The sequence below is a fragment of the Hyperolius riggenbachi genome, chromosome 4 (genome assembly GCF_040937935.1).
Source record: "Hyperolius riggenbachi isolate aHypRig1 chromosome 4, aHypRig1.pri, whole genome shotgun sequence".
NCBI lineage: Eukaryota > Metazoa > Chordata > Amphibia > Anura > Hyperoliidae > Hyperolius > Hyperolius riggenbachi.
Genome location: NC_090649.1, coordinates 109,607,084 through 110,183,799, shown reverse-complemented (window position 1 = coordinate 110,183,799; position 576,716 = coordinate 109,607,084). Strand labels below are relative to the sequence as shown.

At 44.3% G+C, this 576,716-nt stretch overlaps 4 protein-coding genes across 15 annotated transcripts in view; 2 read left to right on the top strand and 2 right to left on the bottom strand.

Moving 5' to 3' along the window:
• The first annotated feature begins 130,871 nt into the window (after window positions 1-130,871).
• STAG1 (STAG1 cohesin complex component) lies at window positions 130,872-406,336 on the top strand. Of its 8 annotated transcripts, none has more exons than XM_068280394.1 (36): window positions 130,872-131,102; window positions 156,912-157,033; window positions 250,859-250,906; window positions 329,555-329,680; window positions 330,504-330,633; window positions 331,964-332,122; window positions 332,287-332,383; window positions 333,698-333,774; window positions 337,982-338,186; window positions 343,486-343,637; window positions 348,909-348,982; window positions 349,110-349,233; window positions 352,293-352,391; window positions 357,206-357,285; window positions 359,777-359,884; window positions 361,098-361,212; window positions 361,359-361,476; window positions 366,326-366,429; window positions 369,150-369,242; window positions 372,699-372,788; window positions 372,963-373,166; window positions 374,096-374,166; window positions 376,739-376,826; window positions 376,921-377,001; window positions 378,580-378,672; window positions 379,566-379,740; window positions 380,788-380,927; window positions 381,153-381,254; window positions 386,073-386,221; window positions 386,644-386,772; window positions 388,890-389,095; window positions 390,501-390,678; window positions 393,891-394,001; window positions 394,083-394,197; window positions 402,953-403,033; window positions 405,049-406,336. In XM_068280394.1, exons 4-36 carry the CDS (start codon window positions 329,652-329,654, stop codon window positions 405,070-405,072), a joined length of 3,801 nt encoding a protein of 1,266 aa, XP_068136495.1. In that variant the 5' UTR covers window positions 130,872-131,102; window positions 156,912-157,033; window positions 250,859-250,906; window positions 329,555-329,651; the 3' UTR covers window positions 405,073-406,336. The 8 variants fall into 8 exon arrangements, with proteins under 8 accessions (XP_068136495.1, XP_068136494.1, XP_068136497.1 ...); XM_068280393.1 differs by having other exon boundaries at window positions 130,872-131,406; XM_068280396.1 differs by lacking the exon at window positions 156,912-157,033.
• Window positions 406,337-424,448: 18,112 nt separating this feature from the next.
• Window positions 424,449-457,247, bottom strand: PCCB (propionyl-CoA carboxylase subunit beta). Its single transcript, XM_068280391.1, has 15 exons — window positions 457,040-457,247; window positions 453,161-453,280; window positions 449,230-449,298; window positions 449,091-449,147; window positions 447,214-447,327; window positions 444,526-444,636; window positions 440,943-441,051; window positions 439,603-439,723; window positions 439,384-439,465; window positions 436,324-436,447; window positions 433,651-433,758; window positions 431,858-431,958; window positions 429,032-429,130; window positions 427,929-428,028; window positions 424,449-424,785 (listed from the first exon to the last, which is right to left on the bottom strand). Exons 1-15 carry the CDS (start codon window positions 457,211-457,213, stop codon window positions 424,664-424,666), a joined length of 1,611 nt encoding a protein of 536 aa, XP_068136492.1. The 5' UTR covers window positions 457,214-457,247; the 3' UTR covers window positions 424,449-424,663.
• A 38,643-nt stretch (window positions 457,248-495,890) lies between these two features.
• Window positions 495,891-508,775, top strand: MSL2 (MSL complex subunit 2). The gene is made up of 2 exons (XM_068280389.1): window positions 495,891-497,025; window positions 507,018-508,775. The coding sequence occupies exons 1-2, from the start codon at window positions 496,884-496,886 to the stop codon at window positions 508,622-508,624; spliced, it is 1,749 nt and encodes a 582-aa protein (XP_068136490.1). The 5' UTR covers window positions 495,891-496,883; the 3' UTR covers window positions 508,625-508,775.
• Window positions 508,776-539,848: 31,073 nt separating this feature from the next.
• PPP2R3A (protein phosphatase 2 regulatory subunit B''alpha) overlaps window positions 539,849-576,716 on the bottom strand; it is a 350,126-nt gene continuing 313,258 nt past the window's right edge. For all 5 annotated transcript variants that reach the window (XM_068280384.1, XM_068280386.1, XM_068280385.1 and 2 more), the window contains 10 exons: window positions 572,572-572,674; window positions 570,253-570,327; window positions 563,529-563,615; window positions 561,773-561,929; window positions 559,208-559,256; window positions 554,881-554,970; window positions 550,807-550,982; window positions 549,181-549,299; window positions 546,203-546,309; window positions 539,849-544,607 (listed from right to left, as the gene is read on the bottom strand). In XM_068280384.1, the coding sequence (XP_068136485.1) occupies window positions 544,511-544,607; window positions 546,203-546,309; window positions 549,181-549,299; window positions 550,807-550,982; window positions 554,881-554,970; window positions 559,208-559,256; window positions 561,773-561,929; window positions 563,529-563,615; window positions 570,253-570,327; window positions 572,572-572,674 (1,060 nt within the window). In that variant the 3' untranslated portion in view covers window positions 539,849-544,510. The remainder of the gene's footprint in view (window positions 544,608-546,202; window positions 546,310-549,180; window positions 549,300-550,806; window positions 550,983-554,880; window positions 554,971-559,207; window positions 559,257-561,772; window positions 561,930-563,528; window positions 563,616-570,252; window positions 570,328-572,571; window positions 572,675-576,716) is intronic.

Sequence of the window (576,716 nt, the reverse complement as noted above, 5' to 3'; positions counted from 1 at the left end):
TGGAAACAAGTGAGGAAAGTTATAGGGAAGAGAGATCATGGAGAGCTTTATATGTTGCGGTTAAGAGTTTAAAATGGGTCCTCTAATGTGATGTGTGCACGTTTAGCCTCCGAGGAAGCAAGGCTCACCCCATTGCGAAACGGTTGTAAGGCCGTGCACCCACTGGCGCCCACAGCTGCCTCCCACCTCCGGCAGAGCACGATAAGTAGCATCCACATTAATGAAGTTTTCATGTTGTGATTGATGAACTATCCACCACTCGTGTTTGTACACTTGCTGCTCACTAATTAAAGCTACAGTGCCAGACTTTTTTGCTTTTTTCCTTTTTTTTGAAGAACCTCTCACTAATTGGCAGCCAATGAAGAGCTTGGCAGAGAGGAGCAGCAGAAGAAGCGAGAGATGAATGAGACAAGCAGACAAGATCAGTACAGATATGAGCAGTGCCAGTTTGTTAGTTGGTAGTCTACAAAGCAATATATTACAATAGTCCAAATGCAGTGGCGTAGCAATAGGGGGTGCAGAGGTAGCGACCGCATCGGGGCCCTTGGGCCAGAGGGGCCCCGTGGGGCCCACTCTCAACCACAGAATTAGCTCTCTATTGGTCCTGTGCTGGTAATAATCACTTCTATAGATGCTTTTATTAGTAGTAATCATTAACAAACTGTTCCCCATCCCTTTCTTGCACTTCTGACACTGTGGTTGTCTTTGGCAGGTTTTGGTGCGCCATATCAATTGTTATGTATATAGTGCTTGGGGGGCCCCAATGTAAACCTTGCATCGGGGCCCATAGCTCCTTAGCTACGCCACTGTCCAAATGAGATATTATAAGAGCATGTAGTAACATTTTAGTAGTGTCCTGAGTGAGAAAAGTGAGATGTGAGATATGTTTTTGAGGTGGAGATGACAGGAGCTGGTTAGGGCATGAATGTGAGGAATGAATGAGAGAGAAGAATCAAATATTACCCCTAAGCAACATGGTTTGGGAACTGAAGTTATAGGGCTGTTATTAAAGAGACTCTGAAGTCTCGTAAAAATCATGTTTTTATTTAAAAAATGTGTTTAACATTATTGCCCTACCTAAACCGCTGCATCCCCGCCACTGTAATCTAACTAAATCCTCCCTAACACCCCGGGGGCATTCCAGGCAGCGCTTCTGTTAGAGGCAGAGCTATGAGCCGCAGCTCTGCCTCTCAGCACGTCTATCAGCCCGGATCACCGCCTCTCCCCCGCCCCTCTCAGTCTTCCTTCACTGAGAGGGGCGGGGGAGAGGCGGGGATACGCAGCTGATAGACGTGCTGAGAGGCAGAGCTGCGGCTGAAAGCTCTGCCTCCAACAGCAGCAAAATCCTCGACCAAGAAAGTAGTGGATTTTGCAGGGGAGAGGGAGGGGGGAGTTAGGGGGGATTTAGTTCGATTTCAGCAGTGGGGATGCGGCGGTTTAGGTAGGGCTATGATGATAAACACATTTTTTTAAATAAAAATATGATGTTTACGAGACTTAAGTTTCTCTTTAACATTTATTGTTATATTAGGCAGAGAAGTGAACAGAGATGATGGAAAGATGATTAGTTCTGTTTTACTCGTATTAAATTTTATGGGAGAGGTCATGAAAGAGGATATAGCAGACAGGCAGTCAGGAACTTTTGAGGAGGGAGTTAAGGTCTGGGGCAGAGAGGTACAGTTATGTATCATCTGCATATAGGTGGTATTGAAAACCAAATGAGTAGATTAAGTTGCCAAGGCCGTGCATGTAGATGGAAATGAGGAGGGGACTGAGGACAGAGCCTTGAGGTACCCCCACAGACAAAGGTTATGGAGAGGAGGTCTGATCTGAGTAAGAGATGATGAAAGACCTTCCAGAGAGATACGAAGATATTCAGGAGAGAGTGAGGCCCTTCATGCCTATAGATGAAAGTATCTGTAGGAATAAAGTGTGGTCAACGGATTCCCAACCTGCCACTTTTTTGGTGTTATCCCCATGCTGAGACCACCAGACACATTTACCTAGATCAAAAAGTGGCACTCAGGGAGGGGCTGCAGGATAAGCAAATATGAGGATGGGTGAAGTGAGTGGATATGCATGAAATGTAAATGTAAATTGTGATTTTTGGTTATTTACCCCAAAAAACTATTGAGCTAGTTTTTTCTCCCGATGAAGTGATTCAAGTGAACTAATTGATATAATTCATGAAATGCGTTGAGTTATTATAGCTTGGCTTTCCTACTATATGTCGATATAATGAAAAACAATAAGGGATCACCCCTCTTTTATGCATGAGAAGTTCAGTATCATAATTCCCTTAAAACAAGCCTGAATTGGGAAAAAATGGGTTTCTTCCAGCCCCCTGTAATCTTTTAGGTCCCTCTGTGTCCTCTGGGTCCCCTCTGTTGTGCCGCTGCTCCCTCAGAAATATCTGCGACTGGAGCTCTAGTCACAGCTACTGCGCATGCATAGTCATACTGCTAAGTGGAAAATAACATAGAACTGTGTTACTGTATATACTTGAGTATAAGTCTACAAATTTAGGTCTGATTCACTTCATAAAAGCATAGGGGTCGACTTATACACAAGTCACGGGCAACCCTGAGCACACTGAGTAATGTGTGTACTAATAGTGACATTCCCATTTGCAGCAATTTACCCAGTGGTAAGTGATACTTTGAGGAAAAGAAATGCCAAGAAAACAATTCCTGGCCATAAAAATTAATAAGGAAAGGGGCAAGGGGGAAATATTGGGCTGCATAATGGGAGTGAATAATTGCAGCACTTGGGGACCTGAAGAAGGCATTGGCTGCACTTAAGGGACATGAAAGGTTAATCGCTGCAATACTGTATGTAGTGCAGTCATTAACCCCTCCTGAGCCCTAAATGCATTCATTCATTTTGCTAGGTAGACGTATACTTGACTCAATAAAAAAAATCCAGCTTAAGAGGGATAAGAGGATAAGGGGACTTATACACAAGGTCGACTAGTATTCAAGTATATACGGTATATATTTTTATAAGTGGTTTGTTAATGTTATTTAATAAATGTATTATTTTATGGAAAACAAATAGCCTACTTCTTCATTCCTTCTCTGTGACTAACTAGTTACCTAAGAGGTCCTACTTATCTGCTTTCTTGTCTTAATCTGCTGCTGGGGTAACACAAGCCAGAAAATAACATTCTCGTCCTGCCGCTTACAGTACAGATAGCTTTATCATTCCTGAAAACAGAGTGGAATATTTCTAAATTAAATTATACTGGTCTACTTTGTAACTTCAGTTTTCCCATAAATGTGATTGTGAACGAAATGTATAGAGTCAGCGTAACCTTTAAATAGCCAGCTGTATATTTCAGTATACAGGACGGAATCTACAAGATGTAAGGACAGATGTAACAAGAGTAGCATCATTAAAGAAGTCATTAATCTAAACCATTAGCGGGATGGATTGCTCTAATGAGCAAAATAAAGAAGGAATTTGAGAAGCAAACCTGAAATGCGTATAATCATTTGACTTATACATCAGTTTTAATACACTTTAAATGCATTACACCCATGTGATTATTGCTAATAGACTTCTCAGTTAACATTTAACTTGTTCTCTATTCTGTGTCAGCAAACATATTTATCATGCTATCTGCAAATATTCAAAAATCTTTATTTAGATCAAAAAATATACGGCCTATGCAGAGGCATACTGAGATTGGGGGTTAGGTGTAGGCATAGGCCTGGACCCACAATAGGGTGTTTAGGTTTGGTGGGGTGCATTCCGGCTAAATAACACTGTTACTGCTCAAAGTCCTCAGAAGCTCTCATGTCTTCCCTGTACACCTGCATGGTGGTCATGTGACCCACTGATGAGTCACATGGAAATGCTGGCAATGCTGGTATGTAATGGTGAGCACCGCAGTGGAGGCATAAGTAAAGGGGACATGTGATGGGGGCACTATAATGGAGACAGCTGGAATATAGCCACGCAATAAGAGCACCATAATAGAGGCATATGAAATTCAGAATGTAATGGGAGCTCTATTGTGAAGGTAGATAGAATGGGAACATATAAGGAGACCATCATAATGGAAACATAAGAATACCAATATACCAATAATAACTCTACAATGGAGGCACCTGGAAAGGGTGCGTGTAATGGGGGTACTATGATTCAAGCACATGGAATGACGCAGCTGTAATGGAAGTGCGTGGAATGGGGGAACTATAATGTAAGCATGTTGAGGGGAGGCACATGGAATGGGAATGACTACATTCGGGGCACATGGAATTTGACTCACGGGGGGGGGGCAATAATCTAGCCAAAAGTAATAGAGAGCATAGAATGGGGGGCAGTAGAATGGAGAGATAAGAAACGGGCAACAGACAATTCATTACATTCACTCATTAAATCTGTGTAAGGATTTCATTATTGAAACATATTTTTGAGTTATGCATTTAATGTACATACACTGGTGGCAACTTTACATAAACATCTTTCATGAAGGTCGTCACATCCAATAGCCATACAGTATAATGTCTTTGCTTAGTTTTCTTAGTTTTACAAAATCAGAGATATTCTTTTGCGTCCATCTCATATTTGGCTAAGTACAGTTTCAGTGATCAGAGGTAACATATAAACAGTGCGAGAAAAGTGACTGCTGACTGCTATGAAGCCTTATATGTTGATTTATTGTCGGGAGCTTTGCAGATCCAGCATTTGCTGTGTCACACAGAGTGGAGCGATAATCATTTATGTACTCAGAAGCTTTGGTCTGTTGATAGCTCTAAGTAATGATGTTGGTCAGTGATCAGTCACTGTCTCAGAGCACAAATATTATCCCATCCTGTCAGCCAATCTATCATATGAAGCATATTGTGACATAATTACTACAATAAGAATCACGGTGCAAATTCAAATGACAAATTTCTAAACTTGCAGTTAAAGTGGACCTGAACTCTTGCATAGCACACAATGAAAACTCTTTATTCCACATATAGTTGCTAAAGAAATGAATTTCTGTGTGTTCTATGCTTGTTGAGGCAAATAAACTTGTTTAAACAAACACATTAGATCTTATCAGCAACTTTGAATAGACTGCAGGAGAGCTCTGCCTAGGCAGCTTTCTAAATGGTAAGCACTGACACTTAATGCTGGGAATATACAATGCATTTTTTTACGGTCGATTCCGGCAGATAGGTAATTCAATAGATAATTTCCGACATGTTCGATGTTCGTTTTACTACTTGATTTCTCATAGAAGTGAATGGAAATCGATAAGAAAAGACGAGAGAATCGAGCAGAAAAACAAATCGAAAATCGAGCGAACGGAAAACCGACAAAAAAAAACGCATTGTGTAATCCCAGCATAACACTTTCAGTGTCTTCTGCAAAAGTAAAGCTATTAGAACTTCAGTTTTTTTAGGATTTTCAAAAAGCAGAGAGCAGGTTCTGAGTTTAGTTCCGCTTTAACCACTTAAGCCTATCTGGACGAACATTCTCGTCCAGATAGGCTGAGCGCGCTTCCACCTGCCCGACCTCGCTCCCGCCGCCGGCCGTTCATTCATCGAAGTCCCCCGCAGAAAAACCGACAGTCTCTTATCAGAGGCTGCGGTTTTTCTGAGTTAAAAAAAGTTTCCCGTCCCCATTCATGTTCCTGGAAGCATGATCGTACCCTTCCAGGACTTTTTGACTGTGGCCATCTTGTGGCCAAATAGTAAAAATACACCCACATCCATTTTTTATTAAATAAATACATTATTTTACATTTAAAATTAGCTGTCTACCCCCCACACAAAAAAATACCCAAATAACATTTTTAATTAAAAAAAAATTACAATGAAAAAAAAATAGTTACCTAAGGGTCTAAATATGCATGTCAAAGGAGTATATTAATATCATTTTTTAAATTATGGGCTTGTAAATAGTGATAGACGCAAATTGAAAAAATGCACCTTTATTTCCAAATAAAATATCGGCGCCATACATTGTAATAGGGACATCATTTAAATGGTGTAATAAGGGGGACAAATGGGCAAATAAAATACATGGGTTTTAATTACGGTAGCATGTGTTATTTTCAAACTATAATGGCCAAAAACTGAGAAATAATGATTTTTTTTCATTTCTTTCTTAATATTCCAGTTAAAATGGATTTTGAATAAAATTATTCTAAGCAAAATGTATCACCTAAAGAAAGCCTAATTGGTGGCAGAAAAAAAAACAAGATATAGATCAATTAATTGTGATGAGTAGTGATAAAGTTATTGACAAATGAATGGGAGGTGAAAGTTGCTCAGATGCAAAAAATTAACAACCCTGTGGGCTGAAGTGGTTAATATACACAACTTTATACACATCCTAAGCCAGCAGAAATAAACATAAATTGGTCACTGAAACACAATGAATGATATGCATGTTTCAGCTAACACACTGCAGCAAGCACAGACTGCATGCCATGAAAATATGTCATCAGAGGGGGACGAGTGGTTCTGGGAGCTCTGGCAGTTAGTCAGACAAGCTTCTCTCTACCCTGTTTCCTCATAATCGCTGGGGTTGTAAGAAGCCAACTCTCGTCCTCAGTAATAGGCCCCACTGATGCCCTCCTGCACTCTTCCTGTGACAGGGCAGAGAGCCAGAGACTCCTGGTCTACATTGTTCTGTCAACCAGGAAGCTGATTCTAGGCTTATGGTCATTTCAGTTGCATTCATACAACTCACCAAACAGCTACTCATGTAGTCACTCAGCTGTGCCAGCTCCACTCTCAGCAACTTGTGTTGGATGCCAGCTGCTTCCTTATGCATGAATGCAGCCAGCTTTTCTCCAGAGGCAGTTTTGGTGCCAAACAGGACTCCTCTGCCATCCATAATGTGAAAGAGTTAGGCACAGGCAGCTAAGGACCGCATGCAAGAATATTCTATGTCTGACATCCTGATTTTATCACAGATGAAGTCTCTTGTTTACTCAGAGAGTAACAGATGAGTACATTATTATATATTAATAATGTACTCATTAATATATATATTAATATATATTAATATATATTAATATATATATTATAATTATTGATTTGTAAAGCACTAACATATTCTGTGGTGCTGTACAGAGTAAAAAAACAAGCATGTATATAATAATACAGACAGTGGCATATACAAAATATAGACATTGGTACATAATACAGAATTGGTCGACATAGTAATTACAGTGACAAATGTAACAGGATGATCAAAATGTATCGCAAGACAAAACAAGACAAATAACATTTATATTGCGCTTTTCTCCTTGCGGACTCAAAGCGCCAGAGCAGAGCAGCAGCCACTAGGGCGCGCTCTATTGGCAGTAGCAGTGTAAGGGAGACTTGCCAAAGGTCTCCTACTGAATTAGTGCTGGCTTACTGAACAGGCAGAGCCGAGATTCGAACCCTGGTCTCCTGTGTCAGAGACAGAGCCCTTAACCATTACACCATCAGCCAACTGCCTATAGCAAATTCCAAGATACAAAATGGTGATAGAGCCCTGCCCTTGAGAGCGTACAATATAAACAAATAGGGAGAAAAAGAGATAGGGTAGTATACAAAATGTAGTATGTAGTATATAATATGTATCCCTAGAGGCAGTGTGTGTTTAAGTTATATTCAGTAAAGAGCACAACTTGATCAGAGGTGAATAGCCGAAGTTAGAAAATATGCTTGTTGGAAAAAGTAAGAGAAACTTTAACCTAGGATTGAACTTCATTCCAATTAGTAGCTGATGCACCTTTTCCAATGAGGAATCTTTATCTTTTTTCAAATAGATCATCAGGGGGGTCTTTATGGCTGATATTGTAGTAAAACCCCTCCCACAGTGTGATGTCATGACCATGGTCCTGACAGTTCGCTGTCTGTGAACCTTGTTGCATAGTGGGAAATTACAGCTTTTTCCAACTGCCAAGCAAGCTGTATATCCCTCTGTGGATAGAAGTCAGTAAACAACATTTCTGCTGAGATCACCTGACAGGACTAACATGTCACCACCAGTGATACATTTCAGAAAGTAAATCAGGGAGCTTAAAGAGGAACTCCAGTAAAAATAATGTAATAAAAAGTGCTTCATTTTTACAATAATTATGTATACATGATTAAGTCAGTGTTTGCCCATTGTAAAATGTTACATTCTGACATTTGTTACATGGTGACATTTTTACTGCTGGCAGGTGATGTAGCTGCTGTATGCCTTTTTGGCAGTTGGAAACAGCTGTAAACAGGTATTTCCCACAATGCAGCAAGGTTCACAGACAGGAAACTGCCAGGAGTATGTGCTCAAGAGTTTCTTGTGGGAGGGGTTTCACCACAATATCTGCCATACAGCGCCCCCTGATGATCCGTTTGTGAAAAGTGAATAGATTTCTCATGTAAAAGGGGGTATCTGCTACTGATTGGGATAAGTTTAATTCTTGGTCGGGGTTTCGCTTTAAAGATTTTATAATGGACAAACAATTACTAAATAATGATATCTATATAGTGTAAAGAAAATAAGCATATGTATTCATTGCTAGCAAAAAGGCCCACCCATTAAAAAAACGGGTGCTAGGCCACAGCCGCTAGAACGAGCAGGGAATAGGCGGTGGGGAGATTCGTCCTGTCGGATCTTATCAATCGAGCCACATCAGCGGCTCAATTGATAAGCCACATCGCCGCCTCATCTACCCGTGTAGATGAGGCTTTATGCAGCACTCTCAGATTCTACTGGCTTTGGACACAGTGTAGCAATGTGTTCTGCACTGCCTCTTTACAATATGAACCAAAATGAAACACAATTACGACTTAACCACTTGCCGACCGCACGCTTATACCGTGCGTCGGCAAAGTGGCAGCTGCAGGACCAGCGACGCAGTACTCGCGCGAGCGGCTGCTTCCTGTCAATTCACGGCGGGGGGCTCCGTGAATAGCCTGCGGGCCGCCGATGGCGGCTCGCAGGCTAAATGTAAACACAAGCGGAAATAATCCGCTTTGTTTACATTGTACGGCGCTGCTGCGCAGCAGCGCCGTAAGGCAGATCGGCGATCCCCGGCCAATCAGCGGCCGGGGATCGCCGCCATGTGACAGGGGACGTCCTGTCACTGGCTGCACAGGACGGATAGCGTCCTGTGCAGCCCCGATCACCGGGGGGACAGGTAGGAGAGGGAGGGGGGTGAATGTCGCCGCGGAGGGGGGCTTTGAGGTGCCCCCCCCCCCGCAACTAGCCTGCCCACCAGAGCGATCAGACCCCCCCTGCACACCATCCCCATAGGGGGGAAAAAAGGGGGGCGATCTGATCGCTCTGCATGAAACCTGATCTGTGCTGGGGGCTGCAGAGCCCACCCAGCACAGATCCCAAAAAATAACGCTGGTCCTTAAGGGGGGGTAAAGGGTGGGTCCTCAAGTGGTTAAGGTGAGCAGTTAAAGCACCACTAACATGAAAAATTTTAAAATGTAACATGCTGTACATGTGTACACATACTTGTAAAAAGTACATTTCTCCCAGAGTAAAATGCACTATAAATTACTTTTGTCTTATGTTGCTGTCACTTACAGTAGGTGGTAAAATTCTGACAGGTTTCAGACTAGTCCAACTCCTCATGGTGGATTCTCTAGTACTGTACTGTATTTGCTATTTTCCTCACAAAATTACTCTGCGGAATGGCTCTATACAAAGATGCCAGTCAGCCTCTCTACTCGCTTGCAGCCTTTCTAAGTGCTTTTGAAAATAAAGAAAACCTTGGAAATCCCCTGTGAGGAGACAGCCTAGTCCAAAACCAGATCTGTCAGATTTTTAGAACCCACTGTGACAGCAATATAGGAGAAAAAAAATACATTTATAGTGCATTTTTCTCTTGAACAAATGTACATTTTATACATATGCATACACAAGCATTTTAAATTGCACTGTATAACTTTTCAGGATAGTGGTCCTTTAAGGCTCATACAATGGGGTATAGACTGCATGGTGCTTTGAGTAAGATTTGATAATCTTGTAAAATGTACAATATGATTATTACATAATGCTGCTGTTGTGTGGATAACAACTCAGCCAGGGTTTATTTGCAAGGCACATTGAAATGAATACCATACACATTTGAAGTGTCTTTTGCATTTTTATATCAAGATTTGCATATTTTTCTTAAATTTTTGGAGGCTTTGTTTAAAGAGGGATGGTCAGCCACAACATCAAATTCCATTTACCCACTGCACTGTGTTTATTATGTAGTCTACCTGCAGTCTGTATTGCAAGCATTCCAATAAAATCATAAATGTTTCTGCTGTAATCAATCTTATCTCAGTCAGCCTGTCCCTATTCTGATACACTGCCGAGGAGAGGGAAGCTTTTTATCTCCCCTCCCACATTCCTGCTCCTCACTGATTGACTGAGGGCAGTTCAGTGTGACAGGAGGTTGAGAAGGGAAATACACCTCACCCCTCTGCAGAAGCTGCTGAAATACGATCTATGTCTGCTTACATGTGCTTACAAAGCAAGCTAGATATGGTTTCTAGGAGAAAAAAAAGAGTAGCGAAGAAAATTACATAAGGATTGACAGAGGCAGTAAAGATGGAAAATGCCAGCAACAGTTTTCTCTTTATTTACTATCTATATAACTAATCAAATTGTGGACAGTACAATACATATGTTATGTAAGTAGAACAAGTATTTATCTACTTATATATGTTTTTTCCCTATATGGCTGTCCCTGCTGCTTTAAATCATTTGTTCTTTTAAACTTCCCATACATGGTCTAATTTAATTATTCAGCATCACTGTACAGACATTTCCAATTTATTAGGTCCTTGATTACGACCGCTAGATTCTATGAGTAATAATGAGAAGCAACTGTATTTCATGTCGTTAATATAGTTTTCCTTGTCTAGGGTTAGATAGTTAATATTCTTTATTATGCAGCTGCATTAGTTTGTTCAAGAAGTTGTTAATATTGACTTGAATCCTTAGCCTCCTGGGTAATGCATTGTTAGTACAGAGCGTTACGGTTCACATTAACATTTGATGCGTATGTTTAAATAAAGCATTGTGATGTGTTTTAATAATTAATGTGCAATCGTGTCACTACAAACTTAAAATGAATATGTTGGCATTGATTTGATCCATGCTGCACATTGCCCCATAAGGCCTTGCTCACTGATGCAGTGACATTTTCTCAGTAGCGTGTTGCGAGTCTCAGTCCTTAGAGCTTTTTGCACACCTGGGGCCTCTCATATTCTAACATCTTTATTACATAATACAAGAGCAATTTACCGCTGTCATTTGTTTCTTCTTCCTCCGGCTCTGGGACCTACCCAGTAAACGGTTTTGCCATAGCTGTGTGTGGTCTCCCTGGACAGTGCTCCTACTGGTAGCGTAGCTTCAGAGCCATAGATCCCACTCCCCCCTAGGGCCCATAAAATACATTTTGCAGTTTTAAGGCCTGGCAGCTTACATGCCTTCGGACAGGGATGGATTTGCCATAAGGCACTGTAGGCACGTGCCTACAGGTGCCTGAAGATGAAAAGGCGGCTCACTCCCCTCCCCAAGCGCGTCCTTCCCTATGAAAAGTCCTGATGAGAGTGTAAATGAGAGGTTACTCACCTAGCTCTTGGCATTGCACTGGCAAGATTTTCCTTCAGTCTGGGGAACTTCTAGCTACTTAATCTTGAGGGTACTTCTGGCTAATGAATACTGGCTACCGAATACTAAAGAGCACTTGTAGCTACCTATGACTGGCAAGGGAAGTAAGGGAGAAGTGACAGCTGAGACAGCCAGCACACTTGCAGTGAAGTCTATGGTGCCATGACATCTGTGCCTATAGGCTCCTGTGTGGTAAATCTGGGCCTGCCTTCAGATCAGTCCCTCTGCCCCAATAATCTTCACCGTAGTCTTCACCTTGTGTGGCTCGCCCCCCTGCTCAGCCTCGGGAGACTAGTCACGTCTACCCGGCACACGTTTGCACCCAGGTTCTATCGCGCAAGGTATAGAGACTGATAGGGTGAAGGCAGAATTACCAGCAGAACCCACTAGGCAGAAGCACAAGCAGTAACAGGGAGTTCTGGTACAAGTGTCAAGCCTGGGGTCATACATATAAGATACTATTCAATCATAAATACCAGGGAGCAGGCAATAGAGTAGTCAAACATGCAGAGGTCAGTCCAGGCAGCAATCAGGAGAGTAGTCAGGTTCAGGCAAAGGTTCAATTGATATTGAAAGTACTAAAAGTTTAAATAGGAACCATAATAACATATAGTAGGATGCAGTACATTAACTAGGATACCCATGTTTATGTTAAATATCATGGTTTCAGCATCAGAAACACTTCCTATACCTGTGCACTGTATTGATATATATTGGTATGTGGCCCGCCCTTCCACTGAGTCTAAGCCTAGTCTGTTTAATATGTGGAGTTCTCCCTACCAGAGCATTCTGGGAGAGTAGATATCTTTTCTACTGGCTTTACAACTTTCAATAACCGAACATTTCGCAGGGCTCACCAGCCAGTATTAGAGACGTTGCCGCCTGTGATACATTTCAGAAACTAAAGCAGGAAAAAGGAAAGATTTTACAACGGACAAACATTGACTAAATAGTTAATAAATGCCTATTCTAAAAAATATAAGCAATTTTATTAATTATGCTATTTTGACTATAGTTTATTTTTAATTGCAGTTAAATACAAATATTCTGGAGTTCTCCCTTAATGGGAAAGGAGGGCTGGGGGGCATCAAATATAAATATTAGGCCCGGTTCACATTAGCGGTGGCTATCCGGAATAGCCGTGCCGGAGCCGCACCGCATGCTGGCCGGACGAAACGGACGCACGGCATAGCGATGTAAATCTATGCCAGGGTTCACATGTGTCCGTTTCGTCCGGACCGGAGCCGGACCGGATCCGGACTCCGGTGTCCGTTCCAACATGCGCTATTTTTTGGTCCGGCTCCTCCGGCAGCCGTATCCGGGGCGGAGCCGGACTGCACCATCCGGCCAATGGAAACCAATGAGAACCGGAGAGCGCACAACACACTGGCAAAAAATCCGGATGTTCTACCCCACTTCCTATGCGGATTTTTGCGGCGATATTGGCTGGGGACACATGGGCAAGCATTTTGGAGTGGAGCAGCACAGCTGGATCCGGAGATGTTGGCAGCATGTCGGAGGTGGAGGTGAGTGCTAAACAGCAGAGGGCCTGATTCCACAGGTCCCCCTTCTGCTGACCTCCCAGACCCCAACATTTTTTTTTGTTTTTATACAGGTTGTTACTCTTTAAGAATCCGGATCCGGACCGCAACCGTGTTCATACCGCACGGAAACCGTATGCAACCGGACCGGATCCGGACAGGAACCGTACGGTTCAGGTCCGATCCGGCTCCGGTGCGGTCCGGACATCCGGTGCGGTTTTTGCAAAACCGCAAGTGTGAACCGGCCCTTATAGCCAAAGAATTATGTAGTTTTGAAATGTGAATTAAAGGACCACTATAGCGAAATTTATAAAAAATAAATCTAAAAATCATTTATATTGGAAAGAAAGCTAGTAAAATGGATAGTAAAGGGTTAAGAATTAGTTACAAAAATAAATCACACTGCTGTTTACAAATTCATGACAGACTTTAAAGTGACACTGAAGCGAAAAAAACCCTCATGATATAATGAATTGTATGTGCAGTACGGTTAATTGATAGAACATTAGTAGCAAAGAAAATAGTGTCATACTTTTATTTTCAGGTATATAGCTTTTTTTATAACATTGCATCATTCTCTAATTCTGATTCTGATAATAATTGCAGTTTCCACAATATACTCAGCATTTTAAATGATTTCACAGAGCAGGCTACTGACCCTTTGAACTTTTCACTGCAGAAAAAACATAAGCACAGAAGAAACAATGAGAGACAGTTGAGATAAGTGCTTCAAAAGACAGTGCTGTCCAGGACTTTATAAAGCTCACAGAAGCTCTTTTGCATAGATAACAACTGAAGTTTCTTAACTCTTCATGTAATGAAAACAATATGAAACGCATATCTGTGCTAATATTGTTTTATTTCTTAGCAGTACTACACATACAAATCATTATATCATAAGTTTATTTTCACTTCAGATTCCATTTAACAGCTAACCTAACCATTAATAGTTGATGACATGGTGTGTACAGTGTGGAAGAAGAAGGATTTCCTTGTAAGGTTGTTCAGTACTGAAAATGAAGGACATTTCCGGAGATAAAAATATCCAATGGCAAATATTCAAATCCCATGAAAGCTGGCAAGTATTATGCAGCAGGTCAGCTCTGAGATTATACACCTCCCAGCCTTCAGAGCCAGCCAACCGTCCTCCTTATGTGAGATAAAAAGTAATAGGCAGTATGCTGAAATGCTAAAAACAGACACCCTCGGGGTAAACTGGCCTGTATTTATCTACAGAAACAGTCTGAAGAAAAATCCCATTCCAGACCAGTGCACAAGCAAATGTTTAACTTCACAAGCTAAAGTGTAGTCCTAATAATTGGAACTTGCAGACAATATTTTGGTTGGAATCCAGTTTCTAGTGAGAGCAGAGGAGTCTTCTATACAACATCTTGCAGCCCCGAGAATAAGCTTGGCATAGCCACAACACAGTGACCAGAACAAAACACAGCTTTTATAACAAAACACTATCGAACTAGGAAGTGCTCACAACTGAATTGTATGAACGGCATTCTCGAGTGCCAGAACTAGGGATCAAGGCCCGATTTAGGATTTAAAATGCTTCAGAACGGGCTAGTTCTGTGTTGCTCTCCAAAGTGTGTGTATGCAACTTATCTTTAGTTCTACCACTGCAATACATAAAGAGTCGGCTACGTGTTTTTTACACAGGGGAGCAGGTAGCAAGCCTGGAGGCAGGCCTTGTTTTTCACCAACACCAATGTTTTATTTGTGCTATACAGGCTATTTAAAGGCTGTTCAAAATATATACAGAGAACAGGTAACAAAACTTAACCTCTTAAGGACCACGGACTTAAACCCCCCTAAAGACCAGGCCATTTTTCACAAAAAGAGCCACTGCAGCTTTAAGGCCTTGCTGCATTGCTGCAGGGCCGCACAACTCAGCACACAAGTGATTCCCCCACCCCCCACCCCCTTTTCTCCCCACCAACAGAGCTCTCTATTGGTGGGGTCTGATCTCTCCCCAGATGTTTTTTTTTTAAATAAATATTTGTTTGTTTTATTTTGTAATATTTCTGACAATTTTTTTTAATTTATTTTGCTACCCCCCCTCCCTCCCTCCCACAGCCAGCCAATCAGCGTGATCGGCTGCCATAGGCTTCAGCTTATGACAGCGGATCACTTTTGTGCAGCCCAGGGGGACAGCCGTGTCATACGGCTGTCCCCTGTACAGCGCTGCCAACAGCGCTGTACCCTTTTTAAAGACGGCGGTTTCGCCATCTAACAGTCTCTGCGGAGCAGAGTTCTGTCTTCCAAGCGGGGATGCATGCAATCTCCTGCAAACCACTGCCCCAGGACTTTGCACCGATCGGCGTTAGGCGGTTCTCGGGCTGCCGCCGCGGCCACTCCCGTCGGCGTGATGCGGTCGGCAAGTGGTTAAACAAAAACCTTGTCACCAGATGGACGACTAAATACAACCTAAATATGAGAGTTCTTTCTACTGGTAACAAACCTACTGTTTGCTCCAAATAAAAAGAAGCAGAAAAGACAAGCAAGTTTCTTTACGTGGAGTACGTAGATATAACATGTATCCTGACAGTTTAACACTAACTCTTGGTGGGCCACTAATTAGGGGGGAGAATAAGTAATGATAGTGCCTTTTGCTACTTGCAATGATGGACATTGGAAGCTCTTGAGGAGGTTGAGAGCCACCTAAAATGACAAGGAGGGCCACATTGGGAATTCAGGCCTCAAGTTTGATAATGTAAAGGTGGCTCACTCCCCTCCCCGAGTGCCCCTCTCCCTTCTTCTCTATGCAGAGTCCTGATAAGAGTGTAAATTAGAGGTTACTCACCCGGTTCTTGGCATTCCACTGCCAAGATCTCCCTTCAGTCAGGCACTCCTCTAGCTACTTAATACTATGGTTCCTCTAGGTACCTAATACTTGGAGGCACCTCTAGCTACCTAGTACTGAGTGTACCTCTGGCTACCCCACTGCTAAGGGGCACCTGTAGCTACTATGACAGGCAAGGGAAGTAAGGGAGACGTGACAGCTGGGACAGCCAGCACACTTGCGGTGCGGTTTGGCAGGTGTTTGTAGGATCATGAAGGGCGAAGTTTAAGATGCCAGGACATTTGTGCCTAAAGAATCCTGTAAGCTAAATCCGGGCCTGTTTGCTGCTTACAATGATTGACATTGGAAGCTCTTGAGGGCCTTTTAAAATGTCAAGGAGGGTTGCACTGGGTCTGCCGGCCTTGAGTTTGACGCTTGTGCTATAGGTATACCCCTACAACCCATTCATGTATCAGATCACAGATTTTTCTGCTGGCTCCGAGCTTCTTTGTAAAATGTCTTTTCATGTTTCCCCCAAGTGCTCATTTTTCTTTCCTTAGTAATAGCAGTCTGACTTAATGAGCAGAATCTTTAATTGCTTGCAGATTCACAGATGTGTTGTAGCCATTAATGTACAAATGTCCAAAAACAGTTTGGCTCTATAAAAGAACACGTTGCAGTCACTTTATGTATTTATCATTATGTATCTGTTAAGGCATGCAGAAATCACCCACACACATTTTACTTTTTAATGAGCAATGCAAGACTGCAGACAAGTCACCACTAATCTGTGTTAATCTTGACAATCCCTCCAGTACTTTCAAATGGGCGCACCTTCGCTAGTTAATTATACATGGCAATTCTGTGGACAACCCCAAGTGCCAAATTATTTCTAGTATTATATTAAAGGGATATTATGCTGCATAAGTGTTGCCTGAGATAACGTCTTGGTACTGCTTGCAGTAAGACTGAATAAAACACACATTACCGGAGCAGGAAAAGCAAAGCAAGCACAATAGGGGGGCACTCAGGAAGGCACAGCCACAGTCTGTGCTTTGCGCCCAGAGCCTGGTGCTTCCTGAGCCTTTGCCATAGCCTGACTCTGACCTTGTTCTTCCACTAGTGGCTGCCAATGAATAGCAGTCCTTCCACTCTGCTTCTTCACTCTGTGCAATCATACATTGCACTCACTCAGCACTGTTCACGGCCACGCCTGCACAGAATGTTACCATTCAAGGCAATAGCAAGTTCTCTAGTATATGGGTATATTTTTCTTCCTCCACTTCACTCTCTCGCCACGGTGCATGTAATGGAAGTGCTGGTTCAGTTGGGTCCCATAGAACAGTGTTTCTCAACATTATTACAGAATATACCCCTTTATTTATGACTACATTAGCCAAGTACCTCTTGTTGGGATTAACATCATTTCAAGTACCCTTTAATGCATAACAAGACTGGAGATGGCCCGAACCTCCGATTTGTGGTTCGCAAACTTCCGCAAAAGTTCTGTTCGCGCAAACGTCCGCGAACCACAATAGACTTCAATGAAAAGGTGAACTTTGAAAACTAGAAACACTTATGCTGGCCACAAAAGTGATGGAAAAGATGTTTCAAGGGGTCTATCATCTGCATTTTTGCATGGAGGAGTGGGAGGGACGCCAAAAGTCCCGGGGAAAAATCTGGATTTCACGCAAAGCAGTGTTTTAAGGGCAGAAATCACATTGAATGCTAAATTGCATGTATATACATCAATCAGGGAGTGTAATTAGAGTACTGCTTCACACTGACACACCAAACTCACTGTGTAACGCACCGCAAACAGCTGTTTGTGTTGTGACGGCTGTGCTGAACCGTTGCCCACCATGGGGAGAGTGCAGGCAATAGCGGTTTTCAAGCCTATATGGTCGCCAGCCTGAGGTGGCTCAGTGACAGAACAACAGTGACTGTCCAGCTGATCAAATTTGGTCTGTCCACAATAAATCAATTACCTTATTATCTTGGGTGTGCCCCCCCCCCCACCCGAGACACTCATATTGCCATCGGTCATTGCTTCATTGTGATACGCAAGCCCCTTCACCGCAGCAAAGTAATGATCACAAAGGGGAATTGGCACATGTACATGCCTTTTGTTTTGTTGTTGCAGCTGCAGTGCAGCCAGAAAAATTAGGTAGGCATGTACACGCACCAGAAAAAGTTGTATAGCGGCCTTAAAATTTCAGGAATCCACCTAGAGTCCTGGACCCTGTTGATGGTGGCGGAGAAGGCAGTCAAGCAGCCTGCGAGCAGAGGTGCTGTGTGGGGAGCGACTTAGTCTAGGGGCAGACAGTCACTTGGCGTGCAGGCAGAGATGCTGTGCATGGGGACTGACTTAGTCTTGGGGCGGGCAGTAGCCCTCCGGGATCCATGCATCATTCATTTTGATAAAGGTGAGGTACTGAACACTTTTGTGACTTAGGCGACTTCTCTTCTCAGTGACAATGCCTCCAGCTGCGCTGAAGGTCCTTTCTGACAGGACGCTTGAGGCAGGGCAAGACAGAAGTTGGATGGCAAATTGGGACAGCTCTGGCCACAGCAGGACAAGCCTGCGCACCCAGTAGTCCAAGGGTTTATTGTCGCTGCTCGCAGTGTCTACATCCACACTCAAGGCCAGGTAGTCGGCTACCTGCTGCTGCTGGTCCAGGCGTTGGTGGAGGGTGCATCCGGAAGGGCTAAGGCGAGGCGTTGGACTAAAGAATGTCCGCATGTCAGACATCACCATGAGATTGCTGGAGCGTCCTGTCCTTGCCTACGTGGACATGGGGGAAGGATTACTGGCAGTGGTACCTTTATTGCGTTGTGCTGTGACATCACCCTTAAACGCATTGTAAAGCATAGTTGCCCGCTTGTTCTGTAAGTGCTGCATCCTTTCTGCCTTCTGGTGATTTGGAAACATGTCCGCCACTTTGGGCCTATACCGAGGGTCTAATAGCATGGCCACCCAGTAATTGTCATTCCCCTTGAGTTTTTTATACGGGGGTCCCTCAACAGGCTAGACAGCATGAAAGACGACATCTGCACAAAGTTGGATCCAGACATACTATCCATCTCCTCTTGCTCTTCTTCAGTAACGTCAAGTAAGTCCTCCTCCTCCCCCCAGCCACGAACAATACCACGGAAACGTTGAGCAGCACAAGCCCCCTGCGACGCCTGCTGCAGTTGTTCTTCTGCCGCCACCTCCTCCTCCAAAGAAACACCTTCCTCATCATCCGGGTCTGACTCCTCTTCCCCACACGACTCTTCCTCCTCCTGCCCCTTCTGTGCTGCCGCAGGTGTTGAGGAAACCTCTGGTTCTGATGAGAATTGATCCCACAAAGCTTCCTCCCATAACTGTTCCTGTTCACGCTCCTCCACAGCTTGATCCACCACTCTGCGCATGGCACGCTCCAGGAAGTAAGCATACGGGATCAAGTCACTGATGGTGCCTTCACTGCGACTCACCAGGTTGGTCACCTCCTCAAACAGCCGCATGAGTCTGCATGCATTTCGCATGAGTGTCCAGTTGTTGGGCCAGAACATCCCCATCTCCCCAAACTGTGTCCTTCTACTGTAGTTGTAGAGGTACTGGGTGATGGCTTTCTCCTGTTCTAGCAGGCGAGAGAACATAAGGAGAGTCGAATTCCAGCGAGTCAGGCTATCGCAAATCAGGCGTCTCATTGGCAACTTGTTTCTCTATTGAATATCGGCAAAGCGTGCCATGACCGTGTAAGACCACCTGAAATGCCCACACAACTTCCTGGCCTACTTCAGGATGTCCTCTAAGCCTGGGTACTTTGACACAAATCTTTGAATGACTAGATTCAGCACATGTGCCATGCAGGGTACATGTGTCAGCTTTCCCAAATTTAAAGCGGAAATGAGATTGCTGCCGTTGTCACACACCACGTTGCCGATCTCCAGCTTGTGTGGGGTCAGCTACTGATCCATCTGTTTGTTAAGAGCAGCCAGGGGAGCTGCTCCAGTGCGACTCTCCACTTTGAGGCAAGACATGTCTAAGATGGCGTGACAACGTCGTACCTGGCATGCAGCACAGGCCCTTGGGAGCTGGGGCTGTGTAGCTGGAGAGGAGATCGCACCACCAGTAGAGTTGAACTGCCACTCAGCCAAGGAGGAGGAGGATGACGACAGTGAAGAGGATGTAGCAGGAGGAGAGGAGGTTGCAGGAGGCTGCGACTGACTGACAGGGCTGTATATAATGCAAGTGGGCCACAAAAAAAAATAGATCACAAGAACAAGATTAGCTCTCAAAAGAGCTGTTGAGGGGTGCTTTTTTAGCAATAAGAATCAGCAAGGAGCAAGCTAAGAAGCCTACATGAGCCTAACTAAGCTTTCCCTATAGCTCTCTCTGCACAGCAGCTTTCCCTTCTCTAATTACTACAGGCACACGAGTTAGTGAAAAGCCTGACGCTGCCTGCCTTTTATAAGGGGGGGGGGGGCTCCAGGAGGGAGTGTAGCCTGATTGGCTACAATGTGCCTGCTGACTGTGATGTAGAGGGTCAAAGTTGACCCTCATGATGCACTATGGGGGCGAACCGAACTTGGGTTCTCCGCGAACGCGAACCACCGAAGTTCTCTGGGAACCATTCGCCGGCAAACCATTCAGGCCATCTCTAAACAAGACCACCAGACACCAGGTAATGTAGTATGGGGTAGAGAGACGGAACCACTAGACACCGGGTATGCTGTATAAGAGAGAGAGGGGGTACCACTAGAAACCAGGTACGATATATGGAAGAGGGAGGGGGACCACTAGACACCAGGTCTCCTGTATGAGGGATTGGGTACCACTAGACTCCTGGTATGCTGTTGCTGTGTAAGAGAGGGAGGGGGGCCACTACACACCAGGTATGATGTTTGGGGGAGAGAGGACCACTAGACACCAGGTAATGCTATATGCGGAGGGAGGGGGGCCACTAGACACCAGGGAATGTTATATGGGGAATAGAGGGTGCCACTAGACACCAGGGAACGCTGTATGGGGGAGAGAGAGGGGGCATTAGACACCAGGGAGCTCTGTATGGGGGAGGGGGGCTATTAGACACCAGGGGACGCTATATAGGGGAGGGAGGAGGGCTACTAAACCACCATAAAAGTGGTATTAAAAGTAGTGGCCCAATTCTGGTGCCTGAGGGCAGAGCCGGTATAAGCTAGGCTATGTAGCTGCATTGTAATAACTCACCTGCTCTGTCTGTTCTCTGGCATCAGTCCCGCTGCCTGCCTCTTCTCCATGCGCCACATGTAATGCGTAAATAACCTGCACTGGGTCATGGAGAAGAGGCAGGCAGGGATAGGTGAGTTATTACAATGCAGCTGCACATCGTGCAGGGGCCTCGGGGACTCGGGAACAGTTTGGTGGAGACCACCTGGGATGTTAGGTGATGTGAGGGGCCAGCAGCAGTCAGGGACCCTAGGGCAATTGCCCCTTTGCATCAATGGCAGCGCCAGCCCTGTCTGAAGGGGAAAAAAAGTAAGTACCTTGTATTATACTCGGATCCATTTATATTGGAATATATATAGTATTCTCTTATTAGCCATGGGATTATCACACAGCCAAACTTGACTCTAGCTGGCTTCTACCATCCTGCAGCTCAGGCAGGGGCACTTCTTTTTTTTGGCCACTGAGGCCCTATTGGCAATAAAATATGGAAACTATTATTCTTGGATTGAGAGAGCAGTGATGTGGCTTGTTTTGTTTCCAGAGTTGTCTCTCTACTGAATTGTACCGTGATGGGCAGAAAAACTGTTACTTCAGGCTCATGGAAAAGCTTTGCTAAAATCTATTAACATCTGACCTAGTTAAATGACACCATTCTAATATCATTTAAGAACATCTACAAAAAAACAATAAAAAAAAATAACAATTTCTGTAAAAAAATACAAAAAATAATGTTTCTTTGATCTCTAAAACTGACTCTATCAGGCCTCGTTTCCACTTATGCCATTACGATTATGACCACGTTTTTGGCAACATGTGGTGATGCGGTCCACAGGGGCATCAGGAAGTGCATAGATTGCACTTTCTGATGTGTCCATTTATGTATTGCAGTTCACCGCAGAATCACGTTCACGGACGGTGTGATTCCATCCATTATAAATAAATGGGATTGGGCAGAATCACATAGCGTAAAGCAGTTGTAAACACACTTTACAGTATATAATGTCCATAGGATTGCGCATAATAAAGTGCATGATTATAGTGAGCAGTGAATACGCATAGATCACTCAATAGTCCATAGCATAACATGTACCCTGAAAACCTGTGCAAAAATCAACTTAGCGCAAAAAAAAGTCCATTGGTGCCAACACATAAGCATAAAAACAATCTGTAAACAATGTATGATAAAATGAGTAATAATGAGGCTGAAATGAAAACACAGCTGCAGAGAGGGGAAAGTGCATAGAGTGTAAAGCGCTCACCGGAGGATTGTTATTGGCAGCGGGAAGACGATCCTTATGCACTCGCATCGGCTGATGTTTCAATGGAGGTCTGATAGATGGGATGGAGATTTACTTACCGTATTTTTCGGACCATAAGATGCACTTTTTCCCAAAAAGAGTGGGGAAATGTTGGAAATGATCCGCACGTGCCACCACAGACCTGCCTCCCCTAAATCCCTGGCAGTCTAGTGGTGCTGTGCATGCCATGCAGCGGCTCTGCTGGCTATACAAGTGTCCTCCTGTGTCCCCGTGTGGCAGCTCTGCTGGTTGCTGTTTGTTGTGCAATTTGCGGCAATGATCCCAGCAAGCCTAACTCCCTCCTTCCGATATACACTGTGCTGCAGTCTACAGCGATCAGCGTTACTCACCCTCCGTCCGAGAGAGTGGTGGCACTGCTCGCTATACTTGTATTGCTTTTAGAAAAAGGACTTTAAATCATCAAGAAAAAAGAGGAACCAGAATGAAGTCTTACGGTACAAAAAGCACTTTAGAAAACTTTATTAACACAATTATAGTGACAAAAAATGATTAAAAAAGGTTTCTTTGATGCCACATAATCAGTCTTCATACGTTAGGCAATATGTGGTGAACAACAGTAGAGAAGGCTGACAAGTGTTATGATCTGGCTTGGCTTGATGAGTAGTTGCAGCCATAATAGGCCTGTATATTTAAAGGGCAACGACACATGTTAGTTTTGGGCTTTTTTTATAATATATGTGCCCTTCATCAGGCCGTAATACACAATTCTGTATGGCTCAACCACAATGAAAAAAAGACAGAGGTAAATCACAAAGATAAGGGGGCATCTGAACCAACCAGATGCACACCATGGCTATCCCAGAGTGTGATAGGAGAGACGCTGTTCAGACGGGAACCCGGCTCTAATGGCGTCCTCCGTCATATAAAAAAGCATTCTTCTGTACAGTGGCTTTATGGGTCCCTTGCTTGATGAGGTCATCAATCAGGGTACCCTAAGCGAAGGTGGTGAAGATCCACAAGATGCCCCTGTACTATGGATGCCCCAGGGTAAGTATTTTTTCCCCTGGTTTTTGTCCTCTAAATCTAGGGGTGTCTTATGGTCTGAAAAATATAGGGTCAATTATTATTGTTTTTGTTCTATTGTTTTGATACACATAAAATTAAAACTGGACATCAGGTTATCTGCTTCAAATGTTGTACATTGTGTTAACTCTTTAGATGTCTTTAGATGCAGTAAGTGATAGTTCTCAATAATGTTGCATACTGCTAATCACCGCACCACGGCACAAGACAGGTAACGTATAAATGCAGACTTACAGCACATTTATACATTGGGGAGACAGCGCTGGGGGCTTTGTCATGTTCGACATTTGTCCCAATATGGCTCGCTGTTACCGTTGCACACCTATACAAGCAAGTCGGTCCTACATGCAGCATGTCCGACCGATTAATGCCACCAATTCCAACCCGAAATTGGTTGCATTGTCGATCGAGCATACACTTGGCAGCACTGATTCTCATCTGATTCCGATTATAATAATCAAATCGGATGGTGAATCAGCCTGATGCATGGTCACCTTTAATCAGTGATTGAAGGTGTGTAAAAGACTTTAGTCCTTTATTTGTACAATGAAGCTTTACATTTGTCCATGTCAATTTTTGTAATCAGGAAGCGGTTTTAAAGTGGTCCAAAGCTGTAGATATAAGAAGAACTGATACTTACCCGCTGCTTCCTCCTGCAGCATAAACACGTGTGAGTCCTTCGCCGTCCTCCCGCGGTCTGCCGCTCAGCCTCGATCAGCCACGGTAATAGGCACAGTCGTGTCAGTCTGGGCTACTGCGCATGGATTATCATAAGTCTGAATTTGAGTGTATTTACTTTTTGTTGCCTTATTTGCAAAAAAATTTTTTTTTTGGGGGGGGGGAAGGTGAGGTGGGGGAGAATCAAGGTGTAGTCTAGACTCTTCCACAAATAGGCATCTTCATCAGCCAGAGTTGCCACTGACGGCCCTGGTTTGGAGCATCCTGACCCCCACATTCTGCATGTGCCCATGGCAGCACATATACTATACGGTGAACAGAGGCGCCAAAAGGATAAAAATAGCTAAACTCTTAAAAAGTCTTAGGAGGCAGTGGTGGACTTACCTCCTTAAAGCAGACACATGGACTATCAGATTCAAAAAGGACACATTTATTGACATATTCCGAATACAATGTTTCACAGGCGTGATCTTGCTTCATCCGGCAATAAAAAGGGGGGAGTATATAACAGCAAAGAGCCTGGGTTACACCAAGCACCTCTGCATTTACAGTGGTGGCCTTGGAGGTAACCCTGATTTGTGAGTATTACTTATCTACTCTACATTACTTATTGTAACGATCCGCTCAGCTGGCTGCACAGGCAGACAGCTGTTTGACCATTCCTTAAGTCTGTGGGATGCAGGTCTCTGGATAAGAGACCTGTCTTTGCTTTGCAAGCTTCAGACCTGCTCTGCTGAGGAATTTGCATATACTGATTATTCAAATTTCCTAGTCGCCTCCCTTGAAGGCTTGCAGCATAAATACCATGTGATCCCACAATCCTTTGCTGGTCATCTTGGTTTGTTAATACACTCCTAGAGTGTCAGCCTTCCCTGTTGGTTTGTTAAAGTTGTCTTAGAGTAATTCTTGGGACTGAACTAGGCAGCTCCTCTAAGTGCAGTTAGGTTGTTTATCTGTTTTATCTGTGTTGCCTCTCTGCTGCGATTGTCCTGTCGCCAGCGGTGGTCGACAGGAAATCGTTCTGTCTGTCTGGGGGTGCTAACCAGAGCAGCGGTTGCTACTGGTAGACCCTTCTGTTCATCTGTCTTGCTTGGATCGCACTAGCCTCTAGCGGTAGCGGCTGTGGATCCTTCTGATCTGCATTCTTGGAGTGTAAGCTGGAGCAGCGGTTGCTACTGGCTACCTCATCTGTCTGTCTTGCTTGGATCGCACGAGCCTCTGGCGGTAGCGGCTGTGGATCCTTCTGATCTGTGTTTCTGCTTGTACTTGGTTCACACTCGCTCTGGCGGAAAGAGCAGTGGATCCTACTGAGCTCTGTTTCTGCACTTGGATCGTACTTGCTCTGGCGGAAAGAGCAGTGGATCCTGCTAACTCTGTTTCCCTACTTGGTTCAAACTCGCTCTGGCGGAAAGAGCAGTGAATCCTACTAAGCTCTGTTTCTGTACTTGTATCGCACTTGCTCTGGCAGAAAGAGCAGTGGATCCTGCTAACTCTGTTTCCCTACTTGGTTCACAATCGCTCTGGCGGAAAGAGCAGTGGATCCTTCCTGTCCTGTCCCTGAACCTAGATTGCACTCGCTCTGGCGGAAGAGCGGTGGATCTTATCTGACCTATTCCTGTTTCTGTTCATTAGTCTGTCTAGATCTCACTCGCTCTAGCGGTAGCAGCGGTGGTTCCTTTTGCACTCTGTCTGGGAGTGTAGGCCAGAGCTGCAGTTTCTGCTGGCTGCTCCTTCTCTCTGCATTGTCTGATACGAACGCTTGCTGTAAGCTCGGTGGGGTAACCGTTAAGCAAGCGTTCGCGTTCTCTGTTTCGTGTTTGTGTGGCGTTGGTTAGTTAGGGTGGCGTGCTTGTCTCTGTTGTGCTTAACGTGCGGAGGCCGCGCCGTAAACGCGTTCGCTGTTGCGAATGAGTGCGGTGTTCGCTTTTAGCTAGCGTTTGTTATTTTCCTTATCTCCTCATTGTACTTTGCTGTGCCTTTGCTACTCCCGTGCTCTGTCTTGCTCAGTCTTGTGTCACTTCTGGCAATCGCCTCTCTCGCGATTGCGTTCCTACTTTGTTTCTGCTGTTGTGTGTTCACCGTCGCGGGTTGGCGACTAGATTGGTGCACACATATACATTCTGTCCCTGTGCTCATTCTCATCGGCAATCGCATCTCTGGCGATTGCGTTCTCACTTGGTTTCCATTGTTGTGTGTTCACCATCGCAGGTTGGCGACGAGATTGGACATACATACATTCCTTCTCTGTGCTTATTCAGTCTTGTGTCACTGTTAGCAATCGCCATCTCTTGCGATTGCTTTCCCACCTGATCTTCACGGTTGTGGGTTCATCGTCGCTGGATGGCGACTAGATTGGTGGACCCACATACACCCTGTCGCTGTGCGCTCTCTCTTTAAGGGCTATCTTGCCCTGCATTGCTTCCACTCAGACAATCCCTATCTGGCATCTGTGGCTGTGCAGAGGATCTGTTCCTCTGCACTCCACAGCTCCATCTGCCGGCAAGAATTCCCCTCTACAGGTGCATTGCACCTTTTGCTGGGTTCTCTCAGATTATACGCTTGTGGAGGATTTCCGCAGTGTCAGCGCGCATCCTGTGCGCTGACCACGGAGAGAATCCCACAATCGTTACACTTATCTACGCTACATCTGTACCAGTACATACTAAACTATATTGGGCTCTCGGTTTCCCCTCCTCTTGGTATCTATGACAGCACATGCCTCTCCGGGCATCTACGTCACCCTCTTCCAATCAATTCAGATTGAATTCTTATGAAAGTAATGTAATTAGTTTTCAGAATCAATGTTCCCTTTTCTTGTAATGCTGCTTAAGAAGCAGCTTCTGCTGATTGAATTTGAAGTCTAGCAGTAAACACGCTGCTTTTGATACCATATTTGTCATTCTTCCCAAAACAGCCTTCTTTTCAAATCTAAAGGAAACATTTTTAGAGCCGCGTGCTTAAAATCATTTGTTTCTTTGAAAGCTACAAGCAAACCTAAGCGATTTCCCAATCTTACACCTGCAGAAGTCTCTCTCCATTTCTATGGATAATCTTGTAAGGAATAGCAATCCGCCAGGTTGCACTTTCCCAACCAATCGCTATTGTTTTTCCCCATGACAGAGGGTCTCCAGAAGCAGGAGATTTAGGCACCGGCGGCTAGTGGACGGTTTGGGCGTCCCATAGGCACTAATTCAAATATTGCTAATACATATTCATTTCTCGTCTGTTTTAAAATGATACTTATTGTTTACATGTTTTTGGCTTCACTTCGTGCCCAGTTGAAAATGATCTTTAACGTTTTTTAAGATTTTGGCTTCACCCTGCGCCCATGTTTCCTTACGCCTCTATTTCATGCAGGCATGTCCCCTAAATCTACAGAAATTGGCAAGCTTGGCTGAGCTAAATGTCAGTCTGAATTATGATTGGCCAGTGATAGTCATCGCCGAGCGGATCGCTCAAACTCACTCTTATCACGCGAACGACAGTCTGTACACACGCCCGATTTAGCGGGCGAACGACTGAACGACGGGACGTTCAAACGACCCGTCGTTCTCAAAAAACGGACGTGTGTATGGGCCTATAGCTACAAGGTAAGGTGCCCCCACATCAGGAGATTATGGTCAGATTCGACAAAGAGACAAATTTATCTCTAATTGAATCTGATAAGAGATAAATGTGTCTGTTCGTCAAAGCTGCCCATATACTGCAGGCCGATTCCCGTCCGATTTCAACATGAAATCTTAAGGGATTCGGCGATGCTCGCCATGTCCGCCCCGCTGCAGCCTTCCCATGTATAAATGTGCCTTCCCCCAATGTGCCTTCCCCCAGTGTGTGCATTTATACATCACCTGTCCTGTAGCAGCCTTCAATGCGGTGTCCGTAACCTCCGGGTGGCTCTCCATACATGCCACTGGCGCAGAGCGTCTGACGTCAGCCAACGTTAGATGCTATGCTCCCGTGGCGTGTACGGAGGCCTCTCAGAGGTTACCAACACCGCACGGAGGCTGCTACAGCAGGTAATGTATAATGCACACACTGGGGAGGCACATTTATATATTACAGTGGCAGCTGCGGGAGTTTCGTCGTTTCTTCGCTTGTTCGGAAATCGGGCGCCGTACCAAGCACCCAACTTCAGCCCGACATCTTGCCCCAGGCGAGATCAACTAATGCAACCAATTTCAGCATGAAATTGGTTGTATCGTCGATCAGGCCAGCACTTGGCGGCACTGATTTTAGACCAATTCGATAATAATCAAATTGGTTGGGCGATCGGCTGCTAAAGTCTCCTAATGTATGGGCACATTTACAGTTTCCACTCACATTATAGAACAGGTTCAGACAGTTTTAAAAGAACAATTTTTTTTATGAATTCTGCATAAAACAATTTGGAGTGGAAGGCAGGGGCGTAGCAATAGGGGGTGCAGAGGTTGCGACCGCATCGGGGCTCTTGGGCCAGAGGAGCCCCCCCTCAACTACAGTATTAGCTCTCTATTGGTCCTGCACTCATAATAATCACTTCTATAGATACTTTGAATAGTGGTAAACATTAACAAAGTGCTCCCCATTCCCTTCTTGCACCTCTGACACTGTAGTTGCCATTGGCTCTGAGCTGCATGCGTCCCCCTAGGGAGATTGCCAGAAACAACACGCTGACTCACATCTACAGGGGAGCCAGGGATGCGTCTGAACAAAGAGGAAGAGGAAGCTTCCTGCAGCTGCTCAACATTGTCAGAGCAGCCTCCGGAGACAACACCAGATATGTTTGTTACAGATACATGGGGCTTTTAGTTCACTTAAAGAGGAACTTTAAGCTTGGTTTAAATTTCATCCCAGTAAGTAGCCGATACCCCCTTTTCCACAAGAAATCTTTACCTTTTCTCAAATAGATCTTCAGAGACCTCCGTATGGCTGATATTGTAGTGAAACCCCTCCCACAGTGTGATGTCAGGACCATGGACCTGACAGTTCTGCCTGTAAACCTCATTGCATTGTGGGAAATAACGACTGTTTCTAACTGCCATTTACTGAGCGTTCTTTTCACAAACATCACCTGACAGGACTAAAGATGTTGCCACTTGTGATACATTTCAGAATGTAAATCGGGGGGGGGGGGGGATTTTAAAATGAGGAAACTCTAAATAAAACATTTATAAATTAATACTGTAAAAAAATAAGCAATTTTGCTCATTACATTATTTTCACTACAGTTCCTGAAGCGAAAATAATCTATGATATAATGAATTGTATGTGTAGTACAGCTAAGAAATAGAACATAGAACAATAGAGCAAAGAAAAGAGTCTCATATTGTTTTCCAGTAGAAAAAGACTTTAGTTGTTGTTATCAACCCAAAAGGGCATCTCTGAAATATTCGACCCAACTTGGGTTGAATACAGTCCTGTTTTCTGAAGCACTTAAAGAGACACTGAAGCGAAAAAAAAATGATGATATTATGATTTGTATGTGTAGTACAGCTAAGAAATAAAACATTAAGATCAGATAGATCAGTCTAATTGTTTCCAGTACAGGAAGAGTTAAGAAACTCTAGTTGTTATCTCTATGCAAAAAATCCATTAATCTCTACGACTTTCAAAGTCGTGGAGAGGGCTGTTATCTGACTTTTATTATCTCAACTGTAAGTGAACTAATTACTTTTTCTCTGCCAGAGGAGAGGTCATTAGTTCACAGACTGCTCTGAAAGAATCATTTTGAATGCCGAGTGTTGTGTAATCTGCACATATTAGAGAATGATGCAATGTTAGAAAAACACTGTATACCTGAAAATAAAAATATGAGGATATTTTCTTTGCTGCTGATCTTCTAGTAATTATTCATAGTACACAACCAATTCACTATATCATATATATTTTTTCGCTTCAGTGTCTCTTTAAAGTGAACCTCAAGACTAAAATCTACTCAGCAGCTCTGAAAAGGCCTGGTGTTTCTTTAACAGTTTCACAGCACCAGAATTTTTCTTTTTCTTACCCAAGCCTCATTTTTAGCTGCACAGAAGAAAACTTATAAGCAAAAAAAAGGATGTCCCGCTACACCATGGGTGGGTAAAAAACTTCCTTCAATTTTATAAGGAGCTCACGGCTCCTTAATCATAGCCTATGATGGGCTATGATTAAAGAGACACTGAAGCGAAAAATAAATTATGATATTATGATTTGTATGTGTAGTACAGCTAAGAAATAAAACATTAAGATCAGATACATCAGTCTAATTGTTTCCAGTACAGGAAGAATTGAGAAACTCCAGTTGTTATCTCTATGCAAACAAGCCATTAACTCTCCGACTAAGTCTTAGTCGTGGAGAGGGCTGTTATCTGACTTTTATTATCTCAACTGTAAGTGAACTGTTTACTTTTTCTCTGCTAGAGGAGAGGTCATTACTTCACAGACTGCTCTGAAAGACTCATTTTGAATGCTGAGTGTTGTGTAACCTGCACATATTATAGAATGATGCAATGTTAGAAAAAACACTATATACCTGAAAATAAAAGTATGAGAATATTTTCTTTGCTGCTAATCTTCTAGTAATTAGTCATAGTACACAACCAATTCACTACTATTTCATATTTTTTTTTTCGCTTCAGTGTCTCTTTAACCCCCTTGGCGGTATGAAAAATACCGCCAGGGGGCAGCGCAGCAGTTTTTTTTTAATTATTTTTTTTTAAAATCATGTAGCGAGCCGAGGGCTCGCTACATGATAGCCGCTGCTCAGCGGCATCCCCCCAGCCCCGCCGATCGCCTCCGGCGATAGGCGATCAGGAAATCCCGTTCAAAGAACGGGATTTCCTGGAGGGCTTCCCCCGTCGCCATGGCGACGGGGCGGAATGACGTCACCGACGTCAGCGACGTCGGGACGTCATTGGGAGACCCGATCCACCCCTCGGCGCTGCCTGGCACTGATTGGCCAGGCAGCGCTCGGGGTCTGGGGGGGGGGGGGCGCGCGCCGCACCGGATAGCGGCGATCGGGCGCGCGGCAGCGGCGATCGGGGTGCTGGCGCAGCTAGCAAAGTGCTAGCTGCGTCCAGCAAAAAAAAAAATTAAGTAAATCGGCCCAGTAGGGCCTGAGCGGCACCCTCCGGCGGCTTACCCCGTGTCACACACGGGGTTACCGCTAAGGAGGTTAAGGAGCCTTGAGCTCCGATACGCATTAGCCTTTTTGTTCTTCTGATGTGCCAATAAAATTGAAGGAAGTTTTTTACCCACCCATGGTGTAGCGGGACATCCTTTTTTTGCTTATACGTTTGAGACCCATGATCCCTGCTCCTTTGGGTTATGCACTGGTGGTTGTAGCGATTCCACTCCTCTATACAGAAGAAAACTGCCAGGGCATTTTTTCCCTGATGATGTGCAAAGCATGATGGGATATCTGATGTTGTTGTTCTCCTTCTGCTGTTTTTGCGCAAATTTCTTTTTTTTTTTTATTTGAGATTTGAAGCCTAGTGTGCACAGCTGGGAGGCATGATCAGGACACAGGACAGTTGGAACTGTTTAATGCTCCCAGTCACCTCCTTTTAACCAAAAAGATGGCAGCCCCCATGAAATCACAAACATTTGCCTGTTCTTTTAAAACAGGGTGGGTAAGAGATTATATTACCTATCTATTTTATGCTGAGAACACACATTTCGTTTTTGCGGTAGAACCGTTCCGATAAATGCCTTTGATAGATAAATTCCGTCATGTCCGATTTTCTGCTCGATTGTTTTCCGCTCGATTTCTCATAGAAGTGAATTGAAAAAGATAAGAAAAATGAGTGGAAGATAAGAGAATCGACCAGAGAATCAAGCAGAGAATCAAGCAGAGAATCAAGCAAAGAATCGATCGCGCGGTGAATCGACCACAAAAAACGCGTTGTGTGTTCCCAGCATTAATTAACATAACTAATGTAACTTAATGACAGTATGTTTGTTTAGGCTGAAGTTCCCTTTTAAACAGCCAAGAAACAGTGAGAGACAGATTGAGATAAGTGTTTACTGCAGGAAAGTTTAAAGGGTCATTATTTCTGCTTTGTTTTATTGCTTAAAATACAGAGTGTGGTTTCTAAACTGTAAATAGAACAGAATTATGCAATGTTATAAAAAAAAAAGCTACATAACTGAAAATAAAACTATAAGACTTTTTTTCTTTGCTACTAATGTTTTATTCATTATCCATACTATACATACAATTCATTATATCATATGTTTTTCCGCTTCAGGTTTGCTGTAAATGATCTAGTGTCGTCTATTGCTTTCATTATATTCTGCTTCCAAGGAAAAAAATCCAGCTGAATTTCCACTTCAATAAGTTCCATTTTGAATGCAAGCACCAAGACGCATGCATACTCAATCAGATTGTTTAAAATTTAAATCACTGGGTCAATAAGCCAGGCCTCATTTACCCAAATCATCAGAAGCTAGTGAAACAAATGTATTCCTTCACAGGCAGGTCATACCTACTCCTTGACTTCCCGCCATGACAGCTCCCAGCATGCATATGGATAGCCTTGGCGGTGTGTATTAGTCAGGCAGATTAATGTGCTTTTATTTCAGTATGTAACATTGATATGCTAATCTGCACCAGTGCTGACCCATAATGGGCAGACATCTGACTTACAAATCACACTTTGATATAATAAAGGAACGGTGGAGGGAACTGTGGCTCACAAGAATTAACGTAGTACTTGTATTTTACATATGACAGTCATATAAAATGAATAATAACGCCAACAACATTCTGAGCAGTTGAAAAATTACAAGATATCATTGAAGGAGTGGGGATTTATTGTGATAATTTGTTTATAGGTTCAGTATTAAAAATATATTTTATTATTATTTTTAAATCACAGAAAAATTAAGAAAATTAACGTTTTATGTATTTTTCTCTTTAGCTGCACCTGCTGGTTTGGAGGGCAAGACTTGTAACTAGATCCATGCTTTACTGCTGTGTAGTAAGAAAAATAAGATACATTCATAATGCATAGTGGACCTAAAGTGTTAAGTGTTTCCAAAGTAATTTGCACATATATTCTGCTATATCACACATATGGCAAATAATGTACTGTTTTGTTTTTCAACCCAAAATACTGGTGGTGTGATCTGTGCCCACTTTTTTCAAGCTTTTGAACCCAGCTGCCAAGGGAATGTCGCCTTAGTTACCACATAACAGACTGCAAAATGTGCCCTGCCTCTTCTGCTGTGTGGTGTGACAATTCCCTCACCTGTCGTACACTTTTAATTCACCTCTATAGGCATTGCTAGGCAGGTCGGCGGACTGAAAGTAAACTCAACTCTCTTCATAAAAGCATTGCATGCATGGAATGCGGTTGATTCACAAAGCTGACTTATTTTTCATCTTAACTGTAAGGAGAGATAATGTATGATATAAACCAATAAGGAGAGATAATTTGAGATAATTCATGACATAAACAGTTAAGGAGAGATAAATTATGAGTTAAAGGACTACTGTAGGAGGAAAAAGAGTTGAACTTATCTGGGTCTTTTAATGGTCCCCCACAGACGTCCCGTGCCTGCGGAACCACTCACCGATGCTCCTGTCCCCGCCTCCGGTTCACTTCTGGGATTTCCGACTTTAACTGTACTGGTCCTGCGCAATACACTCCTGGTGACGTCAGCAGGAGCAAGGACGCGGCCAGGCGCAGTGGTTTTCCAACTTTAAAGTCTGAAATTCCAGAAGTGAACCAGAGGCGGGGACCAGAGCATCAGTGAGTGGCTGCGCGGGCACAGGATGTCTGCGGGGACCATTAGAAGCCCAGGGTAAGTTCAACTCTTTTTTCCCCTACCCCCCTACAGTACTCCTTTAAGATAGATTAGGAGAGATAAATCATGCATTAAGTAATTTAACCCTTTAGCAGCCCATTTATTTAGAGGCTTGCAAGTGCTCCAGGCCAACTTATTTTAGCACATTTTTTTCCTTGTTTGTTACATTTCCCTGCTTCTAATTAGTGCTGCTGTAATGTGTATTTATGACCACTCGTCACTAGTGGACAGTGTGAGACAATAACAGAGGAATTCTGCTTTCAGTTTCTATTTTTTTTGCTAGTAGAGAGAGATCAAAGCATGCCTAGAATTTACAGCATAACGAGTTCTGCCGACTGAAGTCAACAGCAGTGCACTTATCCCAAACGAGTTAACTCTTGAAGTCGCTAATGGGTTAAGGAGAGATATATTGTGGGTTAACAAGTTAACTGAAATAATTCAAAAGAAAAGCTTTGTGAATCAGCCCCAATGAGAGGAGGTAAATCTAGAAGGTGTTTCTCTTTCCTGGTCATTCAAAACCTGTGGAAAGATTTTATTCATGCCAAGTCATATTGATAAGTCTTTGACTGTTTTCTACATCTGGTGTTATATTTGAATTTCCAGGCAACAAAGGCAACAGTAACAGCAACAGTAAAGCCTTGTACACATGTATTGTCACCCGCAGGAATCGCGACTCGTTCCCTCAGAGACAGTTTGGTTCCGGGTGCTGTACAGACTTTAGGCTACCTATGCATGTTATGGAGAGGAGGGAGGGACGATGGGCTTCGCACAACAGTCTGGCTTCCAGCAGGTGGGGTGAGTAGGAGAACAATGCACTTGGGCGTCGCCGTCGGTGTGGTATGCTGACTCTTTAGACAGCGTCAGGGGGTTCCTGTACAGACACCAGAGTCTCGGTTGAGGCAGTCTTAAATGATTGTGTGTACAAATAGCCATCACCATCCCCTCACTTAACACTGCTACCTGGAGCTACCGATGATATCCACCAACACTACCTGGAGTTTGGCTACATAGTTGCCGCTAGCTGATCTCCGGTGTTACGGCCTCACTAGGCTGAACTCAGGAGCCAAAATTACCATCCATATACACCATTAAAATAAAATTGCATTGTCGCCTACCTGGGGCACAGCAAGTCCAAATTACCTGTCCCCGAATAAAGGTGGCCACATACCATTCAATTTGTGGTAAATTAGGTATACAACTGACCCTCTCTGCGTAGCATGCATTTTTTATTTACACAAGCTAATTCTAATTGCTGCGGGATAACATGTAGCATGATCGCAATAGTGTAGAGAGAATCGCATGTATAGTGCACATACTAATTTTAACTTGCACTGTCAGTGCGCAATACAGTTTACATACATTACATTTAATGAATCAAGGCCTTAAAGGACCGCTTTCGCAAAAATTTAGAAAACAAATGACAATTTGATGGAATATGTCATAGTTTAATAGAGTTTTATTACATTTTGCTAGTACTACATGTACTGTTTATCTAGTACTAAATTTAATAAGTAAAGCAACTATAGTAATAAAAAGAACACACTATGCATTCCCATTAACCGTTAGACTGCCAGTTCATATTTTTTTTTAAAAAGCCACTCGCCTGTGCCAGCTATTTTGGCATACTGGTGCCTTAAAGATTTTAAAAATCAAGAAAACCCTGAGAATCCCCCTATGAGAAGATGGGCTAGTCCAAAATCTGTCGGTAATGAAAGATTTCTACTTCTTACTGTAAGTGACGGCAACATAGGACAAACGTAATTTATGGCTCATTTTACTCTGGGAGAAATGTACGTCTTATTTGTATGTGTTTTAAATTTTAAGATTTTCGCGACAATTCCTCTTGATTGTTTTGACAAGCTGTACGTGTTCCATATCACCCATTAGTCAGCAGGGATTGTGTTTGAGGGCAAATAATTGAGATGTGATACAGAATTATGGTAATTATGATGAAAATATATGCAGCTTGTAAATAGGCAAACCCAATCCTGGAAGCGTGGGACTGGTCCATTTTCAAGCTATATAGATTGTCAAGATTTGGATAATTATGTATCAACTCATTTGCATAACTCTAGCCAACTTAGTCGAAAGTGAAAATCAAAAGGCGGAAATTCAGTAATTTCATGAAAAAAATGCCTTAAGACGTCATGGAGATGGCAATTTAAAAATTTCTAAAGATGTCAGCGGCAGTCTTAAGGCTCGTACACACGTTCAACAAAGCGCACAACCAACTCCACGACATGACCGACTGCCGAACAACCCGTTAAAAAAAACGTATTTCCACACGGCCAAATCAACTAAACAACCAACTCATTTACATACTGTGCACGCAAGCAGAACCATGAACTGCATGATATGGCCGCATTCAAAACATGGCCAACTGCACGATATCAGCCCAACAGTCGTGTGAGTGGGACCACCAGTGGAATAAAGTAAACCGCCTGTTATCAGCCACTGATCTAGTTGTCCTACAGACCAAGTTTGTACAATAGTTGGAATAGTTGCACATGTGTACAAGCCTAAGGGTTAAAGGGAACCTGTGATGGGGCCACAGCAGGCTGGGGCTTCCTTCAGCCCTCTCCAGCCTGACCACTCCTACACCATCCTCTTCTGACTCCCCGTTCGCCTGCAATTGACCCCATAAAGTCCTCCGATCCAGGGCCAACTGTGCATGCGCAGCCAGGCCGCGCGCTCCTGCCACGTTCACATTGCTGGGAGTGCTCTGCACCTGCGCAGTACTACTGTGCAGGCACAGAATGCTCCCAGTGATGGTAGCGAGATGGGGGACCCTGCCTGGCCAGACTGCACCAGCACTGACTGTCCCCGACTGAGGGATTTTCCGGGGCCAGTTGCAGGCAAACAGGAAGTCAGAAGAGGAGGGTGTGGCAGCGATCAGTCCTGAGGGGGCTGGAGGAGGCCGCAGGTATGTGCATTTTTTTTACTGTGGTTTCATCTCAGGTAGGTGTACAGGTGATAATGCACAATGCGAAATTGTCACAAAATTCAAACCAAATGCAGACAAGTGACGACCTGGCAATCACAGCAGAAAGCCTCAGAGGACAATATCATTGATCATCAGACAGCTTCCAGGTCTTCCCATGGCTGCCCCAGAGACAGTAATGAGAGATGCCACACAAGCAGCAGATCACTAATGAGTACATTGTGTAAGAGGAAGACCAATTTAATGGGGTATTCTTGCTGGAGATCAGATTCCTGCAGACGGCCAACTTGTCTCCAGCTATCCAGCAGATGTAATATTTGAAGACGGTGTACGGAAACAGCCAGCTTTATACCCAGTGTTTATTACCTGTCATGATACTGTAGCTATGACAAGACTCTTGAAGAATCCATTAAGCCCACTGGATGATGCTTCAATCTCGCTGCTCGACCTGAGAGAATTGTAGACACAGGGATGCTGAAGAGAGATTGTCATGGTAATCAACAAGATACACATTTTTCAATTACTATAATAAGGATGTTTTATTAAAGCCTTATAAACCTGAGTCAGGAGGGGGGAGAGGGAGAGATCCACACAGGTTGCCATCTACAATGGTTTCTGTATCATAGCTGTGGGAACCAGAAGCTGGCTTTTTTAATAGTGTCAAATAATCCCAAAACTAAAGTGTAAAAAATAACCTAAATGGCAATCACACTAATGTGATCTTAATCCTTACACTAAGCTTCACATTAATGCTAACTTTTACATTAACCCTTACACCAATCAAATCTGACATTGGCCTCAATTCACTAAGATCATACTGGAGATAATAAGGCAAGAGAGAGTTATCTTATATCTTCATTCCTTAAGTTACCTCCTCTGTAGTTAAGTTACCTCCTCTGTAGTTAAGTTACTTCCTGTTATGATCGCTTCTGCAGCGTTTACTGCTGACTGCAGTGGTATTGCAAACCAAGCAGTTCTAATGTCATTACATGCATTTGCTTGCATAGTTTGGTTTGCACTTAAACTAGTTGCTGATTCCATCTGCAGTCGCTCTGAAGTTAATGACAGTTTAATATGCTTTTGTGTAAACAAACATTGTCTGCTGCAATGGAGGGGCAATCCCTTTCCTGCAGGCTGCATATCATTGTCTGCCTTTTCCTGCTATCAGCCTGTGATTAATTACCATTCACTTGTGTGGGAATCTGCAGGTCTGCTCCTATTGGATGACCTCAGTATAAAGAACTGCTTCCTGCAATGCCTCATGGGCTACCATAGTCTCAGATCCTGTCTGTTACTCTGCCCGTGCCCCACCTCGTTCCTAGTCTGTGTGGACTGCGCTGACTCCTGCGAAGGGGTCAGCGAGTCCTCCTAGTTCTGCTCTTGTTTCTAGAAGTTGTTACTTTGCTTGTCTTGTGTCATATATTGGTTCATCGCCAATATATACGCATACTTGCACATTTATTATTTTCCTTGTATTCGTGTTACGTTGATACATCAGTGTCGCTGATATATACGTACACGAACTGTTTATATCCTATGTTCCGTTAGTCAGCGTTCCAGCACGCTGAGCTAGTTATCCTGTTCCTGGTCCTGTTTGTGGATTGCGTTCATCTCTGCGAAGAGATAGCGAATCCTTCTGAGTCCTGTTCCCTGTATTACTCCAGTCTTAGTCAGAGTTCCTGCTTATGTCATATATCGGTTCATTGCCGATATATACATATGTTAGTCAGACGTTACAAATAGTTTCATTGATAGCTGTAATTGTAATACGCTAGGATATCATACTTATTGTATATTTATCTGTGTTACGTTCATCTATCTTGATTTCTGCTATTTCCTGACTATCCTGTCCTGTCTTTGTGAGGCACGCCATTGCTGCAAACGCATTGGCTACCTCATTCCAGTCTGTTTTATTGTGGACGCTTGCTGTCACTAAGTAGTGGCTAGTTAAGCAAGCGTTCATTCTGTCTACCTGTCCTGATCTCCTCAGTCCTGGTTTATGCGCTCAGCACTACTTTGCGCTGAGACGTTATTACGAAAGTGTTGTTTGTGGCTGTTCAGATCTGCACCGGCTCTGTGCACCACAATCTCCTATTGGAGTCAGTCCTCTCCTCCACTAAACTGGGGATATCCTGATTCCTTGTGCTGGTGTGTGTACCTCCTCCACGTCAGCTTATGTGTTGCATGCTGACTGTGGAGATTACACCTCCAAGCTTAACATTATGGTAGCCCCATTACCAATCCCCATTGTGGGGGGGGGGTTCCCAGCAAAAATGACACTGTTTGTTATGGTTCCTGTTCCTTTAAGAAATTTGAGAAACTTAATTCTGAAACAGAAAATGAGTTTTTTTCTGAATGTACCAGGTTCCTGGCCAATCCCGAGCTCCAGGCTACTCCTGTTTCAACGTGGGCCCCCCAGCTAGTTTATGTTTTATTTAAGGGAAGATTGTTTCAGTGGGCCTACGATGTCTTGGATCATACCAATTTAAAAGAGAGACCACTGGAATTTCTAGCGTTTGTGATCCATAACTGGCTGCGCAAAACCGATTTGCCTAGCCCTTTTGATAAGCTCCTGGCAGCTTGTCAATCAGCTGCTCCTTCTACTGCCTACAAAAATAATCAGCAAGCAGATAATTGTTCTGATAACTTTTCTTCTGCTAAGGCAGCAGGGTCTAAAGCCAAACGTAAACGCTCCAAAAGAAAAGCGTTACAATCAGCGGAGTCGTTGCCCTTGGCGACTGCGCATCAGATCTGTAATGAGACTCCGCCAGTAGCAGATAATGAAATTCAGTCACCATTCAGGGGAGTCAAATGGACCTATGAAACTACTAATGAACTTTCATTGCTAGCCAGGGAAAATAAAAGTTCTTGTTTAAATGAATTATCTGAATATGATTATGAAGATATATTACAGAGTATTGAACAGATCAATTTATTCGTGCAGCAAGGGAAATTTGCATACACTACAGTTCAACACTTGCTACAGGTATTGGAGATCCTTAGGAATAAGAAATCGGCCAATCACCTGCTAAATAACCCAATGTATGTTTCTGCCACTAACACATTTGCAAACTATGATCAGCCGGAATGCTCAGCTGTTAAATATGCATGGGATCCTCCATTTGAGAAAGGAGAGATGGAAGCCCTGGTCTATGAATGGAAGAAATATGCAAGTTCATTTTGTCAGTTTTACAGTGCAAAAAGTGAATTAGTGTTGAATGCATGCATTAAGTCTGCCTATAACCTAATAAAAACTGGTGTGTGTGGGTATGACTTTGTGGCTCCATTGATCGATGTGTGGAAGATGATTTTGGACGATTTTTATGCGATTCAATCAGTTGATACCAGGGAAGACACACTGTCAATTGGAGACTGTCCCACTTCTCCAGTTACTGAGTCCCTGCCATGTCTTGTGAATGTTCCTGTAACTCCACCCTGTACCATGGATAACTCAGTGTTACTTCCCAGTAAAACAGAAGCCACTGATACTTTCTTAACTTTGCCCTGCACAAATTTCTCAGCAGAGAATCCAGAGGTCCTGCTGACTTCTGAGTCCAGCCTAGCCAGTACTCATGAGTCTTTGTTCAGTGAAACAGACATTAGAAAATCTTTGCCTGCCTCTGCAAACACTTCTGTAGAATTTACCTGTGTTAATAAAGTTCAACTCCTGTCTGATCCAGCAGATGCCAATAGATGCACTACATTAGTTTCTGAGTCCCAGCAATCCTGTCTAGAAACCTCAGAACCCAAGCATCTGAATTTTCCAATTTTACAATTGAATAGTGCTTCAGATGCACAAACTTTGTGTCTTGATCTTCCTGTCTCTACACCTCGCTCTAGTTTTGTGAATAGCTCAGAGCATCTGCTATGTGAACCTGAAATCGTAGAATTATTACCTTGTTCAGAAAATGTTCCAGTAAATTTGCCCTGTACCATGAATTATGCAGTAGATCTCTCCAATGAAACTCAGGTCACAGAATCATTATGCTGTCCTGCAGGTGCTTCCATGGTTTTGCCCTGCAATATGGACTGTTCAGTGATCCTGTCCAGTGAAGCTGTGGTCACAGAGTCTTATGCTTCACCCAGTACTTTGGATACTTCTAACCCTCTAGCAGAGGAGTCTGAGGCACTGCTTACCTCAGTTGGTGTTGCAGTAATATTCACTTGTCTAGCAGCTGTTTTGGAATTACAGTCTGCTCTAATAAAACTTGATGAATTTCTGCCCAGCAAAGCAGAAGCCATTGAAATATTGTCCTCGTCAGCAAGTGTGTTAGATACCTTGCCCTGTACACAGTCTGATTTAACCAATGTTGTTGAGTCCCTCTCCAGTGTTGTAACAGCCTAGGAACTCCAGCCCTGTCCTCTGAATGTTTCAGAAGTCTTGCCTTGTAACATGGATAATTCTGACTCGCTGGAAAAAATAATAGAAATCTCAGAATTTCAGTCCGGGTTAATGAGTGTTTCTGAAACCCAGCCCTGTATCCTGGAAAATTCTGGTTTTCTGCCCGGTGTGGCAGTAGTTCCAGAGTCCCCTTCCTGTCCAGTGAGTTTCTCAGTTTTGCCTAGTTCAGTGGGGATTGCTGCAATATTGACTTGTTTTGCAGCCCTTCATGAGCTCCAATCCAGTGTATTTGATGAGTCTCTATCTAGTCCAGAAGAAGCTATGGGAACCCTGTCTAGTTCAGTGCATACATCAGAAGATTTGCCCTGTCTTGTAAATGCCCCTGAACATGATTTGTTAATAACCCTGCTGGAATCAGCGACATCTAAGTCTGATCCTGCAGTTTTTAGTGAGAATCCAGTAACTGTGAAGTCTAGTCATGATGAATTTTTTTTGCCCAGTTCTGGTTTCGGTCCTGTCTTGACTGACTTTGAGGTTCGCAGTTCCTTGACATGCCCAGAGGTTTCTCTTGTGCCGGTGTGCCCAGATGTGCTTCGTATGCCACAGTGCCCAGATGTGTCTGTGTTAGCGTGCTCACGTGCTTCCCTAGTGGAGACATGTTCTGATGTTGCCGGTTGGCCTGCATGCCCGGAGATGGTTCTGGTCCCTAAAAGCCCTGATCTTGATGTTTGTCCTTGTGACCCTGACTCTGGAGTTGCCCTGGGTTCCATAGGGGTTCTTGATAGTTCTCCATGTGAGCCTAAGGGGCGTTCTGACCTGTGGGGATCTCTTTGGAGCTTCCAAGTGTTCTGGGAGATCTCTGAGGAAACTTGTCCTGGTACCTTGGACTGGTTCAACAGTGGGTTTTGTGTTGGTAAGGACAGTTCCGGTGGGCATTGCAAAGGCTTTGGCGTTTTTGGACAGTCCCTGGAAGGCGGTGGGTATCGCTCAGAGAGTTTCTTGGGGTTGTTTTCTGGAAGTCGTGGTTCTGATGGGTATCACACTGAGGCTTGTAGTGCTGACGGGCATGGTTCGGTAGGTTCTGGTTCCAATTGGTCTAGTTTTGGTGAGACTGATTCAGGAATTTGGTTTTGTCGGGCTGATCCGACCTTCATGAATTTTCAGTCAGATCAGTTTGCTGGATTTCCCACTTCTGATTTTTTGGGTTGGGTGGTTCAGGAGAAATATGTCAGTTTTTATAGGCGTCCAGAGGCCGCGTTTAAGGGAGGGGGTACTGTTATGATCGCTTCTGCAGCGTTTACTGCTGACTGCAGTGGTATTGCAAACCAAGCAGTTCTAATGTCATTACATGCATTTGCTTGCATAGTTTGGTTTGCACTTAAACTAGTTGCTGATTCCATCTGCAGTCGCTCTGAAGTTAATGACAGTTTAATATGCTTTTGTGTAAACAAACATTGTCTGCTGCAATGGAGGGGCAATCCCTTTCCTGCAGGCTGCATATCATTGTCTGCCTTTTCCTGCTATCAGCCTGTGATTAATTACCATTCACTTGTGTGGGAATCTGCAGGTCTGCTCCTATTGGATGACCTCAGTATAAAGAACTGCTTCCTGCAATGCCTCATGGGCTACCATAGTCTCAGATCCTGTCTGTTACTCTGCCCGTGCCCCACCTCGTTCCTAGTCTGTGTGGACTGCGCTGACTCCTGCGAAGGGGTCAGCGAGTCCTCCTAGTTCTGCTCTTGTTTCTAGAAGTTGTTACTTTGCTTGTCTTGTGTCATATATTGGTTCATCGCCAATATATACGCATACTTGCACGTTTATTATTTTCCTTGTATTCGTGTTACGTTGATACATCAGTGTCGCTGATATATACGTACACGAACTGTTTATATCCTATGTTCCGTTAGTCAGCGTTCCAGCACGCTGAGCTAGTTATCCTGTTCCTGGTCCTGTTTGTGGATTGCGTTCATCTCTGCGAAGAGATAGCGAATCCTTCTGAGTCCTGTTCCCTGTATTACTCCAGTCTTAGTCAGAGTTCCTGCTTATGTCATATATCGGTTCATTGCCGATATATACATATGTTAGTCAGACGTTACAAATAGTTTCATTGATAGCTGTAATTGTAATACGCTAGGATATCATACTTATTGTATATTTATCTGTGTTACGTTCATCTATCTTGATCCTGCTATTTCCTGACTATCCTGTCCTGCCATTGCTGCAAACGCATTGGCTACCTCATTCCAGTCTGTTTTATTGTGGACGCTTGCTGTCACTAAGTAGTGGCTAGTTAAGCAAGCGTTCATTCTGTCTACCTGTCCTGATCTCCTCAGTCCTGGTTTATGCACTCAGCGCTACTTTGCGCTGAGACGTTATTACGAAAGTGTTGTTTGTGGCTGTTCGGATCTGCACCGGCTCTGTGCACCACAATCTCCTATTGGAGTCAGTCCTCTCCTCCACTAAACTGGGGATATCCTGATTCCTTGTGCTGGTGTGTGTACCTCCTTCACGTCAGCTTATGTGTTGCATGCTGACTGTGGAGATTACACCTCCAAGCTTAACACTTCCTCTGTAGTTATTTTCACATGCAGTTAATTAACCTCCTTAGCGGTAACCCTGTGTGTGACACGGGGTAAGCCGCCGGAGGGTGCCGCTCAGGCCCTGCTGGGCCGATTTACATAATTTTTTTTTGCTGGACGCAGCTAGCACTTTGCTAGCTGTGCCAGCACACTGATCGCCGCCGGCCCGCGCCCGATCGCCACTATCCGTTGCGGCGCGTGGCCCCCCCGCCCCAGACCCCGTGCGCTGCCTGGCCAATCAGTGCCAGGCAGCGCCGAGGGGTGGATCGGGACTCCCAATGACGTCCCGGCGTCGGTGACGTCATCCCGCCCAGTCGCCATGGCGACGGGGGAAGCCCTCCAGGAAATCCCGTTCTTTGAACGGGATTTCCTGATCGGAGATCGCCTAAGGCGATCGAAGCGGGCGGGGGAGGCTATCATGTAGCGAGCCCTGGGCTCGCTACATGATTTAAAAAAAAGAAAATAAATAAATAAAACTGCTGCGCTGCCCCCTGGCGGAATTTTTCATACCGCCAGGGGGGTTAACAGCCTGTCTTTAACTTTATAATTCTGGAGTTATTTTAAGGATTGAAGAGTTAACTTAAAGATAGAAGAGTTAACTTTAGGTTTGCCTGAGGTAAAATGTTTCCTGAATACTGCATGCCTCATCACCATGGTGATAACTATAGAAACGTTATTAAAGACAGGAGATAAGCTTAGTGAATTGAGGCCATTGTGAATCCTGACACTAATTTTCGCTCTCAAACAGACCTTCACACTGGTTATAACCTTAAGTAGGAACTCCAGTGAAAATGACGTAATGAACAAAAGTGCTTAATTTTTACAATAATTATGTATGATTTAGTCAGTGTTTGCATATTGTAAAATCTTTCCTCTCCCTGATTTACATTCTGACATTTATCATATGGTGACATTTTTACTGCTGGCAGGTGATGTCAGTGGAAGTAGCTGCTGCTTGCTTTTTTGTCAGTTGGAAACAGCTGTTATTTCCCACAATGCAACAAGGCTCCCACAGTGTGATGTCAGAACCATGGTCCTGACATCACACTGTGGGAGGGGTTTCACCACAATATCAGCCATACAGCGCCCCCTGATGATCCATTTGAGAAAAGGAAAGCTTTCTCATGGGAAAGGGGGTATCAGCTACTGATTGGGATTAAGTTCAATCCTTGGTCACGGTTTCACTTTAAAGGGGAACTTTAACCCAGGATTGAACTCCATCCCAATCAGCAGATGATGCGTTCCACTCGCGGGCCACATAATTCCACTACTTCCTCCTTCAAACCCGGAAGAAGGAAGAAGCAAAGTTAAGTGGTCTGTGAGTGGAATACATCATCTATAGGCGTCAGCATAGGTAAGTTAACCCCCCTTAGCCATAAGTAGCATGATCTAATTTAAATTTAAATGATGAGTAGCTACGAGGATGTAGTTATTCGTAATGAGCAACACTATAGCCGATACCCTCTTTCCCACAAGAAATCTTTTCCTTTTCCTCGAGTAGATCATGGGGGGGGGGGGGGGGGGGGGTTGTGTGGCCAACTTTGTGGAGAAACCCCTCCCACAGTGTGATGTCAGGACCATGGCTCTGACAGTTTCCTTTCTATAATCCTCATTGCACTGCAGGAAATAACAGCTGTTTCCAACTGCCAAACAAGCAGTATCTACCCTGTGCATATATAACCACATGTGGCCAACCTCAAGTGGACAGATCCAAGTGGAAGTTGGTGTGGCAACTATGAGTTATGACAACATCTCAGTCACCCAGTGATATACTGTATCAATAGGTCAGCGTATACATGTCCTCCAAATGACATCATTTGTCAGTTTGCTCTTCACAATAATTAGGCAGGCATGCCCCCCAAATAGCAACTAGGCAGGTTTAGACAGCATATCCCCAGTGACAGACCAGAGTTCTTCCATTGCAGCATTGCATTCTCACGTAGTTATATGGCCACTGTTTCGTGGCCTGTGGCTCTAATCCTCGGACCCATGTCCAGTCACTAAGGACCCTCATATGCTTGGTTGCTTGGCAAGGGTAAAGAGACAAAAGGCAGACTGCAGTGGCAGAAGCAACCACAAATGGGAGGGGGATATGACAGAACAAGCAAAAGGAGGCAGGCACAGCAAAAGTACACCTATATATCAAATAACTTTTTGATTGACTCCAGTTTGATCAAATATACAAGCATGCGTACATATGTGGAATCCTGCATCCAATCAGAATTATTTCCATCTCATTGACCATCCCTAGTAATCAGATTCCTGTATGATGAATAATTGCCAGCTGGGATCGGAGCTCGATACCTTGGTTGACTCTTTGGACGCCAAGTTCTGTACAGATGCATCACTAGCCTAGAGGCTAGCAATGTGTCTGTTACTATGAAGTGGAGAGGAAGGTTGACATGCGGCATACAACAGTGCATGGAGGTTGAGTTCATTCCGTTGTGTACACGTAAGATATTTTGTCTTCTGTTAGAATTCTTTCAGGGAATCCTCACAGGAAGGCACATAGGACTACACTAAAAGAAAGTGTCATAATATTTACATAAACATGAGACAAGCTGTTACTCTGTTATACTTTGCTCCAGTTTACTAAGACGATGAATTAAATACCCCCAGGCAGGTGAACCCCTATTGTATGGTGTAAATAGGTGCTTTTCATGCGCGACTCAATGTCAAGCCTCTCACCCCTCTAATTTCTACACCAAAATAGTAACAACGTGGGTGGTGAAATACAAATCAATAGAGCTGATTTTCATAGTCAAAGTTCACACACAGCCAGCAGAACGGATAAAAGAACAGTTTAAAAGCAACCAGCAAAAGGAAATAAACCGTAATTTACAGGGGAGATACAGTTACAGGATCTCGCTTTAGGGAAAAGAAATGAGAGAGCTAATCACAGGAATCAGCACAGCAGAAATGATGCTTTATCCACAGGAATTGACAGATAAAATGAGTTCTTCACTCTTCAAAGAACACAGGATGATACACAAGCTTTTATGTGCTTTCAAGCAACAAGGATTGTAATAGACTGATCACAGACTACAGGGTACCGGGAATGACAGAATCCTCTGACGCTTATCACTTTGCCTCTTGGGCTGCTGTATAAGAAACCCTAAACAGGGCGTCAAAACTCCAGTGCAAGATTTGCATAGTCAATATGTTGCTGGCAACAACCAGGAACACACATGGAATATCGTTCAAAATTAGCAGAGAGCAAAAATCTTCATGGACCAGGAAGCGTAGTGGCATAGCAATGGGGGATCCAGAGGATCAGGGCCATTTCTTGGGCAGTGTGGGCAGGGCGACAACCCGGGGTGCAGACCGGCAAGTAGAAGAAGGGGGGGCGCAGGCAGAAGGACATAACCTCTAGGGAGCTGGTGAACTGCAGTGCAACCAAATGTAAGAGGAAAGAAGATTACCAGCGCAATTACCTTCCTTGACTCCTCCTGGGCTTCCTGCGTCAGACATCAAGTCATCATCACGTCATCACCGCGTGATGTCACCTGATCTCCTGTAGCGGTACTGCAGGCTGTCAGTGCGTGGCGCCCATGGTGGTCCCTGCTTCCACCTGAATGAGCAGCTGGTCACTAGTAAGTACATAGATCTACTTGTGACCCGTGGCTGTGTGACTGTCCCTAAAGAGTAAGGGTTTGTAAATCCATGGGGGTGGGGAGGAAAGGGGCACATTATTTACACCCCCTGGGTGTAATTTAGCCTAGAAACTGCCCTGCAAAGGATGCAACCACACCTGGGCCCCTAGACCATGGGCCCTCCTCCAGTTGCTGAATTAGCTCTACTATTTGTACTGTAGTAGTGGGGAGGGGGCAAATGGGACACAGAGGCATGTTCCCTGCTCCACAACATGCCTCTGTGTTCTCTTTGTGCCACACTCTGCCCCCCACCCCTGGGCTGTGCTGTGACCACCTGAATCTATTAACAACTAGATTGTCTGTAAACTAAGATGTGAAGGGGTGTCCCTTGCAGGAGAGGGACTCCGGTAAAACACCCCCTCTGGCGTTAGGAGTGCCCCCTTGCCCGCCTCTCCGTTGCCCTTCACTCCCGCCCCTTTACTACCTCTTCACCGCCCCTTCCCCTTCTGCAGCATCCTGACACCAGGGTCGCGGCCATTTTTTTTTTTTTTTGCAAAAATGAAACTAGAGGATTAAAAGGTTGGGAGAGGTGATGATGAACTATATTTGATGCAACAAGCCTCAGGTAGTATGGGTATTTTATATAGTTAAATGCCAGCTCGGGTTCTCTTTAAAGAGGAGCTGTCAGCCATACTATCTCAGAAAAACAAAACATATATATAAGTAGATAAATACTTGCTCTACTTACATAACATATGTATTGCACTGTCCACGTCCATTTTTTCTACAGTAAAAAAAAGAGAAAATCCTTCTTAGCATTTCCCATTTTAAGTGTGGCTATTTTGAAGCCAATCCTGATGTCATTTCCTGCCCTACTCTGCCTGCTTTGCCCGCCCTTCACTTTAGAAAGTGCATTTTCTCAGCATGAGAAATATTGGACAGTCAGAGAGGAACAGAGGTGTAGGAAGGGAAAACAGGAGGGAAAGAGGCTTCAGCCAATCAGACTGCATTAGGTGAGATAGAGAAGCAAAAAGGACAACCCAGCATGCCCTGCAACTTCCTTTTTCTGTACCAAATTTTGTGTGTACCAAATAAGAGTCAGGTAAACTGGGGAAGGATCATTTATCAACAAGAAACGTAATAGTGATTTTAACTTTTGGATTGCCTAGTTAGCATCCGTATTACTTGTTTACCAGATAAAAATAAAGAATTGATTTTTTATTTTATGCCCAACAGTCATGCTTTAAATTTCCTTTTCCTATGCTTACTCATCAGAGTGCTTGTCCTTGGAAAGCTGGTTTTGGTGGTCTGTGTCATGCGATTATTACACATACAGAGCTGGGAATGGGGGAGGAGGGGCAATGTAAAATTTGCACTGGTTATACCACTAAGGAAGTGGTAGCAATGTAGTAAAGGAAAGCCTAGTTGCTGGTCACTTAGCTAAAAGTTAGTTAATAAATGCCAGGTTTTTTATTTTTGCTTTCTTGCTACCTCTCGTGTGAGTTAAAGCTCATGTAGTATTAATGAATCAGGTATGAAAGGATTCAGGAAGGTGTGGTAGCCAGCAGTAAATTATTAACTGGTTATTGCAGCCTGTCTGAACTGTAGGCCCCATGTGCTTTACATTACTTTAGCCAATAGTTATCATTGGAAGTTGTGATCTTAAGGTTTCTTTCACAGTGGGGCGTTAAAGTCCCACGTTATAAAAATGTATAACGCAGACTAACGCACAGAAATACAAAATCTGTGCGACATTCACAGTGCACACGTTGTGTTGTGTGTAACGTGTAGCAATATTTAGAAAGTGCTGCATGCTGTGCGTTTAGCAATGTATTTGCTGCGTTGTGTGTCGCACATGCTCAGTAATTTTCTTTTTTTTTAATGTAACGCATGCGCCTGTTTTCATTCCATCAGTATGCAATGGAAACGGCGCACCAAGAGACACATAACGCAGTGCGAAATAATGTCCAATTTCATAACCTACATGCGCTGCGTTAGGGGCACGTTGTGCAAGTTTAACGTCGCATCAAACACAACGTCCCACTGTAAAAGAGGCCTAAAGGACAACTGAAGTGAGGAATATATGGAGGCTGCCATATTTATTTCCTTTTATACAATACCAGTTGCCTGGCAGTCCTGCTGGTCTATTAGGATGCAGTAGTGTCTGAATAATGACAGAAACAAGCATGAAGCTAATCTTTCAGATCTGACAATTATGTCAGAAACACTTAATCTGCTGCATGCTTGTTCAGGGTTTATGGCTAAAAGTATTAGAGGAAGAGGATTAGCAGGACTGTCAGGCAACTGGTATTGCTTAAAAGAAAATAAATACGGCAGCCTCCATATTCCTCTTGCTTCAGTTGCCCTTAATAAGCTTGCGTGCAACTGTTACAGAAGGTCAGTTTATGATGATTAAAATTACTGTTTGGAATGTAGTAAAGATTATTGTTGCAAACAAATTATTTTTATTCCCACTCTTTACCTGTGGCACTCTTGGTCCATGCATGCTACTGCAGAAAGACATTTTGTCACTGTCCTGAGGAAGTGAGCGAGTCCAGCGAAACGCATTGTCTTTTATCGGTGTCCACAAAAATGTCTTAACCTCCACTATATCCCTAAACCCCACATATTGTGTGGGGAGCCTCCTCCCACCTCATTTCGTGTTCCTACCCAGTTAGGGGTGTCCCCAGTGATTTATATCTGGGGCCGTTTTGTTTTGTGTGAGACCCACCGGATCCTAAAGGAGTCAACGTATCCACAGGGAGACTGAATTCTCCACACACCTGATATTGTGGTAGCCTACTAGCAACCCACCTTTGTAAGTAGTATTGCACATAAACCTGTATACCATTGCCTCAAAATATTATATTATAATTGGTGCTCCTGGCCTCTGTTTATTGTTTCTTCCCCGGGTTCATAGAGTTCGCCACCTGAATTTCATCTACCACACACCCTGCACTATATATATATATATATATATATATATATATATATATATATATATATATATATATATATATATATATATATATATATATCCCTGTTCACCTGAACTGGCCTCAAATTGGATAGCAGCATATTCAAGAAACTCATACTCTATGTACAGTTTATATATACTCACTAGTCCCATGGCCCGTTTAATAACCGGCACTTGGAAATACACCTTCCACAGCCGCATGCCGCGCGCATAGCAGTGACCCCTCCCATGCACGCACGACCACAGTGCATGACGCTATTCACGACCGTTGCCCGAAACCCACCGCTGGCCACCCATGGTCAGCAGGCACACCTGTCACAAACACAGCAGGCGCAGCGACACAGGCAAATTATTACATAAGATTAATATACCGGTAGATTCAATCCATTTTGCTTCAAACACATCCAGGTTGGGTCAGGTGTCTTATAATTCAGTTGTTTTCTCCTACAGTAAATGTAATGTCAGCAATGACTTAAAAATGCAGGAAGCTAGGATTCCGAGCAGAGGTGCGAACAATGATATGTATCTGTTCATCAAACAATGTGACCAGTCATTTTACTGAACAAACCTCAGCTTGAAAGCAACAATCACTTCAATTTGCTCTGTGTGAACTGATTAAATATTTTGTTAAACTGCCAACAAATGCGACAATGAATTCCAAATTTTCTCTCAAAGAACATTGAGCCGTGACTCAGAACTGACTCTGACAAATTGATTTTCTGATGTTAAACAGTAATTACTGGTAGCTTAATTGGCTTCCATCCAAAATTGGCCCTATTGTGTGCACAAGTGAGGTAGAGAAATTAGAATATAACCTCTTCTGGGGACAGGATGTGAATAGTGCTGTCTCTAAAGTGCTGCTGAGTACTTAAAATTATCATAAATGAATGGTTACTAGCTTGTAGTACTAGCAATGCAAAAAAATGGGTAAAAAAGAATAAAAAACATACTTGATCGTGTACATGAATATATGTTGCCTCTAAAGGTGCCAATCATCCCCTCTCCAGCCATGTAGGTTGATGGTCTTAAAGGTTACCCGAAGTGACATGTGACATGATGAGATAGACATGTGTATGTACAGTGCCTAACACACAAATGACTATGCTGTGTTCCTTTTTTTCTTTCTCTGCCTGAAATAGTTAAATATCAGGTATGGAAGTGGCTGACTCAGTCCTGACTCGGACAAGAAGTGACTACAGTGTGACCCTCACTGATAAGAAATTCCACTTTTTATATATTTCTTGCTCTCAGAAGCCATTTTCTGCTAGGAAAGTGTTTTATAGTTGGAATTTCTTATCAGTGAGGGTCACACTGTAGTCACTTCCTGTCTGAGTCAGGACTGAGTCAGCCACTTACATACCTGATGTTTAACTCTTTCAGACAGAGAAAGAAAAAAAGGAACACAGCATAGTTATTTGTGTGCTAGGCACTGTACATACACATGTCTATCTCATCATGCCACATGTCACTTCGGGTATCCTTTAAATGATTAGCAGAAAAAAATATCCAAAAATGTAACTTTCCATATGAAAAAATTGAACCTATCAAACCCAGCAGCTGCTGCATGGTTAGAAGTAGCATTAGAGTGTTGTACCATGTTAGCCATCAGTAAATGCAAGACGTTTTGAATCAGGATGATACCATTTATTGGATAACTTAGAGCTGATAGCCACTTATAATAACTAGCAGCTTTCACTGGCTAATTTCGCCAACCGTGTAGCCCAGCTACAGTCCATCATGAACTTCAATGCACGACTAATCCACCTCTCCTCCCGCTTCTCCAGCCCAGTCCCCCTCTGTCAGTCCCTTCACTGGCTGCCAGTTACACAAAGGATACAATTTAAAACCTTTACTCTCCCCAACAAAACTCTCCACAACCTAGCTCCTTCCTATCTAAATCAACTTATTTCCAGATTCCATCCTACACGCAATCTCTGCTCTGCTAATGATATCCTTCTGTCTTCTTTCCTGGTCACCTCTTCTCACTTCCGCTTACAAGACTTCTCTCGATCCTCTCCCCTGGATTTTCCATAAGGCACTGTAGGCCAGAGGCGTAGCTAAGGCTTTAAGCACCCGGGGACAAAGACTATTAATGCGCCCTGTAAGGAGGGACCTGCGCACCGTGCCAAAAGGGGGCGTGGCCATGCAACAGAATGTGGGCATGGTAATGGGTGGGGCCAAATATTCACAGCGAAGCACAGATCTGTCTTCTCCGCATGAATAGAGTAAGTGTTCTGCCACCCGCCCGCCGCTCATATCTGCAGGGGGAGCGAGAGAGAAGGTGAACCCTAAGGTGAGGGGGGGGGGGGAGACTTTCCCCCTTCCCCATCGCTGTGTCCACACCTCTCCCTCTTCTCTGCGCTCCCGCTGAGGGGGGATAAAGAAATAATAATTTAAAAAAAACACAGGTCACGGCAGGGCGCCCCTAGGGACCCAGCGCCCGGGGGCACATGTCCTACCCCGCCCACCCCAAGCTACGCCCCTGCTGTAGGCGCATGTCTACAGGCGCCTGGTGATGGAGAGGCAGCTCATTCCCCTCCCCAAGCACCTCCCTCCTTCCCGATGCAGATCCCCGAGCAGAGCAAAAATGATAGGTTATGCTGGCTACCGAATACTATTACTAAGTGACACCTGTGGCTACCTACGTCGGGCAGGGGAAGTAGGAAAGAGGTGACAGCTGGATCAGCCAGCACACATGTGTTGGGGTTGGGTGGGGGTTTGTAGGTTCGAGAAGGGTGAAGTCTGGGGTGCCAGAACATTTGTGCCTATAGGCCCCTTTGAAGTAAATCCGGGCCTGAGTGTACCCACAAAAACACCTGATCTGAAGTATAGTCCCCTGTATCAGAGGGAGGGAAGGTTAGTAGTTGGGGCCCCCACAGGTCTGGGTCCCCTTGGCTGCTCCCCTCTAGTTACACCCGTTACTGAGTAACAGTTTGCTTTTACAGGGAGCCATTAAATATACATGGAAAAGAAAAGTTAACAAATACTACACTTCAGTTCACTGTGTCAACATAAAACACCAGATGTTATACAAAAATTCAATCACTGGGCGCTAAGCATAATCTAATATCAAGATTATCTTTAGGCAATTCTAATCCTAGCAGTGAGTATACTGCTGATACAAGAGAGTCTGAAGGTTCATACCTAAGGAAAACCACTTACCATGGAAAATGTAATAATCTGTGGCGTGTTTGTAATGTTTAATGTCACTGCTGCTAAAAATGGAAATTACCCAGATCTGCTTTTCATCTTCTGTACAACAAAGCCACAGAAGGAAAACAAAAAAATCCAGCGGGGTCCTGTATAGATAACCCAGTGGAGGAAACCGCTGCAGATGTTTAGATACATGTGAACAGAATCTTTTCCCAAAATGCACATATATAAAAATAAGTCTTTACGACCAGCCCTCGATGAATTCCAAGCAGATGGAAAAAACTATGTATAGCCTATAAATGCAGAAGTACCAAAATAAAGGGCCTGAGACCAATAACACAGTTGTATCTGCTTCTGTCCGCTTTTCAGCATCTGTAACATTGATGTGTAACTGAAAAGCGGACACAATTGCGTCAGTGGGCTCAGGCCTAAAGTAAAAAATCTAAGAAAGTTACTGTGATGTGTGTCAGTGTTATACAAGTGTTACAAATGTAACCAAGGATTCAACTTCTTCCCACTCAGAAGCTAATACCCTCTTTCCCATGAAAAAAAGCTATTTTTCTCCAATAGATCATCGGGAGGGGGGGGGGGGGTCTGTATGGCTGATATACCCCTCCCACAGTGTAATCTCAGGACCCCTTTTCATTAAAGTTCCTCTTTAAAGTGAACCTTAAGTGCAGTTTCACTTACCTGGGGCTTCGACCAGCCCCCCCATCCGTCCTGTCCCGCGGGGGGGAGAACCGATCCTCCGTTCTCCATCTAAGTTTCGGTTTTTTTGCGCCTGCGCTGCCCTTGCCACACGTATCCTGGTATGCATTCTCGTCATCGAACATGTCCTGCGCATGCGCAGTAAGAGGTTCTCTCTTACTGTGCCTGCGCAGCAGCGCAGGACACGTTTGATGACATGAATGCGTACCAGGATATGCGTGGCAGAGTTCGATGACGTGAATGTGTACCAGGATACGTGTGGCAACGTTCGATGACATGAATGTGTACCAGGATACCTGTGGCAAGGGCCGCGCAGACGCAGTGGTCGGCAAAACCAAAACTTAGCTGCGGCAGGATTGGATTCTTCATGCTGTGAGACAGGACGGCTGCGGGGGGCTGGTCGAAGCCCCAGGTAAGTGAAGCTCTTTTATTTTTTTTACAGTTAAGGTTCACTTTAATGTTATTTAACATTACCTTCCTTTTCAGGTAGCGAATGGTTGGGCATGTCTTCACTGCCCTACTCCACCTCCTTACCTATGGCACAATGATCTGTACCAGACTCACACGCCAACTCATTGTCTGGCAGCTGACTAGAGGGTACCATGTGTGCTGTGCAGTAAAGTGCTGATCAGAGCTCCCGCTGGGCTGTGGCTGCCTGTGGGACAGGAGACAATAGGAGAAGGAAGTGTAGCCCAAAGACTCTGCAGCTGTCACCTATCATCAATAATGATCATCATCATCTATATGTATAATAAATGCTTTGTTCAAGGGATAGTTCAGACGAAGACTTTCCCGGCGTTTAATGTGACGTTTTAGACACAACGTTTTTTAGCTCTACCGCCGTCCCATTCAAGTGAATGGAAGCATTCCGCATCCGCTTTTGCAGGCTTTCATGAAAGCCTGGTATTAGAACATGTTGCTTTCAGAGGCGTTAAACGCCAGGAAAGCAGTGTAGGGAAACCCGAACCGCTAGCCTTGAAGGCATCCAAAAAGTCTTTAAAAGCTAGCGGTAAACGCTAGCGTAAAAAACGCTGGTGTTTTAATGTGGCAAATGCTCGGTAGAAGCCTTTGTGAACCAGCCCTAGCACTTATTGGGTAATTGTATCTATATGGGCCTTTAGTTTCTCAAAATATGAAAAGTTATTCTAATTTTAACATTATTAAAGCTAAAAATGAAGGTGCAAGAAGGGGATGATGGGGAACAGTTTGTTAATGATTACCACTATTCAAAGTATCTATAGAAGTGATTATTATGAGCACAGGACCATTTGGAAGCTAATACTGTATTTGAGGAAGGGCCCCTAGGGGCCCTTTCTGGCCCAAGGGCCCCGATGCAGTTGCAACCTCTGCAACCCCTATTGCTACGCCCCTGTGACCTTCTGAGATACCGTTTTGGGCAGTGAAGCTATCCATTACATTTACAGAACATTAGATATACAGTACGTGACATGTCAGACAGCTGGGATTTCCACCTAACACTGGCGACCCTCCTCCTGACACCCAACAATTATGGGTGTACATCTGTAGCAGGGGCATAACTACATTAAGGCAGGCCCTGTGCAGAGTTCTGTTGCCTCCCAGCTCGCCGTCTAATTACCCGTACAGCACTGCGATCAAACACACAAAATAACATATTTTTTATTTTAAAAAAACACACAAATATACAAAAATAAACAAACAAACATCTGGGGGGCGTCCAGACCCCACCAACAGAGAGCTCTGTTGGTGGGGAGAAAAAGGGGGGGGGGATCATTTGTGTGCTGTGTCGTGTGGCCCTGCAGCTTGGCCTTAAAGCTGCAGTGGCCAATTTAATGAAAAATGACCTGGTCTTTAGGGGGGGGGTTTAACAGTGCGGTCCTCAAGTGGTTAAAGCTGGCACTAAATTACGCTAAAATAATGCACAATTATGAATGGATCACAATGGATTACAGAAAATCAATTGAATTTCCAAATCATACTTATATACAGTATAACCATCATTGCAAAATTTTAAATAATCAAAACTAGCAGATTGCAGTCATTACTACTTCTGTTCCCATCACATGACATGCAGAGACTGGAGCTGCAAGGTGCACTGAAGAGGATTAAAGAGGACCTGTCATGCTGCTGGAAGTAAGCAATGTATAATGTTCCGCTGCTGCTCTGCATTATGTACAGGAGTGGCGCCAGGCCTCCTGCAATGGCGAGGGTTGCGGGGGCTATCGCTATGCCACTGCTCTGGAGCAAAATATACATTTATCATGCAGTTTTCACTAAAGGCAACCTCTGATGAAGTATTTTATTATCATATTCCAAGTTTATATTACATGCGGTACTTTTGAAAGAGGATTGTAGTTACCCTTCCTCCCCATCCCCCTACAGGGACAGCTGACTTAATTCATCTGAATGCTAAGCTGATGGAACTCAACGGGAGATTTCCCCGCAATGATTTCCTATTTAGAACAGCACAGTATGTTAAATTGCTCACGTGACATCACCTCTATGCGTGAAGTTACAGGTGCATAAAATAAATGGTAGAAAGATGGACACACTGGGGAAATAATGCATGTGGCTAAGCTGCCTCTTACTTGCTTTATGGCACATCACATTTCTGCATATTTCAGTGCGGGTTATTTGCATTCATCACTAGAATACAATTACTGCAATCACATTGCTGCCAGCGTAGTTAATAAGCAAACTGCAGGTGTGCTTCATGGAGCTGCAAAGTTTCTTATTCATTTCCTCATAACTCGTGCTTCCTAAGGGTTTGTATTTAGAAAAAGAAAAGTAGCCTAAATAATAGAAACGGTTACAGTTGTTATCAGACATGGTAGCAAAATGTTGTTTATGAAATTGCTTTCCAGAGCTAAACCTTTCTGTGACCAATACAAGTAAATAAGACAAGACACAGAACATTTATTTCGCGTTTTTCTCCTGGAAGCCTGTAAGTGCCAGAGCTGCAGCCACTAGTGCACGCTCTATAGGCAGTAGCAGCATTAGGGAGTCTTGCCCAAAGTTTCCTCACTGAATAGGTTCTGGCTTACTGAACAAGAAGAGCTGAGGTGCAAAACCCAAGTGGTATCAAACATTTAAAGTGTAATGGTACTGGGCCTAATTGTATCGATGTCAGCAGCAAGTTTGAAATATTGGGGGTGCTATCAAATTCCAACCTGCAGGTCCAGGTTTCTACAAAGGCTCTGCAGGCTGGAAGCAGCTGGACATGGGAGGAGTTTCTAGATATGGAAGAGGAAGCTGAAAATGCAACTGCGATGCTGAAAATGGGGAGCAGCATGAAGAGAGAAGCTGCCTGGCAGTAGAAACATGGAGAGGGAATGCTGTACTTCCAAGTTAGACATAGAATGGTAGAGGGGGTGCTGAACATGCCAGGGCTTGCAGCTCTGTGCAGGAGGTGGGCTGCAATGGAAAGGGACACGGCACAGATTGGCCTGAAGAGGAAGAAGTTTAAATCTAGACTTTATTACCTAGGTATTGCCATGCAACATGCACAGAGCTTTCTCTGGCAAATTTGATGCCTGCACCCACTCCCCCTTTATATTATCTACACTACCTGTTCTCAGCGGAGCTACACATATCCTCTTCACTCCACTCTTCAGTCGTACCTTGCAGCTCCCATCTCATGTCATGTGACATGCACCAGTCACCACAAGGAGAAATACTGTACAGTGCAGCTGAAGAGAGGAGTGAAAAGTGTAGCTCCGCTGACAACAGGTAATGTATGGGGCTGCTATATCAATGGAGGGGGTATAAAATATAAACTATTGCAGGGGGGCCAAGACAAAGTTTTAATCGGGGTGTGTGGGGTGTTGTTGGGCCAGGGCAGTTTTGCTGGGGGACCCGCTGGGTTCTAGGTCCACCTCAGCTCGTTGGTCCAAACTCTCTGAATCCGCATGACAATACCTTTCCATTATTAAAGGGGAACCATAATGACGTTTAGTAGAATGTAATACATTATTCAGAATACAAAATTTTACAATAATTATTCTGCTTTCAACATCAGAAACACTTCCTATGTCTGTATATTGCTATAGATACATACATACACAACCTTCTGCTCCAAAGCATTCTCGGAGTGCACATTTAAGAAGGGCGCCATAATAATTTGGGCACCACAGAATGCCACGCCCACTAGTGGAATATCGGTAAAATTAAAGATATTCCACTACTTAATTCTGATATTATCTAAGTTATCCAATAAATGGTAGGCTAACACTGTACAATACTCTACTGCTTCTACAACTTCTACAATGCTGATAGTAAAATATTGATAATTTTTACTGATATTGCACTAACAACCAAACCATGTTGCCACATGAGCCCTTCCTTTGCTGATGCCTAACTCGGACCAATTCCCCCACCCCAAAAATGTGCCGATATTTACGCCTAACCCCAACACTGCCTCTCCGTCACTCACACACAAACCCCAGGCCAGCAGCAACGGGAACAGGGGAGAGCTGTGCAATGACCATGGAGTACACTGCAGATGAGGAATTGAGGTAATTGCTCACTTACTGCTCTGCTTTCCTCTCTTCGTATCCCTGCTGATCTGCAGGTCTGTGAGTGTTGGGGATGGGGAGGCAGCAGGAAGCTACAAACCCCCACTGACACCAATACCCTACATGGGGGGACACCTTTGGCTATCTGTGCAGGGAGCAGCTCTCTATACTGGAAACACCATGGCTACCTACACTGGGGTAGCTACTTATACTTGGGGACAACTTGGCTACCTATATAGTTGTGGGTAACTATACTGGGGGGACACCTTGGCTACCTACAATGTGGTAGATACCTATACTGGTGGACACCTCGGCTACTTATACTGGGGTAGCTACCTATACTGAGGGACACCTTGGCTACCTATACTGGGGTGGATACCTCTACTGGGAGGGTGGGGAACCTTTGGCTTCTTAGGATAAGGGCCTCTGACTACTAGTTGGGCCCAAGTCATGTGTTGCTTGGGGCCACAAAACCCTGTACTAAGGTTTTTACAAGTACCAGTTAAGAAGAGCTATAGCAAGTACCTGTTAAAATGAGGGCACCTTGTCAATGTTAATTGACTTAGGATGGGCTTCCACTTGTACCGAGCATCCGTCTCCGAGACAGACACTTTGTATTAACGTCTTAAAATCCATCGATCGGGTTCTGGATGTATTGTCAAAAAATCTGTTTTTTTACCCCCACATGCAATGTCAAAAGCAGCCTATTTATTTGAATAGGCTGCAATTCCCTATCCAAATTTGTGTGTTTGTGAACTAGGATTCTCCAATAGTATTTTGATTGCGGTCTGTGAAAAAGCTTTTGAAGGCATGAACTTCAGAGTGCAGAAGGTCAGTCTGAGTGTGCTAATTATGTCCATAACAGAGCAAAGAAAATCTATCAGCCATGACCACTCTCTTCTGTACAAATAGGACACAGGGAACAGAAGGATTTGATGAACAAAAAAAGACTTTTTATGTTATTTGACTATATCTTGGTTATTGGCTTCCCACTGGTGTTCAATCAAGCTGAACGGTCTGTAATGGAAATTGCAGTCTTTAGAGATGTTCTCTGCCACTAGCAAATGAAAGGCACAGACTAACCAGCAAGCTCATGGTGACCCAGAACTCATTGGGGTGTGTAAGGGACTACAATGGTCCTAAAAGCCCCCTTACTAAGATGTTAAGAAAAACAAAAGTTTGCTTTCCTAAAACAGAAAGAATTTGCGATAATTCAGGTTGGAGTGAGCTCGAGATGTCTCCCAGGCACCACTGCTGAATATATGCAAATTAACCATTGTACCCTTAGAAGCTAAACACACCTCCAGAACCGCTGGAATGCAATGATGTATTAGCTTGTTAATATGTACAGAGCCATAATAATCCAACATGCATACAGACTGTTTCGGATTGTTTGATCCTCATCAGTGCATGGCATGGATTAATTTGGCTCTATGGAGTAGGGCTTGTAAATCCGAGAGGCACAGACTAACCAGCAAGCTCATGGTGACCCAGAACTCATTGGGGTGTGTAAGGGACTACAATGGTCCTAAAAGCCCCCTTACTAAGATGTTAAGAAAAACAAAAGTTTGCTTTCCTAAAACAGAAAGAATTTGCGATAATTCAGGTTGGAGTGAGCTCGAGATGTCTCCCAGGCACCACTGCTGAATATATGCAAATTAACCATTGTACCCTTAGAAGCTAAACACACCTCCAGAACCGCTGGAATGCAATGATGTGTTAGCTTGTTAATATGTACAGAGCCATAATAATCCAACATGCATACAGACTGTTTCGGATTGTTTGATCCTCATCAGTGCATGGCATGGATTGGATGCATGTTGGATTATTATGGCTCTGTACATATTAACAAGCTAACACATCATTGCATTCCAGCGGTTCTGGAGGTGTGTTTAGCTTCTAAGGGTACAATGGTTAATTTGCATATATTCAGCAGTGGTGCCTGGGAGACATCTCGAGCTCACTCCAACCTGAATTATCGCAAATTCTTTCTGTTTTAGGAAAGCAAACTTTTGTTTTTCTTAACATCTTAGTAAGGGGGCTTTTAGGACCATTGTAGTCCCTTACACACCCCAATGAGTTCTGGGTCACCATGAGCTTGCTGGTTAGTCTGTGCCTCTCGGATTTACAAGCCCTACTCCATAGAGCCAAATTAATCCATGCCATGCACTGATGAGGATCAAACAATCCGAAACAGTCTGTATGCATGTTGGATTATTATGGCTCTGTACATATTAACAAGCTAACACATCATTGCATTCCAGCGGTTCTGGAGGTGTGTTTAGCTTCTAAGGGTACAATGGTTAATTTGCATATATTCAGCAGTGGTGCCTGGGAGACATCTCGAGCTCACTCCAACCTGAATTATCGCAAATTCTTTCTGTTTTAGGAAAGCAAACTTTTGTTTTTCTTAGCAAATGAAACACAGGATGTTTCTTAAACACATTTACTATGATGGAGGAGGGGTGGGACCCTCGGCTCAGGAATGCCGGACGTGCTGTACGAAGGGAAATGACATGCTGGGCACACTCTAGCACAAGACGTTAATGTGCTGTCTGCTAAAAATAACAAGCCTCATTATAAAATAACAGTAACGTCAAACCGTTGTGCATCTAGCTGCTCACTAGATTATAAACAACTGTGTAATAACGATGGGAAATTACAACTGATTTATGTCCAAGTTGGAAGTGCACATCTCTGAGTTACAGAACTCTTATGGTGGCCACACATAGTACAATTTTTTTCATACAATCTTACCATTTCTATGTAATATAAGGGAACTGCCTAAATTATCCTTTCAGTATATTCACTTAATTTACCCTTATACTACATAGAAATGGTAAGATTGTATGAAAAAATTGTACCATGTATGACCACCATAAGTAGACAAATGTAGAGTAGAATTAAATTACTTTACAAGACTGTAAAGTGGAACTTACCATTGTAGGTAAAACAGGGCCTTGGGCAAAAATGAATGTGGGGCCCCTTACATCCTCATACTGCCCCGGCAGAAAACATATGACTTCCACAGTAGGGATGGTTAATAAGATGCAAATAATTTCCAGATGCAGTATTTAACAAATTTTGTATGCAAATGTATGCAGCTTGAAAATGGACCAATCAAATTTTACCTCTGCAGGATTTGATGGTTCATTTTCAAGCTGCATAAATTTGCACACAAACTGTGCATAATGTTGCATCTGATTGACCATCCTTGTTCCACAGTACCTGATCTGTGTGGATCCTAAGGAATGTGAAGCCATTGGGTAATAGATCAATTTGACCCTATGGAAGTACTGGTCCTAAGTGCATGTCTAGCTCCAGAATGGGGCATTGATACTTTAGAGGTGCAATGTTTACTTTAAATTGTACCTGAGATGAAGAACACCTTAAGATTTATACTTAGTCCATCTGGTTCCTTGGATTCCATCTAGCTTCCTCTGTTTTCTCGCAGTGTGGTCCAAGAAATTTCCAGACTTGGCCAGTCGTGATCATGCTCCCGTGGCCTGGAGTGTTTTGCACATGTGCAGTTCACATAGACTATAATGCAAGACTAGATAGTGCGCACAACCAGGATCCGCAACAGAGGGAGCCAGACCAAATCTGAGGGACCAGATAGACTACATGAGGCTGGAGGAAGCCCCAGGTAAGTAGAAATTCAGAGGAGTCCTTCTTCTAAGGTCTCCTTTAAATAAATGCACACGTACCTACTCGATCCTCTTGTCGTTACACTGCTGCAGCCACAGAAGTGCTCAATCTAAGATTGACAGTCAGCCCTGCCCATTCTACCACAGATAATATGTTCCTGGCTCACCAACCCATCCCATGTGATTATGCGGGTACAGCCTAACATTCTCCGTTATTTAGGGTGTGCTCCATATGCAGTGATAGCAAACACATTTACTGGGCCTTGCCAAATGGGAGGGTGACAGACAAGGATCCTGGAGCAAGATGGCAGGAGAAGCATAGCAAAGTAGAGCTACTATAAGGAAGCCTTGATAGTAGCAAAAAAATAATGTATGCAGTATGTAGGTTCATACCCACTTTTCCAGTAGGACTTAATTCCAGCAGAGTCAAGCCTTGTACACATGATAGATAGTTATCAGCCAAGACAGTTGCTCAGGGCTGTCTCTGTCTCTGAAAATCTAGAGTGTGTACAGCAGCCTCAATGTGATGCCAATAGATACGGAGTCCTCGATCATCATTGCCAAGCACATTGTTCTTTTCCTTACCCCTCCCACTGGAAACTTCTCCTTCATATGTTTTGTCATCATCCCTTCTAACTCCTTAATAGCAACAGAACATGTTGCTAGCCTGCAGGCCATCGATGCATCTCTACACCACTTAGACCCAAACTATTACCCAAGAGATTGAGTCCTGATATCTGCAGGTAACAGTAACAGTGCATGTGTTTGCACCTTTACTTTATGCCATCCATTACTCCCCCATCACTCACCTTCCTAGAACATGTGGGACAAACAGAGAGATGGCCCTGCCTTCTTCTCATGGTGGGATCTGAGAGCCCTTTGAATAACAGTACACACACAAATTTGTCCATGGCCCGGATTTCCAGAAAGTCCATGAAGGCCCGGGTCTTGGGTGTCTGCTGCCCAAGGGAGTGGGTATAGATGGAAGAGAGGAGAGACATATGGAAGATGAGCCTGCCAATCAAGTAGGGCAACTTCAACATGGGAGGCAACAAATGGCAAAGAAAAGCAAGAAAGATATGCCAGACAGAAAGCGGCTTCTGTATATGGATTTTGCCCCTAGAAAAAGGGGCCTTTTTGTCTGTCCTGCTTATCTATTTGATAAAAGTGGAGTTTTATTGGAGCCATTGAAGAGTTGTGGATTTGCCATTGGAGAGTTGCATGCTACTTGGCATGGAAGAGGGGGATAGAATGGAATCTGCTTCTGTAGATGTAAGGGACAGCAACAAGAAGGTTGGTTTACTCTAAGGGCAGAATAAATACAATTCTGGCTTTGATTTGCATTCTCTTAGGTAAGTAGGTAAAATATGTAATTTATGCAGCACTCTCATAGCCTTTCCTGTAAGCCTATTCAATGCTATTACTCTAACCTATTTCCCCTTTGCTACAGAAGTGAACATTTGTTTCTCAGAATGCTAAATCACTGTAGAGACAATGGCTATCATTCATGAAAGTGCTGTCGGTATGGAGAATCAGTGCGGGGAAACACCACTGACGGTGTTTTAGACTTCTGGCTGCTAATTCATAAAAAAGTATCCAGGTGCGGTAGCAGTGCGGAGATTCCCCGAACTAGGCTGGCGGTAGGCAGGCGGTAGGCTTGCGGAGACACGGAAGCTGCCGAGTTGATACATTTCTCCGTGTTCCGCTCTGCTGCAGCTGCCTGGGAGGTCTGTGTGTCTCCATTCACTTACATTGTTATCGCCACATCAGAGGGAGCGGTACCGCTTGCAGTGATCTTTATGAGTTAACATTTTGCTACATTTTTTACAATAATCACCGTACAAGGCGGTGATTTATCGCTCTGCTCGGTAAGGTCAGCTTTTCATGCGGAAGGAGCCTTTATGAATGCCGGATTTGCTAGGTGTTCGGTAAAGTCAGCTGATTTAAGTATTTCTGCATGCATAAATGCTTTATGAATGATAGCCTATGTCTCCCAAAATCCCAGGAGATACAGAAAGACCTGTGAACTATGTGTCTTCTTTGTGATTGGAAGAAGGATCCTGGAAGAGGGAGAAAATGTGACAACCTGACAGGACAGCAATCCTGAAGAGGAAGAAGTGGTGATAGGAGGACAGAAATACCTCTGAAGTGCTAGTATTACTGCCTGTGGACAGATACTGCCGAGATCTAGAAGTACATCTATTTACTGTATCTGGTTCCTTCACAAATTCTTCAAAGACAAGTGTAAAGTGTTAGAACCTTAATTTTGAACTCACAATAGTGCCTTGTACCTAATTTTGCCTAGTATGTTCCTACCCTATACACAATACAGATTACAAGCAAATAACATCCACAGACACAAATACAGAGCTGTGGCTTTCCTTTATGGGCATGCATTGGAAGTGACTGATCAGTTGCTATAGCTTTGTGCTTTTAATAGTCAGCTGTGAACTCTACAGTGTTTTGGCCCACAAGACAAAAACTTATATTTCTCCATAATGTAACTGGAAGCCTTGTGTCATAACTTCTGCAAGCCCTACTGGAGGGTGATTCATTATGACGTTTCATGCCTGCTCTATCTCATTGTTTGAGGTCTTTGCTGATTTCACTTTATCTCCTGATCACGGAAACACCCAGGAAAGTCTTACATCGATTTTGTAACTAAGTGCATACATTAATGCGTACACTTAAAAGCATTTAGAAAGAAAATGGGCCCAAGAAAATAGTGACAATAGTAGAATATCGATAACTTTAGTGATAATGTACTATCACCTTTTATTGATAATAGGATATTGGTAGTGTTAGGCCCGGTTCACACTTGCGGTTTTGTAAAAACCGCACCGGATGTCCGGACCGCACCGCATCCGGACCGGACCTGATCCGTACGGTTCCTATCCGGATCCGGTCCGGATCCGGTCCGGATCCGGTCCGTTTGCATCCGGTTTCCGTGCGGTGTGAACACGGTTGCGGTCCGGATCCGGTGTCTTAAGGAGATATACATCCTGTAAATACCTGGGGTCTGGGAGGTCAGCAGAAGGGTCTGGGGTCATTGTTGGAGACAGGTGGACGTGTGGAGACCATCCGTGGATACAGAGACTGCAGTTGGGACCATAGATCCAGGCATTTTTTACTCGTAAACCTGGGAATTCTCTCCTTCCTGTTGTTCGCCTCCTGACATATCAGACATGTTGCTGCCAAAAAGAGCTCCAGCATGAAATTGCTGCTGCCCCACTAACGCTGGGCCCATGTGGTCCCCATCCAAAATGCATAGGAAGTGGGGTAGAACGTCCGGTTTTTGTAGCCAGTGTGTTGTGCGCTCTCCGGCTCTCATTGCTTTGTATTGGCCGGATGGTGCAGTCCGGCTCCGCTCCGGATACGGCTGCCGGAGGAGCCGGACCAAAAAATAGCGCATGTTGGAACGGACGCCGGAGTCCGGATCCGGTCCGGCTCCGGTCCGGCTCCGGTCCGGCAGAACGGACGCATGTGAACGGACGCATAGGCTTTCATTGCCATGCCGTGCGTCTGTTCCGTCCGTTCTGAAAGCGGTCCGGCTCCGGCACGGCGATTCCGGACGGCCACCGCTAATGTGAACCGGGCCTAACCATTATTCAATTATCCCCTCTCTCAGCCTATTCTCACACTGACCTTCCCTGCTACTATAAATCACAGGCCCCCCCCCCAGCAAAACCTTGATGGGATCCCCCAACGTTTACACCCTTTCACTTGCCAACCCCTTGTGACCCTGACAGTCTGAGCCCATCTTGCAAGGATCATAAAACAAGTTTGGCCATCATAATTTTCACACCCACAACAAGTGTTGTCACAAAAACACCTGATCTGAAGGATGGACCCATTTATAAGAGGGAGTGAAGTAGTAGTTTAGGCCCCCTTACAGACTGGGGCCCCCCTGCACCTGCAGGGACTGCTCCCTCCTACCTACACCTAACACTGACCTTTCCCCTATCAGTACCTAATACTAACCTACCCCCACCTATGCCTAACACTAGCCTATCCCATCTATGCCTAACACCAATAACCTTAACCTACACTTATCACTAATTTATCCCCTACCTACAACTAACTTTAACACCACCACTATCCCTGCCACTATAAAGTAGATAAAATAGCTGCTATGATGCTCCACCTCTGTTCCCCAGGGCTGGGCCGAGGCAAAGGCAAGAGAGGCTCCAGCCTGAGGGCGCAGTGTAGGAGGGGCGCACAACCCACTCAGGTATCACTCTCCTCTTGTGTTTTAAGCAGAGAGAAATAAGAAAAGGGGATACATGGCAGAGACTGCAAGCCAGATAACTAGAGATTAAAGTGTTTTTTTTTGGGGGGGGGGGGGGGGGGGAGATTAAGGTGTTGGGTGCTGGAAGACCTTGTCCCGGCTCTGCATCTAGTGGGTAATATAGACACTATGATGCTCACTGCCATTGCTTTGAAGTTCTACTGTAATGTATTGGAATTTCCCCTCCAGCTCCCAAATTTACATCTCTAGCCAGTGATTCAGAAATCAATGATCTATTTCAGTAAGGCTTCTTTCACACTAGGACGTTGCGTTAGGTGCTACGTTAAGGTCGCATAACGTGCACCTAACGCAATGCATGGTGGTGGTGGCAGAGGACGTTAGCAAAGAGCCGCGTTAAGTGGCTCTTTGATGTGTCAGTGATGCGTACTATAGTACGCATGCGCTGGTGGAAACCACGTGAGCGGAACACTCCGCATCACATGGTCCCGCCAGTGACGTCAGCACAGTGCAGTGAATATTAATTAGCCATGTGGCTAATCACTGTGCCTGTGCAAGCAGGCTAACGCGGCAAAGCCGCTCTAACGCCGTAGCATGCTGCACTTGATTGACGTGCAGCGTTACAATGTAACGCAACGTGGGCATTGTGAACAGCCCATTGCAGTTACATTGCTGTGCATTGTGGAGCGTTACAGGCTGCACTAGCGTGCGCCTGTAACTTCCCACTGTGAAAGCAACCTTAAGGTAAAGACTTCTTGTGGGAAAGAGAATATCAGCTACTGATTGGGGTGAAGTTCAATCCTTGGTTAAAGTTCCTCTTTAAAAACTTACTCGAATACACAGATGGAAATTCTGCAGTTTCAGATCCTTAAATATGAGAAATGTTTTAGAGTCTGTAGAATTAATATGATTCATGAAAATGATGATGAAGTCGTATGTATGGTTCAGAGGAGAATGCAGGCAGTAAAATGTGCAAGTTCAGGCTTGCAATGTCTTCCAGGGTTACAGCATATTATGTTGATGGCCGAGTCATGTTTAAACTGCTGACCTGACCTAGATTTACTCACAGAATGCTCCCTCTGTTTTTCCATTCTGCCTCCTTAGCTCACCTCTCCCAAATGCTAAGCAAAAATCTGTCTATTTTATCTTCAGCAAGGGAAACAGCCACATCATGGCAAGCTGTTAATAATTACAGGGCAGTCCTGTCTGCTTCCATGAAAACCGCTACCACTACTCTTCTGTTTTCATTATGTTCAGCATTTTTAAATTACTTTTAATCACAAGCTTGCGTCAGGCGCTCTTCATAATATGTCTCATTTATGCTACATTAAAGAGAGGAAGCTGACAATTGTGTTACAGCAGTGAGAGGGATATGGATGTTGTCATCTTTATTCCATTAAAACAAACAAACTAAAATGCTACCTTTGTAACTGACAGGGCTGGATTTGTGGAAATCAACAGCACAGTGAGGTTAGGAGCGGCACACCTTACCTTACCTATCCTTGGACCTACTTGGATTTGTGGAAAGGCTACAGAGGCCCGGGTCTTGGGCGGCTGTGGCCAAAGGGGCAGCAAGACATGGCAGAGGTGCTGCTGAATGTGGAATAGAAGGTAACAAATGGAAAAAGGAGGTAGCAAACAGGGAGCAACATGGGGAAGAATAGTACTGCTGACAAAGGGAGTTGTACGTGAAAGAAAGTGGCTGTTGATTGCAAATTTTTCGCCTCGAAAATGTAATTTTCAAGAAAATATTAGCAAAAATGCATTGTATTTTTGCAATATAGACAAAAACTAAATTTTCCCGAAATTCAAAAAAAATATTTATTTTTACCAGGAAAATTCACGAAAAGTAGAAAAATCGTTTATTGTAGCGCAAAAAGTTACCAAAAATGTGAAAAATTGGCGGATTGATACATTATTTACCTCCCTGGCTGGACCCGACAATTATTCTGTAGTTCCGGGCTGACCAGGGAGGAAGGAGGTTTGGCGTCCTGAGTCCTGACATGCATGCGGCTGACTGGTAGAGAAAGAGGATCGCGTTGCTGCGCAGCTGTGACTGGCGGCGGGCAGAGTCAGACACAGATAATGCAGAGGCTGCCTGAGTGCTGGAGCCTAGAGTCCTGGACCAGTGGACCCTCATCAAAGAGGCGGAGCAGCAGCAGCATCTTGTAAGTATATGAGTGGAGGCACGGGGGGAGGTTGGGGGGCAACCCATACCTGGCTAACATCCTTATCTGGCTAACCTATACTGGGAGGGACAGTGGCACCTATACCTGGCTAACCTATATACTGTGGGGGGGGGGGGGCAGTGGGACCCATAGCTGTCTAGCCTATATACTGGGGTGGCAGTGGCACCCATACCTGGCTAACACCTATACCTGGCTAACCTATACTGGGGGGGGGGGCAGTGGCACCTATACCTGGCTAACCTATATACTGCGTGGGGGGGGGGAGCAGTGGCACCCATACCTGTCTAGCCTATATACTGGGGTGGCAGTGGCACCCATACCTGGTTAACCTATATACTTGGGGAAGTGGCACCCATACCTAGCCAACCTATGCTGGTGGGTCAGTGGCACCCATACCTGGCACTGAGAGGTGTGTGGAGTTCGAAGGTCGTGTGGGTAGGAGGCCCATAAAAAAAATTTGCTATGGGGCCCAGTCATTTCTAGCTACGCCCCTGGATGACACATACATTGGAAAAGCTGTACATGAAGTACAGGGGCCACTGTACTTGGATGTTACACGATGAAGGGTTAATTGTCATAAACAAATTGGGGCTGTCCATGATTGGGGGGGTGGAACACAAGTAAATTAACCTAGAGAAGGAAGTGTCGAAATCTGGGCTTGCCCCTATAGAGTTCCGTCAGGTTAAGGTTTGCTAGCTATGAAATGTAAAAGGGTAGAAAATGTATGTTTAAAAAAAATACCAAGAAAAAAACACTCCATACAATACCTGTAATGTTAAATATAAAAATATAGACAGATGTGCCAACTTGTTTAGGATTCCTATAAAGCTACTCATTGATTATATACACACAGAAGACATTTCCTCACATTTCACCTCTGTAAAATTGGGCTGAAATTTCGCTGGAATTTATCCATAGAAGTAAGAATTTGATAAGTGAAGTAGAAAATTCCGGCGGAGTGGAATGTGCGGACTTCCTGCAATTTTGCCATTTATTTATAAGCCGCACACCACAGTATTTTAAGACACTTAAATGAGTTTCAAAGAATTCTGAATATGTGTGAAAAGAGAGCAAAGGACTTCAAAGGGAAACTGGAGCGTTCTACTCAAATCAATTTACTTTTCTATCATTTGTGATACAGTGCTGTCTAATCCTCTTACCCTCACAGGCTCTTCTTCCTTCCTGCCCTGAAGGAAGAAATGAGCGCTGACTGGCATATTAACGATCGTTCCACACCAGAACAGGCTAACGACAGGAAATCTTTCATTCATTGCTCATCATTGTTAAATTAAGAATTGTTTTCCTTCACAATCTCTGCACAATAATGAAGACACTCAACAACAACATCTGAATAAAGCCAACATGAAAGGTAGAAATTATTCAAATTTGGTTCCGCCTCCCACACCCAAACAATATAAACATAAATTAAAGAACCACTCCAGCAAAAAAATAAAACAGTTAAAATCTGACAGAACCAACAGGTTTTGGACTAGTCTATCTCCTCTTGGGGAATTCTCAGGGTTTTGTTTGTTTTCAAAAGGATTTCCTGAATAGTAGTTGCTAACTTTAACTGACAAAATAGTGTTCAAGTGAGTAGGGAGGCTGGCTGGTATCATAAAACTTTTGGCAGTTAAACTGCCATTCAGGATATGCTTTTGAAAACAAAGAAAGCCCTGAGAATCTCCCACGAGGAGATGGACTACTAGTCCAAAACCTGTTAGTTCTGTCAGACTCAGGGTTCCCTCAGTTCTTTGCAGGGGTTCCCTGGCATTTTCTCCTACAAGACAGTGGCTGGCTGAGAAAGTTTCAAAAGTACCTACAGTGATGTGAAAAACTATTTGCCCCCTTCCTGATTTCTTATTCTTTTGCATGTTTGTCACACTTAAATGTTTCTGCTCATCAAAAGCCGTTAACTATTAGTCAAAGATAACATAATTGAACACAAAATGCAGTTTTAAATGATGGTTCTTATTATTTAGTGAGAAAAAAAAACTCCAAATCTACATGGCCCTGTGTGAAAAAGTGATTGCCCCCCTTGTTAAAAAATAACTTAACTGTGGTTTATCACACCTGAGTTCAATTTCTGTAGTCACCCCCAGGCCTGATTACTGCCACACCTGTTTTAATCGAGAAATCACTTAAATAGGAGCTATCTGACACAGAGAAGTAGACCAAAAGCACCTCAAAAGCTAGACATCATGCCAAGATCCAAAGAAATTCAGGAACAAATGAGAACAAAAGTAATTGAGATCTATCAGTCTGGTAAAGGTTATAAAGCCATTTCTAAAGCTTTGGGACTCCAGCGAACCACAGTAAGAGCCATTATCCACAAATGGCAAAAACATGGAACAGTGATGAACCTTCCCAGGAGTGGCCGGCCGACCAAAATTACCCCAAGAGTGCAGCGAAAACTCATCCGATAGGCTACAAAAGTCCCCAGGACAACATCTAAAGAACTGCAGGCCTCACTTGCCTCAATTAAGGTCATAGCAAAGATAGCTATGATCGCAACCGCCTATGGTCAACATTTCTTTAAACTATTCTTCCTGGAAAAGACTTACACGTTCCAGGCTAAGGAAAAGAGGCTAAACAAATTTTTCAAAACTTGGAGGAACCTTATTCAACATAGCTTTCCAAGGCAAGAAATAGATAATTTGATGGAAAGTTTCAAATACACAGCTTGCTATCGTACCCAACAACTACTAGGCACCTCAGGAAGGCTACAGATCTCAGAACCATCCCAGCACCTGTGAGGGTCCTTAGACTATGCCTTGTCTGAGAGAGTTAGGCCTCTCACATATTGACGAGCCTAAAGCTTGGAGTAGAGAGGCTCCTTATGAACCAATGTCAATATGGAAAGAGTGGGGGGGGGGGGGGGGTAGTTTCTGTAGGGTAAGGGTGGTGGGGATTATAGGCAGTTCGTAAAATATTATTATATTATTAAACTAATGTTTATTTTGTAAAATGACTGATGAAGTAGGTTTATAAGGGGATTATATGAGATGTAGGGATGATATGGGTAAGGAATGCAAGACGAAGAAAGATGGGTTAGAGGGAAAGAAAAGGAATGAGAGACAGCTAAGAGTGATAAAAGAAAAAAAAGATAGAGGAAGGGGTAGACAAAGAAAGACAGTGAAAGTGAAAGTGTTAAAGTGGACCCAAATTAAAAATACAAGATTTCAGAAATAAAATCTATTTTCTAAATTATAATAATAAATAGCAGCCTTTTTTCAGCTGCATGATGACAAATATAAAATATTTTACATTTATTGGAGGAACCCCTCCCTTCCTTTCATATTGCCGGGACAGAATCCCGGCAATATGAATGAGTAAATGGTGTCCAGCAAAGGAGGAATTGCAAATGGCTGCCACCTGTATAACTCTAGTTGAGAAAAGAGAAGAGTGAAAAGCATGCACTGAAATGCTCATAGGCTTAAATGAGTTTTTATTTATCTTTGTATGTGTCAGAGTGGTGCAACTAAATATTTTGAATTAAAAAATGTTTGGTTTGGGTCCGCTTTAAGCCCCATCAACACCATACAATTTTTTGTCTGATTCGATTCAATTCGATTTGATTCATTGATTAGATTCGATTCGATTCAATCTGACACGTCCAATCTGGATTCGATTCAATTTGCCATTGCAAAACAATGGCAAATTGAATCGAATTGAATCCCGATTGGACATTTTGGATTGAATCGAATTGAATCAATGAATCGAATCAAATTAAATCGGACAATAAATTGTATGGTGTAGATGGGGCTTAAAAGCCACCGTCCAAAATACAATTATTTTACTCAATTAGATATTTGATACAATAAAAACATCAAATAGAAATGCATTCAAAACCAGGACCTCAGCTACTGATTTTAATTAGATTATTGATCAAATATTATTCAGGAAAGAATCTTTTTATGAACTGCATGCGGGGAGGAGGGACACAAAGCTGATGGTGGTGGCAGTCCAATCAATTTGAACAGAGTTTTGCTGATCTAGTTGTACAGCAACTAATCAATTCCCATCAAAAAGTAATTGCGATTAATATCAGTATTGATCGAACACCCAGATATTCGGGCTCGGGTCAGCTCGGCCTAACATGGTCCGATGTTCGGGATATTTGGCCGAACACCGAGCCTAATTGAAGTCAATGGGGACCCAAGCATGCCTGCTTTGCAGGCCTGAAAAAACTTGCAAAATGAGGGAAACTTCTGCAAAATGGGTTGGAAATACTGCGGGGGCATTTACACATAGATCTTAGGCTCAGAATAAAAGCAGGGACTCATGTTTGCAGAGTAGTGCGCCAATTATACTTGACTGCCAATAAAATAAATAAAACTCCCAAAAAAAGGCATACGTGTATGGGGAAAAACTGCACGCTTAAGGCCAATGCAGTTTATCGCCATGCATTTATAAATTTTATACAAATGAGATCCTGAAAAGCTGTCCTAGTACCGATGGGACCGGCAATGCTAACCCAGCACACAGGATGGAAGAGGAGGTACAGGAGAACAAGGCCACGCTTTGTGACACAACCCAGGCCTTGCATGAGGACAAAATGCAGGCTTAAAGCAATGTATTTTGTCGCCATGCATTGATAAATATAATAGAAATGAGATATTCCTGAAAAGCAGTCCTACCAATGGGACCGGCAATGCTAACCCAGCACACAGGATGGAAGAGGAGGTACAGGAGAGCAAGGCCACGCTTTAGACACAACCCAGGCTTTGCATGAGGACTTTCACCCCATGGGCACCAAGGAGAGTATACCGCACAGTCAATTGTCTCGTGTTTCTAGGATTGTCAGCGATGAACGTACGAGGAAGGCACGCGGCCGGGAGATGATGGACAAGTTTAGGGCACGTGGTTATCCAGACTGTTGCTTCAGACCCAGGGCCCAACGCAGTATGAGGGGTATGGGTGTTAGATTGCCTTTTGTCTCGACATACAATGTTTGTAGTGATGCGATTACGCATAGTATTCGCAAACATTGGTACATTTTGAGAGATGGGTTGCCTGCTGTGCCGGAGTTTAGGTACCCCCCTCTCATGTCTTTTAAACATGCTCAGACTATTCGTGACAAAATTACGGCGGCCATACCTGCGCGTCCAGCTGATGGCAGGCGGGGCATGCCTCAGCTGCCATATGTGCAACAATGTCATAAGAGGCAAAACGTTTTCTCACCCTTCCCTTTGTACTCCCATGCAAATTAATGGGCTTTATAACTGTGATTCTGCTTATGTGGTTTATATGTTAAAGTGTCCATGCGGTCTCTCTTATATTGGTAAGACGACTCAGCGTCTGAAGGACCGCGTCTCTTCACATAAATCTAATATTCGTAATCCTTTGTGTAATCTTACGGTGGCAGAACACTTTCACAGTTTTCGGCATGCGGTCTCACAGTTGAGGGTAACTGTCATCGATGGGGTTCCTGTTAACTTTAGGGGAGGGAGTCGTGAGAAGGAATTATTGCGCAGGGAGGCATATTGGATTCGCAGATTGGGCACCATGGGTTCAGGAGGTCTAAACAAGGAATACGATCTCAGGTTTTGTTTGTAGGGGAGAGTTGTACAGTATGATGGTCTCTTAACATCTGTTTTGTTTATTTTATATCTTTACAGGTGCTCTTGCCTTATTTTAATGTGGACACGGGATGACCTGCTGGGGTTCTGTAAATTTTATATTGTACATGTGAGCTCTTTGTTCTTTGTTCACATGTTTTTCTATCTATAATATCTAGCTGGGGCGCATCTTTGACATATTCGTATGTTTTTGTTTTGAGGGGCGGTGCGACGTTGTCATGACGCCGCACGCCCTCCCATATGCCTGGAGCAGTCTTTGATCTAGCCCACTCTAGACGCACAGAGTTTTGCTGTGACGTCTGATGGGGCGGCGCTGTGATACATGGACACTTTATATTAGCCGGCGGCTTTCTGCCGCTCTCATTGGCCGGTGTCTGTGCGACTGCGCATAGTGAGACTGGCTCCTGGCGGCTGGACGTTTTATGTCATTTTGGGTTGCGCTGCCTGCACTTTGTGATTGGCCTATGGCTTGCAGCCACTGTGATTGGCCAGCTTGTCAGGCAGTGCACGGAGTTGTTACTTCCTGGGTCCCACGCCAGTATATCACTCGTGGTGAGTTATTTGTATGTTTTATTCTATCTAAAAGTTCCCCATCAGGTCCGCCCGTGTCGCCACCCACTTTGTGGGTGGATATATAAGGTGGTGGTATCTTTCACAGGGTTGAGCAGTTTGATAAAGGGCTTGTTAGCCCGAAACAGCGTCTGTTACTGCTGGAATAAAAGAGCTATATTTACTACTTAGTGGTGCCGACCCATTCATATTTTTGACTGTGGTGATCCCAAGAGACACTGGGACGGGGTAGTGGCACACCTCCTTTTTGCCAAGGTGCTCCTCACTTCACCTTTTTGATAAATGTAATAGAAATGAGATATTCCTGAAAAGCAGTCCTACCAATGGGACTGGCAACGCTAACCCAGCACACAGGATGGAAGAGGAGGTACAGGAGAGCAAGGCCATGCTTCAAGACACAACCCAGGCCTTGCATGAGGACAAAATGCATTAAAATTAAAGCGATGCATTTTGTCGCCATGCATCGATATATATATATATATATATATATATAGTATATATACTGTATATAATAGAAATGAGATATTCCTGAAAAGCAGTCCTACCAATGGGATCAGCAATGCTAACCCAGCACACAGGATGGAAGAGGAGGTACAGGAGAGCAAGGCCACGCTTTCTGACACAACTCAGGCCTTGTATGAGGACAAACAGCATGCTTAAAGTGAACCCGAGGTGAGAATGAGATGGAGGTTGCCATATTTATTTCCTTTTAAGCAACACCAGTTGCCTGGTTGTCCTGCAGATCCTCTGCCTCTAATACGTTCAGGCATAGACCCTGAACAAGCATGCAGCAGATCCGGTGTTTCTGACAATGTCAGTCCTGGCAAGATTACCTGCATCCTTCTTTCTGGTTAATTCACACATCACTGCGTCCAAATAGATCATTATGGCTGCCAGGTAACTGGTATAGTTTAAAAGGAATAAATATGGCAACCTCCATCTCATTCTCACCTCAGGTTCACTTTAAACCAATGCATTTTGCCGCCATGCATTGATAAATATTATACAAAGGAGATATTCCTGAAAAGCAGTCCTATTCCTATCTGGGACCGGCAACGCTAACCCAGCACAGATGTTCATGGTGCTTAGTCGGGGGGTGTTGCGAAGTCGGTTCCAATCCATGATTTATTCATTTTTATTTGTGTCAGACGGTCTGCATTTGCTGTGGAGAGGCGGCCTATCTGTAACGATGCCTCTGGCAGCACTGAAACAACGTTCGGACATAACGCTGGTGAGAGGTCTCCCCTCCCCTGCTCCATGAAATCTTCACACCTAGATATGCATGGCTATCACACATAAAAATGTCTGTAATCCTACATTAGGAGATTTTGAATTGTCAACATGATTTTTGAAAAACGGCTCATGGACGTTTGTGTGTATAGGTGATATAATTGTATTTGCAAAATACATGCGACGGTATCGTCGCACCAGTTGTGTGTAATGTTGACACGCATAGAATTGCAAAACACATGCAACGTTATCGTCGCACTATTCCACATTATAAATAGCCGGCATCTTTTGTACCACGTGTAATGTGGACAAAGATTGTATATGTACCCCCTTTATGTGTGTACAACATGCCTGTCACTGAAGAAAATTACGTGACAGGTGTGGGGGGTTGCTATAGTAACTAGAGGTGGAGCCCACAGCTTACGGTGAATAGCGCTGCCCTGCATCGGTTTGCTAGGAGCGCAACGCGGAAGTGACGTCCCAAGAGGTCATGTGCCGTCCTGAGGGGCGGTATTGGATAACGCTGTACTCTGAATACAAGCGTTATGAGGACATACTGTGTGGGGGCTGAATTAACTTCTAAGGAATACAGGTAATAAGCATGAATAAATACAAGTGGGTGTGTTTGGAGACAGGGGGGAGGGGTTTTCCTGTGCTATTTAAACTGGCCAGCCGGCCATTGATTCAGCTCTGACTTGGGCTGTATGCTGGGGGAATCTTTGTCGGTTGGTGGGGGGTTTTCATTTCAATTCAATTCAAGCACTTTATTGTCATTGTGTAACACAAAGAAATTACTTTTCATGACAACCCCATGGTGCATATAGGGAACATAGTGATAGTAACAAGGAAGAGAAGAAATTATACAAGTATGCCAGGTGTTATAGATATTTTAACAATTTGTAGTGTTAATTATTTCAGAGAGGATTCAGAGTTCATCAAGTTGGCGGATGGGAAAAAGCTGTCTTTCAGTCTGTTTGTGTGTGTGCGGATTGATCTAAAACGTTTACCTGATGGAAGGAGTTCAATGTAACGGCTGGGTGTCGCAACTCAGATGTCTGATTATTTGGTGATCTGCAGAATCACCAACAATACAGACGCTATACCTGATTATGTGTGATCTGCAGAATCACCAATAATACTGCTATAGCAGCACAAGGAGCAGAGTGTGTAGTGCTTGGTGCAACCGTAACTTTAATAGTTTTGCGAGACCTTACCAGAGGTGCTGGTAAGGTACTATCAGTACACCGACTGGATAGATAGATCAAACCTCCCCAGTGGAGCTGGGAAAGGTACCAACCGAGAGTACAGAAATAGACAGACTAGTCCTTACCAGAGGAGCTGGCAAGGAACCAGTTAACCAGGTAGCAAGAGAAGCTATGCTAGACCTTTCCAGTGGAGCTGGAAATGTATAGCAAGTGACTCGGATAGTTTTGCCTAAACCTTCCAGAGAAGCTGGAAAGGTACTATCAGTCACTAAGCAACACCTCACCAGTGGAGCTGGTGAAAGTAATGAATAAATAATGAGTGCTCATCAGTGGAGCTGATGAGCTTCAGAACCAATAAAGCTAGGCCCCTTCAGAGGTGCTGGCTGGCACTAGCTGAGACTAATAAAAGCTAGGCCCCTTCAGAGGTGCTGGCTGGCACTAGCTGAGACTAATAAAAGCTAGGCCCCTTCAGAGGTGCTGGCTGGCACTAGCTGAGACTAATAAAAGCTAGGCCCCTTCAGAGGTGCTGGCTGGCACTAGCTGAGACTAATAAAAGCTAGGCCCCTTCAGAGGTGCTGGCTGGCACTAGCTGAGACACTGCTAAATACGGCCAGACCTCCGGGGGTACTGGGAACGTACTAACAGTTACGGTAACTGTATAACTTATCTAGACCTTCCCAGAGAAGCTGGCAAGGTGCTATCAGTTACAGAAACTATAATAGAGAACAGTAACTAATAGTTTGTCGAGACCTCACCAGAGGGGCTGGTGAGGTCCTATCGGTGCGTACAAGAGTACAAGCCCCAGCAAGCTGGAGATGCAGATACTGTGGGGATAGAATCTCCCGAGGAGCGGGTGATTCAGACTGTACTGAAACCTAGTGATCACCTGAGGAGCAGGTGATTAAGAGTGTACTGCAGCCTAGTGATCACCTGAGGAGCAGGTGATTAAGAGTGTACTGCAGCCTAGAGGACACCTGAGGAGCAGGTGTTACAAACAATGCTGCAACTAATGATCACCTGAGGAGTAGGCGATTAAGACAATACTGCAGGCTAGTGAACACCTGAGGAGCAGGTGATTCTATACTATGAATCCCTCACCAGAGGCTAGGCCCCCTGGTGAGGACAGAGTGGTCAGACAGGCAAAGTTCGGTAACAGAGAGGAGAGTATCAGTACAGAAATCATAAGGCGGAAGAGTAATCGATAATCAGGCAAAAGGTTCAAGTACAGAATCAGTAAGTGAGATCAGAGTCAGAGTATAGCCAGAATCATACACAGATATCAATAACAGTTACAATATAACAGAATCCTAGTCTAGGTGTGAAGTCCTTGGTTTCAACACCTGTGATCTAGTCTTAGGTCTGAGCGCTAACACCTAATGTATTCACGACAACAGACGCCGCCTGAATGAAGCCCGGAGGCTTAAGAAGCAGAGGAGACCTCACTGGCACGCCCCCTGCAGCCAGCCAATCCGGGGCGCCGTGAGTCTCCTCTGACGTCGGCTGACCAGCAGGTCAGCTGACGAGCCTCCTCCTAGCATAAAGGTCCTGTCTGTGCGCGCCCCCGCGCGAGACAGCGACCTTATGGGCACATGACATCTCCGTCCTTGGCGTGCTAAACGCCGGGACGGACGGAGCAGCCAGGGGCACGGAGGCAGCCGCGGCAGCTGTACTCGTTACACTCAAACAAGGCATTTCCAGGGTGAGTGTTGTCCTTGATAATGTTTTTGGCCTTTCTCACGCTGCGAGTATTATACAAAAGTACCAGTGATGGTAGTAATGGTAGTAGTTCCAGTGATGGTAGTAGTTTCAGTGATGGTTCTGCTGTAATGTAAATAACCTTTGTGCACTATATATACTCCTGACGACGCCCCGCCTGAGGGGGTAACGATCGTTGAGTGGCACCTGATATGTTATGCACTTATGTTTTACACAATTCACCTCTCGGAATACATTTGTTAGTACCCAGCTAGTACCTTCTGTGAAGGCATTTAAACACCTTGGGCCTGATTCACAAAGCGGTGCTAACAGTTAGCATGCTGGTGAAAAGCCCTTTATCACTCCAAAACTCAGTTTAGGCATGATAAGTTTAGGTGTGATAAGTTTAGGCATGATAAGTTTAGGTGTGATAAGTTTAGGCATCATGGGCGTAACAATAGACCCTGCAAGGGATGCAGTCGCAGGGGGGCCCAGAAGCCACAGGGGCCCTGTCCTGAAAGACTGACAACTAAGGACAAGGATAGAAAAAACTTTCTGCTCTATGCACAGTTTTTCTAATGACTGCATCTGCTCAGCCACTGATAAGGAATCATACAAAGTTTTGTAGACAAAGATTTGTAGGCAGTCCCTATTCAGTGTTCAGCAGGGTCTTGTGTACAGTGCTGCTGTCCTTCCTTCACTGCTACCCCTCCTCAAGAGCTGTGTACTGTAGTGATGCTTGAGGAGTCTGGGCACAAAGAGAAAAAGCTTTCTATTCTCTGCACAATTGTTCTAATGACTGTGTCGGGGGAGGGGGGAGGTTGGCGGAGGGGGCCCCATCCAAATTTTCGCAGGGGGGCCCAGTGATTTCTATTTACGCCCCTGTTAGGCATGATAAGTTTAGGCACCAACTGGGTTAGCACCGCAGTGCACAGCTGATCAAAAGTTTTGCGCTAGCAAAGTCTGGTGCACTTTGCATAGTATTTAATGGCACTGCTTTGCGTGCGGGACTTTGCATGCGATCTTAACTTATCTAAAATTATCATGCCTAAACTTATCACACCTAAACTTATCATTTAGGTTATCACGCCTAAAGTCTTTAACTGGGTTATCACCGCTTTGTGAATTGAGCCCCTTCTCTGACCCCTATGGGGTTATACAGCACTGCTTAGTAGTGGCTAAACGGTCCGCACAATATATGCATTAAGTGTGTGTGCGATCAGATCTGTCTGTATATGTCATGCAAGTATAGGTGTTTAATATATGTACATCTATCTATATATATAAAATCGGATGTGTGTATGTATGTGTGTGTGTAAGTATGTATGTGCCGCGATCACTCGAAAACGGCTTGACTGATTTGAATGAAACTTGGTATACAGATCCCTTACTACCTGGAATGATATGTTCCGGGGGACTCGCGTCCCCCCTGCACACCTGGGCGGAGCTACAAACAGCCAATCGGATTCCACCCATTCAAGTTAATGGAAAAAATGCAAAAGGCTGCCATTCTCACAGTAATCAAGCCAGAGTGCCCACACTTGGCACAGTTGGTCACTTAGTGAATGAGATTAATATTCAGGAAAAGTGGGCGGAGCATAAAACAGCCAATCAAATTTCAGCCATTCATTTTTAAAAGGAAAATGTAAACTGCAGCCATTCTTACACTGTTAATCGCGAGGTTTTCAAATTTGGCACGCTTGGTCACTTAGTGAATGAGATTTAGATTCAGGAAAGTGGGTGGAGCCTACAACAGCCAATAAAAATTCACCTATTGTTTTTTAAGGGGAATATTTAAACTGCTGCTATTCTTACACTGTTTATGGAAGAGGCTTCAAACCTGCTACAGTCGGTCATTGGGTGACTGGGCCCAAATTCACTAAAGGGGTGGAGCCACAAACAGCCAATCAGATTTCTTTGCTGAATAAACTGCTTCCATTCACACATTTTTGATGCCAAGTAAGCTCACAAACTTGGTCATTGAGTGACTGTGTGTCAAGGTTACAAAAAGTGGGGGGAGCCAAAAACAAATTTCACTGGTCAAATATAAACTGCCGCCATTCTTACACTATTAATGACAGGGATCTCAAACTGTGCACAGTTGGTCACTGGGTGACCGGGATTAACATTCAGGAAAATGGGTGGAGCCTACAACAGCAAATCAAAATTCACCTGTTGATTTTCAAGGGAAATATTTAAATTGCTGCCATTCTTACACGTTAATAGCAGATGTCTCAAACCTGGTACAGTTGGACACTGGGTGACTGGGGTTCAAATTCAGAAAGGGGGCAGAGCCATAAACAGCCAATCAGATTAATTGCAATGGGAATATACAAATTATTGATACCAAGGACCCCAAACCTCATAAACTTCGTAATTGAACTGTCAAGGTCAGAAAAAGTGGGTGGCACCAACAACTACATTTTTTGCATGGAAAAATATAAATTACAACCATTCTTACAGTGACACAGGAAGTAAGAAGCCGGCACCATCTATTTCTTCTGCTGTTTTATTGCATTAAAGCATGAACATGTTCCAGCAAAAGCAGTGCAACGTTTCAAGGCTACACGCCTCTTTATCAAGCTAAGCTGGAAATAACACTTGCATGACAAACATACCATGTATTTATACCAGTCATGGATGGCAGCAGCCAATAAGATTCAAATATACTTGTACCAATCATAATGGTCCTAGAATTGCGGACCTGATGGAGAACTTTGATGCTGCTAACCTGATAGGATGCTGAGTCTGGGAACCTCCCATCTAGTGTGCCCCTCCTGGCCACCGGCTCGAGACCTCCTTTGTCCGCCTCCCAATGCAAGGGCGCCACCTCCTCCGCATATAGCGGACCTGATGGAAGCCCTGCATGTCGTCACGCCACGGGCGGTGCCGGACGGCGCCGCCGCAGCGTGCAGAGGCGGAAACTGCGGGGATGTCGTTGGCAAAGCGCCGACTGACGTCACCAGGTGAAATCTAGGAGGCCCGGGCCGCCAACCAATCAGGGCACACCCCTACGTATGTGGCCTCAAAGTCGCATAAAATGTGCGTAATTGCACTATCTACCCAGAATATGGGAAGACACATGGCTGATCTACATATATAAACAAACATTAGTGTTGCATTCCTATGCGGCCATCTATATTCAAAGAGGACACCAAAGGGGCAGAGAACAGAACAAGGAAAAGGTGGACAGAAGAAAACTGAAAATAACAATACACTAGAAATAATTCTGAAAAAGAAAAAGAAACATAGCAAAAAATAAAAATATGTGATAATAAAAATAAATATAAACAGTAATCAATAAAGCATTAATAAAAAGAAAAAGTATAGACCAAGGGTAGACATCCAGAAATCACAATAGCTGCGCTAACCTGGATGTCATGCATCGTCCACATATTAGAAAATATTGACCCAGATATGCATCTAAATGCATTAATATTGGAATATTAGTATTAAATATTGGATAGGCTGGGCACAATGGAGCAAGTTACAAGAAGGGCAACAGATCAAGTTCTCTGTTGAGTCCCCTCGGCTCCATTGTGTCCAGCCTTTTAATCCAATAGGCCTCCCTCCAGAGCAATTTTTTCAAACGGTCTCCACCTCTCCTCAATGGGGTCACTTGTTCCAAAACCATAAATCTTAATTGGCTGACATGATGTCCTTTATGTATAAAATGGTATGCCACTGCCTGATCAACTAGTCGTTCTCTAATAGCATGCTTATGGGACGACAGCCGTTTCTTTAATTTCTGAGTGGTCTGTCCAATATATAGTAAGCCACAAGGGCATTTCAAAGCATAGACCACGTAATCTGAATCACATGTATGCCACCCCTTGATGGCAATTTTGGTGCCCTGATGGGGATGTAATAAAAAGGGGCCCTTAATAACAGAACTACAGTGGACACAATTTAGGCAGGGGAATGTTCCCTTTCGATTGGTGCGCGTCAGTCCGACCTCCAAGTTGAGGTCGGCGTGCACCAAGCGATCTCTAAGAGTGGGTGGTCTTTTATATGATATAAGTGGAGGGTTCCTGAAGTGCTCAATATCAGGGAAGCTATCGGTCAATAGATGCCAATGTCGTTTTATAATTTTAGATATACCCTGACTATGTGTATTGTATTTAGTAACAAAGGGAATGCGGTTATGTGTCTGGTGTCTACTCCTCTGTCCCTCACGCAATCCTAAGGCTCTAGTACGTGCTTTATTAAGAATATCCGTCGGATATCCACGATTCTCAAATTTCTGTTGCATCTCATCAAGTCTCTTCCCCCGCACCTCCTCATCCTCAACAATGTGCTGTATCCTTTGAAATTGGCTGATCGGAACTGCACCCCTAGTAGCCCTCGGATGGAAACTCCCATAATGGAGAAGGGAGTTAACATCCGTGGGCTTAACATAGAGGTCAGTGCATAATCTGTCCTCACATCGAAAAACTAATGTGTCTAAAAAGCTCACCTCTTTCTCAGAGGAATGAATAGTAAGTCGAATATGTGGGCACCTGCCCATCAACTCATCAGTAAATTCCACAAGGGTCGAATGCGGCCCCGCCCACACACAAAAAACATCATCTATATATCTATGCCATTGTTTGGCGTATTTCTTAAATAATTCACTGGTGTACATGAACATTTCCTCGTACACCCCCATGAAGATGTTTGCGTAGGACGGGGCCACATTCGACCCCATGGCTGTACCCCTGACCTGTAAATAAAAAGTCTCATCAAAACGAAAATAATTGAACTGCAGAATAATTCTCAACAAATCACAGATAAACTTGATCTGTGGACCCGTGAAATCTGATGCTGTTTCAAGTATATAGTGTACAGCCTCTACAACCCCATCATGTGGGATGGAGGTGTAGAGGCTCTCCACATCCAATGTGACCAAAAGATAAACTCCCTGCAGGGGTTCCAAATTACGGACAATGTTTAAAAACATTTGAGTATCACGTAAATAAGACTTAAGTCCTGCCACATAGGGTCTCAAGACTTGATCTAAGTATTTTGCCACAGGAGAAAACACTGACTCTACCCCTGCTACTATTGGGCGCCCAGGGGGATTGTCTAGCCGTTTGTGAATTTGAGGGCAGACATATAATACTGGAGTAATGGTAATGGAGACCGTTAGAAAAAATTGCTCTGGAGGGAGGCCTATTGGATTAAAAGGCTGGACACAATGGAGCCGAGGGGACTCAACAGAGAACTTGATCTGTTGCCCTTCTTGTAACTTGCTCCATTGTGCCCAGCCTATCCAATATTTAATACTAATATTCCAATATTAATGCATTTAGATGCATATCTGAGTCAATAATTTCTAATATGTGGACGATGCATGACATCCAGGTTAGTGCGGCTACTGTGATATCTGGATGTCTACCCTTGGTCTATACTTTTTCTTTTTATTAATGCTTTATTGATTACTGTTTATATTTATTTTTATTATCACATATTTTTATTTTTTGCTATGTTTCTTTTTCTTTTTCAGAATTATTTCTAGTTTATTGTTATTTTCAGTTTTCTTCTGTCCATCTTTTTCTTGTCCCTTTGGTGTCCTCTTTGAATATAGATGGCCGCATAGAAATGCAACACTAATGTTTGTTTATATATGTAGATCAGCCATGTGTCTTCCCATATTCTGGGTAGATAGTGCAATTACGCACATTTTATGTGACTTTGAGGCCGCATACGTAGGGGTGTGCCCTGATTGGTTGGCGGCCCGGGCCTCCTAGATTTCACCTGGTGACGACAGTCAGCGCTTTGCCAACGACGTCCCCGCAGTTTCCGCCTCTGCACGCTGCGGCTGCGCCGTCTGGCACCGCCCATGGCGTGACGACATGCAGGGCTTCCATCAGGTCCGCTATATGCGGAGGAGGTGGCGCCCTTGCATTGGGAGGCGGACAAAGGAGGTCTCGAGCCGGTGGCCAGGAGGGGCACACTAGATGGGAGGTTTCCAGACTCAGCATCCTATCAGGTTAGCAGCATCAAAGTTCTCCATCAGGTCCGCAATTCTAGGACCATTATGATTGGTACAAGTATATTTGAATCTTATTGGCTGCTGCCATCCATGACTGGTATAAATACATGGTATGTTTGTCATGCAAGTGTTATTTCCAGCTTAACTTGATAAAGAGGCGTGTAGCCTTGAAACATTGCACTACTTTTGCTGGAACATGTTCATGCTTTATTGCAATAAAAGAGCAGAAGAAATAGATGGTGCCGGCTTCTTACTTCCTGTGTTGCTGATTGATCCAAAGTGCTGTTGGATCGCTGGCCGGGCACGTCGATTTGAAAGCCTTACAGAGTGTGCAGTCACACAATTGCAACCATTCTTACAGTGTTAATAGCAGGGTTCCCAAACTTGCACAGTTGGCCACGGGGCGACTGGGATTAATAGTTAGAAAGTAGGTGGAGCCTACAACAGCCAATCCAAATTCACCTATTGATTTTTCAAGGGGAATATTTACATTGCTACCATTCTTACACTGTTAATGGCAGAGGCCTCAAACCTGATACAGTCAGTCTTTGGGTGACTGGGGGTCCAAATTCACTAAAGTGGGTGGAGCCACAAGGGGAATATTAAAATTGCTGCCATTCTTGCACTGTTAATGGCACAAGCCTCAAATCTGGTACAGTTGGTCATTGGGTTACTGGGGTTCAAATTCAGAAAACGGGGCGGAGCCACAAACAGCCAATCAGATTTCTTTGTTGGATAATCTGCTTACATTTTTCACACAACTTTGATGCCAGGAACCCAAATCTCACAAACTTGGTCATTGAGTGACTGTGTGTCCAGGTTACAAAAAAGTGGGCAGAGCCAAAAACAAATTTCACTGGGAAAATGTAAACTGCAGCCATTCTTACACTGTTAATGGCAGGGTTCTCAAAATTTGGCCAGATTGTCACTGGGTGACTGAAATTAATATTCAGGTAAGTGGGGGGAGCCTATAATAGCCAATCAAAATTGACCTGTTGATTTTCAAGGGGAGTATTTAAATTGCTGCCATTTTTACACTGTTAATAGGAGATGCCTCAAACCTGCTACAGTTTGTCATTGGGTGACTGGGGTTCAAATGCTGGAGCGGGGCGGAGTCACAAACCGCCAATCTGATTTATTTAATTTCTATGTGAATATACAAGTTATTGATGCCAAAGCTCACAAACTTGGTCATTGAGTGACTGTGTGTTCAGGTTACAAAAAAGTGGGCAGAGCCAAAAAACAAATTTCACTGGGAAAATATAAACTGCAGCCATTCGTACACTGTTAATGGCAGGGTTGTCAAACTTTGCACGGTTGGTCACTGGGTGACTGGGATTAATATTCAGGAAAATGGGTGGAGCCTACAACAGCCAATCAAAATTGACCTGTTGATTTTCAAGGGGAATAATTAAATTGCTGCTATTCTTACACTGTTAATAGCAGATGCCTCAAATCTGGTACAATTGGTCACTGGGTGACTGGGGTTCAAATTCAGATAAGGGGGTGGTGCCACAAACAGCCAATCAGATTTATTTCATTTCAATGGAAATTATTGATACCAAAGACCGCAAAGCTCACAAACTTTCTCATTGAGTATTTGTGTTGGGTTAGAAAACGTGAGCGGAGCCGACACCAGCCAAATACATACCCGGGCAACGCCGGGTCATCAGCTAGTATTGTATATTACTTGCAACTGAGAAGAGACACTCCACCATTTCTGAGGCCTAAAATAGGTGATATATGTGAGATAGCTACACCCCACTCTAAAACAATATGTGTGTGTGGGGGGGGGGGGGAGATGATGATCAGCAAAGACCCTCGCAATTTTTAAACGTACCTCTCATTGTGGTGGTACAATTGTCTATACAGATAAATATATCTGCTCAGCCAAGTTCATAAGCAATTCCCTAGCTTGTCAGGTATCTAGACGTTCATGTTATCCTGACCACAGGGAGCGGTTTTTATGATAACCTTTTATACATTTTCTGTACGTTAATGTCTAAGCCTTCGGGCAAAGTGAAATATTGATTGTTTACAGTACAATTTTTCGGTAGTGAAATATCAATTTACAGAGGACCTGATCACGTTGGATCAGCTCCTTTAACAACTTGGGTCTAAGGAATGCTCTATTCTCTTAAACCTTCCCTAATACCTAATTGGCTATCTCTTCTTTGAGTGAGGCCTATTGAGCCACTGGAGTGTTGTATCTGCATATTTGTTAATGCTGCTCTCTCTGTGTGACTTTCCTTTTTCATTTACGGTATATTTTTCTTTTTTTTTTCTTCTTCTTTTTATTGTTTTTCTCTCTCATTATAATTTTTGATGACTTCCTAACTGTTATTTTAGCTAAGATCTTTCCTATGGATGGTCATTTATGTTCTTCGCACGTACCTTCTGATATTTGTTTATATCCTTTTAGTGAATACATAATTCTGTACGTACCCCTGTGGGGACTTCTTTTTGAATGTTTTTGTACTCTTAAAGTCTCTTAATAAAATCTTTGAAACTAAAGAAAGAAACATTGTGAAAACGATGGGATCGAGTGCAGCGTTCACGCAAAAGATAGTAAATAAGGGTAAGTCATTGTACCAAAAGGACATTTGAATGGAGAGCACTAAAATTACAGGTGCCATGGCCATCGTTTAATGTCAAAAAGACATATGTGTGAACTGACCCTAAAGGGCAGCACTGTATAATTTTGACTTCTTAACTATGAAGTTTTTGTAATAATTCAGCTTAGAGTGAGCAACTGTGTTACCGCTGGTGTACAGTGAGCCTGTAGTTAATAAATGTTACAGAGCCACATCAATACAACATACAAACAACCCGTTTCTGACTTTCTGGTCCGATTCAGTGCATGGCATGAATTGATGGGGAATGGGAATAGTGTCACAAGTAGACTACATGCAATTGCTGACAGACACAGAATGTTCCCGACAACAAACAAAGTAACAGTAGCAAAGTCTGTGTAAGAAAACGCGGAAAAGCCGCCGCATGCGCTCAGAGTAAGGCGGCTGTTTCCGCGTCCAACGCGGCGGTCTGCACGCGTGGGCCTACATCTGCTAGTATGGCCGAACGCGGAGAAACCGCCGCATGCCTTGATAGCGGTGCGGCGGTTTCCGCGTCCAGCGCGGCGGGTGGTACGCAAGACATGTCTGGTGTGGCTGGGACTGATAGTCCACACAGGTTCAGAAGGACGAGCGCGCGCGTGGAGAGGCAGAACTTTTATGACAGCCAGAAGGGAGTCAGCTGACCAAGCCGGTCAGCTGACGATTGTACCAGTTCCCATTGGTCCAGCACTTAGGGGAGGCGCTGGAGAGCGCTGGGCTATATATACTGGGTGCTGGTCATTCTCTGGTTGTCTGCCGTTGCGATCACTACATGGAAGCACTCAGACCTTATTGTCAGAATCTGTGTTATCATTCTGTTATACTTCAGACTAGTCCCAGGGTGTTGATGATCAAGGACCTCACACCCAAAGATTAGGAATCTGTGTTATCATTCTGTTATACTTCAGACTAGTTCCAGGGTGTTGATGATCAAGGACCTCACACCCAAAGATTAGGAATCTGTGCTATCATTCTGTTATACCTCAGACTAGTTCCAGGGTGTTGATGATCAAGGACCTCACACTCAAAGATTAGGGACTTGTGTTACCATTCTGTTATACTTCAGACTAGTTCCAGGGTGTTGATGATCACGGAGCTCACACCCAAGACTAGGCATTGTTTATTATCTGTTATGACCTTCTGCTTTCCTGACCACTCTTCTGTTCACTGATTTGGTACTTCGCTATATCTGATACTCTGTTGCCAAACCCTGCTTGCCTTAGGATTACCGAATCAGCCTCCTGTCTTCGTACTTTGTATGTCCGTGTGTTGCCGACCTGGCTTGTCCGACCTTGAGAGCTATCTCCTCAGTTAAGAGATAGTTCACAGACCAGTCAGTGACATCCTCCTATTGGTGTCACTCACGCTCTGGTCCTTCCTCTCCCAGTCTGACTCCTCCCTGCGGGAGGTTCTCAGGCTGCTAAAGGTACTCATACTCTAGCAGTATTCCTTACTGCCTTTGTACCTGTCCTCCTGATATTGTTCTCAAAGTATTACTGTTGCACCAAACACTCATATCTCTCAGGTGTCCAGAGGTTAGTAATATATCTGATTATTGGTGATACTGCAGATCGTCAATAATCAGGTATATATCTGTATTCTTGGTGATACTGCAGATCACCAATAATCAGACCCTCTCTGTGTTACACCGATCGTTACAGTCTGAACTTCAATGATGTCAATAATTCTTGAACCATAATTTTATATGTATAATTAATACGGTAAATCCCTGCCCTGTAGAACAAGCTCAAAATAACACTGTCTTTACTCTGATTTCACGGGGAAATGTAATTTTCTGCTTCCCAGGAGAAGCCACGGTGTCTTCTGTGCCTGTCCAGATGGAGATGATGGTGCACATGGCAGCGTCCAGCTTTACTCAGAGCCCTGTGTCCAATCACTGCTGGATGCATCTTATGTCATTGTGCTATTCCCAATGCATCTGCAGGTGGTCAGTCTTCACAATGCGTCAGCCAATGAGATCTTCACATAAATGATGCATGCATAGAACTGCAATATGAGAACAGAAATAAAATAAAAGTAAAAAAAAAAATCTTTCATGTCACCTTATGTAACAAATAATTCCAGACAAGAATACAGTCAAATTCCCATACCACCGTCTTGTAATGAATATAATGATAACTTTTAAACATAAATAACAGCACTGTTAATTAGGACTCATTCAAACCAAAACAAAATGCAAAAAAAGCATAGAAAACGTATTTTCTGTTTGTTTTTGTGTATTTTCTTTTCGGTGGGACACATTTAAATTTAAATGTATGTAGATACAAAAATTTAAGTGAAAAAGGCAACGTACACAAACCCATTGATGAGCATTCCATTTGTGTATACCAGGGGTAGGGAACCTTGGCTCTCCAGCTGTGATAAAACTACAAATCCCAGCATGCATTTGCCTTTATTAATCATGAGTGTGGCTGTCAGACTCCTGCAATGCATTGTGGGACTTGTAGTTCCTTAACAGCTGGAGAGCCAACGTTCCCTACCCCTGGTGTATACGCATACTCAAGCTGTTAAATTGAGGCGTATAATCTGTTGTTTCATCCAGGTGTGAGCGCTATTGGTAATGTTTTGTCTATTCCCAGAGTTTACCTACAGCAGGGACAGCCGTCTTTCTGGGAAGCAGGAACAGCTGGACCTTTGCAGTAGTTGGAATGGGTGAGATTTTAATACACAGGAACCGTGGGAGGGGGCACATTTTGAGGGACAGCAGCGAGGCGGCATATTTCTTGCTGAAATCGATAGGGAATTGGCCTGCAGTGTATTGGCAGCCAACAGGTCTCTCTTGTATGGGCAGCCAACAGATCAGAGAGAGACCTGTTGGCTGCACATACATAAAATTATTGAATGAGATGGTTGAATTGGGCCACAAAATCGCTAGATATATGGCACATATGGCACACAGATATAGAGCACACAGGCCAGCCAGCCGAAGACAAGACAGAAGCCAGGCGAGGGGCTTATATATGTGAAATACTGCCTATTGAATATATTTAACCCCCTTGGCGGTATGAAAAATCCCGCCAGGGGGCAGCGCAGCAATGTTTTTTTTTTTTTTTTTTTTTAAATCATGTAGCGAGCCCAGGGCTCGCTACATGATAGCCGCTGCTGAGCGGCATCCCCCCGCCCGCTTCGATCGCCTTCGGCGATCTCCGATCAGGAAATCCCGTTCATAGAACGGGATTTCCTGGAGGGCTTCCCCCGTCGCCATGGCGACGGGGCGGGATGACGTCACCGACGTCGGGACGTCATTGGGAGTCCCGGGCCACCCCTCGGCGCTGCCTGGCACTGATTGGCCAGGCAGCGCTGGGGTCTGGGGGGGGGCCGCGCGCCGCAGCAGATAGCGGCGATCGGGCGGGGGCCGGCGGCGATCAGAGTGCTGGCGCAGCTAGCAAAGTGCTAGCTGCGTCCAGCAAAGAAAAAATTATGAAAATCGGCCCAGCAGGGCCTGAGCGGCACCCTCCGGCGGCTTACCCCGTGTCCAGCACGGGGTTACCGCTAAGGAGGTTAAGTTACACCACTGCTATGTTCATGTACATTTGGACCCACTTATGACCACGCCCACTTTACGCTACAGGACCACGCCCATTTTTCACCACATGTGCGCCGTACAGTCATTCCCTCGTGGTGCCCAGGATCTCTCGGGAACCTAGAAACGCCCCTGTTAGGAGTTAACTCCTAGGAAGTAAATTAGTTAACTCCTAAAGTTAATTGCATATGGGTCTATTTCTCCTAGTTCCAACTAATCATTGTTCACTTACTGCACAATATATACGACTCTTTGAAGGCTTCCATTAAAATTAGACAATAATTATTATTCACTTCACCTCTGGATTTAATGTTGTAGCTGATTGCTGGATATTAATTTTTCCAACTACCGGTACATTTTTTCCCTTTGTCACAAGCAATTTTTGGGATTAAGGGTGCCACTCCACCAAGAAATGTTAAAGACTGCTTCCATAAAAATCTATCAAAATGTAACATTAACTTACACAAATTCAAGTGTCCCTGCGTACTGCTGTTACTGTGGCCTTGGGTCTGTGCTTTTTGCTACTGCGCATGTGCGCAGCACGGACCCAGACAGCTGTTGAGACAGGAGGACAGGGCCAGTGAGCCAAGCGGCGTGTGCGCGGACGGGTGTGCGCACGGCAGGTGTGCGCAAGCACACCAGTGGCGGGTGCAAGCCTGGCGTCGTGTGTGCGCATGGATGGTGGGCACTGTTAAAAAACAGACCTAGAACCTTTTTTTTTAAACGGACGTTGGTCTACTAGTAGTACTATAATGTTCTAGGTAAAGGAAATATGCATCTTGGCAAAAAAATTTAAAATACCGGTAATAATAATAATAATACTTATACATTGTTTTGAGTCAAAATAAAGACAAAAAAGCAATCTTTTTCCCAAATATTGGCATTTTTTTATCCTATTTTTTTAAAATAATGAAAAGAAATGTATCAGTTTACATATGACATCAAAAGGAAGCTCCATCTGTCTTCCATAAAACAAAAGATTTAGTTAGGTGTAGGATAACCACAAAATAAAGGTACACCTATCCGTTATTACAACTTATAGAAGTCTGAAGTTTTAAAGGTTTAAGGGCCATATCCTATTCAAGGTGATAAGTAGCTTGCAGATGCGAGCTACTTATCACCTTGCCATCGCGCGAGGATTACCGGCAAATCCTATTGCCCATATCCTTCGCGCGATGGCCGATCGTTAGAGAGCATTACTCAGGCGAAAGCCTGAGCGATGCTCCCTTTTACCGAGCGATGGGGAGTGAGGTTTACGCTGTGGTGCTGTCCATCAGCACCACGGCCTCACTCCCCACACATGCGCACTCGCCCGCCGAACATCGCCGACATCTTCCGCCGCAGCATCTGGGGGTTTCCTTTAATAAGGAGACCCCCAGAGCTCCCCGTCGGGTCGCCGCACAGTTTAGAAGCCCCCGCGCAGCTCTGCCGGGCTCCCCTGTCATACGTACCGCCGCCGATCACCCGCCGCCTCTCGCCGCAAAATCCGTCACGTAATTACAGTGTATCTAACACTGTAATTACTGTGCGCATAGAAGGAGCCCGGGCAAAGCATCTTTGAATCTGCAGCCGGGCTCCCCATTTGTCCGCTGTCTGAGCCATTTTATTGGTTCAGACAGCAGACCAATGGGGAGCCCGGCTGCAGATTCAAAGATGCTTTGCCCGGGCTCCTTCTATGCGCACAGTAATTACAGTGTTAGATACACTGTAATTACGTGACGGATTTTGCGGCGAGAGGCGGCGGGTGATCGGCGGCGGTACGTATGACAGGGGAGCCCGGCAGAGCTGCGCGGGGGCTTCTAAACTGTGCGGCGACCCGACGGGGAGCTCTGGGGGTCTCCTTATTAAAGGAGACCCCCAGATGCTGCGGCGACGACGTGCGTTAGCTAGTTTAGACCTGCTTTTTGCAGGTCTAAGCTAACGCTCATGTCTGCCGGGAAGCATCGCTTCCCGGAGACATGATAAGGGTAATTGAATTCTGTGTTAAGAACTCGCTGGGCGATTATATCGCCCAAGCGAGTTCTTTTCCGCCTGGGGGGGTCTAAAGTTTAATTAGATTAGGCGATGCCCCCATCGCCTAAGTTAAGAACTCGCCAGTGCTTAGCGCTGGCGAGTTCAGCAATAGAATATGGCCCTAAGTGTGAAATGGTTAAATAAATTCCCATTGGAGCGAACAGAAACTTGTATTATTAAGCTCTACACACAAGTCTATGATGAAAGCAGCGTTTGACAGAACAGATCAGGTTGCAAATCAGAATGTAATTAAAATCCCTTGTGCTGCCAGCTCAGGTCTAATGCACAAGTCAGACCTACAGAATGCAAAGTACCAAATTACTGTGTTTGTGGAGTAGAAAATGGAAGTTGAATCCTAGACCCCCCCCCCTCCCCCTCAAAAAAGGAAAGAAAACCCAAACAAACAAGAAAACAGAAAGGAAACAAAGCACCATAGTTAATACATGGGCTTAAATGTCAACCAAAATAATCTTTTATGATAGCTTTGGGTGACAGTTTGCTGCTAATCAGTGTACAGATGAGCTGCTTGCTTGCCAGTCTGACAATCAGCCCATTCTGTTCTATGGAGAGAGAAGGGGCAGGACTAAGAGATGTCTTGCTGCAGGTCACAATGGAGCCTCAAACTACTGTCCTAGTTAGCCAGTTACGACCTAACTCAGGGGATCGTTGAAGGTGAGGCTTTTGATTTTGGGAAACAACTCTACTCTGGCTAGGTTTTCATGATCATTTAAAGAGAATCTGTACTCTAATATTCTTACAATAAAAAGCATACCATTCTATTCATTATTTTCTCCTGTGCCCCTCTGTGCTGTTTCTGCCACTCTCTGCTGCAATCCTGGCTTGTAATTAACAGTTTTAGGCAGTGTTTACAAACAAACTAACCAGCTTCTAATAGGCTCAGCTAAGCATAGTGTGTGAGTCATTCACAGTATGCAGGGGGCCTGCAGAGGGTGTGTATCGCTTCTACCAATCACAAGCAGCCCTGCACATTCCACACAATCAAGCTTTAGCCCGACAAACAGGACAGAGGAAAGATACATTGATTTATTACAGAGACAGTGCAGTTAGGAAAGACTGCAGTAAGCCAGAGCAGATTAGAACAGGCATAGGAACTTATAGGATAGAAAAACTAAGGCTGAAAAATTTGTTACAGAGTCTCTTTAAGGCATTAATGACCTATTTATAAAGAATGTCAATAAGTGAAGCGATCATCATTTTTCATGTTTGTTACTCTCTGAATCTTGCTCACCACTTTTTTTAATGTCATATTTACAAAAGAGTTACTGATTGCCCAGCAAGCTCATGTTGAACCAGAACTTCTAGGAGTGTGTAAAAGGACCAAAATTCCTCTCACTGACAATTCTATGTAACACAGAAATTTGCCTTCTTAAAACAGATAGTATTTGTGATTATTCATTTGCATATGCAAATCGTCCCTTTGTTGTCCATGAAATTTAAACACACCTCCAGAACTGCTGGAATGCAATGATGATGTATCAGCTTGTTCATTGTACAGAGCCATACTAATCCAACATGCAGGACCGGTTCAAGTAACAATTGGGCCCTAGGGCAAAATTAACCTGGGGGCCACCCAACAGACACCCCGACCAAAAAGCATCATTAGAGACTCTTTGTTGCAGCCAAATTTCCCTCCTGGGCCCCTGATCTGGCTGCTGACCCTCCCCCAATCACCTCCCAACTTAACAGACTCTGCAGAGTCCCTGGGGAGCAACAGCTAAGATAGGGAGGGACACCTTGGGGGCCCCTACAGGCTCTGGGGCCCTGGGGCAATTGCCCATTTTTTCCTATGGTAGCTCCGGCCCTGCCAACATGCATACAGGCTGTTTCAGCCTGGTTGAACCTCATCAGTGCATGGCATGGATTAATATGGCTCTATGGGGTAAGACTTGAAAAACCCAGAGTTAAAGATTACCCAGAACGCTTGTGGTGAACCAGAACTCCTTGGAGCGTGTAACTGGCTAAAAAGGACCAAAAAGACCTCTTACTAAAATGCTATGCAAAACATTTATGATAGGATAACAAAGTTTTGGTTGGTGGCAATCATAGTGGAAAAGTTGATCAAGCCAATAAATAAAGTTAACCAGCACACTGAAAGTGAGAATCTTACAAAAAATAAAGGCGTAAATGAAAGAAGAGAATATTTCAAAAATAAAAAGTACCGTACCGAATCTTGTGGATTATGTCCCCTTTGTACCTCATGCCCCCTTATACCTCTTGTGTCTCCCTGTTTCCTCCTCTGTCCCCCTTGTTTCCTCCTCTATTCCTCTTTGTGTCCCCGTGCCCTCCTCTGCATTGGCAAAGTACAAGGTATACCCGACATTGCGGCAGTTTGGAGGCTCATATTGGCAGGCGTTTACAAGTCAGGACCTCCCTGCATTTGGACTATAAGATGCAGTGACGTTTTCCCCACTTTTGAGGAAGAAAAAGTGAGTCTTATAATCCAAAAAATACACAAGCCTGATACATCTGTTTGCAGGTGATGTCTTACTCACCCTCTCTGAACCTTATACATCATTAGATCAGGTTTGGAAAACACTTAAAGAGTTCTCAGCAGAAATCTCTTTTTACAAAATTAATGAAACCAAATCCCTACTACTAGACTTTAACTTAACTTCTGAAACGAGAGTGAAGATATCAAGGTCATTTCCCTTCCCTTGGGCCAAGCACTCCTTAGATTTCTTAGGCATAAAGATCCCTAGAAGATTTAAAGATCTGTATTCATATAATTTCTCACCTTTACTGAACATGTTGCGTATAGAGCTGGATAGAATCTCCAAACTAGAACTTTCTCCCTCAGGGAAAATTGCGGCCTACAAAATGCAAACTTTACCTAAAGTATTGTACCTTTTTTTCGCACAATCCCCATCCCACTTCCTGTAGGGTTTTTTAAGGAAGCTAAAAAAATCCTGATCTCCTTCTTATGGGGTAGGAAAAGACACCGCATTGTTTATAGTACTCTTACTGCCCCATCAAATCTAGGAGGATTTGGTCTCCCAGACCTCCAAATATATCATCAAGCATGTGTCCTCGACATGGCTAAATTTTGGTGGAACCCTAATATTCCCAAAAAATGGGCCTTATGGGAAAAGAAACTAAACCACAACATTCCTCTCCGAGATCTGCTTCTATTAAGTAGCTGCAAACGAGATCTGCTCTTCTCAACTTCCCCAATTGTGCAAGTCACTATACAATCTTGGGCTGACATGCTCGCTAACTTATTACCCAACACCGAGTATAAATCAGTTCCCATCAAGATTTCTGCACTCTCAGCAGTTATTCGAGACTTTAGATTTCAGGGATGAAACTCTCTGGGTATACAGACACTATCGCAAATTACTTCACATAATAAAATTCTTCCTTTTTTGACTCTATCCCAGAGATTCCCAGGTTTTGAATCCACCTTTCTCCAATACCAACAAGTAGCACACTGGTTTAAATCGTACCATCTAACAGAAATCCTTATACCTCGACAACTACTTGCAATGTTAGACAGCCAAATCCAGCTTAGAGGAGGCATCTCTGCCTGGTACCAAACTATGATGCATAAACGAGTCAGTTTATTGGATAAATATGCTGGTTACTGGTCCTCAGAAATACGGACCCCTATAACCACTAATATCTTTATCAGGGCCCATAACGACCTTAAAAAGGTATCTAAATGTGCCACTCACCCTGAGACCTCAAGGAAGATCTTCTATAAATTCTATACCTCTCCACGCTTGCTAGCCAGCTTTTCTACCGATCATTCCCCCTATTGCTGGAAAGGGTGTGATATGATAGGTACAGCTTTTCACCTATTATGGTACTGCCCCAAGATCAAGCCCTTATGGCAAGCTATTTTCCAAATAATTACGACAATTACAGGCTCACCGATAACAGGAAGTCCAGAACTAGCCCTGTTTCTAATAGGCCTTAAAACATTTCCTATTAATTTCCAAATGCCAGTGGTGCACTTGTTATGCTCCACAAGACAAGCTATTTTAGGAGAATGGGCATCTGAACATATCCCTTCCTTGCCTTCCATAATTCAGACCACGCAATGTAACCTAACTATGGAACACAGTCTCCGATTAAATCCCAACCCCCTACTATATCCTCCTGTCCAATCTATTAATTGGAAAGAAATAGTAAATTCTTTTGTTGAAGTCTCCACCTCTAATACTAGTTCTCCCTTAGTATAATGAGATATGAAGTATACCCTACCAACACAGATTGTTAGTGGTACCTCCCTATTCTAATTAATGGATATAATACCTCCCCCTGGTGCTCCTCCCCACACTCCCCTTCCCTTCCTCTATCCCTCTGATGAGACAAACTGTCCACAACAGCTCCCCTTACCACAAGAAAATAGCAAGGTAAGGTAAATAGCTGCTGTTGCTTTCACACCTCTGCATTGTTAGACCCTATATTGGTTTTTGGTTTATTAGTTTCTTAAATTTGTTACCTTATACATTATATACCGTGTGGTGGTAACTAGTGATGTCGCGAACCTCTGATTTTTGGTTCGCGAACAGGGAAATTTCGGTTCGCGAATAAGTTCCGCAATAGACTTCAATGGGGAGGCGAACTTAAACATTTAGAAACATTTTTACTGGCTGGAAAAATGATATAAAACATATTTCAAGAGATCTAATACCTGGAGGAAGTCCCTCCACCCTCCACCCTTCTACCTATTCCCTCCTCCCTCCTACCAGAGGGAGGAGGGTCTCATCTGCCAGGGAATTCCAGTATTTCAAAAGCCAGCTTACATACCGTGGCTGGGAATTGAACCCAGGTCTCAGTGTATGGTAGGTAACTAACATATCCATTATACCACTGTAATGAATGAGGAATTATTTCCGTGGTCAGCGCACAGGACGCGCGCCGCCACTACAGAAATCCTCCACAAGCGTGTAATTAGAGAGAACCCAGCTTGGGTGCAATGCACCTGTAGAGGGAGATTCCCACAGGCAGATGGAGCTGTGGAGTGCAGATGAACACAGCCTCTGCACGGCCACAGATGCCAGATGGGAATTGTATGAGTTAAAGCAATGCAGAGCAAGATAGCCCTTAAAGAGAGAGGGAGCACAGAGGCAGAATGTATGCGTGTCCACCAATCTAGTCGCCACCCAGCGACAGTGAACACACAACAACGGAAACCAAGTGGGAACGCAATCGCAAGAGTGGCGATTGCCAACAGCGACACAAGACCGAAAGAGCACAGATATAGAATGTATGTATGTCCACCAATCTAGTCGCCACCCGGCGACAGTGAAACACACAACAGCAGAAACCAAGTATGAACACAATCGCAAGTGTAGCGATTGCCAATAGTGACACAAGACCGAACTAGACTGAGCACAAGTGTAGAGAAAGAGCACAGCAAGCAACAACAATCAGAACATCAAGGAAAATAACAAACGCTAGCTAAACGCGAACACTGCACTCATTCGCAACAGAGAACGCGTTTAAACACGATCACCGCGCGTTAGGCGCCCAGTGATAAGCGTGCCACCCTAACTAACCAATGAAACACAAACATGAAATAGAGAACGCGAACGCTTGCTAAACGGTTGCCTCACCGAGCCTACAGCAAGCGTTCGTACCAGACAAGACAGAGAGATGGGGCTACCAGTAGCAACCGCTGCTCTGGCAAGTGCCCTAAGGCAAAATACAGAAGGAACCACCGCTGCTACCACTAGAGCAGATGCGATCCAGCCAGACAAACAGATGGGGCTACCAGTAGCAACCGCTGCTCTGGTTAGCACCCCTAAGGCAGAATACAGAAGTAACCACCGCTGCTCCCACTAGAGCGGATGCGATCAAGACAGACAAACAGATGGGGCTACCAGTAGCAACCGCTGCTCTGGTTAGCACCCCTAAGGCAGAATACAGAAGGAAGCACTGCCACTACCACTAGGGCGAATGCAATCCAGACAGAGGGAGCAGCCAGTAGCAACCGCAGCTCTGGCCTACACTCCCCGACAGACAGAACGATTTCCTGTCGACCGCCGCTGACGACAGGACAATCGAGACATAGAGACAGAACAAGGCAATACAGATAATACAACCTGACTGCACTAGAAGGGATGCCTAGTGCAGTCCCCAGGAATACTCTAAGATAATCTTTAGCAAGCAAGGTTGACACCAGTGGTGCTCACCGCCAGGTCGTGATCACGCTTACGCGTGGATTCACGACCATTTTGACGCATTCCGCCTCGGACACGCTAAGCCGTGAATAGATTTTCAACCACGAAAATCTGCTTCGGCTACGCGTGAATGCGGACAGAAATCCGCATTCACGCTCGTGAAACCCGGCGCTGAAGTCGTGGTTTGCGGAAATGCGTCAAACTATGCGGAAGTGACACATTGCAGGCCAATCAGAGTGCCCCAGCCAGGCCCTAGCAACCAATCACAGGAGGGGAGCTATGCCCTCCCCTCCTGAATATAAAGCGGCGGCCATGATGGAAAAGCTCTGTCCTTGCTACTAGACTGTGGTGCTGAGAGGATTATCTCCAGGCCATTGTTGTTTGAGCAAGTGCATTTATTGTGTTAAAAACAAAGCGTTTTTTTTGCTAACACTGCTCTTATACTGTACACAGTTAGCTAGTCAGTGAGTGATTGCTGTAGTTAGTTGTAGTCAGTGTAGTGTAGTGGGAGTGTGGGAGTCTAGTGATTATTTAACTGTGTGTAGTGCTGTGCAGGCAGGTTCAGTGCTGCAGTGTAGTGGGAGTGGGGATTATCTGTGTGTAGAGTGCAGGCAGGCAGGTTAGTGCAGCTGCAGTGTTCACTTGTATATTCCAGTGACAGTTATACACTTGTACTATTTGCAGGCAGCCAGTCACACCGCCAGCGCCGCCACTCTCTGCCAGCGCTGTTCATTCATTCTGTCAGTGACCTTGTGCCGTGCCCAGTGCCCACTGCTCGCTCGCTCGCTGGCATATGAGCATCTCATTACACAGTGTGACATCCTTGTGTGCCCACTGCATCCTTCAGTGACCTAGTTGTATATCCAGTGCCCACTGCTGTGCCCACTGCATTCTTCAGTGACCTTGTACTGTGGCCACTGCATCCTTCAGTGACCTTGTACTGTGCCCACTGCATCATTCAGTGACCTTGTACTGTGCCCACTGCATCCTTCAGTGACCTAGTTGTATATCCAGTGCCCACTGCTGTGCCCACTGCATTCTTCAGTGACCTTGTACTGTGGCCACTGCATCCTTCAGTGACCTTGTACTGTGCCCACTGCATCCTTCAGTGACCTTGTACTGTGCCCACTGCATCCTTCAGTGACCTAGTTGTATATCCAGTGCCCACTGCTGTGCCCACTGCATTCTTCAGTGACCTTGTACTGTGGCCACTGCATCCTTCAGTGACCTTGTACTGTGCCCACTGTATCCTTCAGTGACCTTGTACTGTGCCCACTGCATCCTTCAGTGACCTAGTTGTATATCCAGTGCCCACTGCTGTGCCCACTGCATCCTTCAGTGACCTTGTACTGTGGCCACTGCATCCTTCAGTGACCTAGTTGTATATCCAGTGCCCACTGCTGTGCCCACTGCATCCTTCAGTGACCTTGTACTGTGGCCACTGCATCCTTCAGTGACCTTGTGCTGTGCCCACTGCATCCTTCAGTGACCTTGTACTGTGCCCACTGCATCCAGTGATTCATTACTAGCAACATGTCTGGCAGGGTTTCGCGGGGTGAGAGGAAAGGGAGTTCAATTGCCTCAGCCACTTCTGGGACTGCTCCACGTCCAGGGAGAGGACGCCCAGCTGTACGTGGTCGTGATGCAGCAGAAAAGGGGGCAGCAAAGCCTGGGCCGAGTCAGCGGACGCCATTGTTCAAATATTTTAAAGTTTCTGGTCCCCGTGTGGTGGTTGAGCAAATGGAACCTGACGTACTCATGGACATCATGACTTCCTCCCAGACCTCTACTGTGAGCACCACTCCAAGCAGTAGCAGCAGCAGCCAACATCCCACGCTTGTTGTGACATCCACCCCAGCACCCACTGGTCAGCAGCCCTCCCAGGATGACAGCGTTCTGTCCCTCAGTCCGGCATCTGGGAACCTGCTGATGCAAGAAGCACAGGACTTACTGGGGACTGATGTGGCAGAGATTGAGATCGGGCCACAATCACAAGCGTTGTTGAGTTCTGGTGATGAAGAAGAGGGGTCTGTGTCTGGGGATGTAGGGACAGAAGAGGAGGCGGGGGAGTCAGAGGAAGAGCTGGATTATGATGATGCTGCTGATGATGACGACGTTGTGGACCCTAACTATGTGCAGCCTGCTGAGTCCGTGGAAGAATGGTCAGAGCAGGATGACGAGTCACCTCGGCCTAGGCAAGGATATCGCCATATGTCAGGCAGGGGCAGGGGCATCGGCAGCAGTGGGCGTGGAGGAAGTAGACAGGACACTGCTTCAGCCGGCACCACCACCATGCAACCCCCGGCAACTACTACCACACATTGCTCCGCTGCACCCTCTGCTAGTGGGGGCCGCAGTAAATTAAAGTCACCAGTGTGGGATTGCTTTGAGGAATGTACTGATGACAAAAGGTATGCGGTGTGCAGGTTATGCAGCAAAAGATTGAGCCGTGGGAAAAGTCTGAGCAAGATGGGTACCTCATCCCTCCAGGGCCACCTGAGAAGCCGCCACTGCCGCGAGTATGTGGACTTTAAGAGGAAGCAGGCACTGCTGGCAGGGGTTCCTGAGAGCAGAAGGCCCACCAGCGCAGCAGCATCCTCCCTCCCTCAGGGTCGTGAATCCCCCACAGCAGCAGCAGTAGTAGCACGCAAGCGCTCTTCCACCTCGGCTGCTCAGGACACAGACATTGAGGCTGGCAGCCAGTGTTCGTCTCTCTCCTCTGTCTCCCCTGCATCCCAGCGTCGTCAGACCCTGCTGAGCGACACCTTTCAGGGTCTGACCAAGCCTCTGCCTCCAAGCCACAGGCGGATCCGCAAACTAAATGGCTTGCTGGCCCGGGCCATGGCATCACAGCTGCTTCCCTACTCCCTGGTGCAGGAGGGGAGCGCCATGCGGACGCTGCTCCAATTTGGCATCCCCGAGTGGCAAGTCCCCAGTCGCCACTATTTCAGCAGGAGCGCGATCCCAGCACTCCACAAGTTTGCGGTGGAAAACGTGGCCCGTTCCCTGGACTACTCTGTGGGCAAGCGGGTCCACGTGACCATGGACTCGTGGAGTAGCAGATTTGGGACAGGTCGCTACCTGTCCTTTACGGCCCACTGGGTGACACTGATGGAAGGGAGGGAGGACAAGAGCGCATCAGCCCAGCTAGTGGTGCCACCACGCGGGATCAGGGGGGATGCAGAAGGGTCCTGTCACGACACTCCCTCAGCACCCGGAAAGCAAGCCCGCCTCGGCAGCAGCAGCGCCAAGCCTCGGCACTGCCAAGCCCTTTTAAAATTGGTGACCCTGGGGAAGGAGAGGCTTACGGCCACCAATGTCCTGGCCGCCCTCAGGAAGCAGGAGCGGAGGTGGCTGACCCCCAGAGGCCTGGAAGTGGGGTATGTGGCAGCCGATAACGGGGCCAACCTGGTGGCAGCAGTGCAGCAGGGAAACCTCCAGCACATCCCCTGCTTGGCCCACGTGCTCAATCTTGTGGTGCAGCGCTTCTTGCGCACCTACCAGGGGATGAGCGAGCTGCTGCAGGATGCCCGGGCGGTGGTACGCTTTTTCCGCCTGTCAGCCACTGCCTCTGCACTCTTGTCCACCTTACAGCAGCAGTATGGAAGGCCACAACACCGGATGATCATCGACATGCCAGTTCGCTGGAATTCGACTCTGGCCATGTTGGAGCGGCTGTGTCAGCACAGGCTGGCTCTTAGGGCCTACATGCTAGACCCAAGTGTCCCCAGCAACCAGCAAGTCCCCATGATTACTGCCACTCAGTGGACACTGATGCAGCAAGTATGCCTGGTGCTGAGTCCCTTCCTGGAGGCAACCAAGATGGTCAGTGAGGAGCGGGCCTCTGTGTGCCAGTGGGTGCCCTTGGTTTGTCTACTGGAGCAGGCAATGGACAATTTAATTGAGCGTGGGGATGAAGCCCTGAGGCAGTTGGAAGAACAGGAGCAGATGGCAGCACAGTCCAGCTCAGAGGAGGGCTCACAGCAGGTAGTGGAAGAGTTGGAGGTCCCTAACCTGAATGAGGAGGAGGAGGAGGAGCAGAGTGCAGCAGGCGTTGTACGTGGATGGCGTTTTGAGGAGGACAACGACATGGCACAGGAAGAGGACAGGCATGCGTTATGGGACAATGGCGAGGACGAGGGAGATCTTGCTGGCAGGGCCCACTTGTTTCCCATGGCTGTGCACATGTTGCGCTGCCTTCGCAGGGACCCCCGGGTGATCCAGATGCGTTCAAGGGAGGACATCTGGATTACCTTGATGCTTGATCCCCGTCTGAAGGGGAAGCTGGGAGACTTAATGACGCCATCCACCACCGAGCAACGCACAAGGGAGTTGAAGGAGGCCCTTGTGCGCAGACTACTGGAAGCATTCCCCCAGCCTTCCACCCCCACTGTAACTGCTCTGCCAAGCCAGCAAGAGGTGCCTGCCATTGCCACTAGCAGCACAACAACAACCACCAGCAGCAGCAGCAGCAACTGGCGCCCCGGAGACCTGAAGAGCCTAAGCAAGAGCCTGTATGCAGTGCAGCAGCCCAGAACAGAGGTGCCCGCCACAGCATCCACCACCAACCAGCACAAGCAACGACTGACCACCATGGTGTCTGACTATATGGGGTCATCCAGCGGGCTCAATGACACCGACAGCCCCGTGGACCCCTTGGAGTACTGGGTCAAGAGACTGGACATCTGGAGCGAGCTTTCCCAGTACGCCCTGGAACTCCTATCCTGCCCTCCTTCCAGTGTCCTCTCAGAGAGATGCTTTAGTGCGGCCGGTGGCGTGGTCACAGAGAAGCGCTCTCGGCTCTCCCACGCCTCTGTGGACAAACTCACCTTCCTGAAAATCAACCAGGCTTGGGTGGAAGGTGAGTTTCTGGCCCCTATTGTCGGACACAGGGGGACATGAAGTGGCTGCTGCATGTGCTGTTGTTAACTATGCCTGCCTTTATAAAGACATTTACTACCTGCCTAGTGCCTACCTTGGTTAATTTTTTGGTGTTATGGTACTACTACCAGTAAGTTGCCATGGTCCTCCTTCTGAGCTGCTGAACTGACCGCCCACTTTGTCCTCCTGACTCAGTCGCTACTACACTCTGCGTTCACACTGCCCGGGTCGCCGGGTGCATTTAATTTTTTGGCCAGCACTATGACGCTGTGCTACTACTACTGTGCTGCTGCTGCTGCTGAACTGACCGCCCGCTTTGTCCTCCTGACTCAGTCGCTACTACACTCTGCGTTCACACTGCCCGGGTCACCGGGTGCATTTAATTTTTTGGCCAGCACTATGACGCTGTGCTGCTACTACTACCACCAGTATGTTGCCGTGGTCCTTCTGTGCTGCTGAACTGACCGCCCGCTTTGTCCTCCTGACTCAGTCGCTACTACACTCTGCGTTCACACTGCCCGGGTCGCCGGGTGCATTTAATTTTTTGGCCAGCACTATGACGCTGTGCTACTACTACTGTGCTGCTGCTGCTGCTGAACTGACCGCCCGCTTTGTCCTCCTGACTCAGTCGCTACTACACTCTGCGTTCACACTGCCCGGGTCGCCGGGTGCATTTAATTTTTTGGCCAGCACTATGACGCTGTGCTACTACTACTGTGCTGCTGCTGCTGAACTGACCGCCCGCTTTGTCCTCCTGACTCAGTCGCTACTACACTCTGCGTTCACACTGCCCGGGTCGCCGGGTGCATTTAATTTTTTGGCCAGCACTATGACGCTGTGCTACTACTACTGTGCTGCTGCTGAACTGACCGCCCGCTTTGTCCTCCTGACTCAGTCGCTACTACACTCTGCGTTCACACTGCCCGGGTCACCGGGTGCATTTAATTTTTTGGCCAGCACTATGACGCTGTGCTACTACTACTGTGCTGCTGCTGCTGAACTGACCGCCCGCTTTGTCCTCCTGACTCAGTCGCTACTACACTCTGCGTTCACACTGCCCGGGTCGCCGGGTGCATTTAATTTTTTGGCCAGCACTATGACGCTGTGCTACTACTACTGTGCTGTTGCTGCTGCTGAACTGACCGCCCGCTTTGTCCTCCTGACTCAGTCGCTACTACACTCTGCGTTCACACTGCCCGGGTCACCGGGTGCATTTAATTTTTTGGCCAGCACTATGACGCTGTGCTGCTACTACTACCACCAGTATGTTGCCGTGGTCCTTCTGTGCTGCTGAACTGACCGCCCGCTTTGTCCTCCTGACTCAGTCGCTACTACACTCTGCGTTCACACTGCCCGGGTCGCCGGGTGCATTTAATTTTTTGGCCAGCACTATGACGCTGTGCTACTACTACTGTGCTGCTGCTGCTGCTGCTGAACTGACCGCCCGCTTTGTCCTCCTGACTCAGTCGCTACTACACTCTGCGTTCACACTGCCCGGGTCGCCGGGTGCATTTAATTTTTTGGCCAGCACTATGACGCTGTGCTACTACTACTGTGCTGCTGCTGCTGAACTGACCGCCCGCTTTGTCCTCCTGACTCAGTCGCTACTACACTCTGCGTTCACACTGCCCGGGTCGCCGGGTGCATTTAATTTTTTGGCCAGCACTATGACGCTGTGCTACTACTACTGTGCTGCTGCTGCTGCTGAACTGACCGCCCGCTTTGTCCTCCTGACTCAGTCGCTACTACACTCTGCGTTCACACTGCCCGGGTCACCGGGTGCATTTAATTTTTTGGCCAGCACTATGACGCTGTGCTGCTACTACTACCACCAGTATGTTGCCGTGGTCCTTCTGTGCTGCTGAACTGACCGTCCGCATAGTCCTTCTCCTGACTCAGTCGCTACCACCACTGCACTCTGCGTTCACACTGCCCGTGTCCACTGACAACTCTGCTGCGATGTCATTGCTAATTGCTGCAAAAAAAAAAAAAAATTACAAAAACCTCTCTGGAGCCTTTTTGCCGTCAGCCACTCATCCTCCTCCAGCGGTACCTTCGCCGCCAAGTGCCATTGGAACTCGCCTTCACCTCTTTGACTGCTTAACGCGTATATCCCTTTTTAAAACCACTTATTACCAATTAATAGCCCCATTTAAAGTGTTGATTTCACTTTAAAATCCATTTTCTCTAGAAAAAAATTTTGGGGGGGAATTTTTTATGTTGAAGTTATGTTGCCCCTTATCACCTCAATAATCCATGCTATTTGGGGGACTGTAGCATGTATAGGGGCTTTGTTATTAACGTTAAAAGAAAATCCGCCTCCGGGCGTGAATCCGCGCGTGATTACGCCATTCACGGGAAAAAATCCGCGTGGTTGCGTGGACGCGGACGAAAATCCGCATGCGGCGGGGCCGAATGCGGTTTTCTTTTTGCAACCACGCGGATTTCCGAATTCGTGGATGAGGCACATCCGAGCATCCCTGGTTGACACTCCAGGAGAGTTCAGCAGGAACAAACCATCATGACCAGCAAAGGATTCTGGGAGAACATGGTATTTATACTGCAAGCCTTCAAAGGAGGCAGCTAGGCAATTTGCATGACAAGTGTATGCAAATTCCTCAGCAGAGCAACTCTGAAACTTGCAAAGCGAAGACAGGTCTCTTTTCCAGAGACCTGCAACACTCAGACCTAAAGAATGGTCAAACAGCTGCAGACAGCTGAGCGGATCATTACAACCACCAACACTACTAGCTGAAGCTAGCCTAGCATCTACCATTTATGCTCAATCCAAGAGAAAACTTAGACAAGACAAATAACATATATATCACACTTTTCTCCTGGCGGACTCAAAGCGCCAGAGCTGCAGCCACTAGGGCACGCTCTATAGGCAGTAGCAGGAAGACTTGCCTAAGGTCTCCTACTGAATAGGTGCTGGCTTACTGAACAGACAGAGCCGAGATTTTAACTCTGGACTCCTGTGTCAGAGGCAGAGCCCTCAACCATTTCCGACGCCCGGACGTGAAGCTCACGTCCGGGCAACAGCTCTGCAGCGCTCCCGCGCTTGGGCGCGCCCCCGCATCCCCGTTGTGTCCCCCGGTAGCCCTGGGATCAGTGAAAGGGAACATGGTTCCCGATCACCGATCCCTTTCCCCCGCAGAAAAACCGAAGCGCTCACTGGCTTAAGTTCTTCTGCCCGGACAGATTTCCGCATCCCCCTTGTACTTCCGCTTAGCGAGAAGTACAAGGAGGGTAAACAAAACAATACACATTTACACATATAACAATATTAAAAATGACCTGTTTATGATTCACACCAAAATATTAACCAAATAAAAATTTTAATGGAAAAAAAAATTACAATTAAAAAAAAAAAAAAAAGACATAAATAGTTACCTAAGGGTCTGAACTTTTTAAATATGCATTTGAAGGGGGTATACTACAAACATTTTTTTAAATTATAAGCTTGTAAATAGTGATGGATGCAAAACGGAAACAATGCACCTTTATTTCCAAATAAAATATTGGCGCCATACATTGTGATAGGGACAAAATTTAAATGGTATAATAACCGAGACATACAGGCAAATAAAATACATAGGTTTTAATTATGGTAGCGTGGATTATTTTAAAGCTATACTGGCCGAAAACTGAGAAATAATGATTTTTTTCCCCATTTTTTTCTTATTAACCCTGTTAAAATGCATTTACGGTAAAGTGGCTCTTAGCAAAATGTACCACCCACAGAAAGCCTAATTAGTGGCGGAAAAAACAAGATATAGATCAATAAATTGTGATAAGTAGTGATAAAGTTATTAGTGAATGAATGGGAGGTGAAAATTGCTCCGATGCATAAGGTGAAAAATCCCCACGGGCTGAAACGGTTAACCATTACACCATCCAGCCACTGCTTAAAGGGAAGGTTCAGGCAAAATAAAAAATCCAAATCCACTTACCTGGGGCTTCCTCCAGTCCGTGGCAGGCAGGAAGTGCCCTCGCCGCCACTCCGCAGGCTCCCGGTCTTCTCCGGTGCCGACCCAACCTGGCCAGGCCGGCTGCCAGGTCGGGCTCTTCTGCGCTTCAATAACGGTTTCTTCTGCGCTCTACGCGGGTGCGCTGACGTCATCGGATGTCCTCCGGGCTGTACTGCGCAGGCGCAGTAATTCTGTGCTTGCGCAGTACAACCCGGATGACGTCAGCGCGTCCGCGTGGAGCGCAGAAGAGACGTCATTGAAGCGCAGAAGAGGCCCGATCAGGAAGGCGGCCCGGGCCAGGTCGGGTCGGCCACCGGAGGAGACTGGGAGCCTGCGGAGCAGCGTCGAGGGCACCTCCTGCCTGCCACGGGCTGGAGGAAGCCCCAGGTAAGTGGATTTGGATTTTTTATTTTGGCCCCATAGTCCCTGGATATTTCCTTTAAAGATTTGTAGCCAGGCATGGCCTTGCCTTTTTGTGTTCAACAGTTGTCAAGAGAAAAATTAGACAAGACAAATAACATTTATATCGCGCTTTTCTCCTGGCGGACTCAAAGCGCCAGAGATGCAGCCACTAGGGCACGCTCTATAGGCAGTAGCAGTGTTAGGAAGACTTGCCTAAGGTCTCCTACTGAATAGGTGCTGGCTTACTGAACAGGCAGAGCCGAGATTCGAACCCTGGTCTCCTGTGTCAGATGCAGAGCCCTTAACCATTACACCATCCAGCCACTGATTAAGGATTGGCATGGCCTTTTGTGAAAAGGCATGGCCTTGCCTTTTGTGTTCAACAGTTGTCCAAAGAGAACCCCAGATAGCCAGGTAGATTCATCTCTCTATCTCTCTCTCTCTATCATCTCTCTAGTAGGGATGGTCACCGCTTTCCGCGGAATTGTATTTTTGAGCATAAATGGTACATGCTAGGCTGGCTTCAGCATGTAGTGTTGGTGGTACAGTGCCACTGTAAGCGGTGACCATCCCTACTAGAGAGAGAGAGAGAGAGAGAGAGAGAGAGAGAGAGATGAATCTACCTGGCTATCTGGGGTTTTCTTTGGACAACTGTTGAACACAAAAGGCAAGGCCATGCCTGGCTACAAATCCTTAAGCGGTGGCTGGATGGTGTAATGGTTAAGGGCTCTGCCTCTGACACAGGAGACCAGGATTCGAATCTCGGCTCTGTCTGTTCAGTAAGCCAGCTACTATGCAGTAGGAGACCTTAGGCAAGTCTTCCTAACACTGCTAATGCCTATAGAGCGTGCCCTAGGGGCTGCAGCTCTGGCGCTTTGAGTCTGCCAGGAGAAAAGCGTGATATAAATGTTGTATGGGAGAGGGGAGAGAGAGAGGAGAGTAAACCGGCACTGCATTCAACTGTTTATTTCATATTGTGGCAGTAGCATAAAAACACATAACAGTGTATAGTGTGACATACCAGTAGGTGAAGCGATGTGGGTAGCGGTGGGTGCTGGGCACTGTGGGCCTTACGGCCGTTTAGAGCCTCTGTGGAAGCACATACCTGCGCGAAATGGCCGTAAGGCCCACAGTGCCCAGCACCCACCGCTACCCACATCGCTTCACCTACTGGTATGTCACACTATACACTGTTATGTGTTTTTATGCTACTGCCACAATATGGAATAAACAGTTAATTGCAGTGCCGGTTTCCTCTCCTCTCTCTCTCCCCTCTCCCTTACAGCAACGCTATGTTCAATACCAGAGCACATATTCACCACCATATTGTATGAAGCACAGTGGGTCCTGCCAGCTTCCCACTCAAGATTCCAGCCGCAGTGCTAACCTCCATACATTCTCACACCACAGTGATATAAATGTTATTTGTCTTGTCTAATTTTTCTTTTGGATTGAGCATAAATGGTACATGCTAGGCTAGCTTCAGCTAGTAGTATTGGTGGTATAATGGATATGTTAGTTACCTACCATACACTGAGACCTGGGTTCAATTCCCAGCCACGGTATGTAAGCTGGCTTTTGAAATACTGGAATTCCCTGGCAGATGAGACCCTCCTCCCTCCGGTAGGAGGGAATAGGTAGAAAGATAGAAGGGAGCATGAGGCTAAGGCTAATTAAACTCTCCATAGCAGAGTGTTTGTAGCAGCTGTCCCTTAACTAATTAGTATAGGCAGACGAGTGAGTCAAATGGCTCAAGGACCTTCCTTTTTATAAGGGGAGGGGGGGGCTCTAGGAGTGAGTGCAGTCTGATTGGCAACAATGTGCCTGCTGACTGTGATGTAGAGGGTCAAAGTTCTGCTCAATAGAGCATTATGGGGCAAATCGAACTTCTGGGAAAGTTCGCCTTTGGCAGGCGAACGCGAACCACCGAAGTTCGCCGGGAACCGTTCGCCGGCGAACCGTTCGGGACATCTCTAGTGGTAACAAGATGATGACACTTTTCTAAATGGTAGATTAATGTCTCTGATACTCAGCTCAGAGATGCGCTGAGCCCCCCCAGGAACTACGAACGCACCTTGAACCAAACAGAGGCTCTGCATATACACCAAAGAAACACTAACAAGTGGGAGCAGCTGACCAGAATTAAATCAAACACAGCAAAGAAATGAACAGCGCTACTTAAAAACAGATGAGTGCTTACCTGCAAAAAAGTGCACACCCCACTCATGGGATTCAAATACACAATGAGCACACACATGACCTGTCTACCACTTGGAGGATGTTAGTTTCACTAACAATTTGCAATTGTTAGGTACTTGTCCCTCCCACTGTCGTAGAAGTCTTTCCTCCATGGGAGGGGACCTAACACTAACTAAAACCTACCTGTGCATATGCATAGCCTGGGCGCGCTACCAGTAAAATTAAGAATTGCGCAGAAAAAGTGGGATCAGCGCATCACCAGGCCGCCCCTGAATGGCCTCAGCTCAGAGATGCGCTGAGCCCCCCCAGGAACTACGAACGCACCTTGAACCAAACAGAGGCTCTGCATATACACCAAAGAAACACTAACAAGTGGGAGCAGCTGACCAGAATTAAATCAAACACAGCAAAGAAATGAACAGCGCTACTTAAAAACAGATGAGTGCTTACCTGCAAAAAAGTGCACACCCCACTCATGGGATTCAAATACACAATGAGCACACACATGACCTGTCTACCACTTGGAGGATGTTAGTTTCACTAACAATTTGCAATTGTTAGGTACTTGTCCCTCCCACTGTCGTAGAAGTCTTTCCTCCATGGGAGGGGACCTAACACTAACTAAAACCTACCTGTGCATATGCATAGCCTGGGCGCGCTACCAGTAAAATTAAGAATTGCGCAGAAAAAGTGGGATCAGCGCATCACCAGGCCGCCCCTGAATGGCCTCAGCTCAGAGATGCGCTGAGCCCCCCCAGGAACTACGAACGCACCTTGAACCAAACAGAGGCTCTGCATATACACCAAAGAAACACTAACAAGTGGGAGCAGCTGACCAGAATTAAATCAAACACAGCAAAGAAATGAACAGCGCTACTTAAAAACAGATGAGTGCTTACCTGCAAAAAAGTGCACACCCCACTCATGGGATTCAAATACACAATGAGCACACACATGACCTGTCTACCACTTGGAGGATGTTAGTTTCACTAACAATTTGCAATTGTTAGGTACTTGTCCCTCCCACTGTCGTAGAAGTCTTTCCTCCATGGGAGGGGACCTAACACTAACTAAAACCTACCTGTGCATATGCATAGCCTGGGCGCGCTACCAGTAAAATTAAGAATTGCGCAGAAAAAGTGGGATCAGCGCATCACCAGGCCGCCCCTGAATGGCCTCAGCTCAGAGATGCGCTGAGCCCCCCCAGGAACTACGAACGCACCTTGAACCAAACAGAGGCTCTGCATATACACCAAAGAAACACTAACAAGTGGGAGCAGCTGACCAGAATTAAATCAAACACAGCAAAGAAATGAACAGCGCTACTTAAAAACAGATGAGTGCTTACCTGCAAAAAAGTGCACACCCCACTCATGGGATTCAAATACACAATGAGCACACACATGACCTGTCTACCACTTGGAGGATGTTAGTTTCACTAACAATTTGCAATTGTTAGGTACTTGTCCCTCCCACTGTCGTAGAAGTCTTTCCTCCATGGGAGGGGACCTAACACTAACTAAAACCTACCTGTGCATATGCATAGCCTGGGCGCGCTACCAGTAAAATTAAGAATTGCGCAGAAAAAGTGGGATCAGCGCATCACCAGGCCGCCCCTGAATGGCCTCAGCTCAGAGATGCGCTGAGCCCCCCCAGGAACTACGAACGCACCTTGAACCAAACAGAGGCTCTGCATATACACCAAAGAAACACTAACAAGTGGGAGCAGCTGACCAGAATTAAATCAAACACAGCAAAGAAATGAACAGCGCTACTTAAAAACAGATGAGTGCTTACCTGCAAAAAAGTGCACACCCCACTCATGGGATTCAAATACACAATGAGCACACACATGACCTGTCTACCACTTGGAGGATGTTAGTTTCACTAACAATTTGCAATTGTTAGGTACTTGTCCCTCCCACTGTCGTAGAAGTCTTTCCTCCATGGGAGGGGACCTAACACTAACTAAAACCTACCTGTGCATATGCATAGCCTGGGCGCGCTACCAGTAAAATTAAGAATTGCGCAGAAAAAGTGGGATCAGCGCATCACCAGGCCGCCCCTGAATGGCCTCAGCTCAGAGATGCGCTGAGCCCCCCCAGGAACTACGAACGCACCTTGAACCAAACAGAGGCTCTGCATATACACCAAAGAAACACTAACAAGTGGGAGCAGCTGACCAGAATTAAATCAAACACAGCAAAGAAATGAACAGCGCTACTTAAAAACAGATGAGTGCTTACCTGCAAAAAAGTGCACACCCCACTCATGGGATTCAAATACACAATGAGCACACACATGACCTGTCTACCACTTGGAGGATGTTAGTTTCACTAACAATTTGCAATTGTTAGGTACTTGTCCCTCCCACTGTCGTAGAAGTCTTTCCTCCATGGGAGGGGACCTAACACTAACTAAAACCTACCTGTGCATATGCATAGCCTGGGCGCGCTACCAGTAAAATTAAGAATTGCGCAGAAAAAGTGGGATCAGCGCATCACCAGGCCGCCCCTGAATGGCCTCAGCTCAGAGATGCGCTGAGCCCCCCCAGGAACTACGAACGCACCTTGAACCAAACAGAGGCTCTGCATATACACCAAAGAAACACTAACAAGTGGGAGCAGCTGACCAGAATTAAATCAAACACAGCAAAGAAATGAACAGCGCTACTTAAAAACAGATGAGTGCTTACCTGCAAAAAAGTGCACACCCCACTCATGGGATTCAAATACACAATGAGCACACACATGACCTGTCTACCACTTGGAGGATGTTAGTTTCACTAACAATTTGCAATTGTTAGGTACTTGTCCCTCCCACTGTCGTAGAAGTCTTTCCTCCATGGGAGGGGACCTAACACTAACTAAAACCTACCTGTGCATATGCATAGCCTGGGCGCGCTACCAGTAAAATTAAGAATTGCGCAGAAAAAGTGGGATCAGCGCATCACCAGGCCGCCCCTGAATGGCCTCAGCTCAGAGATGCGCTGAGCCCCCCCAGGAACTACGAACGCACCTTGAACCAAACAGAGGCTCTGCATATACACCAAAGAAACACTAACAAGTGGGAGCAGCTGACCAGAATTAAATCAAACACAGCAAAGAAATGAACAGCGCTACTTAAAAACAGATGAGTGCTTACCTGCAAAAAAGTGCACACCCCACTCATGGGATTCAAATACACAATGAGCACACACATGACCTGTCTACCACTTGGAGGATGTTAGTTTCACTAACAATTTGCAATTGTTAGGTACTTGTCCCTCCCACTGTCGTAGAAGTCTTTCCTCCATGGGAGGGGACCTAACACTAACTAAAACCTACCTGTGCATATGCATAGCCTGGGCGCGCTACCAGTAAAATTAAGAATTGCGCAGAAAAAGTGGGATCAGCGCATCACCAGGCCGCCCCTGAATGGCCTCAGCTCAGAGATGCGCTGAGCCCCCCCAGGAACTACGAACGCACCTTGAACCAAACAGAGGCTCTGCATATACACCAAAGAAACACTAACAAGTGGGAGCAGCTGACCAGAATTAAATCAAACACAGCAAAGAAATGAACAGCGCTACTTAAAAACAGATGAGTGCTTACCTGCAAAAAAGTGCACACCCCACTCATGGGATTCAAATACACAATGAGCACACACATGACCTGTCTACCACTTGGAGGATGTTAGTTTCACTAACAATTTGCAATTGTTAGGTACTTGTCCCTCCCACTGTCGTAGAAGTCTTTCCTCCATGGGAGGGGACCTAACACTAACTAAAACAAGTACCTAACAATTGCAAATTGTTAGTGAAACTAACATCCTCCAAGTGGTAGACAGGTCATGTGTGTGCTCATTGTGTATTTGAATCCCATGAGTGGGGTGTGCACTTTTTTGCAGGTAAGCACTCATCTGTTTTTAAGTAGCGCTGTTCATTTCTTTGCTGTGTTTGATTTAATTCTGGTCAGCTGCTCCCACTTGTTAGTGTTTCTTTGGTGTATATGCAGAGCCTCTGTTTGGTTCAAGGTGCGTTCGTAGTTCCTGGGGGGGCTCAGCGCATCTCTGAGCTGAGGCCATTCAGGGGCGGCCTGGTGATGCGCTGATCCCACTTTTTCTGCGCAATTCTTAATTTTACTGGTAGCGCGCCCAGGCTATGCATATGCACAGGTAGGTTTTAGTTAGTGTTAGGTCCCCTCCCATGGAGGAAAGACTTCTACGACAGTGGGAGGGACAAGTACCTAACAATTGCAAATTGTTAGTGAAACTAACATCCTCCAAGTGGTAGACAGGTCATGTGTGTGCTCATTGTGTATTTGAATCCCATGAGTGGGGTGTGCACTTTTTTGCAGGTAAGCACTCATCTGTTTTTAAGTAGCGCTGTTCATTTCTTTGCTGTGTTTGATTTAATTCTGGTCAGCTGCTCCCACTTGTTAGTGTTTCTTTGGTGTATATGCAGAGCCTCTGTTTGGTTCAAGGTGCGTTCGTAGTTCCTGGGGGGGCTCAGCGCATCTCTGAGCTGAGGCCATTCAGGGGCGGCCTGGTGATGCGCTGATCCCACTTTTTCTGCGCAATTCTTAATTTTACTGGTAGCGCGCCCAGGCTATGCATATGCACAGGTAGGTTTTAGTTAGTGTTAGGTCCCCTCCCATGGAGGAAAGACTTCTACGACAGTGGGAGGGACAAGTACCTAACAATTGCAAATTGTTAGTGAAACTAACATCCTCCAAGTGGTAGACAGGTCATGTGTGTGCTCATTGTGTATTTGAATCCCATGAGTGGGGTGTGCACTTTTTTGCAGGTAAGCACTCATCTGTTTTTAAGTAGCGCTGTTCATTTCTTTGCTGTGTTTGATTTAATTCTGGTCAGCTGCTCCCACTTGTTAGTGTTTCTTTGGTGTATATGCAGAGCCTCTGTTTGGTTCAAGGTGCGTTCGTAGTTCCTGGGGGGGCTCAGCGCATCTCTGAGCTGAGGCCATTCAGGGGCGGCCTGGTGATGCGCTGATCCCACTTTTTCTGCGCAATTCTTAATTTTACTGGTAGCGCGCCCAGGCTATGCATATGCACAGGTAGGTTTTAGTTAGTGTTAGGTCCCCTCCCATGGAGGAAAGACTTCTACGACAGTGGGAGGGACAAGTACCTAACAATTGCAAATTGTTAGTGAAACTAACATCCTCCAAGTGGTAGACAGGTCATGTGTGTGCTCATTGTGTATTTGAATCCCATGAGTGGGGTGTGCACTTTTTTGCAGGTAAGCACTCATCTGTTTTTAAGTAGCGCTGTTCATTTCTTTGCTGTGTTTGATTTAATTCTGGTCAGCTGCTCCCACTTGTTAGTGTTTCTTTGGTGTATATGCAGAGCCTCTGTTTGGTTCAAGGTGCGTTCGTAGTTCCTGGGGGGGCTCAGCGCATCTCTGAGCTGAGGCCATTCAGGGGCGGCCTGGTGATGCGCTGATCCCACTTTTTCTGCGCAATTCTTAATTTTACTGGTAGCGCGCCCAGGCTATGCATATGCACAGGTAGGTTTTAGTTAGTGTTAGGTCCCCTCCCATGGAGGAAAGACTTCTACGACAGTGGGAGGGACAAGTACCTAACAATTGCAAATTGTTAGTGAAACTAACATCCTCCAAGTGGTAGACAGGTCATGTGTGTGCTCATTGTGTATTTGAATCCCATGAGTGGGGTGTGCACTTTTTTGCAGGTAAGCACTCATCTGTTTTTAAGTAGCGCTGTTCATTTCTTTGCTGTGTTTGATTTAATTCTGGTCAGCTGCTCCCACTTGTTAGTGTTTCTTTGGTGTATATGCAGAGCCTCTGTTTGGTTCAAGGTGCGTTCGTAGTTCCTGGGGGGGCTCAGCGCATCTCTGAGCTGAGGCCATTCAGGGGCGGCCTGGTGATGCGCTGATCCCACTTTTTCTGCGCAATTCTTAATTTTACTGGTAGCGCGCCCAGGCTATGCATATGCACAGGTAGGTTTTAGTTAGTGTTAGGTCCCCTCCCATGGAGGAAAGACTTCTACGACAGTGGGAGGGACAAGTACCTAACAATTGCAAATTGTTAGTGAAACTAACATCCTCCAAGTGGTAGACAGGTCATGTGTGTGCTCATTGTGTATTTGAATCCCATGAGTGGGGTGTGCACTTTTTTGCAGGTAAGCACTCATCTGTTTTTAAGTAGCGCTGTTCATTTCTTTGCTGTGTTTGATTTAATTCTGGTCAGCTGCTCCCACTTGTTAGTGTTTCTTTGGTGTATATGCAGAGCCTCTGTTTGGTTCAAGGTGCGTTCGTAGTTCCTGGGGGGGCTCAGCGCATCTCTGAGCTGAGGCCATTCAGGGGCGGCCTGGTGATGCGCTGATCCCACTTTTTCTGCGCAATTCTTAATTTTACTGGTAGCGCGCCCAGGCTATGCATATGCACAGGTAGGTTTTAGTTAGTGTTAGGTCCCCTCCCATGGAGGAAAGACTTCTACGACAGTGGGAGGGACAAGTACCTAACAATTGCAAATTGTTAGTGAAACTAACATCCTCCAAGTGGTAGACAGGTCATGTGTGTGCTCATTGTGTATTTGAATCCCATGAGTGGGGTGTGCACTTTTTTGCAGGTAAGCACTCATCTGTTTTTAAGTAGCGCTGTTCATTTCTTTGCTGTGTTTGATTTAATTCTGGTCAGCTGCTCCCACTTGTTAGTGTTTCTTTGGTGTATATGCAGAGCCTCTGTTTGGTTCAAGGTGCGTTCGTAGTTCCTGGGGGGGCTCAGCGCATCTCTGAGCTGAGGCCATTCAGGGGCGGCCTGGTGATGCGCTGATCCCACTTTTTCTGCGCAATTCTTAATTTTACTGGTAGCGCGCCCAGGCTATGCATATGCACAGGTAGGTTTTAGTTAGTGTTAGGTCCCCTCCCATGGAGGAAAGACTTCTACGACAGTGGGAGGGACAAGTACCTAACAATTGCAAATTGTTAGTGAAACTAACATCCTCCAAGTGGTAGACAGGTCATGTGTGTGCTCATTGTGTATTTGAATCCCATGAGTGGGGTGTGCACTTTTTTGCAGGTAAGCACTCATCTGTTTTTAAGTAGCGCTGTTCATTTCTTTGCTGTGTTTGATTTAATTCTGGTCAGCTGCTCCCACTTGTTAGTGTTTCTTTGGTGTATATGCAGAGCCTCTGTTTGGTTCAAGGTGCGTTCGTAGTTCCTGGGGGGGCTCAGCGCATCTCTGAGCTGAGGCCATTCAGGGGCGGCCTGGTGATGCGCTGATCCCACTTTTTCTGCGCAATTCTTAATTTTACTGGTAGCGCGCCCAGGCTATGCATATGCACAGGTAGGTTTTAGTTAGTGTTAGGTCCCCTCCCATGGAGGAAAGACTTCTACGACAGTGGGAGGGACAAGTACCTAACAATTGCAAATTGTTAGTGAAACTAACATCCTCCAAGTGGTAGACAGGTCATGTGTGTGCTCATTGTGTATTTGAATCCCATGAGTGGGGTGTGCACTTTTTTGCAGGTAAGCACTCATCTGTTTTTAAGTAGCGCTGTTCATTTCTTTGCTGTGTTTGATTTAATTCTGGTCAGCTGCTCCCACTTGTTAGTGTTTCTTTGGTGTATATGCAGAGCCTCTGTTTGGTTCAAGGTGCGTTCGTAGTTCCTGGGGGGGCTCAGCGCATCTCTGAGCTGAGGCCATTCAGGGGCGGCCTGGTGATGCGCTGATCCCACTTTTTCTGCGCAATTCTTAATTTTACTGGTAGCGCGCCCAGGCTATGCATATGCACAGGTAGGTTTTAGTTAGTGTTAGGTCCCCTCCCATGGAGGAAAGACTTCTACGACAGTGGGAGGGACAAGTACCTAACAATTGCAAATTGTTAGTGAAACTAACATCCTCCAAGTGGTAGACAGGTCATGTGTGTGCTCATTGTGTATTTGAATCCCATGAGTGGGGTGTGCACTTTTTTGCAGGTAAGCACTCATCTGTTTTTAAGTAGCGCTGTTCATTTCTTTGCAATGTCTCTGATAGTGTTAGGTGTATGTAGTGGGGAGGTTAGTGTTAGGTGTAGGTAGCAGTGAGGATAGTGTTAGGTGTATGTAGCGGGGAGGTTAGTGTTAGGTGTATGTAGTGGGGAGGTTAGTGTTAGGTGTATGTAGCAGGGAGGTTAGTGTTAGGTGTATGTAGTGGGGAGGTTAGTGTTAGGTGTATGTAGTGGGGAGGTTAGTGTTAGGTGTATGTAGTAGGAAGGTTATTGTTAGGTGTATGTAGTGGAAAGGTTAGTGTTAGGTGTATGCAGCGGGGAGGTTAGTGTTAGGTGTATGTAGCAGGGAGGTTAAGTGTTAGGTGTATGTAGTGGGGAGGTTAGTGTTAGGTGTATGTAGCAGGGAGGATAGTGTTAGGTGCATGTAGTGGAAAGGTTAGTGTTAGGTGTATGTAGCAGGGAGGTTGGTGCTAGGTGTATGTAGCAGTGAGGATAGTGTTAGGTGTATGTAGTGGGAAGGTTAGTATTAGGTGTATGTAGTGGAAAGGTTAGTGTTAGGTGTATGTAGCGTGGAGGTTAGTGCTAGGTGTATGTAGCAGGGAGGTTAGTGTTAGGTGTATGTAGTGGGAAGGTTAGTGTTAGGTGTATGTAGCGGGGAGGTTAGTGTTAGGTGTATGTAGTGGGAAGGTTAGTGTTAGGTGTATGTAGCAGGGAGGTTAGTGTTAGGTGTATGTAGTGGAAAGGTTAGTGTTAGGTGTATGTAGCGGGGAGGTTAGTGCTAGGTGTATGTAGCAGGGAGGTTAGTGTTAGGTGCATGAAGTGGAAAGGTTAGTGTTAGGAGTATGTAGAGGGAAGGTTAGTGTTAGGTGTATGTAGTGGGGAGGTTAGTGTTAGGTGTATGTAGCAGGGAGGTTAGTGTTGGGTGTATGTAGTGGGGAGGTTAGTGTTAGGTGTATGTAGCGGGGAGGTTAGTGTTAGGTGTAGGTAGCAGTGAGGATATTGTTAGGTGTATGTAGTAGGAAGGTTAGTGTTAGATGTATGTAGTGGAAAGGTTAGTGTTAGGTGTATGTAGCGGGGAGGTTAGTGCTAGGTGTATGTAGCAGGGAGGTTAGTGTTAGGTGCATGTAGTGGAAAGGTTAGTGTTAGGTGTATGTAGCAGAGAGATTGGTGCTAGGTGTATGTAGCAGTGAGGATAGTGTTAGGTGTATGTAGTGGAAAGGTTAGTGTTAGGTGTATGTAGCAGAGAGATTGGTGCTAGGTGTATGTAGTGGGAAGGTTAGTGTTAGGTGTATGTAGTGGGAAGGTTAGTGCTAGGTGTATGTAGTGGGAAGGTTAGTGTTAGGTGTATGTAGTGGGAAGGTTAGTGTTAGGTGTATGTAGCGGGGAGGTTAGTGTTAGGTGTATGTAGTGGGAAGGTTAGTGTTAGGTGTATGTAGCGGGGAGGTTAGTGCTAGGTATAAGTAGGGAGAGTTAGTGTTAGAGCATACAGGAAAGGTGAAAGTTTGCAGTAGAAAGCGACAATAGTAGCGCTACACTATTTCACAATGTTAAGCCATTATTTGAATATCATAATATGATAATAATGGTAATATACGGCACTCAAATTACTGAGCGCAAATTTATATGGACTTGTTTTTTTAATAGTGGTTAGTTTGCCCATTAAATTCATCTTCTATCATAATAAGGAAGTTTTGAATTAAGATGATACCTTCTATTGATTAACATCAAAGAAAAAGAGTAAGCTTTCGGCCAATCAGACTTCTTTAGGAATAGAGTATGAAGAAGGATTACTGCCCGAAAGCTTATTCTTTTTCTTTTAAATTAGCCAATAAATGGTATCAACCTAATCATTTCAATTTCTAATGAACTCTGACTGAAACTGAGTGGTGAAACTCAGCAAAACTATTGTCAGTCCCCAACCAATAACAGAATAGACATTAAACATTTACCAGACAGGGTGGACATTGATTAGGGGATTACTAGTTCTCTAGCCAAGTTATGGTATGTACAAAAAAAGTTAGCAAGAAGAATTAGGACTTCCCTGCTTAAAAATGTACTGTAGAGCTAATATTTTAGATTAAAAAAAACTTGTGGGTGCAGATCGCAACTTACCTCTCCCCATCCTACTCTTCAAGACTGGCAGCAATATCACTACGGCTTCACTAAGATACCCTACTTACCTTGCTGCATAGGAATCCTCCCTCCCCATGCATCTCTAGCAGCAGCAGTGGCTGGATAGTGTACTGGTTAAGTGCTCTGCCTTTGACATGGGAGACCAGGGTTTAAATCCTGGCTAGGGTCAGTACCTATTCAGTAAGAAGTCTTTGGGCAAGACTCCCTAACTTATGATGATGGTGATGACATGGTGATAGATGAAGGCAGAAAACTGAAGATAAAGATGACAGAAGAAAGGCTCACAGATGAAGAAGGTGACAGAATGCAAGGATGTGTACTGTAATCAGCCTAGTGAGAGTGGACACTGTCCATTCTCTTATGCTGGGCATACACGGCTCGATATTGCCGCTCGATTCTCCCGCTCGATGGATTCCCCGCTCGATTCCGCAGGCGATCTCTTATCTTCTGCTCGTTGTTCTTATCTTTTTCCATTGTGTTCAATGCGGAATCGAGTGGCGAAACATTTGGGCGGGAGATCGGACGTGTTGGAAATTATCTATCAAGCCATCTAAATGACTCAAAAACGAACCGTGTATTCCCAGCATTAGGCTTTCATTGCCTCCTTCCGCATCCACAGCATCCTTCCAGATTGAAGGACGGCCATGTCTGAGCAGACCCTCTGTTTGGCATAAGATTTGTTGGCATGCCCTTTTATCCACTTCCATCCAATTCAGTAAACTGAGTGTGTTCACTGTTTGTGTGAACCAAACCTAACTCTTTAGAATTACCTCGGTTAGCTGCTGCCCTTGCATTGTCAGTCATTTCATCTACCCATACCCTTCAATTATGGTACTTCATGCACTCTTCTTATCTCCTGATCTTTTGTGATTCTGTTTGGAACTGCGCTCCTAGTTAATGTCATCAGAGCAATTTTTAGCCTTTTTGTCATTCCAGGCAAGAAATCCTGTGCCCCCCCACCCCACCAATAAAAAAATGCACACATTATAGAACACTTCGCATATGATATAAGCCATTAGCTATGAGAAAAGGATTACTAACAAATGGGCCCTAGGCACGATAACACTTTTTGCCCTCCACTGATGGTCAACTGGCTTATTTAGTAATATTTGGTGGGAGCTAGCATCCACCAGGCCCCTAGGCTCTCTCTAGGCCCCAGGCCACTGACTAAGTTTGACTTGTGGATGATCCAGCTCTGTATGCCATACAGCACATGCTGCCACTATGCACCTCAAATAAGAACAGCATCGACAATACAAGTTCTGACATCATGTCATGTCCTTCACATTGCAGGAACAGATTATAAAGCAAGATGGTCTTCATTTTAGGATAATTTTTAACAAATATTATGGGATATGCAAATATGTTACCGCCTGTTAGGGTAGGACTGGAGTGGGTATATCATGACATTGAAGGGCTGACATAGTGAGAAGGTACAATAGTAACATTCATAACCCATTCTGGAGATAAGCACAGTGTGTTGCTAGAGAGGTAGAATAAAGGGAGGGAGGGTTGTAGAGGGTCAGAATTGATGACATTGGGTGAGCAGGGAGGTCAGTGACATGACTATGTGATCTGTAAAGTGCTGCAGATGTCAGTGCTATATAAATACATAATAGTAGAGTGACAGCTAGTTCAGTGGTTGCAATAACAGCAACCACTGTCTCTTACTAGTGTTTCTTTCCAAATGGGCTATCAACAGCTTCACAAATATGTGTTAGCAATTAATAAGGGTTCTCTTCACTTGTATACTTAATAGCAACCTTTCTTTGCATTCAGCATTTTCTCTGACTCTACCCAAACACCAAAATAAATACATAAAAAGGAGCTATCCTGTTCCTTGTTGCCTCCCAAAGCCTAACAATTTGAACTTACTGATTCCTAAATTATCAGATCTACATGTTAATATTTCTTTTGACACTTGTATAAAGTGTACCTAAGACAAAGAGCTGATCAGCATTTATACTTACCTTCATCCTCATGTAGTCTGTTGCCTCCCTTGCCATCCTCACGGTTGCTTTGTTCTTTTTCAATCTCTCTCAGTAATCTCGTCAGTCGTGCTGCAGTGCACCTGCACAGCCCGGCCATGCGCAAGCCCCCATTGTGCTCCAGTTGCCGGGAGCGTTCTGCACCTGCACAGCACTGACTGCACAAGCCCATGGATGGGGGGGGGGGGGGGGGGGGTGCGGCCAGGCATGTGCACTGCAACACGACTGACAGTGACTGGAGAGATTACAGGGCAAGACTGTGGAAGAACAGAGCCGCCCATGAGGATGGTCAGGGAGACAAGAGTACATGGGGCTGTAGGAGACAGGTAAGTATAAATGCTGCTCAGCTCTTCATCTCAGGTACACTTTGACACTCCCTGCACACTGCAAATATGTTTTGCGATTCCGATTTGCAATTCCGATTTTCCCTGAATACAATCAACAGAAACATGGAGGAAAAAAACGCAGCATGCAGTAATGATTAATCGGAATCGCATGCAGTGTGCAGGGAGCCAAAAGACTCGTAAACATGCTAGATGAAACTTGACCAAGGAGGTCGATAATGACCGCCTTTGCCAAGAATCAAGAATGTGAGCAGTGGCCTTCAATGCCCCCAGATGGCTCAATCAGGGATCATCCTGGTGGATCGATCCAGCCTTGTCTTCCCCACTCATCCCACCTGCCATGCGACTTCACTTCCACAATGCTCCTTTGGCTCTCCTCCCCACCGCATAGCAACAGAACACGTTGCTAATCTATAGGCTAGCAACACATCTCTATAGTTTTTGCACTCAAATGTCTCTTAAGGGATCGACTCCCGATCCCTGCCGGGCAACATGCCTTGTACATATGTGTAAGGCTTTAGTCTCACTGCCTAAGTTCTTACATTCTAACAAACGATTGTAGATTTCTGTTTTGGGCCAAACATTGCTTCTATCTGCTTCTGGTGTAATAATTCAATAAAAAAACAGAATATAAATACATTGCTTTTAAATGTATTGATGTCTACTATGTCAGGGCGTGAATACCTGCCTTCCTCTACGTCAGGCGAAGGTCCCTCAGCCTTTTGGTTTGTTGCCCTGACTGTCACAAGACAGTGATGGGACTTTTCTGCTGGTGCAACCCACCCCTAGCCTCATAAGATCCTCTATTACCCACAAGGCAGTGGGGCTGCTTGTACTGTGGGTTCTGCATTGCTATGTCACGTTGTTGTAGTAAGCTATGTGGCATTTTTCTATCACGGAAGGAGCCAGCTCCCAACACCTCTACAGCTAACAGCGCTGACGCCATTGTTTGGTTTTCCCCTTATCTGTAGATCATTTTGCCACCCATCCAGCAGCTGAGGCTTGCCCTCAGCAATTTCAGCTGTGCTCTGTCAAATGGCTGTCTGAATGAAGTTAGTAAACTGGCTTCTTTAGGTATAATTCCTACATCTAATGAAACAAACCATGCAGTACAGCAACTACACACTGGGCATCAGAGAGTAATCTGCATCTAATAAGCACCCACCCTGGTTGCAACCATGCCTATCCAAAAGGCCATAATGAGCCATTATAGTAGCAGCACAGCCAGTGGCGTAGCAATAGGGGTTGCAGAGGCCTCGACTGCACCGGGGCCCTTGGGCCAGAGGGGCCCTCCCTCAACTGCAGTATTAGCCCTTTATTGGTCCCTTACTGGTAATAATCCCTTCTATATACAGTGGTTTGCAAAAGTATTTAGCCCCCTTGAAGTTTTCCAGATTTTGTCATATTACTGCCACAAATATGAATCAATTTTATTGGAATTCCACGTGAAAGACCAATACAAAGTGGTGTACATGTGAGAAGTGGATCGAAAATCATACATAATTCCAAACATTTAAAAAAACAGAATAACTGCAAAGTGGGGTGTGCGTAATTATTCAGCCCCGAGTCAATACTTTGTAGAACCACCTTTATACTACAATTACAGCTGCCAGTCTTTTAGGGTATATCTCTACCAGCTTTGCACAGCTAGAGACTGAAATCCTTGCCCATTCTTCTTTGCTAAACAGCTCCGGCTCAGTCAGATTAGATGGACAGCATTTGTGAACATCAGTTTCCAGATCTTGCCACAGATTCTTGATTGGATTTAGATCTGGACTTTGACTGGGCCATTCTAACACATGGATACGTTTTGTTTTAAACCATTCCATTGTTGCCCTGGCTTTATGTTTAGCGTCGTTGTCCTGCTGGAAGGCGAACCTCTGCCCCAGTCTCAAGTATTTTGCAGACTCCAAGAGGTTTTCTTCCAAGATTGCCCTGTATTTGGCTCCCTCCATCTTCCCATCAACTCTGACCAGCTTCCCTGTCCCTGCTGAAGAGATGCACCCCCCGAGCATGATGCTGCCACCACCATATTTGACAGTGGGGATGGTGTGTTCAGAGTTATGTGCAGTGTTAGTTTTCCGACACACATAGCGTTTTGCATTTTGGCCCAAAAGTTCAATTTTGGTCTCATCTGACCAGAGCAGCTTCTTCCACATGTTTGCTGTGTCCCCCACATGGCGTGTGGCAAACTGCAAATGGGACTTCTTATGCTTTTCTATTAACAATGGCTTTCTTCTTGTCACTCTTCCATAAAGGCCAACTTTGTACAGTGCATGACTAATAGTTGTCCTATGGACACATTCCCCCACCTGAGCTGTAGATCTCTGCAGCTTGTCCAGAGTCACTATGGGCCTCTTGACTGCATTTCTGATCAGTGCTCTCCTTGTTCGGCCTGTGAGTTTAGGTGGACGGCCTTGTCTTGGTAGGTTCACAGTTGTGCCATACTCCATACTCCTTCCATTTCTGAATGATCGCTTGAACAGTGCTTCGTGGGATGTTCAAGGCTTTGGAAATCTTTTTGTAGCCTAAGCCTGTTTTAAATTTCTCAATAACTTGATCCCTGACCTGTCTTGTGTGTTCTTCGGACTTCACGGTGTTGTTGCTCCCAATATTCTCTTAGACAACCTCTGAGGCACTCACAGAGCAGCTGTATTTGTATTGACATTAGATTGCACACAGGTGCGCTCTATTTAGTCATTAGCACTCATCAGGCAATGTCTATGGGCAGCTGACTGCACTCAGACCAAAGGGGGCTGAATAATTACGCACACCCCACTTTGCAGTTTTTTGTTTTTTTAAATGTTTGGAATCATGTATGATTTTCGTTCCACTTTTCACGTGTACAGCACTTTGTATTGGTCTTTCACGAGAAATTCCAACAAAATTGATTCATGTTTGTGGAAGTAATGTGACACAATGCGAAAAACTTCAAGGGGGCCGAATACTTTTGCAAAGCACTGTATACTTTGAATATTAGTAATTATTAACAAGCTGTTCCCCATCCCCTTCTTGCACCTCTGACACTATGGTTGTCCTTGGCAGGTTTTGGGGTGCCGTATCAATTGTTATATATAGAGTGCTTGGCGGGGGGGGGGGGGGCATATAAAACTCACTGGGGCCCCTAGATCTTTAGCTACGCCACTGGGCACAGCACCTCTGGGCAGGCCCATTTCTAGGGCTGCGCGGTCGCACTGAGCGCTGAGGGAGGGGAGGCGATGTAATGGAGGGGGAGTCAGCCGTGGAGAGGGCAGCCCGACCTCTCCCTCCCTTCCTCTCTCTGGACCACCCTCCGTGCTCCCCCCTCCGACTGCAGAGTTAGCGCAGGGAACCGCTGTAAATAGTAACTCACCTCCCAGGTTCCAATCGCCGCTCACTAGCCTCCTCGGCATAGACGCTTATACACACGCTGCTAGGAAGCAGCGTGTGCATCAGCGTCCATGCCAAGGAAAAGACCCGCGGCTAGTGAGCGGCGATTGGAACCTGGGAGGTGAGTTACTATTTACAGCGCTTCCCTGCACTAACTCTGTAGTCGGAGGGGGGAGCACGAAGGGCGGCCCGGAAAGAGGAAGGGAGGGAGAGGTCGGGCTGCCCTCCCCGCGGCTGTCTCCCCCTCCATTATGGGGGGGGGGCAACCAGGGGCGCCTCTAGCCATTTTGTCACTCCAGGCGAGAAAACCTGTGGCGCCCCCCCCCCCCCCCCCCCCTTAAGCCCCGTTAGGGCTGCTCATCTCTTGCCATCTCCCTGGGTGACTCCTGTCACCTGCCGTTGTCTCGGAAAGCCTGGCCAAGTTACGCTCCATCGCACAAGAGCGGCTAGGCCAGGCACGCTCCCGTCCCTGTACTTGTACTGCACAAGCGCAGATTGCTCCCAGGGACGGGAACGCGCCTAAGCGGGCCGCACATGTGTGACAGAGCGCGACTCGAACAGGCTTTCAGGGACAATTGCGTGTGACTGGAGTCACCCAGGGAGATGGTAAGGGAGGAACAGCCCTAACGGTGTTTAAGGAAGCCTCAGGTAAATATTATACCAAAGATGCTGCTCGTCTCTGGTACACTTTAAACAAAAACATTTCTTTGTTACAGCTGATACAAATCTTAAAATAACTGCACTTTTTCTACTTCTTGCTTTCATGGAAGCATATTGTTAACATCCTGTGCTATCTAATGAGCTTATCTGCCGTGGCATGGCAGTCAGGTGACATGTGGAGGATCAAATTACCACTTGCGATTAGTAACAAATGAGGGGGAATAAAACTGGGTAAATCACATGATACATGTTTTCCTTCTGTCCTGTATTAGTTTAGGTCCACTTTTTTTTTTAATATATGCAGCCAGCAAGCATTATGATTACAACTTTAGTATAGCTGGGCTTACCTCCTAGGCTGCGTGCACTCGTCTCTCAGTTAATGCAGGAGGCTGCAGCCACATGTTTGGGGGATCACCGCCGGGGAGATAGGGGAACACACGCAGGGCTGGCTAAGGTGGGCTCAGCAGGGGGTACGCAGACAGTCAGTGACGGTGCTTTCCCCTTAGAGTCTAAGCAGATATGTCCCCAATATGCAAATATAACCCCAATAAGCACAAATCGTTAGCAGATATGTCCCCAATATGCACAAATCGTTAGCAGATATGTCCCCAATATGCACAAATCGTTAGCAGATATGTCCCCAATATGCAGATATAACCCCAATAAGCACAAATCGTTAGCAGATATGTCCCCAATATGCACAAATCGTTAGCAGATATGACCCCAATATGCAGATATAACCCCAATATTCACAAATCGTTAGCAGATATGTCCCCAATATGCACAAATCGTTAGCAGATATGACCCCAATATGCAGATATAACCCCAATAAGCACAAATCGTTAGCAGATATGTCCCCAATATGCACAAATCGTTAGCAGATATGACCCCAATATGCAGATATAACCCCAATAAGCACAAATCGTTAGCAGATATGTCCCCAATATGCACAAATCGTTAGCAGATATGACCCCAATATGCAGATATAACCCCAATAAGCACAAATCGTTAGCAGATATGTCCCCAATATGCACAAATCGTTAGCAGATATGTCCCCAATATGCACAAATCGTTAGCAGATATGACCCCAATATGCAGATATAACCCCAATAAGCACAAATCGTCAGCAGATATGACCCCAATATGCACAAATCGTTAGCAGATATGTCCCCAATATGCACAAATCGTTAGCAGATATGACCCCAATATGCAGATATAACCCCAATAAGCACAAATCGTTAGCAGATATGTCCCCAATATGCACAAATCGTTAGCAGATATGACCCCAATATGCAGATATGACCCCAATATGCACAAATCGTTAGCAGATATGACCCCAATATGCAGATATGACCCCAATATGCAGATATGACCCCAATATGCACAAATCGTTAGCAGATATGTCCCCAATATGCAGAAATGACCCCCAATATGCACAAATCGTTAGCAGATATGACCCCAATATGCACAAATCGTTAGCAGATATGACCCCAATATGCAGATATGACCCCAATATGCACAAATCCTTCAGCAGAAATGACCCCAATATGCACAAATCCTTCAGCAGATCTGAAAAGAAAACCCCATTTACTCACCTAGTAAGAAGACCTCCTGTCACGATCTCCTCCTGTCCCGACCTCCGGTCCCGACCTCCTTGTGGCGCGCAACTCCCTCGGCTCCTCTTCCTTCCCGACGTCACGTCCTGCCTGCACTACACTGCAGGGCTACGGGAAAATGGCCGCCCGAAGCCCTGCACTGGTCCGGCGGCCTCTCTGATAGGCTGCCGGCCAGCGGCAGCACACGTGACGTCACACGCGCAAACGTCACACCACTGACACCCACTACCGGTGTAGTGTCAGAATGGGCAGCCCTGCAGCACCGGAGCCGGGACTGAGCCGCGGCAAAGGGGAAAAAGAGCCGCTTGCGGCTCCGGAGCCGCGGGTTGCCGACCACTGCCTTAGACATCCGGCGCCGGCCGGGTGAGTCACGCTGCCTTCAGGGGGGCGGAGTTAAAGGCGGCGCCGTACCGCACACACGCAGTAAACAACTCGTGCGGCTGCTGCTAGGGAGAGAGGCGGGCCAGGCACTTAGGAGGAGGTGGAGTGGGCGGAACTCCAGTGAGAGTTTTGTTCATTCTATTGGCTGGGCCTGGGCGGGGGCGTACATAAAGGCAGCAGAGCACGTGGTGTAAATAAACCACGATCGGACACAAGCGCAGCCGGCGCTGATGGTAATAATGGCAATCAGCCGCAGTCTCGCTCCCGCAACAGCGCGCCCCTCCCCCTTCATGCCGCTCCAAGCAGCTGCTTGTAGTGCCATGTGCTAAAGGCGCCCCTGGGGGCAACTACCTACCTACCTACACTGGGGGGCAGCTACCTATCTAACCTTTACTGGGGGGCAGCTACCTATCTAACCTATACTGGGTAGCAGCTACCTATCTAACCTATACTGGGGGGGGGGGGGGCATCTACCTAATCTAACCTATACTGGGGGCACCTACCTAATCTAGCCTATACTAGGGGGCAGCTACCAATCTAACCTATACTGTGGGGCAGCTACCTATCTAACCTATACTGGAGGCACCTACCTATCTAACCTATACGGGGGGCAGCTACCTATCTAACCTATACTGGGGGCACCTACTTATCTAACCTGTATTGGGGGCACTTACCTACCTAGCTAGCCTATACTGGTGGCAACTATACTGGCTACCTATATTGGAGGCACCTACCTAATTAACCTATACTGGGGGCCCCTATCTATCTAACCTATGCTGGGGGCAACTATTCTGGTTACGTATATTAGAGGCACGCACCTAGTTAATCTGTACTGGGGGCACCTACCTATCCTATACCAGGGGGAATCTGCTATCTAACCTATACTGGGGGCAACTATACCGGCTACCTATACTGGAGGCACCTACCTGGCTAACCTATACTGGGGGAAACTATACTGGGGCACCTATGCCTGGCTACCTATACTGGGGGGACCTATAGCTGGCTACCTATACTGAGTGCAACTAGACCTGGCTAACCTATACTGCAGGGACCTATGCCTGGCTCCGTGGGGGGGCATTTTTTTCACCCTCGCCCTGGGTGCATTTTAGCCTAGAAACTGCCCTGCCTCTGGGCAATTAGCACTGACAACCAGGCTAGTCTTTTTAATTAAAAACACAATCTTTTTGAAAATGAAAAAATACTAGCATCAAAATTATACTGGAGCAAATTTGTCACACAAGAAAAAGTGAGGTGTTAAAATAACGTGCTTTTAATTTTGACAAAAATGTAAAATACACCCAGCCACATCCAAGCTAACTCGGATTTATAGAATGCACGTGCTCTGGTACGCCAGTAGGTGGCAGCACTGAGCGGCACAATTTAATTCTTCTAATTCTCCGTGACGTTCTTGTTACCAGGGTTACGCTGAGAACGGCCTGCGTGCACAAGCAGTGAGCGCGAAGAGGTCGGCGCCTGCGCAGATATAATCACTGACTCATGCGCGCGTTCACGATTCCTGTTCATTACAAATGCAGCACCAATATTTCCCCCTCACGTCTCAGCACTGCGTATTGGCGTTTCTGTGTACATACGCCCATGTAGGCCCATAAGGAAACATAGCGAGTGCTTTGCTGCGTGTTTCCATGGATACATAACATATCACAGCGCCCCGCCCCCTTTCCAATTGCCATGGTGACTGGATGCCCCCGCCTCTCCCTGCGTGACCAGCGCCTGAGACAACACCGCCCCTTTACTCCCGCCCGTTTCCATGGCGATTGAGCGAACCCCGCCCCCTCCCAGCCTCCCGGTCTGTCTCCGCCAGAGGGCGCCCGTTCTCCGGACAAGCGGCGGCGCCATTCCGGTGAGCGAGATACCGCCAGATGGCGGCTTAGGATTGCTGCTCCCTGCCAGGCGCGGCCCGGGGCTTATTATTCCCATTATTGCTATTAGCATTTGATATTTACCCGAGACCCCCAATTCTGCCCCCCCGTGGTGTACGGCGGCGGGTGAGAGGACATTACCCGTACAGGCCTAAGGATTAACCCCCCCTCCGGCGGAGCCTTTGTGCCCCTCACCCGAGGACGGGCAGCAGCGGGAGCCGTCCCCTGACCCCGGGCGGAGCACTACCAGGACGAGCAGCACGGGAGCCGGGATGTCCGGTGGAGGTGAGGCGGCGGGATGGGATGGAGGCCGGAGCGCGGGAACACGGGGGGAGGGGACAGAGAGAGAGAGGGCTTCCCGCCACCGGCTCATACCGGCACTCCTCCCCCTCCTATCCCGGGCCTGTGCCCAGCACGGCAACATGGAGGAGGGGGAGGGGCTTGCGTGGCATTGTGACGTGAGCAGATGCACTTCACTGGATTGTCAGCTCTGTGGTCCAGGTGGCGAGAAGTCACTTGGGCTGTGCACCAACTTCACCACAGAGATCCTGTGGAGTGTCAGCTCCTTGGCCCAGCCACTGTGCAGACTGGGAAACTGACTGTCCACTGACAGAGAGGGCAGCCATGTGGGGTCCTCAGCTGTCACTGGGCCATTGTTCTGATCCTGAATGACATAGATTGTTCAGGAGGACCTGATGGCATGCATGAGAAACCAGAGAAGTTGGGACCCAAAACTTGGTTAATGGACTACAGTTGTCTTTGTTACATACTGGTTATGGAGCCTTTAGATTGCCAGCTTTGTGGTTCCTGCTCTTTCTTAGACTAGAAATGCATATGTATTTATTGCCATGCTATGTATCTCTTGACCCTATCAGTTTGAATGTTCACCTAAAATTAGCATGTTTGAGATTATTGGGCAATGACTAGATGTTTATTTTTAGACCAAATGTTCAAAATACTTTATGGTACCTCAATGTGGTCTTCATATTAAATACAAATTAAATGGCGTGGACTGTTTACAAGAATTATGTGCTTCTTCGCCACCATCTCCAGTTAAGTGATATAAGTTCAAATATGTAGAATTAAATAATGGTCAATGTACTTTTATTGGCACTTAATGTACTTTTATTGGCACTAGCCTACTTTTTAAATTAATGTGATTGAATGAACTGCACCCTCTCGAACTGTTAGGGTTCCAATAGGTTGTAGTAACCTATCCCCACACTAATTGGCCAGTCGCAATGCTTTAGAGGGTTCTGTGATTGGACAACTGTTCCCTATAAGGTTTCCTGCTGGGTCCCTTAAAGTAGACTAGATGATAAACTTAAGCAGGCCATACACTGGCTCGATTCACGGCCGTTTCGACAGCAGATCCGATCCTGGGATCGGATCTGCTGCCAATCGCTTGCGCTAAACGCACCCGCCGATCCGATTCCCTCCCGAAATCGGATCGGACCGTCGATCGCGCCGTGCGGGAAATTACCCTCGATCGCCCGGCGGTAGGAGCGCGTCGCTTGCGGCGTACGATTCGGGCCCGATCCGAGCATGTATACATTACCTGAAGCTGGCTCCGGGGTCCTCTTCTCCTCGCTGCACCGCATTTCCGCATGTCCCAGTGTACGCTTATACTTCCTGTGTCACTCCGGTGACCAGGAAGTTGAAATAGAGGGCGCTCTATTTGAACTTCCTGGTCACGGAGTAACACAGGAAGCGCCGGGATGGAGCAAGAACAGCGGTGCGGTGCAGTGCGGAGAAGATGCCCGGGAGCCAGCCTCAGGTAATGTATACGGGGAGGGGGGGGGGGGGGACAGGCGGCAGGAGCAGCTGAACAGATTGTGATCGGTTTCAGGCTGAAATCGATTCACAATCTGTTTGCAGTAAAGGCAGCCATACGATCCCTATCTGATCAGATTCGATCAGATAGGGATCTGTCAGCTGGTCGATCTAATGGCACATCGACCAGTGTATGGCCACCTTTAGTCTCATGGCCTGTGTTAAGAAAGCTCTCAAGTCTTGGATCTTTTGCCTAGAGCATCTTTTTTGTTTTTTTTTTTGTTTTCCTCAAACTCTGTGGACTTCTCTATTATTCCACAGGTCAAACCTTGTACACAACTCTGCCAAGATTACCATTCTAAGAGGTCTCCACCAAGAATATAGCATGCGTACAGCTGCTTTTTAGGTGCCCATGAATGATACAATCTTGACTGTCCAATCTTACCACTTGTGTATAATATGAGCATCTATCAAAACTTAAAAGGTATCTTCAATCCGCTTACCTTTCTACTACACAGATTTGGTAAAATTGTACAATCAAGATTGCAGGGCTGTGGAGTTGGAGCAATTTTGGATTCCTGGAGTTGGATTCAGTGGTTTCATTAATTTTGCAGTCGTTGATTTTTGTTGCAAATTAACAGCCCTGGTAAGAATTAGACTAAGGAGTCGAGGAGTTGGAGCAATTTTGTGTAGTCTGAGTCGGTGGTGTCATAAACTGAGTCGAAATTGGAATCAGCCCTGCAAGATTGTATCATTGTGTGTCTTCATTATGATATTTAGACGTTTGGTATGCTGAATCGCTAAGCGACAAACAAGGGCATTATTTCCTTTCTTGTGCTTGAAGACTTATTTAAGTACTGTCCCTTTTCCATTAAGCAGTGCACGTTGCTCAACTAAACAGTATGTCTGTACAGCAATTGTTTCCCAAACTGTCTGTCTGGTCAATGATCATTTAAAGGTGACAGTATTTAAGTGTCTGTATACAAGGATTGAGGCCTCTTTCAAATGGACCTTGGAAGTGGACCTGTTTACTTACCAATCTATTGGGCAATAAGTGCCATCTGGCTGCAATGCAACTGAATGGTGGAATTTGTAACCACATGTCTGTACACGCGTTTGGTGAACAGTGTGGTTTCTCTGCAGTGGTAAACTACTGCACGTCATGGCCACCAGGCTCTAGCTGCCTACTCATGTGCCATGGGCTGAATGCAACCATATACTGCCTGTGATGATGTGATGAGTGCTTTTATCTAGTTGTAAGAGCCTGGTAGATCCATGGAACCAGCTAAAAGGTGTTGGACAGACCACTTGACTGCTGCCCGTGCGAAAGAAACCATAGTTTGGCGTTGGAGAATGTAGTATACTTTTCTCATCATGTAATTAATCAAACTGTAATAATAAGCTGTTGAATTTTAGTCCGGCCTTATTGGAAGAGGCACTATCCAATGTCTGGGGCTGGAGATGCATTGCAGGTCATTAAGTAGACCACATGTTGAGTTCTTCCAGCAGCTACATGTTTACTTTTGAGTCTTAATGGAACACAAACACTTGCACGTTTCAGTTGGCATCATACAAAGTGGTGTAACGCATAGCAACAAGTCAGATTTCAGTTTCCTGAGGTTTGATGACCAAAGTAGTGGAATCTAAATGCCTCAGTCAAGGTTATGGAGGTCTTTTTTTTCTTCTTTTTGAAATGTCTTGAGATTAAGCTTGGGATGTTTTGTGGCAAAGTGTAGATTCGTTTTCATGGAGTATGGTGACAAACATTTACTTTGTTTCCTTGTTATCAAAATGAGTTGCCATTATATCTTTGGGGCATCCAGTCTCCAGGTTTGTCATTCATTCTCAATGATCATTGTTTCTTAAACCCGTTTAGTTCATTCATATCCAGACACGACCTCAATGGCGCACATGAGGTTTTTTGCAGAACGTGTACTGCTTTTAAATCTTGATCATGGGTTTGAGGATTACTGCTTTGGGCTTATTGATGGCCACATGCTTTGTCCAGTCAGAATACACAGGAAGTTCATTTGATTGGCCCATTTCCAAGCAGCATTCAGTTTATGCTAAATTTGCACGTCAGCCAGGATTGTTAGCAATCACATTATACCATCTCTTCTTTACATTTGTGTGAAGCTGGATGCCATGTTGGATGTGTTATTTTGCTGTTGTCTCATTACACAGAGTATAGTATGGGGTTCCGGTTAGTTTCCAGACACGGGTTTCACACTTCTGCTCCAGAAATGATGGGCCTTCTTTTTTCATAGTGACAAAAGTGACCTTGTGCAGCTTCTGATTGCTAGTATATCTATTTATCCCCCCTAGTATGCATAGTCATTCAAATAAACTTTGGAAAGACACAAGGTAAATAGAACCCAAAGTGGGCGAAAACAAACTTAGGCCTAGTGCACACCGGAGCGTTTCCGCTGCCGTTTGCGATCTGCTTGCGGGTGCGGATCCGCTAGGGTAATGTATTTCAATGGGGTGGTGCACACCAGAGCGGGAGGCGTTTTGCAGAAACGCATACTCCCGGGCTGCTGCAGATTTTGGATTGCGGATGCGTTTCTGCCTCAATGTTAAGTATAGGAAAACCGCAAACCGCTCTGAAAAACGGCACTTCAGAGCAGTTTGCCAGGCGTTTTTTGTTACAGTAGCTGTTCAGTAACAGCTTTACTGTAACAATACATGAAATCTACTGTACCAAAACCGCTACACAAAACCGCAAAACGCTAGCTGAAACGCTGCAGAAAAATAAGAAAAATCGTTTCAAAATCTGCTAGCATTTTGCGGATCTGCTAGCGGTTTTTGGTGTGCACTAGGCCATAGTAGATACTTACCAAAGAGGGAAGCCTATGGATCCTCCAGTGGTTTCCCACATTTCCCTGAAGACCACCCAGTACCCTTTTTATGAATAAAACTTCGCACCTCTTTATGCACAAGCATGGCCGTAATGCACCTGCAAAAATTTTTTACGCCACCTGTGCAAGAGCACAAAGCCACTTCAGTGTATAGCACCTTTGGCTCACTGCACAGGCATACCTGTACGGCCACACTTGTGCATGAAGAGAAGCGTGACCATGATTTGTTGGATATGTTCCAGGGGTCGGCAAATGGCAGTGGTGGGAAACTGCAACAGAAGCCTGCAGGTCAACGACGTGTATGTACAGACTCGGGCTTGCAATGTTTGGTTATGATTCCTGCCGGGAATGTGCCATCTACATGTGTACATGGCTTTAAAAGTCAACCATTGCTAGTTAGCTTGATCTTTTAAACCTATACCAGAATGGTGCGGCAAACAAAGAGATGAGCCAGACTGCAATACTTGTGCTTGGCCTATATTGTGTGTGGGAGTTTTTCTAATCTACTTGACTTTCATGCTTAATATGTGAGTAATGTCAGGCGTCCAGCTGTGATGTCTCAAGTATGTATGAAGAGCATGATTTGCATGCCATGTTCCGTGAGGTGATTCAAACGATGGAAACCGAGCTGTAGATGAAATGTCAACTTGTGTGCTTAGGTTTGGATTTCCTGATATTATTTTTGATTGTACAATCTATGACATTTGATCAAACTGCATGAATAATAATTTGGTAAACATGAGTGCATTATGGCATGGTTTGAGTATTGTCTAGTGTGAAGAATAACATGCAATTTAATGAGTAGTTACTTTTATCTGACTTGAGGTTTTAGGGATGGGCAGTTGGCAAGTATTGTGTGATCTATTTATGTGTGGGTCAGTTGTCATACTATGCTTCTTCATGATATTGAGGGAAACAAACTGAAATAAGCAGGAATTTGGACATGAGTAGATTACCATAATCTTCACCAACATGAAGTAAATGCAACTGTCAAAGGCCTGGGACCCACTAGCAGCACTTTTCTAATGTTGTGATTTGAAAAGCTCTTGCTGATGTAGTGCTTTAGATCCCACGTGAGGGATGTGATTTGAAAAAAACAAACACCCATAGCATTTCATTTGCAAAGCTTTACAAATCACAGGTGCTTACAAAAGTGCTGCTGGTGGGTCCTAGGCCTTACTGTGTACAGATTTCTATTTGATGGGTTTGCGGTTTTTTTTTTTCCGAACAGTGATACTAGATCTTCAGTGATGCCGTTGTGCTCAAAGCTAGCCTTAGTTGATTTTAATTGGATCTAACAACATTTGTAATGTCTGTGGTAAATTTTTAAAGTGGAAGTCGTTTTGTTGAGGAAAAATAATAAAGCTCTCTCTAGAACATATTCATGCATCCAGGAGTTGGACACTGTGACTTGTGGTGCTGCATTGAGCCACCTTCAAATGCTTTTTTTATCATCAATGCCAGTTACCACATGCAAAGAGTAGATGGCCAACCACAGCATTTAATCGGGATCTTCTTAATGGCGCAGTGGAGTAGTGGATAGCGGTCTTGGCTTGCAGTGCTGGAGTGCTAAATGGGAGACGTTCACACTTGTCATGCTGCAACAAATCCGTGGGATCCTGTGCAGTCTGCAATAATCCCAGGCAGGTGGATGCTTTTCCCTATATATGGGGGAGCGCATCTGTGCCCGGCTCTAGCCCGTACCACAGCGGACCATCGGAATGGACTCTGCACTGTCCGCTTCCACTGGTCGCATGTAACCCGTCAACAGGTGGGAACAGAGACTAAAGGTGGCCACACACCATACAACATATTTTTTTTTTTTTTAAATATCTGTTCAGTTCAAGAATAGCAATACATTTTTCAGACTGTAATGCCGGGCATACACGGCACGTTTATGCGCCGGTATCGAGCCAGTGCGTCACCGCTCGTCCGCGCGGATCGATCCCCGCTCGTCCCTGCGGGCATCCCGTATCAGCCGCTCGATTCCCCGCTATTGTCCACCCACGGGGATCGAGCGAGGAATCTATATATCAATTGAGCCATCAGCGGCTCGATTGATTTAAAAAAAAAAAAAAAAACTAACAGTCTATGCTTAGCATTACAATTCAAAAATCTGACCTATGTACCACACACCTATGTTCAATTTTTCCCCAATCATAAATAAAGTAATTGAACACTTAGAAAAAATTGGAACTGTACATCAAGTAATTCTTGATAAAGTTGGTCTGAAATTTCCAACATGTCCAATCTCCAAAAGCTGAAAAAACTGAAAATTTGAAAAAGAAAAGCTCTCGTTTTTTCACGACAACCAATTGAAATTATTGAATTGTTGAAAAATTGGATCTCTAAATTGTATCGTGTGTGTGGCCACCTTTAGTCTATGGGTATGGTAGGGATTTAGATTGTGAACTCCTCTGAGGAACCACTAGTGACTTGACTATGGACTTTGTAAGGATCTGTGGAAGATGTCAGTACTATGTACACATGTAATGCAGGTACTTATGTTCCTCATAAAATCTAAGCTATATACACACATTAGGTGACACGATCACTTGAGGCTGGCCATTCAGGACCGTCTTGGCTGAAATTTGGTTTAGTACAGGTGTCCAACATGAAGACTTGGTCCATGATGCCAATGCAAAGCCCCTTCCCAATGTTCCTGCCTCACCCCACCAATTTGATTTCGATGAACGACCCTCATTGAGCATGTCTTCTTGGTTTTAGGACCTTGTACACCCAACTATAGATTCGCGTCTGATCCAGCAGATGATTCAAAAAAATGTATTGGGTCATCCTAAATTCAGAAGTAATCACAACTAGAAAATGGTTATCACCATTTGATTAGCAGTGGAATACCAGTCGATCATACACATGCTGTGCATTTGGTCAATATACTATGTTGCTAAGAACAATAGATCCGTTATGCACATGTGTGTTTGACGTTCTCATCTGTTCAGTTGGTAAGATTGGCAGTATGTTGGGTATGAGCTCTGATTAACCTCACCTTATAATATAAGCTTATGATTATGGTTTGTCTTACTTGTGCGCTCAACGTTTAACCTGCTACTAAAACCGTATACAGTCCTGTAGCTTTTGTTTACCAAAATGATTGATCATTTCTGCCAACAGTTATCTACCTGCGATAGTAACCGTTCCTGTCTGGACATATGGCTCAGCTGAGCAGCATGTACCATCCCATGGAGAAAGCAAGAAAGAGAGACAGCTGCTACTCGGGCACAAAACACTTTGCCAAAAATTTAGCTTGTCTGATTTTTTTTTTTTACTAGACCAGTATTGGAAGGGTTAAACACAGAGGTTTAAGGTTCCGTGGAGAGATGTGCAGAAGTTCAGATTATTACATTCTATTTAGTTATATGTATCTATTGAGAAATGTTACACACTCTTTGGCTGTCCTCCGCTCCTGAGAGAGTGAGTCACATTCAACACTTAGATACATTTATGTAAACAAAATGTATCTTTGTCAGCTTGGGATGCGTCTGCAGAAATCTCAAGGAACTTTAAAGCTGTGTGTAACCCTTCCAATGGTGGTCTAGTAAAAAAAAATTCTGGTTGCATATAATATACTGTAAATAATGTTTTAGAGCAAAGTTGAAATGCAGGGTTATATTCCGCTTTAAGTTATACACAGAAGATGAAGGATGGTAGTACAGAAATCAAACTAATGGCTGAGAAAAAGCACAGTGGTTTCAACATCAGAAGTCTACATGTCTGTATGTACATTTTACACCAGTATTAAATTCATCTGTAATTTAGAAGCTGGTGTGTCCTGTCCACCAATTTTTGGATGCCAATTCTATGTACTGCAATCAGTAAAACTTCAGAATTGGCTACCAACTGTTGCTTTACATAGATAAATTATTGAATTTAGGGACCACTCTATCCCATCAAGGATCCATCAGGAAATATTTAGAAGCCAGTTCTGTTGCGGAGTAGAGAATGCCAAAAGTAATTTTGCCTTCTTAAAACAGAAGGTAATTCGGATGTGAGTGAGCAGTTGTGGTTTCCCATGATGCATCACTTACCAAATATGCAAATAATCTCTTTATGCCCCTTGAAAGCAAGGCTGCTCATCCAATCCTACATACTGTCTGTTTTGGACTTACTGCTCCTCATCAGTGCATGCAGTGTTCTCCCCAGGCTCTTTTAGCCGGGTGCTCCACCCGGCTAGTTTTGGTGACCACTCGGCTGTCATCGGCTCACCTCCTCCTATGCTGTAAGCAGAGTTGCTCACAGAAGCACTGGCCCTGCATCCTCATCTCGCCCCACCCCGCTACTATTTCATGCCATCCGGCTGGAAAACATTCCACTGGCATGGCTAGGACTTATATGGTTCGATGGGATAGGGCTTGGACCAGTACTAAGCAATACCCTTACAGGCCAACTACGCATCTGAACAGTCTGTCCAGCGATGTTGCTCTCAGTTCCCCAGTTGAAATCTCTCCTCTTGTTGTGCCACTGCATCAGTGTAACTGGTAGGGTTGGAATGAACTATGTTATAATTAAAAACAATGTCAAATTTTCTTATAGCTGTACTTTAGGCACACTTGGGGATACTCAAAATTAAAAAAAAACATTGCTCAACTCCATGTGAAGTAAAGGGAAAATGTATTAGCCAATCACAGTATCAGTATATTCCCACAGAGCAGGGGACACCCCACTCTAAAAGCATGAATCAGGGGGACCCCATGACCTAATGGCTAAGCCCTTCAATGGAGACCGGTCTCTCACACACCACACAGACAGATCACACTGCACAAGCCAACAATGCATGCAGTGCCTTGAACCAAGCGATGGGTAGATTGCAGATGCCAGGGAATTGTGTGCGCACTGCGGCGCAGATAACATACGGATCTCACTGCTCTTCAACAACCGCTGCCTGCAGGACAGTAGAGTGTGTATCCATAAGCAGTTCTGTGTGTGGTTATGAGAGTAGTGCCTCACTTCACACATATTTCTCGGATACTTAAGGTGGTCACACAGAATACATTTTTTTTAAATATCTGTTCAATTCAAGAATAGCAATCAGTTTTTCTAACTGATTTTAGCAATTCAAAAATCTGACAAGTTTACCACACACCTATGCTCACTTTTTCCCCAACCACAAATAAAATAATTGAAAGCTCAGAAAAAAATATTTGGAACTGTACATCAAGTAATTGACTGTCTATCACGTACCATACAATTCTTGATAAAGTTGGTCTGAAATTTCCAACATGTCCAATCTCCTAAAAATAAAAAAATGTTAAATTCAATTGGATTTATCGATCGAAAACCAAAGCTCTTGATTTTTCAGGGCAACTGATAGAAATTATCAAATTGGTGAAAAATTGGATCTTTCAATTGTATGGTGTGTGGCCACCTTTAGGGTTACTGTTCACGATCAATTAATTTGGTTGACAGTCTACTTTCTGTTAATAGGCTCATGAGTGCAGTTGAAGAGGAACTCCAGGTAAAATAATGTACTGTAATAAAAAAGTGCTTAACACTTAAAATATTTATGTATAAATTTAGTCAGTTTGCTCATTGTAAAATCTTTCCTCCCCCTGATTTACACTCAGACATTTATCACATTGTGACATTTTTACTGCTGGAAAGTGATGTCTGTGGAAGGAGATGCTGCTTGCTTTTTTGGCAGTTAGAAACAGCTTTTATTTCCCACAATGCAACAAGGCTCCCACAGTGTTGTCAGGGAGATCACCACAAAATCAGCCATACAGAGCCCCCTGATGATCAGTTTGAGAAAAGGAAAAGATTTCTCATGGGAAAGGGGGTATCAGCTACTGATTGGGATGAAGTTCAATTCGTGTTTACGGTTTCACTTTAACATGGAAGCTTTATGGGGTGAGGTAGAAAAAATAATTATGGTAGGAATCACGTTACACTCTCTAACATGAGCTAATCAGTTTACAGCTTGATGTCAGTTTGAACTTAGCTTCCTGTTTACTGGATTGGCCAGCACATGAATTCTATTTACAGGAGGACAGAGGCTGGCATTGCATCTGGGTAAAGCTGGTTTCTGCTTTGACAGTCTGATTTGCCCTGAATATGCCGATTCAGGTTACTCCACTGTGAATGAGGATATAGAAATGAATGGGGCAGCTTGTGGGCACCCAGTACATGGGAATGTTTGTTTTAGAAACTTTGCACCCACTTTACATTCATGAGATTCATGTTTTCCACTAAACCCGGCAGCAGTGGTGATGAACGACCACTTACGAGATGATGCATATAGTGATTGCGGTAGACTCAATTCACTAAGATTGGGAGGTAATTTGTAAGGTACGGTATTTGAATTTGTCATCTGGAAATGGCTATAAATTCAAATTAAACATCTCAAATGCCTCTATTTCTAATTGCTTCCCTATCTCTTCACAAATGGCTGTTAGCAGTTTATCTCCATCAACCAACTTGGGATACAAGAACTACCATTTCAAACCATTATTGGTTAATCCAAAGCTATTCTGAAATGCTGCAGCAAATACCTCACACTTTTTGTAAATGTAACCCTGTATGTTCCAGACATTTGGAGCAAATTAAACAAACCATACAGTGTTTGGAGGAAAGGAAACAAACCATCCATTTCATTAATGGGCCATTTAAGAGGTTTGGAAACTCAGAGGGGAGGGACTTTCTATTGACCATTTTCTTCAACAGTACTAGCTTGATTATCATTCTACCAAGCTTCTTTCTGGAATGAAAGCTCTTCACCATGTAGTTCTCCCCTAAGACAACCTCTCACTTTGTTCTCAATTATTGTTTGCTGCACTCTAAAGCATTGTACAATCTCCAGAAAAAGGTGGGACAGCACTCAAATGGTTCTGGGGTCAGGCATGCAGCAGATCCACCCGTGTACCAGCCGGATTAGTAATCAAAGTCTTCCAAAACGATCCAGCACAGTACAAAAGCTGTGCTGTATTGTTTTGGAAGACTTAAAAAGCATTTTACAGACTCTAGATGGATATCAACCCAGGCGGCTGATTGGGCTGACTTTGCTGAGAATATAGCAGGTCTACAGCGCCGGTACCTCTGCCATGGATTTGCTTGCCGCGCTGTCTTGGCTGAGGGCATTGTTCTGTTACTCACTCTACCAGCTCTGTGGCGGTCCATCATACACCACTCTGTCAGCTCCTCCCCCCTCCATAGCAACAGAACAAGTCTGGAGGCTAGCAACATGCTTTTGGACTCTGTACTGTTGCCCGGGGATGGAATCCTGATCCCTACTGAGATTTTAGTAGATGACTCGAAATGTAACAGTGAGATGAATCTGATTACCTTAGAATTTTCATGCACAGTGCTATTCCAGTCAAGTTTGACAAGAACAAGGGACATGTTCTGTACTATACAGCTATTCGTGCGGAATTCGTGCGATAAATAGTCTGTGGTTGTTCGGTTTTTATTTTTTTTCTCAAAATCACAATTGACCAGGGAAAGAAGGGGGTGTGGCCATTCCTTATTTTAGATCTATTTATAGCATAAATGTACCTGGCGATGTGGGTTTTCGCACAGCTGCTGCAGCTTGCTCTGCAGCTAGTTTATTAGCAGCACACAGTAACAGCTTATACTGTACATATTTCAGGCAGCAGAGAGCAGCCCATTTACAGTATTAAGCATTTATAATATTAAGTGGATGGGTGAAACGAAGGAGGAATTTGGATACATTTTTCATCAGGAGGGAGCGCGAAAATGTATCCAAATACCTCCTCCGTTTCACCCATCCACTTAATATTGTAAATGCTTAATATTGCTTAATATGCAGAACGGAGGGAGGGATTTGAAATGGAAGGAGGTGGTCAAAAAACAGGGAGGAAAACCCTCTGCGGTCACATGCTGGTAATAACCACCTCCTCCTACCCACAATTCTTTACTTCTAGCATCTCCTCAATGGGGGGGGGGGGGGTGTTCTCAGGGTGTTCTTTATTTTCAAATGCACTTAGTGGCAGTTGCTACGTTCATTGGCCAAATAGTGTACAGTAAGCAGGGAGGCTGGCCATTATCTATACATAAATATTTTTCAGGGAGTGTCTCTATAATGTCGGTAATGTCAGAACTCTACTACTTACTGTTAGCGGCAGCAACATAGGAGAAAAGTAATTTATGGCTCATTTTACTCTGGAAGAAACATACTACTTATTTATATGTTTACATATATTTTAAATGTTAAGATTTTTCACGCCAGTGGTCCTTAAAGATCCAGAGGCTTCCTCCTCCAGAAGTAAGTACCCCCGGGAGCAATTTTTCCCCCTACAGATTTCCTTTAAAAAGAGCATATTGCACCCACAGCATTATAAATAGAAAATACAATAATACTATCTAGGCTAAATGTTGACCACTATTGAACATTTTTGATAAGTGCTGCATCAAATCCAGGCTACCAGCTTCATGAAAAACGCAAAATGCGAATGCATGCTATTTGTCTGCGTTTGTGATGCTGGGAGCCTGTGTGATAGTTGTCCAAGCATACAACACCATTCTGCTGAATTCCTTGCCTCAGCAGAGCAGTACTGGCAGGAGGAGAGGGGCTTCAGCATGGAAGTACGATCGTTGAAAGAATGTTTATAGTTTAACCACTTGCCGACAGCCCACTACCAATAGGCGGCGGCGGCAAAGTGGCACCCCCAGGGCCGCGTAGCGCCGATCGGCGGTGGCAACTGGGTGACTGATCAGCCGGGGATCAAGCGCATAGATGCGCACATCCGCCGGCAGTAGGCTCCGCCTACCCGCGACATCAACCCGCCGGCCATTTAGCAGCGCCGGCGGGTTGTTAACCCTCGATCTGCCGCATGCAAAGTGTATAATACACTTTGTTAAGCTAACAGTGTATTATACTGGCTGCCTCCTCCCCTGGTGGTCCCAGTGATCGAGCGACCACCAGGGTAGGAGGCAGCCATTGTAGTAATGACACACACACACACACACACACACACACACACACACACACACACACACACACACACACACACACACACACACACACACACACACACACACACACACACACACACACACACACACACACACACACACACACACACACACACACACACACACACACACACACACACACACACACACACACACACACCCTGCCCCCTGATCGCCCACAGCACCTCTCAGACCCCCCCATCACCCCCTCAGACCACTGTTTGCACCCAATCCCCTCCCCCCCCCCAAAATCACCCATCAATCACTCCCTGTCACGATCTGTCAAAGCTATATTTTAGATTAGGTCCTAAACTGCCCCCCCCCCCAAGTGCATTGTTTACATCTGTTCTTCCCACTGATCACCCATCAATCACCCCGTCACCACCTGTCACTGCTACCCATTAGATCAGACCCTAATCTGCCCCTTGCGGGCACCCAATCACCCACACCCTCAGATCGCCCTCAGACCCCCTCTGATGACCTCGCCAGTGCATTGCTTGCATCTATTCTTCCCTCTAATCACACCCTGATCACCTATCAAACACCCCGTCACCCCCTGTCACTGCTACCCATCAGATCAGACCCTACCCTGCCTTTGCGGGCACCCAAACACCTGCCCACACCCTCAGATCGCCCTCAGACCCCCCCCCGATCACCTCCCCAGTGCATTGCTTACATCTATTCCCCCCTGCTAATCACCCAATGATCACCCATCAATCACACCCTGTCACCACCTGTCACTTCTACCCATCAGATCAGACCCTAGTCTGCCCCTAGAGGGCACGCAGTTACCCGCCCACACCCTCAGATCGCCCTCAGACACCCCCCCGATCACCTCCCCAGTGCATTGCTTACATCTATTCCCCCCTCTAATCACCCTGAGACACCCATCAATCACCTCCTGTCACCCCCTAGCACACCTATCCATCAGATCAGGCCCTAATCTGCCCCCCTGCGGGCTTCTGATCACCTGGCCAAACCCTCACCTGCCCCACACCACAATGGCAGAATTTTTTTTCTGATCACAGCTGGTCTCTACGACTTAATTGTGGCTGAGACCAATCGTTATGCCACACAATATGGAACCGCCAATCCAAGAAGCTACCATGCCCAGCCTTTTCGGTGGAAACCACTCCGTTTCTGAACGTAACATTTTTTGGGGGCCTTCTCCTTAACCACTTGACGACCAGGGGATTTTCCCCTTATCTGTGCTGCGTGTGCTCTTTTGCCCACAGCACAGATCGTGTTTTCAGCATGGTGATCAGACTTCCCTCCTTTTTTCCCCACTAGGGGGATGTCCTGCTGGGGGGGGGGGGTCTGATCGCCGTCGACTGTTTGGGTTTTGTGGGGGGGGCTCTTCAAATCCCCCCTTTGCAGTGCTATTCTGCCCTCTCCGCCCTTCCCTCCCCTCCTTGCTGTTGGCTTTAGCCTATCAGATGCTGGCGGTCCCCGGCCAATCAGAGGCCAGGGATCGCCGATCACCTTTACGGCGCTGCTGCGTAATGATGTAAACACCGGGAATTTCTTCCCCGTGTGTTTACAATTAGCCTGCGAGCCGCGATCGGAGGCTTGCAGGCTATTCAGGGAGACACCCTCCGTGAACTGACATGAAACGGCCATTTATGGAAACACCACTTCGACCTGCCGACGCCTGTTGGTGTTAGGCGGTCGTTAAGTGGTTAACATGGGTCTAGTAAAAAATAATGTTTTGCGGTCTTATTGGTCTACGCACCCAATACATTACATGCCCATGTTCTCTGCTGCCATGTCCAGGTCACGATTTGAGAACATCCTGCACTTCAGTGCCAATACAACCTGTCATCTACGAGGCCACCCTGCTTATGACCGGTTCCACAAAATTCGGCCCCTCATAGACCACCTGTCATCAAAATTTGCAGATGCTTATACCCCTGAACAGTCATTTTGAGGCATTTGGTTTCCAGACTACTCCTCACGGTTTTGGGCCCCTAAAATGCCAGGGCAGTATAGGAACCTCACAAGTGACCCCATTTTAGAAAGAAGACATCCCAAGGTATTCAGTTAGTGGAAAATGACACTTAGCGGAAAATGTCATTTCCACTAACTTGTGACAAAAATAAAATCATCTTTGAACTCATCATACACCTAACTGAATACCTTGTGGTGTCTTCTTTCTAAAATGTGGTCACTTTTGGGGTTCCTATACTGCCCTGGCATTTTAGGCGCCCTAAACCGTGAGGAGTAGTCTGGAAACCAAACGTCTCAAAATGACCTGTGAAATCCTAAAGGTACTCATAGGACCTTTGGGACACTTAGCGCACCTAGGCTGCAAAAAAGTGTCACACGTGGTACCGCCGTGGTACCACTCAGAAGTAGTATAATGTGTTTTGGGGAGTATTTTTACACATACCCATGCTGGGTGGGAGAAATATCACTGTAAATGGACAATTGTGTGTAAAAAAAACAAAAATAAATAAAAAAAATTGTCATTTACAGAGATATTTCTCCCACCCAGCAATGGGTATGTGTAAAAATACACCCCAAAACACATTATACTACTTCTCCTGAGTACGGCAATACCACGTGTGACACTTTTTTTGCTGCCTAGGTGCTAAGGGGCCCAAAGTCCTATGAGCACCTTTAGGCTTTACAGGGGTGCTTAAAATTTAGGACCCCCCAAAATGCCAGGGCAGTAAACCCTACAAATGACCCCATTTTGGAAAGTAGACACCCCAAAGTTTTCAGAGAGGGGCATGGTGAGTCCGTGGCGGATTTCATTTTTTTTTTTTTTTTGTCAGAAGTTAGCAGAAATTGAAACCTTTTTTTTTTGTCACAAGTTGTCATTTTCCGCTAACTTGTGACAAAAAAATAAAAACTTCTATGAACTCACCATGCCACTTAGTGAATACTTTGGGATGTCTTCTTTCCAAAATGGGGTCATTTGGGGGTTATTTATACTATCCTGGAATTCTAGCACCTTATGAAACATGACAGGTGCTCAAAAAAGTCAGATGCTTCAAAATGGGAAAATTAACTTTTTGCACCATAGTTTGTAAATGCTATAACTTTTACCCAAACAAAAAAAAATATAAGTGTCTATTGATCAAAGACATATAGCACAATTAATTTAGACAAAAATGTATAGAGAAATTTTACTTTATTTGAAAAATGCCAGCACAGAAATTTAAACAAAATCATTTTTTGACAAAATCTGTCTTTTTTTTTGATGAATATAGTAAAAACTAAAAATCACAGCAGCAATCAAATGGCACCAAAAAAAAGCTGCATTAGTGACAAGAAAAGGAGGTAAAATTCATTTAGGTGGTAGGTTTTATGACCGAGCAATAAACTGTTAAAGCTGCAGTGGTCTGAATGGAAAAAGTGTCTGGTCCTTAAAGAGAACCAGATATGAATAAAATAACATATTTATACATACCTGGGGCTTCCTCCAGCCCCATCTGCCAGGATCGCTCCTACGCCGCCTTTCTCCGCTGCTTCTGTCCGCCGGTACCGGGTCCCGTCATTTTGGCCAGTCGACGCAAGCGCAGTGCGCTCCCTCCGCACTGCGCAGGCGCATGCGCACAGAGCCGTAGGGAGCCCCTGCGCATGCGGAAAACTGGCCGCGTCTAGCGGAAGTGACGGGACCCGGGACTGGCGATAGAGGCAGCGAGGGACGGCGGCGTGGTAGCGATCCAGGCTGATGGGGCTGGAGGAAGCCCCAGGTATGTATAACCTCTTTTTTTCATTTTTAAACTTGGTTCGTCTCTGGTTCCCTTTAAGGGGTTTTAAGACTGCAGTCCTTAAGTGGTTAAAAGAGAATAAATCAGGATTTCAGATTGAATTGTAATGTTAATTACAGATGTTTGCAAGACTTGATCTGTTTGGATCAGCTTTAAAGGATACCCAAGGTGACATGTGACATGATGATAGACATGGGTATGTACAGTGCCTAGCACACAAATAACTATGCTGTGTTCCTTTTTTCTTTCTCTGCCTGAAAGAGTGAAACATCAGGTATGAAAGTGGCAGTTCCGTCCTGAGGCAGGACTGGGTCAGACTACAGTTTGACCCTCACTGGTGAGAGATTACAACTACGAAACCTTTTCCTAGCAGAAAATGGCTTATGAGAGCAGGAAAGATAAAAAGGGTCAATAGGTCATAGATTTTAGCTCTGGCATACTTCAATGTATGTGTCATGGAGCAAAAACAATAAAACAGTAAAAACCTAAAGTAGATTTAAATTTAAAATAAAACCGTTGAATATCTTAAGTCCTTTTTAGGAGAAGGATAGATACAATTGTTGTAGTTTTCTCCTCGGGTGTCCTTTAACGCTCCATGCAGCTGTCAGAAGGGCCATAGGTTGTTCCATTCACTGTTTAGCCCCTTTGTGCAGGTAATAATAAATCTATGCACTGTGTTGCTGTAGAGAGAGCATGTACGGTACTTAAAAACCCTGATGTCAGGACTACAGTTGTGTTGTATTGAGTCCGCACAAGCATTATAATACCCAACATGTGATACAAATATTACTGTTAATTCTAACACCCTTTTCACTGGAAATGAAAAACAAAGCATTCTGCTATGACCCTCATTATTATTCTGTCATTCTTTGTTCTACAGCAGACTAGAGAAAGCAGAAAGCAATTTACTCCACAGGTACAAATGCATATGAGTAGAGAATGAATAAATAAAACTAACATCCATTTACTGCAATAGAATTAACCCCTTCCTTATAGCTGCTGCATAATACTTTTCTTCAAAAGTGGCTGGGTTGTGTACTGGTTAAGGGCTCTGCCAGGGCTCGAATCTTGGCTCTTGCTGTTCAGTAAGCCAGCAGCTATTCTGTAGGGAGACCTTGGGCAAGGCGCCCTAACACTGCTACTGCCTATAGAGCGCACCCTAGTGGCTGTAGCTCTGGCCCTTGGAGTCCGCCAGGCGAAAAGCACAATGTAAATGTTTTGTCTTGTCTAGGCCTGGTACACACCATGCAATTTCACTTCAGATCCTATTTCTGAAAATAATGGAACTAGGCAAAAAAAAAAAAAAAAAAATACAGCCTACTTATTACCAGCGACTGATCCCAAGCTTAAAATCAATCTGTTTCTCGATGGATGTTCTTTTTTAAATGTATTTTTGATTGATATCTTATTTAGAAAAATTATTGGAAATCTGATCTGAAAAATCGTATGCTAGCTTTCTTCTAGACCCAGTCAATGTCCGATCTGAATGTTGATCTAATCAACATTGTAAAAATTGCTTTAATCACTGTTTGGGGATCTGAAGGTATGCGATTAGGAAGACACGACTACTACTTTTAGGCTGGGTGCACATGTAGCAGAAACGCTAGCGTAGCGGGAAACACTGCATTTTATGCAGCAATGTTAGTCTATGGGACGCAGAAGAAGCTGTTTCACTGTGTTTGTACAGTATGCGTTCCGCAAAGGCTGGTAGTGTTGCATAATATGCAGGCTGGCTGCCAAAAGGCACATAATGAAAGTCTATGGTAACGCATATGCATTGCGTTTTTCATGCATTTTTTTTGTTTTAAATTAAAAAATAAAGATCTCTGGTGTCTCCGCTTCCTGTTGTCTTCCTAGTGATTTGCATAAATTATAAAATGTATATGCGTTTTCCATTAGCGAACCGCAAATGCATTAAAACGCATGAAAAACACATCTGTGTAAAAAAACTCAAATGTTAAATGCGGTAAAAAAGCAATAGCAAATCGCAAACGCACCATCCAAAAATGCTACTTTTTCACGCTATGTCATAGGTGAACCAACCCTTAGGACTAAGGTTTAGGTTTGATTTCTTTCAACTAAGTACTAGATTAGAGTGATGGAGGGTAGACTAGTGTTGGACATTTTTGATTGCCAAAGGGAGATCTGTTAATCTGTTAACCCCCTGAGCGTTAAGCCGCTCAGGAGGTTTTGTTACTTTTTGGCCAATTTTTTTTATTTTTTTTATGTCCCAAATGTGTGTAAATCCTTTAGCTAGCACTAGGCTAGCTAGAAGTCTCCGGCACCCTTTGATCGCCGCCGCTCCCCCGTTTATACATTACCCAGCCTGGATCCCGCGATCGGCGCGGCCTCCCCGGACAGCTCCGGTCTTCTCTATGGGGAGGATCGCACATGACGTCATGCGCAGACCCGATCCTCCCCATAGAGAGACCGGAGCTGTGCCAGGAGGCTGCGCGATCGCTGGATCCAGGGGGGTGGTAACGTATAAATGGGGTGAACGCCGGTGATCCAGGGATGCCCGACACTCTTACTAGCTAGCCTAGTGCTAGCTAGAGGATTTACACACATTTGGGACATTTATTTATTTAAGGGGGCTCCTGGGGCCACAGAGCGGTATGCCCGACAGTGTCGTGCATACCGCTAAGGAGGTTACTAGTTGAATATCTCTTTATACTTGTTTAAGGCAAACCTGAACTCGGAACTTCCTCTCTGCTCTAAAAGATATGCAACAGCATAATAGACTTTAAAGAAAAAACATTTTTGTTACAGCTGATACCAATCCTGCAATTAATCTGTTTCTACTTCCTGCTTTCATGGAAGCAGACTTATTAACATCCTGTGCTTTCAAATGAGCTTATCTGTGGTGGCAGTCAGCTGACACAGGGGAGAGATCAAATTACAACTTGTGACAAACTAAACTCTCTAAATACATACAGGGTTCATTTCTCTGTTTTCCTTTTCTCCTGTGCAATCAGCGATTGTGCAGCCACTGTAAAATTGGTTTATGTATATTTAGTTTACCTTTTGTTTTTATCGTGGTACAGTATAGTCCTAGATGTGCATGGAAGAAAATGCTCTACTGGATCGCATCTCCACTTAGCGCCTGTACTTAGATAATAATCAGCTCATTGTGGAATTTGCTTTCACTCATTTTTAATTGTAACCGCTCTAGACATGAGTCTGTGCTCTGATGGCTAAATGTCTTCATATTCCGAGGTTTGCTTTTTTTATAGCCGCTTGTCAACCATCTGGATTTTCTTGTGATCTACATATCTGAATAAAATGATTTTGCACATGGTTTTGTAAATTTACAGGAATAGTTCTCAAGGGTGCACAATGCTGAGTACGGTGCTTTTCGTGGTGTGGTGCTTTTCGTTGTGTGGATAAGTTAATGAGAACCTGAAGTGGATCTCAATTTGCCTCAAAATGTATTTAAAGGGACTCAGAGCACCTCTCTTGGGCATACCTTTAAGACTCCGACCAGTACTGCAAAGTACATAGAATAACTGTCGGCATAAAATCAAAAGACAAGCCACGTTGCGGAGAATCACCAATAATCGTAGAAGTATGAGAGTGCCCAGGTCAAAGTCTGTTGTAATTTGAGAAAGGGCATGGCCCGAAACAGCGTCTGTCATTGCTGAAGCCATTCTTTGATCCAATAAAAGAGCTTTGAATACTACTTTGGAGTGGTGCCGGTCCTACTTGGTGTTGGCATAAAATAAAAAATCAATTCTTTATTTTTAACTGGTAAACAAGTAATAAGGATGCTAATTAGGCAATCCAAAAGTTAAAATCACTATTACTTGTTGATAAATTATCATTCCCCAGTTTTAACGACTCTTATTTGGTACACAAAAGAAGTTGCAGGGCATGCTCGGTTGTCTTTTTTTTTTTTTTTTTTTTCCCCCTTCCCTACTTCCCCTCAGACTTGACTAATGCAGCCTGATTGGCTAAAGCCTCTTTTCCTCCTGTTTTCCCCTCCCACACCTCTGTTTCTCTCTGATTGGCCAAAATTTCTCAGGCTGAAACAATGCACTTTCTATAGTGAAGGGCAGGCAAATCAGGCAGAGGAGACTAAGGGTGGATATTACATCACAACTGGCTTTAAAATAGCCACAGTAAATATGGAAACGGTCTAGAATGGGATTCTCTACTTTTCCTTTATAAAATTCACAGGAATCATAACGTGGACAGTGCAATACATATGTAAGTAGAGCAAGTATTTATCTACTAATATATATATTATTTTTCCTGAGATAGTATGGCTGACAGCTCCTCTTTAAAGATTCATACCATTCTGTAGCTTGTGCTCTCCTCTTTAATTTGATGCCTGAAACGCTGTTCTACACCAAATAGTTTTAGTTCGATTTCAATTTAAAAATCGCGGCTGCCATCTTGGCTATGTTATAACTTCCGGGTCACCCCTGTCTTCTCTGTTAGAGAAGTAAATCACTGAATGAAGCAGGAAGAGGAAGTGACACGCATGGCATTGCAAGAGGCTCCTCTAGAGGGGTCATAGCACGACTTTGTTGGAAGTCGTCTGGCTTAAAGAGACACTGAAGCGAAAAAAAAAATATATGATATTATGATTTGTATGTGTAGTACAGCTAAGAAACAAAACATTAAGATACATCAGATACATCATTGTTTCCAGTACAGGAAGAGTTAAGAAACTCCAGTTGTTATCTCTATGCAAACAAGCCATTAACTCTCCGACTAATAGACTTAGTCATGGAGAGGGCTGTTATCTGACTTTTATTATCTCAACTGTAAGTGAACTGTTTACTTTTTCTCTGCTAGAGGAGAGGTCATTACTTCACAGACTGCTCTGAAAGACTCATTTTGAATGCTGAGTGTTGTGTAATCTGCACATATTAGAGAATGATGCAATGTTACAAAACACACTATATACCTGAAAATAAAAGTATGAGAATATTTTCTTTGCTGCTAATCTTCTAGTAATTATTCATAGTACACAACCAATTCACTATATCATATTTTTTTTTTTCGCTTCAGTGGCTCTTTAAAGGCATGCCCAGGAGAGCTTGGAGTTCCTTTAAATCTTTTATTTACAAAATCAGTACTTGTATTTGCCAGGAACCCACAGAAAAAAAACATTAGTTGTCCTGTCTCTAGCAGGAAATTAGGCTATAGTACAAAAAAAAAAAAAAAAACTGGGGCAAAACACAGCTTGATGACTTTTAGGCCCTGTTCACTCTCCGGTGCTTTCAGCTGGCGTTTTGCACTTCAAGAATCATAGGAAAACTCAAGTGTTAAACCTGGCAACTAATGATCCAATCTTTTTCATCCAATCTTACCATTTTTATGTAATATAAGGGACTGTCTATATTATCCATTTAATAGCTTCACTCAATTTACCCTTCTATTACATAGATTTGGAAAAATTGGATGAAAAATATTGGATCATTAGTGGCCACCTTTAGGCACTAGGGCCCATATGCAATTCATTTTTTTCACCTGAGTTATCTCCTAGGAGATACTTTTCATCTTCTTTGTAAACTAAATTTTCAGCATTTTACAACTGAAAATGTACCCAAAAGTTGGTGAAAAAGTGCTGTCAAATTTATTTTGAGTATTTTTTTGCTTGCTGCTGACTTCTACAGGCAGCTTATGACAAGGTGTAAAAATATCACCCAGGAGAAAACTGAGGAGAAAAAGTCAATTGCATATGGACCTAGGTGTGATAATGAAAGCCAATTCTTAATGAGCATGTTTAATTCTACTGTATTATGTTTTTTTTCATACACGGGAATAATAAAAACTTGCAGCATGCTGCTTTTCTCACTGTGCACAGCATGTGTTTTACATTGAAAAGTATTATATTGTAGCCATGGCTACCCGGCTTCTGGGATCGGGCTGGAGGATGCAGAAACTTTCCTCTTTTACCCAGAATTATTACACACCCACAAACGCACCTTGAACCCAAACAGAAGCTCTGCATATACACCAAAAGCATGGCTCGGTGTGTATTCGACCCCACAAGTGGGGCTTGCACTCTTTTGCAGGTAGGCACTAGTCTGTTTTTAAGTAGCGCTGCTCATTTCCTTGCTATGTACTAATGTAATTTGTTTTTGGTCAGCTGCTCCCACTTAACAGCCATGCTTTTGATGTATATGCAGAGCTTCTGTTTGGGTTCAAGGTGCGTTTGTAGTTCCTGGGGGGGCTCAGCGCATCTCTGATGGAGGCCATTCGGAGGCGGCCTGGTGTTGCGCTGATCCACCTTTTGCGCAAGAGAAAAAGGCTAAAAAAAAAATTAAATAATTTGGGGGAAAAAAAAAATATTCCACTTTCTCAATTTACTTTTTCACTTGCTTAAAGCATACCTGAGTTGATTAAAGTGTATATAGCTTTACTTGGGGCTTCTTCCAGCCCCTAGAAGGCTGTGTGTCCCTTGCGGCAGTTCTAGTCTTTTCCTGGGTCCCCGTCACTCCCGTTGTGTATCACGGACCCCTTCAGGTTGGTGGCTTCTGAGCATGCATGGGTGCCTCTGTCGTGCTGCCGGGAGCGTTCTCTGCACGTGTAGTTCTCATGCATGCTCATGCGCAAAACGCTCCCTGCAGTAGGATCACAAGAGGCCCAGGAGAAGACTGGAGCTGCAGCGAGGAACGCACGTGACTTCTAGGGGCAGGAGGAAGCCCCAGGTAAGTAAAGCTATATACATTTTAATCACCAAGGATATCCTAAGTGAAAAAGTACCTAGAGGAAGTGGAGTGATATTTTCCCCTATTTATTTATTTATTTATTTTTTTTAGCATTTTTCACTTTTGGCTTAGAAAAGATGTGGATCTACTGTATAAAAATGCCAGTATTCTTAGTGCTCACAGGAAGGAATGCCATTGATTTGGCAGTGCAGATTGTTTTCCTTCGTACAAGATGGCTATTGCATAGTTTATATACAGAGCATTCCGACTACGATTAGGTAATCTCCCTTCATGCACAACCTTGCTAGTTCTTGTTTGACAAGTATTTACATTCTTCTATTAACAAGTCTTGCATTGACTTTAGCAAGCCCTGGAGCTATGCATATTGTCCTAATGATTGTGTTAAATGGGTGTGTTAATGCAATGCTGAATACCTCCTTACTTCTCATGTATAATTACTTATGACGAATGAGTGGTGTTTCTATTTAGCATCTTGCTGCATGCTCTGTACTGTAATTTACTGCCACCTCCACACAGTTTCTTCTGTTATGTATCACCTTCATTACTGCCTGTAGTTATAGATCAGGGGTCTCAAACTCAATTTACCCGGGGGCCGCAGGAGGCAAAGTCAGGATGAGGCTGGGCCGCATAAGGGAGTTCACGTGTCCCCGCCGCAAAACGAGGGCTGCAGAGCCCCCAAATCGCCCCGGGGGCAATCCGCCGGCATTTCCTGGAAGGGGCAGAGCTTTCAGCTTCAGCTCTGCCCCTCCTGACGTCAATCGCGGCGGATCGCCGCCTCTGCCCGCCCACTCTAAACATAAAAAAAAAAATTGGGAAAATAGGAAAAAATGCCCGGAATCTTCATACAGCCATATTACGGCTGTATAGCGATCCCTGGCCAAAGCGCTGCGGCTGCGTATGGACCCCCTGGAAACTCTGTCAGGAAATGTATTGCTCTTTCTTTTGATACATGTAAAATTACACTACCGTTAGGCTTGCTACTAAAAGTGACATTTACCGCATTTAAAAGTATACTATTTTCCTTCGAAACTTTAAAATCGATTTTCTCAAGAACTATAAGGTCTTTTTGAAAAATTGTTTTTTCCTCTTATTCCTAATGATCTCCTTAACATATCCTGCAAATTTAGGGTTTCTAGCATTTAAGGTGGATTTGCTATTAACCATTAAAGTCGGCGGGTTTTTAAATGTGTATTTTTTTCCTTTGCAACTTTAAAATCGATTTTCTCAAAAACTATAAGGCCGATTTGAAAATTTTTTTTTCCTCTTGTAGCCACTGGGGGCCCCTACAAGCTCTGGGGCCCTGGGGCCACAAAATATTGTATCGCGGGCCGCAAATGGCCCGCGGGCCGCGAGTTTGAGACCCCTGTTATAGATGCATAGAACCATTTCTACACTGCAGTCTGTTTGGAATGGCAGTCATTTCTATGACTGGGGTGGGTCATAGCACTTAACCTACTGTCATATTTTGCACGAGAGTGGACGTCCAGGGCTAGAGAAGTCTGTATGTAATAAAAGTGAGTCCGGCAGCTCTTCAGAGAGTTGTTTTTTTGTTTGTTTGTTTTTAATTTACATTTTTATGTTTACTCGATTTTTTTTTTTTTTTTTTGATGAAAACTGGTGGTCTGTTATTGTTTTGGTCCTTTGACTTCATTGCTTGTTGCAGATGTGATTGAAAAACCACACGCATTACTTTAAGGTAGCCATACACTTCTCGATGGCCACTCAATGTGATCATTCTCTCTCATATCAATTTGATCAAACCCTTCAACGCACTACAAATTAAGCTGCAGTGTTGCATTGCTCTGTTCTAGGTTATGGGCCGTGGCTCTACAGACCTGTAGATATCTCCAAGCGGTGTGATGTAACTGATAATCTTGGGACATGGTTCTCTAGTTCAAGTAACAGAAACTTCTGGAAATTGTAAAGAATATTGGTAAGTATATAGCACATGGGCAGTCCATCTAGTGGCATTGGTGATGTGGTGCAGAATGGCGTGGATTAATTAATAAAGCTAATCAATCTTAGCTTAGGAGTCCATATGTTGCTCTATGGAAGCCAGGACTACTAAAAGTGGAGCCAAAGACAGGACAGGTGCTTAGGTCTGTGTTTTATTCCTGGCTGATATGAGCTGTGTAACAGTTCCTTGCTGGGTTTTTGGTTTGGACACTTGCACTTGACTATTGGAAAGCAAAGCACTGGCGTTCACCTCCTGTGTCTAGGACACTGATGTAGGATTTATGCCTTTTGACCAGGGTTCAATCCTGGTTCTAGACAGTACCTAAAACAGTAAGGAGTCATTGAGAGAGACTCCCTAATGATCCTGGTTGCTGTGGAGCGCACGCCCTAAGTGGCTTCAGCCCCAAAGTCCTCTGAGTCTGCCAGGTGAAAAGCGAGATACAAATGTTCTGTCTTACCTTGTTTGCGAAGTGCACATCATCAATTCTATTGGTGCCTAGTGCTGACCTGTGTGAAGTCTACAGATGATGAGTATCTGCAAAACCTACGTTGGGAGGTTAGCAGTTTGCATAGTTTTAAGAAGCTTAAGGTGGCCATACACTGGTCGATTTGCCATCAGACTCGACCAACAGATCCCTCTCTGATCGAATCTGATCAGAGAGGGATTGTATGGCTGCCTTACTGCAAACAGATTGTGAACCGTTCACAATCTGTGGTGGTGGTGGTGCTGCCGCCGCTCCAACAAACCCCCCCCCCCATATACATTACCTGCTCCGCCGGTGCGACTCCCCAGGTCTCTCCTGTCTTCTTCTCCAGTCTGGTCTGGTCTCTGGCATGCTTCACTTCTTCCTGCCCGGCAGGACGTTTAAACAGTAGAGCGCCCTCTAGTAGAGCGCCCTCCAGGAAGAAGTGAAACATGCCGGAGACCAGACCAGAGCGGAGAAGACAGCAGAGACCTGGGGACCTGCGCCGGCCGGAACAGGTAATATATACCCGCTGTATTGCGTCGGTCGTCGGGCATTCGAACGCCGCTATCTACGCACTCCCGACCCGCCGGCGATCGAGAAAAATGTTCCGCATGGATGGATCGACGGGAACGATCGCTTTCGGACGATTTCACAGCAGTTTTGATCACTGTGATCGAATCGGCTGTATATCGGCGGGAAAATCGTTAGGTGTATGGGCCCCTTTAGTGTTCAGGGATAGAGAATGGAGAGATTAGTTTTTATACCTAGTGCTAGGTCATTAGCAAGGGTTTAATTTTGAAGCCAGTTGCAAAACTAGTAATACATTTGTTTTTTTGTTTTTGTTTTGTTTTTTTAGTACTGTAGCACATTATCATTATCTGGAGCACAAATGAACAGGTGCCCACTTAATACATGTTGGTAGGTTCAAGTGACCAGCTGTGATAGTCCAAGCTGTGTCCTGACTACATCAATTGAGTGATGATGGGATTGGGAGAGCAGTTTGGATGGCTCACGCATTACTTTTCAGTTTGATCTAGCAGAATCTGACAATAGCACAGGGAAGCGGTTTTGCACGCCAGGTAATAAAAAATGGAAAAATGGTTTATGTATGTGCAGTTACCAAGATTTTCTGCACTGCAGTTCAATGCAGTATTCATTAAAACACAAGCCGGATCTAGGGCTTTTGGAGAAGATGTTGTAGTAGTTTTCATAGAGAAAAAAAATCGTTCCTGTGTTTTTCTTCATGAACACATTACATTCAGCAGATGAAAACGTCCTTGAGGTCTGCACTACTTCCAATATTAATCCTAGTTTATTTAATATTGAAATAAAACACAATTAAAAAGAACTGTGGGGCAAAACAGTGTGCTATTTCAGGTTCCTGCCCTTCTAGTTGGCCAGTTCTGAATACATATTTGCAATATCACATATGCTACAAAAACCCGTTGTGGGAACAAGTCAGAATGCGGTTTCATTGCTTTGAACACATTACATTCAGCAGCTATGGTGTAAATGGGCCATAAAGCTGCACAGCAATATTACTTCCATGCATTATTTAATGTGGGGACACTTTCTGCTATAGAGACCATTCATCCCTTCACCTGAGTCCCTTATGCCTAATACACATGATGAGATTTTCTGGCAGATTTCTTGCCAGATCGATTATTTCCAGTATTGTCTGATCTGATTTCCAATCGATTCTCCCAGGGCTGTGGAGTTGGAGTCTGAGTCGAGGAGTCTGAGTCGTGGCAATTTTGGGCACTCGGAGTCGTGGTTTCAGAAACTGAGGAGTCGGAGTCAGGAGTCGGAGTCGCATGATTTTTGTACAAAATCCACAGCCCTGTTAAGTATTAGACTAAGGAGTCGGAGTCGAGGAGTCTGAGCAGTTTTGGGTACCCGGAGTCGGAGTTGTGGCTTCAGAAACTGAGGAGTCGGAGTTGGAGTCGGAAGATTTGTGTACCGACTCCACAGCCCTGGATTCTCCATAGAAGTGAAAGGAAAATCGATTGAAAATCAAATTGGACATGTTAGATATAATCTAGCAAATCTGAAAATCTCATTGTGTGTATTGGGCATTAGTGTGAGGAGGTCACAAGGTCACAGTTACATTGTGCATTGTTCTGCAAAACGGTGTATTATAGGGAGATCTGATGTTCCTGATACATATTTATCCATCTGCATTGTCTATTTTTGCAGAGACCCAGGCATTCACTTTGCTGTAGATCAGGGCTGTCAAACTCAAATACAAAGTGGGCCGAAAGTGAACACTGGGACCAAGTCGCGGGCCAACCTCAATGTCTAGTGGTCACCTCTCTCCCTTATAAAGTTGCCTCCTGTCTAATGGCCCTCTCCAAACCTTATACAGTTCCCTGGTGCCCAGTGACCTACCTCCCTCCACCATGTGGCTTCTCTGATCTAGGACTTCACCTCCAGTATATCTCTGGTGGTTTAAAGTGGGCCAAACATAATGCAAAGTGAGAAAACCACTTGGGGACCAAATTTGATGGCACTGAGGGCCAGATTCGGCTCCCGGGCTGGAGTTTGACATGTATGCTGTAGATGAATAGGGGCCCGGATGAAATCTGGCTGCAATGGAATGCTGCAGATTGAACACACACTTTGCACTTGTCACTTTTTCTTTTTTTTAATTAAGGAACGCCTCAGACAAGAATTTGTTTTTATGGAATCCCCCAGACATCACCTGAAGATACCGGCAATGTATGACTCCATAGCGCATTGTTCTCCTACTCACCCCTCCAGACAGAAGCCGCTCCATCATGTACTATGCTTTGTCCCTCCTCACCACTTTCTAGTAATATACATCTCTTGGCTCCAGCCGACAGACCTCATGTGTGTAAGTCTTAAAGTGAACCCCAGGCATTTCTAAAATAAATGAGATTCTTGCCTAATAGGGAAGCCTATGGATCCTCCAAATGCTTACCATGTCCTCCTGCAGACCACCGCAGCTGCCAGGGACCCTTTGACCACTCACGGCCGCACTGCTTTTCATATATGAGCTCAGCTGTAGTGTGACTGTGCAGGTATAGCTGCGTCTGCACAGTGAAACTGCTCATAAGTGGCTTCGGCTTTCGTGCGCAGATGAGGCCGTATGGAAAATACTTTAGGTCAGTTAAATACATTTGGATTTGCCCCCCCTCCCCCAATTCGCTAAGATTTCCACACATGCAGGAGTAGTTCGGTAATATCCAATGGCTGAATGGTGTAACGGTTAAGGCTAAAAAAGCCTTGGAAAAACGACTGCTGTCTGTTCCTATTAAAAATGTCACTCTTATCTATTGTCATGTTTTCCAGGTATGCATTGCTAATATAGATTTACTAGAATTGCTCTTTACTGTGTGAAACTAGTGTACATAACTCTCCTGGAGAATTTGCATATTGTATTTGCCTTTGAAGCGCTATTTGTACACTCATGCAGTGACACTAATTGTACCTTTTGTCTTAGAGAATATTGGGCAGCTGCTCTAGTCAGCAATTTTTTTCCACTTGACCGTGACAGTGTTCATTTAAATTCTAGAAACCATACTTCAGTCAGCTGTATCATGTTGCTAGACTTTGATCTGCTAGCTGTGACAAATGCCTTTTGTGTTTGTGATATGATATACCAGGTGTGCCAGGACTGCGCAAATCTCAGGAGCCAGGCCTCCTCAGAAATTACACTCTTTACCGTTGGAGTTATTATTACTATTTGTTTGCTGTTGCTGTCAATGGAACTTGCTCCTAAACTCCATAATAAGGTGTCCACCCTTACTGTATACTGATCCTGAGAACCCCTTTTTTAATTACAGGAGTTGTTGGAGTTTTCAATTATAGTAATTAACACTTTTGTTAGTTTGTTCTTTGATTCCCATCAGGCTCAGTCTGCGTTAACCCGAGTTTCTGAAGATTGCTAGGAAGTTTCACTTTGGTTACTTGAAGCCTCCAGTCTGCTGCAAGAGGAGGGACTTTGTGTTTAAATGGATCACAGGAAGTTTTTTTTAAATGTGTTTAGTTATGTAGTTTTAGATGTTTTACTACACCTAAAACTTGGGGAAGATATAATGCAAAAATCATCAATTCTGTTTGTAAACCACATGTGACTTCCCTTTACCACTTAGACTATGTTGCAATCAGAGGTTCAGCTTAAAGGGGAAATGTAGTAAAAAAAAAAAAAAAAAAAAAAAAAAATCATTTATAACTTAGTCCATTGGAAAATCTTTCCTCTCCCTGATTTACATTCTGAAATGTACCACAGGTGGCGCCATCTTTTTTTACTGGCAGGTGATCTCTGCGGAATTTTCGTTTACCCACAGTTCTGAACCCAGTGGAAAATATTACTGGAGTCCCTGAATGTTCGGGTGGGGGAAATCGTGCATAATAAACAACCTAAGCTCAGCCTCAGTGGTAGGGCGCAGCTATGTAGCATTATATAGATATAGAAAGTGTTTCTTATGCTCACACCAGGATATATAAAGAAAAAGTGGGTATCCTGAATAATTCATAATCCTTACATTTCTCTTTAACCACTTGATCCCCAGAAGTTTATACCCGTCTAGTGGCCAGGCCATTTTTACAATTCAACACTTCGCAACTTTTTATTGCTCAGTCATACGACTTAGCACCCAAATTAATTTTACCTCCTTTTCTTCCCACTAATAGAGCTTTCTTTTGGTGGTCTCTGACAGGACTGTGGAGTCGGTACAAAAATCCACCGACTCCGACTCCTCAGTTTAGGATTCCTCTAACTTGAAAATTAAAATCTTGTTGATTGAAAGTATGTAACATGAAATTCATCTCTTAACTGCCAACGCTTAGGAATTTTAAAAGACAACTGAAGTGAGAAGGATCTGTAGACTACTATATTTATTCCCTTTAGTCATAGACTAAAACTAGTCCTTGGTAAGAGTACTTGTAAAAGGGACAGACCGGAACAAAGAACATCTATCAGGCCCTAGGCAATGTGACTGTGGGTACATGTAAGAGGGATGTGCAGGTACTCTGCAGGGGAATACGGAGATTCTTCCTCTATTACACATTCTTTATGCACAATCTGAACCAGGTTTATGAGTGATAGACAACACCTCTGTGTTCAATGTGCACAACATTCTCAGTGGATTCCCTGCAGCTCTGTGGGGAGTGCATATGTAGAGTATAGTACTACTGTGTAACAAAGTAAACGTGAGACAGATAAAATTAAAGTTTTATACATACCTGGGGCTTCCTCCAGCCGCCTTCAGGATAATCAGTCCCTCGCTGTCCTCCTCCGCCACCTGGATCTTCTGCTATGAGTCCAGGTACTTGAGCCAGTCGGGCGTAGTGCAAATGCACACACTCCACCGTCGGGAGCGTACTACACCTGCGCAGCACTATTGCGGAGATGCAGAATGCTCCTGGCTGTGGGAGCGGCATGCGCCCGGACTGCGCTGACTGGCTGAATTACCAGAATTACCAGGACTCCTAGCAGATTCTCCAGGTGGTGGAGGCGGACAGCGAGGGACTGATTAGCCTGAAGGGGGCTGGAAGAAGCCCCAGGTATGTATAAAACTTTTCTTTTCATCTGTCTCAGGTACCATTTAATTCGTAGTCCCCAAACCAAATTTTAACAACATATCAAATTATTTGATTTCATGAGCAAAGAGAGTGCATACTGTTGCATAAATCAGAATCAACACAGAATTATTTCCATCTCATTGACCATCTCTATTAGTGACACGGCTACACATCAGGCTTTATTCTTACAGCATAGATGTTATTTCGTATAGATAAGAGATTCCTGTGTACACATCATATATATATACAGTCACAATCAGATGTGTATATCTGACTTCAAAAATACGGGGACTGCTTTATTGAAGCATCACAAGTAACTAATTTTGATTGGTTTATTTCATTTTTGTGGACTAAGCACAGCTATTACTGTATGTATAAATAAAATTATTTATGATGACTATCTGAGAAATAGAACATTTGATCATATTTTCTATTTCAATTACAATTTAAATTCATTAGGAGTCGGTGCATTTTTCCCGACTCCAGGCACCCAAAATTGCCCCGACTCCATGACTCTGACTCCGACTCTACAGCCCTGGTCTCTGATTACTCTGACTTTGACTCCACAGGCCTGGTTTAAAATATCAACTTAAATGAACTCCTGCCAAACACAGTATACAGGATCTTCTCAAAAAATTAGCATATATTTACTACGTCATATTAAAAACTAAGTATTAATGTGTATGCATAGCTCCTCATTAGCGGAGGCTTCAGAATAACCTGTATTTATATTTTAAAGTTCATTATTTTCTGTAATGTACTGATAAACATTAGTCTTTCATATATTTTAGAATCATTACACACAACTGAAGTAGTTCAAGCCTTTTATTGTTTTTCTTATTGATGATTTTGGCATACAGCTCATGAAAACCCACCTTTCCTATCTCAAAAAATTAGCATACTTCATCCGACCAATAAAGTGTTTTTAAAACAAAAAAAGTCAACCTTCAAATAAATAATAATTTGAAGGTTGACTGTTTTTTGTTTTAAAAACACTTTTCTTTTATTGGTCGGATGAAATATGCAAATTTTTTTGAGATATGAAATGTGGGTTTTCATGAGCTGTATGCCAAAATCATCAATGAGAAAAAAAAATAAAAGGCTTGAACTACTTCAGTTGTGTGTATTTGAATCTAAAATATATGAAAGTCTAATGTTTATCAGTACATTACAGAAAATAATGAACTTTATCACAATATGCTAATTTTTTGAGAAGATCCTGTATATGCTAAGCATCAATCTTTCTTTCTTTTTTTAATTTTAATTTAATTGAACCATTTTAGCATACATTTTTCTGACCATGTGCAGCCTCTTTATTATCTAGAAAGATCACACGTCTCCGGTGTAGACGTTTTTAAACTATACAGCTTGCGCTCCTGTGATAGACTACCTTCATGAGTTTGGCAGTACAGACTTCCTTGTAAAATATAAATACAGGTTATTCTGAAGCCTCCGCTAATGAGGAGCTATGCATACACATTAATACTTAGTTTTTAATATGACGTTGTAAGTATTCTGTGTTGCCAGGCTTCAGACACCAGAGGCCCATCTGCACATTAATACAGTATTGTCTTCAGAACTCATATAACTTTTGCATTAGACCAGTCTTTGTATTCCTGAATGTTTGCCCTGTTCCTGCATTACCAGATCAGTGTTCTGCTTTTGTCTCTGAGATGGTCTTTTCATCATTTTTACATTGTGGTAACTGAGCACAACAGTTTTTACTGTGGGTGCTTTTGCAATGAAAATTAGGTGTGCTAGTTCACAGGAAATCAAGTCTGTATTTATCTTTCTGTTGCCCATAGCAACAGACTGATCTTCATTTTGAAACTGCTAAGGCCTCTTGCACATTACATGCGATTCCGATAAAACTTGATTTAATTTTTTTGCAATCAGAAATCGATCGTATAAAAAAAAATCTGAATCGCTTGTAGTGTGCAAGAGGCCTAAAACTGGCTGTAAGGCCTCTTGCACACTACATGTGATTCTGATTTGAGATTTTTGATGCAATTTTACATGCGATTCCAATTTGTGATTTTTTTTTAATTGGTACTGCATACTGCTGTTTTTTCTGTGTTTTTCTTCTTGTGTTGATAGCATCCAAGGAAACTCAGAATCACAAATCTGAATCGGGTTTGCAGTGGGCAAGAGGCCTCAGCCTGCTTCTTATGAGCAGTAGAAATGGACAAGTTCCCTACAGTTACGATTTAGCGGCAGCCATATGTATTTAGTCATTTGATGGGACGAGTAACCTCTCTGATGACCTGACTGGACCTGATCATTGAACAGTTAGGGGGGCAGTCAGAGCACAACTGCATGTTTGGAGATGGGTAACGTCTGGGCTAAGATTCCCATTATCCGAGGCTGCAGATGAACCATGAAACTTTACAAACACTGCATTGCCAACATCTATTATTATGCCTGATGCATACCATACAGTTTCCTGTCAGATCAACAGGCTCAAATCATTAATTTTTCTATAAGTCTGATCAAGTTACAGATCGATTTTTCTGATCGCTCCTGTACACAATCTTTTGGAAACTTGATTCGTCAAGAAGGGAATTATCGATTTGATGGGAAATTGAATGATGTGTAACGGGTATTACAAAAATAAATATACAGATCACTCTATCAATATGAGCTGTTATTGATAAGAATAGCACAGTCGGGTACAGTGTGTTTAGTGAAGCCACATTCGGCAATAGGACAGAGCAGACGTTCTGTATGGGTTGTATTTGGCTAATAAATGTACTTTAGAGTGGACCTGAACTCAGAACTTCCTCTCTGCTCTAAAAGATATGCTACAGCATAATAACTTTTAAAGAAAAACATTTTTGTTACAGATGATACAAATCCTGCAATAAATTTGCTGTGTGCCTACTTCCTGCTTTAATAAAAGCAGACATATTTACCTCCTGTGTTAACAAATTAGCTGCTCTGCCATGACAGGTGATTCCTGAGCTGACACCGCTAAGAGATCAAATTACAGTGGTGATTAGTCACCGATGAGGAGGAATTAGAAAGGCTAAACTCTAAAACAGGCTTTCTCAACCAGGGTTCCTTGAGTACACTGCAGGGGTTCCTTGGCATTTTCCCCCATCGTGGGGATGTATAATGGAGCACACTATAATAGGTGGTACTGCAACAAGAAGCACTAAATTAGGGGCTTAGGAGGCAGTATGATGAGTGGCAGTGTAATAGGGGGTAGTGAAATAAACAACCACACATACTTTTAAAGACCACGCCTCCTGCAAAATAAATGTGGGGGTTCCTCGAGATCAAAAAATTGTTTGCAGGGGTTCCTTGAGATTCAAAAGCTATTTGCAGGGTTCCTCCAGGGTAGAAAGGTTGAGAAAGGCTGCTCTAAATACATACAATGTGCATTGCTATATATTTTCCTTCTGTCCTGTGCAAGAGTTCAGGTCCACTTAAAAAGTTCACTTTTCAAAGAGATTTTCACTTATGTGAAATTAGTAGGAAACAAAGCTAACTCCCCTCATGGTGAATTGCAGACAAAACAATGTTGCACTCATCTGTACTTATGTTGTGTAAGACTTGCCTTATAGAGTTTTTAGTTTGTTTTAAATTCTGCATTATTAGCTGGGTTCCTTAATTTTGCTTTGCCTGTCTCTTCTATAGCATAGATACTGTGTAACCGTGGTACTGTATGGAGAAATCTGCTGATCTCTGGCCAGTAATGCAAATAAGAAATGCTTGTTTCCAGAATGAGAGGAGACAAGCAGATGGCCAGAGTTAGGAGCACATCTATGAAGTGTCTGTGCACAGTACCTTTGCTAAGGAAGAATGACGTTATTTGTTGCAATGTACAGTGTTGATAAGAGTGTGTGGTATAAACACACATTCTTCTTTCCAATCGCTTGCATGTGGAACCTTCTGCCTGCTAATAATGTGGCATCTTACCTCAGTGTGGTCCAACAAATGCTAATTAGAGCATGTGTGCATGAACAGGATTCAAGTTCACTGTTTGGTAACAGATATGTTTTCAGGAATTGATTCTATATCGAAATTGTTTGTACATGAGATACTTTCATTGCTTGTGCTGTGAAAGACACAGGACCTGAATTAAAAAGCAGATTTGAGCATATAACAGCAACAGCAATATAAATAATAAAAAAGGCAGCAATACGGTCTAGCTAAACCTCACCTACTGTTGAAATTGTTTAAAGGAAATCAGAGACGAAGCACCCTAATGTATTTGACCATATATATCAGTGTGAACATGACCGTAAACACCTACTCTATCTGCTTCATTCTTCTCTGCTAAATCTGCCTATTAGAATCCCCGACTGAGGATCAGTCTGGCTTTACCCGAAATGATTATAGCTGAGTCATTATAGCAGAGCCACAAAGGGGCAGACTTGGGCTTGAAAAGAGATTACAGAAGACACTCAGCTATAATCGTTCTGTGCCAAAGCCAGACTGAATGCTCAGTCGGGGATTTTTATCAGGGCTGATAACGGGCAGATTTAGCAGACAAGAATGAAACAAAGAGCAGAGTAGGTGTTTACTGTCATGTTCCCATTGATATATATGGCAAAATACATGAAGGTCCTTCGTCTCTGGTTCTCTTTAAGTGGACTGCTGCATCAAATGCCACCACCATCTTGAAAAATGCGAATGTGGGAGGTGGGAGGACGGGGATTGGGTCGGGTTGGGTTGAGGGCAGAGTGATCCTAACTTTTCTGGAATTTTGTTTTTCTTTGTTCATTTAGCTTCCATGCAGACACATGTTGAACTATTGTACTTTTTATCTCTTCCTCTTCTCAGAAGGGTTTCTCAGCCACAAAGGGATTTTTCTGACCTCTAATTGCTTAACCACCTCGGCGTTCTGATTCCCAAGGATTTCTGTGCAAAAAGTGGTACATTTAATTTTCAGCACCTTGTTTCCTGTAACTTACCAAAATGAGCCAAGCAAGAGTTTAGTATACATTCTGAGTATAATAAAAGTGTCAAACACTAATTCTTGTCAAAAATAAAATAAAATTTATTAATGACAAACTGAAATACCTTGCATTTTTCCTCAATGCAGAAATATAAAGAAAATGCAGAAATAAATAAATCAATGCAGAAATAAATAAATGAAGGCAGAAACAAAATTATACAGAGTACAAGTGTACTTTAGAACACTTCTTTAGTGTGGTAGATCTTGAAGCATGGTAATGCGCAAAGTGCCACGTCACAGTCGGGGCAAAAAGTGCGGGTTTCCTTCCGCATCTTTTTGCCATCTTTGGCCTTATTGCAGCAAACAACGCACCTTCTTGTAGGGTTTGCTTTCTGTGGGGTCGGTGGCAAGTACTCCACAAAGTGTCTCCCTGAAAGCCGTGCCGGATTCACGACATATGATGCCCTGCGCCCCGGTCTAGATGTTGACTCTGGTGGGGGGTACTTCATGCAGATTGCTTCCGTCAGCTGCCAGACAAAGTCATGGTGGGGTACAGGCCTTACACAGCTTTTCTTGTATAGCACATAGCCATTCCACAAGCACTGCTCAAGTAAGTGGCGGAAATTTTTTTTATAATATTTCCGCTGCTGCTTGCGGACAGCCGGGTAGAAGGTCATGGCTCCATCAGCCGTGTCCACACACCCCCATAGTGTTGTTGTAATCCAGTATGGCTTTGGGTTTATCCACCTCCTGTTTACTCCTTTTGGTGGTGCGGACAGTCTCGGCATTATGAATAGTGCTGAGGACACATACATCACGTTTGTCCTTCCACCTCAGAGCCATCATTTTGCCTTTCTGCCAGGCAACGACCTCCCCCTCTTCAGCTTCCTGGCAGAAAAGGCCGGCGGCAGATTGCGACGGTTAGCCCTCAAGGTACCATAGGCATCGGTTTTATGCTGGACCAGGTAATCAAAAAGTTCAGGGAAGCTGTAGAAATTGTCTGTCGTCAGGCAGTACCCCTGATCCAGCAATGGCTCAATTAGGGTTAGGACAGAGGAGGTGGCACACCCAAACTGGCTGAACTGAGGGGCAAATTTGGTGTCTTTGCCCGTGTAAATTACAGAGTTCCAGATGTACCCGGACTTGGCCTCACAGAGCATAAACGACTTCACCCCAAAGCGTGCCCTTTTTGATGCAATAAATTGCACCCAGCTCAGTCTCCCCTTATATGCCATGAGGCTTTCGTCAACCGTGATGTCGCGATCTGGAACATACACAGCCTTGAAGGTCGCAACAATCATCTGGTATAGGTCCCAAATTTTTTTTCAGCTTGGGTGCGGGATGGGTGGCCTCATCAAACTCCTCGTTGTTTCCGAAGTGCAAATACTTTATGATGAGGGTGTACCGTGGCTCGGACATAACAGATCCAAAGAAGGGCGTACTGAGGATCTTATTAGTGGTCCAGTACCACTTCTGCAGCGGCTTACCAACAACTCCCTGAGGATGACGAGCCCCAGGAACACCCAGATGTCGTTGCTGGTCACAGGTTCCCACTTCCTGCTTCGCGAGAACCTGGGTAGAGAAGATTCCTGCTGATGTTGCGCTGCATAGCGATTCGTCTCCTCAACGATCTTGCGGATGACGTCATCAGTCAGGAAGAGCTCCAGAAAGGACAGCGGACTCTCGTCGCACGCGATCTTCTGCCCGGGTGCCCCTGTGAAGGGGAACCTGGGTGGCGGAGCTTGAGTGGGGCTCCCCAGCTCACACCAGGTGCGTGCGACCGTCACTGGCTCCTCGGCTTCCTCATCACTGGTCTCCGTCTCCGAAGACAGGTTACCGGGAACCTCGCTGTCTGTCGATTCCTCTAGGAGCTCGTCTTCGCTGTCGCTTGCCTCGAGGACCTCCAGCAACTCCTCGTCACGCACACGCCTCCGGGAGGACGAGGCCATGACCCCAAGCAGGGTACGGGGTCACGGTCAGCGGAAAAAAAAAACCCGCAAAAGCAAACGCACAGGGATCACAGCGTCTTGAAAAAGACGGAAAGCAATACGCAATCTGACAGTAATATGAACGAAGCTAAGGCTGGAAAAAAGCAGTAATCGCACAGAAATCGCACAGAAATCGCACAGAAATCACAGATGATAGCTGACAACAGACTAACACTGGACGCTGGGGACTCTGAAAGAGGGAGAGGCAGTAACGGTTCAGGGCTTTTATTGAGAGCTGTCAGGTGTTTGTGTTTGTGCAAACAACTTTTTGAATTACAGTAGCATGATTGGATTACATAGTTTGTTTCCCTATGTAATCTAAAGATGCTGTCGCCGCGACGGACACTAGGGGGCGCAGGAGCCGGCGTCAGAGGAAGTGGCTGGGCTACGCCATCTTCCCTGACTGCCGGATCTCCGCAGAATTGCGGAGAGAAGAGGGGAGTGGGGACCGGCGATCAGAGCCCAGCAGGAGGGAGAGGGAGTCCCGCAGCAGCACAGAGAAGGCGGCCGAATGCACGCGCTGCACAGCGGTGAGTGGGGGAAGTGCCGGACGAGCTGAGCTCGTCCGAAACACTAGCAGCAACTTTTTCTTGGACGAGCTCAGCTCGTCCAGAACGCTAGGGTGGTTAAAAGTATACTTAAAGAGAGTCTGAAGCGAGAATAGATCTCGCTTCAGACCTCATCGCTAGCCCCTGCTAAAACGCCACTATCCCGCGGCTTAACGGGGGTCCCTGTCCCCCCAAATCCCCTCCGTAATGCGGGGGGAGCGCTTCCGCATTGGGGCAGGGCTAACCGCCGCAGCCCTGCCCCACGCGCGTCTGTCAGACGCGTATCTCCGCCTCTCCCCCGGCCCTCTCAGTCTTCCTTCACTGAGAGGGGCGGGGGAGAGGCGGCGATGCGCGTCTGATAGACGCGCTATGAGGCAGGGCTGCAGCCGTTAGCCCTGCCTCTAAGAAGGGCTAATCTACGACCAACTTGCGACCAAGATTTGCGGGGGGTGGGTTGGGGGAGTCAGGGACCCTCGTGCAGCCACGGGATAGCGGCGTTTTAGCAGGGGCACACATGCCCCTGCTATGTATGAGCTGAAGCGAGATTTAGTCTCGCTTCAGTGTCTCTTCAAGTCTAAATAAAAAAATATTTACTCACCTGGGGCATCCCTCAGCCCCCTGAAGCTGGATGGTGCCCTCGCAGCCCCGCTCCGATCGTCCTGTCCCCGCTGACGGCTACTTCCGGTATATGTTATACGCTATAGCAGCATAGAGGGTGGTATAGCGGCTGGGAACGCGGAAAATCACTTGCGTTCCCAGCCTGTCGGCGGCTGTTGCCGAACCCGGAGGTAGCCATCGGCGGGGACAGGACGATCGAAGCGGGGCTGCGAGGGCACCATCCAGCTTCAGGGGGCTAAGGGATGCCCCGGATGAGTAAATATCATAATTTTTTTTTTTTTTTTTTTTTTTTTTGACTTAAGTATTCCTTTAAGGAGAAACCGTGACCAAGGATTGAACTTCATCCCAATCAGTAGCTGATACCCCTTTTCCCATGGGAAAGCTTTCCTTTTCTCAAACAGATCATCAGAATCAGCTTTATTCGCCAAGTGCGACAGGTGCCGCACCCGGAATTATTTGTGGACACATGGCAGACATCGATGGTAGTGCGTATTAACAGCATCAGTAGTAGCTACATAGGAATGCAACAGTATGACAACAACAATATAGGAATACAACATAGGAATACAACAGTTAACAGCGACAATATAACAACAACATTGATAATAACAGTAACAAAGCATAGTGTGGCTGAACAGCCCCATTGTGCCAGAGTTAGCGTGATACGATTGTAACACGTGGAACGTTGGGACAGTGTGGACTACAGGCATGCATGCATGCTCTCAGTCGTTGAGTAGGAGAACTGCCTGGGGGAAGAAGGTGTTTCTGTGCCTGGTGGTTTTGGTGGGGATGGTCCTGTAGCGGCGGCCTGAGGGCAGGGGGTCGAAGAAGCCACTGCCAGGGTGGGATTGGTCGTCGGTAATCCTGTTGGCCCTGGACCTCATTCTGGATGTGTGGAGGAGGTCCAGGGGAGGCAGAGGTGACCCGATGATCTTCTCAGCGGTGCTGATTACCCTCTGAAGTTTGTGCTTGTCCTTTGTATCTGCCCCCGAGTACCAGACAATAATGGAGGAGCAGAGGACAGACTCAATGGTGGCCGTGTAGAAGCTAGTCATTAGCTCCCGTGACATTCCAAACTTCCTCAGCTGCCTTAAGAACAGCAGTCTCTGCTGGGCTTTTTTTTGAGTTACGGAGGTGTTCACATCCCACCTTAAGTTCTTAGTGATGGTGGTGGCAAGGAACCGTGCGCTGTGTACTCTGGAGACCTCAGTGCCATCAATGTAGACTGGATGGGGAGATGGGGCATTTCTTTTGAAGTCCACAATCAGTTCCACAGTTTTTGCTGCGTTTAGTACCAGTCTGTTGTCCGTGCACCACCTGAGGATCCGCTCAATCTTGCTACGATATACAAACTCCCCTTCTTCTCCAATGAAACCTAGGATGGTGGTATCATACGCAAACTTGATGACCTTGACAGAGTCAGTGGATGATGTACAGCTGTTTGGGGCTCTGTATGGCTGATTTTGTGGTGAAACTCCTCCCACAGTGTGTCAGCGCCTCACAGCACTGAACTACAGACTCACACTGTGGGAGCCTTGTTGCATTGTGGGAAATAACAGCTGTTTTTAGACAACAAAATCTGTGTCTCTCACTCACCAATGAATGCACCCAATACTAAACACTGCTGCTAGGAGCAGCTCATAGTGAAACTAAGACATCTGAAATACAAAAAAAGCTATGCTGCCGCTCAGGGTATACAATTTTAAATAACCTTTATACCTGTCGATTAACAGTATCAAAACGTACAAAAAAATCACACCTGCCCTAAAAACACTTAGACAGTGCGGAGCGCTCCTACAGCCACCAATTGCAACCAAACACATTCATCCCATACACTCTGGTACCGGTACCACATTGCAGTTTTTCTTCAGAGTGTGGAGACAGGTGCTGCCGCTTAAAGGTGTTGCAAATGGCCTCAGCTGGCCCAGCATAGGCATAAACCAACATTCAGTGTCACAGACCGCTGTAATGACACGCCGTCCACTGTCTTACCACCCGGTCACCTAGCGTATATCTTCCAGTCATCAGCGGTCAGTTCCTCGATGTGCTATCCGTCAAGGAAAATCCGTTCTACGTGCTCTACAGCTCTACCCGCCGCAGCCAGTCAGGGGGAGCCGGAGCAGTAGCAATGGTTACCATGCCGCGCGGCCAGCCGGCCTGTTGAGCACTCAAAACGCACAGGGTGTAGCCCCGCCCACCAACGCGTTGCGCCCGCCTACTGCGAGCTTCGTCAGGATGCGTGGCGTGGCCGGCAGGGAGAAGCTTTATGCGTACGTTCGTACGTCCAAGAGGCGTGGTTATGGGAGCCCCCACAATCAAGGCTTCCGTCAACAAGCCTGTCGCCATAGTGACCAGATACTGACTCGTCGGCATATGCATTCCTGGTTAGTCTCCCACTTGGACATACAGTCATGAAGCACTCTTGTTGCATCTCTCAGGTGTTACATTCATATTTCTTCCTTATTTATTTATCTCATATTTCATGAAGTCATCTTATAGTTTGACATATCCCATTAAAGAAACAACCCTCGTAGTGCATATAGATTTAGTGCTCCTTTACAGGAATGGAGCATAACACAACTCCTGGTTTAGTCCATTCGGGGTCAGGGAATCCAGAAGATAAATCCATCTACACTCATGTTGCAGCAGCATCTTCTCCCTATCTCCACCTCTTCTATTTCCCTGAAGCTTGTACATACCCATAAATCTAAAACCAGATGTCTCTCCCCTATGGATTTCACAAAAATATTCTGCAACAGCACTCCTGTATTCCCCATTAGGTTTCTTGCCACAGTTTGTTGCTCAAATGTTCAATAATTCTCTTTTTCAATTTCCGAGTCGTCATACCGACATATAATAGAGGACAAGGGCATCGGATAATGTACACTGTCCACTCAGTGTTACAGTTTATGAAACTGCGGACGTCCCATTGTTTGTTTTTATGTGGTGCTTGGAACTTTCTTCCTGTTTCCACATACTCACACACCGAGCAACCACTACATCTGTACATACCCTTGCCAGTGAACTCTCTCAGCCACGTTTCCTGCGGCAAGATATCGGAATGCACCAAATGGCCCCGCAGGCTGGGTGCCCGCCGGGCCACCATCTGCGGTCTACATCCAACCAAGGGGCCCACTGTTGGGTCCACCTGGAGAATTGGCCAATGTTTGACCAGGACCTCGCGTATTTGCGACCAGTTAGAACTATATGGAGAGATAAATTTGAGACCAGTCTCCTTTTCCCCATATGTTCCTTTCTCGTCTCTTCCCCCCCCCCCCGCCCCCCCTGTAATAAACTACTTCGGGGGGTCTTCAGGGCACTCTCAGCACTGGAGCACAACACCTCATGTCGATAACCCCGGTCCTTAATCCGGTTGTACATTTGTGCGGCCTCCCGTCTGAAATCCTCATCATTAGAGCAGTTTCTTCTAATACGAAGAAACTGCCCAGTAGGTATACCTCTAATCAGATGCTTAGTGTGATGGCTGGTGGCGTGGAGGAGAGTATTCCTAGCTGTTGGCTTACGGAAGGTGGTGGTCCTCAAACCAGTTCCATCCTTTACTATCCTCAGATCAAGGAAGGAAATCTCTTCCCTGCTGGCAGTGTATGTGAGGTGGATATTTCTCTGGTTCAAATTGAGCTGATCGAGAAATTTCTCCAACTCAGGCACACCTCCCCTCCACACCACCAGCACATCATCAATAAAACGGAGCCACACTTTCACATGCACATCGAATTCTGGACGTGTATACACATCCATTCGTTCCCACTGGCCAAGATGTAAACGGGCATAGGCAGGTGCGCACGACGCTCCTATCGACGTCCCACGCACCTGCCTATAGTGGGTGTCATTGAACATGAAGCAGTTGTGCTCAAGTACATATCTCATTGCATCAACTACAAACTGGTTGTGAGTTGGAGTATCGGGGTACACATCTCCAAGGAAAAATTCTATTGCCCCTAGGCCTACCTCATGAGGGATAGACGTATAAAGGCTTTCTACGTCTATCCCAACCAAGATGTCGTCTGGAGCAATTATCAGGTCATTCAGAAGGCGTAGGACATTTGTGTCCTGTACACATGAGGGGAGAGATGTAACTAGTCCCCTAATTTTTCCCTGTCAATCCAGATGGATAGTTTTTCAGTGGGCCCATTAATGGCACTATCGGCCTTCCGCGGGGTTTATTGAGGTTCTTGTGAACCTTCGGGATCAGGTAAAGTATCGGGATCCTATAGATATCCACCTTCAAGTAATCTCTCTCCTGGCTATTGATCACTCCTTCTTCTCCCGCTTCATCGACCCAATCATTCACCCCAGATGCTATTCTTTCATATGGGGGACCGCGTAGTGCCTGATACGTGTTTGTATCTGACAGCTGACAATTAGCTTCTTGCATATACAATCCTCGAGACCAGAGGACCACGTCTTCACCCCCCCCCCCCCCCCTTGTCGCTGGGGCGTATGATGACTTCATTGGCCCTCTTGAGCTCGTCGAGTGCCGCTCTTTCGCCCTTAGTGAGATTATCTTTTCGAGATTTTTTCTCCAAGATAATTTTTTCAAATCCCGCGACACCAGCTCCAGAAATATTCCCAAAGCTGGTACAGATTGAATTGAGGGCATGTACCGTATATACTCGCATACAATCCGAATTTTTGACCCCCAAAAAGGGGGCCAAAAGTTGGGGGTTCGGCTTGTATGCGAGTCATGTTGGTCCGCGGGTCCCCCCCCCCCCTCCGCTTGTCCGCGGGTCCCCCGCTCCCCCCATGGCCGCCGCGGCTGCTATTACCTGCCTCCATCTTCTATTTCCCTCTCCGTGCTTGTAAACATTCACAGCAGCGCGCCCGGCGCTGCTACTGTGACGAGGCAGGAAAGAGCGCGGCTTCCTGTTACTATGGGAACCGTTCTTTCCTGGCTCGCCGCTCATCACAGTAGCAGCGCCGGGCGCGCTGCTGTGAATGTTTACAAGCACGGAGACTGAAATAGAAGATGCGGCCAGGTAATAGCAGCGGCGGCGGCCATGGGGGGAAGCGGGGGACTGTACTGGCTAAACTGGGGCACTTTACTAGCTATACTGAGCACTATACTAGCTAAACTGGGGCACTATACTAGCTATACTGAGCGCTATACTGAGCACTATACTAGCTAAACTGGGGCACTATACTAGCTAAACTGGGGCACTATACTAGCTAAACTGGGGCACTATACTAGCTAAACTGGGGCACTATACTAGCTAAACTGGGGCACTATACTAGCTAAACTGGGGCACTATACTAGCTAAACTGGGGCACTATACTAGCTAAACTGGGGCACTATACTAGCTAAACTGGGGCACTATACTAGCTAAACTGGGGCACTATACTAGCTAAACTGGGGCACTATACTAGGTATACTGAGCACTATACTAGCTATACGGGGCACTATACTAGTTATACTGAGCGCTATACTGAGCACTATACTAGCTATACTGGGGCACTATACTAGCTATACTGGGGCACAATACTAGCTATACTGGGCACAATACTAGCTATACTGGGCACAATACTAGCTATACTGGGCACAATACTAGCTATACTGGGCACAATACTAGCTATACTGGGCACAATACTAGCTATACTGGGCACAATACTAGCTATACTGAGCACTATACTAGCTATACTGAGCACTATACTAGCTAAACTGGGACACTTTACTAGCTATACTGAGCACTATACTAGCTGTACTGGGCACTGTACTAGCTAAACTGGGGCACTGTACTAGCTAAACTGGGGCACTTTACTAGCTATACTGAGCACTATACTAGCTGTACTGAGCACTATACTAGCTAAACTGGGACACTTTACTAGCTATACTGAGCACTATACTAGCTATACTGGGCACTATACTAGCTATACTGGGGCACTACCTACCCATACTGGACACTTTACTAGCTATACTGGGACACACTCGTGGGAATAAGGCGGCCAGCATTTCCTACCCCCAGCTTATATGGGGGTCAATCATTTTTCCCTGGTTTTTCAGGGAAAAGTTGGGGGGTCGGCTTATATGTGGGGTCGGCTTATATGCGAGTATATACGGTAATTAGATCTAGAGCGACACTCCACATGCTCAAACTGGCCTTCTTCAGAAGTTCCCTGATTTCGATCTTTCTTAGCCTCAAATTGAGTCTCATCCTTCAACAACTCCAAAATTCGCAGTGTCTCCAGATCTTAGACTTAGTTGTGTAGTCCCACTAGACCTAATCCCTGATGGATCATTAGTGGAAGGGATATTTTCATTTCCATCCTCCTCCCTTTTATCCCTACCAAGAGTAGCCTTTAGACAAATCTTTCGTACAAACAGCTGTAGGTCTTTTTGGACCAGAAACTCATCTCCCCCCTGTACGGGGGAGAACGACAAACCCTTCCCAAGGAGGGAAATGTGATCTGGCCCAAGAGGAAAATCAGAAAGGTTGATAACATTCAAGACAGTCTCAGTGATCGGGTCCTCGGGCAGTGTTTGATTAGGGCAATTCATCACCACCCCAACACTGGCCAATTGATCCCAGCCCATCTCGTTTCCTATTTGCGTTTGCCCTGCCTCGGTGGCTGGACACGCAATATAGGATTTAAAGGCTGCCTTTCCTTCCTGTTTCTTCCTTTCCTTTTCCTTGTTTCTTTTTTATTTCGTCGTCGCTTCCGTCTAAACAAACGACCGATTTTCCTGAGGTCGACGATTCGGGTGAGTCTGGGTGCTTTCCTGCCCCCCCTGATCCTCCCGGTGTTCTAGGTCTAGAAGAACTATGAATGTAACCCCTGAGAGATGCAACAAGAGTGCTTCATGACTGTATGTGCAAGTGGGAGACTAACCAGAAATGCATATGCCGACGAGTCAGTATCTGGTCACTATGGCGACAGGCTTGTTGACGGAAGCCTTGATTGTGGGGGCTCCCATAACCACGCCTCTTGGACGTACGAACGTACGCATAAAGCTTCTCCCTGCCAGCCACGCCACGCATCCTGACGAAGCTCGCAGTGGGCGGGCGCAACTCGTCGGTGGGTGGGGCTACACCCCGTGCGTTTTGAGTGCTCAACAGGCCGGCCGGCCGCGCGGCATGATAACCATTGCTACTGCTCCGGCTCCCCCTGACTGGCTGCGGTGGGTAGAGCTGTAGAGCACGTAGAATGGATTTCCCTTGACGGAACTTGGAGGCTTACGAGGCAGATGAGCAGCAGACTGATTGCCTGCAGTGGGGACCTCGAACCAATAGCCCAGTGACGGAAAGAGAGGAGATGCAGCACATTGCGGAACTGACCGCTGATGACTGGAAGATATATGCTAGGTGACCGGGTGGTAAGACACGGTGGACAGCGTGTCTGTCATTACAGCGGTCTGTGACACTGAATGTTGGTTTATGCCTATGCTGGGCCGGCTGAGGCCATTTGCAACACCTTTAAGCGTCAGCACCTGTCTCCGCACTCTGAAGAAAAAACGCAATGTGGTACCGGTACCAGAGGATGAATGTGTTTGGTAGCAATTGGTGGCTGTAGGAGCGCTCCGCACTGTTTTTAGGGCAGGTGTGATGTTTTTTGTACGTTTTGATACTGTTAATCGACAGGAATAAAGGTTATTTAAAATTGTATACCCTGAGCGGCAGCATAGCGTTTTTTGTATTTCAAATAACAGCGGTTTACAACTCCCAAAAATGCAAGCAACATCTCCTTCCAGTGACATCACATGCCAGCAGCTGTGTTCACGCCGACATGGAACGATCCTCCGGTCTTCCCGCAGCGACTTTAATTTTCACTGACTCAGCCTGTCGATGGCCACTGCACCTGCATGGCATTAGCCGTGCACATCCTCAATTATACTACAGTTGCCGGGAGCGTCTTGTGCAGTACGAGATTTTCTCTAAGCTATAGTTGTTGTTTTTTTCTTAACTTAATTTTTTTCTTAACATTCAGTTTAGGTTCCCTTTAAACAGTGAGGGAAAAAAAGATAGCAGCCTAGCCCTAAGTAGACTTGGGGCTTAAGACATATTATTTTACAATGTTACATGACAGGTTTTTTTTTTTTTTTTTTTTTCTGTAGCTTGAAAGTTCTCAATCTCAGGCCCAATCCCTGTTGGCGACAGTAATTGTGCAGGCACCTAGAGTTAGGGAGAGAGACTGGGTGCCCTGGACTTTAATCTCACCAAGAAGTCTGAAACCACCCTAAAGTAATCATGTGACATTCAGTTACAGCATGCATTTAGCTAACAGTATGTGTTCAGGGTGGGTCATGCTAGGTAGGGGTTGGGGATATAAAGTAAGGTTTGTTTCCTGAAGTATGCTTCAGTTGGCTTTCCATCTAGGTTACAGTGCCGTACAACTGGAATAAAAACAAGGAACACCAAGAGCCCCAATAGTGTAATATTTACTGGTAAATGGTTACTATATAGAGTAAATATTAATACTCACAAACCAGGGTTACCATTAGGCAACCACTGTAAAGGCAGGTGGGGAGATTTTCCTGACCCCACTCAGAAATAATCAATTCAATCCAAGGACCGCACTCACGTCAGAGGGTATGCTGGTGCCGGGCCCCAAGGCCATAAGTCTTTGCTGCTATCTGCCTTGATAAAAGGGACCCTGAGTGGCCCCGAAACGATCGTCGGCCTATGCAGGTCAGACTATGTATCTACTATGTATCTACACACATGTGATGGGACAATAAATTGATGTAAATTGCTCCGTGAAGTCTGTGTGCGGACTCCTTCATGACTACTGCCACTCAGAAATAAGTCGCTCTCTGTAGATGAGAAAAAAAGGGGTTCAACCCTCCACCCAGGGTGGACTCCATATTATGCAGGAGAACAGAGGCGCCAAAAGGATAAAAGGAAGCTAAATGAGCTTAAACACCAAATTCTTGGTAAATAGAGGAGGTAGTGGTGGACTTGCCTCCTCCAAGTAGACACACGACGACTGTAGTAAAGACGGTCAATATATTTTATTTATGAACTCCAAATATTCACAGAGGTGCCTGGCTCTTCTACTGACCACATGCTATTGCTCCGTTGTTCTTGCCTGATGAAGCGGGATCAAACCTGCGAAAAGCATTGCATTTTTGGAGTTCATAAATAAAATATATTGACTGTCTTTACTAGTCGTCGTGTGTCTACTTGGAGGAGGTAAGTCCACCACTACCTCCTCTATTTACTAAGAATTTGGTTTTTAAGCTCATTTAGCATCCTTTTATCCTTTTGGCTTTTCTCTTCTCCTGCATAGTACGACTGGAATGTTTTACACAGCAGTCTAGTTTTCCTTCTGTGGTGTGTGACTGTGTAGAATGCAAGGTGTGTATCGGGGTATAGTTGTTATGTAATTGTTGCTGCTTCATCAGCTCAAGTTTTGGATCACGGAAAGGGAAGCTAACTTTTTTTCTGAAAACCGAACCAATTATTTATTGACCTCTTGAAATTTTCTAGATAATTACTTCATTCCTACAGCAGATGGTAGGAGGCCAGCCAGGGCTCTGTTTTCATACTTGCTCCTAAAGGAACAGAGGAGCTACATGGCAGCTGAAATTGATATGAACACACACATTCTGTGTGCTGCTCTGTTTGAAAGAAATTATTAAAACATTTTCATTCTAGTAAAAAGAATATTGGTTAGGTAAAATACGCGTAAAATATCTTCCAACTCACTTCCACTTGTATCAGCTGATCACATGTCCCATGGGTAAATACATGCTTTATTCTTGATTTGTTTTAAAAGCCTTTCATTTTCTGGCATAAATCCAACACGCATCCACACTTGGGAAAATTTCCATTCTTGCAAATGTTAGCAATAAACAAACATTTGCTAAGTGACTGGCTAACATAAATGGGTGACAGGGACCACTGCCTTTCAGCCACTCCTGAAAAACCACCATAGAATACCAGGTGTTTGCAGGCATTCAGTTCTGGCACTGGAACCTGAAGCAGTGTTCTCCCCAGTTTTTTTTCCCAGCCGGGTGGCATGAAAAAGTAGACAGGGTGAATTCAATGGGGGAATGCAGTCCCAGCGCAGCTCTGCTTACAGGAGGATAAGGAAGTGAGCTAATGACAGTCTGTTGCCCATCAAAATTAGCTAGGTGGAGCAACCAGCTAAAAGAACCTGAGAACACTGCTGAAGATGCCTATGCATGTACAGTATAGGATTTAATAGCATTGCTGTGTTTGAGTAGTCTGAATTCGTAACTTCATTCCCTATTCTTCACATCAGAACCTGAATCTCTATGCATGCGCACAGTGGCAGGGTGCGCTAACGCACCCTCGTCTCCGCCTCCGGCCGCTGTACTCCATGTCACTTTGCATTTCTCTGTTTTCTCCTTCCAGCTTTGATGGAGGAAATATGAGAGCAGGTTCTTATCGGAAGGATTCTGAATGAAATTGCTACTCCAGCATGCCAATACTACCCTATGGTGGAAAAACATCTATTCTGGTCTCTACAAGGACCTCAGTGGACCACCAAATAGATCTTGCACTTGGAAATAACGCAGAACCTTCTCCAGTGGTCCGTTGAGGTCCTTGTATAGTCTGGAATACTTGCGTTTCCACCATAGTGTACTATGGGAAACATATCTGCCTATCTGGAGAAATTGTGTATCTGGACTATTTGTAAGCAACAAATCCGTTGCAAGCGCACTAGTGTGAACTGATCCTATTAACATATGATCCGTGGATGCTAGATTTACACTATCCCTTGTGCACAAAGGTGTGTTCACAGCGTATCCTGAGCAGATACGCTGGGCCCTTTTAAGGTGTCTGAACATATACCAGTGTTTTCCCCAGAATTTTTTTCCAGCCGGGAGGCATGAAAAAGTAGCCGGGTGAGGGAGAATGCAGGTTCGGTGCTTCTCTGCACAACTCTGCTTACAGCATAAGAGGAGGATGAGAAGGTGAGCCGATGATAGCCGGGTGGTCACCAAAATTAGCCAAGATGAGCACCCAGCTAAAAGAGCCCGGGGAGAACACTGTATTCACATTTTTACCATTGTGCATACGGTCTGCCGCTGTCGCCATTCGGGTCCTCTGCTACTGCCACCAGCGCTCAGATATCTGTTGTATTTTTGCATTCGGTTTACTCGGGCAGCTGTTTTGTTTCATGCAGTGTTCCGTGGCTGGGTACATACCTACTTTTTAATGCTTTTGAAAGCTTTGTTTCTGTGTGTAATTTTCATTTTTGAGTGTGGAATTACCACATTTGCTTATAACTTACGTTGCCTCTGCTTCTCGGTCACACTACTGTTTCTTTCATCTCAGTGCGAATTGTTCAAGCAGTCTGACTGAAAACAGACTGTACTGATGTTGCCAAAACAACTAGTACTTTTAGAAGGTCTTTTACAGTTGCGTAATATCTCTCCAACATTAGAAACTTTAAGAAGTCTCAGTTGCAAGTATATTGCTTACGGCAAGAAAGAGTCCCCTTATATCCCCCCAAAGCAATTATTTTATTTAGTTAATATTATTCGTTTATATACACTGATACATTTTCTGAGGAATGTTCCGGAGATGATTTGACAAGTCACATCACTCGCTATCCCTCAGCGGGACTCGCAATCAAATGGTTATGGTAATGTGCCATGTTGTTGATTCATATGAAATGTGACGTTCAGTAATATTGCTTCACTTTTGAAGCCCAAGTTCAAGAATGTTGTTTTTCAAATGCTTTCGGGAGAAGTTTTGTGAAACTGTTGCCGATTTTGCAAAATTAAAGAGAACGTTTGGGCTGCATCCCCAGAAAATGCCAGCTTCCTGCCCACTCCCGCTTCCAGCCGAGCTTCATGATAGGCTATGAGTCAGTGTAAGGCTCCCTGCACACTGCAAATCCGTATTCCGATTCCGATTCCGTTTCCGATTTTCCTTGAATACATTCAACAGAAAAACGGATCAAAAAACGCAGCATGCAGTTAAGATTAAAAATCTGAATCGGAATCGGATGTAAAAACAGATTAAAAAGCGGAATCGGAATCTGAAATGCATGCAGTGTGCAAGAGGCCTTAAGGGGAGGTTTCAGCTGACGAAGCAATCACTCTCCCACCTGCATGCCATGTGACTAAGAATGTTTACAGGACAACTATCAAAGTTAACTAAATATCTAAATGCCAAATATATTTCCAGTAATTACTAGTGAATAGCAATACAAAGGCTTATTTTCATCTTGTTTTATATGAATGACATTTACAGAGAACAGTTCTCACAATGGGCATTACTATGGAGGACTGTGCCCAGCACATCCAGCATACAGAAACAATCTTCACTGCCTCTATCTATTCAGAATGATAGAAAGCAGAAATATAGCTTCTTATGTGTGTCAATCATCAGCTGTAGTTCTTTGTTCCTGTCTGTGTGTCTCCCCCAAACGCCAACACCAAATTGTTTCAAAACAGCTAGGTAAATGCTGCATTTTTCTCACACATGCTGTGCTGAGACCTTTTGAAAAGCATTTGTGTTGCTGGCTAAAATCTCTATAGGTATGTGGGGTTTGTAGAAAAACAGTTTTTTTGATAGTTGCTCTTTAAGTGCTGGTTCAGACGGGCGTCTGAACCAGCAGCCCGCTCAGATACTTTTCTGCAAGCATGCAGAAAATCATTTGGCTACCTTTGGCTCTTGCTGTCTTTTTCGCCAAACGTCGCGTTGTTTAACCCTTGCAGGGGAACACAGAAGTGCTGAGGTTACAGATCCAGGGCGCTGCAGGTTGCGTCCAGGCAAAAAATGAGATGGGACAGAGCGCAGCATTTGTGTAAACAACAGTAAGCAATTGTACCATCTGCTATCAATTTATTCGAATGAACAGCGCTTAAACGAGGAGTGTCATGGCCATCTAACGCTGCAAAGATACCTAAGTGTACTGGCTCTTAGGGCCCTTTCACACTAGAAATGCTTTTCTGAGCGTTTTGTGATTGATTAGCATTTTTTTAAATCGTTCCCATTCACTTTCATAAAAGTTGTGGAAAAATCGTCACGATTTTTCTGTGATTTTTACCCTTAGGTTGATTGAGCAGATCATTGGTACAGTAGCTGTTTTGCTTTATTTTCATAACCAGCATTCTTAGTCATTTTGTATTTATTTTTTGTGCTTAATTTAAAATGGTCTTCTACTAAATGTATATTGTATAGGACAGAACTGTTAGAGGGTTTGTGATGCTAGGTACACACCATACAATTTTCTGTTAGATTCTTCTGTTAGATTTACCTACAACATGGAAAAAAGCTATCTGGCAGGTAAATCTAAGAGAAAATCTAACAAAAAATTGTATGTTGTGTACCTAGCATTAGGCAGCTGTGGCCCTGGTCCAGTATTTTTATGACCATTGTTATTCATTATATTGTAATGTTTTCATTTTAAAACTCTTAAAGGCATCCCCATTCCTCCCACAAAATAAATAAGGTCTTGTTGTGCAGAGTTAGGGGTCTGTTTTCACCTGACATGTGCATTGGGTTGCACCCCTGCACATTGCGCAGCCTTTCTCCTCTGCAGAGCAATGAGAATGGGATGAAATCATTATGGTTAACATGCATCCGCTGTCAACAAATATAGCAGGGCGTTATTCACTGCAATGGAGACAGATAGAACAGCGCCATGTAGGGAGATTGGCCTGGTTGTCTCCTAGCTGGAGGACCTTCCAACCATGCTGATGGCCAATATTCCTTTCATCAGTGGACGGATTCAGAATAGCTATTTAGCAAGTACTTATAGACTTGAGGTGTGCCAAGAGCAGGTTCCAGTGTTTACAGTTTGTGCTCATAAGTTTACATACCCTGGCATAATTAGATTTTTTTTTTTAACTATTTTTCAAATATGAATAACACAAAACCTTATATTTTACTCGTATGGTTAGTGGTTGGCTGAAGGCATTTATTGACAAACGACTGTGGTTACAATTTTTTGATTATAATCACTACGCAAACTACCCAAATGACAGTGACCAAAAGTTTACGTACCTCAATTTGGCTTGACAATTTGACACAAACTGGATTTAATGGGTATTAAAGGCAGCCATCTCCATCCGTTTGCTTGTAATTTGTGGGTGTGTATAAAAATGTGTTGAGTTTCTGGACTCCTGACAGACTCTTTCATCTTTCATTCAGTGATACACTGATTTTTTTTGGATTGTAGGTCATAGGGTAAGGAAAGGAAAAAAGTCAAAAGATTTGTGGGAAGAGGTTATCTACCTCTTTCCCAGAAACGCAAACGCAGGACCTGCAGCATTTTGGGAGCGTTAGCGCTTCAATGTAAAGTATTGAAACGCTAGCAGAAACGCTTAGCAAAACCTAAACTGAGCGGTTTTGCTAGCGTTTTGCGGTTCAGCACACTGTAACAAAATTAAAAATAATTCACAGGACCAATCAGGATCGAAACGCAAAACGCTACACAGCCGCTGAGGAAAAAAATACACTGTTGCAAAACGCGACCGAAAACGCGCATGAATCCGCTTGCAAACAGCTCAGACAAAACGCTAGCGGTTGCGTTTGCAGATTTCAGTGGGTTCCAGGCCTAAGACCTGGAACCCACTAGGAGCACTTTTCTGAACGCTTTGTGATTTTAAAAGCTCTTGCTAATGTAATGCTACGGGTGTGATCCCACTTCAGCAATGGGATTTGTATGAAAATCCCCAATAGCATTGCATTAGCAAGTGCTTTTTCAAATCACTAGCGCTTAGGAAAAAGCTGCTAGCGGGTTTGAGCCGTAATTAAGAATTGGAAAATTATGTGTTCTGTTGAAACAAAACCACGGTCAGGTTGATGAAAATCAGTTGCCTTTCAGTTATAACTGAGAGCAACCGATTTAGTGTAAAAGGATCCTCCGTCTAATACTTACCAGGGCTGTGGATTTGGTTCAAAAATCATCCAACGACGACTCCAGGTACCCAAAATTGCTCTAACTACGACTCCACAGCCCTGATAAGGAAGCACTTGAAAAATGGGCTGAATGGTCGAGTTGCCACAAGAAAGCCATTACTATTCAAATACCACAAAGTATCCTGCTTACTATGTAATAAGCCAAACAGAACAGGGACAAGCCTCAAACAGTCTTGCACAAAGTACACCATTCCTACTGTGAAACATGGTGGTGGATTGTTTTGGTATGTGTAAGCTATAAGGCACACATATTTTGGTCAGAATTAATGGCAATATAAATGCAGTAAGTTAACCCCGACGTGGTGACAATCGCCTCAGCCCAGGGTATTAATATCCTCCTTATTCCCTCCCACTGGAAGCTGCTCCATTGTGTGCTTTGCCTTTGTCTTTCTCTATAGCAACAGGATGTCTGTACAGCTATCGGCCCTAAACCCCTAGCCTTTTTAAAATGATCAGTAAGTGTTGAAATATTATTATAATTAGTGTATGTTAACACCTTACAGGTTGTGTGCAACTTCATTCTTGTCCACAGTGGATCTGTCACTGTACTCATTTACAGATTTAGTCAGTGTTTTCTCATTGCAATACCTTTCCTCTCCTTGATGTACATTCTGACATTTATCACTGGTGGTGACGTATTTAGTTCTGCCAGGGGATCTGTACAGAATGTTTGTTTACTGAGAGTTCCATACACAGAGGGAGATATTGCTTGGTATCTTGAAAAGCTGTTATTTCCCACAGTGCAGCAAGGTTCACAGACAGCAAACTGTCAGGACCATGGTCATGACATCACACTGTGGGAGGGGTTTAACCAAAAGATCAGCCACACAGATCACCTTGATTTATTTGAGAAAAGGTAAAGTTTTCTCATGGGAAAGGGGGTATCTGGTACTGATTGGGATGAAGTTCAATCCTTGGTTAAAGCAGGGCTGTGGAGTCGGAGTTGAAGTCTGAGTCGAGGAGTCGGAGTCGGAGCCATTTTGGGTACCCGGAGTTGGAGTTGGAGTCGGAGTCGTGATTTCATAAACTGAGGAGTCGGATGATTTTTTGTACAAAATCCACAGCCCTGTTAAGTATTAGACTAAAGAGTCTGAGTCGAGGAGTCTGAGTCTGAGCCATTGAGTCGGAGTCGTGGTTTCATAAACTGAGGCGCCGGAGTCGGAAGATTTTTGTACCGACTCCACAGCCCTCTTTTCCTCTTTTAATATGTTTAGAACATGAATTTTGTCAGATGTTTGAGTTAGTAAGATCTGATTCTGCCAAGCATGAAATAATGTGCTGCCTATCTTTATGTTGAACGTTGTGCTTTGTGTAGTATTACGATGTGCTCAGATGAACTGCAGAAAAGGAGTCCTAGTGAAGAAGAATATGAAGAGAAGCCTGTCATGTGTAATAGACTCCTGGTATTCTTTTGGCTTATCATAGAGCTTTGCAGGATTTTTTTATTTTTTACAACAGAAGCTATTTGTGTGGTATGTGTTGTTGTATGGAATGCAATAGATTGTGAGCTGAATAAAAATAGCAAGTTGTGCAATTATAACCTTGCCTGTTAGCTAGTTCCTTGTAGATGACTTCATTAAACAATTGCTGTTTCTCAAGGGAAAATGTGTTCACTTAGGTGAGGCCATGTGCATATAAATAGTGCTTAGCAGCTTCTCTCTTAGTTTATAGTACAGAGCAGCAGTGGCTGCCTCTTCCTGGCTGAGGAGAAACCATTTCAAGGATCAACTGTGCCTTTCCTGGTATTTTGGCTTTGAATGCTATGATGTTTGTCTTTATTCACTATCACTTAAGGTGCCCATACATCTAGTACATCTAGTGACATATAGGCAGATCGGCAATGAGACAGATCTGAGAGAGATCTATTGCCTGCTAGTACACCACAGACTAATTCCTGGTAGATTTCAGCATGAAATCTATCTGAAATTGGCATAGTGATGTCGCCAGCCTGGCCTTGCGTGCCCCTCCCCTTCCCCCCCTCCCAATAAAAAAGATGGAAATGCTGTGTAAATTCTCACCTATCCTGCTCGCATGACTCCCAGTGTCTTCCACTATCACTCAAATTACTGCGAGTGCTGTAGTACAATGTGGTTTGTGATGGGGTGACAGCGGAAGATGCTGGGAGATGCGCCAGCAGAACATGTGAATTTATTATTTTTTTTTGGGGGGGGGGGGGGAAGAGTGTGGCTGGGTAGGAAGGGGGGACATTTTATACTTTAGGCTGAGTTCATACTCTGGTGCTTATTGCCCAGAATTCGCTGCTGCACAAGTAACACTGTAGTGATTGCGGCACATTTTTGTTTTCTAACAATCGCAAACTTGCTGCATGTTGCATTTTCCCAGCGATTGCGTTGCAGTTCTCCTTCACTGGAAAGAAAATCGCATAACACAGTTGCTGAAAAATCGTGGCCACCGCAATGCAAAATTGTAATCACATTTTGCGTTGCCGAGTGTGAACGGGGCCTTATCTGTGTATGTCTGACTGAGTGGCAGCCACCGACTAGATGTGCCATGGTGTTTCCTTTTGGGGGGGGGGGGGTTGGTCGGACTTCTGTCAGCTGAAACCACCTGTTTGGTTACAAATGCTCAACATTAAGTTTTATGGGCAACTCAACAGTGCGGTAAATATTCAATTTATTTTCATCCATTAGAAAGAGCCCTTCTAAAAAATCTCAACTAATGGGCTGTCATTTTTGAGGAGTATTGGCAGCCTGCCTTATGGGATTCGCCTAATCCTGATTTAGGATTCTGTAGACCCCTTGGCTCCCTTCATGCACTCTTCAGGAGCTGAAAATGTTGGAGGGGTGAATTTCTGCTCACTTGTATAGCACCTTACTGAATAGTGAGTCAATAGCAGCCAAAGCTATGGGCTATCCCATAATCCTCTGCAGAAGAAACGCTGCAGTGAAGCAACTTTTTGCCTCCAGAATGACATGGGGAAATAAGAGAACAAGCTTACTGTCATGTAACTGCAGGCTCAACAATAAGCAGTTATTACTGTGCAGTACATTGTATACCTGTTAATGATATCTCGGCATCATTGCACAGCTGAATCACTCTTCTGAATGCTCAAATGCCACAAGTATCCATGACGTTAAAGTGGGCTTATAGGCCTTTTGATATACATTGTAGCGACATAGTAGCTATATATGTTGTTCATGTTGGCAGTGGCAGGCTTGGATGGCCAATAGTTTCCTAGCCAGCAGTTCTTTGGTTTCTTCCCCAAAACAGACACCATCTCCATATGGATCTAAAATTGCTGTGATTTGTCAGTAATGACATGCCTTGTATGTTTCGGAGTCAGGGGTACAATAAACTGAGGAGTTGGAAGTGAAGGATTTGTGTAATAACGCCTCAACCCTGCCTTTATATAGAAGAGTTCATCTTGTCAGCTTGAAAAAATGTTATGCTAGCAAGTAGCAACCTCAATAGATGAGATCAGAACGGCTGGGTATTGTTTTCATGATCACCTAATACAGTTTTAAAGAGTTTAACTGTAGTACAAATTATGTAATGAATAAAATATTTTTTTTTAAACAATATTCAGTTATAAATTATTTGGTCAGGTTATGCCTATTGTAAAATCTTTCTTCACCTCAATTTACATTCTGAAATGTCACAGGTGGTGACGACATTAGTCCTTTCAGGTGATAGGTTTGTTATATGGTATCCTGAATAATTTACTGCATTCTGCTACGGTGTCACTACAGTGCCTCTTTAATTATGTCTGATACAGAACCTTCTGCCTTTGACAGGAAAGTGTTGAGTGCAGGGCTCTGGAGTCTGTACAAAAATCATTCAACTCTGGTTTATGAAACCTCTGACTCCAGGTACCAAAATTACTCCAACTCCACAGTCCTTGTAGGGCTATGGAGTGGGTACAAAAATCATCTGACTCCAACTCCGACTCTTTGGTTTATGGAACTACTGGCTCCGACTCCAGGTACCCAAAAATTGCTCCACTCCACAGCCCTGGTTGAGGGACATAAAATACTCATTTTTGTTTGTCCCAGATACAGCACAGAGATTACCCTCCCAGTATATGGAATTAGAGATTTAGAAGGTTTGCACTCTGGCTGCATTTTGTGTGATGTTATGTTTTGTTTGGTGGGCATGTCTTTCTCTCTCGTGTCCTACTTCCAGAGACGAGCATATTTTTTTAGTACTCACTGTAAAAATTATTTTTCATTCAAGACTTTTTGATGGTTCTCAAATACAGTATGTTGCTTGCTTTAGTTTATGTTAATTTGCAGTACACTTTGCTTTTCTGCTGTCTGTCTAGTATGGAACACATCCAATTTTTTTTTTTAATGAGACTGTATTCAAAGGTCTCTGATTGGCTTTGAGAACATTGTAATGGAAATGCCCTTGTGTTCTCTCTCTGTTCAGTTAATGGAGTGTAACTGAATATACACTTTCATGTTTGGCAAATTTTCCAGCTTTGTCTTAATGTGGTGTGAGTATTTCAGGCATCAATGAATTTTTGATTGATGCTTAGAATTAGGGATTTTAATAGAATTCTTCAATGTTTTAATTGAAAATGATGTGTATAGTAGCTTTCAGGTATTATGTTTCACTTCAGAGGCTTGGACAACCACTGTTGTCTGGCTGGAATGCACTGTGATGTTTTCAGATCTGAATATGGAGGCTACTGAATGCTTTTAGCTGCTACTGTTTTTTTTGGGGAGGGAAGTACAGTAACCAGCAACTGCACAAGGCTCTCCATTAGGGCCCTTATTCCTGTGCTCACATATATTAAAAATACACAAGGCTCTCCATTAGGGCCCTCATTCTTGTCCTCCCACATCTAAAGCACAACAGAAAAACACAACAAATGCATGGTAGCATAAATAGATGAAGTTAGTTTATTTGAGCGCTGGCTTCCCAAGACCATTCAAATTGCATATATCACTGGTCGTACTGATACGTAAATATTCAAGATTTAAAGAGGTAAGGGCTCTTTTATACTGCAAACACAATGTGATCTCATTGCAATTTTGCTGCAATTGTATTCTGCAATTTTTTTTCTAACTGCTAGGAACACAAGGTAAAACGCAGATGAAATTGCAGCATGCAGAACGTGTTTGTGTGTGTAATCCGTCGTATAAAAGGGTTTCTACAATTTCTTTACTTTGAAGATGCCCTTGCGAATTGCATGCAATTGGAAATAGTTCACAAAATGCAACAAATCACATCTAGTATAAAAGAGCCCTATAAGTAAAACTTCACAAAAATAGATATTGCACTTTTGAGTTTGACGAATTGTCAACTTTTTTAGTGTAAATAAACATTTCCTCCTTTTCCACACAGATGTTTTACAGTACTCTCCATGTCCCAAGCTAGACACACTCTGCTTCTGTGTCTTTAGTAGAGACTGATGTAATTTTTTTAGTGGCTCAATCTGTCCAACATAGTCTATACTATATTTACGTTGTAACAGAGAGTTGCACACACTTTTACGGGCCATGATCACTGCCAGCAGAAGTCTCAGACTGAGTTTTTCCTGTGGATACAATTGGGCAACTGTATTTACACAAATACACTAATCTTTCAGCAGCCATCACTATGGTCCAATATGACTGAGGTGCTTTTGTTACCTAATAGGCAATCTCCACCCAGGAGAATCTAAAGGGGCCCATACACCTAACGATTTTCCCGCCGATATAAACAGCAGATTTGATCACTGTGATCGAATCTGCTGTGAAATCATTGCGCAAATGCTGACAGAACGATCAATTTCCATCCAAAATCAATTGTTCCCGTCGATCGTGCGGAAGATTTCGCTTTATCGCCGGCGGGTCGGGACTGCGTCAATAGCGGCGTTCGAATGCCCGACGACCGATGCTAGCAGCAATACATTACCTGCTCCGCCGCCGCGTATCCCCTCTGTCCCCGCTGCTCCTTCTCGGCTGGGTTCACTTACTTCCTGTCCCGACAGGAAGTTTAAATAGTGGAGAGCCCTCTACTGTTTAAACTTCCCCGGATAGAAAGAAGTGAAGCCAGCCGGAGCCCAGCAGGAGAAGGTTCAGCGGGGACAGAGGGGGACTCGCATCGGCCGGAGCAGGTAATGTATACAGGGCTGCAGCGGCAGCTCCACAGATTGTGATCGGTTTCATGCTGAAATAGATTCACAATCTGTTTGCGGTAAAGGCAGCCATACGATCCCTCTCTGATCAGATTCGATCAGAGAGGGATCTATCTGTTGGTCGAATCTGATGGCAAATCGACCAGTGTATGGCCACCTTTCGTTAACCAGGCCTCTTAAAGGACTTACGAGCCCAAATAGGTAAAAAAAGAGAAGTATCTTAATCACTTTTAAATGCACGGAGGACGCCACCCGCGCCCTCTGTGCAGTTCCGCCGGGTCCCCGCAGTGTGATAGCCCCCCGTGCCGCTCCCGACCCCACGGACGGGGTCGGGCTCCCCTTCGTCTCCTAAGATGGCCGCCGGAGCTGGCCGCGGCTGCGCAGTCTGCATACACGTTAGTGCGGCTGCGCAGCTCTAGGGCCTCCCCCCTCGATCCACGCTACTGTGCGTGGATCGGGGGGGCCTAGAGCTGCGCAGCCGCACTAACGTGTATGTGGACTGCGCAGCCGCAGCCAGCTCTGGTGGCAATCTTAGGAGAGAAAGGGGAGCCCGACCCCGTCCGTGGGGTCGGGAGCGGCACGGGGGGCTATGATACTGCGGGGACCCGGCGGAACTGCACGTAGGGCGCGGATGGCATCCTCCGTGCATTTAAAAGTGATTAAGGTACTTCTCTTTTTTTACCTATTTGGGCTTGTAAGTCCTTTAAGCCATTTCTAAATGTGTCCTCCTTACCTTGTTTGTGTATTCTAACCCCTTAGGCAAATTGGACTGCTGACAGATGCATGCTGCTTAACTTTAAGGACGTTCATAATACTGATCTCGTTTATAAAGGTGAGGGTAGAAGTGTGTTGGCATTATGCGTGGGGTATTTGATCTCTGCGCATATGGGATTTCTTTACAGAGCTAAGGTTTATAGCAAACTACTTGCCCTGTGACCAGTATTAAAATGAGTGCAGTAGCCTCTTGGTTGCTTTACTTGTTACGGGCATATGAATTGGATTACTGGTACATCAGTGTTTTACTAGCTTGTCTTTACCAGCAGTTTGTTGTGCAGGTACTGTAACCTCATCAGTACTTCAGAGAATTAAGTTGTATATCATGCAGGTACTGTCACCTTATCAGTACCTCAGAGAGAGAAGTTGTATATTATACAGGCACTGTAACCTCATCAGTACCTCAGAGAGAGAAGTTGTATATTATACAGGCACTGTAACCTCATCAGTACTTCAGAGAATTAAGTTGTATATCATGCAGGTACTGTCACCTTATCAGTACCTCAGAGAGAAGTTGTATATCATGCAGGTACTGTCACCTTATCAGTACCTCAGAGAGAGAAGTTGTATATTATACAGGCACTGTAACCTCATCAGTACTTCAGAGAGAAATTGCATATCAGTGTGACAACCACAAAACAAAGTTCTGACATGCTTTCAGGTCAGGCTTGATAAATGCATGTCATGTAAAATTTACGGGTCATATTTCTCCACCTATTATAAAACATCGTATTTTAATCAGGGAAGCACTACTGTGAACATCTTCATGAGCAGACATTTTAAATAGTTAATATTGTTACTCATAAATTTGACATTTCTTCTCATTTCTATTATTCATCCCGGTGCGTTTGACAATCTTCCAGGCATGTTGAATTACATCATTTAAATGATATCTGCACTTATAGTTACAATTTATCTTGTCTTTAATCAATATTGCAGATATATTACGTTATTAATTTTGTCTTTAGAAATTGCAGCAAGCTACATTAACCAGCAGTTACTGGACTTGATTGGCTTTTTTACGGGTCATTGGAAATTTACACTTGGAAGTCGGAACTGAAGCTCATCTCTAAGGCTACCTTCACAGTGACACGTTGCTGGGCTGAGTAAAAGTGGCCACTAACTAAATGTATGTAGTAGAAGGGTAAACTGAGTGACTATATTGAATAGATACTATAGGCAGTCACTTATATTACATAGTCATTAACATCTTAGTAAGGGGGCATTTAGGACCATTGTAGTCCCTTACACACTCCAATGAGTTCTGGGTCACCATGAGCTTTCTGGATAGTCTGTACCTCTCGGTGTTACATAGTTACATAGTTATTTTGGTTGAAAAAAGACATACGTCCATCGAGTTCAACCAGTATAAAGTACAACACCAGCCTGCTCCCTCACATATCCCTGTTGATCCAGAGGAAGGTGAAAAAACCCTTACAAGGCATGGTCCAATTAGCCCCTAAAGGGAAAAATTCCTTCCCGACTCCAGATGGCAATCAGATAAAATCCCTGGATCAACATCATTAGGCATTACCTAGCAATTGTAGCCATGGATGTCTTTCAACGCAAGGAAAGCATCTAAGCCCCCATTAAATGCAGGTATAGAGTTTGCCATAACGACTTCCTGTGGCAATGCATTCCACATCTTAATCACTCGTAGGGCCCTTTTCCACCAGCGCGTTTGCGATGGCTGAATCGCAAAAACGCAAACCGCTAGCGATTTTACTATCGCTACGGTTTGCTTCTTAACATAGGAATCGCGGCAGGTCATTTCCACTACCGCGATTCGTTTTTTACTTGATCGCGATCGCGCCGCGGAGTCACTTTTGCTGCGATTTTGCTATGCAGTGCATAGCATAGCAAAATCGCGGCCGCGAACGTCGGGGAATCGCCGCTAATTGCGATTCAGCAATAGCTAGCGATTGCTAGTGGAAAAGGGCCCTAACTGTAAAGAACCCTTTCCTAAATAAATGGCTAAAACGTTTTTCCTCCATGCGCAGATCATGTCCTCTAGTCCTTTGAGAAGGCCTAGGGACAAAAAGCTCATCCGCCAAGGTATTATATTGCCCTCTGATGTATTTATACATGTTAATTAGATCCCCTCTGAGGCGTCTTTTCTCTAGACTAAATAAACCCAGTTTATCTAACCTTTCTCGATAAGTGAGACCTTCCATCCCACGCATCAATTTTGTTGCTCGTCTCTGCACCTGCTCTAAAACTGCAATATCTTTTTTGTAATGTGGTGCCCAGAACTGAATTCCATATTCCAGATGTGGCCTTACTAGAGAGTTAAACGGGCAATATTATGCTAGCATCTCGAGTTTTTATTTCCCTTTTAATGCATCCCAAAATTTTGTTAGCTTTAGCTGCAGCTGCTTGGCATTGAGTACGATTATTTAACTTGTTGTCAATGAGTACTCCTAAGTCCTTCTCCAAGTTTGATGTCCCCAACTGTATCCCATTTATTTTGTATGGTGCTAGACCATTAGTACGTCCAAAATGCATGACCTTACATTTGTCAACATTGAATTTGATCTGCCATGTATGTGCCCATATAGCCATCCTATCCAGATCCTGTTGCAATATGACACTATCTTCCTGAGAGTTGATGATACTCTGTAACAAGCCCTACTGCATAGAGCCAAATTAATCCGTGCCATGCACTGATGAGGATCAAACAATCCGAAACAGTCTGTATGCATGTTGAATTATTATGGCTCTGTACAAATTAACAAGCTGACACATCATTGCATTCCAGCGGTTCTGGAGGTGTGTTTAGCTTTTAAGGGTACAATGGTTAATTTGCATATATTCAGCAGTGATGCCCTGGGAGATATCTCAAGCTCACTCCAACCTGAAATATCGCAAATTCTTTGTTTTAAGAAAGCAAACTTTTGTTTATATTTCATAGAAATTGTAAGATTGGATGAAAAAGATTGGATCGTTACTGGCTACACTACGTAAAAATAGGATTGCACTGGAAATATCATTGCGCGATATTTATGCGGTGGAACACATAGTTAATTGCAGACTACATACAGCGTATGCTTCATTGTGGCTGTTGACCCGCATGTTTATGCGGCACTGCATGCATTGCTATAGGCCATACATGTCAAACTCTGGTCCGCTGGCCAAATCTGGCCCTCAGAGCCATTCAATTTGGCTCTCATGTAGTTGCCCCACTTTGCATTATGTTTGGCCCACTGTAGACCACCAGGGAAGCCATATTGGAGGTGAAGTCCTAGAACACAGGGAAAGCCATATGGGGGAGGTAGGTGGAAAGCCCTAAACACTAGGGAACTGTATAGGGGAGGGAGGACCACTAGACACCAGGGAACTGTATATGAGGTGGAGAGGGGCCATGAGACATCTGGGAACTTTATAAATGAGGAAGGTGGCCAGTAGACATTTAGGTTGGCTGGTGACTAGGTCCCAGTGTACAATTTCGGCCCACTTTGTATTTGAGTTTGACACCCCTGCTATAGACCAACTGATTCTGTCACACCACACGTATGTGAATGCACCATTACAATAAAGTTGCATTGCGTTAATAATGTGGTTGTAAATGTAAGAGTGAACAGAGGCGCCAGCAGGATAAAAGGTTCTAAAAGGCTTAAAATCCCTCAGGAGGTGGTGGTGGACTCGCCTCCCTGAAGCAGACAAGACAGTTTTATGAAAACAGGTTTATTAATATACCGTACTCCAAAACAAACAGTGGAACGCGTTTCACGGGTATGTTCCCGCTTACTCAGGCAATAAACAGAGGCGCTATTCGTGACCTTGAGACTATACTGTGTACTCCTATCTGTTTATTGCCTGAGAAAGCGGAAACGCGAACTGACGATATCTTGTCTGCTTCGGGGAGGCGAGTCCACCACCACCACCTCCTGACGGATTTTATCCTCCTGGGCGATAATCCCGAGCTGAGCTCGGGGTATATCGCGCTGGAGGATTTCTCAGGCCCTGGTGGGCCGATTTGCATAATTTTTGTTTGTTACACGCAACTAGCACTTTGCTAGCTGCGTGTAACTTCCGATCGCCACCGATCCACCGCTACCCGCCGTGCCGCGCAGCCCCCCCCCCCCCCCCGACCCCTTGCGCAGCCTGGCCAATCAGTGCCAGGCAGCGCTGAGGGATGGATCGGGACTCCCTCTGACGTCGGTGATGTCATCCAGACCCGTAGCCATGGCGACCGGGGAAGCCCGGCAGGAAATCCCGTTCTGAACGGGATTTCCTGCTTACTCTGATCGCCAAAGGCGATCGGAGTGGGTGGGGGATGCCGCTGCGCAGCGGCTATCATGTAGCAAGCCCAGGGCTCGCTACATGATTTAAAAAATTAAAAAAAAGTGCTACGCCCCCTCCTGGGCGATGTAATTGTATCGCCCAGAGGGTTAAGCCTTTTAGAACCTTTTATCCTGCTGGCGCCTCTGTTCACTCTTACATTATCAATATCCGCCCCTGGTGGAGGGGTTGATCCCCATTTTTCCTTATCTATAGAGAGTGACTTTAATCCTGAATGAGAACAGGTCTAATCTCCTCACCTGCCTATACAGTGGTTGCCTAGGCGGTAACCCATGTTTGTGAGTATATACATTATATACTTTTCATTTCCAACCCACTTGTTTTGCATACTACACTATATTGGGCTCTCGGTATTTCTTTTGTTTTTAATGTGGTTGTAAAGTCTATGCAGCGTGTCTCTCTCTGCACGTGGCTCGAAGGTGCCCATACACTAGTTGATGGGCCAACAGATCCCTCTGATTATTATCTGATCGAATCTCTCCACATTCTCTACACAGATTTTCAATAGATTTCAGCTTAAGAAAAATTGAAAATCTGTGTGTACTGTCTGCTGTCCCCATGTCCTAAAGCTGAACTGAAAGTTAACTGATGAGATCAGCAAATTTATTTTATGGCCTTACTGCAAATAGGACTTTGGAACACTATATGTATTTACATTTCCAAATAGGACTTTCCTGGAAGCCTACAGTCTCAAGGGGCCCATACACTTCTACTATTTCCCGCCGATATACAGCAGATTCGTACACTGTGATCGAATCTGTTGTGAAATCTTTGCGCAAACGATCGATTTCCATCTGAAATTGATCGTTCCCGTCGATCTGTCCGCGCTGAAGATTTCGCTTGATCGCCGGTAGGTCGGGAGTGCGTCGGCGGCTGTCGAATGTCCGATGACCGACACTAGCGGCAATACATTACCTGATCCGGCCGACGCATATCCCCTCTGTACCCGCTGCTCCTTCTTAGCCAGGCTTCGGCAGACTTCACTTCTTCCAGTCCCGTCCGGAAGTTTAAACAGTAGAGCGCCCTCTACTGTTTAAACTTCCCCGGACAGGAAGTGAAGCTGGAGCCCAGAGTGGAGAAGAAGACAGCGGCGACCGGGGGACTCGCGCCGGCCGGATCAGGTAATGTATGCGGGGGGGGGGGGGGGCAGCGACAGGTTCACAGATGGTGAATCTATTTCATGCTGAAATCGATTCATATTCTGTTTGCAGTAAAGGCAGCCATACGATCCCTCTCTGATCAGATTCGATCAGAGAGGAATCGATCTGTTGGTCGATCTGATGGCAAATCGACCAGTGTATGGCCACATTTATGCTGTGTTTAGAAGTTGTTACTTTTGTGTGTGTCCCAGAAAGTGGTTAAAGCTTTTTTTTTTTTGGACATACCGGTAAACTTGCACTTTCGAAGACCTACTGATAGTTCATTAGTACTCATAGATGATGATCAGTACTGATATGTGATGTGGGTTTGCAAAGAGTAAATTTACAGCAACTTATTCCTGGCTTCATTCCAAAATAAGTGTGAACATATTTATTTTCTTGTAACATCTACAGGAAGATTCAAGAAACAGAAGATGAGCAAAAAGCACTCTAAATATCTTCATGTCCATTTATATCAGTACATGTCATTTTGCGTAGTTTCCCTTTAAGCGTTCTGCTGCTGTTGGCTACCCCTGAAGTACTGCTTGGCTTTGAGATTTGTTGAAATGCCTTGGTGTATCTGTGGTGATCATCTGCTCAGTCATTAAAAGGAATCTTAAAGGGAACCTAAAATTAGGATATGTATTTTTCCTTTTAAAAAAAAATTGTTGCCTGACTCTCCTGCTGATTTTTATCATACTTTTTAGCCACAGCTAAACAGGCATGCATATCAGGTGCTCTGAGGTCAGACTGGATTAGCTGCATGCTTGTTTCAGATGTGTGATTCAGCCACTACTGCAGCCAAAGAGATCAGCAGGACTGACAAGCAACTGGTATTGTTTAAAAGGAAACATCCATATTCCTCTGTTAAGGTTCCCTTTAAGTGAGAGGAATATGGAGGCTGCCATATGCACCTCCTTTTAAACAATACCAGTTTCCTGGCAGCCCTGCTGATCCTCTACCTCTAATACTTTTAGCTATAAACATCCTGATCAAGCATGCAGCAGATGAGGTGTTTCTGACAAAGATCCCACAAGATTAGCTACATGCTTGTTTCAGGTGACACTACTGCAACCACAGATCAGCAGGACTGCCAGGCAACTGGTATTGTTTTAAAGGAAATAAATATGGCAGCCTCCATAGCTCTTGCTTAAGGTTCCTTTTTAATGAATGAGAAATTGATCACCACAGATACGCCAAAGCACTTAAAGGGACACTTAAGTCAAACAAAAAAAATGAGTTTTACTCACCTAGGGCTTCCAATAGCCCCCTGCAGCTGTCCGGTGCCCTCGCCGTCTTCCTCCGATCCTCCTGGCCCCACCGGCAGTCACTTACTGTTTCGTTGACAGGAGCTGACAGGCTGGGGACGCGAGTGATTCTTCGCGTTTCTAGCCACAATAGCGCCATCTATGCTGCTATAGCATATATCATATACCATATAGCAGCATAGAGGGTGCTAATGTGTCTGGGAACGCGAAGAATCACTCGTCCCCAGCCTGTCAGCTCCTGTCACCGAAACAGGAAGTGGCTGCTGGCGGGGCCAGGTGGATCGGAGGGAGACGGCGAGGGCACCGGACAGTTGCAGGGGGCTATTGGAAGCCCCAGGTGAGTAAAACTCATTTTTTTTTGTTTGACTTAAGTGTCCCTTTAAACAAATCTTCAGGTTCCCTTGCATTTCTTCCTAAGCATTACATTAGGAAGGTCTAACTACAAAAACAGGAACTCTACTGGTGTATTTAGAAGCACTGTGTAGTAAAGCATGCATTTATCACAGCTTATGTTTAATGCCTGGTACTCACCATGCAATTTCCTGTCAGATCAACGGGTTGGTTTGATAATTTCCTCCAGGTCAGTTTTTCCGATCGATTTCCCGATCATTTCTGTTCAATATCCGACCTGTCGGAAAATTTCAACCTGCCGATCTGACGGGAAATTGCATGGTGTGGGCATCATAGATGCCCACAGATACAGTACTTTTTTTTTTTTTTTTCCTCCTGACATTTTGGCAAATAGTGCTACTTTCTTACTAAAAACTGATCTTCCAGGACATAGTTTCACCTAAATGGCGGGATGTTTTGTTTTCATGGCAACAGGCAGTGAACAGACAACAGGCAGTGAACGGAGAAAGTCTGTTCACTGCCACTGCTGAATCAGCACCTTTAGCCAAATTTGTTTAGCTGATGCAAGAATAGTGGCCCCTGACGGAGCAAGCTTTATACTTTCTACTAGTGGTGGTCAAGTAGATGCAAATAACTTTTAGTTGATGCAGATTTATGCAAATTTGTGCAGCTTGAAAATGAACCAATCAAATTTTACCTCAGCAGGATTTGATTGGTTCATTTTCAAGCTGCATACATTTGCATCAACTCAGTTATTTGCATCTACTTGATCATCACTACTTTCTGCATTCTTCCTGCAGTCCATCAGGTTGTCTGCTGTTGGTAGACTGGCTGTAGGTGCTTACTGCAAATAAAAGAGCAAATTTATGTACAGCTAAGGCCTGGTTCACACGGATTTCTGTGCGGTGGTAAATGCAACATTTTCAGCGGGCAAGCGAAGTGGTCAACTGCTATTCCATTCAAATGAAAGGAAGGTTTTGAACATGCACAGCTTTCTGTGTCATTCGCTTAAATTATGCGATACACCCCCCTTGTTTTGTCTTAAACGCTACATGTAAAGTCTAAGATGTCTGTGTTCAAGCTTTTCCGTTACCCCCTTACCCTCCCCCAGGGGGCTCAAAATGTAACAACAAATCACTCGGAACCAATGCCAATTGCTTTTCTGCTCTTTAGCAAAAAAAAAAAAAGCGCGTTTGCATCAGCTAAACAAACTCACGCAAACCATCCTTCCTGCCAGCTGCCCGTGTGAACCAAGCTTTAAAAGGGCTACTCACATAATGGCTCATCAATACACATGGTAAACTGCTTAGAAAACAGTTATCCATTGTACACTAATTATTTTCTTGTTTCAAGCAATATTTTTTGTAAAATTTTTACTTTTCTTGAAACAGGGTTTTTTCTCTCTCTCTCCATAAGGCATATAAGAACAGATTGTTGGAAAGCAGCGTTTGTTAGTCTTTTGATTGTGCTTCTCTGATTAAACATCTTTACTAATTATATTAGTAATTATTTGTTGTCAGTCAGTGCTGGGATGAAATAATGATTGATGATTGTGCCACACCAGATCCTCAGATCCTTGCAGCGTTCCGCGTTGGTTGTCTTTATGTGTGCGCCCAGAATCTCTCCGTATTACTGAAGTAGTGTTTGCAATTCATTGACTAATATAGAAACCTAACCATGAGTACAACTAGTGTAAGTAGGACAAATGTGCTATGGTCTTTTTGTCCCCTGGGAGTGATGTGGTTGCTTTTGAAATATTCACATTGACAGAGCAGGTTTTAGCAGCGTAATGTTTTCTGGTAAATGGACAGGATAATTGTCTGTAACTATTCTCATACTAATTGTTGCTGGAACTACAGTCTGTAATGGTGTCACACCAGTCACCAGAGTACATTAATGTTACAAGACATGGTGGGCAAGGTCTTTGAGCTGATGTTTGAAGCTTATGTTCATTATTGATAGATGCAAGTAGCTCTAAACATTAAAATACATGTGAACATCTACAAATAAGAAGTAAGTTTCTTCCAGAGTAGAATGAGTCATAAATTACTTTTCTCCTGTGTTGCTGTCACTTACAGTAAGTAGTAGAAATCTGACAGAAGTGACAGGTTTTGAGCTAGTCTATCTCTTCATGGGAGGTTCTCAGCAAGGCTTTTATTCTTTATAAAGACACTCCCTGAAAAGGTTTTATACAATGATGCTGGACATTTTCTTGGCAGTTGGACGGAGAAACTGCCATTCACGGAGTGCTTTTGAAAATAAAGGAATTGCTGAGAATCCCCCATGAGAAGATGTTCTAGTCCAGAACTTGTCGGTTCTGTCAGATTTCTACTACCTACTGTAGGTGAAAGCAACATAGGAAAAATGAGATTTACAGCTCATGTTACTCAGGAAGAAATGCACTTCTTATTTGTATGTGTTTACATATATTTAAAATGTTACGATTTTCGTGATAGTGGTCCTTTAAAGGTGGTTGTGGACTGTAATGCAGCGTTCTGTCATCCAGCAAGAAGCAACCAGAACAGTAGTAAAGACTGCAGAATTCTGAAAGATTAAAACGCAAGATTAAAAAAAAATACTGCTAAAAATATTTTAACAGTGCTGTTTTTTTTTACATTTGTGGTAAAGAGTTCCAAGTGACCTCCTTTTTCCTATGTATTTAGGGTGATAGAATTGGTCCCTTATCAGATAGCCCTTATGCTGGATACACACGTTGTGTTTTCCCGTGCGATTCGCGGGATCGATTCCGTCGATTCGATTATTTCCAACATGTTCGATCGTGTTTCGATGGATACAACCGTCGATTTTGCATATTAAGTATGCTAAATCGACGGCTGTATCCATCGAAACATGATCGAACATGTTGGAAATAATCGAATTGACATAATCGATCCCGCGAATCGCACGGGAAAACGCAAGGTGTGTATCCAGCATTAGGTTCCCTCACCCACTCTTTGCCACTGAAGGTGGAGAAGAACCCCTTATACAAGGAACATTTGTACAGTATCTAGTTTGTTTTGCATGGGTTGCAATTCTGTTGACATTTTTAGTTTGTCATAAAACTTCTGTTTCAGAACTTTTTGTAGAGAAAGACGTTAACCCCATCTGTGAATTTATATAGGCTGCTTAATGGTATTAAAATAACGCACAAGGTATTAATATAACAAAAAAAGTTTGCCTGAGGCTAAAGCATTTGGTTAAAGTTGTAGGGCATGAACAGAATCTGAAAATCTTAACTTTTCTTCATCCACATAGCTAGCTTTGTACAGTGAGCCACTGGCTACTTCCCTTTGCAGACGCTGGATGTGTATCATTTGTATTTACAGGTAATCAGTTAGCTGACACAGAAATAATCAAATTCAATTTTTTGCCTCGTATTTAAAGAGACTCTGTAACGTCAAAAAGATCCCCTGGGGGGTACTCAACTCGGGTGGGGGAAGCCTCCGGATCCTAATGAGGCTTCCCACGCTGTCCTCTGTCCCACGGGGGTCTTGCTGCAGCCCTCCGAACAGCCGGCGACAGAGCCGACTGTCAGTTCAATATTTACCTTTGCAGGCTCCAGTAGGGGCGCTGTGGCTGCTCTCGGCTCCGAACTACACGGAAATACCTGATCTCAGTCGGGTCCGCTCTACTGCGCAGGCGCCGGAAACTTGCGCCTGCGCAGTAGAGCAGACCCGACGGCGATCGGGTATTTCCGTGTAGTTCGGAGCCGACAGCCGTCAGAGCGCCTGCGCAGGAGCCAGGAAGGTAAATATTGACGTCATTATTCTCGGAGGGCTGCAGCGAGACCCCTGAGGGACGGAGGACGGCGTGGGAAGCCTCATTAGGATCCGGAGGCTTCCCCCACCCGAGGTGAGTACCCCCCAGGGGATCTTTTGATGTTACAGATCCTCTTTAACAATTCATTTTTTTGAGACTTCTACTTATTTTTTTTCTTTCCCAATACATATAGTGAGTGTTTGCCATATTACAGGTTTTTCTGTATTCTCAAGAAACTCGACTCTATATAAATTAAGTAGCTTTTTTTTTTTCTTCTTTTTTCTTATGATCATAGATTTGTCTTTGCACCAGCAGTGTGAGCAGCCAATAACCCCATGAGAAAAAGTGACAGCCAAGTCATAAAGTGTTAAGGTAGCCATAATTGAGGCAACTTGGCCGATCAACCATCCGATTTGATTATAATCGAATCTGATTAAAATCTGTGCTGCCAAGTGCATGCCCGACCGTTAATGTTACCAATTTTGGGCTTAAATTGGTCTCATTAGTCGTGCGCAAATGTTGCAAGATGTAGGCTGGCTTGCTCGATCGTGTGCACAGCGTTAAGCGCTATCTGGACGAGTGACGAACCCCCCGTTGCTGTCCCCCCCCCCCCCCCCTAATGTTTAATATCCCCTCTGCTGCCCAGCGCAAGCTATACATTATCTGTCCACGGCCACCGCATGTTCTCCGCTGGCTCCGGGCTACCTCCATTCTCCATACACGCATTCCCCACGTTGCTGCTTAGTAAGGGCGCATGTGTGGCGCCAGGCAGTTAATGGGTAACCACGTGGTGTGTGTGTGTTTGGAGAATGGTGGAAGCCCGGACCCAGCAAAGGACAAACGACTGCCACGGACTGGTTTTGTATAGCTTGCACTGGGAATCAGGGGGAGTGTTGCACATTAGGGAGACAGTGCTGCCGGATGTGGAGTCACAAGGCCGATTCCTGATCAGTTGCAGCATGAAATGGATCGGTAATCGGCCTGCGATGTATGGGCAGCCAACGGGGCTCTCTCTAATCAGATTAAATTAGAGAGAGATTTGTCTCTGTTGAATCTGCCCATCATCGCTAAATGTATGGCTACCTTAACCCAACTATGAGGATATAGTAGAGCCCACTACACTATAGGCCTCATTCACATTTGGCAACAAATAACTGTGTGTTATTATTCAGCGCTCAACATCTGTGGTGCTGTTTGCTGCAGCATTTACCGCATTTTTTTGCATTGAATGCAACAGCACTGCATTGTGGACAGGAATCTGGATTAGAGCTTTCTCCTGTGCATAAGAGGAAAGCTAGTTAAAATGTTTCCTTTATATGTAGCATTTTGTGTCCTTTCACTCTCGCGTTTCTGTAAGCTGCACAATAATCCATACAGTAATGAGTTGTATGGATGTACAATTATGCGTTATTCATTGCACTTCCAAAGCTTCCTACTTTCTGAAGGTGTGCTGTGCTCCGAAATGAACCATGGGTATGAGGCTGAATAATTGTAATTGGCCACATACTGCTATATACATCAGTGTTCTCCCCAGCCTCTTTTAGCCGGGTGCTTCACCCGGCTAGTTTTGGTGACCACCCGGCTGTCATCGGCTCACCTCCTCCTATGCTGTAAGCAGAGTTGTGCAGAGAAGCACAGGGTAGCTGCATTCTCTAATCACGCCCCACCCGGCTACTTTTTCATGCCACCCGGCTGGAAAAAAAATTCTGGGGAGAACACTGTACATGGTATACTGGTCGCACTGTTGTTTTAGCTGCTATTGTGCAGACAGAGGTACAAATAGTAGTAGAGATCTCTAGGGGTTATACCATTTTTTACAAGAAACACTGGGCAGCTGATATAACTAATACTGACTCATATTGCTTGTTTTTACTAACTCGTATTGCTTGTTTTTACTAACTCGTATTGCTTGTTTTTACTTAATATCGATGCTTAATAAAGTCACAAACACTGGTGCACATGACATAGGGGGGCCCCGGGCTCTGCCACCGCCTGGGACCCCCAAACCCGTATGTGACACCAAGAGGGGGAGTGCAGGTGAGCCCCAGTACTCCCACCACCATTGGATTCACCCATACTGCCTCTATCTAAATGCTGATTGCAAAACACACAAGAAGCAAATGCTCACCCCCAGCCAGAAATGTGCCATATAATATGGTCAACAGTCAGTCAGTCAATCAAGTGCAATGGTATACACCTGTGTCTGCAGTACCAAAACTAGCAGGAATTGCATAAGTACAGCAAAATTCAGGTGAGATGGTTCGGTCTAACTGTAGACTGTCACCAGCGGGGGGCACCACATGCAGGTATACCCTTCCTCCTTCCTAACCACTAACCTTCCTCTGCATACTGGAAGCTGCAAAAAAAAAAAAAAAAAACATTGGTGCACATGACCTCAATTCCTGCTAGATTCGGTACTGCAGACGGTGGTGTATACCATTACACTTGATTGGCTGACGGGCTGTCTGTTGACCATATAAAATGGCAGATTGCTGCTTGGGAGTGAACATTTGCTTAATAAAGTACAAGAAACTTGACATTTTCTTGAACTATTTTTATGTTTAGTGTGGAAATGAGAAAAGTGAGAAATTCTCTTTATGGCATCAGACCAACTAAATCTTCATACAGCTGTAACTAGAAAGCTCTTGTAAGACCGTTCTGCAAGTTTCTAACATTACAGATTCAGTTTCCAGTTTCAGATGTCAGCATGTAAATATTGTCTTGTGCAACAAAGGTGCTGGTCCCCTCTGTGGGTAGTTCTAATTGGGGTTCGTGCTTTGTGTAATGTAAAAGAATGCGCTTGCTCTCTTATGTATTGAGGATGGAAGCTATTAATTTAGGTGCTATCAAGTGGAATGAATACTGTATATTGAAAGTGGATGATGAATGCTGTAATTGCGTAAAGTGAATCCATCATCAAAAATGTGTTTAATATTGCTGAAATCCCTTGCAGGGCAAAGCCCGAACCTTCAGCGGATTGTGTGGCTCTATTCTGTCTCCTACTACGTTGACATGGTATTTTTAATTGTAAAGAAGGTCCATAACACCACCTTTCTTCCATATAATTCAGCCATGGTGGTTATGTTTTCTTTACAATTAAAAATACCATGTCAAAGTAGTAGGAGACCGAAGAGAGCCTCACAATCATGCGTAATGGTAATCGACTCACCCGATGCAACAGTCGTAAGTGGAAAACAATTGTCTATCATTTGAGTCATAGTAGACAATTAAGAGGGTTATTGTAGTAGCCATATTTACGCTTTTTTTTTTTTTTAAAACACAGTTTTATTTTTCATACAGATAAACAAGGGGTAAATCATTTGTACAGGTCAAAAAGATAGGTACAAAATAACAGATAAGTATTGCATTAAGCCTTTCTCATGGTAAACATTTATCTCTCTGGGCTGTTAAAACTTTGAAGCAGATTGTCCCCTCTCCCCTTCCTCCCCCCCCTATCCCTCCCCCCCACCTGTCATCTCTGGGGCTTCCATCACGCTGGTGAGCCTGACTAAGAAATCTCGAGTCTGCCCAGGGATCCCTGAAGTTGTTCTACAAGATACCATTTGGTATAGATGAAATGTCCCATCAATTCTCTTAGCTGGGTGTCATTATGCGAGGTAAGTATGTATTGCCTCCATTTTTTGAAAAAGCTTCTAGTCTTTTTGTCCTTATGGATAATGGCTTCCAACTTGTCCTGCTGAAAAAGATGGTTTAGTTCCTCCCTTACATCCCACACCGTGGGTGTACTGGGGTAGATCCATTTATTAAAGATCACCTTGCGCGAGGCTATGATGATTAGATGTGCCAAATTACTCGGGCCTGGAATTGCTCGGTCATTTTCTCTTGGATTTTGTGGCTTGGGGACAGAGTAATTAAATAAGAGCAGTAATGGAGAATAATCTAACTGTACCTTGCTTGTTGCTTTGATGTAATCAAGGACTTGATGCCAAAATCTGACAATCATCGGGCATTTCCAGATACAGTGGAAAAGATCTGCATCTTGCAAGGAGCACTTCGGGCACCTCGGGGAGTAATGCGGGGGAGGAGACCTGTATTTAATGTTGAAAGCATATTTTGCTCTATGAATTAGTTTAAGGTGGGATTCTCTCCACGTTTCCCCTGGGATCAATTTATGAACTATCCTATAGCCTTCCAATATCTTTTCTTCTATGTTTTCCTCTGAAATATCCCTGCCCCATCTAGTTAAATTTTTTAATGCCTTTGGTGCTAAATTTGTTTCTTGTAATCTAGTATGGATCTCAGACAAGGATAGTTGCTTTATGTGTGGTGATATGAATCTATCAAACGAATTTAGGGAAGCTATATTTGAGATATTTGTAAGATTGCTCTTAATATAAGATCTTAGTTGTCCATAATAAAGAAAGTGATTTTTGGGGATGTTAAATTTAGATCTAATTTCTTGGAAAGATAGAAGTCTCCCCCCTCTCAGGTCACAGATCTGCCCCAATCGCTCCACTCCCTTTTCCTGCCAATTCAAAAAACCTCCATGAGCAATGCTAGCTGGAAAACCTGGGTGACCCCACAGGGGCATGTATTTTGAAATGTATTGAGGAGCGGAATATATTTTCCGTAGGGCTCTCCATGTCAAAATTGTGTCTTTAATTACTCTGCTTTCCTTAAGCCTCTGGGGAAGGGATTTCTGAGGAGTGTGTAGCAAGCCTGCCAATGACCATGGTTCGGCGAATGATGCTTCTAGAGAGTAATTTGAGTATATGCTCGTTTTGCCTAGCCAGTCTCTCACATATCTAGCTAGACATGCCAGATTGTAGCGACGTATGTCTGGGATTGCTAGCCCTCCCCAGGCTTTGGGTAGAGTCAATTTGTGTATGGATATCCTTGATTTCTTGTTTCTCCACAAGAATTTTGAGAATGCACTATTTAAGTCCCGGATATCTGAGTGTTTGAGAAGAAGGGGAATAGTCTGGAGAGGGTACAGCAGCCTGCCAAAACTGACTGATTTAATTAGAGCAGCTCTACCCATTAGATTTATCGGTAAGTTTTCCCATCTGGTTAATTGGAGTTTTAGGTTAGCAATTAGGGGGGTATAATTTAGGGAGTACAGAAGAGCAGGATTTTTGTGAATTTTTATTCCCAGATAGTTGATCATTGAGCAAACCTTGACTGGGAGGTGTGACAACCTATGAATTGGGGCCAGGGGTGATAGATACATTAGTTCGCATTTTGACACATTAACTTTGAAACCGCTCTGATCACCTATTTCCTCGATCAGTTTTAGGACCTGTTCTAGGTGTGATTCTGGGTCTCTTAAAAAATAATAAGATGTCATCGGCAAACATGGCTTGAGAGACTAATGTGTCTCCAATTTCCATGCCTGGGATTGATTCATTCAATACTCTGGTCAAGGGTTCCAAAGCAAGGTTGAAAAGCAAGGGGGATAAAGGACACCCCTGCCTTGTGCCCTTCTCCAGATGGAAAGTAGCTGATAAGAACCCTGGTATATATATGCGAGCACATGGATCTGCGTGCATGGCATCGATCAAGTTCCTAATGGTTCCCTTTACATTCATTTTGTCCAAGACCCTGTCTAACCATGACCAGTTTACATTGTCAAAGGCCTTCTCGGCGTCAATCATTAGTAGTGCGTAATTTCTGCAGGATTTTGGGTAGGACTTGACATGATCTTGAGTTAGTAATACTTTACGTATGTTGGATACAGCCGATCGTTGTCGAACAAAACCTACTTGGTTTGGACTAACCAATTTCGGTAAGAGATCCGCTAGGCGATTAGCCATTATTTTTGAAAGTAGTTTAAGGTCTTGGTTGATCAATGAGATAGGGCGATAGGACCCGGGGTCCAATGGATCCTTCCCTGGTTTTGGAAGCAGCTTAATATATGCCATGCCCGCAGATTTGGGATACCGCCCCTCTGTTAAAATTTTGTTGAATAGTGAGACTAAGGTGCTAACTCTTGTTTTAGAATTTTGTAGAATTCCGGGGTAAGGCCATCTGGACCTGGGGCCTTCTTATTTGAAAGCTGTTTGATTGTGGAGATCACCTCTGTAGGGGTGATTGGTGCATTTAATTCCTGTAGGTCATTCTCTGATAGTGAGGGCAAGGATACCCGATCAAGCCACGGAAGATCCGTGGGCACTTCATTTGAATCCCGAGAATTTTTATAAAGATTCCGGTAAAACTCACAAAAGATTGAACTAATAGTTTTGGGGTCACTGCTCAAATGACCAGTACTTGAACGGAGACTAGTCACCACTGTCATCATATGGGGGGGTTTTGACATTCTGGACAGTAGAGCCCATTTTATTACCAAATTTATAATAGTAAAGATCTCTATAGGATTTCAAGTATCTTTCCCTAAGTTTAAAGTTAGTGTCAGAATTCTTTTTTGCTGTCAACCATTTTAGCCGTGTTTCTGGAGTTGGGTTAGTGAGAAATGCCTTGTGCGCCGAGCGTAGCTCCTCCATAGATGACATGTAAGCCTCATGAGATTTTTTTCTTTTCCCCGCCACGTAGCTAATTATTCTCCCCCGCAGTGTGGGCTTGGCTGCTTCCCAAAACAAAAAGATATCTTTTATATGTGTGCTATTGTCGTCTTTATATTCCCACCACCATTGTAGCAAAAGTTGAGTGAAGCCCTCATCCTCGTAAAGGTAGGAGGGAAAACGCCAAATGATGTCAGAACCTTTGGGGACTACCGGGGAGAACAGCAGCTGTGCCGGGGAGTGGTCTGATATCACTAGATCTAAAATATCCGCAGATAGTACCTGGGCCATGGCTGGGGGTGAAACCATGAGGTAGTCTAGGCGGGACCAAAGATCATGGGGTGCAGAGTAAAATGTAAATTCCTCACCATCTGGGTGTAAGGCTCTCCAGCTGTCACATAGGGCTGTGGAGGATACATAATTATCGAATATATGTGATTTAGAAACTGTGAGGCTGCTAGGTGGTGTTCTTCTGGATCTGTCCTCGGTTATGTTGCGGATAGCATTGAAATCACCCCCCTGTATAATTTTGGTATTGCCCTGCAGGAGCACTTCAGATGCAATTTCTGTAAAAAAAGAATTATCTTCTTCATTTGGTGCATACACATTGAATATTATCAACTCTTCCCCCGCTAGGCGTAATCTGATCCACGACCATCTCCCCCTCGTATCTTTCTTGCTTTCAATAACTTCCCCCTGGAGTGATTTGTGAAGTAATATGAGAACCCCGGATTTACGGCCTTGGGAAGGTGAGCCGAAGACCTGTCCCACCCATGACTTTCGCATGAAGTTAAATTGATCAGCAGTTAAATGGCTCTCCTGGATTAGAGCTATATCCGTTTTTAGCTTTTTTAGGTGGCGTAGTACGATCGATCGTTTCCCCGGTGATCTAAGCCCCTTCACATTCCATGAAATAATTCTCAGCGCCATATATCAAAACGGTTGTGGATCAGATTATGCGACATTATACATATCATGATTTGTACAACATAACTAAGAGCCCCGAGATGACAGTTCCCCCCCAGTTCCCTCCCCCCCATATCCCCCCGCAGTGCTACAAATGGTTCCAGAAGCAGGGCTAGGCCGCCCTTAGATTCCAGTGTAAAAGTTAGTTTAGCTGTAGCTTGGCTAGTAAAGATAAAGATATCAACGAACAAAACAAAACAAACCAAAACACTAATGCTTGACTCCACTTCTTCCCTGGATGATGTCCCCATCCTTAACACTCCAGAGTCGGGTCTCCAGCCAGAACTTGTCCCCTTTAGGAGGATCATATAAGTCGCTCAATTAGAGAGCAAAAAAAGATTATAAAATATAGTTTCAAACGTTAAAAAAGAAACATAACCTTTTATGTATCTGCCAGTAACCAACAGGGCTTGGCAGAAAGAAAGCACAATTAAGCTGTAGTAGGCAGCGCCCCCCGCCCGCCATGATATGCACCAGGAACCGTTTTACCAGAGTCAGGCCGGATCGGTGTCTGACTTCCGAAGAAAGGTCAGGGCCTCAGAAACCAGGTGAAAGGTGTGGGTGTTCTCAGTGTTATCGGTGACTTTCAATATCGCTGGATACTGTAAGGCGAATTTCCATCCCTTCTGTATGCAGATTGCACATGCTGGGTTGAAGGCTTGTCGCTTCTTAGAGACCTCTGCGGAATAATCGTTAAAGATTCGGATCTGAGTGCCTTGGTGCTCCAGTGGGTGATCCAGCTCTCTATATGCGCGAAGTAAATCATTTTTTTCTGCAAAGTCTAGATATCTTGCTAGGACTAAGCGGGGAGGGCGTTTGTCAGTTGCAGCACGGGGGGGTCCCACTCTATGCGCTCGTTCAACTTTACAGCCTCGTTTGAATCCCAGCATCTTGGGAAGAGTGGATGCGCAAAAATCACGTAGAGCTTGTGTTGTCATAGCTTCCGGGAGCCCCACCACCCTTAAATTATTTCGACGTGAGCGGTTTTCGAGGTCCTGCAACTTTTCTTTCATCTGCTTATGTTCCTCCTTTAGCTTTTCATTTCCCTTTTCCTCTTTGGCTTTATCATCCTCTAATTTCTGAATGCGTGTTTCCGCGTGGTCTATGCGCTGGCTGTGGGATTGCAGCCTTCCATGTACCTCTCTCAGGGATTGCTCAATGGCAGTCTGTATAGATGTATTTAGCTCTGGGGCCAGCCTCTCCACTACTGCTGCTGCTAGTCTCTGGTAGTCAATACCTTCGCTCTCCCTCTCACCTTGGGCCACTGCACGTGGAATGTCGCCAGATACCCAGTCCCCTCGTTGTTGCTGGTCGTCGGCATCCCACTCCGGGGATTGCGACTGCGTAGGCTGCTGAGTTGAGGGAGCGGCGGCCATGATGGGAGGCCGTCTTCCTGGTGCGGATGTTTTTTCGTGGACCGCGTTAAGTAGCGGTCCATGAGTCGGGAGAGCGGCTGCTATGTGGTCCGGTCTGCCTCCGGGTTAGTGTGCAGGCTTACGGGGGCGCTTTAGCTGCTTTGCGGGGCACTGGCCAGGATCACGACTAGCGGAGCTCCGCACTCAGCTCCTTTCCATCCAGGCGCCGGAACCGGAAGTCCATATTTACGCTTTTATTGAGCATCGGACAGTAAATCTGCAGAAAAAACTGTGTTCACAGTATTACGCTGGCCTTATGGTATTATCCAACCAAGTCATTCACTTAGATCACATCTGGCTACAACATGCTCAGTCTATCAACGTTCGATCTTTTTCAGAAAATTGATCAAAAAGGTGATTAGTCGTGTAGATAAAGAGGGGAGGCGGGTGTATCGACAGCTGACCACTGCATCAAGCCAAATAAGGCAAGCGGTTTTATTAATTTGCTTCTGAAATCTACTAATCGAGATTAAGTGGACAAGGTAGTTGAACCAGTCACTACTACCTAATTCATATGAGTGATCGGTGGTTTGCAATACTGGATCATTTACTGCGTTAAGCTAGCATAAAAAAGGAGTCCACCTCCATTTACTACTGATTTTCCAGAATAGGAATAGCAGCGGCTACTATGTGGGTCTCTACACTTCCACTAAACAAGAGAACAGTTCACATCTGGATAAATCCGGGAGGTTGCCTTTAGTTAGTTCTGGAATATGACAAGAGGAATCTGGTTACAAAGCTGGGATTGTTCTCCGCTGTTTTCTTATAATTTAGCCTTGCTTGTGCTGCAGCTACAAGTTGTCAGGCAGTTGAGCTCTACAGCCGACATCTTTACCTTACATCCTGAGAAAAGCATTTCATGGATCTTTGTGTGAAGTAAAATTGTGTCAGCGTGATGCTTTGTTCTGCAGCAGTATTGTTCTCTTCCTTTGTAATCATGCCTTTATCACACCACTGACTTCCTACAGGGTGGTTTTGTGATGCTTGTATTTAAACTGTTTAGTAGCAAGATGCATTTTAAAAGGAAAACAAATGTTAAAGAGTGCGGTATAAAATCTATTGTTAATTTTTTCTTTAACTAGTTGGAGAGATTAAATCTCTAGTTCAGACTCCTAGTTTTGTGTATTGTGGAAAATATACAGTGGTGTGAAAAACTATTTGCCCCTTTCCTGATTTCTTATTTTTTTGCATGTTTGTCACACTTAAATGTTTCTGCTCATCAAAAACCGTTGAACACAAAATGCAGTTATAAATGATGGTTTTTTATTATTTAGTGAGGAAAAAAAAACTCAAAACCTACATGGAGCTGTGTGAAAAATAAATTTCCCCCTGAACCTAATAACTGGTTGGGCCACCCTTAGCAGCAATAATTGCAAGCAAGCGTTTGCGATAACTTGCAACGAGTCTTTTACAGCGCTCTGGAGGAATTTTGGCCCACTCATCTTTGCAGAATTGTTGTAATTCAGCTTTATTTGAAGGTTTTCTAGCATGAACCGTCTTTTTAAGGTCATGCCACAACATCTCAATAGGATTCAGGTCAGGACTTTGACTAGGCCACTCCAAAGTCTTCATTTTGTTTTTCTTCAGCCATTTAGAGGTGGATTTGCTGGTGTGTTTTGGGTCATTGTCCTGCTGCAGCACCCAAGATCGCTTCAGCTTGAGTTGATGAACAGATGGCTGGACGTTCTCCTTCAGGACTTTTTGGTAGACAGTAGAATTCATGGTTCCATCTATCACAGCAAGCCTTCCAGGTCCTGAAGCAGCAAAACAACCCCAGACCATCACACTACCACCACCATATTTTACTGTTGGTATGATGTTCTTTTGCTGAAATGCTGTTACTTCTACGCCAGATGTAACGGGACACGCACCTTCCAAAAAGTTCAACTTTTGTCTCGTCGGTCCACAAGGTATTTTCCCAAAAGTCTTGGCAATCATTGAGATGTTTTTTTTTAGTGAAATTGAGACGAGCCTTAATGTTCTTTTTGCTTAAAAGTGGTTTGCGCCTTGGAAATCTGCCATGCAGGCCGTTTTTGCCCAGTCTTTCTTATGGTGGAGTCGTGAACACTGACCTTAATTGAGGCAAGTGAGGCCTGCAGTTCTTTAGATGTTGTCCCGGGGTCTTTTGTGGCCTCTCGGATGAGTTTTCTCTGCGCTCTTGGGGTAATTTTGGTCGGCAGGCCACTCCTGGAAAGGTTCATCACTGTTCCATGTTTTTGCCATTTGTGGATAATGGTTCTCCCTGTGGTTTGCTGGAGTCCCAAAGCTTTAGAAATGGCTTTATTACCTTCATCTGACTGATAGATCTCAATTACAGTGCTTTTGTTCCTGAATTTCTTTGGATCTTGGCATGATGTCTAGCTTTTGAGGTGCTTTTGGTCTACCCCTCTGTGTCAGATAGCTCCTATTTAAGTGATCTCTTGATTGAAACAGGTGTGGCAGTAATCAGGCCTGGAGGTGACTACAGAAATTGAACTCAAGTGTGATAAATGACAGTTGTTATTTTTTAACAAAGGGAACAATCACTTTTTCACACAGGGCCATGTAGATTTTGAGGGTTTTTTCTCACTAATAAAAACCATCATTTAAAACTGCATTTTGTTTTCAATTATGTTATCTTTGACTAATAGTTAACGGTTTTTGATGAGCAGAAACATTTAAGTGTGACAAACATGCAAAAGAATAAGAAATGAGGAAGGGGGCAAATAGTTTTTCACATCACTGTATATAAGTAGATAAATATTTGATCTACTTACATAACACATGTATTGTACTGTCCACGTTTTGATTTCAGTGAATTTTACTGTATATAGTAAATTAAGAGAATTCTGTTCCTGGTGGGAACCATATCTTTTGCCCACAGTTTTGGCTAAATCCTGATGTCATTTCTGCCCTTTACTTTACTTTTCTTTTCTACTCCAATCGCTGAGTTACCTCAGTCTTGCTTGTAAACACAAGTGTGCAGAGGATCGTGTTTCAGATAAGCAGCGAGGCAGGGAAGTAAAGGCAAGAGGAGGAATATATATTAGATAAAAAGAACCCCCAGGCAAATAGTTTTTCACACCACTGTGTATTTGCGTTGCACAGAGACTTTGCATTTGTGTATCACTTGAATGACTGCGTTAGGAATGCCAAAGTCCTGTTCTAATGTCAGATGCAGCTTGTCTGGATTGAACAGAAGTTTTGTTGGTCAGTGTGTACAGGATATTTGAACGGCCTGTTTGCTCTAAAAGTAATTAAAAAGACCAAACCAAACGACATCCGGCATTAAGTTAGATGTGTGTATGCACCTTTAGACACAAGCATAGCAGAAGTGTAATTTCAGTATCGTGCACGAGCATTACGATTGCTTTTGACCTATAACAAAACCTGTTGACCGTAATAAAGCTGAAGGCTAATATGGTTGTGCTTTGGGAAAGCCCTGATTGTATTTTAAGGTTTTTTGTTTTTTTTTTCATGCTTGCTATGGCACATGTGATGAGGAGTTTCCCATTACTTGCACAAGACAGCTAATGTACTGATGAAATACACTCACCTAAAGGATTACCGTATATACTCGCATGCAAGCCGAATTTTTGACCCCCAAAAAGTGGCCCAAAAGTGGGGGTCTCGGCTTGCATGCGAGTCACTTATTTTTTGTGCCCATGTCCTGTTTCACCAGCTGATCGGGCCGAAGGAGAGCGGGCAGCTGAGAGACCGGATGCGGAGGGCGGAGAGTATAGCTGCAGGATAGCTGGATGTCCGCGGCGAGCAGGAGCGATGGATGACCACACAGCAGAGTAGAAACATCAGGAGCGCTCTTCCATGCTCATAATCTCGCGCTTCCTGCTGTGTCTGCACCTTGTAAACCCATTGGCTATTACCAGCTATTACCAGCCAATGGGTTTACAAGGTGCAGACACAGCAGGAAGCGCGAGATTATGAACACGGAAGAGCGCTCCTGCTGTGTTTCTACTTTGTGCGGTCATCCATCGCTCCTGCTCGTCGCGGACATCCAGCGGCTGCAGGCAGCTATACTCTCCGCCCTCCGCATCCGTTCTCTCAGCTGCCCGCTCTCCTTCGGCCCGATCAGCTGGTGAAACATCGCTGCAGGCATGGTTTTCTGGGTGGCTGCGGCGGTCTCACACACACATCAGCGCACAGCGGCAAAGCAGGTATCCGGCAGAGTTCTGCCCCTGACAGTCTTCACTGCTCACTTTACGCTGGCATCTCTCTAAGTATTGGACCTTAGTAATATATCATTAGCTGCACTTTAGGGATATAGGATTCCCCCTCATGGCTTATCTAATTGCACATTGTATATAGCATTGTTTTGTACAATTATATGCAGCATGATATACATGCTTTTTATATGCTCCCACTCACTGTATTGTATTTATATTTTACCTTTGGTGGATATATTTTTGTACTTTGTTTACACTGTCTTTGGCCACTATTTATGTGAGATGTGATGTTATCCTACTACGTTTATCAGACCTAGAGGCTGCAGACCTCTGCCTTTGAATTAGTATATTGTAAATGTGGATCTCATTTTCTCCATTCATTGCTCCTGCTCTGCTCCCCCCAGGGCTTCGGCTTACATGAGGGTCAATCATTTTTTCATGTTTTTTTAGGTAAAAGTTAGGGGGTCGGCTTACATGCGGGTCGGCTTGCATGCGAGTATATACGGTATTAGGAACACCTGTTCAATTTCTCATTAATGCAGTTATCTAATCAACCAATCACATGGCAGTTGCTTCAATGCATTTAGGGGTGTGGTCCTGGTCACGACAATCTCCTGAACTCAAAACTGAATGTCAGAATGGGAAAGAAAGGTGATTTAAGCAATTTTGGCATAAACAGAATAAGAACATGGACCCATCATGCCTTGCTACCACTGTGCAGGCTGGTGGTGTAATGGTGTGGGAGATATTTTCTTGGCACACCACGGGCTACCTGAGCATTGTTTCTGACCATGTCCATCCCTTCATGACCACCATGTAATCATCCTCTGATGGCTACTTCCAGCAGGATAATGCACCATGTCACAAAGCTCGAATCATTTCAAATTGGTTTCTTGAACATGACAATGAGTTCACTGTACTAAAATGGCTCCCACAGTCACCAGATCTTAACCCAATAGAGCATCTTTTGGATGTGATGGAACGGGAGCTTTGTGCCCTGGATGTGCATCCCACAAATCTCCAACTGCAAGATGCTATCCTTTCAATATGGGCTAACATTTCTAAATAATGCTTTCAGCACCTTGGGGAATCTCTGCCACGTAGAATTAAGGCAGTTCTGAAGGCAAAAGGGGGTCAAACACTGTATCAGTATGGTGTACCTAATAATCCTTTAGGTGAGTGTATATAGGTTTTGCTTACACCAGATCCACATATCCAAAACTAAGATACTGATTTTCCCAGGAGAGGGGGCTTTAAAGAGAACCAGAGACGAAGCACCCTCGTGTATTTTATTACATTTATCAGTGGGAACATGACAGTGAACACCTACCCTGCTTTTAGTTTTATTATTCTCAGTCTAATCTATCTGTTATCAACTGTGATAAAAATCCACCGACTATTCAGTCGAGGTTTGACCTGGAATCATTATAGCTGAGTCACTCTTCTGTGGAGCCTTTTCAAGCCCAAGCCTGCCACCTCCTGGATCAGATTTCCTTACTCAGAGCTGTTGACATGGGAGGGGCTGCTGCTGCCGAGAAAGAAGCTCTGAAACAGTGTATCTGTGTGCAGTGTGCAGCCTGTCATTATCTACTGTATGCAGTTTTATTTCTATGAGAGACACTTCCTACAGGCAGCCACACAGCATACCAGAATAATAGTTGAAAGCAGACAGATGAAAGGCTGCAGCAGCCCTGCTTGTCTATAGTCTCAGAGGCTAGACAGCACATCCAGAACAACTCATAACCCGGAACCAGAACAGGAATGAGCCGGCGGCCATATTGGATATTTCCTGGAGCAATAATGGATAAAAAAACACTCAGGCACACCAGAGTGGCAAAATTATCAGGTAGAGCATTTATTCTTTACAAGCTATCAACGGATGTTTATTTTGTGTGAATCGTTCATCTCTGGTTCCCTTTAAAGTAGGTAGAGCCTAAACGCTGCAGTGCTTTAAAGGTATAAAGATTTTAAATAGCAGCCTAACATATTTTTTATAATTTTCATTGCATTACCTGTTGAGCCACTAAACTACAGCAGTCTTGAAGGTGCACATATACACGCGTGCTGTCGCCCGCTGGTGTATGTATGCCTTGGGTGGGGGACAGTTTGTGGGCCTTTGCTATGTAGACGCATTGTTACAACACACTTTGTTGCTGTGGATGCGTGAAGTGTTACGCATAACTACTAAGTGGCACGTGCTGGGAGTGGTAAGGAGGGAGAACAATTGACTGCTGGTGCTTGGACGAGATGATCCAGCAGTTGCGTTGCACCATCATAGAAATGCTAGTTTCTCACCACTGCCTCGGGCAAGTACCTTCTGAAGAAAGAAATTTCCTTGTAAAAAGCACCACTGTCATATCATAATTCATTGATCAAAACAACAAAGAACCAGATCCATGTAATTATATTCAAAAATTTACAAAAGTTTATTTGATAGCCAAAAAAAGTGTCATTCGACTTTAAAAACAATTAAAATTATAACAAGGACCGAACACTTCATGTCATTCAACCACAAGGGATAATACTGATACACCAAGGACAAAACCTCTCCAGCAGGGGCTGCAATAGCTCATAGAGGAGTATGACCCGGGTCATACAGTAAACATGCAGCATGCAATAATTATAGTGTACACAAAAGTGCCAGATGAAGGCAATAACCATCAGTTATTAAATAATACACAGTAGTTAAAGAGACTCTGAAGCGAGAATAAATCTCGCTTCAGAGCTCATAGTTAGCAGGGGCATGTGTGCCCCTGCTAAAACGCCGCTATCCCGCGGCTAAACGGGGGTCCCTTCACCCCCAAACCCACCCCCGCAAGACTTGGTCGCAAAGTTGCACATATATTTTCTCTTCCTAGAGGCAGGCTAACGGCTGCAGCCCTGCCTCTAGTCGCGTCTATCAGACGCGCATCGCCGCCTCTCCCCCGCCTCTCTCAGTGAAGGAAGACTGAGAGGGGCGGGGGAGAGGCGGAGTTACGCGGCTGACAGACGCGCGTGGGGCAGGGCTGCGGCGGTTAGTTCTGGCCCAATGCGGAAGTGCTCCCAGGCTGCACGGAGGGGATGTGGGGGTGAAGGGACCCCCGTTTAGCCGTGGGATAGCGGCGGTTTAGCAGGGGCACACATGCCCCTGCTAACTGAGGTCTGAGGCGAGATTTATTCTCACTTCAGACTCTCTTTAAGTGCAACAATATTCATATAATAGGAATACAAGTGAATGAGCCCCAATGCAATGGCAGTGCAAATACTAGGATATGATACTACCTGCTGTATGACCATACAAACCCATAAGAGAAAATGAGGGCTGGAGAAGAGTCCATGCAATTTATTAATGCATAGCATGGCTAAAATGGCCACTTCATCAGAAGGATCTGTGTGAATGACCAAGGACCTTCTAGCACAGTCTTTCTTAACCTTTTCACCCTGAAGGAACCCTTTAATGATTTTTGGATCTTAGGGAACCCCTGTATTAGCGGAGGGAGTGGGGAATTATTTTGCGGGAGGCATGGTCTTTAAAAGAAGGTGTGCTTAAAAACAACTGTAACAGCATCCTTGCTTATCTCCCATTCTATGTTCCTCCTATATAGTGCTCCTTATTACTGTAATTGGTTTTAGTGTTTCTTATTATAATTCCCATAGTTCTTGTTCTCCACTATAATAGAGCTCTTTATTACACTGCCTCACTATCAAACCGTGTTTTTTTATTACCATGGTTCTTGTTCTACTGATCCACAATTTAACCCTTCCTTTTATAGAGATGCCAAAAAGCGAGTGCTGTAAACAAAGCACAGGAGATTTCGGCACAGCCGGCGCCACCATAGGCCGTTATGTGAATTACGGCTATAGCAGCGATCATTGAGCGATTTGGGCCCCGTCAAAAGATGGCACACCAATTACTCTCAAAACGCTGTAGATTGGCCGCCAGCTATAGCTGAAAACCAAATTACTTCTTACTCCCTCTATCCATTGCGGCCTGGTGGGGATTAGTAATTAACGCCGCCGGGACTTGGACAGGAGCAGGGTAAGCCTCTCAGTGGCTTCACCCTGCACCCAGCAGCAGTTTCATAGGTATGCCCAAGGAGGTACTTATTCACGCCTCCAACTGAGGCCAATCTCACCAGATAGAGAAATGCATGGGAACCCCTGCAATGTCCTCAGGGAACCCTGGTTGAGAAAGCCTGTTCTAGCTTGTTTACATGTTGATAGCTGTGACATGATTTGAAAATTAAAGGGTGACGCCCCCAAACATTTATTTTATTTTTGGGTACAGAAGAGAGGTATTTGAACGTGTTAGTGAGGGAAATATTAACAGGGACATACCCAAAATGAGATTATCAAGGATAGTCTAGATTATCATCACATTTGTTAATGTTTTTAATGCTCACTTTTTACCAGTGGTAAAGGCACCATATTTCTTGTTCCTAGTGTCCCATCTCCATGGAATGGATTGCGAAAGTCCTCCCAAAGAAATCCATGAGAAGAACATTTGACAGGAGATTTCACACATTTTCAGTCTTTGCAAAACTTACTCTTAGGAATGGAATTCTGTTTTGCCTGCTTGGAAGACAGTTGGATGTTTTTCTTTCAGAAGCAGTTGCACAGTGTGATATATCATCGCTTTGTTACTGATTTATCAGTGCTTTAACTGGCAACGGCATGTTTTGTATTGCAGATATAGAAATCATTTGTGCCTGATGTAGCTTTATGAAGCAGATTAATTTCAAGGACATCTCCAACCACTTGTTTTAATAAGCTCATCTACAGGAACAGATATGAAAACACCATGTGATAACTTTTTAAAGAGGGATTGTCAGGCACAAAATCAAATTCAATTTACCCACTGCTCTGTATTTAGTATGCAGCCTGCAACCTGTCCCTGTATTGCAAGCACTCCAGTCTATTCAGAAATGTTTCTGCTGTAATAAATATGATCTCAGTCAGACTGGCTCTATTTTTGCCATTACCAACAAGAAGGAAGCTTGTCATCACCCCTCCCACATTCCTGCTCCTCACTGATTGGCTGAGGGCAGTTCAGTGAGCTGCTGAAATCTGATCTGCTGTGCTCACATGTATTTACAAAGCAAGCTAGCTATGACCGTGCAGTTTATAGGAAAAACAAATGAAGGGACATCAGGATTGGCTTCAGTGAGAGGGAAGCAAGATGGAAAATGTCAGAAACAGGATTCTCTTTTTTTACTTGCACAAAGCAGTGCAATACATCGATCATGTAAGTAGAACAAGTAGTTATCTACTTATGTGTTTTGTTTTCATGGGATAATATGGCTGTCTCTGCTGCTTTAATCAGAATGCTGAAATGTATAAATGTCAAAAGAGCATTCTACATTGAAAAATCCTTTTCTGAGATCTGTCCATGACCAGAAGAATCAGAGGCAATGTGGTTGGCTGTCCACAGCCTCTCAATGGATTGGACGTCATGCTATGGCTCATCACATTGCTAACATGACATGCATGTTGAAGACACTGCCGGTTTGTATAGTATACACTTACTATTCAAGCAATTTGGTAGTGTTCCTCTGTTCTGTCTGTGGTTATAGTAGACTTCCTCAAACTGACCCTGCGAGCTTTAGTAATCTGCTTAGTGGATCTGAGATAAACGTTTACTCATTGCATAATTGTGCCCCTTACATGAAGTTTATAGTGCATTCCTCAAGCCACTTTTTTTTTAATACCCTAATTCCATATAAACTAAACAAGCCTCGCCCACAGCTCCTCCAGCGCCTTGGTATTCTGTGTCCCATGTAGCAAGTGCTCATGGGAGCTAATTCTGGGGAGGAGGCGGCTTTTCCTGAAGGAGGATGTTACCAGCCAGAGATTCCAGAGGCAAAGGGGTGGAGAGGGAGGAGAGAGGAGCGTGGAGTTTTCACAGGCTGAATGGTGGAGATGCAGAGCAGCTTGCTTGTGTGTAATAACAAGCAGAATATGGCTGCTCTCATTGTATCACAGGAAGAAATAATCATATATTGTCGAAGCTATTTGCAGCTATATTTGCTGTGTAAACTATCTAAACTTTAGGTAAGCTATACAGACAAGTTACTTGTTCTAGTTATTTTTTCATCTCTGATCTGCTTTAAGAGTAACCTAACCTTTGTGATCATGGCTATAAATTCACCCGGCTGCCCCATCAAATTAAATTTTGCATTTACTACAAAAAAAGGGTCTTTACCTTTTCACCAAACCTTTACCAACTCTTCCCATAATCTGATTTGACCCAGATAAGGATTGCAAATTTTGTGCCAGTTAAAAGCAGGCATTTTTTTTACACAGAATTGCTAATGGTCTTTGTTTTCCAGCCTTAAGTATTGTAGACATGTATGAGGAATACCACCGGAGAGCAATTAGGACTCAATCCCTTTATAGATGTGTTGCTGGACTCTAGGCTAGTGATATATTCTGTTTATATACAGAGGTAATAGACTGTTAATTACCTGCCAGCTGCTCCTGTTCACTGGCCTGGCACTTGCTGGGGGCATGGAGTTGCATCTGAGTATGGTGGTTGCTGTCCTTATGGCCCGTACTCACGGGCTGCAGAAGTGGCCTGTCGCCAGCACACGTGAGCGTGCTAGCGACAGGCCGGCGACAGCTTCTCTCCAGGTCCCTCCGCGTACACACGCGGAAGAGGGACCAGCGGCGAGACGGAAGCTGTCGCCGACGTTCCTCCTCCCCCCGCCGGAAGCTCCATTTACCTCTATGGAGGTTGCTGTCCCTAGTCCGCGTACTCACGCGGACCAGCGACAGTTGCGGCGGAGGTGCGGCGGCGACTGTTGCCATGTGATTGAAACTTTCAATCGCATGGCGACAAGAGCGACGGGCGACAGTTCGGGGTGCGCGCGCGTGCAACGGCCCATACTCACGGGCGACCTGTCGCCGCAACACGCGCGCGCCGCGTGTTGAGGCGACAAAAGTCCCTCGTGAGTATGGGCCATTAGAGGCGACATAAGACTGTTTTCCATCGCTGGTTAATTCCAACGTGTGTCAAGCGTAACATGTGGCGCAGGGCTGTGGAGTTGGAGTCGGAGCAATTTTGAGTCCCGGGAGTTGGAGTCGGTGGTTTTATAAGCTAAGGAGTCAAAGTCGGGAGTCTGATGTGTGTTTTTTTTTTAATGCAACAGTTTTTATTGAAATTTTTTCCAGATTACGAGTACAAGTAGCGAAGAATAATGCAGGCTAACATAACTCGTATAACACAATGATAGAGGTTTCCATCAATACGGTCAAAGAGGGTTACACACAAGTATAGAGTAGATTCTGGCCTTGCCAACTCATACGTAGCAGAATGAGGTAAGCCTCTTATAATTACAGTCCCTTAGCCAGATGTACCAAGGGGCTGACTGCCACTAGTACTTGAACAGCCTAATTTATAACATAACATAGACCAGCATAATAAAATACAATAAGGTGAATTAACTAAATGACACAAAGTAGATTAGAGAAAAGTGCACAAAATTAAACTGGGCTGAGGTAGCTTAAAGCTACCCAGACCATGATTCTAAGGACAAATTATATTGTGATAGCTGCAATAGCTGGGCAAATGAGGGTGCACCTAAGGACTTCCAATTTGAGATAAGGTGTCTAGCTGCTGCCAGGATATGAAAGACCCCCATTCTGTATTTGATTTCCAAATCCTCTAAGCCTATATTTAAAATTGCTAGATTAGGGGATAGAGCAAGAGGATGTTGAGTGAAGGCCGCTATTTTTTCCTGAGTTTTAAACTAGTAGTCTTTCAATTTGGGGCATTCCCATAGTAAGTGAATCAATGTTCCCACCTGACCACATTGTCTCCAACAAAGTGGAGATTGTGAAGGAGAGAAGGCAGCCAGTTTTCTGGGGGTCAGATACCACTTGAGGAAGATTTTTTGAAGTGTCTCCCAATGCGTAAGGCAGAGCGAGAGCTTGGAGGCAAGCTGCGTGGATCTGATTATCTGGTTAATATCAATATTGGATTGAAGATCATAGGCCCAGCTTTTAGCATATTTTGTTAGTGAAAGATGAGCGTTCCTCATGAAGGAATCGTACCAAATTGAAATTCCTTTTTTTTAAAGAAATTGGACTATTTAAAAATGTGTAGACCTGTTTAGGCAAGAAGGGAAAATTTATCTTATGTGTAGAAACCCAATGTTTAAGCCTTACGTAGGTAAAAAGTTGGGAGGAGTCTAGTTTAAATATCTGTTTGATCTTATCGAAATCCCATAGTTTGTTGTTTTCATAGATGTCTCTTAGGTGCGAGATTCCTGCTTGGGACCTAGAAAATTCTATATTCCCCATTAAATTAGCAACTTTTTTAAGGTCAACTCTAATACGGAAATTGTGGCTATCCGCTGAGGATATAAACTTTTTGTAAAACTGCCATGAATTTAAGGTGGCCTTGCATGTAATTAAGGTGGGAGTAGGGGGAACAGTACCCATAAGTATGCCCAGTATCGCATCTTTGAGAGACGGTAGGAAGCAAGCGCTTTCTATATCCACCCATTTTTTACTCTGTTTATTATTCCACCAGTACCTGGACATGTCCAAAATGCACGCGTGGTAGTATATTTCCAAATTAGGAAGGCCAAGACCTCCCTTGTTTTTAGGACTGTGCATATTTTCCATTTTTAGTCTGGGCTTCCTGCCAGCCCAAATTTCGAGGTTATTTTGTTTAAATTAAGAAAAAACTATTTCCTTATAGGTATATTAATAGATCTAAATAGATATAGGATTTTTGGTAAAATCAACATCTTGAGTGAATTCAGCCTTCCAGCCCAGGAAAGTTCCACTTTAGCTACTCCCTCAAGATCAGTCTTCACAGAAGATATTAAGGGGGCATAATTAGCGTCAAATAAGCCTGCTACTGAGGCGGTCAGCTGGATTCCAAGATATGGGATAGATTTTGAAGCCCAGGGAATGGGAATTTTAGTAGAGATTAATTTTTTCAGCTCTTGGGTTAGATTTAAATCCAGCATCGGTGATTTAGAGTGGTTGACCTTGTAGTATGATATTTGTGAGAAGTTATGCAGAGCTTTTACCGTGTTTTGGAGAGTGGACAATGGTTCTGTCAATGTTAGTATCACGTCATCCGCGAATAGATCAATTTTATGAAAGTTGCCGCCAATATTAACCCCCTTAATGCCCTGGCTACTCCTTATGGACTCGGCAAGGGTTTCCATCAGCAACGTAAAAATTAACGGAGTGGACACCCTTGCCGAGTACCATTGGAGAGTCTGATGGTTTTTGTACAAAATCCACTGCCCTGGTAAGTATTAGACTAGGTAGTCGGAGTCTGAGCCATTTTGGGTACCTGGAGTCTGATGCTTTTTGTGCCGACTCCACAGCCCTGGTGTGGAGTTACCAAACTCTTCCATCCAGCTGCATGTAATTGTACCTGAATAGCGATTGTGGCCAGCAGCTGGGAAACTGAACTGCTCGTTTGACAAACGAGAGCAGTTCAGCTGTATATGGAAAAGAGACCTCACAGAGTAGGCAAGGTTATTGAGGACAATGGCCATTGCCAGCGCTTGACTGAGGCGATTTGCCCGGCTGGTCTCTGGCTGAAGGGTCTGGGGTTGCTGTGCTCATGCTAGATTCTCTGTAATGCCGATCGTTATCCGCTGCCAGGCATGCTAGGCTTTAGACAACATTAAAGGAATACTGTAGGGGGGTCGGGGGAAAATGAGTTGAATCTAACCGGGGCTTCTAATTGTCCCTCGCAGACCTCCTGTGCCCGCGTAGCCACTCACCGATGCTCCGGCCCCGCCTCCAGTTCACTTCTGGAATTTCAGACTTTAAAGTCTGAAAACCACTGTGCCTGCGTTGCCGTGTCCTCGCCCCTGCTGATGTCACCAGGAGCGTACTGTGCAGGCGCAGACCATACTGGGCCTGCGCAGTACACTCCTGGTGACATCAGCGGGAGCGAGGACACTGCAACGCAGGCGCAGTGTTTTTCAGACTTTAAAGCCTGAAATTACAGGAGTGAACTAAAGGCGGGGCTGGAACATCGGTGAGTGGCTGCGCGGGCACAGGATTTTTGCGGGGGACCATTAGAAGCCCCGGGTAAGTTCTACTCATTTTCCTCCGACCCCCACCCCCCCTACAGTATTCCTTTAATAAGGCGGGCTAATTTTAACAGCTAGATTGTAAGCTTCTGAGTGCGGGGCTTTACCACGTCTAGTTCTTGTCCGTGCCTTATTGATTCAGCAGCAGCTTGATCTAGGAGTATGTATATATGTTATTTATAATAATCTGAACATTTGTATAGCGCATTTCTCCTGTTAGACTCAGTGCTCAAGAACTGCAGCCACTGGGCTCAAGAGGCCACCCTGCAGTGTTAGGGAGTCTTGCCTTGAACTCCTTACTGAATAGGTACTGACCCAAGCTCATCTGTGTGGTATACAAACTAATTTATGTCCCGTTTTTTTTACACTCCTATCTTGCTCTGTGCAGCACCAAGGAACAGGGGTGTGTTATATAAACCATAGATGCACAGAAGAAAAGAGCAAGTTTAACCACTTTGTCCTCCTTGACGTATAAAAATGTCAAGGACACGCGCGCCTGCGCCCGATCACGCGCGTGCATGCGCACTCCCGGCCGCGGATTCGGTAGCCCAGGAATCAATGTCTCGGACTATGGTGCCCGATCACTGATTCCTCTCCCCCGCTGAAAAAGCGACAGCTTCTCTCGGAAGCTACGCTTTTTCTGAGACTGTCCCTCTAAGCGTACATTGTACGCTTAGAGTGACGTCATGTAAACAAACTCGAGGTTGCCATCTTGTGGCCAAAGAGTAAAACTACATCTAAAAGTTAAAAAAAAATTACACTACACATTTTTCCCGAAATAAAACACTATTTACTTCCCCCCCTCCCAAAAATACCCACATAAAATGTTTAATAAAAAAAACCAAAAACATTACAATAAAAAACAAAACAAAAAAAAAACACAAATATTTACCTAAGGGTTTAAACTATTTAAATATCTATGTAAAGATGAACTATTTCTCTCTATTTTTTTTTTATAAGCTTATAAATAGTGATGGATGCAAAACGGGAAAAATGCTCTTTTATTTCCAAATAAAATATTGTCGCCATACATTGTGATAGGGACATAATTTAAATGGTGAAATAACCGTGACAAATGGGCAATTACAATACGTGGGTTTAAATTATGGAGGCATGTATTATTTTAAAACTATAATGGCCGAAAACTGAGAAATAATGAATTGTTTCCGTTTTTTTCTTATTCTTACTGTCAAAATGCATTTACAGTAAGGTAGCTCTTAGCAAAATGTACCCCCTAAAGAAAGCCTAATTGGTGGCAGAAAAAAAAAGATATAGATCAGTTCATTGTGATAAGTAGTGATAAAGTTATAGGCAAATGAATGGGAGGTGAACATTGCTCGGATGCATAAAGTGAAAACGACTGAGAGCTTAAGTGGTTAATACACCTCAGTCTTTTATTTCAGATTATTTTGCTGTCCCACCATTAGGGCCCGTTTCCACTACGAAGGAGCAGTGCGATGCGGCTACATAGCCACATCGCACCGCAGGTGTCTTGAAACACATGCACGGCAATGGAAGAGTTTCCACTGCGTGCATGTTGTGCGGAGCGATCCGAGAATCTGCAGCATGCTGCAGATTCTTGCACGGCCGCAGCCGCCCGCAGCCGCGTCCCATCTCCTCAATTGACTTTCGCATCGGGAAATGCGGAAGTGATGCGATGCAGCTAGGTAGCCGCATTCACATCACTAAGAAGTGGAAACAGGCCCTTAGAGGTCTCTGTCTGGAAAACGGCAACCCATACAAACTTTCAGGCCCACATCCCACTACAGCAGAAAACAGACTTTATGTGACTGACCGTGAATAGATCCTATTTTATAAATAGGATCCATTCACACTTGAGTCTGCAGTGGGTCTGGTTGTTAAAAAGGAATGCACTTTTGTGCTGTCCGCGATTTTTCCTGGAGAGTGGATGCATTTCTAATATAGTTTATGGAGTAACCGCATCTGCCCCGGGCTCCAATCAGACCTCAAGCGGACCATCAGCGAATACTACAGTGTTCACTCCCGCTAGCAATTACTTCAAGCTCATTTCCCTATATGGTTACTAGTGACATGTATGAGTCAGCTGGCCAACCTATGGCGCTTTTATTCCTTGGTGCCAAATTATACTCATTGAAAAGTGTTAACCTCCTTCGCGTTCTGGACGAGCTGAGCTCGTCCAGTAACGCCGCAGGGCACCGCTCAGGCCCTGGAGGGCCGAATTGACTAAATGGCGACGCGGGAAGCCCTGAAGGAAATCCCGTTCAGAACGGGATTTCCTGATGGGCATGATCGCCGGCGGCGATCGGAAGGGTGGGTGGGATTTAGCAGGGAGGGGGGGGGGGGTCATGTAGCTGGCGCTAGGCTAGCTACATGATTACAAAAAAAGTAAAAAAAAACCCACCCGTGGCCGCGGGAAATCAGAACACCAGGGAGGTTATTTTATAATCCTGTAAGCAAAGTGAATATTTTCTGTTTTATCTGAATTTTGTTCATGACTTTCTGTAACAAGGCAATGACATGCTGAATGTTTCTCGCATTAAGTGAATATAAATGGAGTACACACCGAATACCTTTCTTGTATTAAAAACTCCAATAACGTTTTATGCTGTGACACCATTCATTTTCCTGTCTAATCTCTTCATTTCTGAATTGAAAAAATCCTATTTGTTTGCCATGTGGTGTGATGGAACAATGCAGAGCATCCTTGGGCCAGCCGTGACATTCTCTGATGAGCAAGGATGGCAGGGGAAATCTATTTATCCACTAGACAATACCAGGTTGTGTTTGTGTGCCACTGTACTGGTGAGAGCTGGAAAGCCTTTCATGTCACTGCTTTATTTTCCTGCAAGACGTGTGTTCCTTTAGTCTTTAATTGTCAGTTGCTGAGGACAAAGTAAATCCACATCCTTATAGCTTATGAAGAGAGGGCACTTAAAATGCATAACATGTATCACAGAAAGCAGTGTTCCTATAGCAACCATCCAGTAGGTCACAGGCATCTCCGTTTTCATGATTGGCTCTTAATGCTTACTAATATGAAACAAAAAAGGATCAAATGTGATTATTGCATATAAGCTGCAGGGCCATGCTTGTTCAGGACATATGTTTAGTGTTTGCGTGTTTTCACAATCTGAGTTCTGTGGTGTACCGACAGTGAAATGTCTGATCTATTAATACTGTCTACACTGCCGGCAGCTATAACATTGTTGACTGGATTGATGGCAGTGGTTGGTCTATTTAGGTGAATGCTCAGATGTTTAAGTTCTTGCACGTTTAATAGTTATGAATAGGCCCAGCGGGAATGAAAATTGAGGAAAATAAATAAGCTGAAACATTCACTCACCTAGTATATGGTCCTGTGCTGGGGGTTAGTATATTGTCCTGTGCTAGAGGTGCTAATTCTGAATCCTTAGGGCTATTTAACAGTGCTCAGTTGTGTTGCAGAATAATTCTGCATGTCCACTCACTGCCTATACAGTTCTATGGGCCTGTTCACAGGGCTGCGTTGCAACTGATTGCATTAGTCTAACTCACTGCATGCAGGCTTTGCATTAAAGTCTATGTCCAGTCTCCACTGCAGTTCACACTCATAACGTGTGGGTTATGCAACTCACCACGGGAATCCAGTCTTAGGGCCACATACACACATCAGACCATAGTCTTTGGAAAATGAAAGATCACAGACCAATCTTACCACCCTTCCTGTAGTATAAGAGCCATACTCTACACAGTCTTTTCTATGGAGCTGAACTCCACATCAGAAAAAAATCTTTGCAAGATGCTGCACACACAGATGCTGTACAGACACAAAAGATCAGTATCTGCAAAAGATCTGTTCCAGACAAAAATCCATTCCTGCAAATTGCAATGATAGTCTATGAGATCTGCAGATCATCATACACACATGATTTAACTGACATTCATCTGCAGATCAGATCCACCAGGATGGATTTTCAGATCTGCGGATCTGCAGATGAATGTCAGTTAAATCATGTGTGTATGATGATCTGCAGAGCTCATAGACTATCATTGCAATTTGCAGGAATGGATATTTGTCAGGAACAGATCTTTTGCAGATACTGATCTTTTGTGTCTGTACAGCATCTGTGTGTGCAGCATCTTGCAAAGATTTTTTTCTGATGTGGAGTTCAGCTCCATAGAAAAGACTGTGTAGAGTATGGCTCTCATACTACATGAAGGGTGGTAAGATTGGTCTGTGATCTTTCATTTTCAAAAGACTATGGTCTGATGTGTGTATGTGGCCTTAGGGTTCTGTAATTATCATATGCTTTAGGCCCACCATCTTGTCTACACTAGGATATGGTGATTGGCTTTCCAGGAAGTTTGGGTGTCTGTTATTTTCTATTCAAATTCAAGTACTTGTGCTCTTTAAGTGAACCTGTAACATGCTTGAATAAAAGTACACATATTGCTTTATACTCCGCTTTAAGCCTCTTTCTTGCAATTGTTCGTGTAAGTAATCATGAAAGGAAAAAAAAATAAAGAGCTTTGCTTTATTAAGGTACAACCTCAGTCAACACTACCTGCACTGACCAATGCCCTGAATTCAGGAGCATCTGGGCCTAACATGCTATGCTTCTGCTTGACCCACATTTTAGAATATTTATTTGGGCAGTTCCTAAGCCAAAGCCAAGTAACTGGACCATTTTTTTAAATCCATATTCAGCTCCAAGTAACCCATTCTTCCCAGCAGTCCCAGACCCAACTCTAGGCCAATACTAACTTTAAGTAGTGAATTCACCACTCCAGAAATTTTGCTATTTGGGACAAGACTAAAACACATGCGTAAACATTTCAGGACAGGGAATACATTCATTCATTCTGGTTTTATACAATCTGTGTAAGAGTTTAATCCGGATCAACTAGCAGTGGACACCCAATTTCAAACAGGCTTACCAGATAATTTTGACCAAAGCTCAACACACACCATACAATCTTGGTTGTACAGATTTACCAAATCTATGTAGTATAAGGGCCAACAGATTGAAAATACCTTGAATGATTGATTGGATAAGCTCTGATACCACATGGAAGTGGTAAGATTGAACAACCAAGATTGTATGGTGTGTGGTGAGCCTAGGCTGGTCAAAATATGTCTATATCCAGGAGCCTCAGAACCTCAGGATCCTGGTGCCACAATGGTAGATGATGATGGATTACTGAATTACATAGCGGTTTCCCACAGCACAAGATCTTGCATCATAGTAACTCACAGAAATACTCCTCATAGCATGATACAGTACAAACTAATAACTTTATTTTAAAATTCTCACATATTCCACTCAAGTATCATCACTTAGAGATTTTTTCACGGGCTCTCCCCCGTTGCCATGCTGGGCTGTAATTCCTCTCTCTGCGCTGGCTGCCTGTTAAGCGTGCGCTTCCGCTCTCCATCCACCGGCGTGTTTCTCTTAAAGCGGCATACATTTTTATGTAACATTTCATGAGCTGTAATTTGTTTAAACAAGTGTATTGAAGTGTTAACTTTGCACATGTATATATTGTCAGCTCCTGTACCAATTCTAGGTAATTTCTAAACTAGCTTTTCTCTGTGAGGTTAAAGAGACTCTGAAGCGAGAATAAATCTCGCTTCAGAGCTCATAGTTAGCAGGGCATGTGTGCCCCTGCTAAAACGCCGCTATCCCGCGGCTAAACGGGGGTCCCTTCACCCCCAACCCCCCCCCCTGCAAAATCAACGACCAACTTGGTTGTAAATTTTGCTCTTCCTGGAGGCAGGGCTAACGGCTGCATCCCTGCCTCTCATCGCGTCTATCAGACGCGCATTGCCGCCTCTCCCCCACCCCTCTCAGTGAAGGAAGACTGAGAGGGGCGGGGGAGAGGCGGAGGTACGCGCGGGAGGCAGGGCTGCGTCGGTTAGCCCCGCCCCAATGCGGAAGCGCTCCCCCCGCTGCACGGAGGGGATTTGGGGGTGAAGGGACCCCCATTAAGCTGCGGGATAGCAGCGTTTTTGCAGGGGCACACATGCCCCTGCTATCTATGAGGTCTGAAGCAAGATTTATTCTCGCTTCAGACTCTCTCTTTAAGGGAGCTACAAGTTGGAACTCAGCTGATGAGGTGGCGGTGCATTCACGTTAGCAATGACAGGCCGGGATGGCCAACAGGGTAGAGTGTCAGCTTACAGGCCAGGAGCTTTGTTTTGTTTCCAAAATCAGATACCGCCTTAAAGGAAAGGTCTGAGGTTAATAAAAATCTACTTACCTGGGGCTTCCTCCATCCCCTGGCAGCCGTCCTGTGCCCTCGCCGCAGCTCTTGTGGCTCCCGGACCCCTCCGGTACAGATGACGACCTGGCGCTATGCTCCAGCGTGCGGTTAATGGAGTCACACTGACAACTTCAGTGCATCTCCATGAGACACACTCTGGAGCACGCCGGAGGCATTTTGTACCGGAGGTGACCCCGGGGCATTGGCAGGGAGCAGAGCTGTGGCGAGGGCACAGAATGACTGGAGAAAGCCCAAGGTAGTAGATTTTATTTTTATTCACCTCAGACTCTTCCTTTAATATAGCATTAAAATTCCTAAGCTTTGGCAGTGATTATTATTATTATTTAGTCTTATTTAGTATTTATATAGCGCCGACATATCACGCAGCGCTGTACTGTGTGTGTGTGTGTGTGTGTGTGTGTGTATGTGTATGTGTGTGTATGTGTGTGTGTATATATATATATATATATATATATATATATATATATATATATATATATATATATTCCTCAAAGGAGCTCACAATCTAATCCCTACCATTGCCATATGTCTATATTATGTAGTGTAAGTACTGCAGTCAAGGGCCAATTTTTTTAGGGGGAGCCAATTAACTTATCTGTATGTTTTTGGACTGTGGGAGGAAACCGGAGTGCCCGGAGGAAACCCACACAGACAGGGAGAGAACATACAAACTCTTTGCAGATAGTTCCCTGGCTGGGATTTGAACCAGGGACCCAGCGCTGCAAGGCAAGAGAGCTAAGCACTACGCCACCGTGCTGCCCAGTGATGAAATGTCTTTTATGTTACATACATGCAGTCAAAGATTGTTTCATTTACATTAGAGGTTAAGGAGTCTCAGGTATCCTTAACTGAGGAGTCTGATGATTTGTGCCGACTCTACAGCCCTGGGTGTAATATTGGCATTTGAATGTGGAGATCTTAAAGTCCAGGGCCCATATGCAATTAACTTTTTCTCTTGAGTTTTCTACAAGGAGATAATTGTTCATCTTCCATTTAAAATAATTTTCCAGCACTTTTCAACTAAAAAAGTACCAAAAAGTAGGTGAAAAAGCACTATCAAAATTATTTTGAGTATTTTCTTGCTTTCTGGTGGCTTGAAAAGCCTTTTTTTGTCAAGTTGAAAAATATCTCCTTGGAGAAAACTCAGGTGAAAAAGTGAATTGCATATGGGCCCAGGTTTGTTAGTTGCACGTAAGAACCCAGGCTGAACACTGCAAATGCAGCGCAGGAGATTTGGGTGCAGCCAGCGCCAGTATAGACTGTAATAGGAGTTATGGCTATAGCAGCGCACAGTGAGGAACTTCGGTGCAGTCAGAAGACGGAGCTGAAGTTACTTTTAAAACACTGTAATTCAGCCGCCAGCAATAGCTGAAAGAAGAATTACATCATTCCCCACCATCCATGTGGACCTAGAGGGGGAATAGTATTTAACGCCACCAGGGACTTGTGCAGCAGCAGGATCAGCCATACCTGCTGTATCCTGCGCCCAAGTCTCCCAGTGGTGAATTGTCTCGTACGCCCCAGGAGTGCTTGATCTGTTTTAACAATTTTTTTTTTTAATTTGTTATTGCAGTGCCTGGGAAGTGGAAGCCAGGTTTGACGTTATTTGCTTGTGTGTTAATACTGGGCATTTGAAGCTGGAAATATAAAAATGCAATTCCACATAATTGTGAATATATGTCTCCGACAGTGACAAGTGCGGATAATGATAACTATTTTCTTCTTATAGCCACACTCCAGGAACAAACGTTTTCCTTGCTCTATTTGGGCAGTTATTTGCAGAGATTGTATTTATCTACATGGAATCTAAATATCAAAAATATATGTCAAACCGCATTTGTAGTACTTGGCCAGGAATACAGTGACTGGCTATGTATGGTACTACAGTAGAATCTTGTTATGATATACGTAGTAAACCTCTATATATACTAAACTCAGTCCTTCGGTCCCAACAAATGCGCCTGTCTAAATATGCAATGCATGCAACTTCTGATATAGTAAACTACTTCTCCTGGTTCCTTGGAGTTTACTATAAAGGGATTTCACTGTACAAAAAACTTGGGGGGAAAAAACTGTCCGCCTTCAAATACAATTTTGCACTATATACATACAAAACAATGATTGAGTTAGGCACAGGCTCCTTTCATGGGTGTATAAAGGAATATGTTATAGTGATTGAAAAAAAACTTTACTTCATCATAGCCATGCTGGAAATAAAATCTTACTTTTTTAATATTTGTGTCTACTGATGAGGTAAGCCACCTCTCGTTTGTTCTTTTTACTGGTTTTAATGTAATTTATCACATTGGGGCACCTCTTTCCTTTCCCTCTTTACTTAATCAGTTTAAAACTTACAAGTCCACTGTACTAAAAATGGAAATGAAAGGTACATTTTTTTCATATGAAATGGCACTGTCATAACCTACTATTCCATAAGAGCAAATCAAGAGATCTCAGACAGGTCTGAAGAAGTTACAAGCCTCTGTGGCATTGATTGAAATTATCATGTGTACAGCAGATGTAGTTTCGGTACTTTAACAGTTGCAATTCTGTATGATGGTGGCAAAAAGAAAGCCACTGTTGGTAAAACTCACATGATATCTTGGCTTAAGACAAATTTATAGTGTTTTAGCTCAGCAGGAATAATGTTCTATGGTTTGTTAAAACTCTTAACTGAGCTCTTTGCTGTAGAGACTAAACCAATTATTTTTTGTAATTCAAACATTGTGCATCCTCATAGGTAGACCCACTGTGAAGCACTGCGGTGGCAGTGAAATCATGGGGGAGTGTTTCTATGCAGCAATCCTTGGAAAAGTGTAAGGATAAAAGGTAGCATTAATACAGCCAAATTTAAGGAAATCTTAAAGGAATGTTTTGACGTATGAGTAGTTTGCAGACAATGAAGCTAATCGTAAAATTAATGCCAAGAATTAAATAAAAAGGGTTAATGCTCCAAAGCTGGTCATTGCAAGTTCAGAATATTTTCGGCTGAACTTAAAAAAAGCTGTTTATTCATAATCCTACCTAATAATAAAAGGCAAGTGTCGCTGCGTCCCATGGCCGTCCGTTAGTGCTTTTTGTGCACTGCGCATGTGCAGGGACGCAGAGACACTGCTGAGAGCCGGAGGACGGGCCCAGAAGGGGCGGGTCTGTGCACGCGTTGCAAATGTGCGCGCATGCGATGGGTGTATGGTGGGCGCACACATGGGCGCATTAGGGACAGACCTAGCCCGTTTTTAAACTCGCTTAGGTCCACTAGTTCCTAATAAAACATGACACAGTTTGAACAGCTTTGCAAAGAGCATTAGGGGAAAAAATGGCAGTGATGCGCTAAGATGATAGACCAGTCAACACAAATACAAGGCTAGTTGCTGCCCTATACCAAACACTGGGTTGAAGAGGTTGGATAGTTATTTATTTTTTTAGTTGAAATCATTTTGAAGATATTGTATCTCTTTTCATTTAAAACATCTATATCGTTTTGTCAGAGTTGGGGACAGTTCATACAGACAGCCGTCGGCATTCCTGCTTGTCTTTCAGCTCTGATGAATGGAAGTGTTCATCTCAATGGGTTTACGGTCGATTGCACTGATAACCTTTTCAGATCAGGCTTGCTTTAAATGCTATAAATTGTAATGGTGTCTACATTTGAAGTTTTCACATTTGAGGGACGGTTCAGACAGCTGCTGGAGTCTGTGCATGGCGTTTACCTCAAGAATCCACGGCATTCCCGTATTGAGATGAAATAAGTACAGCAGCCTTCATATCCCTTTAAAGAGACACTGAAGCGAGAATAAATCTCGCTTCAGTGCTTATATTCAGCAGGGGCATGCGTGCCCCTGCTAAAACGCCACTATCCCGCAGCTAAACGGGGGTCCCTTACCTTCCAAATCCCCTCCGTTCTTTGCGGGGATCTCTTCCGCATTGAGGCAGGGCTAATGGCTGCAGCCCTGCCTCAAGCGCGCCTGTCAGCGCGCATCTCCGCCTCTCCCCCGCCCCTCTCAGTCTACCTTCGCTGAGGGGCGGGGGAGAGGCGGCGATGCGCCGCTGATAGACGGCGCTGAGAGGCAGGGCTGCAGCCGTTAGCCCTGCCTCAACAGTAGTAAAATCTACGACCAAGTTGGTCGTAGATTTTGCGGGGGGGGTTGGGGGGTAAGGGACCCCCATTTAACCGCGGGATAGCGGCGTTTTAGCAGGGGCACACATACCCCTGCTGAATATAAGTACTGAAGCGAGATTTATTCTCGCTTCAGTGTCTCTTTAAAGGTTACTTAAAGGAATACTTAAGACAAAATAAATATTATTTTTACTCACCTGGGACATCCCTCAGCCCCCTGAAGCTGGATGGTGCCTTCGCAACCTGGCTCCGATCCTCCTGTCCCCGCCGCCGGCTACTTCCGGGTTCGGCGCCAGCTGCCGACAGGCTGGGAACGCGAGTGATTTTCCGCGTTCCCAGTCGCTATATCACCCTTTATGCTGCTATAGCCTCTTTATGCCTCCTCTGGGTCTTTCTCTTGCCCCCTCTGTGTCTCTGTAGCCGCTGTGTTTCTCTGTCTCTCTCTGTGAGAGGGATGCTCCAGGTGAGTAAAAATCATTTTTTTTATTTTGACTTAAGTATTCCTTTAAACCACTCTAGGATCAGCAGTCACTGGCCCCTTTAAGAGAATCTGCATAGTTAAAATCGCACAAAAGTAAACATACCAATGCGTTAGGGGACATCTCCTATTCCCCTCTGTCAAAATTTTGCAACTCCCCGCCGCATTAAAAGTAGTCAAAAACAGTTTTTAAAAGTTTGTTTATAAACAAACACAATGGCCACCAAAACCGGAAGTAGGTTGATGTACAGTAAGTCCACACATAGAAAATACATCCATACCCAAGCAGGCTGTATACAGCCTTCCTTTTTGAATCTCAAGAGTTCATTTGTGTGTTTACTTTCCCCCTGTAGCTCTCATCCACAGAAAAGTGACATGCTGATTGTTTCTTCCTGCAGACAGCTCTGTGTCTGTAATTCCTCAGTATGTGACAGCCCAGCTCCTTTCACAGCCTAGCAGAGGATGATTTATCCAGGCAGCTCTCTTCTCTCACTGACGAGAGCTGCGAGGCTGCCTAATCTAAATAACACACACGGGAGAGTGCATGGAGGGGGGGGGGGCGTGCATTACAGAACAACAACACTGAAGAGTTAGCAGCCTTCCAGACACAGGGCAACAAATCCGACAGGGGAAAGATAAGTTGATTTATTACAGAGACGGTAGGCCTGAAAGATAAATCGAATTTAAACCGAAATCGCGACCACCAAGATCACAATTTCGGAATCGTCAAAGCGGCAATTATCGCAATGACGTCATTTCCACGGGGGGAGTTGAAGCAGTGGCTTCAAACTTCCCCAAAGTCCCAGCGCGTGCGACCCACAGCATTGGACATACCTTCCGCCCGAGTCGAAATGCTGTCCGTCCTCTATAGCCGGCTGCCAGGTCTTGTGCTTGGCAAAATTTCTGGGTTCCTGTATGTCACATGACATACAGTAAGTATCCCGTTCATTAAAGCCTGCAGGAGGCGAAATGGATAGACTGACATCACTGGACTCGTGCTAGAGGCTATGTCCAGAACTGATGCAGCTTGGGGGACAGAGTGGGCACAGAGAGAGACAGGGAAGCACAGCGGGTACAGAGACACAGAGGGGGCAAGAGAAAGACCCAGAGGAGGCATAAAGAGGCAAAGGGGGCACAAAAAGAGAGAGGAACAGAGGGGGGAACAAAGCTTGATTAGAAGGAAATTGTGAATCAAATCAAAATCACAATTTCAGACCGAAATCGCTCAATTCAATTTTCCCCTAAAATCTTTCAGGCCTAAGAGACGGTGATAGTAGAAAGTTCTGCAGTAAGCCAGAGCACATTAGAATAGGTTTAGAAACTTGTAGGATAGAAAAAAGGATGACATTTTTGTTAGTCTCTTTAAGGACCAGAGTAACTCCCCCACCTGTAATCACTGTGACTGGCTCACAGTAGCCAGATTTGCTCCTGACCCGTGCATGGAACATGGAATTGTCATTTGATAGGCAGCAAAAATTGAACGCAATCTACTTTATTGGAAATGTAATCTGACGGGAAAGCTGTACTGTGTATATAAAACCTTCGTGCATGGAGCCAGTCTGTTGAAATCTACGTCCTGGCAGAGATAAAAGGCTGCAAACAGAATGTAAATTTCAATAGAGCCTGCAAAAGATTGACAAAAAATGCTGCAAGTAATTTACCTTGGTTTAATGCTCTCTTTAATGAGGCTGTGCGGAGCCGGTGGTCCGGCTGTAAGCCGGGGCAGACTTGCTCCCCCATATGCTATATGGGGAAGCGCATCCGCCTGCCTGAGACAGAAGTGTGGTCCGCTTACTGCATATGATCCTGCGATCTGTTGCAAAGTGACAACTGTGAATGGCTCCTATTTATAAAATAACTGTTCACTGTGGAGATGACAATAGACAAAAAAAGTCCGTTCCTCCGCTTAAGTGGGAACAGAGACTTAAAGAGACACTGAAGCAAAAAAAAAAAATATGATGTAGTGAATTGGTTGTGTACTATGAATAATTACTAGAAGATTAGCAGCAAAGAAAATATTCTCATACTTTTATTTTCAGGTATATAGTGTTTTTTCTAACATTGCATCATTCTATAATATGTGCAGATTACACAACACTCAGCATTCAAAATGAGTCTTTCAGAGCAGTCTGTGAAGTAATGACCTCTCCTCTAGCAGAGAAAAAGTAAACAGTTAACTTACAGTTGAGATAATAAAAGTCAGATAACAGCCCTCTCCACGACTAAAGGTGCCCATACACGCGTCAGATTGGCAGCAGATAGATAAGAAATGCATCTGATGATCTATCTGATGCGTTTTTAGAACATTTTTTACCAGGATAGAATTCCAATAGATTTCAGTTTGAAATCTATTGAAATTCGATCTGATGGCATTTTTTTGCCATCAGATTTCCATTAAGGCCAATGCAAACTGATAAGAAATCTCATCAGATCGACCTAAATTTTCCACCCTGCAAGTTCGATGGAAATCCATCGAAATCGGCCGTCGATCGGTCGATTGGCCAACCGATTTGCAATCGATCGGGATCGATCGGTCGGCCAGAAAATCGGCTGAGTGTATGGGCTGCTTAAGACTTAAGGTAGCCATACACTGGTCGATTTGCCATCAGATCGACCAGCTGACAGATCCCTATCTGATCGAATCTGATCAGAGAGGGATCGTATGGCTGCCTTTACTGCAAACAGATTGTGAATCGATTTCAGCCTGAAACCGATCACAATCTGTTGAGCTGCTCCTGCCGCCTGTGCCCCCTCCCGTATACATTACCTGACGCTGGCTCCCGGGCGTCTTCTCCACGCTGCACCGCACCGCTCTGTTCTTGCTGCATCTCGGCGCTTCCTGTGTCACTCCGTGACCAGGAAGTTCAAATGGAGCGCCCTCTATTTGAACTTCCTGGTCACTGCAGTGACACAGGAAGCGCCGGGATGGAGCCGGAACAGAGCGGTGCAGCACGGAGAAGACGCCCGGGAGCCAGCTTCAGGTAATGTATACCGGATCGGCCGCCGCTAGCGACGCGCACCCTACCCGCGGGCGATCGAGGGTAATTTCCCGCACGGCGCGATCGACGGACCAATCCGATTTCGGGAGGAATTCGGATCGGCGGGTACGTCTAGCGCGAACGATTGGCAGCAGATTCGATCCCAGGATCGAATCTGCTGTCGAAACGGCCGCGAATCGGGCCAGTGTATGGCCACCTTTAGTCGGAGAGCTTAATGGCTTGTTTGCATAGAGATAACAACTGGAGTTTCTCAACTCTTCCTGTACTGGAAACAATTAGACTGATGTATCTGATCTTAATGTTTTATTTCTTAGCTGTACTACACATACAAATCATAATATAATTTTTTTTTCGCTTCAGTGTCTCTTTAAACAGGCTCTTGGAGTCAGAGACCCCAAACAAGAATGCAAATCTGGTGCTCTGTGTCGGTGGCTGTACAATTGTAGATGTGTGATTACGACTGCCAGAGCCAAACGATGAGGACAACCAGGCCGATGGCATTCTTAAAAAATGACAAAAGATTATGGCCTCCATATTGCCAACACTTTGGTTTCATTTACATTTAAGCTGATCTTTTTCTAGTCTCTCTCAAAAAAATATTTAAAAGGGAATAGATCCACTTTAAAACCTTTTTTTTTATGAGCAGTAAAATTACTGAGACAAAAATAGCAGCAGTTTGTTGAAGAGTTGTTGCAGGATGAATAGCCTTCGGTGTAATATTGTGTCAGGAAATCATGCATTTGAGGTGATAGATACTTTTTCTAGTCATTTACTTGCAATGTATTTTCTTTATGAATTGTGGCGTATTTTCCGCTGCTAGTGTTAGCTGCTCCCCAGAGAGTAAGCTGCTTGAAATACTTCTTCTAGTTCACAGCGAATGGAACGCTTGGAAAAAAACACAAATTTTATTTAGTATGCAGCAAATTGGATTAGACTTTTTGAAGAGAAGTTAAATATAGAAGATGTGAAATCTAAATGGAAGGCCATCTTTAGCTGAAATAAAGTAAATGCATGAACTCCTTATAGTAATTGGCTTTGAAAGGTGTGTCTGGGGAATAGAAGCTCCACTAATCACAGTGAAATGTGTAGACTGGATGGGTTGTGGCTTTTCATACAGATTTGTGGCAGTCAGTAAGCAGACAGATTTACCTGGGGATGGAAAGTATCCATCTCAGTGGATCTATTTTAAACATTTCAAATAATTTGCCTTGTAATATTATTGCTTCAAATTAATCTAAAGAAAACACCTACTGTATTTTTCAGCATACAAGATGCTCCGGCCTATACTGTATGGTAGAGGGTAAAAATCTGGGAAAAAGAAAAATACTAAACCTGACGCTTCTATAGTGCAGGGGCGTCTTATGGACCCTTCCCCCTCCCAAACGTTATTCTAGCTATACTCCCCAACTACCCTGACTCCATGGGCAGTTTAGGATGGTTGACATATTATCTTCACAAGTGGCCATACACTATATATATATATAATATATATATATATATATATATATATATATATATATATAGAGATATAGAGATATAGAGATATAGAGATATAGAGAGATAGAGAGATAGAGAGATAGATATAGATATAGATATAGATATATATATATATATATATATATATATATATATATATATATATATATATATATATATATATATATATATATATATATATATATATATATATATATATATATATATATATATATATATATATATCCATTTCAGGGTGCAATTAGTCAAAAAGATCCATTGGGAATCAGGACTGTGGAGTCAAGAAGTTGAAGCAATGTTGGGCACCCGGAGTCGTTTATTTCATAAACTGAGGAGTCGGATGATTTTTTGTACAAAATCCACAGCCCTGGTAAATATTAGACTAAGGAGTCTGAGCCATTTAGGGTACCCGGAGTCGGCGTTGGAGTCGTGGTTTCATAAAATGAGATTTTGGAGTCAGAAGATTTTTGTACTGACTCCACAGCCCTGTTGGGAATGCAGGCAATATCTGTCACAAGGGCTCGATCGGGTGCACAGTGGTCATGAGGTTCGATATCGAGGCGTACGCGATTGACTCCTGACTGGTGTTCCACCAAGTGTATCTGTGCAGGGTTCAGAAGTTGACTTTTCTCCTGACGTGACTCCTGGTCACATCCAGTACTCTCTATCACCAAAAGCACCTGTACCACGTGACTCGGCAGTCGGCACATGTGACGTCACACATGTCGCAGTGCCGCATGGTACAGGCTCCCACTGACACCAGAGGAGGCCAGGATCTGTGCTGGCAGAGAGCAGAGTTTTTAAGGGAATAGGAGGACTTCAACATATGTGGTGCGGTCAGGCAGGCGGGGCTAGGCTGATTTTATGGTGTAATCAGACTGTGTGCAGTGCATGGTAAAGCAACAGATCCCTCTCTGTATTCTGTGTCTTGTTTTAACTAGCTGCAATTTTTTTTATCCCCCCCCCTTTAAATGTAGCTGCTGCAATGGGTTGTTTCAGCTTTCACCTATAAGTACCTGTTTATAGCTTTTTCCTAGATGCCTAATTTAGCTGCCTCCAAAATATTTCCTTTTTATTTGGCTTTAAAAGGCGCAAATTGATCTCTCCTGGCTTTTTCTTCATAGAGAGAATTATCTACAGCACTTTTTGCATTCTTCATGTCCAGAAGATAGGAGACCTGCAGTGACATATAACCATCTCTTTTTTTATTTATTTTGCATTTAAGGCTATAAATCTACAACTACCATAGTCCTATATCCATCATAGTTTAAGGACACTTTTTATGGGGGCTAATTAACTTGTGTATATTTTGGAAAGTGAGTGGAAACCAGGGTGGAAGACCACACAAACAGCAAAAACATACAGAATCCAAGCAGATAGTGCGCTGGCCTGGATCTGAACCTGGGAACCCAGCACTGCAAGGCCACCATGCCAGCCTATTTACTATGTACATAATTTTTTAAGGGTTTGTGCAGACTTTAAAATCAATGCTTACTAATGGCATACAATATTTACTGCCAGGATTCAATAAATCTCTGGAGCCAGCTGGACACAAACATTTTTTTTCTGCAGCCTTTGTCAAGGGAATGTGCTCCTAAAACAAAGTAAAATACTACTACTACTACTGGTTTGGGAGTCTATTGCAAGTCTATATAGCCTCCATTAGGTAAAACCAACCTCACTCAGTTGGAGGAATGAGCATATTTCTGGAAAGGATTCTTGACACCCTTGCACGTTGCGTTGCTTTCTTAAGAATTACTTCTGAGTGACTAAAGTGTTTATCTTTTAAACACGTTTTAAAATCTTGATATTGACCTTGCACCGTTTCCTCCTTTATTTTTCTATGAAGAATTGGAAAGAAACCTTCTGTGTTGTGTTTTCGCCTTATATTGAAATGTCTAGCAGTTGGTGACAAGACACAGGCACGTGTACAGAGGATTGCTCTTACTTTAAAATAAAATCAGCCAGGCTAAGTTTGGTGCTATACCTTTTGACTGGGTCACGCACTGATTCTTGTGTCTGTGTGTGCAGAAAGACAAGTGCTGGTGTACTGTTCTGTGCTGGCAGGGGGTGATTGAACTGAAAAGTTCAAATACCTCTTGTATTGATACTGTACTACCCCAAAAAAAACACTGCAAATAGCATGCCTACTAACCGCTTACCTCTCCTTGAATTATACTTGCATGCTTGGGGAAGACCACTTGTAGAATTTTGGTAAAATTACTGGTATTCCACTGTTTAATTCTATTAGTAAAATATCGGCAACCTAACCCTACTCTCACACAGATTCCTTCCTCTACTGATGCCTTACACCAAGACCTCCCTCTACCGAAGTCTAACCCCAAGACCTCCCTCTACCGATGTCTAATCCCAAGACCTCCCTCTACTGATGTCTAATCCCAAGACCTCCCTCTACTGATGCCGAACCCTTAACACCACTCTCTACCGATGCCTAAAGGCCCATACACACGTCTGATTTTTGCGAACGACGGGTCGTTTGAACGTCCCGTCGTTCAGTCGTTTGCACGGCAAATCAGGCGTGTGTACAGACTGTCATTCGCATGATAAGACTGAGTCTTATCACGCGAACGACAGTCTGTACACACACCCAATTTGGCGTGCGGACGACTGAACGACGGGATGTTCAAACGACCCGTCCGCAAAAATCAGACGTGTGTATGGGCCTTAAGGCAGGCTATATGTAAATAAACACAACCGTTCTGTATTGGGATCTCCCCTCCTTTATATTCAACCATTTCCCCCAGAATCATTTAAGGCACCTTCATGTTATCACTGTGGGGTTCAGGCCTGTGTGGATAATGGAAGTCCTACAATAGACAGAATGTGTCAGAGGTAATTGCACACAGTTGTGGAAAAACATACACAGCATTGACAAGAAGCAAATCTTCTGAGCTGCTGTGGGACTTTTCTCTCTTCTCTTTGTGTCAGCATTCATTGTTTGCTCTAGTCACATGTGGCTATATTGTTTCTTGGCTGCTGCTAGGTGTTCAGATTGATCTCCTGCATTACATTATATACAGGGTCAATATCCTAATGCACGGCATGCATTGCATATACAGTAGATAATTTAGCCATTTTTTACAGGTTCTATTAAAGAATGGTGTATTTGTACAGTTTTTTATAGTTCATTTATAGAGCACTGTCCTCTTCCTCAGTGCTGTATGGTTAATAAAAAAGGGTAAGCATTCAGTATACAAATGGATAAATGAGACCGCTGCCCAAATTACATTACAGTCTGAGAGGATATGAATAGAAGCAAGGAGATTGTGCATGTGGGTTAGTAGGATGGGTTTTGTAGGATAACCTGGTAGCAAGTCAATAGTTGTCAAAAAGCAGCAGCTTTTATGTGGCAAAAAATGCCACGAAGAGGTAAAAATGGGCACATGCTGCACCTGGTAATTTGGGAGTGCCAAAGACATCAATTCAAATAGCGGCTATGGCAGCACCAGGTGAGTAATTTGTGTGTAGGAGTGACCACTGTAGCCAAACTCTAGCTAGGCAATTTAAGCGGCTTTACAGCCACTCTGGTAAATGGCGGCTATACTGTTGCTTGGGTAAACTACAGTTTTACAGTCACATGAGTAGAGAAAGGAAATGGTTGTATTATGAGTAGATTGGGGTAGATAAATGTTGGGCATAAATAGGGTAGAGTTAGGCTACATACACACTTGACATAAAAGTCTTTGGAAAAGGCAAGATCACAGACCACTTTTACCCCCTTCCATGTAGTATGAGAGCCATACTCTACACAGTCTATTCTATGGAGCTGAACTCCCCATCAGATACAAATCTTTGCAAGTTGCCGGACACAAAGATGCTGTACTCATTTAACAGATCAGTATCTGCAAAAGATCAGTTCCTGAAAAAGATCAGTTCCTGAAAAAGATCCGTTCTTGCAAAATGCATTCATAGTCTATGAGATCTGCAGATCCTCATACCTTGTTTAACAGACTTTCATCTGCAGATCAGATCCACCAGGGTGGATCTTCAGATCTGCAAATTGTCAGATATGCAGATGAATGTCTGTTAAACAAGGTGTGTATGGGGATCTGCAGATATCATAGACTATGAATGCATTTTGCAGGAACGGATCTTTTGCAGATACAGATCTGTTGAGTGTGTACAGTATCTTTGTGTTCCCATCAGGTAAAAATCTTTGCAAGATGCTGGAGTTCAGCTCCATAGAATAGACTGTGTAGAGTATGGCTCTCATACTACATGGAATGGGGTAACATTGGTCTGTGACCTTGCCTTTTTCAAAGACTTTTATCTCAAGTGTGTATGTAGCCTTAGTGTGAGAATTGGCTTACAGCGGGGGATGGTAAAATATCTGTATGATTATTTAAGCTGGCCATACACTGGCCCGATTTACAGCCGTTTCGACAGCAGATTCGATCACTGGGATCGAATCTGCTGCCAATCGTTCACGCTACACGCCGAATTTCGATCCATTTTGTCCGATCCCGTCGATCACGCCGTGCGGAAAATAACCGTTGATCGCCCTCGGGTAAAGAGCGCATCGCTAGCGGCGTTCGAGTGCCCGACGACCGACGCAATAGAGCCGCATACATTACCTGCTCCGCCGGCGCGACTGCCCCCGCTCGTCTCCGCTCTTCTTCTCCGCTCTGGTCTCCGGCATGCCTTCACTTCTTCCTGCCCGGCAGGAAGTTTAAACAGTAGAGGGCGCTCTACTGTTTAAACTTCCTGCCGGGCAGGAAGAAGTAAAGCATGCTGGGGCCGGAGACAAGAGCGGAGACTGAGAAGAAGAGCGGAGAGAGACCCGGGAGTCGTGCCGGCGGAGCAGGTAATGTATGGGGGGGGGGGGGAGCGGCAGCAGCACCACCACCACAACAGATTGTGATCGGTTTCAGGCTGAAATCGGTTCACAATCTGTTTGCAGTAAAGGCAGCCATACGATCCCTCTCTGATCAGATTCGATCAGAGAGGGATCTATCTGTTGGTCGAATCTGATGGCAAATCGACCAGTGTATGGCCACCTTTACCGTTATTCTAGTATCAGGTATAGTAAAATATCTGTGAACTTGCCTATATTCTAGTATCGGCAGATCCTCATTTCAGGTTCCAGGTGCCTCTTAGATGTACACCTTACTGCCCTATCCTGTTAATGTTGGTAATTGAATGAAAAAACTATTGCTAAAGCTGTATTTGGACATTGGAAGATTGTTATCTAATAGGGCAATAATGTAAACAGACTACCTCAGATCCCGTCACTGAGGCCTGAGACACTGCAGAGCGCTCTGCTGACTGTCGGCGCTGTATTTACGATTTTAAAAAATGCTTCCATTGACTTGAACGCTGCAATTTTGCTGTGATTTTACCACGTTTTTAGTTAATGGGAGCATTTAAAAAAAAAAAAAACGCAAACATAGCGCTGACGGTCAGCAAAGTGCTCTGTAGTGTGTCTCAGGCCTAACCCTGCTCATGGGAAAAAATACATTTGGCTGGGTTGGATTTTCAAGCATGATTAGTATCTTCATGACATTTACCTTCGTAACACATTACAGCTTTAATCTCCTATGAGTTTCTGACTTCAGTTTCAAATACAAACCCCAGACACCATTTCTGCTCTTCATCTGACATCCTAATCTTTCCATTCATTATTACTTTCCAGGCACAGCTTCAAGACTTTTGTAGAGCAGCCTCAGTTACCTGGAACTTCTGCATTACACATGTTCCAAAATTAACACATTCAGGGAAATCCTGTAAGCTGTTTTTTAAAATGAGAATCGTTTGTTTTTTTTGTTTGTTTTTTTTAAACTTTTAAAAGTGCTGCATGTAGCATTTTTGTCGGGAATTGTGCTATACGTATAGAAAAGCAAGTTATGTTGCCCTTGAAATGTGACACAGTGAGCATACACATCATTTACCCTGATTTTATCCATCTGTTTAGTAAGGGTCCATTCACACTGAATAAGTTGTGTTATAACTGAACGGACAACTGATTAGCAAGGTAATGTCCATGTTTCACTATGGCTCCGTTCAAATTCGGTGCATTTTAACTGAAGCTTTTTCACAATGCACTGCTGTGGAGCAACTGATCAGTTAGGGCCCTTTCACACTAGCTGAACGTGTTCACAAACCCGATTTTGTGTATGCGTTGCTTAGAGTTCAAATCAGTGGTGCTAATACTAATTAACCCAACAGGGTTTTTGTCGCATTTGTAGGTGTAGGTTTTTTGTCATGTTTGTAGATGTAGGGTTTTCTCCACGTTTGTAGATGTAGGGTTTTCTCCACGTTTGTAGATGTAGGGTTTTCTCCACGTTTGTAGATGTAGGGTTTTCTCCACGTTTGTAGATGTAGGGGTTTCTCCACGTTTGTAGATGTAGGGTTTCTCCACGTTTGTAGATGTAGGGTTTCTCCACGTTTGTAGATGTAGGGTTTCTCCACGTTTGTAGATGTAGGTTTTCCCCACGTGTGTAGATGTATAGTTTTCCCCACGTGTGTAGATGTAGGGTTTTCTTCATGTTTGTAGATGTAGGGTTTTCTCCATGTTTGTAGCTGTAGGGTTTTCTCCATGTTTGTAGATGTAGGATTTTCTCCATGTTTGTAGATGTAGGATTTTCTCCATGTTTGTAGATGTAGGGTTTTCTCCACGTTTGTAGATGTAGGGTTTCTCCACGTTTGTAGATGTAAGGTTTCTCCACGTTTGTAGATGTAGGGTTTTCTCCACGTTTGTAGATGTAAGGTTTCTCCACGTTTGTAGATGTAGGGTTTCTCCACGTTTGTAGATGTAGGGTTTTCTCCACGTTTGTAGATGTAGGGTTTTTCTCCACGTTTGTAGATGTAGGGTTTCTCCACGTTTGTAGATGTAGGGGTTTCTCCACGTTTGTAGATGTAGGGGTTTCTCCACGTTTGTAGATGTAGGGGTTTCTCCACGTTTGTAGATGTAGGGGTTTCTCCACGTTTGTAGATGTAGGGTTTCTCCACGTTTGTAGATGTAGGGTTTTCCCCACGTGTGTAGATGTAGGGTTTTCCCCACGTGTGTAGATGTAGGGTTTTCCCCACGTGTGTAGATGTAGGGTTTTCCCCACGTGTGTAGTTGTAGGATTTTCTTCATGTTTGTAGATGTAGGGTTTTCTTCATGTTTGTAGATGTAGGGTTTACTCCATGTTTGTAGATGTAGGATTTTCTCCATGTTTGTAGATGTAGGGTTTCTCCACGTTTGTAGATGTAGGGGTTTTCTCCACGTTTGTAGATGTAGGGTTTCTCCACGTTTGTAGATGTAAGGTTTCTCCACGTTTGTAGATGTAGGGTTTCTCCACGTTTGTAGATGTAGGGTTTCTCCACGTTTGTAGATGTAGGGTTTCTCCACGTTTGTAGATGTAGGGTTTCTCCACGTTTGTAGATGTAGGGTTTCTCCACGTTTGTAGATGTAGGGTTTCTCCACGTTTGTAGATGTAGGGGTTTCTCCACGTTTGTAGATGTAGGGGTTTCTCCACGTTTGTAGATGTAGGGTTTTCCCCACGTGTGTAGATGTAGGGTTTTCCCCACGTGTGTAGTTGTAGGATTTTCTTCATGTTTGTAGATGTAGGGTTTTCTTCATGTTTGTAGATGTAGGGTTTTCTCCATGTTTGTAGATGTAGGATTTTCTCCATGTTTGTAGATGTAGGGTTTCTCCACGTTTGTAGATGTAGGGTTTCTCCACGTTTGTAGATGTAGGGTTTCTCCACGTTTGTAGATGTAGGGGTTTCTCCACGTTTGTAGATGTAGGGTTTCTCCACGTTTGTAGATGTAGGGTTTCTCCACGTTTGTAGATGTAGGGTTTCTCCACGTTTGTAGATGTAGGGTTTTCCCCACGTGTGTAGATGTAGGATTTTCTTCATGTTTGTAGATGTAGGGTTTCTCCACGTTTGTAGATGTAGGGTTTTCTCCACGTTTGTAGATGTAGGGTTTTCTCCACATTTATAGATGTAGGATTTTCTCCACATTTGTAGATTTTAGGGGTTTTCTCCACGTTTTGTAGATATAGGGGTTTCTCCATGTTTTGTAGATGTAGGGTTTTCTTCCCTTTTGGGTTTAGTAACCTTATGAGGTGACCATATCTGTCAAGTTATAAGCAAGCTATGAGTCAATTTCTTCACAATGTATGTGCTTTAGTCCTCAGTCTGTTTCCTTTTATAGGTGTGACCACAAGAGTATATTATCTGTTAGCTGCCACTTATCTGCATTGTCTTTCTTGCCTGCAGAGAGGGTTTATTTTCACATGTATTCCTGCACACGGAAATGGATTCTGTTTGTTATTCTTAGTACGTCTGAAACACACATTATCTTATATTGTCATTATGATTGTACATGAGAACTGCCTTGTGGGATGAATAGTTAAGTGCATTTTAGTTATGTCGTGTAGTAAGGGTTAATTAACATAAATTACATATGGTCACATATTAAAGATTCTGTACCGTTCTAAAACTGTTTTTTTTTTATAATGTGGTACTTTTTAAACTGTTATATTTTAGATGTGGCATAAAGAATGATTTATACAATGGTATACTAGTAGGAGTCCTAAAACTTAAAAAAGGTTTAGCTGTTGCTCCTTGAAATTGCAAACTGTTGATGAAATGATTAATTAGTGTTCCATCTCCAGATTATAAGTGTTATATTAAATACGGTAAATGCTTTACATTTAATTTGCCCACATGGCCACGATCAGGATTATTTTGTAGAATGCCACTATTATGCTTAGTGCTGTTAATTCCATATAAGTGATCAAACATGACAATCGTATTTTTTATTTCATCTTTTAGGTCATTAATGAATGAATTAGAGAGCTGGATCTAGGACTGACCCTTGAGGTACCGCATTGCCGCAGTTGACCTTTTTGTGTTGTCTTTTTACTGTTCCTTTTGCTGTCTGTCTTTTCAGTAGTCTTAATGTATATACCTTGTTATCATAGTTGTATTCTCCGCTTCTGCTACAGTCTGACGTGATGCATTACAGTATATCTTTTGCTTTTCTAGTATCTAAATTTGCATTTATCATTTCTTTAAAACAGTAGGATTAGCCATACTATGCCAGGGAAAAAAAACACATACAGTGATGTGAAAAACTATTTGCCCCCTTCCTGATTTCTTATTCTTTTGCATGTTTGTCACATTTAAATGTTTCTGCTCATCAAAAACCCGTTAACGATTAGTCAAAGATAGCATAATTAAACACAAAATGCAGATTTAAATGATGATTTTTATTATTTAGTGAGAAAAAAAACCTCAAAACCTACATGGCCCTGTGTGAAAAAGAAATTGCCCCCTGAACCTAATAACTGGTTGGGCCACCCTTAGCAGCAATAACTGCAATCAAGCATTTGCGATAACTTGTATTGAGTCTTTTACAGTGCTCTGGAGGAATTTTGGCCCACTCATGTTTGCAGAATTGTTGTAATTCAGCTTTATTTGAGGGTTTTCTAGCATGAACCGCCTTTTTAAGGTCATGCCACAACATCTCAATAGGATTCAGGTCAGGACTTTGACTAGGCCACTCCAAAGTCTTCATTTTGTTTTTCTTCAGCCATTCAGAGGTGGATTTGCTGGTGTGTTTTGGGTCATTGTCCTGCTGCAGCACCCGAGATCGCTTCAGCTTGAGTTGACGAACAGATGGACGGACATTCTCCTTCAGGATTTTTCGGTAGACAGTAGAATTCATGGTTCCATCTATCACAGCAAGCCTTCCAGGTCCTGAAGCAGCAAAACAACCCAGACCATCACACTACCACCAACATATTTTACTGTTGGTATGATGTTCTTTTGCTGAAATGCTGTGTTACTTCTACGCCAGATGTAACGGGACACGCACCTTCCAAAAAGTTCAACTTTTGTCTCGTTGGTCCACAAGGTATTTTCCCAAAAGTCTTGGCAATCATTGAGATGTTTTTTAGCAAAATTGAGACGAGCCTTAAAGAGAATCTGTAACGTCAAAACGTCCCCTGGGGGGTACTCACCTCGGGTGGGGGAAGCCACAGGATCCTAATGAGGCTTCCCACGCCGTCCTCCGTCCCTCAGGGGTCTCGCTGCGGCCCTCCGTACAAGATGACGTCATTATTTACCTTCCCGGCTCCTGCGCAGGCGCTCTGACGGCTGTGGCCTCCGAAGTAGGCGGGAATACCCGATCGCCGTCGGGTCTGCTTTACTGCGCAGGCGCAAGTTTCCGGCACCTGCACAGTAGAGCGGACCCGACTGAGATCGGGTATTTCCGGCTACTTCGGAGCCAAGAGCAGCCACAGCGCCCCCGCTGGAGCCAGCAAAGGTAAATATTGAATTGACAGTCTGGTCTGTCGCCGGCTGTTCGGAGGGCTGCAGCGATACCCCCGTGGGACAGAGGACGGCGTGGGAAGCCTCATTAGGATCCCGAGGCTTCCCTCACCCGAGGTGAGTACCCCCCCAGGGGATGTTTTTGATGTTATAGAGTCTCTTTAATGTTCTTTTTGCTAAAAAGTGGTTTGCGCCTTGGATATCTGCCATGCAGGCCGTTTTTGCCCAGTCTCTTTCTTATGGTGGAGTCGTGAACACTGACCTTTAATTGAGGCAAGTGAGGCCTGCAGTTCTTTAGATGTTTTCCAGGGATCTTTTGTGGCCTCTCGGATGAGTTTTCTCTGCGCTTTTGGGATAATTTTGGTCGGCCGGCCACTCCTGGGAAGGTTCATCACTGTTCCATATTTTTGCCATTTGTGGATAATGGCTCTCCCTGTGGTTCGCTGGAGTCCTAAAGCTTTAGAAATGGCTTTATAACCTTTACCAGACTGATAGATCTCAATTACTTTTGTTCTCATTTGTTCCTGAATTTCTTTGGATCTTGGCATGATGTCTAGCTTTTGAGGTGTTTTTGGTCTACTTATCTGTGTCAGATAGCTCCTATTTAAGTGATTTCTTGATTGAAACAGGTGTGGCAGTAATCAGGCCTGGGGGTGACTACAGAAATTTAACTCAGGTGTGATAAACCACAGTTAGGCTCCCTGCACACTGCAAATCCGTTTTCCGATTCCGATTTTGATTCCGATTCCGATTCCGTTTCCGATTTTCCTTGAATACATTCAACAGAAAAACGGATCAAAAAACGCAGCATGCAGTTAAGATTAAAAATCTGAATCGAAATCGGATGTAAAAAACAGATTAAAAAGCGGAATCGGAATCTGAAATGCATGCAGTGTGCAAGAGGCCTTAAGTTATTTTTTAACAAGGGGGGCAATCACTTTTTCACACAGGGTCATGTAGATTTGGAGTTTTTTTATCTCACTAAATAATAAAAACCATCATTCAAAACTGCATTTTGTGTTCAATTATGTTATCTTTGACTAATAGTTAACGGTTATTGATGAGCAGAAACATTTAAGTGTGTCAAACATGCAAAAGAATAAGAAGTGAGGAAGGGGGCAAATAGTTTTTCACATCACTGTATATAAGTAGATAAATACTTGATCTACTTACATAACACATGTATTGTACTGTCCACGTTTTGATTTCAGTGAATTTTACTGTATATAGTAAATTAAGAGAATTCTCTTCCTGGTGGGAACCATATCTTTTGCCCACAGTTTTGGCTAAATCCTGATTTCATTTCTGCCCTTTACTTTTTTTTTCTTTTCTACTCCAATCGCTGAGTTACCTCAGCCTTGCTTGTAAACACAAGTGTGCAGAGGATTGTGTTTCAGATAAGCAGCGAGGCAGGGAAATAAAGGCAAGAGGAGGAATATATTATAGATAAAAAGAACCCCCAGCATGCAACTGTTTGGCACTGACTACTAAAGCTCCAGTGCTCCTTAAAGAGACACTGAAGTGAAAAAAAAAAAATATGATATAGTGAATTTGGTTGTGTACTATGAATAATTACTAGAAGATTAGCAGCAAAGAAAATATTCTCATACTTTTTATTTTCAAGTATATAGTGTTTTTTCTAACATTGCATCATTCTATAATATGTGCAGATTACACAACACTCAGCATTCAAAATGAGTCTTTCAGAGCAGTCTGTGAAGTAATGACCTCTCCTCTAGCAGAGGAAAAGTAAATAGTCCAGGAACAGTTGAGATAATAAAAGTCAGATAACAGCCCTCTCCATGACTAACTCAGAGCTTAATGGCTTGTTTGCATAGAGAGTCTCTTTAAGGGCCCTTTTCCACTAGAGCGATTGCGATTTCTGAATCGCAAAATCGCAAATCGCTAGTGATTTTTAAATCGCTAGGGTTGCTACTTTATCATAGAAATCATGAGAAGTATTTTCCACTACAGTGATTCGATTTGGAAATCGCTAATCGCAAATCGCAATCGCTTGCTGTAGCGATTTTTACAATGATAATGCAATGCAAATGAAAATCGCAAATCGCAATCGCATAACAGAATTAATGAAAAATCGCAATCGCAATCACTGGCGTTTGTGATTTGTGATTGCGATTGCTAGTGGAAAAGGGCCCTAAGGGATACTGTAGGGGGGTCGGAGGAAAATGAGTTGAACTTACCCAGGGCTTCTAATGGTCCTCCACAGGCATCCTGTGCCCGCGCAGCCACTCACTGATGCTCCGGCTCCGCCTCTTGTTCACTTCTGGAATTTCAGACTTTAACTATTTCACATTCCTGGACGTGAAACTCACGTCCAGGAAGCCATGTGCGCTCCTGCGCGTCCACGCGGCCGATCGTGCGCGTGCACGCGCGCGATCGGCCGGCGGTTTGTTAGCCAGTGAATCAGTGAATCGGGCAACGGTGCCCGATCACTGATTCCTCTCCCCCGCAGAAAAAGCGACAGCTTCTCTCGGAAGCTACGCTTTTTCTGCTTCCTATGTCGCTCTAAGCGTATGTGGTACGCTTAGAGTGACGTCACTGTAAACAACTCATGGCTGCCATCTTGTGGCCAAAAAGTAAACTACATCTAAATGTTAAATAAAAATAAAAATACACATATATTTACAAAAAAAATACAATTTCAATCCCACCCTCCCAAAAATACCCACATAAAATGTTTAATTAAAAAAAAACAAAAACATTACAATTAAAAAAAAAAAAAAACACAAATATTTACATAAGGGTCTAAACTTTTTAAATATCTATGTAAAGATGAAATATTTCTTTTTTTTTATTATTATAAGCTTGTAAATAGTGATGAATGCAAAACGGAAAAAATGCACTTTTATTTCCAAATAAAATATTGTCGCCATACATTGTGATAGGGACATAATTTAAATGGTGTAATAAACGGGACAAATGGGCATATACAATACGTGGGTTTTAATTATGGAGGCATGTATTATTTTAAAACTATAATTGCCGAAAAGTGAGAAATAATGATTTGTTTCCGTTTTCTTCTTATTCTTCCTTTTAAAATGCATTTACAGTAAAGTGGCTCTTAGTAAAATGTACCCCCCAAAGAAAGCCTAATTGGTGGCGGAAAAAACAAGATATAGATCAGTTCATTGTGATAAGTAGTAATAAAGTTATAGGCTAATGAATGGGAGGTGAACATTGTTCGGATGCATGAAGCGAAAAACGACTGAATGCGAACTAGTTAAGGTCTGAAAACCACTGCGCCTGCGTAGCCGTGTCCTCGCTCCCCCTGATGTCACCAGGAGCGTACGGCGCAGGCACAGACCATACTGGGCTTGTGCTATACACTCCTGGTGACATTAGCGGGAGCGAGGACACGGCAACGCAGGCGCAGTGGTTTTCAGACTTTAAAGTCTGAAATTCCAGAAGTGAACAGGAGGCGGGGCCGGAGCATTGGGGAGTGGCTGCGCAGGCACAGGATGTCTGTGGGGGACCATTAGAAGCCCCGGGTAAGTTCAACTCATTTTCCCCCGACCCCCCCCCCCCCTACAGTATCCCTTTAACCACTTAACGACCGCCCACTGCACATGGGCGGCCGGAAAGTGGATCCCGCAAGGACCGCCGCATGTACGAGAGGCGGCGGTCCTTGTACGGGCATGGGCGGAGATCCTCCGTCGGGGACTGGCTCCGCCCCCCTCGCACTGTAACCCGCCGGCCGTTCGGAAGCGCCGGCGGGTTACTAGCACCCGGATCGCCGCATACAAAGTGTATAATACACACCCCTCAGACACGCCCACAGCACCCCTCAGACCCCCCCCTGCCCACCCCCCAGACCACTGTTTGCACCCAATCACCCCCCTAATCACCCATCATTCACTCCGTCACTATCTGTCAACGCTATTTTTTTAATGCCCTAAACTACCCCCTGCTCCCTCCTGATCACCCCCCCCACCCCTCAGATTCTCCCCAGACCCCCCCCCTCCCCCACCTGTGTACTGTATGCATCTATCCCCCTGATCACCTGTCAATCACCTGTCATTCACCCATCAATCACCCCCTGTCACTGCCACCCATCAATTAGCCCCTAACCTGCCCCTTGCGGGCAATCTGATCACCCACCCACACCAATAGATCGCCTGCAGATCCGACGTCAGATCACCTCCCAAGTGCAGTGTTTACATCTGTTCTCTACCCTAAACACCCACTAATTACCCATCAATCACCCCCTGTCACTGCTACCCATCAGATTAGACCCCTATCTGCCCCTAGGGCACCCAATCACCCGCCCACACCCTCAGAATGCCCTCAGACCCCAGCCCTGATCACCTCGCCAGTGCATTGCTTGCATCTATTCCCCCCTCTAATCACACCTTGAGACACCCATCAATCACCTCCTGTCACCCCCTAGCACACCTACCCATCAGATCAGGCCCTAATTTGCCCAGTGTGGGCTCCTGATCACTCGGCCAAACCCTCAGATCCCCCTCAGACCCCCTTCCGATCACCTCCCCAGTGCATTGATTGCATCTATTTTCCCCTCTAACCACCCCCTGAGACACCCATCAATCACCTCCTGTCACCCCCCCCCCCCAGCATTCCTATCCATCAGATCAGGCCCAATACAACCTGTCATCTAAAAGGCCACCCTGCTTATGACCGGTTCCAATAAATTCGCCACCTCATAGACCACCTGTCATCAAAATTTGCAGATGCTAATACCCCTGAACAGTCATTTTTAGACATTTGGTTTCCAGACTACTCACGGTTTTGGGCCCGTAAAATGCCAGGGCGGTATAGGAACCCCACAAGTGACCCAATTTTAGAAAAAAGACACCCCAAGGTATTCTGTTAGGTGTATGACGAGTTCATAGAAGATTTTATTTTTTATCAAGTTAGCGGAAATTGATTTTTTTTTCACAAAGTGTCATTTTTCACTAATTTGTGACAAAAAATAAAATCTTCTATGAACTCGCCATACACCTAACGGAATACCTTGGGGTGTCTTCTTTCTAAAATGGGGTCACTTGTGTGGGGTTCCTATACTGCCCTGGCATTTTAGGGGCCCTAAGCCATGAGGAGTAGTCTAGAAAACAAATGCCTTAAAATGACCTGTGAATAGGACGTTGGGCCCCTTAGCGCACCTAGGCTGCAAAAAAGTGTCACATGTGGTACCGCCGTACTCAGGAAAAGTAGTATAATGTGTTTTGGGGTGTATTTTTACACATACCCATGCTGGGTGGGAGATATATCTCTGTAAATGACAATTGTTTGATTTTTTTTTTTACACACAATTGTCCATTTACAAACAATTGTCATTTACAGAGATATATCTCCCACCCAGCATGGGTATGTGTAAAAATACACCCCAAAATACATTATACTACTTCTCCTGAGTACGGCGGTACCACGTGTGGCACTTTTTTACACCCTAAGTACGCTAAGGGGCCCAAAGTCCAATGAGTACCTTTAGGATTTCACAGGTCATTTTGTGACATTTGGTTTCAAGACTACTCCTCACGGGTTAGGACCCCTAAAATGCCAGGGCAGTATAGGAACCCCACAAATGACCCCATTTTAGAAAGACACCCCAAGGTATTCCGTTAGGAGTATGATGAGTTCATAGAAGATTTTATTTTTTGTCACAAGTTAGCGGAAAGTGACACTTTGTGAAAAAAAAACAATACAAATCAATTTCCGCTAACTTGTGACAAAAAATAAAATCTTCTATGAACTCGTCATACTCCTAACGGAATACCTTGGGGTGTCTTCTTTCTAAAATGGGGTCATTTGTGGGGTTCCTATACTGCCCTGGCATTTTAGGGGTCCTAAACCGTGAGGAGTAGTCTTGAAACCAAATGTCGCAAAATGACCTGTGGAATCCTAAATGTACTCATTGGACTTTGGGCCCCTTAGCGCAGTTAGGGTGCAAAAAAGTGCCACACGTGGTATCGCCGTACTCAGGAAAAGTAGTATAATGTGTTTTGGGGTGTATTTTTACACATACCCATGCTGAGTGGGAGAAAGATCTCTGTAAATGGACAATTGTGTGTAAAAAAAAAAAAAAAAAAATCAAAAAATTGTCATTTACAGAGCTATTTCTCCCACCCAGCATCGGTATGTGTAAAAATACACCCCAAACACATTATACTACTTCTACCGAGTACGGCAATACCACATGTGTGGCACTTTTTTGCAGCCTAACTACGCTAAGGGGTCCAAAGTCCAATGAGCACCTTTAGGCTTTACAGGGGTGCTTACAATTTAGCACCCCCCAAAATGTCAGGACAGTAAATACACCCCACAAATGACCCCATTTTGGAAAGTAGACACTTCACAGTATTCAGAGAGGGGCATGGTGAGTCCATGGCAGATTTCATTTTTTTTTGTCGCAAGTTAGAAGAAATGGAAACTTTATTTTATTTTTTTTGTCACAAAGTGTCATTTTCCACTAACTTGTGACAAAAAATATCTTCTATGAACTCACTATGCCTCTCAGTGAATACTTTGGGATGTCTTCTTTCCAAAATGGGGTCATTTGGGGGGTGTTTATATTATCCTGGAATTTTAGCCCCTCATGAATCATGACAGGTAGTCAGAATAGTCAGAGATGCTTGAAAATGGGAAAATTCACTTTTTGCACCATAGTTTGTAAACGCTATAACTTTTACCCAAACTAATAAATATAGGCTGAATGGGATTTTTTTTTAATCAAAAACATGTTTGTCCACATTTTTCATGCTGCATGTATACAGAAATTTTACTTTATTTGAAAAATGTCAGCACAGAAAGTTAAAAAAATCATTTTTTTTTTACAAAATTCATGTCTTTTTTGATGATCATAATAAAAAGTACAAATCGCAGTAGCAATCAAATAGCACCAAAAGAAAGCTTTATTAGTGACAAGAAAAGGAGCCAAAATTCATTTAGGTGGTAGGTTGCATGAGCGAGCAATAAACCGTGAAAGCTGCAGTGGTCTGAATGGAGAAAAAGTGTCTGGTCCTTAAAGGGGGTAAAGCCCAGGGTCCTCAAGTGGTTAAGTATGTGATAACTCCAAATCATAACAGCAGAAAAAGTTTTGAATGCAGGATTTGCATCTTTATCACTTAATACACTCAGACCAGTTGCTGTTGAAATTTGATTTTTATGGTGACAATCCTGCTTTAAAGCTGAGCTTGTTGGCCAGGCTGTTATCTTTAGTAATTTCTCATAGATGTTAATTTGAATCATTCTGTGCTAAATAATTTTGGATAGTGTTGCTTAGGATAACTTTTAAATAGTTTTAAAGTGATTTGAACATATATTTAAAAAAAAAATAAACAACCAAACCATCTCCTAAGAGAAGTTCCTAAATGGCGTGGGCTTTTGGAGGGGGCAGCAAGCATTTACTTAGACGAGCTGCTACCTAGCACCCCCCTCCCCGTTTATATCCTGGCCTTTATCTTCTTTCTCCCTGTGCTGAAGATGAAGCAGCTTGAATTGGCCAGGGTGATGTCACACGGTTAAGCCATAATACTCTGTATTATATTATGTATGGTATGCTGGTTATGGATTGACATACTTCTATGCATTGGCCGTTCCTCTCCTTGTCTGTAGGGCTCCTGGGATTTGTCCATTACCAATGTAAATCCTTATAGGAAGTTGATTTTTTTGAACTCTAACAGATAGTAATGTGTTTTTTTTTCCTTTTAGCATATAAGACATTTAAAATGCTTTTCAAATATTTGTGCTCAAAGGTCCTAAGTATGGGCAAACAGTGAAAATGTTTCAGGCCACTTTTTGTTGGCACGGTGGCTCGATGGTTAACACACTGGCTTTTCAGCTCTAGAGTCCTGAGTTTGGCCAGGACACAGTTTGCACATTTGTTTTCAATGTGTTTGCATGGGTCTCCCTCATAACCCAAAAATTTACTGATTTTTTTTTTTTTTAACTGGCTTCTCTCCAGCCAGTCCTCATATATGTTGGGAGCTTAAAGTGAACCTAAAGTCAGACAGAAAAAATGAGTTTAACTCACCTGGGGCTTCCCTCAGCCCCCTGAAGCTGATCAGTGTCCACGCTGACTTCATCAGATGTCCCTGGACCGGCCGGCGGCGACTTCCGGTTTTGCCGTCACCGGCCGACAGGCTGGGTATGCGAGTGATTCTTCTCGTTCCCAGCCAGAATAGCGCCCCCTATGCTGCTATTGCAGCATAGGGAGGCTGCAATAGCAGCATAGGGGGCGCTATTCTAGCTGGGATCACGGAGAATCACTCGCGTTCCCAGCCTGTTGGCCGGTGATGGCAAAACCGGAAGTCGCCGCCGGCCGGTCCAGGGACATCTGATGAGTCAGCGTGGACACCGATCAGCTTCAGGGGGCTGAGGGAAGCCCCAGGTGAGTTAAACTCATTTTTTCTGTCTGACTTTAGGTTCACTTTAAGATCTGACCATTTTTGTAGGTTCAAATCTGACTCGTAAATTGCAGTTTAGAGACTGGAAGCAGTGGTATGCAGAGGGGAGTGGGGAAATGGTCGGTGGCTGCTTGGAAACTTGGGTGTTGCATAGACCATGATAGTTATTGCAGCTGTAGTGGTGCCCAGTGGACAGTTTGGGCAGCGGGTATAGCCGAAGTGCGGGGGGCGATGTGGTATGTTATGTGAGCCTGTAGGAGTAGTCTTAGATAATGGTAGATTAGCGTTAGGAGCGAGTAAAGGTGTTTAGTGTTAGGCTTAGAGAGCAGTAGATTAGCGTTAGGAGTAGATAGAAGGGTTCGTGTGAGGGAGGAAGGTTGGGTTAAGCCATCAAAGGATGTCAGTAAAATTATTTATATTTTGTTATCGTAATTAGTCAGATCCCAATTGCAGAATATCCGCAACATTGCTCCCACAGTTCCCTGGTGCTATTTTTTCAAGGATTCATGCAAATCTACCGGAAACAGGTGTCTAGTTCATTGTTCTCAATAAAGCACTATGGTAAACGTGTTATAAAATGTGTAAAATAACTTGTTTTCTTAGACCTAAGCACTTTTTCCCTATGGTCATTAAACAAAAGCTTCATTTTTGTCAAAAAATAAAATAGGCTGCTCTAGATCAGGGGTCTCAAACTCGCGGCCCGCGGGCCATTTGCGGCCCGCGATACAATATTTTGTGGCCCCAGGGCCCCAGAGCTTGTAGGGGCCCCCAGTGGCTACAAGAGGAAAAAAATTTTTTTCAAATCGGCCTTATAGTTTTTGAGAAAATCGATTTTAAAGTTGCAAAGGAAAAAAATACACATTTAAAAACCCGCCGACTTTAATGGTTAATAGCAAATCCACCTTAAATGCTAGAAACCCTAAATTTGCAGGATATGTTAAGGAGATCATTAGGAATAAGAGGAAAAAACAATTTTTCAAAAAGACCTTATAGTTCTTGAGAAAATCGATTTTAAAGTTTCGAAGGAAAATAGTATACTTTTAAATGCGGTAAATGTCACTTTTAGTAGCAAGCCTAACGGTAGTGTAATTTTACATGTATCAAAAGAAAGAGCAATACATTTCCTGACAGAGTTTCCAGGGGGTCCATATGCAGCCGCAGCGCTTTGGCCAGGGATCGCTATACAGCCGTAATATGGCTGTATGAAGATTCCGGGCATTTTTTCCTATTTTCCCAATTTTTTTTTTTATGTTTAGAGTGGGCGGGCAGAGGCGGCGATCCGCCGCGATTGACGTCAGGAGGGGCAGAGCTGAAGCTGAAAGCTCTGCCCCTTCCAGTAAATGCCGGCGGATTGCCCCCGGGGCGATTTGGGGGCTCTGCAGCCCTCGTTTTGCAGCGGGGACACGTGAACTCCCTTATGCGGCCCAGCCTCATCCTGACTTTGCCTCCTGCGGCCCCCGGGTAAATTGAGTTTGAGACCCCTGCTCTAGATGCTCCATATTTTATTCTGAACATTTTAGCCAACGGTATCACAGACATTATCTGCCCCATCTGTTATGTGCATTTTAAGGGAGATATTTTAATAGATCGTGAATTTTAAGTGGCCTAATCTTCTTCTTCTTTTTTTTTTTTTTCCCCTCTATAATAACATGGTCAGTATGAGCTGTAAAAATAGATGCTACAGCTTCAGTAATTCTTCAACTGGGAAGTAGCATTGCAAATATCTCTGAGATGAGAAAAGTCCAGTTGTAGAACATTGTTGGAAATACTTGTGATTTCACTTTTAAGTCTGTACGGATATAGGAGTAGCTGATATAAATAGTATCTCGCAAAAGTTAGCACGCCTCACGTTTTTGTAAGTATTTTATTATATCTTTTCATGGCTCACTGACAATATGACACGTTGATACAATGTAACGTAGTCAGTGTAGTGTTTGTATGATAAAATACATTTGCTGTCTCATGAAAATAAACCCACAACCATTAATGTCTAAACCGCTAGCAACAAAAGTCCCTAAGTGAAGAATGTCAAAATTGTGCCCAAAGTGTTAATATTTTGTGTGGCCACAGTTATTTTCTAGCACTGCCATAAAGGGGTTCTGTGGAGGGTTTGAATAAACAAAAACCGACACTTACTTGGGGCTTCGATCGGCCCCCTGCAGCTGTCATGTCCCACGCCGTCCTCCTCCGATCCTCTCTTCCCCGACGCCGGTCCCAGTCTAATATTCGTCTAACTAGATGAATAATGCTTGCGCATTAGACGCGGAATTAGCCCGGGACCGGCGGCGGGGAACACAGGACCTTCACAGGTTGCAACTGGAATCCTCTTCCACTCCTCCTTGACGAAGCTGATGAACCTTGGCCTAGTTGATGTACTCCTTCCTTGTAAATAAAATTAAACCCCCAGCAAGCAAGAAAATGCTCTTCATAGTACTTTTCACCTACTATTTGGTACTTTTTCAATTGCAAAGTGCTAAAAGGTATTTTAAAGAGAAGATGAAAAATTATCGTCTTGGAAAAAACTTAGGAGAAAAAGCTAATTGTGTTCTCCACCTTCCAATTGAGGATCCCCAAAATATGCTCAATAGGTTTTAGATCTTTAGACATGCTTGACCAGACCTTCACCTTTACTCTGTTTCTTTAGCTAGGCAATAGTCATCTGGGAGATGTGTGGGGTCGTTCTCATGTTGGAATACTGCCCTGGGGCCCAGTCTCTGAAGGAAGCGTATCAAGCTCTGCTTCAGTATGTCACCGTATATATTGGCTTTCATGGTTCCCTCAATGAATTGTGGCTCCCCAGTGCTGGCAGCACTCATGCAGCTCCAAACAATGACATTCCCACCACCATGCTTAATTGTAGACAAGCCACCCTTGGCTTTGTACTGCTCACCTTGATTACTGCCACACAGGCTTGACACCATCACATTCACACCTAGAGACCTTGTAATGCTAACAAATAGCATGACCTTAGGGAGGGAAAATGTCTAATTGGGCACAATTGTCACCTTCATTTAGGAGTGTACTCACTTTCGTTGCCACCAGTTTAAACATTGACTGTGTGTTGTTGTTTGATGTGACAACAAATATTCACCCTTACACAAGTTGTACACTGACTGCTTTACATTGTATCTAAGTGTCATATCTTCAGTGTTGTCCCATGAAAAAATATAATATTTGCTAACATGTGAGGTACACCTCTCTTGTGGGCTACTGTATACTTACAGTAGAAATGAGACTAGAATTCTAGAAGATAATTGTTGCAGATGAATGACTGTTAAAGTAGAAGAATATTGCTGCAGGGAAATGGTAACTGTTTACCGAATGGCTTGTTTTGTGTCATGTCTTTCCAGTGAAAGCCGTCATTGCTGCTTATTAACCTTGCACTTAAAGTATATTGAGGCTGGAAAGTCCCTGCCTTCCCTGCGATTCAGCCAGACAGCTTTGTGTTTATAACTACATTACAAATGCATTTTAATTATGGATGTGAAAAGAAAGCGATATGATAAAATGTTTATGGCTATACATTTGTTCCTGCCAGAGCTGATTTGCTACAGTAAAAATGAAACCTCTCCTGCATATAACTGGATTGCCTCTTGGCAAGTGAACATAATCAGTGGCCCAGTGTTATGAGCGATTCTTATGTTTTATCTTCAAGTGTCCTCTACACAGTAACTAGAATTTGATGATGAATGATGACAGAAGTCCGACCTTTGTTTAGCAGCTGTGGTGACTCTATACTCATGATCAGCGCTTTTGGTGTGATTCTTCAATCCAAGTGCAGCTCTGGGATCATTGTGAATTGGGTATCGCTAGATTAAGATTCCTCTCTTACATTCACAGTCACATAATGGGTTTTAAAACCATTACAGACACAAAACCATGTGTTGAAGTAATAAAACAAAGGTGAGGCGCTGCCCTGGTTATGACTTGAAGAAAATCTGTACTCAGTGTGTTGGCCAATGTAATCTATAGAGACAGAAGAATCATAATCCTTTCCCGTAGAGCTGGTTAGACAGCTCAATATTGTACATGTAAATTGCATTACCCAGGCATCCAAACTACTTAGAAAAATATTTATATGCCTTAACAATCAGTTGAAATGTGAATTTTCTAAATAAAGCTTAAAGTCCTACTCCCAGGCACAAATGTTTACCTTGATCTGTGTAGGAACGCGCCTAGAGACTTTGTTTTTGTCTGTGTAGAAACGTTGATTAGCTGTTTTCAGATCATTTTTAAAGTGCCTGATCAGGAGCTCAGAGACTGGCTACTTCATGCACTGTAGACTCATTATTATAAACAGCAAGTTTCTCTAAGAGTTTAGACTGTGCCTTCCTCCTTGCAGGGCCCTTTTCCACTAGGGCCGCATCTGAGTTAAATCTGCAGCATTCCCCAGCTGGCGAGTCGGGCGGGTAAATGCTGCCTAGTATCCCTTTGGCTTGCTGTCCGAATCACACTGCGGTGCGTTTCTGGACTGCTTGCTGCAGTTTCCTGCAGCAGGCACCAGATTCTTTGTGGAAACCGGCCCTAAAGCCTTTTTTACATGCATCCAAGTTGTGTTGCCCAAAATCTTTTGGCCTTCATTCTACAGGTAGGCGGTAAAATCGGTCAATCAGTGGCTAGTCAAATTACTATGTAGGTATGAGGCTTGAAGTGAACCTGAGACGGCAGTTTACTGAAAACAAAAACCATACATAAAGCCACTTACTGACGCTCCTGCATAATTTTATATAATGGGTAAGTTTTTTAAAGGGGAAGAAAATGGCTTGCGTCCTTTAGGTCACAGCTCTGCAGTTTTAGATCTCTGCTTTTCATTGAAGGGGTGGAAAAAGGGCATTCCTAACATCCAAGGGGGTGCTATGCAGGCATGCCTCTACACCTCTTCCTCGTCCTCCGCTGCCCGCATTTACGAGAACCGGCTCCCGTCACTGACGTCATCGGAGCCAGCTACGCTGGAGAAGTGCGCCCTCTATGTATCTCTCCAGCGGCTGCTGCAGACAGGCTTGGACTGAGCCACCGAACCACCGATTTTTCCATCGGTAGGCCCCGGCCGCCCCGCCTCCTGGGGGCCCCAGAGCTGATGGGGGCACAGCGCAGGAAGGGGAAAATTGTGCACAGGGAGGGGGGGAAGCCTCCCCCTCACCTAGGGGCCCCCCTTCCGCGCTCCCCCCCTCCAAAATTGCAGCCAGCCAGCGGCAGCAGCGGGGAATAGCTTACCGGCATCAGATTGATAGCTCTGCGTGCCGCTGGGCTGGTCTCCTGCAGTGACGCTATCCAATCACGCTCTTGCAGTACTTCCTGTGAGAGCGTGATTGGACAGCAGTGCAGGAGACTGAGACCAGCAGCGGCACGCAGAGCTATCGATCTGATTGCTGGTAAGTGATTCCTGCTTGCTGCCGCTGCTGGGTGCAATTCTGAAGGGGGGAGCGTGGAAGGGGGGGCCCCTGGCGGGGAGGCTTCCCCCCTCCCCACTGCTCTGTGCCCACTTTCCCCCTTCCAGCATGCATGGGGGCACTGAGACCTGCATACTTAACTGGGGGGGAGCACGGAAGGGTGGGGCTCTAGGTGAGAGGGGGAAGCTTCCTTCCCTCCCCGCCGCTCTGTGCCCACTGCTCCCCCTTCCAGCATGGGGCCCCCCAGTAACTGGGACCTGCCTTTGGGGGGATACCTGCCGCCAATCTGATTGCATTTTGTGGGGATATCTGCTTCCAATCTGATTGCATTTTGTGGGGAAATCTGCAGCCAATCTGATTGTATTTTGTGGGGATATCTGCCACCAATCTATTTGCATTTTGTGGGGATATCTGCTGCCAATCTAATTGCATTTTGTGGGGGGTATCTTCTGCCGTCAATCTACTTGCATTTTGTGGGGATATCTGCCGCCAATCGAATTGTATTTTGTGGGGAAATCTGCCGCCAATCGAATTGCATTTTGTGGGGATATCTGCCGCCAATCGAATTGCAAATTGTGGGGATATGTGCCGCCAATCTAATTGCATTTTGTGGGGATATCTGCCGCCAATCAGATTGTATTTTGTGGGGAAATCTGCCGCCAATCTGATTGCATTTTGTGGGGGTATCTGCTGCCAATCTGATTGCATTTAGTGGGGATATCTGCCGCCAATCTGCATTTTGTGGGGGTATCTGCTGCCAATCTGATTGCATTTTTGGGGATATCTGCCGCGAATCAGATTGTATGTTGTGGATAAATCTGCCGCCAATCTGATTGCATTTTGTGGGGGTATCTGCTGCCAATCTATTTGCATTTTGTGGGGATATCTGCCACCAATCTATTTGCATTTTGTGGGGATATCTGCTGCCAATCTAATTGCATTTTGTGGGGGGTATCTTCTGCCGTCAATCTACTTGCATTTTGTGGGGATATCTGCCGCCAATCGAATTGTATTTTGTGGGGAAATCTGCCGCCAATCGAATTGCATTTTGTGGGGATATCTGCCGCCAATCGAATTGCAAATTGTGGGGATATCTGCCGCCAATCTAATTGCATTTTGTGGGGCTATCTGCTGCCAATCTAATTGCATTTTGTGGGGGTATCTTCTGTTGTCAATCTACTTGCATCTTGTGGGGATATCTTTTGCCAATCTAATTGCATTTTGTGGGGATATCTGCTGCCAATCAGATTGTTTTGTGGGGAAATCTGCCGCCAATCTGATTGCATTTTGTGGGGGTATCTGCTGTCAATCTGATTGCATTTAGTGGGGGTATCTGCCACCAATCTGAATGCATTTTGTGGGGGTATCTTCTGCCAATCTGATTGCATTTTGTGGGGATATCTGCTGCCAATTTGGTTGCATTTTGTCAGAAAATCTGCTGCCATTTGACTATGTGATGAATTATCATGAGGCATGTAACTACTTGATTATTTTATCTAAAATGTATCTGGTCAGACCGAATATCTGTGAATAACACCGCTACTTATTTTGTGTTTTTTTTTTTTTTTTTTTTTTTTTTTAAGTCTGCCCATGACTCACCATGACCACGCCCATGTTCCAGTGCGCTGCATGTGGACATATCCCTATTGCAGACTGTCCTCAGAAGTACTCACAATCTATTCCCTATTCCCTACCATAAAATCATGTATAATTTGTAGAGTGCATGTGTATGTGAGTCCAAAATGGGGGGGGGGGTGGGAGATTAGGAGAGGGGGACGGGCCCCAGGCTGAAACTTCCTTGGTGGGCCCTTAGTGTCCCAGTCCGACCCAGGGATACGCAAACACCGCAATTCCCTTACGCTTAGACTGGCTCTGACTGACGGAACAGCGGGGAGCCGGTTCTCGTAGCTGCGAGCAGAGAAGGATGGAGGCGTGGGATCGACCAGAGCGTATGGGGTTGGAGGAAGCTCCAGGTATGTATAAAATCTTTTTGTTGTTCATCTATGGTTCCCTTTAAGTATGTGATAACTCCAAACCATAACCGCAGAAAAAAGTTTTGAATGCAGGATTAGCATCTTTATCACTTAACACTCACACTAGTTGCTGTTGAAATTAGATTTTTATGGTGACAATACCGCTTTAAAGCCTTCGTCCTGAATGGAGGGGTTGACATATAAGAGCTGAGGCCCTCCCTGAAATAGGAGAAAGTCTAACCCTCTTACAGAAGAGAAGAAATCTGGCAGACGCAAGTCCTACCAAAAAACGGACTGTACACCTGCATTCATAACTTGATAATTGTACCTCTGTCCTTTGAGTTATAGCAGGAAAGGTTAATTAACTGTTGTGTTGGGAAAGTTTAACTTTGTGTGTGTCGGAGAGAACTTTATGATTCTGTAATGGAAATAAGTGTATGGCTTTTGTATACTAGCACTGCAAAATCACTTTTCAGAAGCGATTTGGGGGCCAATTGGGCTGTTTTTCTTTTAAATTAAGTTTAATGCTGTATACTTATTCATTGTCTCGATGTCAGCCTCCTGCCCACAGGCCCACCCCCTAGCAGATGAGGTCACATGTTAGAGATGCACCTATAAAACCTTGTGCTAGGAGGCGGGGCTTCTGGTTTAAGCAGGGCATCAGGACGCCCAGTGAGTATATAAAACTTCATTCATACAGGAAATAGCTAATTGGAAGCGCTGTACAGTTTACTGTACAGCGCTTCCAAAAGCCTGGGAATGGCGTTCACAATCGCTATGAGAAACGCTGCACAAAGTGCTTGCACGATCACAAAGTGCCGTTGCGATCTCCAGTTGGGTCCCAACCCTTATCCTGCATTCATGAAAACCATTTTATAAATTGTTATAAAGTAGGGCTTTTCTACTTTAACTTTATTTACGATGATGATTTAGCTTCATGATATTTCCAACATCTTTATATTTTTTGGGCAAACTACTGAGGCCACTTTCACACTAAGGCATTGCATTATGACAGGCACATAACGTAACCAAAAATAACATGCGGTGACATTTTATGTCAAGCAGGCAATGAAATTACTGACTGCGTTCGTTCATTGACAAATTTTATGCACGCTAACATGTGCAATTGTAGCAATGCATTGCATGGTCTGCATTGTTAGGGCCCATGCACACAGAAGCGCTTTTCTGAGCACTTTGTGATTGATTAGCGCTTTTTAAAAATCGCTCCCATTAACTTTCACTAAAATAGCGGTAAAAATTGTTGCGCTGTGCGCGATTGTAGAATCGTCGTAATTTTAATGAAAGTGAGGGCCTGTTTCTACTAGTGCGGTGCAATTCCGCTGCGGAAAACGCAAAAACGAATTTGCATGCGGATGCAATTGTATGTAAGGTATGTGAAGTTAACCATGTCAGTGCCAGTGTGCTTTTACATTAATTTTAAGCGAAAACTTATGTGAATTTCGCATGGAAAATTCACATTAAAAAAAGCAGGCAAATTTCTTATTAAATACATAACAGGTGAATGGCACACTAGCCTTGCGGTGTGCGAATTCTGATGGCTCTGCTGTGCAGAATTTTTTCTGCATAGTCCACCGCACAGATTTCCTGACAAGTGGAAACAGGCCCATTGACTATTATTGGCTTTTAGTATCTGGATGCAGAAAACTCATGCAGATTCGCTCTAGTGAAATGGGCCCTAAATGGGAGCAATTTTTAAAAAGCGCTGATCAATCACAAAGCGCTTCTAGTGTGGGCCCTAAATCTGGATTCAGTTACATCACATTATGACTGATGAGCTGTACATTTTCCATAGAGCCTTTGAATTGCACCACATTAGTGTGTTAAAAAAGGGTCTGTTGCAACACAACTGGTCAGTGTGAAAGTACCCTGGTTGTTTTACTTGCACATCACACCCTTGGAGTATGCATTATATGCTTGGCTTTGTTTTATTAACAGGTTTGCTTTTGGCTATACATCAGCCAGCATTAATGATGATTGGGTAGTATGGTTGTAGACAGATGACTGGGTTTGAGTATGCTGGAAATGTCTTTATGAATTAAGATGAATCCCAGTAGTTAGTATGCTTGGCGTCCTCATTGTGTACATGTTCATTATTCAATGTCTTACACAGGCCACCCCAGATGACAGTTAGATGTGCATACATAATAAGCCAAATGTTTAAATGTTGCCATGATAAGACATGTAGGAGGTTATGTGCTAGGAAGGAAAGCTGTGTTCAGTTATGCATCCAAATAGCTTTTTGTGTTTTGTTTTGAAAATTAGAGTTAACACTTTATAAGATTTTATGTTTCAAGTAAAACATTTCTTAAGGCTGCTTACACACAGGGACGTTACAGGCGCACGTTAGTGCAGCCTGTAACGCTCCCCCAACGCACAGCAATGTAACACAAGTGGGCTGTTCACAGTGCCCATGTTGCGTTACATGTAACGCTGCACGTTCTTCCGAAAGTGCAGCATGCTACGGCGTTAGAGCGGCTTAAGCCGCGTTAGACTGTTTGCACATGCTCAGTCATGTTGGGGAGAGCGGCCAGGCACATGGCTAATTAATATTCACTGCACGTTGTGACGTGCAGTGTTTACTTCCTGGTGTGGCCGCTCTGTGCGGCGATTGGCCGGCGGGACCACGTGATGCCGCATGCGTCCAAGAGTACGCATCACGGCATCACGGACGCCAGAGTGAGCTGCACAACGCGGCTCACTCTGACGTCCACATCGAAGAGCACCAGGCCTTGCGTTAGGTGCACGTTATGCGACCTTAACATGGCACCTAACGCAATGTCTTGGTGTGCAAGTAGCCTAAATGCACTTCATATTCTGAAAATACAGACCTGTATGGCAAGAATACTCAGTATTATCTCAATGGAGATATTACTTGTAATAAAGTTGAACCCATAGGTAGCTTATAGACTTTGGAACGGGGTAAAAGTCGTGAATTTGAACAGATGGTTATCACTGCAAGAAAATGTGACTGTATAGAGCCTCTCCCTTGATTAAATGCACTTGTACCCTAGTTTCCTCATACTGATTAACCTCACTACCAAATGGGGTATGATATTAGATAGACATAGTGCTGTTAAAAGTGGGATTATAATTATTAGTGGGTGTTCTCCGCACCCTCTACACTCCTCTAAACCAAACACTAGTGTGTGCCAAACTCCATTCTTCTTCCATCCCTATTTGTCATCTAGCCTGAGTTTCACTTTCCATTACCCCCTTGCTTGACGTGCGCTCATCTATCATCCTAACAGCATTTGACTCTTGCTTATATACTCTTCATCTCAACTCCCTCACAGCCAAGCCCCCGCCCTTCCCTCCATCCTCATCACATTTCCGGACCTTCACCTACCCACCAACTCTTTATTCTTCTTAGAGCGGGGATAATATTGCTGCTAACTTTACCCTATGCATATACCCTCTAGACCAGTACCCAACGTGTACCCTACAACCTTCCCCTTCACCCTCATGTGGCCTCTTTACACTCTCACCTACACACCAAGCCATCCCTTATCTACTGTATATCCTATCCCCATTTATACCAGGGCTGTGGAGTCTGTACAAAAACCATCCGAATCCTCAGTTTATAAAACCACCGACTCCAGATACCCAAAATTGCTCCGACTCCGACATCTACCGGTAATTTTTACAAAGGCTATAGATTTGGTTAAAAATCATCCGACAACTTTATTGGAGCCACAGACTCCAAGTACCCAAAATTGCTCTGACTCCGACTTTTCGATTCTTATTTTAACCATTAAACCCTTATTTAAACCCCTTCCCCCGTGTTACCTGCCCTGATCCCCAGCTTAACCCATTCTGCCCATGTCCCCTCTTATGACTTGACTTCATACCATGTCCCTGTGCTCTATCCTGCCATGGTCCTCATTTTCCTCTTCACTATTCCTTTATCCTTCTTACCCTAATAATTTAAACAAAATAAAGCTTTGTTTTGCTATGTTTAAACGTCTGAATTTGCTTGGACAGTTTTCTTCTATTTAGCTGCATAGAATAACGGAACTCTGCCTTAGAATGTGAAATTAGCAGAATTGGTGAACTCGCGGGCTCTTCCCTGTGAAGTGCATATTTCTCATCTGTTGAGCAGCATTTCCTGCTAGCAGACTCTGCAGCTTTGCATCACTCATCTTTTTATTTATAAATTAATAAGGGTTAGTTGTGGATCAGGCTCGATTCTTCTTTTTACTTCTTAGCTGCAACATCTGTAGCAAAATGCATTGGATGAGCATTAAAAATTGACAGACTTGCTGAAGATTGCCTTTTCTCTTACAGCAGAGATGTGCTTAGATCTTTACATCTGGAGGTCTTGTTAATCTCTAGAAATCACTCTCTGTAGGTTTTCCAGGAATATATATTAGAAATATAGTTATGTCTCTAAATTCACAATGTAAATGGCTGTGGCTGTTCCCTGCCAGCTGTTGGCTATCCGTCAAGTAGCGGGAGCTCAGGAGGGGTGTTCCGGCAGCAGCTCAGCAATAGGAACAGGCAAATGGAACTCGCTAACAGAGACGTCGCCTACTTAAATACAATTCTGGTTATAGTTAATATGCACATAATTTTTGTATTCTCTTCCCCTCAATGTACTAAGCATCATCTATTCGGTCTTTAAAAAGTAGTCCTCAACTTTCCATTGAAATAGGCTGCTGTAGGTCTGTTTTCAAGTAAGAACACTGAGCCATCTCTGTACCTCCCCTGTGCCAACCCCCCCCCCCCCCCACCCCTGTCACTTCTGTTCCCTCAGTGTCCCTCTTTGTGCCTCCTTCTATCCTATTGATGATTGTAATGTGCTGATTTCGCAGAACTAGTTATATGGTATAGTGTACTGTAGTCAAATGTCATTTTATCAAGTATAAAAGCATTTTTCTTTGAACTTTTTTTAAAATCAAATTTCTCAAAAACTACAAGGCCTTTTTGAATTTATTTTTAACTTGTTCCCACAGAATCAAGAATTTTTGAGTCGTTTGTAAGTCGGGCATTTGTGTGTTTAGAACTACCTGTAAAATGGATTCATGAATAAGGATTCACAACTTAGGAGCATTAAAATATGTGCGCGTGTTTGTATATATGTATCTGTCTACACACACACACACACACACACACACACACACACACACACCCACCCCCACCCACCCACCCACCACACACACACCCCCACCCACCACACCCACCCACCACACCCACCCACCCACCATACCCACCCACCACACCCACCCACCCACCACACACACCCACCCACCACACACACCCACCCACCACACACACACCCACCCACCACACACACACACACACCCACCCACCACACACACACACACACAGACACACACACACACAGACACACACACACACACAGACACACACAGACACACAGACACACACACACACACACACACACACACACCACAATAATATATCACAACTACTGCAAAAAGGAAATGCAAGAGCAAAGCATTTAGGATATGTAATGCCAATACAATGCCAATGCTCCAATTAGCATATAAAAGGACACATCTTTATTATACAAACATTCCATGTAGGCTATTCATGGCATTCACCCTCCCATATTACTAAAATCCGGAATCTAAAGTATCACAGTTAAAGTGAATGGGTACCCTTTTAAAAATAAAAAAGTCAGATACTCACCTAAGGAGAGGGAAGGCTCGGTCCTAATGAGACTTCCCTCTCCTCTCCCGGGGCCCGCTCAGGATCCCCCGTAGCAGTATTCTACCAGTTCGGTCAAATACTGCCACTTCGGCTGCCAAAGGGAGGTTTTGGAAGCACTCGGGCTCCCGAAGACAGGCCACTCCATACTGCGCATGTGCGAGCGCCCTCTGACGCACTCGCGCGTGTGTGGTATGGATCGGCCCGTTTTAGGGAGCCTGAGTGCTCCCGAAGACTTCCGAAGTCCCCCGCGGCGGGGGGTTTGAACGAAGCATCCACCGGGCATCGGGAGAGGGAAGGCTCATTAGGACCAAGCCTTCCCTCTCCTTGGGTGAGTATCTGACTTTTTTTTTTAAATCGGTACCCATTGGCTTTAAGCCCCATGTCACAGCTGACCGGTTGCCGCTATGGTTGGGCGAGTCCCACACACTACCTGCATGCACCTCTACCAACCCACTATGCTGGCATCCTATCTGATAAGCACTGGGGCCCCTATTTACAGTCCCTGGACATCAGCAGTGAGGGCGAGCAATAGCAGAAACGAGCCAAATTGGCCTTCCAGATAGATGTCGCCACAAACTAGGTCTCGGGACTCTGCATCCATCAAATAGATCACTGTAGTGTCAATGCAGGGGTCACAGATGCAGCCAAATCCAGCAGCTTCTTCCAGCCAAACTGCTGTATAGCCACGCTGTGTCAAAGCGCCTGCCCTGTGTAAGCAAATCTGCAGCATGATGGGTACCACTCTACTGCTGTGTGGGGACTGTAAATCAGTGCCCCAGTGCTTGTCTGATTGGATGCTGTATACAGGTGCATGCAGGTAGTATGTGGGACCAGTCAGCTCTGACGTGGCCTTAACTACGGTTCATTTGATTCCTGTCTTTATGGGTATGGGAGAGACTGACTGGCTAATGTATAACCTGCATGGGATGTTTGGTCAATAGAGGTATGTCTTTTTAATACACCAATTACCAAGATATTATTTTTGTGTAAGAAATACAGTTATATCCAGAATCATTTGGCACAGTTTGTGGGAGTTTTTTCCAATAGCAAATGTCCTGCTGCTAGTTCCATTGACTTATAATGCATCCAGCCTCTAGAAAGTAGGGATGATTAGTGACATACTAAATAGCTAAATTTATTGCAAATAGCATTCTGCTCAAAAATGAGTCAAATAGATAATTTTTATTCTGGATTTAATGATGCCGGCATCTTCTGTGCTGCTATATAAATGCAGTAGTGGATTGGCTCACTTTCAAGCTGCTTGTAGTTTATTTGATAAATTTACATTTCATTGATTGTCTCTACTGGAGAGGTTTTCTTGGCTGATAGCGGACAGCAGAGGGTGGCTTCCTCTACTGTATAATCCAGCTGAGCACTGTGTTATATGAGACAAGGTTTTCTTCTATGTCCAGTTTGCCGTTTGCTTTAGACCAGTAATCACAAACCAGAGAACCTTTAAAATAGTGGCTTTCTTCCATCATCTCAACCTGCCCTTATCAGTGTACGACTGACACTGGCCTGAACTTTCTATGCACATTTCCATTTTCCGTGGTTACATTACATCTGTTCTCCTCATTAAAATAATTTCTGACCATTTTACCTCTTCCGTGGTGAGCTGTCACCCTACCAATCGCAACCAACCGCTACAGGCGGTGATGTAACATGGATTGCTATTACAGCGGTTAAAACCTGAACTGAAAATTAAAAGACAAAATAAACGTACACAAGTCATTCTTACCTCCAGTGTAGTCTACTCCTCAATCTCTTTTTCCTCTCCTGTGTCTTGTTTGTCCACTGTGATCAATGAAATTCTCCGTCCTCCATTTTGAAAATGGCCATTACCCCATAACAGCTTTCTGGTCAGCACACTGTTAAACTGTTATATCGCCCACTTGAGCCATCGGGAAACATGGACATTACCTGGCACATCAGTTGTCCTCTCAGCTATAACTGACAGCAACTGATATATTTCCATTCTAACAAAATATTGTCAGAACTGGAAGGGATCCTTGTCAAACGAAAATGGTGGGCTTCTGAGAGGAACTGTTGGCAAGGTAACTATGTAATGTTCATTTGAAGTTACCTCATGTGTTTATTTTAAATAATTTCACTTAGTTCAGGTTCCCTTTAAATAGGAGTTAATAGGCCAGTTAGGGGTTAAAACTTAACTGAATTGAGGGTAACTTTATTTTTTTTATTGTGAGCTTGTCTCTTTATTTTTTGCGTAACTTTATTGAAAGATTGCTGTTGTTTGCAATATTATCATTGTAATGTTGCCCACTCTTGCTACAGCTCCACTTAGATGCACCATTTAGCATTTGTATACAACAACCCTCTGTCCAGGGTAACATTTGGACCACATTGAGGAGCTGTCAGCCATACTATCTCAGTAAAAACAACACATATATAAGTAGATAAATGCTTGCTCTACTTAACATTTGTATTGCACTGCCCACGTTTTGATTTTAGTTATTTTTCTATAGTAAAAAAAGAGAAAAACCTTCTTAGGATTCTCCATTTTAACTGAGTCTATCTTGTAGCCAATCCTGAAGTCATTTCCTCCCTTACTCTCCTCTGCCTGATTTTGTATGCATTGCCCACCCTCCTCCCTGTCTTCAGACACTCCCACCCATCTCTGCATTAGAAAATGTATTGTCTTAGCATGAGAAATATTGGCCAATCAGAGAGAAACAGAGGTGTGGGAGGAGAAAACAGGAAGGAGAGAGGCTTCAGCCAATCACTCTGCATTAGTTAAATCTGAGGGGAAAGTAGAGAAGCAAAAAAGGACAACCCAGCATGCCCTGCAACTTCCTTTGTGCTGCAGATGTACCAAAAAGGAGTCAGGCAAACTGGGGAATGATAATTTATCAACAAGAAAAGTAATAGTGATTTTTAACTTTTGTATTGCCTGGTTAGTATCCTTATTACTTGTTTACCAGATAAAAATAAAGAATTGAGTTAAGATTTTATGCCCGACAGTTACACTTTAAGTGTGTGAAAGATATTTAGATTCACTGTGCAATTTAAATTTTGGTGTTTCCTGTAAATCCACAGGCAAGCCTATTGTACACTGATGTAAGCAATCATGAATTTAAATGTGAGTGATATTATGTACTGGCTGTTAATTGGAAGCATGGAGGTGCCAGAAGAATGTGTACTGTCTGTAAATCCTTTACTATGGCATGTGATAGTCATATATAGTACATGGAGAGTGTATGTACAGTTATGAAGCAAGGCTACTTCTTCGCCCACTAATAACTGTACAAGACCAGCTTTGGCCTTTTTAGAAGCCTTTTCTTGTGGCTTACATATGTGAAGAGCTTCCTTTCTAGTAGCAGTTGCTGAGATTGCAAAATCTTAAGAAATGCTGTGCTCTTTAACACCTTTTTTCTTACACTAAACAGGGGAAGTGGAATAAAGGCAAGCTGGGAAGTAAAACGATGATGGTACTTAGAAGGGAAAAATCTCCATCCATTCCCATTATTTCTTTCCACGTGGGGCAAAGTTGAATATTTTCTTTATGATTTCACCTTCTAGGTTCTGTGAATCACAGAGAATATAATAATGACTGGAGAGTAGCTGTGTTTGCTATTAAAAATAATAATAAGCTAGCTATACGACCGAGTTTATTTTTATAGTGAAAATTTATGTTAATGTGGGAAATTTTTTTTATATATTGTTTATTTGTTATTTGTTCTACACATATTGCACACTATGCCATTAGATACTTACATAACTTGTATGCTGAAAAATTTTTTTCAATAAAAACTATTGTGACCAGTTAAAAAAATAAAAAATAAAAAAAAAAAAAATACAGCTACATCCCCAAATGTAGACAGGGAAGCTCAGTCTATGTGGCGTACCGTGTTGTGCTTAGACCATAGGTTCTCAACGTGTGGTACGTGTACCCCAGGGGGTACTTCTGAGGGTTCTAGGGGGTACTCGGCCTTGATATACTTAACCAAAAATAACAAACTTAAGAGTTTTATAAAATGATAAATCCTATTTAAACAGCAAAAATTAGTATTTTAGCTGATTAAAACCAATAGTAAATGCTTGGAAATTGTTTAGAACCAATTATCATGTACTACGATTAAGTATATATTTGTCAAGGGGTACTTGTGATAATGTTTACTATGCTAGGGGGTACTTGGTGAGTACAGGGTTTTAAAAGGGGTACATATCAATAAAATGTTGAGAAACACTGGCTTAGACAACCTAACTTTTAAAGTGTGGTCAGCTGATTCCTCACATACAGAGCTTGAATTAATTAATTTGAGGGAATGCCTTTAGGGATTATAGGGAAATTATAGCTGCTTCTTAAGAAGGTCTTGCAATGATCTTGACCCCCTCATTTTTTTTCTGCACCCCTCTTCTCCCTAAGGCCTGCAGTGGGTATAGAGAATCTTACAGTGACATTACACTTCATTTTAAAATACCGTATTTTTCGGAATATAAGACGCTCTGGAATATAAAACGCACCTAGGTTTAGAGGGCAAAAATCTAAGAAAAAAATGTATACAGTATATACTAAACCTGGTGCGTCCATATTCCAGGAGCGTATTGTACAGTACATGTTCTCCCCATTGTCCTCTTGTGTCCACTATGTGTCCCTTTCTGTCCCCCTGTGTGTGGCATCTCTTCCTGCCACCTTGTGTGATTCTCTTGCCCCATGTGTCCCCTCATGTTCTGTGTGTCTCCTCCAGCCCCCCTCTGTGGTCCTCCAGGCCCCTTGTGTCCACTCCTGTCCCCCTGTGTGTGTGTCCTCCCCCCCTTGTGTGTTTCTGTGCCCCCCCCCCCCCCCGTGTGGCCCTCCAGTCCCTGTGTCCCCCTCCTGTCCTCCTGTGTGGGCCCCCTCCTGTGCATGTCCATGTGTGTGCCCCCCTCCCCCCAGTGTCCATCCTGTCCTCTGTCTCCCCCCCCCCCCCCCCCCATGTCGACGCTCTCCCCCGGTAACAATAACTGCAGAGCAACTCACCTTTCTATTGATTCCAGCGCTGTGTGGTCCTCAGCCTCCAGCATGTCAGCTACACCTGTAAATGAAAAGTTAGCGCAGAGACACTCGGCGGTGGTGGCACGATCTGCAGACATCTCGGTCCCAGGAGGCTTCCCCTAGTGACGACTCCTGCTAATGATTCATTGAGTCATGGAGAATGACTCATTGAATCATTCACAGGAGCAGTCTCTAGGGGAAGCTGCACGGCTCCCCCTAGTGACGGCTCCTGTTAATGATTCAATGAGTCATTTCTCATGACTCAATGAGTCATTAGCAGGAGCCGTCACTAGGGGAAGCCGCCCGGGACCGAGATGTCTGCAGATCGTGCTGCCACCGCCGCGGAGTAGGTGAGCATCTCTGAACTTTTCATTTACAGGTGTAGCTGACATGCTGGAGGCGGAGGACCACACAGCGCTGGAATCCATAGAAAGGTGAGTTGCTCTGCAATTATTGTTACCGAGGGATCGGGACCCAGCAGACCACACAGGGGGACAAGGCAGGGAGTCCCCGACAATGCGGCGGATCAGCGGTTGGCATCAGCGGGTGGTTCTGAAGTCGGGGATTCCCTGCCTTTGGAATATAAGAAACCTGGAATCTGTACTTTCTGCAGTATGGGCTGCTTCATGCCAACCTGTCATTCAACCTACTTTCATTGTTATTCTATGGTGTGAGGTCTGGGATTGGTTGGTTGCATTACCCCATCCAGGACTGTGGAGTCGGTACAAAAATCATCCAACTCCGACTCCTCAGTTTATGAAACCACCGACTCCAGGTACCCAAAATTACTCCGACTCCTCAGTCTAGTATTTACCAGGACTGTTGATTTGGTACAAAAATCATCCGACTCTGACTCCTCAGTTTATGAAACCACCGACTCAGGCTCTAACTCCGACTCCTGTTACCCAAAATTACTCCAACTCCACAGCCCTGACCCCATCTTCTGGACACCTGGCAGCTCTGAGAAGAATTTTCATAGTTTTTTTTTTTTTATTATTTGTATGGCCAAGATTCCACATCATTCTTGAAAATGAAAAAAATGCAGGTGCGTATGGTGGAGGCATGCAGCATCCTTAAGGTGGCCATACATCGAATTTGCCTGAAATCAATGTAACAAACTGTTCCCAATCGATTTTCAACCACAATCGTTTGATTCAGTCCATTGCATTGAAGTAAAATTTCCCTTTGTGGCTGGTTGGGATCGGGTTGCTAGCGGCGTTTGAATTTATGCCAAGGCACCATGTCTTTCCACCGCCTCTCCTTTCTGTCTCGGTGGTGGATAGACGTGTGGTGGACAGGTGAGCGTTGACTACTCTGCATTGGGCAGGTCCTGGGAAGCCTGGGGACCCGGCAGGCAGTGCGCTCAGATTTTCAATAGATTTGAAAGTTTGAGTGGAGGGATTTGATGCGATAGATCCCTCTCGGATCAGATAAGGATTTGTCTGTTGGGCCATATTGACCAGTGTGTGGCCAGCATTAGTGTGAGGTGGAAGGGGCAGTGATATGGAGTTCTGTAAAGATAAATTTAGGAGCGCCTCCAGTCTAGGAGCTTTTGCCAAGCGCAGGTAAAAAATGACATTCACTTAATTAAAACTAAACTGCAGACCAGTGTGTTTTTTCTTGTACAATGTATGCTGTGGGAGCTGACAGGCATGTGAACCGCCTGCACTGTTCAGCCACCTGTGCGCTAATGTGCCGTGATAAATGACACCATGTCAGCAGCTGCAGTTTAGAAAGAGTTTAAACTGAAGTTCAGGAAAAAGCTTGCTTAAAGAGAACCCGAGGTGTGTTTAAAGAATGTTATCTGCATACAGAGGCTGGATCTGCCTATACAGCCCAGCCTCTGTTGCTATCCCAAACCCCACTAAGGTCCCCCTGCACTCTGCAATCCCTCATAAATCACAGCCATGCTGTGAGGCTGTGTTTACATCTGTAGTGTCAGTCTCAGCTGCTCCCCCGCCTCCTGCATAGCTCCAGTCCCTGCCCCCGTCCCTTCCCTCCAATCAGCAGGGAGGGAAGGGATGCAGGCGGGGACTGGAGTTCTGCAGGAGGCGGGAAGAGCAGCAGACTGACACTATAGAGATAAACACAGCCAGCTCTGACAAGCTGTTTGTCAGCAGCGTGGCTGTGATTTATGAGGGATTGCAGAGTGCAGGAGGACCTTAGGGGGGTTTGGGATAGCAACAGAGGCTGGGCTGTATAGGCAGATCCAGCCTCTGTATGCAGATAATATTCTTCAAACCCACCTCGGGTTCTCTTTAAGTTTTGATGGCTTGGAATGGGGTTAGAAGTGAACCTGTGTTTACGGTCAGACTCCCTGCTTTCCTCATCCTCAAATAGCTTTTCCTTTGCTGAAAAATGTACCTGCTGACCCCAGCGTTGTTGCTTTCTGGGTCTGTTGGAGAGTACTTCCTTCTGCAAAGATAGAAAATTATATAGAAACTTTCAAAAATATGGTTACAAGTGTCAATGGAAAGTTAAAGCAGATTGTATTATTTCCATATTATACAAAACTTGTGCTTGAATTGATGTAGCAGTTGCTTATGAAATACCTGGAATGAGGCTTTGACATTTTGATATGTGGCTTGTCACATGGCTAATGACTACCCATTTTAGTACCAGCCTTTCAGCCAATAAGGTAACAATTTTAAGCAGTCAGCCTTTATTCTTCTCTCACAACAAGTTTACAATATATGCTGGGTTAGACGAATTTCACAAATCTTCATTAATCCATTGCACAGTCAAAAGCATAGCACAGTTTTTAAAATGGGAAATATTGCTACTGAAAGATCTGAGGTCATTTGTTGAAGCTGACGTGTGGAGCAGTTGAGCAGCTTGATTAGGTTACAGCATGGTTTGAGAACAAGGTATGCAAAGGGGCTTAAACAGTCACGTGCTAAAGTGTTCACTGCACAGATATGTTCCTCTTAGTCTTTTTCCTTAATGAAAAAGACTAAGAGGAACAGATCTGCGCTGTGAACATTTTAGCATCATTATTCACTTGGATAGAAGGATTTATCCTCACACAGCTGCACTATTGCTCTTCTGATTCATCAAGATTTTGGGCGCCACGGTTACTCCAACTTAAACAGTTGCGTGCTGTTTGATTGGACACACCATTTATGCACTTCCCCGATTTTAGGTTCTAAAAGCAGTGCAATTTTTTCCCCACAAGTTTTTAGACTAAAAATCATACTGCTATATAGATCTGCGGCAGCCCTGCATATTACACACTTTCCATGGATCCAGCTTGGGGTTGCCGCTCTAAGCTGCGGATTTCAGGCCCAAGCCTGACTCTGGGCTACCGCTGAGGAGGTTAACCACCAATCACACTTTATTATCCAAATTATCTGTAAAGATCATTTTGACTGGTAGGTTTGGGATGCTGGAAATAGAAACACACTCTTTGAAATCCCAGCTGAGCAGCTTGTTTTGCTCTGTAGGAAGGGAGAAAACTGGTGGAATTGTTTAATCATGTTATGTTAGTTCAGGTAGGATTTAAACATGGGTACGCAGTACCAAACATACATAGAAATTACCTGCGCTCACTTTTGCTTTATGTATGCAAATGAGACAGTGAAATGCAGGGGACAGCTCTCCTGACAACTAAGAAACAATTTTTTGTCTGGCTGTGCATACAATCTTTTAACAAGAGAGCTCTTAAAAGCTAAAAAATAATTACTTTCTTTTGTTGGGAGCTAAATGAACTATATTATATGTCACACTGACATGCTGTACACACAAACCTGCAACTTTAAGCAGGGCTGTGGAGTCGGTCCAAAACTCCACCGACTCCGACTCCTCAGTTTAGGATTCCTCCGACTCCGACTCCTCGACTCCGACTCCTCTAATTTGCATATTATAATTTTGTTGATTAAAAGTATGTCACATGAAATTCGTCTCTTAACTGCCAACGCTTAGGAATTTTACAAGACAACTGAAGTGAGAAGGATATGTAGACTACTATATTTATTCCCTTTAGACTAAAACTAGTCCTTGGTAAGAGTACTTGTAAAAGGTACAAACCGGAACAAAGAACATCTATCAGGCCCTAGGCAATGTAAGTGTGGGTACATGTAAGAGTGATGTGCAGGTACTCTGCAGGGGAATGAGGAGATTCTTCCTCTATTACACATTCTTCATGCACAATCTGAACAAGGTTTATGGGTGACAGACAACACCTCTGTGTTCAATGTGCACAGCATTCTCAGTGGATTCCCTGCAGCTCTGTGGGGAGTGCATATGTAGAGTATAGTACTACTGTGTAACAAAGTAAACCTGAGACCGATGAAATTAAAGTTTTATACATACCTGGGGCTTCTTCCAGCCGCCTTCAGGATAATCAGTCCCTCATTGTCCTCCTCCACCACCTGGATCTTCTGCTATGAGTCCAGGTACTTGAGCCAGTCGGGCCTAGTACGCATGCACACACTCCGCCGCCAGGAGCATACTACACCTGTGCAGCACTATTGTGCAGGTGCAGAATGTTCCTGGCTGTGAGAGCGGCATGCGGCCGGACATCGCTGACTGGCTGAATTACCAGGACTCATAGCAGAAGATCCAGGTGGCGGAGGACAGCGAGGGACTGATTAGCCTGAATGGGGGCTGGAGGAAGCCCCAGGTATGTATAAAACTTTACTTTTCATCCGTCTCAGGTACCCTTTCATTTGTAGTCACCAAACCAAATTTTAACAAATCAAATTATTTGATTTCATCAGCAAAGGGAGTGCATACATTTGCATAAATCAGCATCAGTGCAGAATTATTTCCATCTCGTTGACCATCTCTATTAGTGACACAGCTACACATCAGGCTTTATTCTTACAGCATAAATGTTATTTAGTATATATAAGAGATTCCTGTGTACACATCATATATACAGTCACAATCAGATATGTATATCTGACCTTAAAAATACGGGTACTGCTTTATTGAAGCAGCACAAGTAACTAATTTTGATTGGTTTGTTTAATTTTTGTGGACTAAGCACAGCTATTACTGTATATATACTGTATATATACACATTATTTTAAATGACTATTATCTGAGAAATAGAACATTTTATCATATTTTCTATTTTAATTACAGTTACAAATTCATTAGGAGTCAGAGTCGGTGCATTTTTTTCCGACTCCGACTCCAGGCACCCAAAATTGCCCGACTCCACGACTCCGACTCCACAGCCCTGACTTTAAGAACTTCCCCTGGGGGGGTACTGACCTCGGTAGGGGGAAGCCTCTGAATCCTATTGAGGCTTCCCCCATTCTCCTGTGTCCCACGGCGGTCTCGCTGTTCCCCTACGAATAACGGGGATGTAAAGATTTACCTTCCCGGCTCCAGCGCAGGTGCAATATCGGCTCGAAGATAGGTGGAAATAGCCCATCGCTGTCGGCCCGCTCTACTGCGCAGGGAAAAGTCTCCTGCACCTGCGTAGTAGAGCGGACCCAACAGAGGTCAGCTATTTCCGCCTATATCCGTTCTGAAAGCCGCAACAGCGCCCCCGCTGGAGCCAGGGAATGTAAATATATCAAGCCTTGCCAGGCCTATCGAGCCAGAATTGCGGGACACTTCAGGGGAGCAAGCACTGGATTGCCTGCAGCTACAGGGGAGGGGGAAGCCTCATTGGGACCCTGAGGCTTCCCCCTCCTGAGGTAAGTACCCCCCACAGGGGACTTTATTTTTGTTAGTCTCTTTAAGTTAAAATGTAACCCCTTAAATTGAAAATGTGAGACTTAAAGGAGAACTGTAGAGAGAGGTATATGGAGGCTGCCATATTGATTTCCTTTTAAGCAATACCAGTTGCCTGGCAGCCCTGCTGATCTATCTGCCTGCAGTAGTGTGAATCACACCAGAAACAAGCAAGCAGCTAATCTAGTCAGATCTGACAACAATGTCAGAAACACCTGATCTGCTGCATGCTTGTTCAGGGTCTAGGGCTAAGAGTATTAGAGGCAGAGGATCAGCAGGGCAGCCAGGCAACTGGTATTGCTTAAAAGGAAATAAACATGTCAGCCTCCATACACCTCTCACTACAGTTCTCCTTTAAGGAAGTTCTAGTTACCATTGCTACTACACATTCCCTTATATCTTGAGTTTATTTTCAGATTAGGTTTGCTTTAATAATAATGAACGGGCATGAATTTCCAGTGTGTTAGATGCTAAATAGTTTTCTGTAGTAACGTTTTTTTAAAACAAATTCTTTTACTTTGACATAATTGAAAATGTTTGATTTGCCGTGTATTATGGTATCTTATTTTGAAAAAAATCATTTTTCTAACATCAAAGAGCTCTTGTCTAGGTTCCTGTACAACCACGTTTCAAGCACTTCCCAGTGCAGAATACAGTGAACAAGATATTTGTTTATTTTTTAAGGCCTATAGTTGCATCTGTACTTGTGATGCAATGGAAACTCTTACCATACTTTTCTTTGGCAACATTATGCTTCCTACACACAAATATGCTGAAATCAGACTTGTTTTATGAACTGTACTTAATTCTGTAAGGAAAAGAACATTGCCGTTTGTTCGGCTGCCACTAGATATTTGTATTGTAATATTTCATGAAGCTACAGCAACATTGCATTGAAAACAGACTTTGCCTGGAAAAATAACTTTGCAGCAGGGAATTAGAAAATGAGCACACAGCAATGGTAATGAATGGAATTGTGTAAAAACATTGCCTGTTATGTTCTGATGTAAAGAGCCTAACTTTTCTCACTCCATCTTGATGTGATGTTTAGAACTTGCCTGACAGCACAACCTTTTGCTTTTATATGAGCCATATAGTGCCAGCAATTTCTGGTGTTAGTCCTTCTCCACTAATATTACACATTGTCATTGCTGCTTCAATTATTTACCAATTATTTGTATGAGCCAGTACTTCAGGTTTGCTCTAAACTCAGTACATGTATGATCTGTAGACTCTATATTGGGCTTGTCCCTCCCTTTGCCCATTGTATTGATTCCAATCTACTGGTCGATAGCAAAGAATTGTTCATTGCAACGGAATGAAATTCCATGGTGTGATAACCGTCTAAAAAAATACCCTGATATGACGGTATTATATCATTATTTGGACCCCCTTACATTAATGTGCCTCACTGCCTTGGCATACATGATTAAGCAGCCTGCCTAATAATGCATGTGGGGAGGGGGGCTGTAGATCAATTTGTTGCTGTAGATTGCTTACTCTAGAGGCCTGAATCAGGTCGTGTACCTGCAGGTTACCCGAAATGGGGATCGGATTCAGGTACCAGTTTTCATTCTAAATGCTTGGAAAAACAAAGAGAAATCGAGAGCCCGATATGGTGTAGTATTGTTAAGTTGGTTGTGGTTAAAAGCAAAATATTTTAGATATACTCACAAACATGGGTTACCCATAGGCAACCACTTCAAGTGCAGGTGGGGAGTATTAGAACCTGACCCCACTCAGGTTTTTAAGATGTCGCTCTCTGTAGATAGGAAACGGGGTAGCACCCCTCCACCGAGGGTGGACTCAAGATTTCAGCAAGGCTTTGTGTACAGAGGCGCCAGAGTAGAATAAAAACGTTTAAAAACCGTCTAAAAGAGGGGGATGTTCAGGTGGACTTACCTCCCTCAAAAATATAAAACTCAATTGAGTCACAATATATCAATACAAAAATGTTTATTGAACTCCACTTAGTGCAACGCGTTTCGCAGGTGTGGTCCTGCTTTATCAGGCAAACAGGAGTATAACTCAATGGGTCTAGATGCAGAAGTGAGCGCCTCTTCTGCATCTAGACCCATTGAGTTATACTCCTGTTTGCCTCAATTGAGTTTTATATTTTTGAGGGAGGTAAGTCCACCTGAACATCCCCCTCTTTTAGACGGTTTTTAAACGTTTTTATTCTACTCTGGCGCCTCTGTACACAAAGCCTTGCTGGAATTCATTCTAAATGGGTTGCGAGTAGCAGCCTGCGGGTCGGGTTGCGGGTAGTGAAAGCAAGCATGAGATCATTTTGTGTCTTTTGCTTCCCAAAATCTGTGGTGACTGGCTGCTGGAACCAGAATACTTAATTACTTGTTCGCTGCTGATCTTTAAAGCCAGCAGACTCCTCCTTGCTCTCCAGCGGAGACTCCCCTTGCCCATACTAGTATCTAAGTGCTGGTTCACACAGGCGTTTTTGCGGCGTTTCGGACGCAACATTTTTTGCGATCTACCGCAGTCACATTCAAGTGAATGGGAGCATTTAGAGCCTGGCGGTAGATCTTGGTGTTGCAACTCGTCTCAAAAGCAACATGTTGCTTTCCGAGGCAGTAAATGCCGGGAAACCATTGCAGAAACCCGAACTGCTAGCCTTGAAGTCTTCCCAAAACCTAGCGTCTAAAGGTCTCTAGCTTACTCCTCAGTGATTGGTTAGCTAGGCAAAGTTGATTGTAAACACAACATTCAACCATGTGGTATGCTTTTATATACAGGTGGCCAAAGGATCAATAATGGCTTGTCCAGCTTTTTTCTTTCCTGTAGGTTGAATAAGCCTGTCCTACATATGTTTCTTTGCTTTTCAAGAAATCTCATACTTTTTATGCTCAGTTTAGTTTATTGATGTCTTTTAGACATTGTTGCATTCTATTTAGCCAGGCAGTAATCTAAAAATGTATTATATCTTTACAGCAGACCTGACCAAAGTTGAAAAAAAAACTGGGAAACTGTCCATACACCTTTCATTTTTGGAAGCCTTCCCATAATTGTAATATGAAGCAGTTATACTCCCATGGACACAATGTCGAAGCATATTAATTCTCCTACTCTCCGGATGCGGTCTCATTGATTAGTATGGAATGCTCTTAGGTCCATGTTAATTGAGACTTACAAGCTGCTACCTGACACACCTTTAAGATGCTCTGCAGCTGTTACTAATCAGGGTTGTGGAATCCGTACAAAAATCATCCGACTCCAACTTGGACTCCTCAATTTATGATGACTCGGACTCTAATTGAAATATCGCATTGTATTTTCTGTGTGCATTGAAGGGATGGAACATAAAAGGAATTTTACGCGCTGCCAAAACTTAGCAGTTTTGAAGGCATATTAACTGCTTCTGGACGTTGGCAATTGAAATCTACCCCCCGTTTAAAACCTGTAATATATGCCAGGGCATAGATTTAAATTAACATGTCTAGTGTGCCACTCTCCCGCTACTGCTGCTCACTCGCTCTGCTGTCGCTATGATGGCTGAACTCCGTGAGGCGGTCAGGAGCTGATTTCATTGCCCTGTTATAACTGTGGGCCAATCACATTTGCTCACAATGATCAAAGGGTCAGGAGTCAGTGAAATCTGCTCCTGACCAGCTCACAGAGTTCTGCTGGCATAGCGACAGCAACAGGTCTGTGCAGCATGATGTTGGTGAGCCCTGGTTTTGACTGACTGCTGGTACTTAAAGAGGAACTCCAGTGAAAATAATGTAATAAAAAAGGCTTCATTTTTACAATAATTATGTATAAATGATTTAGTCAGTGTTTGCCCATTGTACAATATTTTAAATCCCTGATTTTCTGGTTCAGCCTCACAGCTATTTTCACCTTAAGGACTGAAGCAATTTTCCCCTGTCAGCGCTGCTCTCATTCATTCGCTAATAGCTTTATCACTACTCATCACACATAAATTATTTAGATCTTGTTTTTTTCACCACAAATTTGGCTTTTGGGGGGTGACATTTGTTTTTAGTAACTACTAAAATGTCTATGTATTTTAAAGAGAAAAACAAGGGAAAAAAATATGAAAAAATACACTTTCTCCAATTCCAGCCCCTATAACTATAGAACAAAAATGAATAATGCTACTGAACATTTTACCCACGGGACCATCGCGGCCAATCAGGAAAGGAGAGGAGGCAGAGAATGGCTGTGATTGGCGGTCAGGGACAGCGCCCCCCGCCTGATTGGATAATGGTCTAGGAGATAGAAGAGGGTGGACGCGATGTTCCCGTTCGTGAATCTGCGGCGAGGGGGGCCCGCGGATGATATGCGGACATACAGCGGGATGAAACCACTAGAGAGACGGTGCACAGATGCCCCGCTCGATGTCAGCCACCAGCAGTGGTGAAGATCATATGGATGAGGCGGACACAGAAAAAGACCAGGCTCGTGCCAGAGCCACCTATGCAGCATGTCGGCTGATACCATCAGCGGGGACAAAGCCTGTGATCATCACTTGCCTGCAGGGAAGGTGAAATAGGCAGATGCAGCACTCAGAGCTGGGATTGAGTAAGTGAGTGCACTCTAATCTGCAACCTGCACTTCCTTCTGGGGGACACATGGATGCACATTGTCAGGGAACAGAGGACACAGGATGGACAGCAGAAACAAGGGGTGTAGACAGGTGACACAAGGGGATGGACAGATGACACAGGGGGACAGATAGAGGACACAGTATGAACAAATGTCATAGGGGGTATGGTCAGCAGACACAGGTGGCGCAGACAAGTGACACAGGGGGACAGAGGACATGGTAAGGACAGAGGTCACAGGGGCTATGGGCAGAGGACACAGGTGGACATAATAATTGGGGGGAAAGGGTCTACAAGACACGCCTGCACTGTAGATGCACCAGGTTTAGCATTTTTTTTTCCCTGGATTTTGCCCTCCTAACCTAGGTGCGTCTTATAGTCCGGTGCGTCTTATAGTCCGAAAAATACGGTACATATTTTGAAACAATTGGACTTCTGCGGTTTTGCTAAAATTAAATCATAACTTGGAAAATGATATTTTGACATCTTTTTTTCACTTTGGCACTAGAAAAAAAAAATCTGATGACTTAGGCCTCAGTCCTAAAACACTCCAAAATTTATTCTACAGCTCATCACGGTTAAAATTATACAACATATGCCTTACTTAGTAACAAATGGTTGTGTGCAGCAATCAATTATACCCAATGTGCACTATTTTTTTTGCACTAATTGTTGCAGAGCTATTGTTTGTTTGCATATTCCCAGGAGAGATGGGAATCAATCAAAGACCGCACATGACACCATCATAGAAGGCTAACAACCAGGGCTATTCATCAGTAGGTATTTTGTGAGCTACCTTCTCAAAGGAACACTGCAAAAGGAATTCTCACATTGTCCTGGTTATAACAAATCCAAAATGTGGCTAATTTGAATATATCACTTCTCTTCACAGTGATAACAAATACATTGGAACTTACCATTGGATGTCTTGCAGAATTAGAGAAAAGCCAGAGGCCATAAGTTAGGGGTCAAGCAGATCCAAGAGTCAGAAGATGGGAGCAGCATGGTCCAAAGTTCAATTTTGATCTTTGTTTGTGTTTTCTTTTCCTCAAAAAATTCAGTTTTCTCCAACACCCCAAAAACATAAGGGTATGCCAAATGTGAGCTCCTTTGAGGGTCTGTAAGTTACATGAATATATAGGAAAGGGGAAAATGCCAGTCAAATATGTCCAGGTAAAGAAAAAAAAAAAAACAAGAAAAAAAACACAAAAAAAAAAAGGAAAAAAGAAATTAGTAATCTGCAAGTGTGTGGTATGCCCTAAAGCACTTGATAACACACAGTGCTGGGGCTGAGGGGCAATCTGGGCAAAAATACCGTGACTCACACCGTCTCTTGTTTCACACACACTCTGCACCTTCTCAGGGGGGCTTTTTTCACTTCATTGGGGGGAATTCGTTCTGGGAAATGTCTCTCCCTCAGTCTAACTGAGTTTTCCAAATGGATAGGATCCTGTTGTGCAATTTGGCCAGGGTAATACATTAGGGACTTGTGGACTTGAATCTGGAAGTCAAGAAAGGTCATCTGTTGGCTTGTTGGTGTTGTGGCTGTTTTTAGATAGACCACAAATGCATTGTGCATGGTCATCTGCAACAAGAAAAATGTTATTTTTTGTACCATGCTTTCCTCCTTCTTAATAAATAAGGCGCCAAGACTTGGTCTAATAAGTCCACTGCTCCCATATTTTTTATTGTAGGCGACTATGGCCTCTGGCTTTGTACGTAGTTCCGTTCTGGATGTGGCAAGAACTGTGGCCTCAGTGTGGATGGTAGATAGCATCATCACCTCCCGCTTGTCGTGGAACTTTATTGCCAGGAGCTCTTCACATCTGAGTGCGTAGGACTCTCCTCTGCATAGTTTTTTATTTACTACCTGTGGGGGGAGGCCTTTACGGTTTGCTCTCACCGTCCCACATGCGCCAGTCTGGACTGAGAAGAGGAACTTGCACAGTGGCACACTTGTATAAAAGTTGTCCAAGTAGACGTCGTAGCCTTGGTGGAGAAGTGGATTTAATAGGTCCACCACTATTTTGCCACTGGTGCTAATGTACTCAGGGCACCCAGCTAGCTGCAGAATGGAGTCTTTGCCTTCATAAATTGTGAAGTGAAGGTATAGCCAGTGCCACTCTCGCATGCCCTATAAATTTTCACCCCACATCTTGCCCTCTTGCTTGGGATGTACTGTTTCATGGAAAGTCTCCCATGAAACGGTACCAGGGATTCGTCCACAGCAATTTCCCGGTGTGGGGTATATACATCCATGAACACTGCACTTAGGTGGGTCAACAGGGGTCTCAACTTAAACAGTCTGTCATAGGCAGGGTTGGTATGTTCCACATCTTGAGAGTTGTCATTCAGGTGGAAAAACTTTGACAACAGCTCAAAACGCTGCCTGGGCATTATTGCTGGATAGAGGGGTGCATTGTGATAAAGGTCCCTTGACCAGTACATTTTTATCTGGGGCTTTGGGGTGATGCTCATGCTGAGCGTGAGGCCTACATAGGCCTTCATTTTGGGCACGTTGGTGGAGTGCCATTTTCTGGTGATATAGTTGGTGGGGTGATCAGCTTAAAATTGTAGAGCAAATAAATTAGTTTGCTCTACTAAATGCTCCCATATTGCCTCTGTCATAAAAAGCTGGAAAATTTCAATTGGTGCCTGATTGACAATGGGCGCTGACACACCAGCGGTGGCTGTGAAGGGTGGGATGTTGGGCGCAGCATAATTAGGGGGTTCCCAGGTGCCATTTAATATATGAAGCGGTACCTCCTGCCTGCGAGGTACCTGTGGCTGCCTACCCTGTCTGCGCCTAGCTCCCCCTGGCGCGCTGCTGCTAGCAGCAGCGGGGTTGCCCACGGAACCCCCTGCTGTGGACAGTCCTGATGGTCCCTCATCAGCGGACTCAGGACTTGGGTCCCTCCTCAAGCGGCATGATGGCGGCCCTTCAGACTCTGAAGATTCAGATCCTGAACCAGAGCCGGACGGAGGGAGCAAATCACTACCTGACTCATCCTTGCTGCTGCTCTGCTGGAGGATGGCGGCTGCCTCCACCACAGAATAGAGCCTCCTCGCCATTATTAAAAAGGGATAGATAAAGATGAAAAATATAAAGAGAGATTTTTTTTCTTAAAGTGGCTGTGTTTTTTTTTTTTTTTTTTTTTTTTTTAGAGCGGGGGCAGTAAAGTATAGGTAGTAACAGATGGGAAGAAAAATCACAATAGATCAGTGATCAATAGATCAGTGATCAATAGATCAGTAGGGAATAAATGGCCAAGGAGAGGGAGAATCAGGGATTCTGGGCAGTTATGGGGTTAAAAATTCAGGGATGGGGGGCAAAATTTATTAAAAGAAAGTCCTACCAGTTTATCTGTCAGTCTGTCTCTCAGCTCCTGTCACCACAGAACAGTGATTGATCTGTGTGACAGGAGCTGAGAGACAGAGAGAGGGAAACCTTTTATTTACCAACATTATTAAGAATTCACATTGTTACTGGATGTAACTATGTGAATTATTTACTTCCTTCACTCTGATTGGCTCAGAGGAGCGCTGGCTCCTCTTCACCAGACAGATCGTCTTGTAAGCCGCCGGGTACGAGCGCGCACCACGCGACCATGCGTGCGCACACGCGGAAGTGCGCCTGGATGCGCATTCCCGTCCAGATAGACTTAAACTGCCGCTGCCTGGACGAGCTTGCTCGTCCAGATAGGCTGAAGCAGTTATATTCTGGCATTTATCCCATGGTGACATGGTGATATTCTGACATTTATCACATCAAACAGCTGCTTGCTGTTCTGGCAGTTGGAAACAGCTGTAAACAGCTATTTCTCACAATGCAACAGGGTTCACAGACAGGAAACTGCCAAGAGTATGTACTCAGAATTTCTTTGTGGGAGGGGTTTCACCAGAATATCTGCCATACAGCGCCCCCTTATGGTCTGTTTGTGAAAAGGAATAGATTTCTCATGTAAATGGGGGTATCAGCTACTGATTGGGATAAAGTTTAATTCTTGGTTGGAGTTTTTCTTTAAGTGATTAAGATGAGATCAGCTTTTGGGTACAAAACAAAGCTCTTGGCCAGGAAGCGGTGTGTGTGTGTGTGTGTGTGTCTCAGGAACAACGTTAGTTTTATTGTTAAAAAATATAAGCCACATCCTTTGGTCAGTCTAAAACAAGTTAAACAACATAAACCTAGAAACAATTGGAAACCATTAAACAACCTATGGAATATAATAAAGCACACCTCCTGCACATAAAAAAGAGGAATGCTAATGCTTAAAAGCTATAATGCCCAAGAACATTATCATGTAATAAGATTCATTGTAGCCCCATATCAGCAGTGATCCTGCATATGTAGCTGTGCCCCTTTGCAAAAATAGACCACATTTCACAGTGATCACAACTGGTATAATGAAAAAGAGGAAGGGCTCCGCCCGAAACATGTTGTGTTTGTGCCTCTACATGCTTTGAATACAGCTTGTTGCTGAAGCCTTTTGTGTGCAGTCTCCATTTTTGAAGTTTGTATACTGAAAAAGAGCCTGCTGGTCCCGAGAAGATGAAGTATTAACATTCTTCTGTTTGTTAACACTGCAAGTGCGTTTTATCTAAACTTAGGGTATAGCTTTAGAATAGCTGTTAAAGTGGAACTGAACTTTTGCACAGGACAGAAGGAAAACTGAGAGAAATGTACCCTGTATGTATTTAGAGAGTTTAGCCTGTCTAATTCCCCCTCATTTGTGTATAATCTCAAGATTTAATCTGATCTCTCCCCTATGCCACAGCACATAAGCAGATAAAGCCCATTTGAAAGCGCTGGATGTTAACAATATGTCTGCTTCCATGAATCAGGAAGTAGAAAAAGTGCAGATTTATTTTAAGATTTGTATCTGCTGTAAGGCCTAGTGCACACCAAAAACCGCAAAATGCTAGCAGATTTTGAAACGCTTTATCTTCTTTTTCTGTAGCGATTCAGCTAGCATTTTGCGGTTTTGTGAAGCGTTTTTGGTGTAGTAGATTTCATGTATTGTTACAGTAAAGCTGTTACTGAACAGCTACTGTAACAAAAAACGCCTAGCAAACCTCTCTGAAGTGCCGTTTTTCAGAGCGGTTTGCGTTTTTCCTATACTTAACATCGAGGCAGAAACGCCTCCGCAATCCACAATCTGCAGCAGCCCGGAAGTATGTGTTTCTGCAAAACGCCTCCCGCTCTGGTGTGCACCAGCCCATTGAAATACATTGCCCAAGCGTATCCGCAGCCGCAAGCGGATCGCAAAACGCAGCCGAACCGCTCTGGTGTGCACTAGGCCGAACAAAGAAATGTTTTTGTTTAAAGGTTATTATGCTATTGTGTATCTTTAGAGCAGATAGGACTTCTGAGTTTAGGTCCACTTTAACCCCTTGCTGATTGCTCCACGTCGATGGGTGTGAACGCGACGGCAGCCCCTGTACCACTCCTCGTGAAGTCCTGGGGTGGGGTTTTCTAGGAGTGTGTGCCGATGCACGCACATCTTCGCTTGAATGTCATCAATCTCCCATCGGCGATCACCGCCAGGAAACTGTTACACGACCCAACCATCTATTTACTCCGTACAGCGATCTGATTTACGGCAGCGCTGTACTGGGGACAGCCGTGTGACACGGCTGTCCCCTTGGGTGGCAAGGAAGCGATCCGTTGTCATAGGCCGAAGCCTATGACAGCCGATCGCACTGATTGGCTGGCTGAGGGAGGGTAACCGCCCCCCACAAAAATCAGAAATGTATTAAAAATAAAATTAAATATTTAGAAAAAAATAAACATCCTGGGAGCTATCACAGCCCACCAACAGAAGCTCTGTTGGTAGGCAGAAAATGGAGGGGGATCACTTGTTTGCTGAGTTGTGCAGCCCTGCAGCAAGCCTTTAAAGCTGCAGTGGCCTTAATTGTAAAAAATAGCCTTGTCACTGAGGGGAGGTTTAGGACCGTGGTCCTTAAGTGGTTAAATACAGTTCAAAACGAACTCTGGTTTGGAGTAGATATACAAGGTGCACACATGAATCCTGAAGATGAATCATGCCCTAGGCAATCTAACTTGTGGGTACATCTAAAGGCCCGTACCCACGACGCGATTTTCCCCACAATTTTTCTGACAACTGCCAATACTTTGAGCGATGTGTGATCCACGTGGGTACAGGTTCCCGGTCACGCGAATGGCGAGATCACCAACTCCGCGCAAAGTACCGTGATCCATTCACTTTCCGATCTAGCTCATCATGTGATGTCACGCATACCAACTGGCTGGAAGATGGATTGGCGGAGCGCTCGTCATGAGGGGGGCGTTGCTGGATCCATCTTCCTCCATCAAGTGGTGAGTATTCAGCTTTAGAGTGACATTTAGGTACTCTACAGGACAGTGAGGGATTATTCCTCTATTAGACATTCATCTCGCACAATCTGGTTTACGGGTGATAAACACCTCTGCATTCAATGTGCACAACATTCTCTGTGAATTCACACCCCATTCAGGCAGTGCATGTGTAGAATATAGTACTACTGTATAACTTAATTTGTAGACCCCAACCCCAAATGTGTGTATTTAATATGTGTGTTCAGTATGTGTATCTGGTTTTGAACATTCGATGACTGCTTTATTGCAGCAGCACAAGTAACTATTTTTGATTAATTTTTCATTCTTGTGGACTACGTACTATTCCTGTATAAAGTTATGATTATCTGACAAATAGAACATGTTGGCATCTTTGTTTACTTGTAATTGAGCAAAGTGATTTTTCAAGTAGATTTTGTTCTGTCCAGCATATGTCACGCTGGGTACATGTTCAGCTAATCAATCAATGTACACACATGATATTGTGGGAACTAGCCCAGTCTGTGTGTATGTTTAGCTGTTTCGGGGCCGATCGACCACTAAAAGTTAAAGAGAAACCCGTGACCAAGTATTGAACTTCATCCCAATCAGTAGCTGATACTCCCTTTCCCATGAGAAATCTTTTCCTTTTCTCAAACAGGTCATCAGGGGGATCTGTATGATTGTGTTGAAACCCCTCCCCCTCCCACAGTGTGATGTCAGGACCATGATGCTGACATCACACTGTGGGAGCCTTGTTGCATTGTGGGAAATAACAGCTGTTTTCAAACAGCCAAAAAGCAAGCAGTAGCTACTTTCATGGACATCACCTGCCAGCAGTAAAAATGTCACCATGTGATAAATGTCAGAATGTAAATCAGGGAGAGGAAAGATTTTACAATGGGCAAACAATGACTAAATCATGATAAATTATTATCGTAAATATTAAGCACTTTTGTTCATTACGTTATTTTCACTGGAGTTCCTCTCTAAATGTGTCATAGGGTCTTCTGCACCAAGGCTCTAATGTGACAGCAATAAGTCACTGTCCTGTGCCATAGTGAGCGGACGCATTGGAGAATATTAGTAACATCTGTGACATCTACACAGTAGCATTACTGTCACAAAACAAGACCATTTTCAGGTCAGTTTCAGGTCAGTTTGAGCCTGTATACCGCTGTAGCAGGTTGTGTCTGTACCCAGGTTTAGTTCATGGATACTTTGGTTTTGCAGCGCTAGGAAATTGTCATCATTATCTGTCTTGAATTTGACCTGTACTTGGAGCCAGCCTTGGCAACGACCTTATTTTTCAGAAACTGTCTTTGTCGCTTCACATTAAAACGGGTTTTTCATTCTGAGCACTTTTAGTTGACATGACACGCCGGCACAAATCTAAGCTCATTGCTTGAATGTGCTTTCTAGTATTTTATTTGCGGAGTTTATTGCTGAAGAATCCTGTAATATATTTAGACTTCTATCTGTCTACATAAAACTGTGTTATTGCTAATACACTTGGTGTGCAGGCAATTCTGAAGGAAGCCTTCAGATTTCACTGCTTGATAACTGACCCCAGTGTAGCCACAGGGACAGAAAGTGAAGGTATATCACCAACCTGAAAACAGACAGCAATAATATTCTTTATTTACATATTTAATTTGAACAGAGCATATTGCCTGGCTGACTTACTCATCATCTGCCGCTAGACGTAGACCCTAAGCAATCAAGCATGCTGATCAGGCGCTCCGACTGAAGTCTGACTTGATAAGGTTTATGTAGGGGCATAACTGAAATTAGCCAGGCCTCTCTACCTTCTGTGCGCTGCCCCCAACCTCCTACCAGCCCATGTGGGCATCTCCAGGACTCTTCTCCCCCTCAAAATCATGCAGAGCAGCGGCAGTGGAGCTTCATACTTTACCCAATTCCGACAGCAGGACAGGTCCTCTTCAGTGTAGTCGTGCAGGCCAATCGCCTTGCGTCTTCCAAGACCGCATGTCACGTGACATCAAGAGCAGCAAAGTGATAGGCTGCACATGAGTGAGGAGGACCTGTCCCACCGCTGGAACCAGGTAAAGTATGAAGCACTGCTTTGGCTTGCACTAAAAATTCTACAATATGTGTGGTTTGCGGATTGTTTAGTGGACTTGGTAGCCTGACCTGTGCATTTCATTGAGGCATGTGTAATACTTAATAGTTTGGTAGCCCTGACTTGCAAACTGGAAAATTTGTGCCAGATATAGAAATGGATGTTTGACTCATATTTCTCAAAAAGCATATTGTCTGGTCCAGCCTTTCTCTTGCGTTGTGTCCCCTCTAAAAACAGGAACGCAGTGTAGCAGAAAAGTCATGCCGTGTGTTGCGTCGCATACAGTCAATGAAAAGTACCGGTATGCTTCGCTGTTGAGAATATTTTACAATAGTGCGCTGTATGCAGTGCATTGAGATGCTGCAAGTAGTTGCACCACAATGACCACACTGTGAATGTTGCATAGGTGTGGTGTATTTCAGTGCAATGTTCCGTATCACAATTCAGCCGTTACGTTGTACCGCAGCACTGTGTTTGCAGCCTAGTGAATTGAAAATGGCCAAGGCCCACCTCTGTGCAGAGTCTCAGTGCATGCTATTGCTCAGACAGGTGCTTCTACCTGCCGCAGCTGCAGAGTGACTGGTTGTTGTGGTGAGGAGGTGGAGATTGCTGGAACTAATTGACATTTATAACATTGGGGCTGCCATTCTTTTTCAACTTAGCAGAGGCCATCCAGAAAAACACACGTTGCATTAGATGTTAAAGCGGCAACACAATGGCATAGTGGAATGAAATACCTTATTCATGATACCCCAATTTATGGTAATAATCCTGGTTTGGGCATTAAAAACACATCCTATATGTAGGTCCTGCTGTAAATTAGTATGTCCCAGTGATGTTTAGCCTAGGCTGTAACACAAAACCTTCTCCTCCCAGTGCACTCTGGGTAACTAGGCGTTATTTCTGCTCACTTTGGAACACACAACAAGCACACATTCCGCAATAATCCTCCTTTCCAGCACTAAAGAGGTTAGGGGAGAGGAAATATTTTACAATGGGCAAACATTGAATAAATGTATGAAGTACCATAGTATTGTAAAATATAAGCATTTTTTAAAAGTTACATTCAGTGGGCAGCACAGTGGCGTAGTGGCTAGCACTCTCGCCTTGCAGGCGCTGGGTCCCTGTTCCGAATCCCAGCCAGGTCAACATCTGCAAGGAGTTTGTATGTTCTCCCTGTGTCTGCGTGGGTTTCCTCTGGGTACTCCGGTTTCCTCCCACATCCCAAAATCCATACAGATAAGTTAATTGGCTACCCTTAAATTGGCCCTAGACTAAAATATACTGTACATGCACTACAGCAACTCTGTATGTATTTAGAGAGCTTAGCCTGTCTACACAGGATGTTAACAGTATGTCTGCTTCCATGAAGGCTGGAAGTAGACACACTGCTGATATAGTACAAGATTTGTGTTGGCTATAACCAAGAAATGTTTTTCTATAAAGAATATTATGCTGTTGCGAATCTTTTAGAGCATAGAGGAAGTTCTGAGTTCAGGTCCGCTTTAAGTTTACATCCACTATGCAGCTTATTCATAAAAATGGCAACCTAATTGGTGATTATTCTGTACAGGAACAGAGCTGTTTACAGTACATCCCTTGCAGCTTCTATGTTTGTAATTTCTGGTTCCTTGCAAGTCACCTGAGAGTACTTGGATATATTACTGGAAGCTGTTCAAGTCCACAAACTAGAGATCTATTGACTTCTATGGATTTTATTCAGTCTGCTGTTTTGAGGTTGTAAAAACAGCAAGCACTTGTCTATTTGCCAAGTACCATTTACAGTGTAAAATAATATACTGCAGAGAGAATGGCAGATTAGGAACAAATCTCATTTGTGAAAACTCTGTCTTCAAGCATTTGTTTGAGGATATATCTTAACCAAGACATGATCCAGCCCTTCCCACTGTAAACAGCGGGGCCGAAATATGAACATAATGAGGATGAATTAGAGCTTTACAGTCTTTTTGGCAACTCATTCAACTACATTCTTATTCAAGTGTCTTTAGTACTGTGAATGGGAACCTCTGATCGGTCTTTAATCTTGACGTTTCCTTGTATGAAGGGGGTTGGAGAGGAAAAACGATTTCCTGGAGATCAGATTAAGATAATTTAGTATACTTCATAGCAGTTTCTGTCCCCGTAAGCAATCCACACTGACTTCGTTTGTCCTTTTTAATATGAAATAAAAAATGAATAAGCTTTTTTTTTTTTCTCCTAGGTTATATTTTCCCATCTAATCCATAAAATGCCTTTTAAGCTAACAGCAAGCAAGGAAATACTCAGAATAATGTTGACAGTACTTTTTCAATTGCAGAATGCTGAAAAGTTATTTTATTTTTTAGTAGAAGCTGAAAAATGTATTTCCTAGGAGAAAAAGTGAATTGGATTGGACACATCAGTGTGACCTCTCCCTCACTACCCTCCACCACCTGGACTATCCTGTGGTTTAGGATACACACTCTTAGGACACACTATAAGGGCTTTTCTGATCGCTTTTTGGCCTCCAGAGCTTTTTGAGGGCTTTTTTAAAAAAAACGCTCCCATTGACTGCCATTAAAATCGCTTTAAAATCGTGCGATTTTACCGCTATCGTGATTCTAACGGAAGACAATAAGAGCGTTTTTTAAAAAGCTCCCAGAAAGCTCTGTAGGTCAAAAAGCGCTCAGAAAAGCACATAGTGTGTTTGAGCCCTTACATAAGACTTTTGTAAGACTCTTTAAAGGGATACTGTAGGGGGGTCGGGGGAAAATGAGTTGAACTTACCTGGGGCTTCTAACTATCCCCCGCAGACATCCTGTGCCCACGTAGCCACTCACCAATGCTCCGGCCCCACCTCCGGTTCACTTCTGGAATTTCAGACTTTAAAGTCTGAAAACCACTGCGCTTGCGTTGCCGTGTCCTCGCTCCCGCTGATGTCACCAGCAGCGTACTGCACAGGCACAGACCATACTGGGCTTGTGCAGTATGCTACTGGTGACATCAGCAGGAGCGAGGACACGCAGGCGCAGTGGTTTTCAGACTTTAAAGTTTGAAATGCCAGAAGTGAATCGGAGGCGGGGCCAGAGCATCGGTGAGCGGCTGCGTGGGCACAGGATGTCTGCGAGGGACCATTAGAAGCCCTGGGTAAGTTCAACTCATTTTCCCACGACCCCCCCTACAGTATTCCTTTAAAGGGAACCTAAAGTGATAAGATATGGAGGCGATCATATTTATTTTTTGCCTGGCATGCTGTTGATCTTTTTGGCTACAGTAGTGGCTTAATCACACACCTGAAACAAGCCTGCAGCTAATCTAGAAAATTTGATCTGCGTGCTTGTTCAGAGCCTATGGATAAAAGTATTCGAGGCAGGGAATCGACAGGACAGCCAGGCAATTTGCATTGTTTAACCACTTCCCGACCGCCCCCAGCTGATGGGCGGCGGCCAAGTCCGGGCCCAAACGACCGCAATACGCCCATCGGCGCCCCCGTTCGCTGTAACCCGCCGGCCGTTCGGAAGCGCCGGCGGGTTACTAGCACCCGGATCGCCGCATGAACTTGGTATAATAGGCTTTTGTAATGTATACAAAGCCTATTATACTGGCTGCCTCCTGCCCTGGTGGTCCCAGTGTCCGAGGGACCACCAGGGCAGGCTGCAGCCACCCTAGTCTGCACCCAAGCACACTGATTTCTCCCCCCCCCTGCCCCCTGATCGCCCACAGCACCCTTCAGACCCCCCCCCTGCCCACCCCCCAGACCACTGTTTGCACCCAGTCACCCCCCTAATCACCCATCAATCACTCCCTGTCACTATCTGTCAATGCTATTTTTTTTTTAGTCCCTATCTGCCCCCTACTCCCTCCTGATCACCCCCCCACCCCTCAGATTCTCCCCAGACACCCCCCCCCCCCGTGTACTGTATGCATCTATCCCCCCTGATCACCCGTCAATCACCCCCTGTCACTGCCACCCATCAATCAGCCCCTAACCTGTCCCTTGCGGGCAATCTGATCACCCACACCAATAGATCGCCCGCAGATCCGACATCAGATCACCTCCCAAGTGCAGTGTTTACATCTCTTCTCTCCTCTAAACACCCACTAATTACCCATCAATCACCCCCTATCACCACCTGTCACTGTTACCTATCAGATTAGACCCTAATCTGCCCCTTGCGGGCACCCAATCACCCGCCCACACCTCAGAACGCCCTCAGACCCCAGCCCTGATCACCTCGCTAGTGCATTGCTTGCATCTATTTCCCCCCTCTAATCACACCTTGAGACACCCATCAATCACCTCCTGTCACCCCCTAGCACACCTACCCATCAGATCAGGCCCTAATTTGCCCCGTGTGGGCTCCTGATCACTCGGCCAAACCCTCAGATCCCCCTCAGACCCCCTTCCGATCACCTCCCCAGTGCATTGATTGCATCTATTTTCCCCTCTAACCGCCCCCTGAGACACCCATTAATCACCTCCTGTCACCCCCCTAGCACTCCTATCCATCAGATCAGGCCCAATACATCCTGTCATCTAAGAGGCCACCCTGCTTATGACCGGTTCCACAAAATTCGCCCCCTCATAGACCACCTGTCATCAAAATTTGCAGATGCTTATACCCCTGAACAGTCATTTTGAGAAATTTGGTTTCCAGACTACTCACAGTTTTGGGCCCGTAAAATGACAGGGCAGTATAGGAACCCCACAAGTGACCCCATTTTAGAAAGAAGACACCCCAAGGTATTCTGTTAGGTGTATGATGAGTTCATAGAAGATTTTATTTTTTGTCAAAAGTTAGCGGAAATTGGATTTTTGTTTTTTTTCACAAAGTGTCATTTTTCACTAACTTGTGACAAAAAATAAAATCTTCTATGAACTCACCATACCCCTAACGGAATACCTTGGGGTGTCTTCTTTCTAAAATGGGGTCACTTGTGGGGTTCCTATACTTCCCTGGCATTTTAGGGGCCCTAAACCGTGAGGAGTAGTCTAGAAAACAAATGCCTCAAAATGACCTGTGAATAGGACGTTGGGCCCCTTAGCGCACCTAGGTTGCAAAAAAAGTGTCACACGTGGTATCGCCGTACTCAGAAGAAGTAGTATATTGTGTTTTGGGTGTATTTTTACACATACCCATGCTGGGTGGGAGAAATCTCTCTGTAAATGGACAATTGTGTGTAAAAAAAATCAAACAATTGTCATTTACAGAGATATTTCTCCCACCCAGCATGGGCATGTGTAAAAATACACCCCAAAACACATTATACTACTTCTCCTGAGTACGGCGGTACCACATGTGTGGCACTTTTTTGCACCCTAAGTGCGCTAAGGGGCCCAAAGTCCAATGAGTACCTTTAGGATTTCACAGGTCATTTTGCGACATTTGGTTTCAAGACGACTCCTCACGGTTTAGGGCCCCTAAAATGCCAGGGCAGTATAGGAACCCCACAAATGACCCCATTTTAGAAAGAAGACACCCCAAGGTATTCCGTTAGGAGTATGGTGAGTTCATAGAAGATTTTATTTTTTTGTCACAAGTTAGCGGAAAATGACACTTTGTGAAAAAAAACAATTAAAATCAATTTCCGCTAACTTGTGACAAAAAAAAAAATCTTCTATGAACTCACCATCCTCCTAACGGAATACCTTGGGGTGTCTTCTTTCTAAAATGGGGTAATTTGTGGGGTTCCTATACTGTCCTGGCATTTTAGGGGCCCTAAACCGTGAAGAGTAGTCTAGAATCCAAATGCCTCAAAATGACCTGTGAATAGGACGTTAGGCCCCTTAGCGCACCTAGGTTGCAAAAAAGTGTCACACGTGGTATCGCCGTACTCAGGAGAAGTAGTATAATGTGTTTTGGGGTGTATTTTTCCACATACCCATGCTGAGTGGGAGAAATATCTCTATAAATAGACAATTGTGTGTAAAAAAAATAAAACAATTGTCATTTACGGAGATATTTCTCCCACCCACCATGGGTATGTGTAAAAATACACCCCAAAACACATTAAACTACTTCTCCTGAGTATGGCAATACCACATGTGTGGCACTTTTTTGCAGCCTAACTGCGCTAAGGGGCCCAAAGTCCAATGAGCATCTTTAGGCTTTACAGGGGTGCTTACAATTAGGCACCCCCCAAAATGCCAGGACAGTGAACACACCCCACAAATGACCCCATTTTGGAAAGTAGACACTTCAAGGTATTCAGAGAGGAGCATAGTGAGTCCGTGGCAGATTTCATTTTTTTTTTGTCGCAAGTTAGAAGAAATGGAAACTTTTTGTTTTTTTTTTGTCAGAAAGTGACATTTTCCGCTAACTTGTGACAACTCACCATGCCTCTCACTGAATACTTTGGGATGTCTTCTTTCCAAAATGGGGTCATTTGGGGGGTATTTGTACTATCCTGGAATTTTAGCCCCTCATGAAACCTGACAGGTGCGCAGAAAAGTCAGAGATGCTTGAAAATGGGAAAATTCACTTTTGGCACCATAGTTTGTAAACGCTATAACTTTTACCCAATCCAATAAATATACACTGAATGTTTTTTTTTATCAAAGACATGTAGCAGAATAACTTTCGCGCTCAAACGTATAGGAAATTTTACTTTATTTGAAAAATGTCAGCACAGCAAGTTAAAAAAGTCATTTTTTTGACAAAATTCATGTCTTTTTTGATGAATATAATAAAAAGTAAAACTCGCAGCAGCAATCAAATAGCACCAAAAGAAAGCTGTATTAGTGACAAGAAAAGGAGGTAAAATTCCTTTAGGTGGTAGGTTGTATGACCGAGCAATAAACTGTGAAAGCTGCAGTGGTCTGAATGGAGAAAAAGGCTCTGGTCCTTAAGGGGCGAAAAGACTGTGGTCCTCAAGTGGTTAAAGGAAAATAAATGTCACCCTCCATATACCTCTCCTTTTGGGTTACCTTTAAATGCAACACCTGAACTGAGGAAATTGCATTTCATTTTAGTATTTATTTACTTTTTGTCTGAAACCTGCAAATCATGGTGCTTGCATTGTTGAACCAGCCCTTTGGGTAGTGTTAGGGCTGGTTCACACAAACACTTTGCAGCTGTTAAAAGCGTTGTTTTAAAAGTGACGTTCTTAGGGATCTCCTGCGGCCCCATGCAAGTGAATAGGAGCGTTTAGTAGCTTTTGCAGGCTTTCATGAAAGCCTGTCCGTAGATCCCTGCATCTCGTCTCATTTCAAAAGCAACATGCAGCTTCTAGAAGTCATTTGCAGTTGCGAGTGTTTTATGTGAATGCCAGCAAAAGTCACTGAAAGCCAACAAAAGCCGTAAAATCCTAGCCCTTTCCCTTGACTTCCTGCAAAAGACCAGAAACACAACATTCTCAAACGCTACGTATTGAACGCCATTAAAAGCCTTGAAGACATTAAGGCCTCTTTCACAGTGCAACGTTAAAGTCGCACATTATAAAATACTTTAACGCAGAGTAACGCACAGCAATGCAAAGTCTGTGCGACATTCACAGTGCACACGTTGCGTTAGTGTGCAACATGTAGCGTTATTAAAAAGTGCTGCATGCTGTGCGTTTAGCAATGTATTTGCTGCGTTGTGTGTTGCACATGCTCAGTAATGTTGTTTTTTTTAAATGTAACGCATGCGCCATTTTCATTCCATTAGTATGCGACGAAAATGGCGCACCAAGAGGCACATAACGCAGTGCAAAATAATGTCCAATTTCATAACCAACTTGCGCTGCGTTAGGGGCATCAAACGCAACGCCCTACTGTGAAAGAGGCCTAAAAGCTTAGCTGTTCAACGCTGGCTATCTTGGGAAGAAAAAAAACTACAGTGTTTGAATGAGATGCCTGGCAGAAGCCTATGTGAACCAGCTCTCAATGTTGTATTGTTCTGTTTGTGTCTTCTTACATTTGTTTTGTACGAAGCTGAAGTTCCTATTAGTGGACACAGGAATGTGAGAGTTCGCAGGGTATAAGGTTTATACTATGCCTGCCCAGTGTCTGTGCTGAGTTATAATCACACTATGCAGACACAGTGTGCATAAAACACGTCTGACACTCTCACCTTCACATTGGTTCTGATGAGAAAACCTTTTTTGTGACGTACTTGTCCAGGCTATTACAATCCACTCTGTTTTGATGAAGGATAATTATTAATTTTCTGCACAGAGAATGATGTCCACATTGATAGCCATGTACAATTTCGGCTTCAGTATTTATCCCACATTCTTCATTGTTTAAAAAAGACAGATGCTAAGAGACCGGATGCAAATGTGCAGCGGTTACCAGCAGCAGCTATCAGAATTACAGGTGTTGTATGAAACAATGGTTATGATTGGTTATTGTGTATCCGCCTCACTTTTGTTCAAGCTTTCATAGAGTTGGCATATCTCCCTCTTTGAGTTTTTTTTTTTTAGTTCATCTGTAGTGAACAACTCTTTTATGCAGCTTCAGTAACCATAGCAATGATTTCCTAAAGTGCCATGCAGAGGTTAGACTAGGCCATGTGGCTTCAAGTAGGTACTTAAACAGAAATTAAATTGTGCTCAATCTCCTAGGGAGTTTCGAAAAAAACTGGAATGAAGAAGGTGCCAAAGTAGTGTGGCCCAGTGACCTAGTTTTATATTTATTGCAATCTTTTGTACAGTTTTAAATAATTCTAACTTTTATTGCCATATGTGGGGGAAAAAGTAAAATTGTGTGTGGTTTTATGGTGATCAGGAAAGTTCCATCATCTAGAGCAGGGGTGTCAAACTCAAATGCAAAGTGGGCCGAAATTGAGCTCCGGGACCAAGTTTCGGGCCCACATCAATGTCTAGTGGCCACATCTCTCCCTTATAAAGTTTCCTGGTGTCTAATAGCCCCCGTTCTTCCCCTGTACTGTTCCCTGGTGTCTAGTTGCCCTCCCCTATACAGTTCCCTGGTGTTTAGTGGTTTTCCCTCCCCTATACAATTCCCTGATCTATAGTTGTCCTCTCTCCCTCCCCTATACAGTTTCCTGGTGTCTGGTGGCCCCCTTCTTTTCCTACACAGTTCCCTGGTGTGTAGTGGTCCCATCCCTCTCCAGTACAGTTCCCTGGTATCTAGTGCTTTCCCCCCTCCCAATATGGCTTCCCTGTTGATCTAGGGCTTACCAACCAATATAGTTTCTCTGGTGGTCTAGAGTGGGCCAAACATAATGCAAAGTGGGAAAACCACCTGAGGGCCAAATCGTGGGCCGGAGTTTGACATAATAATCTAGAGGTAGGCAGCAGTACATTTTATTATTTTTTTTTTTATAAATTATAAACACACACACACACACACACACCACACAACACACACCACACACCACACACCACACACCACACACAACACACCACACACACAACACACCACACACACAACACACCACACACACCACACACCACCACCACACACCACCACCACACACCACCACCACACACACCACCACCACACACACCACCACACACACCACCACACACACCACCACACACACACACCTCACACACCTCTCACACACTTCCGTACACCTCTCACACATGGTACTACCAGCCCCTCCTGTCAGATGTCAGTATGCGCAAAGACTATTTAATGATATTTAGGTAAAACCATTTATTTATTTTTAATTCGAATTACACTATTCCATGAAGCATTTTATTACTGTTTACCTTCACTTTGTGAATGATGTCTCAAGTTTTGGCTGAACCAGGGCCAGTAGTTTCTGAAGACACTGCCCTGCCTTGTGTAGGGTCTAGTCTGCAGATAGTTACCTTGGCTGTAAGTATTCGCTGCCCTAGTATCTACTTAGCAATTGAGTATGTTGATCGCCAAAGCTTAGGGCAATGCCCAGAAAGTGCGTTTTTGAATGTTTTGCTTTTGGGTGCATTTTTACACAAAAATTACTTCTCTGGGTACTGCTTTCACCTTTGATTATAAGAATGCCCAGAAAAATTGCTAGGTGTCCTTGTTTGGTCATTTGGGGTCTGCAGCAGGTCGGGAAGGGCCAATATCTGAAGTGTAGTTGGATAGCTCTTTTCTAATGCATTTTTTTTCATGTTTATTGCAATATATGTCCTACTATCCAATCCAGGAGTCGAAGAAAAATGTTATAATCTTATGCCTTTGGCAGAGACTTCACAAAACTTAGACACTTGCTGAAATATTTCTGGAACCTTGCCATGTTGTTCCTGGCATTTGTCCAGCCCTGCCAATTTGTGTGTATATTGTGCTGTCTGCAGACTTCCTTACCTTACACATGTGCTTGCTGCAAAAGTTAAAGCAAACCTCAGCTGAAAATAAACGTAATCAGATCTAAATAAGCCTTTCTTGGTATCCCATATCCTTCTTTTGGTTTTAAAAAGTTAAGTCTGGTTTTGAAGTTTCTAATGTATTTTTAGCTACCATACAGACAAACCTTGGCCTATTCAACTTAGTATTGGTTTCCTGCACTCATAGGTTTTATTGTCGGCCACACATAAGTTTTACCACCGCTAATTGGCTAAAAATGAAAGTCTCACTGCCGTTAGATAATTATTAACCCTTTCACTGTAGAAAACCTTAACATGGAACCTGAGAAATAGGATTGGTAGTGTACATACACATTTGTATCTCATCCTGTTGTGTCCCTTTAGGGTCACTTCAAAGGAAACCTGAAGTTAGGAATACAGAAGCTGACATTTTCCTTCTCTAACAAGCAATACCAGTTGCCTGACTTGTATGCAGATGCTCTGCCTGTAAAGGCCCGTACATACACAGGCTGACTGAAGTAGCCCATCAAATCAGGACCTGATCCCTTGAGCAGCATCACTGGGCCGAACTATACAAATGAGTGCAAGCTGTACAGCTGATGAGGTGTTCTGTTGCCATGCGGGGACGCGGAGGGATGACTGAGTGTGCACACGTATCGTGACAGGCGTGGGCAAAGCAGTCGGACGTCACTTGGCTGAGTTGATCTGGAAGGCGGATTGCTAGCCAAGTTGGGGGTCTTTTGTCAGGGGCTGCAGTACACAAGCTGAGGCAGTTTTTACGTCCACCTCAGTCGTGCATGTGTATGCAGCTTAATACTTGGACACCGGCCCCCAATGAGCGTGCTTATCAGTTTGCCTCTGACTACACTGGTTGCATGTTTTTTGCAGGTGTGTAACTCTTAATAACCAAAGCTTAGCATGATAAACGGGCAACTGGAATGGTTTATAAGGAGCTGAAGACTGGAAACTCTTAGTTTAGGTTCCCCTAGCAAAGCAAACCTGAACTGAGAAAGCTCCTTTCATGTTTGATACTTAGAGAATCTGTAATGTAAAAAAACCCTCTGGGGGATACTTACTTTGGGAGGGGGAAGACTCTGGACACTAACGAGGCTTCCCCCGTCTTCCTCCATCCCTCCAATCCTCCATTCAAGTGCCAGGACCCCCAGCAGTGTTGCGAGGTAAATATTTACCTACCGCAATCCTGCGCAGGCGCACTAGCGGCTCTCCCTTCGCCCGATGGTATCCGCTCTACGGTGCAGGTGCGAGTCCTTTGCGCCTGCACAGTAGAGTGGATACGATCGGGCTTGACTATTTCTGCCTGGACCAAATGAAGAGCTGCTAGTGCACCTGTGCAGGATCGCGGAGAGGTAAATATCAGTTTGTTGGGGGGGGGGGGGGGTGTTGTAGGAGCCAGTGCTGGACTCCTCCAAGCTTCATAGGTCCGGGAAGCCTCATTAGGACCCTGAGGCTTCCCCCTCCCGAGGTAAGTATCCCCAGAGGGTTTTGTTTTATTTACAGGTTAAGAAGTGGGAGAACTCTGGATACCATAGTCTCCTCCATGCTGCCCACCATTCCTGTGCCATGCCCGATTAAACGTCCTTGACCTGCTAGCGCTTCAGTAACCTTCAGGAAACCTTTGGAAGTACATGCATCCCCAAGTACTAACGAAAACAAGCACATTCTATGGTGCATGCATATGTTTGGGCTTAGGCATGGGCAGTACGGAGGTGCTCATCTTCGCAAGTATTCAGGGTCACAAGTACTTATGAAGGCTTCCCAAATATCAAAGCGCTTTTCGACCTAGCAAGTTGTGGGCCAACAGGGAGGAAAGGGAAGTTTCTATAGTACCCAGAACCTTCCCTCTTTTTAGTTATCTAACCTGTAGCGAGTTACATCACTTCATGTTCACTGTAGTAGGAAATACTCTTCTGCTTATAAATCTTAGAGGAACTCCAGTGAAAATAATGTAATGAAAGAAGTGCTTCATTTTTACAATAATTATGTATAAATGATTTAGCCATTGTAAAATCTTTTAAATCCCTGATTTATATTCTGACATTTATTACATGGTGACATTTTTACTGCTGGAAGGTGATGTAGCTGCTGTATGTTGTTTTGGCAGTTGTAAACCGCTGTAAACCGCTATTTCCCAGAAGGCAACAAGGTTCACAGACCGGAAATTGCCAGAAGTACCTCGGTACTCAGAGCTTCCTTTGGTAGGGGTTTCACCATAATTTCAGTCATACAGCGCCCCCTGATGGTCTGTTTGTAAAAATGAATAGATTTCTCATGTAAAAGGGGGTATCGGCTACTGATTGGGAGTAAGTTAAATTTTTGGTCGGAGTTTCTCTTTAAGTCACACCAGTGGGGAGCAACAGAAAATTAATTTTGTTGGACCTATGGCATTATTTTTGTGAGCTGGTTCCCAAAACTGATCTACATATTCATTATAGTGCTTAGTACTTGGGCAAAATGTCTCCCAGCTTTAAGGCTTGGTTTATTAATCTTTACAGGAAACCCTTCCCATCTCCAGGTAGCAGTCAGATAAACAACCCTGGGTCATCTGTGCTATTTAACATGAGTGGCTTTAAGCTGAGCATGTACAAGGGGGTTTGCCCGGGGAGGTTAGGGGGTAGGTGCTGTCCAGTTTTTCTGTATTATGTTGATAGAAAGCGCTCCGCTTCAATGTCACATCAATCCAAAAATGCCCCCTTAGGGATTGCACTCACCCGGCCTTATTGACCACTATGAGACTGGTCAAGATCGCTCAATATATCCTCCTCGTTCAATCGGCAGGTCTGTTGGCAGGTTCCTGTTCTCCAATCAGCAACTTCACCATATGCGATGATGTGATTCACAGAAACCTCATTAAGGAATGAGACATCCCATAGTGTAATTCCATTTAAAAAAAGATTGGCTTTATTACATAAGAGTAACCAAGCAGCTCAGGGTGACCCAAACCACTAGGAATGTATAGGAGGATAAAATGGACTGAAAAGCCCTCCTACTAATCAGCAATGCTAGGTGAAATCTGCCTTCTTAAAACAGAAGGAAATTTGCAATAATTCAGCTATAAGTGAACATTGGTGGTTACCCACAATGCTCCACTACTGAATATGCAAATTATCCCTTTTCACCCTGCCATGTGCTGATGAGGGCCAAAAGCCCAAAACAGGCTGTCTACATGTGGGGTTGATTTGGCTGTGTAATATTTAACTACCTGAAGACCGCTCCACGCTCATGGGCGTGGCCGCGGCGGCAGCACCAGGACCGCCTAATGCCGATCGGCGTCAAGTCCTGGGGCTGCATTTTGCAGGAGATTGCGCGCAGGCTGCGCACGCATCTCCTGCTCGGGGAGCGGCGCTCCGCCCCGCCTTCAGTCTCCGAGCGGCTATTGCCGCTCGGGAGACTGTTAGACGTCGAAACCACCGTCTTTACAGTTAGTACAGCGCTGCGATCAGCAGCAGCGCTGTACTGGGGACAGCCTGGAGGACAAGAGAGCGATCGGCTCTCATATGCAGAAGCCTATGACAGCCGATCGAAAGGATTGGCTGGCTGGGGTGGGTGGGAGGGGATTGAGAAATAAATAAAATAGTGAAAAATATTGAAAAACATACATAAATATTTTTTTAAAAAAGGAACAACTTGGGGGCGATCAGACCCCACCAACAGAGAGCTCTGTTGGGGGGAAGGGGGGGGGGGGGACTCACTTGTGTGCTATGTTGTGCGACCCTGCAGCTTGGCCTTGAAGCTGCAGTGGCCATTTTAGTAAAAATGTGCCTGGTCTTTAGGGAGGTTTACCACTGTGGTCATCAAGTGGTTAAAGCTATAGGCTTGCTATACACCAGCGGTTCTGGATGCTTGCCTTTATTACATAAATACTCACAAACACGTGGGTAAAATACAGCACTTAGAGTGATAACTGGCTCTCCCCCGTGCCTCCCGGACAGGCTGTTTGGAAATCCCCACTTCCGCCGCTGCATACACCTCCGTGTAATTCTTCCTGTTAGTTGGCTCCACCCTACGCGTTTCGTCACATGTGACTCGGGCATTTCCAGTTTTTATCGTGTACATGTATCCAGTGTTTAGGGCTTGTTCACATCTAGGGCGTTTTCAGCCTTTTTACAAGCGCAGCCGATTTTCAAAATCGCCCACAAAATACTTGCGCAGTGAATCTCTATGAGAAGGTTCATATTAGCGCGTTTCGTCTGCTTTGCGTTAGCTGTACCATTTTTGGGACGATTTTGGTCTAATGGAAGGTATAGGAAGAATAAAACGCTCACAAAATCCCTTTATGCTGTGATTGCGTTTGCTTTTTTAAGAATAAATACATTGGCCTCAATTCATTAATATCATGCTGGAGATAAGACGAGAAAATTTGCCACCAGACAATGAGAGAGTTCTCTTATCGCTTCATTCCTTAAGTTACCTCCTCTGTAGTTAAATTGGATCCGAGATGAACTTTTACTTTTTTTATTACATAATTGTGTTCCTTTCCTATTGTTTATAGGGCATTCCTCAAGCCAAATACTTTTTTGTTTTTGTTTTAATACTCTAATTCCCTATAAACTAAACAAGCCACGCCCACAGGTTTTCAGAGAGCCAAGGCAGTTTCAGACAGTAGCAAGGGCTCATGGGAGCTCAGTCTGGGCAGGAGGAGGGGGAGGTATTACTAGCCAGAGATTTCAGAGGCAGAGGGGAGAAGGAGGATAAGATATTTTTGCTCAAGATGCAGATAAACCTGCCTCTGTGTAATGTTTACAAACAACATGGCTGCTTTCATTGTATCACAGGAAGAAATATTCATATTCTATTAAAGCTGTTTGCAGCTAGATTTGCTGTGTAAACTATCTAAACTTTAGATAAGATATATAGACAAGTTACTTGTTATAGTTAGTTTTTCATCTCTGATCCGCTTTACCTCCTCTATAGTTATTTTCACACGCAGTTAATTAACAGCTTTTCTTTAACTTTAGAACCCTGTAGTTATTTTAAGGATTGAAGAGTTAATTTAAAAGCCCAATCTACACAATACGATTCTTGGTGCGATTCAATTACGATTCTATTTACGATCCGATTAAATCCGACATGGCCGATCGGGATTCGATTCGCCATTGCAAAACAATGACAAATCGAATTAAATCGAATCCCGATCGAACATGTCGGATTTAATCGGATCGTAAATAGAATCGTAATCGAATCGCACAAAAAAATCGTATTGTGTGTTGTAACAATGAAAGGGGTAGGGCAGCAATGCACAAGAATATATAAAAAAGAAAAGGGGTGGGGTAGCAACTGGCATAGTTATGTTTTATAAGGGTTATGTTAGATGTTTTATATATATATATATATATATATATATATATATGTATATGTATATGTATATATATGTATATATATATATATATATATATATATATATATATATATATATATATATATATATATATATGTGTGTGTGTAAAGAAGTGCACTAGAAGGTTCATCGAGAGGTTAGATACGGGGCTTTGAGATGGGTAAAATGATATCTAATAAACTATGTTTTGTGATAAGGAATGACACACCATTATTATATATACTAGAATCAGAATATAATATATTATGCTTATAATCTTGCTCCAGTTGTCGATGAAGCCTTGATGTAATACACGTAAGGTTTAGTGTGATCACATGTTAAGTCTTTTGAACTTAAAGAGGAACTCCAGTGAAAATAATGTAATAAAAAAAGTGCTTCATTTTTACAATAATTATGTATACATGATTTAGTCAGTGTTTGCTCATTGTAAAATCTTTCCTCTCCCAGATTCACATTCTGACTTGTATTACATGGAGACATTGTTACTGTGGGCAGATTATGGAGCTGTTTCTAGCTGGTCTGGCTTTAACAGACAGCTATTTCCTGTCTGAACATTGTTACATTGTGACAGTTTGCCCAGAGTACCGTACGGTACCAGAGCCTCTTGTGGGAGGGGTTTCAGCACAAAATCAGTCATACAGCGCCCCCTGATGGTCTGTTTGTGAAAATCATTATTTTTCTCATGTAAAAGTGGGTATCAGCTACTGATTAGGATAAAGTTCAATTCTTGGTCGGAGTTTCTCTTTAAACTACTCGAAATGTATGTTTTTCATGCTAAACCAATAAAAAGATATTTAAAAAAAAAAAAAAAAAAATCGTATCGTGTAGATGGGGCTAAAGACAGAAGAGTTAACTTTAGGTTTTACTGAGGTAAAATGTTTCCTGAATACTACATGCCTTATCACCATGGTGATAACTCTAGAAACATTATTAAAGACAGGAGATAAGCTTAGTGATTTGAGGCCATTGTATTTATTTTCCGGGTCAAAGAGTTCACTTCCTGACTTTGACGCCAGGAAGTGAAAAAATGCAATCGCTCTGCAAAAGCTCTTACAAAAACGAGTTGCACAAAATCGTAGCATGCAGTGGAGCGCTGGAAGGGGGGGGGGGGGGCTTGGGGAGTGCAAAAAAAAATAGAAAATCGCTGCCGTCAGCGATTTCGTTTTTAGATGTGAACAGAGCCTAAGTGTTTCTGGGGGAATTTCTCTGCAATCAATGCAGCATGAAGGTAGCTTATCTGTGCTGTGCAATAGTCTGCAGGCTTTGTCTATTTGTATCCTCCTTAAAGAGACTCTGTAGCAAAATTTTGAGCCTTATTTTTTCTACTCTATAAGTTCCTATACCTGTTCTGATGTGGTCTGTCTTACTGCAACCTTTTCTAGTTGCACTGTCTCTGTAATAAATCTTATCTTCTTTCATCTGTCGTGTCTGTCGGCAAGAGGCTGGAATGTGCAGCACTACTTGTCATTGGCAGAAGCTTTACACACACCCTCCAAGCTCTGCATGAGTCACACAGTAAGCTAGTTCTCAGCCTATGATACTGTGGTTAGAAGCCAGTCATTTGTTTGTAAACACTGCCTAAAACTGTTAATTACAAGCCAGGATTGCAGCAGGGAGTGGCAGAAACAGCACAGAGGGGCACAGGAGAACATAAGGAATAGAATGGTATGCTTTTTATTGTAAGAATATTAGAGTACAGATTCTCTTTAAGCCCTATAACCCATAGATCAGGACAGCATTTGATGGCAGCTGGAAAGCATTATTTCTCATCAAGCATTCCACTACATAGAGTGGTTCTTGGTGACGTATGACCTGTGGGTTAACTAAATTCTCCAGAGTATGGCTGTTATATGTGCAGTGCAACCTTTCTGGGAGCAAATGAGAAGTTGCAACCGAATTCCCAGCTTATAAAGTCTAAAATAACATTTTTTTTCTTCCACTTATTTATGAATCCTTAGTAACTCACTGACCTGGCAGAAGAAAACATTTGTTGGTACCCATCCATGAAATAGGAAAAATGCACAATTCTCTCTGAACTAACTTGAAACTGACAGTTGATTGAGTCATTTATTCTGTATTTCACCAAAATCAGACTTTGACTCAAAAGAATCTTTCAACTAAGGACACATATAATAGCATTGACAAAAGTGATCGGGACCTTAACCTAATATTTTTGTTGCACAACCTTGATAGGCAATTACTGCAAACAGGTGATTCCTGTAGATCTCAGACATGCTTGTATACTTGTCAGTAGATATGTAGTTTGTACTGATCAAACTGCTCTGGCTGTGCCACATTGATGGATGCCTTCTCCAGACTGTATATTTCAGATCTTTCTATTGATCTTCAGCAGAATTCACATCAGGGGTCATAGAAGACCACATCCTGGGGGATACGACTAGTTTTCTTGGACCTCATAGACATTTGTAAAGCACTTTTCTCCCATAGGACTTAGATCAGTAATTAGATGTGGGTGGAATGTGCTACAGAGGAAAAATGTATGTGATCATAAATACCTGACTAAACTGCTGCTTTTCTATTTGGATTTAACCACCTTTAGGCCCCATTCACACTAGAGCGTTTTGCCGCGATTTCAAACGCTAGCACTTTTTAAAAGTGATAGTGTAATGAAACCCTATGGGCCCAATCTTGGGTGATATGCGCTAATCGGCCAAAAACGCCATTTTCAGGCGATTTCCCGGCTATCGCGTTTCAGTGCTATAAAATCGCTAAACGCGATCGCGGCAAAATCGTTGTGGTGGTCAGTGATTTTTTTTTCTGTGCGGAATCGCGGAAAGATTACTGCTGCAAAACGCGGCAATTTGTTTTGAAAACGCAAGTGTGAATGGGCCCTTAGTGTTGTGGCCTTTTAGAGCGTGGTAAGGAGTTCCTAAGGCTGTGGGCAGCATGTCTCTGGCTCCAAAGATTTTGAGGAGGACCCTGTGGGTGACAGTTATTAGCCCATGTTGATTGGTGGTTTTGGGAGGTGTAATGCAGTTGCAGCAAAATCTTTGGGTATCCAGGGGCTAAAATAAGTGACAGCAGATCGTCTCGTTTTTTTCCTTAATTTAAATATGCTGAATGGCTGGTTGCGCTGTTGTGGACATCTGTGACATTCGTTAAAGCAGATGGCGGGTTTAGAATTGAACACTAATTCATTTATTTGTCATTTATGCAATGCTTTCTCTTTTCATTCTGGTTTTGCTACACTTGCTGACATATCAAAGGCATGATATGAATGAGAATATTGTATTCCTAATACTTATAGTAAATTGTAGGCTTGTCTGAATAGGTGTGCTATGATAGACCGTTTGAAGGTTTACAGGTTCAGTGCATGACTGACAGGCTGTGGGAGAGCATTCCAATGGACAGGTAATGCTCATGGGAAGTCCTGGATGCAGAGAATTGGAGAGTGGATTTAAGCATCAGAAAATATATAGATCTTTTGTTTTAGCTTGAATATGCTGTGTACACTTTACTGTACTGAAGGAGAGGATAAGAGGTGGTGAAAACTAAGCAGCCGTCCATACGGTTTTATTAATGTGTGGACTGCAGTGGATTTAAATACCCAGTGTGTAGCTGTGCATTCCTCCGGCAGACACAGTACTTTGTTAGTTTACATTTCCTTTCAGTATTTAAAGAGGAACTCCCGTGAAAATAATGTGGTAAAAAAAAGTGCTTCATTTTTTTACCATAATTATGTATAAATGATTTAGTCAGTGTTTGCTCATTGTAAAATCTTTCCTCTCCCCGATTTACATTCTGACATTTATTACATGGTGACATTTTTACTGTGGGCAGGTTATGTAGCTGCTCCTAGCTGTTTTCGCTGTTAGAGACAGCTGTAAACAGCGAATTCCTGTCCGTGAACATTGTTACATTGTGGCAGTTTGCCCAGAGTACCGCGGTACTCAGAGCTTCTTGTGGGAGGGGTTTCAGCACAAAATCAGTCATACAGCGCCCCCTGATGGTCTGTTTGTGAAAATCATTATATTTCTCATGTAAAAGGGAGTATCTGCTACTGATTGGGATAAAGTTCAATTCTAGGTTGGAGTTTCTTTTTAAGTAAGCACTGCATTTCTGTGCAGAGTGAGGTGTTCCTACGGGTTACCAACGCTGTACAGTTTTTAATCAATGGATACTATATTTTTTATGTAATCTAATGGAAATCCGTTACTATATAAGGCACTCCAATCTATAGTTGATTAAAAAAAATTGTCTGAGGGCTATTGATCTAACTAGCTTGTTTCTTCAGCATGAAAAAACATGCGTGAATAAAAAGTGCCTGGAAAAAAGGGCACAGGGATTGCCACTAGGAGAACATCGCTAATCTTGATAGTAAAATATAGTAATACTTACTAATATTTTGCCATTGCTAAACCTAACCCCTACTCTCACACGTAACCTTCCCGTGGACACACACACACACACACACACACACACACACACACACACACACACACACACACACACACACACACACACCTCCTGCAGAGTCGAGATATAAAACAAAAACAGCTAAGATTGTCTTATATCTACAAGAAGCTCCGTGCCCACTATGCAATGCCGCATATACCCCGATATTTTACAGTCCTACCACTAATTGGGCTTGAAATGTACTTGTTTTGCCGCATAGTGTGGCCATTATTAAAGCTCCGAATTGCGACAAAGATACATTTTGGTGCCTGATAGCTGCCGCTACCGTGTGCTCAATTTTCCTCGAAATACCTCAAAATGCAGCTTTTAATATAGGCACCGCTTTTCCAGCTTCACAGAAGTGGTACTTGGGTGACAACTTTATAACGTTGTACTGCATTAAGCTACATTTCTTCTGAAATTGTGTGGACTGTCGAAACAGTTTTTTAGTTTTTGACCTGATCTCCACTAATTATAGTGTGTGTCAAGCAGTAGATTTATATCTTCTATGTGTATGGCATATTGATTCCTGATATGTGGGACTTTGTGTTTGCTTTTATCCCACTTGCAGATATATAGAATACGTCTTCATATACAGTACAATGAGTTTGTGATCACTGCCCTTTATGCCTGCTATAGCTCCCTGCATGCAGTTGTGAGTTTGTGCAGTGATTGAGGAATGTTTTCACAATGCTGTCCCAGGCTTTTAGAGGAAATTGCTGTAGTGGTGAAAGCCACGTCTTAGCACACTGTTTGATCTGTTTTTTTCGGCTATTTTATGTGAATGGGATTTTCAGTTAGGCTTTAATAGCATTGGTGTTACAAAAAGATGAGATGTGTGCTCTGTCATCTGAGTGGAACTGAGAAATGTCCCTTCCCTGAATCAAGTTTGTCATCTGTATGTGGATAGTTGTGGGTTTTTCTGCACATCTGCTCCCTGGCCACCTGTACAAATAAAATAATGCTCTTGATGCTTATGCAGACCTCCAAATACCCATAATCCCAGAAGCCAGGTAGCCAAATTACAGCTGGCTCTTAAAGTGGACCTGAACCTGCACAGGACTGAAGGAAACTCATAGAGAAATGCACCCTGTATGTATTTACCCTGTCTAATTCTCCCTCATCTGTGACTAATCACAACTATAATCCGATCTATCTGCTGTTCCAGCTGGCGTCCCTGGCAGAGCAGCTAATTTGTGAACTTATGATGTTAACCTTATGTCTGCTGCCATGAAAGCAGTACACTGCAGATTTATTGCAGGATTTGACAAAGAAATGTTTTTTTCCTTAATGGTTATTATGCTGTTGCTTATATTTAGTTAGGGCTCCTGGATTCATTATTGAATTTGTCCTGATCTAGTTAATAGTTTTCTGTTTAATAATGGCCATTGAATAATAGCCATACTTAAAGCTGTTCAGTTTAATTTTTGGGATTTCAGACGCTTCAAAGGGCAATCTGAGAAGGATATGGAGGCTGCCATATTTGTTGTTTTTTTAACAATGCACATTCCCTGCTTCCTTTAATAGTTTTAGTCACAGACCATGTACAGGCATGCAGATCAGATGTTTGACTGATGGCTTCCAATATGTTCTAAAACTGTCCTTGATCACTAATGTTTAATTGCATTGATGGTCTCTCGCTTGCTATTAAATTAGAAAGAACAGCAATGTGTATGTACACTGACAAAGAATACAGTGTTTCCCTCACACCCAGACAGGTTTATACTTCCATGAGCAGCACCGCGCATAGTGGATAGCTCTCGCCGTGCAGCAAGTAGGATTTTTAGGTCTTCCCTGAGTTTGCTTGACTTTCTTCCAGGCATTTTGGTTTCCTCCCAAACTACTAAAACATGCAGATAATGTTCTTTCCCCAAAAATTGGCCTTAGGCTGTGTGCGGGATGTATGACCTTGGTAGGGATTAGTTTGTGAGCTCCTTGAGCACAGCTAGTGACAAGACTACTGTCATGTGATAAAACTAGGACAACCCATTAAATATTCAGTTCTTAATCAATTTTTGCTCAAGATGTCAGCACTGCATTCGTATTTAAAGGGATACTGTAGGGGGGTCGGGGGAAAATGAGTTGAACTTACCCAGGGCTTCTAATGGCCCCCCGCTGACATCCTGTACCCACGGAGCCACTCACCGATGCTCCGGCCCCGCCTCCGGTTCACTTCTGGAATTTCAGACTTTAAAGTCTGAAAACCACTGCGCCTGCGCAGCTGCATCCTCGCTCCCGCTGATGTCACCAGGAGAGTATTGCACAAGCCCTGTATGGTCTTTGGTCTGCGCAGTATGCTCCTGGTGCCATCAGCGGGAGCAAGGACACGGCAATGCAGGCGCAGTGGTTTTCTGACTTTAAAGTCAGAAATGCCAGAAGTGAACTGAAGGCGGGGCTGGAGCATCGGTGAGTGGCTGCGTGGGCACAGGATGTCTGTGGGGGGCCATTAAAAGCCCTGAGTAACTTCAACTCCTTTTCCCCTGACCCCCCCTACAGTATCCCTTTAAATACTAAATACTTTGTACAGAGTCACGGAATATGTTGGCGCTTAATAAAGAATAATAATAAATACTTAGACGTGCTGCTGTGCTTTCTCCCTATTCCTTATTCCTTTCCATAGCTGCTATGGATCTGTTTTCAGTGGTGAATGTGTTTTCGTCAGTGAGATCAGTGTGTCTCACATTAGTGAGAAAACCAGTGTACTTCTTTTGTATATGCATCAGGGTTAGCCGATGGGAAACATGCAGTGTCGGCTACGTTGCAGACTATTGTGCCATCATTCTAATTTGACAAATCTGCCACAAGGTCTACTTCATTCTGGCTGTTAACCTTCTGACTCTTTGGCAGAGTGAGTGCACTATGATGGGTCACCATGAATACAGCTGTGTCAGATCAATAAATCAGGAAACTTGCTAACAATGATATTTAGAGCTGTGGAGGCAGATGCACTTTTTGGTACCTGGAGTCTGAGGTTCCATAAACTGAGGAGTCAGAGTCAGAGTTGGAGTTGAATGATTTTTGTATCGGTTCCATAGCCCTGCGAGGACTGTAGGGGCAGAGTCGAGGTGTCGGAGCAATTTTGGGTACCTGGAGTCTGTGGTTTCATAAACTGAGTCTGAATCAGATGATTTTTGTACCAACTCCACAGCCCTTCACTACAAAAATGAAGGGGGTGCCTTTGTGGTGTCATTTGTTTCTCTCTAGGCATTTACAGATTACACAATGGGTATGATTCACAAAACATTTTCCTCCGTTTTCACCTTATCTCTGTTACATTTTTAACCTCCTTGGCGGTTATCCCGAGCTAGGGTCGGGGCGGAAAACCGCAGCTAACAGCGGTGATCCCGACCTCTGTTTGGGGTAGCCGGCGGAGACTGCATGCAGAGCAATGCTCGCAGCGGGAGCGTTTCTACATACCTCCCGGGGATCCTGACGTCGGGTGGCATACTTCTTCCTCTCCTCCGAGGCTCTGCTTCTTGCTGGTGAGATCACAGGCTGTCGTCATGACAGCCGGCAATTTCACTTTAGAGTTGCAGCACCACCCGGAGGATGGAGGCTTAACTGCAGCGCTGGAGCCAGGGAGGTGAGTGATTGCTGGGCTCCTGCAGATCTCCCTGGCAGCATGATTTTTTTTTTTCCAGGTTTTAGGGTCTGAAAGGGTGAAAAAATAATTGCACCACTTGAAGACCCTAAAATCCGGAAAGAATCAGAATGCCAAGGGCGTTAAGCTCCCAAAGAGCAAAAATATATAATATAATTAAGGTATGAAAAGTACTGTATATACTCGCATATAAGCCGACCCGTGTATAAGTTGAGGTACCTACTTTTCCCTCAGAAACCAGGAAAAGTGACTCACGTATAATCCCCCTCCCCAGTATAGCTTCCTCCACAGTAGCCAGATGTGCCTCCAGTACAAGTCACCCCCCTCACCATAGCCAGATTTGCCCCAGGATCATGCAGCTGTGTCTCAAGGCCCCACTAGATGGCATCATAGATATGAGACACAGTGATTGCCGCACGTGAAGAATCCCCGATCATTGCACAGCTGAAACATTGCTTGCACGCTCTGCCCCACAAGCCAGGGGACACAGGTAGTCCTAAGTAGTGCACTCTGCACACCACGTTGCAGGGGATGGGGGGCACAGACACAGCCAGTAACAAAACCTTCTCCACCATCTGTTCTGCTCCACTGACTCGCATATAAGCAGAGGGGTTAGCTTTTCAGCACATTTTTTTGTGCTGAAAAATTACGTAAGTATGTACAGTAATATTGAAATGAAGCTAATCAGGAACTAACTTTGAGTGATATTTTGCTTGTAAATGTGCTTAAAGGTTATTTTTTATCAATTAGGGGATAAATAATGTTTTGTGAATAGAGCTAATATGTCCAAACTCGCAATACTGTCTTGTGGTTCCTGCCTGCTTACAATAGTCCTTACATACACTACTGTTTATCTGGTGAATTCCTGGTGCACAACATATAGGAGACTTCAGCGTTGCGCTAAACCGCATCCTTTCCTGCGTCAGGATGCATCCCCAACCATTCCAAGCTCCAGATCTAAGTATAAAGGCTTTGCCAATGATCCTTGAAAAAGATGAGCATTGGTCTTAAAGACATAGGCTCAAACATAAATCACTCAAATGTACATAAAGGCATAGAGTGGCAAATGAGCAAGCTGTGCTCCGTTGTGGGAGTAACTTTCTTTTCTTTTTTTTCTTCTTTTTTTTTTTTTTTAAATGATCGTTTTACTTTGTGGCAGATTGTGAAAGGGCTGCATGGGACAGCTGTACATGCTAGAATTTTTTTTGCAACGCTAACAAGAACGATTGTCTCTAGCATTGCCCCACCAATGAAAATCTTACTGTACACTGCATTCAGTGAACGGAGCTTCAGTAATGGTCAGTGTAGTCATCCATCATATTAAAGAACTAGCAGAGACCAGCTCGGGAAGAAGTGAAACATGGACATATTGGTTTACCTGAAATCGCATACATCTTTACAGTGCAATCACTACGGATGGTAACCTGTGATTATGTAATCTGTCTTCATGTTCTGTCCTATTCTTCACATGACAGGTTTGTGTATGTAAGCTATCTATACATGAACCGGTTTTTCTTATCTGTTCCTGGAAAATCTGATCACTGTGATCAAATCTGCTGGATTGACCTTCTATCGATTTTGGACAGTATCAATTGAAAGTCTGATCAGACATGTTGGAAAATCTCCTCCATTTGGCCGGGGACCCACTACGGCGCTTTGTGTAATCACAATTAAAGATGTGCTGCTATTTCCTGGAGCGTTTGTGATTTGGCTACTGTAACCACTGATGTGTGCTTTGGAATCGCTACCAAACTATTACAAGCCCCACAATTGCAATACTGCTTGTGGGACCACCCCCATCAGGATCCACTGACAAAGCATTTTGCTAATTACTGGCGATTGGCAAGTACTGCTAAAGTGTGGCCAGTGGGTGCCCCAGCCCTTGTGGGGTAAGGCATTGGGGAATCTATAGCCAGGAGAATTGCACTACATTACGCAAAACACTTGTGGCGCGATCAATCAATGCTAATTCAGTGTATCATGGGAAAAGGATCGATTAGTGTGGCATATGGAGCCATAATTGACCCATCTTTGGCCACTTTTAAGTGCACCATTACATTTTTACAACACATGCCCATCTTCCTGTGTCCCTGTGTTTAGGCCAGCGTGCATGCCCGGCACGTGGGTGGACTTTACACAGCATAGGAGGACAAGTGCAGTGGGCGGGTGTGTGCACACGTTGCGGCGTGCGTGTCGTGGCCGTTGTATTGTGCGGATGTGTGTGTAGCAGCCGCATACGCATGGTGGCTGTGCGCATGCACGTTGACTGTGCAACAGGGCTGTGGAGTCAGTACAAAAATCTTCCAACTCCTCAGTTTATGAAACTACCAACTCCGACTCCAGGTACCCAAAATGGCTCCGACTCCTTAGTCTAATACTGTACTTACAAGGGCTGTCGATTTTGTACAAAAATGATCTGACTCCGACTCCTCAGTTTATGAAATCACCGACTCCAACTTCCCAAAATTACACCGACTTCACAGCCCTGCTGTGCAAGCGATGTTGCGTTGGCGGTGGGGGTTGTGGGGGCTGTAGCAAGCAAGGCCTAGCGACCGTTATTGCTTCCAGTTCTGCTGACAGAAGTTAAAAAAGATGTATTTTTTATATTATTCAGTGAAAAAATGAATTGGATTGTAATAACAGGTTATACATATTTGTACTGAAGTGGAGTTACCCTTTAAAGCAGCCCTCAGACCTTACAGTTCATAATTTGTGGCGTTCCTCTGAATAGTACAGTGACGGGCTCAGCTGTGGGCTGAAGTCTCAAAACTGGTGAGGTTGGCATTGAGAAGTGCAAGATGAAATGAGAAATCCCCTTCACAGTACAAATCTTGATGTCACAATAATGGGGAATATGAAGGAATCTCTTCAGCAGGGGCTCAGCCGGAGGATAGTCATATACTGGATTGTTGTGATGCACATCCTGTAAAAATGGGATCACAAAAGAGAGGGAGAGTTGCTTTGTGTGTCCTGCGTGTGCGATACATACAGTACATAAAAAGTATTATTATTATTATTATTATTATTTAGTATTTATATAGCACCAACATATTACGCAGCGCTGTACAGTATATATATATATATATATCTTGTCACTAACTGTCCCTCAAAGGAGCTCACAATCTAATCCCTACCATTGCCATATGTCTATATTATGTAAGTACTGTAGTCTGGGGCCAATTTTAGGGGAGCCAATTAACTTATCCGTATGTTTTTGGAATGTGGGAGGAAACCGGAGTGCCCGGAGGAAACCCACGCAGACACGGAGAGAACATACAAACTCTTTGCAGATAGTGCCCTGGCTGGGATATAATCGTATTTAATTTGTGATTTATATTGTCCAGCACAATGTGTCGCTGTGAAAGTAGCCTGTTTCTACCCTTTTGATCTAAAATGTATATGAAAAAGTGTTGGCTGGAGTGCCCTTTTAATAGTAAAAAAGCATAACACACACAACTAATCTAAATATAAGATGAAGTCTGAACAAATTGTCTGCTGCATTCAGAGTTCAGCTGAGGTTCTATTTTTCTTTAACAAAAGTAAACTTAAATTAATCTATGATACATAGCCACCTAGTGGTAGTAACTAAAACCGTTCCTAATTTAACTGCTTCACTGTGCTGGCATTCTTCCTCTCCACGTGCTCTTTGTTGTGGTTTCTCTTGCTAGCAGACCTTGTCTTACAAGCTGGAAAGATTTGCATGTCAAATATTACTGCACGGCTTTTGATTTTGTAGAACGTTTTTGTTTGTTGATTTGGACATGGCTATTTTATCTCTAAGTGGATGCATCCATGTTTTCTATTTTACTGGATATTATGTATTGTTGTGAATTCTCAGAAGTGGCTGATAAATGTTTTGGATAATGAATGCAATAATAAAAAGCTGTTTCTTTGTATTCATCTGTTCAGTGTAAAACTGGGCCAAGACCTTGCGCAGTAGCAATAGTAAAGTATCTTCATCCGTCTGTTCAGTGTTACACGTTGCCACACTTAGGCAAAGGTCCCCCTGAAAATGCAGGTTTACTGCTAATAGGCTTTTTCTGGTCCTGCATTTGACACCTTTGACCCTTTTACGTGAGTAGTTTCTCTAAAATGCTCTGCTTCATTGTTGGCAAGTGTCATTTTTATATTTTTATAAAAAAATGTTTTTAAACATAAATATCTTTAAACCAATTTAAAGAGGAACTGTAGCGAAAATCTTAAAATTTAAAACACATACAAATAAGTACATTACTTCCAGAGTAAAATGAGCCATACATTACTTTTCTCCTATGTTGCTGTCACTTACAGTAAGTATGAAGTCTGACATTACCGACAGGTTTTGTGTTAGTCCATCTCTTCATGGGGGATTCTCAGCATGGCCTTTATTCTTTATAAAGACATTCCCTAAAAATGTATACAAAGATGCTGGCCAGCCTCCCTACTCGCTGCACACTTTTTTGGCAGTTGGATGGAGCAATTGCCGTTCACTAAGTACTTTTAAAAATAAAGAAAACCCTGAGCACCCCCCATGAGAAGATAGGCTTGTCCAAAATCTGTTGGTAATGTCAAATTTCTACTAGTTACTGTAAGGGACAGCAACATAGGAGAAAAGTAATTTATAGCTCTTTTTACTCTGGAAGAAACATTCTTATTTGTATGTGTTTACACATATTTTACATTTTAAGATTATCGCCACAGAGCTACTTTAACAGGAAACACTACATATTAATAGGGATGCTCCATGAGATGCAAATTCTGAGCTTTTGTAAGGTTATGCAAATTATGTATGAAACTTGAAGATGGACTAATTGAATCCCATCCTGACAGGATTCAATTGGTCCATTTTTAAAGCGGATCCGAGATGAAAAACTATAACAAGTAGCTTGTCTATATATCTTATCGAAAGTTTAGATAGTTTACACAGCATATCTAACTGCAAATGGCTTCAAAAGTTTGATTTATTCCTGTGATACGAGGGCAGCCATGTTCTGTTTGTCACATTGTCACAGGCTGAGGGTTGGAGATGCTATCAGCTTGCCTGTGTGTAAATTCAGTCCCCTTTCCTCCTCCCCTCTGCCTCCGAAATCAATGGCTAGTAACCTCCTCCTCCTATCCAGACTGAGCTACCATAAGCCCTTGCTACAGTGCCAAGGCACAAAAGGAGCTGTGGGTGACGCTTGTTTAGTTTAGTTTATAAGGAATTCGAGTATTAAAACAAAACAAAAAAAAGTATTTGGCTTGAGGAATGCCCTATAAACTATATGAAAGGAACACAATTATGCAATGAGTAAAAGTTTATCTCAGATCCACTTTAAGCTGCAAACAAAATTAGCATAATTATGGAACACCTGATACTTTGCTCCTCATTGATATCTGCATATGAAAAGAATAAATCTCGCTTCAGAGCTCATAGTTAGCAGGGGCATGTGTGCCCCTGCTAAAACGCCGCTATCGTGCCGCTAAACGGGGGTCCCTTACCTCACAAATCCCCTCCGAGCAGCCGGGGATCTTTTCCTGGTTGAGGCAGGGCTAACCGCCGCAGCCCTGCCCCACGTGCATCTGTCAGCGCGTATCTCCGCCTCTCCGCCGCCCCTCTCAGTCTTCCTTCACTGAGAGTAGCGGGGGAGAGGCGGCGATGCGCCGCTGATAGACGCGACTAGAGGCAGGGCTGCAGCCGTTAGCCCTGCCTCTAGGAGCAGCAAAATCTACGACCAATTTGGTCATTGATTTTGCGGGGGAGGGGGCGGGGTTGGGGGTGAAGGGACCCCCGTTTAGCCGCGGGATAGCGGCGTTTTAGCGGGGGTACACGTACCCCTGCTAACTATGAGCTCTGAAGCGAGAATTATTCTCGCTTCAGTGTCTCTTTAAGCAATTGTCAACACTCAACAGTGCATCCCAAATGTACCAGATACTTCATTTTTAGTTAAGACTGCTACTATGAGATCGAATTACTTCACACAGGAGATCCACACTTATTACAGATTGCAACAAAATTGGTATAAGTACAGATATTCAGAATCTGCTTACTTTTTTCGGCTGGAGTGGTAACTCCTATGGCTGCACTCCTCTTTTTTTTTTAAGCAAATATAAAGTTGAGGTAAAAATAGAGGTGGCCACTGGGAATAACACCCAACACCAAAAATATATATTGATCTCATAGGTAACGCAGCTTGCACTTGCCTGTCTATTTGTCTGCAAAGTCAGCCCATTTTCACATACTAATATAATCTCACTATAAAGATATGTTTCTGTCTGCTTAAACGTCTCTTTTAAATTGATAACCACCATCCCAACCACAAATAGGAGGAAACCTTTTGCATATTGTGAATTCTTCAATCTTTAGAAGAACTGTGAAATTGCAAAGTTGGTATATAGTGTGATTTCATTAAATATCCAGTGGAACAGTGCCCCTAGTGGTGAAATCCGTTAAGTGTGTGTTGTCAACTTTAGAAAGGCATTTGTCGAAATTAAGAATGACCATGTAATGATTATGATGGAAACCTTTATAAAATCAAGATTTAGGGATTAGATGATATTTGGTAATTATACCTGAGGGTCAGGAATAGATGTAAAATAGCTTATTGGTAACACTGGACAGCTATACTATCATACAGCAAAAACCTATAACGTGGATTAAAGCTTATCCGCTTAGATCAGTGTTTCCCAGATTACATTGGGAGCAGGGCATAGGGGTTTGTGTAGGTTTGATTAGTTCCATTGGATGATTTGGTGAATACCAAGTCCTGAATGGATAGTACTAGTATTATATATGGTACTGTTTTAGCTATAAAACAGACACAAATTGTTTTAGACCTTTGGCTAATTGTTTTTCTTTTCAGAAGCTAAATTCAAGAACCCACAATACTCGGATGTTCTAGCATTGTTAATCTATAACTTGATGGACACTGTCATCCCTGGCTTATAGTATACATGGTACAGTACAGCTAGCTCTTGCACACAGTAAATATTGTGTGACACGCTTGGGAAACCTTGACTTATCTACATAAGAGATTTATTTATAGAGTCGGGAATAGTTATTTAGGTTATTGTTAAAGATTTCTTCAGCTAATGCCTTGCTTGTATTGAAGAAATTGACAAGTGTTAATGGAGTTTGAGGTCCCAAGTGAGGAGACAGCTAAGTATGGAAGACTGCCAAATATTACACTGGAGTCAAAACGGTTAATTAAAGTAGAATTTCTTCAGTCATTACCCAGCGATTCTGTGTAGCAAGTTGATGGATTAATTGGGCTCACGTGAGATCAACTGTACGTAATAGAGAGAGAGAGAGAGAGAGAGAGAGAGATCTCTGTGTCATTTTAAAGTTGTTAACAGAGGACATACAATGATTGACATCAGTCACTGAGGAAATCTGATATTTGCCCCAATGTTCCATCTTGCCTGTAATCAATGACCACACAGCGGGGCAGCGATTGTACACCAGTAACTATTATTACCATATACACTCGCATATAAGCTGAGATACCCACTTTTCCCTCAGTAACCAAGAAAACGTGATTGACTCGCATATAAGCCCCCTCCCTAAAATAGCCCCTTCCACAGTAGCCTGATGTGCCCCCAGTACAAGTCATTCCTTCTCCCCATAGCCAGATGTGCCACAGGGATGTTAAAGCTGTGTCTCAAGATGTCACTAGATGGTGTCATAAATAGACAGTGATTGCCACACAGGAAGAACACTCAATCATTATTCTGCTGACATGTTGCTTGCACACTCCACAACACAAGCCAGGGGACACAGGTAGTCTTGAGCAGCGCACTCTGCACACCATGTTGCAGGGGATGAGGAGCACGGACACAGCAGGGAAGCAGCTGTCAAGAGCAGGTTCACTAGTGCATGATCCTTACGGTCCTCTGCCAGTAACAAAACCTGCTCCACCATCTATTCTTCTCCAGTGACTCGCATATAAGCCGAGGGGGTAACTTTTCAGCACATTTTTTTGTGTGCTAAAAAATTAGTCTTATGGTGGCCATACACGGTACAATAAAAACGTTTGATTTCCCCGTTTATTCGATCTAAATGATCGAATTGAATGAAAGTTGAAAATATTTTTTTTTTTCGATCAAGAAATTCGAACGATTATCCCGTTTTTTCTGGAAAAATGATCGGACATGCTGGAAATATCTTTATATTCGATCTAATGGAATAATCAAACTAAATTATCTAATTGAAAAATTGTACCATGTATGGCCACCTTTATATGCGAGTATATACAGTACTTTACTGCTATTGATTTATTAAAGTCCAACATATTCCGTGGTGCTGTGCAGAGTAAGAAACAAAACATGGGTGCATATATAGATGATGGTATGCAAAAAATATAAACACTGGTACATCATTCAAAATTGATAGATCTAGTAATAAAAGCACTGTAATGGAACTGTACACATTTTATGTGTGAATCCAGCCTAAAAGCAAATATCAGATTCATTGTTAGATTAGTTTTGTTGTTTTAGCATTTTGCCGTTGTAGTATTTAGCTTCAAATTCAGTGTTTTAATTCCTAGGTTGATCAGTAACTCAGTTGTGATATACGAGTCTACAAGCAAATTTTGATCTACCCTTCTGATTGCGCTCTCAGGAGTGGAAAAGAAAACATTGAAGATGATCACCTCTGAGCTGTCCGTGTTGCAGTGAGTATGTTACGGCCAGAACCCGAAGTTTGGCCAGAACTAGAAGTGGCCGGCCACTTCGGGTTCTGGCCGGCCAATGCGCGAACTGGCCGCTGCGCTGCGGCCAATGTGAGAAATGAAACAATTCCTGTAAGGTTTAATGTGATGTTGTGGCCGCAGCGCAGCGGGGGGCAAAAAATGTATCACACATCTTTACTTTATTCAATGGCATTAAGCCGCCCGGCTTTTTCCTCTGCCTCTCTCTCCTCCCCCCCCCCCCGCCTCTCTCTCTCCCCCCTTCTCTTATGGGCACAGCCGGGCGGGGACACGCGTGTCCAGGAGAGTCGTTCCTCGCGGCAGGAGAGCAGAGCGGGGAGGCTGCAGACATTGCTTCTGCCAGCACCCGCTCTGCAAGAACGGCAGGATTCCCCTGCCGCGACGAACGACTCCGGAGGGACACGCGTGTCCCCGCCCGGCTGTGCCCATAAAGAGAAGGAGAGAGAGAGGCGGGGGGGGGGGGGGGGGAGGAGAGAGAGGCAGAGGAAAAAGCCGGGCGGCTTAATGCCATTGAATAAAGTAAAGATGTGTGATACATTTTTTGCCCCCGCTGCGCTGCGGCCACAACATCACATTAAACCTTACAGGAATTGTTTCATTTCTCACATTGGCCGCAGCGCAGCGGCCAGTTCGCGCATTGGCCGGCCAGAACCCGAAGTGGCCGGCCACTTCTAGTTCTGGCCAAACTTCGGGTTCTGGCCGTAACAAGTACATGACTATCACTTGTAGTGTGTGCTATAGTGTACTGTGTAATATAACAACTCATTTTGTGCTGCTGCTGTTACAGGGACTCCACCAATGAGAATGCCCCAGTGCATACAGACATGTCTGCAGTCGCCAGTGAAATAAGCACGGATATCACGGATGATATAGAGGTCAAGGGCAAACGAAAAAGGGGCCGTCCAGGAAGGCCACCGGTATGTGTACATTGGAAACTGGTGCAATTTCTGGAATTATTTAATTCTATTGAAGTCCTAGCTTCATGCAATCCCAAGGAGTCCATCCAGATCCATTCAATTACTTGATAAAGAAGGCACTTCATGTGTATTTTGACAATCCAATAGATTAATAAAGCTGCCCATACTCAGTGCAAGTAATGTGGTTGTTTCATTTATAGTTTGTGATCATCATGCTATATAAGGGTGTTTCCACAAGTGCTCATATTTGTTCCAAGCAGTTACTATCGCCTGAGGTTATTTTTCACCAAGTCTCTTTGCACCCAACATTTCCTATGACAGAAACATATGTGCATTTAATGCTTCAGTGCCTTTCTTATTTCCCTTTCCTATCATGAGACCTAAATGTGGGAACATCCAGTAGCATGCAGCTCATTATGGAAACTAGAATTTTGCTGCTTAATAACAGGTCAATAGTAAGGCGCTATGGCAGGGGTCAGGAACCTTTTTGGCTGAGAGAGCCATAAACGCCACATATTTTAAAATGTAATTCCATGAGAACCATACAATATGTTTCAAACTGGGACAGTGCGCATGCGCAGCAGAGGGCTCACATCACTGTTGCCATGGTGATGTGTACACTGTTGATTCTTCAGGCAGCGGAAGTCGCAGACATGTCTTCAGCTTCTCTTGGGTTTCAGCAACATTGGCAATTTCCCCAAGAGCCAGACAGGAGAAATACTGACTAACAGCTTGTACAATTAGCTAGCTGACTTGGTGGTTGATTCACTTTGAATGACGAGATCCCCGCACTTTGGCCTAATAGGCTGCCTGTCAAGTGACAGAAAGCCTTTTGGGCCAATCAATGTGCGTGGATCTCGTCCTACAAAGTAACTGGACCTGACAGGGTCCAGGGTGGGGCGATTAGAACGGCCGTTAGTTTTTTGGGGGGGGGGGGGGGAGCGCAAGTAAGTTAGTAGTGCATGCTACAGCAGTAGCATGCATACTTTGCAAATGTTACTTGCGCTGTCACACTAAACTGCGCTACTTGAGCAGTGTAGTTTAGTAAATCAACCTCTAACTGTGAGCCAGATGTAGCCATCAAAAGAGCCAGATCTGGCCCCCGAGCCATAGGTTCCCTACCCCTGTGCTAAGGGATATAAAATGTCTTCATAAAAAAAGGATATGCCTGTGCTTACGATACAATTGAACAGTGAGGAAAATATGTGGTATTTCCAGAGTGAATCATTTCTGGTTGAATTAATTTCAGTAAAAAAAAAAAAAGTATAATATTACCTCATAATTAGACACAACACATCTTAACCTTTAGTTTCCTTCTCTTGTAATGTAGTCAGCAGTAAAGAAACCACGGAAGACACCTGGGGAGAGAAGCCGCGGAGAACCCGGTGCGAGAGGCCGGGGCAGAGCAAATGGGCATCCTCAGCAAAATGGAGAAGGTGATCCAGTCACCTTGTTTGAAGTTGTGAAGATGGGAAAGAGTGCTATGCAGGTAATCAGTGTTCAGACACAACAGCAACCCTCAACCACGTCCTGCTCTAACTATTCCTTGAACAAAACTCTTGCTTCTGTTGTGTGCTTTTAAAATGATTTCACCTCTCCTAGTCCAAGCCAATGAGCTATCCGTCTAACACAAGGTGGTGTTCTCTTTCATAGTCTGTAGTTGATGACTGGATTGAGTCGTACAAGCAGGACAGAGACCTGGCTCTTCTGGACTTGATAAACTTCTTCATCCAGTGTTCAGGATGTAAAGGTACGTTTAGAGCTGCAGTCTCCCAGTCTGGTGATCAGATTATACATTGCTTCTTCACTTTTCAAAAAATTTCGGTTTCGAGCGGATAAACCGTTCTTTGTCAAGTGATGCTATCACTTGCCAAAGAACGGTTTATCCGTTCGAAATGGTAACTGTCCGTTGTGTGGGCAGATTGGGCTGCAATGAAACCTATCTCATGTCTTGATATCTCCAGCCATCTTTTAGCAGCTAAGAGCTATGATTACTATTGAGCTATAATTGCATCCTTGAGGCTTTTGGATGTTGCTGGCTACATTTTGTTCACATGTTCTGGTGAAGAAATACCTGCTTTTTTAAGAAACGGCGGGGGCTGGTCATTTTTCTATTTTTGGCCTATTCTATCATGTGAAAATGACAACTGGCTTAATCTAGGTACACTCAGTTGGATGACACTCAGCTGAGGTTAAGGACCGACTTAGCCGAGTATCTAGCTTATGTGCAGGGGTGAACACCCCTTCCCTCTACCACCCTGGTCTCACCCATGATATATCGACTCTGAATCCTTGCATGCGACAGTAACTGTGTGTACCTAGCTTTACCCCACCTCTACCTTGGGAGAGTATCGCTGATGCTGTTTTCAGTTAGTTGTCCTTTGTTCTTCATCTGTCAACAATTAGAAGCCAAGGTTTATGTATGCAAATTTTCAGTGTATTTCTTGCCCTATCCCTCTTGCGTGTACCAGAGACGACTGGCAGCAAAAGTTTTATACATAACTGGGGTTTACTCCAGCCCCCTCCTCGCAGATCCCTCCCTCGCCGGCATCTAAAGCCTCCTGGATCCTCCCATAGCAGCCTTGATATCTTCGGCCAGTTGGCACAGGCACAGTGCGGTCACACGCTCCCCCATCTCGCTCCCGTGGCTAACAAACAGATCCGTGAAAACTGATCTGATTACTGGTGAACACAGAATCCTCCGACGGATAGACCGATCAATCGGTAATCTCCAGCATGTCCAATTTTTTTCTGATCGAGAAAGTAATCAGTACTTCACAAAATCGATCTCTTTCCCGATCGGAAACAGATGAGACATGCTGGAAATTATAACTTGGTCGATCTGATGGGGAAATTGCATGTTGTGTACCCACCATTACATGTATTGACAGATACAAACAAAGGGGGGGGGGGGTGTTCAGGGTGGAATGGGGTGAGACATTGCTCTTCCAGTGCATAAAAGTTTATAGTTTGAGTTGTTGTTCTCCTAGTTTGTTTTTAAACGTCAATAATAATGTGATATTATTTAACCGTCAACGTTCTGTCTTATGAATGTGCTGTACAGGTACTGTACGGATTGAGATGTTCAGAAACATGCAGAATGCAGAGATCATCAGAAAAATGACTGAAGAGTTCGATGAGGTATGAAGCAATTACCATGTTTTATGACCGTCTTGAGTTTATTCACTGCCTTTAGCATCAGCAGACGCTTATTTGGAGCTACAGATATATGGAATCAGCTGTATTTATACTTATAATTTTTTTCTGCCCCCTAAGTGAATATCCAGGTGTGGTGTGTGTGTGGTGGTCATTGAGCCGCTGTCCCATGCAGAATCTGGTGCTTAATCACCTTTTAAATCCACTCACTCTTTAATGCAAGTTATTTAATGTTTTAATATACACTGCTAGAGATATTTTTTTTTTATGTCTGTCTTTCCAAGGAAGTAGATAGCAAGTCTCTGCTAAAGGAGAAAAATCTGCAGAGCCCATTTTCAGATATACCTTCTAAGTACATAGGAGTCTGTATACATCTTCCTTCTGACCACTGGCGTAACAATAGGGCCTGCAGCCCCTGCCTCCGCTGGGGGGCTGCCCCCCTCGCGGCCTGCTTGGGGCCGTTTTGGGGGGCTGGAGGGGTTGCAGCATGAGAGCAAAGCCATGCTGCATTTCGGCGGTGAGGGCGGGATGGTTCCCCTCCCCCCTCACCTCGGGCTCTCCCCTCCAGCGTTGAATAGTTTGTGTATGCAGGCGGCGGGCAGCAGCAGATACATACCTTCCGTGCGTTCCAGCGTGGACGTTTCTCCCTCTAGTGTCTGATGCAACTTCCTGTATAAACAGGAAGTCGCGTCAGAGGCTAGAGAGAGGAGCATCCACGCTGGAGCACACGGAAGGTATGTATCTGCCGCTGCATGCCGCCTGCATACACAAACTATTCAATGCTGTAGGGGAGCGCAGCGAGGTGTTGGGGGTGGGGGACCGTCCCCCCCCCCTCCCTGCCGAAGTGCAGCATGGTTTTCCCCTCATGCTGCGTTCCCTCCAGCCCCCCAAAAGGCTCCAAGCGGGCCCCGAGGGGATGGTCCCGCTTAGTATTTCTGCAGGGGGGCCTGGTGGGACCTTGTTACGCCCCTGCTTCTGACTTGTTTACCCTCAAAGTGAAGTCAGAAATGCTTACATCAGAAGAGTCGATACTGAGAATTTACTAAAGCTAAGCCTATTCTCGCACTGAGCCATCCAACTACCAATGTCATACCTTAACCAACCCCCTCCCCACGGCTAACATTAAAGGACAACTAAAGTGAGAAGTATATGGAGGCTGCTATATTTATTTCCTTTTAGACAGTGTCAGTTGCCTGGCTATTCTGCTGATCTATTTGGCTGCAGTAGTGCCTGAATAACACCAGAAACAAGCATGCAGCTAATCTTGTATAAATAATGTCACGCCTGATTTGCTGCATGCTTGTTCAGGGTATATAGATAAGAGTATTAGAGGCAGAGCATCAACAGGGCTGCCAGACAACTGGTATTGCTTAAAAGGAAACAAACATGGAAATCTCCACATCCCTCTCACTTCATTTGTCCTTTAACTATCCCCCTCCTCACGGCTAACCTTAACCATCCTCGCTGCCGTGACCGCCGTGAACCCCTCCCCACGGCTAACGTTAACCATCCTGGTCGCTTGTTAAAGAGAGTCTGAAGCGACAAAAATTTGCTATTTTTACCTGCTAGTTTCCATAAGTAGTATGAGGAGACATTAAATGCCGCATTCCAGCGGCAAAACGAGGGGTTTATACCCCCAAATCCCTGGAGGAAAATGCGTGCAGTGCTTCCTTAAAGAGGCAGAGCTCAGCGCTGTAGCGCTGCCTCTACTGAAGTCAATCGCCACTGATCTCTGCCTCTTCCCCCGCCCCTCTCACTCTTCCTTACAGAGAGGGGCGGGGAGAGGCAGAGATCCGCACGGCGATTGACTTCATTAGAGGCAGAGCTGCAGCGCTAAGCTCTGCCTCCCCGGGCAGCAAAATCCATGAATTTGAAAGCCGTGGATGTTTGCCCCAGGATTTGGTGGGCAAAAACCCCTCGTTTTGGTAGGAACAGTTTGGATATTAGAACTAGTGTGCAATAAGTTAAGTGTAGTGTTGTGGAATTTTATGCTATTAAAAGTTCACTGAATTATTATATATCTGCAAACAATCTGATGCAGAGTACAGTTACACACTAAATGTCATCATCTTTTAAGGTGGATATATGTGGTTTTTAAATTGTTTTAATACAGTTTTAATAAACAAGTTTGATAGTGTGAACTAATCCAGCGCCACTCTTTTTTTGCTTATTAAATGTCTGTTCCTTGTTCCAAGAATCTCCACACACTGCTTTGCACAAGATGGCAGTGTGTGGAAAAGAGCTTTAGATTACTTTAATTCCCATCATAATCAATGGGACTGGAGAAAAGCTGGAGGAGCCCGTACAATCAAAAAAACAAACCATAATGCCAACTCTCAATATGCCAAGGTAGACAAAGGTAAAAAATCTTCGACTTTGAAGGAGTAATAGTCGTATTAAAAGCCCAGAACTAAAGGCGCAACTATTGTGGAAGCGGCTCAAGCCGTGAAACATTTTCTCAGTTGTGCACAATTAAGTTTTTATTACTTTGACTGTTTAACTATTACTCCTTCAAGGCAGGAGATTTTTATTATCCAGGTCTACCTTGGCACATTTATGGTTGGCATTTATATGTTTTTGTTTTTTTGATTGTACGAGCACCTCCAGCTTTTCTCCAATCATATTAATTACCCCTATCTTGGGGCTGATGCTCTCGGAAGACTTTCAGGAGTATTGTCTTTGGAGCTGCGACCAACATCCTTACCAGGAACAAAGCCGAGTGGTGACGGTACTTCCCGACGTGCTGTTTGAGTGGTTGCTTCCTTAGCAACTCAGCCTTGAGAGTATAACCTCTTTCTACACCGGTACGCGGTGACTCAACGATATCGTGCCAGATTGGCCTTACTGTCTCCCTGTCTTTTTCTCTGCACAAGTTCCCATAATCAATGAGCCTTCTGCGTTAGTTGGACACTACAATAAAGCGGAAACTATAATGGTTATAGTTCAATCAAAGGCACAATATCCTCAGCATCATTAAAATGGCTCTATAATAAAGATATCAACACAAACAGGGTTCTAGAATGGGGCAGCATAACCATGAAACCACTATGAAGGGAATAGTATCCTGGGCGGAGCACAGTGAGTGGGATGACCATCATAGCAGTATTATGGGAAAATTCTAATGAAGGAGGCATTATACTGAGTGCTCTGTAAAGTGTGGCCCGTTTTTAGTCATTTTTTAAATTGCTGGATCAGCTGTTGACTCATAAGTTGATTCTCCCTTCATAGCATTTGTTCCGTTTTAACCTATTTACATGAGTGGCACCACCTTCTGTGAATGTCTAATTAGGAGGGATATACTGAGATTTTGCATAGAGACCCTATTCTCAATCAAGACATGATGGAGGCAGTGCTCAAAATATACATTTTGTATGTTTCTAGTTATTGTTATTTAGCAGACTGCTTAACGAGGTATTTTCAAAAAAGATGGTTTCCAGCCCAATTTTCCTTTTGTCTTATTTGGAACACACTGGGAACATAAGGAAACTTTGTTTTCAGTTCCTTTTAATCCTCTGTATATTGGCCTTTCATTTAGATAGTTTGTGTTCTGGTTTGTGTTTTGATGGGTTCGCACTTGAATAGTGGAGTTTTCTGAATAGAATTTTTGAACTGCTGGATTACTTTACTATTCAATCTCCTTGTCCCACTAATAAAATAAGTACATACAGATTAAGTGAACATTTTATGTGCATATTCTATATTGTACACTCATCTACATTCTGTAAGCACATGTGCTGTTTAATTACCAACACACCCTTTAATTCCCTTCAAATTGGGCCATGCCCGAAAGGCACCAATTTGGTACTCAGTGCAGGAAACTCATTATTTAGTTGCAAATCCACCTGAATACAAGCTCAGACAATGCTCAAAGCAATGCCGGAGTAGATTGTAATATGAGGTGGTTCCTGGTATCCACGGAGCACTGGAGGAGGGTCTTTTGACTCAGTTTCACAGTACTTGAAAAGAGGTTGACACCTAATTTTTCATTGACTTTGGTGGTTTTACATTTGGGGAAAAACTTTTGTTTTTATGGGAATATTAGCAAAGGAAAAAACATCAAGAAGCCTTTCGGTAGTGGTGCAGATGGCAATAAAAAATAACACTGACCGTTGTATTTAAAAGTGAAGCAGAATACAGCTTGAATTCTACTAAAACTTATTTCTAACTATGCCTTGTTTTGTTTTGCCTCCAGGATAGCGGTGATTATCCTCTTACCATGCCTGGCCCCCACTGGAAGAAATTTCGCTCTAATTTCTGTGAGTTTATTGGTGTTCTGATCAGACAGTGTCAGTACAGCATCATCTATGACGAGTACATGATGGATACGGTCATCTCGCTGCTCACCGGCCTCTCTGACTCCCAAGTTCGAGCTTTCAGACATACAAGCACACTTGCAGGTAAAACTTTACATACCTTCTGTGAATACAATAACTCCTGTAAATCCCACCTGTGCATCTATAGGTAGCCATACGTCTAACAATTCTGATTCAATCGACAAAGCGGTCGACTTTATTGGGGAATCGACTTAAATAACTAGTGACCCATACACTACAAGCTATTCCTATGAGATTAATCTTCACTAATTAATCTGACCGATGTGTCTCCATGCTCTGAATGCAAAAAAACGATTCAGAGTTGATCGAATGATAAATAGTAGCCGATTCCTGTGTGATCGGCCAATATCTTGCATCCTGAGCCACTAAGCTGGTCCATTCGGCATGATATCAGCCACTTTTCATCGATTGGACATACTGGAACACTCTATTCCCTCTCAATTTGATAAAATGATGTTGAAATTGAATGTTCAATCATACAGCAAACTCGCTAGATGTGTGGGCATATCTGTGATCATCTCCAATGGGCACCTTCAGCAGTGGAGCCTGACTTTGGTAGAGCATTCCCCCATCCACAGATAAGGTGTTGCTAAATCTATGTGGAATTAACAGGTGAAACAGCTTTGTGACTCATACCCTTTGCCCCTTATAAGGCGCAATGACCCTTATTCAATTCACTTTTCTCTGAAGTTTTTCGCTAGGTGAAATTTTCACACCTTATCAATAATGTGCCTTTTAAAGAGACACTGAAGCGAAAAAAAAAATATGATATAATGAATTGGTTGTGTACTATGAATAATTACTAGAAGATTAGCAGCAAAGAAAATATTCTCATACTTTTATTTTCAGGTATATAGTGTTTTTTCTAACATTGCCATTATTCTATAATATGTGCAGATTACACAACACTCAGCATTCAAAATGAGTCTTTCAGAGCAGTCTGTGAAGTAATGACATCTCCTCTGGCAGAGGAAAAGTAAACAGTTCAATTACAGTTGAGATAATAAAAGTCAGATAACAGCCCTCTCCACCACTAAGTTAGTCGGAGAGCTTAATGGCTTGTTTGCATAGAGATAACAACTGGAGTTTCTCAACTCTTCCTGTACTGGAAACAATTAGACTGATGTATCTGATCTTAATGTTTTATTTCTTAGCTGTACTACACATACAAATCATAATATCATATATTTTTTTCCGCTTCAGTGTCTCTTTAAGCTACCAGCATATAAGAAAATATTTTGATAGTACATTTTCACCCACTTTTTAGTATTTTTTTTTTTTCAGTTGCAGAGTGCTGAAAAGTTATTTTAAACAGAAGAAGAAAAATGATCTCCCATGAGAAAATGTAGAAGGAAAAGTGAATTGAATAAGGGCCAATATTGAATGTAAAATAGTGGCTGTGTTCAGAAAGTCACAGCTCTGTTCATCCTTGCTTCCCTTCCATTGTTGAGATCTGGTCTTTTGTGGCAAGCTGGGTTAAAGCCTCATTTCCACTACAAGCTCACGTTTTATGTGTGAGAATTTGCTTGTAAATTTTCACATGGAAAGAAAAATGTGAGTTTTATTGGAATTTTCATGTGCGGCAAGCATTTATGACAACTTCCTTCAGTGTAAATTTTCACATTTAACATGCAGAACCATTGAGAATCTTTATCCACGATTTGGACAGCAACAATTGTGGCAAACAAACAAATGCAGCAGTTTTTTTTTTTTCTGCAGCAAAACTCAAATCACATGTAATAGTAACTGAAATTGACTTTCATTAGCATGCACATTTTTGTCCCCCTAAAGCCCAATCTACACGATACAATTTTTTATACAATTAGATTACGATTCTATTTACGATCCGATTAAATCCGACATGTCCGATCAGGATTCGATTCAATTTGATTTGCTATTGTTTTGCAATGGCAAATCGAATTGAACCGAATCCTGATCAGACATGTCAGATTTAATCGGATCGTAAATAGAATCGTAATCGAATCGTATTGTGTAGATTGGGCTTTAGAGCACTAAAAAAAATTGCGTGAATATAAACTAGGCCTAAGTTTTTAAAGTCTCCACATGTAAACAAATCTTTACTGTAGCAACTTTATTTTCAGCATTAGAGTTTCTACAATTTCCTTTCGTGCAGGCAAAACCCACTGATTTCTCATGGAATACTTTCTGCTTGTACGCTGTAGTACTTTAATGGTCTGTTAATAAGTCATCACTTTTCTCTGGGATTGAAACTTTCCCATGTAATGCAATCCACACTGCCGCCTTGCATCAGAGAGGCCAGCTCTGTGTCTGGGGCAAATTACAGCTATGAATATTGTCATGCTGCTGCCCCACACTGGTAAGCTGCAGAACTTTGCTCTGGAATTATAACAAGCAATGTATTTTTCACTTGGCTTAAATGGCTGTGGTTACGTCTGCGTTGCTTAATTTCACCTCCAAGTTTATTACTGCCACCATCCATCACAGCTATTTTTTTTATATCTAATTATAGTTCAGGAAAAGCCGCCCACCTTTTATGAACATGAACACATTCTTAATGAAACGCTTAATTCATTTTATTGTGCTTTTGGAAACTATTTCAACTTCTGCTATGGCAGCTTTTTCATCATTAGACCTAGTAGTTTCTTTCAAACTTCACATTTAAAGTGCAGGCAAACTGGAAATTGCTCAATAAAACGCTGTGTAAGCATTGACATCAGTTCATACAGTAGTAAAAATGTTGCACTTGTAACGCTTTTAACCTCCATCCAGGTACAAAAAAAAAAAAGCAATCTGCATGGATTTTTTTGTTAACTTCTCTAGGGTTTCTCCCAGAAAACCTGATTGTTGCCAAATTTACTTGCAACGAAAGTATCCCTAAATGTGGTGTCTGTTGGAGGTTGTTAAGCTGCCCGCCGTATGAATGTGTAATCTTAAAGGACAACTGAAGTGAGAAGAATATGGAGGCTGTCATATTTATTTCCTTTATAAGTGACACTGAAGTGAAAAAAAAGTATGTGTTAAATTGTATGTGTAGTACAGATAATTAATAGACCATTAGTGGCAAAGACTAGCTGCATGCTTGTTTCTGGTGTGATTCAGACACTACTACAGACAAATAGATCAGCGTGTCTGTCAGGCTACTGGTATTGTTTAAAAGGAAATAAAAATGACAGCCTCCATATTCGTCTCACTACAGTTGACTTTTAAGTGGTGGTTCTGTGAAGCAGTGTTGTGCCATAGTGGGTAGAGTCGGTTGTTGGCTGCACAATTTTATGGGGGGGGAGAGTGGATGTGGGACAGTGCTGTGGGGGGTATTAGTGGAGGGACAGTACTGTGGCAGGAAGTGTGCTGTTATAAATCACCTTTTTGCTTCGGCACCAGCAACTTCTTAGAGTTGCACCTCACAGAATGTGATTTGACTCGACTCTCCTCACAGCAAGCATTATAGGAGATAGAACTTCTTTAGGCTTCTAAATTGTTTATTCAGTAAACAGATTTACAGATACAGTTCGTTACATCTTAGCAAAGCAGATTCTTGCGTGCGTTACAGCTTCGTGATTACCTTCCGGCTGAAGGTAATCAGGTCCTCTTATATCTATACTACGTTCCATCTAGACTACCTATGTACAGCATACATTATATCAGATTACATAAATAAAGGAAAATAATCAGGGTTCCAGTCAGCAGATAGAAAGCAAGAGTGCCCTTTGTTGGCAACTCATGACCTTTAATACTGACCAGGGAAGAGTTAACTGTGTCATCATCTGAACCATCTATGATTGGTTCAGATCCCTTGTGATGTCCTGATACACACCTACTCAATTAATATTCTATGATCCCCGTGGCCTAGTTGCAAGGAATTTGATATTGATTAAATATGGCTGTGTTTACTGTTCTTGTGGTGTACATGTTAAGGTCAGTGAGACCTGTGGCCTTGTCCATAGAACAGCTTCTTGGTATGTCCTAGTTCTGCTGACAGAACTGGAGATTTTCTCTCTAAGAGAAAATCCCCTTAAAGGGCAAGTCTGCACCCCAAGCCTTTTTGACTAACTCAGTCCAAATCACTGAGGCCTACTTAAATTATATGAGGGAAATGCTGTAGGGCATCAAATGTAAAGCTTTCACTGGAGTAGCAGTCACAGAGGAGTGGCACACAGAATTTTGATGCCAAGCTAAAGGTGCATACACACATCAGACTATAGTCTTTGGAAAATGAAAGATCACAGACCAATCTTACCACCCTTCCTGTAGTATGAGAGCCATACTCTACAGTCTTTTCTATGGAGCTGAACTCCCCATCAGAAAAAAATCTTTGCAAGATGCTGCACACACAGATGTTGTACAGACACAAAAGATCAGTATCTGCAAAAGATCTGTTCCTGCCAAAAATCCATTCCTGCAAATTGCAATGAAAGTCTGAGATCTGCAGATCATCATACACACATGATTTAAATGACATTCATCTGCAGATCTGAAAATCCATCCTGGTGGATCTGATCTGCAGATGAATGTCAGTTAAATCATGTGTGTATGATGATCTGCAGATCTCATAGACTATCATTGCAATTTGCAGGAACAGATCTTTTGCAGATACTGATCTTTTGTGTCTGTACAGCATCTGTGTGTGCAGCATCTTGCAAAGATTTTTTTTCTGATGGGGAGTTCAGCTCCATAGAAAAGACTGTGTAGAGTATGGCTCTCATACTACAGGAAGGGTGGTAAGATTGGTCTGTGATCTTTCATTTTCCAAAGACTATAGTCTGATGTGTGTATGCACCTTAACACAAAACATCACAACCTCTACTAGGTACTACCGGTAGGAAATTGAATTGTATGTACCTAGCATAAGACAATTACCACACCAACACTCTACCCAACTACTGTCTGACAACCACTCCTGCATCCTGCTGCAACTTTTCTTGCTGTTCTTTGTCCTCCAGTAATATCTCCCATTAACTTAACGTGTGTGTGAGTATCTGATTGTAGAGACTTTGTCTTGGCCAATGTACTAGTCAAACTTCGTTTTGCGATATCTTTCAAATGCAGCTCCATGCTCATAAGATATGTCATTGCTCACATGGTGACTGAGCGCACCAAACAGGTAGAGGGAATTAAAGGGGAACAGAGAGGCCACATTCTGCAGAGTGCGTCTATGAGGTACACAATGAGGAAATGCCGCAAGTGGCTGTACGGACTAGTTTTCGAAAGCACATCTCAGGTCACTTGAAAACTATTTTGGTGTTTTAAAAAGCCGTTTATTATTTATGTGAAATATTCATTATTTATTTTGTGCACGGAACAGGGAAGCTGTGACTATAATTTTGGAAACTGTCCATAAACTTAGCAGAAAGTAAACTTTTCCCCATCTGTGTGTTTGCAGCTATGAAGCTGATGACGGCGCTGGTAAACGTTGCCCTTAATTTGAGTATTCACCAGGACAACACTCAGCGGCAGTATGAGGCAGAGCGCAACAAGATGATTGGCAAGAGAGCCAATGAGAGGCTTGAGCTGCTGCTGCAAAAACGGAAAGAGGTGAGATATTATTGTAGTTTTGTGGAGGTTGGGTTATGTTTATGGACTTTTACAGGGTATTTAACACTTACATCAATTCTTACGGGCCCCACCCCCCTTCTTTCTGTTCTAGCAGGGCACACTGGTTTGTCAGTGGAGGCTGCATGCAGTTTGCTCTTTATATTGACCTACTACTGGGGCCGGTTAAAGAGAACCCGAAGTGTGTTTAAAGAATGTTATCTGCATACAGAGGCTGGATCTGCCTATACAGCCCAGCCTCTGTTGCTATCCCAAACCCCACTAAGATCCCCCTGCACTCTGCAATCCCTCATAAATCACAGCCGTGCTGTGAGGCTGTGTTTACATCTGTAGTGTCAGTCTCAGCTGCTCCCCCGCCTCCTGCATAGCTCCGGCCCCTGCCCCCGTCCCTTCCCTCCAATCAGCAGGGAGGAAAGGGATACAGGCGGGGACTGGAGTTCTGCAGTAGGCGGGGAGAGCAGCAGACTGACACTATAGAGATAAACACAGCCAGCTCTGACAAGCTGTTTGTCAGCAGCGTGGCTGTGATTTATGGAGGGATTGCAGAGTGCAGGGGGACCTTAGGGGGGTTTGGGATAGCAACAGAGGCTGGGCTGTATAGGCAGATCCAGCCTCTGTATGCAGATAATATTCGTCAAACCCACCTCGGGTTCTCTTTAAGACGGATGGCTGCCAGTGTCCGTCCACGGCACTTAGAGAGCCACCGCATTGTGGTTTGCGCCATCATTGAGATGAATGGGGGGGGGGGGGGGTTTCATCTCACAGCTCCCCAGTCTATAAAGTTTTCCTGAATGCTACACGCAGTCTTTGAAGTTGGCGGCGTTCACAGTTACGGTGTGTTCCCCTAGGTTCAATTGCGTCCATAGCAAACGATAGCAGAATAGCGCTTACCACTGCAAAATGAGCTGCCGGCCCTTACACTGACTGTTCACAGGTCAAGAACAAGCAGTGAAAGCAGATGTCTGCATGTCGGGAAATGTGGAGTCTTGTGGTCTTGCAAGTGCTGAGGCACAGTGCAGGCATGGCACCCTCTAGTGGCCGAGCGCATTAAAGCTGCTGTAATTTTTGTCTTTGTCAGATGTAGTTCTCCACATTCAACTGAATTTGTCAAACTTATTAGGATTTCAGCACATTTTGTTTGTGGATAGAAATTACCAATTTCTGTGCTGGTCTTTATTAATTCTGATGTGTCCCAGCCAGTTTAATATTCACATGTTTCACTTACGTATTCCTGGGAAAATGGTTTTCTTCCATGTGCTTTGTCATCTACTGCCCAGCGCTGACTTGGGCTATTTTGCTGACATTTGTTATTTTTGCTGGGGGGATTTTGTCACTGTATGCCTTTTCTGAGCCAGTGGCTTAATAAATAATAATGACCCACAGACCAAACAGAACATTCAAGTACCTAGTCGCTTACAGGTAAAATCAGTGCTGACATCACAAAGGTTTCCTTATAAAAAATTTTAATTTTAAATTTGTGTATCTCAGCATCATATCAGCATGAAGAGGTTTATGAAAAAAGTGGTGTTTGTCGAGTATCTCACTGTGGATAACATGTCAAGTACCCCTTGATGAAGATAAATAATAGGAGTACCTCATAGTGGTGTATGATTGCTTTTTCAAACACCTTCTTATGCCTTTAATTAAAATACTTACCCAGGTCTGTTTATATATTTAAATTTCAAAGTTATTACAGTTCATGGACTGTCAATTTCAAGCATTCCCCAATCCTAATCAAATCCTATGTGGTCACAGCGCTCACAGGAAAACAGTTCACTGGCAGCTAGGAACTGCGAGGGATTTCTCCATTCCCACTTCAAACATAATAAATAAAAAACATCAGCAAGTTCCTGCGCTCAAGAAAACGAATATTAAAAATAGCAATGTCTTAAATAGACATATAAAAGATCAAATGATCCATAATTGAACCAGGCGGGCCAGCACCGCGGGTCAAACATACACGTTTACAGACTTTTGATTCAAACTGCACACAGCAGCAAACTAGAAGGCTAATCCTGTTCCCATCTTAAATACAACTTTATGTAGCGGACCGCTCCCATATTCATTGCACTCAGTGTCTCAGCAGTCTTAGAGTGACTGCAGCCATTAGCATGGAAATATCCCGTTGTGCATATGATTGACACAGCGCAGTGGATTAACGTCCGTGACTCCCTTTTCTCCAGATGGCCTGTCAGCCTCATGCTACAGGTAGGACAAGTGCATACAGGCCCCGCCCCTTGTGGGAGTATTTAACTCACGCTTAGTGCTGCCTATCCGGTGCGTTCCACAACGGATTCAGTCATGTAAAGCATCACTCCAATAGTGTTTCAAAGCGGGTAGTATTGGAGATATGAAATGTGACATGGAGCACGTTGGCTATAGGTGGCAACAAGAGTGAGTTAACCATCTCCCTGCCATGCCCACACGGCTTTTTTTTTTCTCATTCACTATTCAGAATCCAAACTGCGGAGCTCATGCCTACCAAGAAGTGTGAGCCATAGATGGGGGTGTGTGTGTACACATGATGTTTCTATCTCCCTCTATGTGTGCCCGTGTATCTTGCTCTGTGTACAGTGTCTCCTTCTGTATGACATGCTAGAAAATTAAGCAGATTGAGCTCAGAATTATCTATCTTAAGCTGCAGTCTCTAATAACACTCACAATATTCTAGCCTAAAGTTAAGGCTTCAATCAATAAATTAAAGTAGTCTGAAAGCCAGAATTTCTGCTTCGCTCTAAAAGATTCATCACAGCTTGAAAGCTACTATCCCAGAAAAATATTCTGGAAGAACATCACTGAAATAGTTAAACAAAGCACTTTCTCCTGCTATTCAGCTTCAAATTTGCTTCCAAACTGGAGATAACAGTATCTTTTTTACTTGTTAAACGCAAATGTATCAACATTGGAATGTAAACAAAAACTCTCTGAGAAACTGTCTCTGCTTTAGGCACACACTGTTCAGAATAGCTCATTAGAAGTTTTTAATATATAATACAAAGCAGTTATAATAGAAAAATAATAAAATGCAAAGGCAGCTTTCGGGGTAAGAAAAACTATACTTTGGAAACTTGATATTTGTACACAAACAATATTACGTGTGTACAAAAGCAAATATGATAACTGTATGAGTCATAGTAGGAAAACACATTTTTATTGAATGTTATGTCAGAGTTTCAGACCACTTTAAGCATTCAGTCCTTTTAACTGTAGGGTTACATGAGGTAAATTCCTTAGTGAATTATTTATCACCAAGGTGAGACAGGAAAAATGGCTCGAAGTCGTTCTTGAAGACAGAAGAGATAAGCTTGGGGAATTTTGGCCATTGTTTGCGTGGGACAAGAATGTTCAACAGGTGTTCAGACACTTCCACTAAAGGTCCGTACACACGCTGGACTGGAGGCAACGACGGGTCCGTCGTCACCTCCCGCTGGATGGGCGTTCCAGCGACAGTCCGGCGTGTACAGTCTGTCGGCGGACTGATACGGCTGTTTCTGAGCGATCAGCCGGGCGGATCGCTGAGAAACAGCCGTATCAGTCATCAGACAGACTGTAAACACGCCGGACTATCGCTGAAACGCCCACCCAGCGGGAGGTGACGACGGACCCGTCGTTGCCTCCAGTCCGGCGTGTGTACGGACCTTTACTTTAGTTCACTGTCAGCAGGTGGCACTCATTTGTTTTATAGGCTGTGCTTAAAGTGATCTTCTACTCTCTGATGTAAAAGCGCAAGTCCCCTCTCCATACTTAACCCGAAAAAATAGTATGTCTGCTGCACTTATTTCTCATACTGCCAGTAATGCTTACATCCTAGCCTAGGCTATGGCCAGGGATCCCTCTACCTGCAGAAAATGTGCATGTGAGGCACCCAGGCTAGGCCAGGCATCATACGTGGCTAGCAAGCAGTGGAATAGGCAATGTATAACATCTTTGACATCTTTTTTTTTGCCCTTGCTGCCGCTAAAGATCGCAACCCTGCTGGCGGATCGGCTATTCTGCGCTTGCGCACGAATGCCCGCGTGTCCACGCCATCCATTGTGGCCTGCGCAGTGGTTGTCAAGGGCAGATGCAGAAGACCCGACCCGCCAGCAGGGTCGCAATCTTTGCCAGCGGGACAACGCGGAGGGACTGAGACTGCTAGGGGCTAGAAGAAGCCCCAGGTGAGTAAAATATGTTTATTATTTGTCAAATCGGAAGTCTTTTTAACATCATTATGGGTTCAGAATAAATGTGACCACACACCATACAATTTAAAAATTGCAATAAATTTTTCTGACTGATTGTAACATTTCAAAAATATGAGCAATGTACCACACACCTATGTTTAATTTTTCCCCAATTATGATAAAAATGATTGGAAACTGAGAAAATTGCTAGGGTGTGTATATTGATAAATTGACAATCCAACACACACACCATACAATCTTTAAAAAGATTGAAGAAAAATATCTGGCATTCTGGATCGATAAAAATCGAAGGAAACAGGAAATCCGATCGGATTTTGCAGTCGAATGAAAAAAGCTTTCAATTTTTTTCCGGAGATACGATCGGTTTTATCGAATTGCCGTAAAATCTGATCATTTTATTGTATCGTGTGTGTGGCCACCTTAAAGGGGACAGTGCTTATGCTTTTGTGAATTTTTTCATCACTGGTTCAATCATCACTTAACGTAAACCTATGGGGTTTGCAAAGGCTTTGTTTAGATACTTGCCTCTGGAGGGAGAAGCCTATGGATTCTGAAGAGGCTTCCCTCATCCTTCTCAGCCAGCCTGTTCCAGCATTGGAATCCTCAGAGTGGCCTCCCTGCGCACTGTCCCACTCTGGCTCCGATGCAAATGGCCGAGCCCAATCGGGTCCATGCTGCTGCCTGCATAGCGTGGACCCGATTCAGCCTGGCTATTTCCAAAGAATGCCAAGCGAGACTGCTGGTCCCCCTGCGCAAGCGCTTTCAGGGGATGCCAGCACTGAAATGGCTGCAAAGGAGGATAAAGGACGCCTCTTTAGGATCCAGATGCTTCCTCCTCCCAAGGTGAGTACTTCTTAGGGGCAGTTTTTTCTTTGCTACATGAACACTTTAAAGCAGCTTTTCAGTTTCTAGTTGTCATGCTGGCTTTTTCCATTACTCCGCGGGTTGGAAGGTTTCCTAGTTTAAATTTAAGATGTGTCCCAGTTGAAGCCCTTTACAGATAAGGTCCCAGCACTTACATTGGGTCACTTGAGGATTATTCATGCGTGATATGACTTTTCTCCAACAGCTTCAAGAAAACCAGGATGAAATAGAGAACATGATGAACTCCATTTTCAAGGGTATCTTTGTTCATAGATACAGGTAATTTCATTTTAAATGTGTTGGACCGTAGATACCGGGTATCTTGTTATAAACTATATGATTTTATTGCTGTGACTAATAACTGCTTGTTATTATACTGTGTGCACTCTGCTTAATCTCTCTACAGAGATGCCATTGCTGAAATCCGGGCCATCTGCATTGAGGAAATAGGAGTCTGGATGAAAATGTACAGTGATGCTTTCCTCAATGACAGCTATCTAAAGTATGTGGGCTGGACGCTCCACGACCGGGTGAGTTTGGGATGGGAAAGTAAAATGAGCAGTTATAACCGGCAAATTCGGTTTGTGCACACAGGCAGATCAGTTCAGGTTTCATTGCGTTGCAGTTTTCTAGGACAGCATGTTCTATTTTGCTGCATTTGGAAAGCTGTAGATGATTTTAGCACCATGTGCATTAAAGAACCAGTATCACAAAAAAGTAGGCAGTTAAAAGCTAACAAACTACAGGTTTTGGGCTAATCCATCTCCTCATGAGGGGATTCTCAGGGTTTTCTTTGATTTCAACAGCATTTCCTGAACAGCAGTTTATCTGCCAAAATAGTAAGATACCAGCCAGCCTCCCTAATCACTTGCACACTATTTTGTCAGTTAGACTTGCAACTACTGTTTAGGAAATGCTGTTGAAAACAAAGAAAACCCCAAGAATCCCCCATGAGGCGATGGACTGGCTCAAAACCTGTTGGTTCTGTCAGATTTTAACTGCCTACTTTTTTCAGGATCGTGGTCCTTTAAGTGTGTTTTGTGGTCTGTTTCACTAGCATGTGTACACAGGTCCTACTTTTATATTACAGTGTATGGTTTGGCTGCAGAGTGTGTGTAGGGACCATGAGAGAAAATGCATATTTCACTGGGGCTTTTACAGCTTTCATTGTTGTAAAATACTAAAAGAAATCAGTTGTTTACTATATTTACTATTACAACAGTTTATTGGAGCTTTTGGGTTCTTCATACCCCTTTTCCATGCTATTACATCTTTATAAGCATATCCTTTCTATTTTATAGCTGTACTGTGATGTAAAGAGTTTTCAGTTAAAGGACAGCTGAAGCGAGATGGGTATGGAGGCTGCCATATGCATTCCCGTTTAATCAATACCACTTGCATGGCTATCCTGCTGATCTTCTGCCTCTAATACTTTTTTAGCTATAGACCCTGAACAAGCATGCTGCAAATCGGATGTTTCTGACATTGTCAGATCTGAAGATTAGCTGCATGCTTGTTTCTGGTGTTTTTCAAACACTAATGAAGCAAGAGATCAGCAGGGCTCCCGGGGAACTGGTATTGTTTAAAAGTAAATAAATATGGCAGCCTCTGTATTCTTCTCACTTCAGTTGTCCTTTAAAGTGAACCTTACAGGAGTGGCGTACACAGGCTGTCATTTCAGGTTATGTGGCTGATTATACCTGGATTGCATAATTTCCACTGTTCAGACTAACAGAAGGAAGGCATAGGCTTAATCTGTGCAAAAGGATTGCAGCCTATAGCACAGACAGTATGTGATGCACTGTATGGCTTGATAAGATCTGTCACTTATTGCAACTGTTAAGCTATTGTAAGAGATGTGACATGGGCCCATATGCAATTCATTTTTTCTCCTGAGTTTTCTCCAAGGTGATATTTTCACACCTTGTGAATAAAGTGCCCTTAAAGAGAGTCTGAAGCGAGAATAAATCTCGCTTCAGACCTCATAGATAGCAGGGGCATGTGTGCCCCTGTTAAAACGCCGCTATCCCGCAGCTTAACGGGGGGTCTCTTCACCTCCAAATCCCCTCCGTGCAGCCGGGGAGCGCTTCCGCATTGGGGCAGGGCTAACCACCGCAGCCCTGCCTCATGCGCGTCTATCAGACTCGTACCTCCGCCTCTCCCCCGCCCCTCTCAGTCTTCCTTCACTGAGAGGGGCGGGGGAGACGAGGCAATGCGCGTCTGATAGACGCAACTAGAGGCAGGGCTGCAGCCGTTAGCCCTGCCTCCAGGAAGAGAAAATGTTACGACTAAGGCCTTGTTTCCACTTAGTGCGCTTCTATCCGCTTCTGTCCGCTTTTTATCCGCACATCAATGTTACAGATTGATACATGTTGCTGAAAAGCAGACAGAAGCGGACAGAAGCGCATAAATGGAAACGAGGCCTTAGTCTACGACCAAGTTTTGCAGGGGTGGGTTTGGGGGTGAAGGGACCCCTGTTTAGCAGCGCGATAGCGGCGGTTTAGCAGGGGCACACATGCCCCTGCTAACTATGAGCTCTGAAGCGAGATTTATTCTCGCTTCAGAGTCTCTTTAAAACCACTTACAATCAAGAAAATACTTAAAATATTTTTATAGTACTTTTGTCAACTACTTTTTGGCACTTTTTGAATTGCAAAGTACTGAAAAGTTATTTTAGAAAGAATATGAGAAATGATCTCCTAGGAGAAAAGGTGAATTGCATTGGCCCGTGGTGCCTTTCTTCTTGTGTTGTGTTACTGCTCACTATATGCAGTTGTCATTGCCATATCTTTATGATTGGATGATTATATCAAGATGGGTTTTACCTATTGAACTTTCAATCATCGTGGTGCTATGTCACAACTTGTACATTTGTTACTCTGTTGGGAGTAAATTGAACAAAGTTGGAAAAAAAGTAGTTTTATGAGTGCTTGTTATTGGTAACTTGCTTGGCCTATAAGGAATTCAGTGAACCAACAGAGGAGCACTTGCTGCCAGATTGTTGTATGACTTTCTGCTTGCCGTGGTTTGTGCTTCCTGGATACGACCATCAGGGGGTGTGTCACACGTTTGCCTCCATGATTAGTTTTGCCAACCAATCAGGGCTTCCTCAGATGGTACCCACAATTTTGTTGTTAACTATAAAGAAGCACATGTGCTAGAGTTTCTAAACACTCTTCACATTTGCCTACTGGTATGATGACTCCAAGCCCCTTCTCCACTGGAATGCAATAACCATTTGTATCACTTCCTTTTTGCTGGCTGATGAAGTAGATTGCTGCAGATGTTTATGTGGCTCAGACATTAAGACCTAGTTGAAAGGACAAGATTATTTTTTTCTGCTTTGTTGCTGAACACAAAAATGGTCAATGAGATGCAAATAATCCTGTCTTTCTACTGTGCGGTTTGGAATTGGGCCTACCAAAACTGAAAAGGACAGTAATCTCATTGGCCCAGTTTCAAGATGCATATGATTTGCATTATTTTTCAAGGCAAGCCAGAATGATTAATGTCTCATTGATCATGTATTATTTATATACCAGGTCTACTAAACACTGCCTAACATGTATTCTCTCTTTTTCATTTGTAGCAAGGAGAAGTTAGACTCAAGTGCCTGAAAGCTCTTCAGAGTCTGTACACCAACAGGGAACTGTTTCCCAAGCTGGAGCTGTTCACCAACAGGTTCAAGGTATGTCCTCCGCTCGCCAGCAGGACGGTATCAAAAAACTTACCCTGGAGCCACTTTAGCTGGGCCAGGTGCTACTTCAGCCATATTGAATTGTATTTCATCACAAAGGTTGGGTGGCCAGGAGACAAAAACTAATAGGTGTGGGGCTCTCCTCAGTCCACATAGCATGTAATATGGGGGAGGGGGGATTGATGTTGCAATGGCACCTTTTTAGCTCCTTATAAGCACCTTTGTCCTAGAATTACAGACAAGGTGATTGATTGACCAAATCTGGTGCCCACATAAGATGGGGGTAGTATAGTGATAAGATTTATGATGGGATCTGGCCACCCACTTTTCACAAAATCGTTACTAACACTCAGTTAAAGAGGTAAAAGGCGATTTGCCATAAACTGTTCATGCAGAAAAAAAAAACCTAAAACACCCTTTTTTAACTTGTTGAGAGGGGTATGGAGGCTGCCATATTTATTTCCTTGTAAACCATGCCAGTTGTCTGGTGGCCCTGTTGATCTTCTGGTATAATTAGTGCCTGAGTCAAAACCCTGGAACAAGCATATGGCTAAACCAGTAAAGAGCTAGTCAGAGTACCTGATCTGCTGCATATTTGTTTAGGGTCTATGGCTGAGACGCAGGATCAGGATGACTGCCAGCTAAAAAAGAAAAGAAATAGAAACAAGCATGCAGCTAATCTTGTCAGATCTGAGAATGTCAAACTCCGGATCTTCTGCATGCTTGTTCAGGGGCTATGGCTAAAAGTATGAGGCAGAGGATCGGCAGGGGCAGCCAGGTAACTGGTGTTGCTTAAAAGGAAATTACAATGGCAGCCTCCATATACATCTCACTTCAGTTGTCCTTTAATCTCTAATTTGGAGAACCAAATCCATACATGCTGCAATTAACCAGGAATCTGGTTGCTGGCTCATATTTGCCACTAAGGACTTCTGTTGACCTGTTTGTAGCAGTGGCAGTCCTCTGTGTAAAAACTTCAGATAAGCTCAGGTGGCATAGTGACTTCTGAGAACGGGCAGAGAATTTCTGACAGTTTGGGTCACTTGTGGTTGAGCCATACATGGTATTTCATACATGGAGTTATTGTAGAGATCGGCTGCATCTCCAACGCATTCATGGCTAAAGAAATCTTATTGTGAATATTTTGTACTTTTGTTTTCCATTTGTTCTTTTTTGTACATTGGGCTCTATTCACAAAACTTCTCATAAATGACTTCATCACCTAATTGATAAAAAGAACTTTTCAGCACATTTACAAGCAAAATAATCACTCTACGTTGTCCCTGATTAACTTTGCTTCAATATTCCTTTTCTAAACTTCATTAAATTATATTTTTGCTCTTTGGAAGCTTAAAAGTGTAACAGAAAAGGTGAAATCAGAGGAAAACAGGTGAAAAAGCTATATGAATCCTCGTTCACATTAGGTGTGCTGAGAAACATGTAAAAGCACATGATAAAAAGTGTGTGCTGTAGTGCACGTTTCTGTGCATTGTGGTGCACTTTTTTAAATATGTTTTGCTTATTGTAGCAGTTGTCAATAAAGCATTGTTTTCATATATAAATGTAATTTTTTTTTAGGGGTAAACGCATGCGTTTCTATGCAATTGTATGTGCTTCTATGCGCTAAAAAAGTGCACCCATTCACTTGCATTGATGTGCGCTTTACAGCTCAACACACAGAAATGCATGCAACACTACGTTTTTGTAACACTGCGCAGCGCATAGATGTGAACCAGGTACATTTAATTACATGGGAAAATCAATATCTTGCAGAACGCACAGGGCAATGCACTGTGAAAAGCACACAGAAATGTCCTTAGTGTGCACGAGGCCTGATGCTCATTTTAGTGCTGGACCGCACTATCCCAAGCTTCTATGTAGTAGAGAGGCTTAGAAAATATTGCTGCTGGCTATTGAAGTCTAAAGCAGGCCATACACTGGCTCGATTCACGGCCGTTTCGACAGCAGATCCGATCCTGGGATCGGATCTGCTGCCAATCGCTTGCGCTAAACGCACCCGCCGATCCGATTCCCTCCCGAAATCGGATCGGTCCGTCGATCGCGCCGTGCGGGAAATTACCCTCGATCGCCCGCCGGTAGGAGCGCGTCGCTTGCGGCGTACGATTCGGGCCCGATCCGAGCATGTATACATTACCTGAAGCTGGCTCCGGGGTCCTCTTCTCCTCGCTGCACCGCATTTCCGCATGTCCCAGTGTACGCTTATACTTCCTGTGTCACTCCGGTGACCAGGAAGTTGAAATAGAGGGCGCTCTATTTGAACTTCCTGGTAACGGAGTAACACAGGAAGCGCCGGGATGGAGCAAGAACAGCGGTGCGGTGCAGTGCAGAGAAGACGCCCGGGAGCCAGCCTCAGGTAATGTATACGGGGGGGGGACAGGCGGCAGGAGCAGCTGAACAGATTGTGATCGGTTTCAGGCTGAAATCGATTCACAATCTGTTTGCAGTAAAGGCAGCCATACGATCCCTATCTGATCAGATTCGATCAGATAGGGATCTGTCAGCTGGTCGATCTAATGGCAAATCGACCAGTGTATGGCCACCTTAAAGGTTCCAACCAGGAGATGTAGTATTTTTTCAACGTTATGGACTTTAATGCCCTCTAGTGGTATATATTATGGTTGCAGACTTCACAAAATACTACACCAGCACCTGTGCCAGTCCCTAGTTGAGAGAGGAATACTTGTTTTATTTGTTGGCAGGTTGAGCTACATGTTCTCACAATAATTACCAGATTTGGTTGGATTATATGATGTTCAGTAACGTCATGAAATATCGGTTTAGTGACGCTTAAGCCCCTGATCAATAATAATCTTCACTTTATTATTGACTTGCCTGCTGGAGGCCGCTCCATCTTGTGCTGCTGCGTCGCCATCCCGATTTCCATAGACACAGCGCCATTATGACTGGAGCGGTTAATGTAATGACTGTGGTGGTGAGATCCTTACAGGCAATAGTTGATGTGCATGTGTGCTTACCTTAAAGCGACTCTTTTCAAGGCATTACAGTAGAAACCTGTGGTCCATAGCCAGCACACCTAGCAAGTTATAACTTAGTAAGTGCATGCATTGCAGTAACAGACCGCTGTTTCAGACACCAGTGCCTCAGGGCAAGAGTCCATAGTTTGTTTATATATGGTGAACATGCATGGAATGGAGTTATTTACTTCACCACGGACTTGAATCATCTTTTGCCACATTTAGTGTATTAGTACACATGAAGGTACCGTAAACTCGATCCCCAGGTCTTGACTGTGCGCCTGTATATTCATATACAATGAATGACAAATCCTGATATAGTAAACTTCTGATTTACTAAACCACTAGCCCAGGTCTATTGGACTTTACTATAAAGGGATTCTACTGTATATAAAGAAGACTGATTTTATGAAACGTACAGTACTGGTTGGACTTTTGAACGTTGAATAGCAAACCTGTAGCTGATGGTGAAAGCAGGGCTGTGGAGTGGGTACAAAAATCCTCCGTTTATGAAACCACCGGCTCCAGGGCCCATATGCAGTTCACTTTTTCTCCTGAGTTTTCTCCTAGGTGATAATTTTTCATCTTCTCTTTAAAATAACTTTTCAGCATTTCACAATTGAAATCCGTTCTAAAGGTAGTAGAAAAACTAATAGGCTTGCTGGGTGTTTAAAAGGCATTTTATTGTTAAGGTGTGACAATATCAACTTGGAGAAAAGGTGATTTGCATTTTGCCCCAGGTATCCAAAATTTCTCCGACTCCTTAGTCTAATAATTACCAGGGCTGCGGAGTTGGTACAAAAATCATCCGACTCAGTCTCCTCAGTTTATGAAACCTCTGACTCCAGGTACTCCAAAATTGCTTCGACGCCGATTCCACAACCCTGGGTGGAGTCAAAGGGTGATGGCGGCGGCAGCAGTGACTTCCGTTTTTTTTTTTTTTTAAATTTTCATTTAATTGTTCTTTGTGTCCCGCTTGGATTTTGAGACCTCCCTGTATTTTTTTCTGCTAGTGCTTTTATGATTGGACTTCAGTTTTGTGTTTAAATCTGCCTCAGAAGCTTAGGTTTTCTCTCCCTTCTTTTTTGGAAAATCTACCCAGCAGGCATGGGCTCATGAGTCCCTAAGGACTCAAATTTGTGCGTTAAATGAGGCTTAATTGCCTCAGCTGTCCGGCAGGGGGAGAAGGGGGTTAGTTGCCCATAAGTCTGTCGGACTTCCTGCGTTCCAAACGTCTTGCACATGTCTTATTGGACGCGTTGCAAGACTCACTACCGTGCACTTCTTCCTTTCCGGCTTGAAGGACGCGTGCAAGACATTTGGAACGCAGGAAGTCTTGACAGACTTATGGGTAAATAACCCCCTCTCTCCCAGCCACACAGCTGAGGCAATTAAGCCTCATTTGAGTCACAAATTCGAGTCCTTGGGGACTCGTGAGCCCACCACTAGTGCGTAGAAGATCTCTGAAATTTTTATTGCAGCATTCTCAATTAAATTGATACAGTCAAACACTGTCAACTGTTAAAATATTTGTATAGTAAAGGTAAAACATTTTGAATGTGTGTTGCTTTCAGTATCTCAGTTTGAGAGATTCCTTCACTTCTGTCAAGTTTAAAACCAAAGGAAGTGTGCTGACTCCCTCTATTTTGGGCACACAAAAGAAACCCGATTTTCCCTGCTAATTATTTTAAACCTAAACTTTTAGACTTGTATTTTAAGTCTGTTCCTGCCTGTCACAAATAGAATAAAATCCCCAATACTGCTCTTTACTCTGGAGACTGAGTGACTGATTTGACACTTTCTTTTCAGGATCGGATAGTTTCCATGACCTTGGATAAGGAGTACGATGTAGCTGTTGAAGCAATTCGCCTGGTGACATTGATACTCCAGTAAGTTTTGCTGCCTCTTCCCAGCTCTTGTTATCAGTAATCTCAGAGGTTTATGTAGTATGTGGGTGTAGAAGGGCCATTAGGTACAAGCATGAGTGCACATCCATACAGAAGCACTCGTCTGCTCATCCGAACAGGTTTCAGTGGGATTTTGGCATGTGCTTGCAGCAGTTACATAATGGTAATGGTTTTATTCAGCACACAGCCTTCTCTCCTGCTTTCTGCTCTTTCCCTGAAGATGTTTCTCTGCAGTCTCTCTCCTCTGAAGCTCTTCCTCATGACATTCAGCACGCAACCATCCTTCAAACAGAGCCATAAAATCCAGCTGATCAGACAAGCATATCTTCCAGCCTAATGTTCTCATTTCAGTCATCTACCACTTCTTTCTCCTTCAGTAATTGAATACTGTTCTCTCTGTCAGTACACAGCAGACTGTTTCTCTTTCTTTTTTAGGTTTTACGGTTTATTCCTGTAGACTGTAAGCTGTTCTGGCAGGGCTCCTTTTTTTTTTTTTTTTCTTTGAAGAGATGTTTTTGTGGTGAGTTTGTAGGTATTTACCATTAGATTTTTAAAGGTTCTGATTTAATATTTTTAGTTTATTAATACAGTCTTGGACACTCCAAAGATTTGGCTAGTAACCTTCCAAATAGATTAATTTACTGTCCAGGTCTTAAAGAGAATCTGAGGTGAACCTCATGTCAAATACTTACCTAAAGAGTGGAAAGCTTCCTGAGCCATCCTACGGACCTCCGCTGCTGCCCAAGACCCTCCTACACATCGCAATTACGCTCCACTTCATGCACAAGCCTGGCTGGGATGCACCAGTGAGCACAGACAAGACTGCGCATTAGGACAGTTGCTTGTGCACGATGGCTCCAGTTTACTGAGCAGCACGGCTGCATTTGAGCAGACGCAGTCTCAACAGTAAATAGGACATCAGATCCGCTCATCTCAGCAGTAAAAAGGACTACAGATTTTGGCAAGTTAAAAATTAAAGGGACCCTGTATTGTCCTCAAAAGTTGTAATGCATAGTGGTACCCAGGTAGAAGGGATAGTAATTACAAGGAACCCGAGGAGAGAAGCATATGGAGGCTGCCATAGTTATTTCCTTTTAAACAATACCAGATGCCTGACAATGCTGCTGATCTCTCTGTTCAGTAGTGTTTGAAATACTAAACTATTGAAGAATGATAGTACCCGTGGGTTTAAAAAGTTTTGTTTATGCAGCTACATTTACAGTGCAAACAGAATTTGGGGTCTCCTTGTACACCAAGCATTTTACTATTATCATGGTTGCATGGAAGAGATTTTTGAACTTCCTGTTAACTGCAGGAAATCATAGCTGGCTGTAAAGTGAAATGGAAATGTCAGGGTTTTTTAAATGAGTAAAATTCTTTTTAAGCTTCTGTTGCTTGCATGTTGGTTAGACTTCCTTCTAATCTCGATTATCAGTCTATGGGAGCAACAACTTCTATAGATATATGATATAATATATGATATAATAAAACTGCGTCGTATGTCAGTGTGAAACCTACAGTCTGCTGCTCTCTTCAGGCTGTGAGTTGCCTGATAACATTTGTAAAACAAGGAGAATGGCACCGGCGCTGGACATACAGTACAAATTAGCAGCCAGGGGAAAATGGGGAATAATGTGGAGATAAACAAAACAGGATGCAGGGTTACCACTTACACATTGCAATCATCAATAAAAGTATAGTGATAGTCCTCCCACGGGAATGTACGCACTCCCAGGTATCTCTTCCCTTGTTAGCGATGGCGCTCCTGGTAGCGTGTGGAACGCAGTACAGGATACTTTTACTTGTAGTGCCGATCACTATAGGCCTACTGGCTGCCAAACAAAGTAGAGTGGTGAAGGGAGTGCTAAGTCCTGCCTGCGGAGGTATCAGAGCCACTTGCATTACAGATGTGAGTGACTTATGATTGGCTGCATTTTGAACGATTGGCTTAACTGTGAGCAGAAAGTTTTACAGGACACTTCCTGCAATTCTTGCCCGCGGAGGTATCGGAGCCACTAACAGGAAGCGAGTGGCTGCTTCTATTCAGTGACAGCTGCAATTTTTAAGGAGCCTGGATACTATACTAACAATTTTATCCAGCCTGGCTATACAGCCCTAAGGTATACTGAACATTGCAGTCCCCCAAATGTGCAAGTGCTTGTACTGTGCCTCCAAAGGGAGGACAAAGTTGGTCCTCTGCAGCAGAGAATGTACCAGAGCATGCTGGGTAATTTCTAGGACAATTTATGATATGTTAAATTAGTAGGAATTTTACTATAACGAGATTATACTGTATTTTCTTTTTTCACGTGACACTTTTTTTTTCTAATGTAAGTCGCTACACAGACTGGGGTTTACACAAGAGGGATTCTGTGTTCTCTTGACAAGTGTACTGTACAGCAGCACTTTCTTCGTGTTGTATTTCTACCTGGATCCTGACTCTGTTTAATAATGGCATTTTGTTGTTTTGCAGTGGTAGTGAAGAGGCCCTATCTAATGAAGACTGTGAGAATGTTTACCACTTGGTATACTCCGCACACAGACCTGTAGCAGTAGCGGCTGGGGAATTCCTGCACAAGAAGTAAGTCTGATAATTGCCATAACATGTTACATGCCGATGCCCCCAAGCTCCAGAATAATTCAGCCAGAAAGGTTACTGCAGGTCACAGAGAAATTGGATCTAAATATATTGCAAAGCATCCTTTCATGCTGCTATACTTGCACCTGGATCTTATTCTTAACATAAACATGAAGACACGTAAAATCTATGGTGCCCCTAAGCCGTTACATTTACTTGCACCATTCCTCGGCCTCTGCACTCACACACAGAAAACACTGACAGCTTGTACAGAGATAGCACAGACTGCTGGAGCAGATACTTGTTGCATTCTGGTTTGCACACTTAGATGGTCATTTACAGTCAGCTGTTGGGTGTCTCATGATATGGTTGTTTGTAGATCATGTGAATTATCTGGTATTGTCTGAATTTTTTACCAATGCAACCTTAAAGAGACTCAGGGATGAAATAAGATAATAGATTTATACATACCTGGTGCTTCCTCCAGCCCCATCTGCATGAATCGCTCCCACACCGCCGTCCTCAGCCTTCTCTGTTACCAATACCGGGTCCCGTAACTTCGGGTCCCTTTAAATCCTTGTACGTTAGCCTGTTCCAGCGCTAGGCCCCCTGAAGAGTGGCCTCCCTGTGCATGCACTCTAGAACCGTTCCACTCTCGGTCCAGCAGAAATAGTCACGCCTGATTGGGTACGTGCTACTGCACAGACAGCTAGCACCTGTGCAGTAGTGAACCCCCCCCCCCCCCCTTTCATCTGGCCTTCCTTTTTCCTTAAAAAAATCAAACACGCTGTTAACAAGCTCTTTTTGGGGGTCACAGCACTACAGCAGGCCTGCAGAGGAAGTCTCAAGGATCCAGAGGAGCATTTCACTTAAGGTACACTTTAAAGTAACTACACAAGCTGGTGTGTGCGGCCGCCAGAGAGATACGTAGAGAACGCACTTCTCTTGCGCAGACTGGCCGCAACTGGAGGAAGTTAATTGGCCCGATACCGGAGCTGCAGGCAGCGGAGGACGGCAGCGTGGGAGCGATCCATGAGCATGGGGCTGGAGGAAGCCCAGGATATGTATAAAACTTTTTTTTTTTTCCTCGTCTATAGTTTCCTTTAAGGTGGCCATACAAAATATGTTCTCCCTCCCCGACTTCTGGAGCCCTATTGTTTGTTTTTTGTTGTTAGAGATGTTGGTGTTTTATCTGAGCTGTTTTTTTTATTTCCAGGTTATTTAGTAGGCATGACCCTCAAGCAGAAGAAGCCTTGGCCAAAAGAAGAGGTCGGAGCAGTCCTAATGGAAATCTTGTTAAAATGCTTGTGCTTTTCTTTCTGGAGAGTGAGGTAAGTCAGTGTGAGTTATGGTATTATGAACATACCTATTAAAAGCTCATGCAACTGGTTTTGACTCTGCAGTTATTTTATGTATTTTTTCAGTCTGTTTACATTTGTGAAATGTAGCTGAGCTCCATGTTTATTCTATCCCATAGTTACATGAACATGCTGCATATCTGGTGGACAGTTTATGGGAAAGTTCTCAAGAACTTCTGAAAGACTGGGAATGCATGGCAGAGCTGCTAGTAGAAGAGCCAGTACAAGGGGAAGAAGGTAGGTGTTGATCTCATGATTCCTAGCTACGCCAGAACCAAGAAGCCTACTTCTAAAGAAGCAATAGAATCTGTGCTCTATACCTACCTGACATTGCTGCTTGACAGCAAGTCGTAGGAAGAAACTTCAGCCTATGCATAATAATCATTTTGGAGTTAATGAACACTTCCATAATGAACCACAATGTTCAACTTCAGACTACAAGTTTCCAGGCTAAGGTCACATGACAGTAATGGCATGAACTGATTTGTTAGAAAGAGAAACAATATGTACCTGCATTTAAAGGGGGCTTAGATGCTTTCCTTGCGTTGAAAGACATCCATGGCTACAATTACTAGGTAATGCCTAATGATGTTAATCCAGGGATTTTATCTAATTGCCATCTGGAGTCACGAAGGAATTTTTCCCTTTAGGGGCTAATTGGACCATGCCTTGTAAGTGTTTTTTCGCCTTCCTCTGGATCAACAGGGATATATGAGGGCGCAGGCTGGTGTTGTACTTTGTTCTCTGGTTGAACTCGATGGACGTATGTCTTTTTTCAACCAAAATAACTATGTAGCTATTTACGTCTTACTAAAGAAATGGGGGTCATTAGTATATAGGGGTTGACTGATAGTAAGGCCCCTGAGTGGGAGGAGCTTGCATTCCCTGGTGACTGCAATTTTCTCTGCAGCCCCATAAATTTGTATTAGCATGTGCCAGTTGTCAAATAATGAAGCCATTCCTGTAAGAACATCATGCAAGAAGTAAAACAATACGAGTTTGTGGCTGCATTGCTGCCTTGGCACCTGGAAAACTTTGCCATTACTGGAAAAAAAAAACATTAATTCTTCACTACTGGGACTTCTGCTCATGAACAGATCACCAGTTTTCTGAAAGAAGTGTATTTGGGTTGTTGTAGCAAGACGATGAACCGGAACACAAAAGCAAATCTACCTCTGAATGGCTGGAACAAAGCAAGCAAAATGTGTTTAATTAGCCCAGTAATATCCTGACTTGAGCCCAGTATAGATACTGTGGCCAGACCTGAAACAATTCACGCTTGAAAACTAACAAATATGCCTGAATTAAAGGCAGTCTGGGGGAAAATACAACAGGCAAGTTCACTTACTGTATATAAATTAGTTTCCCCTATTTTCAGCTGTCACACCACCATCTGAATTCCTGTTTTGTTTCCTCAACTGGCAGGCAGGGGTTCTAGTGCTCTGGGGCAAATGACTCCTATAAGGCATTCTGGGGACAACCTTATCCCACCTGTATACTGTGCCCTTCCCTCTTCCTTCTGGGATTTTGGGCAAGGAGGATCTGAGCAGTCATGTGACCAATGAAAATGAATTAAGCTAAGGTGTTCAGCATACATTAAAATGGAAGCATGTAATTTTAGAGTAGCATGTCAGGTGCAGCAGTTAAAGCGGACCTGAAGATTTGATTAAAAAATAAGTTACACTTGGGGCTTCGGCATGCCCCCATGCAGCGCCCTGTGCCCACGCAGTTTTCAAAGATCGTCCGTTCCTTCCCTGCAGCAGCTCAATTTTGTTCTCGTCAACTTGTCTTCTGCACTTGCCCAGCCCTGGCTACGCGCATGCTTGTACGCGCTCCGGTGGCCAGGAGTGTTCACAGGCCCAGTACAATAAAGTTTCTACTGTGCAGTATGCTGGGAGCGTGAACAAGGACGCGCGCGGCCAGGGTCATGCAGGCCATGCAAGGGTGGAAAATAGAAGCCAGGAGCGGTAATCCCGCGGTACAGTGAGAAAGCGCAGTGGGCGTTAAACTCTCCTCCCTCAGGAACTGGTCCCTGGCAGCCATTCTTCTTCCGGTCCTCGGAGGCTCTGGATCCCTCAGGTGAGATGAGATGTCGTTTGTAGTTATGATGACAGACTATGATCTCATTATAGGGATTGAACACCACCCGGAGGACAGAGGGAGAACTGCAGCGCTGGATCCCAGGGAGGTGAGTAATGTGCTGGGCTGCTGCAGATCTCTCTGCAGTGTGATTTTTATTCCTGGTTTTAGAATCTAAACGTTTTTGAAAAAATTGCACAGCTTTTAGATCCTAAAATCCAAATTACTCATATCGCCAGGGAGGTTGAAGGACCACTATTGCAGCAGAAAAAAAAAAAAAAGTAAAATGCACATGAATGCATTTGTTTAAAAATGTACATTTATTCCAGAGAAAGATGCACTATAAATTTATTTTTTCTTACGTTGCTGTCACTTACATTAGATTGTAAAAATCTAACAGAACTGACAGGTTTTCAACTAGTCAATCTACTCATAGGGAATTCTCAAGGTTTTCTTTATTATTAAAAGTACGGTACTTCCTGAACAGCAACTGCCAAAATTGTGTGCAAGTGGATAGGAAGGTCGGCTGACATCTCTGTATAGATCCCTTCTAGGGAATATTTTTGTAAAAAAATAAATAAAGGAAATACTGAAAACCCCGATGAGGGGTTTTCCCAAAACCTGTCAGATTCTAAATGCTTACTGTAAGGCTGGGTTCACATTTGCGTTAGCAGTCAGGATTTTCCGGACCGGATCCGGAACGTATACTGTACAAACGGAATGGACGTTTGGCAATCCAATGATAGTCTATGGATGTGTACATACTCGTCCGTTCCACGCGGACCGATTACGAACTCCGGACACTTTTCCAACTTGCTCTATTTTTCACGTACGTCGGATCCGGCCGCCGCACCCGGACTGGATCCTGAATGCACCATCCGCACCGCTGAACCAATGAGAAACGGAAAGAAGGCAACACACTGGCTATAAAAAATCTGGACTTTCTACCCACTTCCTATGCGTTTTCATGGGCCCAGCGTTTGAGGAGTGGAGCAGCAGTGACTTGTGGCTGGAGATATTTGGCAGCATGTCGGACAAAGAGGTGAGGCCCTACACACCTGAGGACCTGATTCTACAGGTGCAGCAGCTACCTGCTTGGTGCACCCACCATCTCCTGCGTTTCTTCCCACATAGTATAGGTAAAATCAAAAAGGAGACAATTCCCAGGTAAAATGAGTACAAAAACACTGGATCCATGGTCCAAACTGCAGTCTCTATATCCAAGGATGGTCTCCACACGTCAGGCTGTCTCCAACAATGACCCCAGGGCTTCTGCACACCTCCCAGACCCCAAGAATTTATATAGTCTGTATTTCTTTAAAAACTGATCCGGATATCAACCTGATCACCTACTGATGAAAACCGGATGCAAACGGAACGGATCCGGACCGGATCCTGAGTGCAACCGTACGTATCCGGTCCGGATGCGCACGGAACGGATCCGGACATCCGTTCCGTTTTTGAAAAAACGCAAGTGTGAACGGGGCCTAAGTGACAACAACATAGGAGGAAAGTAATTTATAGTGCATGTTAGTGAGAAAAATTTACTACTTATACATGTGAATTAAAATGTTTGCAACTTTTTGTGATAGTGGTCCTTTAAGGTGCAAAAAGCAATTTATACGTGGTTATTAGTAGCAAACAAATGCAGTTACTTGTAGGTAGTATATTTATGAATGATATTAATGAAGGGAAAAGCTGCATTCTGTAATTCACCTCTCGAAACATTTCAGAGTTGGCTTGTAGTGATTTCCTGCTCAGCAGGGATGCCCGATCACAGCAGTTTGTATTCTGCACGCTGTAATTGTGTGGGTTTTTTTTTTTTCAGAATGAACCGTTTTTGATGCTGCCAATTAAAACACTGAGCGCTGTGCATCAAAAACAAATATTGCAGAGCCTGCTGTGTTTGCCCATTAATCTGATAAATGTCTGCTCTGCAGCCTGCCACCTCCTGCAGGTTAGGTGGTGACCTCTTCTAAAAGTCCTTGGAATCATTTCTGTTCCGTAAAGCTGACCTGTCACTAAAAATCTCACTCACTGGAAATAATAGAGCACATGAACATTATTATTTACATGTAACAAATGTGCCTCTTTCTTGCTACAAGTCGTATTGTGTTTATGAGTTGCATGTTTTTGTTGGCCGGGGTTACTGCCGGCTACGTGATATTATTATTATTATTATTAATTTATAAAGCGCCAACCTATTCTGTGGTGCTGTACAAAGTAAGAAATGAACATGGGGTACATAATACAAATGGTATACACCAATATACAAAATACAGAATTGGTGACAAAAAATACAGAATCTATACAAAATACAGGATTAGTAATAACAGTGACAAACGTAACATGTTGAATAAAATGTATAGTGAATTCCAAGACTCAAGAAGTTGGTAGATTTGTCTGTCCTTCCAGTTTTGGTACTACTGTATTTGACTTAAAGGAAACCAGAGACGGGAAAAGTAAAAAAGTATATACATACCCGGGGCTTCCTCCAGCCTCATCGCCTGGATCGCTCCCACGCCGTCGTCCTCCGATGTCTGCAGCTATGAGAACTGGGTCCCGTCACTAACGTCATCAGAGCCAGCCTACGCTGGAGAGTTGCGCCCTCTACGTATCTCTCCAGCGGCTGCTGTAGAGATACACAAACAGCACACTTCTCTTACGCCAGACTGGCTCTGACTGACGGCAGTGCGGGGACCCGGTTCCCGAAGCTGCAGACATCGGAGGACTGCAGCGTGGGGGCGATCCAGGCGGATGAGGCAAGAGGAAGCCCCAGGTAAGTACAATTTTTTCTTCCTTTTCGTCTCTGGTTCACTTTAAGAAGGCTCATTTTGTGGGTACACGGATTGGATAGCATGTGGCAGGTAGTATGCAGTCAGCACACATGGCTGCTTCTGTGTGCTTTATGTATCCTGTGTGTACAATATGATACTAGTAATGAATTGGTTATACGTAGTTCTGTCTCACATTGTTACTGACATTGCCTTGTGTTGGTGGTTTCCAGTGATGTCTGAGCGGCAGGAGACTGCACTTATTGAGCTGATGGTGTGTACGATCCGGCAGGCTGCAGAAGCACATCCTCCTGTGGGGAGAGGAACTGGCAAGAGGGTAAGTGTGCAAAGTAATGACTGCACCATACTTGTGTCTAAGTTGAAGTGTAAGATATCGAGGTGTTCTTCCAAGCTGTTTAGTTCCTGAGTGGGCTGGGCTGCTACTGTATGTCATGTCTTCTCTTTAACTTGCCTGACAATTCTTGAATCCCTAGACATTAATAATGTAATATTGTCATTCAACTGATATTGAGCTTAGGATGCTCACTATTGCGGCGTAAGGAGACCTAGAGCCTGTTTTAAAACTGGCATAGGTCAACTAGTTGGTCATATTTTTGAAATGTTACAATTAGTCAGAAAAATTGATTGCAACTTTTAAATTGAATAGAATTTTTTTTTTTTTTTTTTTTTTTTTTTATATCATGCTGAGAGTCCAACTGTGTTAACACAGCCATGCAAATACCATGGAAACTGAAGCAGCTGCAGTGAGCGTGTGATTCAAAGTGGTGTGCCAATAAGCTGGTGTGCCCATAAGCTGGTGTGATGGGCCATTACTTGTAATTATATACTATTATCAAAATGGACAGTTTTGATCTTGGAGGTTGAAACCATTCTTATTGAAATCAAACAATCAGTGGGAAATATTATGTGGTCCGATGTTTCACGAAACGTGTAGAGAAAATTGATTTACCTCGGCTGTACAAAGACTGTTAAATATATGGATATATTTGTCCCAAAGAGGATTTCCATGACACTTCTATAGTGGTGGACATGATATAAGGGACAATTTCCAGTTTCATGGTACCCTTATTGGGAACTATGCATAATGTTTGTAAACTGTTTAATCATGACTTTGCTGTAATGGCTATGCGGATACTGTGTATTTGTATTTATGTGAATATTTAAAAAAAATAGATTTATAATAAACTGATGTTTTAATTGGTTATTGAATGATTTGGGTCAATACTTACCTATTGAGGTATAGTTCAGCCCCTTTAAGGTCCCTGTTTACCCATAAATAAAACTTGCGTCTTAAAAGGGGACACATTAGGGGATCTCTTCTACATATTTTTGTATGTCAACTTGACTAGACCCATTGGTCAAGTTTCTCTTTGGTAATTTGTTTAAAATCACTGGGAACTGCTGATTGAGTAGTGCGGAGTGTAGTCATGCGACCACTGTGTAGCACTGAGTATATGAACAGCTGATCACTCACTGGTTACACTGAGGCAGGGAACACACTTGCAGGGCCGTTTTCCCCTGCGTTTCCCAGGTTTCCGTCGGCTTTTGCGGTCGCGTCTAACGCGTGCGTTTTTCCGCGTGCGTTTCCACGTTTATGCGTTTGCATGGCATGTACTGCCATGCAACGTGCGGGAAAAAGCAGAAAACTGTGCGTTTAGAAAACGCGGAAAAAAACGCGAACGCAAACGCGCACAAACGCATGCGGCGCAGCGTTTCCTGAGCTAGGCTATTAATTTCAATAGCCTCTAAAATCGTGCGCGTTTTGCCGTTCGCGGCAAAACGCGCAAGAACGCATGTAGTGTGTTCCCTGCCTGAAAGAAACTGCAGCAGAAGGTTAGAGATCAGTAGCTCATATAACTGTCTAGCAATGAGATTTCTTGTCCACGTGTATCTGATAATTAAATAAGTTTATAGTATGTAATGCAGGCCTTTTATTTTGGAGAACAGCAGTTTTTCTAATGCAACCATAAAAAAAGTAGTGAAAAAAAAAATACCTGAACCTTCTTGGATTAAAATAAGTGGCACTGCCAGTGCCGATATTATGCCATCCCTAAGGTCTGGTTCACACAACGTTTTCACCGGATCTACCACTTTTCCATTCCATCTTACATGATGGAGATCGCGGCTGGTGTAAACATCACGGTAGATCCAGTTGTCTCATCCTTTGATGCTTCTAGAAGTCAGTTGCTTTTGCTGGCGTTGCAATTGAAAGCCAGCAAAAGCCAACAAAAGACTGCAAACAATCACAAACTCTGAACTGCAATGCTGCAGTTGTCTATAGGAAATGACACAATTACAGCAAACGCTGTTGAATGACTTTAAATGACGTTGAAAGCTTCACTGAAAACGATGGGCGTTTGTGTTCAGAAAGACTATAGTGTTCAAACAAGACGCTGAGGAGACGCCTGTTTGATCCAGCCCTTACTGAAATGCTGTATCAGCTCCTAATGCTGGGTACACACGATGCGTTTTTGTTGATTTTCCATCTGTTCGATTTCCGATACGATATTCGATTCGGTTATCTTTTTTAATCTATTTTCATTCACTTCTATGAGAAATCGATCAGAAAAACTATAGAAAATAAGATCGGACATGTCGGAAATTATCTATCGAACCATCTGTCGAACACAACATTGTATGGTGTGTACCTAGCATAACCCAGCATCACTAGCAGGATTTTTCCCTGTAAGGGTAATAATGCTAGCTTGGAAACTGCCTGCATTGTTCTCCCCCGCCTAGTTTTGGTGAGCACCCGGCTGTCATCGGCTCACCTCCTCCTATGCTGTAAGCAGAGTTGCTTACAGAAGTGCTGGCCCTGCATTCTCTTATCTCGCCCCACTCTGCTACTATTTCATGCCACCCGGCTGGAAAAAAATTCTGGGGGGAACACTTTGCCGGGGAATGATTTAGTGTGAAGGTCAATGCTCATTTTGTTTTTCTAAGCTTTATATACACGAGTTCATGATTTAACAGCAATAACTGATTATTCATGTTTAGTTAAATTTAAAGAAAAATATATGTATATTTTTTTTGTAGGTCTTAACTGCCAAGGAACGTAAAACTCAGATAGATGACAAGAATAAGCTGACTGAGCAATTTATTGTTGCACTTCCAATGCTGCTGTCTAAGGTATTATATTAAGGAATGTTTAAACAGTCAGAAATATCGCTAACATAAGTTACAGATAATCACTAGCTGTAGTAAAATCTGCACTCTCCAAATTATCACTGCAGTTCAGCCTTGTAGCTGACAGTTCAGAAAAACAAAAAAAATCCTCGTCTTTGTCTGCAGGAAGAGGTGACAGTGCTAGGTACCCATCACAGAGCCCTCTTTATCCATTGGTCACCATATACCTAATTTTTCTTCATATTGCCAATTCCTTTGACCAATCTACCCACTATTACGTTTTGTTTTGTGTACACTAAAAACTGTATTTCACTTGTTCATGTATTTTACACTGCGCATATTGCCATTGGTTGTCAAATTAACATGGTTCCACTATCTGGTTATCGAGCAGAATTGCAAAATGCCACAGTGTATGAAAAATATGCAATGTGATTTGACTTTCCTTCATTCAGAGGAACACATACAGAGTAGTTTAGGATGAGTCTAGCAGGGGTGACCTCTTTCTCTTGCCTACCAAGTTTGCTTATTAAAATAAAAATTGTTGCTTGCCAAAAACAGGCAGATGTTACTGGGGTATCAGTCTGAGTTTGACACCCCCCATTTCTGCAGTGTAGATGTACGTTCCTGCTGCATACAGTGGAGGAAATAATTATTTGACCCCTCACTGATTTTGTAAGTTTGTCCAATGACAAAGAAATGAAAAGTCTCAGAACAGTATCATTTCAATGGTAGGTTTATTTTAACAGTGGCAGATAGCACATCAAAAGGAAAATCGAAAAAATAACCTTAAAAGATAGCAACTGATTTGCATTTCATTGAGTGAAATAAGTTTTTGAACCCCTACCAACCATTAAGAGTTCTGGCTCCCACAGAGTGGTTAGACACTTCTACTCAATTAGTCACCCTCATTAAGGACACCTGTCTTAACTAGTCACCTGTATAAAAGACACCTGTCCACAGAATTAATCAATCAAGCAGACTCCAAACTCTCCAACATGGGAAAGTCCAAAGAGCTGTCCAAGGATGTCAGAGACAAAATTGTAGACCTGCACAAGGCTGGTATGGGCTACAAAACCATTAGCAAGAAGCTGGGAGAGAAGGTGACAACTGTTGGTGCGATTGTTCGAAAATGGAAGGAGTACAAAATGACCATCAATCGACCTCGCTCTGGGGCTCCACGCAAGATCTCACCTCGTGGGGTGTCAATGGTTCTGAGAAAGGTGAAAAAGCATCCTAGAACTACACGGGAGGAGTTAGTGAATGTCCTCAAATTAGCAGGGACCACAGTCACCAAGAAAACCATTGGAAACACATTACACCGCAATGGATTAAAATCCTGCAGGGCTCGCAAGGTCCACCTGCTCAAGAAGGCACATGTGCAGGCCCGTCTGAAGTTTGCCAATGAACACCTGAATGATTCTGTGAGTGACTGGGAGAAGGTGCTGTGTGGTCTGATGAGACCAAAATAGAGCTCTTTGGCATTAACTCAACTCGCTGTGTTTGGAGGAAGAAAAATGCTGCCTATGACCCCCAAAACACCGTCCCCACCGTCAAGCATGGGGGTGGAAACATTTTGCTTTGGGGGTGTTTTTCTGCTAAGGGCACATGACAACTTAATTGCATTAACGAGAAAATGGACGGAGCCATGTATCGTGAAATCCTGAACGACAACCTCCTTCCCTCTGCCAGGAAACTGAAAATGGGTCTTGGATGGGTGTTCCAGCACGACAATGACCCAAAACAAACAGCAAAGGCAACAAATGAGTGACTCAAGAAGAAGCACATTAAGGTCATGGAGTGGCCTAGTCAGTCTCCGGACCTTAATCCAATAGAAAACCTATGGAGGGAGCTCAAGCTCAGAGTTGCACAGAGACAGCCTCGAAACCTTAGGGATTTAGAGATGATCTGCAAAGAGGAGTGGACCAACATTCCTCCTAAAATGTGTGCAAACTTGGTCATCAATTACAAGAAACGTTTGACCTCTGTGCTTGCAAACAAGGGTTTTCCACTAAGTATTAAGTCTTTTATTGTTAGAGGGTTCAAAAACTTATTTCACTCAATCAAATGCAAATCAGTTGCTATCTTTTATTTAAGGTTATTTTTTCGATTTTCCTTTTGATGTGCTATCTGCCACTGTTAAAATAAACCTACCATTGAAATGATACTGTTCTGAGACTTTTCATTTCTTTGTCATTGGACAAACTTACAAAATCAGTGAGGGGTCAAATAATTATTTCCTCCACTGTATATACCTTGTGGTAAAGGAATGTAGTTCTAGGTTTCTTCACCCTCCTAGTATCCCTGCCATGATCCGTTTTCTTGGATATCCAGAATCCCAAATTGCAATAGTATAGGTAGTTACTTCTATGGCTAAAAGGAGAGAGCAGCGAGGCTTGTGTAATGGTGCTGCTCTTTAAAGGGGCCCATACACCTAACGATTTTCCCTCCGATATACAGCAGATTCGATCACTGTGATCGACTCTGCTGTGAAATCGTAGCACAAACGCTGACAGAACGAGCGATTTCCGTCCGAAATCAATCGTTCCCGTCTTCCCGTCCGTGCAGAAGATTTTGCTCGATCGCTGGCGGGTCGGTAGTGCGTCGATGGCAGCGTTCGAATGCCCGACTGACGCAATACAGCGGCAATACATTACCTGTTCCGCCGCCGCGAGTCCCCGCTCTCTCCGCTGTCCTATTTCCGCGCTGGCCTCAGTCCTCTACTGTTTAAACTTCCCCCGGACAGGAAGTTCAGTGAAGCCTGCCGGACTCTGAGCCCAGCGCGGAGAATATGAACAGCTGATCACTCACTGGTTACACTAAAAGAAACTGCAGCAGAAGGTTAGAGATCAGTTGCTCATATAACTGTCTAGCAATGAGATTTCTTGTCCACATGTATCTGATAATTAAATAAGAGTTTATAGTATGTAATGCAGGCCTTTTATTTTGGTGAACAGCAGTTTTTCTAATGCAACCATAAAAAAAAGTAGTGAAAAAAAAAAATACGTACGGGTTTGTCCAGCGTCTGCGCATGTGTCCCTCTGGCTGGGGACCAGGCTTGGCAGTGTCCAGATTTTCTTCCGTTGGAAGGCAGGACTGAAATCCACAGTTGTCTTTGCAGGGCTCTGCCTGGACTGTTTGCAAGTTCTGCACTATGCGGCCGCACCACAGACAATGGCAGGTTGCACTAATGCAGGGTGTTATGCAGTAATAGGAATGTCCAAAGTTCCCTGTTGCTCTGTGTGACTGTATAAACAGCTTGCAGGCAATTGGGAGAAGTGATTAACACTTGTCAGCATAGCAGTGCGTGTAAGACTGTATACAGCGGCTTCCGTGTATTATACACAAGGTTTATGCTAACAAACACACACACCACTATTCAGATTGAGCACTAGATGGTCCCATTTGTAGTAAGGTCCATTTGCTTGCCGTGTGTGAGATTTTCCTTCTTGTCCCTTGCAGTATTCTGCTGATGCAGAGAAGGTGGCCAATCTTCTTCAGATCCCTCAGTTTTTTGATTTGGAACTGTACAGCACAGGGCGAATGGAAAAGGTAAGAACACTTTAGGGTGAGTTGTGGTTATTGTGTGGAGTTTTCCAGGGTTGTAATTGGCAAACCTTTAATAAAATTCAACAGTTGAAAAATAAAAAGAAAATGCAATGCTATATCCTTGCTTTTTTTTAGTTTTGAAATGTGTACTTTAATGTGTACTTTAATTTCCCACAGCACCTGGACAGTTTATTAAAACAGATCAAGTTTGTGGTGGAGAAACACACGGAGTCAGATGTGTTAGAAGCTTGCAGTAAAACCTACAGCGTACTATGCAGTGAGGAGTACACTATCCAGAACCGGGTGGATGTAGCACACAGTCAGCTGATCGATGAGCTGGCAGACAGGTTCTCTCATTCTGTGGAGGACCTCTTACAAGAGGTGAGCGTTTCCAGAATATTAACTGGTATGCTGTTGTTGCAGCCTTCATAATAACTGCATAGAATATATTTCAGTAATATAGAACTTCTGGTATGTACTGTTAGAATTCAGTGAAGGTAGCTTGGCAGGAATGTCAAATAAGTGGTAATAAGTTACACATCTCAGCAGCTCTCGTGTGTATTTGTATGCCTTATATCCGAGATCGCAAGAGTCCATACACTGTTATTTGAATATTTGTTGTGAGACGAAAGTGGAGATCAGCAAAGCTGTTGTTTGGGAGTGTGCTTAGTCCCCTCCAGCACTCCAGAATGCTCTTCTTGCCCCTGATTTATGTAGTGACACCCAGTCCTATTAACAAAGGAATTCTGTAGTCTAGACTCTAGAAAATATAAGTTTGAAGTAGACTCTCTTGGTCCATTCAGGAAAGCCGTATTAGAGAGTTTAGAACAGTTTGTGTACCAAAAATAGCAAGCTCTTAAACTAAACTTGAAGTGAGAAATTTGATATTCACCTTAAGTAGGGGGGAAGGGCTCTGGATAGGTATAGACTAGAGCCTTCCTGTTCCTGGGTGTGGCCCATCATTCTTCAGCTAGTAAAGCTGTTTGACCAAACCTATCTTTGGAACTATTCTTTGAGTCGAGTAGTTCCAAGAATGAGTGCATCGCTACTGCTCATATGTGAGTCCGGACACGAATAGTACCGAAGAGCTGTTTGAGCAGATCAAACAGCTTAGCCGGCAGAGGAACAAGAAGGCTCTATACTATCCAGAGCAGTCACACTACTTAAGCAAGTATTAGACCTGAAGTGAGTTTCTCTTGACTTGACAATAGATACCGGTAATCTGATTTCTGCATGGCCACATTATGGGTTTACACTTCAGTTAATACAGTGAAATATTTTTTAATGAACTGTGCTCCTGTTTCATACAGATAGATGAAGCCGATGAAGATGATGTATATAATGTCTTGGCCACCTTAAAACGCTTAACGTGTTTTCACAAGTAAGTGCAAGCTTCACGCCAAGAGTGTGTTCTCACTTTTACTGACTGCTGGGTATTGTACATGGTAAGTTAAACTGAGCTTTAGTATTCAATCATAACCCCTACCTGTTAGCTGAAGTTTAAAATGTCTCTTTCTCTGAGAAAGCAGAGTGCCCAGCGTTAGAGACACTTAAAGAGAGTCTGAAGCGAGAATAAATCTCGCTTCAGACCTCATAGTTAGCAGGGGCATGTGTGCCCCTGCTAAAACGCCGCTATTCCGCGGCTTAACGGGGGTCCCTTCACCCCCAAATCCCCTCCTTACATCGCGGAATCTCTTCCGCATTGGGGCAGGGCTAACCGCCGCAGCCCTGCCTCCTGCGCGTCTATCAGACGCGTACCTCCGCCTCTCCCCCGCCCCTCTCAGTCTTCCTTCACTGAGAGGGGCGGGGAAGAGGCGGCGATGCACGTCTGATAGACGCGCTGAGAGGCAGGGCTGCAGCCGTTAGCCCTGCCTCCAGGAAGAGCAAAATTTACGACCAATTTGGTCGTTGATTTTACAGTGGGGGGTTTGGGGGTGAAGGGACCCCCGTTTAGCCGCGGGATAGCGGCGTTTTAGCAGGGGCACACGTGCCCCTGCTAACTTTGAGCTCTGAAGCGAGAATTATTCTCGCTTCAGTGTCTCTTTAAGCCTCCCAAAAAAGTATCAGTTTTACTCACCTGGGGTTTTCACCAGCCCCAGCAGCTGTCCGGTGCCCTCGCAGTCACGATCGGATCCTCATGTCCCCTGCTGTCAGTTACGTTTTTGGCCGACAGGCCTACTGTACCGGCCTGGTCAGGCGTCTTCTTCTACGCGTTCCCGTCTGCAATAGCGCCCTGCACAGGCGCAGGGCACTATTGCGGATGGGAACGCGTACATGGCTACGCATGGGCAGGCCTTTCGGCAAAGTGAAAGTAGCTGGGGGCGGGGGACAGGAGGATCCGATTGTGACTGCGAGGGCACGGGACAGCTGCAAGGGGCTGGTAGAAGCCCCAGGTGAGTAAAACTGATTATTTTTTGTAGGCTTAAAGTGAACCAGAGACGAAGCACCCTCATGTATTTTAACATAAATAATAGTGGGAACATTAAACAACTACCCTGCTAAAATTCCCGACTGAGTATTCAGTCTGGCTTTGCTCAGGAATCATTATAGCTGAGTCATTCTAGCAGAGCCAGAAGGGGGCAGGCTTGAAAAGACATCAGAGAAGACAGACTCAGCTATAATGATTCCTGAGCAAAGCCAGACTGAATGCTCAGTCAGGGATTTTATCAGGGCTAATGAGAAGCAGGCTGAGCAGTGAAGAATGAAACAGAGCAGGGTATGAAACAGAGCAGGGTAGGTGTGTTCTCTATTGTCCTCACTGATAGATATAGATATATATATATATATATATATATATATATATATATATATATATATATATATATATATATATATATATATGGTAAAATACATGAGGGTGCTTCATCTCTGGTTCACTTTAAGGATCCCTTTAAAGAGACTCCGTAACAAAAATTTCATCCGGTTTTCTTCCATCCTATAAGTTCCAAAATCTATTCTAATGTGATCTGGCTTACTGCAGCACGTTCTACTATCACCATCTCTGTAATAAATCCACTTATCTCTCTCCTGTCAGACTTGACGGCCTGTGTCTGGAAGGCTGCCAAGTTCTTCAGTGTTGTGGTTCTGTGATGCATCTCCCCCCTCCAGGCCCCTCTCTGCACACTGCCTGTGTGTTATTTAGATTAGGGCAGCTTCTCTCTTCTCTCTTATCTTTTACAAGCTGGATAAATCATCCTCTGAGCTGGCTGGGCTTTCACATACTGATGAATTACATACGGGCAGAGCTGTCTGCACTCTGCAGGAAAAAACAGCCTGACACTTCAGTGGAAGATAGCTGCAGGGGGAAAGAAACACACAAATGATCTCTTGAGATCAAAAAGGAAGGCTGTATACAGCCTGCTTGTGTATGGATGTATTTTCTATGTGTGGACATACTGTACATCAACCTACTTCCTGTTTTGGTGGCCATTTTGTTTGTTTATAAACAAACCTTTTAAAACTGTTTTTAATCACTTTTAATGCGGTGGGGAGCAGCGAAATTGTGACAGAGGGTAATAGGAGATGTCCCCTAACGCACTGGTATGTTTACTTTTGTGCGATTTTAACAATACAGATTCTCTTTAAGGCCCGTTCCAAGTTACCGAGGAAAGAAACCACTGGAATTAGCACTCCTAGTCATAACTGGAAACACTTGGACAATTCAGTGTGTCCTCTGCAATTGGAGGAGGGTGCTGAGGGGAGGATTTAAATAGGGGCTTAAAGTTTACATTTGGAGAAGCTGTTGGATTTTGCATATTTGTTCTTTAACAGTCATAACACTTTGCCTTCCCTCTTCCCCTCTCCCTTTATTAGTAAACTGATTGCACAGTGCATCAATTTTCTGTGCTGGAAAAGAAAAACGGAATTCGGTTAATTTGTTCATTACTGGATTGTTAGATCAGATTTTTGTTTGTTTTTTGTTCTTTGTTCATTATGGCATTGTTTGATTGCAGCGCTCATGATCTGACCAAGTGGGACTTGTTTGGGAACTGTTACCGGTTACTGAGAGCAGGCATCGAACATGAAGGCATGCTAGAGCAGGTATGTTACTGGGCTTGTTCCTGGAAATATGGCTTGGTGATTGATGTATTAGTGGTAATCTTGTGTGTAATCTTGTCTCTTCTATTGTGTTCAGATTGGTGTCCAGGCGCTCCAGTGCTCTCACTACTCTATACTTTGGCAGCTAGTTAAAATCACAGAAGGCAATCCTTCCAAAGTAAGTTCCCAAATCTACCCGATATGTCATTCTTCTTTGTTAGCATCTGTTTTCAGATCTCCTGGCTTCAATCATGTACTTGAGCTTAAATTCCGTTCTACTCAAGAAAAAAGCATTCCTGTCCTTCCTGCTCCCTGTATGGTAGAGATCTGTTTGGTCCTTACTGTACAAAGAGTACAAGTTGGTGGTTGCAGAGAAATGCAGTTTGAACAATACCTTGTTAGTTGCAGAAAAATGTGCAATAGTAAAGTGGATTTTGATGATTTAGAACTACAGTAAACTGCACTGGTGGTGATGTGGCACGCACAAGCTTTGTGCTGCATCATATAATACAGAGCTAGCACAATGGCATACAGGAAAATGCCCATGAATGCAAAAATGCACTCAAAAACTGCATGTGGTGCCTGAGAAATTGTAGCACTACTGTCCAGATTTTTTTTTCTGTATGCCAATTCTGGATATAATGGAAACAGGCCCATTGAAGTACATTGCTATGCGAATCTGTGTGCAGGAAATGCACACAAATTCTTATGTAGTGGAAGCGAGCCCTTAGGATGACTTAGTTAATAAGAAGTAAATTATCTGAGATGGATCCTATCCCTACCCAGCCTGGATGCAGCTTGGGGTCAGTTCACACAAGCATCCCTTTGGCATTGTTCTGACTGACTTAAAGCGGAACTGCAGATACATTTTAAACACACTTTCATTTACCTGGGGCTTCTGCAAGCCCCCAGGATCCATCCTGTCCCGCGCCGGTCTTCCACCAGCCTCCGTTCTCCCGCCGCCAGCTACTTTCGGTTTTGCCGCCAGGCCACTGCGCTATAGCTGGGAACGCGAAGAACAGCTATGCGTGGCAGGGCTGCGCTGGCCTTGACTTACAAGTCCGGGAGAACGGAGGCTCGTGGAGGACCGACGTGGGACAGGACGGCTGCTGGGGGCTTGCAGAAGCACCACCTAAGTGAAACAGTGTGATTAAAATGTATCTACCGTTCTGCTTTAATAAGCCAATAAATCTTTGGTTGTGTTGGTTACGTCTCAAATGAGTGAACGTCCTATTTTTCCAGACATTTTCCTGATTTTTATTACCAACCAGGTAAATGCCTGATGAAGTGGACCTTAGTCATTGGTTAGTCTACCCGAGTTGTAAACCTTGTGTGTATAACCCTGCCTAGACTAATGAAATCACAGAAAAGAGCTTACTAAGTGTGTTTGCAGACACATTTTATTCTTTGAGTCTAGTGCTCTTTAATTACCTTGACAGAAGCGTTTACACAGAACATTACAGTAATCCATCTTCTCAGTGACTGTAATCCTTGCTTGATAATGCTGTGCAGCAATAATTTGTCTGTTGGTGTGCATCACAATATGATGTGAGAATTCTCCACTATATGGAGCGTGGCTCTAGTGGATACAGTGTGCATCACATGCCAAAAGTGTCTTCCACAGCCGCACAGTGTAATTGAACAGGAGGAATGCTGTCCCTTTTCTTTTCTGCTCTTTCATTTTTGGGCATGTTAGAAAATAATGTAAAATATGTTGCTGTTATAAAATAAACACTATATATATATTTTTTTATAGGATGATATGTTGATGTTAAGAAAGACAGTAAAATCCTTTCTAGCGATATGTCAGCAGTGTCTTTCCAATGTCAATACGCAAGTAAAAGAGCAGGTGAGAACATTTATGATTTTTATTCCCTCACAAAGTGAACCTGCACTACTGTGTTCCAATAGATTTGCCACTTCAGTATGCCGACTAAAAAAAGACTCCTGTCTGACAGAAAAAGTCTGAAGACTTCAACTCTCCCCTGGAATGTTATGATACATACACACTATAGATTGCTGTTACCTGCAGGAATCGGGACTCAATCCCTTGGGCGACAGTTTGGGGCCCGATGCAAACACGTTATTAGCCTACGGGAAGGAAATTTGTTCTATAGGGAAGAGGCTTGGAATGGTCGGAGGAAGTCTTTCTGATTTCCATGGAAGTCTGAATGCCCGGTTTTGTGTGGAAGTACGCCACTATGCGTAATCTACATTTCTGATTAGCAACCAAACTTTTGCATCTTCTGATTAGCCTAATACTTCAGAGTCTAGTGATTGGCCTAAAAATGTTGTGATAAACCGATTTCTGGTATATAATTCTGAATCTGATTCTGAGATTGGTCCAATACTTCCGAATGTTGTGATTGGCCTCAGTAATGCCGTATTTCGGCTGTGGAAATCTGATTTCCAATCGGAATTCTGTGGAAATATGAAGCTCATCCCTAGAAGAGACCAATCATCATTTTGCTATGGGGCTTCTTGATTTATTGCTATGCCCCTGATTATTATTGACAATTTCCTACTTCAGTGTTCTTCAGTAATTGGCTACATGGCAGCCATCTCTTTGCTGAATAATGGTCACTATGTTTAATAGCTGATATATCTGTGAGAGATGGTTGCGGATGTGGTGTTATCTGTACCTCATGACAGATTGAGGGGGTGTCAGTAAGGTATGATTTACATTTATTCTGGTTGATGCAGTGATTATGTGATGTGTAACACAAGTTCCTTCTTCTGCAGGCTTTCATGCTGCTCTGTGACCTTCTGATGATTTTTAGCCATCAATTAACAGCGGCTGGAAGGGAAAACCTTTCACTGCTAGTCTTCAATCCAGACCTTGGGTTACAGTCTGAGCTGCTCACTTTTGTGATGGATCACGTCTTTATCGACCAAGATGATGAAAACCAGAGCATGGGTACGTTTCTACGCATAGTGTGAAAAACGCATGCCTGACACAAGAGGATGTCTTATAAGATTACAGTCTTAAAATGACTATTAAGCCTTTATTTTGGAAAGTTCCTATTCTATTGTAAGAATGAAATCCGTTGTAGTGTACCCTAGTCTGTTCGGAACAGTATGGAAACGCTGAAAAGTTTGAATGTTGATTTATGTGTGTGACTATTCCTTTTCTCAGCATCGAGGATGCAGATAATGCAGACTTTAAAGAAAACCTGACAGGAAGAAAGGCCCAAGTCTGAATACCTACCACGGGAGAAGGAAGTCTCTGGATCTTCCTGAGGCTTCTCCTGTTGCACATCTCCTCGCCCTTCCAGTGCTGAGACCCCTGCAAGCCCATCAACAAGTCCTTGTTGTCGGAGCTAAGCCACACTGCATGTGCAGACGGCTTGCAGCTGTGCACTAGCACAGAACCAGATGGGCCCTGCTTGTTCTGCGTTAGTTACATGGTACTGTGCAGTTGTGAGCCGGCCCCTCAGAACTTCGGGGGGTCCCATCACTGGAACAGAGGGGAATGGGGAAAGCCTTAGTGAGTTATCAATTTTTTAGTATTTATATAGCGCCGACATGTTCCGCCGCGATATACAGAGCATGTTGTCTTGTCACTTAAGTGTCCCTCAGAGGGGCTTACGATCTAATCCCTACCATAGTGAAAGGTCTAAGATTAGATCCGGGAACCTAGCGCTGCAAGGCAATAGTGCTAACCACTACGCCACTGTGCTGCCCATTGTCCTTATAGTAGAGAGAGAAGTGGTAGAATTACCATTCTGCAAAAAAAAATTTTTGCTGATGGGACTTTGATGAGAAGTTCAGCTAAAGCTGGTGTTCATTGCATAGCACTGATTGATGCCATATTTTATCATTTTATGTTAAAATTTAATGTTTATGCTTTCCAGCGATCTTTTTCAGACCGTGACCAAACTGGTCTGTTATGATACCTGCAATGCCTGCGTTCAGAGTTCTCACCACCTCCTATCTTTATTTCCTTCTTTCTTCATTCATTCAGAGGGCGATGAGGAGGATGAAGCCAACAAAATCGAGGCCTTGCACAAAAGGAGAAACCTGCTAGCAGGGTTCTGCAAGCTCATTATCTATGACATTGTAGATATGCATGCGGCAGCAGATATCTTCAAGCACTACATGAAGGTACCAGTTATCCTACATAATTACCATCTTTTTAGTCATTGTGAAATGGATTTTCAGCAAAAATTGACAAAATGGGGTAAAGAAAACTGTGGTTTAGTATAGCAAACCATACCATACTTCTGCAGATGCGTACCTATGGAGAGGGAAGGCTCTGTCTGGATCCTATAGTATTAGTAATTTTACCAGGAAATTTCCTTCATGACCTTTTTTCTTTTTCCTTTTTAGTATTATAATGACTACGGAGACATTATCAAAGAAACACTAAGTAAAACTCGACAGATAGACAAGATCCAGTGTGCCAAGACCCTGATCCTCAGTTTACAGCAGGTAAGCAGTGTGCTTTGTGCCCTTTCTTCATGTTGCCTGCGCCTCCTGGCTGGAGGCTGAAGTCATTACAATGCTCTCATGCATGACATAAATGTCAGACCTTTGCTGCCTACCAGTGTGGTTAGATTGGGACATTCGGTTAAACTTGCCAAAATAACCTAAAATGTGTCTAAGTAGTTATACTTCATGTACTATTGGCAGATGATCCAGCCATGGTTAGCATGTTACTACTAGTTGCCTGCACAGAAACTCAATTGTTGATGGGCATTCGTAATTACTGTAATTGCCACTTCTTAAAGACAGTTTCTCACAACTGGTTATCAATATTTACATTGCTTGATAAATTACACACAGCTGTAAATATGTCCAGCTGAGACTGGTATTTTGCTGACAGAGATAACTATTACCGCAGGTACATTTACAACTGCTATACTCATAAGTAACTTAAAGTGTACCAGAGCTGATAACACTTAACCGGTTTATTCATACCTGGGGCTTCCTCCGGCCCCATAAGCTGAGAACGCATCCATGCGACCACTGTCAGTCTTCTCCCGCTTCGGTACCTGGTCCCATAACTTCAGCCAGTCGCAGCCAGTCTGAAGCAAGAGAAGTGCGCTCTTTAAGTATCTCCCCAGCAGCTACAGGAGAGGTACATAGAATGCACACTTCTTTTGCGCAAACCGGCCGCGACAGGCTGAAGTTATGGGAGCCGGTACCTAAGAGGGAGAAGACAAAGGACGGCGGAGTGGGAGCGTTCCCAGCTTATGTGTCAGAAAATCTCATATTAATGCAGAGAAATTATCTCCCATCTTGCTTCAGGTTGATTATCTATGTTTTAAAATGTTTTGCCAGGAGGCAGCGCAGCAGTTTTTTTTTTTAAATTTGCTTCGATCAGGAAATCCCGTGCAAAGAACAGGATTTCCTGGAGGGCTTCCCCTGTCACCATGGCGACGGGGCGGGATGACGTCAGCGACGTCATTGGGAGTCCCGATCCACCCCTCAGCGCTGCCTGGCACTGATTGGCCAGGCAGCGCACGGGGTCTGGGGGAGGCGCGCGTGGCGCGACGGATAGCGGTGATCGAGCGCGGGGCGGCGGCGATCGGTGTGCTGACGCAGCTAGCAAAGTGCGGGTTTACCGCCAGGAAGATTAATCAGGGTTAGACTGTTGGTTAGAGTAACCCTTAGTGTCATTTTCTGCAGTAAGCTGTCAGTTTTCTGTACAAGGTTATGTTTATATTAAGATAGCGCTGGAGAAATGTTCTCTCTTTACTCAGACCTGGCTGTATTGCCTGCTTAAAGAAAACCTGTAACGAAAAAAAACCTTCCCTGGGGGGTACTCACCTCGGGTGGGGGAAGCCTCCAGATCCTTTTGAGGCTTCCCCCATCCTCCTCGGTCCCACGGCGGCGATAAAGCTCCCCGAATAGCGGGGATGTAAATATTTACCTTCCCAGCTCCAGCACAGGTGCAGTATCGGTTCTCTGCTCTGAGAGAGGCGGAAATAGCCGATTACTGTCGGGCCGCTCTACTGCGCAGGCGCAAGTCTCCTGCGCAGTAGAACGGACCCGAGAGAGATCGGCTATTTTCGCCTATCTCTGTGCGGAGAACCGCAACAGCGCCCCCGCTGGAGCCAGGAAAGGTAAATAAATCAGCGCTTATCAGCAATCAGGCTTGTTGAGGGAGGATTCCGGCACACTTCGGGGGAGCCAGCGCTGGATTGCCTGCAGGTACAGGGGAGGGGGAAGCCTCATTGGGACCCTGAGGCTTCCCCCTCCCGAGGTGAGTACCCCCCAGGGGAACTTTTTTTTTTGATCATAATAATCATCTGAACATTTGTATAGTGATTTTCTCCTGACGGACTCAAAAGCGCTCGAGCTGCAGCCACTGGGACACACTCAAGAGGCCACCATGCAGTGTTAGGGAGTCTTGCCTTGAACTCCTTACTGAATAGGTACTGGCCCTAGCCAGGATTCGAACCCTGGTCTCCCATGTCAAAGGCGGTGCCCTTAACCAGTACACTATCCAGCCAGGTTCTCTAAGCAAGGCTTGCCCATCAGAGACATGCACCGCAGAAGCTAAGCCTGCTATACACTGATATATTAATCATGTATAGAGATCATGTATAGTGATCATAGTAATTAATTATCAATAATAGACCTATACATTAAGGTAAATAAGTTTGCTTTCCATATATTTTAGCATGTATTAAAATAAATGGCTGTTATGAATACAAAACAATAAGCCATGTGATCAAGACATTACAACCTGTGACCACATGGGGTGTTTAAAAATCCCCATTAATAATGATGTACCAGAGAACATCATATATTTTTAGAACATAAGATAAATTAAGAACATACGCATATATCTTGGCGTCCATCAGATCCAGAAAAATGTCATAAGGACACCACTTGGGTCATAAGAGCTAATTAAAATGTTATTGATGTAATTTTGATTAGAAAAGACGTAGATTGCTTACGTTAATAAGCCAAGTAGCGTTATAAATGTACACTCCTGCTCAGATAACCCGATAGTTTAAAATGTCACAAAATGTCAGAATGTACCAGTTAAAAATAAGTTTGAATTTTGTGCGTCACCATAAAATCCCCTAACAGACGCCATCTTAGAAATTTTACAATAAAAAGCCCTGGCAGGCTGGTATATTTTATCATTGAGCCTGGAACTCTACTGAGATCGACTGAGGACTAGAGACTCTACCTTCCACTTGATTCTAGAACCCAAGAGAGGTAATATGCATTATTCTTGGTGAATTTATTGACAATAACTTATATAGACGCTAAAGACTTGTCATTTCAAACTTCAGCAGTTTTAAGTTTTTTAGATAACTTTTTTATGCTATACTTCATATACAATCAGTAAGCATTACTATTTAAATGCAATTGCAAGCTTAGGGACAACTAGCCAGCTTTGCTTGATGAAGATATCTACTTAGTTATTTATACAAGAATAGAACTCTATATACCATTTTAAGGATAAAGCTATATTTGTGTGTACCATACACTGTACAATCTCGAGATAACAATTATCAATGGAGGATAAAAGCTATAGCAGAAGAGTTGCTATATTGATATGGACTTGTTTCACTAAAGGAACTTTAAAAATGTATTTTGGATGATGGACAACAACTGGAGAGATGTATATTCCTGTATATATGCTTTATTTATTTTTATATCAATATAATTTTATAAAATCAACTGATGAGTCTTGAATATTTTTTCCAGACGTAAACCTGTTAACCTATAAATATTCTGTTTATAGTGAGCTACGCGCTCACTGCTGGCAAATCTTGATTATGACTACTTTTAGGCTTGCCCTTTAAGTAGTTGATGATCATTTAGGGCAGATATCGATAAGATATTTGACATATGGGGCTGGAGAAAGCCCCAGGTATGTATAAAACTTAGTATTAAGCAGTCAGCGCAGATCAAAGAGGAATAAATATAGTTAATAAATCTTCACCACGGTGATATTCTAACCTCACATGGTCTCGTGGCCAACCATCACCAGAAAAAAATAAGAGGGGCTTACCAGCTGCCAACAACCCACATAAGGTTGTATGCCTCGCATTCAGTGGTTATCCGAACGAACCTCAAGCAGATAGGTATCCAAACTTCCACCACTCCCTCACTCCGATATATGGTATGGTATCCAGGAAGGCCAATATATAAACACAACAAAAAACTGCAACTCTAAGTGTAAACCGTTTATTGTGAAAACAATTGGGATAGAAGATAAAAAACAAGATAAAAACAAAAACTTACATACGGGGCCCAGGAACTGGGAACCACTAATAAAAACTTGCGCGTGTAAGCTGGTCCACAGCCAATAAGATATTAAAGATGCTGCTTGTCTTCTTTCCGACTGGTTTTACAATCTAGCGTCATCAGGGAATCAAGAACCCAGGCGGCTGGCACCAAATTCATAGCTTTCTAAAAGAGAAAGGGGAGGACCCGAAGATCCCTCCCCGTTAGACCTTACTAGTTTATAGTCAGTAGATCAAGATAATCTATTCATCCCAGATAAACCCAAAACATAATGTGCAAAAAGACATATGCAATAGAATACACAGCAGTTGTGCCAACAGTGTCCAAATAAGTCTTCCAAGTGAAACAGGATTCCATATAAAATGGATAACACATAAAAAAGAATCCACATTACTCCATGAGCAAGACGTAAGTGCATAGATCAATGCAGTGCAATACATAATGCAATTGCCCCATGCATTACACATATGTATAAAAATTTGTATAGGTTATCAGCTCTGGTTTCCTTTAACAATAAATAACGTTAAATAGAAACTTAAAGTGTACCAGAGATCTAAACAGTCAGAATCGATACTTACCCGGAGCTTCCTCCAGCCCCATAAACACGTGCAAGTACCTCTCTATCCTTCCGTAGTCTGCCGTTCAGCCGCAATCCGCACCGGTGACTGGCTCAGTCGGGTCCAGTCTGGGTCTTCTGCGCATGTGTGTCTCACACACAGCTGAATTATACAGGACTGTGTATAAACAATGTCATTTATCATTGAATACCTGAGGTTAAGCCATCACTGCTTTACAGTGAATTTTCATTTTATTATAAGACGAATTTGTAACTTATTCTCTGTAAATATAATTATAAAAAAATATAGAACTGTGCAAACTTCTATTTTACATGGGACAGTGTAATTTTATGAATTAGAGCTTGAGAATGCAAAGACAGAATTTCTAACCATTTAATTCACTTTTAACCAGAGCTGATGGGATTTCATGGCTCACTTTGATGAAATGTGATGTTACATTATTTTCCCACCCATTTAGCTGTTCAATGAGCTTGTGCAGGAGCAGGGCCCCAATCTGGACCGGACGTCTGCCCACGTCAGCGGGATTAAGGAGCTGGCACGTAGGTTTGCACTCACCTTTGGCCTGGACCAGATAAAGACCAGAGAAGCTGTTGCCACGCTACACAAGTAAGGACCCAAATAGTTCCCATTTGTGAAATCAGCGGTGTATAAGCTCAATCAATCGTGTTCCTTAATGAGCAGTTAAATAGCTGATAAAAAAAATCCCTGTGAACTGTTATAATTAAATTGTACTGTTAGGCATTTATTGTTCCCCTCAGATGTCGTTAAGTTGCTCATATTTTCATTTTTCTATTAAGTGTTTAAATGCGTGTAATTAGATTGCATGCCATTTACATGCCTTTGGTATCTGGGGTTGGTCATTCTTTGAAATCGTTTGTTGATTTTATGCAATGTAAATGCTCAAATTTACTAGAATCTTTGACAAATAATGCAGCTAGCATATTAAACAGCGACTTTCCCCTCAGGTTCCTAAGGAGACTGTGTGCTGACCTTTTTGGTTTTTTTTTTGCTATTCTGTTTCCTTACAGGGATGGTATAGAGTTTTCATTCAAATATCAGAATCCCAAAGGTGTTGAGTATCCCCCTCTAAATCTGGCTTTCCTGGAAGTGCTGAGCGAGTTCTCCTCTAAGCTTCTTAGACAGGACAAGAAGACAGTGTAAGTGTCCGTTATTTTATTAATTTGTGAATATCTGCTTGGAGGTTACAAACAAACTCCCCCTCCCTCCCCACTGCATATAGTACATACACTGATAAACCACAGCATGAAACCACTGGCCAGGGGAGTGAATAGGACCAGACGGGCTAGCCTTTGTCCCACATGCGCATCAGTGGTGCCTAGTTCACTGGTTCTTAAAACCACTTGACCGCCTAACGCCGATAGGCGGCGGCAGGTCGTAAGTGGTATTACATGGAAACGGCCGCTCGTTCGAGCGGCCTTTCCATGTCAGTTCACGGAGGGTGTCTCCGTGAACAGCCTGCAAGCCTCCGATCGCGGCTCGCAGGCCAATTGTAAACATGCGGGGAAGAAATCTCCGCTGTTTACATCATACGGCGCTGCTGCGCAGCAGCGCCATAAAGGAGATCGGCGATCCTCAGACTCTGATTAGCCGGGAATCGCCGGCATCTGATAGGCTGAAGCCTATCAGAGGCAGCGGAGGACGCATCGCCGTCCTGTGCCGCCCAGGGGAAGGAGGGGAGGGTGGGAAAGAGAGGGAGGCCCGATATCGCTGCGGAGGGGGGCTTTGAGGAGCCCCCCCGCAACACGCAGGCAGCCGGCGGCGATCAGACCCCCCCAGCAGGACATCCCCCTAGTGGGGAAAAAAGGGAGGGGGGGAAGACTGGTCGCCCTGCTGCAAATACGATCTGTGCTGTGGGCTGGAGAGCCCACCCAGCACAGATCGTTACAAAATAGCCGGTCCTTAAGTGGTTAATACTGGGACAACTCTTAAAAATACAGTACTTATTTTGGAGACTCTCTGAATGGTCTTCTAGAGCTCACAGTAAGGCCTATGTTACATAATTCCCGATGTCTGTCTGAGACATTTTTCTTCCATTACATCTTCAAGAAATGACTGCATGCTGTCTAATATATCCTCCACTGTGGCATGTGCCATTGTAACAAAATTATAAGCGTTACTCTACCCGGTAGTAGTTATAATTTTGTGGCTGAGCAGTGTGTGTGTATGCTCATGTTACTGTATCCTGGCCCTGGCAGTGTTTTTGTTATGGTGTATTTTTATTACTTTAAAGTGTGATGAAACTGGTAAGAGAAATCTTTTCTACTTATTGCTACTAGGTACAACCGTATTAGTGAAACATTTTTGCCTCCCTTCACTTTGTGTTAGAAATACATAATTTTATACAGTGCCTGTATAGCGCAAGTAGGTGCCTAGCGACAGGAAGCTCTCTTCTGCTTATAGTTCACTCAAAGTGCTTTGTTGCTGTGGCAACTGCTGACGCATGATTTGGAAATGGACACTAACTGCGAGACTTTCCTCTGGCAAGACACCGCTGACATCACGGTGGCTGTATCGAGCCAGTGGAAAGCTATGCAGTTTAGGTCCATTTCCCAATCATGCATTAGCTGTTGCCACGGCAACATTCCACTACAAGCGACTGGGCGGGGAGACATGAGCAATGGCCAGAAGAGAGCTTCCTGTCACTCAGCACCTGCTTCCGCTATACAAGCACCTTGAGGACACGGGTACTGTATAAAATTATCTATTTCCAACATAAAGTGGTGGGAGGGGAAAATGTTTCAGTAGGTACAAGGGTTTTTTGGTATCAGTTTCATCACCCCCTTTAAGGGCTGGTTTAGACTGACGTTTCGGCGGCGTCACGTTCGGGGGCGTTGCGGCGGCTGCGCGGTCAGGCTTTCAGTAGCCGTCGCGTTGTATTGCGGTCACGTTTAATTCCCCTAGGGGGACATTAGCCGTCGCGGTTGGCCGCCCCCTGGAAGTTACATGTCGCTTCCAGGGGCAGCTCGAACGCTCGCAAAAATCGGGACCCGAACGCCGCGATTGTGCAAATGTGCGCAAAAGCTCGGTGTAAACGCTCCCATTCACTTGAATGGGAGCGTTTACCGCGACGTTCCGAACGCTTGCGGTAAACGCTCCGCAAGCGTCCGTCTGAACCAGCCCTAAGGCTATCATATCTTAGCTGTTACTCCACGGAGATGTGTACAAGCACAGCTGCAGCAGACACTATTCTCCCTGGGGTGAAGGCTTTAGTGTTCCCAGTGTGATCTTTCTTCTGTCTCCTCTCTCCTCTCAGACACTCGTACCTGGAGAAATTCCTGACAGAACACATGATGGAAAGAAGAGAAGACGTTTGGCTGCCGCTTATTTCCTATAGAAACTCTCTGGTAACAGGTGGTGATGAGGACCGTCTCTCTGTGAATAGCGGAGGTAGTAACAGCAAAGGCTCCTCTGTAAGAAGTAAGAAGGGCCGACCTCCGCTACACAAGAAGAGAGTGGAAGGTGAGAATTGACGATCATCAATCTTCGCTGGGCATCACAGCACTTCGGAATGGAAACTTTGATTAAGTCTATGGAATTAAAGTATCCATTCCGGAGTCTCCTGTGCTGCATTACATAGCGAAGTGCTATAGCTGCAAAAGTCTGGGAGATCCCCTCATTCTGTTTCTGGTTACTCTGCATCATGTGATGAGTTTGCATCACATGATGCAGAGTGACCAGTGGCAGAACATTGAATCCCACATGCTGTCATTACCATCAGGTAGCTGGCCTGCGCTCCATGCAAGCACAATCTCCTCACGGGGGGCGCATTGTAAACTGATAGGGGGTCTTTTGGTTTCATGCCAGTTAACAATATAGGAGTAATATAATTTTCCTGTTGTTTTTGTATGACTTTTAAGCTTTCACAATGTGAGGTTACACGGAAGGGTTGAATGAAAAGACGTGATTGAATTGCAGTGTGTTTGCGCCTGAGTGTGTTAAGTGTTTGATTTGCAGTGTGAAAGAGCCTGAACTATTGCAAAGTTTTTAGTTAATACTAACAAGGTTTGCTAATCACACCAACCTTTGTAAGTCAGGGCCAGTGTGTCTGTTATATATAAAACACTAGGACGCGTGCCTTAACACACCTAAACTGGGACAAAAAAAATGACCTTTACTTGCCTGGGGCTTCTTCCAGCCCCCTGTGGTCTGTGAGGCCCCTCAGTAACACAGAAACGGGTCCTCTCTGTTGTGCTCTTCAGAAGAATCTTTGACCCAACTTAGTCACAAGCTATTGCACATGAGTTGTCCCATTCACACGCATCCATCAATCGTGCTCCCATCACTGGGAACGTTCTGTGCATACCACGGTACATTAGTTTTACAAACTGAGCATGCTCAGAATACTCCCAGCGACGGGAGCGTGATTGATGGAGGAACGCAGGTGGGGACTGCGCGTGCACAGTTGTCTGCAACCAAGCCTGGTAGGAGATTCTTCTGAGGAGTAAAGCCAGACGTGAACCTGAAGACACGGAGAGGCCTCAAAGACTATTGGGGGGCTGGAAGAAAGTCCAAATAAGTAAAAGTGGCTAGTGCACACTGACTTCTCATGTCCGTTAAAAATCAGCTTTGTTTTCAGGTCACGCTCTCTAATCTTGATAAATTAGGACCACTTTCTGAAATGTAAAAATGTCAATGTGAGTTTTTCTTACTAATCACATAGAATTTTTTTCCCTAAAAATGTGTTTGCCTTTGGTTATCACACATCACTGATGTTAAATACAGCTTTGTGTATTCTTTAATTATAGTTATTTTTGTATGATTTATGCTATATAATCAGATGTGGAGAAGTTATTCCTCCAGTAGTACACCTAGTAAAACATGCATTCTGTCTGATAGTAACTTGTCTCGTGCTGCTGTTTTCCAGAAGAGAGTACAATTGACAACTCCTGGGTAACCAGGAACGACTCCATCCAAACACCTGGAGCACTCACCACACCACAACTGACATCCACAGTACTAAGGGAAAATCCCCCCAGGCAACTACAAGAACAGATGCCAGAACAGGAGTCCGAACATGGTTCAGAGCCAGACTTCTTACACAAGTATGAACCTGCACATTACATTTCTGACACCTTCCCTCTCTTTAGTCTCCAGTTACAGTCTGTGACTGGAGTACACTTAGGGCTATGGCCCATTGGAGTGATTTTTAAAGAGAATCTGTACTGTGAAAGTCCTATAGTAATAAACATACCATTCTGCTCATTGGGATCTCCTTTGCCCCTCTGCGCCTTTTCTGCCTCTCCCCGCTGCAATTCTGGCTTTAAAACAACAGTTTTATAAACGGTTTATAAACAAAATACATGACCGCCAATCCGGAAGTGATGTCAGGGCACAGCAGGGTGCCCATGTGTTGTGGCCACGTTCATGAGTTACTGTACATGCTCAGTGAATTGAGGTTTTGCAAGAATGCATACCTTCTGCCTCTGTTCTATGCCAGTCAAGTGTGACTGGAATCTGACTTCCTCACTGCTGTTTGTATGAGCCGCCTCTCTGGGCTCTTCACTAATCACAGCTGTTCAGGATGTCACAGGCAGCTGTATGAGCCTCGCAGACGCGTTGTGAGCAGGGAGGCTGTCTCTGAGTGAAATACACAGCAGATGGGAGCTCTCATAGAAGCGGCATGGAGGGGGCGTGCATAATGCTTCTCATTATAGCAGAGGCAGCACCTTCCCTATCTTGCTCGACAAGCCTTGACAAAGGCAAGAAAAGTGGAATATTAGAGAGAAGGGGGAACTACAAGAGGCTGCAGTTAGCTACATGAAATCAGATCAGGTATTGCAGCATGTAGGAATGCAGAAATAAGGATGTAAATGTAGTGAGTCTCTTTAAGAGCGTGTTGGGATTCCGTATGACTGCTGGCGATTCCAAAAGCGCTATATAATGAAAGTGATTAGATGCAAACCCACAGGAGCAACTGCGATTAGGGAAAGCGCAGTCGCGGGTCCTGCAGCATTTTTTAAGCGATTGCGCTCCAAAAGAAAGGAACGCTGCAAAATTGATTTTCTATGGCTGTGCAAAAGCGATTTTACTACTCCAATTCCGATTAAAAAAAAAAACAACCTCTAATGCACTAAAATAAAATCACTTCTAAAAGCACCAGAAATCACTTTGAAAACGCTGTACAAAACTCAAGCAATAACGCTAAGGGCCCATTCACACTAGGGCGATTAGCGGCCGTTTACCGCTAATCGCCCAAGCACTATCGCTTTTTAAAGTGCTAGCGTATTAACCATATGGCAGTGATGTCACTGCCGCAATTGCTGCCAATCGGGGGCGTTCCACGATTAGCGGCAATTGCATGCAGCATTTTGCCGCGATTAAAGAATGATCGCGATTAGCATGATATTAAAGCGCTAATCGCAAACGCAAAAAAGTGAATTTGTACAGTGCAAACCATGGGAGAAGGATCCGCAAACCAGACTTGGTTGAGTGAAAAAATTGTCTGTTCTTTATTAAATAGTATCACATGACAAAAATGGTTGTGCAATAAAATCACAGGATCGACTAACGTGTGTCGGGCTTACAATCTGCCCTTAGTCATAGTCAAAGTGTACCTGTTAAGGAGGCGGCTTATAAAGGGCTGGAAGGGATGACTCACATGACAAAAATGGTAGTGCAATAAAATCACAGGATCGACTAACGCGTGTCGGGCTTACAATCTGCCCTTAGTCATAGTCAAAGTGTACCTGTTAAGGAGGCGGCTTATAAAGGGCTGGAAGGGATGACTCCCTTCCAGCCCTTTATAAGCCGCCTCCTTAACAGGCACACTTTGACTATGACTAAGGGCAGATTGTAAGCCCGACACGCGTTAGTCGATCCTGTGATTTTATTGCACTACCATTTTTGTCATGTGATACTATTTAATAAAGAACAGACAATTTTTTCACTCAACCAAGTCTGGTTTGCGGATCCTTCTCCCATGGTTTGTGCTTAAAGGACTGGCTCTCTAGATCCTGCACCGACTGGTATGTGTTACCATGGGGGTAGAGCGTTTATGAACTTGTTCTCTGAATTTGTACAGTGATCTTACCACGACAATCACCTACGCTAAATGTATTTGCATTTTACAAGTGTGAATGGGACCCTAAGCGATTACAGTTAGCGATCTGTAGGGAGCGCAAAGCCTCACAGCCATCTCCGCCACTGTCCCCTGGAGAATATTGGACAGATAACTCAATTCAGTGATAATCTTGCAGAGAACAGCCAGAGCATGTCCAGCTATGCTTTTGTTTCCTTTCTGCGGATGGAGAGGCTGAAGAATCCCCTCCAGATCTGTGAAAATCTCAAGATGTGATGATGTCACAAGGTACTCTTTAGGTCAGGCATGGGCAAACTTGGCCCTCCAGCTGTTAAGGAACTACAAGTCCCAAAATGCATTGCAGGAGTCTGACAGCCACAGTCATGACTCATAAAGGCAAATGCATTGTGGGACTTGTAGTTCCGTAACAGCTGGAGAGCTGAGTTTGCAAATGCCTGCTCTAGGTGCTGGTGATGGTCTGCTGCCACTGTTGGCTTCAGTAATAATACTGGACACCAGGTGATCTGTGACGAGACATCCTATATAAATAGCAGCATAGCGACCGGGAACTTGAGGTGCCAGAGTTATTACATTTGTTTTACATTTAAAGTGTCTTTCTTTGATGAATTTGTTCAGCAGAGCTTTCAAGGTGGTCTGGTTGAAATCTCATATTGGAATTTGTTTTAATGAAATCCAGCAGGTTGCAAACTGATGCGTTCTGTAACCATATATCTATTGCTTTACCCTCCTACCCGTGTGATTGCTCTCCCAGTGTAGCCAGTCGGAGACACCGAATCTGGATTAAACTCAAATTCTTTATTTGTTCTAATCACCTGTAATGTCATTACATAACTGCCTAAAAGAAATAGGCTGGGCATTGATAAACCCTGAAGACCTTCATATGTGTCCATTCTAAATGGGTGTCGCGGAAATTTGAGTGATAGCTGCTAGTAGAATACTTACTGATATCCTACTGTTGGGCAGTGGTGCTAAACCTAACCCTATTCTCACATGAAACCTCCTTATTCTGATGCCTAACCTTCACTAACACAACTCTGCCCCGCCCCACCGCCACTGATGCTTAACCCTCGCCTAACCAACCCCCCACCACACACCGATTCTGCAGGTGCCAAAGTTAACAAATGGTCACAGCAATCAAATGGAACAAATATGTACATTGTATGCATACATATGCTTACACACTTGGGCTATAACAAATAACTGTTTTGTCTTTAGCCCTCAGATGCAGATGTCTTGGTTGGGTCAACAAAAATTAGATGACTTGAATAGGAAAGACAGAACATCAATGAATTACATGAAAGTGCGGGGCGGAGTAAGGCACGGAGTGTAAGTACCCAGGATGCCCTGACACTACTAATCACACTTTTCATTTTCCCCTCGCTCATAACTGTCTTTGTGCTCTTCTAGACGAGGTCTTATGGAAGATGACGCAGAGCCAATATTCGAGGATGTAATGATGTCATCTCGGGGGCAGCTGGAAGATATGAACGAGGAGTTTGAGGACACGATGGTTATTGATCTGGTAGGCTTCTTCATCTCTTCAAAATTACCGCTCAACAAGCTAAACTGTGATTTAGAATTAAAGAAACATTGGATATGAGAGAGATGGGGTTCATAAGGTGCATGGAAAAAAAATACTTAAACATTTTAAATCGCCTCCATCCCTCAGTTATAGAGTTACAGAATAAAAGGAAGAACCGTGGGACTTTAACTTAGGGGAAAAAAGTAAGTGCTCATGCCTGTCAAGTCACCAATTAACCTCGCAGGCGGTAATCCCGAGCTACACTCAGGATAGCCGCCGTGAGCTCAATGCAGATTATAACGCGCAGTGGGCGGTTTTCTCACCTCCCGGGGGATCCAGACGTCGGTAGCCATTCTCCTTCCTGTCCTCTGAGGCTCTGAATCACTGTGGTGAGATCGCCGTCAGTGATCTCACTACAGAGTTACAGCGCCATTTGGAGGACAGAGGTAAAATCGCAGCGCTGGAGCCCAGGGAGGTAAATGAGAGCTGGGGCTGCTGACTGGAAGCATGATTTCCTGATTTTAGGATCTGAAACTTTTAAAAAGACCCTAAAAGCTGGAAATAATCATACCGCCAGGGAGGAAAAAGGTGAAAGGGTCATATATATTATTATATTGAAAATTGCACAGACGTCTTGTCTCTCCATCATACTCATAACCATTAATACAGTTTTTTCTTAGATGGCATTACATCAAATCACGCAGATATACAAGTGGGCAGCTATTGTGTGGGAGCTGGTAGGGCGTACATGATTAACCCTCCGGGAATTTTGGATGCCTAAATGACTGCCTGAGTGCAGCATTAGCCATAATTCTTATTATGGCCCTATGGCTACGCCAAAGTCTCCTGTGCTTTTTTTACTTGCTTCGGCTGGTAGGACCCCATTCACAGTTAAAGGGAACCTAAACTAAGGATATGGCTTTTTCCTTTTATAATAATACCAGTTTTCTGACTCTCCTGCTGATCCTGTGTCTAATACTTTTAGCCACAGCCCCTCAACAAGCATGCAGATCAGGTGCTCTGACTGAAGTCAGACTGGATTAGCTGCATGCTTGTTTCAGGTGTGGGATTCAGCCACTGCTGCAGCCAAAGAGATCAGCAGGACTGACAAGCAACTGGTGTTTAAAAGGAAACCTCCATATCCCTCTCAGTTAAGGTCCCCTTTAAAAATGCAGGTGCAAGCAGGTTTTCTAAGGTGCACCATGCATCATCAGGATGCACCATAATGAGTACCTCAGCGACTGCAATAGGATACTACAGAAATCGCCTGCAAAAAATGTTCCCAGACACACTGAACCACAGTGCTTGGGAATGTGTCTGTAAAGCGTAACATTGATTGTCTGTCTATTGATTGATTCCCTGCAGGTCGCACACCTTGTGCTTTATGCACAAACTTGCGGTAATATTACCCTCAGTACCGGTACTGTGAGTTGCACTATAAGCGCGACCCGCGGTACTTGATTAGCACAACCATTGCTATGGTAGGATTGTTATAAAGGTGAAACTTAAAAAATTTGAATATCGTGCAAAAGTCCATTAATTTCAGTAATTCAACTTAACCACTTGAGGACCTAGGGCTTTCTACCCCTTAAGGACCGGACACTTTTTTTCCATTCAGACCACTGCAGCTTTCACGGTTTATTGCTCGCTCATACAACCTGCCACCTAAATGAATTTTGGCTCCTTTTCTTGTCACTAATAAAGCTTTCTTTTGGTGCTATTTGATTGTTCCTGCGATTTTTACTTTTTATTATATTCATCAAAAAAGGCATGAATTTTGGCAAAAAAATGATTTTTTTAACTTTCTGTGCTGACATTTTTCAAATAAAGTAAAATTTCTGTATACATGCAGCGCGAAAAATGTGGACAAACATGTTTTTGATAAAAAAAACCCATTCAGTGTATATTTATTGGTTTGGGTAAAAGTTATAGCGTTTACAAACTATGGTGCAAAAAGTGAATTTTCCCATTTTCAAGCATCTATGACTTTTCTGACCCCCTGTCATGTTTCATGAGGGGCTAGAATTCCAGGATAGTATAAATACCCCCCAAATGACCCCATTTTGGAAAGAAGACATCCCAAAGTATTCACTGAGAGGCATAGTGAGTTCATAGAAGATATTATTTTTTGTCACAAGTAAGCAGAAAATGACACTTTGTGACAAAAAAAAAAAAAGTTTCCATTTCTTCTAACTTGCGACAAAAAAAAAATGAAATCTGCCACGGACTCACCATGCCCCTCTCTGAATACCTTGAAGGGTCTACTTTCCAAAATGGGGTCATTTGTGGGGTGTGTTAACTGTCCTGACATTTTGGGGGGTGCTAAATTGTAAGCACCCCTGTAAAGCCTAAAGGTGCTCATTGGACTTTGGACCCCTTAGCGCAGTTAGGCTGCAAAAAAGTGCCACACATGTGGTATTGCCGTACTCAGGAGAAGTAATATAATGTGTTTTGGGGTGTATTTTTACACATACCCATGCTGGGTGGGAGAAATATCTCTGTAAATGACAATTTGTTAATTTTTTTTACACACAATTGTCCATTTACAGAGATCTTTCTCCCACTCAGCATGGGTATGTGTAAAAATACACCCCAAAACACATTATACTACTTCTGAGTACGGCGATACCACATGTGTGGCACTTTTTTGCACCCTAACTGCGCTAAAGGGCCCAAAGTCCAATGAGTACCTTTAGGATTTCACAGGTCATTTTCAGAAATTTCGTTTCAAGACTACTCCTCACGGTTTAGGGCCCCTAAAATGCCAGGGCAGTATAGGAACCCCACAAATGACCCCATTTTAGAAAGAAGACACCCCAAGGTATTCCGTTAGGAGTATGGTGAGTTCATAGAAGATTTTATTTTTTGTCACAAGTTAGCGGAAAATGACACTTTGTGAAAAAACACAATTAAAATCAATTTCCGCTAACTTGTGACAAAAAATAAAATCTTCTATGAACTCGCCATATTACTAACGGAATACCTTGGGGCATCTTCTAAATGACAATCTTTTGATTTTTTTACACACAATTGTCCATTTACAGCGGTATTTCTCCCACCCAGCATGGGTATGTGTAAAAATACACCCCAAAACACATTGTACTACCTCTCCCGAGTACGGCGATACCACATGTGTGGCACTTTTTTGCACCTTAACTGCGCTAAGGGGCCCAAAGTCCAATGAGTACCTTTAGGATTTCACAGGTCATTTTTGTTTCAAGACTACTCCTCCCGGTTTAGGGCCCCTAAAATGCCAGGGCAGTATAGGAACCCCACTAATGACCCCATTTTAGAAAGAAGACACCCCAAGGTATTCCGTTATGAGTATGGTGAGTTCATAGAAGTTTTTTTTTTTTTGTCACAAGTTAGCGGAAATTGATTTTAATTGTTTTTTTTTCACAAAGTGTCATTTTCCGCTAACTTGTGACAAAAAATAAAATCTTCTATGAACTCACCATACTCCTAACGGAATACGTTTGGGTGTCTTCTTTCTAGAATGGGGTCATTTGTGGGGTTCCTATACTGCCCTGGCATTTTAGGGGCCCTAAACCGTGAGGAGTAGTCTTGAAACAAAAATGACCTGTGAAATCCTAAAGGTACTCATTGGACTTTGGGCCCCTTAGCGCAGTTAGGCTGCAAAAAAGTGCCAATCATGTGGTATCGCCGTACTCGGGAGAAGTAGTATAATGTGTTTTGGGGTGTATTTTTACACATACCCATGCTGGGTGGGAGAAATACCTCTGTAAATGACAATTGTTTGATTTTATTTACACACAATTGTCCATTTACAGAGAGATTTCTCCCACCCAGCATGGGTATGTGTAAAAATACACCCCAAAACACATTATACTACTTCTCCTGAGTACGGTGATACATGTGTGACACTTTTTTGCAGCCTAGGTGCGCTAAGGGGCCCAACGTCCTAATCACAGGTCATTTTGAGGCATTTGTTGTCTAGACTACTCCTTACGGTTTAGGGCCCCTAAAATGCCAGGGCAGTATAGGAACCCCACAAGTGACCCCATTTTAGAAAGAAGACACCCCAAGGTATTCCGTTAGGTGTATGGCGAGTTCATAGAATTTATTTTTTGTCACAAGTTAGTGAAAAATGACACTTTGTGAAAAAAAAAAATAAAATCAATTTCCGCTAACTTTTGACAAAAAATAAAATCTTCTATGAACTCGTCATACACCTAACAGAATACATTGGGGTGTCTTTTTTCTAAAATGGGGTCAGTTTCTGGGGTTCCTATACCGCCCGGGCATTTTACGGGCCCAAAACCGTGAGTAGTCTGGAAACCAAATGTCTCAAAATGACTGTTCATGGGTATAAGCATCTGCAAATTTTGATGACAGGTGGTCTATGAGGGGGCGAATTTTGTGGAACCGGTCATATGCAGGGTGGCCTTTTAGATGACAGGTTGTTTTGGGCCTGATCTGATGGATAGGAGTGCTAGGGGGGTGACAGGAGGTGATTGATGGGTGTCTCAGGGGGTGGTTAGAGGGGAAAATAGATGCAATCAATGCACTGGGGAGGTGATCGGAAGGGGGTCTGAGGGGGATCTGAGGGTTTGGCCGAGTGATCAGGAGCCCACACGGGGCAAATTAGGGCCTGATCTGATGGGTAGGTGTGCTAGGGGGTGACAGGAGGTGATTGATGGGTGTCTCAAGGTGTGATTAGAGGGGGGAATAGATGCAAGCAATGCACTGGCGAGGTGATCAGGGCTGGGGCCTGAGGGCATTCTGAGGGTGTGGGCGGGTGATTAAGTGCCCTAGGGGCAGATAGGGGTCTAATCTGATAGGTAGCAGTGACAGGGGGTGATTGATGGGTAATTAGTGGGTGTTTAGGATAGAGAACAGATATAAACACTGCCCTTGGGAGGGGATCTGCGGGCGAACTATTGGTGTGGGTGGGTGATGAGATTGCCCACAAGGGGCAGGTTAGGGTCTGATTGATGAGTGGCAGTGACAGGGGGTGATTGATGGGTGGCAGTGCCAGGGAGTGATTGATGGGTGGCAGTGACAGGGGGTGATTGATGGGTGATTGACAGGTGATCAGTGGGTTATTACAGGGAAGAACAGATGTAACTAATGCACTGGCGAATTGATAAGGGGGGGTCTGAGGGCAATCTGAGCATGTAGGCGGGTGATTGGGTGCCCGCAAGGGGCAGATTAGGGTCTGATCTGATGGGTAACAGTGACAGGTGGTGATAGGGGGTGATTGATGGGTAATTAGTAGGTGTTTAGAGGAGAGAATAGATGTAAACACTGCGTTTGGGTGGTGATCTGATGTCGGATCTGCGGGCGATTTATTGGTGTGGGTGGGTGATCAGATTGCCCGCAAGGGGCAGGTTAGGGGCTGATTGATGGGTGGCAGTGACAGGGGGTGATTGATGGGTGATTGACAGGTGATCAGGGGGGATAGATGCATACAGTACACAGGGGGGGGGGGTCTGGGGAGAATCTGAGGGGTGGGGGGGTGATCAGGAGGGGGCAGTGGGCAGGGGGGGGATAAAAAAAAATAGCGTTGACAGATAGACAGATAGTGACAGGGAGTGATTGATGGGTGATTAGGGGGGTGATTGGGTGCAAACAGGGGTCTGGGGGGTGGGCAGGGGGGGGTCTGAGGGGTGCTGTGGGCGATCTGGGGCAGGGGGGGGGGGAAATCAGTGTGCTTGGTGCAGACTAGGGTGGCTGCAGCCTGCCCTGGTGGACACTGGGACCACCAGGGCAGGAGGCAGCCTGTATAATACACTTTGTAAACATTACAAAGTGTATTATACACTTTGTATGCGGCGATCACGGGGTTAACATCCCGTCGGCGCTTCCGTATAGCTGGCGGGATGTTGCGGCGGGCGAGCGGTGACAGGCGCCGGCGGAGGATCGCGTCACGGATGACGCGATCGCTCCGCCCATGCCCCTACAAGGACTGCCGCCTTTGGGCATGAGCTGGTCCTTGCGGGGTCCACTTCCCGGCCGCCTCTGTGCGTTAGGCGGTCGGGAAGTGGTTACAAGGTGAAACTAATACATGAAATGGGTACCCTCTGCAGGTGTTTTGTATTAGCTGATTGGAGTCTGACACTTTGAGCCTAGAATATTGAACATTTTCATAATATTCTAATGGTCTCAGATTTTGATTTTGGAGTTTTCATAAGCTGTAAGCCAGTTATACATAGTTACATAGTTATTTTGGTTGAAAAAAGACATACGTCCATCGAGTTCAACCAGAGAACAAAGTACAACACCAGCCTGCTCCCTCACATATCCCTGTTACTCCAGAGGAAGGCAAAAAAAACCCTTACAAGGCATGGTCCAATTAGCCCCAAAAGGGAAAAATTCCTTCCCGACTCCAGATGGCAATCAGATAAAATCCCTGGATCAACATCATTAGGCATTACCTAGTAATTGTAGCCATGGATGTCTTTCAATGCAAGGAAAGCATCTAAGCCCTTTTAAATGCAGGTATAGAATTTGCCATAACTACCGTATATACTCGCAAGCAAGCCGAATTTTTGACCCCCAAAAAGGGGGTCAAAAGTTGGGGTCGGCTTGCTTGCGAGTCACCTGTGGTCCGCGCCCCAACTGGGGCACTATACTAGCTATACTGGGGCACTATACTAGCTATACTGGGGCACTACCTACCCATACTGGGCACTATATTAGCTATACTGGGCACTTTACTAGCTATACTAGGGCACTACCTACCCATACTGGGCACTATACTAGCTATACTGGGACACACTGGGGGGATCACGCGCCCAGCATTTCCTACCCCCGGCTTACATGAGGGTCAATCATTTTTTCCTGTTTTTTCAGGTAAAAGTTGGGGGTGGTCGGCTTATATGCGGGTCGGCTTGCTTGCGAGTATATACGGTACTTCATGTGGCGATGCATTCTACATCTTAATCACTCTTACTTTAAAAAACCCTTTCCTAAATAAATGGCTAAAACGTTTTTCCTCCATGCGCAGATAATGTCCTCTAGTCCTTTGAGAAGGCCTAGGGACAAAAAGCTCATCCGCCAAGCTATTATATTGCCCTCTGATGTATTTATACATGTTAATTAGATCCCCTCTAAGGCGTTTTTTTTTTCTAGACTAAATAAACCCAGTTTATCTAACCTTTCTTGGTAAGTGAGACCTTCTATCCCACATATACAGAATCATAAAAACTATAACAAAGGTTTAAGAAATCTCACTTTCCATGTATTGAGTCTATTTCATATATTAGTTTCACCTTTTAAGTTGAATTCCTGAAAAAAATGGACTTTTGCAAGATATTATAATTTATTTGAGTTTTACCTGTATGTCAATTATAGGGAGTCGGTGGAATCGTAAAGTGAGGAGTTAGTATGATGACTTCTGTGCCAATTCCACAGTTCTGGTGCTTGCATCTTCTGCATGCGCTGGATTAGTGCCTGTCTGCAGGGCCATCATCAGGAGGGTTAAAGGGAGAACTAGACCCAGATTTTTACATTGCAGTGAAACCCAAGAGGGCTCTTCACCTGTGTATCTTTAAAGAGTAACTGTTAGGCATAATATGTTAAATCTATTCTCTCTTTTAGCCTATTACATACACAAAAAGGATTGTAATAAGGCAATGCAAAAACTTAAAATCCTTCTTACTTTTTTTCCTGGGAGGTTTTTCTCTCCCCATGCCTGCAGGACGCAAGCCGCAGAACAGAAATGACAGGCAGGCTGATTGGCTGAAGCCTCTGTCAATCACCGCTCTGCTCTGCGATTGGCCGCCTGCTCTCCCCTTGTCTGCAGCGGTGTAGCCGCTGTAAGAGCGCACGGAGGGGGGCTAGAGGCTATCTCCTCTCACTGTCCTCTGCCCCCCTCCTCCAGTGTGATGTCCGCGCCCCCCTTCTGCCCTTCTGCCGCCCGCCGCATTATCCTTCTTCCCCGCACAGAACTTTGGGGAAGGATAAAGGCAGCGCACAGACTCCAGGAATAATGTTCCCAGGCGCTGCAGTTCCCCCCATACTCTCTGCACTGCCGCCGGTGGTAGTGCAGAGAGTATAGGGGGGAACTGCAGCGCTTGGATCTATTGTTAGGCGAGTCTTTGCCAGCTGCAGCTTTTCCTCCCCGCTGTGCTGGGGATAAGTGCGGGGAGGAGGGGGGTGCGGGGAGGGGGAAGAATATACCCGAAGGAATCAAGATGGCCCCTGCCATGAAAAGGATGACCCTTTATTTGTACTATCAAATTATATTGAAGGAAACCGAGGACAGTGCAATACATCAGTTATGTAAGTAGAGGAAGTATTTATCTACTTACATATGTGTTTACTTTGATGGGCATGTTTTTGCTAATAGTGCCTCTTTAAAAACTGCCCCTGTTCAGTTGTGGTTTCCACTCACTCACTGTGAAAGTCAAAGGTAATTGGGATACACATTAAAAACCGCAAGAGATTGAACTCTTCACCCAAGTTATCTAAAACTATGAATAAACCTTAGACTGGCATTCCACTCTATCCCCCCTCTTACTTAGCATGTCTGCTCCAGGTGAGAGGGGGTTTGTAGGATGTACAAATCCAGATAAGTTCCTGGCTTCTATTGTGAATGAATACATTTGGAATTAAAACTTAAAGTAAACCTGAAATATTTCATAAAGCAAGTCAGATACTAACCTAGGTAGAGGGAGGCCTCTGCAGACCAATATTTCTCTTATCTTAATATTTCTCTTATCTTAATATTTCTCTTCAGAAATTACAGGGACAGTAGATTCTGACTTTTCTTAACTTTGCTATTTTCTAGCCACCTTCACGAAACAGACGGGAGAGAGCAGAGCTCCGGCCAGACTTCTTTGACTCTGCAGCCATCATTGAAGATGATTCAGTATGTATATTTCCTGTGTGCTCTTAATGTTGTCAGGCATATGTTTATAGTGAACATCGAGCTCCTGTTATATGGCAAGCGTGATGTCCAAGCCCTGTATGGCCAGCACCTAGGCGATGTCCAAGTCCTGTATGGCCAGCACCTAGGCGATGTCCAAGTCCTGTATGGCCAGCACCTAGGCGATGTCCAAGTCCTGTATGGCCAGCACCTAGGCGATGTCCAAGTCCTGTATGGCCAGCACCTAGGCGATGTCCAAGTCCTGTATGGCCAGCACCTAGGCGATGTCCAAGTCCTGTATGGCCAGCACCTAGGCGATGTCCAAGTCCTGTATGGCCAGCACCTAGGCGATGTCCAAGTCCTGTATGGCCAGCACCTAGGCGATGTCCAAGTCCTGTATGGCCAGCACCTAGGCGATGTCCAAGTCCTGTATGGCCAGCACCTAGGCGATGTCCAAGTCCTGTATGGCCAGCACCTAGGCGATGTCCATGTCCTGTATGGCCAGCACCTAGGCGATGTCCATGTCCTGTATGGCCAGCACCTAGGCGATGTCCAAGTCCTGTATGGCCAGCACCTAGGCGATGTCCAAGTCCTGTATGGCCAGCACCTAGGCGATGTCCAAGTCCTGTATGGCCAGCACCTAGGCGATGTCCAAGTCCTGTATGGCCAGCACCTAGGCGATGTCCAAGTCCTGCTCTTGTGTAGTATATAGGGAACATCACACCAGACAAAGTATGCATACAATCACTTTGTTGGTTTGATTTTTTTCCCCATTAAAGTAATATCTTGGAGCTAAAAAAAAAAGTCCTCCAGAAGATAGTATAGATGTGAAATTTTACTAGACATTTACTAATTTTACAGACAAAATAGCTCCTCTCGGTTTCCTACTTATCGGCTAGTTTTTGCAGGCTGCTTTCACACAGGCTTGTTGCATCAGACCATATAACAGCATGTCCGATACCCTTGATGGAGGAAGGCTGTTTGGTTAAGAGTGGACAATTGACGTTTCACGTACCACTGAGTGTGAAAGGCAGTTTTTAACCATGGGGTCCTAATCGCATTAGGGCCTGGATGGTACTGCTCTGTAAAGATTCAGCATTCCATTGGATGAGGGGCCGTTGGGAAAGATAGCGGCACAGGTCCTGAAGGAATATAATCGCATGGCAAACACAATGTGATTATATTGATATGGTACATTCACATCAGCATGTTTAGCAGTATGGTACAGCAGAATTCCTCAGAATAGCGCAAGCCATGTTGTTTGGTACCGGATAACGTGCACGTTTATAGTACTGTATATTTCACTATATGCTTCACTTTCCGCAATGCAACCTCTCTCTTCTGTACCCACCAGCAGATCACGGCCACATTGGTCGGGGAACGATCGTTCCTCGCCAGAGATCCCTGACCCATCTGGCCTAATCTGCAAGCGTTGTATACTATGTCGGAAATGAACAATTATGTTAACGACCGTTTACATGATGGAAGCAAAACCTGCAAAGTCAATAAGGATCGGAACGATCCTCCATGAGTTAATCGGACATGGCGGAAAGAAAATTGCAGAAAAAGCATGTATTTTGTTTGTGTGTACGTTTATAAAAATGGCGGTAGCCTGAATTTGATGCACCAACCACCTATCAATTTTAAACAATAATGTAGGAGCAGCTAGGTTGAATTTTCTAAATGTTCTATATATAATGCTGTGTGTGCAATATTCTGGTTCCTCTTCAAGGGTTAAGAAAGAAAATCAGAGGTGGAAGGGTGGTCTATGTCTCAGCTCCTGAACTGGACTACAGCATTTCAGTACAAACCCAAACCAAGCCTGCAGTCTGCTTAATTTAGTTTACTTTTGTGCCAAACTGAAACCCATCCATGAATATTTAGATCAGTGTATGCAGACAGTATGCAGTAAAGCCCTCCAGTATGCAGACAGTTTATTATCCCTTGAAATTGTGCCCAAGTGCATAAAGTACTTTGAAGTTTTGATGTGACTCTGACTTTTGTTTCCTGTCTTGCAGGGATTTGGGATGCCAATGTTCTGAGGTTCAGCACATACCTGGAACTCTTGTTTAAAGGCCTGTATACTGTGAGCTTCTGTAAGAAAATTTAGAAAAAAACAACAAAAAAGACTGTTTTTTTTAAAACACACAATTTTTTGTTCACACCAAATGCTTGCCGTGTTAAGAGACTCCGTATAAGCAGAAACCGGCCCTTGGTGTCTCCTGAGAACCCTACATATGCCATTGTTTGGAACAACGCTGCGTAGATGCTAACTGCTCAACGGCTCTCTGTGTTTGGTTGAATTTTCTGCAAAGAAGCAAAATCAAAAGGAAAATATGGGGTTACATAGCTCATTTTATGGACAACTGGTTTTATCAACTCATTCTCGTTTTCTGCTGTACAATTTTTACTCATTTTTGTTTGCCTTCATGATCAAGTTTTGTTTTTTACTTTATTTGGCTGTCAGGGGGCCAGGAGCAGAGCTGTGCGCACCCCAAGAAGTAAGAAAGCAATCACAGAATGCACTGGAAAATAGCACGGGGTGCTAAGGCCAAACAATACCAAGCATCACAATCTGGTACTATCAGAGGGAGAAATCGAACCACATGTCAAAATCTATAACCCAAATTTAATTTTTTTTTTTGTTGTACTTTGAATCTTCCACTCCTTGCGCTCTTCCCTACACAAAGATTTTCTTCATGTTTCGTCAAAGAGGAAGTTGACGCCTTTTCTAACTGTTACCTGTCCTGCACATTTTTAACCAACCGAAACCAGCAACCAAGGACAGCGGGCTGATTCAGTTCCATCAATTTACAGCTAACACGTCTTTTTTTTTTAAACTTGTTTTTGTTCTACCCTTTTTTTTTCTTTTTGTTTGTCACCATTTTTATATTCCTTGTATTGTTCAACACAGCCGTACATATTTTACAATGACTAAAGGAAACTTATAATAATAGTGGGACTTAGCCGAGTCTAATCTCCATGCAGTAAAATACAATTCAACAGTAATATTTTTGTAAAAAAACAAAAGACAAAAAAGGAAAAGAAATACAATTTTAAACTGTTTTACTGTTGCCTATAACAAGTGCTTGGATGGGTATTATTTTTTTCCTTGTTTCCCCTCTGGTCAATGTTGAAAGTTATGGCATTTTCAGTGTTACCTGTTCCAAGTTTGGCTCTTTTAAAGGGGAAAGAGGAAAGTGTGTCTTCCCCCAGCACAATAAATTCCTGTTTAACTGCCCTGTTCTGTATTATTGTAATAAAACTCAAAATCACATGTCTTAAATAAAAGTGATTTTAACAGTACTCGTGCTTTTACTTTGCAGTAACCAAGCAGCTCGGGGTGACCCAAAACCACAATGAAGGTATAAGGGGCTAAAAGAGACCAAAAAGCCCTCCTACTAAAAAGCAATGCTTAGTGTGGTTTGGCCCCTTAAAACCAAAGGAAATAGCGGTGCATTGGGGGTAACCACAGATATTCACTTAAAGGAGTTATCAGGCAAAAAAAAAAGGTTTCACTTACCTGGGGCTTCTACCAGCCCCATGCAGCCATCCTGTGCCCTCGTTGTCACTCACTGCTGCTCCGGTCCCCTCCGTCAGCTTGTTTCGTTTTTGCCGACCTCGGGGTCGGTGGGCCGCATTGTGTACATTTTTACGCATTCCCACTGGTGCAGGAACATTAAGACATACATTAGTGGTTCAATGTGTAAAAATGTACGCGTTGCACTGCTAACGCGTAAAAATGTATGTATTAATGTTCCTGCACCAGCGGGAATGTGTAAAAATGTACACAATGTGGCCCGCCGACCACGAAGTCGGCAAAAACTAAACAAGCTGACTGAGGGGGGACCAGAGCAGCAGTGAGTGACTATGAGGGCACAGGGCACAGGATGGCTGCATGGGGCTGGTAGAAGCCCCAGTTAAGTGAAACTCATTTTTTTTTTTTTTGCCTGATCAATCCTTTAAAGCTGAATTATCAAAAACTCCATCTGTTTTAAGAAGGCAAACCATACTACTTTGCTGTCACTGTCAGCAGAGCAGTTATCACGTTGTGCTTTGCACAGCCAACAGTCTGTATTTTGTCTGCCGGACACTGAAACCGCTGTGAACAAACATTCCCCTCCCCCTTGTGTAAGGATGGTCAGTCCTCCTGGACCTCCGCACCAATCCAACAATCACATCTGTTGTCATAGATCATAGACTACTTTTCTGCATAACCTCTTTTGACCAGTTCAATCCAATTTAAAGAGAACCTGTACTGAGTAAAAATATTTAAAATAAACTAATGAGGTAACTTCAAATGAACCTTACATAGTTACCTTGCCATCAGTTCCTCTCAGAAGCTCACCATTTTCTTCTGACAATTATCCCTTCCAGTTCTGACAATATATTGTCAGATCTAAAATATATCAGTTGCTGACATTAAAATATCAGTTGCTGTCATCTACAGCTGACAGGAAAACTGATGTCCATATTTCCCTATGGCTCAAGTGGGCGATGTTACAGTTTAACTGTGTGCTGACCAGAAAGCTGTTATGGGTAATGGCCATTTTAAAAATGGAGGACAGAAAATTCCCTTGATCAAAGTGAACAAACAGGACGCGGGACAGGAGAAAGAGACTGAGGAGTAGACTACATGGAAGGTAAGTATGACTTGTGTATGCTTATTTTGACTTTCAGTTCAGGTTTTCTTTAAGCTTATAGTGACTAATCTAACAGTTTCATGATTTTCTAAAATTTTAAATGGCATTTGTTTTTTTTATTTTCCCTTTATAGAGAACCTGAACTGAAAATTAAGTCAAAATAAGCATACGAGGGTCATACTTACCTCCCGTGTAGTCTACTCATCAATCTCTCTCCTCTCCCGCATCCTGTTTGTCCACTGTGATCGATACAATTCTCCATCCTCCATTTTGAAAATGGCCATTACCCCATAAGTCTCCTGGTCAGCACACTGTTAAGCTGTAATATTGTCCACTTGAGCCATAGGGAAACATGGACATTACCTTGCACATTCCGTTGTAACTGACAGCAGCTGATATATAGCTGACAGCAACTGGTATATTTTAGTTCTGACAAAATATTGTCAGAACTGGAAGGGATCACTGTAAGAAGAAAAAGGTGAACTTCTGAGAGGAACGGACAGCGAGGTAAGTATGTAATATTCATTTGAAGCTACGTCATGCAGTGTTCTCCCCAGGCTCTTTTAGCCGGGTTCTCCACCCGGCTAGATTTGGTGACCACCCGGCTGTCATCGGCTCACCTCCTCACATCCTCCTATGCTGTAAGCACAGTTGCCCTGCATTTTCATCTCAACCCACCCGGCTACTTTTTCATGCCACCCGGCTGGAAAAAAATTCTGGGGAGAACACTGGTCATGGGTTTATTTTAAATTTTACTCAGTTCAGGTTCCCTTTAAAGAGGAACTGTAACCAAGGATTGAATGTCATTCCAAACAGAAGCTGATACCCCATTTCCCATAAATCATTATATTTTCTCAAATAGATCATCAGGAGGGGGGGCGGTATGGCTTATATTGTGGTAAAACCCCTCCCACAGTGTGATGTCATGACCATGGTCCTGAAAGTTTGCTGTCTGTGGGGGACACAAAATATTGGTAGGTTTTCAGAAATCTGTGCAGAACTGTCTCAGACATCTTAAATCACTAAATAGTGCAGTTTCCTACTTAACCTATTGCCAACCGCGTCACTCCGATGGCCGCGGCGCAGCCCCAGGACCGCGTAAAGTCCTGGGGCTTGGTTTTGCAGGAGATCCGCTTTGCCCTTAGTCTCCCAGCGCCGATCACCGCATGGAGAATGTTAGATGGCGAAACCGCGTCTACATGGAAACATATACAAATAAGTATATTTCTTCCAGAGTAAAATGAGCCATAAATTACTTTTCTCCTGTGTTGCTGTCACTCACAGTAAGTAGTATAAATCTGACATTACCGAAAGATTTTAGACTAGCCCATCTTCTCATGGGGGAGGTCCCGGGGTTTCCTTTATTTTTAAAAGCACTTAGAGAATGGCAGTTGCTCTGTCCAACTGTCAAAAAAGTGTGCTGTGAGCAGGGAGGCTGGCCAGCATCTTTGTATAAATCTTTTTCAGGGAATGTCTTTATGAAGAATAAAGGCCATGCTGAGAATCCCCTATGGAGAGATGGACTATCCCAAAATCTGTCGGTAATGTTAGATTTATACTACTTACTGTAAGTGACTGCAACATAGGAGAGAAGTAAGTTATGGCTCATTTTACTCGGGAAGAAATGTACTTCTTATTTATGTGTTTAAATTTTAAGATTTTCGCAACTGATCCTCTTTAAGAAGAAAACAAAACCTGTGGGCAATGCTTTGATAAATCTGGCCCTGTGAACCTTGTTGCATTGTGGAAAATAACAGCTTTTTCCAACTGCCAAACAAGCAGCATCTCCTTCTTTGCATAGAACTCACAGTAATGAACATTTCAGGTGACCTAGAGATATCTATGCAAAAAACTTCTTGTAAGTAATTCCTGATGGAGGACCAGTAGTTATAAAGGCCAGGGCACTGGCACATTACATGGAAGAATGTAGCTGATTCTTCTCACATCATCTTTGTATCAACTACAGCATGCTGGGGTAATACAGCTGCAATGCAAAGTCTTTAGTGCCATGACCTTGTCCCTGGCAGCTAGATCAATTTAACCTCCTTAGCAGTAACTCCAAGTCAGGCTCGGGCTGGAAATCCTCGAGATAGAGCAGTAACCCCAAGTTGGGTCAATGGGAGGTGAGTAATGTGCAGGGCTATCTAGCTATCATTTTTAGGCTCTAAAAGCATGTGAAAAAACTGCACCGCTTTCAGACATTAAAATCTGGAAATAATCATAACACCAGGGAGGTTAAGTAGCTGGCAGTCAGATTGCCACTGCTCTTCTGTCAATCTGGCATATCTTGGTGCCATTTATTATACAAATGTTGAATTTTTAGCAGTAGCTTTTTGAGGGATATGTGTAAAGTGCGGATATGGGGCTTGATTCACTAAACCGTGATAACTCGAATATCACACCTTATCAGAGTAGCATAGCGAGCGATATGAACGTATGCCAGCTAACTGGCAATGGCACTCGTCCTGCACTGAGCCCCTGCAGGTTTGTAGTGCTTGCTATACTACTCTGATAAGGCGTGTTAACTCAAATATCACACCTTATCAAAGTTATCAGTCTAGTGAATCAAGTTCCAGGGATAGAATTTCAGCTCTTCCGGTTAAGTAAGCCAGCACCTATTCAGTGAGGAGACCTTGGGCAAAACTCCCCATCACTGCTGCTGTCTATAGAGCGCACCTTTGAGTCTGCCAGGAAAAAAGCACAATATAAATGTTTTGTTGTAGTACCAAATGCAACTTCATAAGGAAACTAGTACCCGACCCTAGGGATTGGGCCCTGAAGGCATGTTGTATAACCTATAACGGAATAGCATCTGCTGGGGCAACTAATAAGTTCTCTTTAGCTCAGCAAAAGACATCAAAACTGTCAGACACATGGACCTTATTTATCAAAACAATGACAGTTTGCTTATTTCCTAGAGAGTAAATTCTCTACTTACAAAATAGGGCTTTTGCACTAGTTTTAAATGAATTTCAAGAAATGTCAAATTGGTGTAACAGTGCAAAACCAGTGCCAAAATTAGTGCTAAAAACTGCTAAAACCAGAAATAAGTAGCAATTGATACCACTCCTAAACCGTGTGCAATGCTGTAACACCATCAGCTTGTGCTGTGTGTATTTTATTCCTCACACAACTGAATTTAAAGTTCTCACAGCTGCGTTCACATCTCTTTCTTCTAAAGCTCAGACAGCAACTATACTGTGCGATTTTTATGAAAGCGGAATTATACAGACCGACATCATTTAGTCCATCCTACCCTAAGAAGCGCTTAGACTGCTGCTAAAATACCTTTGTGAGTACCCTTCTTCTGTGTTAAAGAATCCACATCTTGCCTCATTCAGAGGATTCTCTCATGGACTGCACCAGTTCTGAGAATCCTACCCATCTCCTCCTGTTTTAGAAGGAAATTGCACCATCTTAAATCTGAGACAGTTCTGCACGATTTCTAAAACTGCTTAAGATTTTTCTCAAAATCCTTAAGTCTAACAATCTTGTAATCTGCCCAGACCTTGGGGTCAGGTATGGTGGAGGAATGTGGCAGAGTTGCATTATTCCACAGGGTCATTGAGGAAGACACCATGCCTTTAAATACACCAGCTTGCTGCAGCTTTCCCAAGTTTTAACTTTTGCTGTCATGGGTTTTGTTGGATACGAAGCAGTTTGGCTGCCATGAAAGGGAAGACTTTCTAGAGCAGTGACTGTTCCAAAAGCTTCAGCCTCCAATGCTTTTGCTGTATTGTGTTTGAGCTGTGTAATACCTTCACAGTCTTTTCTATGGAGCTGAACTCCACATCAGAAAAAAATCTTTGCAAGATGCTGCACACACATATGCTGCACACATGCAACAGATCAGTATCTGCAAAAGATCTGTTCCTGCCAAAGATCCAATCCTGCAAATTGCATTCATAGTCTGAGATCTGCAGATCCTCATACACACCTTGTTTAAGACATTCATCTGCAGATCAGATCCACCAGGATTGATTTTCAGATCTGCAGATGAAGGTCTGTTAAACAAGGTGTGTATGATGATCTGCAGATCTCATATAGGCTATGAATGCAATTTGCAGGAACAGATCTTTTGCAGATACTGATCTTTTGTGTCTGTACAGCATCTGTGTGTGCAGCATCTTGCAAAGATGTTTTTCTGATGGGGAGTTCAGCTCCATAGAATAGACTGTGAAGGTATGGCTCTCATACTACATGGAAGGTGGTAAGACTGGTCTGTGATCTTTCATTTACCAAAGACTATAGTCTGTGTGTATGCACCATAATACGCCACATTTGCATAGCAATTATATTCAGGGGAATCTGCTACTTTGGCTTTCATCGGGTAACCATCTTGCCGATACATCACCGGGATGTGTCACTGTGTTTACGCCTTGCAAAAATTCTGAAGAAAGTCTGAATGAAGTAAGATAATGATTTCAGAAGAACATTGAGTACGCTGGTCTCTATGAAATAATCTATTGTACTAATAGAATGAAATATTTCAAATTAACAGGTTCCTGATTAACAGCTTCCACAATACTGTAGATGTCTAACTGGGAGTATTACAATTTCTCTACACATGACATTTTTGTCAGATGTTAGGAGAAAGGTTTGTTTGTTATATCAGACTGTAGTTACACTTAAAGCAAACTTGGAGAGGAATGATTCTTGACCCTGCTACAGATGGTAACCAAGCAGCTTGGGATTATTATTTATTGTATTTATAAAGCGCCAACATATTACGCAACGCTGCACAATAGATAAATGGGTTAACATACAGGTAGAACATATGGTAACTCACAACAAAACAAGATCATGCAAATGATTTGATAACAATACAGTGTCATAGGTCAAAATAGAGACTGTTCGAGTTTACAAGAAGGGTGGTTGTGAGTAAGATTGCATAATCAAGCTGGATATGTTAGGGAGGAAGGCCCTGCCAGAGGCTTACAATCTAAAGGGTGGGGTGGAGACAATAGGTGAGTCTTTAGAGAGGGGGTCTAACAGAACATATTATGGTGCTGGTGTAGAGGGGTATGCGAGCGTGAAGAGGTGAGTCTTGAGAGCTTGTTTGAAGGTATTAAAGGTGGGGGCGAGTCTGATGGCTGGTGGGAGAGAGTTCCAGAGAGTAGGGGCAGCCCTGGTGAAGTCCTGCAATCGTGCGTGTGACTGAGTTATGTGTGGTGCGACTAGGCGCAGGTCATTGGAGGATCGGAGGGGGCGGGCTGGTATGACCCAAAAACCAGAAGGAAAGTATAGGGAACTATACTACACTGAAAAGCCCCCTACTAACAAACAATGCTTAGTGTTTACTACCTTAAAAAAAAAATTGTGATAATTCAGCTTGAAGTGATTATCTGTGGTTACTCACAATGCACTACTGAATATGCAAATTATCTCTATGTCCCTGAAGCCAGGCTAGCATCCAGAACCGCTGGTGTCTAGCAAGCCTATAGCTTTACATTTTACAGAGCCACACCAACCCCACAGTGCAGATAGGCTGCATTTTTCTGTGACTAAAACCAGCTCAAATTTTGTTTCTTCTGGCTAAAGGACATTTTCCCAGAAACACTGTTGCCAGAAAAGTGAAAAACTTTTTCATTTAATCAATTAAAGAAACCTTTGTTTTATGATGTTTATCCAGAAAGTAATCTGTTTACAGATGGCTACAGGTTCTACTTGGATTGGCACAAAGTCTGCCCAGTTCTCCAGGAACCCAAACCTTCCTGCACCACTTTCTCAACCACGTAACTCCCCGAGCTCATCAGTCTCTCAGCTGTAGCATTTGAGGAAACCCCTTGGAGGTCCTTGTTTTAAAGACACTGTAAAAAGAAAACTGTTCCCTGGGTGGTACTCCCCTCGGGAGGGGGAAGCCTCCGGATCCTAATGAGGCTTCCCCGTTCTCTGTCCCACGGGGTCTCGCTGCAGCCCTCTGAACAGCGACCCGGCAGCCTGTTCAATATTTACCTTTCCAGGCTCCAGCGGGGGCTCTGTTGCGGCTCTTCTGACGGAAATAGCCGATCTTCGGCCCGACGGAGATTTGCTATTTCCGTGGGAAGGAGCGGATACTATTCTATAATTTGTATTTTGTATCATTCTTTGTATTTTGTCACTAATTATGTATCTTGTATATTGGTGTACACCATTGTCTGTATTATGTACCCCATGTTTGTTTCTTACTTTGTACAGCACCACAGAATATGTTGGCGCTTTATAAATCAATAATAATCATCTGTTGTCCTTGTAACTTACATAGTTACAATAGTGCTTACATGGGAGTAAGTTTATCCAGGTGTAGAACATGCTGGTTTTGGTCTTACAGCTTTTCCTTCCGGTATGTTTTCCCAAATCAGGAAAGATGCCAGTATGACTCCGGTATAGTGATGAAGGTATTTGTAAATGTATTGATTTAACCCTTATTTCTTTCCAACGTCCCTCAGGATGGCCTCAAAATGAGAGATTCCGTGCCCCTCCCCCTAAGGAAACACAAGCCAATTAAAAAATGACAATAAATAGCTCCACCTCTTCCCCCTATCTTCAGTTTTTTGTGTTTCCCGGTCCACCCGGGAGCATAAGCCAATGTCTGCGACAAAATTTTTTATTTTTTAGCATGGCCTGGTGGTTCTGGTGGGAGCCAGGTCCCCCTGTAATTCCCTGTGTGGTCTCTTACCGGGTTGCGGGGCTCGGAAGGAGGCTTATATGGCGGCTGGTGCGCGGTTGAAGCGGCGTCTGAGGCGGCGGTTAGTGACGGCGAGATGGTGTCCGGCAAGGTTGGATCTCGCGCGGAGTCAGGCGTGCTTACGTATGCGGAGGCACATACGTCACGCGTACATGCGTCTAGGGAGACGCATGAGTCATGCGCACTTTCGTCTAGGATGACGCATTTCCGGCGGAGGTACTACGGCTTCTGTGTTTTCTTCCGCCTCGTGGACTCGGCGTCCGGATGTGACGGAGGCAGAGGACAGCTGCAGGTAATTTAACTTTAGTTCATTGCCTGGCAGGGGGCGGAGGAAGTTTTATTTAACAGACTCAGGGTCTGTATTCGTCCTGACACTCTGTTTGTGCGGAATCTGGGAGATGGAGCAGCCCTGTTCTCCTGCAGATTCGATATTACCTGCTACAGTGCAAAGCGCCCAGAGCAATGCTCTTGCCTCAGGACAGGTATTATATGGTTGTTTTGAGGGTATGTGTGATTTTTGCAGAGCAGGATTCAACTAAAACTCTTTTTTTCTCTGGTATTTTTTCAGAATAAAAATACAGAGAAAGGAAACAGCTCATCCAGATCCAGACCTAAGGGGGAGGTGACGGAGGAGCAAGATGGGACCAGTGTGGATACAAAAAAGCGGGATAAGAGATCGGATAGTAGTTCTGCTAGATCTGGTCGTCCTGCTAAGTGTTTAGAAAAATCCAGAAGATGTGATGTATGTGATGTAAAGTTATCCACTACTTGGAAAAAAGCAATTTGTCAAAAATGTGAAACCCCTGTAAAATCTAATACTAATGTGGTTCAAGATCTGGTCTCTATGATTAGAGAAGAATTATGTACTACTTTCAAGGCTTTTCGTACGGCAATGGTTGATCCGGTGCAAAAGAGCCAGGTTGTGAGTAGTCAAGTTTCCCAGCCTGAGGTTGCTTTGGAGGAAGGGGAAGCCTCAGAGCAGGATTCAATGGAGGAAGGAGAGCAAAGAGATAATCCTTTACTGGAGGAAGAAGCCTCTACTTCTAGGGGGTCAAAATATCTTTTTTCTGCAGAAGATACTCCTGAGTTGTTAAGGGCTATATATGAAAATGAGGGAATCCAGGTGTCGGAACCTGTATTGTCTACTCAGGATAAAATTTATAAAGGGTCAGCCTAGCAGATCCTTTCCAGTACATTCCTCCCTGAAAGAAATTATTTCGGACCAGTGGAAGGAACCAGAACGTAGAGCCTTTATACCAAGTTCTTTTAAGCGACGATTTCCTTTTTCCGAATCCGATGAAGCAGTTTGGGTCAAATGTCCCAAGATAGATGCGGCGATCTCTCAGTATTCAAAAGATTCTGACTTATCTTTTGAGGATTCTGGGTTACTGAAAGACCCGATGGACAAAAAATCGGACGTACTTAGTAAAAGAACTTGGGAGGCAGCTACGTTCTGTTTCAAGCCAGAAGTCTCTTCTGTTTGCGTGGCACGTAATTTATTATCTTGGGTAGAAGCTGTTGAGGAGGATCTCATTAAAGGAGTTCCGCATGAGCATATTTTACTGTCTATCCCCTTGATTATGAAAGCAGTAGCTTTCTTGGCAGATGCGGCTGCAGAAGCTTTGAGGTATTTGGCCAGGGCAGCTGCTTTGGCTAATGCTACCAGGCGATCGATTTGGCTGAAAACCTGGGAAGGGGACATCACTTCAAAGCAGAGACTTTGTGCGATGCCCTTTGAAGGTGATTTGCTTTTTGGTAAAGATTTATAAACTGTGTTAACTAGATTAGCAGAAAAAGGTAGAAGACTTCCTGACAAAAAGAAGAAAGTGGTTAATAAGAAATTTTTTCGTGCAAAAACAGGTTACTTCGCCAGAGGAAGAGGTAGAGGGACTCAGTCTGGAGTTCGAGGCAGATGGGCTTTTTCCAGAGGAAGAGGTAGGGGTTCATCTGCATTCAATAAGCCAGGGAACCCCAAGACTTCCGAAGATAAATGACTATCAGATACAGGTAGGGGGCAGACTGCAGTATTTTTTTCAGAGCTGGTGTCTGATCACCGGCAACCGTTTCATTTTGAAAATCATAGAAGAGGGTTATCGTCTGGAGTTTCAAAGTTTGCCCCCAGTCAGAAAATGTATTACAAATCTTTCAAAGGTTCGCAGCAAAGCAGATTTTTTGTGGAGGGCTGTTGCAAAACTAGTTTCTCAGAAGGTAGTTTGCAGGGTTCCTCTAGAACAGATGAACGGGGGTTTTTATTCCCATGTGTTTCTAGTTCAGAAGCCATCAGGGGATCAGAGATTAATTCTGAATCTCAAAGAGTTAAACCCGTTTATAAAGGAAAAGAAATTTCGTATGGAAAATATTAATTCAGTGAGGAATGTGCTGATGAAGGGTATGTTTTTGGCATCGATAGATCTCAAGGATGCTTACCTGCACTTGCCAATAAATCCGGTGCATCAAAAGTTTTTGAGGTTTGCCATTCAGAAGGGAAGTGTGGTTGCCCATTACCAGTTCAGGGCTCTTCCCTTTGGTCTGACATCAGCCCCAAGAATTTTCACGAAGGTAATTGCGGAAATGATCCAATTTCTGCACTTACAGAACGTAAATGTGATACCTTATCTGGACGACTTCCTGATCCTCAACTTAAACAGAGATCAGTTGAAAAAGGACTGTTTACTATGTCTACAGACTATGCAATCTCTAGGCTGGCTAATAAACACAGAAAAATCGAATCTGACCCCATCAAGAAGTATGAAGTTTCTAGGCTTCATGATAGACACGGACCGAGAAATTATTTCTCTAACTCAAGAGAAGAGCTCAAAGTTAATAATGTCGGTAGAAAGGGTCCAGGGGTCAGAAACTCTAACGATAAGGGAATTGATGTCGGTGCTGGGATTAATGACATCGGCAATACCAGCAGTAGAGTGGGCCCAGTCGCATTCAAGAATCTTACAGAGGAGCATTTTGAGGAACTGGGACAAGACACAGGATTCACTGGATCACAGGATATTGATAAGCAGAGAGGTGAAGATTTCACTAGATTGGTGGAGGAGTTCAGAGATTCTTTCCAAAGGAAGGAAATGGAGACAAAACGACCCAGTAAGGGTTACAACAGATGCCAGTGCCTGGGGTTGGGGTGCTCATTGTGCTCAACTACAGGCCCAGGGAAAATGGTCCACAGAGATCTCGAGGAGATCGTCAAATTTCAGAGAACTATTAGCAGTAAAGAATGCCTTGCTAAGTTTCCAGGACAGGATTTGTCAAAAAGAGGTGGTCATTTTTTCAGACAATATGGTGGTTATATCGTACCTCAACAAGCAGGGAGGAACGAGGTCGGAAAGTTTGTTAAACCTGTCACTGGAGATCATGGAATGGTCAGAGAAGTATATAATTTCATTAACAGCAGTTCACATCAAAGGAGAATTGAATGTGTGGGCAGATACTCTGAGTCGTCAGTTAATACTGGAGAGCGAGTGGGAGTTAAATCCACGTATTTTCAATATGCTGGTAAAGAAATGGGGTCAGCCAATCTTAGACCTATTTGCTACAGCTCAGAATGCAAAGACCAGAGACTTTTGCTCTATACAGACAGGAACCCAGTCGAACCGAATGGATGCCTTCTCAGTCCACTGGGGGGAGGGACTGATGTATGCGTTTCCTCCTTTCAGATTAATCCAGAGAGTTCTTTGCAAAGTGGTAAAGGACAAAAGCCCAGATGATATTAGTGGTACCTTTTTGGCCAAAAAGATGTTGGTTCCCACAGTTAGTGAACTTGGCTATGGAAGACCCATTCAAGATACCAGTGTCTCGGGACATTGTGATACAGGGGAAAGCTGTTCATCCAGATCCTCACTGGCTTCAACTTTCAGCCTGGATCCTGAAAGGGTCCTGTTAAGAGAGAAAGGGTGTTCAGAAAAGGTGATTGACACTCTTTTGAAAAGTAGAAAGCCTATTACCAGGAGAATATACTTTCGTGTTTGGAAGACTTTTTTAGCATGGAGAAAGGCTACACGTAAAGGAGTTGGTGTACCTGATGTGTTGGATTTTTTACAAAGAGGCGTGGATCTTAAGTTGGCTCCAGGTACATTAAAGGTTCAGGTGGCGGCTTTATCAGTTTTCCTTGACAAGCAGCTTGCTAGGGATCCTCTTATCATGAGATTTTTGAGAGTAATCAAAATGGGAAGATGGGTGCCAGAGAAGATTATGCCAGCTTGGGATCTACCATTAGTTCTACAGGCATTAATTAAGGATCCTTTTGAGCCGTTGGAAAGAATATCAATACATTTATTAACTTTAAAGGTGGTTTTTCTGGTGGCAATTACATCTGCAAGGAGAGTTGGAGATCTTCAGGCACTATCAGTGAAGGATCCATTAATGACTATTTTAGATGATAGGATAATTCTTAGACCAGATCCAGCATATCTTCCTAAAGTGAATTCATCTTATCAGCGTTCCCAGGAAATTGTCCTACCTTCATTTTGTGATAATCCAAAAAATTCAAAGGAAAAGGAATTACACTGTCTTGATGTAAGAAGAGCGATTCTTAAGTACCTGACTACGGTGAAACAATTCAGAAGATCGAGTCATTTGTTTGTTTTATTTGCAGGTCCAAATAAAGGGTTACAAGCTTCAAAATCAACTATTTCACGTTGGATTAGAGAAGCAATTGCTATGGCATATAAAAACAATGTCAAAGCACTACCTGAAAGATTGACGGCTCATTCCACAAGATCATTATCTACGTCCTGGGCTGAAAGAGCAGGCGCATCCTTGGAACAAATCTGTAGAGCAGCAACTTGGGTGTCTCCAAATACCTTCATTAAGCACTACAGAGTGGACGTTTTATCAAATCAGGATCAAACGTTCGGTAGGAAAGTGCTGCAGGCAGTGGTCCCACCCTAGAGGTAAGCAGTTTCTCGCTTGTCTCTCATTTTGAGGCCATCCTGAGGGACGTTGGAAAGAAAAACCTTGTTACTCTTACCGTTAACGGTATTTCTTCCAGTCCCTCAGGATGGCCTGGGTTTCCCGCCCTATAGGGAAAGCGTAAGTATGAAAGTGTACGTTACTAGTAGGCTTTATATGAATATGCATATTTTGGGCTTTAGTAAAATTTTTAGAATTGGTTATTTAGAGGGTGTTTCTCTATACATTAAACTGAAGATAGGGGGAAGAGGTGGAGCTATTTATTGTCATTTTTTAATTGGCTTGTGTTTCCTTAGGGGGAGGGGCACGGAATCTCTCATTTTGAGGCCATCCTGAGGGACTGGAAGAAATACCGTTAACGGTAAGAGTAACAAGGTTTTTCCCATGTAGATACAGATTTTAGCCTTATCTATGCTGACTAGTTCCTGTATACCAGATGTGCCAACATGTTCAGCTCCTTTGAAAATTATCTACCAGGTAAAATGTACCTACAAATACAAGCCACAACTGCAGCACATGACCAGCAGCAGTCCATCAGTGATTACTAGTGTCAGGGGTGTCTCTAGTCATTTTGTCACTCCAGGCGAGAAAACCTGTGGCGCGCCCCCCCCCCCCCCCCCAAGCCCCTCTCCCCCAGGAAAATAATCATAATGCAGCATCGTTTCACCAGAAAATAATCATAATGCGGCAGTGTTTCGTCAGAAAATAGTAATTATCGTAATTCAGAATCGTAATTCACCAGAAAATAATCGTAATGTGGCAGTGTTTCACCAGAAAATACACTTATTGCAGCAGCAGTTCACCGGAAAATATTTGTAAGGTGGCAGCGTTTCACCAGAAAATACTTATTGCAGCAGAATTTCACCAGAAATTAATCATAGGGCAGCTGCGTTTCACCAGAAAATAATCGTAATGAGGCAGCGTTGTCAGAAAATAATCGTAATGTGGAAGCGTTTCACCAGAAAATACACGTAATCCGAGCAGAGGGAAAGAGTAGAGAGGCAGCATAAGATGTAAGAGGGGGTAGAGGAACAGAGAGGGGGAGGGATAGACAGCATAAGATGGAAGAGAGTGCAGAGGAAGAGAGAGGGGTAGAGACAGCATAAGATGGAAGAGGGGGCAGAGGAACAGAGAGGGAGAGACAGCACAGCACAGCACTAAAGCACAGGTCTACAGCTTTACCAGCCTACAGCCTAACCAGCTTTCAAAGAAAACTCTAGTATCAAAAGAGCAGGGCACATTCTAGCAGTTATAACAGTACTGGGAGTCTGCAAACAGGACAGGAAGTGTTATTAGCAGCCTGCCTGCATACCTTCTCTTCTGCCTGTGCATGCAGCTTATCATCTCTGTCTGGAGCAGAAACTTTCCTTCTCCCGGGCTGTGTTGCTGTCTTGTGCGGGGGCGGGGCTCTAACACGGACACATTCTTCTCTCTGTGACTGCATCTGTCCCCTGGCTGTCTCGCTCCAGTGTCTGTGTGCAGCCAGTGACACAGGTGGGGGGTCAGACTGTCAGGGGCATAAGCTGGCTGGCCGCTGGCTCCTGGTTTGCCTGGCGTGGGGCGGAGTTAAAGGCTGGGCCACACGAGGTAAACACTTTACCTGTGTGGCTACTGAGAACAAGGAGCACGGCTTTAACCTCTTGAGGAGTGCAGGGCTAAACCCCCCTAGTGACCAGGCAATTTTTAGTTTAAAAGGCCACTGCAGCTTTAAGGCCAAGCTGCAGGGCCGCACAACACAGCACACGAGTGATTTCCCCCCCCCCCCTTTTCTCCCCACCAACAGAGCTCTCTGTTGGTGGGGTCTGATCGCTCCCCCATGTTTATTTTTTTTAAATAAATATTTGTGTTGCCGCTTTTTAAAAAAAAAACCCTCTTCCTTTAAATCCCTTCCCTCCCTCGCTCCCTCCCCACAGCCGGCCAATTACGGCGATCGGCTGTCATAGGCTTCTGCCTATGAGAGCCGATCGCTCTCTTGTCCCCAGTACAGCGCTGCTGCTGATCGCAGCGCTGCACAGAGTAAATAGACGGCGATCGCGGCGTCTAACAGTCTCCCGAGCGGCAATAGCCGCTCGAAGACTGAAGGCGGGGCGGAGCTCCGCCCCCCAAGCAGGAGATGCTAAACAGAGCCCCAGGACTTTACGCCAATTGGCGTTAGGCGGTCCTGGGGCTGCCGCCGCGGCCACGCCTACCGGCGTGACGCGGTCGGCAAGAGGTTAAAGAAGGAGCCTGGCAGAGAAGAGCAGTATTGATTGCTCTATTGGCTGGGGAGAAGTGGAGGTGGAGGCACTGCTGAGCACATGGTAGCGTGCCGAGCACCGGGGACTGAGTCGGGAGATAATATAAAAAAAAAAACATGGTCAAGGTAGCAGCGGCGGGGGAATGCGCCTTACCACCTCATGGCGCCCCAGGCAACCGCCTATACTTGCCTGGTGGGTGAGACGCCCCTGACTAGTGTTGAACGAACGCCTAGATATTCGAGATCGGCTCGGCCGAACATGGTCCAGATGTTTAGGATATTCGGCCGAACACCGAGCCTAATTAAAGGCAATGGAGACCCGAGCATGCCCCATGCTCTGGTCTCCATTGACTTCAATTAGGCTCTGTGTTCGGCCGAATATCCCAAACATCTGGACCATGTTCGGCCGAGCTTATCCGAACCCGAATATCTAGGTATTTGATTAACACTAGTGATTACCACAAGCCTCAGCTGCAGCACATGCACAGCGGCAGCCCATCAGTGATTACCAACAGCCACAACTGCAGCGGGATTTCGTCTGATTACCACAAGCTGCCAGTCAATTATATAAATATCAGAGAGTTCCCATCAGTAAGCTAAATGGAACAGCGGTTTGCAAATAGTCACAATATGATCAGTGTCTGGGAAAATTTTAATCATCAGCAGCAAATAATGCTTCTCAATGTATGGCTTCCCACCTTGCAATATGATATTCCTCTTCACTGCGTGGCAAATCTTCAGGACAGCATGGTGCACTAAGCTCATTCAAGTCAAAGAGAATATAAACCAGGCATGGGCAAACTTGGCCCTCCAGCTGTTAAGGAACTACAAATCCCACAATGCATTTGCCTTTGAGTTATGACTGTGGCTGTCAGACTCCTGCAATGCATTGTGGGACTTTTAGTTCCTCAACAGCTGGAGGGCCAAGTTTGCCCATGCCTGTACTAGTACATGTATCACAATCTACTTAATAAGAAGCCTGCTGTAGGAAAATTTCTTTTTTTTTTTTTGGTGAGTTGATAACTTCTTATAGGGATTGTCAATGAGATGTAAAAACTGAGTTGAAGGATTATGAAAATTTTGTATGAAAAAGGTTTGCAGCATCAAAATGGATTAACAGAGATACCACCAAGGTGGAATTTGGTCTATTCTCAAACTGTGTAAGGGCTGTATCACATAGATGCTTTCCTGGTGTTTACTGCCAGCATTTTTACGCATTTTACGCCGTCCCATTCAAGTGAGTGGGAGTGTTCAGGACAAACTATTGCAGGCTTTCATGAAAGTCTGGCAGTAGATCCCAGCAACCTGTAGCTTTCAGAAGCAGTAAACAAGTGTAGGGACCCGAACCGCTAGCCTTGAAGGCTTTCCAAAAGCCTTCCTAAGCTAACGTCTAAACGCCACCTTTTGAACGTGTAAAAGCTTGGCAGAAGCCCGTGTGAACCAGCCCTAAATGTGTACAGAATTTGCAAAATCCTGCATCTGCTTGGAATTGCTGACCATCCGTAATTGAAAGGAAAAAATGTATATAAAATGTCTAAATGCAAGAGTTTGTGGTAGATTGTAATTAAAATTAGTGAACTAGTAAGTAGTTGTGTTTTATAGTAATTCTAACCCTCCACAGAGGAACATCCCGAATTCTCTAAAGGGTGGACAGCAATGAGCTTGACTCTGCTCTTACCACATTAAAAAGTGTACCTGAAAAAAAGTAACATACCTGGGGCTTCCTCCTTCAGGCTAATCACTCTCTCGCCGTCTTTCCAGGTCGCCTCATTCCTCCGCTAGGCAGCCCGGTAAATCCACCGGTAAGTAAAAGCGCAGTCCTGCCACAGGACCGTTAAGCACCTGTGCAGTAGTACTGAATACCCCCAGCAGTGGGAGCGTGATAGGGTGTGTGTGGCCCCTCTGACAAGGAATTACCAGTCCTAGCGGATAATCTAGGGAACCACGAGGGAGTGATCAGCCTGAAGGGGGATAGAGTAAGCCCCCAGGGTATGTATACATTTTTATTTTTTTTTATCATGTGTCCTTTAAAGGAAATCAGAGCACCTCTCATGGGCATGCCTCAGACTCCGACCAGTACTGCAAAATACTTAAAGATGCATTTCTTTCTGTAGCTTGTGCTCTTTCATTTGATGCCTGAATCGCCGTTCTACACCAAATAGTTTTCATTCAATTTCAAAATTGCGGCTGCCATCTTGGCTATGTTATAACTTCCGGGTCACCCCTGTCTTCTCTGTTAGAGAAGTGCATCACTGAATGAAGCAGGACAAGGAAGTGACACGCATGGCCATTGCAAGAGGCTCCTCCAGAGGGGTCATAGCACGACTTTGTTGGAAGTTGTCTGTCCATGAGAGGTGCTCGGAGTCCCTTTAAATGTAACCTAAACTGCTGCAGAAAAAAAAGGTTTAATCTTACCTGGGGCTTCTACCAGCCCCCTGCAGTCACCTGGTGCCAGTACTAAACGATCCTCCAGTCCCAGTTTTAATTTTGCAGACTGAGCCAGTCTATGGCAATTGCACAGCCCTCGTTTGCGCTCCTGTCACCGGGAGTGTCCTGTGCAGGCATAGTACGGTAAAATCTCTACTGCGTCTGCGCAGCTTGTTCCTGGTGATTGGCGTGTGAACAAGGACGTGCACGGCTATCAACTGGCAGAATCAAAACACACGGCGGGAACTGGAGGATTGGTAAGTACCGGTGCAGGTACAGGGTGACTGCAAGGGGCCGGTACAAGCCCCAGGTAAGAAACTAATTTTCTGCATCAGTTTAGGTTCCCTTTAAGTAATGAATGCAAAATATGGAATTATCTGGGACGTTCCAAGCACAGATTAATGATGCCACATTAGGCCGACATCTGTGTTGGCTTAACAAATTGCTAATTGTTTCACCTTTGCCCTTCTATACTGATATGATAATGAACAGCACATTACATTTTACTCAAAGCACATGTAAGCATAGTTTCAAATGTAATAGTTTATTAACTTTACAATTAAGCCATATTTTAAATAATTAGTTACAGAAGACATTCATAAGCGGAGTTTGCAGGAAATCATCTCCTGCCGCATGGACATTACCAGTATTTTGTTATAGTTTGACACAAACCAATCTGTCTTGTGATCTGGCCATTTCCTAGACAGGAATGTAGCGAGTTGTGCCTGAGCACTTCCACCTCATAGAGGGATATTGGCATGCTTCTTCCATGGATTGACTTGCTGTTTACTTGCAAGTACTTCAAGGTCACGACAGATGCGCCTGCGAGTGCTAGACGGCTGGATGATGTCATCAACAAATCCTGGTGAAAAAAAAAAAAATTCAGCTAATTACCATAAGTAATCACAACAAAACCACAATCCATGTAACAATATACCCTTGTAGTGTAGATTTGATTTTTTTTTTTATGTTGAACTGGGATCCCATTTGTATTTTCTGACAGTCCAGGCTTTTTTTTTTTTCTTTGGTTAGGGTCTTGAGCTCACTTCCTCCGTCTATAGGAAGTAAGTTCTCCACCCTCCCTATTGAAGCCCCTAAAGGCTCAGTCCATGGGCCCCTTCTCTCCTTCAGCTATATCTACAATCTAATCCAGGTTATTACTTTATTTCACTTCCAGTCATCAGCTATAAACTGACCACACCCAAATCAATGGTATTGCTCTAACCGGAAACATCAGGGAAAATGTAAACCAGATTCATTTACCTGGAGCTTTCTCCAGCCCCTGGAATCTTAGGTGTCCTTTGCCACAGCTCTGCTCTCAGTGGGTCACCCGGGGTCCCCTCTGTAGCAGCCACCGACCCGGTGAGGTCGCAGCTGCTGCGTGTGCCGAAGCAGCTGCGCCAGGAGTGTTCTGCACAGGCACAATACTTCTGCCCCTGCGCAAAACGCTCCCGCTGACAGGAGCTTGACTGAGCAGCGCAGCCGGAGTAAGCCCCAGGTAAGTAAATCTGCTATACATTATTTTCCCTGATGTTTCCTTAAAGCGCAGTACATGGTGTATCCTTGACTATCTCAATATCTTCTTCACTTACTCGAAAACTCAACACATCTTCAACTAGAAAGAAATAAAAAAAAAAAATATCCTTGCACAACACATGCTATATGCATACCCAGTGTTCTCCCCAGGCTCTTTTAGCCGGGTGCTCCACCCGGCTAGTTTTGGTGACCACCCGGCTGTTATCAACTCACCTCTTCCTATGCTGTAAGCAGACTTGTGCAGAGAAGCAGCGGTCCTGCATTCTCTCATCTTGCCCCACCCGGCTACTTTTTCATGCCACCCGGCTACTATTTCATGCCACCCGGTTGGAAATAATTTCTGGGGAGAACACTGCATACCCTTATATTCAGACTGCACTGTAACATCACCCAGTGCTGCTGAATGCTGCTGCTAAACTGAGGGCCAGTTCAGACGGTATATATAGAGATGGATAGGGCAGTGTAAAATTGCCCTTCATGGTTTTGTAAAAACAAAAATTTAAATTTATGTAAAAAAATAGCCAACTATAAACAGGTCTTCTCACTTCTCAGATCCTACACCCTTTATTTTCTTTACCAGTTGCCCATCAACTCACACTTCTACCCAAAGCGAACAACCTCTCTGATGCATGTTTTCCTCTCCACGTGTGCTGGTAGCCAGGACTTCAGAAGCCTGCTAACGCAGAATTATGCACATTTTATATACAGATGTATGCCGCCTGAAAATGGGCTAAATCAAATCCCACCAAGGTGGAATAAGATTGGTCCTTTTTCAAGCTGCATACATTTGCATACGGAATTTGTATAATGCAGCATCAATTCGGACTTGCATCTCAGACTCTAGATTGGACACAGAAGAAGGGATGGTTAATTAGATGCTAATAATAAGCGAATGTAGGATTATGCAAATTTTGTGTGCACATTCAGACCACTTTCAGACAGACAACTGAACGTTTGCCAAGCAGTTCAGCATCACATCTGCCACCTGCCAGTGTTATGCGGGTGCAATTTAATTGCAGTGGTAACACCACAAGTGTGAAACGTTGACACGGAGTGGTGTTACCAGGTGTAGTACCACTACCAAGTGCTAACAAGCACCCAGGCCAGTACAGGAGAGTAGCTGACAGTTGCCCGTCTGAAAAGTGGCTGTATAGTGTACCGGTTAAGGGCTCTGCCTTTGACATGGGAGACCAGGGTTTGCCATCCTGGCTAGGGTCAGTACCTATTTAGTAAAGAGTTCAAGGCAAGACTCCCTAACACCGCAGGGTGGCCCCTTGATCACATTCCAGTGGCTGCAGCTCTGTCTTGAGTGCTTTGAGTCCGACAGGAGAACAGAGTTATACAAATGTTTGGATGATTATTATTATAATGGTCTTATACAGCTTGAAATTAGACCAATCAAATCCTGCACAATTTTTTATACAGAATTTGCATAATCCTGCATCAGCTTGGGATCGTTTGCATCTCATTGACTATCTCTAGTCAGAAGCAAAACACGCATGACTGCATCCTAGAAGTAAATAAGTATGTGCACTTACATTTCATTTACTTTATTCCCTTGGAGTCAAGTCTGAATAAATAGGCAACCACCAATCATCTGCATGGCTTAAGACAGTCCAACTCTGTCCCATGGGAGCCATCAGATTTGGCCCTCCGGTGGTTTCCCCACTTCGCATTGTGTTTGGCCCACTTAGGACCACCAGGGAAGCTATGTTGGAGGGTAAGCCCTAGATCCCCAGGAAAACCAAATAGGGAGGGGGAAAGCACAAGATACCATGGAACTGTATAGGAGAGGGAGGGGGCCACCAGACACCAGGGAACTATGGGGAGCGAGGGCCACTAAACATCAGGGAATTGTATAGATGAAGGATGAGTGCCTCTAGACACCAGGGAATCGTACAGAGGAAGGAGGGGGTACTAGGGAATGGAGGGGGACATTTAGATACCATGGAATTTTATAAGGGAGAGAGGTGGCCACTAGACATTGGGGATGGCCCGCGAGTTGGTCCCAGAGCTCAATTTCAGCCCACTTCGTATTTGAGTTTGACACCCCTGCTCTAGAGTAAAGCCTGGTACATAATTTCAATTATAAACTGGCCAATCACTGACCAATTTTACCACGTACTATAAGAGTTTACCTGCACAATCTAATAGTCAATATCTGTTGACCCTTATATTACATGTAGGTGGTAAAAATTGGTCACAGATTGGCAAATCATAATTAAAAAAAAGTGTGTACCAGGGCTTAACATCCAATTTTGAATGGTCAATTTTACCACCTCCATGTAGTACAAGGGCCAAAAGATTTTGAATACTATGAACAGTCTTGTGTATATCAGCTCTCATACTACATGCAAGTGGCAAAAAATGGTTAATGAAAATTGAATGTGTGTACACACCCTAACCTCTACAGACATCTGTGCATGAGCTGATCTGTGACAGGACATGCGGAGGTAGCATAAGTCTCACCTCTGACAGCTGCAGGGAAGGGATTGGCAAACTTCTCCACATATTCAGCTTCTGCCTCTGCCTGGTTCTCCTTTCCTCTGAATATGATCTGTACAGCTCCCTGGAGAATAAGGTAAGCTTTTATCAATAACAAACAAAAACACCCATCCACAACCAATACTATTGGTCTATATAATTGTACAAAGGCTAGAGTTTACAAATAACCATGGATCTCTCCATTACATCACCTGAATTGTTGCAAATACTTTGTTTTAAAGGAATACTGTAGGAGGGGGGGGGCAGGGAAAATGAGTTGAACTTACCCGAGGCTTCTAATGGTCCCCTGCAGACATCCTGTGCCCGCGCAGCCACTCACCGATGCTCCGGCCCGCCTCCGGAGGCGGGGTCGGAGCATCGGTGAGTGGCTGCGCGGGCACAGGATGTCTGCGGGGGATCATTAGAAGCCCCAGGTAAGTTCAACTAATTTTTCCCCGACCCCCTACAGTATTCCTTTAGGAAAGGAAACTTGTTTTCCATGGATTTTAGTAAGGGGGCTTTTAGGACCATTGTAGCCCCTCACACGCCAACGAGTTCTGGTTCACCAGGAGCTTGCTGGTTAGTCTACCTCTAGGTGTTTCAAGTCCTACTCCATAGAGCCAAATTAAGCCATGCCATGCACTGATGAGGAAAAACCAATCCGAAACAGTCTGTATGCATGCTGGATCATTGTGGCTCTGTACTAATTACAAGCTGACACATCATTGCATTCCAGCGGATCTGGAGGTGTGTTTAACTTCTAAGGGCAATAATGGATGATTTGCATATATTCAGCAGTGATGCACTGGGAGACATCTCAAGCTCACTCCAACCTGAATTTTCGCAAATACTTTCTGTTTTAAGAAAGCAAACGTTTGTTTTCCATGCTTTTTAGTAAGGGTTTTTTTTAGGACCATTGTAGCCCCTTACACACCCCAACGAGTTCTGGTTCACCATGAGCTTGCCGTTTAGTCTGTTTCACTAAATAAGTAACTATAGTGTTACCACAAGACGAAGAGCAAATGCAGAACATGAAAGCATCTTCCCTGATATTACTATATCTTGGGCATTATCAATCAAGAGGTTACCTTTGCCCCCATAACCGCAACTTCTGCTGTAGGCCAGGCGTAGTTTACGTCACCTCTCAGGTGCTTTGAACTCATGACATCATAGGCACCACCGTATGCCTGCAATACAGGAAGAAAAATAGTCACTTTTACCACCACTCAATCCGCAGCTTCAGACTTTACATGGCAACAGGATGTGCATACCAACATGTACTGCCAAGCCATGATAATCCTCTATCTTTAGCATGAAATCAGATCTGGACACCATCAGCTTGTGACAGTCACTACAGGACGAGGTTTTCCAACATATTGTAACATATTTCTGTGACCATAAGCAATGCTTTTTCACAAAACTAACTAGACTCTTAGGTGATAGAATGCATCCATCAAACAAAATGATTGTATTAGGCTTTGTTCACATCCGCCGCCAGTGAGTTTCGATTTTTTTGTGCATTTTTTTCTCCTCCCAGCGCTTACCTGCGCGTTTCGATTGTGTTAAGCGCTTGTCAAAGCACTTTTGCAGAGCGATTTGTTTTTTCACTTCCTGGCGCAAGTCAGGAAGTGAACTCGGACCCGGAAATGAATAAATACAATGTATTTATTCAGCAAAGCGCAAATGCAATTGACGCACAAAGCAATTTTGTGAGTGTTTTACTCTTTTCCTATACCTTCCATTGTAGCAAAAGAATGGTACAGGCAGCGCTTTGCTGAGCGGAAACGAACCGCTCAGATGTGAACACTCTCATAGGGAATCATTGCACAAGCTCTTTCAGAGTGATTTTGCAAATCGCTGGCACTTAAAAAATAGCGAAATTGCCCTAGGTGTGAACGAGCCCGTAAAGTGTACCTGTGGGGGGAAAAAGTGCCCCAGATAGGTAGCTCAGTAGAGGGAAGCTTCTGAATAATGCAGAGGCTTCCCCCCATCCTCCTAAACCGATCCAGCCCTGCCCCCCCCCCCCTCCCCATGAATATGAGTGGTCGCACTGTGCAGGCAGCCTTGCACAGCACATGTGTAAATAGCACAGAGCTGATCGGGCTATGCTCTTTCTGCTGAGCCTGAGTGACTTTGTGCTACTGCTCAGGAGCAAGGCGTTGTGCCTGCACAGCGCGGTCACACTCGTTCATGGGCGGGAGCAAACTTCCAGGAGGTCCCCGCGCTGGATCAGTGGTCTGGAGGTGGATATGGGAAGCCTCTGGAGGACACACAATCTTCCATCTACTTTTGCTCTTTTCTTACTTAAGTTACAGTTTTCATTTCAAAGTTCTTCCAATCAGCAAACAAACCTCTTACCTGCAGCAGGTGGTTTTGAAATGCCAAAGTATTTTTATGGCCACCATGATTTTCAGTTGATGGGTGGATATAAAATGTGCCGTGTGAAGGTTATTCCTTTACTGCTATTACAATCAAAAGGCAAAGTTTGTTTTGCAAAAAAAAATAAAAAAATATTTTTGACCCCAGGCAAGTTTTCTAGCTGCATGTAAAAATTCACATTAGATTTACATGGGTCGCCTGTTCTACTGAGAATTCTAATTGCAGGAAAACTCATGTGTGGCTCCTGACTTAAAGCAAACATGAAGTGACCTAAATGTAAAAAAAAGAAAAAAAAGGCGCACTCCAAAAAACGCGCTTTTTGAAGTGATTTTTTAAGGCGATGCTAAGAATGTGCCTAACAATATTGTAAGCATGTGCCTAGCGTTTCTTGTGGCGTTTTGGTGTACAGTGTTTTATTTTTTGTTACAGTAGAGCTGTAACTGAATAGCTTCTGTAACAAACGCTTGGAATATCGCTCTGATCTATCGCTTTTCCACTTTCCTATACTTAACATGGAGGCTGAATCGCCTCAGAAATGCTGCAGGACCCGAGTTTGCGTTTGGGGAAAGAACAAATCGCTCTGGTGTGCACCATCCCATTGGAATATATTAGCGAAGCGTTTTTAAAAGCGCTCAGAACCGCTCTTGGTGTGCACCAGCCCTTACTCTCCCAAGAGAAAGGAAGGCTCTGGATCTCATAGAGCCTTCCCCACTCCTCTCTCCATCTCCTCGTTCCACTTACAATATTCTTGCCTTCTAGCCTCCCTGGAAAGTTTGAGGGCCCTTTCACACTGGGGCAGTGCGCCAGACTGACGCACCGCTACTGCACTCCACTGCAAACCTATGGGGTCGTTCATATTACCTGTGTTGCGGTCCACCAGAAGCCCTCGATCTGACGCTGGTCCAGAACTTCGTTACCGCGCGGCTTCTGCGGAGACTTGCAGGCATATGTGTCGGCCTGGAAGTCATATTAGTCTTTTTTTCTGACACGACACTGTGGCGCGCATACGCGGAAGCGTGTTTTTACAATACGCTTCCGTGCACTTCCAAATACCCCGAAGCAGGAACTGACCGCTAGGGCGCGGCACTTCGTGCTTGGCCAGGCGCGGTATTCCCGAATGCCCATTTCTGGTGGCGCGGCTGCCGCACCACACTTCCAGTTTGCAGTGTGAAGCCGGCCTCAGAAGCGTTTGGGGGATGTGAGTACTTTCAAAGGCTGCTGGTCGAATCATTTCACCAGGGGGACAGTAGTGGAAGAAGGGCACAGAGAGAGGACTAGGAGGCTCTATCAGATCCAGAACCTTCCTTCTGCTTAGGCAATCTCAATCTTATCTGTCTTTTTAGGTTGCTTCAGGATCGCCCTAAAGAAAAAAAAATTTTCCCTTGAATAAAAAGAGGAGGGTTGTATTCTTTCAGATGCTCAGTATCGCCAGCATCCCTCAGTTTCTGTCCATATGATGCCCAGGGCTTTGCTGTGGCACAAGCTTTTTTTACTTTGAGGAGTGCATAAAATCCAGTAAGACGTCATGTTCTCACCTTTCTAGTAATGATTGTGATCTTGGGGACCGTGGCTTCAGCAAAAGCGTACAGCAGCTTTGCTCCGTGCCGGATGATTCCTCCATACTCCTGGGCAGTACCTGGGCAACACAACACATCAGCTTCATGATAGCACACAGTGTACCACTGACCCACATTCAATGAACTTCACCATGTTCCCTTACAGGAAATAGATCACACCTTGTCAATGACTACCCTTATTTGGCTCTAGCAAGAAAATGGCCATTCATGCAAGTTGTACAAAATTAAAAAAAAAATTGAATATTTTTATTTTTTAGTATTTTTTCACTTGTCAAGTGCCAAAAGTGTGTTCTGTAAAAAAAAGATAGCAAAATCTCAACAAAAAAAACTCAGGAGAAAAGTTTCTTAAATCAAGGTCATTGGGCTCTATTCATAAAAAACTTGCTGCGTAAATACTCGTAGAGGTAAAATACCGCAGCGGTATTTTACACTTCTGGGTGGTCATTCAAAAAAATCTTGCCAGCTGCGATGCAAGAGCGGAGATCTCCCGCTGAAGGCTGGTGGTAAGCTGTCGGAAGGCATGCGGAAACACTTCAGCCGGCAGAGTCTCTCCGTGCACTGCTCTCTCTGGGAGGTCTGTCCCATTCACTTGTATGTAATCCGCAAAATCAGAGGAAGCGGTATTTCCCGTCCACATACGGCTTCCTCTAATCTTTATGAATGGCCATTTTGTTACTTTTTTCTAGATAAATCTAGAGAAGGCGGAAATTTCTCGCTCTGCTGGGGGATTGTAGATTTTCATGCGGGAACAGCTTTTATGAATGCCCACTTTGCTAAATGGACGGGAAAATCCGCTGTTTTGAGCGGAAAACTTGCGGTAAGGTTTTATGAATAGAGCCCATTGTCTCTAAACGGAAGACTGATATTGCCCTAGATCACCCTCCTAACGCTTTCATTCTTATTAAAGGTGAATAGGGGACTCCGCCCTCTCACACAACTTTCATGTTTGAGTCAGCTGTTCCAGAGAATTTCCCTCTGCTCACAGAGCCATTACCTGTCTCCACCCACCCCCTCCCTCTGCTCCCTCATATGTAGCACAGAGAGGAGATAGACCGGGTCAGAACTTGTTCACTGGGGAAAAAAAAAAAAAAGACTGGGTGGTGCTCTAGTGCAACTACCTCTTATGGTTCATGAAGGTATAGAGGGAGGAGTCTGGACAGTTCACAGACTCCTCCAGTCTACACTAGCTGCATATGACATTTACAGAGGATATCCGCATTGCAAACCTGGCCAATCTGATAAGAATTTTTCTGTTAACTTTTTATTAACATGAGCCTGAAGCAGGGCTCAGTGAGCATTCACCACTTAAATTGCACAAATTAGGTCTCTCTCTAGAAGGTAGTCGCAAACGTCTAGGTTAAAAAGCCTGCAGGAAATATACTAGTGTTGAATCCTGCTAGCTGGGATCATTTCCTGCTTTGGCACATGATCTGAGCAACAAATCAAATTTGACAGGCAGCCGATTGGGCCAATCAACATGCAGGAATCACGTCCTATAAAGCCACTGGACCCGAAGGCACCCAGGGCGGGATGAGTGGAGTGGACGTTAGTTACAAGGAGCGCGGGTAAGTTACCAGCGCTTGCTATGCTGCACTACTGCAGCATAGTGTGCACTGAGCTGGCGCTACTCTGCAGCGCAGCTTGATGAATCAGGCCCAATGTGTTATTGTACATTTACATGTGACGCTAAGTACTGATATAGTCTTGCGAGGCAATATGTTGTGTAGCATGTTACAGTGCTGAAGAATTACCTGGCAGGAATCCTGGCACATCAACAAACGTGATGATGGGTATATTGAAGGCGTCACAGAATCGCACAAAGCGAGCCCCTTTAACCGAAGAGTTAATATCCAAGCAGCCTGTAAGACAAGAAGGGCTGGAGGTAATGCTACACACAGCGGGTTACGGTGTACCTATCTATCTACTGGTGAGACCACCAAGGAGTAGGATGGGTATCAATACACTGTAGGAGGCGCCCTTAATCTCGTTATGACATATATAACCAAATCATAGGTAAGTATAGTGTGTCTTACCTGTTATGAAGGCTCGTACACACGTAAATCATAAAATTGGGTTTATTAAAGCACAATGGATAGACAACGCGTTTCGCGACCACAAGTCGCTTCCTCGGGTCAAATAGAGTGCTGTTTAGCCAGAGAAGTACAGCGTGGGCGCCCACGCTGTACTTCTCTGGCTAAACAGCACTCTATTAAGGGCGCCTCCTACAGTGTATTGATACCCATTTCTACCCCATTGAGTGGGGTTATACTTACTATAAGCTCGCTATTATAGTAGTACTTTTTGGGAGCAGCGACCGGACAAGGCCGAGTGGAGACGGTACTTCTCCACATGTTCTGATGGTGGTTGCCTGAATAGCAACCCTGAATTGTGAGTATATTTTATCTTCAGTAGATCATCTCACACAACGATAATACACGATATTGGGCTCCCGGTGTCCCTGTGTTTTTTATCTTACTAGTTTTACTAAGGAGTAGGATGGTCTGTGTTACGCTAATAATGCAAATGTATGGAAAACTTGGAATTGGACTTATTAGTTGCAGAGGTCTGATTGGTTCAATTCAAAGCTGCATAAATTAACACCTTAGGGCGGGCCCTTTACCACACAGAAACCGGATGGAGTTTCTTGCCAATATCAACTACTGCAATCTGCTGGATATACGGCACAACTGCAATGCTTTCGAAATTTGCACCAGGAAAAAGGAACAAAAGACACAACAGTATCAATATCCGAATTGCAGGAAAATAAAAAATAAATTGCAGTGTGGTGTGAATGCTATGCGATTTCCCTGCGCTCCTATACAAAATGTAGCAGGACGGCAATTGCATTTAGGATAAAATTGTGTTGCAAATGAAAAGGTTTGCCATGGTTTACATTCATTTCACTGCGTTTTGCTTACCAATCAGAAACAGATTGCATAACACTGGTAGTGGAAACGGGCCCTAACATGGACAACTATTAGACTATGTACTAGGCAATCAACTCCATTCCCCTTCTCCTGACAGCTGCCTGGCCTTGGTACTGGTGCAGTGCCTAGGCAATATCACCAGGAGGCTAGGCAGGGCCACAACATGAAGCACAAGGGCATGACTGGGATCCACTGGCAGTTCCGCAGAGCCTCAGTGGCAGCAGCCTGGGCTTCTGAGGTAGTAAGGTTGTATAGTACAGGCATGGGAAAACTTGGCCCTCCAGCTGTTGAGGAACTGCAAGTCCCACAATGCATTGCAGGAGTCTGACAGCCACAGTCATGACTCATAAAGGCAAATGCATTGTGGGATTTGTAGTTCCTTAACAGCTGGAGGGCCAAGTTTTCCCATGCCTGATATAGTATATAGGCAGCTCCTCTGCTTACAAACAACTTCTGTTCCAGGAGTGTTTGTAAGTTGAATTTGTAAGTGGAGTCATATGTTACAATGAGATATTGATAAATGTTTTACTTTTGGAGGATTCTGGATTTAGACATAACTATTTTTTGGGTTGTTTTCAGTGTGCTTTTTAAGAGCTTTAAACAACTTATAACAGTTTAGACAATACTGTACCATTTAACAACAAAATTATGTAATACAAAATGCAGTAGTGTATATTATGTACAAGAAGACAACTCTGTATCTCTGAAACATTGTAACACAAGTCATTTGTAAGTAGGGGACAGCCTGTATATCAGGGGTAGGGAACCTATGGCTCGGGAGCCAGATGTGGTTCTTTTGATGGCTACATCTGGCTCACATACAAATCAGTTGATTCACTAGGTTACACTGCTCAAGCAGCGCAGTGTGGCAGCGCAAGTAAAATGATCAAAGTAGTACACCCTACTGCTGTAGCATGCACTACTCACTTACTCATGCTACCCCAAAACTAACAGCTGCTCCAATTGTCCCAATCTGGACCCTGTCAGGTCCAGTGACTTTGTAGAACGAGATCCTACAAAGTGAATCAACCCCTAAGTCAGCTAGCTAGCCGTTAATTGATATTTTTTCTGTCTGGCTCTGGAAATTGCTGATGTTGCTGAAACCCAAGAGAAGCTGAAGATGTGTCTGACACTTCCGCTGCTCAGCGGATCAACTGTATACACATCACCATGGCAACAGGGATGTGAGCACTACTGTCCTAGTTTGAAACGCATTGTATGGCTCTCAGGGAATTGCTTTTTAAAATATGTGGCGTTTATGGCTCTCTCAGCCAAAAAGGTTCCTGACCCCTGCTGTATATGGTCTTACCACCACTTTACTGCCCTCTACAGGATTACTTTAAGGATTGCAATATACATATGTATTTACTGACCCAAAGACAGAACTCAGGCTTAAACCTCTATTTCATTATTGGTAACAATGTGAACTGGCTCTGGTTAGGCATCTGAATTATTCATCTCTTGATCAGCTATTCTGTAAGCAGTAGCTTGGATTACCTGATGCCACCTTTGGCTGGTTTCCAACAATGCCAACTGTTCTGCCATTCATCCTAGCAAAGCCTACAACAATGTTCTTGGCATAATTGGGCATAATCTCAAAGAACTCTCTCTCGTCCACAATCTGAGGAGATAAGGAGAAATCACATCCAATAACCCAAAGTACAGAGCAATGCAACAATTTTTTTATTCTATACAGTATAAACTCATTCTAGTAACCTCCAAGGGCCCAGGAAAAGTGGTTAACAATATTAGAAGTTTACTATATAAAATTGTCCTAGAAATGGCCAAGCATGCCCTGGTACATTCTATGCTGCAAAGGGCCAACTCTGTCCTCCCACTGGAGGTACAGTACAAGCACTTGCACATTTGGTGGACTACAAGATTAAGTATATCTTAGGGCTGCAGTCAGGCTGGACAGATCACCAGTACAATATCCAGGGCTCATTAAGAATTTCAGCAGTCACTGAACAGAGGCTGTCACTCGCTTCCTGTGAGCGGCTCTGATACCTCTGTGGGCGGGACTTAGCACGCCCCTCTCCACCCTCCTTCGTTTTGCAGTGAGTAGGCCCACACTGATCTGCACTACAGGTGAAAGTAGCCTGTACTGTGCTCCACACACTACCAGTAGTGTCATCGCTAACAAGGGAAGAGATACCCGTGAGTGCGTACAATCCCATGGGAGGACTGTAACGATACTTTAATTGGTGATTGCAAAGTTGAATGAAGTGGTAACTCTACATCTTGTTTGGTTATGTTCACATTATTCCTCATTTTCCCCAGGCTGCTTTTTTGTACAGTACTGTATATCCAGGGCCATTCTTTTTGTCTTCCAAATGTTAATAGGCATCAACTCACCTGCAACCAGCCTGAAGAGAGCAGCTGACCATGGGTTTCACACTGAGTCAGCGTCACGTAGGGGCCAAAAAATATGTTTACTATAGCAAAAGTTTTATTATATCAGACTTTACTATACCAGGCGTTGCTCCCATAGACTTAGAATGGAGATTGTCCAGGACCTGGAGAGGTAGTTTACTATACTTGAATGTTTACTATATCAGATTTTACTATAACAAGATTTTGCTGTATAATAAAGTCCGTCGCTGTGTCCTCCTGTGTCCCTGCGTTGTGCTTGGCACACATGCGCAGCACACAGATGGACTTCAGAGAGCACAGGAGGGTGGGGAGAAAGGAATCTACGGTCGTGTGCGCACACAACACGTCATGCGTGGGGGAAAGCGGCCGTATGTGTGTGGGGACAGTGGCCCAGCGTTTAACTGGCGAGCCTTTCAGCTGGTCCAATAATCATCAATCATCATCATCATTATGACGTAGCAATGCAACACTCTACTATTATCCAAGAATAATCATCATCACAAACATCTGTGGTACTATTAATCCATCCCTTCTGTAGGTATTCAGATATTGGGCATGACTACAATGTAAATAAAAAGGTAAAACAACTATTGCACACTAATAGGTCTATTGCACACTAATGTGGTACCGGTAATTATGTATTGTAGGATTTGGTAGCAGAACTTGGGATACAATGTACAGTGGTGGAAGGTCCTAATGCCATTTACTGCTGAATGCCTCTACTAACTACTTTCAGCAACAATGACCCCAAAAAAAGCCAGTTAACCAGCAAACTGGATTTAAAGGATACCCGAGGTGAAAATAAACTGATAAACAATTGCATCTATCCTTCTACTAGAAATAAATTTTTAAGATATCCCACAGTTGTATTTTATATTTAAATCTACATTAAGTTTTTACTGTTTCATTGTTTCTGCTCAACGACTCATTCATTGAAGTATGCCAGAGCTAAAATCTATGAACCATTGACCTTTTTATCTCTTTCCTGCTCTGAGAAGCCATTTTCTGCTAGGAAAGTGTTTTAGGACTGTAATGCCTTATCACTGAGGGTTACATTGTAGTCTAACACAGTGCTGTCTCACACAGGAACTGTCACTTACATACCTGATTTTTAAGCCTTTCAGGCAGGGAAAGAAAAACAGGAACACCGCATAGTTATTTGTGTGCTGGGCACTGTACATACCCATGTCTATCATCATGTCACCTTGGGTATCCTTTAATGTAGGGGTCCCCAACCCCCAGCCCACTGCCGGGCCCAGGATGTGCTAGGCAGGGCCGTGCTCATCTGACTTTGAAGTGCACGGACCGAAGCTGCAAATAGCGAGTGAGTCATTGAACTTGGCAGGATACTAGGAAAGCAGAGCAGTCTGCAGCCATTGTTACTGCTGCTACCTGGTGTTTGTAATTTGTATTGCAGTATGCTTTCTGTCTGTGCAGCCACTGGGTGGCAGCAGTGAGGATGACTGGTTTGGGACACACTGCTCTATTACCAGCCACATAGGTGAGCACTGAGCAGCTTTTGCTGGAAGAATGGAAGGCTTTTAGGGAAGAAAGTGAGTCTGGGGAGGAGGGAAAGGCGAAGTGAGTGTGAGGAAAGGCGAAGTGAGTGTGAGAAGGAGGGAAGGGCTGTGGGGTGGGAAAAAGCTGGAGGTGACTGTGTCAGTAGATAGGGAAGCCCAGACAGTATCCCCCTCTCTTTCACCAAATGGCTGTCGCATCAAATGTACCTTGTGCTGGTGGGTTATACAGCAGAACATCTTTCCAAATTGCTAAGGGTTATGATGGTGGTAGTTGGGTAGGGATGGTGCTACCAGGACTTCTTTATGTAATGCACTGACACCCTCCCCTCTTTCCAGTCACTCGCACGCACCGCCGGTCCCTGGAAAAATGTCCTGATGCTGAAGCGGTCCTTGGTGCAAAAAAGGTTGGGGACCACTGCTTTAATGGTTAGGTGATTCGATAGCTGCCCCATACCCCTACTAGATGTAACTACTTTGCAAATGTTCTGACATTAAAGTGTGTACGTGTGTGCGCGCGCGCGCGTTTTCAGGAGTTTGGTATTCCTCTTTATTACACCAAAATGCCCATTTATTTCAAATCCTAAATGCTGAGTGGGATCATTATCTGAATTTCACATTCATTGTCCAACTGCACAGACCTTACTTAGTATAAAATAGGCCTTACCGAATGGACAATATCCAGCATGTCGTAGGCTTTTGTGGACTCCATGGGAACTATAGTGTCTAATCCTGGCACAAGGCGGTCACTGACAGACAGGAAGAAAAGTCAATTATTAGTATCTCAATAAACCGGTTGTCACCACACATAACACTGTACAAGAGAACTGTAACTGAAGGCTGTGATAGAACACAATTGTGTGCAGCCAGGATATAGATTGCTCACCTGGGGTCATGACACTCTCTGATTGGTGCTGGATCTTTGTTGCTTAGTGGAAGGTAGTTAAAGAATTCCCGTAGGTTTAATAAAGCATCTACATCATTTTCAAAAGCTCGATGAGCCACCCCTGTATGACCACAAGAAAAAGAGAATTAACCTGATGATTCTATAAAAAATGGAAGAAAGAGGTCTATTCTATTGGCTACCACTACCTCATACTTCACTGCCACAAATTTAGACAAGCCTACGCTATAAGACGTAGTAAACAATCGATATCTCCCCAATATCCATTATTTTCACCTTTACTCACTCAGTACTAACTCACATCTCATTACAGTGTTCTCAAAAACGTTTTCCAGCCGGGTGGCTTGACATTGTAGCCAGGTGAGCTGAGAAGGTGGAATGCAGGGGCAGCTGACTCTGCTTACAGCATAGGAGGAGGATTTATTTTATTTATAAAGCGCCAACATATTACGCAGCGCTGTACATTAGTTAAGGTTACTGACAGTGTTTAGGGGAGACATACAGCAATAAGACAATACAGGAATACATGCAGCACAGTATTAGTACCAGGTAATGCTTAGTCAGTCACTGGAAGGGAGCATGGAGATTAGGCAAGAGTTCACTCAGATCCATAGGATGGGTGTACAGTGATGGAGGTGCGTGATCAGGTAGGACTCAAAAGGAGGAGGACCCTGCCCAAAGGCTTACAATCTAGAGGGAGAGGTAGGGACAAGAAAGGTAGGGGACCAGAGTTCAGCTGCGGGTTTAAATCACTAGTGAGGGAGGGTAGGCCAGAGTAAAAAGGTGAGTTTTGAGGGTTTTCTTGAAGATGTTGAAGGAGGGGGAAACCCTAATAAGGGGAGGTAGGAAGTTCCATAGTGTTGGAACAGCTCATAAGAAGTCCTGGAGGTGTGCATGGGATTGGGTGAAAGCCGGGTGCTCCCCAAAATTAGCCAGGTGGGGCACTCGGCTAAAAAAAAGCATGGATAGAACACTGCATTAGAGATCTTATTTAATAGAGTCCACATTGCCGCTAGTTTTGTAATGCTTGATGCGGTACAAAAAAAAAATAAAAAAAAATTATACAAAGAAAGTGTATCCTTGCTTGTATACCCAGCTGGCCATGTGCACACACACCCTCCCCCACGTCTTGCATAAAATGAACGGTCTTTGCTGATCAATATTCGGTTGATAAAGTAATAGAACATCCATTGGGACGGACTTCCATTACATTTTCGCTGGTTTAATGTTTGTCAAATCTAATATCCACTCGACTAAAAACATGAAAACTGAATAGGGATATTATAAAGAATAGGCTGATGTATCAAATAGGCTCTAGTAACCTGAGAGAGCTGTATGAGTCTTGGCACCACCAAGGTCCTCCTGTGTCACATCCTCATTGGTCACAGACTTCACCACATCTGGACCTGTAATGAACAGGTAGGAAGTATCCTATAAATGTAAACAGAAACATGATAACATGCATGTCAATAGGGTATATTACTGTTATTTTTTAATATATGGGTTTGTAATTAGTGATGGATGCAAAACTGAAAAAAAAAATCACCTTTATTTCCAAATAAAATATCGGCACCATACATTGTACTAGAGAAATATTTTAAATGTTGCAATAATCGGGACAAATGAGCAAATAAAACGTGTGTGTTTTATCCTCAGTAGAACATTTTACTTTAAAACTATAATGGCCGCAGATCGAGAAATTATATTTTTCTTCTTTTTCCCATTAAAATGTGTTTAGAATAAAATTATTAGCAAAAAGTACCACTCAAAGAAAGCCTAATGGTGAAAAAAAACAAGGTATAGATTGTTTTGTTGTGAAAGTAGTAATAAAGCTATACGAGCATGAATTGAAGGAGCGCTGACATGTGAAAATTGCTCTGGTTTTTAAGGGGAAAACCCTTGGAGGTGAAGTGGTTAAACTTCATGCAATAATCCTAGCCCAAATGAAGGGATCTCACACTGCACAGTCAAATTGTGAAGTAATGCCTCAGTGTGTAGAAAAAGGAAGGTTGTAGGATACAGTCAAATACTCATTACATATATAGCAAAATCATATCACTTTAATCAGTTTTCCTTCAGGGCCCATTCACACTAGAAATCGCTAAACGCTAACGCAAACCGCTGAGCGTTTTTCTGGCGTTTTTTCCTAGCGATTTTTCACTGTATAGAGAGCGTTTTTCCAGCGAATAGCGTTTTGCGATTTCTAGTTCAATTCAAATACTTTTATTGAATCGCTAATCGCTCCAGAATCGATCAGAAAACGCTGCATGCAACGAGTTTGCGTTTCAGCAAATCGCTAAACGCTTAGATGAGAACACTTCCATACACTTTCATTGTGCACACGTTTTCCAAATCGCTAGCGATTTTCAGCAAAGCTGAAATCGCTCTGAAAACGCACAAGTGTGAATGGGCCCTGAGAGTTAACACGACAGCGCTGTTAAGATTTCCCCCTACTGGGGAGAGGTCAACGTGAAACTAAATTCAGAATTTCCTCTCTGCTCTAAAAGATTAACCACAGTATGATAACCTTTATGGAAAACAAATTTCTTCAGGTTTTTTCTTTAGGGTTTCCATAAATTGTAATGAAGTTTTGCTTGGTTTCACTTCTGCAGAAAGCACTGAAAGGGGGTTATACTTAAGTGTTTACTGTATAGAGAGCTACCTCCAAAGAGCTCTCCTGTAGTCTATTCACAGCTGCTGATAAGAATTAAGACAGGTTGATTTGCCTAAATAAACACAGAACAGAAGAAGCCAATTTCTTCAGCAACTATATGTGGAATAAAGACTTTTCATTGTGTGCTGTGGAAGAGTTTGGGTCCACTTTAACCACTTGCCGACCGCGCACTCATAATGCGCGTCGGCAAAGTGGCAGCTGCAGGACCAGCGACGCAGATCTTCATCGCCGGCTGCAGGCTAATTAATCAGGAAATAGCCGCTCGCGCGAGCGGCTGCTTCCTGTCAATTCACGGCGGGGGGCTCCGTGAATAGCCTGCGGGCCGCCGATCACGGCTCGCAGGCTAAATTTAAACACAAGCGGAAAAAATCCGCTTTGTTTACATTTGTACAACGCTGCTAACAGTAGCAGCGTTGTACCAGATCAGCGATCCGGGGATCGCTGTCACATGACAGGCAGGAGCCTGTTAGAGGCTGCACAGGACAGATCTGTGCAGCCTCGGATCTCCGGGGAAGGGAGAGAGGAGAGCGAAAGGGGGAATCCTGCGGTGGAGGGGGCTTTGAGGTGCCCCCCTCCCCCCGCCAACCACACGCAGGCAGGAGCGATCAGACCCCCCCAGCACATCATCTCCCTAGTGGGGAAAAAAGGGGGGCGATCTGGTCGCTCTGCCTGGTGTTTGATCTGTGCTGGGGGCTGTAGAGCCCACCCAGCACAGATCAGTGAAATCAGCGCTGGTCCTTAAGGGGGGGGGGGGGTAAAGGCTGGGTCATCAAGTGGTTAACTTCCTTTGTTTATTAAAGACATTCTTTTCAACACTAAAAACTAATAGGGACCAAAAAAAAAAAAAAAAAAGTTGCATCGCTTCTAACTTACAAATAATGCATATTCCAGTACCTTTAAAGGACAACTATTGCGAGAAGAATATGGAATAGGGCTGAACGAGTTTCGTTTTTAAACCGAAAATCGTGATTAAGGGTAAGACGATCTTGAGATAGTCAGAGCTGCGGTTTTCTCTGCCGCTGGTACATGCTCTGCTCCCTCAGTTGCGTGTGTAAATAAAACAGAAACATTTCCCTGTAAGTGCTGGAGAGGAGGACCATTGTCCCCTCTCAGGATGACAGCCAGGCTGGTGAATGGGGAAGTGTGGGGGGGGGGGGGCTGGTTTCTCCCCTACCCCCAGAAGATGAAGAGCCGGAGACGCGGCGCTGCCCAGGGGAGCCATTAACACAGTACTTAACTAAAACTTCTGTCCGCTCTCTACCTGGCGGGGGGACAATCTATGACAACTACTATTACTGGCATTTGTTCACGTGCTCATGAACAAGCGCCAGTCAGGCACGAAACGGCTGTAGTGCCATCATCTCACCCTGGTCACCCCGAACCCTGGAACACCTTAGCACCAACACCTGAAGCAGGTTTGAAACCTATAAGTGTTACTCACATGAATGTACTAAGTGTGGCATGAAGATGGAATAAAGCAGTTTAAAGTGACAGTTGCCCGGCTTGCTCTGATGTACTATATTTATGCCTGTTCCTTCCAAGTGATTCCCACCGGTTGCACATCCTTTTGCTCCTGCTGTGTGCCCAGTACAAGTGTGTTTTGGTGCGAAGTTTGTGTCTCTGCAAGAGGCTGATGCAGGCTGCTGGTTTATCCCCCTCCAGGACTTTATAGCTTAGTGCCGAGTGGCTATATCTTTCTATAGTGTACTTTTGTAAAAATTAGACTAAGGAGTTGGAGCAATTTTGGGTACCTTGGGGGGTGTTAAACTTACCCAGAAGCTGTCTTCTTTAACCCGTGCCACGTTGCGTTCCAAGACGCATCACGTGACTACAAACACTTCCTGTTTGAGGTGGACGCGTGACGTGACGCGGCTTGGAACGCAGCATAGGATGGGTTAAAGAAGACGGTTTCTGGGTAAGTTTAACCACCCTTCGGATGAAATCCGAAATAAACCCATTCGGATTCCATCCGGATTTGATCCAGAGCTCATCACTACATGTATGTCCAGCTGTTTATGGAATGATAATCATGCCTGAGTCATAAGATGCCGATGCTGGTCAGCTGTCACCAGCTCTAGTCATGTGATACTGGTGACAGGCTTATTGTGCATTGCTCTAGTGACAGACGGCCAACAGGGGCATCTTAGTGAATGTAAAAAGAGTGGACTTAATTACTTATTGTAAGCAGCCACAAGGAGCAATCTGCTTCAGAATAGAGGCAAAATTCCTACCTTAACCATGAAGGTGAAATCAGTCAGGGCTGGGGAGTAGACAGCACCTCCTGCACAGGGGCCCATAATCAGGGAGATCTGAGGCACAACTCCAGAGCTCAGCACATTCCTCTGGAAATAGAAGACACAGGTTATACATTGCTACACTATACCGGCCTCTCATCTCCATTCCCCTCCCCCGCTCTCCCCCGCATCCCACCAGGTTATAACTGCTGTATGTATCCACTGTTCATCACCTCATGACTACGCATCTGAGCATTGGGAAGCCACTTTCCCCTCAGCCGCCAACAGCTGCCTGCCAGTCACTGTGAAGCCTGTAGTCGCATGGGCATGCAGGAAGAGAGCAATTGCTTTAGTGATTTAGCAGCTGGAGCCACACCTACCTACTGACTGACATAGCTGCTCCTCTCCACTAGAGGGTGTGCATCAATGATTGGGGTGACTACAGTTTTGCAACTTATCTTTTGTACCAAGCCTTTCCTGCACGATTCATTCACATTTTTTAAATCTGTAAATCCTCCTTTTAGCTCTATGGAAATTGGTGTTTAAGCAGATATACGTGTTTTGTCTGCGTGACTATAGGAGGCCCATTACATTATAAGTCATTTAAAAACCACCTGAACTGAGAGGTACAGTTTATGGGGCTACCAAATTTCTTTCCTTTTCAACAATACCAGTTGCCTGGCAGTCCTGCTGATCTCTTTGGCTGCAGTAGTGTCTGAAATCGGCCATGTGGCTAACTCAGTCAGAGTATCTGATCTGCATGCTAGTTCAGCGTCTACGGCTAAAAGTATTATGCTGGGCATACATGGGTCGTTTTATATTATCAATCGGGCCGCTGATGGCTCGATTGATAATATTCAACCTGTCCGATCACCGCGGCGGGTCGATACCACTCTCGATCCCCGCGGGCGGACAATGGTAGAAACGAAAGGCAGATAAGAAGTGCCCGCGGGGATGAGCGGGAAACGATCCGCGCGGACGAGCGGTGACGCGCCGGCCGGCGCATAATCTAACCATGTATGCCCAGCATTAGAGGTAGAGCACACGTGTCGAACTCCAAGCCTGGAGGGCAAGATCCATGCCAGTGTTTAGGATGGACTGAGAAAGAGAGGAATGTGTTCTACCTGATGGACCACACCTTTCCTGATTCAGACCCATCAATTCATTTGAGCTGTATCAAAAATGTGTGAGGATCTTGGCCCTCGTAGGACCGGTTTGACATACCTGAGGTAGAGGATCAAAAGGAGAGCCAAGGCAATGTGCATTGTTTAAAAGCAAATAAATGTGTCAACTTCCATATCACTCTCAGTTCAGGTGTACTTTAATGCAGATACTAATAATGAGTACTAGTAAACACTTATGTTCTAGGAGAGCGCTGAAGAAGGAATACTTGACATTAGAAAACAGATGCCAATGGTTCCATTTTTTCTGTCAAACATGCAAATGAAAGTATGTACACAAAAAAAAAAAAAAAAATACATATTGAGTCTCATATTTTTCTTTTCAGTTTAAGGGCTCCAGTTTTAGGACTGCATTGTAAACGGCAGCTGACAAATCTGCTTTGTTGAGCTGCAAAACAAACAGAAGTAATAACCCTGTTAGCAGCTTTTTCTTAGCCAGATGAAACGGCTTCTATTTACATCTCCACAAGCTGTTCCACGAGCTCATTTGCATAGATACGTGATACTTGCTGTACTAGAAATCAGAAAGGGACCTTAGATGATTTCTCAGTAGGACTAGTACTACATGTAACTTTGTTTATCTCATCATGTTACTCAGGTTCAGTTTTAATGATTAAAATGAGAACCCCCTTGTAATAGGGCTACATGACATACACCAACAGCCAACACAAAGCTGTTTTCTAATGTTTCATTTGACAGTCATTCTGCTCTGGCATGATACAAGGAAAATACTCTTTCAAACAAGCTTTAGAAAAGGACAGCATTTACATGGGACATATAGCAAAACACAAACTAGGAAAAATCAGACTACAAGAAGCCCCACTACAGCCAAACCTTCTCATATTGTTTCTAACAATAGTAATGATGAGTTAAACTCACAGGTTTTTATGGCAACTTGTGCCTCTACAAGGGAAATTTGTGCTCACTTCCTGCTGAGATTGCCAGGCAAAGAATTCAGGGTGAACCTCTCCAACAGGAACAGGCATTTTCATTGCACAACTAAGGGCCATTTCACACTGGCGTGGTGCGTTGCAGCGTTTTGCCGCAGCCTAACGCTTGGGCAATGAAAGTCTATGGAGTAATTCATATTGCATACGGTGCGCCGGGAAGTACCCAAATGCGAGTGCATACCTACGTTACCGTGCAGCGAACTGGAAGTTGTGTAAGTCTAGGGCTACGTGCGTGATTTAAAATGCCCACCGCAAGTTTTAGGTCACATGTGCGGAAGTCTATTTTAGCAATATACTTCCACGCACGTGATCGCTTCAGCCACAGGAAGTGAGCATCACTTCCTGCTTGGCCGGCTGCCAGACGGGGATTACTGCATACTAACGCAGTAATCCCCGAAAAGGCCTATTTTTGGTGGTGCGGTCCCAGGACTGCACTGCTACTGTCAATATGCAGGTGTGAAACTGGCCTAAAGGTTCTGGCTAGAGATGGTTCATGTGTGAAGTTAAACAGAATAAAAGTGACAGATTAAAAGCACTGGACATAAGCATGTTACCAGGAAAATATCTGCATAACCAGCCAATGACTCCACCCCCTCCTGGATACGAGCTCCTCCAGAGTCATTAAGTCCGATCACTGGGGCTCCGACCATCACAGCTTGGTCCATAATCTATATAAAACAATGGAAAATTACTCAGTTCCATAATTATACACTCAGTGTAACAAATATAGCTCAATGCTAGCAAAGACAGCTTAAAGAGAGCCCGAGGTGGGCTCAAAAAAGAAAAAAAAAAAAAAAAAAAAGAATACAAAAAGCTCAGCCCTGTGGATCAGGTAGCCGCAAAAAACAGCACTCCGGTGGGGCGCAATGGCCCACTTTCACTTTGGTGACCTCTGGGTCACGACGCTGCCCTGAGATACTGCGTCTCTCTCAACGCGCAGGGAGGTGGTGAAGCGGCAGGAGGCGCAGCCAGGGAGAGCTGCCCAATGGCAGCTTAGGAAAGCCCCTGGCGGGAATTTAACAGGGAATTCCTCTCCCGTGTTTACCTGTCAGTTAGCTACAAATACTGTCACTAAACTCGGGGGGCAGAGAGCGGCAGTTCGGGGACACAGAGGCCCGTCATGAGGCAGAGAAAATGCCTCTGCTCCCCCCCCCACGAACCACCTTGGGTTCTCTTTAACCTCCCTGGCGTTCTGGACGAGCTAGGCTCGTTCAAAGACGCCGGAAGTCGCCGGTCAGGTCCCGCTGGGCCGATTTGAATAATTTTTTTTTAAACATGCAGCAAGCACTTTGCTTGCTGCGTGTTGTGCCTGATTGCCGCCGCCGATCTGCCGCTACCCGCCGCGATGCAGCCTCCCCCCCCCCCAGACCCCCAGACCCCGTGCGCTGCCTGGCCAACCAGTGCCAGGTAGCGCTGAGGGGTGGATCGGGACTCCCTGTGACGTCATGACGTCGCGACGGTTGTCACCATGGCGACGGGGGAAGCCCTCCTGGAAATCCCGTTCAGAACGGGATTTCCGGACGGGTGATTGAGCCGGCGGCGATCGGAGGGGTGGGAGGGACGCCGCAGGGAGGGGGGAATCATGTAGCTAGCAATAGGCTAGCTACATGATAAATTTAAAAAAAAAATGCAAAAAAGGTTCCCGCGGCCGCAGGAATCAGAACGCCAGGCAGGTTAAAGGAAACCTATGAGATCCTAAAGTAAAAAAAAAAAACAAAAAAAAAAAAAAAAAAAGTAGACATTTTACCTCAGGAAAGGGTAGCCTTTGGATCCTAGAGGTTTGTGCCCCCTCCGTTCCAGCGCTGGGATCCCTGAAGTTCTGTGCAAGCACAGGCGGCTGCACAGCAGCACGGAGCCGCCACTCGGGCTCAGCAAAAAAATAAAACTAGCCCTTTGGCTCCATGCTAGTGCACAGGTGCGAGCTGTATGCGCCTGTGTAGTGTGGGCAAGCTCTGTCCCCAGAGCTCTGTTGACGGGCTTGCGAAGGTACAAGCTACTGAACGGAGAGAAAACTGTAGATGTTGGGAGCCGCTGGACCAGCCTCTCAAAAAATGTTTCCCGGCCCCGGAGGAACCGTACAAATGTAAATGATTTTTGGATCTCAGGGAACCCCTGCACTTATTTTGCAGGAGGCCTTGTCTATAAGTGGGTGTGATTGTTTATTGTAACAGCTTTATTGTTTAGCCCTCATTTCATGTTTCTTCCTTATGCCTGGTACACACCATGCGATTCATCCTTCAGACCCACGAGTTGAATTGATCATTTCCGACAGGTCCGATCTGATTGCTGCATCAGGAATGACCGCAGAATGGCCTGAGCACTGCTGGGAGTATGGTAAGGCTACATGCAATGCACCCTTACCCTAGGTATTTTTAAAGCATAACCAACCCAACAACTGAGAATTATCCTGACACTGCATAACATTTATTACCTTGCAAATCTTTTGTGCGTGAGCTCCGGATAGGCTGCCTCCAAACACTGTGAAGTCCTGCAGACAGAGAAAACATTTAGTTTACACAATATATGCTGCGCACAGGACAGATAACTCAGTGAACAGAAGCAGAGGTTACCTGGCTGAATACATACACCAGTCTTCCATTAATGCGGCCCTGGCCTGTGACAACACTGTCTCCTGGATACTGCAAGACAGGAGGGGACATCATATCTACTGATCAGAGTTCAGGCACAGGGAGTGCAATTCAATTCTAAATAGTTCTAATGCAAGAGAGTGGAAATAAGTGAAACCACCAAGTGTCGATAGCAGAAAGTCAAAATAAAAAAAAAAAATTACTAACCTCATGTTACTCAACCAGAACAAAAGGATTTGGAATCAATATAAACAATACAAAAAATACATAGCAGAGGAAACAGTGCAGGATTGAATGACCAATAATAAAGCCTCATCTAGCACCCTCTTCCCTTCCCTACTTCACAAGGCGGTTCATCTGGTGCGGTGTGATCTCAGTATGGTGCCAGAGACACATGAAGCTCAGAATACAAGTACATCACATTTCAGGGTTGGGAGGGGGTGGGGTGGTATCAGGTTAGGAATGAAGCAGAGCTAAAGTCAAATGAAAAAAAAAAACAAGCCAGGCTGTAGTACAAGCCTTGAGATTACACTTTTTAAACTCTTATGTTGAAATACAAGTAGTCCCTGGTTAACGAACAAGATTGAGACTGTAGGTCTGTTCTTAACCTGAATCCATTCTTAAGTCAGAACACTGTACCATCTCTGTTCTCTTTGCCTCCAGTGTCCCCCTCTGTGCCTGTTTGCTCCCCCCATGCCCATTAAACCCCCCCATGCCTTTCCTTGTCTCCCCCCCCCCCCACATCCCCTCTGCCTCCAAGCAGCAGTGCTGGACTCTCCTTCCAGCCCGAGTCCAGCGCTGTCCATCTAGCCACTCCACCTCCTGGAGCCTCTACTGCACAGCACTGCTTCCTGCATGTCATGTCACATACAGGAAGCATGCTATGCACAAGAGTCGGTACGTAGCAGAGAGTGGACAAATATCAGTTGACTCAGTTTGGAGGAGAGTCCAGCACTGCAGCTGCTCCGGGGGACATTCACCGGCACTCGGGGGAAGTGTGAAGCCGTTTCTTGCAATTGCATTTTACGGTGATGCTCATACATGGACAGTGGTGAGTGCTGGGCACAGATCGCCTGTTGATAAGCTATCTGTGCCCAGCACCCACCACCATTCACCCGTATTTGTATGTATTCAGTTGTTGCATGGACTATGAATTTGTCATGCACATGTATACAGCACCATTAAAAGGTTTTTCAGTAGTGCTGACCGTCTCCTTCTCTAAACAATTAAAAAAAAATAGTATATTATTTCATCTTTCTGCAGAATGTCTTATGCAATGCCCAGTGAGTGCAAAGATCATATGGCCATATAACTTGTCCAAGTTACAACATAAAAATGCTACTTCAAATAAAGGTGTGACGCTGCATTTCACTGGAAAATACAGAAAAGTTTGCCTTCTTAAAAAAAAAGGAAGGTATTTGCGATAATTCAGGCTGGAGTGAGCATTTGATATCTCCCACAATGCATCACTGCTGAACATGCAAATCAACCTTTTGATATCCCTGAAAACTGAACACACCTCCAGAACTGCTGGAATGCAATAATGTGTCAGCTTGTTAATTATACAGAGCCACAATAATCCAACATGCATACAGATTGTTTTCATATTGGTTGGTACTCATCAGTGCATGGCATGGATTAACCTCCTTAGCGGTAACCCCGTGTGTAACACGGGGTAAGCCGCCGGAGGGTGCCGCTCAGGCCCTGCTGGGCCGATTTAGATTTTTTTTTTTTTTTTGCTGGACGCAGCTAGCACTTTGCTAGCTGCGCCAGCACACTCATCGCCGCCGCCCCGCGCCCGATCGTCGCTATTCGTTGCGGCGCCCCCCCCCCCTCCCCCGTGCTCTGCCTGGCCAATCAGTGCCAGGCAGCGCCGAGGGGTGGATCGGGACTCCCAATGGAAGCCCTCCAGGAAATCCCGTTCTTTGAACGGGATTTCCTGATCGAAGCGGGCTCGCTACATGATTTAAAAAAATAAAAAAGAAAAAAATTTAAAAAACTGCTGTGCTGCCCCCTGGCGGAAATTTTCATACCGCCAGGGGGGGTTAATGTGGCTCTGTGGGGTAGGACTTGAAACACCCAGAGTTACAGACTAACCAGCAAGCTCATGGTGAGCCAGAACCCCAGCGGTTCTGGAGGTGTGTTTAGCTTTCAGGGAAAACAAAAAGATGGCTTACATATTCAGCAGTTATGCATTGTGGGACACCTCATAATCTCATTCCAACCTGAATAATCACCTGCTGTTTTAAGAAGGCAAACTTCTGTTTTGCATAGCATTTTAGTAAGAGGGTTTTTTGGTGGTTTGGGGCACATAAAACATTGAGGGGGGGGGGGGCATGGGTACCTGTAGAGAAGGTAGAGGGACCGCTTGACAAAAGTTGAATAATAAGAAATGAAGCTCTTATTGCCACTCATTCTTCTCACTGTGGGGACCACAAATAATAGAAGCATACTCCTACAGAAATGCTGATACCAGACAATCTAATTTGCCTCTTGAGGGATCTCTATGCAAGACAAGCAGCAGTTAGAATGTAGTACAGAGTGACTGGCTCACCATTGGGAAAGAGTGCAAGACTGCAGTATACTGACATCATACTTGCTACATTTATATGCTGACAACACAATGCAAAATGCTGGATTAGATTACATTAACATGGAGTTTCTTTTCAAAACAAAGTGGGATTTCCTTTAAGGCCCGTCAAGCATGGGGAGAAACAATTCAAGGGGTTTCAGTGGGTTAAGCCGGTCGTGCACTACTCAATATTATTAACATATTAGAGGTTACTAATGATAAAAACACCAAACCTAACAAATATCTGTAAAAAAAACCAAAAAAACCCACCACGAGTGTGCCTTGGTTGGGGATGTACACAATGCCTGCACAGTTTACTGCACTGAGCAGTACAAAGCTAATGATGGCAGCCGTGCAACCTGTATTACATCACTGTACATTCAGGAAATCTGATCTAATATTCAGCGTTGAAAGTTGTTAAAAAGTAAACAATCCATATTAAATAGGTATCAGTCATTCACCATATATTTAATAGTGTACAGCCAGGGATAAGGTGCATACACATGCCAGAAGATTGCCGCATGCAGGGATCGGTACACAATCACGTAGATGACAGTTTGAGTGCCGAACAGACGCATTGAGAGGACGCAGTGCAGTAGGAGGGTTCCAGCAGGAGGGGTGAGGACAGGAAACTATAGGCTTGGACATCGGTCAGGGTCAGATCTTTTAGTGAGGGTACTTGGAGGTTTCCTAAACTGAAAAGTCGGAGTTGGACGATTTTTGTACCCACTTCATAGCACTGCAAGGGCTATCAAGGAGACGGAGCAATTTTGGGTACCTGGAGTCGGTGGTTTCATAAACTGAGGAGTCGGATGATTTTTGTACCGACTCCACAGCCCTGCTGCTTAGTGGACTAGTTAATGTCTAGCTACTTGTCTTTTGTGTGCAAGATCTGTCCCTGTATGGTCAGGGGAGGTGATAAGATTTTTTGTAAACTAATCAGATTACATATGTACCAACCAGAATTGCCAACTTTGCAATTCAAGGACCCTCTCTTATGGTATGGCCACTTGTAGTAAAGTTCCAGAAGAAATTATAAATTTACTTCAAATGCATGAGAAGGGAGTAGGCGGGTTAAGGTTTACAAAATAATGGAATAGGAAATTTTCACACAACCTAATGCAAACACCATAAGCAAGAAATCAGATTTACAAAGCATTAGAAGTCTGATAAATTATTGTCGCCTCACCAGAGCCCAAGTGTTGGCAAATGATAGTTGAAGCAAAAAAACAAAACAAAACTACAAAATACCACACAGAGAAATGAAATCATATCCAAAATCCCATGTTTATTGGTTTGGCATAACTAGAAAGAGTTTAAATAGAGGGAGAAGAAATTCACCTTGTTTCTGTCCTCTTGCATTCCAAAGTCTGCACATCTGTGTTCCACAAACATATCATACTCTGCAAAACTGCCAGGATCCAGCAGCAGACCGATCCGCTCCCTGGCTGTCAGCTTTCCCTGGAAGATGCAAAGAATACAAGTTGCTGCAGTCTGAACAGCTCCTCTGACCAAGCTAGGAGTTGTAGCTCTAGTTTAGTTTAGGAGACCCAGCAGGAAACCTAATGGGGAACAGTTCTCCAATCACAGCACACCTCTAGAGCACAAAGCGTTGCGATTGGCCGAATAGTGTGGGCGTAGTTTACTACAACCTGAAAATCTAAACCTAGCAGTTAAAGAAGGTGCTGTCCGCCCAATCACGGTAGCAGAAATTCCCTGAGGTTTCCTGCTGGATCCCCTAAACTAGACATGTGCCTGAGGTTTATTTTTTATTCACAATTATCAATAAATCACAATAAAGAGTGCCTAAGGTAAACACGACAGGCTCTGTCTTAATGATGGAGGTTTGAACGGGAGGGGGCTAGGGTTAACTACTTACCTGTTCTGGCATACCTCTAGGTAGGTGACCGCTCCACCCCCCTTCACTGAGGCTCTGGCCACCCCCAGCTTGGCAGCTGCTACCTAACTGGTGGCTGCCGAGATGGGACAGCGACAATGCAGGCAGGGGTTTCCAAAAAGCTCCAGCAGTCTCTGCATCTGCACTGCCAAGGAGAGGTCAGTGTCACCTGTGACCCAAAGACGTCAGATAATTCCACCTCACACCTACCCCCCCCCCCCCCCCTTCCCTCCCCACCCGTCATTAAGACAGAGCCTGTCCTGACAGACTTTGCCCTTTTTACCTTCGATACTCTTGAAGGGCTCGATCCAACTAGAGGCGGTTTTAGTTTTTTAAGCGCAGGCAATTTTTAAAAAAATTGCCCTAAAAGCGCTTACACCATGCTTTCTTATGCGCTAGTTCAGATTGGAGCGTTTCGTTCATTTTCCGATCTGAAAAGCGCTGCATGGACTATTTTCTGTCCAATTCTGCCTCAATGGAAGGTATAGGAAAAACGCAAAACGCTCACAAAATCACTTTGTGCAGCGCTTGCGTTCACGTTTAACAATAAATACATTGTATTTATTATTTTCCAGGCCAAAGAGTTCACTTCCTGACTTGCGTCGCGGAGTGAATTAAAAAACGCTCTGGAAAAGCACTTAGAAAAGAGCTTTTAAAAAAAATCCACTGGCCCCCAAGCACCAGAAATCGCAAAAAAAGAAAAAAAATGACGTCAAAAAATGCCTAACGCGAACGCAATGTGAACAAGGCCTAAGTGCACATTAAAGAATCTGTGGTTTCTAACCACTCCGGTGAGCCGGTGTCCCCTCTGAAAGATCTGCAAGTCGTGCTACATCAAGCATGCGTGGCCCAGGCTGTGCGCCTCCTCGATCGCACACCTGTGCCCGAAAGCGTTCTGAGCATGCAGTTTAAAGCGGAACTGAAATGCTTCTAAAAAAAAAAAATTCATTTACCTGGGGCTTTGGCCAGCCCCTTACAGCCTCAGAGACGGCGTGGGACAGGGAGGCTTTTTAAGGATCATTTCAGTTCCGCTTTAAAGGGATACTGTAGGCAGGTCAGGGGAAAATGAGTTGAAGTTACCCGGGGCTTCTAATGGTCCCTCGCAGACATCCTGTGCCTGCGCAGCCACTCACCGATGCTCCGGCCCCGCCTCCAGTTCACTTCTGGAATTTCAGACTTTAAAGTCTGAAAACCACTGCGCCTGCGTTGCCGTGTCCTCGCTCCCGCTGATGGCACCAGGAGCATACTGCGCAGACCAAAGACCATACTGGACTTGTGCAATACACTTCTGGTGACATCAGCGGGAGCGAGGACACGGCAATGCAGGCGCAGTGGTTTTCTGACATTAAAGTCAGAAATTCCAGAAGTGAACTGGAGGCGGGGCCGGAGCATCGGTGAGTGGCTGCGCCAACACAGGATGTCTGTGGGGGACCATTAGAAGCCCCGGGTAAGTTCAACTCATTTTCCCCTGACCCCCCCTACAGTATCCCTTTAAGTCTTTTCAAACTGCACGTGCTGAACACTCCATTCCATGAATGTTCCATGGTACCGCACAGGCCCTACTGGTGCCCATGTAGTGCGGGCACGCTCGCACGCAGTGGGTAGGGTGGCTGCGTAGAGGAAGACGGTCCTGGCTGGCAGTGGAGGGGTTGTGAACTCTGGAAGCCTCTGCAAGACCCTCCGGCCAGCAGCAACACAGGCAACCGCCTGAAAGGTGGTCGGTCATGAGCCTTCTCAATGCGTCCCGTGCACGGCAGCGTTTGTACATCCACAGTACAGGAAAATCACTACTGCACATGCACAGAACACTCCTGGTAACAGGAGCGCATAGCTTGGGGCTGTGCATGTGCAGTAACCTATGACTGGACAAGAGGTACTTATCCGTTAGCCGGGCGCATCCTCTAGGTGGCGACAAAACTCCACCAGAGTTACATCTTTCCCTACTATCCATGTCGGCCTGGAGGGGGAATAGTAATTAGCGCCACCTGCCGGATACGCCCGGCTAACGGATAAGTACCGGACAAGATTCAGAGGGTCAACGCTGCTTGCTGAATGGCCGTGGAAGGACAGCGCAGGCACAGGATGACTGCAGGGCCTGCAAGAAGCCCAGGTAAGTAAAACTGCAATTTTTGTTGTTGGCAATGTAACTAAAATGAGATCTACTTATCTGTAGCTTCTTCCAGCCCTTGGAAGGCCAGTCTCCATGGGTCTCCTTTGTAGCAGCTGACGACCTGGCAAGCTAAGTGGCCTCTGTGCATGCGGGAGCACAGGGCTGCGGAGCAGTGCCTTTCAGCGCTGCTAGATTTGGGCGCAGCCGGCGCCTCCATAGACTACAATAGGAATCATTCCTATTGCAGCGCTCAGTGAGTAACGTCGGCTCCGTCAGAATACGGAGCCGAGGTTGCTTAAAAACATAATAATTCGGCCTCCAGCAATCGCTGGAAGCCGAATTATTTCATTACCCCACTATCCATGGCGGCCTGGAGGGGGAATAGAAATTAAATCGGCCTGGACTTGTGCAGAAGCAGGATCAGCCACATACCGGCTGTGTCCTGCGCCCAAGTCTACCGGCGCCGATTTCAAATGTAGTCCAGGGCTGCGCCACTCGTGATCGCACTTACATAGCCAGGAACGTTCTACACAGGTGCAGCACTGCACCTGCACACAAAGCTCTCAGCCACGTGAGCATGAGCCCCACGATCGCGAGCAACACTTGCACATGTGTAGAAGCCACTGACTTCGCTGGGTCGGCGGCTGCTACGGAGGGGACCTGGGGAGAGCAGCCTGAGCAGACCTGCAGTGAGGGGCTGGAGGAAACCCCAGGTAAATAGATCTCATTTTATTACATTGCCTTACCTTTCCTTTAGGTATCCCCTTAAAGTGGACCTGAACTCTTGCACAGGACAGAAGGAAAACATACAGAAACGCACCCTCTGTGTATTTAGAGAGTTAAGCCTGTTTATTTCCCCTTTATTTGTGTCTAATCATAAATTGTAATTTGCGGTCTCCTGTGTCACATGACTGCCACGGCAGATAAGCTCATTTAAAAGCACAGGATGTTAACAATGCGTGTGCTTCCATGAATCAGGAAGTAGAAACTGTGCAGATTTATATTAGGATTTGTGTCAGGGGTAACAAAGAAATGTTATTCTTTTATTATGCTGTTGTGTATCTTTAGAGAGGTCGTTCTGAGTTCAGGTCCGCTTTAAGATAAGTCACGTGGTGGGGAGGTAAGGTTAGGCATCAGGAGGAGATGGTCTCAGCACTGAGGCAGCACGGCTGGACATTGCAGGCTATTTCCAGGTGTGTGTCCTCCCGGTCACCTTCTTGTGCTGCGCCTGTATCCTCTGCTCCCCGCCGCCTAGCAGGGCCTCGCTCCTCTTCCTCTCTATCCTCTCCGGCACTGACAGGTGGCTGACGGAATACAGGCGACCCGGCAATCCCCATCCCGCTCTCCGACCCAGCAGCAGCCGCGACACAGAGCGCACCGCCGCCATCACTGCTCAGTGCTCACTCCCCGCTGACCGGCCAATCACACGGCAGCTCCTCCGCCACGGCCCAATAGAACAGCAGACGACAAATCACCAGTAGGGAGCAGCCGGACCCGGCGAGCCAAATGACAGAGGAGCTTTCCACAGAGAACCAATCAGCGAGCAGTGCAGAATAGCAGGCCAGTCAGTGAGCGCTGTAACCTAGAAATCATGCAATGACAAGTGAGGAATGTGCTTAGGAGGGGAGTCCTATTGGTCGGGGAATGCAAACGGGGAGCCAGCACAGGAATGACAGGACTAGGAGAGGAATGGGGAGGCTCTATAGGAAACAGTATCTGTTTTTATTTTCACCTCAGACTCCCTTTAACCACTTAACGACCATAGGGTGACCATATTTTGATTTCCAAAAAAGAGGACAATCACAACAGCGTGTAGGCGTGGTCATGGGTGGGGCCAAATATACAAGACCTTAGCAGTGTGCTTGGAGGTCGTAGGTTCACAGGAGTGTGGGAGTGCTGGCGTGTGCAGGCATGGCGCGCTGAGCCGTACCTGTGAGACGTTTCGGAAGGTCGCCCCGGCTAATGCTTGCTACCCGCTTGGTGCTCTGCCTTGGGGTTCCGCTCTGCTTGCCGCCCGCTTCTTGCTTGCTCGGTGCTCTGCCTTGTCCTGTCTACCTGTCGTTCTGTTGCCGCTTGCTGTTACTTGTTGCCCTGCTTTACTTTACTCCTGCCTGTGTGTGCCATCTGTGTCACGTCTGATGCGTGATCTACATGCCGGGGATGCTGTGGGCCCTCGGTTCTGAGTCACGAGCTACTGATCATGAGCTGGATCGCAAGCCGTTTTATGAATCAGCTGTCCTGAGCTGTCCTCAGGGCCGGATTTACAGCTCAGGAGCCCATAGGCACATAAGCTCTGGCGCCCTAAACTCTGCCCATTAACACAGACCACACCCCCTTTTTCTACATGGTGGTGTAGTGGATAGCACTCTCGCCTTCCAGTGCTGGGTCCCTGGTTCCAATCACAGCCAGGGCACTATTTGCATGTAGGTTGTATGTTCTCCCCGTGTCTGTGTGGGTTTCCTTCAGCCACTCCGGTTTCCTCCACATCCCAAAAACATATAGATAAGTTAATTGGCTTCCCCCAAAATTGCCCTAGACTACGATATATACATTACACGATACATACATAGACATATGACTATGGTGGGGATTAGATTGTGAGCTCCAACGAGGGACAGCTAAATGACAAGACAATATACTGTGTACAGCGATGTGGTTGGAAGATGTTGGTGCTTTATAAATACTAAATATTAATATGCCAAATAAACTGCAGGAGATAGTAAGAAAAGTGCAAATCTAAGTGAGTGACCACCTTTTAAAAACAAGAGAAAAACCCCTGATGTTGCAAATTAAGTGTATCATGGTAAGAAAACAGAGCTCCAAGGGTTACGGCAGCAGCAGTAACTAAAAAAGAGAATAGTGCTCAAAGCGAGACAAGACCAAAGCTAGAAAAGCATGTAATTGGTACAAAAATCTTCACTTTATTGTATCAAAAGAGGTAAAAATCAATAACTGGATGTCAGACAGAAACAGCAACCCTCCCACCCACCAATAAAACCCACAAATACAAGGAGCGAGGACCCAATAATTCAATTGGTGATGATGAATCAAGTAAATGTAGCTGTAGGCTCACACAGCGTCTCACTTTACGGAAAGGTGCTTAATGCAGTCTAAAATTCCACCAGACGTTCTGTCACAATATGGACACTGAATGTACTGCACTGAAGGCGAGTCCCACTCGCAGACTCCCAGATAATGCAAAGCAGACAAGGCAAGTAGCGTATAGCTGGCAGAGGAGAGGGCGGCAGGTGCGAGGTAACCAGGTAAGGCTAAGCAAGGCAGCAGATGTATGGCCTAATAGCACAAACAAAGTTCTCATGGATACAAGGATTCGCCAAAGTTGCCCATTATGCAGCTCAAAAGCACTCACAGTTTCTGAATCTGCCCAAGTCCTCCTCAGTAGCACTCCATTCCGTGGATGGTGATAGCTTGTGTGTCTCTAAGGTCGCGCTGATTGTAGGACGCCAGCCCGTCAGAGGAATGATAGTTCTGCGGGTATTGGTGTTCCTCCGCGCACACACTTCCGTGTATCAGCTTTCACGTAAGTACGTGAGATGAGATGAAAAGTGGGTCCTCAAGCTCCGCCCACCGACCGGTTTCGCGCATGCGCGCTTCCTCAGGGTGTAACTACATCATGACTGCAAGCTGCATTTTATACCCTGACTCGGACAGTCCGCCTCCAAGGCGGAATGATCCAGTTTATGCTAAAAGGTCGGGCGCAGAGCGGCAGCCGCCACAGCAAGGGGATAGGAGACCAAAATAAGAAAATAATAATAAAAAAGAATTAGTAATAGTAATATAAAGGTATTAGCAGGAAAAACAATGAATGGAAAAATTGTAGGCATAAGTCTGCCATGCCTGTAAAACAGTGCCCGCGTACATTGGTAACAGAGTCCTACCACAGAGCGAGCAAGATCCTTCCCCAGCCACTCACAAGGTTGTAGCTAGATAGCTAGTTGGAAACGAATTAAACAGAGTCTAGTAGCAGTTCTCACACAACAGAGGAAACGTCTCCCCCACGCCAAGTTTTTTAAGGAGACAGAGACGGCCAAAATCGAGGCGAGCGCGGGTGGTTCAAGGAGAGGGGGGCCTCAAAAGAAGCATTGCAACCCAAAATCAACATTGTGCCCAAATGGGGCCAAAGTGTGAAGCTTAAAAATCCAACCGCACTCCCTCTGCTTAAGGATCCTGTCAAAGTCTCCTCTGCGAGAGGAAATACTGAGTTTGTAGATCCCCTTGACCTTCGAACCCACAAGATCGCCCCCATGAAAGTCCTTATAGTGTTGCGCGAGGGGAGTTGTGTATTCCTCTGCTCTTGCATTACGCATATGCTCACCAATCCTCGCCCGCAAGGGACGTGTCGTTTTCCCTATATAGTGCATGTTGCAGGGACAAGTGAGCATATACACAACCCCCTCAGTAGCGCAATTGATGAAGGATTCGATCCAGTAGGTTCTCTGGCCAAGGGAGTCAACAAATGTCGCAGTGCGGTCCACCAGAGGGCATACCTGACAACCACCACACCGATACATACCACTGGGGGTAGCCTTACCAAGCCACGTAACAGTGGTACTTCTTTTAAATTCACTCCGAACCAGATGGTTCCTTAAGGACATGGCCCTCTTGGCAGCCAAGTGAGGATAGTCGCCAACTAAGGCCTTTATCTCCTCTGAGGCTGTCAAGACCGGCCAATACCTAGTTAAGATCTCTTTCAAGGACCCCCAGTGGCTGCCATAGGGAGTGGGGATCCTAAGGACCTGCCCTCTCCGAGGTTCCCCACAATCAGAAGCTTTCTCTCGCTTGCCATGAAGGAGATGTCCCCTCTCCAATGCCCATGCTCTCCTAAGGGCCTTCTTCAAAGTCCTGTGAGGATAACCTCTCTCTCTAAAACGGAGATACATCTCTTTAGATTCTTTAGCAAAGGTTTCATCTGAGCCACAATTCCTCCTTAGACGCTGGAATTCACCAATGGGGATGGACCCAATCTGGCACTGCGGGTGACAGCTAGTGGCGTGCAGGACAGTATTGCCAGCTGTTGGTTTTCTATAGCTAGAGGAGACCAATCTATTCTCGATTAAGTTTATTCTAAGGTCCAAAAAGTTAAGTCCCACATCGCTCACATCAAAAGTGAGCCTAATATTAAAGGGATTTTCATTTAGATCCCCGAGAAAAGACTCGAGCTCTCTCAAACTGCCTGTCCACACCATCATGATGTCGTCAATATATCTTATCCACAGGAGGGCGCGCTCCTGCCAAAGCGGATGTTGATACACCACCTTGCGCTCCCAATAGCCCAGGTGCAAATTCGCATAGGCAGGAGCACACGCCGCCTCCATGGATGTACCCTGTATCTGATGGTAAAACTGCCCGAACAAAAAACAATTAAAGCCCAGAATGAACTCCAGCATTTCTGCCACAAACTCGTTGTGGCAGCGGTACCCAGGGTATGCGTCTCGAAGGAAGAAGCGGGTGGCCCCGACCCCCTTCACATGCGGGATCAAAGTGTACAACGATTCCACATCGATCCCCACGAGAAGGGAGCCGGGGGGCACCACAACCTCCTCAATCACTCCAAGGACCTCAGTGGTATCACGTACATAGGAGGGCAAGTGGACAACAAGATCCTTTAATTTCTGATCAACAAATTTGCCAACTCTCTCCAAAGGGCCATTAACAGCTGAGATTATGGGGCGACCAGGGGGGCTGACCAAATTTTTATGTACTTTTGATAGTATATAGATAGTGGGAATAGTGTATTCAGTAATCACCATATATTCCCACTCCTCTTTGGTCTGAACCCCCTGGTCGTACCCCGAATCCAGCAGTGAATTGAGATGATTCTTAATGAGTTCAAAAGGATTATGTTTAAGTTTCCTATATGTCTCCGAGTCCGAGAGCTGTCGTTTAATTTCCCCCAGATAGTCATCCTCTCTCAGGAGGACTACATTGCCCCCCTTGTCACTTGGCTTAATCACCAGCCTGGGAGCACTTTTTAGTTCATTCAATGCTTGTCTCTCCAGTGTGGAGATGTTTTGGACAGGGGGGGGCAATGCTCCAATTTACATTTCTGAGATCACTCTCAACCAGCTCAAGGAACACAGAGACATATTTGTTGGCGGAAGTCGAGGGCATGAATTTGGATTTCGATTTAAGAGTTGTAAAGGAGGGCACACCAGTTTCATTCGGTACGTCGTCCTCCTCCACGCAATCACCGAGTTCGTCCTTCAAAGATTCTAGCTCAACTATAGACCTCCTGTCAACCGCAGAGGGGACTATGGAGCTATGTAAAGTCTGAGTTTGGTCCCCTGATTGCCCAAACATGAGTTTCAAAAGAAGTCTCCTCAGAAATAGCACAATGTCCTTATAGGCCTCAAACTCATCTCCCAAAGCCGTTGGGACAAAGCTGAGCCCTTTTTCCAGGAGACTAACATGTCTGGGTTCGAGGACAAAGTCAGAAAGATTAATAATGTTGTTTGTTATTTGCTTCGGGAGTTGCTCGATGACTGCTGGCGACTGGACTGACTCCGTGTTCGCCTGATGTCCTCCTCCATACTCGAATCAGAAGATTCTATCTGTTCCCCGTTTTTTGAATCTCTAGGGACGGGAACGGTTGGTTTAATAATTCCGTCCGGTCTTTTATTAACATTTTGTGAATACTGATTTTTCTTTTTCTTTTTATCTTTGTCATTGGCTAAGGTCACCGACTTCGCACTATCTGGAGAGGCTGGGGAGCTGTCAGGCCTGCTTGAGGGTCTCCTAGGGCCCTTCCTACCTCGACTTCTTGATCTTCCTCTCCCACTATGTGGGACCCTGGGGTCAAATGCTGTTTCCTCATTCCACTTCTCTCGATCTTTTTGGAATTTCAGGGATTTGGTCTTTTTAACATTATCCTGGAGTTTCTCAATATAGGTTCTCAAGGAGTCATTCAGTTTATTGAAGTCCGGATGGTCTTGATGTTGGTTAAGGGTATTAACACTTTCATCAACTGCAGAGTTAATCTCACACAGCTGTGCCTTTTCCTCATCAATGACCATCTGCACATTCTCCAAACTTCTTTCCCTCATCTTAGTTTTCCATTTAGGAAGAAATCTGTCAGTCAAAAGATTCCCAGCAGGTCTGACTCTATCCTGCAGACCCTCTGGGACTATGCCCACTCTGTGGTAAGACTCCAAAAACCGCATATTCCATATTTTCACTTCAGACTCCCTTTAACCACTTAACGACCATAGGGTGACCATATTTTGATTTCCAAAAAAGAGGACAATCACAACAGCGTGTGGGCGTGGTCATGGGTGGGGCCAAATATACAAGACCTTAGCAGTGTGCTTGGAGGTCGTAGGTTCACAGGAGTGTGGGAGTGCTGGCGTGTGCAGGCATGGCGCTCTGAGACGTACCTGTGAGACGTTTCGGAAGGTCGCCCCGGCTAATGCTTGCTACTCGCTTGGGGCTCTGCCTTGGGGTTCCGCTCTGCTTGCCGCCCGCTTCTTGCTTGCTCGGTGCTCTGCCTTGTCCTGTCTACCTGTTGTTCTGTTGCCGCTTGCTGTTACTTGTTGCCCTGCTTTACTTTACTCCTGCCTGTGTGTGCCATCTGTGTCACGTCTGATGCGTGATCTACATGCCGGGGATGCTGTGGGCCCTCGGTTCTGAGTCACGAGCTACTGATCATGAGCTGGATCGCAAGCCGTTTTATGAATCAGCTGTCCTGAGCTGTCCTCAGGGCCGGATTTACAGCTCAGGAGCCCATAGGCACATAAGCTCTGCGCCCTAAACTCTGCCCATTAACACAGACCACACCCCCTTTTTCTACATGGTGGTGTAGTGGATAGCACTCTCGCCTTCCAGTGCTGGGTCCCTGGTTCCAATCACAGCCAGGGCACTATTTGCATGTAGGTTGTATGTTCTCCCCGTGTCTGTGTGGGTTTCCTTCAGCCACTCCGGTTTCCTCCACATCCCAAAAACATATAGATAAGTTAATTGGCTTCCCCCAAAATTGCCCTAGACTACGATATATACATTACACGATACATACATAGACGTATGACTATGGTGGGGATTAGATTGTGAGCTCCACCGAGGGACAGCTAAATGACAAGACAATATACTGTGTACAGCGATGTGGTTGGAAGATGTTGGTGCTTTATAAATACTAAATATTAATATGCCAAATAAACTGCAGGAGATAGTAAGAAAAGTGCAAATCTAAGTGAGTGACCACCTTTTAAAAACAAGAGAAAAACCCCTGATGTTGCAAATTAAGTGTATCATGGTAAGAAAACAGAGCTCCAAGGGTTAAGGCAGCAGCATGAAAGGAGGGAGGGGGGTAGGGGGACTGCTGGGGGAGAAGTGATGTCCGAGGAGCAGTGTCTGTGCAGAGAAACGAGTAAAGGCAGAGCGCAATGAGAGACAGCTCACCAGGGACCAATTGGCTGGATGTCACACCACACTGTGCTAAGCAGCTTTGGGGAAGGTGAAGTGTCCCTGCACACTGGAGCAGACTGGCTGGCAGGAGGGGAGAAGGAAAGGGACAGAGCGTGTTTCACAGCGTGGCTACATGAAGCAGGAAGAGAGCCTTGTTTCTAAGGCAACACAGATGCTCCTGCCTCCTGCTATGCCGATAAACAAGAGAAGGAGGGGCACATGGAGCGACTCACTCACTCCAAAGAGCCGGCTCCTGTTCAGCTCCCAAACGGCTCTCTTCACTACATTTCAAAAACCCGCCCTGACGCCCCGGACAGGTCAGAGAAAGTGGATATCCTCTCGGTGGGAGTCCTCCAAGGCTCGGTCCTTGGCCCCCTACTGTTCTCCCTATACATATCCTCCATTGGCAAGGTTATCTCCTCCATGGGTTTTAACTACAGTGGGATGCGAAAGTTTAGGCAACATTGTTAATCGTCATGATTTTCCTGTATAAATTGTTGGTTGTTGCGATAAAAAATGTCAGTTAAATATATAGGAGACACACACAGTTATATTTGAGAAGTGAAATAAAGTTTATTGGATTTACAGAAAGTGTGCAATAATTGTTAACCACACTACCTCTCAAGCCCGCTGTCTGGGAGTCAACCTTCACTCGGCACTCTCCTTCACTCCCCACATCCAAAACCTCACAAAGTCCTGCAACTCCCACCTTCGTAACATCTGCAAGATGCACCATTTCCTGAACTCTCACACCACCAAACTCATCCATGCCCTCATAATTTCCCGCCTTGACTACTGCAATGCCCTTCTGTCTGGTCTCCCTATGACCCGAATAGCCCCACTGCAGTCCATCATGAATGCGGCAGCCAGAATTATCCACTCCTCCCATCGCTCCACCACGGCGGCTCCCCTCCGTGATTCCTTTGACTGGCTTCCTATCCAGTCCAGAATTAGATTCAAGATACTGTGTCTGACCTACAAATGTGTCCACAAAACCTGTCCAACCTACATTTCCAATCTTACTCAGAGGTACACACTTAGCCGCTCACTCCGCTCCTCCAATGAACTTCGCCTGACCGCCGCTGCATCACCCAGTCCCATACACGCCTCCAGGACTTCACAAGAGCTGCCCCAACACTATGGAACTCCCTACTTCCACCCATTAGGACAGCCCTCTCCTTCAACATCTTCAAGAAGGCCCTCAAAACTCACCTTTTCACTCTGGCCTATCACCCCTCACAAGTGCTCTAAACCCACAGCTGAACTCTGGTCCCTTACCTTTCGTTTCCCCACCTCTCCCTCTATATTGTAAGCCTTTGGGCAGGGTCCTCCTCCTTTTGTGTCCTACCTGATCGTGCACCTCCATTACTGTGCACCCATGCTATGGATCTGAGTGAACTCAACTTGCCTAATCTTCATGCTCCCATCCAGTGACTAAGAATTTACCTTGTACTCATACTGTGCTGCATGATCTGTTTTTTCTTGTATTCCTGAATTGTCATATTGCTGAATGTTATCCTAAACATTGTCTGTAACCTAAACTAATGTCCAGCGCTGCGTAATATGTTGGCGCTTTATAAATACAATAAATAAATAGTCGTGATGTTGACCCACGGTACTGCAAGAACCTGCTCCACATTGAAGCAACCCCTGTTGTCTCTGTCTCCGGTGGGGCGATCCCAGATGTCACAACCTGGGGGTCTTCCACAGCAAAGAATCCATTGCTCACTAGGAGTGGCGGTCCATTTTTCCCAGGGGGAAACGCTGGAGACCACTGGGTAATCCTGTTATTATAACTACTTCTAAACAATAGTCTTCCTGGTATTGGCTGTTTGGTTTTATTATTCAAAAAGGCCATCACAAATAAAATTACAGCCCAACCCTTTTACTGCCAGGTTGAAAAGTTAAATAAAACGTAGTGATAGGAAGGCAGAACACTTTACCACAACCTTATCTATAATACTGGCTGTTCAGCTATCAACATGTACACCACAGGCAGACATGTGCATCCACCCATGTAACAACTGTATTGCAGAGGTGCAAATCCACTTGCCTGCTTCCCTCCTCAAGTCCTGTCTGCATAAACTGTTAAGACGGAACTTTAAACCAGGATTGAACTTCATCCCAGTCAGTAGCTGATACCCTTTTCACGAGAAATCGTTACCTTTTCTCGAATACATAACCATGGACATCTGTATGGCTGATAATGTGGTGAAATCCCTCAGACAGTGTGATGCGAGGGCCAAGGCCTTGACAGTTTCTTGGCTGTGAACCTCATTTCATTGTAAGGAATAATGGCTGTTTCCAATGGCAAAGCAAGCAGTATCTCCCTCATTGCATCTATATGTATATAAGAAAAGCCTTTTAAAGAGAAACTGAAGCGAAAAAAAAAAATGATATAATGAATTGGTTGTGTACTATGAATAATTACTAGAAGTTTAGCAGCAAAGAAAATATTCTCATATTTTTATTTTCAGGTATATAGTGTGTTTTCTAACATTGCATCATTCTATAATATGTGCAGATTACACAACACTCAGCATTCAAAATGATTCTTTCAAAGCAGTCTGTGAACTAATGACCTCTCCTCTGCCAGAGGAAAAGTAAATAGTCCAGGAACAGTTGAGATAATAAAAGTCAGATAACAGCCCTCTCCACAACTTTGAAAGTTGCAGAGCTTAATTGCTTTTTTGCATAGAGATAACAACTGGAGTTTCTTAACGCTTCCTGTACTGGAAACAATTAGACTGATGTATCTGATCTTAATGTTTTATTTCTTAGCTGTAGTACACATACAAATCATAATATCATAATTTTTTTTTCGCTTCAGTGTCTCTTTAAGGCCCATACACACGTCTGATTTTTGCGAACGACGGGTCGTTTGAACGTCCCGTCGTTCAGTCGTCCACACGTCGAATCAGGCGTGTGTACAGACTGTCGTTCGTGGGATCCGCCTGGCGGATCACTCAAACTCAGTCTTATCACGCGAACGACAGTCTGTACACACGCCTGATTCGGCGTGCGGACGACTGAACGACGGGACGTTCAAACGACCCGTCGTTCGCAAAAATCAGACGTGTGTATGGGCCTTTAGCCTATCACATTGTTAGAGGGTGGGGTTATACTGTAGATAATGGCAGTTGTTGCTGTCTCTTTTCATGTCTGCCAGTAGTAAAGATAATGACCTGAAGGCTGACTGTGGATCAAACAACATGAATGAATTTGCACAGCGATTATCATTTATTTTTGATCTATGGTATCTTCTATTTTTTAAATTCTCACTATGCTATGTATTGATTTACTTTTTCCCCTACTACTATATTTCAGTAAAGTTCCTCTTTAAAGGATCAGAGATGATGGAGGCACAAAATTAGAATTCCTGTGATTGGCTTTTAATGAGAACCTGAAGTGGTGTGAGGGGGGGCAGATGGGACATAGAGACATGTTCTCTGCCTCATGACACGCCTCTGTGATCTCCCCCCCACTGCCACTCTCTGCCCCCTGAAATTAGCAACAATGCTTGTTGCTATTTCAGAGGGTGATGGGAGGAGAGGGATTCCCTGCTCAAAACGCCAACTAGGGGCGTTCCTGCATGCTTTCCCCAGCTGCCATTGGGCAGCTCTCTCTCCCTGCCCGCACCCTCTGCCGCCTCCCTGCACGCTGGGAGAGAGATATCTGAAAGTGAAAGTCGGCCATAGCAGGCCAACAGAGCGGCGTGGATGGCGGCTACCTGATTCGCCCAGGATCAGGTAGCATAGGTGTTTTTTTTTTTTTTTTTTTATTATATGTGTCCACCTTGGGCTCTCTTTGGCCCTGATTCACAAAGCGGTGCTAACAGTTAGTACGCTGGTGAAAAGCCCTTTATCACGCCTAAACTCAGTTTAGGCATGATAAGTTTAGGTGTGATAAGTTTAGGCATGATAAGTTTAGGTGTAATAAGTTTAGGCATGATAAGTTTAAGCACCAACTGCGTTAGCACCGCAGTGCACAGCTGATCAAAAGTTTTGCGCTAGCAAAGTCTGGTGCACTTCACATAGAGTTTTTAATGGCGCTGCTTTGCGTGCGGGACTTTGCACGCTATCTACACTTATCTAAACTTAGCATGCCTAAACTTATCACACCTAAACTTATCACGCCTAAACTGGCTTTTCACCAGCGTGGTGCAATGGTTATCATGCCTAAAGTCTCTAACTGGGTTAGCACCGCTTTGTGAATCGAGCCCTTTAAGTGCTTTACAATAACTACACATCAGGTTTTTTTTTCCCTCTAAATCAAGAAATGATACTCTTGCTTATTAATTATTACACAAGTCAATTTAAAATGTGCAGGACTTCCTATTCAGGCCATCGATAGTTTTCCATGTGGACCAGGAAGTATCTAGAGGGTAAAGCTAATTGGTGAGATGCTAATCATTTCTAGTTGATGCAGACTTAGGGCTAGTTCACAGTGCTTAGTTGGGTTGCAGAATAATTCTGCATGTCATCTCACTGTCCATATAATTCTATGGGCCTGTTCACAGTACTGCATTGTAACGGATCACACTATTCTTACACAGTTACATAGTTATTATGGTTGAAAAAAGACATACGTCCATCAAGCTCAACCAGTACAAAGTACAACTCCAGCCTGCTCCCTCACATATCCCTGTTGATCCAGAGGAAGGCGAAAAAACCCTTACAAGGCATGGTCCAATTAGCCCCAAAAGGGAAAAATTCCTTCCCGACTCCAGATGGCAATCAGATAAAAATCCCTGGATCAACATCATTAGCGATTACCTAGTAATTGTAGCCATGGATGTCTTTCAACGCAAGGCAAGCATCTAAGCCCCCTTTAAATGCAGGTATAGAGTTTGCCATAACGACTTCCTGTGGCAATGCATTCCACATCTTAATCACTCTTACTGTAAAGAACTCTTTCCTAAATAAATGGCTAAAACGTTTTTCCTCCATCTCCATACGCAGATCATGTCCTCTAGTCCTTTGAGAAGGCCTAGGGACAAAAAGCTCATTCGCCAAGCTATTATATTGCCCTCTGATGCATTTATACATGTTAATTAGATCTCCTCTAAGGCGTCTTTTCTCTAGACTAAATAAACCCAGTTTATCTAACCTTTCTTGGTAAGCGAGACCTTCCATCCCACGTATCAATTTTGTTGCTCGTCTCTGCACCTGCTCTAAAACTGCAATATCTTTTTTGTAATGTGGTGCCCAGAACTGAATTCCATATTCCAGATGTGGCCTTACTAGAGAGTTAAACAGGGGCAATATTATGCTAGCATCTCAAGTTTCTATTTCCCTTTTAATGCATCCCAAAATTTTGTTAGCTTTAGCTGCAGCGGCTTGGCATTGAGTACGATTATTTAAAGCGGAATATAACCTTGCATTTCAACTTTGCTCTAAAACATTATTTACAGCATATTATATGCAAAAAGCATTTTTTTTTTACTAGACCAGCATTGGAAGGGTTAAACACAGAGGTTTAAGGTTCCGGGAGAGATATGCAGAAGTTCAGATTGTTACATTCTATTTAGTTACATGTATCTATTGAGAAATGTTACACACTCTTTGGCTGTCCTCCAGCTCCTGAGAGAGTGAGTCACATTCAACACTTAGATACATTTATGTAAACAAAATGTATCTTTGTCAGCTTCGGATACTCTGCAGAAATCTCCAGGAACTTTAAAGCTGTGTGTAACCCTTCCAATGCTGGTCTAGTAAAAAAAAAATGCTGATTGCATATAATATACTGTAAATAATGTTTTAGAGCAAAGTTGAAATGCAGGGTTATATTCCGCTTTAACTTGTTGTCGATGAGTACTTCTAAGTACTTCTCCAAGTTTGATGTCCCTAACTGTATCCCATTTATTTTGTATGGTGCTAGACCATTGGTACGACCAAAATGCATGACTTTATATTTTTCAACATTGAATTTCATCTGCCATTTATGTGCCCATATAGCCATCCTATCGAGATCCTGTTGCAATATGACACTATCTTCCTGAGAGTTGATGATTCTGCACAATTTTGTATCATCTGCAAAAATAGCAACATTGCTCACCACTGCATCTACTAGGTCATTAATAAATAAATTGAAGAGCACTGGACCCAGTACAGACCCCTGTGGGACCCCACTGCTAACAGTCACCCATTTTGAGTACGATCCATTGACCACAACTCTTTGTTTTCTGTCCATTAGCTAGTTCCCTATCCATGCACACAGACTCTTCCCCAGTCCTTGCATCCTCATCTTTTGCACCTGACTTTTGTGGGGAACAGTGTCGAAGGCCTTTGCAAAGTCCAAGTATATCACAGCTACAGCATTCCCAATATCCATATTAGCATTCACTACCTCATAAAAGCTGAGCATGTTAGTCAAACAGGACCTGTCTTTAGTAAACCCATGTTGATGCTGAGAAATAAGATTATTCTCTACTATGAAGTCATGTATAGTATCTCTTAGTAACCCCTTAAATAGTTTGCATACAACTGATGTTAAGCTTACAGGTCTATAATTTCCTGGATCTGATTTTTTGCCCTTCTTAAATAATGGGAAAACGTGGGCTGTACGCCAATCCACTGGGACTCTGCCAGTTGAAAGAGAGAGTCACAAAAGATAAGATAAAGGGGTTTATCTATAACTGAACTTAATTCCCTTAGGACCCGAGGATGCATGCCATCCGGGCCAGGTGCCTTGTCTATTTTTAATTTATTTAGTCTTGCCTTCACTTCTTCCTGCGTTAAGTATTTAATATTACAGTTAGAAGATTGAGACTCTTTTGCCTCTGTAATTTGCAACAGTGCTGTTTCCTTTGTGAAGACAGAAGCAAAGAAAGCATTTAATAACTCTGCCTTACCTTGGTCATCCACCATTGAGTTCCCACCCTCATCCTTTAGGAGTCCTATACAGTCAACCTTTCTTTTTTTAGAGTTGATGTACTTGTAAAACTTTTTTGGGTTAGATTTGATATCCCTAGCGATTTGATTTTCAGCTTCGATCTTTGCCAGCCTAATTTTCTTTTTTACAATTTTTATTGCACTCCTTATAATTGCTTAGTGCAGCCTCGGTTCCCTCCTGTTTTAGGACCTTATAGGCATTCTTTTTCCTCTTCATTTTATCCCTAACCTTTCTATTCATCCATAGAGGCCTTTTTTTATTCCTAGACATTTTGTTTCCATATGGGATATACATACTACAATATTGATTGAGAATAAGTTTAAAAGCTTGCCATTTTCCTTCAGTGTCCTCCCCTTGTAGTACATTATCCCAGTTCACCAAACTTAGTGCCTGCCTAATTTGATTGAACTTTGCTTTTCTAAAATTCATAGTTTTAGTGGTCCCGCTGCCCCGTGGCCTATCAGTCACCAGATCAAACGTTATCATGTTGTGATCACTATTTCCCAAATGTTCTTGAACCTGCACATTTGATACATTATCTGGTCTATTAGAAATGATCAGATCCAGCAACGCATTCCCTCTAGTTGGTTCCGTTACCATTTGAGTCAAGTAATTGTCCTGTAGTGCTGCCAGAAATCTGCTGCTTTTACCAGAATGGGTAGCCTCAATACCCCAGTCAATGTCTGGAAAGTTGAAGTCGCCCATAACTATGACCTCATTTTTACTTGCAGCTTTTTCAATTTGCTGTAACTTTCTGCATGCAGGCTTAAATCTATGTCCAGTCTCCATTGCAGTTCACACACGGTTTAACAAGTGTGTTATGCAACTGACCACTGTGAATCTAGCCTCAGAGTATATTTTTTTCAAATTTAAAGGACTTCTTTCACGAAAATCTTTAAATTTTAAATACATGTTAACATATACAAATAAGAAGTACAGTACATTTCTTCCAAAGTAAAATGAGCCATACATTACTTTTCTCCTATGTTGCTGTCACTTACAGTAAGTAGTAGACATTACTGACAGATTTTGGACTAGCCCATCTTCTCATGGGGGGTTCTCAGGGTTTTCTTTATTTTTAAAAGCACTTAGTGAATGGCAGTTGCTCCGTCTAACTGCCAACAAAGTGTGCAGCAAACACAGAAGCTGGCCAGCATCTTTGTATAAATCTTTTTCAGGGAATGTCTGTAACGGTTGGGTGTCAAGTTCAGATGTCTGATTATGTGGTGATCTGCAGAATCACCAATAATGCAGACGCTATACCCAATTATGTGTGATCTGCAGAATCACCAATAATACCAGTATAGCAGACAAAGAGCAGAGTGTGTAGTGATTTGGTGCAACCGTAACTTTAAATATCAATGAGGCCTCACCAGTGGGACTGGTGAGGTAATAACAGTACACTAATAGAGCACTAGCGTACAAGCTCCAGCAAGCTGGCGAACAACACTGAAGAGGCTGAATCTCCCGAGGAGCGGGTGATTCACAATGTACTGCAGGCTAAGGGATACAGTAAATGACAGATTACCTGAGGAGCAGGTAATCAAAACCTAACAGAACTGCTTCACCAGAGGAGCTGGTGTAGCTAACACCTCACCAGTGGCGAGGGCCCACTGATGAGTAGAATGATCAGGCAGGCAAGGTTCGGCAACAGAGAGGTAAGTATCAGTACGAGATCGTGAGACAAGAGAGTAATCGGTAATCAGGCAGAGGTTCAACAACAGGAAGGTACGTATTGGTACAGAATCGTGAGACGAGAGCAATCGGTAATCAGGCAGAGGTTCAGCAACAAGTAGGCAGATAGGCGAAAGTACAGGATCAGAAAGCAGGATCAGAGTCAGGGTAATTGCAAAGAGTCATACACAGTGTCAGGAATATAGCAGCTAGTTCTGAGGCTGATGATGTAAGGATAACAGGAACATATTTCTTTCATTTTTCTATCTGATGTATATTTTGTCAGAGGTGTAGGTATGTCAGCCAGTCTGGCTTTTGGAGGGTGTCACCTGGATAATGTCTGCATGTAGATTAACTTTGCATTCAGGGCAGAGATCAAGGGAACTGCCATTGTCTTCATTGAACAGACCAGTCACCTTCAATAGGCAAAGGAACCTGGACAGTAATTAGGAACTGTCTACCTAGCCACTAGCCAGGAAACACTTACTTAGACATTTACCCGACCAGGTTGAAGCCCACACAGGCGTTCAGCTACCTCTTAGTCTGAATAGTGGGCTGGAAGTGGAATTGCTTTGAAATCTGTAAGTGTAAACAGGATACTTGTTGTTCTCAGGATACAATCTTACCTGTGAAATCTGCAACCTTCAAAAAGCTGAAACAGGAACCCTTTGAAGTTCGCATATCACAGGAAGATTATGACAAGCGTTCGGTGATGTCACAAACGGGGAAATTGCATTAGTTCCTGGGGGCTGGACATTAAATGCCCCAGGGGACACTTCAGACTATTTAAGGTGGTCCAGAACAGTCACAGGTATCTTCTCCTGACAGAGGTGCCTGGCTCTTCTACTGACCACATATGCTATTGCTCCGTTGTTATTGCCTGATGAAGCGGGATCAAACCTGCGAAACGCGTTGCATATTTGGAGTTCATAAATAAAATATATTGACTGTGTTTACTACAGTCGTTGTGTGTCTACTTGGAGGAGGTAAGTCCACCACTACCTCCTTTATTTACCAAGAATTTGGTTTTTAAGCTCATTTAGCTTCCTTTTATCCTTTTGGCGCCTCTGTTCTCCTGCATAATATTGAGTCCACCCTGGGTGGAGGGTTGAACCCCTTTTTCTCATCTACAGAGAGCGACTTCTTATTCCTGAGTGGGGTCAGGAAAATCTCCCCACCTGCCTTTACAGTGGTTGCCTAATGGTAACCCTGGTTTGTGAGTATTAATATTTACTCTATCTAGTAACCATTTACCAGTACATATTACACTATTGGGGCTCTTGGTGTTCCTTGTTTTTATCTTCTCCTGGAGGTAGCGCATAGCTAGGGATGATCGCTACTCCTGGTCGAAAAAACGTCATCCTCCCGTCAAACAACGTTCTAACCTAAGCTGGTGACGTTCTTTTTTTTCCCCGTTTATTTTTACGCAAATATCCGTGTGTGTATTTTTGTAACTTTTATCTTTGTAAACTCTTAATCTTGTAACCTTTACTTTGTAACTTTTTTACTTTGTTTTTGTACATCTTTTGTATATATTAAGTTCTGCATTGTTCCCCTTTTTTCCTGGAATATTAAATTATTATTTAATAAGCTTGACTTCTGCTGTACTAAACTAACACTCATAGCCTAGAGGAGACTGTAGTGTAGCTGTGTACAAGTCCATGCCTAATTGTATGCTTGAGCAACACTACCATATGAAATTGTAATTGCATTGTGTGTATGGGGCACTTCTGCGCTCGACAGCAGAGTGGGAGTGGCTAACAGTATCGTTCGGAACGAGTGTTAGTGGTCTTGCTGCACGACAGTGTAACTTGCATTACAAGTCAGTGCCTGATTGTGCTCTGTTACTGTACAACTGTACTGCGTGTGTGGGTGCGTAGCGTTCCCGTATTCGGCCTAAGCGCAAAGCTGACCTGAATACTAAAACGCAGATTGCGTGTTGAGTACTCTACAGCTGAGTTGACGTGTCTAGCAACGAATAGTGGTGGCAGTAAGAAGCTTTTTAGGGGTCACCGCCTTGTTTGTAGCTCGAATAAGGCTGCTCCCCGCTTGATCTGGTCAAACCCGCAGTCTGGAACCGTATACGCAGGCGTGCCGCGGGCCGGTTCCTGACACACAGGAGATCAAACAGTAAGCAATATCCTAGTCTGGGTGTGAAGTCCTTGGCATCAACACCCGGGAACTAGTCTAAACAATTAACTAAAAACAAGGTAGCAATCCTAGTCTAGGTGTGAAATCCTTAGCATCAACACCAGGGAACTAGCCTAAGGTCTGAGCGCTAACACGCAAGTATTCACGACAGCAGACAATGTGATAATGAAGCCCGGAGGCTTATGAAGCAGAGGAGACCTCACTGGCACGCCCCCCTCTCATCAGCCAATCCTGGGCGCTGTGGGTCTCCTCTGACGTCAGCCGACCAGCAGGTCAGCTGACGCCTTTTTTCCTGGTATAAAGGTCCTGTCTGTGCGTGTGCCCGCGCAAGACAGTGACCCTATGTGCCACAGAAAGCCCCGTCCTCGGTGTCCTCACCGCCGGAGAGACGGGTAGGGACACGAGGACAGCCGCGGCGGCGGCAACGTTCGCCGCGGCTGTCACAGTTGTTACAATTTCTTTATAAACAATAAAGGCCATGCTGAGAATCCCCTATGGAGAGATGCATTAGCCCTATAATCTGTCGGTAATGTGAGATTTCTACTACTTACTGTAAGTGACAGCAACATAGGAGAGAAGTAATTTATGGCTTATTTGACTCTTGAAGAAAAGAACTTCTTAATTGTATCTGTTTTAAATTTTAAGATTTTCGTGACAGATCCTCTTTAAGCAGTTATTATTTAAAGAAAATTATCAGTTTCTGTGATTGCAGTCTAATTTAAACCTTCTAAATGTGCATACAATTAACATACAATCTGCATTAACTTGAAATTATTAGCATCTCTTTGAGCATCCCTTAGTGGGTGATCTAAGGCCTCATACTCCTAGAGCTACTACTGCTGACAAACTCCGATGGAGATATGGAAGATTCCAACTTCTTAAGGCTACCTGTAGCCACATAAATTAACAAAGTGACATACTCACCCAAGAAGAGGTAAGGCTCTGGATCCTATAAAGCCTTCCTAGTCTTCTCTCAGTCTCCTTGTTCCCCCGCTGTCCCTTGTTCAAGATTCCTGATCACTGTGTCTTTGGGTCTCCTCAGAAGGCTTCCAAATTGCTCAGGTCTAGGAGTACGGTACTTCCAAAGATGAGTGGCTTCGTATTGCATATGCACAAGCCCGCACTCATGCAGTATAGAGCTGCTTGTCTTCGGAAGTAGTGTTTGCTGTTTGAATACAGGTTTCCTTATTTGGAAAAATGCCGTTCAAAGCACCTTAGTAAAATGAAATTGTGTATGGCAGAGCTAGGTCCGTAAGGTCTTCTTCACACTAAGGGCACTTTTGGCTTTTTTTAAGCGCTGGTGATTTTCAAAATCACCCTAAAAGCGCTTGTGCAATGATTCCTTATGAGAGTGTTCACATATGAGCGGTTCAATTCCGATCCGCTCACCAAAGTGCTGCCTGTGCCATTTTTGGGGTGATTTGCCTCAATGGAATGTATAGGGAAATTGCAAAACGCTTGAAAAAGCGCTTTGTATAGCGATTTTCCCAGTGTTTTTAAGAATAAATATGATTACAAATGTAATAATAATAAATATTATTAATAAATGTATTATTACAATTCATTATTTTCCGGGTCAAAGAGTTCAATTCCTGACTTGCGTCAGGAAGTGAAAAAAAAAGAAATCACTCTGCAAAAGCTCTGTACAATAAATCACAACGCGCAGGCACAAAATCGCAAAATGCTGGCGGCAGCGATTGTGATTTTAGATGTGAACAAGGCCTAAAGGAGTTGGGGATGAAGAGATCATGTATGTCTGCAGATTTATTGAATACTGAGTGAGACATGCCATAGAGTAGTGTTTGTCAAAATTATTATTGCATTATGCCCCTTTATTAACCTTCCTGGCGGTAACGTTCGGGGTAAGCCGCGCAGAAGGTTTTCTCAGGCCCTGCTGGGCCCATTTGCATATTTTTTTTTTTTGCAACACGCTAGCTGCGTGTGCACTCTGATAGCCGTCGCTTCGCGCCGATTACCCATCGCTCGCCGCGCCATGCGCCCCCCCCCCCCCGGACCCCGTGCGCTGCCTGGCCAATCAGTGCCAGGCAGCGCTGAGGGGTGGATCGGGACTCCCAATGACGTCGCCATGGCGATGGGGGAAGCCCTCTAGGAAATCCCGTTCTTTGAACGTGATTTCCTGATCGGAGATCGCCGGAGGCGATCGAAGTGGGCAGGGAGATGCCGCTGCATGATTTTAAAAAAAAAATTGAAAAAAAGCTGCTGCGCTGCCCCCTTGCGGTTTTTATTAGACCGCCAGGAGGGTTAAATGTGTTTGCCAGAACCACACAATAATAATAAATAACAATAATAAATACAATGTATTTTTCAAGCGCTTTGCGATTTCCCTATACCTTCCATGGAGCCAAAGCGCTCAGAAAATGGTACAGGCAGCGCTTTTGAAAGCGGAACACAATCGAACCGCTCATATGTGACCACTATCATGGGGAATCATTGCACAAGCGCTTATAGGGCGATTTCTAAAATTGCCAGAACTTAAAAAAAATATGCAATTGCTCATAGTGTGAGCAAACCCTCACTCTGCTGCCAACTCCATGCATTCTGGAGGGATCCTTGGGTCACATGACTTACTTTATCAAAGGGAATTTATCTAGAGTGGATGCAACAAATATGAAAACTGCGAGTTACGGCACAATTCCCTATTCAGCTTTTCTAACAAGTTTAAGTGTGGAAGTGTGAGCTAGGGCTTTATGTCAACCTTCAAATATTTGACAAATGTTAACTTTTTCTGTCAATGGCCTGTTGCTTAGTTCAGGAGCTGTAAGCTAGATCCACGGTAGTGACTAAAGCTAAATACTCTTCACAATAGGGAACCAGGGAATAAATAACAGCAAAGCGTGTATGTCCAAAAATACCACTGTGTGGTCTTTTTATTTTGTATCAAAAATAGTTAAGTGCATACTCAGACAGTGATCCATATTAAAAGTTTGACAGATCTGTCAATACATTAAAAACATACATGGCCAGCCCACTCATCAAGCCATACATACCACCGACCTACAGCAACCTAGTTAGCCTGCTTGTGCATAATAGGAACCTATGGATGTATGGGAGGAAAACAGTCCAGGATTTCAAAGAACTCAACAGCAACAGATTTTCTAAATGGCGTGGCGAGTAGACACCGGTTCTGACTGTCCATAAATGAATCAAAACCAACAACTTGCTTTATGCAATACAGGTGAATATGTGAGCGATAGTTCATGCAAAACACTTGATGGAAACTCCCAATAGCAACTCAATCGCAGTTGTTCAGACAGCGGGAATCCTCAGTACACATTTGTCACAGATACGCTCAGACATTGATCGTATATCACCTTGTATCAGCGCTAGCAGTTCATGGTATGATGTATCGGCGCAGCCTAGCTGGCTGTTATCTCTCACGCAGCCACTTGCCAAATGCTTTTCACTGTCCTCTGGATGTTGCTGGATCCACTTCCCGGATAGTATTGCCCACAGTCCACGCTTCTCTGCGCTCAGGCTTAGCTAAATACTCACCTGAAGATGCATCGGGGAACCTCACAGCGACTCCTCTTGACGAACGAGGTTCCATGATCCATCTTCCGGCCCGCAAGAACACGCAACATCACTCCATGGGCACGAACGAGAGTTCAAGCGATCGCGGCAGTTTGTGTGGGAGTCGACTGGGATGTTAAAGATCTGATGTGATGGTCGTTATTGCCGCACGTTTCAAATCATCGTTGTCTAATTGCAGGCCGTTACTCATATTGCGTGTTGCAAGATCGTAGGGATGATTGATCGTTGCTTAAAAAAAAATCAGATATCAGAAGAATTGCAGGCACGATTGCAAGGTGGATACGGGCGTAAACAATACCAGTGACCTGGCATCCTGCTGATCTTTCATGCATCAGTAGTGTCTAAATCACACATCGGGGCTATGGCTAAAAGTATTAGAAGCAGAAGATTAGCATGACAGTCTGGCAATTTGCATTTTTTTTAAAGGAATTAAATATGGCAGCCTCCATATTCCTCTCACTTCAGGTGCCCTTTAATCCTTTCCAATTTTTATGTCTCACCAGCTTTAATAATTTTGGTTCCTTTTTACCTAATTGAATCCCTGATACCCTCTCAAACGAGATGTCTGTGATGCTACTGATGCTTTGTGTACAGGGTTACTGCAATGAGGCCTCCACCAGTTGTCTTCTACTATATGCATTATTCAACAATCCCTACAAACAAGGCATGAAGCCCGGGATGAATAGGGGAAAACTGGCAGTCCTAGATCAGCCTTAAATGAAAGCAAATACCTGAAACAGGTGCGGGTCTATTGAAGCCTTTCTCATGGATATTGTGTTTCTTTAATAATTAATATTCTCCTGTAATTTATTTAGTAGCATATCAAGCAAACTGGATTTTAGCTGTTGTACAAGGTTGTTATCCAGACCCACATCTCCTCTCAGGGCCCTTTTCCACTACACAGCTGAATCGCAAATCGCTAGTCATTTTTTAAATTGCTAGGGTTGCTACTTTATCCTAGAAATCATTAGAAGTATTTTCCACCTATAGCAGTGATGGCTAACCTTTCAGATGCCGAGTGCCCAAACTGCGACCTAACATCGACTTATTTATCTCCGAGTGCCAATGGGGGGGGGGGCTTTTGTGGTCATGATATTGTATGGGCGGAGCTAACGTAATGATGTAACAGCGAGGCATAAGAAAGCAGTGTTTTCCACCATGATGTGGTGAAATGAGAATTCGCATCATGGGTGTGCAGAAACTGTGTGATGCTATTTATACCCGCCGTAACCCCAAAGCAGCAAATATAGCCAACTATGACCATTAAGGGCTCATTCACACTATTTGCTGCGCTGTCAGTTTTGACGCAACGCACATAATGTAAGATTCATATGGTAACATGAAAGTCAATAGACTTCCATGTTACCATTTACACTACAGGTGTGCATTCCCATGCGTTATGTTGTAACGCATCTGGGAACATTTTAACGCACAACGCATACGTTTCCCCGATGGGTACAGCTTTAGTGCACCACAACGTGCATTCCATGCGATCACTGTGCGTTGGCAGCGCATGCATGAAATCGCATTCGTGCATACGTTCTGTAGTGTGAATGAGCCCTTAATAATAAATGCAGCAACAGTTACCCCAGACACCAGAAAATAAACGCAATGTGTGCAACATTTCAGCAGAAAATAATGCAATGTTGGTAACATTTCAGCAGAAAATCATGCAATGTGGGCCACATTTCACCAGAAAATAAACGCAGTGGGCCACATTTCACCAAAAAAACAAACGCAGTGGGCCACATTTCACCAAAAAACAAACGCAGCGGGCAGCATTTCACCAGAAAACAAAAGCAGTGGGCCACATTTCACCAGAAAACAAACGCAGAGGGTAGCATTTCACCAGAAAACAAACGTAGAGGGTAGCATTTCACCAGAAAACAAACGCAGCGGGCAGCATTTCACCAGAAAACAAACGCAGTGGGCCACATTTCACCAGAAAACAAACGCAGAGGGTAGCATTTCACCAGAAAACAAACACAGCGGGCAGCATTTCACCAGAAAACCAACGCAGCGGGCAGCATTTCACTAGAAAAACGCAGCGGGCCGCATTTCACCAGAAAACAAACGCAGCGGGCAGCATTTCACCAGAAAACAAACGCAGTGGGCCACATTTCACCAGAAAACAAACGCAGTGGGCCACATTTCACCAGAAAACAAACGCAGTGGGCCACATTTCACCAGAAAACAAACGCAGTGGGCAGCATTTCACCAGAAAACAAACGCAGCGGGCAGCATTTCACCAGAAAACAAACGCAGCGGGCAGCATTTCACCAGAAAACAAACGCAGCGGGCAGCATTTCACCAGAAAACAAACGCAGCGGGCAGCATTTCACCAGAAAACAAACACAGTGGGCAGCATGTCACAGGACATAAAGTAGAGTGACCAGACGTCCCGGATTGCCCGGGACACGTCCCGGATTCGGGGTCCGCTGTCCCAGGCTGCATGAGGTCCCGGGAAATGTCCCGCTTTCAGCAGCGGGACGTCCTGGCCTCAGGACTCTGGCCACTCTCCTCATGAAGTGGCAGCGGCGTCTATAGACGTCGTGTCAGTTCATTGCCCGCAGCCCCGCTCCAGCCTCGTCTTCCGGTGTCTGTTCCGACACAGGCAGGCGAGCAGGGCTACAGCAAGATGGCTGCCGAAGCCCTGTACTGGAGACTATTTGTGTCTCCAGTACAGGGCTTCGGGCGCCATCTTGCCGTAGCCCTGCTCTGCCTATCAGCGCGGGAGACTTCAGGAGGAAGGTGGTCCCAGGAGCAGCGCGCCAGAGGCCGGAGACTTCTGCCAGGCGAGTAAATGCTTTCTTTTTCCAGGTGAAATGTTTGCCCGCATTGCGATTCTTTTCTGGTGAAATGTTTGCCCGCATTGCGTTTATTTTCCAGGTGAAATGTTTGCCCGCATTGTGTTTCTTTTCTGGTGAAATGTTTGCCCGCATTGCGTTTCTTTTCTGGTGAAATGTTTGCCCGCATTGCGTTTATTTTCCAGGTGAAATGTTTGCCCGCATTGTGTTTCTTTTCTGGTGAAATGTTTGCCCGCATTGCGTTTCTTTCTGGTGAAATGTTTGCCCGCATTGCGTTTCTTTTCTGGTGAAATGTTTGCCCGCATTGCGTTTCTTTTCCAGGTGAAATGTTTGCCCGCATTGCGTTTTTTTTCCAGGTGAAATGTTTGCCCGCATTGCGTTTCTTTTCTGGTGAAATGTTTGCCCGCATTGCGTTTCTTTTCTGGTGAAATGTTTGCCCGCATTGCGTTTCTTTTCCAGGTGAAATGTTTGCCCGCATTGCGTTTTTTTTCTAGGTGAAATGTTTGCCCGCATTGCGTTTCTTTTCTGGTGAAATGTTTGCCCGCATTGCGTTTCTTTTGTGGTGAAATGTTTGCCAGCATTGCGTTTCTTTTCCGGGTGAAATGTTTGCCCGCATGCGTTTCTTTTCTGGTGAAATGTTGGCCCGCATTGCGTTAATTTTCTGGTGAAATGTTTGCCCGCATTGCATTTATTTTGTACTGACATGTTTGCCCGCATTGCGTTTATTTTGTACTGACAGGTTGCCCGCATTGCGTTTATTTTGTACTGACATGTTGCACGCATTGCGTTTATTTTGTGCTGACATGTTGCCCATTGCGTTTATTTTCTGGTGTCCGGGGTAACTGTTACTGCATTTATTATTTAATAGTCATAGATGGCTATGTTTGCTGCTTTGTGGTTACGGTATACTATTAGCATCACACAGTGTCTGCACACCCATGATGCAAAGTCTCGTTTGTCCACATCATGGCGTAAACACTGCTTTCTTATACCTCGCTGTTACATCATTACGTTAGCTCCGCCCATACGATGGCATGGCCACGCCCATTTTTCGCCCTCCCCAGTCTTCGTCGCTGCACGCTCCTCAGTCCTCCCCACTTTTCGCCACGACGTGATTGCGATTGCTAGTGGAAAAAGGCCCTCAGTCATGTTTTTTTTACAACTAAACAGAAGTGGTGGCACACTATCTATGCTCAACAAATTAGGAATATTTTATTGACAATCTCAGGTACAGGTATAAAGTCTATACATACTGTAAAAGCATGATACCTGCCAAGACCGTGTCCTCCAACAATTCTGCTTTATGATTTGGCTACCTACCCATTACTCAGCTGTCTCTAGATAGCACAGCCACTGTAGACCATGAATTCATCCAGTCTGCACAAAATGTGTCTGAGAGTTAAAAATCTGCCAGTTTTCACATAACGACATGGAGATAAGTCTCACAGCTAAGGCTACTTACACACCAGGACGTTGCGTTTAGGGGACGTTATAGGGCACATAACGTGCCCCTAATGCAACGCCTGGTGGTGTTGGAGCAGGACGCTACCAAGAGCCGTGTTACAATCAGCTCTTAGTGCGCCTGCTCTGTCGGAGGCGCTGCAGGGACCACGTGAGTGGAGCTCTCCACATCACGTGGTCCCACCACCCAATCAGCGGCTGCTCCTGGAAGTAAACACTGCAAGTGCAGTGAATATAAAGTAGCCATGTGCCTGGCTACGTAGCGGCCTCTCCCCGCCTCCTCTCCGCCCCTAAAATAAAAAAAACACCCGTACTGAGCATGTGCAAACAATCTAACGCGGCTTAGCTTGACGTGAAGCGTTACTGTGTAACGCAACGTGGGCACTGTGAACAGCCCATTGATTTTTCATTGCTGTGCGGTGGGGGTGCGTTACAGGCTGCTCTAACGTGCGCCTATAACGTCCCACTGTGAAAGCAGCCTAACAGCAAAATTCCTGCCTGTATCACAGTAATGGTCAATTTGTTAAAAGGGTACCTGAAGTGACATAAGATAAACGTGTAGGGACAGTCCCAATCCCAGACCTAACCTGTTTTCCTTTTTTTCTCACTGTACAAGTTGATACAGTCTAATCAGGCATGGGCAAACTCGGCCCTCCAGCTGTTACGGAACTACAAGTCCCACAATGCATTTGCCTTTATGAGTCATGACTGTGGCTGTCAGACTCCTGCAAATCATTGTGGGACTTGTAGTTGCTTAACAGCTGGAGGGCCAAGTTTACCTATGTCTGGTCTCAATCCTACACAGAGCCAACATGTTGTTACATTTACCCTTGCATGCACACGGGAATGGCTGCTACAGCCAGGTGCGTCACACCAAACGGTGTGATGCAATACACAACCCGGCAATTCTCTGTGCGCATACGCAGATACAAGAGAATGCACATAATTTGAAGATTGGCGCCAGATAACCTGAACCCCCCATAAAAGGCAGCTCAGATCTGGCAGCAGTGTTGTTTGCTCTTACCAGCTTTATTGTGCTTATACTTGCCTTATATTTGTTATTGCCTTCTCGTTGTGACCCCGCATGTGATCCCGACCACGTTTGATCTCCACCTGCTTCGACTTAGCTTGTGAACCCCTACTATACTTGATAGCCGCCTGCCTCTGATCTTAGCCTGTGACCTTGACTATGTCTGCTCACTGCCTGCCCTGGCTCCTCGGCTTGTTACTTCAACATCGCTCGTTGTCTTCCCTTGTTGAACCACAGCTTCCACTGAAGTTCCCGTGTGACTTACCCTGCTCTCACGTGTCAGCGGCGGAGCAATCCCAGAAGTCATGAGCTGATGGCCACCAGCCAGCAAAGCAGTCTGTTGCACACCACAGTAGCGGCCAGGGCTGTGGAATCGGTACCCAAAATTGCTCCGACTCCTCAACTCCAACTCCTTAGTCTAAAACTTACCAAGGCTGTGGAATTGGTACAAAAATGATCCGACTCCCACTCCTCAGTTTATGAAACCTCCTACTCCAACTCCAGGTACCCATAAGTGCTCAGACTCCTCAGCAGCCCATTATTTATTTTGGGGTGCGCTGGTGAAGACTGGTGGCTACTTAGACTCCACGCCCTGGGAGTGCCCACACCAACCACCTGTGACTGGGTCAACAGGCCCTGCTCAAGAAGTTCATAACACGCGTTCCTTTTTTCTCACTAAGAGGCTTCATATTCACACATTAGATTGCCCCAATCAGCTGCCTCTGCCAAGAATCTGGCGAGCGTGCGGTGGCCCCAATGCATCGATGAGAGATCCAGACTTCCAAATCCTCTGTTTGAGCGCAGTCCTTCGCCATTGTTCTCCTCCTAAGCCCTCCTGCTCTGTCACACAAGGTGTCAAAGTCTCTCCGCCCCTCTCCAAAGCACCAAAAATCATTGCCAACATGTACAGAACTCAGCGCCCTATACAGTCCAGATGCCTGCAGGCAATAGTCCTTGTATGTGTATATGAGGCTTAATATGACAATCCAGAGCTCTAAATTACATTTTCTCTGCAGTCAAATTGTAGGGTAATTCATATATAAGGCCTGGAACCCACTACAAAACGCTATCGCTAATCGCAATCACTAGCGTTTTGTATAAGCAGTTTGTAAGCGATTTCATGAGCGTTTTAGGGATCAATTTTAAAAAGTGTATCAATTTGCCAGCGGTTGTGTAGCGATTAGCATTTTAAAGTCTAATTGGTCCTATCAATTAATTTTAATTTTGTTACAGTGTGCAGTAACTTCAAAACGCTAGCAAAATCGCTCCGTGTAAGTTTTGATGAGCGATTAAGCCAGCGATTATATACTTTACGTTGAAGCGCAAACGCTAACAAAATGCTGCATGTCCTGCGTTTGCGATTTTGCTAATCACAATCGATTCTGTGGAATTTGCACCATCCATTTACATTGGCAGAGCATTTAGGGAAATCGCTAGCGACCCGCTCCCTAAACGCTAAAAAAAATCTCTCTAGTGGGTTCCAGCCCTAAGAGTATCTATAAAAGGGGAGGGAGAGACATGGAGGACACTGAGAAGGGTCTATGTGACCCAATGAGCCTGTCAGCCTGATGCTCCGAAAAGATTGCACAAATTAAAAAATAAACAAATCAAAAATCAAAACAAGTATTACCGGTATATGAAATAATTACGTCAATTGATATTATAAAACATATGTAAGTAGCAAAAGACAATTAAACAGATATGTCCAGACTAGATAAGGCACTGCTAGTAGCTAAAAGCTAAGTTAAATACAGTATGCTCTAATGGAGAGGGTGTAAAATGTGGAAAAACATAGCATGCATAATATACTGGTAACTGATCCAGCAGGATATAGATGTCTGATAATTAATAGACAGTTCCCTTCCTTGATCTCGGAACACGACTCCAGTAACGTACACACTAACCTGTAGAGGAAACCCGCTGCTATTCACTTGCTGACGATACGCGTACCTCCTCTGTGTCATCAACACCACAATTAACCTTTCTTTAACCACTTCACATTCTGGGTTTTTTACCCCTTAAAGAAAACGAGCAGGACTAAAGTAAATGTTTTATACATACCTGGGGCTTCCTCCAGCCCCATGTGCACGGATTGCTCCAATGCCGCCGTCCTCAGTCTTCTATACCGGGTCCTGCAAGTGAAGTGCACTAATTATGTATCTCTCCAGCAGCCGCCGGAGAGATACGTAGAGGGCGCACTTCTCTCACGCAGACTGGCTGCAACTGGAAGAAGTAACGAGAACTGGTACAGAAGATGTAGAAGACTGAGGACAGTGGCGAGGGAGCGATGCGTGCGCATAGGGCTGGAGGAAGCCCCAGGTATGTATAAAACATTTACTTTAGTCCAGCTCTGATACACTTCAAAGGGGTTCTTTGAAGTCCCTCACCGTGGCTCACTTTCCCTTTTGTTGTTTAACGAGACGAGCGGCCCTGGCCGCGCGTGTCCTCACTCCTGCTCACATCACCGGGAGAGTCCTGCGCAGGAGGACGAAAAAACGGAAAGTGAGTCGCAGTGCAGGACATGAGGATCCTTGAGGACCAGTGTAGGACAGGACGTCTGCAGGGGGCTGGTAGCAAACCTATGTAAGTAAAACTTAAAAAAAAACTAATTAAATAACCCTATTTAAGGTTCCTGACAGTTTTGGCATATCAGCTGTATCGCTTTTGATACAGCAATGTTACTACCTGTGCCATCACAGTGATACATATATTGTTTTTTTCAGGACATTCTAGGCTTTCTTTGGGTAGTATTTTTTTTTTTAAGTATTTAATTTCACGGACAATTTATCAAGAAAAATGAGGCATAAACACAAAAATTCATATTTTTTCATGTTTCCCCTTCCTAACTTTTACATGACAAGTGCCACAGTTTTAAAACACCTCAAAATACATTATTGGAATTGTCCCAGTTAAAATTATACCATACATGCCATATTTCATCACTGGTTGGGTATGTAGCACACCATTATATTTTATATTGCCAGCCTGTGCGTCTGTAGCGATTGCATGCGATCGCTAGGGCGCACAGTTTGGGGACCCCAATGCTGTATAGATGCATTGCTAGGCAAGAACATTTCAATGCTTTTATACAGCGGTGGTTTCCCGAGCTGTTGCCATAGTGATTGCATCCGATCGCTGTGGACAGCAGCCATTACAGGTGTCTACAAATCAGCGTTACTCACCTGGGGCTTTCTCCAGCCCCTTGCAACAGACTGTCCCACGCTGACCTCTGCGCTCTCCGCCGATGTCCCTGGCTTCCTGCACGGTGCAGAGGACGACCTCGAGGTCATCCTTATTGCGCCTGCATGAAGCGTCGCTGTCAATCATGGCCATATTGTCCACGGCGCACTGCGCAGGCACAAAACTACTGCACCTGCGCAGTGCGCTGCGGACAAGCTGATTGACACCGGCTGCAATCAGGGTACAATCTGCCTCTGAAGAAGCTGGTTTAGACCAGCGAAAGAGCTGTCAGGCATCTGATACCCCCACTGCCATCTCCCCCACCGGAATAAAGGGATTTTAAAGAAGTGGTGCCTCCTCCTTTGCTTTTTACCACATTGGATTTCAAAACTGCCTTCTGGACGTGCACGCCCTGGTTCCCTTCTCCGGTGTGTCTGCCCTGCTGCATTTGGTGCCAGGTACTGTGTTTCTATTTCTATTCCATGACACCGGCTGCTGCTAGTCCACTTGTCCCGAAACATATTAGAGCCTGGCAGAAGCATGGGCTACCTGTTGGATTGTAAAAAAAAAAAATCAACTGGAGTCCTACCTAGCAACAGGGAGGATTCTCATTGGTCCATCATGAACCAATGAGAATTTTCGCTGTTGAAGCAGGATTCCTTTTTTTGTGTGCAAACCAATGGGGTGCCCCATGCTTCTGCTGGGCTCCGATCTGCTTGGCGGTTGTCAGAGGTGGTGGAACCGAATCCCCGGAACCAGTGAGTTGGAGTTCTGCATGCAGCGACTAGCCTAAAAGAAACAAACACTTTCCGTTTTCATCATGTCCAATTTGCAGCATTTCCTGCATAATCTTGATAGAGCTGCGGAAAAATGCAGCATGTGAGGATTTCGCTTCTGCGTTCCAGTCTATGCGCGTTACACTTGTGTTCTGATTGACGGTGTGGATGCATCCTATTAATGACAAGACAAATAACATTTATATTGCCAGTTAGTAGAAGGAGGAAAGCTGGCACTGCTGTAAAGTGCAAACTCTTTATTGGATATAGTTGAGCATTGAATGTGCAATAAAACATCCCCAAGTGAAGGCAGGTAACACCATTTAGATGATCAGAGGCACATAGCGCGGCGGTGGGTGCTGGGTACAAAGACGGCTGCTTCTACGGAGGCTGAGCCAGCATTGTAAAGCTGGTTTCACACCAGAATCCAGCATCAGTGATACGGTGCATTGCGTCCGACACACAGAATTGCACCGTTAAAAACAGGCCTTCAGGGAACACCGCGCTATTGCGTGGTGTTCCCTGTCTGGCTACCGGCCAAGCAGGAAAGGAACACGCGCGTGATGCCATCACTTCCTGCTCCGGGTAGGCGGAAAAGTATCGTTTAAATGCGCAAGAGTGCCGCAACGCCACGTTGGTGATTTTTTAAAAACCTATACATCGCCATAGACGAACATGACTTCCGGGCCAACGCAGATCGCTGCAAGTCCCAGTATGACAGTCTCCATAGACTTTCATTGCACGTCGGTGGGGTGCGGTAAAATACAGCACCGCCTCGGTGTGAAAGGGCCCTCAGGGGGTCTAGCCCAAGACTCCTTACTGAATCGGTGCTGGCTTACTGAATGGGAAGAACAGAGATTGGAACCCATGTCTCCTACGTCAGAGGCAGAGGCCTTACACACTATCCAGCCACCTGTCATAGGATATGTTCACTGTCCCATTGTGCGTTTGTTACTATAGTGTGAACAGGCCTTTAGACTTTTGGTAAATTGGGTAAACAATTGATTACATGGATTACCTTATTGCACCATTAGATATTTCTGAGAAAAAAAAAAAGTTATTTATTTTCAATAAAAAATGTATCACTAAATATTTAAAAACCAGCTGAAACTGTATTGATACCTTAAAGACAGTTTTACACAAATTTTTGGAGTTGTGATGGGGATACGATGCTCCTGCTGCATCCCACCGCAATGCAAAAAATGTCAAACGTATGACACTGCGGCAGACAGGGTCATATACATAGCGCTGCCCTCCGCTCTGTGACATACTCCCTGCTGGATTCCCATAGGTCCGTGCATGCATCCCACACTCTGGTGTTTGCACTACATACGTATGTTGCCCTTGCACTGGCTCGGATACATCCGGCACACCACAAGGGACCACAATAAGAGTTAAAGTCTTCATAGACATTCATTGCTTTTGCAGCTCCTTCTGGCAAAATAGAATAACACAAAGCTGGTTTAACCTGCATGTATAAAAGGAGCCTCAGGCTCCATTCACAGTGCATCAATTGTGTTGCAAAATGATTCTGCATGTCAACTCACTGCCTACACAATCCTATGGGGAAGTTCACAGCTTTGCCTTGTGACTGATGCGGTTATTCTAACTTGCTGCATGCAGGCTTTGCATTGAAGTGGAACGAAACTCAGAACTTCCTCTCTGCTCTAAAATATTAGCCAAAGCATGATAGCCTTTCTGGCTTAATAACAATTTATGGAAATTCCCTCTTCCCCAAAAAACGGAAGCTTTAACTTTGATTCAGTTCCCATGGGGTACTAAAAGGGTTAAGCCTCAGGTTCTATTGCCACTAACTACAGATTTGCAGCGTTTCCCCGCGTGCAAGCTGCAGGGGAAATGCTGCCTATCTGTAGCATGGCTTGCTGTCCCAATCACATTTCAGTGCGAATCCGGACGTATGCTGCAGATTTATGCAGCACACGGACGAATAATAAGGCATGTTTGTAGAACTAGAGGGAAAAGAAGTGCGGCACTCCCATTAAACAGACAGTGGAAGGATATTGATACAAAAAGCCACTCTCACCACTTCCAGCTGGATCCTTGCTGTTGATCACCGTCAGAACGTGTGCTCCGCCATTGAACAGGAATAGAAGTGGACAATCTTTGTAACAAGAAGAAGAAAGAGATGCGTGCACCTTCCGTCCAAAAAACATCCGTGTTTATTTCAGCAGTGACATAAACATGACACATAGGATCCTTTTATCCATAGCGGTTAAATCTCCTCACATACCGGTTGCCTCAGACCAGCATGCCCTGCTACATTCTCTGCTGCAGAGGAACAACTCTGTCCTCCCATTGGAGGTACAGTACAAGCACTTGCACATTTGTTTGACAAGGTTAAGTATACATTAGGGCTGCATAGGCAGGCTGGACAAATCACTGGTACAGTATCCACGGCTCCTTAAAACTTGCACCAGTCACTGAATAGAGGCAGCCACTCATTTCCTGTGAGTGGCTCCGATACCTCCGCTGGCTAGACTTAGCACTCTCCTTAGTTTTGCAGCAAGTAGGTCTGCTCTGATCTGCGCTACAAGTGAAAGTAGCCTGTACGCCACATGCTACCAGGAGCGTCATCACTAACAAGACCCAGTAGGTCATACAATTCTGTGGGAGGACTGTGACAATACTTTTATCAGTGATTGCAAAGTGGAAGTGGTAACACTGCATTCTCTTTTGTTTATGTTCAGATTATTCCTCATTTTCCCCAGGCTGATTATTTGTACAGTACTGTATATTCAGCGCCGGTACCATTTTTCTTGCCTTACAAATCTTATCAAGCATCAACTTACCTGCAACCAGTCTGAAGAGAGCAGCCTACCGTGGGTTTCACACTGACATATGACGCATGCTCCGCCCTATTTACTATATCTACTAGAGTCAACATCGTGTAGGAGCAAAAAAACATGTTTACTATAACAGAAGTTTTATTATATCCAGGTTTACTATACCAGGCGCTGCTCCCATAGACTTATAATGGAGATTGGCCGCGACCTGGAGAGGTAGTTTAAAATACCCAAATGTTTAATATACCAGAGTTTATTATAACAAGATTATACTGTATGAGGAGAGAGCAGGCAGAGAGCCCCAGAGCTGTCCTGCAGTGTATTCAGCTATTGAAAAAACAGTTTGGCTAAACAAATTACAAAACAACAGTGAACAAATAACACAGCATAAGTGAACTACCTTATATACTCGTGTATAAGCCTAATTTTTCAGCACAAAAAATGTACTGAAAAAGTACCCCCTCTGCTTACATGCGAGTCAGTGGAGCGGAGCAGAGCAGATAGTGGAGCAGGTTATGCAAGTCAATGGGCCGCATGAAAAAACGCATATGTTTGCGTTCTGCAATGAGCGTTTTTAAAGACGCTGGTCTTGCTGCATATTTTTCCAAAACACATCTAAAACGGGCATAATCAAAGTCAATGGTAACGCAGAGTTATTGCATTTTTAAAAAAAAAATAAGTTTGATTCCTGTAGATTTCTAGGGATTTGCATAAAAAAGCATGCAAAACGCATAAGCGATTTATATATATGCGAATCGCAAACACATTAAAACGCACGCAAAACGCATGTGTGGAACTGAAATGCAAACGCACAGAAAACGCACTGATGCATATGCAGCACAACGTTACCTTTCCCGCACTGCCTAGTGTGTTCCTACCCTGAGGGATTTTTCTGGCCATTCAAGTGCCCCAGGCAGGGCACCTTTTGCTTCCCCCAATCTTGTGAACAAGCTGACTGTATCCTACATTAATTAGTTGAGCACACGCAAAGAACACATTTAGGGGCTTTATACATAAATTATGATGTTTCTTACAATAAATCTACAGTATAAAGAACACGCAGGTTATTGTAAGGCCTGATAAACTTTACCAGGATCACTGAAGAGAAAACAAACCCTCCCTATAATTGTCTTGTGGGGTGTGTGTAGCTACTTTATTAAAATAAATATTACACTGTTTATGAACTGCCTAGATCTTTACAGCTCAAAATATTGTTTTGGAAATCCAGAAGTTGTAACAGTCAATGCATACCATACCTAAAATAATTACAGCTTAATTGCTGCTATTCCTGTTCAGTAAGCCAGCGCCTATTCAGTAAGGAGACACTGGGCAAGACTCTCTAAGGGCCGGTTCACACGGATGCTTGGCAGCGTTTACCGCTAAACGTCCGGGACTCGTCTAAATGTTCCCATTCAAGTAAATGGGTGCGTTTAACAATGCGCGGTTACCGTTGATTATGCAAACGCGGCATCCTGATCCCAATTTTCCCCGTTGTTTCAGCCGGCCCTAGAAGTCGCATGCGGCTTCTAGGATTGTCTAGCTGCCGCGTCTTCATGTCCCCTTGTGGGGACGAGAAACACTGATTGCGATGGGATGCAGACGATCGCCGCCCCCCAAACGAGACGTCACAGGATGACGTGGCGTCCGGAAACCGCCTGCCATCCGTGTGAACCGGCCCTAACACTGCTACTGCCTATAGAGCGAACTCTTGTGGCTGCAGCTCTGGTGCTTTGAGTGCACTGGGAGAAAAGCACCATATAAATGTTCTGTGTCTTGTCTACATTAATAGCACCTGCCATACCTTCCATCCCTTTGTGTATCAAACTTTTTCATGAAGCACAGTTTGCCAAGAATAACTCTATGATGCCAGCTCCTGCAGGTGTCGCCCTACAAATCATGCCAAAAACAGCACCAGAGATTTTCGCGCAGCCAGTGCCATCATGGGCCAAAATGAGAATTATGGCTAATGCAACTCTCGGACAGTAATTTGGATGCTGTCAAAAGACAAGAGTACAGGTACTATAAAAACAGCGTAATTCGTCCACCAGCAATTATGTCTTTCCACTATCCATGGCCTGGAAGGGGAATAGTAATTAACGCTACCAGGACTTTTGCAGAAGCAAGGTGAGACATTTATGGTCTTTTACCTGCACCTAAATGTAATTATAGGTACACATCACCCTAGGCATCCGCCTGATTTTGCCTATGCCTAAATACAGCTACGCACAGAAATCACTACCACCATAAACACCAATGAAGTGCTAAAACGGCAGCCAAAAAAGAGCCCTACACAAGTCCTCTGGTCTAGAAGTCACAAACTGCATACATCCACATTTATAATACTGTATATGAATAGTTCAAAGAGAAGGCAGCGGTGATATTGAGTCCACCAGGAGAAAAGCACGATATAAATGTTCTGTGTTTGTTTGTTTGATATTACCAAATCACTTTGATATTACCAAATCACTTAAAGCAAGTCTAAAGCGAATTTTAAAATAAAAAAGATACTCAACTAAGGAGAGTGGAGGGCTCTGGGTCCTATAGAACAGTGTTTCTCAACATTTTATTGGTATGTACGCCTTTTAAAACCCCATACTCACCAAGTACCCCCCGGCATAGTAAACATTAATCACAAGTGCCCCTTGAAAAAATATATTTAATCGTAGTACATGATAATTGGTTCTAAACAATTTCCAAGCATTTACTATCGCTTTTAGTTAGCTAAAAAAATGAATTTAGTGTTCTTTATATAAGATTTATCATTTTCTAAAACTCGGTTAAAGTGGTTCTGTGGAGTCCCATAATAAACATAAACAGGCACTTATCTGGGGCTTCTATCAACCCCCTCTAGCTGTAAAGTCCCACGCCGTCCTCCTCCAATCACTCGTTCCCTGCCACCGGCACCGGACAATTATTCGTCAAACAAGACGAATAATGCGCACTCCCGCCTCCGGGAGCTTACTGCACAGTACGAGGTTTTCTTGTACTGCGCAGTAAGCTCCCGGAGACGGCCCACACGCGTAATTAGACTGGGACCGGCGGCGGGGAAGGAGTGATCGGAGGAGGACGGCGCGGGACATTACAGATACAGAGGGGTGATAAAAGCCCCAGGTGTCTGTTTATGTTTTACGGGACTCCACAGAACCCCATTAAGTATATCAAGCCCAAGTACCCCCTGGAACCATTATAAGTAACCCCTGGGGTACGCGTACCACACGTTGAGAACCTAGGCTATAGAGACTTCCTGTCTCCTCGTTCCCCCGCAGGCTGCTACATTCGAATCTCCCGCCACAGGAGACTTCGTCAATCTTCGTAAGCACTCAGGCTTCCAAAGACCAACAGCTCTGTACTGTGCACGTGCAAGTGAGCTACAAAGGGCCCGGGTGCTTCTGAAGACTGCCAAAGTCTCCCCAACCCAGAAGAGAACAGCCTACAACTAATTGGTCTTGGACTGCTAATGGGGAAGCCTGCAGGGGAACGCAGGAACCGTGAGGAGAACGGGAAGACTCTATAGGACCCAGAGCCTTCCCACTCCAAAAGGGGTCCATACACTGGTCGATTTCAGCCATCGATCGATCACTTCTACAGAATCGATTCTATCAAATTCCCAGATCGATCGATTTGCAGCCGATTTAGACAAATTTGATCTAGTTGACAGGATGGAAAGTCTAGGTCAATCTGCTGCTGGCAGCAGATCGATGGCCCATAGAGTTGCACTGGATCTAATGTTCAATAACGCATTTAAATCAATTTCCAATGGATTTCATTCTGATTGAAATCTGTTCCTAGTGTGTGGCACACATCAGATAGATTTCCGTCAGCCTTAACAGGCATCTGACAGAAATCTGATGGTCGAATCTGCTGCAAATCTATAAGTGTTTGGACACCTATAGGTGAGTAGGTTTTTTATTTTAAAAATTACTTCCAACTCCCTTTAAGTAGGCCCACGTCTCTAAGCACCTTCATTGGACTTAAGGTGCCCATAGACATAACGATTATGGGCAGATTCTACAAATTCATCTCTAATTGAATCAGATTATATAGTTCTGGTGTGGAGGTGGCACACCTTACCCAAACTGCGGGTGCTATGGCCTGTAGATGCTGAGCCCCAGCATCAGTAATTCAACAGCAGAGTAGAAAAGTCCAGGTCAGCACACCTCTTCAAATTGCAAATTTTTCAATTTATTGCTTCATAAGCACGTGAAATTGACAATTGTTTCGGGGCCACGGCGGGTCCCCTTCATCAGACAGTGCAAACAAACCATTAATTGAATCAGATTAGAGATAAATTTGTCTTTTTGTTGGTTCTGCCCATACACTACAGGCCGATTCCCGTCCGATTTCAGCATGCAATCTTCAGGGAATTGGCCCTACCACTGCCCCCAATGTATAAATGTTCCTCCCTATGTGTGCATTTATACATTACCTGTCCTGTAGCAGCCTCCGTGCGGTGTCCGTAACCTCAGAGCAGCTATCGGTACACGCTACTGGCGCCTAGCGTACATCTGACGTCAAGACGCTAGTAGCATGTACGGAGAGCCAACCAGAGGTTACGGACACCGCGCGGAGGCTGTTACAGGACAGGTAATATATAAATGCACACACAGGAGGGGCACATTTATACACTGCAGCGGCGGGGGTTTCGTCGACCCGTCGCTCGTTCCAAAATTGGCCGCCATACCGCCACACACCCAACCAAGCAACTTTGGCCCGACATCTTGCGGCATGCGCGATCGACCATGCGACCAATTTCTGTCCTGAAATTGGTCGATTTGTCAATCGGGCATGCACTTGGCAGCACCAATTTTCATCCAATTCGATTATAAATCGAATTGGATTGTCGATTGGCTGCCAAATCACATGATGTATGGCCACCTTTACAGTCCCTAGGAAAGCTAAACAGAGTAACCAAGCAGCTCGGGGTGACCAAAACCACTAGGAAAGCTAAAAGACGACCAGCACTGCCTGTGATCCGCCTACAACGAATTATGGATAACATTATGGAACAATACTGTCCCTATCGCTAGCGAGCGACAGTGATTTTGAGCAAATAGACCATGCAGCTTACAACCGCCGTTCTCCCTTGAAACCCTAGTAGTCACAGAGTGCAGCGCTACAACAATTGCATACACCCCCATCAGACTCTGCCGTCACCGCGCATGCGCCGCTGCCATCCCAGCTCCTCCCTGACAACAATACCCCGTGCCCACGGCTCTCCTTCCTCATTTCTGCGCATACGCACTTCGCACCGTTTGATCCCCGCGCCCTGGACACGCCCTCTTTCCCACGCCTTTCTTGTCAGTCACGAGAGAGCGCGCAGGCGCGGCGAGCAGTTCTCGCGCACACAGGGATCTCTGGTCCGCTTCGACTTCCCGCCACTGGGAGCGCGCACACCGGAGAGAGAGGGAGGCCAGGCGCGTGCGCGAGAGACCAGCTACCAAAACTACCCCTCCCCCCTCCCTTCACCAATAATACCGGCGAGAGGAAGCGATTTCCCCCCTTCCCAGCGCCCTCTCCTGCGGTGCCGCGGCCTTCCCTGGTGAGGCGGGCGGAGTGTGAGGCCGGCGAGGAAGCTCCGGGCGGTGTGTGTGTGTGTGTGGAGGCCGCAGCCGCTTCCTGTCATCCAGAGGCGGCTACAGAGTGACGGGACAGGCCGCAGCCTGGCGGATAGGCCGCTTGTGAGAGTGGAGGGAAGCCGAGGCCTGTGCAGCCGCAGCGCAGGTGGAGCGGGGATGTGATGATGCGGACAGGCCTGGAAGCTCTGGCTCTCTTCAGTGTTAGAAAAAGAGGAGTCGGGGGACCCCCAGAGACAATGATCCGGGGATAAGGTGCCCCTGAGAATTATGTCCCGGCCGCCTAACTGCTTGCAGTAAATTCCTGCATTTCTCTCTATGGATGCTCATCCCTCCTGAAGTGTTGTGCTGTTTCCCAGGCTCGTCCTCCTGCTCCCTGGACCCTATGTGACTGTGTATCTCCTACCCTCAGGATAAGCTGCAGGGGGGACATGTGAGCTCTGGAGCCCTCCCCTCCCAGATAAACTGGATTATTAAAAGGACCCCTTGTTTTATGATTTAAAGGGGGGGAGGGTGGTTGGATCTTCTTATTGATCGCAGGCTTGGAGATGAGAAAACCACTTCTGGATGACAGAAGTGTGCTGTGCTTTTATGCTTTTCTAGCTGTTTTAGATTCTGATGGGATTTGCATGCCTCTGTGGGATCGTTCAGCCTGGTGTGTGATTTGGTTTTCCTTTTGAGTTTTGGATGGACATCGATTTTCTGTACGCTGGAGCCCGCAGTATAAGGAGTTTGCAATGAACCCAGTGAATGCCACCACTCTGTACATCACAGCGAGCCGACTGGTGCTGAATTACGACTCTGGGGATCCGCAAGCTTCAGCTGAGATCTGCAAGATGCTGCCTTTCTTCAGGCAGGCTTTGGCCTGCTGTGTTTGTGGTAAGCCTGGGGGTTTGGGGCACAATGGGATGGTCGTTAGGCTAGGTCCACACTGGCAGCCAGGAGGAATGATAAATAATACAAATGTATGCAGTGTCAACATTGCCATGCATCCTCCTGCAACTTTCTTTTTTTACTTTGCACGTTAATTCAAGAGAATGTCCAAAAGACTTCACGTGCGGTTTTCTCCACTTGCAATTCTGTTTCACTGTTGCGCAAGTGCTGTGGTTTGAACACCAGGAAAGAAAGCCGTTAGTCTTTATTTTTGCTGCTGCTTTCATCCTCTCCCAGCAATGGGAACAGAAGGGAAACGCTGGCATTTAATTTTAGTGTAAATGAAACTTTAACCATTGCTACACAAGAGTAAGTACTGTGTGTGATGCATAGCGCCTGCGTTGCAACGCAGGAAATACGCAATGCACACTTTTCATGTTGACACCCGTTATCCATAAACACAGTGTAGAAAGCATGTACATGGCGTGTTTCGATGCAGAGAAGTGAACATACCTATATCATTGTATAGGCAGTGTGATCACATGCAGAAGTGCAACACAATACACACAGTGTGAACACACTGTAACTGAACCAATCACTTTGAGGCTTTTTTCACGCTGGGTTGTTGCATTGCGTTGCCTCTAAAAACTGGGTTGCAACGGAGGGGAAAAGTTGCCACACTGCTAATGTGCCGATGTGAACGTAACATTGCGATTTAATTGCATTGTGCTAGCAATGCGATTCTGTTGTCTGAACATCAGTCGATCAAAAAGCTACGACATTTTGTAGATTTTGATTGAAATATTAATCATAGCTTATTTGGATTTTTTTTTTTTTAAGTCTGTAATTGATGGAAGGTAGTGGTGGACAGGAGCTAGTATGGTTTAAGTGACCCACTGGTAAACCTAATGGGGAACAGTTCTCCAATCACAGCACCCTCTACAACTTAGTGTTTTAATTGGCTAAATAGTGTGGGCGCAGTCTAGAGGTTGCTGTCATTGCAGAACTGGTGAAACAGCAACCAGTAAAGTTACAGGTACTTTCTTATGTTTCCCACTGGGTCACCTCAACCATACTTTATACTGGGTAGCACAGCCACATAGCTTTGTAATGCATGGTTTGGCACAAAGCTAGTGGTGATTTTTTTTATTTATTTATTTTTTGAACAAGATTTCTTCTCAAATATTTATAGAATAGAATGCAGTAGAACAACCGCTACTTACTAATCAATATTCAATCAGGGAGATAGCCATTATTCACTCTCACATAATCTTTGAGTAGTGTACTGCCACCTAACTGTATACAGAAAACTGGTGGCGTTGAATAAGGCCTCATTCACATTACACGCGTTGCCTTCTGTATTTCGGCAACGCATTCAGGTGGCAGACAAGCATGAACATCAGAAGTGCATACACTGCATGTGTTCCGTACCAGTGTGGTGCACAAACGCATGCTGCACGCATTTTTCTTTTTAGCAAAACACTACAATGAATGGGATCATCCACGCAATGCATACAAATGCAGATGGTGTGCGATCGTACGTGTTGCGTTCTGATTGCACGGCCATTGCGTGTGATAATGTGAACGAGGCTTCAGAGACTGCCAATATATCACATTAAACACTGGAATAGTGTACAAATACATATAGTATTTTGACTCTTAAAAAATATCACAACAGATTAAAAGCTTGATAGGATCGAAAACTGTTGAATAAAAACTCACTTACTGTTCCTTTTTGTTCGTGAAAGCCTGTAAAAATAGTGTTGAGCAAAATATTTCAGTTCTGTCACAGTCCAGCTTGTCTCTGATATCACTCCAGAGCATATGGATATTGAAACCAAAAATCTGGTTGCTCTGAGTAACACAGTTTCACTTTCCCTTCAGCTATTTTTATATAGCACGGTGCTGTGGGTCAGGCAGTTGATAGGCCAGTGGCTGTGTCTTAATAGTGCTTCAATTCTGAAACAAGGATCTCCTAGTCATCCTTTCCCCGATGCACTTGCATGACAGCGGAGGAGATTACAGCATGACCTGATTATATTTTTTTTTTTTTTGTCCCAGCTGCTGATTATTTCCCCTGCATTAACAAAACAGGGATGGGTCTGCAAAACAGTCACGTCTGCACATGCTCAACTGTTTTTTTTTTTTTTCCCTTAATGTTAAATTTATTCACATATACTCTAAACCACAAGTGTAGTGAGTTTTTATACTTAACAAGAGTACAATCCAGAAGCATGTGCTATATCACACTGTGTGCTTCATTGATGGACGTATTTATATTATATAAAATAGAATCTTGTTCTAGTAAACTCTAATAAAGTAAACATCTGGGCAAGGTAAACTCAGTCCTCAGCTGACAGGTCCCAGCAAATGCATCTGTATAAACAATGTATGACCATTTCTGATATAGTAAATGGTCCTTTGTAGCTTACTTTACAGGTGGGCATGCATTATACCCAATTGCATGGCACTTGCGTCGCTTTCAGTTCCGGCGCTGCACCAATCAACTATGCTGTCTGTATGGGACAGTTCTGGGTTGCGCTCAAAAAGCGTGCAGCAGTCTGTTGTGGCAACTGCATATCTGTGTGCCCGTCAGACAGTGCTGAAACCCAGTCAGCAATGTGGCAGTGTGCCCACTCCCTAAACGTAGCCACGTACTTGTAGATTGCTACGTGATGCGGCAAAACAGTTGACTCTGAATCTGATCATTAAGGCCGATTCCTTTCACACACTGCACATAGATTTCATGTGGAAATCTATTGAAAATCGATTGAACTGCAGTGTGCAATGCCATGGGCAGTTGATCTACCACTGCTCTGTCCCCGATCGACACAGATTTTCCATCTGATCCGAATTGATCATTTTGATATTAGTTACATGAGTGTACTATTTACATCTCCCCATGTGAACATATATAGGCCCTGATTTAGAATTTTAAATAGCCTGCATCATACAGCTCACCTGGACTGGATTCTTTTTGGCTGGGAGCACACTTGTTTGGTATTGTGTGTTTTCTGCATAGGAAAACTGAAAACCAATGTCAGGGCTGAGACACACCAGAAAAGCTCCCCAAACGCTAGAAGTTTCAAAAGCTCTTCCCAATGTAAAGCTATGGGGTTGTTGTTGTTTTTTGTTTTTTTTATAAATCCTCATCGCTCCAGTGTGCAAAGACACATAGGATAACATTTTAGCAGGAGGTTTCAAAAAATCAAACGCTCAGAAAAAATCCTCTGGTGTGCACCAGGCCTAAATCAATGAGCTAATGCACACTTGCATGCATTTTTCCCATGCAGAAAACAACAATGACTAAGCACTGATTACATTAGCTTCTGTGGTAAAAACAAACACAAAAAAGTGTTTTCCGACTCCCACATGGTGTGCAGAAAATGCAGGCAGAAAAATGTGCACCGAAAACTGACAGACGTGTGCTCCAAGGTTCAAGAACCTTCTGCAGTAGGACCTACTTCCAAGTGTGGGGTAGGAAACGCTGCCTATCTAACCCTATGGTTTGCAGTCCAAATCCCACTTTGGTGTGAATCTGGACAGCATGCTGCCAAATTGCTGTAGCCATGCATGGAATGGCTTAGCGATCTGGGCTGCGGCTGCGTAGCAGAACGGGAGCCATGGCTGAACTAGAAACAGCCGGGCTCCTAGTTGGCAGGGATGCTCAAAAAAACATATTCGGATGAAATCTGAATAGGTTTATTCGGATTTCATCCTGCTAATTAAATCACCTGTGCGAGTGGGGGTTTATTTTACCCATCAGGCATCTTCTTTGATCCCTCCCTCTGCACCTCCCACGATGCGCTCCAAGCCGCGGTCATGTGATTACAAACACTTCCTCTTTCCGGGTTGAAGGAGGAAGTGTTTGTAGTCATGTGACGCGCTTGGAAAGCATCGTGGGAGGTGCCGAGGGACGGATCGTAGAAGACGTCTGGGTAAAATTAACCCGCACAGGTGATTTAATTAGCAGGATGAAATCCGAATAAACCTATTCGGATTTCATCCAAATACGTTTTTTGAGCATCCCTACTAGTGGGAACCGGCCCATAAGATGGCAGCTCTTGCCTGTGTCGTGTCAGATGATAGTGAAAACTGCTAAAGGGTTAGTTAAATAGCTGTTGGGCACTTAAGATCATGTGCAGCACCTCAGAGCAAATGGATTGTGATAAATCCTGATCTACCTAGATTTCATAACCAAACTGATGGTTAATTGGCAGTAGTAGTGAGCAATGAATGGCATATTTTTCTGAAATGCTGCATACTTTGTTGAAATGCAGATTGAAGTTGGACTAATCAAATGCAGCTGCCCAACATACTCTCTCAGAGAATGTGAACTCTCATAAATGCTCAGACAATATTTGAGGCTAGGTTGACAGTGGTCAGTTGCATAACCCACACGTTATGAGTGTGAACTGCAGTGGAGAAAGGACATAGACTTTAATACAAAGCCTGCATGCAGCGAGTTAGAAAAATCCGATCAGTAAGGGCTCAGATGCACTATAAGCGCTCAGGTCCCCAGAGTTTCTTTTAGAAACTCTCTCCCATTGACTTTCATTAAAATCGCAGTAAAATTGCACGATTTTATTGCAATTTTACCGTGATTTTAATGCAAGTGAATGGGAAGGTTTTTAAAAAATCTCTCAGAAAGCTCTGGAGGCCAAAAAGCACTCAGAAAAGTGCTTCTAGTGTGTCTGAGCCCTTACATCGCAGTACTGTGAACAGCCCCATAGAATTGTATGGGCAGTGAGTTGACATGCAGAATAGTTCTGCAACACAACTGAGCACTGCACCAGCCCTGGTAAGTTTTCACCGATCTTCTGAGTCTATGCAGAATACAAACAATTCTGTAAATCAGAATTTTCCCAGCTAGTATTTTCTATTGAGAACAGTTTCATTCACTTCTATGGTGAATTGAGTACAATGATTGCTAGTCATTCATTCTGCTTTAAACTTCCTCTTTTCCTTCTAGATAAAATCTCTCTTATTGATGTATTAATCAAGTCAGTGAGAGCCCTGCTTGTTGTTTTAGCCCACATGGAAGTGGGGAATCTGTCCTTGGTGTCAGCATGTGTATTCCGGATCTGCCACATTCTGAAATTAGGAATTGATTTTTAAGTCTCTGGTGCCACGGCTGCTTAGTGTAACTGTTTAGAGGCTCCTTCTGCTTGAATGTGTAATGACTTCCTGGTTGTACATTGCTTTAGCAATGACTGGCTCCCCTCCCTCATTCCTCCAGCAGAACACACCCTGTCACATGATTGGCCGTGGCTGAATCCTCCTCCGCATGTTGACATCAGTTGCTGGAGGTGTAGTACAATGTTATGCTTTCCTGTCCGCACGTGAATATTCTCCCTGGCGTGTCTGAAGCACTGTGATGCAATGTAATCCTACATTGTTAGTAAAAGGAAAGTGTAGTAGTTGTAGTACACCTGAGTCCTTAGGCTCTTCTTACATCTGTAGAGCTGTAATATTGTTGCTTAATACTAGAATATCTGCTTTATACACAACTGTTTGTTATTATTATTAGAGAAATTCCAGCAGTGACCATTGCAAAATTGACTAAACTAGTAGTCCACTCAATCCCTCTCACCAAATCTGATTTTATTGTGCTGCTTAAATATTGATATAGAAATGTCACTCTTTTGGGCTGTAGACACACTATGAGCGTTTTTCTGAGTGCTTTTCTGAGCATTTTTTAAAAAACAATCCTATTGACTTGCATTAAAGTCGCGGTAAAATTGCCATGACTGGGTATTTGTTTTTTTAAGATTGTGAATGTGGTAATTGTACTACGATTTTATTGCAAGTCAATGGGAGGGTTTTTTAAATGAGCAGGTGAGTGTGGTGATGGACAGAAAAGCACACAGTGCTCAAAGTGGGTCTACACAGCATTAGGGAGTCCACCAAGCTGACCTTGTCAGTTCCAGTGGAAAAACATACTTACACACACTTGCACACTTTTTATATATATTTTTCCATCTTGCCCTGCATAAGATGTTTACACAGCTAATCTGATATTCAAAATTAAGAAAGAAACAATCCAAATACAATTTCCTGTCATTCACAATCGTGTATTGATTTTGCTGAGGATAAGCCTGGCACAGACAGCGGACGTTTGATGGCTAAATGAATTGCTTGTGACTGTTTTGGCCGGCAGTCTGTCTATACAGACATCCCCTGGTTTCTGCATCAGAACTCAGCAGAATCTTTCAGCTGATTGCTTTGTTGTGGGGTGCAGCAGGAAGCTGCCTCCTTCTGCCTTTTCCCTTCCTAGAATAGTACATGCAGATTGCCAGACCCATGCATGCATGACTGTCGCAGGAATGCTGATAGATTGCTGGACACAATGATTATAAGGGCTCCTGCTGCTTACAAACAGTAATGCTGTTTGGGACTAATCTTGGAGTGTGTTGATCCCCTTTTACTATTTTCTCCTCCATCTTCCCATTCATTGTTTGTTTAATAATGCATCGCTATTTTTAGCATGATTAGGCTTACTACTCATGAGCAGATCTTCATTTCTGATCCAATCAAGCTATTGCAATTGTCAGAGAAAGGGTCATAGTTTCTTCTGCAGACCGATTTAAAAAAAAAAACACTGATAAGTGAGATGTGATTGAGCAATTGCATGTGCTGGTGAGTGTTGATTGGTTATGCGTGTGTAAATGAACAATAAGTGTTATGTGACGGGAACCCACAGAAACGTTTCAGTATAAGGCCAGACAGAAGCAAGGCTGTGGAGTCGGTACAAAAATCGTCCGGACTCCGCAGTCTATGAAACCGCCAACTCTGACTCCAGGTACCCAAAATTGCTCCAACTCCGACTCCACAGCCTTGGACGGAAGGACCATTATACATGTGTGTACATTGGCATTCTCTTCTGATAGCGCAGGAATGTCAAACTCCAGTCCTCAAGGGGCAAGTTCCTCACATTTCTAGCAAGGCTCAAATGGATTAGTGGGCCTGAATCAGGAAAGGTGTGGTTTATTAAAGGAGAACTGTAGAGAGGGGTGTATGGAGGCTGCAATATTTATTTCCATTTGTTATGCCAGTTACCTGGCTATCCTGCTGATCCTCTGCCTCTAATACTTGCAGCCATAGACCATGAACAAGCATATGCAGATCAGGTTTTTTGACAGATCTGACAAGACTAGCTGCATGCTTGTTTCTGGTGTGATTCAGCCACTACTTCAGCCAAATAGATCAGCAGGACGGCCAGGCAACTGGTATTGCTTAAAAGGAAATAAATATGGCAGCCTCCATATACCTCTCACTACAGTTCTCCTTTAAGTAGACCACATTTCTCAGTCCATCCTGAACGCTGACATGGATATGGCCCTGGAGGGCTGGAGTTCGACACCTGTGATTTAGGGATCTGTAAACCAATCAGAACAGCAAATTGCAGGAATGGTTGGCTGTGAGTCTGCATGTGTGTGCATGGGGCCGTAGAGGTAAATCGTCTCACAGTATTAGACTGCTGTGATGAGAAATAAAGAGAATTGTTTTAAATGGAGAATGTTTGGAGATGAGTCTGGCGATACATAGATCTGGCTGAGACTCTGAGACTATGAAACTATGAGTTGGGGTCACACAGGAGAATAGGAGACGCAGCAATTTTTCATCAGACTTTAAAGATGTAATTAAAAAATTTTTTTTTCAATTAGAGGCTATTAGATTAGTCTGACCATATACAAAGCCAAATGCTGTTGTATTTCTGTTACAATAGAAACTTGTAAATACTGTGTCTGCTTGGAGAGATTACTTTTTTTCTGTTGCCAAGCAGGAAATGACAGAATCTTTCCAATAATGAAACAGGCAATATGAATACGAAGAAGGTTTAGTCCTTCACCACCCGATGTACAACTTAAACTAATATCTTTAAGTGGAGCGCAAAGAATGTACCTAGCATGCAAAATTCCATTGACCCAATGAATTTCCTGCAGCTTCAGGCTTTTGTAGATTAACTTTCAAGTGGAATTGCATGTACAATGTTTCCAGTGCTTCCCCAGATTCAGAATGTGGTGCTACATTAAAAACTATCTATCATCTCCTGCAGAAGACCTTTTTTTTAGGCTCCATCCAGCTGTGGCAAGGAAGTTAGTGTGCATCTTTGATATCTGTCCCCTAGCATTCTCCTCTCTATCAAGTGACACACGTAGCCCTTGCCATCAGGTTAGTGCAAAGAATAGTTGGCTTGGGTTCCAGATTGTTCCCTTATGTTGTGTGTGAAGTGCTGTCATCATTGCACGCGTGCATACGCCAACAGGAATGGAGGGGCTAGAGCAGGCATGGGCAAACTTGGCCCTCCAGCTGTTACGGAACTACAAGTCCCACAATGCATTGCAGGAGTCTGAAAGCCAGTGTCATGCCTCATAAAGGCAAATGCATTGTGGGACTTGTAGTTCCTTAACAGCTGGAGGGCTAAGTTTGCCTATGCCTGGGCTAGAGCATTGTAACAGCATTCACCAGGGTAAGAGGAGGAAAGGCAGTTAGAACAGCTCAGTAAGACTGGCCCTGATCAGTAATTCTAAATATCACAAGAGAGAGGGGCATTTTTATTCAACTGTGACTTCCTCCCTGGATTAGTGGAGCTGTCCATGTTAGGATATTCTTTTGCTCATCACTGCTCTATAGTTGTTGGTTCTCTGTGATACAGTATGTAGTCCTTTGTGGATGTTTCCAATGAGTGGATAGCGTAGAGCTTGGTCAGTGCTGCTGACTTGATACACTAATTAATTCACAGACACAACAATGTGTGTGCAGCCATGCATTCACTGACAAAGCCTGTGGATAAACAGCTGAAGGCTGAGTGCTCTAATGGGGAGAGGGATGCATTTATTAGCTCAAAGGAATGTTTAGAAACACTACAGGTTTCCAATTTATTTCTACATGCAGCTCACATTTGAGGAACTGAACATACTGCATTTCAGACATTTTGTGATGTATTGAGAAGTCGTCTATTTATTATAGGCTTTTATTAATAGAGGTTTAAAAAGCAAATCTTATTAGACTATGAACTAATTTTGGTTGGTGTCAGTAAGGGCTGTTTCACACGAATGGCTGACAGCAGTACACTTGCGGTTTCTCCGCCACTCCTGGCTGCAAGCTATCAGCACTGACAGAGGTCTCCTGCATGCATATCTGAGTGGGCAGTAGCCGGCCACTAGATGGGACATGAGGCTTTTTTTTACCAGGTAGTAACTGCATCGCATGTCAACTGCTGACACATGTTTGGTTACGAATGCTCCCACTTGACAGGCACCTACTCCCAGCAATATGGTGGCTAAACCATCCATGCAAAAAAGGCCTAAGTTGGAACCCTCCTCTGATTTCTAAAGTCATGGTACTTAATGCTGAGACGAGTATATAGAAACACCTTTGGCACTGACCATCTGTACACATTCTTGATGGTTAATAGTTTAGTTAAATCTCACCAATTGTAAAATTGTGTATATATTAAAAAAAATAAAATCCAGAAACAAGTTTTTCTCTTCATTCTGAATACAAAACAAAAAGTTTTAGAGTAGTAGTGTTTTACTTTTAAAGGCAGTTAAAGTAACCCTGAAATGCTCTAAAAATAAAGTTAGGTCTTGCCTCAGTATTGGGGAAGCCTCTGGATAGATACTCCCCACCATTCCAGCGGAGGTTCTCTCTAAACTTATTTGACTCTGGCCAATCCAAAAAAAGTTCCTTCAGGCCATGGACAAGCATGCTAACTAAGCATGTGCAAGTAAGATCCACACGTGCCCAGTAGAATGAAGCTGACATTGCACAAGGAAGGAGTTTATTATTGGGCTCAAATGGTAGGATGTAAGCAGATCAGGGACCCCTCTGGACTACCCGGAGGTTTCCCACTTCCGAGGTAAGGAACTCCTTAGTAGTTAGCAGGACTGTGGAAAATTATAACTAAACCTTTTATCTTGAAGAGTCCAAAAACTTAGAACGAAGACCTACTAAAATAAAATTCTATGTTTTTTTTCTGTCTTTGCCTCTAGGAAACTTGCTTGAAGATCCTATAGCTCCAATCAATTCAACGTGTCAGCATTATGTTTGCAAGCAGTGCAAAGGAAAGAAGATGATGATGAAGCCCTCCTGCAGCTGGTGTAAGGACTATGACCTGTTTGAGGAGAACAAGCAGTTGGGTATCTTGGTTAGCTGCTATAAAAAACTGTGTGAATACATCACCCATACTCCTCTGGCACAGGACTTATTAAACTCTGTGGAGTGCTCTGCTGACATCTTGGCATTTCTTCCTGAGGAACCCGTGGAAGAACCTGCAGCTGAAGATGACCTCCCAAACCCCTCACAGCCCCCATCACCACTGTGTCCTTCGCATTCCCCATTAACTTCCAATTCAGAACTGGTTCCAGAAACTGAAGCTAATGTCTGTCATATTCCTCAAGATACACCAGAGCTTGAGACGGAGTGCTTAGTCACTAATCGTTTGCCCAATTGCAATGGTTTATCTGAAACGGAACTTGTTGTACATAACCCCTCCCCTGAAAGCCCTAGTCCCATTGACCTCTGTTGCTCAGCTGTTGACATTAAAACAGAAGATTTGTCAGAAAGCTTGGAGAATGTCTGTGACCCAGTTTCCTCTGAACTGTGCGCTGCTGGACTTGATATTTGTGGTTATAACGATGACCTGAAAAGTGCAGACCCCTTGCTACTTAGCGTAGAGGAAGTTCTCCAGAGCTTAGACAATGTTTCCAGTGCAGAAGTTACTGACTGTGATTTGCAGCATAGTCTAGACACTGCAGTATCAAATGGCACTTTCTTGGATATCTGCCCACAACCTCTCACACACACTGTTTTATTGTCTGACGCTCATGTTCCATCGCATGGTGTGTCTTGCACAACTGCAACCCTAAAAATGGTGAAAACAAACCGCAAGCGGTCGCGCTCGGAAAGCGACAGTGAAAAGGTCTTGCCACTTCCCATTTCCAGCATTCTACTTGGACCAGCGCTGGGTTCACCAACACCTTTTCTATTGACTCGGGAAAGCAGGAACTTTTTACAGCCCATAGTCACTGTCCCAAATGGGGGCAGCTCATCCAAAATCAGTAAGACTATTCTTATTTCAAATAAAACCTTGAAAAAGAACCCAGAGCACATGCATAAGAAAACTCATCCTAAAACCAAACCTCCATTGCTGAAGACAAAAGACAAGGTGAAAGAGAAGATCCCCAGCAATAATATGATTCCTGGGAGCCCAACAAAAACTGTGTATAAGAAACCACCCGAAAAGAAAGGTTGTAAGTGTGGACGTGCTACTCAGAATCCAAGTGTTCTTACATGTCGAGGCCAGCGCTGTCCGTGCTATTCAAATCGCAAAGCTTGTCTTGACTGTATTTGCCGTGGCTGCCAAAACTCTTACATGGCAAACGGAGAGAAGAAGTTGGAGGCGTTTGCAGTGCCAGAGAAGGCGTTAGAGCAGACCCGGCTTACTTTGGGCATTAATGTGACAAGCATAGTGCGAAATGCCACCACGAGCGCCAGTGTCATTAACGTTGCGGGCTCCCCCGTAGCAACGTTCTTAGCTGCCAGTCCTCACGATGACAAAAGCTTAGATGAAGCTATAGACTTAAGATTTGACTGTTGATTGGGCCAGCTGTTCTCTGACTGTTCAGAGGGCAGGAGAATGGTTGCAGTTTTATGGCAGCTATGGTTCTGTTTGGTGAACTTGCCGGAGCTTCTGCATATAGATCACTTGTATCAAGTGTGTTCATTGCTAAGTTATGTGTTACTGTGTTTGGGGCAGGGTGGGCGGGGCGGCACTGGGATGGGAAAGGTGGGAAAAGTTTTGGTTGTAAGCAAATTTGTAACCCTGAAGTCTGTCAGTTTTCTTGACTTAATTATAGGGGTTAGCAATATGATTTCAAAATTCTGATGCACCTGATTTATAGAAAATGATCTTTGGCAAGAAAAAGCAACGACACAACAACCTCTTGTATCCTGTCATGCATTGTTTTTATCTGTTGTCTAGTGTATTTGTAATGATGGCTCCCTACTGTTTTTGTTTTTCCTTCCTGTTTTTTACAGTTTGTAGAAATTTTAAGTGCAAAAATTTTTTCCTTTTTGTTTTGGGAAAACATCTTACAATGCTTATTTTGAATTGGGTAAAATTGCACAAGCCATTTTATTTGCTCTGTAGCACAGTTTCCTCCTTGGCAACGATAATTTGAATTTGCTGCATATTGCACTATTGTCTCTAGTGCTAGGCATAACATTTTATTAGGCGTAAGACTCAAGCAATGAACTTCATTACAATCTTTTAACCCATTAGTAGCTTCAACGTATCACGTTTGAGATGCTTGCACTTCTTTTGACCTCCGACAGAACTCATTGTGCTGTAAATTATTGGAATGCTTTGATATCTCTCTGCTAGTAGAAAATATAGAAACCTAAAGCAGAAGTCCATTGTTATTGTCTCAAACTGCCCTCTAGTGACTAGTAGCCATAAATGCACATTACAGCAGTACTAATTATTGGCAAGGAAATGCAACAAATAAGAAAATGTGCTAAAATAAATTGGCCTGGAGCACCTTGCAATATATAATTTTTTTTTTAATTAAATCATTGGGGAGGGGTTGTTTGGTAGAGAGCACTGGCAGGAATGGTAGGTCAGCAAGGCTGCTTTAGCTTTGTACTGCATCCACAGTGCAAAGCTAATGGTGTGATCTCAGCAGGCAATGACTAATATAGAGTGGTGAAAGGTAGTAGACTTGTCAGTATCCATGAATGAAATCTTTACCCCAATCTAATAATGTACTTTGCCTATGAGGTTCAACTTGTGCTGCTGAGTAAATAAAATGTCCAGCAATTTTTCCTTTGTCATGACATTGGCTGTGAGGTCCAGTCTGTTAAAATCACTTTGTGTAACATACCTGCAACATTCCAAAGAATTAACCTATTAGCAGTCTTTATTGTTTTACATTTCCTATGTCTGTGCATTTTCATTTGTACTTAAGGTCCACTGAGCGATTGTGACTTGCAGAAATAAAACCCCCTCTCTGCCTAGCTAGTGATTGTAGCAAGCCGCATGTTTGAAGAAGCCACCATCGAGTTAAATTCTTACTAGAGATGATCAATGAGACGCAAATATCTGTGATCATCCCTAATTCTTACAGGTTGCCAATTTGTTTTAATGAATACGCTGTCCGTCATTATGAGAGAATACTTTTTCCACCAGCAGCTCTGTAAAGCCAGATCTTCAAGGTAACTAATAGCAGCGTCAAGCTATTTTCACAACCTGCCCAACCTTTTATGCCTGCTACACACTATGCAATTTCCTGACAGATTGACGGGTCGAATCAATAATTCACGTCATGTCCAATCTGCTTCCGGATCGATTTTCAGATCATTACTGCACAAAATCGATCTCGATCTGGAGCATATTGGACATGACAGAAATTATGTATTTGAACCGTTGATCTGACGAGAAGTTGCATGGTGTGTACGAGGCATGTAGTGGAAAGTTGAAAAACACTCCCAACATGCAAATCTCCATTGAGTTGGCAAAGGAAAGGCCTTCGAGCACACTCAAAGCCACTAGTTGTCAATTACTTGGCATCTAATTTAAATCAAGCCTTTTTTTGAAGCGCGGGGGGGGGAGGGGGCACAAGGTAGGTGGTCATAACAGGTATTACCCCTCTTACACCCTGGAGGGAAAAGCATGGGAACTTGACAGTCCTTTAAGTAATTATGACGGTATCTGCATCTTGGAGAAAGACATGCTTGCTGTATTGCATGTTGCTATATATAGAATATTGCTATATTGCATGCTATATCTTCTGTCCTCCTAGTCTATCAATTTGAAGATTTTATGTTGCCCTGCATGGGAGCTGCCATTTTGCTGGTGTTATCAGTGTGCAGTCGAGGATTTTACAATATGTTCAGTTTTTTTGCACAGATACCTCAGCCTGCTGTCTGAAGCAGTTAATGGTGAAGCAAGAGAGACTGTATCCATTCTTTATTGGTGGCACCAGTTTTCCCTGGATGGATTTAGTCTATACCACAGATGGTCAATGACATGCAAATCATGTTGGTGTCTGTGCAGCTGGGAATCTGGCAAGTCAGTTCCAGTAGGTAGTGAATGGGATTGGCTCAGTTCCAAGCTGCATATTATTTAAAATAAATTTACATACAAAGTGGAATTATTTGCACCTCATTGACCATCTCTAATGCATACAGGAATTTGCTGAAATGCTAATTGGCTATTGGCTTCTGCACCGGACATTGACTAATATTACTCTGGGCCTTTGTGTATTCAGTCTTGCTCCACAAAAAAACAAAGTTTTTTTAAAATAAGGGTATACTTAACTGGCAGTTAATAATTTGATTTACTTGGTTCTTATACTTTTCCTGGCTCACTGGAGATTTGTATGGTCAGCTGAAGAGACGCGCAGACTGATTCTTGTTGATTAGTTTCCCCCTTGAAGAACTACATTTTATTCTGATAGCAGTGAAGACCTCACCACTGGACTATGCTGATGTTTAGAAGATACGCTGGTGCCAACTTAAGAGTACCTAAACTTTGTGGTAAACTAATGATATACATAGTAAATATTTTATCATTTTGCAGTGCAGCCTACTTACCATGCTTCCCTTTGCCTGGCATAGTAGTATATGATTAATGCCCTCAGCTGAAAAACAGTGTCTGCAATAAAACAGTTCAGGCTTCTAAATCGGACCTTTCACATCCAGAGATCCAGTTAGATATGCATAGTCCCTTGCCAAAGTGACCCCGATGCAAACATGTGATCAAAAATCAGGTATGTTATCTAAGAAGAGACAAGACTCTGGATCTTCCAGAGGCTTCCCATGTCCTCTCTCCTACCGCCGCAGCCCGGATCTGAAATCTGTCAAGCTCTTGTCTGATTTGTTTTGGTGGTCCGGAGGGTGGCGTGGGAAGCCTCTACAGGATCCGGAGGCTTTGTTAATCTTGGGTAAGTACCCATTTTTTTTCCCCCCCGAGGTTCACCTTGACTACACTTTAATTTTTCCAATTGTACAACCGAAAATATACCAGTATGTACACCAGAAGGCATGCTGTTGCCATGTTTGTAAGGGAACCTACTTCAAATGCAAAAGTCATTTTTTTTTTTTTTATCACATTTTCTAAAAAAAAAAGAACATTTTTAGCTTTGGACACAGATGCATCAGTTGAAAGAACAAAAAATAAATTATTTTCTCTTCCTAAAGTTTGTTAGCAGAACTTCCCAAAAAGTTATTGTACTTTAGTTGCTAATCAAACATATATTTTCTTCTATTCCTTGGAGGTTCAATAGCTAAAATCAAATTGGATGCCCTGCAAATGTCATTACAATCAAATTTCGATCAATTTTTCTATCAAATGTATCAATCGGGATAGGACAGAATCTAGGTGGATTGGGGGCAGGAGTAGCAATAGATGGACAGCCCACAGCGTTGCACTGCATCCAACAGTGCAGTGCTACAGTTTTATCGATTTTCAACAGATTTACTGCTGGAATCTATTGAAAATTGATGTGTTGTGTGCTGGCAATCAATTCCTTCCAGAGATGAATTGATCATTTTGGAACATTGGATGAAGATCTTGTATGTATATGGCCACCTTTACAGAACATTTGAGATTGATGAAGCAGTGTGCTTTGTCTGTTACCATGAATGATACACCGCATCTCAACCAGGGGCACCCATTCTGTATACAGCAGGCGTGTGAACGTGGGCCTAGCCATCATTCTACATCTAGTTTCAGGAGAAATTGCAGATTGGTGAGATAGGCAATGAGCTGGAGGCTTCAAACATAGATCAGACTCGTTAGACGTTGTTCTATAAGGAACGATAACACAACAGTGTTCAAGCGAAGGACGCAGAGCAGTCAGAATATATGTTAGCCATGTACTTCAATAGACCTTTTGATGTACTCCAGACTTGCATTGAGTGTTTTATACAGTGGTCTGGAGGAGCGCCTGAAGTAGACGTGTTGTACCTGAAATATTTATATTGACGCTCTCTATTTGAATGCACTTAATAGCTTTGAGAAATATACCCTGGGCTTCATAAGGAGGTTGTTACTCCATGGTCCTAGTGCGGTGCTTTAACCTGCTTACCACCTTTTTGTTTTCTCTTTCAGGTTTTAGCATACCTCCGTGCATTTTTAGGAATTATCATTGCATTTAAAAGAGGAGGTATTTAAGTTTGTTACAAATGCATACAACATACCTATGAGGCAGCATGCAGCCGTGAATAAACTGCTGGACCAGTCGGGGCATTTTGTAAACCAAACATGCCTTTAAACGACACCAGGCACTTTACACGTCCACTTGGAGGGCTCCTGGCTTTTACCATGTGCTGCAGACACCACTGCATCATCAGCCTGATTTATCCTCTGGCTCCGTAGTCTGATCTTTAGATAGAGCATCATTTGTGCTTTCAGTCGTGCCTAATGTGCTGTTCACCCAGTGCTATACTGGCCTTGTGTGATGGTGCAGTGAGAGAGGCAATGAAAGTACAGAATAATCAATGGCTGATGCTGAAGACTTTTGTAGTAACTGCATATACATACAGGAACGCTGTGGTACCTGCATAGAAGTAGCACAAGCAGTAAATCAGTAGGTTGCTGCTGAGATTTCTTTAATTAAAGATATTAGCATACCCCCCCTGTGACAAAAATCCACAGGTACAGGGCTTCTTCCAGTCTAATGGAGAATAAGCTGGAAAATTGACTGCCTTTGGGGCACTTCAGCCAATCACCTCCTTGCTTTCTTGATTAAAAGAAACATTTTTTTTGTCATATTTGTTCTCCAGAACAATCGCGTGGTTGTTGGATCTTCTCACGTCCATCTTTTGTCTGTTGGCAGTTTGCCTGCAGACCTAGGCAGAGAACAAAAGGACATTCCTTTGCACTTAAATAAAGTCTTTCAAGTATGATTGGTAATTGTGAGGCTTTTCCCTTTACTATGAACATTATTGTAATATGAAAGACACCTGGGCACAATGCAGGGGTACCAAATTCCAGGTTGCTTGTAAAATGATCTCTAGCACTTTTCTACACTTCCAGATCAGGCAGACTGCCAGATACAGGAGATAGGGGTGGGTTGTCCAGCCTACAATCTAAATATTGTTGCTATAGTAAGGAATGCAAATCTAGATTTTCCAGTTGAGTTCAGATGGAAACTGGCAAGTTGAGTTCATTGGAACCACAAAATAGTCATCAGTTCATATCTAATTTTGAAGAAAGTTTTACTTGAAAAGTGGGGGGATAGTAATGATTGTCATGTTGTGTCAGAATGAACCGGGTTGGCTGCTCTGAGACATGGTCCAGCACCTCACATTCTTGCAGTTCTGCCTTTTTGTTTCTTTGTAGGATAGAATGTAAGTTCATGTGATTTTGTATCATTTTCTTTCTGTTCACTACAAATGCAGTATTTGAAGTCCTTCACAGTCAGTTGTTGGGCGTCTATCCATGGTTAGCATATGTGGAATGATTCTCAACTCAAATGACAGTTTTCTAGATGAGTGACCTTCCCTGATAGTAGCAGTGGGGACATTTTGAAAATGTTAGGCACAAGTTTGAGATCTTTATAACTATTGGTTCCTGGGTGTTTCCTAATTCTGAAGTGTGGTATAGTCACAGGCTTATCTTGGGGGAAATCTGTTTTAAGTAAAGTTTTGAGAAAAGGTCAGATTTGATTGTGAGGTCATATGTAGCTGCTACTATGCTTAAAGGGCACCCGAGGTGACATGATGAGATAGACATGTGTATGTACAGTGCCTATTATACAAATAACTATGCTGTGCTCCTTTTTCTGCCTGAAAGAGTTAAACATCAGTTTTGCAAATGACAGTTTTGTCTCCAGTCAGGACCTAGTTGGACTATAGTATAATCATCACTGATAAGGAATTATAACCATAAAACTTTCCCGGCAGAGCACAGTTTTTGAAAGCAGGGGATAGATAAAGAGGTCAATAGTTCATATAGTTTAGCTTGTGGGACGCTGAAAGACTGTATCAATCATATGAAACAATACAACATTAAACATACTTTTTAGCTGATACACAGAAAATTAAAAAAAATTGAGATTTAAATTTTTTTTATTTTTTTTTGGGAGGAGGAGGATGGATACAATTGTTTATCTCATCAGTATATTTTCACCTCCGGTTTCCTTTAAAGGGTCACTTAAGTCTCTTTAAAAAAATTAGTTTTACTCACCTGGGGCTTCCAGCAGCCCCCTGCAGACTGTATCGTGCCCACGCCGACTCCATCAGATGCTCCTGGCCCCGCTGGCAGCCACTTCCGGATTCGTCGTCAGGAGCCGACAGGCCGGGAACGTGAGTGATTCTTTGCATTCCCGGCCACAATAGCGCCCTCTGTGCTGCTATATGGTATATGCTATAGCAGCATAGAGGGCACTATTGTGGCCGGGAATGCAAAGAGTCACTCGCGTTTCCGGCCTGTCGGCTCCTGCCGACGAATCCGGAAGTGGCTGCCGGCGGGGCCAGGCGCACCTGATGGAGTCGGCGTGGGCACGATACAGTCTGCAGGTGGCTGCTGGAAGCCCCAGGTGAGTAAAACTCATTTTTTTAAAAGACTTAAGTGTCCCTTTAAGTCACAATGTGATGCATTTTTAGTATTGTATATTTCTACATATACAATAAATTACAAGCAACGGCTAATCAGATGTTACTATAAATGGACTCAAACATTTTTAAACCATTGTGATAAGTTGATGATTTGCTAATTTCCGGATAAGTAACCCTCCCCCTGTGCAGGTCCTTGTTGCCATCAGCAATCCCCATTTCAGCTTACCTTTTACAGCTCTGTGTAAGGCTGAAGTTCCAGATGTTTATTAACCTCCCCGGCGTTCTATTGAGATCGCCAGGGAGGCTGCGGGAGGGTTTTTTTTTAATTAAAAAAAAACTATTTCATGCAGCCAACTGAAAGTTGGCTGCATGAAAGCCCACTAGAGGGCGCTCCGGAGGCGTTCTTCCGATCGCCTCCGGCGCCCAGAATAAACAAGGAAGGCCGCAATGAGCGGCCTTCCTTGTTTTGCTTAGATCGTCGCCATGGCGACGAGCGGAGTGACGTCATGGACGTCAGCCGACGTCCTGACGTCAGCCGCCTCCGATCCAGCCCTTAGCGCTGGCCGGAACTTTTTGTTCCGGCTGCGCAGGGCTCAGGCGGCTAGGGAGGCCCTCTTTCGCCGCTGCTCGCGGCGAATCGCCGCAGAGCGGCGGCGATCAGGCAGCACACGCGGCTGGAAAAGTGCCGGCTGCGTGTGCTGCACTTTATTTGAAGAAAATCGGCCCAGCAGGGCCTGAGCGGCAGCCTCCGGCGGTGATGGACGAGCTGAGCTCGTCCATACCGCTCAGGAGGTTAATAGTAAAGCCTGTTGTGATGATTGTAGCTCTTGGATGCAGTATTGATCTCTGGACTCTTCCAAACTAACCTCCAGACATGGCTTTTCCTTGATTATTTTCTGCAGACTCGCGACTAACGATGTCTGGTCAGAGAATGTATTTATTTTCGTTCGCTCTGCAGTAACTGCATGTTGGCCCAGCAGGAGATGTAGTCTGCTTACCTTTTCCATGCAGTCTTGCACAACCCTTGTGAACTGTAAAAACACATTTCATGATGTGCTTTGGTCTTCTGTGTAGAATGACTGCATGCTACCTTTAAAGTGTAACTTCAGGCTAGAGAATCTGAAGATCTTCTCCTCATCCCAGCTGCAGCTTCTAAACATAAGGCCTCATTTCCACAGGTGGCTGAACAGCTCGTTTGTTGGGCAGTTCAGGCTGCTGGCCACAAACTCTTTTCTGCTGCAATTACATGCAGCTAAATGGCAGCGTTTGGTATCGCCACACGTGTCACGTTCGACACTTGTTGGGTGTTACCCGGTGGCCAAACTCTCATGTCGCATCTCTAAGCTCTGCAACCACTGTGCTCAGCTACAACTACATTGGGCCGCCTGTCCGCCAATCGTCCTGAGTGCTAGCAAGCGCTTGGCCAGTGAACTGATGCAGCTGGCCAGTGGTAAAATTGCTGCCTTCAGCTGTTTGTGGGGGGAAAAAAGCCTTACATGATAAAAAAAAGAAATCTCTCTTAACCTCCTTGGCGATATTCTGGATTTTAGGGTCTAAAAGTGGTGCATTTTTTGGGCATGCTTTTAGACCCTAAAACTGGGGGGAAAAAAAATCATGTTAGAGAGCTGCATCAGCCCAGCACTTACTCACCTTCTTGGGATCCAGTGCTGCAGTTTTTCCTCCGTTTTCCGGGTGGTGCTGTAACCCTGAAGTGAGATCAACGTCTGTCGTCATGAGGTTAAATATGCAGAAGAAAACAGCATCATTGTAAACCCACTGTATCTGCTTCCCTATGTTGGCAGTGCAGAAGGATCACTTCATTACTAGTAGTACAGTAAAATTCCTTTACCGTATATACAGGCGCATGGCCGGGAACTGGGGACTAAGTTTGCTATAGCCAGAGGTTTACTTTGAGATTCTACTGCCATCTGCAGTGGACACAGGAAGAAGCTACCTCTACAGCTTTGGCTTTTTCATCAGATATATTAGGCCAGATTTAATAGTATATCTCCAGAGATCTGGAAGTTTCTCCGGTGAGGATACCCTAATCCAGCAAGGTTAGACTGTATGTGGTTTATTGCAATGTGTCATCTATTGTGTGGTAAGAACGATAGTCCTTATCTGAGTCACATTGGAACGTAGTGGGGTTTGCAGAAATGTTAGTAAATCAGCGGTGGTGTGACATCAGACTCCTTCAATGAGAAGTTTGTAAATTCAGGCAGTCTCTTAGATTTATATAGAACATGCTGGGTACACACGATGCAATTTCCCGTTCGATCGATGGGTAATCTGACAGGAAGTTGCATCACGTGTACATGTCCAAACTTCAGAAAATCAATCCCGTTATCGGACAGAAGCAGATAGGACATGATGGAAGTTAATCCTCCGGTTCCTGTCGTTTGGACAGGAAATTGCATCGTGTGTACCGAGCATAAATCTTGGTGTGGATGCGGCCTGGCATTGTGATCACACAACCATTAATTCACAAACCTCTCAGCAGGCCAGTCTACGACCTTATGTCACTCAGATAAAGGTGGCACTTTATAGCTAATCATTATCTATTCCAGGCTGGATGAAATACTTGCAGCTTTTCTACTGGAGATGCTTGGAGATCTCTGGCTGAGTAAATAGGGCTCTGCATAATTTAAGCTATTTTTGAACATTTTGTTTTGGTAGTAACCAATGGTAAGCCTAGAGGTCAGTTTGCTAGGTCTTGTTCATTTTCAAACTGAAATTCTAAACTCTTTAAAATGCACTCTAATGGAGCTTGTAAGTTTCTTACATCCCACCGTAGCTGTAGTGCATCCTGCCATAGCTGTAGCAAAGTCCAAGGTTGGTTAGCACACCAGAGTAAATTTGCAGGAGTGTATATCCTTAATGCAAGTCAACACATCGTTTGACAGTTGTTTCAAGGCCACGGAGGGTCCCCTTCATCAGAAAGTGAAGTCCATATGTCTGCACTTTCTGATGGAGCCACTCCGTGGCCCTGAAACAATTGTCAAACGTGTTGACTTGCATTAAGGAATATATATACTCCTGCAAATTTTACTCTGGTGTGCTAACCAACCTTGCACTTTACTACTTGTACTAAGTGTTGTGCTTGGCACCTTGGTTATGCACCCAACCTACATGTGTGCCACTTCCAAAACCCCTGACTACTTCCACCATAGAGTAGGAGACATTGGCAGCGCTTCCACACAGAGGCTGCACCCAAATTAACTACCTGCATAAATGTGCAGAGCTCGAAAAACGGGCAAATCACTTTCTACCATAGCTGTAGTGCATCAGACTACCCAAATGCTTTAGAGCTAAGTGTACTGTCATATAGTAGGGTTTTGGTAGATTGGAAAAGGTCCCCTAACAATGCAAAATAGTGTATTATTGGTTATGGAAGTGATGGTGAATGTCAGGATACAGCAGCATGTCTGTCTTCAGAAAGCACTACAGGGGCGGAAGAACATTCCATAAGAAAGCCGTATGTAGAATATGGAGCATGAAAGCTGCCACCCAGGTGACTTAAACACTGCTGCTATGGTATATTTTCTTGCAGGTTTATATATAGAATGATCTGTTGAAAAGGAAAAGGAGGTGAGACGCATGGAGGCTGCCATATTTATTTTCTTTTAACCCTCTGGGCGATACAATTGCATCGCCCAGGAGGGTGCGCAGCACTTTTTTTCTTTTTTTTTTTTTAAATCATGTAGCGAGCCCTGGGCTCGCTACATGATAGCCGCTGCGCAGCGGCATCCCCCCCACCCACTCCGATCGCCTTCAGAACGGGATTTCCTGCTGGGCTTCCCCGGTTGCCATGGCGACGGGGCGGGATGACGTCACCGACGTCATGGACGACGTGGCATCAGAGGGAGTCCCGATACACCCCTCACCCCTCAGCGCTGCTTGGCACTGATTGGCCAGGCTGCGCAAGGGGTCTGGGGGGGGAGGGGGCTGCGCGGCACGGCGGGTAGCGGCGGATCGGCGGCGATCGGAAGTTACACGCAGCTAGCAAAGTGCTAGCTGCATGTAACAAAAAAAAAAATTATGCAAATCGGCAAACCAGGGCCTGAGAAATCCTCCTGCGCGATATACCCCGAGCTCAGCTCGGGATTATCGCCCAGGAGGTTAAGCAATACTAGTTGAATGGCAGTCCTGCTCATTTTTATGGTCATTAGTGTCTGAATCACACACCTGAAACAAGCATGCAGCTAATCTTGTCAGATTTGTCATAGACAACATTTCCTGCATGGTTGAGGATCAGCAGGACAGCCAGGCAATGTGCATTATTCGAAAGGAAACAAACATGCCAGCTTCCATATCCCTCTCATCTTGGTTTCCCCTTTAAACTCTAAGAGGAATCACTTTTTTTTGTCAGTAACCTGGTGCCCTTGGAATGCATTTTTGCTTTCTGCAATCCAGGAGTACTATCAGCATACCCTTTGTGCTGGGAAAATCTGCCAACCCAACCAGAGCAGCTCACTTTATAGTCCACAATTGCAAGGCCTAGTATAGTAATCACCTGCCCTAGCGTGGGTTCGCTATAGACTTTAGTATATTTGGAGTTCCATGTAAGAAATTGACATGCTGCATTAAGAGGTTGTTTCAGCAGAAAGTTCATATTTACACTAAAGTAAAATCTTCTTTAGGTCATTGTGATTACAAGACAGCCTCCCGTTTTGAGGTGGTAACCTCCCCCTTGCTGGCCTCCCCCTTGCTGGTTATTTAGTGTAATGTTCAGTGCACTAGTTTCCAACACTTCTCAGTTCAGGTTGTATTTGCTATATACACAGTGATGTCTCTTTCCCAGCTAAGTTTGTCATTCTCATTGGGGTGATAGGAGAGTGCCCATTGGTGGAGAGCTTGTACCTTACTTATGGGAGAACCTCTCTTCTCACCCACACACTGTCTCGGTTACATGTTCCACTTCTGTCCTGTGTATCATGGTGTCCAGTTTGTGAATGTGTTCTGGTAGATTACTATACATATGCAGTGATCTCCCCAGAATTATTTTCCAGCCGGGTGGAATGAAATAGTAGCCGGGTGGCAGTAAAAAGTAGCCGGGTGGGGCAAGATGAAAATGCAGGGCAACTCTACTTACAGCATAGGAGGAGGTGAGGAGGTGACCCGATGACAGCCGGGTGGTCACCAAATCTAGCCGGGTGGAGCACCCGGCTAAAAGAGCCTGGGGAGAACACTGCATATGGTAATTTCCAATGTGCATAAGGAGAGGTCAAGGCAAAAAGCCATAGGAAGATGTAATGTACATGTCTGCTCTGTAATAAGTACCCCACACTGCCCTTTATCTTTTTATTTCTTTGTGAGAAGAGTTCAAACTATTTTTGATAATGCGTAAATGGTGGAAAATTTAATGCTTTAGTATTTCTTGTCATTGTTTGCCGGCACCTTTATTTTTTTTTCTTTTTAATTATTAAACATGAGGTTATGTGATGTCTTATTAAAACCAAATTGTATTTCGTTAATGATGTTGTGGTTTTCTGAGTTAATACCATTTCCCCTCATCCTTTTATATGCCAGGGATAGGTATGTTGCCACTGTATTCACCTTTCAAACATGCTGGTGGCGCTCAGCATGTGCGATCCTTATTTGTATGGCCACATCAAGCTGTCAGCTATACCCAACCCTAGCACTGACGGTCAGATGGACGTGGAGAACATTTCTGAGGGTTATACAATAATGTCTTAACATTCCACCTTGCTGGGGCATGTACTTTGTTGTTTTCCAATAGGTGTAGTGGTAGAACAGCATAGTAGAACACACATTACCAAGGCTTAGTTTACAGGGAAAATGTGTTTTAACACACATCATATGTTTTTTTTGTATGCATAGCAAAGTATTGGAGCTGCAGCATTATGCCAAAATGCGTGTGTGAACAGACAAAAACTAAGGGCCCATTCACACTTGAGCGGGAATCGCGCAATTCCCGCTCAAGGCAAACTGCTAGCACATGTAACACTATGGCAGTGTTCTCTCTGCCGCGTTTGCGGTTAGCGTTAACCGCAAACGTGTTACATGCAGCGGTTTGACGGCGATTAGCATGCATAGCACCGCTAATTGCAATCGCTCCCAAAATGCTGCAGTGTCCAGTGATTTTTCCGCGTTAACCGTGGAAAAATCACTCCCGCAAAACGCTAGCGGTAATCGCCGGCGGTTTTAGGTGTGAACAGAGCCTCAGTGTCTGAGTGCTGGATCGTTTCAGCCAACACCAGGCCAAGCCCATGGTTATCTTCCTTGACAGACTCTTATCTCTCTCTCTTTTTTTTTTCTTTGTACGCCATGTCCTCCCCTCTTCGCAGCAACAGAATAAGTCAGCAGGGATGAGCTCCGGATAAAATTCCGATGAAATCCGAATGAGTTTCATTTGGATTTCATCCTCTAATTAGTGCACCTGAGAGGCTGTGTGCCAGTGGGGGAGGTTACCCAGAAGCCTTCTTTATTAATCTGTCCCATGGCGCATCCCACGCTGCGTTCCAAGCCGCGTCACGTGACTACAAACTCTTCCTCCTTCCGGGTTGAAGGAGGAAGTGTTTGTAGTCACGTGACATGGCTTGGAACGCAGTGTGGGACGGGTTAAAGAAGGCTGCTGGGTAAGTTTAACCACCCCCCACCCTCTCAGGTGCACTAATTAGAGAATGAAATCCGAATGAAACTCACTCTGATTTCATCTGAATTATAACTGGAGCTCATCCCTGTAAGTCAGTAGGCTAACGACGCAGCTGTATAGAACTCTGCACCTTAAGGCCTCTTGCACACTGCAAGCAATTCAGATTCCGCTTTTTAATCTGTTTTTACTTCCGATTCAGATTCAGATTTGCAGTTTGCTCCTTGCACACTGCAAATCTGAATCTGAATCGGAGGTAAAAACTGATTAAAAAGCGGAATCTGAATCTGAATTGCTTGCAGTGTGCAAGAGGCCTAAGGGCCGGTTCACATGTGGCCCATATGCAATTACATTTTTCACCTGAGTTTTCTCCTAGGTGATATTTTCATAACTTGTCATAAAATGCCTTTGAAGTCACCATCAAGCAAGAAAATACTCAAAATAAATCTGCCAGCACTTTTCCACCAACTTTTGGGCACTTTTTCAGTTGTAAAATTCTGAAAAATTAGATTAACCACTTCCCAACTGAGGGGTTTTACCCCCTGACTACCAGAGCAATTTTCACCTTTCAGCGCTCCTTCCATTCATTCGTCTATAATTTTATCATTACTTATCGCAATGTAATGAACTATATCTTGTTTTTTTCGCCACCAATTAGGCTTTCTTTAGGTGGGACATTATGCCAAGAATAATTTTATTCTAAATGTGTTTTAATGAGAAAATAGGAAAAAATGTGGGAAAAAAATTTATTTTTCAGTTTTCGGCCTTTATAGTTTTTAAATAATGCATGCTACTGTAATTAAAACCCATTAAATGTATATGCCTATTTATCCCGGTTATAAAACCGTTTAACCACTTGCCGACCGCGCACTCATACCGCGCGTCGGCAAAGTGGCAGCTGCAGGACCAGCGACGCAGTATTGCGTCGCCAGCTGCAGGCTGATTAATCAGGAAGCAGCCGCTCGTGCGAGCGGCTGCTTCCTGTCAATTCACGGCGGGGGGCTCCGTGAATAGCCTGCGGGCCGCCGATGGCGGCTCGCAGGCTAAATGTAAACACAAGCGGAAATAATCCGCTTTGTTTACATTTGTACGGCGCTGCTGCGCAGCAGCGCCGTAAGGCAGATCGGCGATCCCCGGCCAATCAGCGGCCGGGGATCGCCGCCATGTGACAGGGGACGTCCCGTCACTGGCTGCACAGGACGGATAGCGTCCTGTGCAGCCTGGATCTCCAAGGGGGGGCCAGGTAGGAGAGGGAGGGGGAGGATTTCGCCGCGGAGGGGGGCTTTGAGGTGCCCCCCCCCCCCGCAACACCCGGCAGGCAGGAGCGATCAGACCCCCCCAGCACATCATCCCCCTAGTGGGGAAAAAAGGGGGGCGATCTGTTCGCTCTGCCTGCACGCTGATCTGTGCTGGGGGCTGCAGAGCCCACCCAGCACAGATCAGCTACAACAGCGCTGGTCCTTAAAGTGAACCTTAAGTGTCCCAAAAAAATGAGTTTTACTCACCTGGGGCTTACCTCAGCCCCCTGCAGCTGATCGGTGCCCACGACGAGTCGCTCTGATGCTCCGGGTCCCGCTGGCGGCCACTTCCGGTTTCGCCGTCAGGACCCGTCAGGCTGGGGAACGCGGCTGATACTACGCGTTCCCAGCCAAAATAGCACCCCTATGCGGCCATATGTCCGCATACGGGTGCCTATGCGGACATATGGCCGCATAGGGGTGCTATTTTGGCTGGGAACGCGTAGTATCAGCCGCGTTCCCCAGCCTGACGGCGAAACCGGAAGTGGCCGCCAGCGGGACCCGGAGCATCAGAGTGACTCGTCGTGGGCACCGATCAGCTGCAGGGGGCTGAGGTAAGCCCCAGGTGAGTAAAACTCATTTTTTTTGGGACACTTAAGGTTCACTTTAAGGGGGGGGGGGTAAAGGGTGGGTCCTCAAGTGGTTAAATTATGTCCCTATCACAATGTTTGCCGCCAATATTTTAATTGGAAATAAAGGTGCATTTTTTCAGTTTTGCGTCCATCCCTAATTACAAGCCCATAGTTTATAAAGTAACAGTGTTATACCCTCTTGACATAAATATTTAAAAAGTTCAGTCCCTAAGGTAACTATTTATGTATTTTTTTTAAATTGTAAATTTTTTATTTTTTTTTATTACAAAAAAAAAAAAATTGGGGAGTGTGGGAGATAAGGAGTTAATTTTTTGTGTAAAACTAGTTTATTTGTGTGTAAAAAATGCTTAGGGTGTAGTTTTACTATTTGGCCACAAGATGGCAACAGTAACTTTTTGTTTCATGCGACCTGCAAGCGTCCTTCCGGACGCTTGCAGGAAGTAAAAGGGGCTGGGAGTTTGTTATTGCTCACAATGATCGCGCTGCTCAGCCGAGCGGCAGCGGATCATTGCGGGGCTTAGATCAACGAACGGGAATGGATTTTCCCGTTCGTTGATCTCTGGGCGAGCGGGCGGCGGCGTGTTTACTAGCGGCGGGCGGTGTGTTTACGAGCGGGAGCGCGGACAGCGGCTGGAGTGCGCAAAGTACGGATTTCTCCGTCCCTGGGGGTTAAAGGATGGAAAAAAGGGACGGAGAAATCCGTACGGGTGGGGGTAAAGTGGTTAAAGAGAAGATGAAAATGATCTCCTAGGAGATAACTCAGGTGAAAAATGTAATTGCATATGGGCCACAGTTGTGGTTTTCATTACTCAAGCACTGTCCATTCAGATGAAAGGACGGCGTGTTTAAACTACGGTACCAAATTTTCCAGTTTGCGGAAATGTCACACTCTGTCCCCTTGCATTGGCTAGGTTTGGAGTTTCCATGCCTCCCGAAGAGGCTCAAGACGCAATGTGATAACCAAACCTGAACCGATGCCAAAAGCTTCTCTACTCATTTGCAGAGAAGTGTATAGCATCAGTGAAACGTGCCACTGCCGAAAACCCGTCTGAACGGCCCCTAACAGCCATTGGGTGAGTGTGTAATTCCGCTCCATTAAAGGGAACCTAAACTGAGAAGGATGTGGATTTTTCTTTTTAAAATAATACCAGTAGCCTGACTAGTATTTCTAATACTTTCAGCCACAGCCCTTCAAAAAGCATGTATATCAGGTGCTCAGACTGAAGTCAGACTGGATTAGCTGCATGCTCGTTTCAGGTGTGTGATACAGCCACTGCTGCACTTAGAGATCAGGGCTACCAGGCAACTGGTATTGTTTAAAAGGAAAAATCCATATCCCTCTGCTTAGGTTCCATTTAACCACTTGAGGACCACAGTGGTAACCCCCCCCCCCAAAGACCAGGCTCTTTTTTTCATAATTGGCTACTGCAGCTTTAAGGCCAAGCTGCAGGGCCGCACAACACAGCACATGAGGGATTTCCCCCCCATTTTCTCCCCACCAACAGCTATCTGTTGGTGGGGCCTAATCTCCCCCCAGTTGTTTTTGTTTTATCAATATTTGTTTGCTTTTTTTTAATATTTTTTCTTAATTCTTCTCTTTCCAGCAAACTCCTCCCTCCCCCCAGCCGGCCAATCAGGCGATCGGTTGTCATAGGCTTCTGCCTATGAGAGCCGATTGCTCTCGTCTCCCAGGGGGACCGCCGTGTCACATGCTGATCGTAGCGATGTACTGTGTAAATAGATGGCGATCACGCCGTCTAACAGTCTCCCGAGCGGTAATAGCCACTTGGAGACTGAAGGAGATGCGCGCGCACCCTGCACACGATCTTCAGTAGCTGGCTCCAGGACCTGACGCCAATTGTCGTGGAGCGGTCTTTAAAGAGAATCTGTATTGTTAAAATCGCACAAAAGTAAACATACCAGTGCGTTAGGGGACATCTCCTATTACCCTCTGTCACAATTTCGCCGCTCCCCGATGCATTAAAAGTGGTTAAAAACAGTTTTAAAAAGTTTGTTTATAAACAAACAAAATGGCCACCAAAACAGGAAGTAGGTTGATGTACAGTATGTTCACACATAGAAAATACATTCATACACAAGCAGGCTGTATACAGCCTTCCTTTTGAATCTCAAGAGATCATTTGTGTGTTTCTTTCCCCCTGCAGCTATCTTCCACTGAAGTATCAGGCTGTTTCTTCCTGCAGAGTGCAGACAGCTCTGCCTGTATGTAATTCCTCAGTATGTGAAAGCCCAGCCAGCTCAGAGGAGGATTTATCCAGCTTGTAAAAGATAAAGAGAGAAGCTGTCCTAATCTAAATGATACACAGGCAGTGTGCAGAGAGGGGCCTGGAGGGGGGAGATGCATCACAGAACCACAACACTGAAGAACTTGGCAGCCTTCCAGACACAGGCTGACAAGTTTGACAAGAGAGAGATAAGTTGATCTATTACAGAGATGGTGATAGTAGAACGTGCTGCAGTTAGCCAGAACACATTAGAATAGCTTTTGGAACTTGTAGGATGATAAAAAACAGGATGAAATTTTTGTTACGGAGTCTCTTTAAGTAGTTAAAGGACAACTGAAGTGAGAGAGATATGGAGGCTGCCATATTTATTTCCTTTAAAGCAATACCAGTTGCCTGGCAGCCCTGCTGGTCTATAAGGCTGCAGCAGTGTCTGAATCACACCTGAAGAAACCATGCAGCTAATCTTGTCAGATCTGACAATGTCAGACAAACCTGATCTGCTGCATGTTTGTTCAGGATCTGTGGCTACAGGCAGAGGATCAGGACAGCTAGGCAACTGGTATTGTATAAAAGGAAATAAATATGGCATCTTCCATATAGCTCTTGCTTCAGGGTCCCTTTAAGGCAGGGAACACACTACATGTGTTTTTGCCGCGAACAGCAAAATGCGCATGATTGTAAAGGCTATTGAAGTCAATAGCCTAGCGTGGGAAACGTGTGTGCTGCATTAGTTTGTGAGCGTTTGCGTTCGTTTTTTTCCTGTGTTTTCAAAAACACAGTTTTCTGCTTTTTCCCACACGTTGCAGTACATGCTATGCAAACTCATACGTAAAAACGCACGCGTTAGACGTGGACGCAAAACCCTATGGAAACCTGGGAAACGCAGGGGAAAACGGCCCTGCAAGCGTGTTTCCTGCCTAAATCTCTGTGTAGAGCTACTGGTTTAACTAACGACACAATCCATAGCTTTCTAAAGTTAGGCAAACATTATACAGTATAGCCTTCAGGACAAGTATAAAAATATCCTGTTTTGAAAGGGATACTGTTATTCCGCATGCTGAAAATGAGAAGATTATTGTGGTGCAGATGTATTCACCATACAGTACATACAACAAAGGAAGATTGTCACTTTCTTAAAGCTCTTTGTGGAGCATGTGACGTCTCTGGGGCAAGTTTACAATGAAAGAAAGCTCTGGACTTGCAAGTGGAGATTTCTGGTGAGGTTTAAAGGGAACCTGAAGCAAGAGGTAAACAGAGGCTGCGATATTGATTTCCTTTTAAAGGGACCCCGAGCAGTAAAAATAAATGAAATTGGTACTTACCTGGGGCTTTCTCCAGCCCACCAGAGGTCGGGAGGTCCCCTGGTGTCCTCCTGGCTCTTCTCACGCACCGGCGACACCCGGGCCAGGTGTCAGGCTCCCAATTCCTTATCGGTGACGCTCTTCGTCATCACGGCGGCCGGCGTGACAGTACTGCGCATGCGCGGTTTAATCGCACATGCGCAGTACTGTGTGAGCCCGATACCCGGCCCGGGTGTTGCCGGTGCGGTATGCGGCGGAGGGATCGGGAGAGGAGCCAGGACGCCGCGAAACCTCCCGACCTACGTTGGGCTGGAGAAAGCCCCAGGTAAGTACCAATTTTGTTTTTTTACTGCTCGGGATCCCTTTAAAGGGAAGGTCCAAGCAAAAAAAAAAAAATGAGTTTCACTTACCTGGGGCTTCTACCAGCCCCATGCAGCCATCCTGTGCCCTCGTAGTCACTCACTGCTGCTCCAGTCCCCCGCTGGGAGCTTTCTGACCTCGGAGGTCAGGGCCGAATTGCGTACATTTTTACACATTCCCGCTCGTGCAGGAACATTAACGCATACATTTTTACGCGTTAGTGGTGCAACGCGTGAATTTTTGTTCCTGCACTAGCTGGAATGCGTAAAAATGTATGCAATGTGGCCCTGACCTCCGAGGTCAGAAAGCTGCCAGCGGGGGACTGGAGCAGCAGTGAGTGACTACAAGGGCACAGGATGGCTACATGGGGCTGGTAGAAGCCCCAGGTAAGTAAAACTCATTTTTTTTTTTGCTTGAACCTTCCCTTTAAGCACTATCAGATACCAGTTGCCTGGCTACCCTGCTGACCCTCTACCTCTAATCCTTTTAGCCACAGACCCTGAACAAGCATGCAGCAGATAAGGTGTTTCTGGCATTATTGTCAGATCTGCCATTATTGGCTGCATGCTTGTTTCTTGTGTGATTCAGACACCACTGCAGACACATTGACCAACAGAGCTGCCAGGCAACTGGTATTGTTTAAAAGTAAATAAATATGGCAGCCTCCAAATACTTCTCACTTCAGGTTAACTTTATGGGCAGAAAACCTACCAGGTTTAAACTTGGCAGTGTCAACAGGAATTATTTTTTTTTGATGGTGCAATTTTTTTTTTTTATTGCCAGAACTGTAAGCAATATGGGCATGAGGAGTCCTGCTTCAAACTGATGTGTTCCTGTTATGGTTTGTTGTATCACAGGGCTGACAAATGTGACAACACCAGAGTCTGCAGGTTTTGTAGGAAGTGTAAGCATGTGAATGGTTGTGAGGGAAGCAAGGAAATGAGGAACAAGATTTCCACAGTGGCAGTTCATTAAGGAAAAAGCTCTTCTGCCCAGCATCATTCTGAGGAATTTACAGAGAGTTGGCCTAAGCCTGTGGTGCGTCAAAAAGAACCTCCTTGCGGTAAAACAGTTGCAGACTGATGCAAATGAAAGTATGCTGCAAAGTTAACAAGAGGATGCTAAAAAGAGAATGCAGCGGACCCAGGGGAAGGAGGTTCTGTCCTTTAGAATGGGAAAATGGAGAAGCAAAGCAATTCAGTTAAGACCCTGAGGCAGGGGTAAGGTGCAGATGTGAAGAAAGTGACAGTAGCGGAGCCAAGTAATTCAGACTGGTCCCATGGGCAGGAGTCACGCTCTGAATCCATGGAAGGGCTGGTGCACATCAAGAGCGCTTCTGAGCGCTTTTAAAAAATGCTAGCACTTTGAAAAGCGTTTGGCTAATGTATGTGAATGGGATGGATCACACCAGAACAAGTTTTTTTTTTTTTTTTCTCAAATGCAAACGTGGGTCCTGAGGTGATTCAGCCTCAAAGTTAGGTATAGAAAAGTGGAAAATCACTCTGAAAAGCGCTATAACAGAGTGATTTTGCAAGCGCTCTTATTACAGAATCTGTTAAGTTCCAGCTCTACTGTAACAAAAAATGAAGAAAAAAAAAAAACCCGCTACTCCAAAAATCGCTAGGCATGATTAGAAAATAGCCTAGAATCACTCTGAAAAATCACAAAAGCACTGAGCGTTTGCGATTACGCTACCACTTTTTGGTATGCACTGGCCCAGACTTGTACTACTGAGGATCCAAATACTTCAAATGATGCGAGAGATTGCAGGAGATGGCAGATGACAAAATAACAGTTTATGTAGTTCTTAAAGAGAACCAGAGACAAGCACCCTCATGTATTTTATTACATTTATCAGTGGGAACATGACAGTAAACACCTACCCTGCTTTTAGTTTCATCCTTATCTGCTTAATTAGTCTATTAGCAGCTGTGATAAGAATCCCCGACTGGCACAGTCTACGTTTGACCTGGAATCATTATAGCTGAGTCACTCTTCTGTGGAGTCTTTTCAAGCCCAAGCCTTCCCCCTCCTGGATCAGATTTCCTGCTTTGCATACTGAGAGCTGTGATGACATGGAAGGGGCTGCTGCTGCTGAGAGACAAGCTCTGTGGCTGCAATATGATCCCTGTGTGCTCTAGATACTGATGATGACTGCAGTTTCATTCCTATGAGAGACACTTCCTACAGGCAGCTGTACATTATACCAAAATGAAAGCACACAGATGAAAGGCTGCATTTAGCCTAGATAGCAGTATAGTCTCATATAGCCTAGACAGCACATCCACAACAACTGATAACCCGGAAGGAGAAGGGATATGAGCCAGCGGCCATATTTGATTTTCCTGGAGCAATAATGGATAAAAAAACACTAAAAAAGGCACACCAGAGTGGTAAAATTATCAGGTAGAGCATTTATTCTTTACAAGCTATCGACTGATATGTTTATTTTGTGTGAAACGTTCATCTCTGGTTCCCTTTAAGCATGAGGCTTTTACAATAATTGATGAGGTAGTTTGTTTTCTGTCAAATTAGTTATTGGACAGTTTGGAAGAGTAAAGGTGGCCACACATTAGAAGATTATGGGCAGATTCGACCAAGAGACAAATGTATCTCTTATCGAATCGGATTAGAGTTAAACTTGTCTCTTGGTCGAATCTGCCCATACACTACAGGCCGATTTCCCTATGAAATAATCAGGGAATCGGCTGAGCCTGCCGCATCCACCCGGCCACTGCCCCCAAAATGTATGTAGTGTGTGTGCATTTATACATTACCTGTCCTGTAGCAGCTTCCGCATGTTGTCCGTCCATCTCACCGGTAACAGCCGCATATACGCTAGTTGGTGCATAGCGTCTGGCATCAGCTGCATGCAGAACCCAGTGAAATGGCTGGAAACCGCGTGGAGGCTGACACCGGACAGGTAATGTACAAATGCACACACTACATACATTTATACATTGCGGCAGGGGTTTCATCGCTTGTTCGCAAATTCAGCAGCCGTCCTGCCACACACCCGACCAACTAATTTCGGCCCGACATCTTTAAAACAATACCAGTTGCCTGGCAGTCCTGCTAATCTTTCTAGTCAGAAGTGTCTAAATCACTCACCTGAAACAAGGATGCAACTAATCATGTCAGATTTTTGTCAAACATCTGATTTTCATGCTTGTTCAGGGTCTTTAGCTGAAAGTATTAGAGAGACAGAGGATCAGCAGAACGACCAGGCAAAGTGCAATGTTTAAAAGGAAATTAATATGTCAGCCTCCATATGTCTCTCACCTTGGTTTCCCCTTTAAGTGAACCCGAGGTGAGAGTGATATGGAGGCTGCCATATTTGTTTCCTTTCAAACAATACCAGTGGCCTGGCAACCCTGCTGATCTATTTGGCTGCAGTAGTGTCTGAATAACACCAGAAACAAACATGCAGCTAATCTTGTCAGATCTGACAATGACACACACACACACACACCTCTGATCTGCTGCATGCTTGTTCAGGGGCTATAGCTAAAAGTATTAGAGGCAGAGGATCAGCAGGATAACCAGATAACTGGTATTGCTTAAAGGGAACCTTAACTGAGAGTAATATGGATGTTTCCTGTTAAACAATACCAGTTGCCTGGCAGTCCAGCTGATCTCTGTGGCTGCAGTAGTGGCTGAATCACACCCTGAAACAAGCATGCAGCTAATCCAGTCTGAGTTCAGTCAGAGCACCTGATCTGCATGCTTGTTCAGGGGCTGTGGCTAAAAGTATTAGAGACACAGGATCAGCAGGCGATTCAGGCAACTGGTATTATTTTAAAAGGAAAAATCCATATCCTTCTTAGTTTAGGTTCCCTTTAAAGAGTAACTTTAAACATTAAATGCAAAATACATTTTCTATTGCAGGGTGTTATACAGCAAAAAAGGGTGCCAACAAGACAATTCAAACATTTAAAATCAATCTTACTTTTTCTTTCCTGATAGGTTTTTCCTCCTCATGCCTCCAGGCTCTAAGAGGTTACACGCACGACCGCAGAAGAGACGTGAGAGGCATGCTGAATCAGCCTGATTGGCTGAAGCCTCTGTCACTCACCTCTCTGCGCTGCGATTGGCTGCGTTGTCTTCCCTTCACTGCGGTGGATCTAGCCGTTGTTAGAGCACAGGATGGGGGCCAGAGGCTATCTCATGTCTCTGTCCCCCTCCTCCAATAGCATGTCCGCTCGGTCTCTGCCCGCCTGCTACATGTGCCGCCGCATTCCCCCTCTTCCCCGCACTGATCAATGGGGAAGGATAAAGACGGCGCACACAGACTCACCTAACAATGGTTCCAGGCGCTGCAGTTCCCCTCTATACTCTCTGCAACGCCGCCGGTGGTAGTGCAGAGAGTAGATGAGAACAGCAGCTCTTGGATCCATTATTAGGTGAGTCTGTGCCTGCTGCATTTATCCTCCCCGCTGTGCTCAGAATAAGTGCGGGGAGGAGGGGGATCGGGGGGGGGGACAGAATACCCTAGGAACCAAGATGGCCACTGCCAGGAGGGGGATAGTTCATTAAGAAGATTAAAAAATTAATGAAGTAGGTGGACAGTGCAATGCATCTATCTGGTATGTAAGTAGAGCAAGTATTTATCTACTTACATGTGTATTTTTTTTAGGGGGGGGGGGCATAACAGTTGTTCTAGGAAATAAATATGGCAGCCTTTATATCATTCTCACCTCAGGTTCACTTTAAGAACACAAACAGCCGATGATGTAAGAGCTTGATAAGTCGGAATTAACTAAAATAATGCATGCTACCGTAATTAAAACCGACACATTTTATTTTCCCATTTGTCCCGGTTATTGCAACATTTAAAATTTTTCCCTAGTACAATGTATGGCGCCAATATGTTATTTGGACATAAAGGTGCATTTTTTTTTTTAAGTTTTGCGTCCATCCCTAATTACAAGCCCAGAATTTAAAAACGAATAGTAATCTTAACATACATAAGTAGTTACCTTAGGGACTGAACCTTTTTAATATGTATTTTTTTGTTTAATTGTAAATTTTTTTAAAACCTTTTTTTACCCCAAACATTTTTGGGAGACTATTGGGGTGTGTGGTCAGGGGTTAATTTAAAATGTTTAAAATAATTAATGCATGTGTTTTATTGGAAAAAAAAATTAGATGCAATTTTACTTTTTGGCCAGAAGATGTCTTTGCGGTTGACTTTCTCATGCGTAGTATTACTACGCTAAGAGGAAGCACTGTGTGGATGGGCTTTGTGAATGGCGACACAGTCTCATGGACAGCTGCAGCTATTCACACGGGGACTTAGATCAATGAATGGGCAGTAACGAGCAAGGGGGTGAGCGGGAGCACGCAGCAGTATCTATGTCCCTGTTTACGAAATAGGGACGCAGATACGGGGAAGTGATTAACCACTTAAAGAGACTCCGTAACAAAAATTGCATCCTGTTTTTTATCATCCTACAAGTTCCAAAAGCTATTCTAATGTGTTCTGGCTTACTGCAGCACGTTCTACTATCACCATCTCTGTAATAAATCAACTTATCTCTCTCTTGTCAGACTTGTCAGCCTGTGTCTGGAAGGCTGCCAAGTTCTTCAGTGTTGTGGTTCTGTGATGCATCTCCCCCCTCCAGGCACCTCTCTGCACACTGCCTGTGTGTTATTTAGATTATGGCAGGTTCTCTCTGCTCTATTATCTTTTACAAGCTGAATAAATCCTCCTCTGAGCTGGCTGGGCTTTCACATACTGAGGAATTACATACTGGAAGAGCTGTCTGCACTCTGCAGGAAGAAAAAGCCTGACACTTCAGTGGAAGATAGCTGCAGGGGGAAAGAAACACACAAATGATCTCTTGTGTTTAAAAAGGAAGGCTGTATACAGCCTGCTTGTGTATGGATGTATTTTCTATGTGTGGACATACTGTACATCAACCTACTTCCTGTTTTGGTGGCCATTTTGTTTGTTTATAAACACACTTTTAAAAACTGTTTTTAACCACTTTTAATGCGGCGAGGAGCGGCGAAATTGTGACAGAGGGTAATAGGAGATGTCCCCTAACGCACTGGTATGTTTACTTTTGTGCGATTTTAAAAATACAGATTCTCTTTAAGGCCCGGTTCACATTAGCGGTGGCCGTCCGGAATCGCCGTGCCGGAGCCGGACCGCTTGCAGAACGGACGGAACGGACGCACGGCATGGCAATGAAAGCCTATGCGTCCGTTCACATGCATCCGTTCTGCCGGACCGGATCCGGGCCGGATCCGGACTCCGGCGTCCGTTCCAACATGCGCTATTTTTGGGTCCGGCTCCTCCGGCAGCCGTATCCGGGGCGGAGCCGGACTGCACCATCCGGCCAATACAAAGCAATGAGAACCGGAGAGCGCACAACACACTGGCTAAAAATCAGGATGTTCTACCCCACTTCCTATGCGGATTGTTGCGGCGATTTTGGATGGGGACACATGGGCAAGCATTTTGGAGTGGAGCAGCAGTGACTTTACACGAGCTGGAGATGTTGGCAGCATGTCGGAGGTGGAGGTGAGTGCTAAACAGCAGAGGGCCTGATTCCACAGGTCCCCCTTCTGCTGACCTCCCAGACCCCAACATTTTATTTGGTTTGTACTTAACTTTTGCCAAACGGATCCGGATCGCATCCTGATGAACACCTGATGCAACCTGACCGGATCCGGATCGGATCCGGATCAGAACCGTACGGTTCCGATCCGGATCCGGTCAGGTCATCCGGTCTGTTTGGCAGACAACCGCAAGTGTGAACCGGGCCTTAGCCTCCAGTGTCGAAAATTGTATGCATCCTAGCAACGTTTACCTCCCATTTATTCGCCAATAACTTTATCGCTACCTATCACAATTAATTGATCTATATCTTGTTTTTTCTGCCACAAATTAGGCTTTCTTTGGATAGTACATTTTGCTAAAAATTATTTTTTTTTCTAAATCCATTTTAACAGGAAGATTAAGAAAGAAATGGAAAAAAAATGCATTATTTCTCAGTTTTTGGCCATTATAGTTTAAAATTAATACATGCTACAGTAATTAAAACTCATGTATTTCATTTGCCTATTTGTCCCGGTTATTACACCGTTTAAATTTTGTCCCTATCACAATTTATGGCCGATATTTTATTTAGAAATAAAGGTGCATTTTTTCAATTTGCGTCCATCACTATTTACAAGCTTAGAATTTTAAAAAATAGACATGTATATTTAAAAAGTTCAGACCCGTAGGTAACTGTTTGTTTTTTTATTAAAAAATGTATTTGGGTAATTTTTGGTGTGGGAGGGAAACAGATAATTTTAATGTAAAATAATGTAATACTTTAATAAAAAAATGTATGTGGGTATAGTTTACTATTTGGCCACAAAATGGCCACAGTCAAAGTCCTGGAAGCGTACGATCACGCTTCCAGGAACTACAAGGAGGCTGGGAAACTTTTTTGTTTTTGCAGAAATACTTCGGTCTCTGATAAGAGACCGTCGGTTTTTCTGCGGGGGACTTAGATCGGTGAATGGATGGCATGGATCCATTTACGTTCCGGTTTAGCAACCGCATCTAGTTTGGAGCGAGCCTTACCTTCTTCACCCACATGCCTCTGTAGACTAATTTAAATCTGTGAAAACAACATTTCTATAGCGCTTTCTCCTATAGGACTCAAAGCGCTTAGGCTCTCTCAGATTCAGTAATTGGTAGTAGGAAGAAGTATTAACACAACAAAAATTATATTTCTGCAAATGCCAAACTGAACAGGTGAGTTTTCAGTCTGGATTTAAACACGTCTAGAGATGGAGCTGTCCTGATCTGCTGTGGTAAGGAGTTCCATGATGTAGGAGCAGCATGACAGAAGGCTCTGGCACCAAAGGTTTTCAGGTGGACTCTGGGTATGACTAGGTTATTAGAACCTGTGGATCTGCGATTGCAGGGATTGCTATGCAGCTGCAACATTTCTTTCATGTATCTGGTGGCCAGATTATGTAGTGATTTAAATGTCAGTAGGCCAGTCTTGAATAGGATCCTCCATTTTATAGGTAGCCAGTGCAGGAGGTTGGTTGGTTAACAGTCTGGCAGCAGTATTCTGTATCAGCTGTAGACAGTACAACTTCTTGCTTGGAAGGCCGGTGTAGAGAGCATTACAATAGTCCAGTCGGGAGGTAATGAAGACATGAACTAAGGTTGGCAGATCTTCTGGGGCGATGAGGTGCTTGATTTTTGTGATGTTCTTCAGGCGAAAGTAGGATGATTTCACCATAGCAGAGATGTGAGTTCTGAAGTTTAAATCCCCATCAATTAGAACTCCCAGGCTATGCACATGATCAGAGCTATGTAGATTTGTGCCTCCTATTTCCAGTGATGAAGACTGCAACTAAAGTTGTTAAGGTGTCATGCGCTGCCCTCCGATCAGAAGGACTTAAGTTTTGTCTGCATTTAGTCTCAGCCAGTTGTCACTCATCCATTGCTGTTGTTCGGTTAGGCAGGCATTTATAGTTGGGTCTGTCACACTAGGCTTGAAGGAAAGATCTAGTTAGGTGTGGTCAGCATAGCAGTGGCATATGTCAGGCTGTGTGTTTGGATAAGTTTCCCAAGGGGTAACGTGTAAATTGTTAAAAGCAGGGGAGAAAGAATAGTTGAGTGGTACAGAGGTGGACAGGAAGGGCCCCATAGACGCGTACAAGAGGATTCGCCGCTGGGAGACTTGGCCGCAGGTTACAGCCGATATATGGTTTATCCTGCTGCTGCACAAGTCCCGGCGGCGTTAATTACTATTCCCCCTCCAAGTCCACGTGGACGGTAGGGAATGATGTAATTCGGCTTCCAGCTATTGCTGGCGGACGAATTACAGTGTTTTATAAGTAACTTCAGCTCTGTCTTCTGACAGCGCCGAAGTTACTCACTGTGCGCTGCTATAGCCATAATTCCTATTACGGTCTATGGTAATGCCGGCTGCGCCCAAATCTTCTGCGCTGTTTTAACAGCGCTCGGTATCAGGATAGAGCACTCTCCTTTGTCTCTTGCCATGAGCAGGTGGTTGCAGATTTGGCTGAAGGCAGTTTCAGTGCTGTGATGTTTCCTGAAGCCAGACTGGAATGGGTCATAAACATTGTTTTATAAGATTGTGGCTTCTAACTGGAGGTATACGGCCTTTTCAATTATCTTCCCCAGAAAGGAGAGGTTAGAGACAGGTCTGTAGCTGGTCATTGCATTTGGATCCAGGAAAGGTTTTTTGAGGAGAGGCCTGATGATTGCTTCCTTCAGTAATGCAGGAAATATCCCAGATTGTAAGGAACAGTTTACCATTTTGAGGCATACCGGTATAAACAGTTCAGGGTATCAGTAACTATGGATCCTCCCGTAGACATCTGTGGTGACCCAGGTGTGCCAAGTACTACAAGGAATGCACCAGCCAGGAGGGAGAAAGGATTGCGGCCTCAAAATTTGGACTTGAGTAGTCTCAAAACTGATCTTTTCTATGAAATAAGTTAAGATGAGGTAGCACAAATGGGGTCAATTTTACCAACCACAGCTCTGCACAAGAATTATCTAAAGTAAGAAAAAAAAAACTCCCCCCTGCACATATTATGCAGCAATGCAAGTCAATGGACAACACATACAGCGTGCATGATAGCAACGCAGACAGACAGGAATTCCATTGACATACTTCCTGCCCAGCAATGAGTATGTCACTAGCCAGCAGGCGGCACTATGCATATAACCCCTTTAACCACCCTGGCATTATATTTCGTGCGGCCATCGGTTGCTTTTTTTTTTTTTTCTAAGGGTATTTTTTAGTGTAGCTAGCACTAGGCTAGCTACATTCTCCCCTTAAGTCCCCCGGCACTGTGCCCCCCCCCCCCCCCGGCGATATTTACCTGGCCTAGATCCCGCGATGGCCGAGACTTCCGCCATACTTCAGGCGTTGCTATGGCGTTCTTATCACTGCCATAGCGACCCCTGGAGGCTATGGAGAGGCTGCGCCGGCACGGGGGGCGGGGGTATACAAAAAGTGCGGTGATCCGTGGGATTCAAGCGGGCCAACGGCGATCAGAAGGGTGATGCCAAGTGCTAGCTACATCCCCTCTGAAAATTTGGGCCAGAAAGACCCTCCAGGGGCTGAGCAATACACTGCGGCGGTAATGGACGAACTGAACTCGTCATTACCGCCAAGGTGGTTAAAGAACTGGCTGATCAGTGCAGCAAGTTTTTGCATAGATTTCACAACTTGTTTTGATATTAACAATAGTTTGAAACTTTTACTGATGTGGACCAATAAACTACAATCTGCTTTTGATCTGAATGATCTTATTGGAAATACTATAGTTTGCTAAATAAAGCATTGTGAATGAGCCCTCGGAGCTCCCCAGGAATAATCTGCACTGTGGTGGTAACTGGATAAAGCCATTGCAGCTCCAAGTGCAAGCGAACACCTATGCAAAAGGATCCTAGTGTGCCCATACAGCAAACAGCCCATTGAGGCTGGCACCACCTGAGTGAAGAAAAAAAAAAAGCTCTTTTATTCAAAACATTATTAAAATGACAAAGTCAATAAAACATGGCCTTGATACCCTTCTTCAAGCCAGGCATCAAGCCTGAAACAGTAGGCTGTTGCCAAGGCCATGTTTTATTGACTGTCATTTAAGGATGTTTTAAATAAAAGAGCTTTATTTACTCAGGTGGTGCCAGCCTCATTGGACTCCTTGCTCGATAAATCAATGCAGACAACACAACAGCACACTGGACAACATGCAACTCCCGAATACTGTGATATAGTGTATATTCCGGCGTATAAGACTACCCCCACCCCACACACTTTTCCAGTTAAAATATAGAGTTTGGGATATACTCGACATAAAAGACTACCCCCTCTTCTAACTCACACACACCAAATAAAAATTAAAAAAAACATCATATACTGGTGCTATGTATGAACAGATACTGGTGCTGTTCTGTATGTGGTACCCAGTATATAACAGTATATAGGCGATTGACTGGTTGGATTGCTCAACTCTCAGTCTCCATAAGTGGATTGGTCAGCTCTCCCTGTCTACCCATTTACCAAAGCAGTATGGAAGAATAGATCACGCTGTGCCAATAAAGCACGCCTCTTTCACCTGTCTGGCCTTGCCTGCGCCGCATCACTACAGTCCTCAGCAGTGAGATCTGAGAGGCGGTAACAGGATAGGGCGGGCCAGACAGGTGGAAGAGGCGTGTTTTCGCGATCTCTTTCTGGCATCCCAGACCTTGCAGCGTGAGCGATGAGCTCTCCCCCAGCATATGCAGCGACCACCAAATCCCCAGCACCTGGAAATTTATCATCAGCACTTCACATATCAGCATCTTGTATCACCCGGCATCAAAGACACCCGGTGTATAAGATGACCCCCAACTTTCCAGAAAATTTTCAAGGGTTAAAAAGTAATCTTATAAGCCAGAATATACTGTAAATTATTATTATTGCTCAGTGTGTTGTGAAGCTCTAAAAATCTTTCTTCAAAAAGACATATTTGTGCATGGCAGGTGATTGGATTTAACGTGTATGCACACATTCAATTTTGATTGGCCAATCGCTGACCAATTTTACTACCTCTATCTAATATGAGGGCCAACAGATTTTGAAACCCACAAACAGATTGTGTATGTAGGCTCTCATACTACATGGAAGTGGTAAAATTGGCCAAACAATGGCCAATCAAAGTTGTACGTGTGTACCAGGCTTTAAGCTATTTCACATGACGGTATAATCGCTCCCCTGGATGAGATCTGCAGCCTCTACACCTTGTTCTGATGATTATACCGCTACACAGCTGCAGGCTCAGTCATACTGTGGACACAACACAAGCACTGCCATTTTTGGTAACACTCATTTCTTTTTAATATATACACTACTTACAAAACTAAAACTCCCAATTTATATACTTTTCCAGAAAGCGTGAAGGCACATTGCAGGACATTTCGGAAGGGAAGGTCAGAAAAATATGAAAACCTCAAAAATATCTTCTAAGGCAGACAACAGGAAAGTAAGCAGGACAGCATAAGACATGAAATGCCCTATCAGTGCTTTGGGGTGTGTACAGGGGGGCTTTCTCCGCATCTACTAAGCTGGTGGTGAGCAGACTGGCACAACACTGACCTCTGCAGGCACAATGCCCGTCCATTGTAGAAGATCATCTGTAGTGAATGACTGGGGAGGTATTCAGGAAAGCAGAGAGCAGTTGTTTGCTTTGACCATTAGAGTTGTGAGCTAAAATAGGACTTGCCAGTTTTAATATTCTGCTACATGAACCAGAAACCAGAACTATGCGTAGGGCTAATCAGATTAAGGCCTTTTTTTCACGGACAGCTGAACTGCTCGTTTGAGTCGTCCGGCTGCATTTACATGCAGAGGAATGGCAATGTTCGGTAACACCACGCGTGACACGGGATGGTGTTACCCATTGGCAAAAAGCTGTGTCGTGTCATGTCAGCATGGCAATGGCTGTGCTCAGATGCAGCTACATGGGTAAGCCGCCTGTACACCACCCGTGCCAAGTGCCAAGTGCCCGGACGGTGGATAGGACTAGCTGATCTCACTGCCTTCAGCTACTCATGGACCAGGATGAGCTCCAGAAAAATTCCTAATGGGTTTCCGGGTTGAAGGAGGAAGCGTGGTAGTGACGTGGCCTGGAACACAGCGTGGGACGGATTAAAGCAGACGACAGCTGGGTAAGTGTAACTCTCCCTCACCCACCCGCTCGCTCAGGTGCATTAATTATCCAGATAAATTCCGAATGAAACGTATTTGGAATTCATCCGGAGCTCATTCCTGCTCGTGGAAAAGAGGCCTCAGAAACACAAAAAACTTATTTAAATGACTGCTTTGATTCATTGATAATCATTAAGTTAGTGCATAAACTATGCAATTTCCTAGGGCCCGACCTCTTTAGGGTCCCCACGTCAGGGACTGTGGGGACAACAACAGTTTTATGGTAAGTACAGTGCTACAATTAATATGTTATGGGCCCCACATTCAATTTTGCCCAGAGGCCCTTTTTATCTAAAGCTTTCTCTGGTTTATATTTCAAAATGCGATTATCCCCGTGCAAAGATCTAGTTGGGTCCCTGCTAATTCTGGTTCCTGCAAAGCACAATTCAAGTATGTAGAAAGGTCTGCTCGTGGCTCAGGAAAAAACTGTAAAAAAATGAATATGCATCGCAGGAAAAGCGCCCTGGTACACCAACATACACAAATGGCAAAGAATTCCATACATTAGCTGGTTATCCAATGTTCTTACCCATTCTAAGAGACTAGACAGGCATTGCAGGATATCCTGAGAGGAAATCACTTGAACAGGCAGAGGCTAAATGTTGGACTACTTCATCATATAACAGTCTGATCCATACAGTCAAAACCCTAATGAACTTTATTTTATGCTAATGAAGAAGGCCAAGAACTTTTTATTGCCATTTGTGTCTTTGTTGGAGAAACATCCCCCCAGTCCAGTCCTAGTAACAGCAGGACAGAAGTGGGGTAAATTTCCCCAAAGGAGAGACAAATAGACTTCAATTTATCTAAACCTTACAAAAAATGGCTTGCCATTGCTCTTTGAACTAGAATTCCAGTTAACCTTCTGCATATGACAAAACAGTCTATATCAATGTCACTAAAACTGCTATGGTACGTTATAAAAATAAATCAGACTGCACTTTGTAAATTTGCTGATTTCCCATGATTCTTTGCCTCATTATTCATCTATCTATGGCTACAGTGGTTGATACTATTTGAGAAAGTGACATGAGAGACAGCTTTGTTGCTTCAGTGATGGGTTTAATTGATTGTTTGTCTGGCCAGTGCAGACTCCACCCACTTATGAAGTGGTGTCTTCTTCCACAGCTCCCCTAGCTGGCTGGAGGAAGCAGAGCAGTGACAGGAAAAGCAGTATTTGGTTGTCATTCGTTCAAGGGCATTGGATCAGTTGTATGGAAGGCAGATGCAGCTAAGGTAAGGGCTGCAGATGCAGATTCATTTTTGTCTGAACTTACAAGTTACAGCTTTAAGTGAGCTTCTAAGCCCCCCAATGTTGTTGTAATACACATAATTATGGGGAACACCAGGAAGTACTAGGCTGCTCTGACATCTCTTCCCTTCCCATTTGCACTAATGACAGGGCGTGGGGGAGTGCCAGAAGATACAGACAGAAGGATAGCGGCTGCAGAGGCATTAACATGGGGACGGAGTCTAAGTTGATCATATGAATTTACTTTTTTAATACTAGAGTGGGACCAGCACCATCTAAAGTCTTCAGATTTTTTTATTTACAGTAATTAAAAAGAGGGTTGTCTGGAAAGTAACAGCTCTTTTCAATTAAGACATTTTATTTACACTGTATCTTCTATTTTTCCACATAATCGCCCTTATTTTTCCAAAGCATTTATCATATATTTTCACAAGGTTTTCAGTCCCTTTGTTGTAGTAGCATCACATTCCTTACCCATGGGTTAGAGGGATTGGGGTTGGAAGAAACAAGGATGGGCCTACATGTTGATTCTGCTGAACAAACAGTTCCTGGCATTCTGCAGTCATGTGACAAGCAGTGCAGGGAGAGAAGAGGTTAACCTGACAGCTGTTACTTTCTGGATGACCCTCATATCTTCAATACATCTTACACAAAGGTATTCCACGCACTGATGTTCCTTGGAGCGAATCCAGAAATCATCTATCCCACTGTCAACTGGGCAACATTTCAGCATCTATTCCTTTATCGAGTCTTTGAGTGACTGGCATGGACCTTCATAATCACAAAGCTTAAAGTGTACCCAAGACAGTAAAGTCCATGCATGCACAGTATGCCCAGACAGGAGGACTTTCCGTGGCCAATTGTGGAGCATCAAGGCGACGGAAGAGGACGGCGAGGGAGCAATCAGCCTGGAGAAATCCCCAGGTATGTATTTTTTTTTTCTTTTTCACAGTCTTAGGTTTACTTTAAATAATCTACACCTATATAATGTACAGATAATCAGCAAACTGTCACATGCAGTTCCACTAATGTGGTCTACACATGGCAGTGATGAGTTAGCCCATATACACAGAATAAGTCAGAGACTAAACAGCATCACTCAAATCTGCTGTGAAATATCTTTGTGTAAGATTATCTTAATAAAAATAAAGAACTGAACATTTTACACGGTGCTGACCTAACTTTGGTGTCTTTGGATGGACGTGCAAAAATGATGCACATTTTAAACGTAGATACTGAACCCCTCATTGCGTCATCTCCATCCCTGTGGACGTAAAGTGCCAACAAAGCACCAAGCACAGGTTTCCTCTGATTTTTCGCATCAAAACTGAGTCATTTCCATTGAATGCAAATTTATCGGGTGCGATGCGAAAAAATGATGGATTGCATGCTGCAGATTTCTGCACCACCCATGTATATCCTATGTAATGATTGTTAGTCGCATACAAAAAGTCGTATTAAAATTCACATTAAAAAAGCTAAAATCTGCATACAGAAAAATGTATGCAAAATGTAATATGCTTGTGGAAACAGACCCCAACAGGTGCACTTGAAATTGATTTTTGACCTTAAAACAGACATTTGCAATACAATCTGCTTATCCCTTTAAAGAAATGCTCTATACTTACCCTTATACCTTAGACTTAGCAATGGCACTTAAAAGAGGAAAAAAATGCACACATAATCACGTCTGCTGTACATACTAAGTCCCTGACTTAGATCAACAACTAACAATCGCATAAAAACCTGTTTGCTGGTATGGTTAAAAAAAGAAGAGAAAAAGCAAGCCAAAAAGAGGATAACATTCAACTATCATCCTAGTAACCCACAGCTCAGTCTCCGATGATTCAACAAATTCCCTTTCTCACCATTTAAAAATAGAGCTATAAATCCCATGATGCTTCGCTAGTATCCCTGTAGGTAAAGAGTTCCACAGTACTGTGTGTTTTATACATGTATGGAGGATATAGACAATATCTTACATAGAAGAGCAATCAATCCTTTGAACAGTAAAATAAATATTTGCATTAGTCTCTCCCTCAGAAACGTCTGTCGGGTTACGGGGTGAAGAGATTCCCTTACAATGAGTCCACCTTTGGTTCTGTCTACAGATGAAGTGTTTCCTGGCATGTCCATCGGTGAAAATCCTTGGCAGCATTTGATAAAAGGTGACTGAATAAACCTATAAAGGTGAGCAGGGCCGGATTTACGGAAAGGCCAAAATGGCCCAGGCCTTGGGGGAGCTGGTTGGGTCCGGCTATGGCACAGTTTAAGACATATTGCACATCATGGGTTTGTTCACTGGACAGCTATCTTGTGCACACACAATGCAGGAAGTAGAGGCAGGGTATATCTCAGAAGTGTCTTACAAAACAAAGCAATTCTTTTCACAAAAACAAAAATAATAAAAAATATATTTATATATTATTTGCCCCTGCACGTATGTCTGTGGCCGGGGGTCAGTCCATAAATACTGCTTGTTCTGATTGTCCAGTCAGGGATGTGGGCGTCCTCTTCATGCCGTTAGGTCAGAGATGACCAGCTTGTCCATTTTAGTGGTGATCTCAGGAGCTGTGATGATGTCCTCCCCCTCGTAGTCATCTTCAAAAGACCTGGTCACATAAGTGCAATAATGTCAGTGTGGCTTATGCTTCATATTCAAACACCAGTACTATAATCACCTGTACATTGGTTAGAAGATTGTGAAGAACATAATGAATGGTTAACTCTGGAGTTGGTTCTTCTACAAACAAAAAATGTTTACCGTAGAGCTGCTATGTCAAAATAGGTTAATTATCTCTATGCCACGGTGCCCAACTCCAGCGCTCGACAATTGTAACCATGACAGTATTTGAGGATGGAAAGCGCTATTATAGTTGATGAGCCACACCTTACCTCATTAACTGTCAACTTTTAATTAAGGCTGTTCCTCAAAATATTTAGGCCTCGTTCAGACTATACACGCTGCCGTGCGCATTTTGGCAGCGCGTATAGTGTGCGACGTGCAAGAACGGTAGAAGGGCATAGACAGCCCTTCTACCGTTCCCATCATATGCGCTGCGTGGCCGCGCATTGCGCTATCGCGTGCTGCACGCATTTTTGGTAATCGCAGTGCAGATCCCATTCATTGTAATGAATGGGATCTGCAGTGCAGCGCATAGGAGCGCAGATGGCGTGCGATCGGACATCCATCTGCGCTAAATGATGTGAACGAGGCCTTAAGGATTCCATTCCTTGAGGACCAGAGTTAGACAAGCTTGCTGTATGTGGTTTCCCTGTTGCCACAGCCCCACAGCAACAGTCAGTGATTAGGGCCAAAAGTATCTTGAACATTATTAAAGTAATGATGAGTGGCATTTACAAGGTTCAGGGCCTTTTGGATATGCCGCTGGGGTGGGGTTTGGACTGGAGAGTCGAGAATTGGTCATTCATTGTTTATTTATACAGATTCATTTGCTGGGACCTGAAGAGTGATATTACTATATCCAGAGGTTTACTGTATCAGAGATTACTATGAGATTCTACTGTAATTGATAAAAATACACATATAATCTTCATGCTACTGATGGGTCAGAGGGTTCCCCTGTATAGGAGACCTTCCCACCCACCTACCCAAGTTAGCCTCAATTGGGAATTTATCTTTGGTTGTTTTATTTCATTTGACAAGCTCTTTTTTGCCATTGATTGATGCTTGATAAGACTTTTGGTCTGGCCGTGAAACATTATTTGAGGATTTATTTTCTTTGTGAATGATGGTGTTTGTAATACATTGTACTGACAATGGAACCGTGATTTACCATATTTATCAGTATATAAGACGCACCGTTTCTACCCCAAATATGGTAAGAAATAGTCACTGCGTCTTCTATGCCAAATGCAAGGAGTCCCCGACATACAAACACCCGCCCCGATGTTGGGTACTCCTTGTACTGTCCCCTGTGTCCTCCTCACCTCCCCCCTTTCTCCATTACTCCACCCGAATAAATGAAAGCAGCGGCAGCACAGCTCCCCTAACCCATCTGAACCTGCAGCGATCAGAGACCTCTCCTCTCCCTCACTGCTCCCCTAGTGCCGGCTTCTCAGCATAGGCAGGCACTAGGGGGACCCCCCATTTTACTGACGGTTGGTAGAGTCCCGGATAACTGGGACTCTACTGTAATATGCACAGAATGCATAGTCAGTCCAGTATCAGTATTTCAGCACTCACCCCTCCTGTAAGTGTTCAGTAGCTGTTTCCTCAGCGACCAGAATCTCATATTCTTCTGCTGCATATCTGTCCCAGTCTGATGGTTCTGGTGTTTCACTGTCTACATCCTACAGAGAAAAAAAACTACATTAGTGACTGCTACAGAGGAAGATACATACACCCGTCATACAGGAAGGGAGAAAAGGGGATGATGAACTTTAATGAATAAAACTGCTTATTTTTACAACATTAATTTATAAATGCAGTCAATGTCTGTCCATTGTAGAATTTTACCTCAACCCGATTACTTTCTTTTAATTTATAAGAGATGCCGGCATCTTTACTGCTGGCAAGGTGAATCATTGTAGAATATTTTTTTCTTCCTCTGAAGTGAGCTAGAGTGCTCTGGAGGGGGAAGGCTGCTGACATCATAGCCTAGGCTAAGCATCACTGAGAGGGTGGGGTTACATACCAATATACAGATGTATAGATCTAAAAAGCATTTCTAATGCTGAAACCAAGATAATTATGGCAAAATGGGTATCCTGAATAATTGACTATGTTCTAGGATATGTCATTATGGTTCCTCTTTAGTTCACTGTTGGCAGGTTGGATTGTACACTGCTGTGACGCAATAGGTAGCACACTCGCCTAGCAGCACTGGGGTCCCAGGCTTAGATCTCAGCCAGGAAACCACCTGCATGGAGTTTGTAGGAACTATGTGTGGATTTCCTCTATCTATGCCAGGCTCCTCCTACATCCCAGAAACGTTATGATGAATTTAGTGGTGGCCTTTAGACTATGGTAGGACATCAGAGTAAGACTATGGTAAGGGATTACATTGTGAGCTCCTCGGAGGGACAGTGATAGTACACACACACGTACACACACACACACGTACACACACACACGTACACACACACACACGTACACACACGTACACACACACACACACACACACACACACACACACACACACACACGTACGTACACACACACACACACACACGTACACACACACACACACGTACACACACACACACACGTACACACACACACACACACACACGTACACACACACACACACACACACACACACGTACACACACATACACACACACACACACACACACACACGTACACACACACACACACACACGTACACACACACACACACGTACACACACACACACACACACACACACACACACACACACATACATACACACACACACACGTACACACACACGTACACACACACACATACACACACACACACACACACATACACACACACACACATACACACACACACACACGTACACACACACACGTACACACACACACACACACACACACATACACACACACACACACACACACACACACACACACACACACACACACACACACACACACACACACACGTACACACACACACACACACGTACACACACACACACACACACATACACACACGTACACACACACGTACACACGTACACACACACACACACACAAATAATCTTGTTTTGGGAAAAAGATTAACAATGTAAAATTGAAAGTTCCAATGTTATCTTATAAATGAAGATGAAGATGGGTGTGAATGAGCTGCAAATCAGACAAGGGGGCAGATTTATCAAAACCAGCGTAAGAAAAACAAAAAAGCGTAGCGTAGCATAGAAAAACTAGAACAGCTCTGGTGCAAAACTGGATTTTTCAATTCTCCTTGCACTGCTTTTGCTAAATCTTCCCTAATGAATCTATCTAGGAAAGCTTAGGAAAACACTGCATATCCTAGTCCAGGTTTTCCTGCAAGAGCGAGAATGTCATCTAAAGGAGCCAGGATGCAACTTCATAAGGATATGGGCCGGTTCATGGGCCAAAAACTGATCCTTCAAGAGGATACGTTTTTATTGGGTATCAGCTTTTCACTCATGATCCTCCGTTCCGTAAGAGATAAGACAATGCGCCGCATCCGCTGATCAAGAGAAATCACAGCCTCCCCAAACTTTCGCTCCGTTCAGCGGAACAGGCCAAACGGATGCATTCGAAAAGAGTAATGTGAACAGATCCCATTGACAAAGGAACCGTTCTGTTTCCTTCCATGCTAAACTGACCTTTTTTATGCCAGTGTGAATCGGTACTAAGATAGAGCCAAGTTTGCATCTATTTTATTATTTGTAACTGGACTGTTTTCCTTTAGCTGTTTTTTTATTTTTCAGTGAAGTGTTCCAGCATATCCTTTAGAAGTACTCTGTAACGATCAGCTTTATAAATACATCCTGTTCGATTAACCCGTTAACCGTCACAAACGAATGATCTCACTTTAAAATAATGCACCGCTTTTGTCTTCAGCCAGCAGAACTCTTTTGTGCTGTAAATATTTGGCTTGCTTTGATCTCTCTCTACAAGCAATAAATAGAGAAACTGAAAGCAGAAGTCCTCTTATTGTCTCACACTGCCCCCTAGTGACAAGTGGCCATAAATGCACATTACAGCAGTACTAATTACAAGCTAGGAAATCTAACAAAGAGGAAATAAAAAATGTGCCAAAATAAATTGGCTTTGTGCATTTGCAAGCCTCTAAATAAATTAGCTGCTAAAGGGTTAATGGAAGCCCTAACAGCCAGTCAGGTGAGCTGATCCTCCACACACTTAAAGAGGAACTCCAGCGAACATTTTACTGTTGGCAGGTGATGTAGCTGCTGCATGGTTTTTGGCAGTTGGAAACAGCTGTAAACAGCTATTTCCCACAATGCAGCAAGGTTCACGGACAGGAAACTGCCAGGAGTACATACTTTTCTTGTGGGAGTGGTTTCACCACAATATCAGTCATACAGCGCCCCTGATGGTCTGTTTGTGAAAAGGAATAGATTTCTCATGTAAAAGGGGGTATCAGCTACTGATTGGGATAAAGTTCAATTCTTGGTCGGAGTTTCTCTTTAATGCAGTTAGTGCTTCATCAGCACACATAAGTGGACAGCGATCTGTGGTACCTTTTGCACTGCAAATGGATCTCGTTGTTCGTGGTCCAAGTACTTCTCAAGGTTAAAGCAGGTGTCAAAAAATATGTGACTCATTCGACATCGTTTCAGGTCTCTCAGTGTTATTCGGCCTGGGATAAAAGAGATTATTTATGAACAAAAGCAAAAAACAATGTACAGATTTAATAAAGCTACAAGGTTATACTCTTCTCAGATTCCATAGCTGTAAGTTTAAAGAGCAACTCCAGTGAAAATAATGTAATAAAAAAAGTGCTTCATTTTTACAATAATTATGTATAAATGATTTAGTCAGTGTTTGCTCATTGTAAAATCTTTCCTCTCCACGATTTACATTCTGACATGTATTACATGGTGACATTTTTACTGTGGGCAGGTTATGTAGCTGCTGCTAGCTGTTTTGGCAGTTGGAAACAGCTGTAAACAGCCATTTCCCACAATGCAACAAGGACAGGAAACTTCCAGGAGTACCACGGTCCTCAGAGCCTCTTGTGGGAGGGGTTTCACCACAATATCAGCCTTACAGAGCCCCCTGATGGGCTGTTTGTGAAAAGCAATAGATTTCTCATGTAAAAGGGGGTATCAGCTACTGATTGGGATAAAGTTCAATTCTTGGTTGGAGTTTCTCTTTAAAGGATACCCAAGGTGGGGAGAAGATTACATTTACTTTCCTGGTGCTTCTTCCAGCCCCTAGCAATTTAACAGGGACTGTTCTGCATCTGCACAGTTAAAATCTTTGTGAATTGTGCAAGTGCAGAATGCTCCCAACCACCACAGGTGTGTGATTGAGACAGGAGCGCGGATGCACCCGCGCAGTACCCCATGACCATAGCTGTGGTTGGGGATCTTTGGAGGAGGCAGCGACATCCTGGAGGGCAGCAGAACTACAGCGAGGGAAGCAATAGGCTACTTGGGGTTGGATGAAGCCCCGGGTAAGTAGATCTAATCTCCTCCCCCCCCCCCCCCCCCCCAGCACCACTTCAGATATCCTTTTAAGACATTCTACTGAGATCCATGATGGTCTCCCATGTTCAATAAAGGGATCTACAAGAAGCTGTGGCCACCAGGTCTCCACGTTCTATCTACTTACTATACGTATAGCTTGACTGGAGAAACTAAAAATACATTAGTCCATCAGGTTGCTAATAAAGCATTGTGTACTCTCAGGTGATCCATAGGTAAGTAAAGACTAGGGAGACACTGCAAGTTGCCTGTAAGTGTTCAATAAGTTAGAGAAGCATTACCCATTATTTAACTTTGATTCAGAACTGCTATTAAGCACTTATTAATCTGTGGAAGTTTAGGGATGGATTTGCACTTTTCATAACTGTAGTGCTGCTCTAGAAATTAATGCTAACCTGCCCCTATTACATAGGATTTAAGAAGGTTCTTATTATCATGCAAAACTGTTCTCCCTGCTGGTTAGAACATGTGGGAAAATGTTGGCATGTTCACCTGATAACGGAGGCCACCACTACAAACATAAATACAGTGCAAGTATTGAGACCAGGGGATATCTGCAACCTCAGATGGTCCTTTGTTGGGAAAGTGTTATAACCTCCAATAGTATGCAAAATATTTATGCCATATGTAGGTCCAAATAGTAGAATAGTACCATACCTGTCACCTCCGGCTTCACCAGATCCATAAGCTGGCACAGCAAGTCCTGGAAAGGAAGAGGCTCGATGCCCATAGTTTCCATCTTCTCACATTGCTCTTCATAGAAATATTCCAGCTCATACATGGAGAGCACCCCATCCCCATCCAGGTCCATACAGCGGAACCAGTACTCGATGCTGCAGAGGAAGAGTAATTAGAGGAGGAGCCCATTCATTTTCCTGTGCTCAATAACCAGGTAATGCAGGATAAAGACTAGCAATGTCTACATTGTACCACTAGATGGCACTAGTACACTTTAGAAGAGTATTGTACTGTGTAAACCACCAGGACAAGTAAGACGTTTTGAATCAGGAAGATAACATTTAAATGGAAAAACTGATTCAAAACTTCTTGTGCGGAATGAAGAATTCACAGACATGTATCTTTGGTGATAGTTATAAATTCAGAATCCTAGATGACTCAATTCTTTAAGAGAACCCGAGGTGGGTTTGAAGAATTTTATCTGCATACAGAGGCTGGATCTGCCTATACAGCCCAGCCTCTGTTGCTATCCCAAACCCCCCTAAGGTCCCCCTGTACTCTGCAATCCCTCATAAATCACAGCCATGCTGCTGACAAACAGCTTGTCAGAGCTGGCTGTGTTTATCTCTATAATGTCAGCAGGGCCGGATTTAGGGAAAGGCACGCGAGGCTGGTTCCTAGGGCGCCAGAATGTTTGGGGCGGGTGGGGAGCCGCCTCTGCCATTTCCTATCTCCACAGTTTCCACAGACCGTTCACAGTTTCAACCACAGCCGCCCGCTGTGCACACTGCTGCCTGTCCGTGTGTGTTTGCAGCCAGCGGGCGGCTACAGAGAGGAGTCTGGGGAGGAGTGGCAGCGCTGCAGTGGCCAGTCAGTCTGCAAGGAGGGACACAGCAGCTGCGCCTGCACGGAGATCTCTCACGCCGCTGGGGCTACACAGATAGCAAGCCAGAAACCCCCCGGGCTCAGTCAGGCAGAGAGATCTCCGTGCACAAATCCGCAGGGCCACAGCAGCTGTTTGTCCTTCTCACCTCCCTTCCGAGTCCCGACACAGCCACACAGGAAATCAGTGGGGAGGAAGTGATCAGCTGCTCGGATGTTGTGTGTGGAGCTCACATGGTGGGAAGAGCCGAGGCAGAGAAGCATGGCTCTGGGTGCAGCTTTCACCATACACAGAGAAGAGAAGAGGCACCTCAGTGCAGGAAGCTGGAGGATCGGATTACTGGCTGGGAATACATCCTGTGACTACTGCAGCAGCTGCCAGCTTGTGAGTTCCTGCTATGCTTGTAGCTTCTGTGACTGCATGCTTGTCCCCCATACCCCTCTAACCTCTGCCCCCAGCACCACTCCATATCATGCTCCCATCATGCCCCCCCTCCCACTCCACAGAGGCACCACTGTTCCCAGCATGCCCCCCAACTCCTTAGAGGCTACACTGTGGTTCAAGCATGCCCACCCCCACTCCATAGAGGCACCACTGCTCCCATCATGCTCCCCCTCCCACTCCACAGAGGCACCACTGTTCCCAGCATGCCCACCCCCACTACATAGAGGCTCCAGTGCTCCTATCATGCTCCCCCATACTCCATAGAGGCACTACTGTGCCCAGAAAGCCCCCCCCCCCACTCCACAAAGGCACCACTGCTCCCAGCATGTCCCCCCACTCCACAGAGGCACCAGTCCTCCCAGCATGCCCACCCCCACTCCATAGAGGCACCACTGCTCCCAGCATGCCCCCCCCCACTCCATAGAGGCACCACTGCTCCCAGCATGCCCCCCTTCCCCACTCCATAGAGACACCAGTGCTCCCAGAATACCCACCCCCACTCCATAGAGGCACCACTGCTCCCAGCATGTCCCCCCACTCCACAGAGGCACCAGTCCTCCCAGCATGCCCACCCCCACTCCACAGAGGCACCACTGCTCCCAGCATGCCCCCCTCCCCACTCCACAGAGGCACCAGTCCTCCCAGCATGCCCACCCCTACTCCATAGAGGCACCATTGCTCCCAGCATGCCCCCCCTCTCCACTCCAGAGGCACCAGTGCTCCCAGCATACCCACCCCCACTCCACAGAGGCACCACTGCTCCCAGCATGTCCCCCCACTACACAGAGGCACCACTGCTCCCAGCATGTCCCCCCACTCCACAGAGGCACCATTGCTCCCAGCATGTCCCCCCCACTCCACAGAGGCACCACTGCTCCCAGTATGTCCCCCCACTCCACAGAGGCACCAGTCCTCCCAGCATGCCCACCCCCACTCCATAGAGGCACCACTACTCCCAGCATGCCCCCACTCCATAGAGGCACCAGTGGTTCCAGCATACCCACCCCCACTCCATAGAGGCACCACTGCTCCCATCATGCCCCCCTCCCCACATCATACAGGCACCAGTGGTTCCAGCATGCCCCCCACTCCATAGCGGCACCACTGCTACCAGCATGTCCACCCCCCCCTTGTAGAGGTACCCTTGCACCCAGCATGCTCCTCCTCTCCAAAGAGGTACCACTCCTCCCATCATGCTTCACCCTTCACTCCATAGAGGCACCACTGTGCTCCCCCCCCCCCCCCCAATAGAGGTACTGCAGTTCCAAGCATGCTCCTCCTCCATGTAGTATTGGCATGTCCCCTAGAGCTGACTGGCGTAACCCCCTGGTCTCAATTCACATTGTAGGAGGTCTGGCAGCCAGCTCCGGGGCCCTGGGGGACAACACGATACTATAAGGAGACGGAGGGGCATGCTAGGAACTGTGGTGCCTCTGGAAGGGGAGGAGCATGCTGGGAGCTGTAGTGCCTATGTGGACGGGGGGCCTATGATGAGAACGGTAATGCCTTTATGGAGGGGTAGGGGCATGCTGGGAGTTGTGGTACTTCTATAGAGGAGGGGGCATGCTGGAAGCTAACGTGTCTCTATAGAGGGGGGCATGCTGGGGGCTGTTTGCAGTTTGCCCCTATGGAGACACTGACCCTGGCTAGACCATTTATTCTTACCCTACCCTGGCAGATACCCCTTAGTAGTGGGGAGCCTCTGGACATTCTCTAGAGCCATACCTCCCTATACCCCACTATTCTAGTGCTGTATCCCTCTCTGGACGAATAGGTATCTTCAGTACACAAGCGAGACCGTATCTGTACTGGGCATGTGCAAATAAGGTCCGCACATGCCCAGCAAAATGAAATGCATGGAGGAAAACAGCTACGTGCCTTAGTTCTACTGGGCATGCACCAAACTCACTTACGCATACCCAGTGTGGACATACTTGTCCTCAGCCACGCTTGCACAATAAAGAAACCTATTCGATCAGAGAGGGACCCACTGCTAAATGGTGGGATATAAGAGGGGGGTTATTGTGTTTTGCATTTGTGTATTGATATGGTTGGGGGGGGGGGGGGGGGGGGGGGTGGGGGGGGGCTGGTGGCAATGGGCCTAGGGCGGTAAAAAGTACAAATCCGGCCCTGAATGTCAGTCTGCTGCTCTCCCCGCCTCCTGCAGAACTCCAGTCCCTGCCTGCATCCCTTCCCTCCCTGCTGATTGGAGGAAGGGACGGGGGCAGGGACCGGAGCTATGCAGGAGGCGGGGGAGCAGCTGAGACTGACACTACAGATGTAAACACAGCCTCACAGCATGGCTGTGATTTATGAGGGATTGCAGAGTGCAGGGGGACCTTAGTGGGGTTTGGGATAGCAACAGATGCTGGGCTGTATAGGCAGATCCAGCCTCTGTATTCAGATAACATTCTTTAAACACACCTCGGGTTCTCTTTAAACATGAGTGTCCAACCTTGGTGGAGGGGTGACCCGCTCCCATTTTCCGATTTACAGAGAGCGACTTCTTAATCCTGAGTGAGGACAGGTCTAAACTCCTCACCTGCCTATACAGTAGTTACCTTGGAGGTGACCCTGCTTTGTGAGTATCCTTTTCTCACTATTTCATTACACCCTATTACCAAAACATGCTACACTATATTAGGCTCTCTGTGTTTCCCTTTTCAATTCCTAAACATGACTTCCAGTAGATCATGAGTTATGTGAGGTGCGGGTGAAAGTATTACCTGGTGGGGTTTTTCTTGTCTTCCTCCGAGATCAGGAACCAGACAAACTCAGCATAGCTCATCCGTCCCTCCTTCTGCACGGCGTTCCCACTATGGAAACAGAAGACACTTCAGTCTAGGGGAACAGATGTCTGCACTGCACAACAATCTCACCCCAAAAATGGAAGACAAAACTCAAACACTTATTATGGGTCTGGGTCCACTAGACGCATTGCTATGCTTTAACGCATCACATTGCAATGAAACTGCAACCAATTAACGTCAATGGAGTAGTTTCCATTCACGCGAATTGACCTACGCTATCCATCACAATGCGACACGGGGGAATTTATGGATAGCATGCTGCAGTTTTCCCCAGCATGCATCCAATTCCCCATAGCCGCCAACAGGAAGCCGCATGACGCACATCCGGTTGTACAGAAGACAACTGAAAGTACCTGCTGGGGGATGCGAGGCGATGTGGCGATCACCTCTCATCCACTACGCTAGTGGAAACAGGCCCTGAGGAACAGTTTTACTTGCTAAAAGGTTACCAAAATAATTCACAGTGTTTAGACACATCTGCCCCCGCTGTACTGAGCATCCGAGCAGCAATGGGAGAAGACACCATTTTCCACACTTTAGAGTCTTGCAGTCTTTGGGTCACTCAGAGAAGGATCATCCACCAGGCTGCCTAGGCAGGTGCTTGGGGCCTAGGGGGTGTTCTTTGACCTCTCCACTTCAGCCTACCAAAAGGACCACAAGGGAGACCCCGATCTACTACCTTTCCTAGGGCCCCATTACATATTAATCTATCTCTGGGGTCACTTACCTGCCTACTACTCAGTCTATGGACATCAAGTGCACACTGTGGATGAGCAAGCAATTCTCCTGCTATGCTATTTAGACCCAACTAATATTAGCAAACTTTTTAATGACACAGTTATTTGTTAGCCTTAACTTATGAAACTGAATAAGCATCTAGCAAACCCCCACCCGCCCTGTTCTGGAATCCCATTTGGATTTTCAGTCTATATTTCTGCATTACCATGTGGAAACGCCTAACCTCTTAAGGTTTTCCTGATTCCTCTGGTATTCGGTCCCTATTTATCTTTCCCTTGATTTTCCTAATAAACAAAACAAACCCTTTTTCTCAACTGCTTGAAGCCTTCATTTGTGTTTCTGCTTTAGGGCCCTTTTCCACTAAAGCGATTGTGATTGCTGAATCGCAAATCGCTAGTGATTTTTAAATCTCTAGGGTTGTTACTTTATCATAGAAATCACGAGAAGTAATTTCCACTACAGTGATTCGAGTTGGAAATCGCAATAGCTTTCTGGAGCGATTTTTACAGTGATAATGCAATGCAAATGAAAAATCGCTGGAGTTTGTGATTTGTGATTGTGATTGCTAGTGGAAAAGGGCCCTTAGAGTCCAGGGTTGCTGTGTAAATTTGAGTTGGGGTGTAAGTTAAATTATAAACCAAGCTTGACTCTCTTTGTATCCTGCCCATTTCCAAGAAGGCCACGTTTGATGGCTATTGCCTAGCAACGTGTCTTAACAGCATTAGGGCGCTACAGTGTCAGCGGCAGGATGGAGTTTGAACCTAGCGGGCGACACAAACTGAAGGAAAATTGTACTTCTGTCCTCACTTTTACTTTCCTATACTTGCTGGTTCTTCCCTTGTGTAACTATGTACTGGCGTGTTTGGGAATTGCAGCCTTTTTACCTTGGAGGTACCCTGCAAATACTTTTTGGACCTCAAGCAACCCCTGCAAGTAATTTTTGGATCTTATGGAACCCCTGCATTTATTTTGCAAGTGGCATGGTCTTTAAAAGCTAGTGTGGCTGGTTATACCCTGTTACAGTATCCTGCATTATAATGTCCCCATATTCTAGTGTTTTTTTCAATAAATGTGCTCATTAGTATTCTGGCCACCAATTTAGTGCTTCTTTTTACAGTACCCCCGATTACAGTGCACCCTCTATCATACTTCCCCCAACACCCACGATGGGGAAAAATGCCAAGGAACCCCTGCAGAGTACGCAAGGAACCCTGGGGTTCCAGGGGACACTGGATGAGAAAGCCTGGACTAAAGTATATGCCAGAACCTAATCCAGTATGCCCCCCCCCCCCTTCATTGCCATTGTGTCCGTATCCTCTACAGACCTTCCCACAACATCTCTGTGGCACTTCATCTGCCTTCTCACTCTTCCACTAAAATCTCCCAACATTATGGCTGAACCCTGCTGCTTAATCCATCTTCTGTAGAATTGGCTCTTAAAGAAGGACTATGCCATACAATGATCTTAAAAGATTACACATCACATTCAACATGAACATCAAATCTTATATAATCCATTAAAAAAACAGGAAATTCCTGATTGATATTTGATCATAGGGAATGCCTATTCCTATTAGCACATTTCCATAATTGAATGGGACTCATGCAATCAACAGAAATCTAAACCTTTTGGCAGGCAAGACAGATCACATGTATTGTATATCAGATGGTGCATGCTGGAATGTAGTTGAGCATCAGACATATAGTCGCACCACACACACATACATCATACATGTAGTTGTACTACACACACACACACACACACACACACACACATATCAGATACAGTCATCACACACACACTACACACACACACTACACATACACACACACACACACACACACACACAGTCATGCTACACACACACCAGGCATATACAGTAGTTGCGCTGCACACACACATGCATCAGACATGTAGTCACGCCACACATGCATCAGACATGTAGTCACGCCACACATGCTTCAGACATGCAGTCGTGCAACACACACACGTATCAGATATGTCATGCTACACACATGCATCAGACATGTAGTCACACTACACACACACATATCAGACATGTAGTCACACTACACACACACACACATCAGACATACAGTCACACTACACACACACACACACACCAGACATGTAGTCACACTACACACACACACACACCCCAGACATACAGTCACTAGGGTTGCCAGGTGTCCGGTTGTAGACCGGACAGTCCGGTTTTTGGCCGCTGTGTCCTGTCCAAAAAGGCATGTTAAACCGGACAATTAAGATGTCCAGTTTTATGCCTTTTGCCACTTGCCGCCACCCGTCCGCCAGCGCTGCGCGACCGCTGATTCGCTGCCTGGCTGTCAGTCAAAGGCACAGCCAGCCAGCTTACGCGGCGTAAGTTACGCCAGCTTAAGTACCGCCCCCGAGCCCGCGCTTCCCGACGTTGCTACGGCAACGCCAACGCTGCGTTGCCAACGCACGCATGACGTGCGTCACTCACGTCATTTGCAATGCGATTCTGCATCTGCGAAGGAAGCAAGGTAAGGTCAGGAGTCTGGAGATATGGTGAGTGAGTGACCCATAATTCTCTGGTTGTATTTCCGCTCTTTGTGTGCATTGGCTCCGCTCTATCTCCCCTCCGTATAGTCCAGGCGTGACTTTCAATCTCATTCAATCTCGCCTGAGCCCGCTGCTTACTATACTTTACACTTGAATTCATACTATTGTACAACGCAATTTATACTGTTATACTGTTATATTTGCTCAAAATGTGTACATACATGTATGTGCAGATTTATATTTTAACTTTATGCCTATGTATGTCCACTTTATTGTTCTCAATAAAACATTTTGGTGGGAAAAAATAAATACATTTTAAAACTTCCCGCAAGAAATCGACCACTTCACTGTGCAAAAACGCCATAAATGCATTGCATTATTTGCATAGTTTTCCAGTTTTGTAATAGTTTTCTGCTCTGTCTCTTATTATGTGCATTTACTGGTGAAAAGCGGTCTCTTATTATGTGCATTTACTGGTGAAAAGTGGTCTCTTATGTGCATGTACTGGTGAGGACAGTTAGTGACATGGCTATGTACTCTGTAATGTGCTGCAGAAGATGTCAGTGTGATATAAATACTGTAAAAAACATTTTTTAAAAAGCCCATAGCTTAGCCCCACTCTACATAAAAGTGCGCTTCTGACTCCGCCCCTAACTCCACCCCCTGTCCGGTTTTCTCCATCAGCCGACCTGGCAACCCTAACAGTCACGCTTACACATACATGCATCAGACATGTTGTCACACTACACACACACACCAGACAGTCACGTTACACACACACATGCATCAGACATGTAGTTACACTACACACACACACACACACACACACACACACACACACACACACACACACACACACACACACACCAGACATAGTCACGCTACACACACATACATCAGACTCGTAGTCACTTTACACACATACAACATTTACAGTGACAAACTGAAGTGTTATCTTACCGTGTTACAGCTCCAGAAAATATCCTCTCAATTATTCTGTTTGAAGAGGCTGTAGAAAGAGGTAGAGGCTATATAAATGCAGAGCTCATACTGCACAAGTCCCAGTCCTGAACAAACACCGATGGGCACTGTGCCCGCTGCAGTCAGTAACCCCTCTGTGATGAGTGGCCTGGTGCCAGCAGAGCAGATCTCACTGCCCAGAGACTGGCAGCTGTACAGCACTATTCCTAATGTCATCCTCCAGCTATCTGCAGGCTGGCCATACCTTCCAGATTATACTGTATATCTGGCATGTCCAACCTGACGTTGTATTACACCTCATCCACTTTAAACACACATTTTCAAAAGCAATAATTCAAATGCACATTTGATTCAATAAAACTGCTGCATTTCTGTAAAGGTGGCCACACACAATACAATACAGTGATCCAATTTTATGGCACTTTAATCGGCAGTATAGTAAATATTTTAAATGCTTTTTTTTTTATTATTATTTGTCCAGATTGTCCCATTGGGATAAATTGTCAATTACTTGATTTCATTGTTTTTTTTTCATAATTGGGGAAATATTGAACATGTGTGAGATTCATTAATCCGTTTTTTGAAATATTGCAATTAATCAGAAAAATTGATTGTAATCCTCAAATGTAAAATAAATGTAAACAATTGTATAGTGTGTGGCCACCTTTAGACCAAACTGATGAAATAAGAAAGATCAGTTACGGTACTTGTGATTTAGTAAGTGCTGCTGTTTTATCCTAAAGGAGAGCTGGAAAAAATGTGGTCACCTTGTCCAGAAACATCCAAACACAAACTTGATATAGCGTCCTGATCAACCTTCGGATTTAATCATTTTATTGAATCAGAAAATAATTGGCTAACCTGACTTGTGTGAGTTGGTGGCGGACTTTTGATCTATGTTCAGCCAAAATCTGTTGAAAGGATGGATTGGACATGCTGGAAAATCTCTGTCGGATGCGCGGCAGTAACAGCGTTCAATATTGTGACAACTGATGGATCCCTGGCTGGTGACCACCCAAATGTAAAAGTGTGTCGTCGTCCCCCTGCTCCAGTTGTCCACCATCGCGACTCCTAGCGTCCTCCAGTGTCCGCCATCACTATGAACACCTGTACCACGTGTGGCTGTGGCGCATGTATGACATCACTACACACACACCTGGTGCCACGTAGTAAAGGTGATTGCGGCGATGCCGAACACTGGAAGAGGCCAATAGTCACAACAGTAGACAGGTGAGACGTTACTGAGCATGTGCACCTGGAGGGACGTTTTAGCCCTTGGGGGCAGCCAGACAGGCTGTGGAGGTCGCGACGCTGTGGTGTATAGGCAGACAACAGATCCCTCTTCAGGCAGATTTGATTAGAGAGGGATCTGTCTCATTAAGGCCCCCTGCACACTGCAAATCCGATTTGCAATTCTGATTTTCCCTGGATGCTTTTAAAACAAAAAGAAAAATGCTAAAAAAATGCAGCATGCAGTACTGATTAAAAAACGCAAATCAGAATCGCATGTGGTGTGAAAGAGGCCTCAGGGCTGTGGAATCGGTACAAAAATCATCCAACTCTGACTTCTTAGTTTATGTAACCGTGACTCCGACCCTAGGTACCCAAAATTACTCCGACTTCTTGACTCTGACTCCTTAGTATAATTCTTACCAGGGCTGTGGAGTTGGTATAAAAATCATCCGACTCTGCCTCTAGGTACCAAAAACTGCTCTGACTCCTCGACTGACTTCACAGCCCTGGTCTCATTGTCAATCTAATATACAAAGAAACATTCACACCAGTCAAAAGGATTTTTAAATTTACTTCATATTATTTGTAATAAATTTTTTGTCACAGAGTACAAAATATAAACATATCAAAACTCCAACAAGGAATAGCGCTGTACATAGCGCAACAGACTGCGCAGAAACATGAAAACACTTTAACAAGTGGCAATCCTCCGCTCTGCATCACTGCACCAGTCGCCTTGTTGCTGCCTTGCTCTGTGGACTTATTTGCCCGTGATCAAGAGGCTTAGTTGCCTGGAAACAGCGCTGCTGTTGGGTAATGGACTTTTTCCTCCACCTCTGTGTATTTTGAATCATGCTGTTTACTGAATGCTCATTGCTCTGATCATTGCAGACTTGTGTTTTCATGTTTCTGCGCAGTCTGTTGCGCTATGTACAGTTGTATTCCTTGTTGGAGTTGTGATATGTTTAGATTTTGTACTCTTTGCAACTAAAAATTTATTACAAATAATAAGAAGTGCATTAAAAATCCTTTTGACCGGTGTGCGTGTTTCTTTGTATATTATACTGGGTATTACCTTTACATTGCACCCAAGGTTCTGTGATAGTCTTTAAATCTGTAGGCTACAATATATGGGTGTGCAGACCCTAATGTATATAGATCTCATTGTCAATCTGCTCATACATTAAGTGATGTATAGGTGCCTCAACAGTAAGAAGCTAAGTGTGTGCCTATATCTACTTTCAGTAACATCCCTACAGTGGTCAGTAAGAGAGCCCCGCCTCCTGCAGGGTGCACTTCCTGCACACTCACCATGGTCGTTATATTTGGCCAGGTCTTTCTGGTCGATGTATAAGTCATGGTCGGTGTCCAGTTCCCAGAACTTGCAGTAGATGACATAGAAGTGCTCATAAGAAAAGTAATCGGTCACCTGGTTGATGTCGTCTTCCTCCTCCAGCAGAGCCAATGTCTGGGGAACAAGAAGGAGGTCTTGTTATGCAGGCCACACACACACATATTTTACAATTACCTGTTTACAAATGATACATTCAATGTGATAAATATTCTCAGGACTATGTCTTTGTCTGCACAGTGACCTCAGATACCCCAGAGATACGAGACGGTTCATTCTGCCTCTGATCTAGGTACAGACTCTACTACCAGACAAGGTCAATGTGATGAGAATAATTCTGATTCCCATGCAAATATTATGGAAATTGTATGCAATTTGCATCGGGCTCTGATTTGCGTCTCTCTGATCATCTCTATCTGTTACTTTGCATATAAATAGTGCTGGCAACTTCCATACTGCTTTATAGAGCACCTATCCGTCTCACTAAGGCAACGAAAGCGCTGATTGAAAGGGATCAACCGCTGTTCCATTCACATGAATGGAAGCAGTTTTTTTAAGGCCTCTTTCACAGTGCGACGTTTAAGTCACACGTTAGAAAATGTTTTAACGTGGACTAACGCACAGCAATACAAAGTCTGTGCAACATTCACAGTGCACATGTTGCGTTGTGTGTAACGTGTAGCAATATTTAGAAAGTGCTGCTTGCTGTGCGTTTAGCAATACATTTGCTGCGTTATGTGTGTTGCACATGCTCAGTAAGGTTTTTTCTTGTTGTTTTTTAAATGTAAAGCATGCGCCGTTTTCGTTCCATCAGTATGTAACGAAAACGGCGCACCAAGAGACACAACGCAGTGCAAAATAACGTCCAGTTTCATAACCTACATGCGCTGCGTTAGGGCCACGTTGTGCAACTTTAACGTCGCATCAAACGCAATGTCCCACTGTGAAAGAGGCCTAAATGATGGTTACAGATTTTCGCATTGTATAGGTGTAAACATCGCGGTAGATCTTCTTGTCTCATCTTAGACACACATGTGGCACCGGCATTGGCTGCATTCAGCATTTCTGAACACAGTCGCCGCCCTAGGGGCTCAAAAAGTGATGCGGTTACTAAATACCAGTAACCGATGACAAACACATTTCTGCTCAGTACTAGAAAATCGCTTAGCATGGGCTAAACGAGCCGCCTCCAACTGTTCTGCAAAAGCCGACATGAACCAGCCCTTACTGACTCTCATAAGACCTCACAACCTAAGCCCTACCACGGTCAGTCTAATGTCCCTACTATAGTCCAAAGGCCCATATGTACAGCGTCAGCATGAGGGTAAAAGGGGCCCGTACAGCTTCAATACTATGCCGATCTCTGGAGCAGTTACAAGAAACAGAGGGGGACACAGCCACAAGGGAAGTGTGGTAAGAGACCACACACCTCCCCATACACTAAAAGCGTCCGACAGCTAGGTCTTATTTTCAGGGGATGGCATATATTTCAAGCATGCTTCAAATATAAGCTAGGTCTTATTTTCGGGGGAGGTCTTATTGTAGGGGAAACACGGTACATGCAACATCAAAGGGGGATACATAGATTTTTTTGCAAGCATAAATACATGTCATTAAGATGCTACTTGGTTAGAAAGAACCATCTGCAACTCTTCTATATCTTTACTGATGATATATGGTCACATTTTAGAGGCAGAAAGCAGCTGTCCTTCTTACCTGCAGGAAGTTACTCCTCCGGAGCTCAGTGGGTGTAATTCTGCCAGACCAGGACCTGTTCACAGTGTAGAATATTCTCTGGATGACCTGCAGGGTACAGCAATGCAACACATAGAGCTTACACAAGCCAAGTGCATAGGGCATTCACAGCTTACATGATCTCAGATGTGAACGAGGCATCGGTAAACCATGGCTGATGTAAACTACAACTAATGTAATTGTGAACAATTTCAGAGCAACCAAACTTACTTTTTGTTTCAATTGAGGTTTCTTCAGCTAAATATGGTATAAAGATTTGTTTTCATGATTAGAAGCAGCCCAGATGGCTATCGGGGAAGCCTCTGGAGTATCCAGGAGCCGATCTCTACCTCTCTGAGGTAAGTATCTGTTTTATTGGTCCCCCTCCCGCTTCAGGTACACTTTAAGGGCCTAAAGCCTGCTGTTCTGAGACTAGTTAATTCTTGCAATATATCGAGCCAAATTCTTCTAATTACAGACCAACAGGTTGATCATGAACGTTATCACGCTGACACAGCGAAAGTTAATGATTTAGCTGCAACTTAATTCTAGCGAGCGCACACTATGTGTGGTCTTAGCAGCCTAGCGTGTGCTCTTAACCACTTCCCGACCGCCTAACGCACAGAGGCGGCCGGGAAGTGCATCCCACAAGGACCAGCTCATGCCCAAAGGCGGCAGTCCTTGTAGGGGCATGGGCGGAGCGATCGCGTCATCAGTGACGCGATCCTCCGCCGGGAGTCGGAAGCCCGACATTTTGTCTCCGCTCGCCGGCCACTTAGCAGTGCCGGCGAGCGGAGGAATCCGTGCATGGGGCCAATCAGAATGTATAAGGCACTTTGTTAGGTAAACACAGTGCCTTATACGTGCTTCCTCCTCGCCTCGTGGTCTCATTGTTCCAGAGACCACCAGCGAGGAGGAAGCACTTTGTGAGTATAAACAGCACACTGCCTTTTTTTGCCCAGAGTCCCTGATCTCCCACTCCAGCCTTCCTACCCCCCCTGATCACCCCAGCAGACCCCTGCCCAGCACCCTTGCACCCCTATAAAACCCCCACCCCCCCACCTGCCACTAACTAGCAACGCTGTCCCTTAGTTTAGGTCCCTAACTGCCTCCAAGTCACCCCTGATCCCCCCCTACCTTTAGATCACCCCCAGACCCCATCCCAGACTACCCCCCTGTATACTGTATACATCTGTATACAGCTACCTTACCCCCTGATCCCCCTCTGATCACCTGTCCATCACCCCTCAGCACCCCCACTCATCAGAGCAGACCCTAACTGCCCCGCGGGGGTAACCGATCACCTGCCCAGGCCCTCGATTGCCCTCATACCCCCCTCATGATTACATCCCCTGCTCTTTGTTTACATCTGTCCTCCCCAGCAATCACTAACTGATCTGCGATCAGTAACCCCCTGTGTCTGCCTCTCATCAGATCAGGACTCAGTCTGCCCCGTGCAGGCTCCTGATCAACCCCCCACCCCCTCAAATCGCCCTCAGGCCCCCCCCCTAATTACCGTCCAAGTGCATTGTATTTGACTGTGCTTTGATTGTATCGATTGTACTGCGCTTGTATTTGATTGTGCTGCGATTGTATTCGATTGTGCTGCGATTGTATTTGATTGTCCCGTGATCTGCTTGGATTGTCCCGTGATTGTTTGATTGCCTCTGAGACCCCACTTCCCGCCACACCCAACCCCACCCTCCCCCCATCACCTTCCGAGTGCATCAGATTTGCTTGTGCTGTGATTGAAGTCGATTGTGCTGTAATTGTATTTGATTGTCCCGTGATTGTTTGATTGCCTCTGAGACACCACTTCCCACCAACCCCAATACCTCTCAAATACTCCCTTTTTGCTAGGTAGGTGCTCTTTTTTTCTGGGTAGTCTCGGAGGAAAACCCCATAAATTTAGCAATCCACAATGGCAAGAAGGGGGCTTTCCGATGACGAGGTATACAGGTACATGGACCAGTCGGATGAGTTCTTTTGGGAAGAATCATCCGTCGAATCTTCCGGGTCCGAATTTGAACCTGTAGAAAGCAGTGGTTCCCTGACCGAAAGTGATGACGAGGCTTTGGTCCCGGCTAGAGCCAGGCGTACCAGACCCCAAGTCGTTAGACCGCAGGTGGCGCAGGATCCGCCTCAAGGGCAGCAGGGTGGTGCTAGCGCTGTTGATAGTTTTCTTGGTGAGGCAGGCACCAGCAGCGCAGCATCTCCTGGACTTGGTACCAGTACTTCTGTAGACCCTGGCGAAGTGGTGAGCGTCAGCATGGAAGACGATTTGAGTCCATCCTGCGCTTCCTGCACTTCAACGACGACGAAACCTGTCATGAAAAGGGCCACCCTGCTTATGACCGGCTCCACAAAATTCGGCCCCTCATAGACCACCTGTCATCAACATTTGCAGATGCTTATATCCCTGAACAGAACATCTGCGTAGACGAGTCCCTCTTACGCTTTACCGGGCGCCTTGGCATCAAACAGTACATCCCAAGCAAGCGCGCCCGGTATGGGGTGAAACTGTATAAGCTCTGTGAAAGGGCCACAGGCTATACATGTCGTTTTAGGGTCTATGAGGGAAAAGACTCAAAATTGGAGCCGGTCGGATGCCCTGACTACCTGGGGAGCAGTGGAAAGGTTGTGTGGGACTTGTTGTCACCCTTGTTCCGGAAGGGGTACCATCTTTTTGTGGACAATTATTACACAAGTGTGGCCCTCTTTCAGCACTTAAAGTTAGAAGGAATCCGATGCTGTGGCACTGCGCGGCCTAGTCGCCAGGGCTTCCCCCAACGGCTCGTTACCACCAGACTTGAACGGGGGCAGAGGGCCGCTTTGCGTACTGAAGACCTGCTCGCTGTGAAATGGAGGGACAAGAGGGACGTTTACTTTCTGTCCACCATTCACACAGACACGACAGTCCAAATTCAACGGGCAACTGCGGTCATTGAAAAGCCCCTTGTCGTCCACGAATATAATGTCAACATGGGAGGGGTGGACTTCAATGACCAGAGGTTAGCGCCCTATTTAGTTACCCGGAAAACAAGACGCTGGTATAAGAAAGTGTCTTTTTATCTGATTCAATTGGCAGTATACAACAGCTTTGTTCTCTACAGTAAGGCTGGGAGTACTGGATCCTTCCTTCAATTTCAGGAACAGATCATTCTGGACATCCTGTATCCAGGAGGTGTCAGGGCCCCCCCCCCCCCCCCCCCCCCCCCCCCCCCCCCAGATGCAACTAGCCGATTGCATGGAAGGCATTACGCCTATCAGATTCTGAGTACCCCAGGTCAACGCATCCGAAGAAAACGTTGTCGTGTCTGCAGCAGTGCTAGAAGAAGGACTGACACCGTTTTTTATTGTCCCAAATGTCCTGACCACCCTGGCCTATGCGTAGGGGAGTGTTTTGAGAGGTACCACGAGCAGGTACACTATTAGAACCTAGGGAACTCCAGACACAGGAGTAGGCACACACTCAGTGGTCTTTCGCACATTGTCGCAGGGAGAGGAGAGGTAAGCTTGAAAACCAAACGGGTAAGCATAAAAGTCGGAAGAAGGATCGGTTTCCATGCTTGATATTGCTGATCTGTCCTGGGTTGGCGATATAAGACGGCATCTTTGAATTTCCCTTGAGTGTGGACACCCCCGGTTTATATGTGATTTGGGCCTATGATGATGCTTTAATGCCACACAGAGTCATCTCTATTGGCAGGCATATTGCTGTATCCTACAGGCATAATGCTGTATACTAAAGTTCTGAGGCCCAGTCACATAAGTTGGTGGCTCACCCTGAGTGCAGGGTGGCACGGGGTGTCTCTCTCCTGAGGTTATCACTGCCATTGATGTGGAGGAAGATCTGCCATTGATGTGGAGCAAGGTATGTTTGCCGTTCATTTTTCCTTTCAGCCCAGAGTGCATTACTTGTATACCCAATATAAGGAGTATAGCAGAAACTCCTAATACTGGCCATACATGTATGGATTGCAGAGACCCTAAAATGCCAGGACAGACTTCACAAATGACCCCATTTTGGAAAGAGGACACCCTAAAGTATTATGTGAGGTGCACGGTGAGTTCATAAAAGATTTTAGTTTTTGTCACAAGTTAGCAGAATTTTTTTTTATTTATTTTTTTAACAAAGTGTCATTTTCCGTTTACTTGTGACAAAAAATAAAATTTTCAATGACCTCACCATTACCCTCATGGAATACCTTGTTGTGTATTCTTTCCAAAATGGGGTCATTTGTGGGGTTTGTTAACTGTCCTGGCAAGTGGGCGGGGTGCTAAATTGTGAGCACCCCTGTAAAGCCTAAAGCTACTCATTGGACTCTGGGCCCCTTAGCGCAGTTAGGGTGCAAAAAAGTGCCACACATGTGGTATCGCCATACTCGGGAGAAGTAGTATACTGGGAGAAATAACTCTGTAAATGGACAATTGTGTGTAAAAAAATCAAAAGATTGTCATTTACAGAGGTATTTCTCCCACCCAGCATGGGTATGTGTAAAAATACACCCCAAAACACATTGTACTACTTCTCCCGAGTACGGCGGTACCACATGTGTGGCACTTTTTTGCACCCTAACTGTGCTAAAGGGCCCAAAGTCCAATGAGTACCTTTAGGATTTCACAGGTCATTTTGCGGAATTTGATTTCCAGACTACTCCTCACGGTTTAGGGCCCCTAAAATGCCAGGGCAGTATAGGAACCCCACAAATGACCCCATTTTAGAAAGAAGACACCCCAAGCTATTCCGTTAGGAGTATGGAGAGTTCATAGAAGATTTTATTTTTTGTCAAAATTTAGCGGAAAATTGATTTTTATTGTTTTTTTCACAAAGTGTCATTTTCCACTAACTTGTGACAAAAAATAAAATCTTCTATGAACTCACCATACTCCTAACGGAATACCTTGGGGTGTCTTCTTTCTAAAATGGGGTCATTTGTGGGGTTCCTATACTGCCCTGGCATTTTAGGGGCCCTAAACCGTGAGGAGTAGTCTGGAAATCAAATTCCGCAAAATGACCTGTGAAATCCTAAAGGTACTCATTGGACTTTGGGCCCTTTAGTGGAGTTAGGGTGCAAAAAAGTGCCACACATGTGGTACCGCCGTACTCGGGAGAAGTAGTATAATGTGTTTTGGGGTGTATTTTTACACATACCCATGCTGGGTGGGAGAAATAACTCTGTAAATGGACAATTGTGTGTAAAAAAAATTAACAAATTGTCATTTACAGAGATATTTCTCCCACCCAGCATGGGTATGTGTAAAAATACACCCCAAAACACATTATACTACTTCTCCTGAGTACGGCAATACCACATGTGTGGCACTTTTTTGCTGCCTAACTGCGCTAAGGGGTCCAAAGTCCAATGAGCACCTTTAGGCTTTACAGGGGTGCTTACAATTTAGCACCCCCCAAAATGTCAGGACAGTAAACACACCCCACAAATGACCCCATTTTGGAAAGTAGACCCTTCAAGGTATTCAGAGAGGGGCATGGTGAGTCCGTGGCAGATTTCATTTTTTTTTTGTCGCAAGTTAGAAGAAATGGAAACTTTTTTTTTTGTTGTCACAAAGTGTCATTTTCCGCTTACTTGTGACAAAAAATAATATCTTCTATGAACTCACTATGCCTCTCAGGGAATACTTTGGGATGTCTTCTTTCCAAAATGGGGTCATTTGGGGGGTATTTATACTATCCTGGAATTCTAGCCCCTCATGAAACATGACAGGGGGTCAGAAAAGTCATAGATGCTTGAAAATGGGAAAATTCACTTTTTGCACCATAGTTTGTAAACGCTATAACTTTTACCCAAACCAATAAATATACGCCGAATGGGTTTTTTTAAAATAAAAAACATGTTTGTCCACATTTTTCGCGCTGCATCTATACAGAAATTTTACTTTATTTGAAAACTGTCAGCACAGAAAGTTAAAAAAATCATTTTTTTTGCCAAAATTCATGTCTTTTTTGATGAATATAATAAAAAGTAAAAATCACAGGAGCAATCAAATAGCACCAAAAGAAAGCTTTATTAGTGAGAAGAAAAGGAGCAAAAATTCATTTAGGTGGTAGGTTGTATGAGCGAGCAATAAACCGTGAAAGCTGCAGTGGTCTGAATGGAAAAAAAGTGGCCGGTCCTTAAGGGGTAGAAAGCCCTAGGTCCTCAAGTGGTTAAGTAACGGGTGATCCTTCTAAATGTCGCATGATAGTGACTTAACACAAATGCGTTACTACATTAATGTAGAAGTGGCCACGCTAGTAAAGTATCGTGGTCTCACTAAGTCACTAACACGCGGCATTTAGAAGGATTGGCTGTTACTAAAAAGTGCGCGCTACACTGCCAGGACCACATGTAGTGTAGGCTCGCTATAATTAAGTCGCTGGGAAATAATTAAGCCGTGCTGTGTCAGCACAATAACATTCATGAATCAACCTGAATATCACATTTGAACACATTTTCAGTAACTATATTTAACTGTAACTATATTTCTTTAAATTGCAATACAAAAACTGGGGAGGGGCCTAGCGCTTTAACATTGCAAGAGCCAACATACGTATGCCAAAATCATTACCCTAACTAAGCTTTGGTTAGTCACCGCCTCAAGTGGGTAATTATCTGACTTTTTTTTTCCCTCCTCACTTCAGTTTTTCTTTAATTGTTCCAGCTATAGAGTAACGGTCCTGTGACTACAGCAGTGTACTTACCGTTGTTATGTAGCGGGAGTGAAACTCTGGTGCTTCTTTGAGAAATGTTAGTCCAGGATGTGTGTCCACAATGTCCTGAAACAGAGGCACAATGAGACATCATGAGAGTGCTTTAATGGAAGCGCTACTACAGGAACAATCAAAGAGGACATTCATCGAACAGCCACCGAGCACTATGGGACGACAACCCATGCCGATTGCCAACAAGTAACCAAATTACACCAAAGATCAGAGCAATAGAAAATTGCAATGTACGCTAAGTTATGCTTTTGGACTTCCCCGCTCTCAACAGAAGAAGGCTAACCATTGATAACCAGATATTTATATTCCAGGTTTATTAGCCATTCAATAGTTCATTACTGAAAGAAAGTTCAGCTTACTAGAACTAGAAGAGTTGACGGGAACCATAACGGAGTATAAAAAAAAAAGTTTCACTTACCTAGCGCTTTCCCCAGTCCCCTGCAGAGGTCCAGTGCGCCTGCACAGCTCTGGCCTGCGCGCGTTTTCGATTGCGCTCCCGTCCCTGTAGCACCCTTGCGTCTGCGCAGTATGCATACATACGTAGTACTAAGAATATGTACATACACAGTACACATACTGCGCAGGTGCAAGACGGCCACAGGGGCGGGATCGCGATCGAGGGTGCGTGCAGCCATAGCTGCGCAGGAGCACTGCTAAAAACCAAATTGAGCCACGGCGGGGAACTGGGTGCAGGGGGCTGAGAGAAGCCCCAGGTAATTGAAACTGTTTTTTTTTTTTAATACTCAGTTAAGGTTCCCTTTGAGAAACTTCAGTAGTTATCTCTGCAAAAGAGCTTCTCTGAGCTCTCCAACCCAAATTGGGTCAGCTACAGTGCTGTTTTCTGAAGCACTTATCTCAACCTATCTCTCACTGTTTCTAGTTTGTTTAAAGGGCAACTGTTAGGCATTATATGCCACCCACCCACCCACAAAAAACACATATGTAAGTAGAGTAAGTAGATAAATACTTACATATCAGATGTATTGCACTGTACACCTTTTGGATTTTTTTCCAATTTTCATAATTTTCCTGGCAGTGGCCATCTTGTGCCCTCCAGGATAAAGCCCCCCCACCACTAATTCTGAGCACAGCGGGGAGGATAAATGGAGCAGGCACAGACTCACCTAATATGGGATCCAAGTGCTGCTGTTCCCATCTATCCTCTGCACTACTGCTGGCGGCAGTGCAGAGAGTATAGAAGGGAACTGCAGTGCCTGGAACCATTATTAGGTGAGTTTGTGTGCACTGCCTTTATCCTTCCCCAATGTTCAGTGCGGGGAAGAGGGGGAATGTGGCGGACGGCAGAGGGGGCCGATATTCCCCTGGAGGAGGGGGGCCGAGGACAGTGACAGGAGACAACCTCTGGCCCCCCTCCGTGCGTCCTAACAGCGGCTGCAACCAGGCAGACAAGGGGAGACCAGGCGGCCAATCACAGAGCAGTGAGGTGAGTGACAGAGGCTTCAGCCAATCAGGCTGATTCAGCATGCGACTTTTCTTTTGCGTCTGTGTACCAATATAGAGCCTGTGGGCATGGGGAGAGAAAACCTAATTGGAAAAAAGTAAGATTGATTTTAAAGTTTTATATTTGCCTGGTTACCATCCTTTTTAACATTGTAACAGCCTGCAATAGAGAATTCATTTTGTATTTAATGCCTAACAGTTACTCTTTAAGGTTTTACTTCAGGAAAGTTCAAAGGGTCATCATCTCTGCTTTGTTTCATAGTTTAAAATGCAGTGAGTGTTGTTTGTAATCTGCAAATATTAGAGAATGATGCAATCTAAATGAAAATGAAAATATGAAACGCTTTTCTTTGCTACTAATGTTCTAAAAATTATCTGTACTACACATAGAATTCGTTATATCATAAGGTTTTTTTTTTTTTTCACTTCAGTGTCACTTTAAAGAAAATGTTATATAGAAAAAAATCACTTTTTATTCTGCCCGCACCCGCTCTGAAAAAAAACACCTCCCCCCCATATGTACGAGATGTGTCAATAAAACGAAGAGTCAAGCAGGGCTGTGGATTTGCAGTTGAGGAGTCGGCGCAGTTTTTGGGTGCCCAGGGTCAGTGGTTTTATAAACTGAGGAGTCTGACATTTTTTGTACCAACTCCACAGCCCTGAGAAGTATTAGACGTTGGAGTCGGAGCAGTGTTGGGTATCTGGAGTCGGTGGTTTCATAAACAGCTATTTTTGTTCTGACTCCACAGCCCTGAAGCCAAGTGTGCTGAAGACTTGGTCACATGGCCGGCGCTTGCAGCCTGCTAAGCTTTGCTCAGATCTCTAACAGATTCTCACCTGCAGAAGAGGGATGAAGTCTTCTTGCTCTAAGTAACTACAGCCTGGTTTTGCTAGAAGGTGAAGGAACTTGGCAGTGTCATCATGATAGTTTTGTACCAGCCTGCAAGAAAAGAAAAGGATTCAAAATGACAACGAAACTGAATTAAGGGCCAATGCACACCAAAAATCCGCTAACGCTAGCAGTTTTTGAAGCTGTTTTTCAGAGCGATTCTAGGCATGTTTAGAGAGATTTTCTAAACATGCCTAGTGTTTTTTGGAGCGTTTTTGTGTAGCAGATTTTATGTTTTGTTACAGTAAGCTGTATCTGAACAGCTTCTGTAAAAAAAACGCTTGGAAAACCGCTCTGATCTAGCGCTTTTCAGAGTTTTCCACTTTCCTATACTTCCTGAGTTATTTCATGCAGCTGGCCATGGCTAATGTACTGGCCAAAACGGGTACAGCAGCATTTGCTTAACAATTGTTAATACTGACACATGCATTTTTATCAACGACAGGTGCAGAAACATGTAAATGACAATCAGTTGGCTGTACGTTTTAGGCCCAGTTCACATTAGCGGTGGCCGTCCGGAATCGCCGTGCCGGAGCCGGACCGCTTGCAGAACGGACGGAACGGACGCACGGCAATAGCAATGAAAGCCTATGCGTCCGTTCACATGCGTCCGTTCTGCCGGACCGGAGCCGGACCGGACCGGATCCGGACTCCGGCGTCCGTTCCAACATGCGCTATTTTTTGGTCCGGCTCCTCCGGCAGCCGTATCCGGAGCGGAGCCGGACTGCACCATCCGGCCAATACAAAGCAATGAGAGCCGGAGAGCGCACAACACACTGGCTACAAAAACCGGACGTTCTACCCCACTTCCTATGCATTTTAGATGGGGACCACATGGGCCCAGCGTTCAAAGAGTGGGGCAGCAGCGATTTCATGCTGGAGCTCGTTTTGGCAGCAACATGTCTGATGTCTGATAACGAGGAGGCGAACAACAGGAAGGAGAGAATTCCCAGGTTTACGAGTAAAAAATGCCTGGATCCATGGTCCCAACTGCAGTCTCTGTATCCACGGATGGTCTCCACACGTCCACCTGTCTCCAACAATGACCCCAGACCCTTCTGCTGACCTCCCAGACCCCAGGTATTTACAGGATGGTATCTCCTTAAGAAACCGGATCCGGACCGCAACCGTGTTCACACCGCACGGAAACCGGATGCAAACGGACCGGATCCGGACCGGATAGGAACCGTACGGATCAGGTCCGGTCCGGCTCCGGTGCGGTCCGGACATCCGGTGCGGTTTTGACAAAACCGCAAGTGTGAACGGGGCCTAAATCTGATGGTACCTCCTGCATAGCTGCATTAGGTACGGTAAAGATAGCAGGTAAGGTGTCCCCATCTCCGTTTCCCCAAAGGTGGGTACAGTACCTGGTTTTGTTCAGGGAGGTCTGCTGGGATCTCCTGCATGTCAGCAGGGAATTCCGAAGCCTAAGTTAGAGCCAAGCACAGTTGAAGAGGGAATCTCATCAAAAGCCCGCTCTGGAAAACTCACCCCCCATCCAGCCTTCTCGGGACCTTGGACAACAGGGTCGTGGTTGCGTCCGACTTCAGTCAGGGCGAAGAGCTTCCGTGGGAGAATATCTTCCTCTGTGGCAGGGTTGGAACGGACCAAGAAGACGTCCGCTTCAGAATCTCTGGAGCAAACAATGATCTGGGCGTTCACTGAAGCACTCTGGAGACCTCCGGAACTGTAGTGCAACTCTGACACCCTGACAGGCAAGGCAGAGGGTGATGCAGGTGATTGATCAGGGTTGCTAGCCATCTTCGGGCTAGGTACTATAGTTCTCTCCCTCTCTGGCCAGAAGAACTGTATGTGGCCAGTCTCAACACACAGCTTACACAGGCGAACTGCTGGTGTGTCTGACTGGGGAGCAGCATTAGCAGTAGCTGTAGGTCTCAGTGGCTTACAGCTCACTGACCCAGGAGGAGTAGATAAAGTAGACTTACCTCCTCCCCAGTTCTTGGACAGAGTTCTGTGACTGTCCAACATCAGGGTTCTCTGATCGTCAGGTATAGGAACCTGATTGTACTCCCGCTCAGAGGCGCATACAGGAAAGTCTCGTTCCGTGCCCTCTTCCATGACAGGAAGTTTCTCTGTGGGGGTCACGGGTAGAGGTTCACTTCTCTCCACTGAAGCACATGGTGAGGAGTGTAGATTCGCTTGAGCTAGCTGGGCCTACTCCGCTTCATGCTGGAGCTTGAACTGGCGCAGCCACTCTTGGTGCTCTGCCTCAAGCTGGAGCATCCTTGCCTCATGCTGGCGTATCTCTGCCTCTTCCTGGAGACGAAGTTGATCTCTTTCGAGAAGGATCTGGTGTCTTCTCTGCCTCATCCTGGAAATGAATCTGCAACAGCTGCTGTCTCATCTGATCAGCAAAAGTGAAGGATTGCCCAGGGCTGATGGTTCCTCTGTGAGTGTCAACCTCAGCATCTCAGGACACAACAAAGTCCCTGTGGATACTTTGTTTCCTGAGCTGTCAGCAACATCAGCACTTACAGGATCAGGAGTTCCGGGTCTCTCTGGACTGGGCTCGGGCAAGGCTTCCATCGCCTGGACATCTGCTTCCATGAGGATTGTCCTCAGTGTAGCTTGGGTTTTTCCCCGAATATCAATGACAATGTACCTGACAATAGTTTTGTAGGTCGGGCAAGGACATGTTTTGGTAATTGACTTGCTCAGACATAGACAAATAAAAACTGTAACAATCTTGTTCAATGCTATATCAAAATGCACTGTCTATGTGCTCAGAGCTTAAAGGGAAACTCTGACTAAGAATTGAACTTTATCCCAATCGGTAGCGGATACCCCCTTTTACAGCGCCCCCTGATGGTCTGTTTGTGGAAAGGAATAGATATTCCTTTTCACAAACAGACCATCAGGGGGCGCTGTATGACTGATATTGTGGTGAAACCCCTCCCACAAGAAACTAAGGCCCGTGGTACTCCTGGCAGTTTTCTGTCTTTGAACCTTGTTGCATTGCGGGAAATAGCTGTTTACAACTGCCAAAAAACATGCAGCAGCTACATCACCTGCCAACAGTAAAAATGTCACCATGTAATAAATGTCAGAATGTAAATCAGGGATTTAAAAGATTTTACAATGGGCAAACACTGACTAAATCATTTATACATAATTATTGCAAAAATGAAGCACTTTTTTATTACATTATTTTCACTGGAGTTCCTCTTTAAGCTCTGTAGAACAGTTACTTAAAGAAGAACGTCAGTGAAAATAATGTAATAAAAAAAAGTTCACAGACAGGAAACTGCCAGGAGTACCACGGTCCTCAGAGTTTCTTGTGGAAGGGGTTTCACCACAATATCAGTCATACAGCGCCCCCTGATGGTCTGTTTGTGAAAAGGAATAGATTTCTCATGTAAAAGGGGGTATCAGCTACTGATTGGGATAAAGTTCAATTCTTGGTCACAGTTTCTCTTTAAATAACAATGTTCTATTGTTCTGAAAATGATCTCAAACAACTGCAAACACTAACAGCAATTTGGGCTCCGCCCCACCGCTGCCTACCAATTACATAGGCAGAAACACCTCAGAAATGCCAAAAATACAGCAAACATGATGATCAAAGCACAATATCCTGATTATTATTTATTGTATTTATAAAGTGCCAACATATTACGCAGCGCTGGGCAATAAATAGGGATACATATATTTCAACAAGGGGTGACAGACAGGTAGCAAACAGTTATACAACATAGCAGGTTATACAAACAATCAGGGTATAAAATGCATTTTACAGAGACCTGGCAAAACAAGTACAGGTTAGTCCATGAGAAGGGTGTCATTGCTGGGGTAGTAAAATTAAGAAGGACATACTAAGGGGGGTGGGAGTGGAGGCCCTGCCGAGGCTTACAATCTAAGGGGGGGGGGGGGGCAGAGGGTGCACATAAGGTAGGACTGTGGAAAAGGTGATTGACAGAGAGAGTGTGGTAGATGTGAGGTAGGCCATTTTAGAGAAATTTTTTTGAGGGCTTGCTTGAAAGTGTTGAAGGAAGGAGCAGTCTGAGCGGGAGTGGAAGGGAGTTCCATAGGGTGGGGGCAGCTCTTGAGAAGTCTTAAGCGTGCATGGGAATGA

Excerpts from the sequence above, each read along its gene's own strand:
- MSL2 (XM_068280389.1), top strand. The coding sequence starts at position 496,884 with ATGAACCCAGTGAATGCCACCACTCTGTACATCACAGCGAGCCGACTG. Across the intron at positions 497,026-507,017 it reads TTTGGCCTGCTGTGTTTGTG|GAAACTTGCTTGAAGATCCT; the intron begins GTAAGCCTGGGG and ends CTTTGCCTCTAG.
- STAG1 (XM_068280396.1), top strand. The coding sequence starts at position 329,652 with ATGATCACCTCTGAGCTGTCCGTGTTGCA. Across the intron at positions 349,234-352,292 it reads GCTGGACGCTCCACGACCGG|CAAGGAGAAGTTAGACTCAA; the intron begins GTGAGTTTGGGA and ends TTTCATTTGTAG. Across the intron at positions 389,096-390,500 it reads ACACAAGAAGAGAGTGGAAG|AAGAGAGTACAATTGACAAC; the intron begins GTGAGAATTGAC and ends GCTGTTTTCCAG.
- PCCB (XM_068280391.1), bottom strand. The coding sequence starts at position 457,213 with ATGGCGGCGGTGCGCTCTGTGTCGCGGCTGCTGCTGGGTCGGAGAGCG. Across the intron at positions 449,148-449,229 it reads TGGTGTATGTATTCAGCCAG|GACTTCACAGTGTTTGGAGG; the intron begins GTAACCTCTGCT and ends CTCTGTCTGCAG. Across the intron at positions 447,328-449,090 it reads ACGCACAAAAGATTTGCAAG|ATTATGGACCAAGCTGTGAT; the intron begins GTAATAAATGTT and ends TGTTTTATATAG.